This window comes from Macaca fascicularis, chromosome 8, assembly GCF_037993035.2.
Source record: "Macaca fascicularis isolate 582-1 chromosome 8, T2T-MFA8v1.1".
NCBI lineage: Eukaryota > Metazoa > Chordata > Mammalia > Primates > Cercopithecidae > Macaca > Macaca fascicularis.
Window position 1 is genome coordinate 143,927,987 of NC_088382.1, and position 551,208 is coordinate 144,479,194.

General features: G+C 43.3%; 1 protein-coding gene and 2 long non-coding RNA genes across 10 annotated transcripts; 1 reads left to right on the top strand and 2 right to left on the bottom strand.

Moving 5' to 3' along the window:
- Positions 1 to 181,268: 181,268 nt before the first annotated feature.
- On the bottom strand, positions 181,269 to 421,122 carry ZFAT (zinc finger and AT-hook domain containing). 6 transcript variants are annotated; one of them, XM_005564124.4, is made up of 16 exons: positions 420,926 to 421,122; positions 371,627 to 371,803; positions 351,123 to 351,374; positions 318,672 to 318,857; positions 316,928 to 317,078; positions 310,027 to 311,483; positions 308,980 to 309,212; positions 296,870 to 296,957; positions 294,537 to 294,686; positions 290,365 to 290,538; positions 271,985 to 272,073; positions 239,897 to 240,035; positions 227,801 to 227,919; positions 219,082 to 219,208; positions 216,170 to 216,300; positions 181,269 to 182,202 (listed from the first exon to the last, which is right to left on the bottom strand). In XM_005564124.4, exons 1-16 carry the CDS (start codon positions 420,942 to 420,944, stop codon positions 181,963 to 181,965), a joined length of 3,732 nt encoding a protein of 1,243 aa, XP_005564181.1. In that variant the 5' UTR covers positions 420,945 to 421,122; the 3' UTR covers positions 181,269 to 181,962. The 6 variants fall into 6 exon arrangements, 5 of the variants coding, with proteins under 5 accessions (XP_005564181.1, XP_065375731.1, XP_045254675.1 ...); XM_065519659.1 differs by lacking the exon at positions 420,926 to 421,122 and adding an exon at positions 391,586 to 391,726; XR_012416955.1 differs by lacking the exon at positions 271,985 to 272,073.
- A 2,726-nt stretch (positions 421,123 to 423,848) lies between these two features.
- LOC107130700 (uncharacterized) lies at positions 423,849 to 501,523 on the bottom strand. Of its 3 annotated transcripts, none has more exons than XR_012416956.1 (4): positions 501,393 to 501,523; positions 450,661 to 450,833; positions 447,561 to 447,773; positions 423,849 to 425,453 (listed from the first exon to the last, which is right to left on the bottom strand). It is a non-coding gene; the product is annotated as an uncharacterized lncRNA (long non-coding RNA). The 3 variants fall into 3 exon arrangements; XR_001493173.4 differs by lacking the exon at positions 423,849 to 425,453 and adding an exon at positions 446,649 to 446,796; XR_012416957.1 differs by lacking the exons at positions 447,561 to 447,773; positions 450,661 to 450,833; positions 501,393 to 501,523 and adding an exon at positions 438,072 to 438,264.
- A 34,335-nt stretch (positions 501,524 to 535,858) lies between these two features.
- Positions 535,859 to 537,184, top strand: LOC141407526 (uncharacterized). Its single transcript, XR_012416958.1, has 2 exons — positions 535,859 to 536,054; positions 536,869 to 537,184. It is a non-coding gene; the product is annotated as an uncharacterized lncRNA (long non-coding RNA).
- The last annotated feature ends 14,024 nt before the right edge of the window (positions 537,185 to 551,208 follow it).

Here is a 551,208-nt window from a genome sequence, read left to right on the forward strand (position 1 = left end):
GCAAAACAAAGACTCCGAAAGGAATGTGATTGCCCAGTCACATAGCAAGTAGCGTAATGCCTGGATTTTTAAACTCAGATCTGTCTACCTCAACAGTCCTTCTCCTTTGCCCTTAGACCATCCTGTCTTCAGAGTCCCTGCGAACCAAAGCACCAGTGCTGAGTAAAGCATTAGGTCTTCAGGTGCAATTCTGTTAACCCAATTGACCAGGATTAAAATGACTCAGAATAGGTGATCTCAAAAGATGTGACTCTGTTTGCATCATTGCCTCTATAATAAATCAACCCTCTGTAAACTGGTTAACAAAATATGGACATATAAAGCAAACAAAGATCAGTAAACTTCTTCTGTGAGGAGCCAGATAGTAAATAGTTTGGGCTTTGCAGGCCATACAGTCTCTGTCGGGACTTCTCAACTCTGCCACCATAGAAAGCAGCCACAGACAAAACATAGTGAATGGATATAGCTGTGTTACAATACAACTGTATTTACAATAGGAGGCAGGATGAATTTGGCCCACTGATTTGCAAACCTCTGAAACAACACGAAGGTAGATGGTGTTTTTTTACTACTCTATATTAAGAATGCAATTTAATCCTCATGTTAATGTTTGAAAGGAGGTTGAGTATTATCTCCATTTTAAAGACAGCCATCCCATTACTGGGTATATACCCAAAGGATTATAAATCATGCTGCTATAAAGACACATGCACATGTATGTTTATTGTGGCACTATTCACAATAGCAAAGACTTGGAATCAACCCAAATGTCCATCAGTGACAGACTGGATTAAGAAAATGTGGCACATACACACCATAGAATCCTATGCAGCCATAAAAAAGGATGAGTTTGTGTCCTTTGTAGGCACATGGATGCAGCTGGAAACCATCATTCTCAGCAAACCGTCACAAGAACAGAAAACCAAACACCGCATGTTCTCACTCGTAGATGGGAACTGAACAATGAGATCACTTGGACTCGGGAAGGGGAACATCACACACCGGGGCCTATCATGGGGAGGGGGGAGAGGGGAGGGATTGCATTGGGAGTTATACCTGATGTAAATGACGAGTTGACGGGTGCTGATGAGTTGATGGGTGCAGCACACCAACATGGCACAAGTATACATATGTAACAAACCTGCACGTTATGCACATGTACCCTAGAACTTAAAGTATAATAATAATTAAAAAATAAAACAAAGAAAGAAAATTGAAGCCCCAGAGGACAAAGAGGTTGAGGTCCAAGGTTACACAGCTATTACATGTACATCTACAGCCCCTGGGCACAAGTAGGTCTTCAGCTTCTCAGTCTGGGTTGTTGGTATTATTTGTTTGCTTGTTTTTTCCTTTAAACTAAGAATAGCTTTAAACTGATATTGTGTCAGAATCCGTAGCCCTTCAACTTCCCGATATTCAAAGTGTCTCTCTTTCCTTCTCCAAGCCCTTTTGCCTGTGGTGAGGGCAGGAGATGGTAACCTGTTATACGAAGGTATAACAACCACTTCCTCTAAGAAAGTGACAAAGGTAACACGTTATACAAAGGTAAAGCAACCACTTTCTCTAAGGAAGTGACAAATGACAGCTCCAGACAGAAAGGAACTGCCTGGCACATAGCAGGTAATCAATAGTTCCATATTGAATGATTTAAGTGGATGAGTGAAACTGACAGAAGAACACAAATTTTGTTGCCTTGGGTTATGGCAAATTATTAGACAATTAATGGGGCTTTGGGTCAGACCTACCTCCTCAAAGTCCTGATTTGGCACTTAGAAAACAAATAGCCTAGGAAAAGTTACTTAGCATTGATGAACCTCAGTTCCCTCATCTGTAAGAACACCAACAATGCCAGTATCACTTTAATAAGCTGTTATGAGGATTAAATAAAATAATTCATGTAAGATACTTAACTCATAATTCAACACGTGGCAGCAATGCAGTGACTATGTTTGGCACTGTTACTTACTGCATTTGCATTCTGAGCTCTCACTGGTTTCTATATCCATCATTTCCCATCCTAGAGACAAGAACCATGTACACTGGTTAAGGATACTAGGTATAATATATTGAATCACTAAATATGGTGTGAGAATAGCTGTATCTATCACCAAATGCATCCTCAAAGACCAAAATTCTAACTTTAAAAATCTCAGTAAAAAATCATGCCAATATTGGGATTAAAAGAATGCAAAAGGATGGACGCACACCAGTGTAGAGACAAAAGGGGAATATTAACTAATACAAACAGTTTTATTTACCAGGGATTATGAGATATGTTTTTCCATTTTTTGTTTTTATGTTAGCCACAAGGTTACTTATGACATAAGAAAAAGTAACAAAGAAAAAATTCAATGAAATTACATTAAAAAATCAATGATAGCAGGAAAAACTTTGCCATGTTCTAAAAACCGAAATTACTTTTGTTAACCTAAGCATTCATGAGATCACAGGTTCATTAACTTGACTACAGAGTCTGTTAGTTACTTTTTCTTAAAAATCCCATGAATTTCTGCTTTACTGCTTGAGATCCATACAACAGACTACTTGGCTGGTTTCCTTTTACTTGCCTCCCATGTTTATTACTGATTTCCATTCAACAGAGGAACAGTGAAACAATGGGGCTATTCATAGGAAACACTGATGATTATTTTTATGAATTGCATCTGTCCCATCAGATGAACTCCATCAGAACTTCCCAGAACAGTACAGATGGAAGGTTCTCAGGCTCAAGGTCATTCACTTGTTATTCCAAATAACCAGGCACCTCACTGACAAATTAAGCAACACGCCTTGAGTTTTCTAAGAGTTATCTTGTTTTACAAAATTTGTTATTCCCACAAAGACCTTTAGAGAATTATTGTACGTCAATACTTACTTGTTCCCAAAACAGCATCCTATATGTGGTCAGCAGAGCTGGGTTTGCATCTACTTCTGCTATTTAGTAACCATGTGACCTTGGATAAAATACTTAATTTCTCTCAGTTTTAATTATGTTAACAGTCCTACCAACCTCCCCAATATCATGTATATAACTTTTTTTTTTACCATAATTATATTTTTTCCTAAAACACAAACTGAGCACTTACTAGGTATCAGACCTTCTGATGGGTGTTTAGGAAAGACACAGGATCTGTATCATTAGAGAAGACAGACACACAGATGATCAAAATACAGGACACTGTGAGACCACAGTGGGCAAGTTGTGGGGTGGGGCACCCGACCATCCTCAGGGCATAAAAGGCTTCATTAGACATGATATTTCCCTTTACTCTTGGATAAGAGGGACCGAGACAGGAAGGACAGTCTAATTAGTGGAAAGAGCATGGGGAAAGATACCATCACGTCAACAAGCCCAGCACATCTGGGGAAATGTGCTGAGACTCATCAGGGCTGGAGTCCAAGGGAGCATGAGGGGAGGACGCAGGCAGGATAAATGTAAAACTGGAAGGGAAACAATCACATTGATTATTGAGACTTTATCGGCAACACTAATAAAAATAATCCTTAACATCATTGGGCTTTTGTTCCCAATTAGGTATTCCACAAATTTTTACATTCTTATTTATATCACTACCACAATCCTATGAGGTAGGTCCGTGACTATTTCTATCTTTCAGATGAACCAACAGAGGCCTAGAGGGTTTAAGCACAACAAATGACCAATTCAGGACTCTAACTCAGTTCTGTCTGATGCCACAGTCCCTGCTACTCCTAACCATTGAGTTCTGCCCCAGCTGAGGGTCTGGGATTTATTGCATGGTCAGTGAGGGCCTGTGCTGAATAGACTGTAGGGGGACCCCATGACCCACCTCTTGGTAGTTGCCTGTGTAATCTCCTCCTATGTAATCATCTCTCTTGAATGTAGAATGGCCTAATGAACTTTTTCTAACTGATGGAATATAGAAAAAGCAATGAAATATCACTTTCATAATAGAAAACTGTGATGTCCCTCTTGCTAGTAGACTCTTCCTTGTTGACTATGATGAAGTAAGAGACCATGTTGGAAAGCCCCATGAGGCAAAGAACTGGAGGCAGTTTCCACTTAACTACAATGAACAGAATCTCTCAAAGAGCTCTCCGAAAGCTGAATGCTGCCAACAATTTGAGTGAACTTGGAAGTGGACCCTTCCCCAGTCAACTTTTCAGTGGAGACCCAGCACTGGACAACTTGACTGAAGACTTGTGAGAGACCCTGACACAGAGGGGTCTCTATAAAAGCAGTGTCCAGGTTCCTGGCCCACATAATGGTGAGATGATGAACATGACTTCTTTTAAGTCACTAAGTTTGTAATGATTTGTGACACAGCAGTCTATAAATAGCACAGAGCCTTTGAAGGGTTTAAGCATAGGAATGATAAAAAATAGATCTATGTTTTATAAAGTCAGTTTTGTCAGCAGGGGACAGAGTAGATTAGAGGAAGACAAAGAGAAGAGACTGGCTAAGAGGCTATTTCAAGGCAAGACATGGTGGCATCCTAAATTAAGCCAGTGAAAAAGGGAAGGGAGGAAGAATAGGGGAAGTTACAGAAGAGACACTGGAGGTAGATTCAGCAGGACATTAGATCCAACTTGATATATAGAACAAGGGGAAAGGAGCATTGAGTTTAAACACAACGGGAGTCACTGCATTGGCTTCACCCAGAGTTGTAGACCTTACTGCTGTCAGAAGCTACTTGGAGCAGCAGTCTGACTGTCATCCATGCCAACAACAGAGGATCCACTGAACACCTATATGGGACAAGGGAATTTCTTAGGCCATTTGGGTACCAAATTCTAAAAGCCTCATGCTGAGAAAATTTGACACTCTTTAAGACCACAATAAGAGAATCATCCTCTTCAAAATTCAGCCCAGAGAGGAGTCCTGGCATCAGGGTACTACATCTAAATGCCCCCTGAATGAAGCAGTTCACTTTGGAGAGAGCCAGAAGCAAATAAAGGGCGTCTTTGAAGATGAAGATGCACCAAGTGCCTCCATTCCAGGAGGATATGTAGCTGAAAGGATGGCTTCATGATCTTAGCCATTCACTAAGTTGTGCCGCCTCCTTACTACTGCGACTTCTTTACTCAAAGTAACCATGCTTATGGCTATCCAGAATTAATAGACCAAAATGAGGTAAGAGCACTGAAAAGGGAAATGCACTTTTTATATGACACCTGATCCTAACATGATATCAGAACTGAACTTCGGAAAACTTGAAACATAATAGAATAGCTGGCCTTTTTTTCTGTGTTAAACTTTAGTACTAGCAAAGGGCCATTGCAAGCATCAGCTGACTTTATCCTCATGACACCACTTTGGAGTAAGTTTTATCTATATCTCGCACAGGAGAAAACTGAGTCTCAAAAAGATTTAAGTTTCCTTATGAATATTATTTTGGGGGGTGAATTATGTGCCCCTTACCACCAAAATAATATATGTTGAAGTCTTAACTTCCAGTATCTCAGATTGTGGCCATATTTGGAGATGGGGTCCTTAAAGACGTAATTAAGTTAAAATGAGGTCATTACAGTGGGCCTTAATCCAATCTAACTGTTGTCCTTATAAGAAGAGGATATTAAGATAGACACAAAAAGAAGGAAGGTGATGTGACAATGTGAAGACACGAGGAGAAGACAGCCATCTACAAACCAAGGAGAGAGGCCTTGGAAGAAATCAATCAATGTCAAAACCTTGATTTCAGACCTCTGCCCTCCAGAATTGTCAGAAAATAAATGTCTGTTGTTTAAACCACCCAACTGTGGTACTTTGTTATGGCAGCCCTAGCCAACTACTATAATTACAAAGCAATTAGGCTCTGAAACCAATTAAAGTACATCTCTGCCCATCAAAAATCCACCCAATTCTTCTGTTGGAATCAAACGTCAGCACTGGGGTGCAAAAAGGCACTGGTGGCTGGTCCCAAAACCCTAAATAGTACTGAGCAACGAATTTCACCCTCATAACCACTCAGCTTAAAATCTTTGATTGACAGCTGAGGTCAGGACAGGACTCTAGAGTAGCAATACTTGAAGCATGGTCCCAGCATCACGTAGGAGCTTATTAGAAATGGAAACTCACAGAGCTCACACCAGAATCAGAATCTTTCATCTTGGCGCTCAGAAATAGATGTCATAACAAGCTCTCTAGCTGAATCTTACATATCCTAAATTTTGAGAAGCCCTGGGCTGGCGGAAAGGTGTCTAAATTGTGTAATGTCCTCCTGCACCTCTAACACTATGTTGGAGGTGGCCAGGGAGGGGCATGAGAGATGTCTTCTGTGGGGTGTTCAAGGCTACAGTGATGAGGAAAGCATAAACATCTTATTGAGCAACAAATATTTATTGAGCATTTACTATGTTCCAGGAACTATGCGATATGCTGAGGATACACTGGAAGTAGAAACAGACTGGACCCTCAATTCCTCAAGTTTACAGTCTTACAGGTCATATTAAGTAAGGAGTGGAGAAGACAGGAGAGAGAGTGGCAAGGCCAACGACTTCCAGGGTCAGGAGAGGTGACCACCCTGCCTGCAGAGTGCCCCCATGTGGTCCAGATGGGAGGTGCTGGGGGAGAGGCTGAGGCTCTTTCAGGCAATACCAAGGGCCCCTGCCTGGAGCAACCCAGCCTACAGGTGCCAGGTTCACTACCCCAAGTCCACCAGTGGCTATAGCACCATGGCTCTGTTCTAATGAACAACACCCTATCTCCATCACCTTCAAAGCCACCTTCCAGTGGTAGTCTTCCCAGATCTCCTCTATCATAGGTACTTCTCTACTTCCTCAGTATTTTGATGTATTGTCTTTAGTTTGCACTCCCTCTGAAGCACGCCCTAAGATAGAAATTTGGTGCAGGTGCCTTATTTAGGAGAAATTTGGTACAGGCGTCATATTTGGGAGATGATTCCAGCAAGCATGGCGCATGAATGGGGAGGAGAGACAATGATGAGAGGAAAGCTAATAAGGCTAGGGTAATGAGCAGGTCACCACTGGGGGCCACTGGGACTCAGTCCCACAGGGGACCCTCTGAGAGACTGCAAAGCACAGTTCAGAAGTGGACTCTCCAAAGGCAAGGAAGCTGGAGTCCTTACCTAACTCCTCTCCTCCCTCATGGGCTGAGGACTTCTTCAGAGATTTAACCTTCCACTCTTCCAACCTGTCCTGCACATGGACAAAGCATCCTCCTATGGGCCAAGGGACTCATGATGCCACAGATTGGGAAAGAAGGGTCCGCAGGTGGCCTCAGGGAAGCAGAGGGTTACAGATGTGCACCAACATTTATCCTACAAGACGCTTCACCAGAGCAGCTCTTATAAAACCACATACATGCATCTTGTATCTGAGCCCTGCAATATTGTCACCACCAAGAAAATCTACCATTCTCTTCTGTTCATGAGCCTCAAGTTGGGCAAAATATAGTGCTCTCTGTTGGTTTCTTCAACCATCCTGTCTTATGGAATAAAGTATGTGTCTTCCAACGAGGTATGCAGTGGTAAAACACACAGAGGTACTATGATTCCAGGCAACAGCAAATAAATGATGTTTCCATTCTCCTGCACAATGCTATTATGGTTAAATATAAGAAGACATTGGTTAGGATTTTAAAATACTGAAAATTACTGGTGGATTCCAACCATTGCCTACAAAGACTCGCTAATTGTCTGTGGAACCACTGCAATCTCCTGGGGCACAGGGACTCTGTCTCATTCCTCACTGCCTCCCCGGCACCCACAGCAGTGCCCACACAAAGGGGAACCACTCTGTCTGGGTGTAGTTTGCTGACTGAGATCGACTTCCAAAGCTTTAAAGGGCTTTGGGTGTGCTTCATTCCACATAAGTCTAATTTCACTTAAAAATTCTTAGAGTTTCAAACAGACATGTTGAAAATTCACCCTTTCATTCACTTTTAACGAGAACTTTCTTTTTTCAAGAATCATCTGCAGGCTGCCTTACAAGTAATTCCACAGCCATCTGGAAGACTTGTGTCGCTACTTAGAAGTGCTAAAAGGGATATATATGGAGACTGGCTCCCGACAAAATTGGAAATGAGGGGAAGCTCGCTTCAGCAACACATGCCTCCCCTCCCTGCCTCCCATGAGTGCCCAGAATCCTGGGCACAGCCTACATGCACGCCTCCAAGTCACACACATGTTTCAGAGATTTAAGACACTGCTCTTCCCACAAATATATTTTGTTTTACTGAGAACACTAGAGGATGAAATACTTATTTTGCAAGAACAGTTCAATAATGGGAGCATTTCGGGCATCATGATTCCAGACAGGAAAGATAGCCAAGGACAAAATAATCTGTCCAGGGCTCTAGAAATCAGAAGACATCAGCCAACTGCATCCATTCATAAGAGCAACCCTGGCTCCCAATAACCCCGTTCAGCACACATCCTCAGAGCATTTTACTAGGTGTCAGGAACTGAAGAAATGGAAATGAGAAATCCATGACCCTGCACACAAGCAGCACATACTCTAGGGGCATAGAAAGCTCATCACTCAGACATCCAAGTGTGCTGGGGAAAGAAATAATTACCTAGCTACAGATACATACTAAACTGTCTTTTATAAGCATGGTGCTGTGGGAGGCCAGAAGAGAACACCTCAAGCTCTGCTGGGATGTCTGAGGAGTCTGGTGAAGCACATAACAGTCAGGCTAAGCCTGAAGACCACAGGAGCACAGCAACAGGAGAGAAGGTAGAGAAAGCATCATTGACTCTGCAGCTGCAAACCAGACAAGCAAAAGACTCAAAGGGAGGAATTGCAGGGCAGGTTGGAAGGACAGAGAATTGTCCCCTGTAGTTGATTTATCAGGATGAAAATTTAAAGGACCTCTGGTGGTTACTCCAGACAGGAAATTTAGTTTAGTAGTTAAGAGCTGATATTCCAGAAACAGACTACCATGGTTCAAAGTCCAGCTCAGCAATCCATCAGCTATGTGGCGCTAAGGAATCAACTTAACTCTTCTTTGCTCCAGTTTTCTCATCTTTAAAATGGGATTTATAAAAGACATTCTTTCTAAGATTGCTATGATGTTTAAATGAGCTAATGCATTTAAAGCACTTACATTATGCCATGACATTGTTAGTTATCATTGCTATTATAAAGAATGTGGACAACAAAGGCAGTGCTTTGTTTCTGGTGTCTGGAAAACTGGTATGTATGTATTTAGTTATTCATTCAACCAACAATCATTAAGGATGGATGAGAGCCGAACACCGGTAGATGTGTCTCTTGCCCTCCAGAGGCTCATGGTCCCATCACAGGAAGACAAGCCTTGTTGGGTTATTATCAATGTCAGCAGAGGACAGTGGGAGGGAAAGCACAAAACAAGGAATAAATTGGCTTGAAGTAGTGTGGAAAGGCTTTGATGTGAGACTTGGTTTGTGGGCTGAGTTGTAGGACATCCACATTCAAGTGTTTGTCCCACCCAGTGGGACCCTGGAATAACAGAACAGGAAAGAGTCCCCTGTGAGCCCAGAATGAGCATGGAGATCGGTTAGGAAGAGATCCTGAGTGCTTGTCATCTCATATTTACCTGAAACACACCACGGCAGCAGAAGCAGCTGGTGAAAGCCCACGGCCTTTCTGAGTGGACAGCGCTGGTGCCAACACAGTGCTGGTGGAATATTTGGACTGGGCTTCTGAAACTCTTGGATGAAGAGACATGGGCACAGAACTCACAAAGTTCTGGGGAAAAGGGGAAATGGAAGAGAATTCATGCTATTCTGTAAAGCCAGGAAACTCTATCTGAAGGCACAAATAAGGCCCTGTGAGCAGAAAACATAAAATAAAAAAGCTACAAGGAGAGATTGCTGAGGGTTGTAGGAGGGCCTAGGCTGTCATGCAAAGCAGAGTGTGAGTTTGTTAAGTCCCATTGATGTGATCAATGCTTATGCAAGCCTGTCATGCTCAGTTCAACACACATGTCCGCAGTGCTAGACAAGTCACCTCCTATGAGGGATCCCCAAATTACGGTCGGGAAAAAGACTCTACACTTTTGTTTGAGAATATTACAATCCAATCATGTTAGATAAATGTATCTAGCTTCTAAGCTTTATTTCTTAATCACTGTGGGAGGTGGGGGTGGCAAGTGGTTGGAGGTACATCAATGAAGGAGAGAGATGGAAAAAGAATGGAGGAAAAGTGCAGCACATTTGTGTATGTCTTGACTACCTCAATTAAGTAGAAAGTTCCTGTGGTTGAGAATTATGTTTTGCATTTCTAACTGCCCCTCCCTGGCTCCTACCATGAGGCTGAGTGCATAGTAGGTCCTTAAATCTGCTTCCTGAGTTTAAGGTGCAAAACTCCCCTCTATGCAGAAGCCTGGATTTTGCACACAAACAGCTCTAAAGATAAAGCTGATATTAGTTTGCTGCAAATAATATGCATGTTCTTCTTCTAGCTGATGAATATTTCTCCCCTTGAGATTCTTGAGTGATTCTAGCCCACTGGCTATTTTAAGACCCAGATTTATTATTTTCGTTCGTGTCCCTAAAAGATTTTAAGAGTCCTATCCTTCTCTTTTATTACCTTCACACATCCTCCCACCTAATTCACGAAAGGAGAATAATTTGGGGTCACATTCCTGTGCCAGCCTTATCTAAAGATAATCAACTGCACATTACAAAAACAACACAGTCAGTCTAAGGCCGGCAGCCTATGTGTCTTAGGTCAGCAGATGCATTGTGGGGCCACAGGAGCGCAGGGGAGAAATGAGGCTGGTGAGCTCTGTTTATGGTAGTCGGACTTTGAAAGTGCCATTTTAGAAGAGCATATTTCAATCGAGAAAATGACATAAATTTCATATGACAAAGTAAGTATGTTGTGATTAGAGAACAATGAATGCACTTCTAGCATTTTCTGTGTTTTCTGATGCAGCGCTACAATTAGCATTTAGCAAAGGGAATGACAAAAATGTCATCTTATTATAAGAAACTGACATTGTAGCCCCTAGACTATTTGTTAAAGATTAATAAGAAATAGATTCTCATTTTTTTTCTTGTTTTGGTCCCAGCTCAGAGGTCTTTTTTCCTGGAGAAATAATATAATAAGCAGACACAAATCCTAAAAAGGATTTGAGGAAACCAGGAGAAAGGCAGACATATCAAAAAAGAATAACCAATAGTATTCACATAATAAAATAAGGCTGATGGAATTTAAAAATTGCATTTTAGCAACCACCAATATAATAATTGATTCAGGGAAGAATCATCAATGAATGCTTTTCAGTTACTACTAGAGCATAGCAATTACCCCACATCTCTAGGGCTAAAGCAACCACCTTATTTGATACATGATTTTGTGGATCAAGAATTTAAGACACTGTCTGGGCAATTCTTGCTTGCAGTCATTCATGTGGTTACAGGTGTCAGACGGAGCATCAGCCATCTTTAAGGTTCAGTTCGGCTGTAGCATTTAAGTTTGGTCACTTGTATGGTGGCAGTTGGTGCTGGCCATTGGCTAGCAGCATGGCTGGGCTGTTGACCACAGCATCCACTCTTGGCCTCTCTAGCATGGCAATCTCAGGGTGGTGGGACTTCTCATATGCTGCCTAGTTCTTCCCAAGGCCAGCAGCCCAAGAGGACAAAACACAAGCTGCATGACCTTTAATAAGGTAGCCTTAAAGGTCACACAGCATCACTTCCCCTTTACTCCAGTAGACAAAGCCGTCGCAAACTCACCCAGATTTGATCGGAGAGAATGTAGACCTCTTCATAGGATGAATCTCAAAGACTTGCAGGGCCATATTTTATAAACTGTCATGTACTGTTGCCTAAGAGTTTACTAGGGAAGAGGATATTTTCTCAGTCTCAAAGTATTTCTCATAGATTATCTGTTTATGAGTAAGGGAAAATAGTTGTATTTATGGTGAAGAAATCTGGCAGACACCACCTTAGCCAAGAGATCAAAGTTACTGGGATAAGACATCAGTTTGAAAAGAGCTCCCACCAGAATGGTGAAATCACTGATGATTTATGAAAAGTTTATGAAGACAATGCTCCAAATAAAGCAGCAGTTTGCAAATGGATAACTCATTTTAAGAAGGGACAAGATGGGCCGGGCGCGGTGGCTCAAGCCTGTAATCCCAGCACTTTGGGAGGCCGAGGCGGGCGGATCACAAGGTCAGGAGATCGAGACCACAGTGAAACCCCGTCTCTACTAAAAATACAAAAAATTAGCCAGGCGCGGTGGCGGGCGCCTGTAGTCCCAGCTACTCAGGAGGCTGAGGCAGGAGAATGGCGGGAACCCGGGAGGCGGAGCTTGCAGTGAGCCGAGATCGCGCCACTGCACTCCAGCCTGGGCAACAGCGTGAGACTCCGTCTCAAAAAAAAAAAAAAAAAAAAAAAAAAAAAAGAAGGGACAAGATGGATTAGAGACTTAAATGTTAGACCTAAAACCATAAAAACCCTAGAAGAAAACCTAGGTAATACCATTCAGGACACAGGCATGGGCAAGGACTTCACGTCTAAAACACCAAAAGCAACGGCAACAAAAGCCAAAATTAACAAATGGGATCTAATTCAACTAAAGAGCTTCTGCACAGCAAAAGAAACTACCATCAGAGTGAGCAGGCAACCTACAGAATGGGAGAAAATTTTTGCAATCTACTCATCTGACAAAGGGCTAATATCCAGAACCTATAAAGAACTCAATCAAATTTACAAGAAAAAAACAAACAACCCCATCAAAAAGTGGGCAAAGGATATGAACAGACACTTTTCAAAAGAAGACATTCATACAGCCAATAGACACATGAAAAAATGCTCATCATCACTCGTCATCAGAGAAATGCAAACCAAAACTACAATGAGATACCATCTCACATCAGTTAGAATGGCAATCATTAAAAAATCAGGAAACAACAGGTGCTGGAGAGGATGTGGAGAAATAGGAACACTTTTACACTGCTGGTGGGACTGTAAACTAGTTCAACCATTGTGGAAAACAGTGTGGCAACTCCTCAAGGATCTAGAACTAGAAATACCATTTGACCTAGCCATCCCATTACTGGGGATATACCCAAAGGATTATAAGTCATACTGCTATAAAGACACATGCACGCGTATGTTTATTGCGGCACTATTCATAATAGCAAAGACTTGGAATCAACCCAAATGTCCATCAGTGACAGACTGGATTAAGAAAATGTAGTGCATATACACCAGGGAATACTATGCAGCCATAAAAAAAAGATGAGTTCATGTCCTTTGTAGGGACATGGATGCAGCTGGAAACCATCATTCTCAGCAAACTATCGCAAGAACAAAAAACCAAATACCACATGTTCTCACTCATAGGTGGGAAATGAACAATGAGATCACTTGGACACAGGAAGGGGATCATCACACACCGGGTCCTATTGTGGAGAATGGTAGGGGAGTGAGAGAATTAGGAGATATACCTAATGTAAATTACGAGTTAATGGGTACAGCACACCAACATGGCACATATATACATATGTAACAAAGCTGCACGTTGTGCACATGTACTGTAGAACTTAAAGTATAATAAAAAAAAAGAAAGAAAGAAAAGTATCTTGTACCTGATGGAGCCTATTTTGATAAATAAAGTTTGTATTTTTTATTTTTATCTTTTAATTGCATTTTCCATGAACTTTTTAAAGTCCCCTTATATTAGCAATTAGTGACTATGAGTGTATTATATGGGTGTTAATTGTTTTCTTCTTGCAATTTTCTTAATTTTTTAAAACTATCTTAAAAAGTTACAAAATAATACTAAAAATTCAAAAAATATATTATAAATGTAACAGAAATCAGGAGTGTACGAAAAAGAAAAGTATCTATAGCTGAAATGGTTTATTTTTAAATGTAGCTATGACCTTTCCAGCAGATCACAAATGTCTAATACTGGAAGAGGTGGAAAATGCTAAAGATATGTCAAGTATTTCTCAAATGTTATAAATGTGAAAATGTAAGTCTTATAGTGGGTTATTAAGGCAAATCATAAAGGAAATGAACATTTTTTATGTTGCCAGATGACGTACATACATTCTCTCCCTTAATGGTAATGTCCATGTGACTAGGGTTTATAGTTTTTGCATTGATGTGAGCTTCTATGAATTTCACAGAATTCCCACTTTGCTTCAACATGCGAAGGTATTATTTCTTCAGGCTCAGAAAGACCAGACAACTTGCCCAAGATCTCACAGCTAAAACATGGCAGAGCCACAATTCAAAACTTGATTTGTCTGTATCAAATAGTTCACTCTTTTTCCTACTCAAATGCCATACCCCAATTCTCAATGAAGATATAGGGATGTTGCTAGCCCATGTCTAATCTTTGGTCAACCTAAGCTGTGATATCAATGCAGGTAATTATTACATAGTCACCATAGACCTGCATGAGCCACTGGGTGGACTTCATGAGGCAGCCCTATGTTAGATGAAGGGATAAGTAGATGATAGGAAATGCTCCAGTGTGCATGGCTATTGTGAATTTCTATACTCTCCTCCTTCTTAAGGAAAGGAAGCATTCATGTGGTGGCTGCAGAGCTCTCCTCATGAATTGCCCAAGTGTCTCGGTGGACTGCAAGCTCACCATGAGTCAAAACTATGGCCAAGAAAAATTAATCTGATTTTGAATTTGAATCCCTGGAGATTCAATGAATATTATTATCTAATAGGACTCAGAGAAACCTTAGCAATCTAACCTGCTAATTTTTACAGATGAGGAAACTGAGGCCCAGGGGAGAAGGATGCCTTGGTTGGGGCAGCAAGCTAATTAGCAGAAGAGGCAAGCAAAGAGCCATTGGACAACTCAGCTCTTACTCTCCTGGGAAGATTTGCTGGTATTCCCAGGCTGAATTTTTCTTTATTTTTTAAAAATCATGTTCTTCCCCTTTTATTGAACTAGAAATTTTCTGACAAGCTTGGAAATGTTAATAGACCATCTGAGAGAGCTGGTACCTAATGCAGCTAAAAATATCAAAAAGGATGGGCAGTGCTCTTGACTTCTCTTTCCCTTCAGTGTAGCTGATAGGTTTCCAAAAGGAAGTATTGGGAATGGGTTTGGACAGGGCCCGGTACAGCTATTAATAACCTTTTAACACAGTCTCATGGCTAGGCAGGCTCTGCTAAAGAATCTGTTCAACTGATCATAGGAATGAGGAGGTCAAAGGGACCTGGGACAGAAGTAAATTCCCCTGAACCAAACTACGAAAGTAGGCACCACAAATATCAAGAAATAGAGGGCATCTTCATGCACAGCCTTACAACATTGGAGGAAACCAGGTGTCTGAGGGTTTGGAGGGATAAGAATATATTGTCTTGCAGGGAGCAGGGTATAAAATCTCAAGGACAAAGAAAAACCATGGCCAGATGTTCATGTGTGGAGGGGGAGTGATGAGGCAGTGTGTTTTTTCTGCAACTGATCTAGCAGAATTTGATCTGTTCAGTTTTTTAAATGATGCCCAGATAAAATCTCACTTAACTATATAAACATGTATATGTGTGTGCATGTGCATATATGCATATGTGTATATATGTGTATTGTGTGTGCATATGTGGATATGTGTGTACTGTAGTATGTGTATTGTGTGTGTGGATACTTCGTGTAAGCGTGTATATAGGTATTGTATGTATGTACATGTGTGCATGTGTGCTTTGTGTGAAGTTTGTATTATATGTACATATACATGTGTATGTGCAAATTGTGTATTATGTGCAAATTGTGTATTGTGTATGTGTATTGTCTCTAGATCCTAGTCGCTACTCCCAACATACTCTTCTTCTCTCTTAGCTAAGGTCTGGAAAATAGACCTAAAAGTCTAGCAGTTGGAATCCTGTTATTTTTCCTCTTCCCACTTGGGCTATGTGAGATGAAATGCATATTTATATTTGAAAGAAGTCCAATTAGCAGAATAATTTGGAAATTGCCCACTATTTGGCCAAGATTCATACACCTGGGCATTAAAGCAACTCTGAGACTCATTTCCAAGGCACCACTGCCAGGTGCTTTCTGGTAAAAGTGACTGATGCCCACAGCATCCAGAGTGTGGACATTTGCACAATAACTGGGCAAACTTTGGGTTTAAAACCCATCCACAACCCTGTGCATTGGATCTAGTGGTGGCAGTGTTTAAAATGTGTGACCGTGTTTTGAGGGATGATAAATTTTATGAAGCAACCATCAAACTGACGTGCTATTAGGCTCCATCAGATATGCCAACATGATCGATGTTTGCTCATCAGTACAGCCAAGATACGATGTGTGGGCCCAGCATGTGTAAGCAAAACATTACCCACTCAGAGTCTTAAGACCTGATGAGAAACTTTGTAGGGGGCTGTTTTTATTATTATTGCTGTTATTATTCCCTCAAGGGGCCTCTATGACTACTGAATTATAACTGATTTATCTTGCCGTTTATTGCAATTTGCCACTTTGCTCCTCATGTCAAAAACCCAATATAAGTTTCATCCAAAAAAATCAGGCATGACATTATGATAATGGCATTAGCATTTCATCCATCAGCAGAAACTGAATGCATTACTTAACGCATTTCAGAGATATTCATGACAAATTTGAAAAGCTGATCTTTTGGAAGTGTGTACTTAAATCTTCGGATTATCGTCTAGGTTTGGGAAAATCCTGGCAGCCTGGCCTCCTGGAGATGAGGTAGCCTTTTAGAGAGTTGCCAGGACTGCCTCATCTCCAGGAGGCCAGGCTGGCCTTTTAGAGAGTTGCTCACTGATAGGCCAGGACAGGGATAATAAGAAACAGCTGGAAGGAAGTTTACAATCTGGGCAATGACTGCTCCAAATCCCAGAGTCACTGGCTTTGAAAAGCCATCTGCCTAAAATTGATTGGCTCAGAATGCTGGCACACAGAGATAATGAATCCAAAGTTATAGGGTCAGGTTCATGTGCATCTGAGCCAACTAACTTGGGGAGGGTGGTAGGGAGCTATGAGACCACAGCCTCTGGATCTCCTCCAGCCCTGTTGGCTTTACATACATACGGCATTGGTTGCCAAGAAGAAAACTGGCAGAAGTGGGGGTGGGGGCGTTGCTGGTTCACTCAATTCAAAAAGCTTTGGTTGAACCACTATTTGAAAACATTATTCGCTCCCAACTAAGTAGACTTAGCAAAGATAACAAGGCCTAACCCCTGTCCTCAAGAAGCTTACAGTCTAGTGGTTGAATCACACAGTTAAACAAGCAATTCTCATGAAAGTTAGAGTAAAGGAAGAAGGTTGAGGTATAAGTATACCCCAGGTATCTCGTGAATGGTGACCTCCTTCCCCTTCACTACAGGTCTCTGCTGCTCAAAAGGACCCTTCTCTGTAAACCCTTTCCAAGTTTCAGTAACCAAACCACTCAACTTTGTTTACTCATCATGGTCCAGAGATGACAGTGCTTCTATTCAGGTCTCTTCACAAGCATGCTCTAAGCCAATAGTCAGCAAACATTTTCTGTAAAGAGCCAGATAGCAAATCGTTTCACCTTCCCCAGGCCAAGCAGTCTCTGTTAAAGATACTCAGCCAACTCTACCCCTGGAGTGCAATAGCAGCCACAGACAATACATAAAGGACTTGACATGGCTGTATTCCAATAAAACTTTATTTACAAAAACACAGGCAACAGACTGGATTTGCCCCATGAACTGTAGTTCCAAATCCTCAGACAGACTGGGAAGTTTAACCTCTGGCCTCAACATGCTTGGCCTCAAAGTCTACTTTGGAAAACTAAAAAAAGGAATTCCCCTGCAGACTTCTGCTGCAGAGGTTCAGTGACTATGAGTGAGTTACTTGAGGAAAAGGACAAGTTCTTATTTACCTGTGTTCCAAGCACCAACTCCAGTGGGTAGAGCTTTGAACGTATAAAACAAACAAACAAACAAAAGGTGCTTCTTGAATAAATGACAAATACAATAGATGTTGGTCACTAGAAGTCAGGCTGGCCCACATGGAAATGGTGCAACGATCCCAGGAACTTTTGGAGAGCACCGCCAGTGTCTAGGACAGTCCACCCCTGCACCACTCAGATCCAGCAGTGCCTCACATGAAGTTGACTCCTTCTTAAAACTAATTACTCTCAAGAGTAACTAAAATGTCTCACCAAAACAGCATTAGTGGGATGTTGGACAAGTTACAGCCTCCACTACTACAGCTAAACCCAAGACCACAATTCATATTCACCATCTCCCTCCTCTCCATCCATTCTCGATTTCTCTCATCCTCAACCAACACTTTTGCCAAACTAGGCTATTTGCCAAATGGGGTAACCCTAACCTTAATTTTTTCTTAAGAATGCACATGTATTACTCTGAGGACAAAATCTTTTATAAAATAAAATACTGACATTAATGATCTTTTAGCACATTACAGGTGCTCAAAACTGTTAATTCCCTACCCTCAAATTATACTCACGCGTTGAATGAAATGTATTTATTTCACAACAAAATAGAACTCATTAAAAAAAAATTTTTGAAACGCTCTTTCTGTCTGATTGCACATGTTGACATGTTCTTGCCAAATCCAACTGTTGGCTCATCAAAAAGAGTTCATTCGTGCTGATTCTTCTGGCACTTCCCTAGTAGATACCACAGTGTGCCTCTGGAATAAAGCAGTAGCATTGCTGGCTGATGGTGCCCAAAGCCAGGGAGATGATCCTCAGTCCAGAAGCAATTTCCTCCCTGTCACATTATCTGTTTTTCTCATCAGTTGCCCTACAAAGCCCTACTCTATAAGGGAGAACAGTTCTTGCCCAGGCATTACTGACTTTCCAGAACCCTGGGGGGCTTCCAAACAGCACATTTTCAGGCTCATTTCATGTCCTGCCTTTGATTCAATAGTCTGGAAAGGAAGGCAGGAGAATGATGCCCAGGCCTTGGATCAGAGGGCTTGCAGAGGCCATGACAGCCAAGTTAATATCAATCTCTTTGGCAGGTTCATGATGGAGGTAGTATCCCAGGGTCTATTGATGCTGAATGGGCCCATGCACAGCGGCTGGTAGAATCGGCCTTTTCTGGCTCCCTGCTGTGGACAAGGAGAAGCAGGCCCTCAGGAATGAGTCAGCATGGCCACAATGAGAGTCTGCAGAGGAGAAGGTGCTTGCTCTCTCCCACCCCTCTTCCTAGCACAATGATTTGGGACTAACTCAGGAGGGAGGTCCAAAGTTCAGGAAGACACCGTTGTGCAAGGCACCCAGTAATTGAGGTGGCACAGGAGATCCCAGTACAGAACCCTAGGTGGTCTCCGGGTTCCATTTTCTACCAGCTATGTCACTTGGGCAACTCGCATCTGCTGGTGGCCTCAGTATCCTCACTTAGGAAGGAATTGGTAGTACATGCCCTAACCATCTCACCAAGATTCTTGGCAAAGACTTAAAAGTAAGATCATAGATATTTAACTGTCTTGTAAAATTTCAAACACCTTGTAATTGCACCCCATTAGGATGAGTCTAAAGATGGCTTCAAAGAAAAAAACCCACATTCAGAAGTCAGGTTTGAAGCCACGTTCCATTTCCAATTAGTTAGAAGGCTTCAATATTCTTGGCCTCAAAGTCCATTATGGAAAACTAAGAAATGAATTCCTCCTGCAGACTTCTGCCAGGGCGTTTCAGTACCATGAGGGCAGTTAACTGAAGAGAAGGACAAGTTCCTCTCAAGCACTAACCCAGTGGGTAGAGCTTAGAAAGTATAAAACAAAAAAGGTGCTTCTTGAATGAATGAGCAACATTTTAAACCAGGGTAACATAGTCTAACATTAACCATGGCAATAATAATGACAATGATACTACAAATTTTGTTCAGCTGGGCAACATTCTAAACACTTCACCTGCATTATCACATGTAATCCTCATGACAACTGTATGAAGTCATTCTGTTATCAGCCTGAGTTTTTAAATGGGGAAGGCAAGTCTTAAAGTGGTGAAGTAACTTGTCCAAAGCCACCCGAATTGTCCACAGAAAAGCCAGAATTCAGAAGCACCTCTCTCTGACTCTAAAGATAGCGTGCTTTAGGACAGACAGACCCCAAATACATGCACTGTGGACTTGTAAGGGCAGGGCACAGAGCTTCAGACACGCGGCAGTAATGGTTAACCCTTTCTGAGTACATGCAGGCACGCTGTCGCTACTGACCTTTATAAGGTGCTATTATAATTCTTATTTTACAGATGAGAAAACGGAGGACTGGTAAGATTCAAGGGCTTATTGCAATCTCAAGACTAAGTGGCAGAGCTAAAATTTGAACTCAGGGAGTCTGACACCACAGCCTGTGCTTCAACCAATCTAGATATGGCTTCAGAGATGTGCAAACTTGGAGGTGCATGGACACACACACAGACTTCTAATCATGGACTCTTCTCCACCATGGTGTCTTCTCATGTGCTACCTACCAGGCCCTCAGTGGCATCAAAGGGAGACAGAGCCGCTGTCACAGTCAGGAGTTGCCTCTCTGGTTCTGTGGGACGGAGCCCCACTGGAGGTGGGAAGCTGCAGAGGAAGAGGAAGTGGGTTGTCTGGAAAAGCAGGGCTGGGCCACAAGCCTACAGTTCTGCAGGCTCTGCTGCTGGTGTGAGTTTCTTCCAGATTCACAGGAGAAGGAAGCTTAGGAGCAGCCGGCCTCCCCCGGCATCTCTGCAGGGGCCAGACTGCGTTGCCTTTTATGTTGCTTGTGCCCCATCAGCAGTTTCTCTTTGCAGTGGAAAAACATCCCACCTTCAGGGAGGCCTCTCAGCTCAGGGGTTTTTAGTGACCTCAATGAGGTAGAAAAAGTGCTTACATCTCTGCAGAGGAAAGGGAGCATCTCAGAGGTGAGAAGAAAGAAGCCCAGCAGAGGCCAGAACTGCAGAGGCGCAGACCCAAACGGATGCACCAGTGCCACATGACATTAGAGGCTCTTGTCTCCCATGCACCCCACCCCATAACCTTCACCTCCATCCCCCCTAAATCACGCCTCCTCACAGCCCCTCAGGTCACGCCTCTGCACAAATCCCTCAAGGCCTCTCCATTGCCCTCAGAAAAAGTCAAAACACTTCAGCATGGTTGAAGAGGGGTGGTCAGCCCACCTCTCCCTCACCTACCACACCCCAAGCATGCTAAGCTGCTTGGGCTTTCTCAGCAGGGCGTGTGCAGCCTCCACACCAGTATCCCAGCTGTGGCCTCTGCCTGTGACACCTCTTCCTCTGCTGGACATTTCCCAAATCTCTGCACTTCAAGATTCCACTCAGTCATCTCTCCCCTGACTACATACACACACACCCCTCCCGGATTTTAGAGTCCCTCCTCTGGATGCCTGTTCTGACAATGCTATAAAGAACTACCTGAGACTGGGTTATCTATAAAGCAAAGAGGATTAATTACAGTCACACAGGCTGTAAAGGAAGCATGGCTGAGGAGACCTCAGAAAACTTACAATTATGGTTGAAGGCGACAGGGAGGCAGGCACATCTTACTTGGCTGAAGAAGTAGAAGGAGAGTGAAGAGGGAGGGGCTACACACTTTTAAACAACCAGATCTTGTGAGAACTCACTCACTATCAGGAGAACAGCAAGGGGGAAGTTCACCTCCACGATCCAATCACCTCCCACCAAGCCCCTCTTCCAACATTGGGAATTACAATTGACATGAGATTTGGGTGGGGACACAAATTCAAATCATGTTAGTCCCCCAGCAGCCTGCAGGGTCCTCTCTTGGAACAGGCACCACACTGTATGATAACCATTGATGCAACTAGAATCTGAGCTCCTTAAGGGCAGGACTGGAACCGATTCACGCCTGAATTCCCCACACCACACACAGGATCTGGTATGTACGACACGCTGAATAAATGCCTACAAATTATCCTAATTCACTGCATTGTTTGGATCAAATGAGATGACAGATGCAGAACATTTGGTAACCTGAAAATAATTATATAAGTTAAATGTACTACTTCATAATGACTGAGATAAAAGAAATTTTACCCAAAGCCATTTCTAACATAAAAAATGTCAGACACTGTTAAAGTACTATTTCTAATCAGCAATTATTAGCAGGGTTTTTCTTCCTTATTAGCAGGATTGTTTTCCTTATAATAAAGAGGTTTTAGGGTTTATTTCATTTGTATATATTGATGGAGCTTTTATTTTTATTTATATTCCTAAATCCAAAAAGATTTTAAGGCAACTTTTAAAGGGGTTAACATTTTCTGCATTTCTCACCACCCTCAATTACACTGCATAACTTTTGGAATATTCAGAAATAATACTGAGAAACAATTTTGTTAGGGAGTTTTTCTGACTGGGGTCCACAGTGCCAAGAGACCTCAGAGAAGGGAATGGAAGGTAACCCCAGGGTTGACACTTGGTCGAGGCTTTGGATTTATTTGAAAATGATAAACCTAGGCCATTGAATCCTTCTTAGAAAGTGAGTGGTCAGAACTGCTAGACACTGCAAAATTACTTTCATCAAAACATACTAGAGCCCTGTGTTAGATGTTTCCCATACCTTTTCTTGTTTAAATCTCACTAGGAGGAAGTCCAGTTAGTTCCTCATTTTGTATTTGAGGAAGCCAGTGTTCAGGGGGACCTATAAGCTTCAGGGTGGGAGCTGCACCCAGGACTTGGCCGCACAACTGACAACCTCAACCATTGTGCTGAACTCTGGCTGCCATTGATATGTTAAGGTGGAGGAAGCCTTCAGCTCACCTGTGCCACCTGACCTGAGATATAAACTGCAAGAGGACGAGACAGCCGTGAATGGCCACAGCTGAGGTTAAGGGCTCCTCAGGTGCAGAAGAAAGTCTAAAGGGAAACTTCCATCACACAGTGGGTATAGTAGAAGAAGAATAGACTTGGAGTTCAAAGAAACTAGGGTTCAAATCCCTGCCCCTCCACTTAGAAGCAAGTACCATAACTGTGGGCAATGACAATGCCTTAACCTTTACTTCCTCATCTGTTTAAATAAAATGAAACCATTTTTAAAAACGAATTATCCTTACGCTCCTACAAGGATTAATTAATCCCATGTACTTAGAGCACATTTCATATTGGCTTTCTTGGTTAAAGTGGATTTCTCAGCCTACACACTATTGACATTGAAAGCTGGGTATTTCTTGGTCATGAGGGTTATCCTGTGCATTGGAGAATGGTAAGAAGCATCCCTGGCCTCTACCCACTAGATGATATCAAACCCCAGTAGTGACAACCAAAAATATTCCAAATGTTGCCAACGTCCCCTGAGAGGGGGCAAATCTAGCCCTGGAAGAGGACCACCGGTTTAGATAAAAATTTGCTATAGCCATCAGCCAGGGGTGGCCCTTGCAGCCAAAGTTAGCAATCTCCACAAGACCAAGGCCTCCTGCCAGTCAGTCACACTTATCAATGCTGCCCCTGGTAATGTCATAGCTGGATGCTTGTGATGGTTTTTTTCATATGTCATCTTGGTTAGGACTGTTTAATTGAATAACAGTACTAGTCATTCAATCAAAGGTGAGTCTAGGTGTTCTGGGCAGGTATTGCATAGATGTAATTAAAGCCCCTAATCGGTTGTCTTTAAGTAAGTGAGATTGTCTTGGGGGCTGGACACTGAATGAATTGGAAGGCCTCAAAAGTAGGTCTGAGATTTTCCTAGGCAAGAGAAGAAATTCTGCTTGTGCATGAGAGGTTCAGCCCATGCTTGTGGGTTCAACCCTACCCAGGGTCTTCTCTTTCTGACCTTCTGCACTACAGATTTGGGACTTGCTTAGCCAGCCCCCACAATCACATAGTGAACTATTATATGTGTAATAAATCTCTATCTCTCTCTCTCTCTCTCTCCCCCATCACTCTCATACAATGAATATTTGTATATACACATTTGTGTGTGTAACTGTGTTTGCATGTGTGCCTGGTTTGTGTGTGTACTTGTGTATATATCCTGCTAGTTCTGCTTCTCCTGTTGAATCCTAAACAATACAATGCTATCACACTACATAAAACATTGAAGTTGAACCTCATTCCCACTGAATAAGGGGCAGCTCTGCAGGACTTCAGTGTTCAAATTCAAGTTGTCATTCTCAAAGGAATCCTGGAATTCTTTTCTTTCCTGAGAACCATACAAGCATGGATTAGATTCCAACTTCAAGCAGCTATGTAATCATATACTAGTAACTTAACCTCTCTGGCCGTATATTGACTCATCTATAAACCTCTTGATTTGTAAGAATTCAATGAAAGAATAGTGCCTAAAAATAGTTTTCTACATCTGTTAGATACATTCAGACCTTAAAAATATTTTAGCAATCTTTCAAAAATGTAAATTATAATAAAATGTAAGGTAAATATATTTCCATAGAGAGAAATATTAGCACATTGTAGCTTATTTTGAATAAGTTACTAATATTCTTTTAAACTTAGCTGTATAATGAAATATACAGCAATTAAAGTTACCTATAGAAACGTCCACATTGAAAACAATGACATGTATTTAAAAGGTCACAGTAGTGTCACTTAAAACATCTAGGATTCATTAAGGAATCCAAATATTTGTCTGGGGGAGAATACCATTAATAATCTCTTTGTCCATTGAGATTTTCAATCTTTAGAGTATTCCATATGAATTTCTATTGATTATTGATTTGGACTCATTTGCATTTACAACATCTTTCTGTGTAAGCAGGGGTGGATGTTGCTGCTGTAACTCAGGAAGGCATACAGAGGTGGTGGAGGTGGGTGCACAGGGTGAGTAAGCTGCATTGTACAGGATGCAGTAATTGATGGGAAATGGGGCAGGGATTCATTCAGGTTTAGGAGATTGTGGGTCTGCCAAGAAGCATGGCAAAAGAATGAGGAGAGATAACATGTTTTAAGAAGAAAATAATACATTTGATTTGTGCTGGTGGAGGTGTTTTTGGGGACAGTCCACAGGGGGATTCGGACCCAAAAAAATGCAGCTTGCAGAGCATCTTGGTGGCTTTGATGGTAGCATTTAACAGCTGCATTTTAGCCATCTGTGGGCGAGCTCCTTCTTCTCTGGGCTGTGAACACCTTGAGGGAAGAAGCCACATCTTCCTGCCATGGTGTCCAGCAGACATGTACAGACACTCCATGACAGTGGACTATAAGAAAGGCACCATCAGTCAGTGAAGCCTGCAGAAGGCTGCTGTGTCTCAGGCCAGAACTCCAAGACCTAAGGAAGACTGGTTCAAATAAGGCCAACATCCTCAGTGGACTGACACTTCCAAGGCAGCTGATCTCCAGAGGGGTGTAGGCTCATGTAATAAGAGAATTAGCAGGTTTCCAAGACCAGAGACAGTTGGCTCTTGGTAACCAATCAAAATCCAGGCATAGAACCAATGGCAAAGGTTGGCCTCGGGGCCAGGAGGACAGGAGTGGGTGTGGCATCCTTTAGAGCCGGAGCTGAGATAGGAGTGCACCAGAGAAAGCTACATTTCTGAATTGTGCATTCAATTACAGTTGATCCTCATCATTCATGGACAACCCATTTGGAATTCATCTACTTGTTAAAATGTATTTGTATCCTCCAAACTAATGCTTAATGAAGCTTTTGTGATCATTTACAAGCATGTACAGAGCTGTGAAAAGCGTGAATCACTCAATGTGCATGTCACCTTGAGATGGATCAAGGCAACACCCTGCCTCCTTGTTTCAGCTCTCATACTGTAAAAAAGTGCCCCTTTGACAGCCTAGTTAGTGGCACATCTTTCACATTTGATGGTTTCTTGTCGGTTATTTTGCTATTTAAATATATTTCTATATAAATATATATGTGCTGTCCCGTGTTCCCAAGTACTAGGCTGTGATGTGCCTTATGCGGTAGATAAGCTTCGTTCAGGCATGAGTTGTTGGCTGTGTGTTTAATGTTAACAAATCCACAATCTATATTAAATAAAATGCTTTCAAACAGAAACACATGTAAACAAGTCTATGTATTGATCACTTGACAAAAATGCATGACCAGGGGCTCATAGGAAACTAACCCCATATGTACCCGAGGAGTAATGGCTCAGTATTTGCTAATTCTGTGTTCGCAATGACTTTATGAAATAGGACTACCGTGAATAATGAGAATCGACTGTATTTTGTTGCCTGGGATGAGGCTGTGTAGGTAGGCTCTGAATAATAATGCCTTCTCCATGTTTCTAAAGAGGCCTTGCAGGAACAGCTGCAGCATATCTTCTCAGTGAGGCATTTTCTCTTTCTGCCTCAGACATCCCATCACCCAAGGGGCAAAAATAAGAATTCATCACCCCCAAACCTTCATCCCCTTGCCCCATCTCTGGCAGCCAGGGCAGGAGGAGGCCGGTCAGACAGGAAAGTACATCCAGCAGGTAACAATTAAGGAAAGCAATCTTGTGCTTCCCTATCGCTCAGGCAAAGAGAGACAGCACCCACCATACCACAATTACTGTCCTTGCCTCTTTGGGGTTATTATACAGCTCGATCATAACAATAAAAAATAATCTATACCTAGCTCATACTGCAGAGAGACAGCCTCAAAGGAGCAAAGCAACTTCTGTACCCTCAGAGGAAGACACATTTAGTGAAAGTGTCCAGGGCGGCAAGAGTCCACGACTGAAACAGGAGTAGATGGCAGCCTCCCAGGCCCCATGATTTGGGGTGACTTTTAGGTAATTTTATTTGTATCCCTGCCACAGCAAAGACCCATCTCCTCATAGCTCTTTTCCTGAAGACAATTTAGTAACATCAGGAGCTGGATCTGTCTTTTATATGATCTTATAAATAACAACCGTCTAGAGATGGCCTTGGCTGCTGTTCTCTCCAAATATTAAATTAGCTGCTGTGGTAGAAAGTAAATTTAAAAGACATGCCTTATTGTTTCTATAAAAGTGAGGAGAATAGAGAGTAGGGTCTGGAGGAGGAGGGCAGCCCAGGCTAGAGAGAGGAGCACTTCATGTTGTCACATCCTCTGCCCAAAGTTCTTAGACTACTTTTATACAAATTCTCAGATCATGGGTTCCTTATTCTTTCTCATTGGAAATGAATAATAATGCCTTTTCAATGTTTCTAAGGAGGCCTTGTAAACTGGAGACCCAACATCTCTCCAGTAAACTGGAGAGATGTAAACTGGAGACCCCATCTCTTGCTTTTGTAAAGGCCTTGTAAACTGGAGACCCCATCTCTCAGCTTTTGCTTTCTATCCGGCTCCATGCAAGTTATTTGGAATAAGAGTACAATAATATGCTGGGACCAGCTCTTCTGGAAGGAATGAAAGACCAGCTTTACCAAGAGCTCCTGCCCATATATCAGAAGGGTCCAAAAGTAATCCTTGTGACCCTTTGCCTGAAGGTGGAAGCCCTGAGTGCTTTCACGCATGCATGCATGCATTCATTCATAAGTATATATTGTGCACCAACTGTATTCTTGGCACAGTGCTGGGCACTGGAAATACAGCCAGAAGCAAAGCATCATCCCTGCCCCCAGAGATCTCACAGCTGGGTCAAAGAGAAGGGCATTTGGAAAGACCATTACCATTGAATATGTGTGCTGTCAGATAGGAGAGTTAAATGTGTAGCGGAAACAGAAGAAGGGCGCCCAACCCAGTCTCAACTGATCAGAAACAGCTTCCCAGAGGAAGTGAAACTGAGGCCCAAAGAATAAATGTGAGCTGCTTGGGCAGGAGGGAGAAACAACATGTGGCAGCAAGGCAAGGGCAACAGAGAGCCTCCATGTTCCCGGAACATCATCAGATTGGCCCATGGAGCTTGTAGGGGACGGGGAGCGGTGAAAAAATGACAATGGAGAGGTCAGTGGAGGTCCCATCATGCAGAGTCTAAAAACCTGGCACCCATGCTCAGTGGCAGATTGCTGAATTTCCCTAGAGGGCAACCAGGTTAACTGTCCTGTAAGCTCTGCCAGGGTCTACCAGGTGCACCGTGATCCTGGCTCACACCAGCAGTCCCTGGAAGACAGGACAGTGTGGTGTAGCCCTGGCAGTTGTTCAGAGGTGCTTTCCTCTTGCTCTCGGAAAACACTCATTTTCCTAGAATTGAATCCTGCCCTATTTGGTGATGGGATTTCTGGAGCGACGTGGCTTGCACATGCTCAAATTTTTGTTCTCTGTACTGCCCCACCTGCCCATCTCAATTCCTCACCCTCAGTGGGTCCTCTTGGTCTCTCTGAGAAGAGCACATGCAGATGCAACTGCTCCCCATGTCCCTAAATTCCTGATTCTCTCTTAGTAACTCCTTCTTCCCCAGATCTCTCCTTCTCATGCCCTCAACGGGGGTCCTGGATCCTGGGGAGGGGATCCTCAGCCAGAATCTTCAAACTGAAGATTCTGGCATGAAGCTTGTAGAGGCTAAGCCTTACAACTCCACGGTTGCATGCATTTTACACTTTGAAGCTGTCTGTCATGTTAACCCACAGCAGCCCAGGGAGAGGGTGTGAGGGGCCAATGAGGAATCCAGTGCCTGGAGAGGTGTCATGACTTCCTAGGATCACACGGCCAGGCTCGAGGAGACAGGGCTCAAACTTCCATCCCCCAAACCATCATTCAGTGTTCATTCCACTCTTTCCAGCTTTAGTCACACTCAGTAAAATGTTCCTTTCAAAAAAAAGATAGTCAACACCTTCCAAAGACCTGACCTTGTCAAATGGCTGTTTCATTTTAAGACCAGGAATTTGTGATGTCAACTACATCTTAGAAGCCAAAGAGAAAATACAAAGACCAAAATAAGTACTATTTATTTACTTATTTGTGTATCTATTTATCTATTTATAACTCGAGGTCTATCAGTGTGCTGGTCTCAGGCTATATAAGAGCATTTGTAACCCAGGGAAGAGCCTTTACTTCCCAAAATGAGGCTCCATTCATTGCCAGATCATGGACAAGGCAATCAACCAGATCATGGGGAACAATCTACTGACCCAGATGATGAAGACTGTTTATTACAAATGCCAAAGACTATCAAGGTTTCTGAGGTTCTGAGGCAAAATAGAAACACGGAGAAACAACTGTCACTCAAACAAGGAGGCAGCTCCACTTCCTGCTGAAACACTCCCTCCCACACGGAAGATGCAGCAATGCACTGATAGCAAGAACTACTGTGTGTGACACACAACAGCAGCAAAGTTGTGTGCTCTCACACCTCCTGGAGTTGCCCATGACATTAATCCTGCCTGAAGTGTGCCCCTTCCCTACTTTGTCACTCAGCAAACTTGTCCTCCTTCTTTGAGGCTCAGTATAAATTGCATCCTCTATATCCCCACCCCCTCCTACCCTCTATGGCAGAATTAGTTGTTCCTGTACCTGAGCTCTCAGAGCATTTTGGTCTTAACACTAATGTAGCTTAGGTTCATGGAGGCTCCAGGAATGATCATGTCTGTTGTCTGTGACATCTCAGTACCTAAAGGAGTTCCTAGACCATGGTGAGTCTCAAAGCAACGTGTCTTGAATGAAAAAGAGAGAGAGAGAGAAATGAAGACTTTCAGTTGGAAGTTATGAGTTCTGGTGACATGATTTGAGGAGGAAGATTTGCTGTCTGTTACATACCAGGTGCTTTGCTCTCGCTAACTTATTAAATGCACCTCTCAACAAACTATGCGGTAAGTTAAACATTTTTACAATGAAAATGAAAAAGTAGAGGCTTAGTGGGTTTAAGTAACTTGTACATAGTGGAACCAGATTCAACTCCAGGTCTAGCTTGACCCACAAACCTATGCTGGTTTCACTATACTGACTTACTCCCCAAGCATGATCCCAAGGATAAAGAAAGTAAGATTAGTCTTGTTGCAATTGCTTTTGGTGTCTTTGTCATGAAATCTTTGTCCGTTCCTATGGCCAAAATTGTATTGCCTATGTTGTCTTCCAGGGTTTTACATTTTACAAGTTTTGGGTTTTACATTTAATCCATCATGAGCTGAATTTTTGTATATGGTATAAGTGAGGGGTCCAGTTTCAATCTTCTGCATATGGCCAGCCAGTTATTCCAGTACCATTTATTAAATAGGGAGCTTTTTCCCATTACTTGTTTTTGTTAAAAAAAAAAAAAAAAAAGATTTCTTTCAGATTAGAATCTCTGTCACTGGCTGCTGCAAGTGTTGTATCTGGAAAAGTCATATAAAGGCCAACTCAGTTGAAATTTTAAAAAAGAAAAACAATTCATGCTCCACTGCTTGTTGCATGCAAGCAACTTAGGTATTTGCATGCAAATACCTAAGTTAAGTCATTAAATTTTACCACTTCTCAATGGACATATGAGCTACATCTACTCCCTCACCCCATCAGGCTTCCTGGAAGATGCTGCACGATACCTATGAGTTTAACCAAAGGAGCAGAAAACACCCAGGGAAACCTATGGTGTCAGAAATTTTCTCTAAGGGGGTCTTTGTTCATATTTGAGAGCTTTGGAGTTATATTGTCAGGAAGAAATTTCCTCCAGGGTCCAGCTCAGGGAAGCACCAAGCTGTTCCTTTTAAAACTGACATTCCAGAATCAATCATATTTGCTATTCTGATTACCACAGTTTCTCTCTTAGGTATATCATGAAAAGTTCGTAAAGCAAAATTATTGCTTTTATACTTCACACTCTTTGGCCAAGTTATTACTTGTGAAAGGCTGGATCAAATCTCACTTCTATAGATCAGCCCTTGGAATGAGTTAACCCATAAAGTTTAACATATGTATATCGGAAGATCTAAAATGCATAAAGTTACTAACACACCACACAAGCACGTGCACACACACACACACACACACACAATGTGGGTTACAAATCCAAGTGTTTACAAGGGGAAGGCCAGCCACAAAAAATAAGTGAAGCTGGCCCAGTGAGGACTGTGATAAACTAAAGAACAAATGACCATCTAGAGGTACCAGCTACATACATGTGCCCACGTGGAAATATGAATCCCACACGTTAATACCTCAACCCACCATCAGTAACTTTGCTCCACCACTTGGCCTCATTGTCCAAAGCATCTCCCTACTCCCTTATGTTCCCAAGCTGACCGGGCAGCTCTTGTGTGGTTTTACCAACTAGATTCCATCCCAGATGTTGTTGAGCTTCACACAACCCAACACAGACCCATGTAACAACCCAAAGAGTAGAAAACCTCTTTCCCAGATGGGGATCCCACACACTTTTTTTTTTGAGACAGGGTCTCCTTCTGTTGCCCAGGTGGGAATGCAGTGGTACCATCAGAGCTCACTGTAACCTTGAAGTCCTGGGCTCAAGTGATTCTTCCATCTTGGCCTCCTGAGTAGCTGACTATAGGCATGTACCACCATGCCTGGCTCATTTTTATTTTTTAATTTTTTGTTGAAGTGGGGCCTCACTATGTTGCCCAGGCTGGTCTCAAACTCCTGGCCTCAGGCAATCCTCTCACCTCAGGCCTCCCAAAGTGCTGGGATTACAGGTGTGAGTCACAGCACCGGGCTGCTCTCACACTTTTGTAGCCTGAGTAACCAAGGTGGAAGTTACAGAGAACATGCCAAGTGCCAAGACACTAACTGGATTTGTAAATATTAACCTCCTTATTAAAAAATAAAAAGGCTGCCTTTCTATTTTATAGACTGCAGATGACTGGTAAACTCGCCATTGTAGGATTCACATAGTTCAGGTTAATAAAGTGTTTGCCATAATATTTTGAAAACACAGGTGCATCTCAACCATCTTTCAGCGCACTTACTCTGCTCTTTGAAACTCATAGTGGATCCATGGCCCTTCTCACAGACTAAGCTTTTCCAGGTGACTGTCATTGTTTTCATTTTTGATGCCAAGTTGTCTCCTCTATACATTTTATAGTACATTTATAATCATTTGCAAAGAGTTCTCTCTCTTTGATATTTTCCTAGCTTCTCTTTTGTCTTCTTCACCTTCCCTGCCTCCTGAGCCTCCTCAATAAGACAGTAGTAGCCAGAGATCCAGCATCAGGACTCAGGCATCTGCAGGGAATGCCAACCATTCCACTTACAAGCACCTTCCTCATAAGGAAGCCCATCACTTTTCTAGGCAAGAGAGGCTATTTTGGTTTCCTTCCTCCTAGAAGCCTTTGCAGACTTAGTACAGGTCTGACTTTAACTAGATTAATTGTTACCCCTTCACTTCCACTGCAATCATGGACTGGACTGATATTTACAAGCATCCTTCCTCCACCATACTTTTCTAATGCTTCCACTAATACCATGCCCAACCCCTGCGACAAGAGCTGTCTTGTCCTAGGCTCCTGCTCACAACACAAGAGCAGACACGGTCACCCCTCCCTTATTGCTCCATTACTCACCAATCCAAGCACCTGTGACTCTGCTTTCTGTGGCTACAAGGATGTCTTCCGCCTGCATGTAGGGAAGTCCAGAAGTGCTAGGGAGTCAAAGCTTTCAGGAGCTTAGGTTATAATGGATGAAAGTAGGGGTATAAATACAGTTTTTCGGTTTTTTTTTTTTTTTTTTAAGATGCATTCTCACTCTGTTGCCAAGGCTGGAGTGCAGTGGTGCAATCTTGACTTACTGCGACCTCTGCCTCCCAGGTTTAAGTGATTCTCCTGCCACAGCCTCCTGAGTAGCCAGGAATACAGGCGCCCACCACCACGCCCGGCTAATTTTTAGTAGACATAGGATTTCACCATGCTGACTAGGCTGGTCTTGAACTCCTGACTTCAAGTGATCTGCCTGCATCTGCCTCCCAAAGTGCTGGAATTACAGGCATAAGCCACAGTGTGCAGCCTAAATACACTTCTTGAATAAGAACAGCATGTTCTACACTGTCTCTCAGAGGTCCCAGTGGGATTGAGCCCCGGTTACATGTAGAAGTAACCTGCTCATTCATGCGTGCTGAATTGGCTTCCTTCCCTGCTAGTCTCACTTTTCATCTTACCTACAGGAATTTCTTGGGATCACTTCCCAAGTAAACTACTTGCAATTGAAATCCTGCCTCAGGCTCTGCATCTAAGGAAACCCAACAGAAATCATCACTGTTCTCTTCCCCTGTGCATTTCACTTCCTACTCCACCAACTCATACCCAGCTTCCTCCAGGGATGTGGAAGGGTCATACCCATTTGCCAGCCTGACCTTGTAATAAATTGAACACTGGCCCAGAAACAGCATCCCTTTGAGAAACTCAGTCCTATGCTAACAGACTCACAGTTCATACTGGCTCAGTCCTGTTCAGCCACATGCCCCTCAATGTGGGTCACTTGAGCTCGATTACAGGGATCCCTATGGAACCATCTTATCTACCTGCTCACTGGACCAAATAGCTGACACTCTATTCTATTCATCTTTCCATTCTCTAGTTGATGGCTAGGGCATGGAGATTACTTTAAGGAGCAGACAACTACAAAGGTGCTAATATCGAACTAATTTTCACAGGGCACCAGGTGAGTGAGCTGAATTTACCAGAACATGTTGCTTCCTGAATGTGGTGTTGGTGAGTAAAATAGAAACCACAAGCTGGATGTGCACTTAAATTATTTATTATCTACAGCATCATAAATAAGTCAGTGAAACAAGCACACAAACAGTCCAAAATTCTCTCTCAAGTGGGGAGGCTCAAGTTCACGTACCTATTGACAAATCAAATTACTTTCTTTTTGACCTCATTCTTTAGCTGTGGCATAAACCCTGCTGAGAACCCCATCTAGATATTCTCCAAAGAGGCGCTGGCGAGACAGACTCTGTGTCTAGTTGCCGCTTCCTTCATTTGTATGCAGTTTCTTCATGACGCTGTCATACTTGGGTACCCATTGTCAGAACTGCTAAGAATGAGGTTTAGCAGTTTCATCTTTCAATGAAACTAAGACTTTGCACCTAGCCAATTTATCCTGTGGTCAAAACAAGCCAAATCATTTCTCTCTTTTTGTCATTTTTTTCTCCCTCTTTTGCTTCTCTCTTTCTTGAAGAACTTGCTAATTTAACTAAGTTAAGTTACTTTAATACGTTGCCCTCCTCCGACATAAAAAATTCCCACTAAGAGTTCCCTTTCCGACCAATAATGCCACTCATTATTCACATCTTTCTTTTCTTTAAAATAATTGTAAAATCTTAATCTTTACATAGAATTTTCAGATTTTTGAATGTTGACAGTAAAATAAAATAAATAAGTCACTCTTTTTTTTTTTTTTTTTTTGAGACGGAGTCTCGCTCTGTCGCCCAGGCTGGAGTGCAGTGGCCGGATCTCAGCTCACTGCAAGCTCCGCCTCCCGGGTTCACGCCATTCTCCTGCCTCAGCCTCCGGAGTAGCTGGGACTACAGGCGCCCGCCACCTCGCCCGGCTAGTTTTTTGTATTTTTTTAGTAGAGACGGGGTTTCACCGTGTTAGCCAGGATGGTCTCGATCTCCTGACCTCGTGATCCGCCCGTCTCAGCCTCCCAAAGTGCTGGGATTACAGGCTTGAGCCACCACGCCCGGCAATAAGTCACTCTTAAGTTCAAAAGGAGCACATCTTCAGCCTGACTGAGGCCTGCTTTAGTTGATCTGTAGCTTCTGGTAACCAGATGAAAATATTTTATTTGCCTGTGGTTCTGCTAATACATCGTGACGCTTCAGAATTCCCTGCTTTCTTTTTGACTGTTCCTTTAATCTAGAATTTTCCTTCTCTCCTCAAACTGGCTTATTACTTACAGGAATTTCCTCAGTGAGGTATTAGCTGTGAAAATGTCCCTTCTTCTCCCACCCCATCAATCTGAGTCTATAATTCTTTCTCTATAATGCTTAGCTCTTCCACACACACTATCAGCTCTTTTTAACATGCCATGTGGCTTCTTGGGGCATTTTGGTTTATTCTACCAGACAATTCCTGGATCTCAGAACCTTGTACTATACAATCAGTGTATTGATTTTCTCTTTCTTTTTTTTTCTTTTGAGATGGAGTCTCGTTCTGTAGCCCAGGCTGGAGTGCAGTGGTGCAATCTCAGCTCACTGCAACTTCTGCCTCCTAAGTTTAAGTGATTCTCATGCCTCAGCCTCCCAAGTAGCTGGGACTACAGGTGTGTGCCACCACACCTGGCTAATTGTTTTGTATTTTTGTTAGAGACAGGGTTTTGCCATGTTGGCCAGGCTGGTCTCAAACTCCTGACCTTAGGTGATCCGCCCGCCTCAACCTCCCGAAGTGCTGGGATTACAGGAGTGAGCCATCGCACCCAGCACAATCAGTGTATCCCTATTTCCAACACTTGGAGATATGGTACCTCCAGATACTTCCAGGTACCAAAATATAGTGCCTGGCACATTGATGGTACCCAATGAACATGAATTGGATAAAGGATGAGGAGAATGAATGGATAAAGTTTCTTAAATATACTACGAATTACAGTTCTTCATAGCAAAGAATATAGTATCTAGTGAATGGGGTTGGTTGCGTCTGCCTTCAAAAGTGTGATGTTCAATTTGAGGAATAGCAAAGGGGCATCCCTAACATCTTGCTGCTTACCCCATCTCAACAACCCCCACCTATTATTATCAGCACCTAGTAACTTGTTTGCTTCCTCTAATCCAGTGGTTCTCTACTGGGAGTGATTTTGCAACTCAGACAATATTTGGCAGTGCATGGAGACATTTCAGGTTGTCACAGTTGGGGTTTACTAGTAGCATCTAGTGGGTAGAGACCAGGGATGCTGTTAAACTGACTCAACACACAGACAGCCCCTTACAACAAATAATTCCCCAGTCCAAAATACCATCACTCCTAAAGCTGAAAAACTTTGGCCTAAGAGACACTCACTTTTGCTGCTGCATTAGTAGGCACCCAAAGAATGTTTAACAAATTGAGGTAATTAGCAGATCCATGATGATTCAGAACAGAGAGTGAGATGTAGAGGTGACAACTTGGAGATGTACTGGCTTAACCTAGAATTTTGTCAAGAAGAAGCTGCCAACACCCTGACCTGAGCTTGCTCCTTTCAGAGCTCACAGAATCTCTCCAAGACTTCAGAATTGCTTTGTGCTATACGTGATTGGTAGACGACCTTTTCAGATGAATTCAGCTTGAACTGTGCAATTGACATTAAAGAAACAAATGGACTAGGTTTTCCCCTGTGATTTTAATATGGAATTACAGCAGTTTCCTCTATAAAAGTTGACACCTTCTATCTGGCTCATGTGGGAAAATACCATTATTATACCAGTAAAAAACGCCTTTTACTGAGCACTTACTGCTGTCGGTTAATAGTGTCCTCCAAAAAGGGATATTGACATTCTAACCCCCAGTTCCTGTGAATATTTCCTTCTTTGGATATAGGGTCTTTGCATATGCAATTAAGTTAACATGAGGTCACATTAGATTAGGGTGGTGTCTTTATGAGAGAGAGAGATCTTGAGACACAAACACAGAGGGAAGAAGCCCGTGTGGTGACAGAGGCAGGAATCCAAGTGACGCAACTGCAATAAGGACTGCCAAGCAGCCCTTGGGAGCTAGGAAGAGGCAAGAAAGGATTCTTCCTTAGAGCCCTGATTTCGCACTTCCAGCCTCCAGAACTGTGAGAGAATACATTTCTGCTATTTTTGAGCCATTCAGTTTGTAGTAATTTGTTATGGCAGCCACAGGCAATGTATATACTTACTATTAATATATGCCTGGGGCAGTGTATGTATTACCTCACTAAATCCTCACAGCCACCCTTAAGAAACATTATCTCGTTTTACGTGGGATGTAATTGTGCCACGAAGAAGTTCCATCACTGCCCCATGGCTCCATAGCCAACAGCAATAGAGCCAAGATTCAAATTCAAGTCCATTGGATTTCAAGAGCCAAGCCCCAACCACACAGCTCAGTAGGTTCCATGAAAACCAGTTTCTCCCCTCCATGCCCCTGACCCTTGAAAAGTCAGAATTTTGGTCTGAGCCTTGCTGCTTCTGTTTTTCCATCAACATGTGGGGTGCAGTCTCCATGGAACCTCTCACTGGGTTCCATTTTTTAAAAACTAAAACATACTTATCTAAGGTTAACTCTTCAGTTACATCCTTCACAGTGAGTCATCCATTTGAATTTCCCACAGCTCCACCATCTTGGACAGTCTTTGCCTGGGGCCATGGAGCTGGGGCAGTTGCTTCCCTGTTTGGCTGCCCTCCCCAAGCAGGCTTGAGGTGAGACCCCAAGGTGACACAGAAAGTCTCTGGGATTTGATTCCACAGACCTGCTGGGATCAGAGTCTCCACTCAGCCTCTCCTTGGCTTGGCTCTCTGGTTTGTGTTCACAGATGGGGACCAGAGAGCCAAACCAAGGACAGACACGAAAAGGGATCCTTTCACCTTGACCAACTCTTACCTAGCATCTCATCACCTACAAGGGTGCTCAGGACCATAGCCAAGCAGCTTAGGCAAGGCATGGTGAAACACACCCTCTCTATTTCAGCCCTGGACTTACACCATGTCTGCATCTGTTTCCTCACCTGTAAGCTGGAATGCTGAACGCAGAAACCCCAAAAAGGTTTCTTGTACCTCCTAAAGCCACAGCCACAGCCAGAACCAATGCCAGTCTCAGCCTCTCAAGCCTGATGTCCACTTTCCTCACCTCACCAGGAAGCACTTAGCACCCAAACCAAGCAGAGGAACCTGTGTTCCTGGTGAGCCAGCCATTTTCCTGCAGTATTGACCACTTGATGGAGGTTGTGGGACAAGTGCTAGTGTCTTTGACTCTTTCCAGGATTCATGAAGGAACCCCATGTGTATGAGTCTTTTTTCATGCTGCTTATAAAGACATACCCAAGACTGGGAAGAAAAAGAGGTTTAATGGACTTACAGTTCCACATGGCTGGGGAGGCCTCACAATCACGGCAGAAGGCAAGGAGGAGCAAGTCACATCTTACATGGGTGGTGGCAGGCAAAGAGAGAGACCTTGTGCAGGGAAACTCCCGTTTTTAAAACCATCAGATCTCGTGAGACTTATCTGTTATCATGAGAACAGCACGGGAAAGATCCGCCCCCATGATTCAATTACCTCCCACTGGGTTCCTCCCATGAAATGTGGGAATTGTGGAAGTTACAATTCAAGATGAAATTTGGGTGGGGACACAGCCAAACCATATCACCATGCCTTGGGCCACTGCTCGCACCCCAGGCCCTCCTTTCTTCCTCTAACCCTCAGCCTTCCTACCTCTCCTCCAGCAGCTGCCATGGCCCCTCCTACCTTCTGAGTTTCCCTGCAAGTACTAATTATAAGACCTAACATTTGGGGGGACTTACTCTATAACCACCAAACTTCTAAGCTCAAAACCATCTCACATAATCCTCACCACAGCCCACCTGGCAGGCATCATTCTCATAGTCTTTGGGCGGGCTATACCCTCTCTCTAGAAGGTAATGGGCTGAATAATGACCCCCAAAGATATCCAGGTCATAAGCCCTAGAACCTGTGGCTGTTGCTTTCCATGGCAAAAGGAACTTTGCAAATATGTTTAACATCTTGCAATGGGAAGATTATCCTGGATTATCCAGTGAGTCCTAAATACAATCACAAGTACCCCTATAAGGGGGAGGTAGAGGGAGATTTGACACAGAGAAAAGGAGGCAACATGAAAAAAGCAGAGAGAAAGTTGACAGTGCTCTGCTACTGGCTTGGAAGGTGGAGGAATGAGACATAAACCAAGGAATGCGACTTGAAAGCTGAAGTGGCAAGGGAGCCAATCCCCTCTAGAGCATCTGGAGGCAGCACTGCCCTGCTGACACCTGAACTTCAGCCTAGTGACACTAATTTTGGATTTCTGGCCTCCAGAACTGTAAGAAAATAAGTCTGTGTTCCTTCAAGTCACTAAATGTGTGGTAACTTGTTACAGCAGCTGCAGGAACCTCCTGCTGAATTCCTCAACTGGGTTTCCCACGGCTGGCTCCTCCTTCTTACTCAGGTCTCCATTCAAATGGTGCCATCTAGATAGGCCCCACTGACTGACAACTGAAGGACCTGCCTCCTCCCCCAAGCCACCTTTTGTCATCCAGCCTATTTAGTTTCTCACCTGGAATGGTCCTGTTTGTGCATTATTTTTTTCTTCTAAAAAAAAAAACAAAACAGGATACACATGCAGAATGTGCAGGTTTGTTACATTGGTATATGTGTGCCATAGTGGTCTGCTGCACCTATTGACTTGTCCTCTAAGTTCCCTCCCCCCAACCCCACCCCTCAACAGGCCCTGGTATGTATTGTTCCCCTCTCTGTATTCTCTTGCTTTTTGGCCCTCTCCACTCACTAGGTTGCATTTTGTAAGGACAGGGATATTGTCTTGTCCACCACCCAATCTCGAGAGCCTAGAAGAGTGCCCAGCACATCACAGGGCTCCACGGAGGATTGTTAACTGAATATATACTTTGAATATACAGAAACTATAGCTCAAAGCTGCCCCAAGCCACCCAGTGAGGAAATGACAGATCTGGAGCTCAGACTTAGCCACCAAGTTCTTCCCTCTGCCCACCACTGCAAGGGGTCTCACCAACAGCTCCAGTTCCCCCTGGGATGAGGTAAACAGTGCAGGGGTTGAGAGCATGGATGCTGCAGGGAGGGCAAATGGGTTCTCATCTTGACTATGCCGTGAACTAACTGTTTGATTTGGGGCAACCAAATGCACCGGTCTGTACTATCATGGGGAGAATGATAGGACCAAATTTACAGTGTTGTTGTGAGAATGGAGCAGTTAGCCATGTGGAAAGCCCTGGCACATCATCCTATAAGGGAAGATTAGCTCTTCCTATCATTCTATGCCATTCCCAAAGGTGAAACCACGAACCTCTGGTTTATGCCAAGCACAGGAGAGATTTGAATAAACTAACTTCTAAAGTCTAAGTGTAAGCACTAAGAAGGGGGAAAGAAGGGAGAAAGCTCAGTAATTTGAACTTTAACAACTGGATAATAATGGACGGAGCACTTTGGTGTGGAGAAGAACCTCTTCAAATGGACACAGATGGGCTGTCACAGCTTCATTCTTGGGTCATGGTTAACAGTAGGGATCTCAGCATAGAAATATTACTGCCCTGGGAGGCCCACTGTAGCAATCTTCAGTGATTTTCTACCATGCTGCTGTGAAACCCCCAGTATGTTTTCCATCAAGATCCACTCTGAATGAAATGATGCCAATGTGGGTAACGTACTCCTCAGCCCCACAGAACTGCACATGGAGAAGGGGTCTCTGGGGCTGCAGAGAGAAGTTCCACAGCTTCAACTGATGACCATGAGGTTCCACTTGGCTGGGAATTGTGAGACTGGGAGGGACCCATTGTCTCAGCTGAGGGCTCAGTGCCTGCCCATGGCTAAGAACATGGATTTGGGTTCCTAGATTCAATGTTAGGACTTTAGAAACCTTTAATAGACATATACTTTTCCAAAGAGAGAGAGAGAGAGAGAGAAAGTCAGAGACATTGAGATTTTTTTCATGTTTTTATTGTTCCTAAAATCATTTGAACACCAGGGCTTACATGTAGCAATGGACTTGCTAATTTGCACACCCCATCCCAAAACACAGGCCTCCCACTTGGAGAGGAAGCCTGTCCCACTGGGTTGTGTGGCAAAGAGGGGAAATTAGATTGCTCTGCTGTACAGAGATAGATACCAAATGGAGGGAAAAAGAAGGAATTGAGGCAAGAAGCACAGTTAATTCTCCCAAATCCAACCTTCAGGCAAGCCACTCCCTCTTATATGGGGAGGAGTCAGAGGTGAGTGATGGAGCAAAATCCTCCACGGAGGCTGCTCCACTGTAAAGATTAGGAAGGAAGATAGGTGTCACCTACCTAATCTCTTGGAGTATCATTTTTATTATCTTTAAAATCATACCCACATCACAGCATTGGAGTGAAGACAACATATAAGAAATGCAAAGTAATTTAGCACAGCATCTTGCAGATAGTATGTACACAGTGAGTCATTATTACATTTATTTGTATCTTTACATATGACGGAAGGACTTGAAGGCACCATTAGGTGAGAAGAGAACTAGTATGTTTTGAGAACTTTATATATTTCAGTTATGTGCACCCTAATTTATTCCCTACTCAGAACAAAGCAGTAAGGTGATAATCTTCCTTTTTACAGGTAACAAAACTGAGGCTGAAGGAAACATGGACAAGTAATCACATGGGGGTCAGAACAGATCCACCTGCTTTCCACTGTCGAAGTAAAAAAGAAGACTCGGGAGGTACAATGTGATTCAGGAGAAGAAGTGATGGGATGGAAAGTACAGTCCATTACAGAGCACTTCAGTTTTGGGAGACAATGATGGCTAAGAATAGGGCTGAGAGAGGGGCACTGCAAAGGGTAGTAAAGGCCACTGGGTAAGAAGGCTCCTAAGGTTGAGGTGCTGATGGGTTCTCACCATGGGCATGAACATCTTCTGGAATGAGATTGAAAGTGGCATGCAGGAAAACACCTACTGGCAAGTAGACAGATCTTGAAGGATTTTCAGCAGTAGTCTGGGTAAATAACAGATGACTACGCTGAGATGCATGCAGAAAAGCAGGATGAGAATTAGGTTATATATCTTCCAATGAAGCAACACTCACACTCTGCATAGACTCACTATGCTCTCAGTCTCTATTTCTCCAAATACTCATTACACACCATCCATCCATCTACCCACCCATCTACCCATCTATGCACCCATCTACCCATCCACCCACCCACCCATCCACTCATCCATCCATCTAGTAAACATTGCAAGATTGCCCCATATTCATTAGGTGCTGTGCTGGATGTTGAGGTTTTGGCAGAGAATACATAAACAAAGGTCCTGCTCTCAGAGGCCCCCCACCGTCTAGTGAGAAAAACAGAGGATAAACTAGAAATGACGCTAAATGGAGTCCTGGGTCATGCTAGGAAGAGCACGGGGGACTCTGTAAGCACAGAACAGGGTATGTAAGGTGAAATGTCAGAGAGGCTGTTTCTGAAAGGGTCATTTATGTTAATTCCTGAAGGACAAAGAGCAGTTATGCAGATGAAGAGACAGAGAAGAGCCTGTACCAAGGACAAGAGGCAAATGGAAAGGTGGTGTGGCCAAGAAAATGAAAGCTCAGTGTGGCGACACCATAAACTCAAGGGGCCCAGGCATAAGAGAGAACCCTGGAGAAGTAGGTCAGTTTAGGCAGGGTCTTCTGAGGCATTTTAAAGAGGTTAAACTCCACAGCAATGGGAAGCCTTTGAAGTATCTCAAGCAGACAAGTGGTATCATCTGATACGGTTTTGCTGTGTCCCTACCTAAATCTCAACTTGAATTGTATCTCCCAGAATTCCCACGTTTATAGGAGGGATCCAGGCAGAGGCAATTGAATCATGGGAGCCGGTCTTTTCCATGCTATTCTCCTGATAGTGGATAAGTCTCATGAGATCAAATGGAGTTATCAGGGGTTTCTGCTTTTGCCTTTTCCTCATTTTTCTCTTGTTGCTGCCATGTAAGAAGTGCCTTTCACCTCCTGCCATGATTCTGAGGCCTCCCCAGCCATGTGGAACTGTAAGTCCAATTAAACCTCTTTTACTTGCCAGTATTGGGTATGTCTTTATCAGCAGCATGAAAACGGACTAATACAAACCGTATCTGCACATTAGCATGGTCATTTCGATAGATATGTGGAGAAGAAGAACATGACTTGAAACAGAATCAGTCAGGATGTTAGAGATGATGTTGGCCTGCACAATTACAATGATGTGGAATTGACAGAAGCTTCCAGAATTGAGAGCTATCCAGGAAGTCAACTGATAGGACTCATTAGCAAGCTATGGTAGGAGCAAGAGGCCTCCCACCCTTCTCAACTCACACCTCACATTTATATACTGATTTTTTAGCTATCTTTCTCTTCATCATCCCCTTGTCGGGTCAAAGGATGAGAATTATCAACTTCAATTTGATCATGGGAAAACCAGGATGCCGACAGTTTAAATAGAGTCATTTCTCCTTACTGCTCTTCTTTGCTGAGCAGGATTACAGCTTCTGAGCGATTTTCTAAGGGAATATCTTTTCCTCATGTGTATGAGACAGATTAGTTGTTCATCACACTCTTTTCCATGCAGATGGACTACATGTCCCAGCCTGCCATGCAGTTAGGGGTGGCCATGTGACTGAGCTCTGACCAATGAAATGTGGGCATGTGATATATGTCATTTCCAGGCTACTCCCCTATCTTGTAATGGGAGGTGAATGCCCAGCATGACCTCAGAAGTCAGAGAGCCAAACAAAGGTTTAGGGTCTCTGAATAACTGCAGGCAATTCAGTTTATCCTCCTTCCCCTTGCTGCCAAATCGACAAATGGTGAACAAACTTTTATTGTGTTAATCCACTGAGATTTGAGGGTTTATCTATTAAAGGAGTTAGCATTACCTCAACTGATGCAATTTCCAAATTTTCTAGTCCTCCACATATTATTTTATCTGAAGAAATGCCTCAGATAAAGAAAATGCCCTTTTGACAGCAATATTTTCTTAGGATGAATGTTAACGTTGCTTAGCATTATTCTCTTACATTGGCAGCTCATGATTTCTGTGGGTATTTTTGAGGAGCACTGTGTATGCTATATATGATGCTGCAGGGTCTCCAGGAGCTCCAAACATGCTCCTGGAGCATCGTTTATGAAAACAAGTCAAGGAAGATGTTCTTCGTGCTTCTGAGTGTTATGAAATGCCTGCAGTGTGCTTCCTGCAATGCTTTCCAGAGCTCTTGGCTCTGGAAATCCTGTTCTGAAAGATCTCGGTCTCCAGAGGAACAAGTACTGCAAACAGTTACAACTCAGAATGGTTAATGCTTTGGACAGAGTACGTTATCAGTCAACTTTTTCCTGTGGCATCACCAGACAACGAACAATCCTCAGATCCCAGTGTCCTAACGACAAACATTCATCTATTTTCACAGGTCTGCAGAGAGACTGTATTTGGCTGATCTTGGGTGGATTTGCCTGAGCCTGGTTAATTCTAGGCTTCAGGTTGGGGTCAGATCTGCTCCACATCTCTACATTCCAGGACCCAGGTAGAAGAGGCAACATCTGCATAGGGAAACTTTCTGTGCCTCTTTCAAGCCCTTGCTCAGAGGGGCACACTGTCACTTCTGCCCACATTCTTTTGGCCAAAGCAAATCAGATTACTAAATCCAACCTCAAAGGGTCAACAAAGCATATTCTTTGGAGGCTGGTGAGAGAGACTGAGTATGTGCTGAACCATAATCTAATCTACCAAACAGAGAGCATATACTGCATAATTAGCAGTAACAGCATAGGGAAGGCAGCATCTGTTGGCTCTGTGAAGTCAAGAATGGCCAGGCAAGGGAGGGGACATTAGATTCGAAACTTGTGAGACGAATGGAATTAGGCCAACTGGAAGGACAGAAAGAATTCATTTCAGGCAAAGGAAACAGTATGTACAGTGTTGGCAATACTATCTGTAAGAGAAAGCACTTGGAAGTTCTCTAAACATCCATCAATAAGAGATTTGTTTAAAACATACATGGAATGACTAAACTGGAATACCATGCATGAGTTAAAAAGGAATTAAATTAACTTATATAAAACGACAAAGAAAGGTTTTCAGGACACATTGTTAAGTGAAAAAAACAAACTTCAGAACAGCACATGGAAGATAGTATCACGCAAATAAATCCTATACATGAACACAATAAAAATGCTTTATATACAGATAGACATGTATCTATGTATGTATGTATATGTGTATATATACACACTCAGAGACAGAGAAAGATTGAGAGACAGAAAAAAAGAGAGATAGAGGGGTTTTTATATATGTAAAATCATACCCTTTCCAAGAAACCATCAAGAGGAACACACATCTAACGGCCAGTGCAGCTAGAGATGAGGTTTCTAGAGACTGCTGAGTGCTGTCCAGGGAGAACTCTAGCTTTCTCTGCAAAGTTATCACTTTTTACCAAAAGATGTGCTTGTTTGTAACCATTTCACTAAACGGGCTGGGGATGACAGGATACAAGCAAACAATGCCTTAACCCGTATCCTCCACTAAACTTGCTGTCTTGAATCCTCCTTCCCCTACCTCCAGATGGACCTCAGGCAGGTGCCAATCACTGTGGTCGCTGTTAAACAATAAAACATCCTCCCGTCACTTTGTCATAGGAACGGTCCTGGTTTTTAACAATTTAAATGCACCCAGTGTCGTAATCAAAACCATGTCTTGTCCTATGTCATGCCTCCCCCGACACTGCAAACCCCAGGCCTGTCATAGGAGAGGGGAGTGTGAGTGGGACATTTTTCTCTGTCCCTCACTCACCCACTCTCCAATTTCTTTGCAGCTCTTTCTGACACCAGCAGGAAGGGGAGAAGACAAGGTGATGAGGGGCAAGGGCACGGGACAGTGTGGAGGAGACAAAACCCAGAATCCGCTCCCCCTGAGGGTGGCAGATGCACATTGGAGGCTCTTTCTGTCATAGGTGTTTCTACGCGGACTCTAGAGAGCCCCCTCCCCAGGGGGGACCTCCAACTACAGCTCTTGTTGCAGAAATAGCTGTTCATCTCTCAGCCTACTTGCAACCCGGGCTCTAGTGTCCCAGCTCTCCACTGAGTTCCCACTGCTGTCCTCTGGAGTTGGACTCCACATAACTCTTCTTGGTTTGCACAAACACTAGTGTATTTAGGTCCCATTTTAGGGTAAAGGGCAATTCCCAAAATTGCAGCACTTCTCCTTCCCTACTTCCAAACAGGCCACCTGCTACACCCTTGCTCCTTTTGTCTTCCCAGATGGGATTCACACCCCAGGCCTTATGATTCCTGAATTCCAGGAGACAGTAGGCTGGCTCTCTGATTTTCCTCCATGAAGCCCTGCCCTCCCCCGCCCCCGACTCAGCCTGGGGTAAGGACCAAGTGCAGAGGAAAAGAGAAATCAGTAGGGGCGCACACACCAACACTTCCTCCAGATAAATCCCTTCCAGTTGTTCATGCCACCTCTTCAGAAGGTGGATGGATGGCTTCCAGTGGTGGTGAGTGGAATTTCCATCTCTTAGCATCTCTGCATAACTGACCCAACATCCCACATTAGGGTGTGGATGATCTGGACACTGATTGCATTAGCCTTTGCTTTCTCAGCCAAAACTGAGACAACTAGTCCTTTTTCAATACCCTATTACACCAGTATAATGTAATAATCAAAGACTAAAAGATTTAAGTGAGAAAGAGAAGCACAGGAGAAAGATCAGAGGTTTAAATATGCTTCTCCCCTCACCTCACACTACATAGACACACACGTGCATACGTACACACAGGCACACACATGCTTGCACGTGCACACGTACACACAGGCACACACATGCTTGCACATGCACACACAAACGCAAAAGACCAGGAGAGAGAAAAGTTCTGATAAGCTCTGAAAACAAGGAAAAGTTCAAATTTGTGAAAAATAAAGAATCCAGAAGAGTTCAGATGGATGTGCAAGATTTATACCAAGTCCAAACATGGCTTCCAAATGTCTTTTGAAAGATATATAATACCTAAAAGAAATGGCCAGGCATGACGGCTCATGCCTGTGATCTCAACACTTTAGGAGGCTGAGGCAGAAGGATCTCTTGAGGCCAGGAGTTCAAGGTTACAGTGAACTATGATTGCGCCACTGCACTCCAACCTGGGTGACAGAGCAAGACTCTGTCTCTTAAAAAAAAAAAAAGAAAGAAAGAAAAAGAAAAAGAAAAGAAAAAGAAAGGAAAAAAATATTTGGTATTTTGACAGAACCCAAAAGTCTGGAGAATTGGAAGTTACAGTTTGATCAGGTTTTGCTTACTATATAAAATTCATTTCTTTTGAGCATGCATTCCCTTGGTAAGCCTTTACACCTTGGTTGCTGGCAAAGCTGCTTTGGGCTATGTAAAATGTGAGTTGATGCAGCATGCCACTCGTGGTTGGGCTGAAAGAGAACCAAAATGCTGCCATGACATCAGACCTTTGGGGGCCATGCACACAGCACCTCACCCTTAATTCTGGGTTTCATCCTATCACCACCTCACCAGTAGTGCTGAAATGAAAGTCTTGTTTCCAAAGTGTGATTATTTCTGTACTTCATCATACAATGTTCTCCAAATATAGTCTGCTTGCCCTGGCTCCCCACCCAGGCTTCTGATTTGGTCCCTTTTGTATACCCAGCTTCTCAACTGGGACTGTAACTCAACCTGTTTGACCCACTCTGTGTATTTTTCCTCAACACCAAATACTTATTATTTTTCCACACTAATAATTGATTATCCAGTTCCTCCACACCAATTGGGTGCTCGACAATTCAATTCAGTTCCAATACTAACTACCCAGTGTTAGCAGAAGCCACAGGTAAAGGCTCAGTCCTACAAGACTGTCCATCCTCCGACTCCAGCCACAAATGGAGTTCCCAGACTACCCACATTTCTTCCTGGCCAGCTATAAATTTGGAGGTTCCCACGACCCCCTCCTCAGGTTTGATAATTTATAAGGACTCACAGAACTCAGGAAAATGCTTTACTAACATTTTCAGTTTATTATAAAGGGTGGAACCCAGGGACAATCCAATGGAAGAGATGCATAAGGTATGAGGGTGAGCTCCCCTAATTGATTAGGCAAATCACCCTCCCAGCACATGGATCTGTGCACCCCCTCAGAAGCTCCCACACCCTGTCTGTTAGGGGTTTCTACTGGGGTGTCATCATGTAGGCATGATTAATTAAGGCATTGGCTATTGGTGATTGAACTCAACCTCCAGCCTCTCTTCCCTCCCTGGGTACTGGGGGTTGGGGCTGAAAACTCTCACCATGAAATCACTGAGTTGGTTTTTCTGGCAACCAGCCCCCATCCTGAAGCTATCTAGGGCCCTCAAGGAGCCGCCTTATTACCATAAACTCAGGTATGGCCAAAAGGGGTTCATTATGAATTTAAGAAAAGACATTTCTCTCTTTCAGGAAATTCCAAGGGTTTTTGTTGCTCTGTGCCAGGAATCTGAAACGAAAACCAAATAGATCTTTTTATTACACCACACAGGCCAGCCAGCCAGCCAGCCTCCTTCCCTAATGGATCCTGCCCTGCTCTCCAAATCCTGGGTTTGACTGCAGATTTTCATTTCTGGGAACATGCTGTGCTCTCTCCCCTTCTGGTCTTCACCATTGCCCATTGACCTACACCAGTCCCTCTTGCTAGTTTGCTTTGCCCCTCACACCCAATCCTCTTAAATGCTGCTACCAGCTCAGGTCAAACCTGAGGGCGCCACATCTCTGTCTCCCAGCCTGCTCCCTCTGAAGGCTCCCTCCCCTCCAGAGTGGATACAGATAATATAATCCGAGTAGAACCTGCAAGAGAAATTGCCTCAGTTAGCACAGCTAAGCACCTGGCACTTAACATCCATATTATCAAGATTTGTCGGTAATCAATTAGGCAAAACAAGGGTCTCTTGGGAGGATGGTTTCTGTGTATTCAAAATAACAGTTTTCCAAAGCTGATCTCATTCTTTGTTTTTCTGGCTTTTTAAAAAATTTTTCCTGCAGGAAAAGTAATACGTTCATAATGTTTTTTAAAAGGATGATTAAAGTAAATATCACCTGCTATTATTCACCCCAGAGAGAAGAGCAGTTATCACTGTAACCATTTAGAGTATTTATTTCCATTGCATGGATGCACCATGATTCCTTCCACCACCCTCCTACTTTGGACTGTTGCTTTAACAGAGCTCTCGATAATTAGGGTCCTTTCTGTAATCACCCAAGAATCTTTCACTTAATGCCACTTACATATGGTCATTGCTGTAAGAAAATAGCATTTCATGGGCCATTAATGGGCTTAACAGTCTTATTTTAATAAGTAAAAATCCTCTCACTTAATATTTTTAAGTGGGGTTGAAGGAAAAGCAATATGCCATGACCCCTCATTTCACTCCAGCTAATATTTATTTAACACCTTCTTGGGCCTGATGCCCTGTGTGTGCTGCACCATTTAACTCACCCAGCAGCTAGGCATTGCTGCCCCTCAGAAAAGGAGAAGTGAGTACAACAAGGCTAAGTTACTTTGCAAATCTCATAGTAAGAAGAAATTGCAGAGCCATGGTTCAACCTAAGCTGGGTCTGACACCAGAATCTGAGCTCTTTCCACTGTAACAGGCAGCCCCAGATAAGCCAATGGAGGGGAGAGAAAAGTAACTCAATAACTCTGGTGAAGAACACTGAGTCTGGAGCCAGGCTCTTGGATTCAGTGGTTCCCCCCTGGCATAAGCAAGCTGTTAAGTTAGCCTGTCAGTGTCTCTGTCTCCTCAGCTGTAAAATGAGAATAATAACAATGGTGACCCCATCAGACTGTTTGAGAATTAGATCGTGCACCTAAAGCCCTTTGAAGGGGCCTGGCACGCACCGCGAGCATTCAGTACACACACCCATTGTTGTTATCACCAACTCCTTAGCACTGAAGCTTCCACGACAGAACTAACCAGCTGTGCATGTTTCACGTACAGTGTGGGGACATTAACACACCCTCCAGGACTCCCTTATGTGCACTCATGGCAATGGGTATGATCAGGGTTTAAAATCCTGATCCTATTTAAAACTTTAATCTTATGTTTCCATGCTTTGTGTATTTGTCTTCTAGCTCATCAAGAACTTTTACAGAAGAAAATATTCCATCCTTTCTTTTCGCACACAAATGAAGATGTCAGGTATCCTCTCCTCCCCTCCCCAACCTACCCCAGCTTTTACAATCTGGAACACTCTTCCAATCCCCTTCTCCTAACCAGCAGCCACCACTTGTTGGAAGCCTTCCCTGATCCCCATCCTTCACTCCTTCCCTCCCCTGGCTAGTCACCATGTCTCCTCTGTGCTTCCACTGGTTTGGATCCTTACTTTTAAAGCAAATTTTCCTTCTGTCTCAACTGTTTGTAACTTTCTCCCTCCTTCCATTAGACAATAGACTGATTGTATTCTAAATGCCAATGAGTTTTATAATCCTGTCTCCAAAAGATGCATCCTCCTCACTCCAGATTCATGCTTATATTAACATACTAGTTATCACCACAAGAATGTTGCAGAGGTACTTGAACCCTCCTGTGGTCAGCCATAGCCTTTTATCCTCTGCTGTGAGAACATAATATCCCGAATAAAATCTACACCTTCACACTGGGTCCCAGAATGAAGAGGAGACTTGGAACAGGGCTAATGCCACACAGTGTGAGCAAGAAATAAAGCTTTGCTATGGGTGCCACCAAGACATTGGGGAGATTGTTTCTGTATCTTATTCTAGAGAAAGCCAATTACTATGTCTCTAAATGGTCCCATCCCCATGCACTCGGCTCCCATCCTCTCTCTCACTGCTCCAACGGTGATGTTTTAAAAATACAAACCTGATTCTGTTACTCCCCTATTTAAAAGCTTTCAGTGGTTTTCATTGCTCTCAGAATAAACATCAGGGCTTGATCATGGCTTTCATGGCTCTCGTCCCAGTATCCCTCTCCAGCCCCATCTCATCCCACTCTGCCTGTCTTGCCTGTGTTGCCATCACAGTGCCCTTTTCATTCCTGGAAAGTGTCACATTCCCTCCCACCCAGAGCCTTTGCACATGCTGCTTCTTTTTCTTGGAATTCTTCCCTTCTTTCTCTCTGTATCTACTTAATTCCTGTTCATCCTTGGACCTCAGCTCCAAGGAATTTATATTCACTCAAGGGGTATTTCCTAAGAGTAATGCCATGTACTCTTCTAGCCTCTTAGGATACACTGACAACATTTAAACCAACCAGGGAAGGTTGTTCTTTTGTTTGTATGGCGCCCTGTACTGTTTTACCATGGTCCTTATTGCACACGTAATCTCATATATGTAGATATAATCTGTGCTCATTTGAGTAATGACTGTCCTCCTCACTAGACTAGATGGTTCATAAAAATGGAGCTTAAATCTGTATGATTCCCCACTGTGTTGCCCGTGTTTAGTACTGAACTGACACATGGTAGATTTCATTGAGTATTTTCCATGATACAGCACTTGCCATGTGGCAGGCATCCCTCATAAGAACCATACGAACTAGGCACCATTATCATCACCATTTTATAGTGAAACACACAGATGTTAAATGACTTGCCAAAATATTCTGCTAATATGAGATGGAGCTGAGATTCAAATCCAGGCAGTCTGACTCCTAAGACCACACCCTTCACCACTATGTGAATGAATAAATGGAAGAATGAATGAATGAATGAATGAATGAATGAATGAATGAAGCTCCCTGGAGCATAAACTGTATGCCGTATGTATTGCTGCAGCCACAGTTCTGTCTCTGACAGCCCTTAGTATTGAACAAGGACTTGCTGAACAAATCAATCAACCCATGGATGAACTAACGATTGAGTTGCCCCAAGTGGTTTGCTATTTCATGAGTGGCAAAGTGGCAAATGTCTTTCCCTGGAACTCAACACACAAACACTTTCTGAGGCAGCATAACACCTAAGTCCGCATGTGAATTACAGGGACCTTTTCTGTGGGAAACGAAAGGCCCATGCATATGAGGAGACACCCAGAGGGCCTCTCCTGTGCCTTGTATACCTCTTAGATGCCACCTCTGAAGACAGTGTCTTTTCAGGGGAGGTAGGGAGGAGAGTGTCATCTATAAGTTACTTTCACTCCTCTAATCATCAGGGAAAGGTGCCCTGCCCGAGTGCCCTGAGCCCCTGGGGACACCAATCAGCAGCCATTCACAGGCCTAACTTCTGAGAAGACGCTCAGCCTCACAGGTCCCAAAGGAGGGCCCAGGACAAGCTTTTGGCATTCCAGTTTCCACCAGGAAGCAGCTAAGGAAAAGCTACTTATAAAGCATTCACTTCCCCTGAGGAAGTCACATGTCTTTCACTAAAGTAATCTGACATGAGTATCACACAAATACCCTTGGTCTCATTGGTCACATCAATGCACCTTGTTTTGCTTGGTTCCTGAAAAGGAGTACAGCAGCATCGTCAAGTCAAAATGCATAGGAAATGCACTCAGAAGATTTCTTTCCAAAAATGTTTGGGCCATTGAGACACAGTGCTGGGGCTAAAGATATGCCTAAGACTCTGCATCAGGCCTCAGAGACTGGGCACAGGAGGAGACAGACAAGTTCACTGGCCATTTTGAGCAGAAAGTGTTGTGGGAGCCCAGAGGAGCGGAACACCCCTTAGCCTAAAGGAAGGCTTCCTGGAGACTGTGATTTTGGAGTTGACCCTGTACTTCCTACATTGAAGGCCTTAATCAAGAAAAAACAATGCTTTGTAAAACAAAGACTTATCTTTATATTTTAAAAAATATTGCTCTGTTATTCAGCAATAATCATCATCATACCCAAGGCACATTCTGACCCAGCACAGCCTTACTTCCCGCCACATCCCTCACTGCAGCCCCTGACTAACATCCAGCCTTACACGCCTACCTGCAGCTCTCCAACACCAGAAATGCCAAGCCTACTGCTGTGTTGTACTGTCGACCTCAAGCAACCCTCAGGGTCAAGCTTTGCTGTAATCTTCAGGAACTGACCAAGGCTTCCCCATTCTCAGAGCCTCCACAGGCTTCCCTGGGAGGGACCAGACATCTACAAACCCTCACATGATCTTGAATTCACCCTGGCTGAGAACTTGTCACAGTACGTGGTAAGGCCATCAGCAAGGGGAGAGCAGGAACCTCCCGTCCACCTGGCACACAGGAAGCACCAGTGTCTTTTTGCTGAGAAACAAGTGGTTTGATAAATTGATGGGAAAACAAATGACTGCATCTAGCCATCTCACTTACCTGAAATTCTAAAAATCAAAAGGGGGAAAAAATTTCACTTGGCACAGAAAATACAGAACTAACCAGATATTCCCATTTCTGTGGTCCATTTCACTCCAGAAAGGAACCCCAATCCATAGCCCATGTACTGTCCCTCTTGAAAAAATTCAAACATATCTTAGAGCCCATTGGTGTCAGTTTCAAATCCCAACTCTGCCTCTTCAGTTTACTGCCAAAGCCACACTTTCCTGTTCTGTGTGTTTATAACAATGGTACATGCATTCATTCATTCATCTGAAGCTTCAAATAAGTGCCAAGCACTGTTCTAGTCCTCAGAGATTTGGCAGTGAACAAAACAATGTTCAAATAGAGGAATAGAGGCAATGAACAAAATAGATCAGTAATATATTGTGTGTTAGATGGTAGATGCATTGAGAGAAACACTGCAAGGAAGGTGGATAGGGATTATGGATAGCCAAGGCAGGCTTTTGAGCAGAGACCTGAAAACGGCAGTGTCTTAGTCTATTCTGGATGCTATAATGAAATAGCTTAGACTATGTGCCTTATAAATAACAGATTTATTTCTGACAGTTTTGGAGGCTGGACATCTAAGATCAAGGCACTGTCAGATTTGGTGTCTGGTGAGAGCTGCTTCCTGGTTCACAGATGGTGCCTTCTCACTATGTCCTCACATGAGGAAGGGGCAGGGGATTTCTAATGGGCCTCTTTTACAAGGGCACTAACCCCATTCATGGGGGCTCCACACTCATGAGCTAATCACCTCCCTTCTACTACCATCATCTTGGGGGTTAAGATTTCAACATATGAATTTGTGTGGGACACAAACATTTAAAGCATAGCAGGGAGTGAGTGGGCCATTGGAATCCTAGGGGAACAGTGTTCCAAGCAGGGGCCACACTGCGTGCAACGGCCCTGAGGCCCAAATGAGATGGGTGAGTTTAAAGTACAAGAAAGAGGCAAATATGGATGATGGTGATTAAACCACAGGAGGGGAGGAGAAAGAGGAAATGAGAGCAGGACGTCTGGACTCAGGGGGCATGTTAAGTACTTTGCCCTGTGCTCTGGGTAAGAGGGGAAGGACATTCACAGGCACTGGAGCAGGGGAGTAAGATGAACTGATTTATGCCTCATCTGATCACTCTGGTTGCTATATTGATAACAGACTAAAGGGGGAAACCCAGAAGCAGGGAGGCCAGGTAGGCAGCCACGTGAGAACTGATGGTGGCTTGGACAATGTGGTGCTTATGAGCATGGTAGGAAGAAATTGGATTCCAGATATATTATGAGAGTAGAACCCATAGGAATGATTATGTGTGTGTAAGATAAAGAGTGGAGTTGAGGATGACTTCAAGATTTTGACCTGCCTCATAGGATTATTGTAGGGACACGGAGGAAAAAATACCCTTCAAAAGCACTTAGCAGGGGACCTAGCATATGGTAAGTACCACAGACATATCAATGTTGTTATTATGACCATGATTTAATTTTTTACAAAAAGTTAATTATCTCTTTAACTGACCCACAGCAAGGTAGAAAAGGCAATTCAGGGGAGAGAGATACTCCTAGAAGACATCTGATTGCAAGAAAAAAAGAAATCCCAGTTAACAGTAGAAGAGAAGGCTGAACAAATTCATTAAGCAGAGACACAAGAAGTCGGAAAAGCGACAGCTATTCAGACCCAGTCGGTAGAAAGACCAACATTCCTACATGCCAAAGTACATTCTTGGGAATCATCTTATAAATGTTAATTTTCTTAATGCCAGTGAATCATTCAGAAGATCAAATTATGTTTATTGTATTCCACCTAAAAGATCAGTAAACTGCAACCCATTATAGGAAGACTTTCATCTAAAATGCTTAAAGCAAAATACTTGGCACTTAAAAGAGTAATTCCTCAGAAACCTAGAAAAGAAATGGCTGCCTCAAAATTCTAGGAAGATGCATCTTATTGTGAGCACATAAATTCACTTATATTAAAACATGAAAGACACATTCACATCCATTACTTCCTTTGATGCTCATAAAAGCCCTAGGAGATAGATAATTATCCTTAACTTCATAGTCATGAAATGTTATAGGCCCAGAAATATGAAGTGATTTGTCTGAAGTCACACTGCAGAATAGATTGAGAGCCAAAGCTAGGAACGTGGAAGAAGGATCCTCCTCCCTCAGGTTCTCTTCACTGGCCCATGCCTTCCCAGTGTCCATGTGCCTACGAAAGCTGCCCACAGTGGGAAGAGCCAGATCCAGAATTGAAATCTCATTCTGCCACTAACATTTGTGTGACCTTTCATGATCTAAATAAGGCATGGCCAAACTTTCATTGCATGTCAAACTTAATTACTCTATAACGGCTTCCAGGAGTCCTGTGTTGAAGGAATCCATGATCAGACAATCTGCCCTGGAAAGAAATGTGAGTTTGATTAACAATGTCTGCCATGAGCACAGACTGGGGAATGGGGGCATGATGCCTCATGTCTGTCATCCCTGGGTTAGATGATCTATAAATTCCCTTCCAAATCTCATGTCAGATGATTATAACTAAACAGAAATGTCTGGATCCATGAATAAAGGAGGAATGGAAATGCATGAATACATATATATACATATATATGTTTTATATATATACAAATAAATAAATAAATATAAACTTTCTGCAATACCAGAGAGACTCTGCCAGAGGCTTTCTGTATCATAACAACATTTTCAAATATTTATACTTCACATTTTTAGAATATCTTCATGCTGAGAAGCTCAACGTAATATACCTTACTAACACTTTTGTGTATTTTCCAATTGCCATTTGTAGAAATTGTATCTTAATCTTAAACTATAGCCAACAGGAATTTGCTCATATTTCCAGGATGTGTGTTGTCGTTAACAGTGGAGGTAGCTTTATTGCCTAATCAGTTACTCTACAAATTCCATTTTGTTGAATATATGACATTTTGCAGAGAAATAAAACCATGGCCTAAAAGTAATAAATACAAACTATAATGGGAGAAAGATTGTACTTTTTATACCTAACTCTACCAAGAATAATCATCACACTAAACAACATACGTTATCTTTGGGATGGTGGTTTCTGCAGCTTAATTGTGACATCTCACTTTGGATTACTTTGTTACAATATACATTATTGGTATGTCTATGTAACAAAGGTCATCTTTGATCATCTCGAAAGGCAAAAGTCTATGCACAGCTTTTTGGGCACTGCTTTATTCTAGAAATAATCTATTATTGATTGTTCTGAACAAAATATGCTGTGAAAGTAACTTGCAGCAAGCAGAGAAAAAGTCACTTTTTTTTTTCTTTTTTTTTTTTTTTTTGAGACAGTCTTGTTCTGTTGCCACAATCTCTGCCTCCTGGGCTCAAGCAATTCTCCTGCCTCAACTTCCCGAGTAGCTAGGACTACAATCATGTGCCACCACACCCGATTACTTTTTGTATTTTCAGTAGAGATGGTTATGCCACGTTGACTGGACTGGTCTTGAACTCCTGGCCTCAAGTGATCTGCCTGCCTGGGCCTCCCAAAGTGCTGAGATTACAGGTGTGAGCCACTGTGTTCAGCCAAGAATTACATTTTTTGAGCCACAAATATATATCAAGGTGAGCTGTATCCCACTTAATTTAATACACACAACATTCATGGCAGGTTTTTCTTCCAAACCTTGCTATTGAAGGAAGATAAGGAAACAGAGGTAAGCTCATTTACTCAACAAATATTTCTTGAACAGATATTAGGTGTCAGATGCCTATTATAAAACAAGTTATATAACCAGTAACAAACAAATGACAGTAATGTAATTCCTAGATTAGAATTCAGCCATCTGATTTTCTTTTCTCCAGCCCAGCGTTTCTCACAGTGTGATCTGATGTGGCCCACCTACACCAGAGTCAACCAGAATATTTGTAATAAACATATCCTCAGCCTTACTGAATCAGAATCTCACGGAGGAGCTTCAGAATCTGCCTTTTACCAAGCAACTCTGCTGATTCTACACACAGTAACATTGAGAACAACTGTTTTTTATTACATCATATCCCCAAGATACTTTAAGCAAGAAGACAGTAGGTATGGTTCCTGGTGGATTGTAGGCACCTGATAAGTGTTTATTGAATAACTAAACTATTGCTGCATTTGGTGCATTAATTATATTAAGATAGCTTTAACTAGGAAACTAGCAACATTTTCTTTATTAAACAAAGAACAGAGTAAAAATTTTGTGATGCCTTCCAAATAAACAGCATATTCACACAAGTACCTGATTTAGTCTCCACGAAATATCTTATCAGTGGAAAAGTTAATTCAAATGGTTTCTATAAAGGAAATGACTAAAATGCTAAATAATTTACTAAATTTTTTTAAATTTAATTTTAAGTCCCAGGATACATGTGCAGGATGTGCAGGTTTGTTATATAGGTAATCATGTGTCACGGTGGTTTGCTGCACCTATTAACCCATCACCTAGGTATTAATCCCTGCATGCATTAGATATTTATCCTGATGTTCTCCCTTCCCCTGCACCCACCCCAACAGGCCCCAGTGTGTGTTGTTTCCCTCCCTGTGTCCATGTGTTATCATAGTACAGCTCCCACTTATAAGTGAGAACATGAGGTGTTTGGTTTTCTATTCCTGTGTTAGCTTGCTGGGGATAATGGCTTCCAGTTCCATCCATGTCCCTGCAAAGGACATGACCTCATTCCTTTTTATTACTGCATAATATTCCATTGTATATATATACCACATTTTCTCTATCCAGTCTACCATTGATGGACATTTGGGTTGATTCCCTGTATTTGCTATTGTGAATGGGGCTGCAATGAACCTACAAATGCATATATCTTTGTAGTTTAATGATTTATATTCCTTTGGGTATATATCCCATAATGGGATTGCTGGATAAATGGTATTTCTAGTTCTAGGTCTTTGAGGAATCACCATACTGTCTTCCACAATGAGTAAACTAATTTACATTCCTACCAACAGTGTAAAAACATTCCTATTTCTCCACAGCCTTACCAGCATCTGTTGTTTCTTGACTTTTTAATAATCACCATTCTGACTGGCATGACATGGTATCTCATTGTGGTTTTGATTTGCATTTCTCTAATGATCAGTGATATTGAGCTTTTTTTTCATAAGCTTGTGTGGCCACAAAAATGTCTTCTTTTGAGAAGTGTCTGTTTATTTCCTTTGCCCACTTTTTAATGGAGTTGTTTTTTCTTGTAAATTTGTTTAAGTTCCTTGTGCATTCTGGATATTAGACCTTTGTCAGATAGATAGATTGCAAAAATTTTCCTCCATTATGTAGGATGTCTGTTCACTCTGATGATAGTTTCTTTTGCTGGGGCGAAGCTCTTTAGTTTAACTAGGTCGCATTTGTCAACCTTTGCTTTTGTTGCAATTGCTTTTGACATTTTCATCATGAAATCTTTGCCCATGCCTATGTCCTAAATGGTATTGCCTAGGTTTTCTTCTAGGGTTTTCATAGGTTTGGGTTTTATATTTAAATCTTTAATCCATCTTGAGTTAATTTTTATGTAAGGTGTAAGGAACGGGTCCAGTTTCAATGTTCTGCATATGACTAGACAGTTTTCCCAGCACCACTTATTAAATAGGAAATCCTTTCCCCATTGCTTGTATTTGTCAGGTTTGTCAAAGATCAGATGGTTGTAGATGTGCAGTCTTATTTCTGACATCTCTATTCTGTTCCACTAGTCTATGTGTCTGTTTTTGTACTAGTACCACATTGTTTTTGGTTACTGTAGCCTTGTAGTATAGTTTGAAGTTGGGTAGGCTGATGCCTCCAGCTTTGTTCTTTTTGCTTAGGATTGTCTTGACTATATGGGCTCTTTTTTTATTCCATATGAATTGTGAAGTAGTTTTTTCTAATTCTGTGAGGAATCTCAATGGTAGTTTAATGCAAATAGCATTGAATCTATAAATTACTGTGGGAAGTATGGCCATTTTCATGATATTGATTTTTCCTATCCATGAGCATGGAATGTTTTTCCATTTGTGTCTTCTCTCATTTCCTTGAGTAGTGGTTTGTAGTTCTCCTTTAAGAGGTCCTTCACTTCCTTTGTTAGCTGTATTCCTAGGTATTTTATTCTCTTTGTGGTACTTGTGAATGTGAGTTCATTCATGATTTGGCTCTCTGCTTCTCCACTGTTGGTGTATAAGAATGCTTGTGATTTTTGCACATTTATTTTGTAACCTGAGACTTTGCTGAAGTTGCTTATCAGCTTAAGAAGCTTTTGGGCTGAGACAATGGGGTGTTCTAGATATAGGACATGTCATCTGCAAACAGACAGTTTGACTTCCTCTCTTCCTATTTGAATATCCTTCATTTATTTCTCTTGCCTGATTGCTCTGGCTAGAACTTCTAATAATATGTTGAATAGGAGTGGTGAGAGAGGGCATCCTTGTCTTGTGCCTGTTTTCAAGGGGAATGCTTCCAGCTTTTGCCCATTCAATATGATATTGGCTGTGGGTTTGTCATAAATGGCTATTATTCTGAAGTTATTTTGAAGTATGCTCCATTAATATCTGTTTGTTAAGAGCTTTTAACGTGAAGGGATAATTTTATCGAAGCCTTTTTTTTTTTTTTTGCATCTATTGAGATAATCATGTGGTTTTTGTCTTTAATTCTGTTTATGTTACGAGTTACATTTATTGATTTACATATGTTGAACCAACCTTTCATCCCAGGGATGAAGCCAACTTGATCATAATGAATAAGCTTTTTGATGTGCTGCTGGATTCAGTTTGCCAGTATTTTATTGAGAATTTTTGTATCAATGTTCATCAAGATATTGGCCTCAGTTTTCTCTTTTTATTGTATGTCTGTCAGGTTTTGATATCAGGATGACGCTGGCCTCATAAAATGAGTTAGGGAGAAGTCCATCCTTTTCAATTGTTTGGAATAGTTTCAGAAGAAATGGTACCAGCTTCTCTTTGTAGCTCTGATATAATTCAGCTGTAAATCTATCTGGTCCTCGACTTTTTTTGGTTGATAGGCTATTTATTACTGCCTCAATATCAGAGCGTGTTATTGGTCTATTCAGGAATTCAGCTTCTTCCTGGTTCAATCTTGGGAGGATGTATATGTCCAGGAATTTATTCATTTCTTCTAGATTTTCTAGTTTATTTGAATAGAAGTGTTTATAGTATTCTCTGATGGTTGTTTGTACTTCTGTGGGGTCAGTGGTGATATTCCCTTTAGCATCTTTTATTGTGTCTATTTGATTTTCTCTTATTTCTTCTTTATTAATCTAGCTAGTGTTATATATTTTATTAATTTTTTCAAAAAACAAGCTTCTGGAAACATTGATTTTTGAAGAGTTTTTCATGTCTCTAGCTCCTTCAGTTTCACTCTGTGGCTATTTCTTGCTTTCTGTTAGCTTTGGGGTTTTTTTGCTTTTGGTTCACTAGTTCTTTTAGTTGCAATGTTAGGGTATTGATTTGAGATCTTTCTAGCTTTTTGATGTGGTCAGTTAGTGCTATAAATTTCCCTCTTAACACTGCTTTAGCTGCATCCCAGAAATTCTGGTATGTTGTCTCTTTGTTCTCATTGGTTTCAAAGGACTTCTTGATTTCTGCCCTAATTTCATTATTTACCCAGGAGTCATTCAGGAGCAGGTTGTTCAATTTCCATGTGGTTGTGTGGTTTTCAGTGAGTTCTTTAATCTTGAATTCTAATTTGATTCTGGTCTGGCATTGTTTGCTATGATTTCAGTTCTTTTGCATTTGCTGAGGAGTGTTTTACTTCCAATTATGTGATTGATTTTAGAGTAAATGCCATATGGCGCTGAGAAGAATGTATATCCTGTTGTTTCTGGTTGGAGAATTCTGCCGATATCTATCAGGTCCCCTTGATGCAGAGCTGAGTTCAAGTCCTGAATATCTTGTTAATTTTCTGTCTCAATCTGTCTAATATTAACAATTGGGTATTGAAGTCTCCCACTATTATTATGTAGGAGTCTAAGTTTCTTTGTAGGTCTCTAAGAACTTGTTTATAAATCTGGGTGCTGCTCTATTGGGTGCATATATATTTAGGATCATTAGCTCTTCTTGTTGCATTGATCCCTTTACCATTATGTAATGTGCTTCGTCTTTTTTTATTTTTATTAGTTCAATGTCTAGTTTGTCAGAGACTAAGATTGCAACCCCTGCTTTATTCTGCTTTCCATTTGCTTGGTAAATTTTCCTCCATCCCTTTATTTTGAGTCTGTGTATGTCTTTGCATGTAAGATGGGACCTTTGAATACAGCACATCAATGGGTCTTGACTCTTTATCCAGCTTGCCATTCTGTGTCTTTTAATTGGGGCATTTAGCTCATTTACATTTAAGATTAATACTGTTATATGTGAATTTGATCCTGTCATCATGAAGCTAGCTGGTTATTTTGCACACTAGTTGATGCAATCTCTTCACAGTGTCATTAGTCTTTGTACTTCAGTGTGTTTTTGTAGTGGCTGGTATCAGTTTTTCTTTTCCCTATTTAGTGATTCCTTCAGAAGCTCTTGCAAGGCAGGCCTGGTGATGATTAATTCCCTCAGTATTTTCTTGTGTAAAAAGGATGTTATTTCTCCTTCATTTATGAACCTTAGTTTGTCCAGATATGAAATTCTAGATTGCAAATTCTTTTCTTTAAGAATGTTGAATATTAGCTCCCAACCTTTTCTGGTTTGTAGAGTTTCTGCTGAGTGCTCTGCTATTAGTCTGATGGGCTTCCCTTTGTAGGTGACCTGGCTTTTGTCTCTAGTTGCCCTTAATAAAAGGATTTTTCCTTCATTTAGACCTTGGAGGATCTGATGATTATGTGTCTTGGGGTTAATCTTCTCATGGAGTACCTTACTGGGGTTCTCTAGATTTCCTGAATTTGAATGTTGGCCTATCTTGTTAGGTTGGGGAATTTCTCCCTGATGATATACTGAAGTATGTTTTCCAACTTGGTTCCATTCTCCCAATCTCTTTCAGGTACCCCAGTCATAGATTCAGTCTTTTTACATAATCCCATAGTTCTCAGAGGCTTTGTTCATTCCTTTTCATTCCTTTTTCTCTATTCTTGTCTGCCTGTCTTATTTCAGCAATATTGTCTTCAAGTTCTGAAATTCTTTCCTCCACTTGGTCAATTCAGCCATTGATACTTGCATTGTGAAGTTCTTGTGTTGTGTTTTTCAGTTCCATTAGGTTATTTATGTTAGTCTCTAAACTGATTATTCTGGTTAACAGCTCCTGTAATGTTTTATCATGGTTGTTAGCTTCTTTGCATTGGGTTAGAGCATGCTCCTTTAGCTCTCAGCAAAGTTCATTATTACCCACCTTCTGAAACCTACTTCTGTCAATTCATCCATCTCAGCCTCCGCCCAGTTCTGTGCTCTTGCTGGAGAGGTGTTGCGATCACTTGGAGGAGAAGAGGCACTCTAGCTTTTTGAGTTTTCAGCATTTTTTCATTTATTCTTTTTCATCTTTATGAGCTTGTCTAGCTTTCATCTTTGAGGCTGCTGGCCTTTGTATAGGGTTTTTGTGGGGACCTTTTTGTTGATGTTGTTATTGTTGCTTTCTGTTTTTCTTTTGACAGACAGGCCTCTTTTCCATAGGGATGCTGAGGTTTGCACAGGGTCCACTCCAGACACTATTCATCTAGGTCCCTCCTGCACCTGGAGGTGTCACCAGTGGAAGCTGCAGAACAGCAAAGATGACTGTCTGCTCCTTCCCAGAGAGACACCAAACTGATGCCAGCAGGAATACTCCTGTATCAGGTGTCTGGCAACCCCAGTTGGGGGTTCTCACCAAGTCAGTAAGTTTGAGATCCATGACCTGCTTAACAAAGCAGTGTGTCTGCCCCCTGGGCAGTGGGGATGTACTGTGCTGGGTAGAATCCCACTCATCCGGGCTGCCTGGATTCCTCAGAGCCAGCAGAGGAAAAGACTAAGTCTGCTGATCCCTGGAGACCACAGCCACCCCTCCCACCAGGCCTTTAGCCAGAACTTGAAGACTATCTTGCTGAAATAAGACAGGCAGACAAATTATAGAAAAAGAATGAAAAGGAATGAACAAAGTCTCAGAAATCTATGGGATTATTTAAAAAGATCGAACTTCCAACTGATTGGGGTACCTGAAAGAGATGGGGAGAATGGAACCAAGTTGGAAAACATACTTCAGGATATCATCCAGGAGAAATTCCCCAACCTAACAAGACAGGCCAACATTCAAATTCAGGAAATCTAGAGAACCCCAGTAAGATACTCCATGAGAAGATCAACCCCAAGACACATAATCATCAGATTCTCCAAGGTTAAACTGAAGGAAAAACTTTTAGTGAATAGGATGTCATTTCCCCAGTGTATATTTCTGCTGACTTTGTTGAAGACCAGTTGGTTGCAGGTATGTGGCTTTATTTCTGGGTTTTCCATTCTGTTTCATTTATCTATGTGTCTATTTTTATACAAGTACCATACCATTTTGGTTATTATAGCCTTGTAGTATAATTTAAATTCAGGTAATGTGATGCCTCCAGCTTTGCTCTTTTTGCTTAGGGTTGCTTTCACTATTTACCAAAGCCCCTTTTAAAGCCAAAGATAGCAGTCAACTATTCACAGAGGATTTATGGAATCTGTATTAATTCCATGTGAAACTTAATTGATATTATAATTGGCACCTACTTACATATTGCCATATAAAGTAGAGCAGTAGAGCCACTATCAGGCAGTCAAGGGACCAAAAAAAAGGAGGGGAGAAGACCATGCTTCATGCCTGCTATCTAAAGCCCTTTGATGATAAAGTGAATAAGACTAAGGTGAAATGGAGGTAAACACTATGTTCAGAAAGATCTCCCTTACCAAAAAAAAAAAAAAAAAAACCCAAAACCAAAAAACTACCAAACATTCCAAAACCAATATGAAAAGAACACTCAAGAAGAATATCATGAAAGTATTAATCCAATGAGTTGGAGGAAAAGCATGTCTCTGAAAGTTATTTACTATAAGAAATAAATATTCCATACATGAAGTTTGTAAACATGAACCCATATTATTTTGCACTCTCTATTTTGCACCCTTTGGTAGTTCTTTTCCATACTAAATTCTGGGTTAGCTTTGGACTTAGTCTTGACTAATGAGACATTAGCAAATGTGATGCAAGCCAAGTCTTAAAAAGTATTTGTGTATGTGTGCTTGTCTTCTCTTGCTGCTCTATGGAACCTTGGGATTGCCATATGCAGAAGTCTGGGCTAGCTTACCTTAGTATAAGACATGTCTCAGCTGAGGCCCCCAAGAATAGCATTCCTGTCAACTGGCAGACAATTGTGTGAGGCAAACCTAGACCACCTGCACCCAGCCAAGCCAACCTGGAGCAGAAGAATCATCCAATAAACTTAGCAAAGAGTAAGAAGTAATAATTATGCTGTTACATGACACTTAGTTTTGTGGCATTTATTTCTCAATGCAACAAAATATGAACTGATAAACATTTGCTTAGTTTCTCAGTAATATGCAAAACACTTTTTAAAAGACAAACAAGAAGCCATTAAAAAGAGTACTAGAAAAGACAATTGACTCCTGTAAGGAAAAACTGCAATGAGACTAAAAATATAATAATTATTAAAATCAGTAATGCAAGAGAGTAAAACAGATATAACACTGCAAGAAATTAAGCAATGTAGAGAACAACCTATAGCTTTCATCTCAGAAAAGACAGAAAAAGAAATAAGAAATTAAAATGAAAGAAAGTTAATGTGTAAGACAAAGTTTTAAATTATGAGTAGTGCTAATTGCAGAAGAAAAAAGAAGAAACAACCAATAGAATATTATCCAGCCATAAAAAGGAATGGAAGATACATGATACAACATGGATGAACCTTGAAACATTATGTTAAGTGAAATAATCCTGACACAAAAATTAATGTATGATTCCATTTACATAAAATGGCCCAAACAGGCAAATTCTCAGAGGTGGAAAGCAGATTAGTGCCTCTATCAAGAGCTAGTGGGTGGGGAAAATAGGCAATAACTGTAAATAGGTTAGGGTTTCTTTTTGGGGTGATAAAAATGCTCTAAAATTAGATAGTGGTGATGGTTGCGCAGCAAAATTACTACATTGGAAATTTTAAAAGGATAAATTTTATGGCATATGACTTATATCTCAATAAAGCCATTTTTAAGTCAATTAGGAACTAATGACTCTGGGATAGACAGCAATATCAATGAAACAGCACATAGATCAGAAACAGACACATACACACACGCACACACACACACAAGAATTAATATAAAGGATGAATAACAATTACATGGGTCTTGTATTAGTCCGTTTTCATGCTGCTGATAAAGACATACATGAGATTGGGCAATTTACAAAAGAAAGAGATTTAACTGGACTTACAGTTCCATATGGCTAGGGAAGCCTCACAATCATGACGGAAGGTAAGGAGGAACAAGTCACTTCTTATGTGGACGGCGACAGGCGAAGAGAGCTTGTGGAGGGAAACTGCACCTTATGAAACCATCAGATCTTATGAGACTTACTTACTATCACGAGAACAGCACGAGAAAGAACTGTCCCCTGATTAAATTATCTCCCACCGGGTCCCTCCCACAACACATGGGAATTATGGGAGTACAATTTAAGATGAAATTTGGGTGGGTGCACAGAGCCAAACCATATCAAGGATCAATGGATTATTCAAGACATAGTGTAAAAAATGGCTTTTTCTTTAAAAGTACATCGAATTTAGATTCTCATCACCAGACAGCAAAATAAATCCTGTTTAGATTAATGATTTGGACGTATAAAGAAAGTAGGTACAAACATAAGAATATTTATTGCCCTATAGAAGAAGATAGACTTTCTTAGCATAAAGGCAATGGAAGCAACCACAAATTAGAACACTGAAGGATATGCTATCTTAAGACATAAATAAACATCTATAGAACAGAAATGTCCACAAAATTTAAAGGACAGTAATAAAACTGAACAAAACGTACCTCATAAATTCCTCACACAAGAGTTTAATGTTATTTTTAAAAATACATTAAAATGGATGAATCCTTAATTAGAAAATGAATAAAAAATATTAACAGAGAGAAGAAAATCAAATTGCTAATGAATGTTAAATTTCACAAATAATAACAAAATATGGGGGCATTTTTCTGCCTATCCAGCTGGAAAATATTTATAAATCAGTGCTGTTGAGTTAGAAACTCTGGTAGAAGTACAAATCAGTACAAAGCAATCATGCAATATGTAACAAGTTCTTAAAAATTTTAATACCCAGGTAAACATGTACCAATTAACATCAATTTATTAAAATAAAATTTATACTTTAAAATAATATATTATCAGATACACTTCTAGGAATCCATCCTAAGAAACATTTCAGATATGTACAGAAAATGATGCATGCATATTGTATTCATTTTTGTTCACAAATATTAATTAAGCATCTACTGTGTGTCTGGGTCTGTTCTAGTTAAAAAGAATAACAGTAACAACAAAATGGACAAAAGCCCTGACCTTACATAGCCTATATTCTGGAGAGACAGTAAACAAAATACACAGTCTATTTGATGTTAAAGGCACTGACGCAGCTGAGAAGAGATACTGGAATACACAGAAAAGTCTCTGGTCCACTTGCTGTTGAGGTCATTGCTGTGGATGCCCTCAAGCAAGCATTAAAAGGAAACACAAAGATTCTCACGTTTGATACATGCTTCCAAGAGACTTCTCAAGCCTCTTCCCCAGGTTCCCTGATGCCTGTTCTCCTAATCTTCCTCCATCTGGGTCCCTGACCATCTAGTTATGTGTCTGAGTCTATTTTTTATCTCAGCTCCCTCTCCCGCCACCCAGTGTCAATGACCAAGTGTGCCACTGCAGCTCTGCCTGCTTGGAGGGTGGCTCTTCCATCATCATTTAGGGCCACCCATGAGTGGGGCTGCAGTATGGCAGTCATATTTTTAGTTCACATCCTCATCTTTCACACTCTTTCTTGCTGGCCCACCTATTAAATAGGTGAGCCATGTCTTGCCCCCTCTGTCAGCCAGTGGTAGGGAATTTGAAAGGTCTGGTTTCTGCAGCATATGTTTCCCCTGGTAAATGGCCTCAATTTGTTTGGAAAAACATTGTGAGCAATTGCTACTACATTTGCTTGCTGCAGTTTTGCAGGTTTCTTCCTTGAGGAAATGCTATCTTCCCTTCAAACAATGGGCTCAGGGTATGAGAACTATTTCAGAGCTGGAAACTGGGTGACAGACTACCATCTTTACATTGCAATGACTGGCTTCAGCCCCCTCTTCATCAGCTTTTGATTTTTTCCAGTTATGTAAGCCAAGTTATGCCTTCACAGGTTACCTGCACATCTCTATTGCTCCCTGGAACATCATGGTCTATCAGCCACTGATTTAGATCCTGTAAAAGTCCAGGGCTACCTGGTTGTCCCTCTGGCCTTGCTGTGCCCATATAGTAATCATGTCTTCCTAACTCTGCTGGCTAAGGGCTGACACCAGGCATCAGTTAGTGTAGAAACTATTTTGCCCAGTTCAAAAGCATCGTCATCCAATGTGAAACCATAAATAACACTGAGCTTTTCAAAGACTCTCTTCCACCCTAAGCAGTGTATGGTGGATTCCTCATTGGCCTATGCACCTTCCCAGGGAACATAATTATACAGTGTGCTCTCTGGACTCAAATAAAAAATCCAGTCTATTATTCCCATCCTTTCAAGCGTCTGACTCCCTCCTTATTTCTCCGCTAAGATTGTTCTGGCATTTCCATCTCATTAAGCCATCATTGTTTCCAAGTCTCAGGAAGTCATCCCAATAGAAGATTAGGATTGACTCCAAGGTGTCTTTGCCAGGACGTTAAATCTTGAATAATAGGAGAATGCTCCTTTATTAATAAATTTCCTCCTATCCAGCCATGTGCACTCCAGAACCATCCTTGCTTGCATTGCTGTGGTTCCAGCACATGCGTATGATCCAGATTCTGCAAAACCACAGTAACTAAGTGGTTTCCTCCAAGAGCAGGCACTGCATTCCCTGTTTAGACTCTACTGAGGCCTGCCTCTATTTATTGATATGAAGATAACAAGGAGAAATGGCACAGACCTTGAGGGGAACAGAAAACATGTTCCAACTCATCTGCCTCCTAGTCTCTTCATAGGTGTCTAGGCAAGAGCAAGCTTCTTTCCTCTACCAGAGAGAAAGGAACTGCTTCTGACAACCTGGAAGACTCAAAGGAATCTAGGTACCCATAACACTAAGACACTCCATTCAAATGCCCTATCTCATCTCTCAGGATATCACCCGTTCCTTATCAGGACACTGACATTGACATTGGATGCATGCCGAAGTCTCATTTGCAGCTCTGCCACCCTTACAAGTAAATCCTGGGCTTGACTTTCTACATAGTCTTTCCTGCTGCTGCTGGAGTTGAGTGTATCTTTAAATTATGCTATAGAAGCGTTCTGACTCTACATTGTGCCATGAGTTGATATCTGATCTGAGCCTACCATTTTAATTTTTAAAAGCTTCCAAAGCAGTCAACAGAATCTAGCCAACTTTTAAATCCTTATGATCACCATTGCCCCATAGCATTCATGCACTAGGATTACTACCTAATCAGAATAGAGTGGTTTACTTTCAACCTGTATTCATTCATTCCAGCTGAAATTTTTAGTAATTCTGATATTACAGCATGCTAGATATTACCCACACTCCACTTAACATCACCAATGGGTGACCCAGAGCATCCACTTCTAGGCGAATTCCCAGTGTCCTCAAAAGCAGAGCCAGATCCTAGGACTTGTGTGTAGGTGGATGATTCTGGAAGTGTTACCGTGGAGCAAGCAAGCGAGACTGGGGGAGAGTGAAACAGGATAAAAAGAAAGATCAACAGAAGGGTCAATTATCGAAGCCAACACTGCTATGGAAAACTGGGGCTGGGTCTCTCTACGATTGCTCAACACAAAGAATGGCTCTCAGAATTTTCTGTCCAAGGATGGACCCAGGGAAGCATGTATCCCTCAACTTCCACCTCCCTTAGTTAAAGGTGCCCGAGAGTTTCTTAGCTCTCTCTGCTCTTGTGAGCTGCACCTGAATTCTGTGCTGTGGTGTTAGAGAACTTCAGAACAGAAAGAAAAGGCACATGGCACAGACGCTTAAGGTGAGACCCTGTCCACAAGAAGAAGTAAATTAAAGCCCACAGGAAGTATAACAGAAGCCATGGCTGGAATCAGAATGTGATGGGCTGAACAAGGGTCTTCTAAGGACATCCACACCCTAATCCCTAGAACCTGTAAATGTGAGTTTATATGGAAAAAGTGACTTTGTAGATGTGACTAAATTAATAATCTTGAGGTAGGGGATTATCCTGAATTACCTGTGTAGGCTCTAAACATAATCCCAAATTTCCTTATAAGAAAGAGAAAGAGGGAGACTTGACTACAGAAAAGAAGGTAAGGAGATAACAGAAGCAAGCTTTGAGGCTGGAGGAGGGGGCCACGAGCTGAAACATGCGGGAAGCCACCAGAAGCTCAAAAAGGCATGGAAACTGATTCTCCCCCAAAACCTCCAGAAGGAACCAGCCCTGCTGATGCTTAATTGCAGCCCAGTGAAACTGATTTCAGAGTTCTGACCTCCAGACAGACAAGGGAATACATTTTGTGTTGCATTAAGCTACTAAATCAATGGTAATTTGTTACAGTAGCAATACAAAGTGAACACACAGATTTGCAGCAAAGACACTATCAGATGATGTGCCCATGACTAATTGCAGTCTCTGCACAATGGCCCACTGTTTGACTATTCCATGCCCTTTACTGCTTCATGACCTGTGTTCATGATGTCTCCTTTCTCTAAAGCAGACGTCCCCAACCTTTTTGGCACCAGGGACCAGTTTCATGGAAGACAATTTTTCCATGGACAGGGGTGGGGGGTGTAGAGGGGGGTGGTTTCAGGATTATTCAAGCTCATTACATTTATTGTGCACTTTATTTCTATTAATATTACATTGTAATATATAATGAAATAATTATATGACTCACCATAATGTAAACTCAGTGGGAGCCCTGAGCTTGTTTTCCTGCAACAAGATAGTCCCATCTGGGGGTGATGGGAAACAGTGACAGATCATCAGGCATTAGATTCTCATAAGGAACACACAACCTAGATCCCTTGCCCACACAGTTCACAATAGGGTTCGTGCTCCTAAGAGAATCTAATGCCACTGCTGATCTGACAGGAGGCAGAGCTCAGGCTCTAATGCAAGTGATGGGGAGCAGCTGAAAATGCAGATGAATCTCCTCTCCCTTGCCCGCTGCTCAGCTCCCACTGTGAGCTGTCCATGGCTGGGGAGTTGGGAACTCCTGGTGTAACGCACTCTGTGCTACTATCCGCATGCTTGTCTCCTTCCATCTTCTGACTGAAATTTAAATCATATTCTTGGATGACTTCAAAGTCTTTCCAATCTAAAGTGAATCTGTGTGATTTTTTTTTTTCAAAGCCTTGTTTCCTTCATGGTAGTTATCATTTGCTTTTATTTTGCATATGTGTCTGCCTACTGGTTTACTGTGTTTCTCTGCCTGTCTATAGCAAAGCCCTGTACTTTTGGAATTACAGCAACTTAACTACTTTGATATTTTGATCCCCATTGGTTATCAAGGCACTGTGTTTATTCATCATGGGTTTGAATATGGAATAAAAAAATGGTGATATGAGTGGCACCCACCAACTATCCACATGGTATGTCAGAGGGAAGCAGTTTCTCCTTCCTCCTCCACCATCCAGCCTTACCCACATGACTGATTGCTTTCACACTCTCCCTGGTCAACACTCTAAATAGCCCTTAATGCACCTCTCTACCCCAAACCCCAGCCTCTTGGGCTAGTGTCCTGGCAAAGCCTGTGGTCCTGTCTCCCCTAAATGATTTACTCAAATCCACAGCTATTAGCTGAGATCATTTACAATTTATGCAACAAATTGTGGCAAATCACTTACTCTCTCCCAGGCTCTGAGCTAAATTATGGAGATGAACAAGGCCCAGCATCTCTTTTAGGGAGATCATGACCTAACCCAGAAGATTGTCAGATATGAAAATTAATGCAAAAACTTTTTCTAGGGGCCATGATACAAGATGCCCAAAGGAAAAATGGGGTCATTTATAAAGAAGATTTCAAGAAAGACTTCACAGAAGAGAAAACGCTTGGTCTCTTGTCCTTTGTCACTGCTGAACATCAAGAGCTAAGGAGATTTTTCAAAAGGCAGGGAGAGAAGCATGAGTCACCGTGAGTAACTGCACGGGGGCATTAAGTGGCCGGGACCACTGTGGAAAGGCAAGCAGAGCAATGTAGCCAGAGTGGAGAGTGAAAGGAAGTACAACAGGATGAGGCTGGAGGGGTGGAAGAGCGTCAGTCGGGGATAAGCTGTGTGCCCACTGAAGGTGCTCCTCGCCACACACACGCATTGATGCTCACTCCTCATCCTCATCCTGGAAGGTTAACTGACAATAATTTTATGGGACTCAAAAATCTCCTTTAAAAGGCTGTGGTTTGAAAGGACAGATATTCATTCCAATACCAACATTGAAGATAGTCTTCAGAACTAAGCGTACAGAGTAGGCGATGCAGGGATGCTGAAGTTACCTTTTCATTTGTGTGGATATCCAAGTCTAGTGGGGAAACAGTGATTCTCCACCCCATCCACTGGTGAGGGGGCAATGCCTGGTTTACAGCCACCTGCCAGTCACATTGGCAGCTGTTGTTTTTTGCTTCTATATTCTACACAATTTACTTATACTTCTTATATTTATTTCATCTAGGCAAAGAATCTTATGTGTTTCTCCATTTTAGAGATGTGGAAATTGAGTTTAGAGAAGTTCAATGTTGTACCCAAACCAATCAGTAAGTGGCAGAATTGGAACTCAGATACAGGCTTGCCTGATGAGTCTTTCACCTCCAGATCACAGTATTTCATCCGGCCCAGTATGGGGATTGAACAGTGTGACCTTAATGTTGTCACTCCTCAAGATTTGCATCTGGGCAGCTGCCTGATCAACAACTGCCAGCTTCTCTGGGTTCTTAAAACACAGTAATAGTAATAATAGTAGCATCAACAATTATAACAACACATATGAATATACATTGTCAATGAGTCAATAATCATACACAACAGAATGTAAGGGGTTTGCTGATGTTTTTACTAGTAATACTCATTATTTTGTTGTCTATGTATTGCGGTCATCATCATTTTAATTTAAAATGGTAACAAGCCGAAGAATTATTAGCAAGGCAAGTAATAAAACCCATCATGGTGCTTTTATTTCCTACTTGGGACTATAAATTAAATGTGAGAAAAACTAACCTTTACTCCTGAGGAGAGATGATTTAATGTTGAATGACACCAACCCAGGTAAAAAAAAAAAAAAAAATCCCCGATGAAATAGGAACTCCAAGTGTGATTTAGCGCGTGGGGATGTCCAAGCAGGAGAGAATCTCCCCACGAGGCAATTAACTCTGGGTAACACGACCAGTGAGTTTCTGAACCTTGATGAGTGAAGGTGAGAAAGGTCCATAACGTCTGCAGGGAGCCATTCAAGAGAAACACAGATTGTAATCAAAACAGAGAGGGAGGAAGAGGACGCATGGCATCTGGCAGAGAAAAATTATTTATCCAGATAGTTATTCTACCTTGACACCAAGCATCTGGAGGGACCAAGGCACCTGTCTAAGTGTCTGCTCTGTGCGTGTATGTGTGTGTGTGTGTGCGCGCGCGTGTGCACATGCGCACATAAGAGAGCATACAGAATGGAATAAATCAAACGTCTGCAGAAGAGGTGGGACAACTGAGGCAGGAGAGAACAGTTACAAGTGCTCAGTTCCCTCAAATCCGAAACAATTATACTCAAATTCCAGCTCTGACACTTACTATGTGTTCCTCAGAAATTTTCCTAAGCTTCCTAAATTCGGGTTCCTTAGGTGCAAAGTGGGAATAGTAACCAATAGTGTTGCCACAAGGCTAGTATAAGCGAACACAAGCTTGCTGCATAATAAGTGATTAATAAATCTTGTCCATTATTATAACCGTTGTTATTGTTGCTAGTCTATTATGTGAGCACTGCAGAAGGATAATAAAATAAACAAAAAAAAAATGAACTGAATTTTCTCCTTTTTAGCCAGATACATGCATCTCTAGCAAAAGCAGCTGAGATTAAAAACTATCAGGAAAGAAAAGAGGGGGTCACATTGAAAGAGCAACTTTTGAATTATTTCAAAGCCAATTCTTCACAAAACACAAGGTCCTTGCTACACAAACCGTGATCTGCAACACCTGGGAGATTGTTAGGCATGCACAATCGCAGCTCCTGCTCCAGAGTCGACTACATCGGAGTCTGCATCTTAACGAGATCCCCACGTGATCTGCAAGCACAATCAACTTGGAGGAGCACAGAGCTGGGACACAGGCTGCATTTGTCCACAATCATATCAAACCCTCTAATGAATGGAAAGGAAGGGTCCATTTAGCCAAGCAGCTGATCCATTCAGTCACACCTGATCAATTTACGCCCCACAAGTAAACAGCTGAGCTGACCAGCTCAAATGGAGCAATGCCCAAGGCAATCAGCCCTAAATGGGAAGCAGATGGTGTATGTGAAGGGCCATCCAAAGTATTTTAACTGGGACATTCCCCACCCCTTACCCCTAGGAAGTTTACAATCTGTCAGGGACAACAGAAGAATAGACATTTAAGTCAAATCGCTAGATGAATAAGAAGGGCTGGGATAATTTATTCTAACTTGTAAAATCAGAGTAGCCTCTTAGAGAAGGTACATGTGGACAGTGACAAAGGAGCAGGAAGGGAGTGTAATTAGTCCATTTTCACAATGTTTATAAAGACCTACCCAAGACTGGGCACTTTGCAAAAGAAAGAGGTTTATTGCACTTACAGTTCCACATGGCTGGGGAGGCCTCACAATCATGGCAGGAGAAAAGGAGGAGCAAGTCACATCTTATGTGGATGGCAGTAGCCAAAGAGAAAGACCTTGAGCAGAAAAACTCCCATTTTTAAAACCATCAGATCTCACGAGACTTACTATCACAAGAAGAGCACAATAAAGACCTGCCCCCATGATTCAATTACTGCCCACCAGGTCCCTCCCACAACACGTGGGAATTCAAGATGAGATTTGGGTGGGGACACAGGCAAATCATGTCAAGGAGAAAGATGAAATTTGACAGAAGGGATCCATGAGGAGTAATAGCAGAAAAGTGTAGGGTATGTTCGTACAGAGTCTTGAAAGCTCAGGCAGGTGTTCCAGCAGCAACATCAAGGCAGAGAGAAGAGAAACATCAAGGAAGTTTGCCCTGAAGAGAGAAATGACTTGGACATGTGGACAGCCACAGGTACTATTTTCTTTAGCCTTTGCGTAAGCAACAGGACAGAATCTCCCTGTGGCTAAGAAGAGGCAATTCTTTATAATCTGGACTTGATTTGTCCTGTTAGGTGTCAGAGTCCTGCTGGTCCTCAGTTTGAGGAAGAAGGAAACCATCCCTCTGATTTGGGAATTTCCAGACTTGTTTAGTTATTTTTCTAATATGCAAAATGGGCACTTTAGGCCCTTAAGCCTGTGGCAGAGATGGCTAACTCTACACTGAAATATATTCATCCTTGTGGAAGACAGCATTGTCTCTGGAAAGCAGATTATCATTCCAGCCCTTTACTTCCCAACATCCTATCCATGTGCCCTTGCACTTACATGTAGCCATGAGGCTAATTCTCACTAAAGGACAGAAGCAGAAGCAATGTGTTTGTGCTCAGGCCAAGGCTTAGAAGAGGAGGCTTTCTCTCTTTCCCCTATCCAACCTTGATGCAAATGATGGCAACACTCTAGAAGACAAAAGAGCCTGGGCCCCAAGTCTCCAAAAGAAGTAAAGCCAACCACCAACCAGGAACAAGAGATAAGCTTCTATTGTATTTGAGCCACTATATGTTTTGGGGTCTATATGTTATAGCAGCTAGCATTATCCTAATACAGACTTTATAGGAGTAACTGTTAGGATTAAAGGAAAGAAGGAGAGAAAAGTACATTATAAATTATGATGTCCTAAATAACACCATTGCTTCCTTGAACATTCGACAGAAAACTATGGAGCAGCTATTATATACCAAACTTGTACTTGATACAGAGAAATGAGTGACAAACAGCACAGACATATGCTGTCTCTCCCAGATTAGTATCGAGCCACTACCCAATAGTGCTGGATGGATCATAGGAATCACACCATCTAGCTTTCAGAAGAGAAAATATTGCATCCTAGCCTCATTTATCTGTCCAATGGGACAAAAGGCAGGCAAAATTAGAGCCACTCCCATCGAATGGCTTTCACTAGGTTTCTATATATTTATTTTTAAATGCATAGCTTGCTTTATTCCAAATAAGATTTAAGACAGCTTACAAGATAGCTTAAATTTAAAATGAAAGAAGAAAGTTATAACAGGGTGGGAATATGACATGTTACCATAAATATAGCTAAATATGCAGTCACTAATGACTTACAGACTTGCCACAAATTTAGATCTGAGTTTGTCTGGTTTGGGGCTTTTTTCTTTTCTTTTTTTTTTTTTTTCTGAGGCAGGGTCTCACTTTGTCACCCAGGCTAGAGTACAGTGGTATATGATCATGGCTCACTGCAGCCTTGCAGCCTCAAGCAATTCCCCACTTCAGCCTCCTGAGTAGCTGGGACCACAGTCACACACTGCCATGACTGGCTACTTTTTAAACATTTTTTGTAGAGACAGGGTCTTGTTATGTTGCCCAGGCTGGTCTCAAACTCTTGGCCTCAAGTGATCCTCCCCCTCAGACTCCCAATGTGCTGGGATTCCAGGTGTGAGCCACTGTGCCCAACTTGAGCTTCCTGGAAGCCAAATCAAAATGTTCTTTAGTTGTTATCATATTTGTAATTAGCGATTTACATATTTGTATTCCCCATAGACACGAAGCACCACGAAGGACAAAGACTATGTCTTTTGTTTACTTACTCTGGTACCCACATGACCTCCTGGTTCACAGTAGGTCCCTAATAAGTACCTCCCTAAGGAAAAGGCAGAGCAGCCTGACATTCAACCATACCTGGCACTGGGACAAAGAGGTGTGTCCCTCCAGATCCTCAGAAGTATAAGCCAATATGCTGTGAAGACCAGCATCATTATCCTAGGCCTACAGTGGACTCACTGGCAAGCAACCTGTGGCTGGTCCTCATTTCCTAAACCCCATGTGTTGATGGCATCAGACCAAACACAATACAGACAAAGCAAATTCTGCAGGAATCTAATATCCTGTGGTTCCAAAACCCCAAATCTCTGCCAGTCTGATGTGACCCAGGGGAGGACTGTCGAACACCTGGAAAGAGCAGAAGCACCACATAACTTTTTAGTCATCTTCTCCTTCACTGTCTCCCTGGTAGTGTTTTAGATTCCATCAATGAGGCAGCTTTGGCTTCTAGAGGCCAGAGAAGCCATTTATTATATTATTATGAGAAGCCATTTTCTGACCCTAGAATCTGCATTTTCCATGGAGAAAACTGAAAGCTACCATCTACTCTGTCACTCAGGGCTCCCATAGAAAGATGTAATTAGCTGGATCAAAGTGCAATTTAAATGTCACTTTTGCTATGAAATTAGAGATACCGTTCCTTTACGTTCACTTGATTTTTGTGACTGACCTCTTCCCTTTCTTGCTTTGGTCCTTGATTCTAAGAAAGTCAGCAGTGTAGTCCCAGCTAGTTAGAGAGATCAGAAGTGAAGGTGGAAGAGCTTAAAGGGGCAGCAGGGACATCAGGGGGCAGGGCTATGGCTGGGATAAGGCACTAAAGATGGAGAGAGGTTTATAAGCCCCAGCCCTACACGGGGAGAGCATAGGATTCCCAAGTGGGTTTCCAAGAACACCCCAGCGAATAAGCAGGGCTGGTGGCGAGCAGGAACCTGTAAGCTCATTGCACAACTCCAAAGCGTGACTAGAACAGACCACATTGAGGTCAATGTGATGGCACCCCCTGGAGTTGTGTCGTGCATCTGTCCTGCAGGACGTAATTTGAGAGGGCTCACTAATAATAGCAATAATAAGAACCCACATTTACCAAGTGTTCAGGATGTGCCAGCCATGATGCTAAGGACTTTATAAGTATTAGCTCATTTACTTCTCACAACATTGTAAGTAGGAACTATAGTCATTCCCATTTTACAAGAGGGGAAACTGAGACTTAGAGATGTTAAGTAATTTACCTGAAACCATTCCATTAGTACATGTTGAAGCCAGATTTTTAGCGCAGTCTGGCTTCACAGCTCATGCTCTTAGCCACTTTAATATATGACCTTCCAGCAAGGTTGATAAAAAGTAGACACAAAATTTACCTTTCCAAACATTGTGCACAACGACTTTCAATTCTGCCCTAGCAACGGAGGACCCATCCCTTAATTTCCCATGTTGATTCTAGTTCCTTGCCTACCAGTATGTCTCCATATTATGGTGCCAAGGCAAGTAAGAACACTCCTCCAAGACACCACCAGAGAGACATTTACGAAGGCAGAGCGGGCCCTGCAAAGTGCTCCCAGCACAGCAGGATGGCTGCAGGTTCTAACAGAGAGATCAGCAGCAGTGGCTGGGGCATTTATTAAGTTCCACTGGTTAAATTCTACTTTCTGATGCAGGCAGACAGCTCCCATTCCCCCATAGTGAGAGCTAGGTGAGCATGTCACAGGCAGGGCACAGCAGGGGCTGCATTCTGAAGGCAGAAAGTCAGGGAGAGGGGGCTTGTGACAGATTATTTTGAGATGGAGCTGTCAGTACAGAATAGTCCCTGCCCCACCGTGATGGCTCCAGTGTGCAGGAGACACCTGTCTACAATGTGAAGAGGAAATGGACTTTGGAGAGAGAAGTTGCCCAGGCATTTCCAGGCCCTTTCTACTCTCTCAGAAATAAATTAGCCAGGAAGGATGCAGCTTAATCTGGTTCATCTTTTTTTTTTTTTTTTTTTTTTTTGGTTGGAGATGGAGTTTCACTGTTGTCACCAAGGCTGGAGTGCAATGGCGCCATCTCGGCTTACGGCAACCTCTGCTTCTTGGGTTCAGGTGATTCTCCTGCCTCAGCTTCATGAGTAGCTGAGATTACAGGCTCATGCCACCATGCCCAGCTGATTTTTGTATTTTTAATAGAGATGGGATTTCACCATGTTGACCAGGCTGGCCTCGAACTCCTGACCTCAGGTGATCCACCCACCTCAGCCTCCCAAAGAGCTGAGATCACAGGTGTGAGCCGCTGCGCCCGGCCACCTTGTTCTTAAACTGTCATTTCAATCTTCTAAACGTTAGATTTAGCTTTTCAATCTGATTGGGGCCTGATTTCATTTAGTGTCCTTCCTTTCTTCCCTTCCTACCTCTTTCTCTTCCTCCTCTGTTTTCTCTTAATTCTTCTCTCTCTCCCCTCCCCATCTCCTCCTCTTCTTCCTCTTCTTCCTCTTCTTCCTCCTCCTCCTCCTCTCCCTCCCCTCCCTCCCCTCCCTCCCCTCCCTCTCCTCCCTCTCCTCCCTCTCCTCCTCCTCCTCCTCTTCTTCTTCTTCTTCTTTCTTCTTCTTCCTCCTTCTTCTTCTTCTTCTTCTTCTTCTTCTTCTCCTCCTCCTCCTCCTCCTCCTCCTCCTCCTCCTCCTCCTCCTCCTCCTCTCATGCCCCTCATTCTGATCCCCCTTTATCTCCAGATAGCTAGCTCTCTGCAGACTGAACTGGGTCTAGGATGATCTGCTTATTGCACCAGAGCTCTGTACATGCAAAGAAGAGTAGATAAGCAAACAACTGAACACAGTCCAACCAATCTGCGTCATTGCCTTTCTTCAGCCTCAGCTCCTCCAGCAAACATCCCTCTGGGGACCTGCCACACCAATGTTCTTCCAAGTCCTGAAAGATGCCCTGGTTCACCCCAAGGACTCCACTCATCCTGACCCTTTGCCTAGAGCAGGGCCTGTTGAGAGGCAGCAGAGACGGGTACTGTGGCTACACTGAGACTTCATCACCATTCTGGAGTCAACTGTTTTTTTGTTTTTTTTTTCTTTCCCTAAGTCTGTAATTTCATGTCTGAGGCCAAAAAATTTTACAGAAAGTCAAGACAAGGCTCCCTTTACCTAAGCTGTTGGGTCAGCATGGCATGTGCTTTTTAAATGCCATAGATCTCTGTTTTTCTTTTGCTTACAATTCTTAATCTTTGTCTCAACAACTTTTATGGGAAATGAAAAACATATCCTACATTTTTTGCCTCTTAAAGGCCTTTTTCTGTAATCATGCACAGCCAGACTATTCAAATCCTCTTGGGCACTCTAGTCCTATGGCTTTGAAGCATTTTCCCCATCTAAAGGGCAAACAAAGTAAGTGAAATAGTTGACACAAAACTCAAAGTCTGGGACAATAAACACCTAACAACATTGCATTTTATAGCAGATTTCTGTCTGTTTTCCTGAAATTTTGGAAGATATCTAATGCCAGTCCTCTCTGAACCCCGATAGAGTAATTTTAAGGGTGCACTGTATAATGTGCTTTTTCTTCACCTGAGTTTGGGAAAACTAAGAAGAGGGTAGTTTGTTAAAGAAGTTAGATGAAAGAGAAAAAGATAAAAGGTGTATAAGCGGGTGGTAATAATAAAGTTGATGGGAGAAAGAGAGAGGGAGAGAGAAGGTTTCAGAAAGTTCCAGGGCAAGTAGTTACATTTTTGGTTTTTGTCCTTAAGAGAGATTATTTGAAAGTAATTATTTCATTCTGAAGTCTCAGAATATTAGTCAAAGAAAGCTAGCCATTGATTGGTTGGTATTTCTTTCCTCTTCTAGAATTATCATTAAACCTATGGTTTATTGGCATGCCAAAAGTCCCATGATTGCCGTTGAATGCTAAATTATCCTTAGGAAAATGTGACCTTTTATCAGTAGGTGTAAGAATGAGGATGGTAGTGAGTGAACACTTGGGAAGTAGGGGTTCTGCAGTCGGAGGCTCTGATTTTGATATAGATGAGCCAATGACAAACAGAAAAATAAGCCAATGCAACTGGTCAAAACTGTGTGCCTATGAATAGTGTTTTTCAACAAAGCAGAGCTTAAGAAGGAACCACACTACTTTTATGTTACAATTTGACCACACAAGAAGCAGCTTTATGAAGGTTTTAGTGAGGTACTCAAGGCAAATGTTGACCAATTGCTTCTGCTTTCATTCTTCTCCAGTCTAATTAACCTATAACCACTGGTCATTGCACTAATGGACCTATAAACATTAGTCAGTGGGGCCAGCTTAGACCAGAAGCTTAGGAAATTTATGCCTCCACCTAGAACTTAGGAAGCACTTCCTTGTAACGTTCAATATATACAAGACAATCAACGGCAATACAAAAACACAAAGGCTAAAATGACCTATTAATAGAAAAATGAAAAGTGAAAGTAAAAGCAATGGAAGAATCAATGGATTCACAGAAAATATTAGCCCAATGATTTACCTCTAAACCAGAAAATGTACAGTATTAAATGTCTAGAATAGGCAAATCTGTAGAGACAAAAAGTAGATTAGTAGTTGCCTGGGGTTGGGGATAAGAATAAAGATTAACTATGAATAAACATGAGTGATTTTACTGGGAGAACGAAAATGTTCCGAAACTGACTTATGGTGATGGTTGTGCCACTTGGTACGATTGCTAAAAATAAATGAATTACAATTCATTTATTTAAAATGGGTGAATTTTAGGTTAGGTAAAATATAATTCAATAAGGTGGCTAAAGAATAATAGAACATTCAGTGTTACGGACTGAATGTCCATGTTCCCCCAAAATTCATGTGTTGAAATCCAAACCTCCAACATGATGGTATGATGAAGTAGGGCATTTGGGAGACAATTGGGTCATGAAGGTAGAGCCCTCATGAGTGAGATTAGTGCTCTTGTAAAAGACTCAAAAGAAGAGCACTCTTTTCTCCTTTCCACCATGGGAAGATACAATATGAAGATGGAAGTCTGTAACCTAGAAGAAGACCCTCGGCACAACCTGAGCATGCTGACACGCTGATCTTGAACTTCCAGTCTCCAGAACTGTGAGAAATGAATGTCTGACCCATGGAGTCCATGCTAATTTGTTATAGCAGCTGAAGTTGACTAAAACACAGACTATAGCAAAATATCAACCTGTGTTAAGTATAGGAAATGGATAGATAAGTGTCTGTAATAGCAAGTGTCTAATTTTTCTGTTTGGAATGTTCACAATTTTTTAATTTGAAAAATAAATAAAAATGTTTCCTATCTCAGATATGGCATTATCCTGGGACCACATATTTTCATGATTACAAGGCATACACAGTACATTTTTTTTAAAAAATTAAGAGTTATTGGCACAGTTATCTGCACTTAATAACTACCCAGTGTTCCTTCTGCGTTGTCAACAACACCTGGCCCAGAACCAGGCTCAGTTAATTTGATTCAATGCCTCCTGTTTGCTGAGATCCAAGGAGAGTTTCTGCAAATATCTTGGCCATTCAAGAGGTTTTGCCTGAGACCTTTGCAAATCTCTTAATTAGGAAATATTACTGTAATAATAAAGAATTATGGTGGTTTGAGATAGAAGTGCTACGCCAAGGGCTGAATAGACTCATTTGTTCAGTGATTTCCTTCTGTACCCCAACCTAGCTGCTCCTGTGATTCTTACTTCAGCGAAGGTACAAATCATTGTATCTAGTGAAACCTGGGGGTCAAATGTCAAAGTAGCAAACCCAACATTTTAATAAATTAGTAAAATATTCTTTTACACACATTTTATTGATTCTCTAAAAGACTAATGGAATCACATAGGACATTTATGCCACATTGCCATCTTTCTGATGAGGAAATGGAGACACAGAAGATATATGACACAGTATATGTTGTGCAATATGCATGTAGCAGAGCTGGGAAATAAATTCCATTCTCTTGTGTGTTAAAGTCAGGTTACAAAAGAATACGTGAGTGAGACCCTATTTATGTTGCTACTGGATATGCATTGACAGCTCAGGCTTAGGATGTCCAAAACCACATTTCTGATCTTCATCACCAGGGCCCAGCCTGCTCTTCCTACAGTCTTCCCCATCTCAGTGAATGGTAATTATCCCTTTAGTTATTCAAGACAAAAAAAAAAAAAGTTTCATCTTTCTGTGACATTTCTTGTTCTCTCATCCACATCCACTAGTCAGAAAATGTCTATCTTATCAATACATACCCAAAAATCTACCACTTCTCAGTAGCTACCTCAACTTCAATAGCTACCACCACTTCCAATAGCTACCACCTTGGACAATCGCAACAAGTCTCTTAGTAGATCTCCCTATTTCAACCTATGCTATCCCCAAATCTACTATTAACTCAGTGGCCAGAGTAAATTATCAGGAAGTCAAAACATCTTACACCTCTGTTCAAAACCTTCCAGTGGCTTCTCATCATAATCCAAGTCTTCATTGCATCCTACAAGTCCTCTATTAGGAGGCCTCAATCTTCTCTCACCTCTATCTTCTCCTCCCTCTCCCAGATCTTCTTGTTATTTCAAGAATCTACACATGCTACTGCCTCACCTTTGCAGGTATAAAGGAGTAACTCCTCTATCACTTCCTTCATACATTCAAATGTAATCTTCCCAGCGAGGCCTTACCTGAGCACACCTTACCATCCTTCCTGATGGACTGCAAGAAAAAAGGTTTTGGTTCCTGTACTCGTCTCTCTTGCAATGTGACTTCGAAGCTCCTCTCATCAAGAGAGCAGGACTCTACCACTTCCCTAGTCAATAAGATGCTGGCTTTTGCAAAGGCCACACTTTTGGTCTCTACCTTATACTGACATGGTCTTCTGGGAAAGGAGTTAAGGAGAAATTAATTATACAAACATGGAAATTAAAGAACAACCTTATTCAAGCTTTCAGTGGCAGAGCCCAGATTTGAACCCAGGTCTCCTGCCTTTTAATTCACTTCTGTTTCCAGAACACCACCATGGCTTTCAGACAGTTATTTACTAATCCCAACCTTGAGCATTCACAGAGAACTTAAGTTGCATTCTGCCAAAGAAATATTTCTAAGTTTGTCCTCATGATATCCCAGGAATGAAGCAAGTCAACCAGGCCATAAGCTGTGCAAAGGAAGTCATAGAGGCAAGGGTATAAATAGCTTTTCACAGCTGGTGCATGTGGGATTACAAGTAACGGCATTTCATCACTGAAGACATTGTGCTTCATTGCAGAACCACTTCAGTTGTTTCTCCAATGTGTTTATAAATAATCCAGGGCTCCCAGAGGGTCAGCTTTACTAAGTTCCTACTCTCCTACCAACACGTCTTGAACCTCAGTAGTGCCAGTCACGACTGAGTCCCTAGTTAAATCCTGACCTACTTTAGCAATTCTGACCCCAAAATCTGGGTGGTACCATCAAGTCATTTGCTGATTATTTGTAGCTAATATGTGACAAACATTATAATTGGAAGATTATGGGATGCCATGGGAACATGGCGCAGGGGACTGAACTTGCTGTGGTCTAAACGTACATTTGGGGAAGCTGTCAGCATACAGCCAGTCAATTCCTGGGAGTAAGTGATTTTAGCAAGAGGAAATGTGAAGGATAAAAAGAAGAGGGCCAAGAGCAGAACTTCAGGTAATGGAAGCCAGCAAGGGAGAATGCGACGGAGCCAATGATGCAGAAGAAAATCATTTGAGGGATGTCACAGGCTGTCGTCTGAATGTTTGTGTGCCTCCGAAATTCATGTTGAAATCTTAACCCCCGAGTTGATGGTATTAAGAGGTGGGACCTTTGGGAAGTGATGATATCATAATAGAGGCTCCATGAATGGGATTACTGCCCTTATAAAAGAGACACCAGATAGCTGGCTTGTCACTTTCACCAGGTGAGGAGACAGTAAGAAGGTATTTGTATGAGGAACAGGTCCTCACCAGACACCAAATCTGCCAGCACCATTGATCTCAGACTTCTCAGCATCCAGAACTGTGAGCAATAAATGTCTGTTGTTTATAAGCCCCCCAGTCCATGGTGTACTGTCGTAGCAGCCCAAACAGGCTAAAGCATCATGGTAGACAACTTGGGATATAAATTTTTAAAGTAGGCAATAGATAGCAAATCCAGGCAGTGCCAGGCTGGTTTATGGCAGATCAATACTCCTGCCAAGAATAAAGCAAATCAAAAGCAAAATCAGAAAAAGAAGTGTTTTTTAAAATATAACTTAAGTCTTTTGAAAACTACTCAGTCAGCGAGAGCACAGGAATCAAGATTCTAAGGGAAAGGAAAGCACAGAAACGTGAGCCCAACATGATATGCCACTTTTTGTTTCATTTGCTGATTTGAACATAGGTCTCAGAGGATAAGATGCTTAGCAGAAACTCCAGTGGGCTTTGTGAGGCTGGGGAATGAAAACTGGAATTCAGAGCAGAGAATAAGCTTTCTTGGTTATGTACCCCAGGTTTTCAGTTGTGACCCCCTAAGGACAGAACCCTAAGAGCTGGGGAACGCCTGAAATAGACCTTCTGTCAGTAATGCTGATGCCCATCTTCGACTGGCTGTGCTTATCCAATAGAATGTTCTGTAGCAGTAGAAATGTCTGATATCTATGCTGTTCAATATGATACAAGCTTTATGTGGCTACTGGGCACTTGAACTGTGGCTACTACAACTGAATTTCTAATCTTAATTTTAATTATTCTAAACGTAACTTAAAATATCCTCATCAGGGTTGTTGCAGCTGAAGACAGCAACCTCACCCAAGATCTGGCCTGTTTTTCCCAGGGTGACCCACATCAATGAACGGTTCACACAAGGGTCCCAACCCAGAGCAGCTGAAAAGGCATTTCAGACTCAGAGTTCCCCCATGGGGTTGTCAGGGCTCCAGTGGGGCTGCTACACAGCTCACATGCTCCCTCTGACCTCCCCTTCCTTTCTTTTCTTCCTTCCCCCCTCTTCCTTCCTTCCTCTCCCCTTCCTCTCCTCCACTTCCCCTTCCCATCCCTTCCCTTCTTTAGCCATTCATCCCAAAAGCATCCCCTAATAAAAATCCCACACACAAATCTCCAAGTCAAAGTCTGGGTCCCAGGAAATCCAGCTTCTGACATTTGGCGCTTGGAGTAGTCCAAGAAATCAGATATTACCTTAGGAATCTGGAGCTAGATCCACCCAGCTGTCAGTGGGGCCTCCTTACTTATGGAGGTGACACATGGTCTCTGGAAGAATGAAAATTGTTAAAAACTTTCACTAATTGTGAACTAGGATGGGATAATGAAGGGAAAAATGTATACTTAGCTAGGTGATGTATCACATATTTGAGAAATACGGGGGATGTAATTGCTATAAGGACAGTGGAATTGAGTGCCTTTGCTAAGTTTTTATGGATATTCTGGAACAAATTAATGAACAGCTGAGAGTCATTAAACAGGGATTAAAAGGAAAGTGTGAGAGCCAGAGGGCTTCCTTGGTAGCATGTAGGGAGATTTTCCTCTCCTGTGGTAAAGGGGCTGAGAACCAGGCCCCAGGCTGAATTATCAGAATGGCTAAGCTCCAAAGGTGGTTAAACTGCCAGTGAAGCCAAGTCTGCCATGCCAAGGATGGTGTCCTGATTGCAAAATAATGGGCCTCTGATGCATAGAATGGGTGATACCTGGATACAAGGGTAACACCCCAAACCTTGAGAAATGACCTACCCCTCCTTGTTAAGAGCTAGCACCTCCCCCCAACATTAAAAGGTAATCAAGAGTCCTCCTGCCTACAAGAAAACAGACATACCCTTCAGGGTCATATGAATGGTCATGTCGTGGGCCAACCCTGAAAAAGTCATGTTTTTCAAGAGGCTATAATATACTGACTGACCATTTCGTGGTCAAGTACCAAATTTTTGGAACTGGAGAGTAGACCCTTCCAGTAGTACTGCCTTTAGACCAAGGCAAAAGAGCTCCTCTTTCTTGATCACACCATTCTTTAGGTGGCGCCACATACCATGTATGTCAGCAGCAATAGATTTATTGAAGAACACAGGGGAGCATCAGTCACAGGGGACCCAGCAGTCCCAGCGCCCTCCTAAACTCCCCTATCCAGGCCCCAGAGAAAGGCTCTTCCACATCTCCCTCCAATGTCCTTGAAGCAAAAGGTGACTGTATCCAACTGCTGTGTAGGTTTCTGTGTCCTGGGCAGAGGGCAAAGGGCAGAGGACACAGACACTGCTCAGAGTGCAGGTCAGGGATTGCAGGTGGGATAGAAACCAGGAGACCATTGAGGAGTTTGAAACTGTCATCTTGAGAAACCTGAGGAAATGCCAGAATCAATTCAGAACACCCCTGCCTTTGCTCTATGTGGGCTTCATTAGTTATGTTCAGAGCAGGTCATCTCTAACATTCCTAACTCTGGCTGGGTGTCAGCTCACAGGACACAGTCCAGTCCCCTTGATAGGGCCATTTCTGCCTCATTTTCTTATCAAGCACTGGCTTCAGGTTCCCCCAAAGCACTCTGGCTGAATTCCCAAGGGTTCTGCCAAATGGACTTGAGAAAGAAGAAACCAAGCAAGCCCATTGATGACTAATAAATGCACGCTAACTTCCCACTGAAAACGAACGTGACCTCTCCCCCACCTGGAGACAGAGATCCAGGGTGCGCTATCAATTCTTGAGGTAACCTCTAGCCTTGGATTCCTGACTCAGTGTCATCTCTCCCTACTTCCTGGCAGGAATATTTCTAGAGTGCAAAGCCAACTGTGTTATTCCCCCACTGAAAATCCTCTGATGGTTTCATAATGTTGAGGGATAATAGATGAATGAGTCAACAGGACACTTGGGTCCCTCACCCCATGCCCAGATTGTTCGTTCCAGCCTCATATTCTCCCACCCTCTACCACCTGCATCCCTGTCCCTAGTACAGGTCCCCTGCCAGCAAACACCACTTCAGACTTGAGTCTAACTCAATGCTTTCTAATCTCACCTCCCCTCTAGCCTGTGAGCTCCTTGCAGACAGGACCCGGTGTATTCACCTTTGTCTCCTCAGCACACTGCAGGTCCTCAACTCATGTTTGAGGGAAGAAGTGAACGAAACTTATGGGTATATAAACTGAATTTGATGAGGCTGGGATACACCAGAATGCCCCCAAAATGGACTGCTATGGTGAAAAATGGTGCAAGATGAGGACTGTGTCTTATCCCTCTCCATACGCCCCCACCTGACATCATGATGCTTGGGGTGAAGGTCCCTTCAACATGTGGTACCATGATTGAACTACATGACCTGCACCTCACCCTGCTCAGGATTGTCCTGGAGACAAGAGAGAGGCCTCACTGCGATTCAGGAAGTCTTGGTCTAAACTCAGGCTCTGCTACTGTGACTCTAGGTAGCGAGTCAGACATGAGCAGGGCAGGAGAGGGTCCCACCAGGAATGTCTGGCGACCATCAGGTGATGATCAGGTGGTTATAATCTGTCTCTCTGAAGTAATAGTTGGTCTCAGCCAGCACCAGGGAAACGCAGTCTCCTAATAAACAGAAACACTGAAACTGGTGATCAGCAGCTTCCTGATAAGAACTCAGGAGTCGGGCGAGTGGACTCAGGCACGCACATTAAGAGGCAAAAGGGTGGCATTTAACTGGTATATGACCTTCCTCCAGGAACACTCGACTGATAAGGGAAAAATGCCTCAAATGAGCATGTGTACAATTCCAATAAACTGTGCATGCAGCCCTCCTGAGTGCCAGTAGGCCACTATGCATGCAGACAGCCCATTCCAAGGGAAGAATGGGGGAGAAGGGAAACAGGCCCCAGAAGTATGCCAATGTATAAAACCCCAGGTCAAAGGTCAAACAGTACACTCCATCTCTCAAGCAGCCCGCTTGGCCCTCTGCCACGTGCAGTGCACTTCACCTACTTTCATTCCCACTCTACCAGCAATAAATTTTCACTCTTGCTCTAAAACTTGCCTGAGTCTCTCCTTCTGCCTTATGCCCCTCAGTCAAACTCTTTCTTCTGAGGAAGCAAGAATTCAGGTTACTTTAGACTCTCAGGGACTCACGTTGGTAACACTACCTCTTCACTGTGATTTTAATCTGTGTATTATTTAATCTGTTATGTAATGTCTATGAATTTCTCTTTCCTTATTTATGCAATGGAGATAAAAACACCAACCCTTCATGGCCATTGTGAAGATTAAATGACATCAGGTAGGTAAAGCATTGAGCTCAATGTCTGTAACATGGCAGTGCTCAATTAATGGAATCTATCAAGCTTGAATGATCAAATGAATCAAAATGAAGAATTCTGTATTAGCTGTGATTCTTCATGAGAAATCAAGAAGCTTTCACCTATGATGTAGTCTCCAAAGCTCACATCAGAAAGAACATAAGCCCTAACGCAGTCAGAGATGCTGGGTGAGGACCCTTCAGGGTCCTCTATAGCATCTATAGCAACCCTATAGTTATGTGCTTTATGAAGTACCTCACCCATTTTTTTCCTTCTATCAAATCGAAAAGATTGCAGTATTTGGGCACAATCCCCATCTCTGAATGTATGTAACTCTCAAGATGTGCACTTTATGGCTGTTACGTGATTGAGGTTTGATACTATTTGAATGGTGCCAGGGTTAAATTTCTACACCTGTGTGCAGCAAGGAAATTCCCTCCTAAGTAACTAGTTCACCATCCAGACCTTTGAGGAATCAGGAGCCAGGACAAGATGTCCTGGAAGCCACGTCAGTGAGTCAGGGGAAGAGCTTGGACATTCTAAGAGCACAGGGTAGGGAGTGAAGAATCTCAGAGCAGATGATCTATGACCTGATGCGAGTGAACCTTGTCGTTGGGAAACCACACCTGGCTTTTCATCTATTTATTGCGTCATGTGCTCCCCTAGTTTTCATTAATCTCTACCTCAAAAACCTACTCTGATTCAACAGTGCTCAGGCCCAGGAAGAGAGGAGGTGGAGATTAAGGATGGGCCTGAGACTTAAAGGGGAAGCACAGCCACACTTACCCAAGGAAGCAATCTCTCTTAAGCACCAAGCCTTGGCTAGCAGTGGGATTTCTTCTGGGTTTTTTGTTGTTGTTTTTGTTTTTAACTGTGTTAATATAAAAGGGAGCACGATTCTGTAAAGAGGAATTTTGGGTTGGGCACAGTGGCTCACGCCTGTAATCCTAACACTTTAGGAGGCTGAGGTGGGTGGATTGCCTGAGCTCAGGAGTTCGAGACCACCCTGGGCAACATGGTGAAATAAAATACAAAAAATTAGCCAGGCGTGGTCACAGGAGCTGGAAGTCCCAGTTACTCGGGAGGCTGAGGCATGAGACTTGCTTGAATCCGGGAGGCAGAAGTTGCGGATTGCACCACTGCACTCCAGCCTGGGCGAAAGAGCAAGACTCTGTTTCAAAAAAAAAAAAAAAAGAGGAATTTTGAACTTGATGAGCTAACCAAAAGGGAAAACCTTTCTCCCAAGTAAAAAGATAATATTTGGGTCATAACAGTAAACAAAATGCTACCTCTGTGTCAGGCTCTCTTCTAAGATATTTACATACATTAAACATTTTAATTTTTATAACAACCTAATGAAAATGAGTATTCTTATCCCTTTTTACATATGAAGAAACTGAGACACAGAAAGGGTAAACAGCGAGCATGTGACAGTCAGGATTTGAACCCAGGCAGCCATCTCTGGGACCCAGAATCCTAACAGCTGAATGATATCATCTCTTAGAAACACACAGAAACAGATCTCAGTAGCAGGAAGAAATTCAATAGGAATCCCACGTGTTGTAGCTTTCCACTCTTCCCGCACCTCATGCTACCCCTCTCAACAGCACAAGCTGGGAAGTGGGTCAGAGCTCTGTGGGGGCTCAGTGGTTGTGTTTCAGGCTGGAATGGAGCAGAACAGGATAAAAGCCATCTCTAGAGCTGTCAGGGCTGAGCTCAGCAGGTCAGGGCCAGGTGGGGCCACGCATGGAGGGCGAGAAGTCCAAATTGAAGTGCTTTACCCCACTCCCCACGGCTGCAAGGCTTCCTCAGCACTTCTACTCACCGTGCACCAGCCGGGGACCCCGGGAGCCAACATGACCAGCCGTAGAAATGGTTGGCCTTCATTTATGAGAGGATTTTGCTTTTTTAATTAAGAGAGTGAGGATGTATATTTGTTTTCAGCAGCCATCCTCTAGACAGTAAGATGTTTATTTCTCCAGTACCCAGAGGAGGAACAAAACAGGAACCCAGTTACAGAAGGCAGAGGCAGAAGATGCAAGTCCAGGCTGTGCACAAAACCCTGTGAGCTTTGGGCTTCTCCTGCCAGAAACATGTTTCAGCAGGAGGGGCCACCCTGACCTGCTCCCGTTCCCTGTAGAATCCCACCATTCTGCCTTGGCCCAGTCTCTGTCCTCAGGCCAGGACACCTATCCCCACCTATCTCATTCAAACCATCTCTGACATAAAATGCCCAGCTCACATGCTATGTCCCCACCATCTCCAGCTGGAAGTGGCGTCTCCCACTTGGCTCCCACAGCATTAGGTCTCTTGGATCATGGCATGCCCACATCATACTTTTACTCTAAACTCACTTGGGTTCATGTATTTCCCAGAGCTCACTCATGGGAGGCATCCTTCCTTCCTTCCTCTGCAGCAGGCACGGTGAGTGTTAGTCTCTGCATTGACAGAGTCAGGAAATTGAAGACCAGAGCAGCAGACTTGCTCAAAGAAATGTGAGTCTTAATAAATATTGTCCTGCCTCCAGGATGAGTCTTCTAAGTCTATAGGCCAACATCTGCCACTGACGTTAGTTCTTCCTAGAGAGAGTCTCTGAACACTTTACCCCCAATCCACTCTCCAACCTAGTGTCCAGGGGTTTTTTGTGCTCTCCTTGTGAACTTCATCCCTAAAACTCGTAATGTGGCTCACAGGTCTTGTGAGATATGCTTCCTGTCTAAAACTACCAGCTCGCCTCTCAGCCCTCTTCTCTCCTTGCCACTTGCCAGCCTGCTAGCTTGGTCATGTTTCTCTAACATGGAAAACTCCACTCCCTTCCAACTCACAACCTCAATGCCTGTGGGGCCTTTGCCCAAATTTTATCTGGCTCCCCACCCACTTCCAGCACCACTCTTCTCCCAGCAGCCTCCATCCTATCAGTCCTTCTCATCTCAGCATAAAAAACAGTTCCTCCTAGAGGAGCTCCTGGCCCTAACTAAACAGGTGAAGGCGACCCACTTCATAATCCCCGAGATCCTTTATGTTCTTGATAGCATGAAGCATGCTTTCTGGTTATATATTTAATTTGCTATAATTTATTTTATGTTTGTTTCCCTCACTATATTGGATACATCATGTAAATTTGCTTCTTATGTCTGATATTGTGCCTGCCAGGTATCTATGTATCTACATACACACACACACACACACACATACACGCACACATTTTGAATAAATCAGTGAAAAACAAGACAAATTTTTAAAATGGCCATTGAAAGGATATTGGATTATCCCTTTGAAAATCCCTCTTACTTTTAGAATTCAGTAAGAATATCTTTTTAGACAAGAGGGGAGACTCAGGTTCTGTTCATTTAGAAAAGTCCACTGAGAAAAATTAGCTTTCTTATCTTGGCTGTCTAGCAGGGTGTCCAGGGCTCCTCCGGGTTTAATTGTGCCATCTGTGGAGTATGCATCTTGGTTCATATCTCAGGAAGCAAGAGATAAAGATATTGAAAGGTGCTTGTTCCATTTAAAGGAGAAACACACTGGTCACAGCCAGCCAAAAGGGCAGGCTCTGGAGTGAGTCCAGAGCAAATGAGCTCCTAAATGGCCCCAGCTGCAGAGGGGGAGTCCAGATAGGTCCTCTCAAAGGTCAAAGCCCCAACACACGAAACTGTTCTTTCAGCCACTTTCTCCACTCATCCACAGCAGCAAAAAAAAAAAAAAAAAGGCTTCCCAGTGTTGTTTTGATGCGCTCAATTGAAAACAAATATTGAGTCCACCTGTCTTCACTCTCAGATTTCAGAGAAGAAATCATGACCAAAGAATGGGCTTATTTATCACCTTTGGCCATCTCCCCTCCTACCCTGGTGGTCATACAAAGAAGCTGTCATTGAATGTATATTCTGGCCCTTAAAAACTGAACTACAATGACATATATGAAAAACATGGACCGAACTGGCTGTGCTAACTAATTAGTAAGTAAGCCTCATTAATTGGCCTTGGAAGGATTCTGTAGCTGTCCTGAAAGTTGGCTTCTTTATTTACAAAATGAGGATTTAAAGATTTTATGTGAATTGTCTTTCCCATAGGATTATATCAGGGAAGGACCAAGCACACCCAGAAGTGGTACAGGGTCATGGTCTAGAGGCAAACAGACTTGGATTGAATCTTGGTTCTGCCACTGTTTAGCTGTGTGACTTTGGACGAGTCATTTAACCTCTCTGGACTTCAGTATCCTCATCTGTATATAGGAATACAAAAAGCGCCTACCGATTACTGCAAGGGCTATTGTGAGATTAAATTTTAAAATGTACATAAAGTGTTTAGTGCACGATAGGCACATGGTAGGAGCCCAAGAAATTGCAATAGCAGCACCTGTATAAACATACCTAAGATAATGTGAACTATAACTCACTATAATATGTAAATATAGTCGACCATCATGATTATCTGCCAAGTCAAACCTCTATCACCTGCTGACCTTTGCTTTTCCTACACTCCCACAGAACATCCTCTCCATACTGCATATTTGGAACTTAACTATATTCTCCCATATGTTTACTCTAATGGTTTGGTTATAGTTAGAAACAAATGTGGCTCACTCAGGTCAAACTTCCTGTGCTGGGGTAGAAGGTAGGTGAGATGCACAAGGTGGACTCACCTAATCCAGGGCCTGGTTCCCCTCTGCAGGTACAGGAACTTTATTTAGAGGAGTTCACTCCCAGGACTGAGCAGTCTCTCAGGAACTGACTCACACCAACATGCTCCTTCCCTTCCCCACCACACATAAAAGCAAATGCACAATTACAAATAATCCTGAATTCTAGCACATGCCTTGTGGTTGTAGAGCTTTCCCCCCAGTGAGTGGGAAACTTGGATAGTGATGGTGCCTGGCATGAAATAAGCTATCAAGAAATATTTATCAGCCAGGCACAGTGGCTCACACCTGTCATCCTACCACTTTGGGAGACTGAGGCAGGCAGATCACCTGAGGTCAGGAGTTCGAGACCAGCCTGGTCAACATGGCAAAACCTCGTCTCTACTAAAAATAAAAAATAAAAGCTGGGCATGGTGGCACATGCCTGTAATCCTAGCTACTCAGGAAGTTGAGGCAGGACAATCACTTGAACCCAGGAGGTGGAGGTTGCAGTGAGCGAAGATCACACCAGTGCATGCCAGCCTGGGTGACAGAGTGAGACTCCATCTCAAAAAAATGAAATATTTATCAAATAAATAATATGATCATTATTAATGAGAGAATTGTTGGGTGGAGTGTCAGTTATCTATTGCCACAATAATGCTGCAGAACAATCTACCAAAATGCCTCGGTGACAACCTCTAGCATTTATTGCATACCTAGGCCAAGTCAGCTTCAAGTAGGTTAGGTGACTATGCTGTTCTGACTGAGAATTGATGTGCTTTGCCAATGGGCATCTTCAGTAGAAGAGCTGAAAAACAGGAGCCAGGTTCTCTGGTACCCAGCCCTGTGTCCTCCTAATAACCCAGGTTCCCCAGGTCCCTCTTAGGACTGAGTGGTCCCTCTCAGGGCTAAGATTCTGTGTTAGAACACATGGGGCTTGTGGAGGCCCATAATATGCACACATAAACATAAGCTTCCCCATTGTATGCAGGGCCAGTCACAAATTCCAACCAGCTGGGCCAGGACTGAAACAAGCTCCAGCACAACTGCTGAGTTCTAGGAGGCAGAATTCGGGCCAATGTTATTAATGGGCTAGATTTAATGATGGGCCAGAGAGTGGGAAGGACTCCACTGGGGAGAGAAATGTTTGCCTCCAGGAGGCAAATCATTCATCTCAGCCACTGCAAGGGAAGCCGTTTGCTTGGCACATGCACACATTACCCGCCAAGGGAGAGTTTCCTCTTCCAACTCACAGATAAGAAATGTTCAGGTGGTGAGTGACTTATTAAGTACCTCTGAAAGCCTGGATCCAGGGCTCAGAATGGTCTCCCTGGGCTCAAGACTGCAGTTACATACACAAACCACTGTGACTGAATTAATTTTAAAAGATCTGTAGAATTCAGTCAAAGAGCCATTTATCTCCTCTTTCTAGCTCCAGATAATTGGTTGAGTAGAATTTTTCAATCTTTACTAGTTAGTTCACATAACAAGAATCTAAGAAGGAGTGAAGCAAAAGTCAGCCTGTCTTCAAGGTCATTCCAAGCTCCAGGGGCATCTTTCTATATGATATGATTTACAGATGTAAAATCATCATTATTTCTCATTATTCATTCATTCATTCAGTAGACTTGTACTGGAGCCATAGATGCCAGTCATTGAACTAGACACCAGGGTTGAAGAATGAAGAAGCCATAGTGTCTAACCCAAAGAGCTTTATTTTTCCCTAATGGTGAAAACAGAACCATAATAAATTATAAAAACTATTTGGAAAAACATTATAATGGGTGTATGTGCTATATGACATGAGACTAACAAATAAGCACTAAGGAAGAGGTGGCATTGGAGGTAAGTCCTGAAGGATGAGGAAGGAATTCTAAGCAGAGAACATGCATGTTGGTGCTTTGTGTATCAGCTCATTCAAACTCCTTCCTATCATCCTTCTAAGGGAAACAGGAAAGCTAGAGTCCACATTGTGCAGACTCCCTTGCAGCTAAGATCTGCACACAAATTAGATTTTGCCAATTAGATATATATATAAGTTGAAAGGCATAAATAAGCTAAACTACTCTATCTTCTCTCTTTTTGAGTTGGGTTTCTGCTAGTAAGGAAGGTCTTAGAAATATGAAATTTTTCTACAGTAACATTTCAAGGTCTAAGTTCCAGCATTTGGTCTATGCCCCAACAGGCATATGAAATGAGAGCTGAGATCCTTGATGCCAGAAACCACCCTGGGCAGCCTCAGAAATAGAAGATCCCTGTGAATCAATTCTATGCTGATCTGAGAGTGATCCCTTTCAGTGATTTTGTTAGCAGTGAATTCCTATACTAAATGCCTGTCTGCTTAAAATACATATTTGCTGTATTCAACTTTTACTTGTTTGAAACTTGGAAGTAAACAAAGACTTAAAGATGGGGACTTGAGATTTGTTATCTGAGCTTAGTGGGTTTGAAGGCAGGAACAAGGACATTACCATTTGAACATAGGTTACATGGTATGCAATGACAAAAATGACTTAAAGGATCACCTCTGAACCTCCAGATATAATGGTCCAACTGGTATCAGACTTGTCTTCCTGCCATATATAATTATAAAACTAAAAAAAGGAAATGACAACTGTTTTCAGGCATGTGACAATAGGCTACCGAAGACTGAAATTTCAAGAGAAGAGAAATTCACAGGTGAGCCTCATGATTGCCCAGCTCTCTGCAAGGGACAACTTCCCAGCTGTGCCCTGGAGTCCAGGCATAGCATACTAACCTCACTGATACAGTTTTGCTGTGTCTCCACCAAAAATCTCATCTTGAATTGTGGTTCCCACAATTCCCACATGTTGTGGGAGGTACCCAGTGAGAGGTAATTGAATCATAGTGTGGGGTCTTTCCCAGGTCATTCTAGTGATAGTGAATAAGTCTCATGAGATCTGATAGTTGTATAAAGAAGAGTTCCCCTGCATAAGCTCTCTCTTGCCTGCTGCCATGTAAGATGTGACTTTCTTTCTCCTTTGCCTTCTGCCATGATTGGAAGGCCTCCCCATCCATGTGAAACTGTAAGTCCATTAAACCTGTTATTCTTTATAAATTACCCAGTCTCAGGTATGGCTTTATCAGCAGTGTGAGAACAGACTAATGCACTCACTGGGATGAATATGCACAGGGGCTAGAATCTGGGAATCAGGTATTGGAGGACACAAAGCTATACAGATTGTGAAAGGAGAAGTCACTTGTGAGTCACTGACTCAGGGGTGGGCTGCACAAGCAAAAGGTGAGACTACCAGAGGCTTACCCTACTCAGTAGAACAGAGACACTGCAGGCTAGACAGTGCCTGTATGGTCCAGCAAGAGAGAAGTCAAGACCTCATTAACACCTTGTTAACAACCTAGTCACCAAACAGAGGAAACAGATTTAGGTTTAAAGACCACAGGCTACAGTATGGCCTACACTAGACACACACTAACAGATGCTAAAATTATGATAAGATCTACAACAGAGACACAGTTTAGAGATTGGATCCCCCAAATTATAGGGCTTGAGAAACACCATAGGTTTTTCCAGATCAATCTTTACAAAGCACAAAACCAAACCAACACAAATCTAAGGCGATCAAATATTAATTGAACCAATTCCAAAAAAACCCCTCAATTTACATTATCTGTTTTGTTCAGTAAAAGTTCAAAAGTATTAGACACGCATGGAAACAGAAAATATAAAAATATAACATTTAGTGAACAAAAAAACTAACTGAAAACCAAACCTAAACTAGCACAGATGTAGTATTTCACAGATGAAAATTCTGAAGCAGTGAATATAAACTTGTTCACTTAAAGGAAAATGTGATCTAAATGAATGAACAGATAGGGCATCTCAGCAAAGAAACGGAAGCTATATTACAGAATCAAATGGAAACTTTGGAATTAGAAACTGAGATAAAGTAATCGAATGGGCTTAACAACAGATTGAAAATACAAAAGAATGAGTCAACAAATTTGAAAGTAAATCAACAGAAATTCTCCAAGCTGAGGAGCAGAGAAAAAAATATTGGGGTGGGGGTTGAACAGAGGCATGTGGGATAGTATCAGGGACTTGTGGAACAATAGCACATGTGTACTAAGAGTCCCAGAAAGAGAAGAAAACGAGAAATTATTCAACAGGTAAAAAGCAGAAATTCTCAGAATACTTAATAAGCTATGCATTAAGAATCTACAAAATATTAAAAAGAGCAACATAAGCACAGTCTGCCAAATGTATTCGACCTAGAACCTTTGTACCATGAAACATATTACAGAACTATGTTCTGCAGAATGCACTTTAGGAAATACCACGCTATAGACTGAAAATGCAGATCAGGCACTTTTTGGAGATGTCAGTGACGTCTGGGCTCTCAGAGGGTGATATTATTCAAGGAGTGAGTGATGGACACTATAAGAATACTATAGGAGGTCGAAGAGGACACAGAAAGAGAGGTAGATGAGGTTAAAGACAAATGTCCTCCACACATCCTAGTCCCGGGCCATGAACCAGGCCCAACTCAAGTTCTGCTTAACATCTCCAGGTCCTCAAGCACCACTCAGTGCACGCAGCCCCAGGAGCCCCAAAGGAAATCTGGCTCCAGGACTCAGAAAACTCATTTTTACCAAAGGAGATAGGAACCTTGAAGAAGTGCCAAAACCCAGATGGAGATGATTGCTTCGTGTTTTCATTTCATTTTCTGAAAGTTACAAAATTGAAGGAAAAGCCATTTAATATGAGAGAAATAGCATGAAACCACAAATCACAGGACCCTGGATCACAGCTGAGTCTGACCAACACTTTCCATGTAACAAATGAAAGAATCTAGGGGATATTAAACAAAACACACCACAAAATATAAGACGAAACCTCAAGTAGTATCTAACAGACAATGTCATGTGGTCTGCGTAATAAAACCTGCAAATACATAACCTTCTTAATTACAGAGCACTTGGGAATTTGCTGTTACATTTGAACTTTATGACAACCCACAGAAATGTGGCATCGTTTTCACATTACAGATGAAGAAATCAAGACTCAGGGAAGAACTCTGAATTTCTGGAGACCGCATAATTAGTTCACAACAGAACTGAGACTCAAATGTAGCTCATTTTTCTTAATAACCCACAGCCAAAAACAAAAGAAACAGCCAAAGCTAATATATTGCAAAATTATAAAAATTAGGCTTTTTCACACTTCTGCCATGTTCTTCTCCCCACTCCAGTTCCCTTACACCACTGTTTGCTTCATACTCCCTTCCCAGAAATGCCCTCAATCTGGAAACTCTTTCTTTCTGTGGCACCAATGCTTATTGTATATAGTGCCTGCCTATAGGAGACAGAGTGACATTGGCAAGATGACTGACCAGACACACATGGCACTCATTTCTCCCACAAGAAAGGACCAAGGCAATGAATAAACAGCTAAGGTGTAAGAAGAATGTCAAAGGGAAAGCACCGGTGTGCAGCAGGGGAGTGGAGAGGCACCTGTGGTAATTGGAAGTCCAGGAGGGCAGGGTGGATGTGCCAAGCCTCTGCAGTACCATCTCTCCCACCCAGGTTGGATCTGCCTGAAGTCAGGAGGGACTCTCCCTCGTGGGAAAAAAATTGAGCAGAAGAACAACCCCAACAAATCCAATTGCCACCACATACCTACAGTCCTCACTACAGGAGAATTCTACAGTCCTCACAGGCCACATACCCAGTTTGGAGAGCTACCAGGAATTCATGCACTGGCATTGCCCAGTTTATGAGCACATTAGCTGAACTTCCCACCTGCCATTCACTTCTGCATGAGTCAAGCTGCTGCAGCACAGTGCCATCTTAAGACTGAAGCCACCTCGGGAGTGTGGCCTCCTCTGGGGCCAGTAGCCATTGCACCATTTCAGCACTGGGGCTCCATCTTCACACCACCAAGCCCACACAGGTGGCTGAACACCACAACCCCAGCTGCATGGAGCCTGTGCCTAGGATCAGCTGTAACTCTGGTCCTGCGCAGCAGGAAAACCAACCACTGCCACCTGCACGTCTATTAATAGCTAGAGGAACAGTCTGCCAGTCTTGCCAAGGGAGAATCTGCCCTTGAGCCAGCCAAACCATGGCATGCTCTTCCCTGAGCATGAGACGTCCCCAGGCCACGGAGGAGTTGACCTGCCCCCAGCCAGTGGAGCAATTATGAGCCCATGCCCAGGGCCTCAGTAAAAGCCCCCAGCATGCCCCCACAACACATTCCCAGTCCAGCCCAAGAGTCCTGTACTCGTAGTCAGGGAAGGACCCGGAGAAGAAGGCAATAGGGAGAGATGTGTTAAAGGATACAAAATTACAGCTAGATAGCAGGAATAAGTTCTAGTATTCTATACCAGTGTAGGATGGAACAGTAATACATAGTTAACAATAATATACAGTTTCAAATATTGATAGCTAAAAGGAGAATACTGAATATTTCCTACACAAAGAAATGTTTGATATGATGAATATTCTAATTACCCTGATGTGATCACTATACATTATAAGTATTGAAACATCAGTATGTAACCCATATATAAGTACAATTATATGTCAATTTAAGAAGTAAAAACAAATTTTAAAAATGGGCAAATAACTTCTGCCATGCCTATCTGGGATAATAACGCAGGCAGACCTCATTTTATTGCACTTTGCTTTATTGTGCTTCTCAGATATACAATAATTAAATTATTTTTCCAAATTAAAAGTTTTCCAATTAAAGGTTTGTAGTAAACCTGCATTGAGCAAATCTATTTGCACCATTTTTCCAACTGCATGCGCTCACTTTATGTCTCTGTGTCACATTTTGGTAATTCTTGCTATATTTCAAGCATTTTATTATTATATTATGGGGAATCTGTAATCAGAGATCTTTAATGTTACTATTGTAATTTGGAAGGGAGGGGCACCACAAACCACACCCATATAAGATAGCAAACTTAATCAATAAATGTTGTGTATTCTGACTGCTCCAATAATCAGCCCTTCCTCCATCTACTTCCCTATCTTCAGGCCTCCCTATTCCCTGAGACGCAACGATATTGAAATTGGGCCAATTGATAATGCTACAATGGTCTGTAAGTATTCCAATGAAAGGAAGAGTCACTTGTCTCTCACTTTGAATCAAAGGCTATATATAATTGAGCTTAGTAAGGAAGGCATGTCAAAAGGTGAGACAGGTCAAAAGCTAGGCCTCTTGTACAAAACAGTTAGCCAAGTTGTAAGTGCAAAAAAAGGTTCCTGAAGGAAACTAAAAGTGCTATTCTAGTAAACATATGAATAAGGAAGTCAAACAACCATATTGCTGATATTGAGAAAGCTGTAGTGGTCTGGACAGAAAATTGAACCAGCCACAACCTTCCCTTAGGCCAAAGCCTAATCCAGAGAAAGGTCCTAACTCTGTTTAATTCTATAAAATGTGAGAGATTAAAAAAAAAAAAAAAAAGCTGTGAAAGAAAATTTGAAGCTAGCAGAGATTGGCTCATGAGGTTTTAAGGAAAGAAGCTATCCCTGTAACATAAAAGTGCAAGGTGAAGCAACGAGTGATGGAGAAGCTGCGGCAGGTTATCCAAAAGACCTAGTTAAGATCACTGATGAAGGTGGCTACACTAAACAGTATTTTATTGGAAGTAGATATCATCAAGAACTGTCACAGATAGAGAAGTCAATGCCTGGCTCCAAAGCTTCAAAGAGCAGCCTGACTCTCTTAATTTTTTTTAATTTTTATTTTATTTTTATAGAGATGAGGGCTTGCTAAATTGCCAGGCTGGTCTCAAACTCTCTGCCTCAGATCCTCCTACCTTGGCCTCCCAAATTGCTGGGATTACAGGCATGAGCCACCACACCTGGCTTCTGGCTGTCTTGTTAGGGGCTAAAGCAGCTACTGACTTTAAGTTGAAGCCAATGCTTATTTACCATTCCAAAAAATCCTAGGGCCCTTAAGAATTATGCTAAATCTGCTCTGCCTGGCTCTGTAAATGGAACAACAAAGCCTGGATAACACTACATCTGTTTATAGCATGGTTTACTGAATATTTTAAACCCACTGTTGAGACCTAGTGCTCAGAAAATAACATTCCTTTCAGAATATTGCCGATTATTGACAATGCTCCTGGTCATCCAAGAGCCCTGATGGAGATATACAAGAAGATTAATGTTGCTTTCATGCCTGCTAACATCATACCTATTCTACAGCTTATGGATCAAGAAGTAATTTTGACTTTCAAGCCTCATTATTTAAAAAATGCATTTTGTAAGGCTATGTGGCTGCCATAGATAATGATTTCTCTGATGGATCTGGGCAAAGTAAATTGAAAACCTTCTGCAAATGATTCACCATTCTAGATGCTATTAAGAATATGTGTTATTTGTGAGAGAAGGTTAAAATAGCAACATTAACAGGTATTTGAAAGAAGTTGATTGCAACCCTCATGGATAAGTTTGAGGAGTTCAATACTTCTTTGGAACAAGTAACTGCAAACGTGGTGGAAATACCAAGAGAACTAGAACTAGAAGATATGACTGAATTGCTGCCATCTCTTAGAACTTGAGGGATGAGGAGTTGCTTCTGATGGATGAGCAAAGAAAGTGGTGTTTTAAACTAAATCTACTACTGGTGACAATGCTATGAATGTTGTTAAAATGATAACAAAGGATTTAGAAAATTACATCAACTAGGTTAAGAAAGCAGTGCAGGGCTTGAGAAAATTCACTCCAAGTTTTAAAGTTCTTCTGTGGGTAAAATACTATCAAACAGCATTATCACACGCTACAGAAAAAGGAAGAGTCAATGGATGTGACAAACTTCATAGCTGTCATATTTTAAGAAATTTCCATGGCCACCACAATCCTCAGTAACCACCAACCTGATCAGTCAATAGCCATCAACATTGAAGCAACACCAGTGAAAAATACTATGACTCACTGAAGGCTCAGATGATTCTTACCATCTTTTAGTAATAAGTACAGCCTTTTTAAATTAAGGTATGTACATTGTTTGTTAGACACAATGATATTGCACACTTTATGGACTACAATATATTATAAACCTAACTTCCACATGCACTGGAAGGCAAAAACATTTTTCTGACTCATTTTATAGTGATACCCATTTTATTGAGGTGGTTTGGAATTGAACATGCAATATCTCTGGGATATGTCTGTATATTCTGTGCCATGGTCATAAGTATCCAAAAAATGAATAAATAAATGGAACAAAGACATAAAGTAGGTACTTGAAAATTATAAAATACTATGTAAATTCAGATACAGTTTCTCCTTGTCCCATTCTACCAATAGAATCAGTTGATTCTTCTCCAAAATGAAATTAGCTCAATTTTCCTACTTGTAAAATAATTCAAGAAGATTATCGGTTTAGACATATCAAAAAGCATATAGAAGAAAGTGCAACATCAGTTTTACACACACACACACACACACACATAAACATACTTATATGTACATATGTAGCTGATACTATATCTTCACCTTTTCACAATCTGTGATCTTTGACGTACTGCATAATATAGGACAGACAAAGAACAATATGGATCACAAAATCTTAGGCAACTTTACTGATGCAAGATGCTTCCCAACATTATACAAACAAAGCTGTTGGCATTTTCCAGCAGCTCAAAGGTTTAGGTTGATGCATAGCACAAAATCTCTCTAGTTCCACATCACCATCACCAAAGTAACCAAGAACCCAGGAACACCATTTAATAGTGAAGTAAATGCAGAATGATCAATGTCTACAACAGTGTCTAAATTTAGAGGACAAAGAAAAATACATATTAATGCAGAAGACTTGACTCCTAGCTTAGGCAGAGGCACTGCAATTTTAAGACATCTCCAAAAGATTTTTTACCAAAAACTGGATAATAATATATGTACTATTTAAAAATCCATGACTTCCTGTTAACAAATATCATGGGGAATGTATATGTAAAGAATTTATGTATGGATTTGTCTCTTCAGTTCACTTCATATAAATGAAATCATACAATATGTGGTCTTTTGTGACCGGCTTCTTTCACTTAGCATAGTGTTTTTAAGGTTCATTCCTGTTGCAGCATGTATCAGAACTTCATTTCTTTCTAATTCTACATAACATTCCACTGTATGAATATACCACATGTTATTCATCCATTTGTCAGTTTTAATCAGCCATGAATAGCAGTCTTGTCTGGCTGCACCCTCACTGCTTCAGCTGATCCCCAATGATGGACACTGGATCTTTCCAAATGTTTAATTTCTTTTTCTTTTAAGATGGAGTCTCTCTCTGTCACCCAGGCTGGAGTGCAGTGGTATGACCTGGGCTCACTGCAACCTCCACCTTCCAGGTTCAAGTGATTCTTCTGCCTCAGCCTTCCGAGCAGCTGGGGCTGCAGGTGCGCACCACCACGCCTGGCTAATTTTTGTATTTTTAGTAGAGATGGGGTTTCACCATATTGGCCAGGCTTGGTATCGAACTTCTGACCTTGTGAACCACCCGCCTTGGCCTCCCAAAGTTCTGGGATTACAGGCGTGAGCCACCACACCAGGCCCAAATGTTTAATTTGTATGGACATCAATACACATTATATAGTTATAAAATTTTCTTTACACACATATGGTAATATCCTTAAACTTCTAGAATTGAAACCTCTGATTTAAAGGGAATACACACACTTAAGCCTTCTTTGTATATATTGGAAAATCCCTTTCTACCTAACTGCTTCATAAAATGGATTTGTCATCAGTGCTTTGTCTTACAATTCTATATAATAGAAATAAAGTGGAAACCTGTCCCTCCACTGATACCTTACCACCCTAATGATCACATGCTAAGAGAGATTTCCTATTCTGTTCCCTCAAACTTCTCTCTTAAAGCCAGCTCATAGAGCTCACTGTGCCAATGAAGGAAGGACCCATAAGGGAGACATTTCTATTTTCAGGATGTCGGGCATAAGGAGCTGATAGAAGAGGAAAGGTCCCTGTTGTAAATATATGACGAGGCATAGTGGAGTTCCCTGAACATTGACTCCATAGTTAGCCATGGGTTTGGTTTCAGCTCTGCCATTCGCTGTCAGACTTTGGGTGAGCTGGTAAACTTGCCTACACCCTAGGTTTTTCAGTCTGAAAATGGAAACAATAATACCGCCCAAGCAAGACCATTTCTGATGATACAGATGCCTGATACAAGGTAATGTTCAAAAATACTCCTCAGAGTTCCCAGAACCCCCCGTGTCACATTCACTTACCTATAGATCACATTCACATCAAAGGTTTCATTGTTTTTAGTAGGTTAACTTCTGAATTCTGAAAGATGACACTCAGGTGTTCTCCAGGAAGAACTACAGGCAGCAAAGCCAGGCATGATGTGGCATGAATGAGAAGATTGTGGGGTCCCATGGTCTTTCACAGATTTATTCCCGGAAGCCTGGAATGTGAGATACCTGGCCTGACCCAGCCCCATAATTGAGTGATGTAGAAAGAACGCACAAAACCACCCTCCAGGGAAGCACACGGGGAGCCAGCACCCCCAGCACAGCTGGAGAGTTGTGCGTCCTCACCTGGAGAGGACAGACACTCCTTCCCTTGAAACTCTCTGCTCGTAGCTTTGCTGACTCCACTCTTTCCAGATATCTTTCTACCTCTCTGACCATTTTCTAATCTTCTTCAAACACACCTCTACTGCCTCAGTATTCCCCAGTGTCCTCTTTTCCAGTTTCCCCACATACTCTTATGGGAGTTCTAATCCCACTTCTGTCCCAATGGCCCCGTTCAACACTGCATGTTGATAATTCACAGATCACAATTATCAATCTCTATCCTAGGAATCATCTAGCTGACTGCTGACTGCACTTCCCAACTCAAACAAGCCTCACACTCCTTGAACTTATTCAGTTACAGAGCTGGCAGGTGAGAATCAAAACTCAAACACAGGTCAGCCTAGTTCTAAGAGCACAGCCCTCCTACAACACACCTTACCTTCACTGTCTATCTTAGATTCAGTCACACTTTCTGATTTTACTTGCAGAACTACCTCTTCCTGCAAAGTTTTCTGTCTTTACTTCAGTTCAATTCAATAAGTGTTTATCGACCATCTCCCTATAAAATATAGATGCAAAGGGGAGATAACAAGCTGTTCTCATGACCAGGACAAACAACGGCTTACATACAAGTGGCCCTCCGCCTCCACGCCCAACAACTACGTCTTAAAAATCCAATCTCTGATTATCGAACAGTAAAACTGCAGGCACTGGGGACGGCACTTCCTTCCTTAGAATGCTATTATAACATTGTTCATCCAAGTCTTTCTCTTCCCTCAGACCAAGAAGGATAGGTAAATAAGTGAGATCACTAGGATAATTTAACTTCCAGCTGTGATGAATTAGTTTGTTGCAGGCCAAAAAAACTAGAAACACTGGATAATTTTAAAAAAAAAAAAAAACTTATTTGAAGGCATCAGAAAGCTGCCATGGCAGGCAGGATACCAAGTGGCCAAGGTGCTACAGAGAAGAAAAGTGCCTGAGATGGACTCAGCATTGGCACATCACTTTTTTCACGTGGGAATGTTTGCAGATTCTTGGCATAGATGGGAAGGGGAAACTGAGAAAGTGAACTCTAAGAAACAGCAGCTCTCCTGTAATCCCAGCACTTTGGGAGGCCGAGGTGGGCGGATCGCGAGGTCAGGAGATTGAGACCATCCTGGCTAACACGGTGAAACCCCGACTCTACTACAAATACAAAAAAATTAGCCAGGCGCGGTGGCAGGCGCCTATAGTCCCAGCTACTCAGGAGGCTGAGGCAGGAGAATGGCGTGAACTTGGGAAGCGGAGCTTGTAGTGAGCTGAGATCACGCCACTGCACTCCAGCCTGGGCAACAGAGGGAGGGAGAGAGGGAGAGAGGGAGAGAGGGAGAGAGGGAGGGAGAGAGGGAGGGAGGGAGGGAGAGAGGGAGAGAGGGAGGGAGAGAGGGAGAGAGGGAGAGAGGGAGGGAGAGAGGGAGAGAGGGAGAGAGGGAGGGAGAGAGGGAGAGAGGGAGGGAGAGAGGGAGAGAGGGAGGGAGAGAGGGAGAGAGGGAGGGAGGGAGGGAGGGAGGGAGGGAGGGAGGAAGGAACAGCAGCTCTCAAAAGAGCTTTTGTCATCTCACAGGCTGGAGAGATTAAAATTTGATGTTGGGACTGCCAAGGAAGTCAACACTGAAGCTTGAAAATCCATAAAGAAAATGATTTCCTTTTAAGGGCTTTTGCAAAAAAAATTTTTTAATTTCTTTGTTTTTGTTTCTTACTTCAAAAGGTAAGCCCTAAAGGAAGCTGGAAATACAATGCACCAGTTACCAGTGGTTCTCAACTTCATCAGACCCAGCAGGCTCCCTTTCTTTTATATTTTATTTTTAAATGATAAATAAAAATTGGGTATATTCATGGAGACAGAAGGCCAGCAGCTAGAAAGCCAAGTGGAACATAGTTGAAAGTACTGACCAGAAGATTCAGGATTTTACTGACATACGTAAGTTATCTCCAAATTGATCTAAAGATTTAAAGCTGTTCCAAATCCCAGTAGGTTTTTCAGTGGAAATTGACAGCTGATTGTGCCATTTATATGGAAATGCATGGAGCCAAGATAAACAAGAAGATCCTGAATAAAAACAAAGTGGAAGATTTTAGACTACAGATTAGCAAGCTTATAGTAATTAAGATGGTATGATATTGGTACAAGGATAGAAAACTGACCAATGGAACAGAATAGGGAATCCAGAAATAGACCACACACAGATAAAATCACTCAGTGTAAGATGAAAGTGACACGGCAGAGCCATAGGAACAAGGTGTTTTGTTTTGTAAATGATATTAAGATTATAGAATATCCCTGTGGAAAAAAAATAGGAAATCTTGACCCCTATCTCACACTGTAGACAAAAACCAATTCCAGATAAACTCTAGATCTAAATGTAAAAAAAAATTAATAAAGCTTTTAGGTGACAGTATAAACATGGCCTCTTAAACAGGACACAAAAGCACTAATCACTAAGTAAAAGATTGATAAATTGGACTTTTTCAAGATGTAAAACTGTTTTAAAATCAGAAGTCACCACTGGATAAGGTATTTGCAGTACATATATCCAACAAACAGCTCATATTCGAGATACTGAAAAAACTCCAAATCAGTATGAAAGACACAGATAACCCATTGATTGTGATTTAAAGACTCAAACAAGCACTTCATAAAAAGCATATCAACTGGTCAACAAACACGTGAAAAGATTCTCCACACCATTGGCCACACCGAAATACAAATTAAAACCAAAATAAAGTACCACTATACACCTACCAGAATAGTTTTAAAAGGCTGATAAGGATGTAGAGCAACTGAGACTCTCTTACACTGCTGTTGATGTGAGTTTAACAATCAATTTGGAAAATTGTTTGGGTGTACTTACAAAAGCAAACATGTACTCTAAGACCCAGAAATGTCATGCTTAGGTACAGATCTCCACAAGACATGTAATAGAATGTTCAAAACAACATTATTCGCCATAGCCTGGTTTTGGACAAAAATGTTCAACAGCAGCCCAATAAATAAATTGTAACATATTCATATAGCAGCAAATAATGCAGCAGTCAAATGGTGCCATTGCTACATGAAAAAACAAGGATAAAGCCCATAAATACAATATTAAGCCAAAGAAGCTAAACCCAAAAGAGTAGATACTATGTGATTTCATTTATATAGAATAAAAAGCGGGTGAAGATACTTGATGATGAATAAAAATAGTGGTTAATTTTTTGGTGATAGTGATTTTGGTCACCCAGATGTGTACACTTTGTAAAAACTCATCAGGCTCTACACATATGATTAGTGCACTTTTCTGCACGTTTGTTATGCTTCAACAAAAAGATTTTTAAACACGAGTGATATTCAAGATGACTGGATGAATGATTGCAGGGCCCCACCCTTGCCAATACACAGTGGTAGATTTCCTCTGTCATTGCAAAACAAATCGTTATGATGGATTGGTGAGTCTCCACACCCATGGATAGCACCGCACACCCTTTCTGCACAGAAGGAGGACATAGTTAAGTAAATGTCGTCTGATGGGCAAGGAGGTTGGAGAGGAGCTTGCCAGAAGAACAGACTCCAGGACCTCTATGGTGTAGAGATTCACTGGTGCCCCTTGTCACCTGGATTGAAGAGAAATGGATTTAGAGAAATGGGGACTATTATTGTTTCTCTGTCTAATGTGGAGGAAGGGTACACACCACCAACTGCCACGGAATCAACAGAGACCCGATTCTTCATCACGTGGCCACTGGCAAGCAGCATCTTGCAGCCCTCACCCCCTAAAATCTCAAAATCATCATTAGGAGGCAGTGACTAAAAGGCCTAATTCAGTGCATGGAATAGTATTTGGGGACATCAGAATGAAATTGTAAATTACTGAAAAAGAGAAAGCCTGGAATTTGAGGATTGTCTGCAACTCAGAAACAAGACAGGTCATGACTAAGCACCACGGTAATTTTTATTGAGTAGCTCACATGAGCACAGCTGCACTTGTCCTGCAGAGCTCTAAATGTCATGGAGGTTGTGGATGGCCTCTTTTATTTACCTGTGCAGTCTCCTTCTAGGCAAGGAATCTCAGGAGGGTCCTCTCTACTCTTTCCCCAAAGAGAAGGTATATGCAGCTGTGTTCTCCTCTTGCCCCATAATGAGAAGAAGGAACTCCATTCCTTGCCAATAAGGGAGCTGGGGAAGGAGAGAAGGACCCCATTTCTCATTATTAAGTTCTGCTTATTCCAACTGCATGAAAGCAAACATATCCATATTCAACTCTGACAAAGTACTAAGGGGTTACAAACCCAAATACTGTTGATGGGATCAATTCAAGAGTCAGAGGATAGAAAATCAGGTAACATGAGTCTAGTCAACTGGACAATGGTAGAGAGGTGAGCAGACCTGCCAAAATCACAAAAGTTCCCTGTTACGGTCCATTTGTATTACCCCACCAAAAACATTATATTTTGAAAACTCATCACCAATGTGATGGTATTAGAGATGGGGCCATTGGGAGGTGATTAGATGATGAGAGCTAGTCACACATTACATAGAATTAGTGTCCTTATATAAGAGGCCCCAGAGATCTGCTTTGCCCCCTTCACCATGCGAGGACACAGTGAGAACGTGCCATCTATGAACCAGGAAGCAGGACCTCACCAGACACTGAATCTGCCAGCAACTTTATCTTGGACTTACCAGTCCCCAGAACTGTGAGAAATAATGTTGTGTTATTTATAAGCTACCCAGTTTATGATATTTTATTATAGGGGTCCAAACAGACTAAGACACTCCCACAGAACAAGTCGTCTCCATATCCCCATTCAGATGAAGACACTAACACGGACACACACCACAAATGACCCAGGTGGGGCTCCATGTCAGTGGGTCTACCCCAGCGGCAATACTCTTAACCCTGCAATCCCCAGTGTTATTTCCAGGACTGAGTTGTTCTTCAGGAAGTGTTTGTAGAAGTGCCAGGACTTGAGTCAGCTGCATAAGCCTTTCACAGCCTGTGTTCCACACTGGACTTTTCTGACTGCTGCACAAAAAAGGAAGTGGATGATTCTCTTCGCAGTGGGACTGCTGGCTCTTTCCTTCCAACCCATTAAGCATGGCGAGGAGCCGTGTAACTTTGCACATGCTGTGCTGTTCTGTATAAATAGGGACCATCCATCAGAAATGTCACAGACAGGGGGTGAGTGAAGTTTCTACAACCAATTTACAATCAGAATCTGCTGTGAAATACACACAGAAAATGCCTTAACAGAGAGGATGCGAAATACACACATTATGTATGGCTAATGAAGCCACGTTAAATCTGAGGGACCTAGCACAAGGCAGAAAAAGTGGAAAATGTACAAAAGTGAAGGAGCAAACAGTGAAGAGTAGGTGGGGTCTCTATTCAGATTTAGAAATGAAAAACAACAGCAAAAACAAAAACAAAAAAAACAGCAAATAGAAATAATTTTTTTTGGGGGGAGGGGTTTTGCCATTCTGCAAACTCAGTAAACCAGGGGTACTCTTGCAAATAAACGTTCTTGATGCTGAATTTATTACAGCTAAGCTAAAAAAGTATAAAACATTGAAGATTTCTATTTAGGCAGGAAATAAATTTAACCAAGGAGATGGCAAAGCAGGTTTTTAGAGGCTGAGCTGCCAAGTTGCCTCAACCTTGTCCTGGAAGATTCACTTCCAAACGTAAAATTTTGACTGGAGTTCAGACACACAGTTTCACTTTTAGAAGCTTCAAAACTATCCTTCCAGGCTAAGGAAGAGATTTTTCCATCATCCCCCTCATAGGCATCCTGATCACACAGGTCCAAGGCATGGTCTTCCATAAGGTAGAGATTCAATACAGTTCAATTACTTTAATGAATGACTAGCAGTGTCTTTCTTTCCACATATATTGATGCAAAGAAAAGAGATGTTCGAATGCTAACAAAATCCTCATCAACATCATCATCATCATCATCCCAGGTGATATTTAACAACAGCTGGTTTTAATGCTAGAATCTCAAGATTATCACAAGACTTGATTTCATACAAGATGAGGACTATTGCATGCCCACTTCACAGATGATAAAATCTAGGCATAGAGCAGGGGTCCCCCACCCCAGGGCTGCAAACCAGTACCATTCCATGGTCTGCTAGGAATTGGGCTACACAGCAGAAGGTAAGCTACGATTGAGCATTGCTGCCTGAGCTCCGCCTCCTGTCAGATCACTGGCGGCATTAGATTCTCATAGGAGCGTGAACCCTATTGTGAACTGCCCACGCAAAGGATCTAGGTTGCACACTCCTTATGAGATTCTAATGCCTGATGACCTGATGTGGAACAGTTTCATCCTGAAACCATACCTCAACCCCACCACGGTCCATGGAAAAATCGTCTTCCACGAAACCAGTCCCTGGTGCTAAAAAGGTTGGAGACCACTGGCTTAGAGAGATTATCAGTAAAGTGATAGACTCAGGATTCCAGCACCTACTTTCTAATGCTAGACGACCAAGAACTATGGTCAATGGACCTTCTGCAATTAATCAAGGGCATTTATGAACCCCTTAGATGGGTTATTTGTCCGTTTTCTTCTCAAGTGTCTCTGGAACAGGAAATCTCTCCTTCTTAGCCTATTCCTGCAATCAATGTCCCTCCCAGTGAAGAATGAATCAATCAAATAAATTTTTCCACATGTAGAACACCAATAATAATAGCTAACTTTATTGGGTGTGTGCCAGGCATAGTGCTAATCATTTTATGTGGATTATCTCACTCATTTAGCACACTGACCCTATGAAGAACCTACCATTATTAACTAACATTTTACAAGTGAGGAAACAAACTTTTGCATACGCCCAAAGTACCTACATTCTGTATGTGGCAGAACTGGAATTGCTCACTCCCTTGTCAATCTCATCCAGCGTTTTAAACACCATCTACAGGTTGGCAATTCCCAAATTTGTTTCTCTATTCCAGACTCATCCCTCTAAATCCTTAATACTATAGCTGATGTCTAACAGGTATCTCAAACTTAACAGTTCCAAAGCAGAACTCTTACAGCCCTCTTACTTTGTCCAACCCTCACACAAAAAAATCTGCCCCCTACCATAGTCTCTTCTTCTCAGTGTATAGCAACTCCATCCTTGGAATTGCTGGAGACAAAAACTTTGAGATCATCCTGAATTCCCCTCTTTCTTTCACATCTCACACATTATTCATCAATAAACACTTTAGCCTCTATCTTCAAAATATAATCATGATTGGATCATTTCTTACCACTGTACTGCTGTCACTCTGCACCAAGAAACCACTAAGGATTACAATAGCCTCTGAATTGACCTTATTGGTCTGCCATTCCTTGTTCCCCAAGTCTGCCCTCAAGAGAGCAGCTAGAGAGTGGTAGCTGATTACACTAATTGTCCCCAGTGAACCATGCCTTCTGGTATCCACACACACCTGTTGTCTCACACTGACTCTGGGCTGACTCTGTGACTTAGCACATATGAGGCAAACAGAAGCTTAAGAAGTGCTTGCTCTCTAGGAATGCTGCCAGCATCACAAAAGCAATCCCAACCTGGTGTGGCCTCCTTGAGGATGAAAGTCCACATGGAGAGTGGGGGCCAGACATCTGGGCAATTGCAACAGAGTTCAACCTCTAGCCAGTCCTTTGGCTGATGCAGCCACATGAGTGTGGTCAGGTGAAACCAGCAGACAACTGCCTGGTCAACCCACAGGACAGAGAGAAAAATAAACCACCACTCTTCTGAGCCACTAGCAGCAACTAATTGACACAGACAGAATCCTTTCACAATATGCTTGTTTAGTTAATTCCTCTGCTCAAAATCCTCCAGTGGCTTCCCATTTAACTCAGAGTAAAAGACAGTTCTAACAACAGCCTCCAACATCCTACATACCCTGTCCTCCTGTCACTTACTGATGTAATCTCCTGCCACTGCCTTCTCCACCCCAGCACACCGTCCTCTTCGCTTTTCCTAAAGTTCACCAGGCACAGCATATTCTTTTCCCAAATAATCCCCTGGCCTCTTTTGTTTCCTCCTGATTAGAGGAGTACCCTCTAACAACCTACATAGACAGCTCCATGCCTTCTTCCAGCCTCCCTTCCCCCTGCCCTGGGTGCTGTTTCCTGGAGTTCTCGTCACCGTTGCACCCACTACATGTTCATCTGGGTGCCTGTCTATTGTTTGTTTCTCCAAGTGGAATGTGAACTCCATGAAGGCTTTGTCTTTGTTCTCTTCCATATCCTCAGCCCAGAATGATGTTTTAATCCTGGTAATGATCACTGAATATTTGCTGAAGAAAAATAAATGAATGAATAAATGCATTTATGAGTTCAAATGAATGAACTCAAAATGAATGAATGAACTCAGAATCTAACACACATCCTTACTCCACACCCAAAGGACCACTCAAAACTATTCTACCATCCATGTTATCATTACCTAAGTTTAAATTAAACATGCTCACCAGATCTATAGTGGAGTGAAGGAGTCATGCCCTTGAGAAACCCACAATCTAGCATGAAAGTAGGACACATGAATACTCCTAGGATGGTCTGTGGGATGCTATGGCGAGAAACATAATGGAATATTTAGAAATATTCAAATATTTGGAATATTTGAAAAATATTTTCCCCAGTATTAGGAAACAAAAACCTAGTCTTTAAATTGCAGTGCCCTAAAATTATAAAGTATTAAGCAAAAGTAAAAATGTTTAGAATGATTCTTTTAAAGCTATCTCAAAATCAGTCCTCATTCTCCAATTCCCTGCAAGTAAGCAGTTTGGTTTTCAAAGCCCATGCATATCCCCTTAATAGATTTGTGCACCTCCAAACACAGGAAGTGTGAGCGGGAGTGTTTTGTCACCAAAGATGAAAAGTCAATTTCACATCACAGCAAGAAAATCATTTTCCAAGAAGTTACACAAGTCAACAAACAACAATATTCAAACCTCTGGCACTGGCCTTGTCCAAGGAAATAACTCTTAAATTTAAGGAGAGAAACAACCCAAAGAGATTGGGGTGAAGTCACCTGTCTAGAAATTGACAAGATCGGTGACAAAACGTCAAAGCCAAGTTCTCAAGCTTTGCAAGGTTAACAGAAACGCCTGTATAGATTGCAAACTGTAGGGCACGGGATGCTGTAACTTCTCCAAAATGCATAAAAATCCTGTCAATTATAAGCTAGTGAGCTTGACTTCCATCATAAAAACTGTCAGATGAAAATGAGAAACTTCTTTACAAGCCCGGTATTAAATATGACTTGTCAAATCAGTTGTGTCCTGAGCTTGCCAACGGCAATGACCTCATGGCCCTGCAGTTTGCCATGTGTAAGCTCAATAAGGCTCCACGCCAGCAATGTGAAAACCTAATTGTGGAGAGCTGCAGTAGAACATGTTTGATGGTTTTGCCTTCCTTGTATATCTCTCCTGGAGAAAGAGGGTTTCCTTCACTCTGCCCTGTCAGCAACTGTGCTTCACTTGGGGGTCCCCAGTGGGCATGTAGCCTAGCCCATCCAATCTGAAAATTCCACCTGCCAGCAACAGGAATTGCTTTGATTTGATCACAGGACTCCAATCCACCCAGTGACGTTAATCTTGATACTTGGTGGAACTACTGAGAAAGAGGCTCTCTTTCGCCTGCAGATCACTAAACTGATGAAAGTAGGACATGCGAATACTCCCAGGATGGTCTGTAGGATGCTATGGTGAGAAACATAATGGAATATTTAGAAATATTCAAATATTCAAATAAAAGAAGCTGCTTAAGAATAAAGACAGCACAGAGGGAGGCACAGCTGAGAGATGGAGCAAGAGGGACTGAGGACAGATCCATTATTTTCTGATTCTGCCCTAAGTGAAGTTAGCTCTAACCCCAGTTCTTTTCCATCAGCCAGTAAACTACCCCCTTTTTTGTTAACCTGGTTTGATCAGCCTCCTACTTAATGTTAGTGCTGGGTTCTTTGCCCTTCAACCAGCACCTCCCCACATTGACTCAAATCTTCAGGCTCATCCTTGATGTAGCCCAGGAACGAGCCTGTTCTTCCCCAGGCTCGCAGGGGAATCAGGGAATGAGAATTCAAAATCTCCAATAACTTCACTTCACATATTGCTGATCCCAGCCTGGACCTGTTTCAATAACTGAAATTCAGCCTTGCTCTTATAAACACCTGGACTCCAACTGCAGGTCCTGGGATCCTGTCTCACTAATCCTGTGCTTGAAAGTTCATCTTCAAGAAATTTTTTCCCAGACACAACTCATCCATCTTTGATTTCAAATTGCCCAGAAAGTGCCTGGGATGTAACAGAGGTCTATCAGATGCTTGAAACATGTAATAACTAACTAATTGAGTATTTTTAGCAGATGGTGTTGGTTCCCACCCAAAGCCCCCTTATCTACCTATTAGTGTTGCGGCTAGTGGCTCAGGCTGCACCCTTCTCTGAAGGCTATCCCTTGGCCTACCCATCAGAGTAATTCCCCTGGAAATGCCTGGAGGGTATACTTTCTGCCACAGCATAGAACATCTCATAGGCAATGGCTGATTGGCAGTTACCTTTTAAAAAAATAAATCTTATTGTGTATATTTAAGGTATACAACATGATGTTGTGAGATACATACATATAATAAAATGGTTACTATAGTGAGACAAATTAACATAGCCATAATCTCACATAGTTACCCATTTTCTTTTCCCTGTGGCAAGAGCAGCTATAATCTACTCACTTAGCAAGAATCCTGACTACACGACACTATTATTACCTACAGTGCTCCTGTTGTACATCAGGCCTTTAGATTTGTTCATCCTACATGTCTGCCATTGTATATACTTTGAAAAATATCTCCCCATGTTCTCCTTCCCACCCTGACCCTGGTCATCACCATTCTACTCCCTATCTTTGTATATTTGATCTTTCATATATATATATATTCCACATATAAGTGAGATCATGCAATATTTTTCTTTCTGTGTCTGGCTTATTTCACCTAGCAAAGTGTCCTCCTCCAGGTCCATCTATGTGGCAAACGGTAGGATCACCACCTTTTTAAAAACTGAATATTATATATAAATAAATATATATATTCACAGGGGGTATTTTTGTTTTTGTTATTGTTGTTTTTGAGATGGAGTCTCCCTCTGTCACCCAGGCTGGAGCGCAGTGGTTCAGTCTTGACTCAGTGCAACCTCCGCCTCCTGGATTCAAGTAATTATCCTGCCTCAGCCTCCCGAGTAGCTGGGATTACATGCATGCACCACCATACCTGGCTAATTTTTGTCTGTTTTTCTTATTAACAGAGATGGGGTTTCACTATGTTGACCAGGCCGGTCTGAAACTCCTGACCTCAAATGATCCACCCCCTTCAGCCTGCCAAGGTGCTGGGATTACAGATTACAGGCATGAGCCACTGCGCCCGGCCTATTCACAGCTTCTTTATCCATTTCTTGGTTATTGTGACTAACGCTGCAATGAACGTGGGCACATGAAAGTGCAGATATCTTTATGAGATAATGATTTCATTTCCTTTGAGCATATATATCTAGAAGAGAGATTGCTGGGTTATATGGTAACTTTTTCTTTGGGTAAGACGACTGTTGTGTGCAACTCACACTCCTGAGCCTCCAGTGGGATCTGCCCAAGGCCGACTTCCCAAGAAGCCTCGCTTTCTTTCCTACCTTCTTTGCTTGACTCATCCTGCTTCCCTTCCTCCCTCCTAGGTCTATTTTGAGCTGTCCTTTAATAAATCACCTGTGTGAGAACTTCTCAGCTTCAGCTTCTGGGGAACCTGGCTGAGACACTAATGAAGCAATACTTGTGAATGTTGTGGTTGCACAGAACAAGGAGAGGTCACATCACACTTCAAGGGAGAGTTGTCATTTGATGTAGATGTTGAAGCATGGATAGGATTTCACAGGTGGAGGTGAGGAGAAGGTGAGACATTGCAAAAGGAACTGGTTGAGGAAAGGCCCAGAGGCAGATCAGTGTAGCAGGAACATTAAGTGGACATGAAAGGATGAGAAGCCAAGGGGACATTTTTCATTTCCTGTTTTTACCTTCCATAAGTGCCCCTCCATAGTGTCGTGGCTGGTCATACATTGAAAGCTCAGCAGAGTCACGATTTTCATCCTATGCTGTTTGTTAGTGTCCAGAGCCCAGAAGAGCCAGCTGGAGGAACATGTGAATCAGTGCCAGACTGAACGTATGTGCTGAGGAGGGATGCCAGAGCTTTACACTCAATAGAGAAAGGGAAATAATCCTCCCAATGTGTTTATATTCACTGGAATACTCCTAGGGAGAAAGAATTTCAGTGGCTAATTCCAAAAAGGAGAACTGAAGAGTAAAGGCTTTGTAATGGGAAGAGAGGAGTTGGAGAAGCAGTAAACATCAGATCAACTAACAGGGAAGGGACCTGGATATGTTTGGGATCCTGTCTATGAGAAATCATATTGATTACTCATTACGATCTTAGAAGAATGCTATCCAGAAGCTGAGGATGAGAGATAAGCAGCAAACCTGAAGCCAGTGCACTATCAGGGTGGGCAAAGGCTTTACTAATCAACTCCCAAAGCTTGCTTCTTCTTTGTCAAATAGTTCAAAATTAACATTCCTGAGCAGGTACTTTTCTTCATCATGTGAGAAAGGAAGGGTAGATCCTAGGAACTGTTTAGGTTAAATAAGTGTTGGAAAAGCGGAACTGTATAGAGAATAGGGCTGGTCTCTTCAGTGCCTGCAGTGGAAACAGAGTTTAACAGCCAAGTGACTAAGAAAAGAACCAACTTCACAGACTGCAAACTTCCCTTCCTGAGAGGTGAAACCTCCATTTGGCCTGCATATGTGTAATGCAATGCTCTAATGAGGCAAAATTCCAGTGATAATAAACACGGGTTGGGCACAGTGGCTCATGCCTGTAATCCCAGCACTTTGGGAAGCCAAGGCAGGAGGATCACTTGAGCCCAGGAGTTTGAGGCCAGCCTGAGCAACTTGGTGAGACCCCTATCTCTACAAAAAATAAAAAATTAGCCAGGCCTGGTGGTGTGAGCCTAGTCCCAGCTACATGGGAGTCTGGGATGGGAGGATCACTTGAGCCCAGGAGACAGAGGCTGCAGTGAGCCATGAGCCATGATCATTCCACTGTACTCCAGTGTGGCCAACAGAGTGAGACTCTATTTCAAAATAAAAATTAAAACTAACATTAGTGAAGAGAGGGAAACACCTGGTTGCGAGAAGCTAGACAATCGAGAATTTCAAAGTGATATTTTATTGTATGGCATATTCTCACTGCCCACTGAAAAAAAGTGGATTGTAATAAATACTTATTTTATTAAGCTAACTTTATCTTGCTCTAAGCATTTGACCTTGTTAGGCTCTAGGTCTCTTATCTGCAAAATAGTACCTACAATTGCTACCATGCCTTGCTTCACAGGATTGTGTTAAGTGAGATAATTCACCAGAGTTTTCTTTGTAAACTCTTAGGCACCATGCAAAGATATTCACCTTCTCTAAAAGCAACAACCCAGCAAGATTAGTATGTTAATTATTTTGCATTGGTTGAAAGTAAGAGGAAGGTCAAAATAGTGACTTAATAAGAGTGCCAAGAACACAAGAGATAGAAAAGGAAAACTGCTTTTTATGAGAAATAGCATTAACCTATGGCAATCTCATTTTATTGTGTGCTTTCCATGCTCTATTCCAAGCTTGGGATAGTCAGTTTTCTGAGGAAGCAGATGGGTGTTGGTGGATATGTGACCTGCCCACAACAATTACACAGCTTTATGGTGCTTTAAATCATCCCAAAGATCAAAACCAAAAACAAAGTTTCAGAGCTTGTCAAAACTAGTCTAATTAAAGCAGAAAATGTGCTAACTAGCAAATGCGCCTCTGCAGTGAGATAACTCAGGCACTGTCAGCTGCAAAGCATGCTGGAGTCTTGCTGACTTGGGTTGGTGGGAAGAAGAATAAAGCTAAAAATGAAGGATGAAGGATGGGGGATGAAGGGCTTGAGATTCTAAGGGAAGTGGGTTCCAGTGGCCCAAAATAAACTGTTCAGGGGAATAGTGTACTAAGTGTTAGTTGGGCCTGGCTGTAGTGCTCCACAAACTCCAAGCTTGTGGAGAATATAAGAGCCAAGGGGAGTTTATTTGAAAAGAGGGCCCTAGCCAGTGGTTAGTAGCATCAGTGTCAGTACAGGAGCTTCGTCAAGAGCTGTCCAAGGTTCTGAGAATACATACAGGTATCAAACTCAGTAGCCAAGAAACTAACAGGATAGTGAGGAAGACAAACATAAGCAGAGCATTTTGACATAATAATAACAACAGATACCATTTATTGATTCTTGATGCTGTGCCAGACAGTGTGCTAGGCATTGTTTCAAACATAAATAGACCTTTACACAATCCTTCACATACTGGCCCTGCCAACACCTCTAACCTCTTTTAAGTAACATTTATGAAACAATCCCACATTCTCAGGCACACTCCTGAGAATATTATAAAATCTAGCTCAGGAACAATATGAGCGCAAGGGTGGGTCCCAGAACTTGTTTTAAAGCTTGCTCAACCCTCCTGGAAAAAGATTATTGGAGTGAGTACTTACTCAAATTGATCTAATAATAGTGCTTTTTTCCAGAAATTGGATTGGTATCCATTATTCTCGCCTCATCCTGTCTCTTAAAGAGAGACAATGTAAGCTAGGGAGTCATTTGTAGTCTTGAGGACTGAGAAGCAGGTAAATCAGCCTGCAGTAAGAATTATTCAACAGACACACAGAAAGAAACAAGAGATAGTAAATGGAAAACCTTTCCGATTTCTTACTGTTCTACAAACACTAATTTGGGCTCATACCAGAGGTCCAGCTATGTTTCTCCTTTGGAACCCATGACATGGCCATGAAACTTGATGACAAATGTCCCTATGTGGTTAAGTTGCTTAAGTAAGTCTCTTCTGTTGCAATGAAGAGTCGTGACTCTGCATCACCCAAGGACACCTAGACCATAATCCAGGATTCAAAGCACAGTGACTACCATACATATTTTAACTTCTTCCACTTCTTCTTCTGATAATTTCCCTGTACACCCTTATTCTATGCTCCAGCCATACTGAACAACTGGCAATTATGTAAACCTTCCCTACAGTCTATTATCTACCTTCCATTGCAAATGCTGCTCTCTCTGCCTACATAAAGTTTCCTTCCTTTCTTGCACTGGTGCACTCATATTTAATATTCAGGACTCAGTCAAAAGCATTTCTAAGGCTCAAATATGATCTTTTGTCTCCAAGTCACATCCCCATGCCAGTACTCCTGGCTTTTCCAGTATTCCAGGCTTCTGCCAGGTTCAGTGTCTTCTCTGCACATAGCATTAACCGGTCTGTCTTCCCCAACACACTCAGCAGCAAGGACCATGCCTTTCCTCTCTTTGTCAAGACTATCTGGCATAGCACAGATACACAAGCATTTAAAAACACAAGCAATACTCATTGTGTATGAAAAATTAAAATTAACATTTTTCATTTTACACACTACTTCCAGTACCCTGGAAAGATGGTTGAAACTTGGCTCAGGTAAGAAAAAAGTACTGAGCTTCTTTAGATAAATCTCATGCCATCATGGGATAATAGGATTCAGAAGAACTACAGAGGTAAGCTGCATGGTTTTTATCACTGAGTAAATTACCCCCTAACTGGTCTGCCTGAATCTTTTGTCCCATCACCATTCACTCTCCACACAGCAGCCAGAGTGATCTTGCTGGGAAATGCAAATCGGACTGTAACCCTACCTAGTTTAAAACCCTTCAGTAACTTTCTGTTGACTCCAGAATCAAGTGCAAAAGTTTTGCCATAGTCTATAAGACCCTACACGATCTACCCCAAGTGTACCCCTTCCACCTAATCTTGTACCATTTCTTCTCCCTCAGTTTATTTCTAGAACTACTACTAATCTTTCATTCCAACTTGCCAAGCTTGCTTCTGCTTTAGGGACATTGCATTGTTTTCTTCTCTCAACTGGAACAATCAGCTTCTACATTTTCAGATGGCTAAATTTTAATTCAAATAATACCTCTCTTAGAGTCCTCCTTCCTCAGTCTAAAGTAGCTTCCTCCCTCCCCACCACTTCCTACATCACCACTCTATTATTTCCACACCTATCACATCTTTATCATTGTATTTGTTGGCTTGCACCTGTACTTACTCTCTTTTCTAGAATGTAAACTCTTTGATGGCAGAGACCATGACTATCTTGTTCACTGCTCTATCCCAGTACTTAGAATAGTTTCTGACAAATATTGTAGGTTCTCAATAAATAAATATAAGTGGAATCACTGGATATGAGTTCAAGTGTTGGCTTTCTTTTATTATTTGGATGACCTTTGGAAAAATCACGTTTCCTCTTTTTGTTTCCTCATTTATTATAAAAAAATTAAGAACACTAATAAAAAACCTTACTTCAGAGTGGCATGGTTCCATGACGGTGAGCCATTAGTGGATATTACAATAAAGGGAACTTGCCCTTGAATAACTTTTTAAATGACATACCCTAATGCAAACACTAAAGTTGTACATATCTGATGTCAAGGCTGATCGGCATAAACTCAGCTGAGTACATTTAGCTGGAGTAAAAATGAAACCTAATCATTCACTTAATAATCATCTCAGGATTTCTAGAATATTCATCATGTCCATTTTATAGCCTGCAAACAGCATCATAAAATTCACAAACACGTATGATCTCCTCTTGCATTAATCTCTGCCTGCCAGCCTATGTGGAGAGGAGACAGAATCTAAGTTTATCTAACATTAGTGATGGCATCAGCTGTTGGTCCCATGGCCCCGGCTCAGCAGCTTTCATAAGCAGAAAGGAAAAAAGTTTGAGCCTGACTAGAACTAGACCATCATTTATCCTCCACCCTATTTCCCAAGCAGTCAACTGGACTTTCAGAGAAAATTACTGTCAAAGTCACAATTCTCCCCAGCATTTAACAGCAGCAGTATGGAAAGAGATTAATGGACCACAGCCAAGGATGCCTCATCCCTTATCATATGTATTTCTTCATGCAATTTACTTAACTTCTTTAAATCTAGTTTAGCTAATTCAATATTACACATCTTTTTTTTTTTTTTTTTTTTTTTTGAGATGGAGTCTTGCTCTGTTGCCCAGGTTGGGGTGCAGTGGCATGATCTCAGCTCACTGCAACCTCTGCCTCCTAGGTTCAAGTGATTCTCTTGCCTCAGCCTCCTAAGTAGCTGGGATTACAGGCATGTGCCAACATACCCAGCTAATTTTTATATTTTTAGTAGAGACAGGGTTTCACCATGTTGGCCAGGCTGGTTTCAAACTCCTGGCCTCAAGTGATCTGCCCACCTCAGCCTCCTAAAATGCTGGAATTACAGGCATGAGACACCACGCTGGGCCTCTTATCACATTTTAAAATTATTTTTCCACTGTCTTCTTGACTCAACCATTACTGTTATGAAGTCTAATGCCAAGATGATGTCTGTTCTTTAGTGGGTGATTTTTTTTCTCTCTCTCTCTTTCTCTCTTGCTTTTCAAGAAGCAAGAGTCCCTGGTGGTTACAATCCCAGGCACTGGAGCAAGAGATTGCTGGCTTCGGGTCCCAGCTGCCACATGTCCTGGTTATAAGATCCGGGGCAAGTTATTTAGACTCCCTGTCCTTCAATGTCCTCATGTATAAAATGGGGATAATATGAGTGGCCACATCTTAAGACTCCTTTAAAGGCTAAATAAGTTCATCCATGTGTAGTGCTTAAGACAGTGCCTGCCAGCAGCACTGGATAAATGTTATCTGTTACCATCTTTGGATTTCCTTTTTCTTTGATAGACTTAAATCTTTCTCAATATGTAAAAAGTGTCTTTTTCTTTGTCCACTCTGTCTTGCACTCAATACAGCTTTTCAATCAAGAGAGGTTTTTTTGTTTGTTTGTTTTTAGATGGAAGTTTTGCTCTTGTTGCCCAGGCTGGAGTGCAATGGTGCGATCTCAGCCCACTGCAACCTCTGCCTCCCGGGTTCAAGCGATTCTCCTGCCTTAGCCTCACGAGTAGCCGGGATTACAGGCACATTCCACCATGCCTGGCTAATGTTTGTATTTTTAGTAGCAACGGGGTTTTCACCATGTTGGTCAGGCTGGTCTCAAACTCCTGACCTCAAGTGATCTACCTGCCTTGGTCTCCCAAAGTGCTGGGATTACACGCATGGGCCACAGCCTCCCAAAGTGCTAGAATTATAGGTGCTCAGCTGGTATTTTTAATTTTAAAATTTTTCTTTAGAGACAGGGTTTCACTATGTTGCCCTGGCTGGCCTTGAATTCCTAGACTCATTTGATCCTCCTGCCTCAGCCTCCTGAGTAGCTGGAACAACAGGCACATGCCATATCGCACATGACTATAATCAAGAGTTGTGATCATTCTTTAATTCTGAAAAATTCTAAGTTGTTTTTTCCTCCACTACTCTCTCCCTTCCATTTGTTTTTGCCTTTCCTTCCAGGACTTCCAGTATAAGATGATGAACAATTCCCCAACTCATTATTCCTTCTTGATGCCTTTGGGAGAGTTCCTCAGACTGGCTTTCTAGGTAATTTGTTCTTTGACTACAGGCATTCTGCCATGTAGCCTATCTATTGTGTTCTTTATTTTGACATATTTCTCCCACCATACATTTCAATTTGATTCTGTTTTATTAACTCCTTGCTCCTGCTTCCTGTTACCAATATCCTCTCTTATCTCTGTGGGAAAATTTATTATTCTTCCTTTGAATTTATGACCTATCTAGACCATTAATTTTTATTTGTATACTATAGCTGAATCTCATATTCTTGTCTTTCTTTCATACTGACTGTATCCCTCAGGTGTGTGGTTGTTTTTTTCTGTGACATTATTTTCTCCTGGAGAGTATCAGGCACCAATTGATGCCATTCATAGTAAAGGCGTATTAGGGGTATTAGATAACACTACCCACACAATTGCAGTGTTCTGCATTACTGAATTTTGTTTCTCAACACCATTTGTTGTGTCCAATCGTTGTGTCCCGTGGTGACGTCATCCTTCTCTTTGGAGACTATGATTTCTAGACCATCAGATGCCTAAATTCTTAAGATGGAAAGCAAAATCTCTGCAAGTGGATTATTAACATCGAGGTTTGTCTCAAGATCACCCCTTTCATTTCTAGACCATGTATTCTGGGTATGGAAAAGATATGTAATTGTCTCTGATTCAAAACATACACAGCCAAACATACACTGCATCCTGTAATACAAAATCCAAAATTTTCAAGGGGTTGTCTCCTCACTGTAAGTACATCTTTAGTAAACCATTAGCATTTTGATGAGATCAGAGACTTCTGGCTGAGTGATGTAGTAATACCTGATCATTCCATGGTTACGAGCCCACTGTTGCACATTTTTGGCTAGGAAATGTGTTCCTGGGTCAGAAACAATGCTAAGCAGAATGGCATGATGCTGGACAAGGCATTCTACGAGTGTGAGGGTGGTGATATTAGCACAAACACTGTCAGCAAGAAAGGTAAATCTATACCCAGAATATGTTTATTTCAGCACGGATAGATCTTTATCCTCTTCACAATGGAAGAGGTTCAGCATAATAAACAAACTACCTGGTGGCTGGCTGATCCTCCAGGGAATGGTGCAATATCAGTGCTTATTGCTGCTCTCCACACTTGGAAGATTAGGCACTTAGCAGTAGTGTTAGCCAGGTCAGTCTTGGCAATAGCAGGTCCATGGTGCTGAGCTCACAGGTTGAGGGAAAGGAGGCAGTGCAACAGTGTAAAAGGAGTCAAAGCCATCTGCTCATGCAGCTCATTTGTACCTTCCAAACCTGGCCAAGCTGTCTCATACATATCATTTTCACCAGATGATATATCACCGCTGTGTACTCCCACAGTGTGTCAGAAACACTCAATACATGATGTGAAGCTCAGCCCACATGGTCTCTGGGTGTTTCATGGTTAGGCAATCACAAGGACCAGAAGCAAGCCAGAATATATCTCTCAAAAGAAAAATAGTTACTTTCAGAAGAGGGAATGGAGTTGCTCCAAAGTCCTAGAGGTCTGCACTGTGATTCTTTTGTTGTTGTGGTCCTGAGGCTTCATACAGTCTCCGTATTTTCACTGGCACTCTAAGTATCATTGTATCTGCTAGATCAGGAGACCCCAGTGGCAGAGAAAGCTGCACTGTAGCCTACCTTGCTGCAAGAGCCTTCTCTTGCCCTGGTCTCCAGTTGAAAGTGGAAGCCTTGCAATAACTCTAAATGTGTCAAAGTAGCACACTTGACTGTATTATATGTTGCCTCCAAAATCCAAAAAGACCTAACATGCTTTTTAAAAACTTTTTTTCCAAGGTAGGCATTGTGTGGTGCAGCAAAATGCCTCTCATCTTGGAGGTGATATCTCAGCATTCTCAAGACCATGGAAGAACATTCTCAAGAAACTCATCTGAGGTAGAAGGACTTCAATTTCTGTAGAAAGCTTATCCTCTACCCTCTAATTCACTCACATCTCTCTAAGGCATCAAAAATGCTTGCTACTCAAAGGGGAAATTATTCCCTATTTAATAAACGGTGCTGGGAGAACTACCCAGCCATATGCAGAAGATTGAAACTGGACTCCTTCCTTACATCATACACAAAAATTAAGACGGATTAAAAACTTAAATGTAAAACCAAAAACTATTAAAAAGAAAAAAAGAAGAATCTTGAAGACAACCTAGGCAATACCATTCAGGGCATAGGCATGGGCAAATATTTAATGATTAAGAGTACAAAAGCAATTGCAATAAAAGCAAAAATTGACAATTGGGATCTAATTAAAGAGCTTCTGCACAATGAAAAGAAATGACCAAGAAGGTAAACAGATGATGAAGAATGGGAAAAAATTTGCAAACTATGCATCTGGCAAAGATCTAATATCCAGCATCTAATGAGGAACTTAAGTGAATTTACAATTTTAAAAAAAAACATAAAAAGTGGGCAAAGGACATAAACAGACACTTTTAAAAAGAAGACACACATGTGGCCAAAAATAACATGAGAAAAAGCTCAACATCACTGATCATTAGAGAAATCTACATCAAAACCACAATGAGATACCATCTAACACCAGTCAGAATAGCTATTGTTAAAATTTTTTTTTTTAAAGAAATAGGCCAGGTGCAGTGGCTAATACCTGTAACCCCAGCACTTTGGGAGGCCGAGGCAGGCGGATCACCTGAGGTTAGGAGTTTGAGACCAGCCTGGCCAACACAGTGTAACCTCATCTCTACTGAAAATACAAAAATTAGCCAGATGTGGTGGCAGGTGCTTATAGTCCCAGCTACTCAAGAGGCTCAGGCAGGAGAATCACTTGAACCTGGGAGGCTGAGATTGCAGTAGGCTTGAGATCAGGCCACTGCACTCCAGCCTGGGTGACACAGGAGACTCTGTCTCAAATAAATAAATAAAAGTTAATAAATAACAGATGCTGGCAAGATTGTGGAGAAAAAGGAATGCTTATACACTGCTGATGGGAGTGTAAATTAGTTCAGCTATTGTAGAAGACAGTGTGGTGATTCCTCAAAGACCTAAAGACAGAACTACCATTCAACCCAGCAATCTTACCTGGGTATATACCCGAGGAATATAAATCATTCTATTATAAAGACACATGCATAGGTTTATTGCAGTATTACTCACAATAACAAGACATGGAATCAACCTAAATGCCCATCAATGAGGTTGGATAAAGAAAAGATGGTATGTATACACCATGGAATACTATGCATCCATGAAAAAGAATAAGATCATGTCCTTTGCAGGGACATGGATGGAGCTGGAAGCCATTATCCTTAGCAAACTAATGTAGGAACAGAAAACCAAACACTGCATGTTCTCACTCATAAGTGAGAGCTAAATGATGAAAACACGTGGATATATAGTGGGGAGCAACACACAATGGGGCCTTTTGGAGGGTGGACAGTGGGAGGAGGGCAGACCTGTAACAGAGTACTATTGGTCCTGCCAAGTATAAGCAGGCTGCTTCTGGTGGTCTTGACAACTGGTATGGAAAAAAAACAAGCTAGGTCAATAGTTACACTGAAATGAGTGTAACGGGTCATGTTAATTTGCTCCAGTGAAGATACTACATCTGGAACAGCAACTGCAACTGGAGTCCAATCTAATTAAGTTTATGATAGTCTACAGGCATTCTCTAATATTTATCTGACTTTTGGATCGATAAACTGGTCAGTTATGTGGAACAGCAATAGCTATCAGTACTTCTGTGTCTTTCAAGACTTTAATGGTGACATTAAACTCTAAAATTTTCCCCATGAATAAAGTATTGCTCTGGTTTATAATCTTGGTAGAACAGAGCTTGGAAGTTTCTAGGATCTTTACTTAACTCTTCCTACCAGAAAACCCCTCACACCTTGGGTCAGAGGTCCAATACAGGGATTCTTCCAATTGCTACAAATGTTTACTCCAATTACTTGAAGAATTAGGGACATCACCACAGGGTAGATCCATGAAACAGCTGGACACACTGTGAACTGGATTGAGTTAATACTTCATCACCTGACTGCTATAAATCCCCACTTTGACTGGTGGGCCACAGAAACATTTGGGGTTTTCAGAAGTCACCGTAAATTCAGAGCCAAAGCCTCAAATCCTCAAATGATCTGGGCAGTCTTTTTTCTCTGTGTGTAGTCACCCTGGTAAATAAAGAGTCATACATTCCTTTGAAGAAGGCTTGGAGGAAGATTCCCATTACGTACTTGTGGCAATGTTGCAGGATCCCTCCTCAAAATGATCTGGTGTCCCCTTTATTCAAGGTGCTTTAGATTTGTGAACTATCTTAATCTGGACCTGGGTGAAAAGCCGTAATAACTCTCTACCATGACAACCCAAAATTAGGTTATTGGCTACCAGACCTAAAATTTTGAGTTTCAGGGTGTGTGTGTTTCTTTTATATAGATCCTGCAGTACTCTAGTATCCTGGGCATTTATTTCATTCCTAGATTTTTAGGAACACGATGATCAATTAAGAATGTCCAGTGGTACCTACAGGCCAAGACATTGTGAATATCAATGTTGCCTTTACGGTAAATGCACCCATCTTATTTTTTTTCCAGGAAGTGCTCTTGACTTCTACTACTCCAGATTCTTATAACCTGAAATGAAATCAGAGTCCATCTCAATAGGATTCCCCTATTATCACACTTGGCCTACTAAGAAGAAAAATCAGAGATTTTAAGGAGATAGGTGCTCCCCTCAATACCTTAGTTAAGGGAATACCTTCATACCACAACTGTGCCACATAGTTGGAGGTGAGTATGCAGGCCACACATGATACTTCTACTCCAATATTTATTTTTTCCTAATCCTTTGTTTTCTCTTCCATATCATGTCAGGGAAACTCTGGCATCTCAATGTCATTAAACATATCCTGCAATGAAGTCTAAGTTCCAGTCAACCAATCAGTAAGCTGTCAGAGCCATTTCCCGCTTCATGAATACTATTTTAAATTCAGAATCTTTAGAAAGCATACCCATATCTATTAGAGTTCAGTCTAATATAGTGTTATATTCTGTTTTCCTGAACATCCTTAGAATTCACTCTCACTTCTTCCTCATATTTCCAATATATATTAGTAATGTTTTCTAATTCATTTTATACATAAGAGATTTTGTCCTGAGTCATAGAGTGCATCTGCCCTCCAAAGCATAACTTAATATTATTTTTGGTCTACTGGAAATAAGGAATTGGGTTTTGAGGAGAATTAGCATCTGTCCTAGTTGAGGTTATTGCTGATTTTCAAGCAACAAAAAACTAATCTTCTCAGATGATGGAGGGCAAGCTACTTCTACTGGCAAGAGAAGATCAAGTTGACTTGGATTTCAATATGGTCAGTTTCATGTGGATTCAACCAGATGTCCCCATTCAAAATTTCAGGATCCCATTCTTTTTGCAATTAACTTTCACATGGGAAGCTTGGTGAGACTGGTATGATCAACAGATTAAAAGTCCTAACGTAGTTGAGGAATTGTTGTGGTTGCCATAAAAATGTAAAAGTAAAATGATATGAGGTGGAAGTTAGGGAAAACAAATAATTTCTTAAATCCAATTCCAAACTGAGGAAAAAACTCTGAAAGGTCAGCTTGAGTTTGATGGCTGCCCTAGAGAATCAACAATGAAGAAAGAGTAAGCAGAGAATGTCACCATGTGCTGAAATGTGGTTCATGTTTGGTTCAGGTTCAAATCCTGGCTCCACTTCTCTTGCTTTATTATCTCAAGCAAGTTACTTAACCTCTATGTCTCTTTTACTCATAAATAAAATAGAGACAGTAATAGTACCCGCTTCATAGGGTTGTGGAGATTAAATCAGTTTACGTATGTAACACACTAATAATTGTGAGTTAAATTAGACAAGCATGGCTCATCTACCAGTAGCTATATTGTCAACCAAGGGAGAAAACTATTTCTATCAAATGAGCGAGAGCATTTTTAAGGGAAATTGTGAAAAAGGAAGTATCCATGAAGCCCAATTTGTACATGAAGAAACTGAGATGCCAAGAGATTTAGCAGCATGGCATGTAAAGAATGTAGCTGGAATTCAGGTCCAGGATCCTCTCTCTAACACCAAGTATCCACTCAGATTTACTCTCTTTCTTCCTGTATCATTTATAAGGTAGTTAATAGAGTCAGGGAGTCTAAAAGCTCACGAGCAGCAGAGGCAACATGGGTAGTCTGTGTCAATTATTTAAGAAAAATCTCACTGGTCATAATCCTCAGACAATATTTACCTTCCCAAAACTTAAATTTGAATTACAGTACCTTGCACATGGAAGCAAGTCACTGTGTGTGCAAATGAAGCAGGCCAACTGCCCCCATCCATGCCTTCCTGTTGCCTTTTCATGTTCCCCTAGACCTGGTAATGCTCAGAAAACACTAACAGCTTTGTTGTAGAAAGGACTCTGCAAAAGAAGTCAGTAGCCAATGAAATAGAGATATATACAGATTTGGATAAGATCTTATGAGAATCTTACGCTGGGACATTGATACCTGGTAGGATTTATGTCATCACAAAGAATGCCCCCAGGACCAGAGGGCACCAGAGCTGTCCAGACCCTGGGGCAAAACTGATCTATGGAGTTGGTTGATAATATATTGATACAGCTAGCACTCACATGCACAGACAGACTCTCTTTAACTGTTCTAGATGTGGGCGTTGCAATGAGACTGACTTAGGTTCAGAGCCCTATTCTGCTACCTTATTAATTTTGTAGCCAGGTAATTTATCTGCTTTGCTTCTTTACTTTAACTAAGACATGCTGTGAGCATTATAAATCAAACACCTACCATAAGCCAGTCACGGTTGAAGATAATCCAGGGATGGCCCCATCTTCTGGGAGTTCACAGTGGCACAACAGACCATAGACACACAATTACGATAAGGTGACAAGGGCTGTAGAAGAGGTAGATGTGGCTGCTTCATGAGCGTGGGGGTCATGGATGGCTTCTTCATAATCCTGCATTGCAATCTCTTTTCACATTGATCTCTCAGCCTGAAATCAATTGCTAACTCAAGCTTTCAGTAATCACAGCACAGTGTTATTATAGCAGCTATTTTAGGGATACAACATTCAACCCAGAATCTTGTTCACAAGCCCTTTCTTTTGTGCTTTCCACAAAGGGCTCTGGGAAGCCCTCAAAGGATTGGGTTCTCTTTCCCTCTGTATCCCAAAGACCTTCCTCTGACCTTAGTTTCTGTCACAAATTTCATAACCAAAGTGGGATGGATCCTGAGGCAGGCTGGCCCCTTGGATCCTATGGCCACAGAGTTAGGAGAGAACAGGGAGTTGGCAGGAACAGATCAGGAGATACTGGGCCAGAGGTGGGGATGGACACAGAGGGAAATGGTCATTAGCAAGGGCCATATAGAGTGTTGAAGGGATACCAGTGAATGAAAAATTAATAAGGCCTAGGGCCATGCTATGATCAGGGACACTCCAGACCTTGGAAATAGTCAGAGATGAGCAAAGTGGCAGTACCAGGCAACCAGTTATGCACTGGAGAATCGGAGATAAAGAGGGGCCTGTTCCTGTCCTCAAGTAGTTGCCAATATGGAAGTGGAGAGAGCAAATGCATGCTTTGCAATATTCTGGTGCCATAATGTCAATCTTCACAGGCCTAGTTGGGACACAGAGCATAGTGACCTCTGCAGGGGATTGAGGTGAGGGAATATGGTTTTGGGAATATGACCCTTCTATCTGGCAAAGGCTCCCTCTTACCTCAGTTCAAACCTATTGGATCCCAATGATTCAGAACATAAGTTTCACTGTCAGATAATCCTGTTGGCAATGTCAGGAATACCAACATTCCTCCAAATATATTTAACTAGGAATCTTTAATATATGACACTCATTAACATCCTGTAGAACTAGTGCACCAAGAAAGAGCCTTGAGGAACATGGCTTTCTGGCGTTTCTACAAAATGTAGCACTTAATAAACACGAACTTATATCAATCACTAATGAATTCAATTAATCAACAATGAATTAATTTATGTGGATCCAATTGAAAGAAAAGGTCTATAAATTTAACATGAGTTATGCCCCTAGTTTATTTATAACCCTTATGATGTGCATGTGGTCATCTCCCTGTCTACAAAGTTTTCTCCACAATCCCCTTCCCAGTCCGTGATTCATCATCCCACACCCTACTCGTTCTTTAAAGCTCACCACAAACATCCCGTGAGAGCATGCTGATCTCAAGTAGTTTCATACCTGCCGCCTGCCTCCCTCATGCATTATAAGCCTCCAAGAGACATTCTGTATCTGGTACCGAAATAATGAGACTATATTTCTCACTACAGAGAGGGGGGTTCCTGTAGGAAAGTTTGAGGTAAGGGGTGCCTCTAGGGTCTTAAGGTGATGCTCTCCAAGTCCAATTTGTTAGAGGATAATAGGACGACAGTAAGGAATTCAGAGTCCTGCCACACAAAGCTGCTACATATATCTGGGAGCCAGTTAACTCACTTCCCCCACTCTTGCCCTCCTCCATTCACCCCCAATTCATTATCCTTACTGCCACCCAGTGCAGCTTTTCTAAAACATATATCTGATCCTGATTACAGTTCTTTAAAATTTCTTTTCCTGCAGATTCAAGCTTAAATTCTCTGCCATGACATATAAGGCCATTCACAAGTCCAGCCTTTCTCACCATTTCCCAACAAGGGGGCTTTGTTGGAGTCCAATTGAGAACATCATCCTTCCCTTCTGAATCTAGCACATTTCTATACCCTTGCATATGTTGGTCTCTCACCTCAACTCCTCCCAATCAGCCTGACCTGCCTTCTCTCCCTTGAGAGCTCAACTGGTATGGTCCACCCTTCATTCAGCCTGCCCAGGGTTGCTCCAGCTAGGGTAGGTCCCCCTCCTCTAAGCTTTTATGACGCCATGCATGCCTCCTGCTCAGCTCCTATAACTGTGCTCTGTCCCACCTCTGTCCGCAGGATGGTGTGGGCTCCTCAAGGGCACAGCCTTCTCTGGTGCAGGCATTTGCCTGGCCCTCATGAGTGCTCAATCAGCAAATGTCGCATGGACAATAACGGAGATGAATTACAGATAATACTTATTGCCTTTCTCCAAACTGAAGGGTCACCAGTTCTGTTGTTTTAATCTAAAAACAAGAAAGTGTCTGACATAGTAAGAAGACACACTCAAACTTGAGGCAGGGGGATCTTGGAATTGTGATAGAGAAGAACTGGATTCCAGTTCTAGTTGTGTTGCTTGCTCTCTGTGTGACCATGATCCCATTACTGAGACTCTTAGAGGCAGACAGAGCTGGACCAAGGCCCCTCACAGATAATTTTTAAAATAAAATGATCCAGAAAGACATCCAGGGAAAGGACAATTGCAATACTTCATTTATCTTTGTCTCCCTTATCACAACAAGTGCAGGTACCCAGTTGCTATCATTTTGAACGATGTAATGAATAAATTAATTAATAGGCAAGTAAAAATGGATTCCTCTAAGCCTGGAGGTAAACTTTCAAAGGCCAGATTTAAACGTTCCCTTGGTTGTGTTGAGAAAGACAAGTGCCGAAAAACTCAGAGACTGAATCAATTTAATCTTTCCCCAGAGAAGCAGAAACGGGGAAGCCAAAAGGCACTATTTACAGAAATAGCCCAGTTTCTGCTTTGATGCATTCATTGCAAACTCAGAACCAGCTGAAGCTTTTGCTGCCCTAGCCTCAGATCACGGGCTCTGACTGTTGGGAACCAGTCCTGGCTTTAATAAAGTGGCATCAGGCAGTATCACATCCTCAACACAGAAGAGCCTCTCACTGCCTTACAACTGAGGGCGAGCTAACAAAGCCAGCCATCCGTCCGCAGCCTGAACGTGCATCTGCGACACGGGGAAATAACAGAGACCGGATTCCCAGGACTGCTGTGAGAAGCCCACACTTTAGGGCCAGGCAGTCACTCTAGAATGTTTCATGCAAACATGAGCACTTTGCATGGAGACAACCATGAAAAACAACTTGGAAAAGGCTGAATTTATTTGGCTAAACTAGTAGGTGTAATAGAAGTTAAACCCAGAAGACTAGGAGTTGGAGACAGCCGGGCGGAATCCCAGCTTGACTACTAAGTGAGGCATGTTGGCAAGTTGCTGAACCTCTCTGAGTCTTTGTTTTCCTATTAGTAAAAGAGGAATAATAAAAATATCCACCTTGCAGGGCTGTTGTGAATTGTGAGAATTAGAGAGGATGACACATGTAAAGCAGCCCCATGTCATTAGCCCCAGCTGCCGTCCCTCCAGCTGACTATGGATGCATGAAAGAGCCAGTCCTGCCAGAATTCCTGCCCAGGCACTCTGTGGTTCCGGAAGAGGGGTGATGCCATTTTGGCATCCGGAAGACAACAGAACATCCTGCCCACAGCAGGAGCATTGGCATCGTATTTTCATAGCAGGCTCTGGTGATGGAAACCAATGGGCTGAGACCACAGCTAGAGCAGAGTAATGTATGGAACTGCCCTTGAGAACTTGTGAGATCCCCCAGACCCCTCAGAAACAACTGCAGTGTTTGCTTACGTAGGGGTGATGGGGGTGGTGAGCTGTTGAATGTGAGGGGCTGATCCATGACGTGAGCCCAGCCAAGTGATGCTGGGAGCATGTGGCCACACTAAGGTACTCCCGCCCTTCTAGGGTTCAAGTAACCTGTGATGATTCCCAATGGCAGCTTGTTAGAGAACAGTGGGGACAATATGAAGTCCTTAATGAAGTAGAAACGTGATTTGCTTCACGTCTAATTCCTACTAAATGCTTCAAAGGCCATTTATTGACTGTTTTAAAGAATATGAAGCAAACCAATGTGGCTGGGACATATCATGTAATCCATAAAGGTTCCTTGAGTGAATTACAACAGAATGTATCATTTCATTACCTCAGGGATGCCATTCAAAAGGACTCTGGAAAACACTTTTATGTAACTAACCAAAATGATCCAGTATCTGTAGAAGCAACAGCATCATACTGTTGAAAATCAGCAGTCACTTCTTAAATGTGCATTTCAAAGCAATTTCACAATTATTCCTGGATGTGATCACCTCATATTAACTCACTGAATTAGGTAAAAACAGGAATTATTAAGCATATTAAGCAGATGAGGAAGCTGAGACAGATACATGATAAATGCCCAGGTCACTAGCTGGTGAGTCATAAAATCTGCTGTGGCATATTATATGCATTTTCTTTGATGATGATATAGGGAAAACGTGTAAAACTCATTATTCAGGACAAATATTGAGGCAGCTACTCTATACCTTTGTTATTCATTTCAGTATCACAACCAAGAAGTAGTCTTGCCTTTTTTTTTTTTTTTTAGACGGAGTCTCGCTCTGTCGCCCAGGCTGGAGTGCAGCGGCGCGATCTCAGCTCACTGCAAGCTCCGCCTCTCAGGTTCAAGCAATCCTCCTGCCTCAGCCTCCCAAGTCACTGGGATTGCAGGCACCTGCCAACATGCCCAGCTAATTTTTGTATTTTTCGTAAAGACAGGGTTTCACCATTTTGGCCAGACTGGTCTCGAACTCCTGACCTCAGGTGATCAGCCTGCCTGCCTTGGCCCAAAGTGCTGAGATTACAGGCATAAGTCACCATGCCTGGCAGAAGTAGTCATTATTAATCCCACTTTACAGGTGAGGAAACTGAGGTTCAAAGCGCTGAGTAACCTGCTGAAGGTCACAGTGCTGGCAGATGGTAGATCCAGAGCTGGAGCATTCCAAAGTCTTTGTAGAGTGCCACCCGTCTCTAAGGCAGAGGTGGGGAGCAGGTGGCAGGTCCAGAGATGGAGCAATCCAAAGTCTCTTTAGAGCACTTTCCCTCTCCAAGGCAGAGGGGTGGCGCAGGGGGGGTTGCAGACCAATCCAAATTGCTTTGTGCTTTGCATACAACTGAATGAAGCAGCAAAACACTGGTTGGCTATGCTTTGGCAGAGAATGAGAACATCAAATCCTGTCGCCATGTTCAATCATAACTCAAGTAATACAGAAATGCAAGCTCCCAAGGCTAGTGGAGTTAGGAATGAATAGAAACATCATTGTCCCTGGTGTGGACGTTGAGGCCACCTTCCCAGGTACAATATTCAGTTTAGCCCTTCCTTCACTTACTTGATGCTCAGAAAATTGCACCCTTTACTTGAAAATTCCCTGGGAGAATACAATTAATTTCTTGATTAAAATGATTAAATCAAGTGTCACCTGCAGTAGAAACATGCTGAGAAAGAAAATGCACCCTATAAATAGGATCAGTGACAGTCTCACCTGCCGTCTGAGGAAGCACGGTGGAGGGAGCCAGTATCGAAGAAAGGACAGATGGGGCCTAAGCCAGAGGGCTGAAGAACTGGGATTTAGGAAGCAGCTGTTATTGAGGGGAAAGAACAAGAGTTCTGGAGGCTGAAGATTCAGGGACAAGTTCCAGCTCCACCCATTACTAACTGTGACACTGGTAAACCATTTAACCTATCTGTCTGTCTGTCTGTTTATCTATCTATCTTTCTTTTCTTTTCTTTTTCATTCTTTCTTTTTCTTTCTTTCCTTCCTTCTCTTTTTTCTTCTTTTCTTCCTTTTTCTTTCTTTTTCTTTCTTCCTTCATTTCTTTTCTATTTTTTTCCTTCTTTCAACAAATATGTTTTGGGCACTTACCAGGTACAAGGTACCCATAACTTGGAATAGATCAGCGTGCAACACAGGCTATATCAAAATGGGGAAGCATGCATATAAATAATCACAGATGAATGCAAAATGAGATCATTAATAAGTTCAATGAAGAAAAAAGACAACATAAAAGTGTATAATGGGAGCATCTGGCCAAGACAGCAAAGTCAGAGAATGTCCCCACAAAGAAGCAGAGCTAAGCTGAGACATGAGCAGCAAAAGGAGTTACCGTGAGCAAGAATAAGAAAGACCGATCCAGGCAGTATATGCACATGTCCTGTGTCGGGAGGGAGCGTGATGCTCCTCAGAGCGTTAGAGGGATATAAAGAAGTCCAGTGTGTCTGGCACACAGCATGTGAGTGGGAGGGTGGCGCATGATGGGGCTAGAGATGTAAGCAGGGGTGAAGCAGCAGGACACCGTAGAACATGTCAAGACTGTGAGTACTGCATTATAAAAGTAGGATATGGCTAAAACTCCAGGCTCCAAAATGAGTGGAAGGCTCCAAAAACAGGCAGATATGCAGGAGAATGCCAAAAAAAAGATACCTGCTCTTCAGGTCTTCAAAAAAGCCAGCAAAAATACACTTTCTGAGATTGAGGGGCACTTACTGGAGTGTAAAACCTGTAAAAGCTCCTGTCTAAAATGCAGTCACTGAGAGGGGTAGGGGGGATACGCTGGCAGAAGGAAATTCCCTGCATCAAGTTCAATTTAAAGCACAGACAGAGCTAAACAAGAGGCACACAGAAGACATATTTGCAGGAAGCACTCTGTAGTACAGCAGCAGCACGAGAGAAGAGAGCTTTGCATTGCAATAAAACTATAGAACAAAATAACTGCCTGTCTTCATTGACACTGGAAGGTTAAGTGACTATACCCACAAAACCCTAGATCACAAGAAAATATTCTAAATAGCCAAGGGCACCACTTTGGTCCTTCCTCTGCATGAATATCCTACAAACGTCAATTTAAGGCAGAACAAACTAAAGATCCAAGCCTCCCATCCTCCACTGATGATACGTAAGTAGAGCAGCCCATAATCCATATATATATATATATCAGAAGAAGTAAGAAAAAGAAACAGATAAATCAAATAGACAAAGTATACCTGCCAGGAAAATATAGCCACGAGGCATGGAGGTTTATGTTCCTATAATACAGGGTTTCTCACACTTTGTTCAGTATCAGAATCATCTGGGAAACTTGGTTAAAATTCAAAGGTCCAAGCCTTATTCTTCATCATTGAGCCCAAGCCTATGTTCTTCATGAGCTCCTCACGAGCTTCTAACTCACACCAAGTTCGAGAACCACTGCCATAACAGAAAACCAGCCTTAACTCACACAGTGCATGGTGGCCCCTAAAATAATTACTGTGCTTAAGCTATCATGGTCCAGTAAGACTGAAGGGTTAGATTTTTGTTCCACACTGAGGTTCCAAGGTCTCCTTGGTTGCAAATAAGGAAGCAAGTAGCTCCTGTTGCTACCTGCATCTATGCAGCTGCTCCAAAAAGAGCTATCTTTAGAAGGAAGCTGACTTTGCACATGGTAGACTAACGAAGGAAAGCATTCAAGTACCCTATGATGTTGTTGAGCTCCTCCATTTACAAGCCTGACACTCCCCTGTCTCAGGGCTTCCACCGCTAAAGCCAATAAATGTTGTCGAGTAAGCCAGATCAAGTCACAGTTTCCAATATGTGCTACCCAAAGCACCTTTACTGATACAATAAGTAAGACTTTTGATACAGCGAATGACCTTGAAAATATAGTTCTTTCTCTGTTGGCGATTTTGACTTGAGAATCCGCCACCCTCAAAAAAAAAAAAGTAGTAAAAGCTACTTCAACATCTAATTCAACAATTTAGATGAGTGGTCACCAGGTACTTACAGTTCACATGGTATCAGCTTTCGATGAAGGTAACGAGCTGCAAAGATTCATGTGGTATCCCCCATCGCCACCAGAACATGGTTATGCTGCAAGACATAGTGAAGGAAATATGAGACGTAAATAAGAATGGATACAGTCATCAGAAAGATTTTGAGGCCAGATGTAGTGGCTTACACCTGTCATCCCAGCACTTTGGAGGTCAAGGTGGGAGGATCACTTGAGCCAGTGGTTTGAGACCAGCCCGCACAACAAGGCAAGGCTCCATTTCTACCAAAAAATTTTAAAAGCCAGGCATGGTGGCCCACACCTGTGGTCCCAGCTACTCAAAAGGCTGAGGCAAGAGGATCACTGAGCCCAGGAATTTGAGGTTGCAGTAAGCTGTGATCACACCAGCCTGAGCAACAGAGCGAGACCCTGTCACAAGCAAACCAAAAGGTTTTGAACCAAGTGATGAGATGAGAGAACCTAGAGTTAACAGCAGTTTGTGAGTGGAGACTCATTCAGATCCGCTCAGCCATTTACTTGCTGTGTAGCCTTCAACAAAGAACTCATCCTTCCTGACTTTGGTTTTCCTCATCTGTAAAATGAGAATAATGGTATCTTTGATTTAGGGTTGACATGAGGATTAAGTGAGATACTCTACGTACAGCAATTAGCACAGCACCCAGCACCTAGCAAGCAGCCAATCGACGTGAGCTATTAATAACCGTAGTTCTATTGTTTTTATTATTGCTATTACCAGTCTGCAAAGGGGAAAGACATGAACGGATAATAGCAATGAAAGCAGAAGAGCACACAAGCATTAAAGAGCTCCAGGGGAGAGAGTGACTAACACAGGGGCACTTGAAGGACAAGCATTCAGCACAGGTTGGAGCAGGCAATGAGAGGAAGGAGGAGGAAAGAAAAGAGAAAGAAAAATGTAAGGAGCATAGGAGATCAAGCTGGGAGAGAGCTGAGAAGGGCAGACACTCCAAGCCAAGGAACAAGTCTTCAGGAAGCTTTGGGAGAATGTGTCATTTTCTGGGAATGACATAAAGCTCCACACTGGACCTGAGACTGCATGTTCCTGTGTGGATCTGGGAGAGGTGAAGGGAGACGGACAGATGGAGGCCACACCAGGAGAGCCCAGGCTAGCGAGTCAGGACTCAGTGCTTTGAGCAACTGCAGCCACTGAAGGTTTAGGGTTTTGTTTTGTTTGAAAGGCCAAGGCTGTCCTGATCAAGCTTTCACTCGTTTGCAGAAGTCCTCTCTGACGATAGTGCAGAGGATTCACTGCAGCAGACAGACAGAAGTTGGTAGGCAGCTGGATTCCAGGGGAAAAGGTCGATGAAATCCTGAACAGAGGTCAGGACAAAGGGAGCATGAAAACAGCAACAAGTACTCTAAGGAGGTGATGTGCTGAGTGTTCCAGGAGGATGCCTCCCAGGAAGACTGGGCTGATGGGGTGCCCTTCCTTGGGACAGGGAGAACAGGAGGAGGAGCAGGTTTCCGGGAAGGTTTGCCATGCCTGGGGAGCCTCTAAGTGGAGATGTACATAACACAGCTGCCTGGATGCATCTGATGCTCAGGAAGAATGTCCACCCTGGAGATGGGCATCGTGAAACTTGGCTGCCCAAGAGATGGCGTTTCCCTCATCATTCCATAAGTGAGTTGACCCCTTATATTATGAGTCTCCATTTTCAGGGCAGCACCAATGCAATCTAGGCTTCCTCTCTCCACAAGGATTGTTTCTAAGTTCCTTGCCCCAACCAGCTGTGGTCTTTGCCCACACAGGTGGCTTTGTGCCTTCCTCTATGCGTCTTTAGGCCTTTGCTCTAGGAGAATGAGAAGTCTGTTGCACCTCTCTAAGCCTTGTTGGGAGAATGAGGACCCTGTGGGACTGTGTCTGGCCCGTCTGTCTGGACACCAGTGTCAGCTATTTCTACTCTGCTCCAGCCCCTGCCGAGTAGAAACTCTATGCCTTGCCACATTCCCACGCTGTCCCTGGGAATGGACAACACAACTCCTCTGGACCTTAGGTTCCCTGCAGTCGGTCTGGAGCCTTCCTTCCCCTCCCATTCCCAGGGCTTGCAGACATGGAGCAGGTGTTCGGCATCTTGCTCTCCTTGCTGAGTCTACAGAATCTTTATCTGAGGATGGCAAGGTCTGACCCCCTCCCTTTTCTTGCCTGGACTTCACACCATACATTTGTATACCCGGAGTTCTTCAGCTTAGGTCTGTAAAATCCCACCCCCGACCTTAACTCAAAAGCCTCAGCTTTGGAAACCCACAGTCCCTTCTGTTTCTCTGGATGTCATCCACCCCCTGAGGCATTGAGTGCTGCTGGTGGAGGAGAGGCTGGGGCAGGAGAAGGAGAAACCATGGAGGAAGAGCCTGAGTTCCCATCCCCAACCATCCTGCCACCCAGAAACGCAAGCATCCTGTGCACACAGATAATGAAGATGTAGGACTGGATGAACTTACTACCCCGACAGAGCGCAGAAGGAAAAGAAAAGGGGTGCAGGGTCAAGCTCTAGGAGACAGAGATGCTTTAAAGCAGGGGCATGCAGCATTTTCCTATAAAGGGACAGATAGGAAACATTTTTGACTTTGCAGGAACCACTCAAATGTGCTGTTCTAGGCCAGGAGGAGCCATAGATAGTACATAAATAAATGCGTATCGCGGTTCCAAAAAAAAAAAACTTGAATACAAAAACAAGTCCTGGGCCAGATTTGATCTACAGGCTGGAGTTTATTGAACCGTCTTTACAGACGGGCATGAGACAAGGCCTCCGAGGAGGAGCAGAGATGGGAGCCAAGTGAGATACTGTCAGGGTTAGAATTTGTCCCTGGGATTGGTTCATGCCAAAGCCTGTACTCTTACTGCAGTGCTAGCCCTGGCCACAAATTGCAATCACCTGCAGGACTTTAAAAAATTCCAGTGACTTTTTCAAGGTCTAACATTTAGTTTGTCAAATCTACACAATTTTGTTCATCTGTGTGACTCAGTTAATAGAGGAAATGATGATTTTGCACAATAATATCCTAAATGACCTGTAGGCACATTTTATCCAAAAGATGTTTGAGTTAACTGGCCATAAACTGTTCCTTACTTAATGAAGAAATTATTGAATTTTTGGCCTGGCGCAGTGGCTCACGCCTGTAATCCTGACACTTTGGGAGGCCGAGGCGGGCAGATCACCTGAGGTCAGGAGTTCGAGACCAGCCTGGCCAACATGGTGAAATCCTGTCTCTACTTAAAAAAATACAAAAACTGACTGGGTGTGGTGGCACAAGCCTGTAATCCCAGCTACCCAGGAGGCTGAGGCAGGAGAATCACTGGAACCCAGGAGGCAAAGGCTGCAGTGAGACAAGATCACGCCACTGCACACCAGCCTGGGAGACAGAGCGAGCCTCCATCTCAGAAAGAAAGAAAGAAGGAAAGAAGAAAGAAAGAAAGAAGGAAAGAAGAAAGAAAGAAAAAGAAAGAAAGAAAGAAACTATTGAATTTTTATATATTCTTCAATATTTACACACTAAACCTCACCTGAATATTCTAACAAAAATATCAGATACTCTAAGTTAATGTAACATCTTCATCTATAGTTGGTTAGCAATATTATTTATATCATTAGTCTTTCATGATGTAAAATCCCATGGTTAATATAATTAAACAACTTTATCTTCATGTACATTTAAAAAAAAAAAATTCCAGTGACTCTGGTTTAGTCCCTCAAGATTCTGCCATAAATGGTCAAGGCTAAGGCCTGCAGCATTTTCAGAGCTCCCGGAGTGATTCTAACAGGTGACTGGGATGGAGAGCCTGTCCGTGGCTCCTCCTTGCAGATGCGGACCATCATCTCAGTGCACCTCCCAAGTCCCAGCACCTCCTCCCCATCAGTGCAGCAAACACGGCAGTTCCCTGCAGTCTGGGATTTCTCACACTTGATTTCTCTGTCTCAGGGGGTCAGAGATGATTTCCCAGGACAGAGCCAGGTCAGAAGGAGGAAGGGTCAGAGGAAACCTGTTGTGTTCTCTCTAAAGTTATGATTACAGTTGTCATGGCAAACACCAGCATCTCTTGGGCTGGCTGGGGCACAGATTCCTTTTATCTTTTTAAATTTGGTTTTGATTGTTTTTGCTTTAAAATTAGGCCAGTGGGAAAGGTACAGCTTGGAGCAGAGCTGGTGAGAGGTCCCAGGCAATGACCTGAGGACTCTAGGCTAGCTTTCAACGGCCAGGGTATGTTTGGACTGGCCACAGGGCTGAGCTGCCCAGGGGAGCTACCTAAGGACAAAGATGGAGAGAACAGGCTGCTGTGCCCGACCAGGCTCCAGGGTGCACCTGCAGCCCGCTGCTGGGTGAGCCCCTGCAGGGAGCAGACTCCTCCATCCTGCTGTCCTCCACTGAACAAGCAATCACTTTTGACCTCTGGCCCAGCTGCCCACCCACCTGGTTTCTCTGTCCCCACGCCCAGCAGGAGAGCGGGCAGAGGATCAGATGCACCACACGGAGAATGACTCTAGCCCCTGCAGAACGCCTCGGTGTGTAAAGTGGCTGCATGAGTCATTTCATAGTCACAGTAATCTTCACGATAAGAGAACGGAGGCTCAGGCAAGCTAAGTGGTCCCAAGTCACATCACTAGGGAGTGGCAGAACCAAATTTGGACCCAAGTTATCCAGACTTCAAAGCCCATGCTCTTTCCAGAACATTCTGCCACCTGATGTCTTCCTTCTGAGCATTTGCTAGAGGATCAATCGGCAGCACGGTGAGGCCAGGCCCTAGAATACCTGACTGAATCCTCAGACACAGTGGGCAGAGGTAGTCCCTGCCTGAAGCAGAGGATGGAAGGCCTGACTCGGGGCTCAAGGCACTTCATGGTTCAGATGCAAGAGAGAGTCCGACATGTGGTTCAGAAACGGTGCTGCAGAGCTGCACTGCCTGGGGCCAAATCCTGGCTCTGCTCCTTACTAAGTGTGGCATTTTGGGCAAATCACTCAAACTCCTTAAGTCTCAGTTTCCACATCTGTACAACAGGGATCGTCATATTAGTGTCCATGTCACAGAGCTAAGCTGAGACTTAAATGCAATTTGAAAGTGCTTCCTAAGTGTGCATTAAGCCAGGCATTCCCAGTGGGGCCCAACCTCCAAAGTGCGAAAACTGATTCTTGGGAGGTAAAATACATTAGATATTACAATAGTCTGTGGCCCACCAAAGTTCAACTCTACTCAACAAAATTGTATTTCTTACTATTTCATTTCTTTCATTAGGGAGAAATTAAATTCTAATTTAATTTACTCTTAAGGGGACAATAATGAAATAAAGGGTGAAAAAATACTATAATACATACTGGCTCCCATTAGCTTTCCCATCTCATCCCTCATTCCCCTCCTGGTAGAATCGGCCTTTCTCACACGGCCCTAAGATAGGTTTCTGCTGCTTTTGTCCCTCGTGCACTCTCATTCAGGAAGGTTCCTTCCCACTTTTGACCTGTTGCCACCTTATTTATCTTTCACAATTAGCTCAATCCAACTCCACTGTAGAGCCCTGCCCTGTCTTCCCAAGGGGAGGTAATCTCTTTTTCAAAGCCTGCATCATAGACCTCTGTGAGAGCACGCAAGTCAGTGTGTGCCCTGATGGAGTTAGTTATTTACGTGGCTGGCCATGAAAAGAGGAAAGCTATTAAATTGCGAGCCCTCTCACTCTCACCACACTTCATTGGCTAGGAAGAGAGGAAGCCTGTCTGCTGTGTTAGTCCCTGAGCCTGCAGGTCATGCAGACTCTGAGTGAAGAGAAGGGCAAGAAAATGCAGTGGCTAAACTGGCTGATAACATGAAAAAGAGTCAAGACCCAACAGGGAAATCTAGAGAGACAGAAAGTAGATTTGTGGTTGCCTAGGGCGGTGGGGTACTCTGGGGAGACAGGGGCGTGACACCTAAAGGGTGTGGAGTTTCTTTTTGACATGATAAAAATGTTCTAAAATGGACTGTGGTAACAGTTGTACATATCTCTATACTAGCAACCATTAAATTGTACGTACTTTAAAGGGGTGAATTGTATGGCATGTGATCTGTGTCTCAATAAAGCTTTTTTTGTTGTTTTTGTAAAGAGCTGATCCCAGAGAGAAGGGGGAAAGGAGAAGCAAAAAGAGGGAGCTGTATGAGTGAGAGCTTTGGGGAGGACAAAGGGTTTGGATAGTGTGCAGAAGATAGCGGCCTGCACCTGGGGTTTAGTGTGAGAAAGATGGAAACACTTTTAAAATTCTGTTGTGTCTTATGAGTGCATTATCTCTTTGGTATTTTCTGGAAACATCACCATAGAGATTTCAGCTTCTTTTCCATTCTTAAGGACACTGGATTGAGATTTTCTTTCTTTTGTAAATTCAACACTGCGCCAAGATTGAAACATGAAGGAGCTGGGGTCCTTGTGGCTTATTCATGTCTTTCCAAAAGACAGAGAATGCTTGGGAAGTCCAGGAAGCATATCATGCACTGTTGCTCCCCAATGCCTGGCCCCACACTGCACCTCACATGGCACTCTGTATGTGGGATGCCCTGGGCTGAACCCCACCTCAACCTGCCTGAGCATCAGACTGTGGACAAATCACTTCCCTTCTCTCAGATTCCTCATCTGCAAACAGCAAACAGACCCTTTCAAATCCTTTCTTGTTCTTAAATGCTGTGAGGTCAATGGGTAGCTCTTGAGAAATGTCTTAGTCTGTTTGCTGTTGCTATAACAGTACACCTGAGATTGGATTTAAAAAAAAAAAAAAAACAACGTAAGTTTATTTCTTACAGTTCTGGAAGCTGGGAAGTCCAAGATCAGGCAACTGCATCTGGTCATTATCTGGTGAGGGCCTCATGCTGTATAGCACAGCAGAAGGTCTTCACTGAGAGCCAAACTGGCTTTCATAACAGACCCACTCCCATCATAAATGGGAAACCCATGAAATCATGAATGGATTAATCCATTGATGAGGGCTGCTTCTGTCTGTTATGCTTCCTCATTCAGGAAGTCTCCTTCCCACTTTTGAACTGTTGTCACCTTACTTATCTTTCACAATCAGCTCCAATCCCACTGTGCTGTGGAGCCCTGCCTTGTCTTCCCAAGAGGAAGTAATCTCTTTTTCAAAGCCTTCTGATTATATCTCTGAGAAGTATAATCAATGTGTGTCCTGATGGATTTAGTTGGAGCCCTCATGGCCCAGTCATCTCTTAAAGGCCCCACTTCTTAATACTGTTACATCAGGGATTAAGTTTCAATGTCAGTTTTGAAGGGGAAAAACAGTCCAACCATATTAAAAGAAAATGAAGAGAACTTACCTAGGAAGAAAAATAGAGTAGATTGTAACTTTATCAGAAAGGTGTTGCTATGTAGAAAACCTGAAACGAATATGACAAAATGCTAACATTTGTTAAGTCCAGGTGAAGGATAAAAATGTCACACACACACGCCCACATCCACACACATACAACCTAAATCAAAGAGAGTAAAATGAAGGACCCTTGAAACAAGTTCATAAATACAAATAAAGAATCATGAAGAAAAGAGTTGGACAGCAATCTCCCCACTTCCCACCCAGAAGACTAGCCCTTGCAAGGGGGCAGCAAAGGCTGGGAGACAGTTGATGGCTTCTGCCACTTGCAGGGCACTGGGAACTCACATCAAATATGCCAGCACCTGTGTCTAGAGTCAAAGAAGGGCCACATGGAAAAAGTCCACAGTTGCCATAGCCTGATTTTGAATGACGCACAGAGAAACACAGTATTCTAGATTCATGAACTCCTAACCTCATGGAATGAGTCTGGGCTTTGGAGTCAACTGGGTCTCATTTTTAGCTCTGCTCCTAACTAGCCATATCACAATGTCTTCCTGGGTCTCAGGGATCTCATCTTTAAAATATTATAGAGAAATCATGGAAAGCTTCTAACAGAGTGCCTGGCATGTAACAGATGCCCAAAATAATACAGTGGATAATAACAGCAAATACTAATGTAGGATCTATAGGTACCAGGTGCTAAAACATATCTACCCTTACAAGTCTCATAATTACACTCCTGTAAGGGAAATAATACCATTATGACTATTTTACAAAAGAGAAGTTGAAGCACAAGAAGATTAATAACTTGTTGAATGTCACACAGCTAGTTATTGGCAGAGTTGGGATCTAAATTTGGGCAACATTAAACTTTCTCTCACACTGTTCACAGTGTAGTCGTGGTGGTAGTAGAAGAATCATCTGTTAGAATCACGGGCTCTTGGAGAACAAAAAAAGCCCAGGATTTTATTTATTCAACACACCTTAACTGAGGGCATTCTCTGTGCCAAGCATCAGGCCCAGTACTTGGTATACAGTGATGAGAAAACAGACACATTTCTCTCTTAAATTTATTATCTCTGGAAATTCCTAACTGGGGGAAGCAAGAGGCCACAGTGTTGCACTTAAGCCAACTCATATGGGCTCACAAAAGCCTATTATTAAATTTTCAGAAATTTTTCATGTGGTTGTCAAATCCAGCCATTATTGAAAATTAGATTACATAAATTTATAATAAATTAAAGACAAACATAATAAATCCTAAAAACTTCCCACACCCTAATTATTTTACTATAGTTTACCGAATCTATGTTGGGAAGGCTGTCTGCACCTATTGAATCTACATAGTGGAGACACTGTGTGGTGGCGGCTACTGAGCGTATCTTCCCAGCTCCATGTCAGGGGCATCACAGGCAGTGTGTTAGGAGTGTTTACACCACAGTGATGTGCAAACTCTGAAACTCAGTGCTTGGCTGACTGTTGACTGTCTAAGCTTAAGAGATGAAGAAAATGTCAATAATGCAGATTAAATGTAAAAGTGTATTATGTCTTGCCACTACATTGTATCACTATATAAGAAAACAGTCTAGAATTCAAAAATCACTAGCTGACTCCGCAAAGAAATTGTTCACACCATTGAAAAAGGAGCAAAGTTTGGGCACACAATTTCATTGTTTCACATTCATGTTACTCATTAGTGTAAACAAAACTATCAACTAGCGTTCATGTTGAAACTGCTCATTTATCTATTGTAATCACAGGTTTCTTATAGATAAAATCAACAAAATTGGCAAAAATCAACAAAAGCATTCTGTGAGCATCTATTGGCTACATGGAATGTATAATAAAAATACTATACATCTTATTATTATAAATTGTGTGCCCATATCCTTTATAAGTAAAATTTATAATGAGCTTATTTATGTATATGCATGCATCATTCTTCCCACAGAGCCAATTATTAAAAACTTACCAGCACACTTTTAGAAAAGGGTGAATTAGATCTAATTAATATGGAATATGGGAAAGACATATATATTTAGAAAATATTCTTCCAAAAAGATTTTGTCCTCTTCCAAAAGAGGCCTCTCTGTGACCTCTATTGAATATGCTTTCTTAGAATTATAAACCCAGATGTACTCAGGGCTTTTCTCACTTAAAGATGTAAGTAAACTTGGTTTAAACCTCCCTTTGCATGGAGTATGTGTACCCAGGGTCTCTCTGAAGCTTTGATAAATCCTGCCCTGTCTTCATCTTGGTGGACTCTACCCACCTCCTTCTCCTTCCTGTTGTCTTGGCTCAGCTTTGGCCTGCCTGGAGCCACTCTTTTCCAAGAAAGAGTCCACCAAGCCAAATGTCTAGAGTTAAAAAAAAAAAAAAAAAAAAAAGATGTGGTGAGGAATTCATGGCCCATGAAGCAATCCTCATAATTAATGTGATTAAATGGAAAAACACTCTAGCTTCCTCATCCCTTGAATGAGGGATGGTTGGTAGTGCCTCCCAGAAGAATCACATGCCACTTGTCCCCATCAGTAATCTGCTCAACACAAGTTGAAGAAGGAAAAGCTTGTTTTGTTTCTTTTTGCTAGCTCACTTTCCTTATTCTCCTACTAGTATTTCCTGGGATCACTTTCCCCCAAACCAAGGCAGAATCAGTTTCATGGCTATAATGGATGAATTGCAAGAATGGTCCCAAGTCTTCATCTCTTTCTGAATACAAGTCCTTTGAAATATAACTTTGCAGCCCCTCCCATCGGGCCTGCAGCTTCCTCTGGTCAATGGAATACAGTGAAAGATCAGAAATGGATTATAGTAGAAGGTCAGAAATGGAATGCAGTGAAAGGTCAGAAATGAAATATAGTGGAAGGTCAGAAATGGAATGCAGTGGAAGGTCAGAAGTGAAATACAGTGGAAGGTCAGAATTGGAATACAGTGGAAGGTCAGAAGTGAAATACAGTGGAAGGTCAGAAATAGAATGTAGCAAAAGATCAAAAATGGAATGCAGTGGAAGGTCAGAAATGGAATGCAGTGGAAGGTCAGAAATGGAATACAGTGGAAGGTCAGAAATGGAATGCAGTGGAAGGTCAGAAGTGAAATACAGTGGAAGGTCAGAAATGGAATACAGTGGAAGGTCAGAAATAGAATGCAGTGGAAGGTCAGAAGTGAAATACAGTGGAAGGTCAGAAGTGAAATACAGTGGAAGGTCAGAAGTGAAATACAGCAGAAGGTCAGAAATGGAATGCAGTGGAAGGTCAGAAATGGCATATAGTGGAAGGTCAGAAATGGAATACAGTGGAAGGTCAGAAATAGAATACAGCAAAGATCAGAAATGAAATACAGTGGAAGGTCAGAAATGGAATACAGTGGAAGGTCAGAAGTGAAATACAGTGGAAGATCAATGTGCCCGTTCTGAATCTGGACTTCAAGAAACCTTGAGCACTTTTACTCTGTCTCTCTCAATCCTTTACCATCAGAACACACTTGGTTATCTTGATGGGGGATAAGATATCTGAAGTAAAGCCAACCCAGAACTGTTGCCCAAGCTGAAGCCTCAGACATGTGAGAGAGCTCAGCCAAGATTAGCCAAATTTCAGCTGGCCACAAAAGTATGAGTGAGCCCAATTAAGATCAGCAGAACCAGTCAGCTGACCTATAGATATATAAACAAAAATAAATATTTATTCTTGTATGCTACAAAGATTTTGTGATTAGTTATTCTACACAAGACTCTAGCAAAAGATAACTTGACTATGGGCCCCATTTTCCTGTTTCTTTATATATCCAGTAATTTGGAATTATGTCCTGGACATTGCAGAAGATACACACTGTAGGAATTCTGGATTCTGTTATGCTCCTCTCAAGATTATTGATTTTTATTTAGGCAGGCAGCTATCTTGGCTGAACTCAAACTTCAAAGCCTATCTCCCCTTCAGCAGGCAGCAGTGAAATTTCTATCCAATTATTTTCATTTTAGCTGGACTACTTGTAATGTGGCCTAAGCTTGCATAGTTCAAGCCATAAATTCAGGGAGAATTTATACACAGAATCTGGGCTTCCCCTTGGTGTTTCTCTTCATTGCAGGATTTTGCCTATCATTTCAGATACGTAGTAGTGGTCCCAAACTCATTCTTCTTGATCCCCCAATAAGCAAGGCTTCAGGTATCTATCTAAACTTCTGTGACCCTGAGGAGCAACAACTGGAATCTGCTGGTTCAAAGCTGTAGAAATGAAAAGCACAGTCAGAGCTGATTTCTTCTTCCGGGTTTCTGAAATCCCCTGTCATTTCTGCCTGTTTTTGTCACTCTTTAAAGGCCTTCACATTGTTTTTTAAAAAATACTTTGTCCTGAGTGTTACAGCTGACCCTTGAACAAACATAGGTTTAAACTGCACAGATCCAATTACATGCAGATTTTTCAATAAACATAGTGAAGAATTTTTGGAGATTTTTGACAATTTGTAAAAACTTAGATAAAGTAAGAAATATCAAAAACTTAAGAAAAAGTATGCACACAACTGTTAATTCCAGCACTATTCACAATAGCAAAGACATGGAATCAACCTAAATGCCCATCAATGGTACACTGGATTTTAAAAATGTGGTACATATACACTATGAAATACTATGCAGCCATAAAAAAGAATGAGATCATGTCATTTACAGGAACATAGATGGAGCTGGAGGCCATTATCCTCAGCAAGCTGATGCAGGAACAGAAACCAAATACCACATGTTCTCACTTATAAGTGGGAGCTAAATGATAAGAACCTGTGAACACAAACACGTGAACAACAGACACAGGGGCCTACTTGAGGGTGGAGCATGGGAGGAGGGAAAGGAGCAGAAAAATAACTATTGGGTACTAGGCTTAGTATCTGGGTGATGAAATAATCTGTACAACAAAGCCCCATGACACAAGTTTACCTATATAATAAACCTGCATATGTAGCCCTGAACCTAAAAGTTAGAAAAAGTTAGGTATGTCATGAGTGCACAAAATATATGTAACTATTTCATAATTTACTACCATAAAATATACATACATCTATCATAAAAAGTTGAAATTTATCAAATCTCACTTACAGACCATACATGGTGCTATTTGAGAGAAATGTAAACAAAGATGCAGTATTAAATCGTAACTACATAAAATCAATTGTAGTATGTACTTTACCACTGTAATAATTTTGTAGCCACCTCCTATTGCTATTTCAGTGAGTTTAGGTGTTGCAAGTATCTACTGAAAATGCCATGTGCCACTAATTATCTCCCTATGAGCAGTTAATCTCTTCAGTAAATTGTGTATTATAGTAAAAAGTGATCTCTCAGTTCTTATGTATTTTTTCATCATATTTAGTGCAATACCATAAATTTTGAATGACACCATGGACCCATGTCATTAGTGATGCTGGCAGTGCTGCCAAGAAGCAGAGAAAAGTCATGACATTACAAGAAAAAGTTAAGTGGCTTGATATATACCTTAGATTGAAGTCTGCAGCTGTGGTTGCCTACCTTTTCAAGATAAATGAATCCAGCCCATGGACCATTAAAATTTAAAAAAGAAAAAGAAAAAGAAAAAAAATGCAAAGCTGTCACTACAGCTACACCAGCAGGCACAAAAGTCTTGCAGTTTTTGTGCAATACTTTTTTATCTTATTGAAAATACAGCTTTTATGTGGGTGCAGGATCGCTATAAGAAAAGCATGCCTATAGATTCCAGTAAGATTTGAAAAAAACGTGAAGTCATTACATGACAATTTAAAGCAAATGGAAGGTGAAGGATTCAAAACTGGAGAATTTAATGCCAGCAAAGGATGGTTTGATAATTTTGGAAAGAAGTTTGGCTTTAAATATGTCAAAATAACAGGAGAAGCAGATGCTACTGACCAAGATGCAGCAAATGAGTTACCAGAGTCATTAACAAAATCATTGAGGAGAAAGAATATCTGCCTCAACAGGTTTTTAATGCAGATAAAAGTGGCTTAATCTGAGGGGGGTGGGGGAATGCCACGGAATACATTTATTAGTAAGGAAGAGCTAGCAAGTATCAGCATTTAAGGCAGGAAAAGATACACTAACTACTGTTTTGTGCAAATGGAGTCAGGTTTATGATCAGGTTTATGCCCTTATCTATAAAGTTGCTAGCCCCTGAGACTTGAAGGGAAAATATAAACCCCAGCTGCCAGTCTTTTTGTTGTACAACAAGGTCTGAACGAGAACCAATTTTCTGAACTGGTTCCATCAATGCTCTGTCTCTGAAGTCAGGAAATACCTTGCCAGTAAGAGACTGTCTTTTAAAATTCTTTTGATAATGGAAAATGCCCCTGGCCACCCAGAATCCCATAAGCTCAACACCAAAGGCATTGAAATGGTCTACTTACCCCCAAACACAACATCTCTAATTCAGTGGGTCACAAGGACCTTTGAAGCTCATTACTTATGTATGCTATGAAAAAAGACTGTCAATGCTATGGAAGAGAACCCCAATAGAAAGAACGTCACAAAAGTCTAAAAGGATTATACCACTGACAATGCCATCATTTTTCAAGAAAAGGCCATGAAAGCCATCATGCCCTAAACAATAAATGCTTGAGAAAACTGTGTCCAGATGTGCATGATGTCACAGGATTTATGAAAGAGCCAATCAAGGAAATCAAGAAAGAGATTGTGAATTTGGCCAAAAAAGTCAGGGGTGAAGGGTTTCAGGATATGGATCCTGGAGAAATTCAAGTGCTTATGCACACCAAACCAGAAGAATGAACAGAAGACAACTTGATGGAGACAAGTGCTTCCAAACCAGTGCCAGATCATGAAGACGACGACACAGAAGCAGCAGAGCTAGAAAACAAAGTGGCATTAGACAGTCTGGCAGTAGGATTCCGATTACTCACGACTGCTTTTGGCTTCTTTTATGACATGGACCCTTCTATGTTCTAGACACTGACACTAAAGCAAATGGTGGAAGAATAATTAGTACCAAATGGAAACATTTCTTTAAAAAAATGAAAAAGGACAGAAATTATGATATATTTCTATAAAGTTATACCAAGTGTGCCTGCCTCTCCTGTCTCCTTTTCCACCACCTCTTCCACCTCTCCCACCCTTGAGATAGCAAGACCAACCTCTCCTCTATGGGGATGAAGACCTTTATGATGACCCACTTCCACTTAATAAATAGTAAATACATTTTCTCTTCCTTATGATTTCCTTAATTAACATACTCTTTTCTGTAGCTTACTTTAAGAATACAGCATATAATATACAAAATATGTGCTGATGCACTGTTTGTTACAGAAAGGCTTCTGGCCAACAGTAGGCTATTAGTTAAAATTTTGTAGAAGTCAAAAGTTATTAAATACATAGTTTTGACTGCGTAGGGGGCTAGCACCCCTAACTCACCTCCTTGTTCAAGGGTAAACTATAATTGTTATTGGCAAAAGGGTTGGTTTAGAATTGACTTCGTAATTACCAGAATAATTACATACATAATTACAAACTTTCAGCAATAGGTAACTAATGCAATGGGTTAACAGCACTACAGCACTTTCTCCTATGGTAGCTTAAGTTCAAATAAACAAAACACCTTAAAGTTGGAAAAGGACCATTAGAGTCACCTAGTATTTGCTTAAGCCAGGTATTCAATCAATGTTTACTAAATTAAGTTAAATGACAAATGTTAGGATCTCAGGGACTGATTTGTACAGCTATAACATGGCTGTAATCAATGGCTTATTGACTGTTGTCCAGCCTGATGCTGCAAGAAACGCTTATTGAGGCTGCTCGTGAAAGTCAGAGATCAAAGGATGTGGGAGAATTGTGCACCTTTCCTCCAAACCAGGGAAATCATCTCCCTACTCTCAAGACATTGCTAATGCCTTTATTTACTCTGGAAAATTTCACAGACCTTGAGGCAGCATTGGGAGAGGCCATAAATGAACGTTATAGTTTGGAGCCTCTTAGAACTAGAAAATGTATTCTCGTAAGAAAAATGTTCTAGCATATTGGGATGAAATTGATGACAATATCATTTATCATCTGAAACAAGCACTTATGAAAGTGAAGGGGAATTCTAGTATTAATTATGCTAGGGAAACAGGCCTGAAGTGATACTGCCCCAGAAAAACTGATATGTATAAGACCTTGAATGATGTTGAGTATGTGCTGCTCTCTCACTGGCATATTGGGAGATAACATACCCTTGGTGCCCTAGAAGCAATTAAATCATGGGCAATGCAGTTGCTCCCAGGCCCTCTTGTGCATCAAAGACACAGCTCCATTGGTGTAGGGCAGGTTTGAACTTCAGCAATGAGCCCTTGGGAAAGGCAGGAGACTGGAACTGAATATACTGGCCCCATTTTAAAGCTGGTCCCTAGAGATAGCCAGATATCTGATTTTCAGTATCCAAGGAGCCTGAACAACTTGAGCTTATGTCATATAAAGGCTGATATACTGAAGGGTTGAACGTGGTAAGTAGGAGCCCATGCTGTGGCAGTCCTAGAAGCCATAGACTTCTATCTGGTTTCATTTATTCATTCAACAAACACATATTGAGCCAGGAGATGAGAATATAATGACAGCTTAGGGGCACCAGTTTATAGGAGTTGGGGGGTCTAATCTCTGGAACTTGGGCTTCAAGGGCTAGTCAGGTAGTCAGGGCTCTGCAGCATTTGCTGAGGTTCAGCACTGGGCTGCAGATAAAGTAGAAAACTGGCAAAAACAAAAAGACAAGAACTAAGGCAAAACCCAGATTTACAAAAAAGCACGCACCTTGGGACAAAGCAAAAACCTTGGTAGTGGTGGTGTGCTTGTGAGCACCAGGCTTACTCCCGGCACACCTGATGCTGGGCTTGGGTGCGCTGAGGACTCTCAGATCCCACGTGCCACTGCCTGTGGATGCTGATCATCTCCAGCTGGTTCCACGTTGGCTGAGGATGGACGTGTTGAGCCTGAGCCTGACCCGCAGCAGGGTTGGTGAAGCCAGGCAGGCAGCTACTGCTGGAGGGCTGGGCTCTCAGGGAAACCAGGACCCGTCTGTGGCTAATGATGAGGGAAGGGGAGCAGGAGAAGACCACCAAGAGGACAGGAACAGCAATGCCAGACACACCTTCTCCTTCACCCAACTGTGGGCCAGCCCTATTCAAGGTAGACCCAGGGCTTACTGGCTCCATCTAGCATTGCTAACCCTTAAAGACATTGGTATAGGCTGGTCTTATCTGGCCATCTGGGGCTGGTGACACTTCCGGGAAGGACAAGACCACAGGGAGATTTTACAACAAAATGCTTCCACTGAACTGTTCAATTCAGTAGTTTTACACACACAGAACGAAACAGTTCCCTGCTGGGCTTACCTGGCTCTCGGGATTCCAGGGATGTATAAAGACTCGATCCCTGCCCTCAGGGCTCACAGGCCAGTGGAGGAGACAGTAATTGTATTTAAATGGAGCTAGTAGAGGTTTGTTAAATAGAGGTTAAAAGAAGGCACCTGACCAGGGTTAGATTGAAAGGGTCCAATATCACTTCTAATATTTGCTTAAAGAAGAGATGCCCTATTTGGGGAAAGTGCTTCTTCTCTAAAGTAACATTTTTTTAAAAAAAAGAAACAGTGTCTTGTTCTGTTGTCCAGGCTGGAATGCAGTGGTGCAATCACTTATTTGTGACAACTGAGAACTTTGCACCATATGTATTCTATACCATCTTATATCAGTCAACATCTGTTGAATGCCTACTTTGTGTCAAGATGGGGTGCTTTTATATATGTATTGGTCAGCTATTGCTGTGTAACAACCACAAAATCTGCGATGTACAATAATAAGCATTTATTCGTCACACACTGTAGGGATACCCTGGGGCTAGGTGAGCCTGGCAGGGCTTGATCTGGAGGCTCTTCCTCAAGCTGCAGGTCTGCACATGTGCTACGTGATCTGCTCCATGTCTCTCACCCTCCTGGGCAAATGGGCGAGCCAGGGTATGTTCTCCAGGTGACAACAGGGGTGGAAGACCACAAGCCCTGCTGTGTGGGCACACTGTGTCACATCTACCAATATTCCACTGGGCCAAATAAGCCACATGGCCAAACCCAAGGTCAAATGGTGGGGAAGTTCCTCTTTTTTTTCTGTGTGAGGAATTGCAAAGTTGCCTAACAATATTCCTGGATACAGCACTGGGTGAAGAACAGGGGTCAAGGATTCAGCTTATCATATTATATATGATACAGCTAATGCCCTCAACACCATGTGAGCTGGATAACACTATCCTTATTACAGAGAGAAAGCTAAGACTCAGGGATGTTAAACCACTTACCAAGGTTGAAGAAAGAGCCAGAATCAAAACAAACACATACCCTGCGTGCTCTCTTTCCTTCCAATCTTCCAGGCTTCATGTTGATAGTGAAGGACTAGCCCAGAGGAGGAGGGCTATATACTTATGTACTTATTTCCTAAGGATAAGAAAAAGAGGACGCCTCCTTGTGCCCTAGAGAGGCCCATGGAAGATGGCTGTGGATCACAGACTGCTGTGTAGAAAGGTGGGAGGGGCGCTATGCAAAACCCAGGCTGCCTTTAGGGGCTGGGCCTTATGTATCCTCTCACTGACAGCACCTGAGTCTGGCAGTAAATTAGGGCCAGGCCTTCAAGTGGAGACCTGATGATGTGTGGAGCCGTGTCTCATCCAACAAGAGCCCTTCGACATCAATGACAACTGCTGTGGGCCAAAAGATATTGTTACAGAGCTAACTGCCCAGGAGGATGAATGTGTCCAGGCTCTGTCACTGAGAAGGAGGGGATGGTGGGAGGGTGGCCAGGGAAGACTCAAGAGGCTAAGCTCCGTCTTTTTCCAGCCTCCTGAAGAGGCACCTGGCTCTGGCATTAAGCCTGAGGTTGAATTCTGGCTGCAGCCCTCAGGCTCCTCGTCTGTGAAGGGAGAGGGATAATTTCCACCTTCCAGAGCCTCTGGGGTGCAGGACGGAAGAGATGAGTCAGGACCCAGACGAATCTCTGTACCTTCGGTGCACACAAGTCACAGCTGCTGAAGGGCTGTGGAGAATTCCACCTGACAAGGATACTGGGATTACCCTCCAGAGACCCTCTGAGCATCAGGCCCCAGCTAGCCTTTCAACTTTCCCCTCCTTCCCCACTCTACCTGTACATGGTTATCTAGGGTTTTAAAAAAACTGGCTTACATGTTTTGGAGGCTGGCAAGTCTAAATCTGCAGGTGCTCCTGAAGGAGACACTGCCGCCATCAGCAGTGCTGTCTCTTTCTCCTCAAGCAAACTTTAGTTTTGCTTTTAAGGTCTTTCATTGATTGGATGATGTCCCATCCAGATTATCTGGAATAATACTTAAAGTCAACTGGTTGTCAATGTCAACCACATTCTACAAAATACTTCCACAGCAACACCTGGATTCATGTTTAATGGAATTAGTGGGTACTAGAGCCTGGCCAAGATGCACAGAATTCACCAGAGCCCACCCTTTTTACCTCACAGGCTTTTCCTGAAGAGCTGCCCTCATTAAATCACATGCACCTGGATCCTCCCCTCAGGCTCTGCTTCTAAGGAACCCAGCCTGAGCCAAGGGCAAAGGGGGTGCCAAGGGACCACTGGTCCTGCCTTAAGGTATTAAATGATTGGAACAAACCAGTTATCCCATGTCCCAGAAATAATTGTGTTCTAATGAGGACTGTTGGAAAGAAAAAGACTTCAGGACCTAAAGGAAGTTCTATTACTATAAAGCGGTCCCAATCCAGACTCCAAGTGAGGGTTCTTGGATCTCATGCAAGAAAGAGTTTGAGGTGAATCCATAAAGTGAAAACAAGTTCATTAAGAAAGTAAAGGAATAAAAGAATGGATACTCCATAGGCAGAGCAGCCTCAAGGACTTCTGGTTGCCCATTTTTGTGGTTATTTCTTGATGATATGCTCAACAAGGGGTGGATTATTCATCCCTCCCGTTTTAGACAATATAGGGTAACTTTCTGATGTTACCATGGCATTCGTAAACTGTCATGGCACTGGTGGGAGTACAGGAGCAAAGACGACCAGAGGTCACTCTCATCGCTATCTTGGTGTTGGTGGGTTTTGGCAGGCTTCTTTACTGCAACCTGTTTTATCAGCAAGGTCTTTTGACCTGTATCTAGTGCTGATCTCCTCATTCTGTGACTTAGAATGCCTAACCGTCTGGGAATGCAAGCCCAGTAGGTCTCAGCCTTATTTTACCCAGCCCTTATTCAGGATGGAGTTGCTCTGCCTCAAACAACTCTGACAGTTCCTCTATGTTAAGGCTTGGCTCAGGGAATCCTCCTCTGCTGGGAGAGAAGTTGAAACCCAGGATTCTTAGCCAGGAAGTGTGGCCATTGATTTGCTCCATGAACAACGACAAGACATTTGTCCCTGACAATGCCCAGCTGAAAGCTCATGATTGGAGAGGCCATGTTGCACCTGGCCTACATGGAAGCTATGAGGAAGCAGGAAATAAAAAGCAAGCAAAAGCCTTGAATTCTAGACAGGTGCTGAGTAGAGATCAGGTCAGTCAGGCACTTACAGTCAGAAGAGGAAGGAAGCAGACACACTGCCAGAGCAAGGCCACATGGCCCGTGACAGAAAGAGACAGAGAGAGTCACTGAGCTTCTCACCTTACTCCAGGCCTCACACGTATCTCCCTCACCCCACCTTTCCTTAAGGTGGCCCAAATTGAGAGGGACAGGAGGCAGGGAAATTCTGGGCCAAAGAGGGTGGGTCCCTGGCAAGGAAAAGCCTAATACCATGGCCCAAAGTGAGAACTGACATCCCTGTTTCTCACTCAAATGCTGCCTTTTCCAAAACAACCCATGGTCCACCCCATCCCCCATCCTTTGCCTATAAAAACCCCAGAACTCAGCCAGCAGAGAGGAGAAGCAGCTGGACGCAGGAGACTACAGTTGGATGTTGGAGAGAAGCAGTTTGACTTCAGAGGGACAGCTTGATGAAGTAGCTTCAGAGAGGAGTCCAGCCAGGGACGGGTGGACTCCAGGGGAAGATTACCTTCCCGCTCCATCCCCTTTTTAGCTCCCCTTCCCGCTGAGAGCCACTTTCATTGGCAATAAAATCCCCCACATTTACCATCTCCAATTCATTCATGCAACTGGATTCCTCCTGGACGCTGGACAAGAACTCAGGTGCCACAAGTGTGGTTGCAAAAGGTTGTCACACTGACCCTCCCCTGAGCTGTTAACACTTAAGCTGTCCACAGATGGCAAAGGTAAAGGGGCACTTGTAACACTCCTTCTGGGGAATCAGGGGTTGCAGGCACCACCCTAAATGCTGCCGTGGGGCCTGCACAGACTTTTGCTCCTGCCAATCCCCAAAAGCACTCACCCTGCTTCCTGCACCCACTCACTGGCAGTCCCCCTCCTACAAGGGATGGAACACAGCAGGGCAGCAGGACCCAGTGAGCTGAGTCCACCCCCACCAGCACCGAAGCAGCCAGCTAGTTCTAGTGCCCATGGACTTCAGTTCCTGCCCATGAAGGGGTCAGGGAAATATCCTGCTTCAAAATGACTCTCGGTACCTTCCAAACAAAAGAACCCACCAGCATCGCCTGGGCCATCCTTTTCCCTACTTGTTTACTTGACCAACTCCTAGTCACCTTTGGATCTCAGTACAATCACAGCCTCCTGGGGGATGCTGGCCTGACCTCTTAGCCTGATCCAAATGTGCTGACTCTATATTCCCATACCCCTCTTTCACCCTATCCTGGAGCCCTTGTGATATCTAATTTTTTCCTGGTCTTCCTGATTAATCTGAATAGACTGTGAGTACCCTCCAGGACAGGGTCTGTGTCTTATCCATCCCTGGACCTAAAGTACGGTGAGTGGCGCAGTCAGCACTCAGTGAATGAATAGTGGCTTGGAAGGCCCTGCTCACAGCACTCCTGTCTCATGGAAGTGGCAGGTGCATGCCACCTTACCATTTGAAGCTGCTGGTCGTAGTGGCATTTCACAGACACATCTCCAGGGAAACACAAAGGAGAGGTTAACTCCAAGCAGGTCACTGCAAGAGAGCAGTCAGGAGCAGGTAGCATCTCAGCCGGGCTTTGAAGGATAAGTTGAACACTGACAACCAACCAAATTGGAGATTAGCCACGTGGTCCCTGGAGCTAATGTGGGAACATGAGAGTTGGGAAGAATTGAGGTATCCCCAGACAGGGTCTGGCCCAGAAGGCGGCTTCCACAAGCCTGCCACCAGCATCTGCCCCATCGTTCCACCAGCCAGGCCTGGCACAAAAGCAAAGTCCATCAATCAGCTTGTGTGAGTGGAGGCTGAGGCCCAGCCTGGATTTACAGTGACACACATTGATTTTGGCTCTCGGAAGGTGTCAGCTCCCCCATAAATTAGAAGATTTATCTGCAAGTGCTACAAAGATAAGTAGCTTTGCACATAAATACCTTTCCTTTGTTTTTTTTTTTTTTTTTTTTTTTTTAAAAAAAACTAAGAGAAAATTCCGTGGAAGAGGCTTTAGGGACTCCTGCAAAATCTCTGGGATCAGCCCTGAACAGCATGTGGAGATGGTCAAGGATGCCTGCAAAGTGCCCAGCCTTGGGGCTACCAGAACTTGGCACCACAATGTCATCCTCATCCTTCATCTATCGTCATGTAAGGAAGGGATGTGCTGTCAGTCTTGTGTGCCTTGCTGGGTTCTAAAGGATTCACTCACTTATTCATTTATCAAATATTGCCTGAAGGTCTATTCTGGTCTCAGGGGCAGGGACTGCAAACAGATGCAGAGGTGAACTAGACCAAGTCCCTGCCCTCAAAGAGCTCACACGCCAGTAGAGGACACAGATGATCAATAAATGGGATGGTAGCAGGTGCGATCCATGCTCTGAAGAAAGTAAATTGATCTATGTGAAAGATATAACTCAGGCTGCGGTGGAGGCTACTGACATGGGTGGTCACTGTGACTGGCCCAGCCAGGGCCAGTGAGATGGCAGGGGAAGTCAGACACGGGTCTTGTAGAAAGACTTTCTCCATTGATGAAAAGAAATGCCAAGCAGAAAACACTCCCATTTTTGTCTTTGCTGAAAGCATGTGATGCCTCAATTGGGATCACATGGCTGTTTATTACTAGGTAACTGACCAAAAGAACAAGCTGAAATGTCAAGGACAAAGAGTGAAGGAACCAAATGAGCTGATGCTGGGAACACTCTAAATCCAGGCTTCCCTTCTTATGTGAAAAAACAAATGCCCTTTAGCGTGTAATGGGTTTTGAGGTGGGTCTTTTGTAGCCCAAGCCCCTGGGCAATCCTCTTCAGATGTGTTCCATGGCAGGCAGCCCACACCTTGAGCCATTTCTAACCTGGGTAGTCTCCATTAGGTGATGCCAAACAAGGCTGCCTCTGCCAGGCAGAACTAGGCAAAGGAGAATCAAAGGTACTCTGGTTCAAAGGAGACACTTTGATTTATCCAAAAGAGGTGACCTCTGAAAGCAAAAAGGGAAAGGAAGCAGAGGTAGGTGAGATTGCTATGGATAGAAGGGGAAGAGAGCACTGGGGACCCTGGGAAAACACAACTGCATAAGACGTCCTTGAGCATTGGATGAGGACCCCTGGCAGGGCTACCCCTCCACAGAAGGTGGGGCAGTGGGCATGGCCATTGGTATCTGTCAGGATCACAGCAGGATTCTGATGACTGGGTGACCTGACGAGGGTTTAACATACAGGAATTATCAGCAAAGGGGATACAGAGTGTGGAGAAACCACAGGAAGGGTGGGCTACATGGGAGCATAGTTACTACCCTGAAGCCCCACACAGCAAGAGGCAGGGCCATGCCCAGCACTGAAGCAGAGAGGGCGTGTGCAGGGAGGGCTGCCGGAAAGGAGCTAGGACCTTTAGTCGAGGGACAGCTCCAGCCCTCAGTGATGCTACAGGGAGGTAGCAGGGGAGTCAACACCTCAATCTCTCTCCCTCTCCCTGCTCCTGCCAATCTCCTGCTGTTTCTCCCCAATGGCCAAAACTCCTGGGAGCAGAGCACAAGGGCGCCAACGGAGGTGGTTTGTATCTGCGTTAGTTTCCTCTTGCTGCTGCAACAAACAACCACAAACTTGGTGGCTTAAAACAACACGAATTTATTATCTTACAGTTCTGGCAGCCAGACGTAAATGTGCAAAACGAGTCTCAGTGGCCTAAAGTCAACGTGCTGAAGGGCTGCATCCCTTCTGGCGGCTCCAGGGCCAAATCTATTCCCTTACTTTGCCCAGCTTCCAGGCCACCCACATTCACACCGCATCACCCTGAGTCTGATACCTGCTGCCTCCCCTTCACCATAAAGGGCCCTTGTGTCCGCATCGAACTCATCCAGGTAATCCAGAGTAATCTCCCCGTCTCAAGATCAACTGATTTCAGCCTCAATGTCATCTGCAACCTTAATTCCCGTTTGCCATGTATGTAACACATTCACGGGAATGAGGACATGACATCTTTGTGGGCCCATTATTCTGCCTGCCGTAGTGTAGTTCAGCCTCCTGGGCACACAGAGCAAGATGGAGAAGGAGAGTAGTTCTGGTGGGAAAACCTCCTCTTTCAGCTGGCACCCTGAGCAAAGGGTGGGGACAGGGCAGTCACTCAACCTCTCTGAGCCTCAGTTTTCCCAACTGTAAGATGGGGATAATCATGCCAACTCTAGGTTGTGCTGATGATGAATGAAACATATGCACAGGATCTGGGCACAGTGCTTGGCAGCTAGGATGTTCTCAATAAATGTCATAGCACCGCAGAGGGTGAACAAGAAGCATAGTATCAAGGATGGGAGGTGTTTGCTGCACAGGAAATGAATCAGTTTGCCATGCACCTATCTCTCCTCGGTGCCATTCTGAGCCACGTGCTCCCAATGCTACCGTGGACCAACCTGAGAGTAAAGAAACATAAAACTTCCCCAAGAAAAGACGGCCTTTTAGCCGTGGAAACTGAACACCCCTCTTCTGTCCACCAAAAAGTCAAAGGGCGAACCCTGCCCCCGGGTCTCTGGGACCCAACCTGCTCCAGTGGCCTTGCTGGGTTGGCCTGACTTTGACCCAGTCTGTCCTGTACAGGATCTGGACTTTGATAGAAGACAGGGTGGCAGGAGGCTAAATCAGACGCACTTGGAGCCGGTCCTGGGAAGGTCTGGCTTCTGGGCCTGCTCTGCCTCCATCTGTACGGTAACCTTAGTTGAGTTGATCCCTCTTTCTGGGCTTGTTTCCTCATTGCTAAATAGGGAGATTGGATACAAGGTCCCCAAGAGCCATCCAGCCAGTGATGCCACCTGGTGCCATGCATTACAGGAAGCCTCTGGGTGTTGCAGGTTCCTGGGTGCAGCCTGAGCTCTTTGTCACTCAGGGAGAGCTGAGCCAGTGCCGTTCTGCCTGTGGAGAGAGCCTCCCGGGCCTGAACTAGGACAATCGACCCATGCTCTCTATCTTATATTCTTCTCAATAATTTGTAAATATATCATCCCAATTACATGTTATGATAATCTTTCAGGGAAGATCTTTTTTCCACATCCAGATGAGGAAATGAGATCCAAAACTACTAATGGTGAGTAATGTGAAGATCTTATGCGCTAGGCTCTTGGCATACCATCTTAGCATTTTATCTTCACAGAAGCTCAGGTGTTTGGTGCCTTCCCTGCATATTATAGATAAGGCCATGAGCAGCAAAGCAGGTGGTCAGTGCTGCAATTCCCAAAAGGGAGTGAAGCCTGGTGCAGAGCCTGGCAGGGAGAAGGTTCCAGAAACCAGCTGACAGTTGGATGAATGGAGGGGCTAAGACTTGAGGCCAGGCCTAGCTAGCTGCAGAACTCATGCTCCTGATCACAACCCTGCAGTGTCAGGGCTAGGCTGGAGCCTGGAGCTAGAGTGGCATGGAATCACATCTACATCCATAGATACCAGCCTGCAGCTAGAGTGGCATGGAATCACACCCACATCCACAGATACTAGGAGAAGCTGGTTTCTTACCCTGCAACTTGGAAAGACAGTCTGACCTGGAGACACTTCTTTCTGGAGAGGAGGAGGCAGAGGGAAGCATTCTGGCCTGTGGGGAGTCTCAGATTAAAGAGTAAGTCAGGGAGGATGTCAGAGAATCAGGCTTAGAGAGTCTGAGGTCAGAAAGTGGAGTCCTAATTTCTTCAACCCACAGCTCCTGAAGTGGGGCATGCAGACATCCAGAAAGGTCCGGGTGACCACAGGAGCACTGCGACTAGTGGCTGCCTCTCTGGCAGCCTATTGTTACAAGGCCATGAAGACCCTAAACACTGGGGAAGGAGAAAAATCCGAAGAGCAGAAAATGTACATGGAGGAGGCAGAATAAATATACAGGACTCCTTTAAACTGAAGAAAATAAAGCAAAGATACATTTTACTCCAAGCAGGGTGTGGGCTTGGGAGAAAATCTAGAAAATACAGATGTTACATTTCCCTGCACACCTAACTCTAGTATGCTCCCATGTATCTGTGATGGCTTTTCAGTAGCTCAGTGCCCTTGGGTGTGTCACTAAGTGCCCTTGGGTATTTTCTCCAAGTAGAAGCTTGGAGAGGCTCAGCCATAAAACAGGGAAATGATACTGAGCTCTGGGAAAGTTTGAGATATGGTTCCCATGAAATGTAAATTAAATGGTGGCCAGGAAGGCACACCCCAGTTAGGAGGGTAAGGAAAGACCCCACGGAGAAGAGAGGACACCACTTTCCTTGTCAGGGGCACCTGACAAGGAAAGTGGGATTTTGAAAGAAAGCAGTGAGGGAAATAGGTTTGCAAGTGAAGAGGCCAGCAGGTGCATGGGGGCCCGACAGGCTGGGCAGCCATGGCCATCAGAACGCCTGTGTCTCAGGAGAGTCTCGGCATATTGAAGGCAAGAGGAAAGGCAGGCGCTTAGGAGACTGAGCCCTCTAATGGGAAACTTTCAGCTTCAGATCTGCCATTCACAGGAGTAGCCCCATATGCTTGAGAACTTTCTGGAATGTTTGCCTACAGAACAGCCTGCCCTCTAACCTTGCTGGGTTTGTGTGTGCGTGTTGTTGTTGTTGTTGATGTTTTGGCAGTGCTGGGGAAAAAAAACAAAAACAAAAACAACTCAGCTGCCTCTCTCAATTTTCTCTTTCCTGACAGCACATCAGGAGAGATTAAAGCTGCAAATTCAATCCCTGGTGCAGAAGCTATGGGTCCAGATGCTGCATCCCGGGCTGTAGAAAGCCTCCACCCAGAGGCAGCCAGGGACCTGGGAGCTGCAGGTGGCAGGGGCACCAGACAGTGACAGGGCAGACAGAACCCTTCCTTCAGGCACAGAGAATGGCTAGGGAAAAAAAAGAGGAAAATCAGGAAAAAGAATGAAGGGCTGGCGAAGAGGGCCAAGTATTTACATAAGAACACGGAGGACTGCTAAGAGCCAAACACAGGCGGCGCCCCTGTCATCTCTGGAGACTATGAAGGTGAAGTGGCAGGATCTCAGTGCCATTCCTGTCCATGATCAAACGGAATCTTTATCTTCATAGTACAGAAAAGAGTACAGAGCTGAATGATGGCAAAATGATGCTCAGCTGTGTGCGTGTGTTTTATAGCCACCCATTAATAATTCATGCAGCAGCTAAATGACGAGAGTTGGAGCCCCCGGCTCCGGCACCTGCGCCCTGTCACAACCCCTCTGGGGGACTGCCAGTCCCTCTCTCAGCCTGGAACCAGAGGCGCCTGCCTGCCACGTCATGCAGTGCCTGACATGCTCGTGACAAAGGCTGACATCCCCTTGACAAAGGCTGACATCCTGTCTCAGGTTTTTCAACCCACCCAAAATCAAAGGAGCTACAACGTGTCGATTGACCCTCCCTCCCACTGTGCTCTCAGGACCCTGCTCTCAGATGACTGGGTCAGCTGGGCGGGCCTCTGGAACACAGGCCTGAGTTCTGATTGGCCCTGCCCCGCCCACGGCAACCTATCAGCTGCGAGGCTTTACGTCTTCCCCTGGGACCAGCTTTTAGTGACATCCCAGGTGCTGCGTCAAGCCTCTGGGCAGGCTGCAAAGGGGGAATGATGAATGTACATTATTTCCTCCTGCTTGCCCCCCCAGCCCGACCCTTGACATTGTTCCAGCAAATCTCCGGGCAGAGTTTTCCATTCCTTGGGTGAAGAGAGGTAGGGGACATCTGTCCCTGCTCCATCCACTTCTTTCTCAAATTGGCACTGGCTTTCATAGGGGTGGCCATGCAGTCCCCATGGGGGACAGGACAGAGATCTGGACTCTGGGGAGGGGAAATGCCTCTCTTCCAGCCCACACCCACCCCAAAGTGGAACTCGGAATGTCAGTGCAGCCACCAGTAACATCAAGGCCACAGGCAGGGGTGGGAAACAGATTCATTCCTGCAGATGTGGTAAGAGACCAGGAAAGATGGCTGACATCATACAGCAGACCACAGAGCTTCGTACATTCATTTTGTAGTACCACTGCTCCTTCTCCATTTGCCTCCCTGTTCATTTGGTGTTCTTTTGTTTCATTCAACATGTATTTGTGGAATACCTACCTTATGATAAGCACTGTGCCCAATACTAGGGATACAGCAGTGAGCAAATAAACTCCTTGCCCACTTAGAAATTACATTCCAGTGGGTGGGGGCAATTATGCAATAGTGAGAGACAGAGAGAGAGAGCGCACAACAGAGCGAGACTCCATCTCAACAACAATAACAACAACAAAAAAAAGAAAAGAAAAAGAAAAGAAAGGCAACACCACTAGCCCACAAACCTCTGGGCTCAACTTCTTTCCTGACTTCAAGACAGGCTCCTCTGTGGTTCCTTCCTCATTTCCTCTTTCCTCCTTCCTGGGTTTTAAGTCTCAGAAAATGAACGATTTCATGAAAAAGAGCTGCATAGAAAAATCATATAGATAATGTAAACCCATTCTATAATATATGTTTGTAATTATATCAATAAATTGAAAATAAATCCACCAAAAATGTCAACAGTAGAATTTTCTAGAAGTATTGTTCTTTCCTGTATGTTGCAAATTACCTACAATTCATAGGAGCCATTATTGCCTGAGGTTTATAAACATGCACTCTGGATTGGACAGCCTGGAATCACTGCTGGCCCCATGATCCGCGCTGATCTGTGGCCACTCCTTGGCCTCTCTGGGCCTCTCTCTCCTGTTCTATGAGGTAAGGATTCTATGCATATGAAGTCAAACCTCCCTCCTAGGGCTGCGATCAGGACATGAGGAGGAAGCCCAGGTGAGCACGTCACGCTCCGGCACATACTAGAGCTGAATGAATGACAGCTCTCACAGTGAGCCAGTGTTGCTCTTAAAAATCACGGGGTATGGAGCATTTTTAGGGAATAATTTAAAAATAATTCAAAAGCCAGGGTTGAGAGGAGGAGAACTGAAACTTGTTCTAATCTTCAAAGCGTGTGATTTGGAGGCTTCTGCATTTGGAACATTTCAAAGCTTCCTGGAATCTATCTTCACTGGGTACCCAAGCACTGGGGAAAGATGATAAACAGGCCTGCGGGAAGAGAGGCAATTAGTAAGCCATGGCTGGGGGCTGCCCAGGAGCCTGCGGTGCTCTTGCTCCCATGTGTGTGCAGGCTTGTGTCTGTGGGAGTGTGTGGGCATGTGTGTGCTGTGTGACACGTGTTTTTTGAGTGTTTATTTGTATGTGTGATATACTGTGTAGTATATATGTGAGGTATATTATTGCAGTATGTGTGTATGTATGGGATGTGTTTTGTGTGTGGTGTTTGTGGGGACTGGAGTGTTTTGTGGTATGTGTGTAATGTGTGGGGGCTTTTGTATGTGTGGTATTTTGTGTGTTGTGTGTGCTGCTTCTGGTACAGGTCTATGTGTAGAGCTTGTTTTCTGTGTGGCGTTTGTGGTGTGTGTGATATGCAGGAAGGTGGGGGTGTTTTATGGTGAATCTGTGTGTGGTGTTTCTGGTGTGTTTGCATGTGCGGTGTGGGAGGGTGGGGTGTTCTGCGGGGTGTATGTGTATGGCGTGTGTAGCGTGTAGTGTTGTGAATGTGGGAGTTGTATGTGTGATGTACTGTGTGTGGTGTGTATGTGGTGTCTGTGGTTTGTATGTATGGAATGTGTTTCATGTGTGGTATATGGTATTTCTGACATGTGGTATGTGTAGTGTGTGCAGTGTGGTGTGGTGTGAGTGTGTTGTATATGTAATGTATTGTGTGTGGTGTGAGTGTGGAGTTATATATGTATTGTGTGTGGTGTGCGTGTGGAGGTGCATATGTAATGTACTGTGTGTGGTGTGAGTGTGGAGTTGTATATGTAATTTACTGTGTGTGGTGTGCGTGTGGTGTCTGTGGTATGTGTGAATGTATAGAATGTGTTTCATGTGTGGTGTGTGGTATTTCACGATGTGTGGTATTTGTGGTATGCGCAGTGTGTGTGGTGTGGTGTGTGTGGACTTGTATGTGTGGTGTGTGTGGTGTTTGTAGTATGTATTTATGGAATGTGTTTTTTGTGTGTGGTTTATGGTGTTTCTGATGTGTGGCATGTGTGGTGTGTGGAATGAGTTTTGTGTGTGTGCAGAATATGGTGTGTGATGTTTATGATGTGTGGTATGTGTGGTATGTGCAGTACGGTACATGTAGGGAGTTATATGTGTGACATATTGTGTGTGGTGTTTATAATATGTGTGTAGCATGGGATGTGTTTCATGTGTGTGGTATATGGTGTTTCTGACGTGTATGTGTGGTGTGTGCAGTGTGGTGTGTGTGTGTGTGGAGTTGTATGTGTGATACATTGTGTGTGGTGTCCATAGTACATGTGTATGTATGGAATGTGTTTTTGTGTGTGGGGTTTCTGACGTGTATGTGTGGTGTGTGCAGTGTGGTGTGTGTGTGTGTGGAGTTGTATGTGTGATACATTGTGTGCGGTGTCCATAGTACATGTGTATGTATGGAATGTTTTTTGTGTGTGGTATTTCTGACGTGTATGTGTGGTGTGTGGGATAAGGACATGGGTTTCCAGCACTGGCCCAGGCGGCAGTGGTGGCACACACATCTGGTTCCCCTCCTTCATTTGCCTGTGTGCTGTGCCATGTGTGGGCTGGGCGCTGGTGAGCCAGATGGATGGCAGGCACAGGGGTCAGACCAAAGCCACCTGATGACCCAGCCGCATCTGCAGTGGCTGCCCCAGGGACCCCTCGGGCTGCCTCTGAGGGACGATGGCCAACTAGACAGCCTGCACTGACTGTCCAAAGGCCGGGCTGAGCTGGGTGGGCCACGACTGCCTTGTCCACAGAGTGGATCCCCACAGCATCCACTTATCAGCCACTGATCATTGCTCAGCAGGTCTTTCCACCAAAGGCTCGTCTGCCCACCTCCACCCCCGGTGCTCATCTGAATCACCGGCTTCTGCAGACTGGCTGATTCTTCCCTCCTACACCAGAGAGGTCCAGGGGCCTGGCTTGGGCTCATTCTGGTCCCCGGTGCTCACACATGGGAAGTAGTGGGGAAGAGCATGGAACCTGGACCCAGCTGCCCGGCAACGTGTCAACACAGCTGTATGACGTGGCATGTGCATAGGTGACTTTCCTTCCCTGGGGACAGGTTTTATGAGGTCTAGACGAGGCCATGCATATCAAGTGCCTAGAAATGTGCCTGGCACATGGAGAACAGTCAACAGATGTTAGCCTAGGAGTCAACAACCAAAACACAAAGGCGTTGAGTAAAGGGATGCCAAGCACCCCTTCTTTCTGGCTCCCCAGATGGTCATTTGGGGCTCCCCAATCCGGCATGGCTTCTAAACCTCATACCTGAGCATGGATCACTCTTGTGGCAGCTCGTACCCAGCTGCAGGGGGACCCAGACAATCATGGAATGAGCGCTTCCCACCTTCCTCCAGGTGGACCACAGGACCAGGGTGGGACTGAAGCCAAGGCGGGAGGCAAGCACTTTGGGGTTCTGTGACAAGAGCTGGAGCCAAGGGCAGATGCAGAGTTCAAGACCAGACAAGGGATCCTGACAGTCTCCCAGCCCCAACCCAGCAGCCTGTGTCACTCACAGGGAATGGGAGGTCTGTGGGAAGGCAGCGTGCTGACAGTGGAAAGCTGTGTGGCCCCATGGATGGGAATGGAAGAGCAGCTAGCTCCTGTCCTGTTGGGCATGGCAGAGGGCATCACCACAGGAAGTCAGGGCAGGCAGGCAGAACCCAACAGACTCCCTGAGTTGAAGAGGCAGAGGTGAGAGTACAGGAGAGTTCACAGGACAGAGTACCACAGAAAAGGAGGCTGCAGGAGGCAGAAGCCCAGAGATCTGCAGAGTCCCTATGGGATGCCAAAGAATGGCTTCCAAAGATGGTTACATCCTCATCCTCAAAACCTGGGAACAGGTTACTTTCCATAGCAAAAGGGAATTAAAGTTGCAGAGGGAACTAAGGCTGCTCGTCATATGACCTTAAAATAGGGGGACGATCCTGGATTCTCTAACCCCAGTTGGGTCAGAGAGGTGAGAGGGAGGAGAGATTCGAAGTGTGAGAGGTGCTCAGCCACTATGGCTGGCTTGGGGATGGAGGAAGGGGCATAAGGAGGAATGCAGGCAGCCTTGGGAGGCCCCCCCAGCCAGGATGTGGGGATCTCACAGGTCACTGAATTCTGCCAAGAACCCCAGTAAGCAGGACATGAATTTCCACCTGAGCCTCTAGAAGGCACCATAACCTGCAGACATCTTGATCTCAGGCCAGTGGGACCTCATCAGACTTCTTGCATAGAGAACTGCAGGATAATAATTCTGTGTTGTATACATTACTAAGTGTGTGGTAGTTTGTGATGGCAGCAATAGAAAATTAATAAAACCCCCGGAGTACTCTCCTGCAGAGTACTAAAAAGCACATGGACACAACACCCTTGAGTACTCGCCCTGCACAGTATCGATGAGCACATGCACACAACGCCCTGGAGTACTCGGCCTGCAGCATATCGATGAGTATATGCACACAACGCCCTGAAGTACTCGCCCTGTAGAGTATCGATAAGCACATGCACACAATGCCCTGGAATGCTTCTCAGCCTGCAGAGTATCCATAAGCACATACACACAACACCCTGGAGTATTCACCCTGTGGAGTATCAATGAACACCTGCACACAACACCCTGGAGTACTTGACCTGCAGAATATCAATGAGGACATGCAGGTAACACCCTGGAGTACCTGCCCTGCAGAGTATCAATAAGGACATGTACACAACATTTTGGGGTACTTACCCTGTGGAGTACTGATCAGCACATGCACACAAGGCCCTGGAGTACTCACCCTGCAGAGTATGACACCCTGGAGTACTCGCCCTGTGGAGTACTGATCAGCACATGCACATGGGAGTACTCGGCCTGCAGTGTACCGACGGGCACGTGCGCATGGGAAAGAGAGGGAAAGAACCACCTGAAAGGATGAAAGGACACAGTGCCTGCTGACAGCATAGGACCCCACCTCATGCACTGACTCTGGGTGCAGAAGAAAGCAGAGACCAGTTTCCTGACCTGGCTTTGCTACTACCTCATCAGTGGCCCTGGGCAAGACACCACCCCTCAGTCTCCATTTCCTCATGTGGGAAGCATGGGCTTGGTCTGGGAGACTTCCAAAGCCCATTTCCCTCTGCAGGCCATCAACGTAGAGTAGCAGTCTATTCCCAGATTGGGTTTGATGCCACTGTTTCTTCAGTGGAGAACTGAACTCTGCATCCACAGAGCTGCCTGGATTCACTGCATCAGTGCTCAAAAATGGTCATTGGTCCTAAGGCTCTGCTGCTGAATGGACATGCCACAACACGGTGACTCAGTGCCTGGTGACCACTTCCCTTCACAGGCAAAACCCTGCCTTGAAGAGATACCTCAAGGAGTCTGTGGAAGAGCATGCAACAGTTTAAAAAGAATGTCCCCTGTAGCAAGCTCTCCATTCTCCAATATATATGGATGTTGAAAAGCAGGTTGCCAAGCAACACTGAGTGACAATGTTGATGTTTGAGAAAGATGCAAAGATTGTGTATTTATATTTAATATATGTATATATAAAACATGTAGGCATAAAAATGCATTGAAAAGAGGTCCATTTCCCAGAGAGTTGCCAAGCATTCCTTTCAAAACATAAGTCATCTCATGCCACTCCTCACTTCCAACCCTGCACAGGCTCCCAGCTCACTGGGAACCAAACACACAGCCTCTGATCCTCTCGACAGCTACTCTCCACCTGACTGTGCTGCCCACTGTCCCTCCCTCCCTCTGTGTGTGCAGCCACCCGCCTCCCAGTGCCCCATGAGCAGGCTGTGCCTGTCCCTGCCTTGGCGCCTGTACCTGGTGGCCCCTGGCCAGGTGTCTGCCCACGCCCTCACTCCAGGCAGGCATGGCTGACCATTCTGTCTGAAGTAACACTTCTTCCCCAGCAGCTTCTCTCTCTTACCTCACTTTATTTTTCAATAGAGCACAAATCATCATTTAACTAATTTTAATCTCATCTGCATGCTTGCTTTTAGTTTTAGTCTATAAACCCTTTGAGTTTTATAAAATGTCATATCCCTAGGACACAGAGTAATGGCAGCACAGAGTAGGTCCTACATAAACATTTATTAAATGAATAAACAAATATAATATAGTAAACCACACCCGATGGATGCTTCATGGGGCTATTCTGGAAGGTGGTTAAGGGAAATCCTATCTTTATCTCTACAGTCTAAACTGTCTACGGTGAGAAGGTTATCATGGATTGCTTGTGAAATTAATACACATTTTAGAAAAAGACCACTATAATTCACTGTAACGAGTCCTGTTACAGTGGTGCTGCTTTGGGAACCCACGGGAGTCTGCACTGGGGTAACTGGGAACTGCAGGTGGGGCAGGGAGAGGAGCACAGAAAGACTGTTCCAGCCGGGCGCGGTGGCTCACACCTGTAATCCCAGCACTTTGGGAGGCCGAGGTGGGCAGATCACGAGGTCAGGAGATTGAGACCATCCTGGCTAACATGGCGAAACCCCATCACTACTAAAAGTACAAAAAATTAGCCAGGCGTGGTGGTGGGCGCCTGTAGTCCCAGCTACTCTGGAGGCTGAGGCAGGAGAATGGCGTAAACCCGGGAGACGGAGCTTGCAGTGAGCTGAGATCGCGCCGTTGTACTCCAGCCTGGGCAACAGAGTGAGACTCGTCTCAAAAAAAAAAAAAAAAAAAAAAAAAAAAAAAAAAAGGGTGTTCCAGGCAGGGCGACTAGCGTGAACGAAGGGCCAGGGGTGGAGTGAGCTTGCCCACCAACCCTCCCTAAGGGGATGGAGGCACTGCCCGGCCAACAGTCAGGCTGTGTAGAAACATCTGACTTGCCCCCTATGGCAATGCCACCCAAACCAGGCTGTGGGGGCACAGGGCGCAGGTGACAACATAGAAGCACAGAAACCCATGCACTGCTTCCCTGCTTCCTTCACTGAGAATGTCTCAATACAAAACAAACCCACAGAAATTCTCTCATGGGAATGCAGTGCTCTGAGTGATAAGCATGATTTTCATTCTGGCCTGGAGCAGCTCTTCCTCCCACCACAGACGGGAGCAAATGGTCTGTGACCTGGGACTAGTCCTCAGGCTCCCCTGAGCAGCCTCGGAGAGTCCACCTTCAGTCATGGGCTAAGGAGAGCGGTGTTTGGGTGTGGTGTGTGGGTGGTGTTTGTTTGGGGGCTGGTGGGAAGGAAGGGGCAGAGACTCACGCTGTGCTGTGTTCAGAGCTACGCAGCTGGGATATACGGAGCCCCACAGTCACTCTGGATTTCTGAAGGTGCTTCCCCACGCCCTCCCTTCTCCCCTTTCTCTGCCTGCCTTCCTAGTCTGACTTATTTCTTGCCTCTTCAGGCCTGTGTTGATTCCTTCCTTCTCACTGTTTCCTCTGGGTCATGCTCTCACTGGCCTCCAGGTCTCTGTGCCTGCCATACCCTTCATCTGCTCGATCCTGGACAACTTGGAGGACTCGGTTTGGGAAGGCCCAGTACCTCAAGGAAGCCTCGCCTGACTCTCCTCAGGGCTGCCACAGCCCTTGGAGAAACCTTTAGGCATTCCTCAGTTTCGTCATTTCCCAGTGGTCTGGGAGCCTTGGATGGAGGCCTTGGATGGAGTTATGTTCAGCTCTAGGTGCCCAGGTCTCTAGACAGAATTTCTCAGTAAATACTGCGTACATTTAAAAAATTAGATGGAATGTGCTAGAGTCAGTGAGGAAAACAGTAAGTAGAATGAATATTCCATCTACCGCCTGGGGAGGCGGACAGTGCGTCTCACCTGCAGGAGGCAACCCCTGCACAGCCAGGGCAGGGCAAAGGCAAGGCGCTCTGTGTTGAGGTTGGGATGCCACAGGTAGGGACAGGTCGAAATTCACATCCCACCCTGACGGGAGCTGGGGGTTGAGTGGACTTATTGGGGTGTGAGGTGTGGGATCTGTGGAGCTCAGAAATACCACCATAGAGTCTGAATTTTAGGATATTCCCTAGCCTCCCCGGGAAGGCAGCTGAACCAAACAGAGTCCCCACCCATGGCTGGGGCGGGAAGCATTAATTGCTTTTGCAAGCTTGAGAAAAATCATACAACTTAATTAAGCTTGGCCCATCCTGGGAACATCCATCAGCTGTGGGCGCAGCAGGAACAGGAGGGTGGCTTGAAGTGGGGGAGAGAAAGGAGACCCAGTGGGGAGTGGTTGCCGCAAGGAGACAAGACTCTCCCAACCCCCCCATCAAAGGGTTTGCTGAATGTCCCTGGGGGTCAGACCCCCGGTATCCACCATCAGGGAGAGCAGGGAACAGCGCAGCCTCTTAATTAATCCACAGAGAGAGCTGCGGCCTCGGCCTCACCCTGCGTTTCAATCATTCAATCCTTCTAATTTCCCAGCAATTTAATTAAAGGATCTTCCCCTTTACAATAATGTCTCATTTCCTCAGAGCAGCTTTAAAAGAATTAGAAGCCGCTAAAGCTGATTGGATTGTAGCTGTTTCCCTGAGACTTTGGTCTGGAATCTCAGGGCGCAAAGGTGCTAAAAGGATGTGGCCACACCCCAAAGCCCCTTCCACAAAGTAGAAGTTGAGGCCCAGAGGCCCAGAGTGAAGAGGGGCGCCTCCAGGGTCACATGCAGAACCAGGGGCAGCATAAGATCTTGGCTAAGTCCATCCCCTCCCATCTCCCATTCATCATAGCAGAAAGGTCTCTACTCTTCAACCAGGGACCTCGGTTTATTCTTCTTTAAAATGGCATGCCCTTTGTAAAAATTAAATTTGATTATGAGTGTAAAAGCGCTTGGTGGGTGGAAATCAAAATAAAACACAAATACCCTGGAAACTTCTGTGAGTCTGGCCCTGTAGACCAGAGCACCTATGATAGGGGTCAGTAAACTATGGTCTGTGGGCCAAATCTGGCTCATCACCTATTTTTATAAATAAAGCTTTATGAAAACACAACCATACTTATTCATTTGCATACTATCTATGGCTACTCTCATGTTACAATGGCGCTGTTGAATAGTTACAGTGGAGACCATGTGGCCAACAAAACAAAGTATCTACCTGGCTCTACCAAAAACATTTGCCAAACCCTACATGGTTGCAGAAGGCCATGACTCTATCAAGAATCCTCCAAGGACCGAAAAACCAAAACACTGTCTTTGAGCAAACAGTAGTATCAGCTACCAAATACTGAGTATGTGCTGTGTGCTAAGAATCCTAGATGACAAGGTGTAGAATACTGCATCAACCCTACCGATGGTGCAAACATCCCCATTTATAAACGAGCTAACTGAAGCTCAATGAGACTGAGCACACTGCCTGAGGCTGTGGAGCCAGCGAGCTGTGGAATGGAGCTTCATTCCATATCCATCACCCCAATCCCAGATTCCTCCATACTGAGCTGACATTCCTTCTCCAGGGCTAACACCACCCCAGAATGCATGAGAGCTGGGTGGGACCTCACAGATCCTCCAACTCCAAACCCCTAACTGTATGCCAGGGAAACTGAGGCCCAAACAATGCAAGGCCACTCAGAGAGTCCACGGCAGAGATGGGGAAAGAGACCACAGCTCCTGGCTCCCTAGAAAATGCCGTCACACTCAGGTGAGCACCTGCTCTGGGTCAGGTGAGGTGCTAGGCAGGTAATAGACCTTATACAACATCTGTAAGCATGTTACTACCCCCCTTTTTCAGATGAAGACACTGAGGCTCTGAAATCAAGGGATATGTGTCCCAGGGCACACAGCTAGTAGAGCTAAGGAATGGATGTAGGTTCCTCTGAGTTCAAAACTTGTTCTCTTCTCACCGCCCAGGCTGTAAAGTGGGGCCATCACAGAAGCAGAGAAGGGCCACACTCCTCTGCTCTTCAGGGCAGTCCATGAGTCCCCCACATCCACCTTCTGCTGGCAGCCAGCTGGGGTCGGTCAGCGTGGGTAGGGGAGCCCCGCGGCTGAGGCTGGCGTAATCAGCACTCAGGGAACACTCACTGTCATGGTCACCCTTCACTGAAAGGAAACTGCAGTGCCAGCAGCTCAAGTGACTTGCCCAAAGCTGCACAACTAATTTAAATTAGATCAAAAATCCTTCACTTGGGGCCCAAGAACGCCCTACAACTGTGCTCAAGTTTTGTGTGTGTACACATTTTTCTGGGGAGTAGGTTAATGGCTTTCATCAGAGCCCGCAAAGAGGTAAGTGGCCCTACAAAGTGAAGAGCTGCTGTTCAGATCCAGGGTTCTTGGCAGACGTACCCAGCACATTAGCTTCCAACGTCTGTGGGACGCTCTTTCTCCCTGCTCCCCTTAGCCCAGAACATTCTCCCAACCACAACCTCCTCCAGTCCTCCCTCTCTGTCATCTAGGACTTGGAGGAATGTCTGTGACTGGTACAAGCTTTATCTTTTGAGTCTCTGGAATCCAGGCATCATGAGGGCAGAATAAACACTGTTAATGGACCTGACCTGAACACGAAAGGCGGAGTGTGTACCTTGGTCCTCTTTGTCTTTCTGTCTGGCCTGCAGCGAGTGGGATCACCCTCCGCACACTTAAGGTGCCTGACAGTTCCTAGGGCTTCGGTCAAAAAAAATCTCCCAGTTACACTGCACTCAACCTGTAGATTTTGGCTATGTGAAAATACCTCCAGGAGACATGTTACATTCTAGAGATGCAGCAAACATTGTGTTACCTAGGGAGCCGAGCAGTGTGGACTGGGGATGCCGCATGAGGGGAGCAGGTGCTCCAGCCCTCCATGTGATCAGCCCCTGTTTGAGAAATGGCTCTGTTACCAGGAGTGGGATGCTGGTGGCTGCTCCAGGTCAGGCGTGCATCCTCTACCAGTGTGATTATGTGTGTGTCTCATACAGTCTTCCCCTCTACTGGTAGCTCAGTATCAACCTCCCACTTTAGAGACTTATAGAGGAAGGCCAGGGACAGATAAGGGGAAGAACAGAGGGAACAAATAGCTTTAGGTTTCTAGATACTCCAAGAAAATCTTTGCTTACCACAAATAAACAAGGCACTTTGGGACAGGTTTTAAAGTTCTGGTGGGCCAAGTGGACTTCTGGCCCGACAGGGTCCAAGGCTTAGGGTCCCTTCCCTCTGCAGGCTGCCAGAGCTCCCAGCACTGCAGACACGTGGTGCCTGAATCACACTGAAGGGAGGACTGAGTGGGCTCAGGATGTGAAAGTGACTGCTACTGCTTCTCACGGATGGCTGCACCTGCTCCAAGTGACCCCGCCCCCAGTGGGAGGGGCTTGTCCTTGCAGTGGGGGTGGATTTGCAATGACCCCTTCCCAGGTGTCTCTCCGAAAGGTCTGGGCAGTGAGTCAGTAACAGCCAGGAAGGAGGGTGCTCTCAGAGGGTGGAGCACCAGGAACAAGCCTTCCCGGGACTGCGGCAGGAATCTCAGACCCTTGAAGACACATGCCTCACTAATGGGGCCAAGCAGGAGTGTCTCAGAGAGTCACTTGCCCTGTGCCATCAGGGGAACCCCTTGCCCTCTTGGAGCCTCAGTTTGCTCACCTGTGAAACGAAGCAGCATGACTGTCTCCCTCAGTCCCGCCGGCCCTGGCCTTCTGGCCTTGCTTCGCAGTCTCTGCTCTGCATTCACGTTGCTCTCTGACCGTCGTTCCTCATCACTGCAATGCAGAAGCCCCTTCCACGCCCCCCCAGCCTCTGGGGCTCCTGCCAGAGAACTCGGCCTCCAGGTTGTTCTGCCACTCATGCATCCAACATGATTGCTATAGAATACAAATGATGGCAATACTCACAAGGACTGTAAGAATTAACCCTCCTTGGATGCCTGCACAGGCCAGAAAACTGGCATGCAACATCTTATCAAAGCCTCACAGCAATTTGATGAGGAAAGTGCTACTGTGACCCCCATTTTAGAAATGGAAAAACTGAGGCTCAGAGAGAACATGCGATGTTCCCAGCTCTTAAGGGGTGAACTGATGACTCCAACCTGGGATTCGGACCTCAGACACGGCCACGATTCAGTCGCTCACAACATATCCACACTTTTTTTTTTCTTTTTTTTTTTTTTTTGAGACAGAGTCTCGCTCTGTCACCCAGGCTGTAGTGGTGTGATCTCAGCTCACTGCAAGCTCCGCCTCCCGGGATTCTCCTGCTTCAGCCTCCTGAGTAGCTGGGATTACAGGTGTGCCACCAGCACCCCTGGCTAATTTTTGCATTTTTAGTAGCGACAAGGCTTCACCATGTTGGTCAGGCTGGTCTCGAACTCCTGCCCTTGTGATCTGCCCGCCTTGGCCTCCCAAAGTGCTGGGATTATCCACACTTCTTCTTTACAGAGTGCCAGCTGATAGGCTTCTAGATACGCCTGGCCTGGGTGGACTCTATTAATTATTACAGTCAATAATGCTATGATGTACACAGGACAGAAGCTGGGTGGGCACCCTTCCCCCAGGCCCTGCAGAATCTGTCTCTTGAGGCCAACTGCCCTCGAGGCACCTGCATGTGACCTAAGTGTTCACTGCAGGCAGTTCTGTCACTTGCACCTCCTTTATCAGTTTCACCTGGCCCATGACAATCCCCTGGGGTCAGGGCTGCTGTCTGGGGCATCTCTCTATGACCCATAGGTGTGATTCTGGATGCTCAGGAAAGAGGTGCAGAATGGAGGAGGTGAGGCAGCTGGGGCCCCTCTCCAGTCTGGTTCCCCCGTGGCCTCTGGCCTGACACAGCCTCCTTCTGTCTACACAGACCTTTCTTCTCCCTTTTGTCTGCTTTGTGATAGTTAATAAACCAAACCATCACTGCCTTCTTAGCCTGCAGGAAGTGTAACAACTGTTATCTACCACAAACCACCGAAGCCTTAAATTGCAGCAGGAATGGTGACAGTGATAGATTAGAATTTTTAAAATCAAACCCAAACATGTCCCCGTCATGGCTAAGAGAAGGGCTGAGCTGCCTTGAAAATAATGTACTTGGAATATTTTGTGATGCATGGTAAATTAAGTCTCCCCCCCAGCACTTTTCCCCTTTCCTCCAACAGAGTATTAGTCTAGTTAATTGATTGCCAAAGATTTCCCACTATGACCTAAAACTATTCCCACTGTGGGGAGACTGATGGAATCCTGGATTTCATCCAAGGGCAGGATGGACAGTTCATTTTGAACTTTAAAAGGGGTGGAGTGGGGAGATGGATTTGGAATCAAATGGTCTTTTTTTCTCCAGCCTTGAAAGATGGAACTGAAGAACAAGGGGAAAATCATCAGTGACAAGAGTTAATGAATTTTAAATACTTATTACAAGAAAAATTAATTTGTCAAATTAGCCCCATAGATACAGGTTATACAATGAGTCACTGTCTCCTTAAAGATGCGAAACTCAGAGCAACTAACGCATCTCAAACTTGCTGTTGCACAGCCAGGCTGCAAGGTCATGTTCATGTTTGAGCGCTATTAAGTGGAGCCTCTCCTCCATCCCAGAGACTGTGCTGCGCACATCACAAACATCTTCCCAGTAATTCTAACACTACGGTTATTTGATAAACTTCTACATCTATGCACTGGGTGAGAACACCCACCCTTCCCAATGCTGTCCTGAGAAGCAAATACCCAATGAACAGAAAGTCCTTTGCAAGTCCCTGATGTACAAGGAGCATCCGTGCCTTGCAGCAATTGTTATCTTATCACCCCCACTGCTAATGGGGGAGAGGTGGTGCAGCCTGCCCAAACTGACACACCTGCTGAGAGTGAGGTTGGGCCAGGTCTGTCTTGCCTGGGCTTCAGCTCTTTCATTCAAAAACTGCCCTTCTCCCCTTCCCTCAGTAGATGTGAGCCTGTAGCCCTGTCCACATGACAGAGGCAAAGCCCATCCACGTGCGAGGTGGGTGTCATCTGTGAAGGTGCGTCTGTGGGAAGTGCCAGGGCTCTTCCAGGGCGAGGCCAGCTGAATGCTGCCTTGGCCTCCTCCCCAGCCGAAGCATTACAGAGCACTCTGGGCTGGTCCCCATCTCGTGCCTCCACCCTGTCTCTGACCTTGGGCCAGCCCTCAGTCTCGTCCTTGCAATGACTTCTGCTCACACTTGGCCACATGGCCCTGGGCTTCAGCTCCCTGTAGTCAATCTGGCACTTCGCCTCTGTCCTCCATGTCCTGGTCCTGCACTGCCTTCCTGGTGTCAGGGCTGACAGACAAACAGGACAGCGCAGGGAGGGTAAAAAGTACCTGGGGGAACAAGAACTTCATACCTGCGTTCAAGTCCCACACGCATCCCTTTCTAGCCTCCAGTGCCCCCCAAAACAGGTTACTTACTGAGCCACTGTCTTCTCAGCTGTAAAAGCAAGAGAAGAGTTGGCAGAAGGCACGTTGGTTATGAGTGCAGATACTGCTTGAGCTCAATTCCTGGTTCTGCCACTTCCTGTGTGACCTCGAGCAAGTTACTAAACCTCCCTGTGCTAACAGTTCCCATCAATAAAATTCTAACAATAGCACCAAACTCCCTGGGTCGCTGTGATGTGAACACCCATAATCCCAACACAGAAGTGCCAGTGCTGTCTTAGGAAGACACAGGTGGACAGAAGTCCAAATAGGAAGATGCCCGTGAAAGGGCCTCGTATGGTATCTGGCACACAGTAGGTACTTAACACATATTCTAAAACAGAGAGGTAGACAATTCAGCCTTTTAGCACAAGCTTTCACCTTGCCTGACACAAAAAAATACCTGGGGTCAAAAAGCACCCGAGAACAACAGCCAAGGGGGTCGGGAGCAGTGAGAAGCTCCATCTCACAGTCACATGCATGGACCACTGGCTTTGAAAGCTTCCCCTCTGAGCCCAGCATCAGCTCCCCAGGAAAGAACCGCGGAGAACCAGGCCTGCTGCCTGCCCCACCCACACACCCACCAGGCCTGGTCAGCCAGGACCACTGGCAATGTCTCACCTCAGCTTTCTGCATTTCCTCGTAATCCAAGGAGACGGGAAGGGAAGGTAAGTACACAGGGTCTGCGTGTCCAGGCAGGGCAGGCTCCGCACTCAGGCTGCTCCGAGCACGGAGCACACCCTGGGAGTCCTCCCAGGTCACCTTCATGGCCCCCCTCTCCCGCTACCTTATGCCCTTGAGGGAGGAGTCTGAGGGATACTCAGGTGTAAGACCCCCATGCCAGGGATACAAGCAATCTGTGATATTTCCAGAGTGTGGGCCAGGACACTTCTAACAGCTTCAGAGGCTTCACTCATTTAATCCTCTTAATCATCAGGAGTCAGCAATTATCCTCAGACCCATTTCAGAGATGGGTAAACTAAGGCTGAGAGGTCTGGTGGCATGGCAAGGTCACGTGGATAAGTGACAGAGCAGGGTTGGAGCCCAGGTCCTCTGCCTGCGAGCTGGGCACTCACCCATCTCACCACAGACCACGCCGATGCATGGGCAAGATGTCCCATTCTGGAGAACCACCCTGACCTCCTCGCCCTTCCCCTCCTCTATCCAATGCCACTGCCTGCCCCACAGCGTACAGGGTAAAATCCACATCCACCATTTCGCATCCCTGCTCTTCTAGGATCTGGCTTCTGCTGATCTTTCTGCCCTTCCCTTTAGAGTTGCCCCCAGACAAACACAAATGCTCATGGCTTAAGTTCATCTCGGACACTGCCCGCCCCAGGGGGCGCTGTGACTCTTCTTTGGAATTCCTTTCTCGCTCCCTCCCACCCCAATCTCTGGAGGTACAAAGCCCATCTAGGTTCCCAGGCCCTATCACAGGTCACCTCCGCCGTGAAGCTTTCCCTAACTCATCCCAAGCCAGCAGCGTTCTCCCTCTTCCTTGCTTAAGGCAAGGAGTCACTGTCCTACTTGAATCAGAGCAGCAGCTTTTAAGCTTCCCCCAGGAGGTGCCCTCAGGCCCTGCTGGGGTGAGGTGAGAGGGCTGGTAACAGGGAGAGCCAAATAAACTCTGCCCTCTTCAACAGGGCGGCTACTCTTTTATTTGCTTCTGAACTTGCATCGGATTTCATTGCAAGAAAGGGTTCTCGGAGGAAGCAAACCTTGACGTCAGGGTGTGAGAAATGTCAAGACACCCCAGGGCTGGGCTGGGTATAGCAGGACTCAAGTCAATGCCCCCACAATGCTGGGCACAGAGCAGGAGTTCCAAACGTATGGCATCTATGTTGAGCACCCAGACTAGAAACCTTGGTCACACAGTCCTGTGTTATGACGCCTTTGATGGTCAGTGCATTGCTCCTCCCAAATACACAGTGGAGAAGAGGGCACTGCCACTTCTTGGCTGGCAGCAAATCAAATGCTGCTTGCCAGGAAATGGAAGGTGAGATCATTAACCTCAAAAAGTTTCCAAAGCAAACCTCGACGCAGAGGAAAGAGCCTCATCGTCTGCATTTTAAGGGCCTGGGTTTGGATGGGGTCCTTCTGGGTCGGCCCCAAATTCAAAATTTCAACTTGGGAAGGGGAAATGTAAGCCATTCCGCCTGAGGAACCAAAGCATTAGACAGGAACTGTTTTTATTCCATCCACCTCACCTCCTTAGAATGAGAGGTGAACAGTGAAATAGTGCATTTATCTTAAAAGCGAAATAATTCCAGGATGGTAGGGCGAGACCCTGTGATGGGGTGAATTTACCTCACTTGATAACAAGGGCACTCGATACTCAGGGAAGTGGGACTTTGTCGACAAAGCCAGGACAATCCCACTACGTCCACCCCACTCAGCAGTGATTAAAAACCCGTAAGGTCACTTTCTACGCGATGGCTGTCTCCCTCTCACCAGGCTGCAGAGCGGCTGCAGATAAACATTTGGCACCTAGATGGGGGTCAAGGAGCTGGGGCTGTGATTCAGGGAAGATGCTGAGGGGCACTGGGAGCCTCTGTTTGAATCCTGAGCAAGGGGTGAAGGCGTGGGGGCATGTGTAGGGGAGCTGATGCCGAAGTCTTTCAGGAAGCAGATGGTAAGGGTCAGGGGGTGTGTGTCTATGCTGGGGACAGGGTTCTGTGGTGTTGCTGGTGATGCTGACTGCCTTGCCCACCCCAAGTTGGACTAGGAGAGTCCCATCAGGCTGCCGGGCAGGGAGGGCAAAGGAGAGCACCATTCTGTGGGTCGGGCAGGAAGGGCGGCCTCCCCACCCTGGGTGCCTGCAGAGCCTGGCAGCCCCACCCTGTGGCCATCCGATGCCACATGTCCTCTAGAGTTCCTGGGCCGGCTGCTCCACAGCCTGCTCCTCCACAGGCTGCATGGCCTCCTGCACGTAGACGATGAACTCCGAGGCCTCCCCGCCCTGCGTGTAGACAGTCACCGTCTCAATGCCCTCCACGTCGTCGGAGGACACCACCAGGTGGTGCTGCTCGGCAAGCTCCACGGATGCTTGCTGGACCGTCTCCTGGATCATGACCGTGTGGTTGGAGCTGGGCTCCTCCTCGGTGACCTGTGGGAGAAGGGCAAGAGAAAGGTCACACAGCGCCTACTTCCCGGTCCAGCGTAACAACAAAGTCACAACTACAGCTTAGGAGCAACCAGTGCACTGTGGGAGCACGTCCATTCTCCACCGATCCTCTCTACAAGGCTGTGCGTGCTCTCATGCCCATTTTACAGACGATCAGAATGAGGTTCAGCAGTGTAGGGCAACATGGTCAGGTCCCCAGCTGTGGCAAATGGTGGAACCCAAGTTCAAATCCAGAGTCCAAGGTTGTTTCCTGATGCCAAGCTGCTTCCCGGGGCTTCCAGGAGGTGTGGGGCTACCTAGAGAATGAGGGCTGGAAGGCCTTGTGGGGGTTATTTACTGCAAGTGTCAGGGGTAGCGGTTGGGGGGTGCTCCTAGAAATTTATAACCGGTCCATCTGGCAGTGATAAAGGCATGAGGTCCATCCTGGGCCATGTTTCCACACTCAGGGAGCTTGCCTCTGTGTGAAGATCTGTTTCACACTAGGAAGCAGCAAAGGCCCGGCAGGCCTGATTTTCCCCAGGTGTCCTTCATCCAGCAACACTAATGCCTTAACTATTTGGGGGAAGGTCTGCTGGCAGAAACTCACTGCCACAGGGCTGGACAGGAGTCTTCTGGGTATCAGTCAGGGGACGGGACCTCATGGATTCTACGGCCAGGCCTTTCTCTGAAGCTCCAAGCTGCCAGATTCCAGGCAAGATCCAAATGCCAGCTGGTGCTAATACCCCACATCCCTCATGCTGCCAGCTCTGGGCTGTTTTTAAATAACAACTGTCTTTGACCTTGAGATGAGAAACAAAAGACACAGAATTGAGATCTTAGAGCTGCAAAAATGAGTGAAGGATTAGAAAACAGACACAAGAGGAAAGCAAAGGGGCCTGGAGTTACTTAGCTGGAGGATAAGAGAGCCTTCGGACTTACAGAGGGGTGTCAGGGACACCCGTTCATTTCCAGGTGAGTCTGAATGCCAAGGCGGAGAGAGCACGTGCTCTGTGCTGCGCTGACGGGGCTTCGCACATCAGTTCCACCATTTTTAAGCTATGAGGCCTGGGCAAGACACTTTTGCCCACAACCTTCAGTCTACTCATCTGTAAAACAGGGACTAAAATGTGTTCTCCAGAGGATTCCTGGGAGAATGGAAGGAGATTCTGTATGCAAAGTGGGTGCTCAATAACAGCACCGACCTTTCAATTCCTTCATTCATTCACTCATTCAACCACTTTTTTTTTTTTTTTTTTTTTTTTAGAGACAAGGTCTGACTCTGTTGCCCAGGCTGGAGTACAGTGGTGCGATCTCAGCTCACTGCATCCTCCGCCTCCTGGGCTCAAGCCATCCTCCTGCCTCAGCCTCCCAAGTAGCTAGTACTATAGGCATATGCCATCACACCTAATAAATTTTTGTATTTTTGATAGAAAAAGGGTTTCTCCATATTGCGCAGGCTGGTCTTGAACTCCTGAGCTCAAGTGATCCACCCGCCTTGGCCTCCTAAAGTGCTGGGATTACAGGCATGAGCCACTGCGCCCGGCCTCGACCACACTTTCTTAAATACCTGCTGCTGCCTGGAAGAGCAGTATTCTAGCATGTCAATCACTCATTCTTTCACCTACAGAACCTCTGTCATCTTACCAGCTACCAGTAGACTGCAAGCTCCACAAGGGCAGGACCATGTCTGCCTGGTCACAACTGTTTCCGCAGAGCCAAGCTGATTGCCTGGCGCACAGCATATGCTCAGTATTCACTGACTGATGATCCACTAGGTGTCAGATGCCACGCTGGGCACTAGAAAACCACAGTCCTCTGAGGAAGCCGAGTCTCACGGTGCAGGCACAGGGCACAGTGAATGACTGTGCTGTAGAGTAGCTGGGCTCCTGCAGGGCAGCCTGTGCCAGTGTTGGGGTCCCAGGGGAGGCATAGGGATGGGCTCCAGGCAGATCGGGGAGCAATGACTCCCAGGAGGTGTAGGGAGCAGCAAGTGTGCTCGGGCAGCCTCCATGAGGTCCCACTCACGACGCGTCCGGGCCCTTTCCTGGCCTGCAATTGGCATTGGGTGGCCTCCCGCTCCCCGCCTCTTCTGACTCTGTGCTCTCTCTGGGGAGGGCCCAACTGGCTTGGAGGGTCTCATCCTAACCCTGTGATTATTCCTGTCTCCGCGAGTGAGAAGGGCTGTGTCAACAGGTGGGTCATGTTTAATTCAGAGAGAAAAATGGAAAAGGTTCCTCCAGGCTGGGCTCCGGAGGTTCCAATATGATGGATTGGAAGGAACTTTTGATTTGGACGGATAGAATTCACCCGGAGCTGGAGAGCTATTCTGAGTGGAAACTATCAATACATTTAGACCGATTTGTGTTTTTAGAGTGAACTGAGATCTGTTTTTTCATCTTTTCCCATTTGTTTCCATTTCATTTAACTGGGAAAATATACCATGAACCAGGATTTTAGAAGTAAATATTAATTTATTTCACTTTGCAAGAGAGAACCTGACACAGAAGACTGGGAAAGGGGAGGCAACATGCAGCTAATCTTTTCTCCTCTTACCTGTCAGTAAATGCCACACAAAGGAAAGGGTGAGGGGATGGGAATGGTTTACACCCAGGGCCCCAGGGCCTCACACGTGCAAGCAAGCCCTCCACACTCCGGGAACAGACCACATACAACACAGGGAGACAAACCATCCATGAGCTTTAACACAGGCTCTGGGCCGTGGCACCATTCTGTGGACAGAGTGACTGCCACCGAAGCTAACCCTAAAGGGGACAGTGACTCCTTCACTGACGGAAATTTTCCACTGGCTAACAACTCTCACCCTTTAAAAACACTAACACCACAACGCCCAAGTATGGACAGTGGCTGAAGTCACTGCCAAGGACAAGGAGAACCATGCCAGGGCCAGGCCTTTTAGGAGGACAGGCTGCAGCCTCCTGTCCCCTGGCAGCACAGGGGACACACTCCAAGTTCTTAGGACCAACCGGAAGGAAACAGGAGGTCCCTCGCTGGCCTGGAAATGGCTACTGCCCATAGACACCGCAGGAGGCCAGCGTGCCTGACCTGAAGGTAAACGATGTGTTAATAACTCTGCAGCAGCAGCACCTGGGACCACTTCTTGGAAGGTGGCATCGGCCACAGAGGGTCTGTGGTGGGAAAGGACATCACAGGCAAGAGAAGAGAGTGAGCAAAGAAAAGGTGTGTTCCTGACAGCCCTGCCAAGGCCACCAACCACCTCCCAGTCACCAAACCCACTGGGCAGAGTCCCGTTTTCACCCTTCCAGAGCCCTCTCTACCATCCAGCATGAGATGCTCTCTTCGCTGCTTTCACCACTCTCCTCCCCAGCACTGGGCTCTGCTCCGCGCCCTCTCCCAGACTGCAGGGTCACTCACTGCCCTTCTCCTTCTGCCCATCACAAAGCCTGGAGGATTCCTGGGTCTCCCACCTTGACTTCTTCTCTGACCCCCCAGGCACTTTCACTCCCGGCTGAGCCAGACTCCAGCCATCACTCCTGAGCTCCAGATCATACCTCTGTCTGCAAGTGGGAGGCATTCAGGGATGTCTGTCAAACAATGCAAGAACAGGGCTGCGCAAAAGACACAGGAGAGAAGGCATTTGGGGGAGAAGCAGCAGGTGAGGCCTGAAACGAAGTTCACAGGTGGATCTTGAAAAGCCTTGGTCATGAGCTGAGAGATTGAGCCTTTATTTTACAAAGGAATGCACTAAAGGTTTTCAAAGGGCCCTGCGTCATCCAATCTGTGACATTTATGAATCAAAACTTGCCTAATGTGAGAAGACTTTCTGAGAAGTATGCCTCTCTCATTATCCCTCTAAATATTTACATTTATTTGCCCATAGTATCTTTTCTAAGTATTAAATCTATTTAAAGATAACCTTTCTCCATTTATTTTGTTTTGGTTTTTCAATTTTCAGCCTCCAGGGTTTGTCCAACAGAATCCCCTCGAAATTCACCCACTGCTAATTATCAGAGTACAAAAAAGTTTCCCAACATCATCCTTTGGGCTTAATTCACCAGAAAAAGCGACGGAGGCAATGGTAATGCGTATTTCACAAGTCCTGCAAAGAGCAGGCTTCCCGGTGTGCACATATGTGACAGGGAGGCACGCTGTTGCCCTATCGTGTTACTGAACGTCCAAGACACGGAGGGTTCCTGAAGGTTCCCTGCAGCCTGCTGGTGGGCCTCCTTTACACTCTCCCCAGTGTTCACGAGTGGCTCTGCTGGCCCTGCAGACGCTGCCCACACAGATGTCCATGTCACAAAAAGCTAACGTGTAGAGAGGATGAAGGAGGGAGAGGATGAAGGAGGGAGAGGATGAAGGAGGGAGAGGATGAAGGAGCTGCTTTACAGAAGGGGTTCATAAGGCTTTCTGCAGAGTGCACCCCTTTGTGCATTTCGTGGTACACGATCACATTCTGTTTGCTTTCAGGCAGTGTTTACAAATCACGCGCCTCCTTCCTGGCTCCCATGGCACCCAATATCCACCCAGCCACGTGCAGTTTACTGAACATTCTCCCACGCCTTGTCCCGATTCTTCACACACAATGTCTTGTGCCTTGGGCATTTGTGTTCCCACTTTATAAATGGGGGCGCTGAAGCTCCTCCTGGCCTGGTGACTTCTGTAAGGTCAAACAGCCAGAAAGAGTAGCAAAAGCTGGAACTCAGTCTGGGTGGTTCAGAGACCTCCTTCAGCTGGTGTAGTGTGACAGCGACTATTAGGATCCCATGTTATGAGTTGATATGATTATCACTCTTTACTCCTCCTGATTAGTCTCAGGCTGGCTGTAGAACTCTCAACAACTCTCTTTGTTCAAAATAATCACTCTAGTAGCTTAATCTATTAGCACAGGCTTAAAATTGTTCTTTGCCACAGAAATAATACGGCGTTCACAGGGTCATTATCCTGAGATGAGTACTCCATTTCCCCCAAATGCTGTATCTAACACATCTATCAGATAAATTAGCAGCAGCATAGATAGCTTGATAGAAACCCTTAACCCCTGGGATGTGCAGATGATTCACTGAATCGGGCACTGTGTTCTGCTGTTCTGCTGTCTCCAGCGTTCTGGAGTCTGGACAAGATCACTGTCAGGACCGGCACTTTGCTGGGCTCTCTTCATGCTGAAGGGCAGCTTCCCCTTGAGACCCCACGTCTTCCTTGGCTTTAACCTGTCACTATCCATTCATCCAGCAAACGTCGATGGATACTCCGCTGTGTGCCATGTAGCGGGCATGGCTCTGGCTGCCTCATTATCTTGCTTTTAAACTCCCCTGCCTGTTCTGCCTTCTCCTTCTCCTCCAGCTCCTCTCCTCACTTCCTTGGTAAAACCCATTCCTCTCAGGTTAAGCTTTCTTCCCCCAACATTTAAGAAAATCCCAGAAGTTCCTCTAGCTCAGGAAACCCTCCTTAAGGAAGGTGGGTCCTGCATTGCTCCCACAGTGCTCCAAGGGTGCCCTGAGGAGCCCGTGCACAATGGCTTTTACAATCTATCTCTGCACAGATCTCCCCAGAAGCAAGTACAGCGCTGGTTCCTCCGTAGCCAGCCCAGTGCCACGCTCTTGGTAGGCACATAGTGGGTGATGGTGATTTAGGTTGGTGCAAACTGCCTGCCCTTGGTTCAAACTCTGTCTGGCAGGAGCCCCCCGGATGATGTGAAAGTAGGAAAGACGGTGCACTGTCTATGGAGGAGAGTCCCTTTCGGCTCCAAAAGTCCCAAAGGTCTAATCACCTTATTCTACAGAAGGGAAGTCAAGGCTCAGAGAAAATAAACTGCCCAGGGCCTCATTGTTGGAAATAGAGCACAGATTTTTTGACTTCTGGTCTGCAAAATTCCCCAGCCTGCACGAGGCAACTTCACAACAAGCCACAAAGCACTTTGGTTACTGGAAGAACACAGCCAGAATGTCCAGCATGGCACCTGGGCAAAGAAGAACGCCAAGTAGATTTTCCCTGGAATAATAATATTATTTATAATAGTTGTAATGATTATTATTATTTTGAGACAAGGTCTCACCCTGTCACCCAGGCTGGAGTAAAGTGATGCAATCACAGCTCATTGCAGCCTCAAACTCCTGGACTTAAGAGTTCCTCCCGCCTCAGCTTCCAGAGCAGCTGGGAACATCCCTGGATGAACGAAGAAAGCAGTAAACACACAATGCTGATGCCGATGGAGACATTATCATCTGGACAGACCTAGGGCTCGGAGATTACAATCTGGAATAATAAGAAGTGCTTGTTGTGGATCAGGTGCTGTGTGAAGAGTTTACGTGTATTAGGTACTTAGTCTTCACAGCACCCTAAGAAGTCTTAGTGTCTCAGCTTTAGAGGAGGGGAGACACAGGGGAGGATGACAAGCTGCCCTGGGGGGCTCTGGGGAGGGTGCTGGGGAGTTACATAGTTGCTTCCCCCCTGCTCCCCCAGGCCTCTGAGCCTGATGGTTGCAGCAGCCAGGCCACTGTGCACAGCTCTGGGCGTGGCCAAGCAGGAGGCTGCAGTGTCAGAGTCCACGCAATCTTCTTGATTCTCCCACTGGCCTCCTGCATTTGACCCTAGCACAGTCTTTTTTCATACCTCTCTTTCCTCTCTAATGAGAAGGCACTGATGGACTCCTCTGTCAAAGTACCCTCTGCCTGGGAAAGATGTTCTCAAAAACGCCTGGAGGCTGGCTGAAGCAGGAAGGACAACCCCTCCTCACCTGCCACTGATGGGGAGGTGTCTTGCCGAACAGGAAGATTGTGGGGAAGGCAGCGGCCCATGGGGACACTTGACCTTAGTGTATAACCTGGCCGAGAGCCTCTGAAACCCAATCCCCTAACATAGGTCCTTCTGTGTCAGAGGCTGCACCAACACCCCTCCCCAGGACATTGAAACAGCCCCAGGACACATTCAAGGACATCAAAATACGACAAAGACTCATTAAGAGGAGAGAGAGCTGAATCTCATGGCTGAATCCCACAGAGGCGGCAACGAGAAAGGGAAAATGTTCTTATAGCTGGGTATTTAAAGTAACAATTTTTAAAACTGCTGGTAGAAAATGATAAACAACACAAATTGGCATCACAGCTTTTAAAACACAGTGCGGAGAACCTCCTGGGGCGTGAGTTCCCCACGTGCCTGTGCAGAGGGGCTCGGGCCGCCTGCCTGTTCAGTCATGACAGGGTATTGGAATTTCCAGGGTTCTATCAGACCACGCAAAACCTACCTAATTATTTGAACTTAGCTCCCAACACACAAATAAGTGAAGAATAAAGAAATTTAAAATAAAACCCCTGATGGCCCTAAAATGAAAAACCACAATGACAGTGGGATGGCATCAGTTACCCTCTTACTGGGTTTGTATACCTTTGAAACAAAGCTGCCGCCAGTGCAGCTGCCTTTAGATGCTGCCCACATTCCCAGTGCCCTCCCACAAGCCTGTGCCCTCCGTCAGGCACTGGGAGGAAGATGAACTGCCTTCACTTCGGGAATTCCAGCTGGGGGTCTCTTTAGGACAGGAATCATCCTTTAAGTTTTTCAGGGGAAAGAAACTCCACCGTCATCTCTGCCACCATCGCCACCACCACCAGGAGGTTGTTTCGCTTCAGGCATCCTTCATGTTTCAAATCCATTTTTAAATAAATTGAATCAGGTCCCTATTTATTAAACCATGTCTTGGAGAACAGCCCTCTCGCAGATGATATTAATGTCCTTGAAGGGGAAGGCACCTGGGGCTGTGGCTCAGGAAATGAACAGATAAGCCACAATTTCTTCTCCTCTTGTTGGCACTCCTATTGCTCTCAGGATCAGTTCTCAGAACCTGCTGGGAGGCAGCCCCAGATCCAGATCCGGCCTTCCGGGCTTCAGGGGAGGCAGACAGAACACAGAAAGCCACCAGGAGAACACAGCCACTGTCAAGATCATCACCACAGAGAATGCAGTGAGCACCATGATGAGCAGGACTTGATGAGATCAGGCATGGGAGAGGCAGTGATGCAAAGACAGGAGCCAGTCGAAGGCAAGATGCAGGCAGTGTGCACAGGGGTGGGGGGCGTGTGTGAGGGTTTGCTATGTACACATGCATGCCTGTGTGCAGGAACATGGGCGTGCCTGTGTATGTATGTGTGTTCATGTATGTATCGGTGTGTGCAGGTGTGTGTCCATGTGTGCATATGTACATGTGCATGTATATGGGTCTGTATGTGTCCATATATTTGCACTTGTCTACGTGGATATCCATGCGTATGTGGAGGTTTATGGTTGTGTGTGTACATGAATATTGCGCACATACGTGGATGTGATATGTGTGTGTACATGCACGTGGGTATGGGCATGGCTTTGTGTCTGTTGCTACAATGGGGTATCTCCATCTTTAAATCTCAACAAAGGCCTAATAGGTAGAAGAAATCTCTCCTCGCTCACACTTCCTTTCCTTCTTTCTCTTCTGTGGCCTGTGACACTACTTGCCCCCTAGTTTACAGTCACTTCTCATAATGACCTGAACAGGTCGGCCCCTCCCAGTTTACAGAGTGTTTGTGGATCCCATACCTCCTGTAATTCTCATGGAGCCCCGAGGAAGGCAGGGTAGAGGGGATTCCCATCACATCCCTTTGAGAAGAAGGGGTGGCTCAGAGAGTTGATGTGAGCCCTCAGCTAGTAACAGGTGATTCTGGAATTTGAAACCAAGTCAAAAACCTCCAAAGCCCACAGCCTTCTCTATAATATTCACGGCTTCCTGTAACCTTCAAAACAAAGTGCAAGTTCCCCTGTTGGACAGGCAAGGCCCTCCCTGCCTGACTCCCTCCCCCACACTCAATTTTGGTTACTGAACACACATGCTCTCTCGCCTCTGAACTTCCAACTGTGCTGGTCCATCTTTTCCCAAAGATCCCTTCTTGCCCTTGAGAACTCAGGTCCACGCCCTCTCCTCCAGGAGGCTCCGCCAGTGCCCCCTTACAACGCTGTGCTGACTCTTGTTATACACCAGCAGCACTGGATCCCAGCTAGCACTTTATGCCGCTCTGAGGAGGCGCGACCTGTGTCGTGCTCTCCCTCGCCTTCCCGGCACAATGGTGACAGTGAATGCTGCTTCTCCAATGAATCACTGGGATAAAGAGTGCAGAGTGGGGGTCTCGCTCAAATGACCACCAGATGAGGCACAGCTGGAGAGGAGGGAAGACGCCCCACCAGGACCTGACCTCCGTATTGAGCAACCACAGGAATAAGAGTTAGTTAGAGAGCGAATGCCGAAAACCCCAAGCAGGGCAGCTCAGGCACTGCGCTTCCAGTTCCAGGGGGACGTCTAAAGAAGAGTGGAGGTCTGACTTCGGGAGGCCCCTCACGGCCCAGACGCTGCTCAGCGGGGCCTTCGTACAGGTAAACAGCGCCCCCATGCTGAGCATTCGGTGGCCCTTTCTTTGCTAATGAAGTTGGCAGATGGGCAGGTTGGTTTTCTGGGGCCAGAAGTGACTGGGAAAGCAGAAGATGGATAGAAAACAAGGCTAACGTGGGGAACAGGTGTGAAAGGCCAGTGCTTGTGCTGAGCTGCTAGACTGGAAGGCTGTCACTTTTCTTGGGTGGAGTTACGAACGTGCAGTTACATAACATCAGCACCTGATTTGCAAGATGAATCGAGGTGGCCTCTGTGTTTAGACTCCATTAAGAGGTGGGCCATTTGTTGAATAAGCCATCTCTGAAAGCCACCCACTCTCTGCTTTGCAGTGTCACATCTCTCATGTGCTCAATTCCCGTATATACTTCAGACAACTTCTGGGCTCTCTCTTCTGTCTGTCCACTGAGAATTTAGCGTGTGTCAGATGCTCTGGTGGAGGCTGGAAACAGAACCATGAGGCCAGACACAGTCCCTGCCCCCAACAGGCTGCAGTCCAGGAGAGAAAAGGACAGGGGGCTTGTCCTGGGTTGCCAGGCTCGGGGGAAGGTGGGGTGGGAAGCAGCCGGTGGCCAGGAATGGTTTCCTGAAGATGATGGTCCTGGTCTAGAACACTGTGGGATTCCTGAAGAATGGGAGGAGGTATAAAGAGATGGGGAAAAGCACCAGGCAGAGGAAAGGGTGTAGCAACAGCCCAAGGGCTGGACAGATGCAATGAAATTCAGTATAGCCAGAGCACAGAACAAGATGCAGTGAAATTCAGTATAGCCAGAGCACAGAACAAGATGCAGTGAAATTCAGTATAGCCAGAGCACAGAACAAGTGGCAGGGGGAGGGTGTATGGAGGGGGAACAGATGAAACAAAGAGGAAAGAAAAAAGACTAGAGAGACCATCAGGACCCAGATGATGCAGGATCTTACAGGAATTTTAGCTTTACTCTGAAATTAATTGGAGCCTCTCTTTTAGACAGCAGAGACCTGATCAGACCCCCACGCTCACTCCCCTGAGGTGTAGGAGGGGGCTATGCGGAAGAGGAAACAGAAAGCCTGGAGGTAGGGAGAACAGGGACAGCCCGGTATCCTGTGAAGAGGACGGGCCAGAACATGGCAAGAGGGTGTAGTGATGGGGACCGGCAGAGGAGCCTCTATAGTCTATCTGAGCTGTGCCCATCCTCCTCAACCCATTCTAGGAGGCTCTTAGGCCCAGTGCTCCCCTGGCCTGCCCTCTTCCAAAGTGCAGTGACTGCCACCCTGGCCCAGCTCAACCCTCACAGCTCAGTCTGCTGCTTGCTCAGCCTCTGCAGCCTCTGCAGCCTCCAGCCCTCCCTTGCTCCTCTCCTGGGCCATTTTCTTCACTTGCCCCACAGTGCAGCTCCCTCCTCAGCATCCTCCCTGCTCCCTGGCTGCTCCCTCTCCATCTCTGCCGCATCTGTCTCCGCTTTCGGACCTCTAAGTGGCACAGGGCCCCAGAGTTCAGCCCCAGCAGGCTCTTCTCTCTCCACATCCCTTCCTTCCATCATCTCAGCCAGGCTCATGGCTTCAAATACCGACTTCAGGCTGACAACTCCCAAATGTATGTCTAGACCAAACCCTTCCCCTGAAATTCAAATGTGCATAGCATATTTCCTACTACACATATCCACGTGGGTGTCAAATAGTCATTTCTAAGTTAACGAAGCCAAAATGGAACTAGTCACTTTCTGCCAACCCAACCTGCTCCTCCCTCCTCTGTCCTCTTCTTGGTAGAAGGCACCACCATCCACCCTCTTCTCAAACCAAAAGGCTTAGGCATCAGCCCAGACTCTGCTCTCACACACACTCCACGTGCAGAGCATTGCGGGACCAGTCGGCTCCACCATGAAATGCAGGCCAGAGCGCTCCAGTCCTCGCCTCCCCACAGGGCTAGCCCGGCCAGGCCATGCTGTTTCTCACTCTAGGTCTGAAACCACAAAAGCCCTTAAGCAACTTCTTAGTTATGTGGATCAGCACAAAAGTCTGTGCCTCAGTTTACCACCTAATGTCACAAACACAGATGGGAGACACAGAATCTGAGAGTAGACATGTGAAAGAGATGCAGGGGTTTGAGGTGGCACCAAGATCAAGGTGAGTGAATGGTGAGCACGGCCACTGTAAAGGCAGCTTAGAGTACACCGAAAAGAGGGACAAAGTCCCATCCCAATCTCTTCCAACTGCCATCGGCTTCAGACCTCCCCTGGAGCCCATGCCTGGGCTCAACCATGAAGAGGACTAAAGACTCATCAGTCAATATTCCAAGAAGGCTGACCAGTTCTAGAAAAAAAAAAATGGCTGGGGTACTTGGAGATATCTGACCTAGAAAACAGAAGATGCAGGGCCCAAAAGATGCCCTGTGCCTTCAAATACACAAGGGGCCATCACATGAGGGGCCATCAGATGTACTGCTGGTTCTGGCAGGGGCCAGGGCTGACAGAGAGGCTACAGAAAACAGTGGGCTGCTGTCTGGAATGGACATAACCAACTCCCCATTGCTAAAGTTACACAAATAGCTGCTCCAAGACCATCATGCTGGATTCTTCCTCAGGATGGACACTGGAATTAACAGGAGAGTCTGCCCTTTACCCCTTCCTGGTAAAGTCCATAAAGCAGGAATTCCCACCCTTTCAGAAGTCTGAGAGGCACATCCTGCCTCCCTGCCGCCCTCTCACATACCTCGCTCAGAGGGCCTGGAGAAGAAACACAAGCCGGTGGCTTGGCCTCCTGTCTGCCCTGCTGTCCTCCCCCTGCCTAGAGCTCTCCTCCTCCACCATGCCTGAAGCCAGTGCACCTCAGTGGCAGAACCCTCCATCCCCTGTAGAGATCTTCTTGAAAGCTGCAGGTGTGGGTAACAATGTGTCAGGATGTCCCTCACAACCAATAATTGTTCTGTTCTCACCATGACTTCCAAATTTTTCCCCCAAACAGTCACAAGGGTAAAAATAAACAATAGCAACAACCTTATTTATGATGCTCTGAACCTAGAACCTAACTGTTTCCTGTATAAACACAGAGTAGAGTCTGTGTGCTGCATTCTTCTAGAAACACAACTGCTGTTTCCAGCGGGGGAAGACTGCACTTCATTTTCTTTAGGAAAGTCCTGCAGCATCAGCAATGCTGCTCACATGAGCGGCCTCACCCTCAAGTCACAACGTGCTCTCAGCCTGTGCCTGTGGCTGGTGCACCCAGAGTGGACACTATGCTTAGGAGAAGGCACCTGACCACATCGTAAGGCTTATTATTATTATTATTATTATTATTATTATTATATTATACTTTAAGTTCTAGGGTACATGTGCACAACATGCAGGTATGTTACATATGTATACATGTGCCATGTTGGTGTGCTGCACCCATTAACTCGTCATTTACATTAGGTATATCTCCTAATGTTATTCCTCCCCCCGTCCCCTCCCCACAATAGGACCCAGTGTGTGATGTTCCCCTTCCTGTGTCCAAGTGATCTCACTGTTCAGTTCCCACCTATGAGTGAGAACATGCGGTATGTGGTTTTCTGTTCTTGTGACAGTTTGCTGAGAATGATGGTTTCCAGCTGCATCCATGTCCCTACAAAGGACACGAACTCATCCTTTTTTATGGCTGCAGAGTATTCCATGGTGTACATGTGCCACATTTCCTTAATCCAGTCTGTCACTGATGGACATTTGGGTTGGTTCCAAGTCTTTGCTATTGTGAATAGTGCCGCAATAAACATACGTGTGCATGTGTCTTTATAGCAGCATAATTTATAATCCTGTGGGTATATCCCCAGTAATGGGATGGCTGGGTAAAATGGTATTTCTAGTTCTAGATCCTTGAGGAATCGCCACACTGTTTTCCACAATGGTTGAACTAGTTTACAGTCCTACCAACAGTGTAAAAGTGTTCCTATTTCTCCACACCCTCTCCAGCACCTGTTGTTTCCTGATTTTTTTTTTTTATTATTATTATACTTTGAGTTCTAGGGTACATGTGCATAACGTGCAGGTTTGTTACATATGTATACTTGTGCCATGTTGGTGTGCTGCACCCATCAACTCGTCAGCACCAATCAACTCGTCATTTACATCAGGTATAACTCCCAATACAATCCCTCCCCTCTCCCCCCTCCCCATGATAGGCCCCGGTGTATGATGTTCCCCGTCCCGAGTCCAAGTGATCTCATTGTTCAGTTCCCACCTATGAGTGAGAACATGCGGTGTTTGGTTTTCTGTTCTTGTGATAGTTTGCTAAGAATGATGGTTTCCAGCTGCATCCATGTCCCTACAAAGGACACAAACTCATCCTTTTTTATGGCTGCATAGTATTCCATGGTGTATATGTGCCACATTTTCTTAATCCAATCTGTCACTGATGGACATTTGGGTTGATTCCAAGTCTTTGCTATTGTGAATAGTGCCGCAATAAACATACGTGTGCATGTGTCTTTATAGCAGCATGATTTATAATCCTTTGGGTATATACCCAGTAATGGGATGGCTGGGTCATATGGTACATCTAGTTCTAGATCCTTGAGGAATCGCCATACTGTTTTCCATAATGGTTGAACTAGTTTACAATCCCACCAACAGTGTAAAAGTGTTCCTATTTCTCCACATCCTCTCCAGCACCTGTTGTTTCCTGACTTTTTAATGATTGCCATTCTAACTGGTGTGAGATGGTATCTCATTGTGGTTTTGATTTGAATTTCTCTGATGGCCAGTGATGATGAGCATTTTTTCATGTGTCTGTTGGCTGTATGAATGTTTTCTTTTGAGAAGTGTCTGTTCATATCCTTTGCCCACTTTTTGATGGGGTTGTTTGTTTTTTCTTGTAAATTTGATTGAGTTCTTTATAGGTTCTGGATATTAGCTCTTTGTCAGATGAGTAGATTGCAAAAATGTTCTCCCATTCTGTAGGTTGCCTGTTCACTCTGATGGTAGTTTCTTTTGCTGTGCAGAAGCTCTTTAGTTGAATTAGATCCCATTTGTCAATTTTGGCTTCTGTTGCCATTGCTTTTGGTGTTTTAGACATGAAGTCCTTGCCCATGCCTATGTCCTGAATGGTATTACTGAAGTTTTCTTCTAGGGTTTTTATGGTTTTAGGTCTAACATTTAAGTCTCTAATCCCAGCACCATTTATTAAATAGGGAATCCTTTCCCCATTTCTTGTTTCTCTCAGGTTTGTCAAAGATCAGATGGCTGTAGATGTGTGGTATTATTTCTGAGGACTCTATTCTGTTCCATTGGTCTATATCTCTGTTTTGGTACCAGTACCATGCTGTTTTGGTTACTGTAGCCTTGTAGTATAGTTTGAAGTCAGGTAGCGTGATGCCTCCAGCTTTGTTCTTTTGACTTAGGATTGTCTTGGAGATGCGGGCTCTTTTTTGGTTCCATATGAACTTTAAAGCAGTTTTTTCCAATTCTGTGAAGAAACTCATTGGTAGCTTGATGGGGATGGCATTGAATCTACAAATTACCTTGGGCAGTATGGCCCATTTTCACGATATTGATTCTTCCTATCCATGAGCATGGTATGTTCTTCCATTTGTTTGTGTCCTCTTTTATTTCACTGAGCAGTGGTTTGTAGTTCTCCTTGAAGAGGTCCTTTACATCCCTTGTAAGTTGGATTCCTAGGTATTTTATTCTCTTTGAAGCAATTGTGAATGGAAGTTCATTCCTGATTTGGCTCTCTGTTTGTCTGTTACTGGTGTATAAGAATGCTTGTGATTTTTGCACATTAATTTTGTATCCTGAGACTTTGCTGAAGTTGCTTATCAGCTTAAGGAGATTTTGGGCTGAGACAATGGGGTTTTCTAAATATACAATCATGTCATCTGCAAACAGGGACAATTTGGCTAGCCATAAGTAGAAAGCTGAAACTGGATCCTTTCCTTACTCCTTATACGAAAATTAATTCAAGATGGATTAGAGACTTAAATGTTAGACCTAATACCATAAAAATCCTAGAGGAAAACCTAGGTAGTACCATTCAGGACATAGGCATGGGCAAAGACTTCATGTCTAAAACACCAAAAGCAACGGCAGCAAAAGCCAAAATTGACAAATGAGATCTCATTAAACTAAAGAGCTTCTGCACAGCAAAAGAAACTACCATCAGAGTGAACAGGCAACCTACAGAATGGGAGAACATTTTTGCAATCTACTCATCTGACAAAGGGCTAATATCCAGAACCTACAAAGAACTCAAACAAATTTACAAGAAAAAAACAAACAACCCCATCAAAAAGTGGGCAAAGGATATGAACAGACACTTCTCAAAAGAAGACATTCATACAGCCAACAGACACATGAAAAAATGCTCATCATCACTGGCCATCAGAGAAATGCAAATCAAAACCACAATGAGATACCATCTCACACCAGTTAGAATGGCGATCATTAAAAAGTCAGGAAACAACAGGTGCTGGAGAGGATGTGGAGAAATAGGAACACTTTTACACTGTTGGTGGGATTGTAAACTAGTTCAACCATTATGGAAAACAGTATGGCGATTCCTCAAGGATCTAGAACTAGATGTACCATATGACCCAGCCATCCCATTACTGGGTATACACCCAAAGGATTATAAATTATGCTGCTATAAAGACACATGCACACGTATGTTTATTGCAGCACTGTTCACAACAGCAAAGACTTGGAATCAACCCAAATGTCCATCAGTGACAGATTGGATTAAGAAAATGTGGCACATATACACCATGGAATACTATGCAGCCATAAAAAAGGATGAGTTTGTGTCCTTTGTAGGGACATGGATGCAGCTGGAAACCATCATTCTTAGCAAACTATCACAAGAACAGAAAACCAAACACCGCATGTTCTCACTCATAGGTGGGAACTGAACAATGAGATCACTTGGACTCGGGACGGGGAACATCATACACCGGGGCCTATCATGCGGAGGGGGGAGGGGGGAGGGATTGCATTGGGAGTTATACCTAATGTAAATGACAAGTTGATGGGTGCAGCACACCAACATGGCACAAGTATACATATGTAACAAACCTGCACGTTATACACATGTACCCTACAACTTAAAGTATAATAATAATAAATAAATTTAAAAAAAAAAGTCTCTAATCCACCTTGAATTAATTTTCGTATAAAGAGTAAGGAAAGGGTTTAGTTTCCTGACCACATCGTTATGTTTTTATTTCATTTTCTCATTGTTGCTTTAACAAATTACTAGAAATTTAGCAGCTTAAAACAACACAAATGTATCATCTTTCAGTTCTAGAGTTCAGAAGTTTGAAATGGGTCTCACTGAGCTAAAATCAACACTTCAGCAGGGCTGTGTTCCCGGCTGGAGACCTTAGGAGAGAATCTACCTCCTTGGCTTTTCCAGCTTCTAAAGGCCCCTGCACCTCCTTGGCTTGTGGCCTGCTTCCATCTTCAAAGCCAACAACATTTGGTGGAGTCTTTCGTATGATGTCATCGCTCTGGTTCTGACCCTACTGCCTTCCTCTTCCCTGTTTAAGGACACATGTGATCACAGTAAGCCCATGTGCATAATCCAGGATAATCTCCCTATCTTGGATTCAGCTAATTAGCAACCTTAATTCCCGCCTGCCATGTAAAACCTAACATATTTGCAGGTTCTGGGGATAAGGACGTGGACATCTCTGGGGCACCATCGTCCTGCCTACCACTATATCTTGGTATTGTCATGTCTGAATATTAAAATGCTCAATTTCTTATTATTTTATTATTAATAACTTTCCATTTACTTCTCGTTATTTCAGTTAGGACACTAGAGTTTTTTGTTGCTGCTTTTTTGTTTTTAAGTCACGCATGTGTAGGAATGTACTCATTTCAAGAGAGTAAAAGGAGTGTTATAAGGTAGTCATTATTCAGTGGGAGTCCTGGGTCCATCAGGTTGAGACTCCATGTGCTACGGGCAAGCAACTGCCCTTCTAGGAAGAGCTGCCCTGCTGTTGCCCAGCCCTGCCTGTGACTAGATGGCTCAACTGGTCTCCAATTCCTCTTCCTCTCCTGTTGTTCTCATTACCATCTGATTCACTCATGTCTTGTTTCTCAGATGCCTTCATACCTCAAGAACAAAGGAAGGGGTGCAATTCATTATTTCCTCCCAAACGGCCAACATCTTCTACGGTCCCTTCCACTCAGAAATTCACAGACTCCATGTTATTGTTAGAATTAGAGGACTGCAGACAAAAATCCAAATACAACCCAACAACAAGAATGAAAAAAGAACACTGCAGTCGATTCTTGCAGGTAGAATATTCCCCTGTGTGTGTTGAAGCTCTGGGGAAGGAGCCTTATTTTTTCCAGTGATTAGGGTTTCACTCACTGCTTAAATTATAACCAAGTAATAGCTTCCTTTTCATTCTCAAAAGGGGGACTGGCAGCACCATTTTACAAGGTTAACAAGCAAGCACATTTGCTTTCACAACCCTAGGTGAGGAGTGGAGCTGTATAAGTCAGAAACAAAGGGAAACAGCAAACACAATCCTGAATTTATAGACGAAAGAAAAGGCATAAATGAATGTGGTTTGTAAAAAACATCATAAATTGCTAACTCCAGAAATACATACCTATACAGGACAAAAATAAGGGTATTCTGAGGGGGCATTATGTGCAAGAAACTTGTGGAAATATCAGAAGATATTCACAGGCAGGAAGAAACCACTCCATACATCAATGGAGATTTAAAGCCTTTTAAGGAGGAAAGAAAGCACAGGCAGTGAGGAAGGCCATGATTCGTTCCACTGTCAGGCTAGACACCTTCATGGAGGAAGACAGGGTAATGCTGCGTCTCCACCCTATTTTTCTCTTGGTTGTAAGTAGACAGCACACACATTTTCTTTCCCGAAAGTATAAATCCCATGCGCAGTCCAAAGCCTAGGTTGTAAAGGCAGCTTGCTAACAGCAGTCACCACCCATCTCCTGTGTCACCTGGGTCTCTGCAACACTGAGACTCCACTATCGCCAACACAGCTGCAACCCTGTTTCCTAAGCCCCAGGCACTGGAGAGCTCTGCTGCCACCTGCAATACGGACTTGTCCACCAGGTCCCTGGGCCTGAGGGGAACGGGAAGGGCCAGCTCTCTTCATTGAGAGAGAAGGACCTTGGAAACAGGAAGAGAGGAGCAATGCAGGCTTCTTGACCTCAGCGCTGTAAGAAGAGGATGAATAGGTTCCCATACTGGCCAAACCAACTCAGTGGGCAACAGAAAGAGGATGCCTATGACTAGAGCATCCTGTACCTTTTGCATGTCTTGGCAGTCTAGGCGTAGCTTAGTTTGGTCTGAATGATCATTTGACTAGAAAAGGAAACCTTCTCTCATAAATTGTGGGAAGCTAGAGAGATCCACATGGTAGAGAGAGTGTGTGGGAAAGAAAAGAGACAGCGGGGCGGGGGGCAGTGCCTGACACAGGGCAGGTGCGTGAGGTGCAACACTCATGACTGCTCCTGGATGCCGGCCCTCCCTGGAGGAAGTGTCTGCTGCCCCCTCCCCTCCCCAGCTAAGCCAAGCTCCCATGCACTTAAGCTGCTGCCTGTGTGCTTCACACATCCCCTCCACACCATCATGCCATAGCCACAGGGCACCCAGCTTATAGTAGGCGCTCAATAAACACTGAATTGAATTATTCAAATGTGGACCCCAGGAGATATTTCAAAGCTGTGCTGAAACAGTTCAGAGCAGATTCACCATGAAAGGGAAGGAGGCAGGCAGAGCTTCTCCCTCCTCACAAATATCTTTTGATATTCAGACACATTTATTATGCATAATACTTGACTTCCTTCACCTTTAAGCACACATACACTGAATCTCTATTTGATTTAGTGCCAGGCCTGGCGTGGCAGCTCTACAGCATTGCCTGGTCCTCACACAGGGAGCACTCTCTTCCCTACACATTCTCCTCTCTCCACACCCCTGTCTGGTGATCCCAGAACAGCTGTGCAGCTGTTGGGGTTGGGCAAATATTTCAGATTTTTTCTCACCCAAGTCCCCTCCACTGTACTTTAGGATTAGTTTCCTTTGTACATTTCCACCTTCCTGACTTTCACAAAATCACCCGTGTGACCATCCTTGCAGGCCCCAGCCTTTCTCATTGCTGGTGGCTCCGTCAACCTGAAGGGCAGGTGCTCGATAAAGCTGCGGGGATGGGATCGATCCTCTGCCCTTTCGTGGGCCACCTCGAGGACGCTGTCTTGGTGCCTGCTGGGGAAGGGCTTGGCTTCTTTCCCCAGCTGACGCACACTCTTCTCCCCGTAATTAAGCAATCTGCTTCCACTAGCAGTTTCTTTCCCAGTACTTTAACATGAGTGACCTGAAGCCTCCACAGAAACCCAATAGGGCCTTGCTGGTAACCGAGCAGAGAAGGAAAATGGAGCTGGCAGGACCCAGATCGTATTCCTCCCTGGACAACCACAGAGCGACATCCCTTGCCCAAGGTAGAAAAACCAAACTCCCCAGAATAAAGTGGTTTTTTGTTTGTTTGTTTAAAATATGTTTATCACAACAAAACACAAACCATTTAAATCACTCATCAAACTTATCGAGGTAAGTTCATTAGTAGCAAGCAGATCTAAGAACAGAAAAAGAAACTGGCTATCTCTTCTTATTTTGAGCACCAGTGAAGCTTGGACATTCACCCTACTGGTGTTGACATGACAGTCTCAGATCTTATGCTGAAACCCCAGAGAGACACCAGCTCCTGCTCTTCAAATCCACATGACCCACATACTTCTCTCTCAGAGTAGGAAGATCTACTTAATTCAACTTAATTCAACTCTCTTTTGGCCTAGTCATAAGTCCCTCTCACACAGAACCACCTCCTACCCAGCTCCTCTTACCTTGGGCAATGCTCTCAGCTCAGGCTGCTGTCACAAAGCAGCACAAGTTGAGTGACTCATAAGCAACAGCAATCTATCTCTTACAGTTCTGGCGGCTAGAAGTCTGAGATCAGGGAGCCAGCATGGTTAGGTTACAGTGCAGGCCCCCCTTCCAAGGGCAGATTATTGACCTGTAATTGTATTCTGACATGCTAGAAAGAGAGATCAAGCTCTCTCCCCTCTTATTAAGGCACTCGTCCTATTCATGGGGCTCCACCCGCATGACCTAATCACCTCCCAAAGAACCCACCTCCAAATACCATCATTTTGGGAATCAGATTGCGATCATATGAACTTAGGGGAGAACATGAACATTTGGTCCATCACAATGCCTCCCCCAGGGCCTCCTCTAAGGGAATTACAATGACTCAACTGAAAGGACACAAAGATAGATGTGTACCCGCCCCCCACCCGCTACACCCTTGTTCTGCTCTCTAATCTTTGCACATACCAGAGATTTCGTAAGTTCTGTGAGTACCTGGTTTTCTGCACGTACCAGAGATTTTGTTTTGCACATACCAGAGATTTTGTAAGTTCTGAGGCAAGGTCACAAGACGTGTTTAAGTAAGATAAACTCTTGCTGCCATAAACCTGCTCTCCCGCCTCAAAGTTTGAACCAAAATATCAGAAATGGCGGGAACCAATCATAGTTAGCCAAATCGCCTTGTTCAAACACTAGCCAATCATATATCTGATTTGTATAATAACTCTATGCCCACTTTTCTTAGACTATATAACACTGCTCGGAGCTCAGTGGGGGAGCTCTCCTGCCCGTCTCGTTTCACGAGCGAAGGAGAGTTCCAGGTTCGAACCTGTAATAAAGATCCTTGCTGCTTAGCTTTGACTCTGGACTCTGGTGGTCTTCTTCGAGGAATAAACGGTCTGGGCATAACACAACAACTGGAGTTTGTAAGGGGTCAAATGATTCTGAGCCACAATCATGTTAATTTGTATAACCTATGTGTTTACCTCCCTGGACCAAGCAACAAGCTCTGCCATGAGAGGTAGCATCTGGCACAGTGTGGTGGCTCACACCTGTAATCCCAACACTTCAGGAGGCCAAGGCGGGCAGATCACTTGAGCACGGTAGCTCGAGACCAGCCTGTGCAACATGGTGAAATCCTGTCTCTAGAAAAAATACAAAAATTAGCCAGGCACAGTGGTTCACACCTGTGGTCCCAGCTACTCTGGAGGCTGGAGTGGGAGGATCACTTGAGTTGGGGAGGTTGAGGGTGCAGTGACCCATAATCATGCCACTATACTCCAGCCTTGGTGACAGAGTGAGACCCTGTCTCAAAAAAAAAGGAAAAAAAAAGGTGGTGTCTTATCCACCCTGGACTCCTGATGCCAAGCACAGAGCCTAGACAATGCCACATCAGCACTCACCTGCTAAATGGAAGCGACCAGAAGCAGAAATGGCTGTGGCTGAATTCTACATGCACAGTGAGAGGTAAGGAGCTATGCTGTTTCCATGATCACAGGAGCTAAGATTTATTGACCCAGCCATGTGCCAGGCACAGGGCCAGTGGCTTCATCTTGCATAATTAGGTGTAATGCATACAACAGCCCCTTGGAGTAAGTTCCATGATCTTCCCATTATACAGATGGGGAAACACAAGTTCAAAGAAGAGAAGTATTTTGTCCAAGGTCACACACTATTATGTGACAGATCCAGGGTTCCAGCCCAAGCAGTCTGGCTGTCTTTCAGCCCCTTGCTACACCACTGGCTGTGCCAAGGGCTCCTCCATCCACTGTGACATGAGCTGGGGTGACTCCCATGAAACGGGCTTCTCCAGAGATACCCCCTTGTGCTGTCCATCTGGGGCAGGGGGACTCTGTCCCAGAGGCCTGCATCTCCTGTGGTAGGGTATGCACTGCCAGCCTGGAGAGTACGAGGCTGCTCAGCACAAGTCACACCCAGGGCAACTGTGCCCCACTAGCTCAGCTTTCCGACATCTGATCTGGCATTCATGGTTTTGAATGCCTATGAAGCCTCTAAAATGTACCAGGCCCTGAGCCAAGTGCTAGAGATCCCAGAGATGGGTGAGACCAAATTATCACCTGCTCTCATGGAGCTTCCAGTTTGCTGGGGGGAAAAGCCATGGGTGTCAACCACACTAGATATGGTCTGTGATACAGTTCCTAAGACCTGTGATGGGGTGAGGGAGGGTACTCCTCCTCTGCGGCCCCATCTTCACCACTGCCTGGAGAGGGAGGACAGCTTCTGCCCCTCTGAAAATATTCCCTTCCTAATTGCACCCTCAGGGCAGGAAGGACCTGACAATCCGAGAGCTGAAGCTGACCACAGGGTCTAACCTGATGTGTCCTAATGGGCAGGGTTATCCTGCCATGCAGGGACTCCCCCGTAGGTCGGGCTCCTTCTTGGAGTGTTTGCTTTTACGCAGAAGCAGCTGTTCCTGGATCCTGAGCCTCCCACAGTCAGCACGGGTGGGGTGGGTCTTCTTGAAACATCCCACCATGAAGCAAGAAGGAAAATGGAGGGAGAAAGGCGGGCACCTTGCTGTTGGGCCTTGTGGGCCATGGAGAGCTTCTATTCTAAGTTTACTGGAGACTTCCTGAGCTATTGGAGGATTTTAAAGTAAGGGTTACTGTGATGTAATGATACTTCTAAAAGATCGCTCTGGCTTCTATGTGAAAACTGGATCTCAGAGCAGCAGGATGGAAAGACAAGAGCATCCTCTGTAAGCCAGGGGAGGGGGACTGACAGCTGAGAACAGGCTTCTAAAATTCTAATGTGCAGGATGCCCCCGCTGCTGGTTACACACAGAGCCTGATTTGGGAGGGGTGCAGTGAAGCCAGGGACTCTGCATTTCTCACAAGCCCCCTGATGCTGACATCGCTGGCCCGGGGACCACATTTTGGGTAGCAAGGGCTTAAATGAAGGTGGTAGCTGGGAGCCAGAGGGACTATTTGAGGCCCCTTGTGAAGCAGGAGCCCACCACATGTGCTGACAGGGCAGACGTCCGGTGGGAGAGGCAAGGAGGCAAGAGGGCCTCCCAGGTTCTGGCATAGACACTGGAGTGGCCTGGAAGCCCTTCACCAGGTGGGGACACCAGATGGATAGGAGGAGTAGGAAGGAGGGGGACCCCAAGAGTTCTTGTTTCGGGGAATTCCTCTGGCCAGGATTGGAGACTACTGTTCTGGTGAGAATGAAAAACAAGGGCCACCCTGAGGTGCGACAAGTCCACAGAGGACCCACATCACTCTCCTCCATATGTGGGACAGCTCTCGCTTACTCTCGTCAGGGCTATTACAGCCTGGCCTTGGCCCCGAACTTGAACCAGACCAAGTGATCTCAGCCAGCAAGGACTACTTCCCAGGGTGAAGCTGCCTGGAGCAGAGATGTCAATTAAAACCGACCTGCCTTGGCTAAGGACATGGGTCAGGAAACAGGCACCAAGCAAACAGTAATAAACTCAGCAGTATTAAAACTCAAATAAAGTGGGATTCTGCAAATAGAACCAGTCAAGGCTGCAGCTTCTTGGGGCATAATAGCAGAAAGATGGGGACTTAGGAAAAGGAAGAAAAGCCAAGTTGAGTAGATGAGCATCCTCCGGTTAGCTAAGGATGGCTTGTATGGGAAAAAGGCATCATAATGAAAGAGAGAATAACCTTTGTTCTCTATGTTTTCAAACCATTTCTCATATGGCCACAGATATATCATGGGGTTTACTTTTACTTTAAAAATTTCACAAAGAAATGGAATTTTCTGTAACTACTATAGTGTAAGAGAGCTAAGCAAGTAATAAAAGAGCTTTGGGAGAGGATGCAACGTGGAGTAGCAGCCGTCCAAAGTCATACCAGAAGCAGAAGTCTCTGAAAGAAGTTTTAGTTAAGACAAAGAAAAAGAAAAGGTTCAAACAACGACAGGAGAACTAAGAAAGGCCTACAAAGGACAAGAGTCGGCATTAAGTGACAAGGGAGAGTAACCCATTGCCAAGACTGTGAACGAACTTTTTGTTTCTGAATCTCCACGCTAAAGGTCACCATTCCGCAACAACACAAAGAACATTCTATAAGGAATGTGAAGTATGAGAACACTTTTAAGAGGCTACCTGCATGTATAATTAGGACCTTCATACAATTAAAGTTGGCAGAGGCCCGGGATCAAACGAATTGCACTGCAGAGTTCATTAGGCAGGAGCCTAACCTCACCAGCCAACAAAAGCGTGCAGCTGAAAAGTGGTTGTCATAGTAAGGGCTACGATACAGGGAAAAAAACAAAAGTCATCAGTGAGACTTCAGGATTTTACCAAGATCAAAAGGACTTGGCATTAGAAGATAAAAGTAAAACCTGGATTATAGGTATCTATTAGAAATCCTGAGCATATGCCTAAGAATCTAGTATTAGATCATCTGAGGCCTAAGAAGCGCGCTGGGTGCATATGCTCTCAGTCCTGGAGATACGCAACCAATTTGACTGCCCACAGAGGACACATGCAGTTCTCTTGCCTGGGTCTTCCACAGGCATTTGAATCCATCGTGACTCATTACACTACAGAGTCTGCAAGCATGGAGTAGGGGTGACACCCAAATACAATGAAAAATAACAGAAAATACAAGCAGTTACGGCAGATGGAAACTGCTGTTACCATCAATTCTTTTACAATTATACATACTTTTAATCTTCTTGGAAGGATTTGATTCCTTAGATGAGCCACAATAACGACAGAAGAAAACTGTTAACAGGAAAGTGGAGTAAATGATACAACTGAAGATGCTAGGGTTCCATTATGGCGTGAGAGAATACAGGTCTGCTGTTGTAATGTACCACTCAGCACAGGCAAGATGAAATGAAGTCAAAGGAGGCTTTGAAGGGGAAAGGTGAGTGGAGAGAAAAGTAAGAGAAAAGCCAGCCAGGGACTCTCCTTTTATCTGCACTGTAAGAATTGTGTTGAACTTAGGGAGAGACTTGTTTACAGTAGAAGTCAAAAAAGTGCCTCTGTGGGAACAAGAAAAGGAAAATTCCATTAACTCACCAGTTATTTGAGCTTAGAGGGATAACAGAAAAATGGGATGGACTTCACTCAATCCTTTTTGTGGCTAGGATTAGAGAAGAGATCTCACCTCGGTCCCACTTTAAGACAATTCAGATGGCCAGGCTCTCTTACGCCACAATCTGTAAAGAGTTAGAAGAGTATCTTGCACCAATAGGGTTCTTCTGTCAGATCTTTTGCTGTGTAACTACAATCACAGTTGTAGAATAGAGCGCTTGTTTTTAAAAGTAAAAATAAAAATAGATTTTGAAGCCTCATATAAATCACTTTCTAGATACCCCTCCTCATTATTTCGTCACAAGTCTTATAAAATGTTCAACATCTGCCCCCCGACAGGAGGAGGCCGGTCTGAGCATCCCTTCAGGTGGCCCACAGGGCACCAGGCTTCTCTCAAGCCAGAGGCTGCACCTAAGAAGTCGCTTCCGCAGAGTGGCTTCTCCCCACCAGGAGCCCTTGTCCAGATGGGCAGGAGAAAGGGGTCAGGGGACCACATTACTCAGGGCCTTAAATTAAAACATGACAGACTGGACATGCACTTCCTTGCAAACAGGCAACTGATGTATGTGGTCTCCACTGAAGTAGAGTGCCCTTTCTTACAAAAAATAATGAACTGCAAATAACAAATAGCAATTCCAACGCTGGGTGGCAACCAACATATGTCTTCCAGCAAGAACTGCTACTTAAGCTCCCTCTCAGACTTCACACTGTATGCTGAGCCCAGGGTGGGAGCTCTGCCTGCTCTTCTCCCAACACTGCCAACCATCATGGGGACCCACCTGAAGGCTGAAGGTAGCAGAGGTTGTGTAGAAGCAGTTGGGAGAAGAAGGTGGGGTGATTTGGGCAAAGTTGGGGTTCCTGCTTGGTTTTCTGTTTGTTTCATTTTGATCAGTGGTTAAAGCATGTCGGAGGAGCACTTGGGTTTTTGAACAAGATTAAGGCAGAATAATTCTGTGCTGTGCCCAGCTAAGGGCCTGCATGGGGAAGAGGCCGGTGTCCATGGGTCTGAGGCAGTCCAAATTGCTCCTTCCCACTGAGGCCCCATGACACAGTGCGGAAGCATCCAGCACATTGCAGGGAAAACAACCAACAGAAGAGAGGGGCAACCCCAGGAGGCACTAAAACTGGCAGACAGTGTGTGTGACGCCCCATCCCCACCCCAGGCTCATAAGCCAGGGGCAGCCAACTCCCGGGCTGCTGGGAAAATGCCCCATGTGGACAGAGACACGGGCCTGCCACGTAGCGTGCTGCTAACACTAGTTCCTACTGGACATCTACTCCCATGCGGGCAGTGGCAACAATGGTCTGCTTGCTCATGGCCAGGAGGACTGAGTGGAGTGCTGGCGCTCCATGGGGGACTCCTGGGGGTCAGTGCACCGTGCTGGCACAGTCCTCAGCTGTGACTCTCTCAAAGACACGCAGGATGGAGCTGATTCCTGAACCCTGAACCAAAATCTCAACTGTGATAGAAATATGGATCTGCCAATGGATGTGTTTTCTGGAAGCTACTAAAACACCATGAAATCTGTCCACCAAAATTGTCTCTGTGAAACTGAGAATTTCACCCTTGAATCAAATAACACCCTTTCACTGACAAAGAGACACTCACACCCCGAAACACATTTGTACATGCGTAATAGTTTATTTTATGTGTCAACTTGACTGGGCCATGGGTGCCCAGATATTTGGTCATACATTATTCTAGGTATGGCTGTGATGGTGTTCTGGGATGAGATTAACATTTAAACTGGCAGACTCAATAAAGCAAATGGCCCTCGCTAGTGTGGGTGGGGCCCATCCAATCAGCTGATGGCCTAAATAGAATAAAAAAGTTGACCCTCCCCTTTTGAAAAGGAGGGAATTCTTCCTCCCAACAGCCTTCAAGCTGGCACACTGGTTTTTCCTGCCTTTGATCTCAAGCTGAAACACTGGCCCTTCCTGCGTCCCAAGCCTGCAGGCTTTCAAACTGGAGTCACACCATTGGCTCTCCTGGGACCCCAGCCTGCTGACAGCAGACATTGGGATTTGTCAGCTTCCACAGTCACATCAGCCAATTCCTTCTTTTACACACACACACACACACACACGCACACAAACACATACACACACCCCTGTGAGTTCTGTTTCTCTGAGCAACTCTTACAAACACAATGTATTTCTTATCAGGTCTCAGTAAAGCAAGAATGGTGACCAAGTCACAGAGAAGCAGGCTTGGCAAAGTGCATGCTTCTGGACAGCCTCACTTGGACGAGACTGCATCAGGTGAGCTTTTATACACAGGGGAATGTCCTGTCCATTCATACATGCACATGGACTGAAAAGCAACTTCTACAATGAACGAATGACTCACACCACTTCACTGGGAGCCCAACTCCCTCCCCCATCCTCAGAGGCTGATACCCCACAATGCCCCAGCACCCCCAGTCTGCTGTTTAGGGTAAACCCTCAGCAGTAAAAACAATACAAAATATAAAAAACACACAAAACTCAGAAAGACCGAAGATTATCACAAAGGCAAACTGTTCAATCATCCTGACCTTCTTAAAAAGAAGATGCAGTGTCATCATATGGTGTACTTATTACTTAAAACACCCCCAGGGAAAGAAGAAAGGGCATGGTGCAGTAGCTGGCTCAGTGGACCCAGGAACCACAGGCCAAGACAAATGTCAGTGACAGTCTTAGACAGGCACCGATTGTTCTGCTAAATATCAAAGGGCAGGAATGCTCAGTGCAGGTTCACTATTTGCAAAAACCAATATATAGTCACTTGTTAAAAATGCCAGTGTGACTTCAAGAGGGTAACATAGGTCAGGAAGCCGATGGCAAAAGGACATTATGCCCTAGGATATGCCATAAGGCCACAAAGTGTTTGGATTCCCAGTAGGCAGAAGGGAGAGACCAGGCTGAGATAATTCTGAGGCTTGGAATCCCTGTCCCATGTTACAACCAGGCAAGTCATTACTCTATGCAGGGCCTCTTTTACCACCCCTACCTCTGCCTCCAGTCACCCAGCTGGCACCAGCCACAAGCCCCTGCTCCCACCCTACACTCACAAAGCCTCCCTGCTCAGCACCTGCCCCTACCCCAGACCCAGGTCCATGGGCCCCTGGTGCTCCCCATAGCACTCCTGGGTCCCTGGGCCACCTCCCTGAAGCATTCATCACTCTCGATTGGAACTGCCTGTTTACGGCTGCATTTTCCATACCTCTCGGCCAGTTCTGCTTGTTCTTTTTTCCACTGCACTTTTTGCCGCTAACGTACTATTATAATTTACTTATTACATGTGTGTGAATTGGCTATCTACCCCAATTAAAACGTAAGCTTCTCAACCATATCATCCGTCTGATTCGTTCACTGAACTATCCCAAGTGTTGAGAACAGTGTCTGGCTGGTAAAAGCAGCTCAAGGAGTATTTGTTGTATGAAAAAATAAGTCATTTCCCTTGTTAGACCATTTGCCTCTTAAGAGTGGGAACTATCTTAATTCTGTAGCCGATTGGTGGGCACAGTGATGCCCATGGCTCTCAACCAAAGATGTCCACATCCTTATCTTTGAGGCCTGTGAATATGTGGCCTTACATAGTAAAGAAGAATGTGCAGATGTGATCACATTAAGGATCTGGTGATGGAGAAGCCATCCCAGATGGATAGTCCTGGATTATTTGGGTGGGTCCAATGTCATCAGAAGGGCCCTTAAAAAAGGGAGTAGGAAGGCTGGCAATTTGACCCCGGAAGCAGAGGTCAGAGTGAGTGGATGTGAGAACTTACCCTGCCGTTGGCGGTTCTGGGGATGCAGGAAGGGAGCCTTGGGTCAAGGAGTGCGGGTGGCCTCTAGATGCCAAAAAAGGCAAGAAAGGAATCTTTCCCAGAAACACTAGCTCTCTCGACACCTTGATTTTAGCACAGGAACCACTACAGACTTCTGACCTCCAGAATTGTAAGACAGTATAAGTTTGTGTTGTTTCAAACCATAAATTTGTGGTAATTTGTGGCAGTGGCGATAGGAAATCAACACAACCAGAGAGTGAACACATGGCAGTTGCTCAGTAAATGCCTACTAAATGACTGCCTGTCAACCATAAATACAGTGTTACTTTGTGTAGGGAAAAGAGAGAGAGATCAGACTGTTACTGTGGCTATGTAGAAAGGGAAGACATAAGAAATTCCACTTTGACCTGTACCTTGAACAATTGGTTTGCTGAGATGCTATTAATTTGTAACTTTGCCCCAGCCACTTTGCCCCAACTTTGAGCTCACAAAAACATGTGTTGTATGGAATCAAGGTTTAAGGGATCTAGGGCTGTGCAGGATGTGCCTTGTTAACAAAATGTTTACGAGCAGTATGCTTGGTAAAAGTCATCGCCATTCTCTAGTCTCAATAAACCAGGGGCACAATGCACTGCGGAGAGCCACAGGGACCTCTGCCTTGGAAAGCTGGGTATTGTCCACGGTTACTCCCCATGTGATAGTCCGAAATATGTCCTCGTGGGATGGGAAAGATCCGACTGTCCCCCAGCCCAACACCTGTAAAGCGTCTGTGCTGAGGTGGATTAGTAAAAGAGGAAGGCCTCTGTCTCCTGCCTGCCCCTGGGAACTGAAGGTCTCGTTATAAAACTCTATTGTACATCTGTTCAATTCTGAGATAGGAGAAAAACCGCCCTATGGCGGGAGGCGAGACATGTTGGCAGCCATGCTGCTTTGTTATTCTTTACTCCACTGAGATGTTTGGGCGGAGAAAAGCATAAATCTAGCCTACGTGCGCATCCAGGCATAGTACCTCCCCTTGAACTTAATTATGACATAGATTCTTTTGCTCACATGTTTTTGCTGACCTTATTATCACCCTGCTCTCCTACCGCATTCCTCTTGCTGAGATAGTGAAAATAATAATCAATAAAAACTGAGGGAACTCAGAGACCGGTGCCGGTGCAGCCCTTGGTATGCTGAGTGCTGGTCTCCTGGGCCCACTGTTGTTTCTCTATACTTTGTCTCTGTGTCTTATTTCTTTTCTCAGTCTCTTGTCCCACCTGACAAGATATACCCACAGGTGTGGAGGGGCACGCCACCCCTTCGAGTCTAAAATAAAATCCAATCCATAAGAACATCCACGAGTGATTTAAGCCATGAGCCACTGGTGATGACGGTTGCTGTTATTTTCTTTGGTTTTTCTTTTCCTTTAAATAACTAATTTTGACTCAGAGATGCTCATGATAGCATTTCCTGTGCGGCTAGCTGTCTTCCATCTACCTTCTTAGGCCGTTCTATTTATCGAATACAAATTTCCTCCTCGTAAAACCTTAACGCAAGATTTAACAACAATAACAAAAAGAATCACCTTATTTAATGAAAACTGTTAGGTTTAACAAACACACACTTAGTGGCACTCAGGTTCTCACGTGGGCCCTTCTACCAGGCTGGAAGCGGGGCACGCAAGCATGATTCTTTCTGAGCGTTTGGAGATGCTCAGGCCCCGTGAATCTATTTTTAATGATGACACTCAAGAAAAGAGAGAAAGTGACGAGAAGTCATTGAAAACACATTTCTGCGTCCAACAGAGAATTTAAATGGCCTCAATTATGGGCAAAATCTTTTCCTTGTCTCTTCAAAGAGCAAGAAGCAAATCGTTTTTTTCCCAGCTCTCTTCTCTCCAACCCTGCCAGCCCCACACCAGGCCTGCCATTACTTTCATCCCAGAAGCTAAAAACTCCAAAAGACTTGGGATTAATCACTCTCAGTGATTATTGATGAATTTTGATATATAAGATTTTTTCAGTTAACATTAATAAATCACGAAAATTATAAATAGAGTATATATCTATTTGTTTATATGAGAAATAAATTTTGAAATGTTTAACCCTCCAGAAGCAACTATGGACAATGTAGAATTTGTTTTGTTTTTGGTCTTGTGGAAGATGTATATAAAAGAGATATAAAAAGATCTCAAAACATGCTATCCCATAGTAATTTGAAACATTGTTCTGCAATATAAATCACATACTTCATGATGAGGAATTCTTGCTTTTTTCTCTCCGGCAATACTGATTTATAGGATACAGCTGAAGAATCAAAACCTCCAACATAGTCAATTCTATTTCATAACACGCATTAAGCAACTACTATGTGTGATGTCTTGGGTTGGAGCAAGAGAAAGCCCCCGATATCAAGGTGCCTCCCACAGTAGGAAAAGCTTTCCTCTTTCCAACTGGTGCACCAGGGTTCACATGTCAGTGCTTCAGCACAGCTATCAAGCAGGCATAATTTCTTGACTAAAAAACCCTAAGCCAGAGTTTAATTAAAAGAAAAAGGTTGAAACCAATTTTTCTAATAAATACAGCTATATTTCAACTTAAACTATAGGACAATGGAATTCAGAGGGCATCTTTTCACCTGGGAGAGCCTGAAACACTTCATTTCCTTTGCTATAGGAGTGGTGCTTAGCGTCTACCCACCCATCAGTCTGTCCATCCACTCTCCTCTCTGTCATTTACCAAGAGCTGCCTTGAGCGAGGTGCAGGGCCAGGCAGACAAGATAATGGCCAGGACATACACCTTCTTGGGGAACATTTCCAAATGCAGTTCCCCACGACTGTGTTCAACAGCACTCTTTGCTGTGTTTGCAATAAGAAAGAAGATCCTCGGAAGGGCGGCACTCTTTTCTCCTCCTGCAAACACATTTAGCTTGTTGACACTGGTGGTTCTGGATGCTTATCTGCCTCATCCCTTGTTGTGCTGTCAGTCTAATGCCTCGAAGCATATCTAAGCTGTAACCCAAACCCTGTGACCTCGTGTATCACTGCATTGCCTGCGAGGCTCAATAAATCATGTCTCCCAGCAGCAGCAAATCAATCTAGTTCTTAGAAAGAAGACACAAGTCACAATCAGAGGCGCCTTCCTGCACTCTCAAAAGGATTTCATGTGTATGAAACATTCAAATTCCTCCTGATACCATCTCAGAGAGACCCTCCTAAAGCACCAGGTCCAGGTGGGGACTCCACATGTCAAGATGCAAATGAGGAGTTTCGGAAGAGATTCATGAGACAATCTGAAGACGGCAACCTAGTAAACACCAAGAAAAGCTAAAAAGGTACTTAGCCTGGAAGGATATGAATCTTTTCTCAGCCAATGCAGACACCAGATTGCTACAGACTGAAGCATCCCGCTGCTGACTCTCCAGCTCGACTCCTGAGAGAAACCACACTGTGGAGGAGGGATTTTAGGACATGCAATCCAAACATTCATCTAGATATGCTAAGTCTTGTCCGTAGGTCAAGAAACTCAAGAGCTGAAACCGAATGTACTTACTAATTCCCCCAGAGAATTACTTGGCCTGAATTTCATGCTTTGCATTGTGCCCTGGGCACACTCAGGGGACAGTTGTGGAGATACCACTGGGATGTCCCCTCCTGGCTCATCAGGCCACCAGAGACACATCACTCAGGCGTCCCTATGTCAGTGCCTCATTAAGAAATATCTTGTTAGTGCCAGGAAAAGCTAACACCCTTCCTGAATTAACTGTTTAACGCCTCCTTTCTGTTTTCTGTTATACAATTCGGTAACAAATGTAATCAATTTCAGACAACTCTAGTAATACACACCTCTTCCAGGTCTCTCCTCACATGTCAGAGATCTTCCCCAACAACCCTTTACAAAATCATCCCAACCCACACTCCTGGATCCCACTCCTCTCCTGCTTCTCTTGCTTTACTTTTCTCCTGGCACTTGTTCACCATCTGACATCCTTTATGTCATACTGGTTTATTCGTGCTTTATCCTTTTCCCCACTGGAAAGTAACCACCATGATGGCAGACACTGGTTCTCTCCTAGACCCCAGCAACTAGAACTCTGCCTGACAACAGTAGGCACTCAATAAATACCAAATGAGTCAATACAGGAGTGGCTAAATGTGAGAAACTCCATGGTTTGCATTTCTACTTTCTCTGTGAACTTGAACTTTGATTTCAGATTATAAATTTCCCTGGTTTTGATGCATTTACTGTTTTGGTTTTCTGTTTTTAAAGTATTTGTGTAAGCCAGCTAAAATCTTTTGTAAAATGAAACAACAGGTAGTAGATAGAGAGATAGGTATAAACAGATAAAAAGGATGACCTAATTATCAAACACATTGCATTTTAACAGATGGTAACGTCTCCACTGAGGACAGAAAAGGAAATGAGCCAAGCAGATAAAGGATTAATTAAGTGGAGTAACCTTTATTCCAAAACTGACCATCTCTTCCTACCAGAGCAGTATCCTGTGTTGATCTGATCAGGTGTTTACTATTTAGGAAGGCCAGTCCACTGGGAAATCCTCCTGGCTTCTCTGGCTACCCCCATGCATCCTACTAGCTCAATTTACTGATGGGGACTTAGGCACTGAGAGCTGTTTTCACCAGAGATGTGTCTCAATGGTCCACATCATGCTCATTCTCACTCTGGGAATCTTTGAAAGAAAATGAACGGAGAGTTTCCAGAATTTTTTTTTTAAATATACTATACCTCTCCCCCAAACACCTCCCACATATAGAGATATTGAAGAAGCACTCCCATGACATCAGAGGTAGAAAAGAAAAGGTGTGAGACTGACCAATTTCATTCCAAGTTCTACCTCAGGTAAGTTAAAGACTTAGAAACACACGGAAGAGGACAGAACCTGACTGTGAGACACACAGGGATGAATACTCACAGGAGGGTCCCTACCTGTTTAACCACAGTCACCGTCCCTGGTGCCATGGCAACCACCGAGGCAAGGGCAGTGGCGTCGTGGGTCTCAGCGCCCAGCTCAATGATCTGCTGCAGGATGTTCACGGCTGTGGGGTCCAGTCGGTCGCCTTAAGAGGAAGAAGCAAAGAGGACACCATTCAGGCCACTGGTGCTGAAGGACATGGAATGCAAAACCAGCCCGTCTGTTCCCTCGGGTGATGCCTTCTCCACAGGATGCATGGGCTCTCTGTAATCGCTCATTTTGACAACAGAAATAATCTGTATGGTGCTTTATAGCTTACAAAGCATTTTCTATAAGAATATCTCAAAACCCTAAGCAACCCTGTGAGGATGGGACATTGAGATGTTATTTGCATTTTGTAGGATCCTCATTTGGGTCACTGAGTCAGTTACACCACAAAGCCAGAACTCGAACCCATGTGCTCTGAGTCCTAACATGCGGACACGTGGCTGCCCTCGAAGCTGAACTGCTGAGGAGTGCCAGCCAGCCCGTTCAGCTGCACACTCAATGAAAGTGTGTGCCAAGAAATTCCACAAGTTATGGGCAAAACATCCAAGGATGTCTCAATTATTCAACCAGTGGGCTTTAGAACTCCAAACCAACTGAAGCTGGGGGTTCTATTTTAACCATCTCTAAAGACGGGATTCTGCATCATCAGGGCAGCTATTTAGTATCCCTGCCTGCTCCCACCATCTGCCGGGCCATCTGCAACTGTCCTGAGCATACCCTGACCCTGATCATTAATTTACTAAAAGAGAAATGACTGCTTGATCTCCACCTTAGCATAATATTTTGCAGGCTCTGCCAACATTTTCATCCTCATGGGCAGCTTTTTGTGGGCCGTGTTCCAATATGAGTCAATCAATAAGAGATAAGAGAAGGGGAACTCAACGTGTCTCATGAAGAAGGTAGGACAAGCCGGTGGCTGAGGCAGTGGCCAGCTTATATTCACAATGCATCGCCTGGTACTCCCCAAACACATGTCCCTTAAGGGAAATGGTGCAAATGTACCTTGCAGCCAACCACTCTGAACATGCAAGGACAAAAACATTTACCTGTGCAACTTACTGAGGCGAGGTTCTAATTCCGCATCCACAGACTCCCTCAATGACCATTTATCAAACCCTAGGAACTATTGCTCCTGATAAGAATAAAGACAAAGTCCTACCCCTTCCCCCTCACCCCCCAACTCCTCCCAGGGCACACAGGCTCCTAAGCCAGACTGTAAGCAAATCCTTACAGACCCTGGCAGGTCCCATGTCAGGAGTGCAATTAGGAAACAGTGCAGAAAAGGGGGTGTTCTCAGGAGGTGACCTGCAGCCTGAGTACTGCAGATGAGGATGAGTTTGGCAGGAAAAGGCTGTGAGGGAGAAGAAACCAGGCCATACCCCAGGGAGCACTGGAGTGTGTGTCCCTTCTGAGAGCTGCAGATCTGGCTGAGGGCAGCACAGCCCAGGAGTGGGGTGGCAAGAGACAGTGACACGGCCAGGCAGGAGCCAGAGAAGCTGAACCTGGCCTTTTCAGCTGCAAAGTTAAGAGCTATGAAGAGACATTGGAGGGCCTTAGAAGATGTGAGAGAGTGAATGAGTCTGAGCATCAGCCTGTGTGTGTGTTGGGGGGTGTGTGTGTGCATATGTGCTGTGTGTGTGCTCATAGGGGATGAAGACAGACGGGCTGCATCTTGCAGGTCCTGAGCAATCACTGATGTCACTGGATCATGGAAGGAAACTCAAGTCCTGAAGGAAACTCAAGTCCTGAAGGAAACTAAAGTTCTGACAGGACCTCAGCGCGGAGAGCCATGTTTAACAGCCTGGGCCTCGACTCTCCCGTCTGCAAAAGTGGAGGCGCTGCCTCCCGAATTCCCTGCAGCTCAGCAGGCAGTGAACACAGCCCTGCCAATTAGTCTTCCCTAAACCAACTGGCCCACCGGAGTTTTCTGTGCAGCTTCCTTAACAATCTGGAGTTTGGGGGTTTAAGAACTGGAGGAAAATGGTGTCTTCCTAACTCCTATTTCCTATCACCATTGCATTTTACCTAATGCTTCCTCTTTAACCCAACCTGCTTGACCTCTGCCCTTGTACAGGGCTGTGGTATGAAACATCAGCTTGTGTTTTGTTCATCTTTTAAAAACAGCATCAAGAAAAACTGTTTTCTAAGCATAATGCCCCAACTGCCACTAGGCTGGTACAGTGGCTTGGTTTTTTTTTTTAGAACTGATCTAACATTTGAAAATCATGACATTTCATATAAAAATCCTGACTGCGCCTTTTGGGAAGGACTTGGAGAATGAGTGACCTGGCCTTGCAGGTCTGCAAAGTGAACTCCCACACGCCAGAGTCTCTGCCACTCTCTACCACCCACTGAGCCCACACCACCTCCTGCCACTGCCTGCCTGGCCCCTGTAGGCCCTGGAGGAGATGTCCCTGAGGAATCACGGAATGGGACGATGCCATGACAAGAAGTTAGGAGACCCAGATTCCAGGATGAGCTCCAACATCCTAAAGTGGGTGACCTTCAGCCAACCACTAACAACCATGAACTATTAGCCAACCATTAACAATGAAAAGCAACATTCCGCATCCGTGAAGTGAGAATAATCAGATCTCCTCCCCTCACAAGGCTGTTCCGAGAATTAAATGTGATAAGATGCAGGGGAATCTTGCAGTCCTGTTGTAAGGCCTCCCCTCTGCTTTGGCTTTCTTCTAGAGCATTTCTGGAGGCAGAGATCTCTGGTGCCTGACAATGGGGCTGCTTCTGCAGTCTGAATGCTGGGTCAGGGATTTGGAAGTAGATCACCTGATGGACATCATTCATCTGCAAATGCATTCATTCAGCATGTCTAGGAAAGACAGTTCTGAGATGGCAAAGGAAGAGCAGGTGTCCTCACCACTCTCAGAGGTGTATCTCAGGTCCTGGAGCGCGGCCACTGCTGCCTGTGTCCCTTGAGCATCTTCTTCCGCCTCTGTGATGTGGAGATACTGGGTGGAGGGCTCCTCAGGAGCTTCTGTTGCTGTCTAAATAAAAACATAATGTCTAAGTCATCTCCTAAAAGATTGACTGTTGCCCAGAATTTCCAAGAATATGTATTAAGATAGAACAAATACATATAAGAAAGCAATACATTGCAACATCTCGTTTATCTGGCACCCCTGAGGAACCAGTTGCTCCCATAAATATACTTCCCAAAGAGAAAATTTCTCTGTGAGGATCAAGACCTTTAAAAACCAGCTTTGGTAAAAAGCCCCTGCTGTACATTTTTGTGGTGGGAAACAGAGTTTATGTATGCTGTTCACAATTAGAGACTTGACCAGCTCAGATATTCTTGCATACGCTTTTCTAACGGCTCCTCTGTCTCCTCCTGCTGCTACCAACACTACCTCTGATCTGTGCCTTACCCTGGGGATTGGGTGCCATGTGGCCAACAGAGGAAGGGGCATAGCCACGGGGCAGCTGAGGGTGGAAGGGGTAGGGCGGGTGATTATACAGAGGAAGGGGCACAGCCACGGGGCAGCTGATGGTGGAAGGGGTAGGGCGGGTGATTATACAGAGGAAGGGGCACAGCCACAGGGCAGCTGATGGTGGAAGGGAGAGAACCAGTGATCACACAGCACATGGACAGCGCAGGTCCTGGCAGAGTAAGAGTTCAGCAAATCTTAGCTATTTGTGCCATTGTTTTTTTTTTTTTTTTTTTTTTGAGATGGAGTCTCGCTCTGTCACCCAGGCTGGAGTGCAGTGTCGTGATCTCAGCTCACTGCAAGCTCCACCTCCTGAGTTCAAGCGATTCTTCTGCCTCAGCCTCCCGAGTAGCTGGGATTACAGGCATGCACCACCACACTCAGCTAATTTTTGTGTTTTTGTAGAGACAGGGTTTCACCATGTTGGCCAGGATGGTCTCCATCTCCTGACCTTGTGATCCACCCGCCTCAGCCTCCCAAAGTGTGACCCACCACGCCCAGCCACACCATTCTTATTCGTACATGAAGGTGTAAGAAACAAAACTGACTACAAGAAATATATTTGCACAAAACCAGGACTTGTGAGGGTAGGAGGAGTTAAAGTGGCATTCACAGGTACCTCGTGCCTCAAAGAGAGAAGAGGTGGAACAGAATTTTTATAGAACTAGATGTTAATAATTATCTTTTTCTGGAAGGGATGGAAAGTGGAAGCAAAACTATAAGGATGGATGCATGAATGTCACCAATCAAGAAGAACAAAAAGAAGGACTTCAGACAAAATGTACAGGAGTCAAGTTATGCTCTATAAGCACATATCAGTAAATGACATAGAGGTTCAGAATAGCATATAATATTTCTTCACAGCCAACCGGCCAAGTCCGTTTAGGTGTTTCCATCCTGAAATACGGTAGACACCCCAAAAATATTCAATGAATGCATAAATGAACAAAAAGAATATTTTGTTCTCAGTACCATGAGGCAACAGATTAGCCGTCAGTAGATCCAGGCAATGCCTGAGCCTGTGAAAGGACAGGACACAGCCTGAAAGGTTTCTCCTCGTTCTGGGGAAAGCATGTCATAATTGCTGTCAGGAAGGGTGGTACTTGTTGCAAGGCATTCCTGGGAGCCAGGTGACATGCACATTGCTGGAAGAGGAGGCTTGTTACTCCACTGGTGACCCCTGCATGGCAGCTTCCTGGCTGCTCACCATCTCATGGAGATGAGTATGGAGTCAACTACCTGGCTTTATGTCAACTATTTCTGTTGTGTTCATGGCTCTGCATAAGATGCTAGCATCTGCTGGAAGCGAGGCCTTCAGTGGAGATAGGGCATCACTGCATGCATTTATAAAAGCACCGACTGACAAGATGGATTGAGTTTTACATCGGTAATTGACATTCAAGTGTCTATTTTGTTAATGAAGAGTAAATTCTTCCAGTATGTATTAATACTTGAAACACTAGGTGATTAATTGTTTTTGCATAGATGAAGATGTAACAGTGATCATCATCAACATCTGCAATAATCATAGCAGCTGCCATTTTCTGAGGGCCTCCAGGGGGCTCTTTCAGGCCTCAGCATTTTACACATGGTTTCTCTCAGTGCTTCTGAGCTCTCAGGGATTATTAGCCTACTATACAGACGAGAACACTAAGCCATGAGGGTTAAACAATGGCTCAAGGGCAAGTAGTTTATAGGTGACAGAGGATTCAAAGTTAAGTCTGTCAGACTCCAAAACTCTTTTTAAAAGAATTTTTATAAAAAAAAAAATTTAAACACACAAAAGCAGAGAGACAGATCTAATAAACCTCCATGCATCCACTAACCAATTTCAGCAATTATCAATCATGGCAAGTCTTTCCTTTTTTAATTATAAGTTCTGGGGTACACGTGCAGAACATGCAGGTTTGTTACATAGGTATACGTGTGCCATGGTGGTTTGCTGCACCCATCAACTCATCATCTACATTAGGTACTTCTCCTAATGCTGTCCCTCCCCTAGCCCCCTACCCCCAACAGGCCCTGGTGTTTGATGTTCCCCTCCCTGTGTCCATGTGTTCCCATTGTTCAGCTCCCATTTATGAGAACATGTGGTGTTTGGTTTTCTGTTCCTGTGTTAATTTGCTGAGAATGATGGTTTTCAGCTTCATCCATGTCCCTGCAAAGGATATGAACTCATCCTTTTTTATGGCTGCATAGCATTCCATGGTGCATGCATACCACATTTTCTCTATCCAGTCTATCATTGATGGGCATTTGGATTGGTTCTAAGTCTTTGCTATTGTGAATAGTGCTGCCATAAACATACGTGTGTGCATGTGTCTTTACGTACAATTATTTATAATCCTTTGGGTATATGCCCAGTAATGGGATTGCTGGGTCAAATGGTATTTCTGGTTCTGGATCCTTGAGGAATCACCTCACTGTCTTCCACAATCGGTAAACTAATTTACACTCCCATTGACAGTGTAAAAGCATTCCTATTTCTCCACATCCTCTCCACCATCTGTTGTTTCCTGACGTTTTAATGATCACCATGCTAACTGGCGTGAGATGGTATCTCATTGTGGTTTTGATTTGCTTTTCTCTAATGACCACTGATGATGAGCTTTTTCTCATATGTTTGTTAGCCACATAAATGTCTTCTTTTGAGAAGTATGTGTTCATATCCTTTGCCTACTTTTTGATGGGGTTGTTTTTTTCTTGTAAATTTGTTTAAGTTCCTTGTAGATTCTGGATATTAGCCTTTTGTCAGATGGATAGATGGCAAAAATTTTCTCCCATTCTGTAGGTTGAATCATGGCCAGACTTTCTTGGACTATGTTCCCACATACTCCATGCCCTGCTCTGGGATTATTCTGAAGCAAATCCTGAAATAATTATTTCCCCTATAAATATTTCATACTGTATCTCTAAAAAATAAAACTCATCCAAAAAAGAACTACAATGCTTCTGTCGCACTCAAAAACTTTACAATAAATCCTTAATATCATCAAAGGTCTAGACAATGTTTAAATTTCCCCAATTGCCTCATTTTTTAGGTTTGTTCAAATCAAATCTAAATGAGGTTCACACACTAGAACTGATTAATGTGTCTCATAAGACTTAAAACCCATATGCTCTTCCTCCATTTCTGGCTTTTCTCCCCTTGTAGTTATTTGTTGAAGACAGCAGGGGTTTTGCCTTACAGAGCTGTCAGCAATCTAAGTTTCGCTGATTGTATCACCATGGAATTGACCAATGTTCCTCCATCCATGGTGTCTTCTGTAAACTGGTCATTGGATATAAATACAAATATTTAAGTAGATTCAGGTTCCCTTTTTGTCAAGAATGCTGCATGGGTGATATTGGGCAGTTCTTTCAGGAGACATGCTTTGGATGGTGGTCTCTTTTATGTAAGGTCAGCAGTAACTGATGATCATTGTTAAACCCATGACACCACTAGAAGGCTGCAACATGGTAATATTCTTATTTTTCATGGGTTAGTTGAAATATTTCAAAAGAAAAAACTTCCCCTCATCAAATGTTTGGTTATGTTTACACAGGGTTTTGTTTTGTTCTGTTTTGTTTTGTTTTTAAAGGTAGAATAGGGCTGGGTATGGTCGCTCATGCTTGTGATTCCCAGCATTTTGGGAAGTCAGGGTGGGAAGATCACTTGAGGCCAGGAGTTTGAGACCAGCCTAGGCAACAAAGAGAAATCCTGTCCCTATTTAAAACTTTTTTCAAAAAATTAGCCAGGCATAGTGGTGCTTGCCTATAGTCCTATCTACTTGGAAGATAGTAGAAAGGACTATCTACTGTCTCCTGAGGTAAGAAAATTGCTTGAGCCCAGGAGTTCGAGGTTGCAGTGAGCTATGAAGGGAGGCTCCAAGGCATGCCAACCTGGGTAGCTAGACCCTATCTCTCAAAAAAATTAAAAAATAAAGATAGAACAATTACTTGATTCTTGGTCTTAATTTACCGATTTTCAAAAATAAAGAGTTGATTCTCTAACATTCTACAAAAATGACTAAGTTGTTTTTTCCAAATATCACTATAAACTTACAGAATTAAACATATTTTATGTGTTTCACTGTCATTATTAAACACTAGTAACAGCCTCAGAATCACAAGATCATCCCTACTACCAACAACAGAATACTTGAAAAGTGCAGTTTGTGCAGTCTGTTTTGCCCTTAGGTTACATCCCCATCGAACAACTGTTTTGAAATCTCTTGAAACTGTTCCTCTCCATGTAGTTAGGTCACCAATTTGATATACAGTTAGAATCATTTATTTCATTTTACTCACAATGTTTAAGACTTGCTTTTTAAGTTAAATTTTGTTTTTATTATTATATAAAATACTTTTACAATATTTTATATAATCAGAGTCAAAGCTACACAGCAGGGTATTTTGAGAAATTTAGCTTCTCCCCGTCCCTTCCATCTTGCTCTCTGCCTCCTTTCCCTACATATAATGACCCCATTTCTTATTTTTTGTAACTACTTTACTTTGAAATAATTTTAGACTTACACAAGAGTTCCAAAGATGTAAAGAGCTGCAACAAAGTTCCTGGAGACCCTTTACCCAGCCTCCCCTAAGCTTGACATCTTTCGTAATCATGGCGCAATGATCAAAACAAGAAATTAACATTGGGACACTATTACTAATTAAACAACAGGCTTTCTCCAGATTCCTCTGGTTTTCTCATTAATGTCCTTTCTCTGTTCCAGGATCTAATCGTGCATCCCACAGCACATTTAGCCATCATGCTTCCATTGTCTCCTCCTGGCTGTGAAAATTCTCACTTTCCTTATCTTTCATGACCCTGACACTTCTGAGGAGTACAGATGAGGAATTTGACCACGCATATCATTTGGATTTGTCCGATGGTTTCTGATAATTAGACTGAGGTCGAAGATTTTAGTTAAGAATACCATGAGATGAAGTGTCTTCTCATCTGATCACATAACAGCATGCTTCATTACTGATGTCAGCGTGCCTCACTACTGATGACGCCAACCTCTATTGCTTGTGAAGGTGGTGCCTCCACTGTAAAGCTTCTATTTTTGCCTTTTGTAATTAATAAATATTTTGAAGGAGATATCCAGAGTTTATGTGAGTATCTCATTTCTCCTTAAACTTTTGCCTACTAACCTAGCACTCATTAATGGATCTCACCTGCTAAGATTGTTACTGCAGTATTCTAATAGTAATTTTCTATTTCCCTCATTCCTTCTACATTTATTAATCATTATTTTTGGGGGGAAATACATAGTTCCTTCTCCCACATTTACTTATTCAATCATTTATTTATGTCAGTATGGACACATAGTGTCCCAGTGAAACTATGGGATGGTTTCCAAACAGTGGGATTATTGAGTTAATGGATAAATAAATGCATATGTAATTTTGTTACGTATTGCTATTCCCTTCATCGGGTTGGGCCATTTTACATTCCCACCAGCAACGTAGGAGAGCAGATTTCTCCACAGCCTTTCCAGCAGAGATAATGTCAAACTTTTGGATCTCTGTCAAGCTAGTAGGTGAGAAATTCCATCTCGGGCTAATTTTAATGAAAATTTATTTCCTTACATGTGAGGCTGATCATGTTCTCAGTTATTCAAGGTTATTTACATTTCCTTTTCCCTGAACCTTTCTTATCTCTTGTCCATTTTTCTAATGGGTTGATCTTTCTCATCACTATTTTTTATAGGCCTTTGATAAAGATATTAATTTTTTCTATGTGACAAAAAATATTTTTATCATTTATCTTTTTACTTATGAGCTCTTTTCTATAAGACTTTTAAAGTTTTTCTATGCAGTCAATTTTTTTAAAGTATTTTTCCTTATTGAGTCTGGATTTTGAATTATAGTTACAAAAGGTCTCCACACTCTCAGTTTATAGATGAATTCACTTATGTTTTCTTCTAGTATTTGTAAAATATTATTGTTTCTACATTTAAATATCTGATCCTTTTGAAATTTGTCTCATATAACTTTATATGTTATAATAAACAGATTCAATTTTATCTTTTTTCAGCTAGCTATTTAGTTATCCTATGTCACTTATCAAAAAGCCCACCTTTCTCTTACCAACTTGAGACACCATCTTTATCATATACTAAATTTCCATGTCATTGAGTCTATTCTAAATTTTCTGTTCTATTCCATTAGACCATCTATTCATGCACACTGTCTTATTTAGAGAGATTTCATAATATGTTTTAATATTTGGTAGGATTCTCCTCTTATGGTTGTTATTCCCAAGGGTTTCCCTAGCTAATTCTACTTATTCTTCCAAATGAACTTTAGAAATCAACTTGATTAGCTCCAGAAAAAAATCTAATGGTATTTAGATTACATGTAATATGTAATAGATCATATCACATTGATAAATTATTGTATAAATTACCTTCAGGGGAATTAACATCTTTATGATATTGAGTATTCCCATAAATTTGCTCAACTCTAGGTTTATGTCTCTTTCAAGAGTGTTTTATAGTTTCCCATATTTACACTTTGGGCATTTTTATAAGGTTTATGCCTAGATTTATCTTGGTTTTGTTTCCTGTATCAAATGGGGGTTTTATTTCCATTGTAACTGATTTTATGTATGTATGTATGTGTGCATATATTGGCATATACATATTCTTATATTTACACATATGGGTATACACATTCATATGTGCAGGTGTACATGTATCTACAACTAACTGTTGTATGTTGACTTTTAATCTCCTTTTTGTTTGTATTAGCTTTTCATTCATTCTTTTGGATTTTCTGAAAATATCATCATCTTATATGCATAGAGAGATACTTTTACTTCTTTCCTTCCAGTTCTAGGTCTCCATATGCTTTGCCTGGTCTAGCCACACTGACTGATGCCTCCACATGCTGTTAAAGAACAGCAGAGCCACTGGGCACTCTTGTCTGCTTCTGACTTCAGTGCAAACACTCTAGTGTTTCCCAACGAAGTAAGACAAACACTCTAGTGTTTCCCAACGAAGTAAGACAAACACTCTAGTGTTTCCCAACGAAGTAAGACAAACACTCTAGTGTTTCCCAACGAAGTAAGATGCTGGTGTTTGGGTGACACACATTTTTTTTTTCAACTTAAGGATGTATCCATCAAATTTTATTTACTCTTTTTCATCAGTGAACACTGAATTTTGTCAAATGCCTTTTCTGCATCTATGAAGGTGACTGTTTCATATTATAATGGATGTTAACATGTTACCTTTCCATGAGACCACTTGTCCCTTGCATTCCAGAATAATCCCCACAATATCATGATGTATTATTTTTTTCATATGTTGTGGATTCTGTTTAAAAAACCTTCTCCTAACCATTGGATGCTCTGTAAAGTCCTTAGATAAAGTGAGGGTGATTTTTACCCCCAGGAAATGCTGAGCATTGGCAATGTCTGGAGACATTTTTCAGTATCTCAACAGGGGATGGGGTTGGGGGGATGATGCTACTATTAACTAGTGGGAAGAGACCAGAAATGCAGCTAAACAGGCTGCAGGGCACAGGACAGCCTTCCACAACAAAGGATTGTCCAGATCAAAATGTCGACAGCACGCTGAGTCTGAGAAACCCTGCCTTAGGTATCTGCAATTAGTCCGTGGTGGTGATACCTAGTATCTGAAAAGAGAGATGGTTATTGGCTCTTATAATGAAGGTGTGTTTTCAGCAGATGAATGGTTCCAACGCCTAAGGAAAAAAAAAACAAAACAAAACCAAAAAAGCAGCTGGGAGCATGAGATCTCCACAGAAGGAGAGCAGCGCCTAGAATCCGGAAATGGAGCCTTGTCCAATTCTCTCAATAAGGATGGCAATACAATAGAATCCTTGCCTTCCACTCTTTCAGATGCAACATCTGAAACTCTGGATTTGTGAATAACATAAGTAAAAGTGTCAAGGTTAATACAAACTTTCACAAAAGAGTTTAAATTCAACCCAGAACAAGAATTCATAGGCTTGGCCCAGATCTTACCCAGTTATACCCCTCAGACACGAGACATAATTTGAAAACATTTCAGAAGTTTCCCAACCAGAAAATCTAATGTTCTGAGGAATGACTGTCTGTGCCCAGTATTTGGGCTGGCCTAGCTTGTCATTTGTGTTTAGAAATGTCAAGATTAATACCACACTTAAAAAAATTACCTCCCACTTGGGGTCTCCATCAATTTCCACCACCTTCAAGCCATGTTTGTTCTTCAAGTGCCTATTGAACTCCCATTTGGTGCCATACACAAAGCTGCAAACGGGACACTTCAAACCACCTGAAAGCACAGACAGACGTTAAAAAAAAATGTGTTCGTAATACATAAAAATGCAACAGTTCCTCCTTCTATTCAAATGCCTCAAATCTAGTAAGTATTATTTTGTCTCCAGCACTTATATTCAATTCAAGCTTACCGTAGTATTGAACACAATAGCAACAGTGTATGTTTTTCAAGGCAGAGATTTTAAAACTTAACGTACTTTTTTTATTTGTTGAATAAGCTTTTGCAGAAAGCCCAATATGTGCCCAACAGTTTAAATGCCAGAGAGAACTAAGATAACTAACATAATTCCCTTGGCCAGTGAGTAAGTGGCTTAAATCATTCTTTCATTTTTTTTTTTCACTTGTAAATAACAAATAATTTAGAAAACAAGAACAACGGAAAGGGAGTGTCTGCTTTTCTTAATCTCTTTTGTCCCAAAACACTAAGACCAGGAGCCAGATTCTCAGTCTCCTTCACGTCAGAAGCTAAGTCACTGGCATCAATTCCCATGCGAATTTCCCAGTAAAGAACAAATTTAAAAGCTGGTCACATCCTGAAATGTCATTATTTATTGAACTGATTAAATTTTACACATGGTCCAGGAAGTGTTTAGATGCTTTAATTAAGAGAATGTACAACTCTAGGTTTTAAAAAAACCCCCAAAACTGGAGAGTCACACAAAAGAGTATCTTTCTACAATTATATTAGAAGCAGCAACTAAATTGCAGCCTAGACAAAAGTCTCTTTGAACAGGTTGTGCCTTCAGAAGCAAATTCCAGCCTCGGGAGACTAAGGGTAGTGCTGATGCCAGGCCTCTAGTCTACTGGCCTGAGCTAGGCTGACTGCTGGCACCACCGGGCCACCACCCTGAGCTGGGCCAGGGGAATGAGCCCTCTCACCAACATCCCCAACACCACAGCTGCCTGGAACTGTGGGCTACCCGATTCCAGCAGTCATTCCCTAGTCGCAAACTCTGGCCTCCTGTCCTTCTCTGCCATGTCTTCTCTATGGTCCGCATGGTCTCTCCTCTATGCCAGTGCTTCTGCAGCATCCCGGAATCTCAGACCTCCTGGCCAACAAAATCCCCAACATGCACCTTGTCAGACAGTGCGCTGCTTCCCTCTCTTTCTTTGACCACACTCTCCTCTAAGGCCTCTCAGGTGGAGGCTGCTTATGCTCTTGAGCCCCAGGTAAGGAGGATGCCAAGCCCGGGCAGGGCAGCAACGCCACCTCCATGGTAGAACAGGGGCATTTCCCCATCCTGTCCCTGCTACCCACAGTGCCAGACCCATCAGACAATTTGGCACCTGGCCCTCTCCACTTAGATACTGCAATATCCATTCACTTCAAGGCCAAGAACCTTCCCTACCATTTCACAATCTGTGGAGTTTCATTCAGTCATGCATATGATTATTCAGCACCACCCACGGGGCTAAATCCAAGCATCCCACTCTGACGACTATCGGCCCTCTGGCCCTCTCTTACTTTCACTATCATTATTCTTCGATTTTGGGAGGAGCTTCAGTTTGGATCCCCTCCCATTTTCTCTCAACCTACCCCTAACTCTGCTCCCCTCTCCAGAGCACACTCCGGAGCCCAAAACTTACAACTTTTATTGGCAAAGCCCTCCACATCCTCAGCCACTTCTCTTTCTCTCAAACCTGCCTGGCAAATCCACAGTCCGGCATTGATCCAAGCCCCAGCCCTCCCTGCTCTGATCCTGGGATGCTGAGGCAAATCACAAAGCCATATGTATTCTCATGGCCACACTTCCAACCTCAAGTATTTCCCTAGTCAACTCTGTTCAGTTATCCAGAAGAAGAACTGCAATTCTCCATCCATCACATTAAGTCCCCTACATTATTGTTGACTTCCTCTTTCAATCTCATCCTCAGTTCTGGTTTCCTGCTTCATAATGAGAATATCAGGTAAGAACTTTCCAGACCTTCTTGTACTATACATTTCTGTCCCTCTGCACCTGCCTATGCCTGGCCTGATGCCAGTTGTGGGTGAGAGTTCCCCTCTGCCTTCCAAGACCCCTTTCTCCTCCTTCTAGAGCACTGATCCTCAGCCCTGTTAGACTCAATGCCCCTTTCTACAACAAGCAGTTTAAGATTCCTCCATCATCCTGAAGTTTTTTCAAAGCCCCTCAAGTTTTGAAATCCTGCATGGGTGCAAGTACCACTCCACTGAACACTCTGTTCCTCCAGCCTCCACACCTTTCTGCTTTCCCTGTCCCATGGCTGGGTGGCTGCACCCTCCTACTCTGTCCCATGTCCCCTAGGCTGGGTATTCAGACATCCTTCAGGCTCTTCCTCCTGCCCAGGGCATATATTATCCACAAACTAATGACTTTCCTATTTGTAGCTCCAGCCCAGACTCCTGTCCCAAACTCCAGCCTGGGATGCCTCCCCACAGGTAGAGAGGACTGTGCATCCCAGTGCCTCCCACACCTCCTGGCCTGGCCACTGCAGGCTTCTGCACAGATAGGAGCAACCATCTCCTAAGTGCTCTCTCAGCAGCTATTGTCTGTCCTCCACTGCTGGTCCACTTCCCACCCAGCACACAACATGGTCTTTTGAAAACACAGACTAGATCACAGCCTTAGAGGTACAAACCCTTCCAATGGTCTTCTGTCTCACCTACAATAAAATCCTGACTCCTCCCTGTGGCCTGCGAGTCCCACCTCCCTCCCTCTCTTCCTCATTCTCTCCCTTCTCTGTCTTTTGCACTGACCAAGTTCATTCCCTTCCTGGGACACCTGCTGTGCCTCCTGGTTCACAAACTCTTCCCCAAGATCTCCATTTGACCTTCTCCTCCTCTTTAAGCACCACCTCTTCAGAAAGGCCCTCCTGGGACTCCTAGCGAAAGCAGCCCCACCAAACACACAGAGCCATCAGTAGGATTTCCCTACTGCCATCAAATTGTCAGTCTGACATTGTATTATTATCTTTCCTACACGTCTTCATTGTCCTTCCTCCCTTCTAAAGTGGCACCTTCCTAGAGTGGGAACTTTAGGGGCATCATCCACTTATTCGCTGTTCAAGCCGTAGCACCCGGCATCTAGCTTCTCCTCAATCACTCTGTCTTGCATCACTGACTCTGGGTCTTGGCAAATCCTCTTCTTTCTTTAGCTCCATCTACAACCATCCCCCTGCTCTCCTTGGACTTCTGCACCTCCCCTCTGTACGCATCTGTCCCCTCACCAAGTAAGTGTGTTTGGTGTTATCCAGGGGCCTGCCTCGGTGCTATCGTATCTTCCCCTTTCCTTCACAGCCACGATTCTGTGGAGTCTCCACTTCCAAGAACTCACCAGAAAGAGGTGCCGTTAGTGATGCCTGGGGTAGACAACAGGCTGGGATGCAAGTGGTGGAGGACAGCATTCACGTCTCCTCCATCTTTCAAATTTTATTCCATGGGAGAGTAACTGCCCTATTCAAAATAATTACTGAAATTAAGATTATAAATCTAAACTAGAAAAATAATATGAAGTAATTGCTTCCCTGTCTCTCTTCATTACTTAGTCCAGTGGTTCTAAACTATGGGCAATCTTCCTCCCAGACAGGCAATGTATGGAGGAACTTTTGGTTGTCACAACTGGGGGGTGCCTAAGGCATCCAGTGGGTAGAGGCCAGGGATGCTGCTAAATACCCTACAACACACAGCACAGCCCCCAAAACAAACACTGGCCTGGCCCCAGTTGTGAGCAGTACTGACGTTGAGAAGCCCTGCCTCACACCATAGCATGCTGCTTCCTGCACTCAGTTCTCTCCTGGCATTGCACATGTCAAGATCAGTTAACGTCCTCATTGGTTAATCCAATGAATACTCTTCACTCTTTATCTTACCACTAGTACCATCACCAATACTACTAATAACAATAACAACAAACGTCTTCCACTAACTGGGCAGTTACCACACATCAGGCACCTCATAAATCAAGTCATGGTTTCTTCCCAATAGCCCAATGACACAGGCATGCTTAGCTTGATTTATACAGAGGCTTGGGATGGTAAAGTAAACCTTCTGAGGTCACACTGCAAAGCTAAGAACTGAATCTAAGTCCAACACACATCCTTAACCCCAGGCTTTGCTACTGTCCAGTGTGACTTCTGTGCATTATATGGCGATGCTGATCACATTCTCCAGTCAAGATCTAGTCTTCTGGGGTTTCTATGACACCACTCACTCCTGGTTCTTCTACTAAGCACCTCTCCAACTCAAATCCCTGTACAGCCTCCTCATCCTCTGTGTGGAGTCCTAAAGCCTCACAAACAGTCCCCTCTATATGTCTGATATGCAGGTCCCGTGATGTCCCAAAGTATCCCACCTCCCCAATATACATGTGAACTGAACAAACCACTAAGATGCTCTTACTTAGGCAACAAAAGAGCTGAGCTGACCACTGAGTGTATCTCCGGCTACCATGTTTATGTATTGCTCATTAGGGTACTCGGGAAGAAATGGAGGAATTCTGTCCTGATATCAAGGTTGTGTGGACAAATTATACCAGATAAACCTCACAGGAATGTGGTCCACATTTAATCATCTCCCAGATGCAGTCTGGATGTGCTCAATCTCCAAATCAATTCCATGTCAGTGGAATCAAGAGAGAGCACTGTTCTATTATTAGGGTTTCTGTTCTACCAGCTGAGGTGGTGGGTGATTTTCCAAACAGTCACTAGTACAGAGGCCAACCTGTCAGCCACTATGCAGCCCCAGCACCTCCGCCCACTATTTCCCGACCCCAACCCTGGTAGAGGCGGAGGGCACCGAGGCAGAAGGCACCCACTGTCAGCAGAAAGACTGGCAACTAACACCAAATTCTTAAATTCTAGAACATTCTGCAGAAAAGACAGCTCAGATGGATGTTTATTTTCTGAAACTCAAACATAATGTGCTCTTTTTTCACACAAAAACAAACGAGCTTCTTTCTTGCCCAGAGGATAATTAAACTTCATTTTTAACTTCCTTGGTTATCGCTTTTTAAAATCACATAAAATCGTGTCTTTTCCTTCAATCATCTTTTAAAAACCTCTAAGGTATGAGGACCTCTACTTTTTTTTTTTTTTTTTTTTTTTGCTAAACTGATGCTGCTTCTCCTATAAAGACTTAATATGTGATGATGAACAAAGGCAAACTTTTAAAGGTTAAACTTAGGCTTTAAAATGAAATTAAAGATTCCCTCTGGGGTATTCTTTAGTGGAAACTAATTCAGAGAGGAAAACATTCTTATATTATGTTTAAATTAAACTTAATATGATAATGCCCCCACATTAATTAAAACTTCAGCCTTTGCCACAGTGACTTTAATTAAAGAACAACAAATGAAAATATGTAATCTAGACTGAATGTATAACTATGCCAGTTAATTGATATCAAAGCTGAGATAAATTAATTTCTATTTGAATTCAGTAAATTATTAGGCAATGCACAGTAAAGGTCAACGGAAGACTTGGTGAATCTACTCATGGCACTGATATTAAGTGCACACCATAAAAACCAGGAATCCTCAAATCACAGTTTCCTCACATGGACTGATTAACCAGGAAAAGTATAAAATTTCAAGAGCAATTTAAAAAAACGGATCACGGTATCCTTTGCTCTTTTTGGAATGCAATATATTCTGGAGGAGTTTCAGGCATTAAAATATCTCTGCTCCTTTGTGGTGCTTGGCGTTATTGAAAATTCAATTTCATTTTCAATAATATAACTCCCAGAATGGCATACAACACTGGGCTGGGCAGTCACAAGACCTGAATCTGGCACTTGCTCAGGTGAGCCAAAGCTTCCTGAAACTCTCGGGTCTTGGTTTTCTCTTCCAGTAAGGTGAAGATGCTAAAGTTCATATTCTTTTTTTTTTTTTTCTTTGAGAGGACCACTGCACTAAAGTTCATATTCTTAAAAAAGACACTGAGTGCAGTAGGCAGAATAATGAGCCCCTGAAGACAGCCACATCCTAATCCCCAGAACATGTGAGTATGTTACCTTACATAGCAAAAACGATGTGATTTCAGTTCAGGATCTTGAGAGGGGGAGGTCATTCTGGTTTCTCCGAGCGGGCCTAATGCTATTACAGAGGTCATCAGAAGAAGAAGGCAGGAGAGAGCACAGACATGCAGTTTGAGAGAAGCTCCACTGGCCATTTCTGGCTTTGAAGATAGAGGAGGGGGCCACAAGGCAAGGAATGTAGGTAGCCTCTAGAGGCTAGAAAAGGCCAGGAGAGGGATTCTCCCCTAGAGTCTCCAGAAGGAGTATTTGTTAGTACTTTGATGTTAACTTGGTGAGACTCATTTTGGACTTCTGACCTTCAGAACTAAGATAATAAATCTGTGGGGCCTGTTGTGGGGTCAGCGGGGCCTGTTGTGGGGTCAGGGTGGGGAGGGAGGGATAGCATTAGGAGATATACCTAATGTAAATGACGAGTTAATGGGTGCATCACACCAACACGGCACATGTATACATATGTAACAAACCTGCACTTTGTGCACATGTACCCTAGAACATAAAGCATAATAAAAAAAATAGATCTGTGTTGTTTTAATCCACCACGAAGTATGCGGTGACTTGTTACAGTAGCTACAGGCAACTAACACAGGCACTGATGGATGCGAATATGGGTAAGGACAAGGAACAAAAGCAGGTGAATTATCCGAGGAAAGTGGATATGGAATAATTGTACTACACAGATTAACAAGTGAAATATGGAATAGAACTTTGTTGACATTTCACTTCCTATTGTCTCTTAACTTAGTGTCTGTTCTAGGGCCCAGCCAGAGCCCCAGTTCAGAGCTAGGAAATGCTTAAGGGTAGAAATTAACTGGAAGTCACATGTAAGCACTGAAGAGGAGGGTTCCTGGTGACACAGCATGCAATATTAGATCCTACCTGGGACTATCTTAATCCTGTTTCAAATCCCAGCCCCTCTTCCCACAGGATCCTCAAGAAAAAGAGCAAAAGGGAAAATGCAGCGGAGGAACAAAGTACATTTTATTATTAGCCAAGCTGAGGTCCCAAACCCCACGAGAAACACTTGGTAGAGGAGCGTAAGTGAGGTCTTCCCATCTGCCCACTCCCCTCACACACGCCCCAAATTTTGGGATCTGAGACACTCTGGATAACCACAGGGAAGGGCTTGGAAAGAGACAGGTCCCAGAGTCAGTCTTCGATCAAATTAGTAACTAGCCTTGGGGATGAAGAAATAAGAGAAAATAAACAGTACCCATGTGTGTGACTTTTCCACAAACTACTATATGACCACCAGCAAATGTGGCCCAATTGCTTAAGAGATGACTACGCCTCTTCCTTCTCCTCCCCTTTCTTCTCCTCCTCTCTACCAAGTGCAAACATCTACAAACTTCAGGGGACATCAAACATGTGAGCGGCAAGGCACAGACATTGAATCAGGAGACAAGGTTTGGCTTGGCCACTTGCAGGCTTGGTGTGACCTGAGGTCAGTTATTAGCACTCCTTTCATTTCATTATTTTACAATAGGAATGATTATGCCAAGCTCACAGGGCCATTGTGAGAGATAAATTAACACGTAATATAATAATCAATAACACAGCATTATATCACATCACTAGAAGCATGTGCCAACAACTTATTGAATCCGGGCCCTAATAAAAACAATTTTAAAATTAAGATGTCTAAAAATCAAATACATCACCTGTGGGTTACCTCACAGTTTCTGGATTTCCTGCTAAGCTATTTTCCCTGAATCTGGTGTAAAAAACTCATATATGAACATACATCCAAGGTACACATGCATACATATTTACATTTTTCTAATATAGCACTTCGAAGTAACATAAAGATTTTAGCAGATGCCAAATACTAAGACTTCTCAACACTTCTCCTCTTACTGCTTTCTCTTGCTCCAGTTACCCACCCTTACACTTCAATGACTCTCTAAAACTGGGGGACACAGTACCCTGGGAGAAGCAGCTAACTCTGCTCCAGGCCACAGCTGAAGGGGATGTATTCCTTCTGCTATAATTAGAATACAGAGTTTTGGCGGGAGCTGCCTAGCCCTGGTCCCCAACCTGGGCAGGAATAACAATAATATCAACAATGACTGCCTTGTTTGACACCAAGTCCCAGTGTCTAGCATGGTGCCAGGCCCACTGTAGGCGCTTGGGAGATACATGCTCAAAGTAGAAATATGTGGATAAACGTAATAGTGGATTTGAGCCATTCATCAAGAACTTACTGTTGGCACTCTCTGGGAATCTTAGAGAATGACATCTAATCTTTGCAACTGCTATGGAGGTATATAAACCAAGATTCAGAGAGGTTAAGTACCTGGCCCAAGGTCCACAGTGATCAGAAATCCCAGCCCAGGTCCATCTGACTCCCAAGCCTGTGTTCACTCCAAGTCTCTAGAAAGACTTGAGGGACGGCTTGGAAGCCATTGGAAAGCCCGCTAAACCCCATTTTCACCCTGCTACATGCTCTAGGAGTGAGCAAAAGATTTCGTAAAGCTTAGCACCAAAGTATCTGATGTCTCTCATAGCCTGTGATTTACTGAACCAGTTCTTGAGCTAGTTTAATCAGGTGTATTTTAAGGGGAGGAAAGGGGCAGGCCCACTGAAGCAATACAAGTATTTCTACCTTAAACAGCATGAAATGTGCATTTGTGTGAGAGAATGCCTCAAATCCATATTAATGAATAAGTGATGGCTAAGAGGAATCTGTCTTCAAAGCATCAGATGCACATAAAATATAAGCCAGGAGTACAATATTTACATAGTGCTCAGTACTACCTTAATTACTACAAAGTATCCGAGTTCTGAGGGATCAGTGCATCCAGACAGGCCCTGGTGGCAGAGACCTGGCAATGTCACCCAGTGCTCTCAGGGTGAAAGGTACGTGGGAGCCAAGATACGCAAGCTCGTAAGCCAAATGTGCACACGTCCCCCAGCTCCATGTTGAGTGACATCATGTTAGCAGCTTAAACTTGGCCATGGTAGAAATATTTACACGACAGAAATTGGCAAATTCTACAAGTCAGGTTTCTCCTCCCTCCTACTTGGGAAGAGCCTATGCAGCCATCCTTCCCAGCAAGCTTTGGGAACACACAGTAAACCACCCAAACTCCATGGAGAATGCCATAGTGCCTTCCTTTAGAAACCTGCAAAGAACAGAAGTGTCTGATGTGGGAACTCTCGGCTCCTTTTAGGCCATTCTCCTGACCTCCTCTGCAGCACTGTGCACTGAACCCCTCCCTGGAATCCCGGGATCCTTGTGGCATGGCAGGCAGGAGGGTCTTTCCTAGGAATCAATAGCTGCACATATCACAGTGTCACACCGTTTAATACAGCTGATACACAAGGGATCCCTGCACGTGGTTTAAAGGAGACTGTAAAATCCTTCTGAGAAAAATACATGTTATTTGTGTTTTTTATGATGTTATTTTAAGACATCTTCCTCTATATCAAAACATGAAATCATAAAGTATAAAGATATTTTTGGGAGAGTAGAAGAGGAAAATAAAACCAAATGGGGATGGAGAGAGTTACTTGAAATTAATCAAAAGAAAATGAAAAATTGCAGTGGTTCCAAACAATTCAACATTTCCAAACAGTAATTGAATCTGGTTTCATGTTCTCCTTTCATTCTGCTCCGCTCTCCCAGACATAAAAACAACGTGAACTTTGTGCTTCTGAGATTTCTAAACTGTGTTCATACTCCACCAGCCATCTGATTTCAGAGACTGTTCTCCTGCCAGAGCACAGCGGCGCAACGTCTCTTTAAGAGTCGAGAGACACGACTTGAAGGGAATGGGGGGATAAACATATATACATACATATGCACACAAGTGTATTTGCATATGCAAATAATACATCTATATATATGCACAGATGGCCCTCCATATCCATGGGTTCAACCAACTGCAGATTGAAAATATTCAGGAAAAATAAATAAAAAATAACAATACAAAAATCAAAAATAATATAAATTAAAAACCAAACTATGATAACTACTCACATAGCATTTACATTGTATAAGTTATTATAAGTAATCTGGAGATGATTTAAAGTACATAGGAGGATGTGTGTAGGCTATATCCAAACACCATGCCATTTTATATAATGGACTTGAGCCATCTGTGGATTGTGGTATCTGCAGAGGGTCCTGGAACCAATCCCCCATGGATGCCTAGGAACAACTGTGAATATATATCTGTGTGTGTGTGCGTGTGTATGTGTATCTCTGAAAGAGGAACCAAAAGCACCCCTGCAAAGATAAAACATAAAAACCCTGCTCCTGTCAGGGAATAACGACTGATTACAGAGAGTCTTAGGAAGTTAACTGGAAACTTAGGGCATGAAACAGTTCAACCTCAGCAAATTTTTCGCAAGGCAATGATGAAAGTTTGGAAGCACAGGGCAATGATGGTATCATCACTCAGATCCTCACGCCTGTCCCAACAGCCACAGTAAACATCTATTTCCTGGCAATCCAAACCAAGAGTGTGAAGGATGTGAAAAAGAATCCCTAACCTGCAACTCCAGTTATTTACTGGGGCTGTAAGCCAATCTATTCTCCCCTCTGTAATTCCTGGACATGGGGCACTGGCATGGGTCATAAAAAATAATGTGATGGCTCCACAAGTCCTAGATATGTTCAGAAAAAAATATACAAAAGCAAGGACTGAACATGTACTGCATGCACGTGTTTTTTCATTTAATCCTCTCCACCATCGTGGAAGATGACTGCTGTGAACTCCATTCTACAGGTGAAGGGCCTGAGAGCTTGCCCAAGATGGCGCAGCTAAAAAAGAAGAATGCAGATTGGAGCCAGGGCCCTTCCCACAGCATATCCTGCTCCCCAGTTCCATAAAACTGCCATTAGGAAAACGAAGACGCAAGCTCACCATTACCCCCAGATGGATGGCTTTAAAATTATCCTGAGTCTTCTGTGCTGCTCATCTATTTCCGTGCATCAGCCCTGTCACTGAAAGTGCTGAAGGATATAGTCAATTCATTTGTTTTACATTAAGATGCATTTCATGGCTATTACGGCGAGCGGAGCTTCACGCTGAAACAAAACTCCAAGCCTCCCCAGCTGCAGCAGTCTACAATTCCACATCTCTGTTTACTGGGGGCAGATTTCTAAATCTGTCTTCAGCTTCAAATAGTCACAGGACTTAGGAAAGAGGAGCAGTAAACAGTGTGCTGCAATCAGTTTTTAGCTGAATTATTGAAGTGCAGATATAAATACAACAGAATTCTCTGTATGGTAACAACACATAAGCTAAGTCCTCTCAAGTGGGAATGTGATTATTTATTGAAATAAAACAACAAAAAACCCCACAAAGTTGTAATAATTTAAAATGAAAAGAGGCTTTCATCAATTCTCATCAGTTTAAATGTTCTAGAATGCCTTTTTTTCTTTTCAGGATGAATAAGTAACAAGCTTACTCAATAAATATTTTTAGATAATCCGAAAAAGTTCACCTATAAATATGCCTACAATAGCATTAGTTATAACTGCAAAGAAAGAAAAAATCTAAAAACCCCACAATGTTCAATAACAGAATTGTCAGTGTTTCCATTCAATATTGAATTACAAAAAGCCCTTAGAAGTCATAATTAGGAAGACAATGTACCAAAGAAAAACAAAACGTTCCTGTTAATATGAAGTAAAGAAAGACAACTGAACTTTCATCTCTGCGAACTTTATGCACCGACGAAGAATGGAAGGCAATGCTGACAAATAAGCATTGCTGAGGGTAGTAGAATCTGTGGGTGAATTTTCACTTGTCATTTTAGACTTCCACTAAGGTTGTTATAATACTAACCAGGCAGGAGGTAATGCTGACAATGATAAGGATGATGATGACAACAATGATGACAAGGAAGAACGAACATCACTGGCACATTTAGGTGTGAGAACTGAACTGCAGGATGTCAGCAGCTCTTCCCACTGGGGGACTTGGTATACAAGGAAGCAGGCAGGGCCCCAGCTTGCTGGCCCCTTGCCTACCTTGCTGGATGAGCACCTCCGCCGCCAGCTCCCCAGTGCCCACGTTGGCGTACTCCTCGTTGGGGTGCTTCCTGTTGTAGTGCCGCTTCAGAGAGCCAGATATGTTGCAGGAGTAATGGCAGTGGGCACAGCGGAAAGGCTGTGGGGACAATGAGGAGGCGTTAGAGAAGGTGGGCCCCAGATGTCTGCCTTCGCTGCTGCTCCCACCTGATGAGCATCTGACACCCAGAAGGTCTAAAATGAGCAGACCCCATCACCTGTGATATGTTCTAGGGAAAACCACTAAGGCAAGAATGCTGAGACCTGACTCTGCAGTGACCAACCAAGGGACCAGGACAAGCTGCCTCAGAGGAGGAGCTGTCTCTACTGAATGAATTTGCTTTTGTTACTTCTTTTCTGTTTTCATCCACCTCAGAATTTAGTTTTTGTTCAAGAAGAAGACCAAAAAAGCAATATAGTAATCTATCATTTTTTTAAGCGAATGACATTAAAAGTAGCTCTCATTACAGTTAGTTCCCTGATCTACAGTCAGGAGTCACATAATGACGTTTCACTCAACCTCAGACTGCATATACAACAGCGGTCACAGCAGTAGGTTCTACCATACAGCCTGCAAGCGCAGGTAGGCTATACCTTCTACATCTGTGTAAGTCCATTCTATGATGTTCTACAACTAAGAGTTTGCTTAAGGACGCATTTCTCAGAACGTATCCCTGCTATTCAGTGATGCGTCACTGTATTTGCTTCTTTAGCTAAATCAATTCCTCCGCAGTATTTGCCTGCAAGCACCGGCATACACAAGTGTCAACCATTAGAGAAGTCTAGCAGGTAAAATCTATTTCTCACGCCCACCTGGTCAAGACAAGGCACTTTTGGGATGAGGCCACGAATGAGTCATGCAGCCTTGTCTTTCCCCTGGCACAATGCCTTGGAGGCTGCATAAACAGTGAGGCTGGGGAAAGAGGCACCTGCTGGGCCCCTGGGGAAGCTCAATGAGACCTGGCCTTTGGCTGCTCAATGGAGGCGCATCTCCATCACTGTTAAATTCCATGCCACGGCCCCTGGTCAGGAGCTGCCAGCATGCCCCTGTAATCCACATGCTGTATGATTCTGACAGTGCTCCAGGGTCATTCGGGCCTGTTTGATGACCCAGCAGCCTTCTAGCCCAGGAGGAGCAGAAGAGCATGCAGCAGCCAAAATGGGAGCAGCACTCTGCCTGGTGCAGGGGACTCAGATGGAGCAAGTCCAGCCACACCTCTGGCCTTGACCAATGATAGAACCTCAGGCAAGTCGTGAAACTTCTCTTAGCATGGATCTTTACATGAGGCAAATGAGGATCATGCCCATGTCATAAGGTTGTTGTGAGAATTAAATGGTATCATATCAAGTGATACCTAAAATGCCGTGCAAAGCATTTCTTACTGATTTTATCAGCAATTCTATCACAATTCTTACCGGGCATCTGGAAGCTGATGTACCACTGCATCTATTAAGACCTCAAACAATACCTTTACTCCTTGACTGTCCAATTCATCACTTTTTTCATCACTGTTACCTATAAGAGCTAAACCAGCAACAGAAATGTCTGAATGTGAAGTACACCAACAGTAGAGAAAATGTCCTCTCATCTTTGAAGCTTAGATCAGTCCCTCTTTCAACGTTTCTTCCCTTCAAGTATAAAACTGTGATGCAGTCTTCCCATAGAGGCAGATGGGAGAGAGGGAGAAGGGGAGGAGGAGAGAGGGGGAGAGAGAGAAGGGACAGAGGGAGAGAGGGGAGAAAAGGAAAGGCAGGGGGAGAGGGAGAGAAGGGAGAGAAAGAGAGAGGGAAAGGGAGAGGGGGAGAAGGATAGAGGGAGACAGAGAAAGAGAGAGAGAGAGAGAGGGAAAGGGAGAGGGGGAGAGGGAGAGAGGGAGACAGAGAAAGAGAGAGAGAGAGGAGGGAGGAAAAGAAGAAAATGAAGAGGAAAATCTTCCACCTCACCCCCTGCTTAAGTCATACTCCTTCCTCGTAGGCCCCTTGCCCACCACCTGCTCCAAGAGCTGTTCCCCCTTCAGCCTTCATGCTGTCACCTCCCTTTCTCAGGCCTCTGCCATCTCCTAGCAAGCAACTCCTGGGGGTGCCTTCTGCTCAGACCTCATGCTCCTCCATCCCATCTCCTTAGGCTGGTTGCCCTATCCCACTGTGGCAGGTGTGACATCGTCATGCCACTGTCACCAGGTTCTGCCATGGCTCAGCTTTCTAGACTTATTTATGGGATCTGCAACACAGACTTAATGTCAAATGCTGGATCTTTCTAAGGTGCTGGCCTTGGGCTGGATTTGTTCTTCTGCTCTGATTCCAATTATCATTTTTGCATTGCTGATTGGTGGATCTATATGTTTTGTTGGGTCCTCTCTCCCGAACCATAGATGGGAATTTTCAACTGCCTTCCAGGTATCTCCGCAGGGACGTTCTATAGACCCCTTAAACTTTGGACTCGTATCTTTCTGCAAAATCAGTTAGTCATCAAAGACAGAAACCCACAGCCATCTTTTCGTTTTTCCTTCTTTCTTACTGTTCAACTGATCACGGAGTCTTGTCCAACCTTCCTGGGAAGCTTTTCCAGAGCGCCCCTGTCCTCCTCTCTCTCTCTCCAGCACAGAGAAGGAGACCCTCCCAGCCTATAAAGGGAATACTGCCATCCCCAGAAGGGCCATTCTTGGAAAGATACAGGGCAGTTAATCTGGTTGGTCAACCAGCTCTAAAACATTCCTCAGGGACTTCGCCCTACACCAAGGCTCACACTCTGGTTACCAGATGCTCTGTGCCGCACCGTACGTGCTGTGTTTCTACATTAAGTCCCTCGGGTAAAGAATCCTTGGAGTTTGGCCCAGAGCATTTACTAAACAAAAGGACCTGGAACAAAGGCAAAATTTGTCTGGCTTTCTCATCTATCTAGTGCATAGAGAACAAAAGGTCTAAAATTCTAATATATGATTACTGCAAAGCTAAAATAAAAGTTAAACCATTTTCAAGTGCTTTCATCTCTAAATAAGCAAACAGCATGCAGATATTATTTTTGGAATGTTAGCATTTACACAGAAATCAAAAAGTGAAAATGCTATATCGCCAGCATCGGGCAGTCAGTGGGCATAAAACGCAGGAAGAAAAAGGGTGATGAAAATAAGAAATGGTCCTGCAAACCTAGCTTCAGACTCGAGAGCCAATTTCACCCTTCTTGCAGCAAAGCAGATAAACAGCTTCCTGTGAGTTCAGCTCCTTTTCTTCCCCATGCCCATCCATTGGCAGAATTGCTAATGAGAAGAAAAATTGCCAGAATGTGAGCATATTGGCAAAAAATGTACGTGAGAGCCCAAATGAGGATTCAGTCTCTGAGCTAGCAATTTCTATCAAAATTTTCAATTCTGAGAGTTGAAAGAAACACTTGACTTGGAGAAATCTTCTCCCCATGGAAGCCTTCCTTCTGCAGCCTCTCCAGCAGTCTGCTGTCTACTTAGTCTCTGCTTTGATGCACGGGGTTCAAAACATGCCCCGGCAGTCTTTTCACTGCTGAACAGTGCAGGGGGAGTTAGGAAGATAAACCTCCCAGTCCCTTTCCTTCACTGGTCTTGCTTCTATCCTTCATATCCATTAGAACCTCTACATGAAGTCCATTACCACCCATTTTCTGCTGGGGATCTTCTCTCCCGAAGTGTGGGAACTGAGCCCCATCTAGGCTCTTCAAGCAAAACAAGATCTGATATGTGAGGCACTGCCACAGGCCAGCAGAGAATTCTCCTGGGGCTGACGCAGGGGAGGAGACAGGCAGAGGGAGGGAACAGCATCGGTAAGCCACTGCCAGACATAAAGCCTGCTGCCTTATCAATACTGCAAGTCTCAAGGTTTCATTTATGGAGCATATATTTACTGACCTCTGACTGTCCTCTGACCCCCAGGGATACATGGTGAATGAGGCAGATTTGTGATTCCCTAAATATATACACGTTTGGGGACTTAAATATCAACTCCAAAGATTAAACGCTATCTGGGAAAACTAAATCATAGAACTTGGTTTCTAAGTCAGAAACTCGCAAACAACAAATGACACTAGATCTCAAAAGGGAAATTATTTATTCAGAGCTTTCAGGACAGAATCCAGCCTAGAGTTGGGAGGAAGATATAAGTTGGCTCCATAGCTCATTTGGAACGCAACATCGAAGTTCTTATCGTGGTCCAAAAAGCAAGACAGGGAGCCCATCAGCATAGCTATTATTCAATGTTGCACATAAGTTCTTAACCAAAGTAATGAGATCTAACATGATAAATATTACTGATTTCTCTCATTTTCACTGATAGCTACTATATGCCAGATAGCTCTAAATGTTTTGCATGGATTAATTCCTATAAGTCTTACATCAAACTCATACGGTACGTGCAATGATTATCCTCATTTTTACAGGTAAGGAAACTGAGACACAGAATGGTTTAGAGACTTGCCAAAGTTTCACGGTCTCCTAGCCTGGCTACTTGATTTGCATCAGATATGGGGCCCCAGGCCCAGCCAACAATAAAGAGATTATCTGGTTTTCCACTAGCCATTTTTTCCCCTAGCATATATCCCCCTAAAACTCCAACTGAGAGGGGCACAGGTTGGTATTCTTGGGTCTCCTGGACATAAGGTGGCCCAGATCTAAGTATCAACCTCTAGACCAAGGAACCCCATGGTTGACCGGGAGAGATGTGGGCAGTTACTGGGCTATCACTATGAGGCAAGGACTGGGCAGAGGAGATGAAGAGGGTCAATGCCAGCCAGGTCAACACAGTGTGCTGTGTGCTGGGTCAGGAAAGTCATGTTAGGCAATGGGAGCCCCTGGGAGGTGTCAGGTGGGACAATGGCCAACTTCCCATTTTGAAATATCACTCTGGATACTTGGAAGTTAAATGGAAAATGGACCTTGAAAGGAACAAGACTGGAGGCCGGGAATCAATTATCCAGTTAACTGCAGTGGCATGGACGAGAGATACTAAAGGCCTAAAATGAGGCAGGGGAATAAAAATATGGGAAAAGAAGACAACATTTAAGAGAGATGAAGAAGGTAAAATCAGCCAGACCTCACGGCTGGGATGATGTGTGAGAGGGAAGAGATGGAGCCTCTAGGATGACTCCCAAGCTTCCAGCATGGATGGCAGAAGGCAAGGAAGGCCACCAGCAAAAAGGAAGTTATATGGATAATGGGAGGGAGAGGATGTATTCCTAGAACTCTGAACATCCCACAGGGTGGGTCTAGAACTCAGAGGACAGCTCTGGGCTGCAAACACAGATCAGAGGACAGGCAACTAGCAGAGGTCCTAAGACTGAGTGTGGCCATGGAAAGAGTATATCAAGTGAGAAGAGAAGCAGGATTGGAACAGCATCCTGGAACACAGGAGCAGGCAGGCAAAAGAAGGTGGACTTGGAAGAGGGATGACAGAGGATAGCAGGTGTGGGGATCAGGGGAGTCTGGAATCATGGGATCTGAGGAATAAGGTCCTCCAGGTAGAGGAGGATAATGGAGCTGAGTGCTCTAAGAAATCCAACAGGAAGGGGCCTCCCCTGTGTCCACTGGACCTGGCAATCAGGGGGTGGCACCGGTAACCTACCAAGAAGAGGTTCAGCAGCATGAGACAGGCAAAAGTCAGGCTTCAGCAAGTCAAGGAGAAAAGATGAGGAGCACAGGCTGGGTCATGTTCCTTTTTCCAAAAGGTGACATCAAAAAAAAATCTTTCTCAAAAGGTACATTGGGCCAGGCACAGTGACTCACGCCTGCAATCCCAGCACTTTGGGAGGCTGAGGTGGGCGGATCACTTGGGGTCAGGAGTTCAAGACTGGCCTGGGTAACATGGCGAAACCTGTTCTCTACTAAAAATACAAAAATTAGCCAGGCGTGGTGATACATGCCTGTAGTCCCAGCTATTTGTGGGGCTGAGGCACGAGAATTGCTCGAATCTGGGAGGCAGAGGTCACAGTGAGCCAAGATTGCGCCCCTGTGTTCCAGCCTGGATGACAAAATGAGACCCTGTCGCCAAAAAAAAAAAAAAAAAGAAGAAGATTAAAAAAAGGTACAGTGAAGATTTGTTAAAGCTGAAATTCTTTAAGTCCTTATTTTTATGTCAAGCAAGCAAGATGTCACCACCATAGTAAAAGTCTGGGTGATAGAGCGAGACCCTATTGCCTCTTAAAAATAAAAAGCTGGTAAAATACACATTTTCATAATTTGAGAATTTGCTGTTTTGGTTCTTTAAACAAAAAGAAAGAGAATAGAAGAGGACAGGGAATCATATCTCACACATGAAACTGGGTTCTGAAAAGCCTGATTAGAAGACATCTAAAAACCTCTAACTACATTAAAGTGATCGCATTTCCCATCGGCATCAAGGAACAGACCTAGAGGAACGTTGTAAAGCAGATGAGAAGCTGGTGATGAGGTAATGTGCAAGGTCATGACATTGGCAACTGACTGCAATGTAGAGGATGGCTTTTTGGTAAAACGAGGAGTTGCTCGGTTGGCTCCTATTCACAGCAAGCAAGAAGGCTGTCATCAGGTAAGGTTTTTGCAGTCTAATTTGTGCAACCAAGTATGGTATTAAGGTGGCACATATATCAAAAGGCTCAAAGATCAGATGTGAATCCGCCCCTTTGTTGACAGGCCTACCTTGGAGAGGGTGAAGAAGAATAAAGGCAAAACAGAAAGTGCTCGATGCCACTAGTGTGTGAAACCTGGGGCCATACATCACTATTTCAACCTTAGTTTAACAACCTGGCTGGTGTAGTAATCAAGATACAGACAGAGACAGACATACAGAAGGAGACTAACCACCCATCTGGTATCAGAAAATTTGGATTCAAATGCAGAAAAAGGCCATGTAATGGTTATGACCTACATGAAGTGGACTGGTTGGTACAAGACTATTTATACACTGCTGATAGACAGAAGTGGTGGACACCTTTACAACACAGAAGGACCTTCTCAAGGACATGATTGCATTCTATGTCAAGCAAGGGTAGAAGAACGGAGTGCGGCAGCATGAATGAACCGGGAGCAGGAGAAGAGGGTCAGGCGTTAGGCCCACCACTAACAGTGGAGTCACCCTCGCCAAGTCATTACACCTCCACTGCTTTTGATTCCGTATCTGTGAAATGGGACAGCAAACCTTTCCTGCCTACCTGATGGAGTTTAGATGGGGCACCAAAAACAGAGCACGACTGTGCTTTGAGAATCAAAAAACACCATAGGCCTCACTACTGTGGTCTTTAATCAGTTCATTAGCGTATTAGCACAGGAAACTAGCAGATGCCCTAAGACTGAACGCAGCCATAGAAAGAGAGTGTATAAAGTGAGAAGAGAAGCAGGATTGGAAGAGCGCCCTGGGGTGCAGGGGCAGGCAGCCAAAAGGAGATGGGCTTGGAAGAAGGACAAGAGAGGACAGACAGTAGGTGAGAGGATCAGGGGAGTCTGGAGTCTGGAGCTCCATCTCCTCCCTCTCACACATCATCTCAGCCCTCAGGATTGGCTGGTTTTACTGGCTCTATCTCTTTTAAATGTTCTCTTTTAAAATGTTCCCACATTTTTATTCCCCTATCTAATGTGGTCATCTGAGGCTCCAAGAAACCTCCTGGTGGGTGTCCTCTCAATTTTCCCTATGACAAGGACATTCCCTTCCCTTCTAGAGAAGCTCTTCTCTTCATACGGCCTGGGACCCTGTGTAGGAGGCTGCCTGCCCACGCATGGAGGCACAGAGTCCCTCCACCACCTTCAAAGGCTACAAAAAGTCCCACCTACATCACCATGACCCAATTAAACTGCACCCACTCATACATCAACTGCCCTGGACTCACTCCTGTAAATATAAGTAAAAAGACTTTCATAATATTGCATGTTAAGTCACTTAGAAACACTAACCGTCACTCTCATATGCCGTTATTCCTCAATGGCCATCTAGCGGACTGGGAAATTCTGAAAAAGTGAAAAAACTCTAACCTAAAAAATAGATTTCAGGTGTCATAAAGTTTTTATGAACTATATTTAACCATCAGTTAAGTTAAACTTTGGCCTGTAGGCATTTGTTCATCTTGATTTTGTAGTTTTCCTGTAGTTTGGGGTCATTTTTTAGGCTCATGAAAATGTGCTCAGGGTTCCATGGATCAAGTGGCCCTGCCCACTGGCACCAGAGGGGAGAGGGGCCAGTTCTCGTAGGTCCAGCAGGACTCCGGGCACTGGGTTCCATGAGCTGGCCAGGACAGCAGGCTCTGTCAGGGCTTCCTCATGTGACCTTAAGGGAAATCTTGGACTTCAGATTTGGAGACAGTCATGCATAGAGTTTGAATATTTTTCCCTCCAGAACTCATGCTGAAATTTAATATTATGGAGTATTGAGGGGTATTGAGAGTTTGGGCATTTAAGATGTGACTGAATAATGAGGGCTCTGTCCTTATGCATGGATTTACCCATTCAAGGATTGACGGATTAATGAGTTGTCATGGGAAAGGAATTGGTGGCTTTATTAAGAAGAGGAAGGGGACATGCACTAGCACACGAACACTCAGCCCCCTCACCATGAGATATCCTGCACTGCCTTGGGACTCTGCAGAGTCCCCACCAGCAAGAAGGCTCTCAACCAGATGCAGCCCCTTGACCCTGAACTTCACAGCCTCCAGAACTGTGAGAAATAAATTCCTTTTCTTTATAAATTACCCGGTTTCAAGTATTATGTTATAAGCAACAGAAAATGGACTAATACAAGCCAATCATCAGTTTATCTTCATTTACCACAAGTAAAAAGACACACACAAAAAAAGAGATGAGGAAAGGAAGAAAGAAAAAAGGAAAGAAAAGAGAGAGAGAGGGAGAGGAAGAGAATGGAGAAATTAATGCCAGTGTCTGAGTTTGAGGAATGACAATCACAGGATCCATCAACGATGATCCACTGAGAGATAAGAAAAATAGGCAAAATATGTCATCACCTCACATAAAACTTAAATGTCAAATCATGCTGCCATTTCTTTCCAAAAAGATCTCTTATCTTTACTCATAAATAAAGTATCTGCTGAGCATCTACTACATGCCAAGCAATATGTTACGAACTGGAGGTGGCTGGCACCACACTCACAGGCATTCCACTAAATCCTCTTACCTCGTTCACCACCATCTACTAGAGGTCCTGAATGTTTACATCTTACCTCCTCCCTCCCAGATGCCAGGACCTTGAAGGCCAGGCCAGCTGGTAACTTTCTTCTCTACAAGGCTTGCCTGATCCAGACCTGCCCACTTCTCTGACCACATCCCTCTCCATGGTCATCTTCGGCCAATGGACTCGAACCATACGGCTCCTTTCTCATTTGCATTCTCACTCTCTCTCTATCCAGAACACCCCATCACCCCATCAGCAGATTTCCCTCGGGCAGCTGTGTCCTGGACCAAAGTCTCCAAACCGCCCTTCTTATCCTAGTCTTGATCCTGCCATTCTCTCTACAACAAGTGTCTTTCTTTTCTTTCTAACTTTTATTTTAGGCTTAAGGGGTACATGTGCAGATTTGTCACATGGGTAAATGCATGTCACAGAGGTTTGGTGTACAGATAATTTTGTTACCGTAATTAGCATAATACCCAACAGGTAGTTTTTCAATCCTCATCCTCCTCCCACCAGCCTCAAGCAGGCCCCAGTGTGTACTGTCCCCTTCTTTGTGTCCACGTGTACTAAGTACCCACGTATAAGTGACAATATGTGGTATTTGGTTTTGTGTTCTTGCACTAATTCACTTAGGATAATGGCCTCCAGCTTGATCCATGTTGCTGCACAGGACATGATCTCACACAACAAGTGTCTTTATCAGCCCCCTGCTCAGAGCCTTCAAGGTCTGCCAGAGCCTGTGGAGAGCCCCAGATGACCTGTCCACATCTCTCTGTAATAGTGAGCCAAGTACATGCAGGTATTGTACAGAAGTGAGGGCGGGGGGGCAGTGGAAGGAGAGCATGTACCAAGCCCCAAATAACCTGCCCACACCTCTCTGTGACCCTCAGCCAGGCACATGCAATTCCTGCACAGAAGAAGAGATGGGGTCATGTACAAATCCCCAGACGACCTGCCACACCTCTCTGTGATAGTCAGCCAGGTACATGCAGTTACTGCAGAGAAGAAGAGATGTGGTCACGTACAAATCCCCAGAGACCTGCCCACTACCTCTCTGTGACAGTCAGCCAATTACATGTACTTACTTCACAGAAGAGATGGGGTCATGTACAAATCCCCAGATGACCTGCCACACCTCTCTGTGATAGTCAGCCAGGCACACTGGGAGATGTGCAGGAGCTTGCTCCAAACCATCTCACTCCTGCAACTGCCACTCCTGTTTGCAAGCCATTCCTTTTTCGTTAAGAACACTCCCCACCTGCTTTCTCTACTTCACTAACTTTCAGAACAACTTCAGCACACAGGAAGTTCCTGCCCCTTAGTGGATCTCTCAACTGTTGTGTGCAGGCATCCACTTCTGTCCTTCTGATATTGCTCTATTCTACTGAGTTCCTTGGGTCAGGCTCTGTGTATCTTCCCCTCAATACCCTCGAGAAAGAATCTATTGATTCTAATACTAGATGACACCAAAGTGAGAAGGGGCTATGGTTATCTAGTGAAACATGCCACTGACAGTGAAAATCAGCCAAACTTGTCTGAATGAACAAGTTGATCACATTGGATTCAACGCTGACCCACTCATTCCAAGCAACGCATCAAGCCTTAGATCTCCAAAGCATAAATCATGGGATGACACTGTATAAATACCCACCTCCTCACTTAAAACAATGCCCCCTCTTACGCTTTGAAAGAAGACAATGTTATTATGCTTCACAGATTTGAGCCAAACTTGATGAGTTCAACATTTTCTTTATCCCCAAGTTACTAAAAATGTCGACCCATTGTCTTGTGGTACTGAGAGTGGGAAAGTTCATCAGCTAGGCCCCCATCCATTCTTCACGAGCCTCAGCTTGCTCTTTACTCGCCCCACCTTCACCCTGAAATTTTGTCTAACTCTCCCAGGAAGATGTAAGTTCTTCTTCTCATCTGTCCCCCAACACCTGGTAAAGCTGTGGTACGAATCCTGCTATGGTGTAACTGCCACCTGCCTCTCCACGTCCACCCTCCACAGGCTGCAAATCCTTTGAGAGTACAGACTACATCAGAACCCGCTCACCTATGCTCCCCTGGCAGCCAGTGCAGTGCCCAGCACAGGCAGACGCTCAAATACAGTTATGTGGCTAAAAGAGAAAGGAAGATTGCCTGCCCCTTTCTGTTAACGATTCATGTGCAGTTAGTCCAGCAAACCCTCCTAACAACAACAACAACAACAAAAGAAAAAAGCCAAAAATCTGGTTACAATTTTTTTTAAAAAAAAACAACATTAAATTTAAGAACTTTAAGAGACATCACAAAGAAAGTGAAGTAAAGCCAAATAAGGATAAACTGTATCCCTAACATATAACCAAAAATGACCCACACTTAAGAGAGATAAAGAATTCCTGAAGACAAGTAAGAAAACAACAAAATCTCCCAATAGAACAATGAAAAACTAGCTGAACAGACACTTTACTAGAAAAAAAGGTGGAGGAGGGAGGGAAGGAGAGTAAAAGAAAGTAAAGAAATCCAAGCAGCTAAAAAACATATGAAAAGGGGCCCAACCTCATTAACAATCATGAAGATAAAAGTAAAACCACATAGAAGGTCACTGCACAGCTACCAGACTGGCAACACGGAAAGTTCACACCAAGATATGGACCAAGAGAGGCTAATGCATGCTGCTGCAAACTGGTGCAACCACTTTGGAAAACAATTGAGCATCACCTAGCAAAGCTGAAGCTGTGTATATCCCATGGCCTGCAAGTCCTCTGTGGGTGTATGTATCTTGAAGAAACTGGTGGACAAGCATACCAGAACACATGTGTCATGAGTCCAGAGCAGCTGAGCTCATAAAAGCAACAAAACAGAAAGAACCCAATTATTCACTGCAATTAAATGAATAATAACATCATGCTAGGTTCACATGGGGGAGTCATATTTCACACAATGGCATATGTGCTGCAAAGAAATGAGTGAACTAGGGTTATACGTGAGAACTGGTCAGTCTGACCAATATAACTCTGAGTAAAGAAGCAAACTTCAAAACAAATATACAAGGCCAGGTGCAGTGGCTCACACCTGTAATCCCAACACTTCGGGAGGCTGAGGTGGGAGAAATGGTTAAGCCCAGGAGTTCAAGACCAGCCTGGGCAACATACTGAGACTCTGTCTCTAACAAAAAAAAATTTTTTTAATTAGCTAGAAGTGGGGCACATGTCCTCCTTGTAGTCCCAGCTAGTCAGGGGGCCAAGGTGAGAGGATCCCTGGAGCCCAGGAGTTCAAGACCAGCCTGGGCAACACAGCGAGACTCTGTCCCTAGAAAAAGTAATTTAAAAAAATTACTTAGATGTGGTTTAGATATGCATACATGGTTGGCAAAACTATAATGAAATAAAAAAGTATTAGGTTGATGCAAAAGTAATTACGGTTTTTGCCATTAAAAATAATGCCATCCATGTATACATCTCTAAACAAGGTGCTTTAGCATGTGTTTTACTGGCAAAAACCACAATTACTTTTGTACCAACCTAATAATTGTCATTGAAGTCGGGAAGTGGTGACTTTTGGGACAGAGAAAGGGTGGTCTCAGGAACATCCTGCAGGAGGGTGTCCGGTAATGGTCTATTTCTGGGCAGCAGCTATGCAAGTGTTCACCTTATAATTATTCATCACACCACATCTTCATGTCATATGTACTATTCTGGACATACATTCTATTTCACAATAAGAAAAGTAAAGAAAGAAAGACAGTAAAAAGAAATGTATGGCCAAATGGGTAAATAGGCAACAGAGGTCCCCTTCACAAGGTTTTTATGAGGATTATACAGAACTTACATTAAATGCCTAGAATGATACATAGCATCCAACTGGTAGTTATTACTAACATTAATAACACTGATGACAACACCACTTATCGCGGCACATGCAGAGTCATTTTTAGGTTTATTTTCTTTCATCTGTGTGATGAAAACTGCACTGAAACTATAACATATTCCAAAAGGGAGGCTTAGTAGGAATTTCTCTCTAAAGACCCAGTGACAGGCCTAGAGGAAATATTAACTATAACTCTGGCACTGCCAAGCTTTTATCAAGTTACCCAGGTGGAGAGACGGTCTTGATCATGCAAGTGCTTCCCGAGGGGTTTTGGTGGTAGGACACCTGTAAGATTTACGACAGCACTTCTGTAGCTGAGGAAATGCGACAGGAAGATGAAGTTCTTTTTCATTAATGTCTGGGGTGGCCAAGAATCCCCTAAAATGCAAGCTAGCACCAAGTCACCCTGAGAAGTGTGTAGCTGGGCTGGGGGAGGGCGGGATACCAAGTTCTTGAGAACTTTGAATTCAGACTTAATTCAGTTACTTCTGAGACTTATAAAGCAATTTTATCTAATCTGAGCCCATAAAGGATGAAGTGATAGCTTCTTCAGTCTTACCTCCTTTTATTTCTGGGGAAAAAAAACAGCCAGAACAGATGCTTCCGACAAATATTCCCCACCATGTACAGTGGAGAGGTCTGTGGCCTGGGACACTTCTCACAACCCCTAATTGGCAGGGGTTTCTGGAGTCAGACCTCAATCTAGCTCTACTGCCTAACAGCTCTGCAACTTTGAGAATGTTTGCTCCTTTAATTGCAAGGAATGGAGATAATGTATACAGAGCAGTCTGCATGGAGATGTTCATCAAATTATTACCACTGACAGTTTACACAAAGAACAGTGGAAACTGCCTCAGGTAAAGGAAAAGAACCAACGGTATTCCTTTAACTGGTATTCCTTTAACTTGCATTTGGAGTTTCAACACTTCCTGTTTACATTTGCAGCAATAGAGGAAGACGAGCTTAAGGAGGGGACCCCAAATTCGCAACAGATAATGACAGCTATCACTGAGTGTTTATTAGATGCCTCAGTCGCCTAGGGTAAAGATGGAGATATTAACATCCTCTTCTTGCTGACAAGGCCCTGGGAAGTTAAGTGGCTTGCTGCAGGTCATGCAGTTAGTCACCAGCCAAACCAGTGTTCTAGCTAAGGTCTGTCGGATCCTAATGTTCACACCCCAGTCTCCTTGGCCGCTGGGGCACTGATCACCAAGGCTCACCACAAACAAGCTCCACCTCAGCAATAATCTCTCCTGCTAATGGATCAGATGGATGATTTCTGCAACTTTTGCTTTTATACTGCAGATGAATTTGCATTTCAAATCACAGCATCAACAAGATGGTGCTGTTTTCACAGTAGCAATTCCAGCTCCCAAAGTTCTAGTAGCATAACCTTCTCACCATTTCTTCCCCTTCCCTCTCTATTCCCGCCTCAGGACCTGGCTCTGTACAGACCCCCATCTAAACTGCCCACAGAACTACCAAACACTGCAGGTCAGAGTTAACACCACTGCAGCAGTGAAGATTGACTGTGACTGCATTTGCACAGATTTCCAAAGAACACACCAGAAACAGATCACACGCACTCCCTCTTACAGGAATCTCCATCGAGGCTTCTTGAACATAACACAATAATGAAGCTAGGTTTGCTGTGCTCAACATAAGACAACAATACACTTACAGATAGTAAACCGGCTCTTTGCTAAGAGGAGGGCTCCTGGTGGGCTGCAGTGAACCTCTGCTGTGATCCTTCAGCATCCTCCAGGGCCTGGCTCACTGCATCTGGCGAGTGTGAAGAATCCCATGAGCCTTGGGACCATGCTTGGTTATCCTGGGCTGAGCACCTCCTTTCTAAAGCACTTACACATGTTTTATCTTGTATTAACCTCAAGAGGCCTCTGGCAACTGTGAGAAGAGGGAAGAACTGAGAGTTCAAAGCCACAGAACGGAGTAAAGGACCAGGCATGGCCCAGTAACAGAGGATCTGTTGAACGCTGTGCCCTTGTGGCTCCAAGCCCTTGAAGGAGCTCAGTCCCACCTCCACCTGGAAGTTGGCCATGATAAATCTATCACACTAAATTTCTACAGAACCTATTCATTTACTGATTTGTTCATTCAGCAAGTATTTATTAAGCACGGCATAGATGCTGGGAGTAGGATAAAAACTAAACAAAGGGCTTCAAAGAATTTACATTCTAACATCATGAACAAGTAAATATATAACCCACTGATGCTGTTAAACACATCAAAATAAAGCGTTTGAGCCAAGACCTGAAGGAGGTGAAAGAAGCACCGTGTGGCTACCTGGGAGAAAAGCAGAATGAGAAGTGGGAAGAGCAGGTGCAACCAAGCGTGGAGATGGAGTGGGACGCGCCACATCTGCAACGGAGGGTGGGGGGCAAGGCAGCGCAGGAACCAGGGACCAGGCAGGGCAGGTGCTTGTGGCCACCTGTAGGATTTCTGCTTTAACTCTGAGTGTGACCAGAAACCACTAAAGTGACAGACATACATGGGGTTCATTATACTATCTTCTCTACTTCTGGGTTCTCGTGTTTCCCAAAGTCTGTTTAAGTGCTGGCAGGCACTTTGGGAAAAATAGGAGAGGGACTTCTCCAGCCAAAATGAGACTGAAAATCACTATGTACTGTGTCTCTACCACCTAACACCTGCCGACATCCCAGGGAACTAGTGTTCTAGAGAGCACAGCGTGGAAAACACTGACTGACGGCCTCTTCCAGGGAGGGTCTATCTTGTCTCCCAGGTAGGCTGAGCTTCCTTAGGCCAAAAGCCATGTCTTCTGCTACTGCTGGGTTCCACCATAGCCAGTGGAGCACTGGGCACTAGAGACTCAGAATGGAACACACGAAAACAAAAACGTGATTGGCTGACTGCCGGACTCACCTCGCTATTGCATGTTAACTGTGCCCACGATAAACTTCTTTTCCACTCGGAGGAATTCCATCACATTGAATTTCTGAACCCCAAGGCCCATTATCTACCCAGGGTCACCCAGTAAAGCTTGTGACTCTTCCAGAATGCTCTGGATGATGACACAGGCTGACAGATGGAAATGTTTCATAGAAATATGAGTTTATCCCCAGAGGCTGCTCAGTGCCTGAGAGTCATTGCAGCACGGCCACATGAAGGCTCCCCACCCTGAAGCAAGAAGAATATTGATCACCAGGCCAATGGCCAAAGATCTGCACCCCTAGACTGGGCAGCGGGCAACTTGAGAAAAAATGCATATTCATAATAAAGGACCAAGACTGTAAATTACAAGATACATGGTGATGCTCATAAGGAAAATTCCTAAAGAACATTTGCACCTAGAATGCTCATCATCTTCTCCAGCCTGAGCTCAGTGGGAATGTGAACCATGTGTACACAGGACAATGTGCGGGACCGGTGCACTCCACCTGACCCAAACAACCACACCCAGACCCCCGTGACCCACAGACAGTCACAGGAGACAGACAAGGGGAAAGAAACACAGAGGCAGAAGCCAAGAGACATGAAGAGACACACGCCCGAAAGGAAGAGGCCCTCGGACCAAGGAGCGAGGGGGAAGCAGATTTTCATGGGCTCATGTTAGCATGTAAAGAAGTTTGTACTAAAGATTTCAAAGTAATGGTGATGTTTACAGGGTATCTGGTGATGAGAACATCATTCCCTTCTCCTCGTCCCAGTGGCCAAATATAATTCAGGCAGATTTGGTAGGTCACACTCTGGTCTATAATCCAAGTCTTCCTGAAAGCAGACAGGCTCAAAGCCAAGTCCACTGGGCACCATCCATGCTGGGAGAGAAAAATCTTTTAATTTTTTTTTTTTTTTTTTTGCCTTATCTCTTCAGGATTTATAAACCTGAGAGCATGAGGCTGGGACTTACATTCCATCCAAGGTTAGTCACAACAGGGGGAAAAAAAAAAACAACAACAGCGTGCGGTAAAGATCAAGAGAGAAAACGCCAGGTCTTCATATAATTTAGTAAGCACAAAGCTATCTTGGTTTTAAAATAAGGCCAGAGACAAATTAAACAATTTAAGAAAATAAATGTTTTAAAACCGTGGCATACCACAAGTTCAAAAATGGCTTGTGTTGAGGCAATTATCTCATCACAATAAATAACAGTAAATCAATCCACACTAATTGCTTTTAGTGCAAGGGCTTAGAAGACTCTTTAGCGTTCTCTGATTATTGATTTTTTTGTAATCGCTTGTGTCAAAAATGCAATATTTCCAGAGAATATACTGCACACTCTTAGACAGGATTTTAATGTAACATAAAACAACCCCATTTCCTCTTTTTTTTCCAGAGGTGCTTTAAACATCTAAAATAGAATGAAGCTGAAGATGGCACTAAGATGGCTAAAAAGCAGAGACACTACATTTCAAACCAATTTAACAAACGGCCCCTGTTACCACCACCACATGGCCGTGCTGTGCATCCCACCCCCAACCCCACCCGCCACGTTCAAAATTAACAAGAAAACCATGTGGAATCTCAGATTCTCCATTTTCTTGCAAATTCAGAACCAAAAAGCAAGACAAACACCACCAACAGAAACTCTGTGCTTTACTTCTTTCTCTCTGCCCCTTGGTTCAGTAATTTCCACTGAACCTAGAAAATGCTCTGGCTGCTAACTTCACACTCCATCAGCATTTTGTTTGAAGATTTTGCTTTAGTCTTGAGAGCTAAACATATAGCTCCAGGCTTAAATAAGCAAAGCAGTGAGAGGAAAAAGGACAAAGGGGTAAGTAAGTTCCTCTGCTTCACTTGAAAATGAGAAAGCGTGGACTAACACAGACAGAGTAGCTTTCACTACAGAGACATGGATCAAAATCCCAACTCTAGCTCACAGAAATTGTGATACTCCTGAGCACATTACTAAACAAGACTCTGGGCCTCAGTGTCCTCATCCATAAAATGGGGATGTTAATACCTACCTGGTAGAGTTTTTCAGGGCAAAATAAGGTAATGCACAGGAAATACCTGTGTAACGCCAAGCACATGGCCATTACAAAGAAACCAGCCCACCTGTCTTACTTATTCTAATGCTAGATATTTAAACATTCAACCTTGTGGTGGAACTTTCTCGTGGAAAGATAAAAGCATCTTCTGGGTAACAGGAGGAGTTGTAGTATAAATAAAACCGCAATGCCATAAGCAATGCCAGATGACTCAGCATTTTGAGGTGGTACTGAGACTCTCAGGCTATTACTTTGAACTATTTATAAATGTGTGGCTTCCAAACAATCTGCTTATTTGAGATCATTTTATTGCTTTCACTCCCTTGCTGACAAAGTTTAGACTGGAAACTAGGAGCAAATTACCAGGCCACATCCTCAGCTGACCTCATCCAAACATCACCTTTGTTCAACTGAGCACCCAAGCTCCTTAAGCATTCTAGGTGCTCAGATGCCTCGTGTCTTTTGTACATACAACCATTTCCCTTTCACACCGACACATTATAAAGGCCTTTGGGACCTATTTCATCATCAGGAATGCAAAAAGAGGTTACACTAATTCCCTTTGACTTGTGGGTAACAGTCAATCGGCGAGCTTTCTGGTTGCTACAGGTTTTTTAAGCTACAGGTTTTACACAACAGGATAATATATTAATCCAATTAAAACATAATTTTTAAAAACCGATAAAGTTGGAATAATTAGTTTGCTGGTTTTCTGGGTTCCCACAGAACCTTGCACATAACTTTTTGGATCATTTAACATATTTGCTGTTGCTTTTGATGTCTACTTGGCTCTCCCCAGACTTGTAACCCTGGCAGACCAGAGGCCTGGCTTCATCCTGAAATCCTCTGACCCGTCATGGTGCCTGACACAGACGTGCCTGCTATCCAGAAAAAAAATGTGTTGAATACATAAGTAAACATTTCATATGGTTTGCATCAAAAAAACAAATGAACATTCAGTACTTTATTTGTACTTATGTTTTTTCTTAAAATTCTGAATGTCAAATCGTGGTATCATGTATTCTATATGGCATTCTCAGGAAAAGTTTCTCAATGATAATGACATCGGTGATTGAGATCTCCCTTGCCTCTCACTAGTTTTATGAAAATACTTTTAGTTATGCAAATTTTAGGCTGACAACAGCCAATAGATTTCTCTGGCTTCATAGTGCACATTTTTGAAGATTCAATTGCATTTAGAGATACATCAAACATAAATTTTAAATAGTGTCTTTTCAAGATGAAGGCGTGGATGGTTTCCCTTGTGAAACAGCATACACATCTATACCAAAAGGCTGATGGCTACAGAAGAGAAGGCCAGTCTCATCTTCTGGAGGTCAGGGGCAGAGGAGTGATCTGAGCTATTTGTCAAACAGTGGAGAGGGTTATTCTGTTTCAGAAGCAAAAAAAGTGTCTAAAGTAAGAAGCAAGGGTCAGCATCAAGTCACGCTGAAGAGTCTCCAAAATGCACAAATCTCAAAAACTGTGAATTTCAGAACTGAATTCTTTTGTGGACTTGCACATTCACACACCAAATTTTGACATGCTTTCCATAAATCAGGAAAAGCTCTTGGTGCACTTGGAGCTTCACAGAGGAATGAGTCAAAGGGCAAACTTCCTACAGTGCTGGGGCCTTGTGGCATGTCCTGTGCAATGCAAAAAATGGGTGAGAGGTAGTGACGAGGAAAGAATGGCAGGGCAAGGGCAGAACAAGGCCCTTCTGCAGGAGAATCACACTTTTTGGAAGCATAGGCAGCAGGTCCAGCAGTGAAGGGCAGGGCCGCTGAGGAGAGAGACATTCGCTGTTAGAAGGAGGCCATTTATTAAGAACTCTGTGTGGGAGACACAACTGGTAAAAGCTTCTTGGCCGGGTGCAGTGGCTCACGCCTGTAATCCCAACACTTTGGGAGGCTGAGGCAGGTGGATCAAGAGGTCAGGAGTTCAAGACCAGCCTGGCCAAGATGGTGAAATCCCATCTCTACTAAAAACACAAAAATTAGCCAGGTGCAGTGGCAGGCACCTGTAATCCCAGCTACTCAGGAGGCTGAGGCAGAAGAATTGCTTGAACCTGGGTGGCAGAGGTTTCAGTGAGCCGAGATCACGCCACCGCACTACAGTCTGGGCGACAGAGTGAGACTCTGTCTCAGTGACATATTTATGTGGTCAGGTACATCATGAAAGAATGTGCCACATTAGAGGAATTAGGTGAATATGACTCTGTGAACAAAAAGAACATGCCACAGGCACCAAGAATCTTAAACAAAGTCATGAAAGAAAAGAAGATTGTAGAGTCAGGGCAGTCCTGTGATGAAAAAAGCAAGAAACCAGGATGGAGTCTCTAGAGAACTAACATTTGAGAACAACGTGACAAGCCCTCTTTACTTACTTCCTGACTAATCACAATGTGTATAGTGGCAAGAAGAGGTACTTCTTTCATCTCTGTGCTACAGGTAAGCTGCAGAGGGGGGATTGCCTGCCCAAGGCCACGCAGGTAATAAGTGGGAAGCCAGGATTCTATGATAGTCTGACCGTAGAGCCACAATCTCTAACGTCAAAAAAGAAAGGTCTTGTGCTATAGGAATTCAGGCCTTTCATCAAACCTGTGCACTGTTGTTTCTCCCATGGGTACAATCCCAAGGGTCCATGAATCTCCCAGTCTTTCCTGAACTACCCACAGGTAATGCTGCATTGATAATACCCTTGCATGACAGCTGGCAGTGAATTCTCTCCTCGTGACTCTGCACCCACCCAGATTACTCACATCAGCCAGTCTGCTGTCTCAGTCACCCTCCTTGCTCCTTACTCCCAGCTTCAAGTTCTGTGTATGTTGGTGCAGGGGCAATAGGTACATCTGATAGGCACCCTATTGTGCAGGCACTGACAGGCACTGTGAGAATCACAGGGGTGGAGTATTCCTGCTTCCAGCTAGGATGCAGAAAACCACAAGAGACCACTGCTCTCACACTAACAACTTGACAGAGCTATCAGATTGCTGAGGATACAAAGAAATCTAAGTGAACTAATTCTAGAAAAAGACAAGAGGTGGATAGGTCGCTGTGCTAGAGACCAAGGTATCCACCAGTTCCTTTTCTCCTACTTTTATCTTCAGCATAGTGACCCATAAACCTCTTCCCTGTGAAATGGAGAACTTCACCACGTGCAAGAGGGTTGGGGGCTGAAGCTACAGCCAGTGATGAAAGGGGAGAGGAAATCCATCCCTTACAAAGTACACAAGGCCTTCATCAAGTGCACCGCCAACTCTCCAAAGAGTTCCCTGGGTAGGGCAAGGCGGGAGAGAGATGTCTAATAAACAGAAAGCCCGGGGTGGAGCTGGAGAGAAACAGAAACTCTGCAGCATCCCGAGATGCTGGCAGCCGACCTGATGAAAGCTGGTAGAGAGCCTGTATGACTGAGAAGGCCAGTGCTGGGCTGTAAAACACAACGTGATTTCTGGAATCTCACTGGTGCTCAGATGGTCAACCTTGCTGAAAGCAAAGTCCTGATCCTGTTCTCAGAATATCCGAAGATAGTGAAAACCAACTCTAGAGCTGTTCAGAGCCCAGACCCAGACCCAGCTCAACTACAAATTAGATTTATTCATTCTTGAGTTGCCAAGACCACCCTCAGGTTCAGTGACTCACTGAGAAGATTTGCAAGACTCAGCATATAGTCATACTCATGGCTACACTTTATTACAGTAAAAGAAGACAAAGCAAAATCAGCAAAGGGAAGAGACACATGGGGTGAAGGCTAGGGGAAACCAGATGCAAGCTGCCAAGGGTCTTCTCCAAGTGGAGCCACAGAGCACATGCTTAACCCCCCAGCAAGGATCTGTGACAATACTTATGAAATGCTGTCAACCAGAGATGCTTGTTAGAAGCTCAGTGACCAGAGATTTTAGTGATGGCTGATCATGTAAGTACCCTCTGCCTAGCATGTACCAAAATTCTATACTCCCAGAAAAAAGGCAGGTATTCAGCATAAATTGCACTGTTTGTATAAATACTTTAGAAAGTGTAAGCTCCTCTTAACAGTGAGGTGCTACAAATTCTCTTGGAAGTCCATGTTCTCAGATGCCAGCCCAAGCTTGTAAGCAGATCTTTCAAAGGAGAGCAGCCAAGCCTGCTATATTAACTCTTTTCTGCACAGTCCCCCACACTAGTAACATATACTTTCCCAAGGCCAACTACTGTTTACCTCAGTCTACTGTTTTTTCACATACAATGTCTGGCATATGTGGCATAATGTCTGGCATTAAAACATTGTGAGGCATGCAAAGAAGCAAGAAAAGATGACATCAAATCAAGAAGAAAAACATCTCTGCAGCCCTGCAGGGAAAAAAGAAAAAGGAAAAAAAACTCAATAGAAACTGATGTGCAGGTGCCCCAGATGTTAAAATTATTAAACAAAAACATCAAAGTAACTAGAACAAATATGTTAAAGGCTCTAGGAAAAACATTAAAAACAAGTGAGAACAGATGATAAAATGTAACAGAGAAACAAAAACTACAAAAAAAAAATGCTACGTGGGAAGCTGAGGCAGGAGGATCATTTGAGCCCAGGAGCTCAAGCAAGATACAAAAAGAAGAAAGGAGGGAGGGAGGGAGGGAGGAAGGAAGGAAGGAAGGAAGGAGGGAAGGAGGGAAGGAGGGAAGGAGGGAAGGAGGGAAGGAGGGAAGGAGGGAAGGAAGGAAGGAAGGAAGGAAGGAAGGAAGGAAGGAAGGAAGGAAGGAAGGAAGGAAGGAAGGAAAAAAGAAAAGGAAAGGGAAAGGAAAAGGAAAAGATAAGAGAACCAAATGATCCTAGAAATTAAAACATCGTATTTGGTGGTCTTAATAGCAGATTTAATATATCCTAAGAAAGGATAAGTAAGCTTGAAGAAAGGCAAGTAGAAATCATATGAACTACATAAACTGAAACATAAAAAGAAAGAAGAATTAAAGGGAGAGAGAGAGAGATCACCTGAATGTGAGGTGCTATTAGTGCCTCACATATATGTATTAATATATATTTGTTAATATATGTGGTATTATAGTCCTAGAGGGAAAGGAGAGAACAAATGAAGCAGAAGGAATAAAGAGATAACGGTTGAGAATAGTCCAAAACTGATGAAAAATATCAACCCACAGATCCAAAAGCTCAACAAACCCCAAGTAAGGTAAATATAAAGGAAAGCATACCTAGACTTGCTGACGTTAATAAGATGAAAACCGAAAAAAAAAAAAGAGGAAAATCTTAAAGCCAACTAGAAGAAAAAGACTCTTTACACATAGAGAAACAACGTGGTTAGAAACAAGAAAGGGTTAGAAACAAGAAAGGATGAAAAGGGATGGAACATTTTTAGAGTGATGTCCCCCTAGAAGTCTATGGCTATCAAAATATTTTTCAAAAGTGAAGACCATATACAGACATTCTCAAATAGACAAAAATCGAGAGAATTCAATTCTAGCCTACCAGCACACAACAAATGCTAAAACAAGTTATCTAAGCTAAAGAAAAATGTATCAAATAGAAGCCCATATCTGCGGGGAGAAAATGAAGAATACCAGAAAGGTGAATTATGCAGGTAAATTTGTATTTACCCTTTTAAAAATATTTTAATATTTTAATAAAATCCTTTTTCAATTTTAAATCTTTTTAAGATTTTAGTTTCATTACGTATTTTTAAAATATTTTATAAATATTTACTGATTACAGCAAAAAATAACAACACTATATTGAGGAGCTTATAACATGAACATGTGTGACAACAAGAGCACAAAGTGTAGGGGGAGAGTAAATGAATTACAGTGTTTTATGGTTCTTATATTGTTCATAAAATAATATAATATTTGAAACTAGAATATGTTGTAATAAAGATAAGGTAAGGTCTACAGTGACCACTAAAACAAGAGGAACACAAAAAGGTATAGTTAAAAGTTCAGCAAACCCCAACTGAGGGATATTCTATAAAACGATTGACCAAGGTCATCAAAAACAAAGGAAGTCTGAGAAACTGTTAAATCCAAACAGATCCTAAAAATGACATGAGAACTAATGTACTGTGGTATCCTAATGGGATCCTGAAATAGGCAAAGGGCATTAGGTACAAACTAAGAAAATCTGAATAAAATATGGACTTTAGCTAATAATAATATGTATTAATATTGATTCATTAGTTATAACAAATGTTTCGTATTGATATTAGACAGTAACAACAGGGGAAACTGGTGTGGGGTATATAGAAACTCTCTGTACTATAGTCACATTTTTTTTCTATAAATCTACAACAGTTCTAAAATAAAAAGTCAATACAAGAGATAAAATGGAATACTAAAAAATACTTGATTCACTCAAAAGAAGACAGAAAAGAAGGAAAGAGAAGCAAAGAACTTATACAACACATAGAAAATAGATACCAAGATGGTACTCTTAAATTAAAAGATGTTGATAATTACACTATATGTAAATGGACTAGGCACTCCAATTAAAGGGCAGTGATTGTCACCCTGTTACACACAGGTACATAATTCACATATACACATGTAGGCACACACAGAGACACAAACAAGAACTAGCTGTGTGCTGTTTACAGGAGAACATTTTAAGTAAAAATATTTGAATAGGGCCTTTCTTTGCAGAATTCAAAACCCAGCGCAATGTCTAGCAGATTACGGGCTGTGGGGCCGCTGCATCAGAACCACACAGGAAAGTGTTCAAGTCAAGGATCCTAGGTTGGGCTCCAGGCTTACTGAAAGTATCTTCTGGATTTAGAAACCCATTACGTGCACATTTATCAAGATCCCAAGGTAATTCTGATGTTGACTAAAGTTACAGAAAAGCCAGTCTTGTAGGAAGGGTGGCAAGAGGCCAGAGCTTCTCCCTGTAACAAGAAAGCCCCCTAACTCTCTCTATAGGAGAGACAGCAAACCTGAGGTCTTCCCCAGCACGTCCTTCCCCAGGAACGGCTTGGTGGGGTTGATGGGCCAAGCCTTCCCAAAGCTGTGCGGAGACATTCCTTCTGGTCTGTTCCCTCAAAGCAGCTTCTCTTTCAAAGCCTCTGAAGTAATTATATCATTGTTCATATTTTTCAAATAAGAAGACAGAGGCTCAAAAACGTAAAGGAACTCCCAAAGGTTAACTAATTAGTAAGCAGCAGCACCAAGATTTTGGCCCTAATCCGCCTAACCCAACAATTCCGAACGACAAGAAAAAAGTAAAACAACATCAATATCTAAAAATGTATAAAAAACATAACATAACACCTAGAAAAATATTTAGAGTGAACTATTTGTAAACATAATGTAATCTCACCAAAAAGAATATAAACCATGATCAGGCGGGGTTATACTCTTTGCTTTAGTTCTTTCAAGAACTGGAGTCATTTTCAAGAGATAGGGGAGGAAACAAGAGCCAACAATTTTTGATCACCTGCCTAGTACCATGTGCCATACCTACTACTCATAAAAAATGGTACTGCTTTTAATATCTCCAACACCAGAAAACAAACATCACTATCAGCATTTTACAGATCATAAAATTTGTTAAATAACAAAGCCTACAAGTGGCGCAGCCAGAAATTGAAACTTCATCTGCCTGGTTCTAAATCCTGTGCTTTGCTATGAGACCTCATCAGTCTCAGAGATTTTCAAATGCTAAACAGAATCTCAGTGAAATTCCAAAGGCAATTTGCACTATCTTCATAGGATGGTATCACGGATGAGAAACATGTTTACATTCTGCTTTGACTTTAGATAGTTTCTAGGATAATATTCTTATTTAATATGTTGCTGTTTTTTACTTAAATTACTGAATAGGTAAAGCAATTACTTAACATTTTAAAAATATATATATAGGGAAAAGTCTCACTCTCAGCCCTGTCCCTCAATCTACCAAGTTCCAACCCTCACCCACCCATGACAGGTTATGTTTCTTTGTTTATTTTGCATGTATTCTTGCAGAGGTTTGAAAACAAATGTAAATAAATACAATATGGTTTTGCCCTTTTTTAACCTTACTTTTTGCCTTCCTCATATATCTTAAGTATCTTTCTATAGAAGTAGAGAGATCCCATATTCTTTCCTGTAGCCACAAAGCATCATTCTGCTGTTTGTGTGCCCTGCTGCCTATTCAACCCTTACCCTAATTCATGGACATTTCCATTGTTTCTAATGGATAACCCTGTACAGTAATCATTTCATGCATCTGCAAGTACATCTGTAGGATAAAATCTTACAAGTGGTGAGTCGAAGAACACATGCATTTGCAATTTTGACAGATTCTGCCAAACTGACCTCCACAGGGTCATGGGCACTAACACTCCCACCAGCAATGTGTGAGAATGGCCGTTCCTCATAGCCTCAATCAATGGAGCATGCTTGCAAACTTCTGAATGTTTACCAATCTGAGAAGTGAAAAATGGTATCTTAGTGTGGTTTTACTCTTTTTTTTTAATTATCAGTGAGGTTGAACGTCTTGTCATACACCCAAAGTTATTCCCTTCTCGGTAATCTGTTCTTTTTATATATCCTTTGCCTATTTTTCAACTGGGCTACTGGTAGCAGTTTATTTTTAATATGAGACATTCATAAAAATAAGACAAATATTAAAGAGCTAATACCATATGAAAATAAAAACAATTCCAGCTGTCCAGTCATTATTTTTGTCTTGGATTTTGAAAGTATTATCTTAAAATCCATTCTCAGGCTTTAACATCTAACAAATATGCTAAGGGAAATCTAGCACAGTTTCCTAGAATGAATGGGCCACTCAATCCATCTACCACACTACCTGGGGAGGGAGGCAGAGAGATTCAAGATCAGCTAAAATGGCAGATCTTACCAACCATTTTGGCATGGGGTTGTGATGTAAGCCCTAGCAAGACTTTCCTCTCATGGTCATCTATTTTTCTTCTCTCACTCTCTCTCTCTCTTTCTCTCCCTCTCTATCACTGACACCACCCATCCCAAACTCAATGTCTCTCATGACAGAGTTTTCACTGGTTGTATGAATCCCATGAACTGAACATACAACAACTTTCAAACTTAATATAGAATGATATATATATATATGGTTAGCATGAAGAGGTATCCTCTTTAAGTGAGTGTCCCTTTTAAATGAAAAGATCAAATTTTACTTTAAAATAAACTCACTTTTGATTCATGTGCAAGGAGAATACCATTGAATCAGCTCTGTCATTGAGAACATTTCTATCAACAGAGTTAGGGGTCCAAATGAGCCGAATCAGAGAGAACTTCACAAGGTGATTCCTGACTCTAACTACACTGCCTTACAAAATGATCCATGGACTTACTTATTTGCAAGAAAGCAAAGAGTTGAATAGCTACGTGGAAGGATTTGGAAGAAAGCAAAGAGTTGAATAGCTAGATGGAAGGAATAAGCCTATTTTTGTTTAGAGAATCCTGGCTCAGCAACATTCATCTTGTCTAAGTATCTTCTCTGGCACCTCTTTAAGGTTGAAAATATCAGTTCCGCCCTAGGGAATGCATTTTAATTGCATCTGCAAGAAGAGAAAATAACATCTTTACTATTTGTGAATTCTCAGAGGTTTGATGGGCTTCACCCAGTGTTTTATAGCTGTTTAGATTTGAGGATGACATGGAAATGCTTTTGGCATAAAGATATCCATTGTAGGGTTACTTACAACAACAGAAACCGGGAATGACCAAACTATCCAATTATGAAAGGAATGGTTAAACTATGATAATCATCCTTAAGCAGCCATTAAAAGTAGTTTATAAACAGATTTTTGTAAAATGGAAAACACCTATGAAATGCTGATTAAAAAGACAATATTAAAAATCGCATATAAGCTCCCTGGCCCGGCCTTTCACTAGGAAGGTCCCTAACAGCAAACCATCAGGCCAGTCATCTAAGCCACATTCTCCAATAGAGCTTTATCAGTGGTAAACCTAGGCTCCAATTTCCATCAAAAAAAAAAAAAAAAAGAAAAAGAAATTCTGTATTTATAGTATGACCTCAACCATGTCTAAATAATATCAAAAAAAATCCATATGGAAGGGAATCAACAAGTACTTTCCAAATCTTATTTAGTGAACACATTAATTTTATTTTTAAAATAAATATACAAATAAGAAATATGCCATTTCAAAAGGCAATACAGGAAATTTGCCCTCATAGTATTCCCTGACACAAATCATATATTGTAAATTGTACATCTACATCAAGAAAAGCAAATTGATTTCATCTTGTAAGCCAATTACAATTGATTAGTAGCATCTGTGTGAGGATGCTGAGATCTAATCTAAGATTAGTAGAAAAGAGAGACTTGATTTCTTTGTAATGTTTGCCATTGGAATATGTATGAATATTGCATATTTTCTGATCTTGCTGAAATGCTCTACCACAGAGTTGACGTAAAAGGAAGAAAAGTGGGGGAATATGGTTGGCAGAATAATGGCCCCCAAAAAATAATGGCCCTCATCCTAATCCCCAGAACCCATAAATTTGTTACCTAGAATGGCAAAAAGAAATTAAGACTGCAGGCCGTATTAAGTTCACTAATTATCTGAGCTTAAGATAAGGACATTCATTATTGTGGGCTATCTCAGTGGGTTCAGTGTAACCACGAGGGTCCTTGAAAGTAGAAGAGGAGGCAGAAGAGGAGAGTCAGAGAAGGAGACATGGTGAGAGATGCCATGTTGCCAGCTGTGAATATGAAGGGAGTGGCCATAAGCCAAGGAATGCAGGTCACCTCTAGAAGCCAGAAAGGTAAGGAAGTGGATTTTTTTCCCAGAACCTCCAGAAAAAATGCACCCCTGCCAACACCTTGATTTTATCTTAGTGAGATGTGTGATAGACTTCCAAACTACAGAAATGTAAGAATCAATCTGAGCTATTTTAAGCCACTAAATTGGTGGTAATCTGTTACAGCAGCAATAGGAAATTAACACAGAGAGTGGGAAGGGAACACAACAGGGAGAGAGTGATTACCAGTATTTGGATGAGGGGCTGGTATGAAGCAATTTTATTTTGCTTTGTCAGTCCCAATTAATTGAGAAACACCACCTAAATTGACATGCATTTGATGAGTGCCCTAACTTGTGGGATGAGAGAAACTAAGGCTGGATTTCCTGTTTCTCACTCAGGTCTGAATCTCATTCCCATTTATAGTACCATTCAATAGGGAGGAAGCCAAAATCCACAGGGAGCCCAAGGGAAACCAGCCATGACACCAGGTCCAGCTCAGTGCAGCAGGGCCTGAGGCCCAACACTAGACACCAACTACGTAACGGCAGAAGTTAATAATACATATGTGGCCGGGCGTGGTGGCTCACGCCTGTAACCCCAGCACTTTGGGAGGCCAAGGCGGGTGGATCACGAGGTCAGGAGTTCAATACCAACCTGGCCAAGATGGTGAAACCTCATCTCTACTAAAAATACAAAACAATTGCCTGGCGTGGTGGCAGGTGCCTGCAATCCCAGCTATTCAGGAGGCTGAGGCAGAGAATTGCTTGAACCCAAGAGGCGGAGGTTGTAATGAGCCGAGATCACACCACTGCACTCCAGCCTGGGTGACAGTGAGACTCAGTCTCAAAAAAAAAATTAATAATAATAATAATAATACAAATATGAGTGATTCCTGAATTGAAACTACCCCCAAATCCATTTCCTCTGCACATAAACCAGATAGTCCACAATCTTAAAAACAAAACAAAACAGCAACAATAAAAACCAATAAGCATTTCAGGGCAAAAAGGGTATTTCAGCTAGGTCTGGTTAGGGAAGGAAAATGTTTCACATTTTCCAAGGAATGATTGCAAAGTCTAGTAGCAACGCTGCAAAAGCCAGGAAAATAATTAACCTCACTGGGTCTAATTTTCTCACCTACAAAGTGAAATTTGCCTTAGCTCTCTATTCTCTAGCGCAATAATTGCACTAGTCCCCTAAAGAAGTACACCTACACGCTGTGAAATGTGAAATACAGCTCTTAATTTTAAATATGTACACAAATATGCATAACACTAAAGACCGTTCTTGATTCAGACACTGCCATGATCCCACTAGATGACATATGGGTCCTACCTAAGGAACTCATGGTCAGTATAGGTGATTTTAAAAAGCAGCTATATAAGCAACACCTTTCAACATCCTTAGTTTCTCCAGTTTCTCCCTTTCTGCCCCCAACAAGTAACTGAGAACATGCAGTGAGAAAAGCACAGGACTAGGAGTGAGAGGATGAAGTGCACATTTTAGCTTCTTCACTTCCTGGACATTGAAGGCGTTCCAGCAGATCCCTCTGAGCCTCCCTCTGACACTCAGAGTCTTCAACTACAAGAGAGGGAACGATGAAAATTCACCTCCCACAAGGCTGTTCTGAGCATAAAATAAACTTGCCAGTGGGGAAGGTCCTCGTCACCTCAGAAGTGCTGAATGCAGGTGAGTCACTATCATCATGGTGACTGAAGTCAGTGGATATAGGCATGGCAGAAAAGACTGACAGGTGATCAGTTAGCTTCTCTGAGGTTTAGAATCTTCATATTTCAAGGATGGAAGATAGTATGTACCATGAAGGAGATTCTAGATGATGAACATGAAGTTCCTGGTACAGGGCCTGCACACAATGGACGTTCAATAAACACAAGCTAGCAGTGTGCTGGTGTATGATCGCCCAGCTCTCTAGTGCTTTCTTTCTGTGTCTGACCAAAAATCAGGGTGCCCTGACTGCTCTGTGAGCCCAGCCAGCTGCAGGATTTCCCAGTAGGCTTGAACCAGAACTCAAACATTCTCAGGCACCAATAAAAGCATCTAGGTTGTTCGTGGTGAAACCCCGTCTCTACTAAAACTACAAAAATTAGCTGGGCGTGGTAGCAGGCTAACTGAGATACCCTGTAATCCCAGCCACTTGGGAGGCCGAAGCAGGGGAATCACTTGAACCTGGGAGACAGAGGTTGCAGTGAGCCAAGATTGTGCCACTGCACTCCTGCCTGGGCGACAGAGGAGTGAGACACCTTCTCAAAAAAAAAAAAAAAAAAAAACCAAAGAGGAGTATCTAGATCGTTGCCCAAGACACCACTGAAAGAAACAAGCCTTGGCCCTGAGCCAAATTCAGTTAACACCCGTAACACTCCATACCCGACCACCTCGCTGTGGACGTACCCAGGCAGAACACCCGACCCCTGTGCCCTTGCTGTCTGTGGCAAGGACTCAGTGATTGCTTTAAACAAACCACCCCAGCGTTCAGCGCTTCTTTGTTTGGAATCACAACAGGCCCTATATCAGGATGGTTTGGGGCACTGCCTGGTAGGAATTCCACTGCCACCACTTTTGGGGTGATTCCAGCTGCAAGTCCAGCGGGACAAAACAGATGCCCCGCCGTCCCTCCCACGTTCTATGATTCTCTGGGATGAAATGGCAGACACAATTTCAAAAACCATTTTAGAGCAACAAGTTTACAAATGGAATGATTCCTTGCCATGTGTGCCATGTGTGCCATGCTGCTGTGCCAGCAACAGCAGTAATTTTAAGGGTCAAGTTTTCCCAAGTGCTGAGCAGAACATTTTACTGAACAAATTACTGGACCCTAGTTATTGTTGTCAGTCACTGCATCATAAGCAGTGGCTAGGCAGGCAAGCATTACCACCCACACTGAAGAAACACCAATTAGAGGCATTAAAAGAATATGGAGGGCCACCATCTCCTGAGCGCCTGCAACATGCTGGGCACTGTGGTGGACACTCCTGAACACAATCTCCCGTTTTACAACTGCTTGTCGGGTGGGCTTCATCACACCTGCTTTATCAGGTGACTCACCTGCGGCAATCCAGGATCTGAAAGCAAAAATAAGTGTCCCTAAAGCCTGCAAGCCTTCCTCTAAATCATTCCAGTGCTTTTATGCAAAGACTGTGCCTTTTCTTCCATCTGCATCCTCTTACGCATCTTTGACTTGGTTTCCAAATTACAGAGAAATGCTACGCTTCTGGAACGAGAGAGCACAAATAAACTGCACTATGCCTCAGACTCCATGTGTACCAGCTAAGGGGGCCCCAAAGCGAAGGGAACGCCAACAAATAATGAAAGAATGCTTTCTCCATCTTCACTTTGAAAAGTGATGCCTTTTCTGCCTGAACATCTGCCTCCTTCTCCAGAGCCCTCTTACCTTGAAGGAGACATGCTGCTCCATGTGCCGCAGCAGCTGTGGCTTCTGGGCCGCTGTGTAGTCACACACCGTGCACTTAAACTGCTTCCCTGGAAAGAAGCGAAGGACAAGGTGAGCGTCGCCAGGCCAGCAGCTCCCACTGTGAATGAAGTGCCAGGCATGGAGCCAGGTACACAAAGGTGTTCCTTGCCATGTGAGGATCAGAATCTCAGAAGGGAACAGCAACGAGGTGCACAGGCACAAGGCAGCACACTCAGTCTTCAACAGCTGGGAGTGGAGAGGCGCTGCCTAGGGACGGAGAGGCACAGCCAGCTCCACCCGGGGAGGCCCCATGAGCAGTGACATTCCATCAGGCTCCTAAAGAAAGAGTAAGGGTGTGTCCAGCTACCCAGAGAGAAGGGCATCGAGGGAGAGGAGGGCACACAGATGAGATTGCAGGGGAATGGACCACAGGGTGCTCAGGAAAGTGGAGCAGTTGCATCTTCCTTCCTGGAGTGTGAGGTCTGCGGAAAGTCAAGAGCTGAGCCGGAGAGGTTGCCGGCCCAGAATGTCAAGGGCCTGGACCATCTCACAAGGACCTTAGACATAACCCTGAAAGTCTGGTGAGTCTGCAGGATGATGGTCAGCAAAGTGCAGGATCTGTGTTGCAGAACTCCTAACTCTGGTTGGAGTGCCAAAGGCATTTTTGAGAGAATGCTAGAAAGAAAACTAGCGAAACGTAAACCACTGCTCTTAAAAAGATCAAGGTTTTAGCAATATTTAAACATTCAATAATGGGGTATGTTAAAACAAGTTAATAGATATATGAGGTACACTATATTTTGCCTCTGATTAGCATAAATAAAACCTCAACAAGCAATAACACAAACACGTGTAACCAAACGTAAATGTGGCCTACTTCGTATAGCAGTAAAGAATTCAACAAGCAGCTTCTAATGGTGTAAACCTCCTCAGGGCATGACACCCGCAGCCACTGTGGCTGGGTTCCCAGAAGCACTGGCTCCTCCTAGAGTGCTCTTGCACCTTTCCCTCTTAGACATTCCCCTCCCCTCTCTTCACTGCCAGCTCACTGGAAACCTGTTCTCACTAGGATGCCAAGCCAGTGGCGGATTTTGGCCTGTATGTTACTGGATGACTCTTAATATGACTCCATTAAGAGTTCACCCTTTGGAAATCTTCTGTTCCTTTGACTCCATAACAATACCCCCTCTCTGGGCCTCTCTATTCATTTTGAGTATCCCTGAGGCATTCCCTCTCATCAGGGCAGATATCATTAGGCTGCTGATGTTCCACAGTGTTCCAGCCCACCCTCCTAGTCTAACTCTGCAAACATCCTTGCATATAACTGACCCCTACAGGTTTTTGTAAACCTTTGATGCCAAAATCAGCATCTTCTACTCTCATCTCTTCTCTGAATCTGAGACTTGAGTATACAACTGCCTGCGGGACCAGCTACTTAGCTGTCCCAAATGTCCTAAGCTGGACACATCTTCTTCACCAAACAGCTTCCACCTCCAGCCTTCCCAGTTAATCACCCATCTGATCACCTACATCAGATACCCAGTAGCCTTCCTCAACATCTTTATGGCCCTAACTTACACTCACCTCATTTTTTTCAGCACCTGATTTCATCTCCTAAATATTTCTCTTGTCTGTCTATTTCTCTCTATTTCTAATACCTCCACACCGGTTTAGGTCCTCCTCATTTCTTTCTTGGACAACAGCAAAAGCCCCTAAGCTGGTTTCCTTGCCTTCATAAAACACTACCATCCATCCATCCGTCCGTCCGTCCGTCCGTCCGTCCGTCCATCCATCCGTCCGTCCGTCCATCCATCCATCATCCATCCATCATCCACAACCCACACATCTATCTACACATGCATCCAGATGCCTCATCTTCTATCCAGATGAGCTACAGCATAAACCATCCCACAGTCCAGCCATGAGAACCAACCAATGGCCCCAACTTCAGAGCAAAGTTGACGTTCCAGAGTTCAGCAGAGAAGGCCCTCCAGAATCAGAAACAACTCTCCCCAACCCACCCCGCCCCTCTCTCTGACTTCCTCTTGTGCCTGTCCCCTCTGTATTTAGGCTCATAACAGTGAACTCCTTGAGTTCTCCAAACTTTCTGCCTTGCCTTTGCAATCTCAGACCCCTGAGCCTTTGCTAACATTTTCCATGCCTGGAATGCACTGTCTCACAGCATCTGGCCATTCTTCCTATTAATTCAGAACTCAAATTGAACACTCCGGTAACTGGGCCAAGAGGCAGCCCTCCACAGGCCCCCTACACACTGTTCACTTGCTTCAGTCTATGCTCCACCTCTACAGCCTTTACAAGGCAGGGGCTGCCTTCAGCTGCCCATGGCAGGGACCACATCTTACTCATCTTGGTACCTCAGAGCATGAGTGCACACACAGACTGAATATATTCCATGCATTTCATTAAACTGAACTGAGCAAAAATTTTGTACGTCTTAAATGAACATAACTCTCAATAAGAGCAGCAAAAGGAAACAAACATTAATACCACAGTTGTATCTTTTATTCCAGGTGAATGAACCCAAAATTCTAAATTTTATTAATTCTGCAAGCCCAAAGTGTAAGGAAACTTTTTCACTTGTAAGTCACACAGTTACAATTAGAGAGCAATTAGAACTTAAAAAAAAATACAGTAACATCTTCTTTTAAACATAGGGCCACACATTTCTACACAGCTCCAGTGGAATCTCAGCTAAACACACTTCTCCACTGACACATGGCTCATGTGTGTACAGCATCCTTATGCTGGGCAGCCTGGGCAAAATTGTGCTGTGTTCTTCACCACTAGAGTGGGGGAAGCAGAGCTAATGGAACCATTCTCTAAGTTGATAAATATTCTGTCATTCATTATCAAACACTTGGGTCAAAGAGTAACAGATTAAGTGCTAAAAAAGAGCCCTAAAATGAATAAATAGAATTGCCTCGTTTGAAATCAAGAGTCAGCCTTTTATGGATGTACTTCCAAGACTCTGCAAGAGACAAGAAAAGAAGGCAGCAGCTAAAAGCCATCCCTTACTGAAGCATCAGAGCCCTGGCAATAAATATTACCAATGTTCTCAGCAACCATAGCCAGCACCTATCAAACAAGCCTGGGAGAACACCTGACATAATTGTTTGCTGCCTAATTAAAATAATGGGATACAGATTCATGACTAATCATAAAAGAGTAATACTTTGAGACTGTCAGATGGTTTTCTATCAAGAGATTTCTGAGACTTACAGGCAGAGTTAACTGCAAAACCTAGTATTTACTCGAGGTGAGACTGACCTCAGAATGCTGGGAGATGCACATCGAACGGCTGTATGTGGATGTGAATCACCCAGAATACCAGGGGAAGAAAAGAATGACTACAAAGAAAAGAGGTTGACTGTTAAAAAGTAATTCCTTTTCCCCAAAATATACCTGGCTAGGTCTACCCACTGGACTACTAGGCATCATGAGTTGTGCTGGGGCATGACGTGTACAATCTTACCACGCACCAAAAGCCCAGGAGGCAGGCAGTGTCACCCTTTCACGGATGAGGACCTGGGATCAAGACTCTGAGTCACTTGTCAGATCACGAAGTGGTAAGTGGCAGAGCCCAGATTTGGCCCCCGGTCTGTTCACCCCAACACCTCCATTCATAGCCACATAAGAATCTTTTCAGCTAATAAGGGTGTGATATAATTTCCCAAATGGAAGGAGGAATTTATACCAGCAATGGCATATCTGTGCCACTAACACATAAGGTGACTACCCATCAGAAGGTGACTACCCATCAGAAAGGATGGCCCAAGAAGAGCCAGTTGCAGGGGAACTATGTTCTCTTTCTGGCCCTGTCCTGCTCACCCTGAGTGACCCTGGGTTCTTTCTTCTATGCTACTCAGAGGCCCCATCAGAAAAACGGGGAGGTAATCCCTGTCTGCTGTGAGGGTGGACTCAGGGACTGGGCCTGCAAGCATCTGAAAAGCAGCCCCCTGAAGGATGAGGCTGGGGGTGCATACAGGTGACCCCGCAGTGGACCGTTCAGCTGAGTGCAGTGTCCTCCAGACCTGTACCTCCCTGACACTCCGAGACAATCCAAGTATTCAGTTCTAATTAAGCCAGCCTAAATCAATATACCTAAAACAAAAAGCATAAAAACAGAGCAAAGGAAAAGGTTTGTACAACTCTACCAAAGTATAAGTAAACAGTTGTAATAGCAGAGTTTACAGAAAACCTCCTCCTCCTCCTATTCCCAACACCCTATCTGGCCTCATCTCCACGCAGAGCAAAAGCCAGGAGCTTCGTAGTGGCTGCAGGGCACGGGGGTGTGTGGCTCCCTGTCACCTCTTGGAGCTCATGCACTGCCTTCACCTCTCTCCACTCCATAGACACAGTCTACCCACCCACCTCCAGACCTCTGCACCTGCTGTTCCCAGAGCCTGGGGTGCCCATCCCAGATATGCCATGCTCTGCTGCCTCATCTTCCTCAAGTCTCTGTTCAAATGTCACCTTCACACTGAGTCCTTTCAGCCCATTCTGTTTAAAATCACAGTCCCTATACCCCTTTACTGATTCATTTTTAGCATTTCTCAGCTTATATTTTCATACTGAAATGGAATCATTTCATATTCATATTTTTATTTTCATCTCTCAATTTTCTTAATATTCTAGATGTCTTCATATTTCCACTGTAATATACCACACACTTTATTGATTTATAGTGTTTGTTACTCATCTCACTCACGAGAATGTTCGCCTCATGACAGTGGAGATTTTGGGTTTTGGCTTTGGTTGCAATCACCGAAGCAGTGCACTGATTCACCTTGGTTGGTCCATCTGGCACCCTTGCAGGTTGTGGGGACTTTGAGACAAGACTGCAATTTTCATGCCACGTCCTCAGTGCTTGGAGGTGACAGCATCCTGGAGGTAAGGCTAGCAGTTAATTTATAGGAGCACCCCATTCAGAAGTCTGTTCAGCCACCCTTTCTCCCCTCCCCATAATCAACATGGTCACACGGGGCATCACAAGGGCCAGTGATATGTTGTCCTACCCACCATCTCCCCACTCCAAGTCACAGGAGATTGGACCACGGTGGACAAGAGACTGTAGCTGAGCCTGGAATCAGAACTGTCCAGATATGAAGCTTGCAACTCAGGAGTGGATGAGAGTTGTGTTTTCAGTCTGTGGGTGAAACTAGTAAGCAAGCCAATCTACATGGGGTGAGAGGAGAGCACAGCATAGAGAGACAGAGACAGGACATCAGTATGAAGTAAGGAAGCAGAGAGGACGAAAGGTGGAGGATGAAGACAATCGCCTGGCTGGTTGTGTCCATTCACTCAGCGAGCATTCACGGAAGTGCTGCTGGGTGCCAGGACCATGCCTGACCCCAGGAGATGAGAGTGGACAAGACACCAGAGGCTCTGCTTCTGGCGCTCATCACCTAAATGGACAACCAGCAAGTATTCCAACAAATAACTACCAATTGCAACAGGCCACGAAGGACAAAGGCAAGGAGCCACGGTGGAGCATGAGGGAGTGTGGAAGGGGTGGCCATGTGGCCAGGCTGTCAGGGAAGGCTTCTGTGAGGAAGTGACGTTACACAAGATGGAAGGGTAAGGAGACCAGCCGCACGAGGAAGAGGTGAACACAGCACTGGGAAGAAGGAACTCAAACACAAAGGCCCTGAGTCTCTGTAAGATTCCAAGTAAGTTTACCATAAATGCCCCTTGGCGACTTCTGTGACCTCAAATGAGTTTCTGTCAACTGCAACCAACAGTCCAAGAAGTATAGCTGTTGAATGAACCAGTGAATGTATGACTATAAAACACCAAGACCCCAGAAAGCAGGCCAAAATAGGGCTTGACCAAACTGTTCTCTAGAGAGGACAGAATCAGATTTAATTAACTGAGAAAGTCCAATGACAGCACACTCTTCTACACAGCACTATGAACCAATGCTACAAATGCTTTACGACCATTAACTCATTTAACTGTCATAATACCTGTTTGATTTTACGAGCTATCATATAAATAAAAATTATAACATGGTAAGATTTGATACCCATTAAACTAAGAAACTAGACATTTTTAGTAACAAAGTGTTAAAAATGGAAGAGTTAAGCTGGGACACTTTCTTATTTCTGGTACAATTTTTTGGAAAGGAAGTTGGCAGTGCAATGCACAATTAAAACCACCAAAACAAAATAGCCATCCTGCTCCTGGAAATGTGTCCTAAGGAGTTAATTCAAAAGAAGAAAAAGTTTATATATGCAAGAAAGAAGCCCCTGCCACATAAGTTATAATAATGGGAGGAAAAATGAAAATAACACATTGTCCAGAAATAAGGGAATGGTTATAGAACTCATGGATCACCTTAGTGCAACATATAACTCTTAAACTTGTTATTAATGAACTGTACAAGCAACAAAGATTATAATATTAATAAGAATTATATCTTTTCATTACAACTGTATAGCCATTCCATATGAACATGAATAAAGATTTTTAAAGATTTAAAATAAAGAATTTTTAAAGAATTGTGGGCACACTTGCAGGAAGAGGTTGGATTTTTATGAACATTGTTTTCATGTTGTCTGCACTCTAACAGAAAAGCATTTCAGATCATTAGCACCCATCTCTGAAAGGCTGAGATGTTTCATCCATTACTGCACACAAACCAGAAGACAGATCTTTCAACGCAGAGCCATAAAATGATACCCACGGCTTCTGAACTTGAAAGTTCACCGTCTTTTAAATAACAGCACCCCAGCCTTGACTGGCAGGGCACTGACTTACGGGTGCTCTTTCTGACCAAGCATCTTTCTCCCTCTTCTTCACAAAAAAGAGCCAGTGGCCTAATTTTGCAAAAAATTTCAGGAGTAGTCGCTTCTTTACCTCTGGGGCAGAATTTAATTTCTGTAAACAGTCAAATGTCATTCTGAGCCACACCTTGTAAATAAGGACAAAGCAAAGCTGAGTCATACCACTTTTGGAGAAACACTGTTGCAGAACACACACTCCAAGCTGACTGCAAAAGTACTGCCACAGTGGGAAAAAAAAAGTTCACTGTGGGAACAAAGATTTCCTGGTCAGAAACCACAGAATTTAGAATCTCATTTCCCTATGAAATTCTTTATTTGACCTACAGGCCCAGATGGTAAAAGTCAAAATCATAACAAACTAGATGAATCTCACAACCATACTGTGAAAAGGAAGAAGCCAGACATAAAAGAACACATATTGTATGAATCAACGCTACGAAGTTCAAAGACAAGGAAAAGCACGTTACAGTGCTAGAAGTCAGGGCAGTAAGCAGTTACCTCTGGGCAAGAGAGATGGGCAATAATGTCGCGGGAGTAAGAAATTGCCAAGAGGCTGGAAGTGTGCTGTTTCTTCTAGACTGTAGTTACACAGGTGTGCCTCCTTTGTAACAATCCATCGAGCTGTATACTTCTGAACTGTCTCTGTGTGTGTGTGTGTACTTTAATTTTAAAAATGTAAAAAGAAAAATAACACAACAACAAAACAGGCCACCTTCCTTAGAAGGTTCTTGAGAACTGGCAACAAATTTGTTTAAGAAAGGAAAGATGTGTCGTGTAGTTCAAAGATAAACTTTGAGGACTGTATGGCAGTTTGTGGATTTATGCAGTCTGATGTTGCCGGTGGAAGGAAAGGGACCCCATCAGTGTTCCTGGCCCTGTAGTTTTCAGTTAGACGTCTTTCTGAGTGCTAGGCTCGCTGGAGGTTTCCACTGCAGACACCGCAGCTCTTTCTGGAAACACAGTGTTTCACTAGCAGCTCCATTTCCCTTTAAAAATATGTGATTTGGTTGAACTCTCCTTCAAAGATGGGGATGCAGGCACGAAAATGTCATTTCCATTATTTCTGTTCATCTCTCCAAAGGTGAGGCACATCTTTGCCAAATCTCTCTCCGCTTTCAAGTGTTCTTTTGGAAGGAGCCTCTTTCTTTGCCTAACCATGAGTGCTGGGACTGCATGTCCATGACTGATGAAGCAAAGCTGACCTCTGTCCTTTTGAGCACTGCCTGGGCCTGGGAACTGGATGCTGGCTGAATTCAAGGATCACCAGACAGTGAAAGCCAGCACAGGGTCTGGAGTCAGAGAATCCTGAGCTCTGCTCTGTACTCCAGCCTTAGCCAGGTAAAACGTTACCCAGGCTATCCTGTTAGAAAGGGAAGAGGGGACTTGAAAATAGGAGAAGGAAAGAAGAAACAGGAATACTTGTTATCCTGCCTCAGGTTAGATAAAGAGATGTGACCAAACCTAAGAGAGCTCAGACTTAAGTTCCTGTTGACTCTCCACATGGAAGGAAAGGGGGATAGCAATGTGGTAGGTGGGGTAGCCAGCACAGTACCTGCCTTGCTGAAGCCCCTGAGCTCAAGCAGGAAGTTATTCCCAGCTGGACATGGAAGCAAAAAGGCGCCCATGTCGCCCTAGATCTCTGAAACTCAGCTGTAAGGGAGCCACAGGCTGAGCTCCCATTCTCTGCTTCTGAAAAGAAAGGCAATCGCTCCCTGCCTCCTGGCAGCTGTGGGCGGGCCACCGTGGGATCTGTGAAGCCCTAGCCTGGCGACTTGGCACTGGCACTATGTGTGGCACCTGTTGTTCCCTTTGTTTCTTACTACAGCCTCATCTGCTTGGTGACTTTCCCTGAGGATGACTCCAGCTGCTTGCTTACTTTAAATAGAGTTCTATATAAAACTAAGAAGGAATGGAATGGCAGAAAAAAAAACTTAAAACGTCACCTTCAGCTTTTGGCATCTGGATTCCATCAGAACACAGAGACAGACAGCAACGAAAAATTCCTTGGAATTTAAGGCAACTTGTTTTAAGTATCTGCTAAATTAAATCATCCTTGCCAAATCAAATTTTATGTGCACCTCAAACCTGAAGGAGCTCTAAAGTACTTACAGGAAAGAATTTCCATAAATCTCAACTGTTATTAGTAATACTATTCTAGAGGTATAAAAGTAAAAATGCCTCCTTATGACTGTTTATCCAGTCTTACTGAAAAAGGTGGTATTTTACATAAGTAAATTTTCAAGAGTTTTTAGGAAATTGACTTTAACTTTTTTTCAGGAAACTGACTTTCACCCTTTTCAACAGTGATACTCTTTAAATATTAACTATTGCATTGTGCCTTCCTAATAAGAGAATATTTGAAAAAAAATAGTGATTTAATCTTTCCCAGATGACGTAAATTAACTGCTACAAATATCCATTCTTATACTGTGTCATTAAGAGCTACTGGTTCATGCGCCAGAGGAAAGGGTACATGAGCTGACACCCACAGTATGAACCCAATTAATCTTCCCGCAGCCCCATGCTGTGGGTTGATAATGGCCCTCCCAAAGATATCCAGATTCGATTCCCCAGAACCTATACATGCTACCATATATGGGGGAAAAAAAAAAAAAAAGGAGTTTGCAGATGTGATTAAGCCAAAGATCTTGAGCTGGGGACTAGCCTGGCCTATCCAGATAGTCCTAGTGAAATCACAAGGGTCCTTATAAAAGGGAGGAAGGAGGCTTGAAGTCAGAGAAGGAGTGCAGCGATGGAAGCAGGGACAGAAGAGATTGGAAGATGCTGGACTGCTGGCTTTGAATATGAAGGAAGGGGTCCATAAGCCACAGGATGCAGAGACAGGTTCCCCTCCAGAGTTCCTAGAAGGAATGCAGCCCGGCTGATACCTTGATTTTAGATCACTGACCTCCAAACTACAACATAATACATCTGTGTTGATCTAGGTCGCTAACTTTGTGGTAATTTGTTACAGGAGCCACAGGAAACATGTAACATCCATGTTACAAATGGGGATCACTGTTCAAGACTGTTCAGGCAAGAAGTGATTCCAGTCTGGGCCTGCCTCTGGAGCCCAAGGTTCTCCCTACTCTACCTCCTCACTTCTCCATGTAGCCCAGCACACAGAGGTTTGCTGCCTCATGTAAGAAAAGCATCCTGCAGGAAGCATAACAGGCATTTTGCAGCAAGTGTTTTGCAAAGCACACATCTTCACAGTTCTAGCATCTGTGGTGATTTATGCAGTGGCAAATCGGAACAGAAATAGCTACAGCAATAAAAATGCAGTTAAAGAAATCTCTGTACTTTAAAGGCTGAACTTCAAGCAACCGCAGACTTAGGGCCTGATGATTCTCTGTAATTAGTACATCAGTTTTGATATAAGGAGGGATGGATCAGCATGAGACAGAGGTGGAAAGAAACCGAAGGCAGTGCAAAGCCACATAAAGGACAGAGTACAGCACCAGGGCTAGATGAAAGTTACAGACACTGTGCCAGACATTTGCAGCTGAGACCCCTCTACCTGGTGAGGTTTCACGTAGCCAAGTCTCATTAAAAAGTTAAATCTGTATATCAATCTAAGCTAATTGCTCAGTTAGCTGCGTAGTTCATTTTATAGTATGGGGTCACTTATTCCTAATGGATCTTGTGGTTTATAAAAACCTGAGAAAAAGAGCTACATATGAACACAAACAGGGTGAACCTATTAAAAATGGTATTTATGGGCCCTGAAATTAGCCCTACCTTCTCCCATCGATCACCCAGACTCCAGCCCAAGGATAAGCAACAGAAACCTACCATGTTCATCCAGTAGCCACACTTCCACACCTGCCCCTTCACCTTTTCTCCAAGGGCAAGTAGGAGGAAGAACACGAGGGACAAGGATGCAGCAGAAAGACCGTCTCACTAAAGCCTTGCAAGTTAACCTTGTAAGACCAACCCAGCTAGGTGCTCAGGGACCATTTTCTATTTACTTCCTGGTTCTGTTTTTAGAAGCAAAAGGCCATGGGGCTACTTTATCCTAGAGTGGTTTTGCTTTTTAGAGGACAGGGGAGGAAAACAAAGCAAAACTCCGCACTCAGATCTCCTAGAATATTTTCATCTGCAGCCATTAGCTCTCTTATCATAAACTGAAGAAGGGACAGAAAAAAAGGGTACTTACTCCACTCAAACCTGATTTCCATATTCAAATCTCCACTTGCCCATTACACGAGTGCTTGAAGCCTGGATAATTCTTTTCAAATTTTATCCCAAAACTTCTTAATTAAAATGTACAGAGGCAGTCTGGATCAGGGGAGGGGAGAGACCCAAAGGAATCAGTAATAAACTCCAAAGACCTTTTTATTTCATGATTTGAGGATTCCTGTTTGATTATATAACATAAAGGCACTGTACAGCTTAACCTTCCCCATCTGCTATGGGTGGGCAGAATCATGTATAAACCTCCAGATAGCACATCATGTCTAGGCCTTTTTAAAGTCAAAAGGGGGGGGACTACATTACAGCATGATCTTTGCATTAAATTCTTACATCCTGTTGGCATACACACAAAGGGTTTAATCGGGCCCTTTATAGATCAATGTCTCTCTTTGTACATATTGACTGGCAAATCTTTTTAACTGAAACCTTCACCCAGAATGAGCTATCTTTTCTAAGGTACAATAATGAGTTCCTTCGGGAAATAGGAATGCCACAGATAGGGATATATCACTTTAAGTAAGCCAGCAAATGTGAAAAATTGGATTCACAAGTAGTTAGAAGAAAGGGTAATTGTAATTACTCAATTCCTTTTTACTTCATTAAAAAATGCCCAAGAAGATTCACTTAATGGTGAGTTCCTTGACCATATTTTAAAATACCTAATTCACAAGCATTTGATTTAACAGAATTATCTAAGATGAAACAGAGAAAATAATTGACACTTTGTGAGTACTACTATATCCCAGCCATTTTATGCAAGGCACTTTACATTTTCCACTCATTCAATAAACACAAATTTATTGAGTGCCTCTGATAAGCCAAGCCCTGTTCTAAGTGCTGAGGATACAAAATAAATGTAGTAAGTCGAAAATCCCTGCTTGTGAAGCTTACAATCTAGTGGAAGACACGAAACTTCATAAATAAGGAAATTATACAGTACATTGGAGAAGGGTTGGTTTAAAGAGAAACAGTAAAAAACATGAAAGAGAGTATGAAGTAATTAGTGGGATCGTTTCAGTAATAGAGACAAAAAAGTGGTAAATAAGGAAACTATATAATACACTGGAGGAAGATAAGCCAAGGAGAGCAGCACAGGAAGCCACGGGCGTCTGGACTAGTTGGTGGGGTATGGAGACTCTCTACACGTAAGCACCGAGGGAAGACTCATTCCGAGTGACTCTTCAATAAAGACCTCCAGGACATGAAGGAGGTATCCATTCAAACAGGGAGAAAGAACACTCCAGGCAGAGGGAAGGGCCAAAGCAAAATCCTTGAGATGAGCACATACCTGGCAGGTGTGAGGAACAGGAATGAAGATAGGCCGGGCATGGTGACTCACGCCTGTAATCCCAGCACTCTGGGAGGCCGAGGCAGGCAGATCACCTGAGGTCAGGAGTTCAAGACCAGACTGCCCAACATGGTGAAACCCCATCTCTACTAAAGATACAAAAAATTAGCCGGGTGTGGTGGCACATGCCTGTAATCCCAACTACTCGGGAGGCTGAGCAGGAGAATTGCTTGAACCTGGGAGGCAGAGGTTGCAGTGAGCCGAGATCGCGCCACTGCACTCCAGCCTGGGCGACAAAGCAAAACTCTGTCTCCAGAAAATAAAAATAAAAATAAAAAATAAAGGGAATGAATGCAATATGTCTGGAAAGATGCCAGTTGCGGGAGACTAGAAGGAGAAGAGGTCAGAGAGACGGGGGGATTAAGCAGGTCATGGTGAAGAATTGAGCTTCCACTCAGAATGACAGCAGATAGACAGGAGGGCTCTGAACAGAGGAGTGGCATGACCTGGCCTTTGTTTCCACAGGATCACTGGCTGTTTTGCTGAGAATGGACTTGTGGGGACCAGGAGAGGTTCTAGGGAAAGGTTAGGAGGCTACTGCAAGAATGGAGGCAGGAGATGACAGGGGCCTGTACAAAAAGGATGGCATGAGGGTGCTGAGAAGCAGCAGAACTCTGGATCATGTTAAAGACAGAACACACAGGATTTGCTAATGGATCATGTGTGGGATATGAATGAGACAGTCAATGACCCAATGCTTTTGACCTGAGCAAAGGAAAAGGAGCAGCCATTTCCCAAGAAGGGGTACAGCAGGGGTTGGCAACCTATGCCCGAGCACCAAATTGAGCCTGCTTCCTGCTTTCGTACAGCTGGGAGTTAAGCTTGGCTTTTACACTTTTCAAAGTTTGTAAAAATAAAAACAACAAAAAAGAGAAAACTGGATGTAGCACTCAAAGCCAAAAATACTTACAATCTCTTTACAAACTTTGGCAACCCCTGGATGGGGTCTAGGGAGGAAGATTAGGAGCTTAGTGTTGAGCACGCTAAGCTCGGGGGGCCAGGTGGGCATCCAAGTGCAGATGTTGAGTGGGCAGTTACAGACAGGGCAGTGCCAAGGCTGGGAGGAACAAGAGGACTGGAAATCCAAGTGTGGAAGCCTTCTGTATTAGTCCGTTTTCCCACTGCTGATAAAGACCTACTTGAAACTGGGTAATTTATATAGAAAAAGAAGTTTAATGGATTCACAGTTCCATGTGGCTGGGGAGGCCTCACAATAGTGGCAAAAGGCACATCTCACATGGCAGCAGGCAAGAGAAAATGAGAGCCAAGAGAAAGGGGAAACCCCTTACAAATCCACCAGATCTCATGAGACTCATTCACTAGCATGAGAACAGTATGGGGGAAACTGCCCCCGTGATTCAGTTATCGCCCACTGGGTCCCTCCCACATCACATGAGAATTACGGGAGCTACAATTCAAGATGAGATTTGGGTGGAAACACAGCCAAACCATACATCCTCTATCTAAATCGTGTTTAAAGCCATAAGACTGGAGGGATCACCGAAGGCGTGAGGAGAAAAAGAACATGTGGTGGCTCATGCCTATAACCCCAGCACTTTGGGAGGCCGAGGCAGACAGATCACTTGAGGTCAGGAGTTCAAGACCAGCCTGGCCAACACGGCAAAACCCCATCTCTACCAAAAATACAAAAATTAGCCGGGTATGGTGGCACATGCCTGTAATCCCAGCTATGGCAGGAGGCTGAGGCACAAGAATCAGTTGAACCCGGGAGGCAGGGTTCAGTGAGCTGAGATCGCACCACCGCACTCCAGCCTAGCTGACAAAGTGAGACTCTGACACAGGGGGGAAAAAAAGAACACTCATAGACTGAACCCCATGGCCTCCGAGAGGTAGAGATCAGAAAGCTAAGGCAGAACCAGGACAGGATGCCGAGGCAGGGTAGCCAGGAGAACAGGAGGTTGCCAGGCAAGCATGGGGTACACTTCCTGTCTTTTGATCCTCAGACCCACTCAACAAAAGGGTATACCGATCCCAGTTTACTGATGAGGAAAGTGAGGCTCAGAGAAGTCATCTAACCAAAATCACCCTACTAGGAATGGGTAGACAGACCCACACCCAAGCCTCTCTAGCTCTACCTACTCTACACGGCTTCTCTACAGAGCAACCTACTGAGTTATTACTCATACCACAAATACAACTAAAACCAAATAATTCCAGGCAGGCTGTAAGGCAATCTTTGCTTCTAAGTAAAAAGCTAATTGTATGGTTAAAGGCTGAGAGTCTCATCAAGACAACCAAAGCACCTGTACAAGCACAGGTGACCAATGGATTTAAAGCATGTTACAGACATCGTCAAACAGCTTACAAGGTCATCCCCAGGGATAGTCCTAACTTGATGAACAATTCTGCAGTTTATCTAAAGGAGTAATAACTAAATGAGAAAAACTATGTAAGCTTCATAAAAAACTAAACTTTATTGGATAACAATAAAGTTAGTCACTAGAACAGCTTGAAAAATAAGGTACTAGTACAAAAATCACTGAGACAGACCAAAATCTCAGAATTAGACCCAATATCTTCGGAAATTCTGGCACTGAAAAATAAAATTGAAAGGACTGATTTCTCTATAAATATACTGAGTCGATGATAACCGTTTGGAAACAAAGATTCCTACCACATACCATATGCTAAAATAAATTGCAAGAATATTAAATTTCATAAATGTTATGTAATCATAAACTAAAACTCAAAGAAAAAGTAAAAGAATATAGCCCCAAACTGAGGAAGGTTTCTTTTGACAGAGAGAATCATGGAAGATGAAAACATAAAGGAAAATAACTTTAAATGAACCAAGTTATTTAACTTGTATATAAAAAGATACCATAAACAAAACATAAAGGCAAATGATGACAAAGTATTAAGTACAAAGAGCTCTAAGATGTCAACAGGATAAAATATGAGCACTACAGAAATGAATAAGAGATGTAAATAAACTTTTTTCAAAGTTTCTATAATAAACATGTTATGGGAGAAAATTAAAAAGGAAAAGACTCACCTACAGCTTAATTAAAGCTACATCCTAAATCAGCAATGGAGCTAGAACAAGGGGTCCCCGACTCAGCACTCTGTTTACCAAGCCAGCCCCAGGCAAAACATGAGACTGGTAAGCGTCGAAAGAGAAACACAAATAATGAAGTACAGCAGCCCTGTGGGAAAGCAATCATCTCGAATTCAAAAATAAAGCTGTACTGGCACCTCCTATTTCCATCCCCTTAGCTCTACTTTACCCCTTTCTTCCTAGAATCAGAGGATTGAGGCTAAAAGAAACCCAAGAAACATTAAGGTAACCTTTCCTTATTTTGCAATGTGACAAAACTGAGACCCAAGTAGTGGCAGAAGTTGGCACTGAGGCAAGCTACCTGTCCCAGTGGTCCTCGCACTGCACCTGATGACTGATGCCCTTCTTTTTTTGGGGGGAGAGGGGTTGGGGGACAAGCTACCTGTCCCAGTGGTCCTCTCACTGCACCTGATGACTGATGCCCTTCTTTTATGGGGGGAGGGTGGTTGGGGGGAAGCTACCTGTTCCAGTGGTCCTCTCACTGCACCTGATGACTGATGCCCTTCTTTTCTGGGGGGAGGGGGGTTGGGGGCAAGCTACCTGTCCCAGTGCTCCTCTCATTTCGCCTGATGACTGATGCCCTTCTTTTTTAGGGGGAGGGGGGTTGGGGGACAAGCTACCTGTTCCAGTGGTTCTTTCATTGCACCTGATGACTGATGCCCTTCTTTTTTGAGGGGAGGGGGTTGAGGGGAAGGGTCTCACTCTGTCACCCAGTCTGGAGTGCAGTGGTGCGATCTTGGCTCACTGCAATTTGCGCTTCCAGTCTCAAGCAATCCTCCCACCTCAGCCTACCAATTAGCTGGGACCACAGGCATGAGCCACCACGCCCCCTTAATTTTTTGTATTTTTGGTAGAGGCAGCGTTTCACCATGTTTCCCAGGCTGGTCTCAAACTCCTTCGTTTTAGGCAATCCACCCGCCTCCCTCGGCCTCCCAAAGTGCTGGGATTATAGGCGTGAGTCACTGCGCCCAGACTTGATGCTCTTCTTCCCAGACAACTGGAAAGTGTTGAAAACTAAGACATGACTTTTCAAATACCTCATCCTCCCAAAAATGTCAGCAGAAAGAAATAAAGAAAAACCATACAAATTTCCAATGTTTTGTTAGAAAATACTTCACAATGTTTGAATACCATTCCCTTTTAGGAGATGCATTCCTGCTTTGACAAGACATCTTTGTCCATCTGAACTCCCTTTCCTGCCAAAGAACTCAGAGAATCATGACAGGGACGATAGGCTGAGTGTGCTGCTCTGGACCCGTGATACCAACTACTCACACCGACCCCATCCCTCCACATCAGTTGGTCCAGGGTCTGCCAGATTAAACGGCTTCTATCTGCTCAAAGGCTTTTTAGTACAGAGCCTGGACTGCAGAACCAGGCATGAGACCGCGGAACCCTGTTCAGTGCCTGTGAACGCCTTCTTGACCCTGTCACCATGGCCCACTGGGTACTCCAGGCTTCCCTGCCTCTGGGAACAGCTGCTCTTCATTACGGAAGGACTGTAGTAGTTATGTGCTGTCATCTTAAGAAATGTAATTCTTGCCTAAATGTTCAGGCAGCTGAGCGGTCAGCAAGGCTTACTGTTTGTGGAGGCATAGAATCATAAAAAACCACACGACTTTAGAGCTTTCATTATTCAAGTATGACTGCTTTACTGCCATTGTATTTTTAATTTTGATTACGGATTTTTTTTTAGAGAGAGAGTACTGCTTAAGTTTTAATAGTTATGGTTCCGGCTCTTTTTCAGCCTTAGGCAAGCCCTTGATCCTTAATTCTGATGAATCCCAGCCAAGCATTCAGCCTTTGCACTGAGTCCCTGGAGCTCACCTGAATTCTTGCCGAGGGCCCAACCCACACACACACAGCAGGACTGATTTTCAGAACAATCTTAAAATAAAGATAGAACTTAAGAGCTATATCATCCACTAAATTTTGAAATTAGACATCACTGTTGAAATAATTTTGCTTTTTAGAGTAAACTCCAACTTTTATACATAATTTTGGTAAATAACAACACATTTATAAATGAAGTTTATTAATCTTGTTATATGAAGTATTTACAAGTCCCTCACATAACTTGTCTTTCTGAGTAAAATCTTAAATGTGAAAAGTCTCTTATGGTTTGGCTGCCTGTCTTCCTAGAACACATCTTCTTTCCCTCTATCCAGCCTATGCCAGGGAAACTGTGCCTACCACCCACTGAGCTCCCCACCTACCTCGACCCATGACCTGCTCCCAGGGCTCCCGAGCTCACCTCCATCACCACACTTAAATCTTTACCATGGCCTGCCTGCTCCTCTGTCCTGCCTTCCAGATTATGAACTCCTTGAACGCAGGAATTGGTCTCTACTTGACCTGGTATCCCTAGAACCTACCTCCATGGCTAGCACATATAAGAACTCAATCAATTGTTCTTAATGAATGAATGAAATTAGAAATCCACTTAAGTACACTTTATCTAGATCAAATCTGCCCAAATGTTGGCTTTATTTTAGACTTGGTTCCACCCCTGAGGTGGCCTGGATGATAAGAGCCTCACTTGAAAAAATCAGGCCAGGTGTGATCAAGGTTGCCCCTCAAGATCCTTGAGCTCCAGGTAAGGATGGAGGGCTGAAGAGGATGGAAACTTCAGAACCACAGATCAAGGCTTCCTGAAGACGCCTCCTTCCCTGAAGCAGCTTCCTTCCCTGCATAGCCCTGCCACGGGCACAGACACTCCCAGTAAGTGTTTATCCTGCACCTGCTGGAAGTGAGGCACTGAGCACAGGACTGGGAGACAGGCAGGCCAGGCCTTCACCGCTCTTTCAGAAGCTCCTTCTAATGGGCACGTGCTCTTTCCTGCCTCCAGTACAGCAAGTTTCTGATGAACTGGAACACCAGCTTCAAATTACATATTTAGGGGGGAAAGTTCACCCTGGGGTTTACTCACCATCTGCAGTGTGAAGGAGCTTGTGACTCTTCAGTGTCCCTTTTGATTTGAATTTCTTGCCACACATGTCACATAGGTGGGTTTTCTCAGTGCTATGACGATTCATATGAGCCTTGAGGTTACTCTTGCTACGAGTTGCATACTCACACAAAGAACACTTGAAGGGCTTCACACCTGCCAAGGGAAAAATGTATATATCTATCTCTATATATTTACATATGTGTATGAATATGTGTGTGTAAATCTGAAGGAATATATATATATCCATATCTAAATACACTTAGAGATATGTATATATAAAACATCCACGTTGAACACAGCGGTATACTTGCTTGGCCCTAATGCACCACACACTTCCCATGCCAGGCTCTTCCTCAGGCTGTGCCTTCCTCCTGGAATGCCCTTGCCTCCTGGGATACCAGGTGCCTCCACCCTGCAGCTTTCTCTGACCTTCCTTGGTAGATTTCCCTACTTCCCTATCAATGTTCCCAACTCCTGTAACTCTCTACTAGCTGAAACGTTCACTGCACACAACAGTGAGTCCTTCATATCTGCCCTCTCCCCATAGTCTGGGAACTCCTTGAGGACAGAGACCCTGAGCATCCTGCAGAGCAGTCACTAAATTCAGTTGAACTGAGCTGAACTAAACACAAAGGCACCAGGGCCCTTTACAAAAAATCAAAAAGATCAGGCACCAGGACCAAATGTGGAAGCACATTTACTTTGTAAAACAAATCAAGCTTTACCAACTGGTGGTTGATGAGCTGATGACTCTGACTGTAGGGGCATCCTGGCATTCACCACTCCTTCATTCACCAACTGTCTACTGAGGACCTATTTTCATAGTAGGCACTGAGGATTAATCTTGAAACTGAGAAGAGTGAACCCCAGCCTTCACTGTCCGGTGGGAGATGCAGACAGGTAAACAGGCCATTACAATATGGTGTGTGATGCGCTATAGGGACAGGGGCTGGGGCCTGGGATAAGGGCAAGGAGGGCGGGGAACACACCTGAACACAGTAATGAAGCAGACAATTTTTAGTGAGCCAAACATTTTCACCCATTATTTACACTACCGATGACTTTGCAGTTGAGGAAACCAACACTTTAAAGAGGCTGAGGGCAATGCCCAGGGGCACAGAGCTGAGATGCACATCGGGGTCTGATGTTCCTTAGGGCCCACGCAAAGCCCAGCTCTGGCCTGGGTTTCTAGATATGAAGTAATAATCTAACCATAAGCATCAACAGGCTGTGTGCTCTTGAACTTATGTTTCGATCACAGTTCTCATCTCTGTAAAATGACAAGACCAGGAGTCACTTCCCAAGAAGCCTTCAGGGCACCAGATCCGTTGTTCTGGGTTGGTCATTTACAACACACTCTCACAAGAGCAGGGCCACAGCCGTGGTGCTAGCCTGGGTCAAGCGGCATCTCAAGTATCTCACATGACCCTCAGCAGGCATTTCACCCCGAGTCAAAGCTACAGATGGCTCAGAACTACCACCATCACAGAGGAGAAGCCCACAATAACCATACAAAGAGGAAACATGGTGCATCCCTGCTGTCTTTAGATCCTTCATAAATGTGTGAACAGCTGAGTATATTCAGGCACTATTTGACCTGGTGCTCTTTCTAAAACATTAAGAGAACTCAAAAATGAAGACATGCACTGTCTTCCAATCCTGGAGAAGCCAAATTCCTAATTTCTGTTCCTCATTATGACTAGAAAGAGAAGAACCAAGCAAAGCAACACAGAGACTGAAGTACACGTATTTTCATTAACATCTTTGCACACCCACGGGCCGGCTGTGGAACACTGGGGAGTCACTTCAACAGCTCCGCACTTCCATGTGCTCTGGGACATACGGTCATGGAAAACGAGATGGTGCAAGTCAACCAGCTGTGCATCTCCAGATCATCTACAACATGGCATTCAGCGCAAGGCGACATACCAAGACACTGTCTACTCTAAATTCTCCCCTAAGAGCCAATGTTTAGAACTGCTGTCATGGATGGGCCCCAGGTACATTGCTTGACTATTAGGAAACCTTGAACAAAGTTGCAGGTCCTCTAAGCAACAAACGTTGCAGGTATGCACAAAATTCTACACAAAGGGTTAATTTCTGTGACTACAGTCAATACCTGTGTTTTCTGTTTTTCTTTCTTTTTTCAATTTAATTTTTTGGGTTTTTTAATTTGTTTTTCTTGTCCTATGTGTTAAGAGTAAACGGAGACAAGAGATATTTTATGGTACAGGGGATCAATTCCAAAGAACCCCATTGTAGTGTGTGTACTGATACCCTGTTTCCTTTGTGATTCCATCATTACAGAGAAAGTCACAAGTTAGAAAAAAGAAAGAAACAAAGATGCCAGGATACAGCAGCCTTTGGCTTTCTGAATCTTTATCAATTCTGAAGTCGCTGAAAATATTAGATTACTTTCAAATGGCAAATATGCAGCATTACTGCATCATCACAAGTATTTACTTAACACAATAGCATCAGCCATGTATTAAGTACCCAATATATGCTAAGCCTTCTACTGTGGGTTTTACATAAATTATCTCGTTGATCCTTGCAACGAACCCCAAGGCAGATCACATTATAGATAAATAAACTGAGTTTCAGAGAGAAGGAATTATTTGTTCATCATACATGGTAAGGGTGGAATTTGAACCCAGTTCTCTCACTTCTTCTCATGTGAGTACAATTACAGTTTGATGCCTTGATAAGCCCATGGTCTCCAGCCTCCGCTGGACCCTCTGTGCTTCCATCAGGGTCAGCTCCCTGCTGATTCCCATGAATGCCACTCCAAGTCTGCCTTCTTGGCATTCTTTGCTGAGCAAACTGTGACCATCAGCTATGAATGCCTTCAACTTCATAACAAAGAAACAACACGTGTATATACACGTACCTGCTACCACCCTCACCCCCTTCACTCCTGTCTCAGTGTAGGAGGGGCCTCCTCCTCTAGAAACAAGTCAGTACAGAAGAGAAGAGCAAGGGTTTTGGAATCGGATGGCATTGGTTCAAATCCCAGTTCACCACTTGTCAGCTGTGTGACCCTGGGCAAATTACTTCACCTCTCTAAGCCTCATTTTCCTCATTGGTAAAATGGGGATGGTAACAGCACCCACCTCTAAGGTTGTTGAGAATACTGACTCCAATAACGTGAGTCAAACACTGAGCACTGGCATCTAGTAGGTGCTCATTATATGCTGGTAAACAAAAAAGTAGCTTCCCACCTTGGAATTTATTTCAACTCCTTCTGCCTTATCCAGGTTCCCAACCTGTCAGTTATGATTCTCCTTACTGAACCATCAGTCTCTCTCTCTCCCTAATAGTTCCTTCCTTAGGACCTATAAATAGGTCATTTTATCCAATATTGTAGAAAATACCTCATGCTTCATCCCTCTCTAGTCTTTTTTCCTATCTGCAGCATTCCAGGTTCCTAAATAACAGGCAGGGATCTGATGTAGGTGTCTGGAAGGGTTTTCCCTGGCCCCTCGGCTCCTACCCTAGTCCCCAGGAGGGCCATGTCCTTATACAGTGGGAGAAAACAAAGGTGACGGTCTGTTGCACTAGCAGAATCTTCACTTCCAACTTCCCAAAGCCCTGAGAGTGGCCCTGCACTTCCCTTCATCAGCAAGCAACCCGAAAGCACAGCCCACCTTCTTCTCTCCATTCCCTCATCTCCATCCTGCACTTCCCCCTTCTGAATTCCTTCTCCATAGCCTGAATGGCAACACTTCACACTGCTGGAATGGGAGAACTACTTGCTGCCCTCCTTCCTTCATTCATAATCCCAACAGTTCTGGGAAACCTGCTATGCACAGGGCACAGGCTGGGCACTGGAGCTCCTGCCATGAATAAGACTCTGGTGTTCCTGTTCCCAAGGTACCTACATTCCAGCAGGGGAGTCGTGGTGATTTATTTCACTACAATTGCAATGAGACCTATGAAGGAGTGCACACCTCTACTCATTGCAATTGCAACTAATCGAGTAATAGTTTAAATTACTGTTTGTAGCTGGTTGATGGACACACTTCTCAGTGTGCTAAGGAAATTCTAACAGCAGGGATGTGAAGATATGGCTTCCTCTTAATGTACTCTCAAAATGAAGGAGGGAAGCACAAAGTTAACAAGGTGCTCAATTTGGAAAGATGAATACTCACCTTCATGAGCCCAAATATGACGCTGAAGGTCTGAGCCATTCTTCATGAAATAAAAGTCACAATATGGGCATTTCATGGCTCTCTTTCCAATTAGCCCTTTCAGCTGAACCCTCCTCCCGAGAACCTCAGAAATGGTGCTCATGGAGACCTCTAGAAGAAAAGCAGGATGTGAGAAGGAGTCAGAGCACCTCAGGGAAGTTAGACACAAATAAACCTCATCGCTAAGCAGCACCGCAGGAGGAATCAAGGTGTGCCTCATGGTGTCCAGAGACAGGATTTTCACCTAAAAAGTTAAACCAGAATCAAATCAAGTCTCAGATCTCAATATCTGTTAACATCATATTTGAGGAATGGAGAAGCAACATCACAAGGCAATAATCACACAAATACAGAAACTGAAATTGTCTACAGGAAAAGTGACTCAGTTTCCCCCATAAGTAAACGTCATGGAAAGAAGCACAAGGGGGGCACTAGAGAAAACAAGGAACAGAAACGTAAGGAACAAAGCCACTAGATGCAAATGCATGGATGCTGGTTCAAGTGAACCAACAGTTAAAAAGAAAAATCCTGGCCAGGCGTGGTGGCTCACGCCTGTAATCCCAGCACTCTGGGAGGCCAAGGCGGGTGGATCACGAAGTCAGGAGATTGAGATCATCCTGGCTAACATGGTGAAACCCCGTCTCCACAAAAAAATACAAAAAAATTAGCCGGCGTGGTGGCAGACGCCTATAGTCCCAGCTACTTAGGAGGCTGATGCAGGAGAATGGCATGAACTGAGGAGGCGGAACTTGCAGTGAGCCGGGATTGCACCACTGCACTACAGCCTGGGCGACACAGTGAGACTCTGTCTCAAAAATAAATAAATAAATAAATAAGAAAAATCCTGGGGAAATTGGGGAAATTTTAAACAGACTTATAATAGGTGGCAATAATCAAGCAAAAAGTTGATCCTGTTTGCTTTATTGGTGACACAGTAGTTATGTTGAAAGCAATCCTTATTAGTTAGAGATGCATTTTAAAGGTTTTTATGGAGGAATTACATGCTGTCTGGAATATACTTTAAAATATCCTAGAAGAAGAAAAGTGTGTGTGGTGGATACATGAAACAGTTTGACAAAACGTGGGTAACTGTGGAAGCTGAGTGACAGATACAGGAGGTTCCCGGCATTGTTCTGTGTGCTCCTGTATTTGGGGATTTTCTGGAATAAAAAGTTTAAAATAATAACAAAATAATGTCTTACATCTGTTCATCAGCAAAGGCTGGCTGTTTTAAGAATAACTTTGGCTCACATTGGATCCCATGTCACTTAGGACATGAGTTAACATGAGAAGGACAGAGCTGGGCCTTCAGAGAAGCACGCAGCCCACACGGTTCCCACACAGACGAAGGCCTCACAGCTCTGTCCATTCCCAGCTGAAACATGAGTGTTAGTGCCCTTCTGTTATTTCTTTATCTTCCTCCATTTATAGTCAGTGAGTCAGTTCCCTTATACCAAGAGCAGATACAAAATAAAGAACAGGAAAAAAGACACATGTACGAAGGGAGAGGCGCATTTAGAAGGAGTATCTGCTACTCCCTCATAAAACACACAACACCCTCATCTGCTTTCTCAAGCCTGCCTGTGGAGGCACTGGAGATCTGGGGATAAGCCTCACCTCGGGGAGCCCCTGGGAGTGGCTGGAGAGTCACAGTGACTGGAGCACAGTGGTCAGTGCGCTGTGTATGACGTTAGCAGGGGTTGGGGGTGGACCCTCGGCCAGACTGGAAGCTACAACAGCCTCCCCAAAGGCAGGGGTCTGAGGAAGAATGTAAAGAATGAACAGGAATTAACCAGGCAGGGCAGAAGGGAAAATGTTCCAAGTGGCACGAACAGAAATGACAAGGCACCAACACCCAGGTAGCTGGTGCCTCATGCACCTGAGTGGTGTGGAATGTGAGAAGACCTGTGGTGATGGTCTCTCCAACTCAAGGATGCTCCTCAGCCTGGGCAGGAGCCAACACCCCTTACAAATCACCACTCCAGGTAACACAAGCTTATGACTCATATACGACCCATCTAAAGGCATGCAAAGTTCCCGTTACAAGGGGCGGGGGGTATCACTGAAATTGCAGGGGTGAGGGTAGATGCATCTGAAGACCGATAAAAGAACAAAAGGAAATAAATAATTACATCAACTTTCCAGCATGGAATAAAGATGTTTGTTTCCCATGAATGTATTCACAGCTTCATCCCTTTTTATTTCTATGTAGTGCAGTTGATATAAAACATTGTTTTAAAATAAACATAAGCATTTTTAACATTAATCTTCCACTCTAAAATGCACAACCTTACCAGGATGGTTGGTCTTGATATGTGACTTTATCAATCGATCTTCTGAAAAAGACTTTTCACAAACAGGACAAGAATAACTCCTTTTGTCCTTAATAGAAAGAGAACAAAGTCAATTGACTTTTTCATTTAAATCTGTGGTCTGTAAAAAATAACCATCACTATTACCATCATCACCCACCACCACCACTTACCACTCGAGCTATCAACAGTCATCACCACCACCACCACCATCAATACCACCATCACCACCACTAGCACTATCAACAGTCATCACCACCATCACCACTGCCACCATCATCACCATCATCACCACCACCACCAGCACTATCATCAATAGTCATCACCACCACAACCAACACCATCACCACCACCATCAACACCACGACCACCATCACCATCACCATCATCACCACCACCACCAGCACTATCAACAGACATCTCCACCACCACAAGCAACACCATCACCACCACCATCAACAACACCACGACCACCATCACCATCATCGCCATTGCCACCACCACTACCACTAGTGCTATCAACAGTCATCACCATCACCATCATCATCACCATCACCACCAGTAGCATTATCAACAGTCATCACCACCATCACCACGACCACCATCACCAGCATCACCACCACCACCAGCACTATCATCAATAGTCATTACCACCACAACCAACACCATCACCACCACCACCACCACTACCACTACCACTAATGCTAGCAACAGTCACCACCATCACCATCATCACCACCACCATCACCACCACAAGCACTATCAACAGTCATCACCACCATCACCGTCATCACCACCACCATCAACAGTCATCACCACCACCACAACCAACACCACCAACACTGCCACCATCACCACCACCACTACCACCATCACCACGACCACCATCACCATCAGCAACACTAGCATTCTCATTAGCACCATCATTATCATCAGCTTCATCAAAACCAGACAAAGTACATCCTTCCAAGCACACACATACAGGATCTACCCGGCGCTGCACAGCCTGGGGAGCTCAAGTGTAGGGAAATGGGGAAATGGCAACAGCTCCATTTAAAAAGGAAGGGATGGGGCTTAGAGGGGAGAGTTCTGTGGAGGTGGGTGGTACTCAACCTCAAGGCTGTGGGTCTACCACACAGACAAGTGCTACTCTACAACACAAGAGCGTATTATTTCTGCCCGCACTCAACACAGGGATTGCACGGGCAAGTGATTGTACTGAGACTCACAACCACTCACAAAAGATAGGCACAGTTCATGCTCATGTTACAGATTAAGAAAACGAGACCCAGGAGATAAGCCCAAAGTCTGAGAGGAGGAGCCAGTGTTAGAAGTAGAGTGTGCGGATGCCCACCCAGGATGCCTCCTGCCCCCGCAAGATCCGTGGCCCACTGAGGCTGCAGGTAGTTGTTCATCCTGCAATGCTGCAGCTTCACAGCCGGGACCACCATGGTGTAACACTCAGTTAGGAAGATGCTTTTGTGAATTACCAAGCTATGGCTTTTGCTCACCTCCCTTTGCTCTCAGCGCTCACTTGAGGGTGATTTCATATCTCTCTTTTCCCCCAGCATGGGTGTTATTGGTTGAATTACATCCCCTAAAAAATCATATGTCAGAGTCCCAACCTCCAATACCTCAGAATGTGAACTTACTTGGAAACAGGCTCTTTACAGAGGTAATCCAGTTAAAATGAGGTCACTAGGGTGGGCCCTCATCCAATATGACTGGTGTCCTTATAAAAAGGGGAAATTTGAACACAGAGCTGCACACAGGGAGAACACCATGTGCAGATGGAGGCAGAGACCACGGCAATGCATCTGCCAGCCAAGAAACGCCAAAGACAGACAGCAAATCACCTGAAGCTCACAGAGAGGCACAGACCACATCCTCCCCCACGGCCCTCAGGAGGAAGCGGCCCTGCCAACACCTCTCCAGGATGGTGTGACAGTAAATATCTGCTGTTTATACACCAGTCTGAGGCACTTTTGATTGCCAAGCTTACCAAACCCCACAGCTTACAGAGAGCCAAATCCTGGTAGGGAGGACTCTGTGCAGAGAGCTGAACAAAAAGTAAAAACAAAATATGCAGAACTACCACTGCAAGGAAATGTTTTGGGCTGTGTGTGTTTTGGGGGAGGTTAATCCACTCCATGCTCTCTTGGATTTACAGAAGGACTGATTCCCTCTACTTGTGGAGCCCCTACTGTGAGCTCCACAAGGCACCAAGTGTGTTCCATGCCTTGTGTGACGAATGCACTCCTCGCCGTGCTCCCCGCTGGGCAGTCTACTCCTACTCTAAATAATGAAAAGCACAAGAGCTACCACTTCGTAAGAACTCACTGGATGCAAAGTGCTTTACATACCATATCCTACGAGGCCTTTAGAAACTTGCCCAAGGTTCACACTACACGAAGGGCAGAGCTGGACTCCAGAGCTCTTGCTCTTGTGAGACCCTGACTAGCAGAACAGGTTCAGGGCTCTGAGCCCCTGGGTTCAAATCTTGGTTTTGCCCCCTTATTAGCTGTGGAACTTTGCACAAGTGATTTAACCTCTCAGTGCCTCCGTTTCATTGTCTGTAAAATGGCAATAAAAAACAATGCCTCCTTCACAGGGTCACAAGAAGGATAAAGGAGATGAAAAACACATGGAGTGTTTAGAATGGAGCCTGTCCTATAGTGAGTGCCCCATAAATCTGAAAGACTTTGCTGCTGTGCTTTCCATGTTGCTATCATGCAACTCAGCCTGAGACAGCAGCCCTTCTCATGGGCTCATCCTCCCCGGGAGTCTCCGAGAGCGGGATCTGAATGAGCACCCTCCACCTGTTTTGGTGTTCACCGGCGCACACTTACACAAAGCGTACTTTACATTAAAAACCAAAACCAAACCAAACCAAAAGTCCCTCTGAACAACCAAACAGTTTGGATGCCTTTCCCACCAAACATCTGAATACCAAGCAACGCCAGCCAAGCGCACATGTCCAAAGGGTCCAGGCATGTCTTACGAAACTGTCCTGAGTTTTCCGGCCAGGCAATGCCACAGACCCCCAGCCAGGCTACACCACGGGCTCAGGGCTCCTCAGAGGACTCCTGTCACCGTTCTCCTCTGCCCTTGGCCTCGGGCAAGATGCCCCGGGTTAGGCGGGCATCCTGGAGACCTCCACCACCCCTGGCTGCCTCTCGGTGCCCATATCATCAGAGTTGGCGTTCAGAAGGGCTTTGAAGGAGTTTACAGTGATCTCCCCTGAGCCTCTGCTATTTGATTTTTTTTCTTTTAATCTCTGATAGTCAGAAAGCAATTTATCTCAGAGTTTATCAGGGCCCCTTATTTTTTGATGCCTTTGAAGACTGTCAGAAGGACACAGATGGTGGTAAAGGGTACTGGGTGGGGGTTGTTGGGGGAACTCTTAGGACTCATTTACTTCTTTTTCAAAACCTCAGTTCCATACCAGAGATGAAAACTCAGACTGACACAGCAAACTTAAAAAGAGTGGTGGTTAAAAGAGCTCCCAGCAGAGATGGAGAGTCTGAGAGACCCATGCCTTAATGACGGTAGGAGAGCGCAGCTTTTGGAGTCTGTTTGCTCTGACAGAAATGGCCTTGAAAGAAAGGAGACGCCGCAGGAAGCTGCAGTATGGCCTGGGGTGCAAGGTCAGCTCCAACCCTGAGGCTCACAGCCCGGCTCTCTGCTCCAGGCAAACTTCATCTGGTCTATGCCTTAGCGGCAGGTGCTTTAAAAAATAAAGGTGGGGGTTTCTACTCAACCATTTCTCAGGAATGAAGACCACAGTTATGGCATGTGCTGTCCTCCACGGACTCATTCATTCATTCCTCAGCTGCTATAGCGCCCCTGTTATGTGTCAGGCGCTGCACTGAGGAACAGGTGTGAGATTCTCAGGGGCTCGAATGCTCATCAAGAAAGAGATGTGCCAACACGTGGAACGCAACAATCCGTGAGGATGTCTGCAGAAAGTGCAGCAAAGTACAGGAAAAGTGATGTCGAAATTGCAACTGATTTCAACAAGTTAGAAGAGAGCCAGAAATGTGCTCGATTTAGGATTTCAACTCAAGGATTTTCCTTTCCACTGGAAATAGTTCTGTTTTGCCATGTGATGCCCTTTCAATTTAGAATCTCAGTTTCTGCTGAAATGAAGCTATTCCATGCACAACATGCTCTGGTAGCCTGAGGTCTCCTGGACAGTGGATAAAACACCTAAATGGAGCAACACAGAAGCAAACGTGTTTCGTGATCAAGTAAGAAAAGATCATTTTCTTAAAGCTTGTGGGAAGGGAAAACATTATGTACAATCATTTTAATTAAACAACATTTCCTCTACTTTAAAAGTACACATACTGACTGTGTGTACCCATTTATTTCCAGAAAGAGATTGAAAGTAGCTTCCTCTCGCTTCTCAGTGCTTTGTTGGCAACATATTATTTTAGCTTATCTCCAGAAAGTACATGTAAGATTTCTTTTAAATATGTGTGCCTTTATAGCCAAAGAAAGACTATGCGTTTCTCAGTGACAAAGGTTAAGTATTCTAAACATTTGCTGGGAGACCATCAGACTCAATAGATGCACCACCACCAATCACTATTACTATTCCTCTTCTTCCTCCTCCTCCTCCTCCTCCTCCTAAAAAGGAGGATTAGAAGGATGAATTACTCTGGACAGGCCCCTCCCTATACGCCTGGACTAGGCTGTGTCCCTTACAAACATGATCTCGCTAAATTCCCATGGAAGTGGGTCCTGTTGGCTTCATTTCCAGGGGATTTGTTAGGTTATGGAGCCACACCACTGCTAAGTCCCAGAGTCAGAATGTACCATCAAATGCACCAGCTCCCAAGCTCGGGCTGTAACTGCTACAAGACCTTTAGCATCAGGTTATCTTTGAGGTTTTCTGAGAAGCAAGCGGTCAGAAATAAAGGGAATAAACAGGCATATCATAAACATCCACCAGATGCTCCACTTCCTGCTGCCTCACACTTTTGTGTAGCGAAAAGAAAGAGAGATCAGACTGTTACTGTGGCTATGTAGAAAGGGAAGACATAAGAAACTCCATTTTGACCTGTACCCTGAACAATTGCTTTGCCCTGAGATGCTGTTAATCTATAACTTTGCCCCAACCTTGAGCTCCCAGGAACATGTGTTGTATGGAATCAAGGTTTAAGGGATCTAGGGCTGTGCAGGATGTGCCTTGTTAACAAAATGTTTACAGGCAGTATGCTTGGTGACAGTCATCGCTGTTCTCCAGTCTCGATAAACCAGGGGCACAATGCACTGCGGAGAGCCGCAGGGACCTCTGTCCTGGAAAGCCGGGTATTGTCCACGGTTTCTCCCCATGTGATAGTCTGAAATATGGCCTCATGGGATGAGAAAGACCCAACTGTCCCCTAGCCCAACGCCTGTGAAGGGTCTGTGCTGAGGAGGATTAATAAAAGAGGAAGGCTTCTTGCAGTTGAGATCGAGGAAGGCCACTTTCTCCTGCCTGCCCCTGGGAACTGAATGTCTCGGTATAAAACCCAATTGTACATCTGTTCAATTCTGAGATAGGAGAAAAGCTGCCCTGTAGAGGGAGGCAAGACATGTTGGCAGCAATGCTGCTCTGTTACTCTTTACTCCACTGAGATGTTTGGGCGGAGAAAAGCATAAATCTGGCCTACGTGCGCATCCAGGCATAGTACCTTCCCTTGGACTTATTTGTGACATAGACTCCTTTGCTCACATATTTTCTTGCTGACCTTCTCCCCACTATCACCCTGCTCTCCTGCCGCATTCCTCTTGCTGAGATAGTGAAAATAGTAATTAATAAATACTGAGGCAACTCAGACACCGGTGCCAGTGCAGGTCCTCTGCATGCTGAGCGCCAGTCCCCTGGGCCCACTTTTCTTTCTCTATACTTTGTCTCTGTGTCTTATTTCTTTCTCAGCTCTCATTCCACCTGACGAGAAATACCTACAGGTGTGGAGGGGCTGGCCCCCTTCACTTTTTGTGTCAGGAGTAACTTTAAATAACAGATTATCAGATTATGGTGGAGGTAAGAGCTCAGGAATCTCATTCATAACAATTATCACCATGTGACTCTGACTTAGGAGGTCATGAATTATGTGATTTAGGCCACTAAATATCTATTTAAGGAGACCCACAGGGGTCACCCATCTGACAGCACCACCCAGCACATTCATGCACACACTAACAGATAAACACTGAAACAAATGCCTCCGAAAATAATACTTACACTTGGTAGAGGTGAATAATGCTGACAAGTTCTATTTTATTTTATTCTGTTTCATTTATAATATATCCTAGCTATGAGTCACTAAACTGATTTCATAACCTTCTCATGGATTTTTGTTGTTGTTGTTTTGTTTTGTTTTTAAGAGAGAGAGAGAGAGAGAATGCTGACTTGGGTGTTCTGTACAGTACATATTTTCTAATGCAGTCCTCATAATCCAAAGAGGCAGAGAAAAGTACTTTTTATCTACATTTTTACAGCTTAGAAAACTGAGGGTCGCGGAGGCTAAGGATTTGCCCCAAATCACAGAGACAGATATGGGGTCTGAACTCGGGCATATCAGAACCTAAAGCCTCCTCTCAGCCTACTGAAACCGCGTTTGCTCGAGTGCCCCCTTTATAAAGTTTGCACAGTTCTGTAAACAGTGGGTTTGCTCCAGAAATGTCACTGACTCACTCTCTTGACTAGGTCCCTGTATTTCTTTAATGCCAAGACATCTTTGACTATAAGCTGACATCATCTAGTTAACTAACTGGAAGAAGGAGGTAGTGGGAAGAAACTTCGTTAAATGTACACATTCTTTCCAATCATCAGGTTTATCCTTGGCTAATAAATGGTTGTAAGAGTCACAGAAGCAGGTACTTAGCCAGATCATCCTACAGTCCTGGTGCAACTGGAAAGAACTTGGATATGGGCCCATTTGAGGGGCAGGTCGGGGAGATGGCTACTTTTAATCTCCCTCGTTTTTACTCTTCACGGGCATCTGTGCTGAAAGCAGTAAATGCTGAAACAAATGCAGAAGGCCAGGCAGCCAGAATTACAATACCTGCTTCCATCTCTAGGGTCACAGGTAAGGAAACCAAGCCCCACACTGGTGCAAGGTCTCGTCCCAGGTCCCGTGCATTTCCTGATCAGAACAGCACCATTCTCCTGACCCAGCTAGACCCTGCCATGATCACAGTCCTAAGATCAACCACATGGACATCCATAAGGCACTCTGACATCACAAAGCACAGTCACGCTATCCCACTGGAGCACTGCCACCATCCAGAGAAAGCAGGGAAGTATTTTCCACTCCACTTTCAGGTAAAGGGAAATAAAGACCAAGCAGTCTGGACAGTCCACAGACACAGAGCCAGAGTCCCGTCCTATAATTCCAAATTCCCAGTTTTATCCATTTCATGGCAGCAATGACGGTACAAGTGTCAGAACAGTGACAATGACACAGCTAAATACTGGTGGGTGGTGACGAAAACATGGATAATTCTTCTTAGACACTTCATAATTTTTGAAAACCCTTTTAAGGAAAGGTAAATACTTAACCTACTAGAATTAACCTCCATGCTTTCTTAGGTGATTTCACAAAGAATTGGACTGAATCCCGTGGATTTAAAACACCCTGTAGTTGGGAGGTACTGTCTTGGTGAAATTACCACTAAAAAATGCCATCAACTGATGAAATGCAGTGTATCCATGCAATGGAATATTATTCAGCTATAAAAAGGAAACCATGGATGAATTAAGTGACAGAAATGAGTCACAAAAGACTGTATTGAATATACATATTTTATGATTTCTTTCTTAAAAAAAGAAAGAAATTTCATATGAAAGAAAGAAGAGACAAATCCACAGATATAGAAAGCAGATTAGTGGCTGCCTAGGGCTCAGGGAGGGGAACAAGGGATGGCAGCTGATGGGTAACAGGTTCCTTTATGAGATGATGAAAAAGCTCTGAAATTAGCTGTGGTGATAGTTGCACAACTCCATGAATATACTAAAAAAAAAAAAATTTTGATTTCACACTTTAATGAGCAAATCGTACGCTATGTAAAACATATCTTGATAAAGTAAAGCTGTTACCAAAAAAAACCCACCTTAACTGTCCTTGAAAATACAGAATTCTATTTAAAACACTTGGCGATAGCAACTTTATTATCAGATCAAAAGAGTCTTCATTCAGGGAAAGTAGAATTTTTTTTTCTTTTTTTCTTTTTTTTACTGCATCAGCATTTTCTTGGTACCCTTGGCTTCATTACAAAAATAATTTGCAGGCTCAAAAGACAAATGTTGTCTAAACTAAAAATCCTGGAATCTGTTTTCATAAATCATGCTATCTTACTATGTTGGCAATATGGTCCACCTGCTTCATGGAAAATGTTCACTAATTCAACATCCTGGAGTAAATACAAAAAGCTTCCCCTTGGTTTGTGCTGTTGACTCTGCTGGGAATTTCCTCCTCACTCTCTTTCCTGGCCCAAATCTACTCATAACCTCAGAACCCCTTCCTTGAGACAGCCCTCAGAACCCTTCCTCCCAGGTCCTTTCCAGGCAAATTTTTTTTGGGGGGGAGTACACTCTTGTATTGATGTCACTGTCCCTCTCACGTTGCCATTTTGCCATTACTGTTTACTTGTTTAGCTCCCCCTTCACAAAACCAAGAGCACCCTGCAGGCAGGGATCAGGTCTTACTTGAAAATCTCAATGCCTGACACATAGAGGAGGGGGCCTCCAGCCAGCACTGGCTGGCTTTGGAAGCAGTGGCAACACATTCACCTTTAAAAGCGTCTCAGCTGGAAGAACTGCAAATATCAGTGAGGGAAAAGATTGAAGTTAAATGTACAACTTCTAAGAAAACATGAGAGCTAATGAGAAGCACACCAGCATATCTTTTTTATAAAGTCAACTAAGTCACAACCCCTTATTCAGCACGCTGCTCTTCTCTTGCAGTTAGCTGCATAGAAATTTTATTATAGTAATATAAAGCACAACTGCCACTTAACAGCACAGAAAGAACCAACACAGTCCCTGCCCTCATGGTACATCTGACTCAACCACATTCCTTCAGATGATGGACAAGTGTCCAAGAGACCTACCAAGAACCATGTGGTTGATGTTAATGACCAACTACAACAAAATGGGCAGCCCCGGGCAGTGGTGAGAATGTGGGCTTAAATGCTTTTTTTTTTTTTTTTTTAAAGTAAAAACATTTATTTATCTTCCCTTCCCTTTCTTTTTTTTTTTTTTTTTTTTTAAATTATACTTTAAGTTCTAGGGTACATGTGCACAATGTGCAGGTTTGTTACATATGTATACTTGTGCCATGGTGGTGTGCTGCACCCATTAACTCGCCATTTACATTAGGTATATCTCCTAATGCTATTCCTCCCCCCGTCCCCTCCCCACAATAGGACCCGGTGTGTGATGTTCCCCTTCCAGAGTCCAAGTGATCTCATTGTTCAGTTCCCACCTATGAGTGAGAACATGTGGTGTTTGGTTTTCTGTTCTTGCAATAGTTTGCTGAGAATGATGGTTTCCAGCTGCATCCATGTCCCTACAAAGGACACAAACTCATCCTTTTTTATGGCTGCATAGTATTCCATGGTGTATATGTGCCACATTTTCTTAACCCAGTCTGTCACTGATGGAAACCTGGGTTGATTCCAAGTATTTGCTATTGTGAATAGTGCCACAATAAACATACGTGTGCATGTGTCTTTATAGCAGCATGATTTATAATCCTTTGGGTATATACCCAGTAATAGTATGGCGATTCCTCAAGGATCTAGAATTAACTTCTAGTCTCTGTCCCTTACCAATGGCACAGCCATGAACAAATTACCAAACGACTCTGTAATGCCAGGTCCCTAATCTGCCCAGTGGAGGAAATACTCCAACTCCTAGAAGTAATATGAGAATTAAGACCACACAAGGAGCTGACCCACAGGATAAAGACAGCAGCTGTTCCTTCCCTTTCCCCCAACATGTATTTCCCCAGATGCCATCCTACATGTTCACACTGAAGAGATAAGCCTCTCAGTAGGAAGATTCATAACCACATAAAGTTGAAAAAAGAAACCTCTTTAAATGCTGGTTTACTAAGAAGAATGAAGGCAGATGAGACTGGGGCCAAAGATCTCTGCACACCTTCCTGACACTCCCCCACTGATCATGAGGTCCAGGGATGTGGCCAGGAGGCCGGGCATCAGCAGCTGGGGGAAGAAAATCTCTGGGCTGAACTGTGGGTCCCTCACAACAGGCAGGCAAGATTTGGGTGTGGAAGAATACATACAGTCCCAGGTGGTAAAGCTCACTTACAACTTCCTTTTACTTGTCATTCTTTCAGCCTATGTTTCAAAATCTCTAAATCCAGAGCAGCAAGTTCCAAAAGCAGAAGTAGAATCAATGATGGTAACAGTCCAGGACACACAGTGCTTGCTCCATGCCAGGCACTGTTCTGAGACATTTGCATCTATTCTCTCACTTCATCCTCACCCAAGGATGGGTAAACTGAGGCAAATAGGTCACATAACTTATCCCAAGGTTAAAAACGTGTAAACGGGGGAGCCAGGGTGAAAACTCAGCAGTCTGCTTCCTAGTCTTTATTGCCATATTCAAAGGCTTCTCCCAAGAACTTGTTTTCGTACTGGCTTCACTCCCTCCTGACTTCATATGAGCTTCCAGCAAAATCACTTTAATGAATTCTGCCACCTCACTTTTCCCGGCCATAATATGTACGGCCATAATAGTGTACTGGAAGCAGTATCTACATGACAGCAGTTCCATGAGGAATTACAAACAACGTGCCTTCACATGCTACTCAAAGAGAGAGAGAGAGAAAGAAAAGGAAGGAGAGAGGATGTGTACTGAGAAGTGCCGAGTGACATGCAATAGCGGGTACACAGTCAACTACATGACAAGCACTGTGCCAAGTTCTTTAAAGTACTGTACATATGTGTGTGTATGTGTGTGTGTGTGTGCATATAAGTGTATGTGTGTAGGTGTGTATAAGCACGTGTATAAATACATGTATATACACATCTGTGTATGTGTGTGTATATGCATACATGTGTGGATGTATATAAAATAGATATTTTAAAAATATGTATCTTATACAGAAGGCTATTTCATACAGGACTCAGGAAAGACAAGTGACTTGCCCAAGGCCACAGGGCCTGTGAGAGTGCTGGAGACAGTGTTTGAATCCAGGTGTCCAACCCCAAAGCCCATGCTCTGACCTACTCACCACACCCAAACACCCCGACTTGACCCTTAGTGACAAACTGCTATGATTTTTATGCCAGGAAACCATGGTAGCACATCAAATTTCTGAAGCTTCACTTTTTGCTGTCTGTAGCATAAAAAGGCATTCAATTAAAACAGAACCACACCTGGGGCCAGATGTGCTTCCTTTATAACTTTACGAAGTCTCAAATCACTCTCACGTGTCAGCCTCTTGAGTTAGATTAGAATTTGCAAAAATAAACATTCATTCATTGTGTTACGAGATCCTCCACCAAAGACCTAAAGAAATTTACCTTCGTGAATATTAACAGCATCTTGAATTAACATATCACTTTTTAAAAATAAACGTGCTTCAAAGACATTCTCTCCCAGAGATTAAAATGACACAAAACTGTGACAGTAGTGGTCATCAACATCTACTATGAACCAAATATTGTTCTCATCACTGTACAGCACTATCTAATTCAACCTCTCAACCACATTCAGTAGTAGCTATTACTGCTATCTCTGCTATTAATTATTCCTTAAAATGTCATTTAAGAAATTCTGACTTTACTTCTACTCTATAGATATTTCTTCTGTAGACTTTATCTGATGCTAAAAAAATCTGCACAGGAAACAGTTTGTTCCATCTAATCTCTTTTTTCAACATATTAGAGACTCTTGCTGTTAGAAAGAACCTGGGAAGCCTCTGTCACGCGCACAGCTGTGTAAGGAGAAGGACCTCTCTATGTTTTCAGGGCTGACCTACAGCGGGGACACCTACATATATGCATAAACTTGAGAAAGCAATGAGCACCCAGGGGAGACGGGGCTGCCGCTTGGGCTTGCTACTTACCAGCGCTGTGTGAACTTTAAGATGTGCCTGTAGCTTATATTTATCTGGAGTCGAGTAGTCACAGCCGTCAGTGGGACACTTCAGCAAGATGTTACTGTGTTTCTGAATTACGTGGCGTTTAAGGCAGTTTTTGGTGATGGAAGAATAATGACACTGGGAGCAATAATACAGATGTTCCCGGGTGTGGGTGCGGACATGCATATCAAAATGCACTTGGTACCAAAAAAGTTTGCCTAAAAAAATATTTTCACATGAGAACAAGGAAGTTTTTTTTTGACTGATTTTGAATCTTTTAAATGATTATTATTTTTTATCTACCATATTTATCTCCCTCTTGCACTTGTCCGGGTCGCCCTTCATACTTTTCACCACACTTCTGCCTGAAAATTACTTTTCAAAGGTGGGAGGTTGCAAATATTAAGGGTGCTACTATTTTTTGCATGACGTCAGGGCCAGCAGAGGAGGAAGTCATGTGAGAACCAGTTATGGCGCCAAATACCATGATGCACATGCATAAATCTGCTAATCTCTAAGTTCTACTGGCCCTCCTGGGACAGCAGGTCTGGAGCTGGATTTTCGATATCCTGCACCACCAGCTCCCCAGGAGTTCCAGGAGCCATGCTTTCATTGTGAGTTGCAGGGTGCTATTTGGGACCTCCCTACAGAGAGCTGCAGCCACTTTTGTAACTTTTGTAACCTCTCTTGGCTGATCTAGTAGTTGGGCCACAATTTAAAGCTCAACTTTAAACTTGTCACGTGCCAGAAGAAAGATTCTTCTTAGTTAGAGTTCTGGTAGAGGTCATGGGTAACCCTCAGCACACACACCTGACCAGGTCAGCACGGTCAACTGTGCGACCATCCCGGCCGCCTCCATAAGACTCCAAGCGCTAACTGCCACACAGCGGTCACCGTTCCTATCTACAATGGAGGAGGGTGGCTCACTTAGAAGGTGTTCTTTGCAAACAGATGTGAGCTCAAATCAAATGCGAGGTGACCACAGCGTGATGGGAGTGGACAGGGCCGCGCACCGGCGCTGCCTTTCCTTACCACAGTATTCACACTCCAGGTCTCCATAAACCTTCCGGATCCGCTCGCACAAGCTGGTGTTCATTTGCTTCTTCTGTAAACTGTTCAGGACCTTCATGAAGGCGGTGATGCCTGACCGGTGCTCAGGGGCAGCTTTGCAAGAGTCAGGCTGATGTGCAATGGTGTCCCTACCACCAGCTACTGGAGGGAGGAGGTCTGAGGCCTCGGCTGGGTTTGACCTGAGACAACTGCTGAGGTCTGAGTCACCAGCTGAAAGCACAGCCATGTTCTGCCCTTCCCCTGGGGAGCTCTGGGCGCCCTGGCTCTCCTGGTCTGACCCAGCGCTCTGGGCCTTGGACAACAGTAGTGTGATCACTTCACCTTGTGTCTGGACTGAGCTTGTGTGCTGCGTGTCTGGGGGCTTCTCAGGAGCAGCATGAGCCTCCGTGGAGGAGCTATCATTTTTCAACAAAAAATCATCTGAAACCACCTCTTGAGAATGCAGGTCTGAGGAGGAGACCACAGTGGTTTCCAGCTCACAGGGTGGCAGGGCTGTGCTTTCGGCCTGCGGGCAGGCCAGGTGAACGGCTGGGGCAGGCACTTCCCCAGGGGCCTCCGGCTCCTTCCGGTCCTCCTCCGGCTGAGTGTCCCCAGGACAGGCCTCTTCCTTGAGTGCATTCATGCCCTGGAGGGCAAACTCCTCTTCCACCAGCTGCAGCTGGTCCCCCAGAGCTTCTTGCTGGATGTCCCCACCAGGCTCCAGGAGGCAGAAGCTCTGGTTGATGGAACTGGTGAAGACCAAGGCCTCTTGGGCAGCCCCGTGCACCTCTTTGATGTGGGAGCGCAGCCTGATGGAGCTGACGAACTTCTTGCGGCAGACGGCACAGACGTACACAAAGGGGTGCTTCCTGACATGCAGTTCCAGCGCCTGGTACTTGGTGGCCCCATGGCCACAGAGCTCACAGGCAAAAGGCCACTTGTCTCCGTGGACCAGCATGTGGCGGTCGCGGTCCAGCTCATTCTTAAACTTGCGCTCACAGATGTGGCAGTCATAGAGCAGCTGCCGCTTGCCCTCTCTTGTCATCAGGCAGAGCTCGTCCAAGGCCTCCTTGACCTTCTTGTCCTGCGGGTCATGTGCATCTCGGATGTGCTTGATGAGGTTCTTGACGTCAGAGTACTTCTTCTTGCAGAAGCGGCAGTGTTGCTTGATCTTCTTGTGCACCCGCTCAATGTGCACCTTGAGGTGGCCCTTGCTCAGGCAGGTGAACGAGCAATAGTCGCAGGCGAACTTCTCGCCGGTGTGCTTGCGCAGGTGCACGTTGAGGTTGGCCTTGATGGCACTGGCGTAGCTGCACTGGGGGCACTTGTATGGCTTTTCATTGGTGTGGATCCTCAGGTGGGCCTGCAGCGAGTGCTTGAACTTGAAGACTTTGTTGCAGTATTCACAAGTGAAGATTTTGAGCTGAGTGGGACCTAGCCTAGAAACAGATGACAGCATGGTTACATCTGGAGACCTTGAATGTTCCTCATGAACTCTACATCCTTGTTATGAACCAAACACTAAAGGCTGAAAAGTGAACGAAACTGGACAGACACTGGATGGGTGCATTCATTCAATCAACAAACAGGATCAGAGGGCTCATGTGGGCCATGGTCCTTCAGGAGCTCACAGTCTTGTGGGAGGGAGGACAGGTTGGCAAATGTTTGCATGACAGCGTGGTATGTATTGATAGGAATACACACACGGCAAAAAAGGAAAAAGACCTCTAACCTGGATTAGGGTAGCTGAGAAAACTTGAGGAAGAGATGTCTGTCTGGACTGAGAAAACTTGAGGAAGAGATGTCTGTCTGGACTGGGGCTTCAAGAAAAGGAAAGAGGGAAGCAAAAGAAGGAAGATGGAAGCGGAAGGACAGGTGTGCCGTCTACTGCATGCACAATAATAATCAGCTGTGTTCCAAGCTGACCTAGGTGGTTCTGCGATATTTTAACAGGACTAGTCTTAATGGAATGAATTCAGTCTGTTGCATAAGGCTGGATGCAACCATCTTTTCAATAGCTTGGTAAAGCCAGACTTGCCTATTCATTCAACCAACTGTTGGGGGTGACTCTTTTCCTTTCTGCAAGTTTCCATGTGAGGGCCACCCATTAGTGAAAGACCCCTGGCCTTTCTCCACATCCTTACTTCTTCTCAAGAAAAGAGGACCAATGTGTTAGACTGGTGACTTCAGAGCAGGACCTAAGTCACGAGCTGAGCTCTGCCTATTTCTGGGGAGGATGTGCCTGACTGGGGTAAGCATGGGATACAGCGGGCACTTAGCCAGCTGGGCCTCTGTGAGCCTGGCCACAGCGATCCAGGACTGCGAGTGGGAGAGAAAGTCTGTCGCATTCTGCAGGCAGTAACAGGAGGCTCCTGCTGACTTGTACCACACTGTTCTCCTCCACATCTCTGTCAGTCACAGAGCTGGCGTGTGGCTCTCCATCTTCCTCCTCCTCTATCATGGTTGGTTTAGAACTCAGATGGGGAAAATAGGGTTGCTGTTTATTAACTTTGTATTCCATTTATTCATAAATGGCCACCATTTGTTAACACCTGCCAATGTGTTTCAGATACTGTGTCAGATTTCATGCATGTGGTGAAGAATAAAAGCATGGTCCACCTGCCTCATGAATTCTCTCTCTTTCAGTACAGCAATGTGTGTGCTGAATGAGATGGTAATAATAACAGCTAATAATTACTGAGTATGTGTAGTATGATAAGCTCTATGCTAAGTATTTAATCCCATCTGTATCGTTATACTCGTTTTACAGATGAGAAAACTGAGTCTCTGCCCCATGTTGTACAATTGGTAAGTGGTGAAGCCAGGACTTGAATCTAGGAAGACGCCGACTCTAGAGCCTACACGTGCATGCTCATCCTCTCTACTGCCTGAAATCACTGACACGCAGCGACCCTGCCCCAGAGTGACTGTGCTGCAAAGAAGGCTCCCTGTGTGGGGTTTCCATTGCTGCTGGAATGGCCAAGCCTTGTTTCTGAAACCAGCAAATGGCAATCACCAAAGTACCACAATAGGAACCAGGGACAGGCACTGACAGATGAGTCTAAGGAGGCAAGTGAGGCTTCTTCTCCAGCCGTAACTGCTTTCTCTGGACAATGTGTCCAGGTTATCCAAAAAGGACCTCAAACGTACTAATAATCATGTAGTGCTATTAACAAGATATCATTCAACTGAACCCACTCTCACTGTAAAGTCTATAGTTATAAAACTATCCAAACAACTGTGTCTGATCAACACAGGTGGCCTTGTCTTTAAATTTAAAATATTTAAATGGATTGCAGTCCATAAATACCAGAGGATACAATTCACATGATGTAATTATAATATTTAAATTTGGAAGTTACTAGTATGCCTGCATGCTAAGCCCAAGGCTAATTTAAGGAAAGTAATTTGGATCTTTCTCAAATGACAAAGATATCCAGAAGGTGATACATATTATTGGCACAAAGCATGCCAAAGAAAGAAACCCTGGATTCATAACATTAATTAAATAAATAAATCAAGACTTTGCATATTTTCTCTTCTACTGCAAGATCTAAATGGTCAGGAGAATCTTTTGCTCTGATTTTTTGTATCATTAGGCAAATACCTGGTAAGGCCCTTAATGCCTGGGTTCCCCTCGAGGATAGTGAATCTGATGAGGATGCTACACAGCCTCCATCTGACTCTTAAGTCCGAGTCATTGACTGTGACAGTGAACCGATGCCAGAGCTTCGATGTCCACGCGAGTTCTATGAAGTCACTTTACTCCAAATGCTGCCTCCTCAGAGAGGTACTCTCACCACTGCTTTTACAAAGAAATCCAGCAGAACTTTAAAAGGTCATACTCCTTAATTCAGTTATTCCACTTCTGGGAATTTATCCAAAAGAAAGAATACAAATTTCAGATGATGGTGCTCATGGCTCATTTTCCGCAATGGTTAAGAATGGGAAGCTGTTCGAAGGTACCAACATAGGGAACTAGTTTGTTTGCATGTTTATCTTTCTTCACTTATTCATTCCCTTAAAAAAGTGTTCCAGGTACTCAGGATACAAAAGGGAATGAAAACAAGCACAGGCCTGCTCTCTGGAGCTCACCTTCCAGAAAGTGCCATAGGCTAGCCTACATAATAAATATAAAAGTAAGCAGACAAGGACCATCAGGCTCCCTGGGAGAAGGATAAGGGCCGGACACTCTGAGAGTCCAGTCAGGGTAGACTGACTTGGTCTAGGGACAGGGAAGGCCTCCCTGAGGACAAGACATTTGAGCAGAAAGCTGAAGGACAGGTAAGCATTAACTAAGAAAGAGGGAGGAAAGGCATCCAGGAAGAGGAAGCGGTGCCTGCAAGAAAGACTAAGGAAGTGAAAAGAGGCCCAGATGGCCGGAGCAGACGGCAGGAGCAAGAGTACTGGGGAACCACAGCAGGTGGACAAGGCTCAGAGGTGGCAGGGCTAGTCTTGGAAGCCCCTTATACCCCTAAGAGCAAGGCAAAGCCCAAAAGGGTAACCATCAGATGAGCATTTTTAAAAGATCTCGTTGGCTCCACTGTCAACAGTTGAGCTGATTACACTATATCCTTATGAAATTATGCCTTGTTGCTATAAAGCAAAATGTTTGTCATTAATTTGAGTAACAAACGCATATAAATGTAATGTGATTAAGTTTTTAAAAGTGACAGCCGGGCACAGTGGATCACGCCTGTGATCCCAGCGTTTTGGGAGACCAAGGCGGGTGGCAAACTTGAGGTCAAGAGTTCAAGACCAGCCTGGCCAACACAGTGAAACCCCATCTCTACTGAAAATCAGAAAAAAAAAAAAAATAAAAAAGCTGGCCATGGTGGTGCACACCTGTATTCCCAGCTACTCAGGAGGCTGAGGCAAGAGAATAGCTTGAACCTGGGAGGCAGAGGCTGCAGTGAGCCAAGATTGTGCCACTGCACTCCAGCCTGGGTAACAGAGTGAGACTCTGTCTCCAAAAAAAAAAAAAAAAAAAAAAACTTTTAAAAAGTGAGATACAAAATCGCATATAAAATATAAACTCAATTTTATAAAATGTGCATGCTGAAAAAAAGGCTGCCCTCAGTTTTCTGAACTTCCAAAATTTGTTATACAATAACTCTGTATCATTTATTATGAGAGAAGAATTATATAACCTAAAAGTTTTTAATCTGTATTTTACCAAGTAAAATCCTTATGCAAAAACATCTCTTTCATAGTTATCTTATAATTTGCACAATAAAATATTAATAGAATGCATGACAACAAAAATATAGCCTAGCTCTGTTGATTAAATATTCAGTGTATTTACCCGTAACTAGATTAACATTTAGCTGAACCCCTCCCCAACAGACCTTGAAATATTGTGAAGGTAATTAATTAAGGCTACAAATCAACCTGACTTGAAACACAGAATGATTTTAGAAACTTCATTCTATTACAAATTCACCAAAGGAATGAGTGTTTTTACAACTTCATCAATAAATTCAGTTGTTCACATTTACAAGAATAGAGGACTGAGGCCACAAATTAATGAAGCATCCCACATGATATAATAATATAATTTAATGAGAGCACTACATGTGCCAGGCACTTTGCATATTTTATCTTTTATTCTCACTACTAAACTAAAATTCTATTAGTCTTAAAATTGTGCAACAAATGTGAGATGCAAAGTAACGTGTGTCAAGTTACAATGGAGTATAAGCTTCATGAGGGCAGGGGCTGCATCTGTCTGATTCTAGTGCCCAGCACATAAGAGGTGCTCAATTAACTGAGCTGAACTTATACAGAATAGTCTAGAGCCAACCTAGGTCTATTTCATTCTAAAGCTTACGTTCTACTCAAAAACACCCCATTTCTCTTCTTCCAGAAACAGAGGAAAACCACTGGCAACAAGCATTTTCTTTGTCTTTCCTTCTAGTTGGGAGAAATGTTTTCAGACCTCGGGGGATCAGAGTTTGTTAACTGACCTCAGAAGGTACAGGCTAAAGACAGACAATGTGGGGAGAGTGTAGAGAAACACACTGGTTTGCTATGGGTGGTCAACCGATCCAGTGTATCTGGAAGACAGTTTTTAATGTCAATTAAGCACTAAGCACTCATATCCTTTGCTGTAGCAGTTTCAACTCTAGCAATCGATTCCACAGGAAGTCTTGAAGTATGGAAAGATGTATGCACCAAAACGTTAATCATTGCATTGTCCGTAATAGTAAAAACTGGCCATATAAACTAAAATACATCCACATAACAGCAAACACAGCTTTTTAAACTGTGTACTAAAAATCAAAGACATTCAAGGTATAGTAAGCTTTTTTTTAAAATTTTAAACAGTACTTTTGGTATTTAGTATTTGCAAAAAGCAACAAAATTAAACCAATATATGTTAGCATATTTCAAAAAACTTATAGAAGCACATGAACTAAACTACCACTAGAAAGAGTAACTCTAGGTTACTTTAACGCCACATTATATGGGATATGTGAGCCTTCTGCAACACACTTGTGTTACTTTTGAAAGTGGGAAGGAAATAAAGATTTTTCTAAATTGTAACATGTGAAGCTATAAATATCTAAAACTTTACTAAAGCTATGTTTCAATTTCTTTTTATTAAGGTAAAAAATAGGTGTGCTTTAAATAAAATGCTCTGGCTTAAACCAACTGGTGCTCAGTTCTAAAAGCATGCTACTCTGTAACACACTGGAGGCTCGGTCAGCACACTGAGGGCTGCAATGGAGGGGTAATTCTGCCGCTGAATCAAAGAGTCAGTATCTTTTATAAACAAGTTTATAAGCAGATCCAAATGAACAAGCATGCTGATCCTTCCTGCACTCTCTGGAGTTCACTCACTTCCAACCTCTGGCTAAAGTTACAGAACAAAACACTTTACCTGCTGGACTTCATTGGTTGCTCATAAGGTGTCTGCTGAATGGCGTATTCCTGGTAGCCTCTCCGAGGCACCAGGTCTGCTGAAGTGGTCTCAGAATTTGTAGCTCCTGTTTCAGGGGGCCCGGCCTCCACTGGCACAATCTTGGTAGCACCTGAGATTGATGCAAAAGGCACTGCTTATTGAGAGGCATCGAAAGTGGGCCATGACCCCATCGCAACAGAGGGGATGGTGCTGGGAAGTACATTTCTATACTGTCTGATGCCCACGCAAGATGGTTTTCACTCAGCTCACACATTTAAGTTCTTTGGCGGGGGGTGGGGTGGGGGGGGTGAGAGTGTGTGTGCATGTTTTTGAGAAAGTAAGGACAAGTTTTTCAATAATCTGTCTAAATGTCCTCTTGAGATATATTTTCACTTGATCTACTTATGTTAAAAAGTATACATATATATATACACACACATATACATGTATGTTACTTGCAAGCTTTTATATAGGATCACCCATGTCAAACCACATTAAAGAAAAAGATCCAATTTACCCCTTGTTTCTGGAATTGCAAAGGAATTATTTACACTTTTCACCCTTGCTTAAAGAAATATCAAAATACTACCACTAATTTTTAGAAAAATTCTAGAAACTTTCTCTAGCAACAATTGAAAATCGGAAATTCTCTTCTGGGTTTCTTATTTTCCAGAATAACACTGTTCTGAAGTGAGCAGGGCTGACAAAGTGACTTTCCAGAAAGTTCTTCTAGTCACACAATTTTATATGGTCTGTTCTCTACTGATCACCTTGGTCTGCAGTGATGTATAGAAGGAGAATTTATTCAGAGTTTTCATTTTAAATAATGAGTTACTCTTAGCATTGAAAATAGGCACTTAAAAGGCTATAGCCGTCCTTAAAATCCCAAAATTAATTTTTAAATTTTATTTGACAGCAGTCACCTCAAACACATAGGGAAAAAATTATTATACTTTGAAACACAATTATAAACTGTTTTTTTTTTAATTAAGGGTACCATCCTAGAGGAGATCTTTTTAAAAAATATAGTGCAACATATCTACCAGTTATTTCATGTAAAAGAATACAGAGATGGAAATTTCTAGCATTATAAAACATTTGGTGAACCCCTTCTAAAAATACAAAAAAAGATCAGAGGCACCCCAGGATACCACCTTAGGACATTTCCCACTGTCTTGATCTTAAGAGAAAAGAAAAATGAGAATAGAACTCTAACCTTTGAGAGATGGAAATAGTGGGTGTCTATGTCAGTTTACGTCTTTTCTATGTGTAGAGAGGAAAAAAATACAAAACAGAAGGTGGGCAGGGTTAGCATGGTTCTGGAGCAGCAGCCTGCATGCGTCTGGCTGAACGGGCTGGCCTCACATGCAGGACAGCATGGCTGAGAGCAGGAGGGGAAGGCACACACCCAGCAGAAGAGCTGGGTGAGGGGAGGAAGAAAACAAACTGCTCCCGGAACCACTACTCCAGCAGGAGCAGCACGGCGGGGTTGTGGGACCACAGCAGGAGCAGCAGCCCTCACAGTAGCCCTCACAGCTTCTTCTCTATCCATTTACCACAACACCTGGGCAGTAAGCTCATGCTCTCGAATTAGTGGGTGACTAAATGGAGAGCCCCACCAAGGCACCAGCTCTGTGTTCTGACTCAGACTGTGACACCAGGCTACCCTTAGCACAGGCTTGCCAAGGGTCTTGCCTTGTCCTTTCCCGCTTGGTGCAGTCACCTGGAATTGCTTCGTGTGCAGTTAAAACCACACTTATGATGGGTTTCTTCGCCCCAGAAAGCTGTCCGGCCTCCTTTCCTGAGATCTTCTGGACTTTCTCTGTTTTCTGTGACCGTGGTCTTTTCGAGGCTTTTTCCCGATCATCTTCCTTACACTTCTTTTCTAGTTCAAGGTCAGACTCGTTACCTAAGGAGCAAATACCAAGATGCATAAGGTATCCTTTTATATCAGTGGCAGAGTTGGAGGGTAAACATTACTCTTTCACGGGACAGTAAAGGAAACACAGCTCTTTGGTCTGCAGTGCCATGCACGGAATCACTGTAGGGACCACGGTGGCTCTTCACGCCTTCACTCGATTGAGTACATGTTCACTGCTCCCTGCCACAGGCCATCACCCAGGCCCTGGGCACACACTGTTGGGTGAAGCAGACATAGTTTCTTGTCTTGTCTTGTCTTCATGAGGCTTAGCAGACTTCAGAATCATTAATAAACAACACTGCAGAGAAGATAAGGTCTCCACGATTTATATTCTAAGAAATAAATCATTCACGTATTCAACTTACACTTATCAGCTACTGTATGGGTGCCAGGCATGGTGGACAAAAAGAATGATAAGGTGCAGACCCTGCTCTCGAGGGCCCCACAGTGCAGGGGGAGAGGCAGACATGCAAACAGCACAGGCAATCCAGGGCAGTCTGCTGCGCACCGAGTGAAATGAACAAGGGTCTAAGATGGTTACAGGAAAGGATGGTAGATTCTCCCCTTTGTGGGGATGTAAGTCCTCGGTTCACATAAAAAGCAAGCATGTGCAAAGCAATGGTTAGGGAATACAGGCAAGGGGTATGGGGCAAAGGAGTGGGTGTGGTGGAAATGATGTGTTCCAAACTAGGGACAGATGGCAGAGCCAAAGTATAAACCAGTGCCCAAGTATCCTGTGTGGTGACAACTCCATAAGGAAGCAGGGAGACAGAAATAAAACCAGGGGAGGGCATCAGAGCTGGGCCCAAAAGGGCCCTGAATGGCCATGAGAAGCCTGGAACCTTCCTTTGGGGAACCGGGGGTGAAACATCAACGTGCATGGAGACCAGTCAGGCCTGGGGAGGGGGAGAAGCTGGAAGGAAAGGAGGCTCAAGTTTCCCACAGAGGAACAGCCTGCTGGGTGGGGAGACAGAGTCACGTCTTCTGACGGCTCACAGCGAGAATGGAAATCCAGATTTACATGAAATCTTCTGATTTTTCAAGGCTGACTCTAGTCTAAAATTTCTTAAAACAATGGAAGAGAGAAGGGAAACAATGCCTGGGGCCTACCTGCTGCCTCTGGAAGGCCATGGAGAGCCACAGGTGTCCGAGCCGGGAAGGGCTGGATTATATTTGTGCTGCTGCTACAGACAGCAAAGTCAATGGGTTCAAAAAATGTTGAAATACACTGAAGAGGGAACGTGTCAGACACAGAAAGACAACAGCTAATTCCACATGGCTACCCTTGGCATTAGCCTGAGGGGTCAGAAAACTTCCATACCCAAGTGAAGAACGAAGAAGCCATCTGTTGGATGCACACTATTTGAGATTCCTAAGCAAGGAGGAAATATAGGGAAGGGAGGAAAAGGAGTTTTCTCTTACTTAGAAATAGAGCCACAAAACCTGAAATAACCTGCCCAAAATTCACTTCCTCAGAACATATGACAAATGCACAGGGAACAATTCCACATACGCCTTTCTCAGCCATTAGCGTGGAAGCAGACGAAGGGAGGCAGGGTGCGCAAACGCAAGGTGGGGGTCCAGAAGGTGCTGCAAGGTTGGGTTATAGGGAGGTGAGATGGGAACCACACAGCAATACGGCAGAAACAGGAGAAACCAAAGGGAGACAGCCAGAGGCCATTCGGTCCGTCTGTTTCCAGTGATTCAACTCTGCCTAAAGCCAGTTCCCCAAGTAAACGTACCAAGGAATGCCTGAAGGGAAAAGATAAAATGGAGTAGTATTCTTTCTTAGGGAGGCAGGCTGGTTAAACGAAAGCTCACTCAGGAAGAAGGAAGAAAAAACTTGGCTAACGGCAGATTGGTCAAAACAAACATTCTAATTTTCTATGTTCTATGAAGTTTTTTTTGGTGTTTGTCCCATAATCCAGGTGCTTGGACCATTTTTAGACCTAGTGAAACAGTTTTATAGAAGTTCTTTCATTCACTGGAAAAGGTCCTTAATCATATAACTAGTATCAGCACTAAATATGGTAACATGGAGCTAAAAAGAATGAATAGATGAGATCATGAATCAAACAGAACTGCATCACTCTCCACGGCTAAAGGGAAAAAGTCAAGACCATCAGACAAGTCCCTCCGGTGAAGAGCAGGGTGACCCCTATAAAGCCGGAGAATGAGGAAAACAAGTAATCTCAAAGTCACTGGCAGTGCCTACATTTTGTAGGCTTGATTTGCATCACGCCTAACAGCAGTTTTGTTTTATTTTGCTTTTTAGTGCCTATAATAAAAACATTTCAAAAGGTCTGCAAATTGCCTGAGTCACAGAAGTTCTTTTTGTGGCCTAAATACTGGGTGATACACACGCATAAATAACTATAGCAGAATATATTGGACGCTATAAAAAGGTAGAAACAACATATTACAGAATTTTTTGCTTTTAAAATGATGCTTTGCTTTGTACCGGAATTTACCATGGGATACAATTCAATATGTGGGTGATATGCTAGGAATAGATTTGTTCACATTAAAAAAAAAAAGATCTGAGAATTAGAGCTTGCCAGAAGCTAAACCCAGGTTAACAGCATGAATCAACAAAAACCAAATGACATTCACCTACACCAATAAGAAGCAGCTGAAGAGATCACTACACCGCACCGGATAAACTGCGTCTGGACTAACTGCGTCTGGACTCTGCTTTAGGCATCGTATGTTAAGAACGCACTGCAGAACTGGGTGGCTGGACGTGGGTGAAGGTCTGGCACCATGCCGTTTTAAAAGCCCATGGAGACCTGAGCTGGCCTTGGTGAAAAAGAAAAGACTGCACAAGAATCTCATCTGTCCCCTCACCATTCCTACAGTTCCAATTTGAGTTTCCTTCCCCATGGCTGCTTTGGGATGCGCATCGTTGGTATCCACCCTATCCGTTCCCAACACCTGTCCCTCGTGGAGCACGACGCCACCTCCCACTCCAGGAACTCGGAATGCTGCTCCATCGGAACAGCTAGGGCCACAGGACCCAAGCCTGGCCAATGGGGTGTGAGGAGAAGGGTCCAGGGACTTTCAGGAGTGGGTTTTCCTTCCTCATGAGGAAAGTACCTCCCCTCTTCCTCAGCTGGGTATTGCTATGGCCACTGCCAGAACTGAGGCAACTACCCAGCAGCTAGGCGAGGCCAAGCGAAAGACCATGATAATGCCTCAGGCATACAGAGAGAGAGGTGAATCCTGGGGCTTTCACGGCACAGAGGTGTCCCTGAACCAGCCCTGGAACCGCTGTGCCTGGACTTCTTGTTACATGAGAGAACATTCTCATTATTAAACTCGTTTTTAACCAGTGCCTCTGCTAACAGTATCTTGACTGACACACTCTCGGAACCATCCTCCTCCACCTAGACCCTAGAGTGAATTGTTTGAAAAATCCAAATCTAATTCTGTCACGTGCCTGCTTAAAACCCTTCATCGGGCTTCCTTCCCATTTCCTTTAGGAGAAAGTGCTGGGTAAAGTCCTCCAAGAATTGCCACAAATCCTCTCCCACTATCCCTGCACCATCAAGGCCACGACTTGCAAGCACACACCCTCACGTACTTATCTCCTACCCCTCTGGGCTCCAACAATGCTGAACCATAAGTTGACCGACACCCGGTGCTGTTTATAGCCCCTGGACCGTGGCACACAGCCATGCATGGCACCATGTCCTGATCCACACACCCCTGCTTGTCTGAGTGACAAGCCAAAAGGCAGCTCAGATTTCCCCTCCTCTGTGATACTCTGTACCCTTCACCTTCTTATTTCCTCCATTCTCTTTACATACACACAGAGCACTGAACCAAGGGTTGGACTTTCCACACTGCTTGCAATTATCGGTTGACATGCCTTATCCATATTGTGACCTCTTGGAGGTTGGGTCCACTTCTTCTCGCGATTTTATGAAGCCTAACATAGGCCTCCAGAGGGCTGGAGCCAGACAGTGAAGAAGACCTGCTCTGCTGTGTTCAAAGGATGAAGCTAGGACCAATGAGTGGAGTCCCCAGTGACAGATCTCAGAGCAGAGACAGGAACTTCCAACAGTTAGAGCTATCCAAGGAAAGGGTGTTTTTCAGACACGTTTCTGAGGAGGGTTTTCCAGGAAGTCACAGATACCACTGGAAATGCTGTGGAAAAGACTCTGAACCAAACAACATCTAAATCTCTAAATTCTAAGGCCCTGACATACAAATAGGTAGAATTATTACATAAGGAAGAAGGTAGGAGAAAGGAAGTTGCAGGGAGAAAAGAAGGAGAAAGAGTGAAAAATATGAGAGGTAGTAAAAGAAAAACCTGGAAGAGATAAAACAGAAGGGAATAGAACACCACTCACTTTCAACCCACTGGGCCGCACCAACCTCGAGTCCGCACTGAGTGCAGGCTCTGGTCCTCCCCTAGGCAAGGGACAGTGGGGGTCTTCTTGTATCCCATGGCCCAAACGTGACAGTGCTCTGGACACTGTCTAGGCAGACAATTCTGGGAGTCACCATGGCAGCACCTTTTTTTTTTTTTTTTTGAAGCAGAGTCTCACTTGGTCGCCCAGGCTGAGTGCAGTGGCGTGATCTCGGCTCACTGCAACCTCCACCTCTCGAGTTCGAGTGATTCTCATGCCTCGGCCTCCCAAGTAGCTGGGATTACAGGTGTGCACCATCCCATCCAGCTGATTTTTGCATTTTTCTAGTAGAGACGGGTTTCGCCATATTAGCCAGACTGGTCTCAAACTCCTGACCACAAGTGATCCACCTACCTCGGCCTCCCAAAGTGCTAAGATTACATGTGTGAGCTATTGTGCCTGGCCCATGGCAACATCTTGAGAGTCAAATCCCCACTACCTCTAGCAGGGACCCCACTAACAAGCCCTTGGCATTGCTCCTTCCCTGTCTCACTCTTCTCACTCCCCCACTCCTGCTTCCTGGGACTACCCCTCAGCTAAACCACCTGTAGCCAAAGCTGCTTCCAGTGGGGAACCTAAGCTAAGACTCTACCCACTCAAGACTGCCCCAAATACACACCTCCAAGCCCCCACATCCTTCATCAATTCTCTGTGGCCTCATGCAACATGGATCCACAGTCCACGCACATTACATTCTATTCTTGAGAGCTTCAGAAGCTTCAACACTAAGCTTTCCAACCGATTCAGACACCATGGTGCCAGGCACTGCACTGAACGGCCTTGGAAATGGTTCTTGGAGATTATCTTAACTGATCCCTTGAGGCCTGGAGCACTGTGAAAAGAACAGGGTTCCCACAGAAAAAGAACACGCATGCTCGCTCACAGGCAAATGCCAGGTGCATTTAGGGAGTAGCAAATAACTCCAGGTAAAACATCCAATATGGTTGGGGGTGGGAGGTGAGGCAGGAGAAGAACCGGCATGGAGACCCAGATGCCACCCAGAGACTCTGGCCTACAAAAGCAGGTGCTTCATGGAGAGAAATATCAGGTTCTCCATTGCACTCCTGTACGCACCATGCTCCCCACAGCCCTGAACCCAGCTCTCTCACAGCCCATGACTGTGTGTTTCTCATGCCCAGCATTAGGTCTGGTGTGTAGTACGTGCTCAATACTTCTCTGTGGAAAGCAAGGAGGGTAGCTTTTACAGGGTGAAAGAGAAAGACATATTAACAACAGCCTTGTTAGTAATTTTCTGCCCCCCCACTTTAGGACACCAAAATCCTCGTTCCCATTTGACCCGGTTGTTCACCAATTTCCCTGTATCTTCACTTGACCCACCTTTGTACTTTTCTTTTTTTTTTTTTTTTTTTTTTTTTAATTTATTTATTATTATTATACTTTAAGTTGTAGGGTACATGTGCATAACGTGCAGTTTTGTTACATATGTATACTTGTGCCATGTTGCTGTGCTGCACCCATCAACTCGTCATTTACATCAGGTATAACTCCCAATGCAATCCCTCCCCCCTCCCCCCTCCCCATGATAGGCCCCGGTGTGTGATGTTCCCCTTCCTGAGTCCGAGTGATCTCATTGTTCAGTTCCCACCTATGAGTGAGAACATGCGGTGTTTGGTTTTCTGTTCTTGTGATAGTTTGCTAAGAATGATGGATTCCAGTTGCATCCAAGTCCCTACAAAGGAGTCAAACTCATCCTTTTTTATGGCTGCATAGTATTCCATGGTGTATATGTGCCACATTTTCTTAATCCAATCTGTCACTGATGGACATTTGGGTTGATTCCAAGTCTTTGCTATTGTGAATAGTGCTGCAATAAACATACGTGTGCATGTGTCTTTATAGCAGCATAATTTATAATCCTTTGGGTATATACCCAGTAATGGGATGGCTGGGTCATATGGTACATCTAGTTCTAGATCCTTGAGGAATCGCCATACTGTTTTCCATAATGGTTGAACTAGCTTACAATCCCACCAACAGTGTAAAAGTGTTCCTATTTCTCCACATCCTCTCCAGCACCTGTTGTTTCCTGACTTTTTAATGATTGCCATTCTAACTGGGGTGAGATGGTATCTCATTGTGGTTTTGATTTGCATTTCTCTGATGGCCAGTGATGATGAGCATTTTTTCATGTGTCTGTTGGCTGTATGAATGTCTTCTTTTGAGAAATATCTGTTCATGTCCTTTGCCCACTTTTTGATGGGGTTGTTTGTTTCTTTCTTGTAAATTTGTTTGAGTTCTTTGTAGGTTCTGGATATTAGCCCTTTGTCAGATGAGTAGATTGCAAAAATTTTCTCCCATTCTGTAGGTTGCCTGTTCACTCTGATGGTAGTGTCTTTTGCTGTGCAGAAGCTCTTTAGTTTAATGAGATCCCATTTGTCAATTTTGGCTTTTGCTGCCGTTGCTTTTGGTGTTTTAGACATGAAATCTTTGCCCATGCCTATGTCCTGAATGGTACTACCTAGGTTTTCCTCTAGGATTTTTATGGTATTAGGTCTAACATTTAAGTCTCTAATCCATCTTGAATTAATTTTCGTATAAGGAGTAAGGAAAGGATCCAGTTTCAGCTTTCTACTTATGGCTAGCCAATTTTCCCAGCACCATTTATTAAATAGGGAATCCTTTCCCCATTTCTTGCTTCTCTCAGGTTTGTCAAAGATCAGATGGCTGTAGATGTGTGGTATTATTTCTGAGGCCTCTGTTCTGTTCCATTGGTCTATATCTCTGTTTTGGTACCAGTACCATGCTGTTTTGGTTACTGTAGCCTTGTAGTATAGTTTGAAGTCAGGTAGCGTGATGCCTCCAGCTTTGTTCTTTTGACTTAGGATTGCCTTGGAGATGCGGGCTCTTTTTTGGTTCCATATGAACTTTAAAGCAGTTTTTTCCAATTCTGTGAAGAAACTCATTGGTAGCTTGATGGGGATGGCATTGAATCTATAAATTACCTTGGGCAGTATGGCCATTTTCACGATATTGATTCTTCCTATCCATGAGCATGGTATGTTCTTCCATTTGTTTGTGTCCTCTTTGATTTCACTGAGCAGTGGTTTGTAGTTCTCCTTGAAGAGGTCCTTTACATCCCTTGTAAGTTGGATTCCTAGGTATTTTATTCTCTTTGAAGCAATTGTGAATGGAAGCTCATTCATGATTTGGCTCTCAGTTTGTCTGTTACTGGTGTATAAGAATGCTTGTGATTTTTGCACATTAATTTTGTATCCTGAGACTTTGCTGAAGTTGCTTATCAGCTTAAGGAGATTTTGGGCTGAGACAATGGGGTTTTCTAAATATACAATCATGTCATCTGCAAACAGGGACAATTTGACTTCTTCTTTTCCTAACTGAATACCCTTGATTTCTTTCTCTTGCCTGATTGCCCTAGCCAGAACTTCCAACACTATGTTGAATAGGAGTGGTGAGAGAGGGCATCCCTGTCTTGTGCCAGTTTTCAAAGGGAATTTTTCCAGTTTTTGCCCATTCAGTATGATATTGGCTGTGGGTTTGTCATAAATAGCTCTTATTATTTTGAGGTACGTTCCATCAATACCGAATTTATTGAGCGTTTTTAGCATGAAGGGCTGTTGAATTTTGTCAAAAGCCTTTTCTGCATCTATTGAGATAATCATGTGGTTCTTGTCTTTGGTTCTGTTTATATGCTGGATTATGTTTATTGATTTGCGAATGTTGAACCAGCCTTGCATCCCAGGGATGAAGCCCACTTGATCATGGTGGATAAGCTTTTTGATGTGTTGCTGAATCCGGTTTCCAGTATTTTATTGAGGATTTTTGCATCGATGTTCATCAGAGATATTGGTCTAAAATTCTCTTTTTTTGTTGTGTCCTTGCCAGGCTTTGGTATCAGGATGATATTGGCCTCATAAAAAGAGTTAGGGAGGATTCCCTCTTTTTCTATTGATTGGAATAGTTTCAGAAGGAATGGTACCAACTCCTCCTTGTACCTCTGGTAGAATTCAGCTGTGAATCCATCTGGTCCTGGACTTTTTTTGGTTGGTAGGCTATTAATTGTTGCCTCAATTTCAGAGCCTGCTATTGGTCTATTCAGGGATTCAACTTCTTCCTGGTTTAGTCTTGGAAGAGTGTAAGTGTCCAGGAAATTATCCATTTCTTCTAGATTTTCCAGTTTATTTGCGTAGAGGTGTTTATAGTATTCTCTGATGGTAGTTTGTATTTCTGTGGGGTCGGTGGTGATATCCCCTTTATCATTTTTAATTGCGTCGATTTGATTCTTCTCTCTTTTCTTCTTTATTAGTCTGGCTAGTGGTCTGTCAATTTTGTTGATCTTTTCAAAAAACCAACTCCTGGATTCATTGATTTTTTGGAGGGTTTTTCGTGTCTCTATCTCCTTCAGTTCTGCTCTGATCTTAGTTATTTCTTGCCTTCTGCTAGCTTTCGAATGTGTTTGCTCTTGCTTCTCTAGTTCTTTTAATTGCGATGTTAGAGTGTCAATTTTGCATCTTTCCTGCTTTCTCTTGTGGGCATTTAGTGCTATAAATTTCCCTCTACACACTGCTTTAAATGTGTCCCAGAGATTCTGGTATGTTGTATCTTTGTTCTCATTGGTTTCAAAGAACATCTTTATTTCTGCCTTCATTTCGTTATGTACCCAGTAGTCATTCAGGAGCAGGTTGTTCAGTTTCCATGTAGTTGAGCGGTTTTGAGTGAGTTTCTTAGTCCTGAGTTCTAGTTTGATTGCACTGTGGTCTGAGAGACAGTTTGTTATAATTTCTGTTCTTGTACATTTGCTGAGGAGTGCTTTACTTCCAATTACGTGGTCAATTTTGGAGTAAGTATGATGTGGTGCTGAGAAGAATGTATATTCTGTTGATTTGGGGTGGAGAGTTCTATAGATGTCTATTAGGTCTGCTTGCTGCAGAGATGAGTTCAATTCCTGGATATCCTTGTTAACTTTCTGTCTCGTTGATCTGTCTAATGTTGACAGTGGAGTGTTGAAGTCTCCCATTATTATTGTATGGGAGTCTAAGTCTCTTTGTAAGTCTCTAAGGACTTGCTTTATGAATCTGGGTGCTCCCGTATTGGGTGCATATATATTTAGGATAGTTAGCTCTTCCTGTTGAATTGATCCCTTTACCATTATGTAATGGCCTTCTTTGTCTCTTTTGATCTTTGATGGTTTAAAGTCTGTTTTATCAGAGACTAGTATTGCAACCCCTGCTTTTTTTTGTTCTCCATTTGCTTGGTAAATCTTCCTCCATCCCTTTATTTTGAGCCTATGTATGTCTCTGCGTGTGAGATGGGTCTCCTGAATACAGCAGACTGATGGGTCTTGACTCTTTATCCAGTTTGCCAGTCTGTGTCTTTTAATTGGAGCATTTAGTCCATTTACATTTAAGGTTAATATTGTTATGTGTGAACTTGATCCTGCCATTATGATATTAACTGGTTATTTTGCTCATTAGTTGATGCAGTTTCTTCCTAGCCTCGATGGTCTTTACATTTTGGCATGTTTTTGCAATGGCTGGTACCGGTTGTTCCTTTCCATGTTTAGTGCTTCCTTCAGGGTCTCTTGTAAGGCAGGCCTAGTGGTGACAAAATCTCTAAGCATTTGCTTATCTGTAAAGGATTTTATTTCTCCTTCACTTATGAAACTTAGTTTGGCTGGATATGAAATTCTGGGTTTAAAATTCTTTTCTTTAAGAATGTTGAATATTGGCCCCCACTCTCTTCTGGCTTGTAGAGTTTCTGCTGAGAGATCTGCTGTTAGTCTGATGGGCTTCCCTTTGTGGGTAACCCGACCTTTCTCTCTGGCTGCCCTTAAGATTTTTTCCTTCATTTCAACTTTGGTGAATCTGGCAATTATGTGTCTTGGAGTTGCTCTTCTCGAGGAGTATCTTTGTGGCGTTCTCTGTATTTCCTGAATTTGAATGTTGGCCTGCCCTACTAGGTTGGGGAAGTTCTCCTGGATGATATCCTGAAGAGTGTTTTCCAACTTGGTTCCATTTTCCCCCTCACTTTCAGGCACCCCAATCAGACGTAGATTTGGTCTTTTTACATAATCCCATACTTCTTGCAGGCTTTGTTCATTTCGCCTTGAGGACCCAACCTAGAAGTCATGCTGATGACGCTTTTCTGAGGGTTTGGCATTCCCATCTTCAGCTCACATGTATCATGGCCTTTCAATAGGTGTTTTTCAATAGTCTCCTGCTTCCTCTGAATTACGGACTTTTTAAACTTTTCTACTCTTCCCTGCCTACGCTCCCCTCCAGTTTCCTCTCCTTTTAAAAATTCCATAGCTGTTGATGGGTTTTGCTTCTCTCTCTTGCGCATGGCTGCTGCATTCAGTCATGCTGTGAGCTCGCTACAAACCAGCTGGCCTGAGCAACATAGGGGCCGGTTAATGGAACCACTGCAGAGAGGCAGTGGGCATGCAGCACTCCGGAGTCAGAGAGGCTGGGGTAAGACACAACTTAACCACTTGCAATGGAACTCTGGACAATTGATGAATCTCCCTAAAATCACTCATAAAATATAAAATATAAATAAGGACCTCAGAAGATTGCTATAAGAAGGAAGAACACAATTACTGGGAAAACCCCAGGCATATATTAAACATCCCATCAATGTTCACCCTCTCTGCCTTCTGAAAACATATCTGGGACACCACCCCAAAGACTCTCTCAACCACACGCCACAGCTACTCTCACTCCCCTGTCTTGGTAGCCACTCTGATGGGCACCAAATTTAGAAATCCTAAGAACCAGATGAAATTAAGTTAGTAGTCAGAGGCAATCTTGGGGACAGCTTCCCACCTCTGCTCTCAGCATCTGTTGGTTCTAGACGGCCACAAGAGCATCCCATGCACCCACACATCTGAAGCAGGGGCCATGGTTCTGCACAGTGACACAAGAAAACCCCCACCTCCACATTCTCCCAATGAACAAAGCCCTCCTCCTATGTTGGAAGTGCTTCAGTTCGTTCAATCCAAAATATCTTGGTTTAGATTCAGCCTTGTTTTTAAGATTTTTACCATCTCTACCACGCAAATTAAAGAAATATACAACATAATGTCCCAGCTAGTATTAATAACAACAATTAAGATTAGAAATTTCTTGGACAATGATATGGCAACACACTAAGAACCACGACAGAAAGTCTGGGCTCTAATGTAGAATCGGTGACCCCAAGCCTTTAGGGGCAGATGGGATGGTGGCGGGTCATTCTGTACAACTTCCAATAATCAGGCAGTTATCACCCAACCATCTCAAAGGAATGCCATCTACACTACCTATGAACCACTCTGGGAACAGAGACTTCCCCACTACAAAACAGACAGTTTGTATGGTGACCTGCTTAGAAATAAGCTGCGCTGCCTAACCCGCCTTGCACATGCACAAGAGCCCTCTGAGCTGCCGTAAACCATGGGCTTGATTCACTAAATTGTAAATAGTCTCAACCATGGTTACTGACATGGTTTGACTGTATCCCCATCCAAATCTCAACTTGAATTGTATCTCCCAGAATTCCCATGAATTGTGGGAGGGGCCCAGGGGGAGGTACCTGAATCATGGGGCCTGGTCTTTCCTGTACTATTCTCATGATAGTGAATAAGTCTCATGAGATTTGATGGGTTTATCAAGGGTCTCCGCTTTTGCTTCTTCCTCATTTTTCTCTTGCCACCACCATGTAAGAAGTGCCTTTCACCTCCCGCCACGATTCTGAGGCCTCCTCAGTCATGTGGAATTGTAAGTCCAATTAAACCTCTTTCTTCCTAGTATGTCTTTATCAGTAGCGTGAAAACAGACTAATACAGTTACCATGAGCAAATTCATTGCTGAGTTTTCAGGAAACACGAACAGAGAAGGACACTTTGTGACACCCATATTCCTGCTCCAGAGCCACTCGTCATATTGTGCAATCATGGCAACAGAAGAGAGGTGCAGCACTGGGCGAGTCTGAGTATCTGCCGGCTTCCTACCCCAGGCTGTCCTGGTATGTGTGGTGTTTGCTGCAGAATAAGGCAGGTAGTCACACCCCTGGTTTCCAGTCTCTGTGCATTTTTATTTGCAAAAGAGTGACTGGTTGTGACTAGGGAGGGTCGAGTTAACTTTGGGTCTGATTTCAAATCTGCCTCTTCAGTTTCTACGCCTGCTTGTTGGTTACCCTCTCCTCAATTTGGTTAAATATTCATACTAATTGTGTCTCATCTGAAAACCGAATTTCTATCTCCAATGCAAAGTTCAACAATTATGCCCTACTACTAAATAAAATATTCTCTTTATGAGATGATTTTCCTTTCTCACTTTCCAATTTTCAAATTTTTGTTGTGTCCATATTCAAACAAATATCATTTCTGCACAAAATATATAAATACTTACTTGGAAATCATATACACACTATAGCATTTACTTGTTCTTTACTAGCCACAGTTCGTTCAGCAGATACTTAGGCAGTGGTCAGCACTGTTCTAGCATTTGTAATACCTTAGCGTACAAAACAGAGAGACAGCTCTCCCCTCTGCAGTTTACATGCTAGTGAGGAAAGAGACCATCAGTTTAAAACATAATAAATAACTAAACTACACAGTATGTTAGAAGGTAGTCATTTACCTGAGTCTAGTAGAGTGCAGGCCTTTGGGAAGTAGGAAAAGTTTGTGTTGTTAAATACAGATGCTCCTCAATTTACGATGAGTTACATTTCAATAAACCCATGCAAAGTCAAAAATATCATTAAGTCAAAAATGCACTTAAAACACCTAACCTGCCAAATATCATAGCTTAGCCTATCCTACCTTAAATGTGCTCAGAACACTTACATTAGCCTACAGTTGGGCAAAATCATTTCACACAAAGCCTATTTTACAATAATAAAAATATGAATTTTATAGTAATAATAGAAATAAAAATAAGAGATCAAAATTTCTAATTCAAAGTCCAGTTTCTACTAAATACATATCACTTTCACACCATAGTAAAGTTGAAAAACCGTAAGTCAAACCATTGCAGTTGCAGACCACCAGCAACTGTGGTCTAGTGCTCTAAGCTCTGATCTAACAAACACATCTCACACAAACAGTCCCTACTGATGAGGAGAGTTATTGTAAGTGGCTTGTCTATGTATTTGTTTACTTGTTTCTTGCTTGTCTCCCCTAGGTGGATGTGAGTTCAGTAAGGTCTGGCAGGATTTAGCCTATTTCACTGGAAGTCTTCCACCGTGCCCAAAACATCACAGACACTCAGTAAAGTGGGGAAAGAGAGGAAGGGCCTCCAACCTCACAAAGTGGGACAGTCATCCAGTCATTAAACAAACAGCAAGGGAAGGCCTCCTGCAGCCACTCAGGACGCTGCACATGCCGCAGTCTCCCTCAGTCTCCACCATCCTGGTGAGGCAGGACTGCTCCCAAGCCCCTTATAAAGATTAGGAGTCCGAAGCTCAGTGAGGAGAAGAGGGGACTGAGCCTGGACACTGTCCCCATGAGTGGCACACCCAGCATCACATCACAGCAGACTGCAAGGTGAGCGCTTCCCACAACCCCTCCTGCCTCTGATGCTCTGCAGGAGCAGAAGTTTAGACAGAGTGCAGAGAGGAACCAGCCGAACAGCTGGCTCCACAATGAGATGAGGTGACGGTCAAATGGCAGAGTGCAATACTGTTTACGGTGGTGGAGAGAACAGAGGGGCCTGGCTAGCGGACCTATAAGTGGTTTCCACGAACAGCATTTTTGCTTTCACCACAGGCAGCGGTGTGAAAGGCTTGCAGGCAGCTCAGGCACCGCAGCATCCAAACACCGCTCTTTTCCTCCTCGCCCACCTCTCTCTGACCGGGGGCTTGGGCCCAGCTGTGCTGAAGGCTGAGGTAGACAAAGTAAGGCTGGCATTTGCTCTGTGCACCCTCAGCGAAGTGCCCAAACACAGCAAGAGACCACTTGCTCCTAATCACTCCATGTACATGAACGGCCCCACTCCAGCCGGAGAAGGCACGCTGTACGGTCAAGTGCACAGCTGGTTCCTGGGTGCAACAGACTGCTTCTCTGGCCTGGTATCCAGGTCCAGGCATTTAAAGTCCCCTATTGGCTTGTCAGTGGTGTGCCCAGCGCTTCCAGATCTGCAGTGATTCTCTGTGCTATGAAGAGGCAATTCTTGGGGATTGAAGAAAGCCAGAGTTCTGTTCAACAAATAAATGTCTATCTCCCTTGCACTGAGATATACTGAACCTTCTGGCAATAAACACGGCTGCTAAAAGTCACTCTTCTGAGATGGCAGCATACAGCACAGGGTCAAAGACCCCCAGCTGAAATCCAAGCCCCCTGGCTGATGCTGACGGGGAATTTTGGGTAATTTACTAACCCTTGTTTCAGAGAAAACCCGGTTGAGTTCCTGGGCCTAGGCAGGATGCTTGACAAAGAAGAGCTGGCAAGCAGATGTCCTTTAATAAGCACATCCTAATGTGGAAAATAAGGACACTGAAGGGAGCCCCAGGGGTTGCAGGGCTGGCTGGGGTGACCCAGGTCAAACTCCAAGTCCTCTAGATGCCATTCTCAAAATGAAGCCTCTTCAAATATCCTGCTTCTTCATGTACATGTGCTAATTACACAGTTACTTCTAAGACAGTATTTTGTTTTCACTGTATTAAATGTTTAAAAATATCTTCACTGAGCTCTAGAAAAGACTCTTTAGCCAAGAGAAAACAGAATGTAATTTTAGTGAGATCCATAGCTGAAATCTGTCTGAGATGCTTAAGAGGAAGAGCAGACTAGATCGAACCCCAGTGAACTCTTTATGGCCCTACCCTGGGCAAGCCAGATCGCAGGAAGGGAGACCAGCATTAACTCCATCAGCAACAGCGGGTTTAAACAGAAATTTCTAACAGTAGTCTATGCCCGTCTGGTACTTTCCCTTTAGTCAGTATCACAGAAGGGTGATCAACTGTACTATTAATGCTATAACAATACTTTATCTTCTGAGTGGCACATGACAGTCTGCAAAGCACTTTCATGAGCATTAACTAGCACCTGTAACTCTGCTATTATGTACACGGTGTGTGTTTTTAACCAGTCTTTTTATGCTTCACCTTTTTTCCAAGGCTCTTATAAATGTGCTCTTCCAGAAAACAAGGGCCTTAGCTGAAGTCCCCTTGTTCATCTAGTTTTACATCATGCAGCATCACTGTCTGAATTCAGTTGTCATTGTCAGCACACCGGGATGGTAGTTTTCAAATTTTTTTAACTGGCAGGACCTTTTTCCTGCTCTTCAGGCAATTTCAATATAAATAATCTATAAAAGGTACAATCTCTCCGATTAAAGTGGATGGGCTCCCTGCTAGCCTCCCACACCTGTCCTCAGTATCCCTCCAGCCCCAGCCACTAAGCATCTCTGAGGAGCCCTGGAAACAGCATTAAAACCACCGAATTAAGAGGTACAGTGTACTACGTGAAATACGGCTTTAACAAAAAGTCACTGTTTTGAGAACGCATGGTGAAAAACACAAGATTTGGAGTTAAAGGCATCTCAGCTAAGATCCAGGCTCTGCCTTTCAGCTGGATGAATTTGGGACACTCTAAACTTATTCGCATCTGCAGAATGAGTCACTGTAAGGTTCACATGAGGGAACAGATGCAGAACCGTCTCACATGGTGAGCACACACAGTAGGCCTTCAGGAAACACTGGCTGCACACCAGTCTGTCGACTTCACACCCAAAAATATACATGAAAGTCCTACGCAAGCCTGAGGTTGGGATGATGACTTCTTTCTGGCTTCTTCCGGTTTGTATTAATCATGAGCTGTGGCCAAGCCCCTTTCTCCCCCTCCCACCTAGCTTTGTGCGTTTTCCCCAGGTGCTGATGTTCTAAGAACTGTAACCTTTACTGTGCAGCGCTGCTCTTCAACCCTAGCACATTAACATACTTCTTTATATTTCCTTTCCTTTGGAAAAGACAGCATTTGGAAAAGCGATGACACCGCACGACGTGGAATGCAAACCTTAAAGAGGGAAGCAGATGCTGGCAAACGGTGTGCATGCCTCTGCGGGGCTGAAGCCCTTTCTACCACGACAGGGTCTAGCGCCCCTGCACAGAGTGACGTGTTCTGATGTAAACTGGAGGGGGCCATTACTTAAGGAACAGAGACCCGAGTGTGTCCCTTTTAAGGGCAGATAATAAGCAAACATCTAGAGTCCCCTGAAGTTCTGGAGGGGTCCCGCTTGCCCTTCCAGGTGGCCCCTCCCCCTTTACCCAGCTCTCAAGGCTGACCAGTAAGGACCACACAATGGGCCCTACTGCTCTCTGGCTTCCAACTGGGTTTGACCAGTGGAGGCACCAGCAGGAGATGAAAGGGAAGGGAGAAAGTCGGGGGTGGGTGTTTATTCTCCAGGCTCCCTCCCTGCCAGGTTATCACAGGCTGACCTCATCCTCTACCAAAGGCCACAGCTCTCTCCCTCGGTGTTCTGATGACTTCTCTCCCCTCCTGCGTGTTTACCCTGCTGTTCCCAGCTGCCCTCAGTCCCGCAGGTACACCATGACTTGATGCTGTACCTAGACCTGAACACACCTTTACAAAGGGTCTCTTCCTTAGCTTCTCAAGTCACCCATTTGAGTGTGCCACCTGCCTCCTGTTGGCATCCTGGTGGCTCCCCCAGGCCATCCTGTTAGTCATCTCTGGATGGCTCGTCTCTCCATTCCCATTTTCATTCCCTCCCACTACAAGCATCTCCCACTGACCCCCTTCCACTGATACTGCTCCTGATCAAGTTAGCAACGAGGTACACCCCTAATCAACGCAGTCTTCACCCCAGCTCCCTCTCACTGAACTCCCTGCATCACTCTCCATTCTCAACCCATCCTCTTCCTCATTCAAGGCAGCCTTCCCTGCTCTCCGTCCCTGGACACTCCCGTGTGGGAGCCTCAGGAGGCTGCCCTTGGTGGTTTGTCCTTCTGCTTCCACCCAGTCTCTACTCATGCCCCTCCTCATGAGGCATGAGTAGAGGACCTCATGCTAGACTCCGTGTGGGGCGGCATGCCCTCTTGGATATCCTGCAGTCCCCAGATCAATGTGTGGCCACAACTTACTCACTCTCTTTCCTCCAAATTTGCATCTGCTCTGGGCTCTCGAGGTAGGCAGGGATGCCACCATTCACCCCGGCCCCTAGCCAGAATCAAGGCAGATCCCCTCTGCGAACTCTGCCAGGTCCTGTCAACTGCACTTCCTCGACATCTCCACAATATGTCCCCTTATTCCAACTCCCACTGCTGGATTCAGATGCCACAGAATGCCCCCCCGGATCACTGCATCAGCCTCCTCTGTGTGGCCAGTGGCTCCTCTGTGCCTCAGCAAATGCTATTTCCTCCTGCAGGGGTGGTACTCCCCTCCTCTCCTCCCCTCTTCTCCCTGCCCTCTTCCACCCCAGCCCCACTCTTCACAGCTTGACGTCTATGTGGCCTTCAACTCTCTGCCCCAGCAAGCCACCAGAGAGCACCCACTCCACCTGCTCTCCAGGCTGCTACAGAATCCCCTTCCACGAGCTCCCCCAAGACCCTGTGAAGCCCCTACTAGCTGTTCCCCATACTTACCCCATACTTACCCCACAGTGTCATAATCATTTCTGCCCAGCCCACTACAGTCTGGGAAACTACTGCACAGACCTCCGTTCACGCGACATCCTGTAGTCAGCAACCACCCCATGCCTGCTACACAAACAGTAGGCGCTCGATGCCTCTGGTGCATTTCTGAATCACCCACAGGAGGGCTCAAAAAGTTCCCATTCTTCTCAGCCCCTAACATGTAGGCACATGTGCATGTGCACACACACACACACACACACACACACACACACACACACACACCCTTAACTCTGATAAGCTTCCAACACCTTACTAAGAAAAACAAAGTCCATTTGATACAAAATCTCTCAAGTAAGTTCCTTTTACCTCAAAATCTTCCTGTTCTTTGTTTACCAACCCACCTCTTCTAGAAGTGTTTCTTTAGGAGGTGTCCTGTGGCCAGGCACGGTGGCTCACACCTGTAATCCCAGCACTTTGGGAGGCTAAGGTGAGCAGATCACCTGAGGTCAGGAGTCTGAGACCAGCCTGGCTAACATGTTGAAACCTGGTCTCTACCAAAAATACAAAAAATTAGCCAGGCATGGTGGCACACACCTGTATTCCCAGCTACTTGGGAAGCTGAGGCAGGAGAATCGCTTGAACCCAGGAGGTGGAGGTTGCAATGAGCCGAGGTCACACCATTGCATTCCAGTTTGGCCAATAAGAGCGAAACTCCATCTCAAAAGAAAAGGAGTGGTCCTGCTTTGTTTTACAGTCCTGCACTCTTAGTGCAGGATTTGTGTCTGTGTTTCTTACCCTTGAATTCTCCACAGAACAGAGTATCTCACATGTAACTCATAATTCAAAGTATGTTGAATTGGAAGCAGGCAACTAAAGAGTTGAATGCAAATGCAATCACACATTTGTAGAAATTAGTTCATATGCATTCATTTATAATTAACACTGCACTAATATTCTAAAGTACCTATTCTAAATTGCCCAAGAACTAATTAAATCTCAGAATGCCCCGGAGAGTAAAGTGTTATCAGTTACATTAATAAAAAGCCCAGAACAGCTGTCAGAACAGCAGACTGATAAGGGATTATATTCTGGGACTCTGCCACCAATTCACTCCACCCTGCTAATAAAGCAGTTTAAAGCACTTATTACACCCACACTGATTGGAACCTGCTGAATATGCACTGCTCTTCCTCGCCCTCTTCCCTTAGGCTTTCTTGCATCCTCCTATCTCTCTTACTACAGGGGAAGAACAGGCAGGCACCTGCTTTCAGCATGTGCTCTTCCCAATAGAGAGAAATTGCCAGGAAAATAAACCTGTGAAGGGCACAAAGCCGTTGTCTCACTGGTCACCCATGGTGGCCTTACATACTAACTGCAGTGATCATCCCAGACCTCCTCAAATGTGCCCAAATTCCCCTATCTGCAGGCTTTGTATGAACCATCATGAGAGAAATGCCTATTCCATCTCCTTCTCCACCTTCTCCCCTAGTCCCAAGTCATCCTCAGAGATGGAGTTCAGGGCTACCTCCTCCTTCAGGAAGCCTTCCACGACATGCTCCAGCAGACGCGTGGTCCTGCCCTGCTCCCTCTGCAGGTGGTTCACCTCACCATATTTGGTTGTCTATTTACATCACTGTCCTCCTCCCCAGACACTCAGCTGCTCAAGGGAATAGACTTGTCTTACTCAACTTCAATCCCCAAAGTCTGACTTGGTGCCCAATAATAGCACAAGCTCAGGAAGCAGGAGAAAAAAAAAGAGAAGAGATTCTGCCTGCTGCCGGAATCTCACTCAGCCCTTGCCTTTAGCCAGTCTCCCTGAGATGGGAAGCCCCAGCCCCAGCAGTATGTCCAGATTTACAGGCTGCTGGGCACGAGCCATGAGCCACATGTTCCAGTACTTCTCCGGTCTCAGGTATGGTCACCATGACACCGTTAATTAAAGCAAAGGCCCCCTGTGCCATGGGCTGCATCACACTGGATCAATCACGGACCCTCCACACTGAGAATCGCTGAACTTCAGAGAGCAACTCTAGGATGAGGCCACTCCCTTTACTTCCAGACACCAACCTACCACATAGTCCCTGAGAGCCAGCAGCCCCAGCGTGACCTCCAAGATGCTGAGGAAGCAAGTCTTCCTTTCACCATTCTGCTGGGGTGGGATTCTGTCCCTGCACAAGGCCCTGAGCACCCTTTGGTAATTAAGAGTCACAGTAAGCAGCAATGCGACAGTGGGGGCTGCAGTGTCAGTCCTGTTTCTATCTGACATGTCTCTCGGGAACACATAACTGTCACCAGAACTGGGGGTTTGAATTCACATGACTCTGAAGCAGGGGAGTGTGGAGAATCAGAGGACCAGCCAATCAGCAGCAGCATCCCTGAAGACTGATGGATCTGTGTGGCAAGAGCTTGAGCTGGGAAGTCCAAGGGTCCTGGACCAGAATCCCTGTTCCAACAGGTACTCTCTAGCTGGGCTTAGGCAACTTCTTTCACCTACCACAGCCTCAGCTTCTTCATCTAAAAAAGAGAATGGCACCCTGCCCCGGTGGTGGAATCAGAGCAGAGACACGGTGCCCCACACAGCAGCAGAGGCAGATGGTCACACAGAAGAGGAGGCAGCATCACTGGGGAGCCCAGCTGCGGTAGGTGAGCCCCACAATCCCTCTGAGGGAACACAGAGACCCTCTCATATTGTTTTATTTTGTTTTATACTCAGAAAAGGAAAAAGAAGCGAAACTAAAGGCAGGTAGCCCAGTGCCCAGGAACCAGACCCAAAACCAGGCCTGGGCCTGCCTGACTTAAGCCTGGTAGTTAAAATTCAACCCCTGACCTAGCAACTGATGTTATCTATAGATTCCAGACATTGTGTGGAAGGACACTGTGAAACCTTCCGTTCTGTTCTGTTTCACTCTGACCACCGGTGCTCGCACCCCCCGTCACGTACCCCCTGGCTTGTTCAATCGATCACGAGCCTCTCACACAGGCCCCCTTAGAGTTGTGAGCCCCTAAAAGGGGCAGAAGTTGAGCACCTGACGAGCTCAATTTTAAGACGCTAGCCTGCCGATGCTCCCAGCTGATTAAAGCCACTCCCTTCGCTATCTCAGTGTCTGAGGGGTTTTGTCCGTGGCTCATCCTGCTACACCTGCTGAGCCAAGAATGGGGATTCCACGAGTCTCTGGGACGTTCTGGAGGGATGGCTCAGGGAAGTCGGGAAGTGTGTGAACACAAGCCTGTAAAGCCCAGCACCTGATGAACGCTGCAGCTTGTTCATGCAGGCCACCTCTGGCCTGCTGGAGCTCCCCACGGGCTCACGGCTCTAGGGCCCACACTTTCTTCCTTCTCTAAACAACTCTGATAATGTAGCTTACTGTCATTTATCTGAGCTTTTTATCTGAACTACGTAAAGTATAAGAAGCTACTGGAGTAATAAAGGTCATATGCAGGTGCTTTCACCAGGCAGACATTTGCCGGGACTGCCTATGTTGAGGGATGGTGCACGCCATACAGAATGAGACAGAATTCATTAGCTGGCTGAGAGGATAGAAGGGGCTTTCCAGGAAGAAAGTTCTGCCCGCACAAGATTCCATAAGACCAGTGGGGGCCAATGGCATACAGAGGCAGTGGCCCAAGACAAAGAAATCTCAGGACAGGGTGAGATTCATCCACGCCCAGCAACAGCAGGGGAGGGGAGGCCACGGGAGGCCCACCGGCAGGAAGCAGCGTGACCCCATGTATTTTACACCATTCTGGGAGGGTGGGCTTATAGGGAGCACATTCAGAAGGAGAGCGGCCAGTCTGAAGACTGTTGCAAAACTGTCTGCATTAGAGGTGATGACAGTGGACCTGGGGCAATGGGAGGAAGGAAGAAATGTTGGCAGGACTAGGGACTGAGAGATTTGCAGATGAGACAAAAGGAGGAATTCAAGATGACTCCAAGGTTTCCAATTCAAATGGCTGCATTAGATGGCAAACAAGAGGTAACTTCCATACGTAACCCTTAAGTACAGGTGAAAAAACTGATGGCTGAAGCCAAAATGTGAAAAGCAGGAGAGCAGGAAGAAAAAGAACCAAAGCAGCTGCAGATTCAGAAATGCATGGGAGCAAGTATGGATGGCAGCCAGTCAGCCACAACATGTACTTACCCAGGGCCTCATGTGAGTCACTGGGCCACTCCACAGAGAAATACAAATGCAAGGTATAAAATAATTAACTTTGGGTTTACCACCCATTAGATACTGCACAGTTCTTGTGTCTGCTCTATGAGAATCGGTATTTTCACTCAAAAGATAATCACTGAGCACTTGTTGTGTGCCCGGCACTGTTCTCTGAATGCTGCAGACAGAGCCAGGAAGTGACACACCCACACAGAACAAGTTACTTGGTCTGTTTGTGCCAAATCTGCCAAGGACTAGAGTCTGGCCCTGGACTTTGGTAAAGAAAAGAGAGATGTGTCCCTATTCTGTCCACAGGGAACCAGGCCACAGTGCAAGTGTGGGCTCCTGCCTTCTCAGTTATCAGCTGACAGGGAGACACACACACAAACCAGCAATTCCAACACAGCGACACATGTGCACAGCACAATGAGAAGCCCGGATCTGCCGGGAAGCTGAGCACAAGGGAGGGGACTCTGGAGCTAGGCCTGGAAAGGGGAAATAAAGCTGTGACTTGAAGACCAGCAGGAATCACTGGCACAGGAGAGGGTTGTGGCATTCCACAGAGAAGGCACAGATGACGGGATGGAGCCCTGCTGGCTCAGGGCTTGTGCATGTGCCAGAATCATTGAAGGTTAAGCATATTCGGAGGGAAAAGGGCAAATGGACATTGCAAGCAAAAAGAATGACATGTACAAGAGATGGTGAGGGCACAGGGCACTGGGGGCTTTCAGAGGTTCACTGCAGATCCGGAGGTGGGCAAAGAGGGAGAGGGTAAGAAGTCAAGGTGCAGAGCAAGCAGCAGCTAGGTCCTAAGTGACAGAGCAGGTTCTTAAGGAGCTTAGGCTGTCCCTGAACAGCAGTGGGTGTCATGAAGGGGTGCATTCAGAGTAAGGATAAGATGGTTCATATGTCATAAAGATGCTTAACGCTAGGGAGACAAGGTGGAAGGTGAAACGCGTACAGCCAGAGATGCCTAGGAAAATCCACTGAAATTTGGGAATAAAAAAGAAGAATTCCTCTTTACCTTTCTTAACTCATCCTTTTGAAACTTACCATTTATGTGTGTATTATAACACCTACAGCGTATTAATACAGCAGTCTATATGTATCTGAGCCAAAAGGCCTGAGTCCACATCCCTGGTCCATCACGTACTATGGGGTGACACTGGATAGGATGCTTGCCCCAGTTTCCTCATCCATGAAATGGGAATAAAAACAGTAACTACCTCATAGGGCTTTTATGAAGAGGAAATGAATCAATATCTGTAAGACATTCAGAAGAGAGGCAGGCCCATAGTAAGAACTCTACAGATGCTTATTCAATTTTAAAAATGCAACTTATTACTAAATAAATACTTAATGGGGATAAATCCCCCAGAATATCTGCAAACCACTGGTGTACACAGAGCATGAACTGGGGTAGATACGCAGACTGGAGTGGTCACAGAGTCCACAGAAAAGACGATGGACCCACGAGGACAACAGCAGGGACAGGGGAAGGACTGAAGAGATATTGAGCAGGTAGTCAGTTGACCACGGTAAGTGTCGGGATGTGACAGGGATGTTTCTGGCTGAATGGTGGGGGCCAGTCACCAAGATGAAATAGAGGAGGAACATCAGTTGGGAGCTGGACGAGTTTAGGATTGAACACGCTGCATAACTTAAACTGCTTGGGGGACACCCAAACTGAAACATGGGCAAGGAAGATATTTGGAAGACATGAGAACACAGCTGTTGGTAGAACCAGGTAAATGGATAAGAACCATGCAGTCGTCACTAGTGATGGTCACCAAGCATTTCCAGGGCTCCCCTACCCCGCAAACGGGGTAGAACTGCACTTCTTGGGCCCTTGAAGTCAGGCGGGGCCACGTGATTCCCTGCTGGCCAATATGGTTTGGATTTGTGTCTCCGCCCAAATCTCACGTTGAATTGGAGGAGGGGCCTGGTGGAAGGTGATTGGATCATGGGGGTGGATTTCCTCCTTACTGTTCTCATGATAGTGAGTGAGTTCTCATGAGATCTGATGGTTTAAAAGTGTGAGGCACTTTCCCCTTCATTCTTTCTCTCTCTCCTGCCACCATATGAAGACGGTCCTTGCTTTCCCTTCACCTTCTGCCATGATTGTAAGTTTCCTGAGGCCTCCCAGTCATGCCTCCTGTTAAGCCTGCAGAACTGTGAATCAATTAAACCTTTCTTGATAACTTATCCAGTCTCAGGTAGTTCTTTACAGCAGTGTGAAAACAGACTAATACACTGGCAAGTGAACTGTGCAGAGAAGAAATGACAGATGCTCTTCTGAGCCAAGATGAAACCACCTAGGGCTCTCTTCCCTCCTGTACCATGACCTGCTACATTCAGGATGGTGGCTGCTCTCTCCAGCTGGGTCCCTGAGTGAGCAGAGCCCCTGAGGACCTGCAATACCAACAAGAAAGCAAGCACAGGAATATTGAGACACTGTCACTCAGGGTAGCTCTGCTATCAGGTGTAACCAGGTCTCCCCTTAATCAGGGACAGTGACATGATAGGCAGAAGAGGGGGCACTCACAGAGCAGGTAGGCAGGAGCAGTGGCATGAACTGCACCACGCAGAAGCCACACTCACAAGTACGCACAAGACCAGACATGGCTGCAGACCACTGGGCTTCCACTCACCTAGTTAGTACAGAGGAAAAACTGAGGGTTTACAGGCAGCAAAAAGAAACAAGACATTACCACTATCCGTCCTTCCGCAGAGAAAAGTGAGATGTTCAGAAACACACTTTCACCTGCAAATTTTCAAACATGACTCACTCCATACCATTTTCAGTCATGGCAGGTATTTATCAGGCCAGCTGTTTCGCTAACACAAATACAGCAGAAGGCAGAGACTTGAAACACTGTAATAAAAAATCACCATGAAGGTTACAGGTGCATCTTAAGTAAGACCATAAAATGAAAGCCTTGTCTTTGATAGGAAGAATTTAATGAGAATAAGAAGAAACTTTCACAACTCTCTTTGCATAAAATGACCCCAGAAAGAACAAGCTTAGAAAAGTTCAGAAGTCACTTTTATAAATTTGACATATTGATTTCTGTAGGCTGCAAAACATTTTCAAAACACCAGCTGTCCTACGTAACTACAGGAAAAAAAAAATCTCTTTTCCTGGTTTCTTCTGCCATTCAAATGCAGAATAAAATAAACAAATGTTGAAAACATATCAAAAGAGTTATTTTGACTTGCCATGGTTCAGGGTAAGAAAAAGCTTATTTTGTTTTCTTCTAATTGTTTTAACAAGCTATAGAACCAAGGTCAGTTGTTTGAAATGTCACTAGACTGCTCTTGACAGAGCACATATTAAAACAATTACTCGAGAATTTTCCAAATTGTAATATTGTGCTTGGCAAACTAGGGAACACGGTGCAATCACATGAATGCCAGCCGCAAGGCAGCTGGGCATAAGGTCATTTCTGCATATTTTAGAGCTTCAACAGTGGCCAGAAAGGGAAAAACACCCAGAGCGTCTACCTTTCCATTTGGTATTTGTTAAATTAAAGTCAATTTAGGTCATTAAAATCAATGGAATATGAGGCCATTTTCTCTACAGCCATTCCTGGAGGAAGCCGATAATCTGATTAGAAAGGACCCTGTCTGTCTGCCTTTGCTAAAGAGACTGCCTAATCATCACAGAGTAGAAAATAAGCATCAGGAATCCACACAGGGCGCCACTTCCATTGCTTATAAGGTTAAAGAAAAATATGACAGAGACACGCTGAACTGGAGAAAATCTCCATCCATGAGGTAGAAATGAGAGTGGTCTTAAGGCACAGACACGATCAAGCAAACTGGCAACAGGGCAGGAGTCGGGAGACGCGGGCCCCAGCCAGCCTCAAATGAGTCATGTGACCGGATCACCATCACTTCTGCACCTCAAATTCCTCAGTCATAAAATTAGAACTTAGGTCTAAAAGGGGAGTTCTTTAAGCCAACCACAAAAGGTCACATACTGTGTGAGTCCATTTACACAGTGTTCCCAAAATGACAAAGTCACACAATTGGAGAACAGGTTGGCAGCTGCCAGGCGAGGGTGGCGATCGAGGGACAGGGTGCATGGCCCTGTGACTACAGAGCGGTTCTGGCTTCTGGCGGCGAGCACAGGCCATACTTGTGAGTGGCAAATTGGCAGCCAGCCACACGCACTCTAAGGCCAACGTCCTGATTCTGATACCGTGCTAGGGTTGTGTAGGGTGGAGCCACTGGGGGAGACCAGGTGAGGGACACATGGGACTCTTCTGTATTATCTTTGCAGCTTCCTGTGAATTCATAATTATTTCAAAACACAAAGTTGTATTTTTTAAGGGGTTTTTGAGACTGAACCGCCAGATCTATATTTTCTCCGTGGACCCTATGACTTCAAATATTTTATCTACTGAATTATATTTATTAAAACAATTCCTTTCCCTAGATTTATTGGTCAAATATATACAGTTGACCCTTGGACAACATGGGTTTGAACTGCAAGGGTGAACTTATACTGAAATTTCTTTCATGTCTCTCACCCCTCCAGAAAGACCAAACCCTCCTCTTCCTCCTCAGCCTACTCAACATGAGGAGAAGGAGGATGAAGATCTCTATGATGGTCCACTTCTACTCAATGAGGAGTAAATACATTCTCTCTTCCTTACGATTTTTTTTTTTTTTTTTTTTTTTTTGAGGCGGAGTCTCGCTCTGTCGCCCAGGCTGGAGTGCAGTGGCCAGATCTCAGCTCACTGCAAGCTCCGCCTCCCAGGTTCATGCCATTCTCCTGCCTCAGCCTCCCGAGTAGCTGGGACTACAGGCATCCGCCACCTCGCCCGGCTAGTTTTTTATATTTTTTAGTAGAGACGGGGTTTCACCGTGTTAGCCAGGATGGTCTCGATCTCCTGACCTCGTGATCCGCCCATCTCGGCCTCCCAAAGCGCTGGGATTACAGGCTTGAGCCACCGCGCCCGGGCCCCTTACAACTTTCTTAATACCATTTCTGTTTCTCTAGTTTACTTTATTATAAGGAAATGGTATATAATACATAAAACATACCAAATATGTGTTCACTGACTATTGGTAAGGCTTCTGGTCAACAGTAGGCTATTACTAGTTAAGTTTGAGGAGAGTCAAAAGCTATACTTGAAAATAACTGTTGACAGTGGGATGGTGCCCTTAATCCCCACGTTGTTAAAAAGTCAACTATATAACTGCCTTACTTCCCAACTTACAGAACACAAAAATGCAATGTCCAAATGAATCAAAGATATACATAAAATAAAACCATACAGATAACAGACAAATAAATAGAAGCATTTTTTTTAAAATTGGAGGGGATATGAGGTAAATTTTGTAAACTACGATAAAAGGGCAAAAAATGTAAAAGATGCATCTGACAATACAATACAAACAATGGTGACAATACAGACATTTAAAACTCCAGCAAAATGCAAAAGGAAAAAAAGCAATGCTACAAAGAAAATTAAAAGACAAACGACAAATTGCAGAAAATATTTTCAGCATATATGGTCATTCAAAGGTGTAAGTAAAGTGCATGAACAAGGAATGCCCCCAATCACACAAAACCCACCAATAACTAATAACTGGAACAGAGATAGCCCAGTAGTGACCAAGGAGCAGCAAATTAAAACAATGAAAGCCAACTGTTCACAAAAGAGACTGGCAAGGATAGAGGCTGACACAACCCAAGATGAAAAGGATAAAGGCGATCTGAGGACATGACCCATGACGGAAAAATAATTGACACGCACATTCTACAGGGTGGTTTGACAATATGTACGCGTGTCAAAATGTAAAATAGGTCCTATTTGTATTTTCCTAATGCAAAAGAAAAACAAAGCAATGCTACAAAGGAAACTAACAGATACACTTACAGACTGTGTAATCTAGCCAAGCAAACTGCTGAAACTATCTACGCCTCTGTTTCCTCTTCTATAAAATGGGAATAACAACAGTGCCTACCTCTTAGCCGCTATGAGAGTTAAAAGAGCTATTAGCTGTGAAACACTGAGAAACAGCAACTGCAAAATAAAAAGCACTAAAAAACAGCTCGTTAAATAAAAACTTAACAAGCATTACATTATTAGTCATTTAAGATAATGGCACAAGTACAAAATATAATAATAATAAATCTAAAATGCATGCTCGGGACTGTTCACTTGAGTAGTGCTTTTTGATCAGAGAGAAAATTTTTTAAAAATTCTAAATGCCTATCAACTAAAGACCAATGAAGTAAAATGAGGTAAGCCCACGCATAAGAAGAAATGCTGTACAGCCTTTAAAAATGACAACAAGCAACACTGTTTTGGGTAAGGACACACAGCACAGCAGTCAAAAGCACAGACCCTGGAGCCAGCCCACCTCGCTCACAACCAGCTCCACTACTTACGGGCTGTGTGACCAAAGCAAACGGCTGAAACATCTGTGTCTTAGTTTGCTCTTCTATAAAATGGGAATAACAATAGTGCCTATCTTGGCCAGGCACAGTGGCTCATACCTGTAATCCCAAAACTTTGGGAAGCCAAGGGTGGTGGATCACCTGAGGTCAATAGTTCAAGACCAGCCTGGCCAACATGGTGAAACTCCATCTCTACTAAAAATACAAAAAATTAGCCGGGCGTGGGGGCAGATGCCTATAATTGCAGCTACTTGGGAGGCTGAGGCAGGAGAATCACTTGAACCTGGGAGGTAGAGGTTGCAGTGGGCTGAGATTGTGCCACTGCACTCCAGCCTGGGCAACAAAAGCAAAACTCCATCTCAAAAAAAAAAAAAAAAAAAAAAAAAAATAGTGCCTACCTCTTAAGCTACCATGAGAAGTAAAATGACTATGAGTTGTAAAACATTGAGAACAGCTACTGTCACATACAAAAAGCGCTAGAAAACAGCTTGTTAAATAAAAAATATTGTGATGAAAACTGTATCTGCCACATTAATGAGTGAAAAAAGATCACAGAATATTACATACAATTTCAGTTCTGAAAAATACATACGGGCGTACCCAGAATGGAGGAGGGCCTTCTCTTTTTCAGTGTAACAGTCATTGACCCCAGGCAGTGACATTTTGGAATATTTTTACTTTCTTAGTATTTTCTGTTTCATTACAGGTATTAAAAACTGAAACAAACAAAGGTAATAATATCCAATAGGCATTCTCAGACACTCCTGGAATCTAAGTTGATGTGAGCTTTCTGGGGAGAGATCTGGCAATATTAATATACTTTCCAACCCAGCAACCTGCTTTTAGGAATTGATCCTAGAAAAATCATAACACAAGTCTACAAATATGTATACATACTAACACACACACACCCATTTAGGAATAGTTATTAAAGCATTGCTTACAACAGTTAAAAACTGATAAAAACCTAAGTTTTCATCAATTGTACCCTGGTTGGTACAAACAGAATGCTTTATGGCACTGACGGAGCCACATGGAAAGATGGTTTTGGTGAAGGTCTTGATCACGCAGGGAGAGACTCTGCACTCTGCTGTGATGGGAGACACTGAGGCACTGTGTTTTACAGCAGCAGTCCCCAACCTTTTTGGCACCAGCGACTAGTTTCATGGAAGATAATTTTTCCACAGATGGTGGGGTGGGGTGGTTGGGGATGGAACTGTTCCACCTCAGATCTCAAGCACTAGATTCTCATAAGGAGCACGCACCCTAGATCCCTCGCATGCACAGTTTACAGGAGGGCTCATGTTCCCACGAGAAGTGAATGTCGCAGCTGATCTGACAGGAGGCAGAGCTCAGGTGGTAACGCCGGCTCACCAACCACTCCCCTGCCATGCAGCCTGGTTCCTAGCAGGCCACAGACTGCTACCAGCCTGTGGCCCACGGGTTGGGGACCTCTGTTTCAGAGAGCTGACGCTAAGGGCAGTGCAGACTGGCGAACGGCCATAGACCCAACCGAACTTCTGGGCCTCCAGGGTCTGTGCTGTTGACTTTGAGCCTCAAACCCAGAGCTTGACCTGAGGTCTGGAAGAATGGGAAGCAGAAAAATTTAGTGTTGCAAAAGAGCAAAGTCTCTGATTTCTAGCCATAACTGTGCAGAGTCCAGGAGTGCCTCAGAAGGAACCTGACAGGAAAAACCCTGTGAAGGTACAAACAAAAGGGATTCTCGAGAAGACAGCACCAAATGGTCGGAAAGAACTGGATTCTCTGAAGGGCTCAGGCAGTGCAGAAACTACAGACAGCAGAGCTGCCTCGATGGCTAGCACTGATGAAAACACGACACCGTTACCTAGCTGTGCTGGAGCAGGGGCATGCATGTGTATGCATGGGAGGCAGAGAGAGAGACAGAGAGAAAGGGAGAGAGAGAGAGGGAGACAGAGTGTGTGCATGCACGCATAAGAGGGTAGGGGAAAGACTCCATAACCCAAATCCAGTGATTAACAAATCACTGGAAATCAGAGCTTCGGGTTCAGGGGAGGTCCATCCTAATCCTTCGTCTTTCAACCGTTTCATTTCTAAAATTATCTTTATTTCCCAAAAGGACTTTAGGTTCTGAAACACGATACGGATTCTTCTGAAATGACAGCACTCCCGGGCTACAGCTCTCACAAGGCAATTACTCAGGCTCCATTTAGGGACAGCTCCACCTCCTTTGATCCTCATGGGTTATTTTCATGAGCCCGTGCAGCCCCACAGGGTTTTACATCATTGCCTTGAGAGTTATTTATGAGAGGGAACAGTGTCTGGTATTTTCTACAACTTGTACAGATGTTGGCAGTGAGCCTTGGCCACCAACCTAGATGTTCCATAAATATTAGTTGATGAGTGACTTAATAATTCACCCAAACTATGATAGGGTTTTGCAAACCAAGAGTCTTGCTCATTGCAGGGAGGCATTTATAATGAAGAATTTAAGAACAGGGGTCAGAGTAGGACGGCCTGGGTTCAAAGGCCAGGTCCCCTTAATAACTAAAGGACCCTAAACAAATTACTTAATCTCTCAGAGTCTAAACGCCCTTATCCATGAAGCAGGAAGGATGACAACAGTAGTGTATCCATGTGGTTATGAACGGCTCACTGTAATAGCTGGCATTCACTCGGTGCTTTTGATACGGCAGGTACTACTGGAAGCACTTTACAAATCCTATCTCACTTAATTGTCAAAGCAACCATAGGAGACAGTACTGCTTTTATTCCAATTTTACAGATGAGGAAACTGAGGCAAAATGAAGTTAATAAGTGCAGAAGCTGGGATGCAAACCCAGATAGTTATAACCCAGAGCCTATGTTCTTAATGAGAACTGCCTCCCACATAACATGGTTAGCACAATACAAAACAGAAAGAACTTAAACACGGGATACAGTTTGAAGGCTTCAAAAATGGTGCAAGGACCCAACAACAGAACCCACAGCAGAGGCCCTAACCGCTCCAGTGCAGCCTTGCTATTTCATTCCTCCGACGAAGGCCATCTGCAGACACGCTACCGCACAGCGACTTCATCCCCTGGTCACATTTATCCGCCTTTCAGCCTCTCTTAGAAGCTGCTTCAGAGCTGAAGCCTAGTCAAGAACGTATCTGAAGGAAGTACCTGATAGTCTTTATTTTCTTCAAGAATGCCCACCAAAATCTAGTCCTCAGCCAACACTGGCCCATCAAGGTCCCTCATAGGAGCCTTGAGGATCCTAACTGCTGCACTTCGGCCCACATGGCCCCATCCATCCAATAGACATCCCTCCTTCCTTTAATTCAATACCACCCAAACTGTGACACCAGGTTCGCTCCCGACTTTGCATCAGAATGCTCTCTCCTGTTGACAATTTGTTATCCATTAACATGATGCATTTAAAACCTTGTCTTCTTTCCCAGAACATAAGCTCAGCAAAGGTAGAGGCTGTGTTTTACCATCCCTGCAACTCTCAAAGCATCTAGCACAGCAGCCCCCTGACCTGCATGCCATGGGCATCAACTCCCAGATGACACATTCACTTCAAAGATTACTTACAGTAATAGTCAGTCATCATTAAGAAAATAAGCACTTTTCCAGATGGGTGAGAGCTGAATAAATATGGGCTATTTCCCAGTAGTAACTGACCCAGTGAAACCTGATATTAGCAGATACACCTCTTCATAAGAAATGGACATGTTCAGCCATTTGGCAGCATTTACCTGCCTCTCCTTCCTCCTCACCCAAATTCAGCACGATAATGCAGATGTGCTTCCGCAGCTGGCGCGTGTTGGAGAACTTCCGACAGCACTTGCTACACTCCAAGCTGCTTGGGGGCAGGCTGCTCCCATCCTCCGGAGCCAGCGGGCCGTCCTCAGTCGGACTCACGATGTTTTCTGCCAGCTCCTCTTCTGTGCTGGGTTTCTTCGTGGACCCCTTAGGCCTGCCTCTCTTCCTCTTCATGACCAAAAACTCTACAGAGGAAACAAGAGGGCACAACGGAGTCACATGAGACGGCACTGCAGGGCTCACGCTCACCCTCCAAGCGTGAGAATATGTTCAGATTTCACATTTTATTAAAAATGAAAAACCTGAAGTGATTCCACAGCTGCAAACAATTATCTTTGGTGCTAATATCATTGCATCTGTGTACTAATGGGTAATCAATGTTCTAATGTTCTGATTCAAGAAAATCAGTTGATTGGCATCTCTGTACATCTTTCTGCAGCAATGCTGGCAGGATTTTAAGTTGCGGCTGTCAACCCCCTGCTCACAAATCCTGCCCCTTGTTAAGCACCATTTCTGCTGAAATCCAGTTCTCAGAAACTGCTTAGGGACTTCTCTGCAAAGCGTTCTCAAAGGCTGCTGAGCTTGTCATGCCCTTAATGAGTTACACAACTATTCAGATTATTTCAAGGAGTCATAATTATTAGAGTCAAATAGTCCTGGCAAGAAAAAGAAAAAATAATTACAATCTAAAGCCACAAATTATAGCACTAAAGACAATAACAATATTTTTCCAGTTTCCTAGAGACCTAGTGATTTTCAATGGCATGATCACAGCTGCTTTAGAGCAAGTTTAAAATCATTTTACAACTTGTGTTTCTTCTCAATTAGTGTTAATTTTTAAGGCATTCATCTCCAGAATGAAGGTGGGAATTAAGAGGGGTGAGCGGGCCTGGGCGCGGTGGTTCATGCCTGTAATCCCAGCACTTTGGGAGGCTGAGGTGGGTGGATCACGAGGTCAGGAGATCAAGACCATCCTGGCTAACGCAGTAAAAATCCCATCTCTACAAAAAAATACAAAAAAAAAAAAAATTAGTCGGGCGCGGTGGCAGGCGCCTGTAGTCCCAGCTACTCGGGAGGCTGAGGCAGGAGAATGGCGTGAACCTGGGAGGCGGAGCTTGCAGTGAGCTGAGATCGCGCCACTGCACTCCAGCCTGGGCGACAGAGAACAGGGGTGAGTGAGCACTATCTTGGGTACACGTGTATCTGTAGATATCAGGATGTCTCTCAGGTCCCTTCCTGCTCTCTCTAAAGCTGTTGCTCTACGCAGTAGGACACCAGCCACTTTATCACACTGCTACTACCGTGAGGACCCATTAAGTAAGTCACTTGTGCTCACAAATCAAAGAGGGAGGCCACAGGGGCAGAAGGGAGCAGAGATGGGCAGGACAGTCTGGGGCAGAGTCTGCAGGGACACAACAGCCTGACCACAGGGAATCTGGACAAGGAAGCCTGCCTTGGTACGGGGTACCCAAGACCTCAGGGAAACCTGGCACCAGAATGAAGCAAGACATTTCCTGGGAAAGGAGGGCTCTTGCTGGAACAGAGCTTCGACCGAACTGCAACACCACTGGTGAGTAGGTCAGCTTTGGCTGAAAGATCCAAACCAGAGCACTGCACCAGGGCAGCCAGCGAGATTCCTGCCTTCACTCTGTCTCCCTGGCGCATGGTGGGCAGGGGAGCACAAAGGAGGAGAAGGTACTTAATGACAGGAAGGCAAACCGATAAAACAAGGGACAGAAGGCCCTGGGAGCCCTCCCTAGATTTAAACAAGGAGAACAAAGGCTGTGTTTACAGGAAAACCAGCCCGTGTGCACGGGAGAGGGGAGGAAAGAAATAAAAGGTACAGAGTAAGAAGAAACCATTTCCCTTGGAGTCTTTAAAACTTTTCTCCTTATTCTTTTTCACAACAAGGTGTACTTGCACAACCTACTGAAGCAGCAATTCATATCAGAGAAGCAGAATTAGCAGAGAGGCTACAAAACACCCACCTCGTGTCATGTCAGCTGAGTTCCAGAAACAGGGTGCCTAACAGTTTACTGAAGTCTGTGGCCCAGGTCTAAACCCAGTGACAGACTCTGCCATCCCGCAGACACAAGCCACTCCCCTGAAACACTCTACGAGGATGCGATTGTGTAGTGAAGAATTAACTTTACCCAAAGAGAAGTGTGGCCTTTGCCCTTGGCTACAGGGAGGTGATTTCTGGGCCCCCAGATGTCCCTCTGATAGGAGCATCTTTGTTTACCCAGGGACTTTGGCCACCAGACAAACAATGGGATTTATGATGGGGACTTTGGAAAACAAAAGGCATCAGTCAGAACCTACAGGAGGGACAGGGACTAAAAGGTGGCATGTGGGCAGTGTGTCATGGAGTCCTAATAAAAGCTCGGGATACCAAGGCTCGAGTGAGCTTCCCTGATTAGAAATACTCTTGAGTGCTATCCTACATTGTAGCCAGGAGAGAGGTAACTTTGCTCAGGACTCCATGGGTGGACCAAAAGCTCCACGTCTGGGACCTTCCCAGTCTGCGACTTTACCCACACACCTCTTTCCCTTTAATTGGCTAATTTGCATCCTTTGAGTATAATCAAATTATAATAATGAGGACAGGGCTTTCCTGAGTTCTGTGAGTTATTCTAGCAAATTCTCAAAGCTGAGAGAGGCCATAGGGACCTTCCAAATCTGTAGTAGTAAGAAAGAAGTAAGGGTGGTCCAGGAGACCCCCCCAAACTTGCGGCTGGGATCAGGAGTCTTGGGCGGACTTACTCATCTTGTGGAGAACTGTGCCCTTAAGCTTGAGTTTAGCAAACTTACTGTTGCGGGGTACCCAGTATTTTCTCCACACAGACTCAATGGAGCACACGGAGCCACAGTGCTTGGCATGTGCTGGAGCACAGCACAGTGTGCGGTACAGCAGCCATTGTGAGTCTCCCCTCCCCCAGACTGGAGACTCCTCAAAGGCTGAGTCCCTGTCCTGATTACTTTGTAACCCCCTCAGCACCTAACCTGGTGCCCTGCACAGCAGGCAGCCAGCAAGCAACTCTGGGTGAATTAAACTGATGAGCAATGCACAATTAATTCCACGGCAACGAAGAAATAAAATCGGCCTGAAAGCTTTGGAAAACCTCAAACACGATGGTGACAAAACTAATCTTCCAGCTTGCTGCATCCATAATTCAGATCCTCAAGACCAATTAGCTAGCTAAAAATGAAATATTCATAAATGAACTTGAATAATTTAAGCTCCGAAAATGAGTTGCTGCTGTCAACTACTCGCATTTTATGGCAGAGCTGAGAACCTTGGAACTGGGCAAGGAAAATCATGTAACCTCTAAATCAAAACATTTCAATGGAGTTAGCTTTAATTCTTCTTCCTCCCTCTAAATTCCTTTATTTAATCTGTCACTAAACTCTATGGACTTTGCCCTAAAGATGTCTGTCTAGTAAATCCCCTCTCTGTTCACACAGCGACCTCACCACCCAGATCCCTGCACAGTTTCCACATTCCAGCTTCCTGCTCTGGGCTTTCTCTGTCTCCATCCCTCATCTGTCATTCCCTCACTCTAGAACCTTCCATAGTTCTGGATGCTTTGCCCACAACTCTCAGGCCTGGCCTTCAAGGTCCTTTAGCACGTGATCCAACCCTACACATATGCACGTGCGCACACAAACACGCGCACGCGCACGCATACACACACACACACACACAGTGTCCCCACTTCCTTCTTCCTCCCCCTTGACTGTTCAGGGCAATTTTCTAGACTTCTCCAAATATATCTACAGAGAATGCCTGTCTCTTTTCACTTACTGTGACCACCTCCTTCACTACAAATCAGACACCAAGCCCCAGTTCAAATCCTAACATGTCCAGTCCAATTAAGACCTCAGTGCCTCCTCCATGAGGTGTCCCCAGCTAAGTGAGCAGGATGACTATCCTCACAGCTTGATTCGAATCACAGTGTGAGCCACACACACGTAGGGTGTGTATGTGCCCGGACCACTCCCTGATTGTTCCTATTTTTCCCCACCTTTTATGAAAAACCCTGAGGTCTGAGCTGGCCTTTTAATTCCTGGGTCCCACAGGGTCTTGAACAGAGCTGGATGTGGAGTAGATACAAGTAATAAGAACACACTGATCCACTGTTTGATGATAGGAAAAGAAACATCTGGAAAAGAAGCCATTTCCTGCATCCCCAGTTTCCAACAGGAAGAAAGGGCTGAGCCACAGAGCCTCTTAACCCTGCTCTAAATCCACAGTTTGGGGACAACTTCCTCTTAGAAAATCATCCTTGCAGATCCAAGGCCAAAAACTAGCAAGGGGCAGAGAATCAGCCAAAGGATTTCTTCTAACTCAATCAAAACACAACATGAACATTATGAAAAAAATAGCCCAACATTATCAAAAATTTAATAATGTAAGCCCTTTATTTGTGCATCACTCAAGTTTGCAAGGCACTTTCCCAGCTATTATCTCATTTTAGCCTTATAAAAATCTTAAGAGATGGATGTAGCAAACATAATGTCCTCAATAGGAAAAGAAACAAGGGATGCAATGGTTCAAGTGGCTTGGCACATTTTCCAGAACCAGCTGCTGAGCACACAGAACTGGAATCTGGGTTTCCTTATTCCCAGACAAAAATGTTTCTGCAGAATCACATACCCCTGAAGCATGGGTAAGAAAAGGTCAGCTTTAGATACTTTAATAGAGATAATCTGTGCTGTGCAGAGAATGCTGGCTTGGAGCTGGACTGACCTGGGTTCGAATCTCCCCTGAACCTCCGTTTCCAATGTGAAAAATAAACACAAAACTGCCTCTATTTTAGAGTCACTACCGATAAAAGCAATCCATTACGATGCTGAGCACAGAACTCAGGAGGTGATTGATAAATGGCAACTGTTTAATATTATGGCCATAGTCATTAAGATTCTGACTTAGAATATCTCTTTTAAGAAACTATTATCCTCCCACCTGGTCCACAGTTAGATAATATGATTGCCTGATGTACATGCATTCTCATTCATTCTGACTCAATATGCATTTTTTCCTTAAGTTCTTCATTTTAAAATAGCTCTTACACCAGGAAATCCAATACAGAATTAAAGACCCACAAATTTTATTATGCCTGAAACCCTGGATAAGGCCAGCTTCCCAGCACTCGCACAGGGCAGCTCAATCTCTAGTCACGCCAACTCCAGAATTTCAGAAAATCCTGAAAGACTAACATTTTAAGGCCCTGACAGTCAATCTCCCTGACGTTTATTTCCAAAGCTCAGGAAGCAGTAGGGGAGACAATGAATTATTTATCATAAATAAGGGAACACAAGCCTCTTAGGTTTATGAGGACTGCAATATCCCCTTCACAGGGACAGACTGCATCCTGTTCCACAATGCCAGGCACCAGGGAGGATGAAGGCATCCCAAGCCTGTTCCTTATACTTTTACCAGCCATATCGTGGAAATGCCATGTAAATAATGGTGATAACTAATCATTATCAAGCACATATATCTCAGGCACCATGCTAAGCACTTCACATGCATGACCTCATTTAATCCCCAAGGGAAGCATTAGTATGATCCCCATCATATAGTCGAGGTCACTGAGGCTTAAGAAGATTAACTAATTTGCTCCAAGGTCAGGGAATTAATAAATGGCAGAATCAACAATTGAATACAGACCTGTTTGCCTCAAAGTCAGTGAACTTCATACCCATGTCATAGCAAGTCCTTTGGACAGTTCAACTAATATCTGAGCACAGAAATAACACACTGTGACCTCTTCTCTAAGTTCTGCAGGAAAATGATGCTAGTCTCATGCAGTGACAAGCTTCAGTGTGACCCCACTCCCTGGGCTGGGAAGTACATGGATGTAAGGTACAGGAGGGTACAAAGTCTATCAGGCAGTCACTATGGACTAAGGCATCATGTATGAACATGCACTTGTCTCAGAACCTATGAAAAAGGCCAGTATCTTATCTCCCTTTGACAGATGACAAAAGTCACAGCCTGGAGGGGCCATGCCACTTGCCTAAGCCCCCAGCAGAGCCTTAAGGCTGTGGTGCAGACTGTGCCCTGTGTGAGGCGGTGACTGAAGACTCACCAGGGCCAAACTCCACTAGCCAAGCTGTAAGCTCTGGCACTGGCTGCATCAGCTCTGAGCATGTTTTATGTTTGTTCACCCAGAAACAGCTCCTGTTACTAGCTCATCCCCTCAGAATGGTGACACCTTTTGTAATCTGCACAAAGGTCCCTATGTGCCAGCCAAGGCCCCAGCAATCACGTGAAAGCTCCAGGAACGGAGCCTAAGTCTGATTCCAAGACGTGTGCCCTTTCCACTACACTGCGCGGCTGACCATGCATATCAGAGGGCTCAGTGTTCGTACATGCACTCAGAATGACTAGATTTGTGGTAAATGCCCAGAAGAGACAACATACAGATTTAAACATAGACATCAACCTCCCCTGGGAAGCCTCCTTTTACCCTCACATTAGAGGACGTCTTTAGCAGCCTGAACCGCGCAGAGGCCCTCACCCTGCTGCACTGAAACTGCCTTTTTGCCTATTTGCCATTCGCCAGCTAGGCGGCCAGAGTCAACAGCCTGTGGGCCCCTCCTGCAGCCCCAGCACCTAGCACAGCACCCAGACATACAGTAGGCACCCAACAAACAGTTAATGACTACAGAGGTGGAAAGGGGGAGGGGAGAGGAAAGGAAAGGAAAGATAAGAAAGGAAGAGTTCCTACAGAGGGTCTGAAATGAGAGAGAAGATGGGAGAGTCAAAACAAGGCTCTTGGGAGACCCATGTACATTCTTCCTCAATTGCCCCAGCCTCCATCAGGATAAATGAATGCATGTGTGTGCACACACACTCTCACACACACATGCTCATACACACCCATATACAAAATCATACACGTGCACACACATATCCATATACACAATCATACACACATACACAAGCACCCACACAACCACACATGCACACTCACACACGCCCATGTACACAACCACATACACATGTGCACACTCACAAATGTACTGTATACACAATCTCATACACAAATGTGCACTTATACATGTGCCCACCACACACACATGCACTTACACATGTGCCCACAACACACAGCACACTCACAAACGTGCCCATACTCACAATCACACACACACGTATACTCACAATGCGCCCAGATATGCAACCACACACATGCACACTCACATGCGCCTATACAGTATCACACACATGCACACTCACACACCATCTATACACACACATATGTGCACACTCAAACATGCCCACATACACAATCACACACATATGTGCACACTCAAACATGCCCACATACACAATCACACACATATGTGCACACTCAAACATGCCTATATGCACAATCACACACATGCACAGAAACACACCCATGTACACACATACATGTGCACTCACAAACACACCCACATACATACATGCAGAGGTATGCTCACACACTCACATGCACATGTGATCATACACACGAGAATAAGCTTGGTCCATTAGGAAATTTCTTCTTGGATCACCACCAGAGGTTTGATGAGGAAAAGAGGAGGAAAATGAAAGGTCTTTCTGCAGATCACTTCCTACATGAGCAAAAAAGATTAAAAGGCTATAAAATAAACCAGAGGATTTCAGTGCCTTCATGTTATAACGAGAGACCAAAATAATAAATCAATTACTACTCAGTTAAAGGTTTAATTAAACCATTTCAAGTATCTCTCAACTTAAAATGAATTGTGAAGGTTAAACCTGAATGAAAATCATTAGAGAGAAACTAAGCCTCTACAAGCCTCAAATTTTATGAACTTTCACAAAGAGAAAAAGAAAGACTTGAAGTTCATAATGAAAGACTTTTAAAAAAATTTGTCATATTAAAAGGCTGAGTTTAACTAACAAATTAATGCTTTTCAAAATTAAACTACACAGACAAAAGTAGTTTAGCATACACACAAAAAAGAAAATATATTCAAGAAGAATTTGTCAAAAGTAAATTATTTAATAAAGGAAAATAATTTATAAAAGTAGGCTCAGTGATAAGAATTTGATTGTTCCTGGACTACCACCATAACATGCAAATAACATCAAATCAGCTGGGCCTAAATCCCTCCCCCTCACTTACTAAATAGGTAATCTTGAGCATGCTATTTTAACTCCTCTGAGTCCCTAAGCCACGTATTCCTCTTTAGAAAATCTGGGCATCAGCCAGGAAATAGATGTGAATAACCCTATAACCCAACAAATTCTAATACACATACTGAACATGCCACCCAGCAACAGCAGAATACAAAGTATTCTCAAGTCCACATGAAAAATTCTCCAAAACAGACAACATATTAGGCCATAAGTCAAGTCTGTATACATTTAAAAGAACTGGGCTGGGCACGGTGGCTCACGCCTCTAATCCCAGTACTTTGGGAGGCTGAGGCGGGCAGATCACAAGGTCAGAAGTTTGAGAGTAGCCTGGTCAACATGGTGAAACACAGTCTCTACTAAAAAAAAAAAAAAAAATACAAAAATTAACGGGGTGTGGTGGCGGGTGCCTGTAGTCCTAGCTACTCAGGAGGTTGAGGCAGGAGAATCGCTTGAAACCGGAAGGCGGAGGTTGCAGTGAGCTAAGATCACGCCACTGCACTCCAGCCTGGGCGAAAGAGCGAAACTGCACCTCAAAAAAAAAAAGAAAAGAAAAGAAAGAAAGAATGGAAATCATTCAAGTATGTGGAATTAAATTAGAAATAAAAAGGAAGAAATTTGGGAAATTCAAAAATTGATGAAAATTAAATGGTACACTTAAATAGCCATTGGGCCAAAAAGGAAATCATAAGGGAAATTAGAAATACTTTGAGATGAACAAAACAAAAACACAACATACCAAAACGTATAGGATGTAGCAAAAGCAATTCTAAAAAGAAAGTTTATTGACTACATTAGAAAAAAAGAAAAATCTCAAATAAACAACATAATTTTACAACTCAAGGAATTAGACAAAGAATAAACTAAGCCCAAAGTGAGCAGATAGAAGGAAATAATAGAGTAGAACAGAAACAAACACAATAGTAAAAGACTAAAAAAGATCAACAAACTAAGAGTTTGTTTTTTGAAAAGATAAACACAGTTGAGAAACCCTTAGCTAGACTAACCAAGAAAAAAAGAGAGGCCACAAATGAATTAAATTAAATAAAAAAGGACACATTATAAGTGGCACCACAGTAAGACAAACGATCATAAGAGACTACTATCAACAATTATATGCCAACCAACTAGATAACCTAGAAAAAAAACTGATAAATTTTTAGAATCACACAATCTACCAAGACTGGATCATAAAGAAATAGAAAAACTGAATAGACCAATAACAAGTAAGGAAACTGAATCAGTAATCAAAATCTCCCAACAAAGAAAAGTCCAGGACCAGGTGGTTTCACTGGTGAATTCTACCAAACATTTAAAAAAGAATTAATTCCAGTTCTACTCAGGTTCTACAAAAAAAACTAAAGAGGAGGGAATACCTCCCAACTCATTTTGTAAGGCCAAAGCTAGACAGATAATACAAAAAAAAGAAAATTACAGGCCAATATTCCTGATAATACAAAAAATACTCAAAAAATGCTAACAAACCAGATTCAACAGCACATTAAAAAAATTACACACCATGATACAGAGGAGTTATCACTGAGATGCAAGGCTGGTTCAACACATTCAAATAAATAAATGTGATATATAACATTTATAGAATTAAGGACAAAAATCATACATGATCATCTCAATAAGTATGGGAAAAAGTTCGACAAAATTCAACAACCTTTCATGACAAAAACTCTCAAAAAATTAGATAACAAGGAATGTACCACAACATAATAAAGGAAAATGCTTCAACAAATGACAGAGCCACAGCTAACATAATAATCAATGTGAAAAGTTGAAAGCTCTCCTCTAAGATCAGGAATAAGTCAAGGGTGCCTACTCTCACCACTTATATTCTTCCTGGCATTGGAAATCCTAGCCAGAGTAGTTAGGTAAGCAAAAATACAAAATATGCAAAGTAAAAATGAAGGAGCAGAACTGTCTCTGTTTGTGGATGACATAATCTTAGATATAGAAAGCCCTAAAGATTATACTTCTAATAGCTTTTGGATAACGTATAAAGTTACAAATGTTACAAGATACAAAATCAACATACAAAGATCTGTTGTGTTTCTACACAAAAACAACTGAAAAAGAAAATGATCCCATTCACAATAGCGTCAAAAAAAATACTTAGGAGTAAAAGTAATCAAAGTGAAAGATCTGTACACTAAAAACTGTATCAATGAAAGAAATTGAAGATGACACAAATAAATGGAAAGATATCCCACATTCATGGATCAGAAGAATTAATATTATTAAAATGTTCATACTAACAAAAGCAACCTATAGATTCAATGCATCCTGGGAATCTAAGGTAAAGCATGGTGACTATAACTGACAATACTTGTACTGTATACTTAAAATTTGCTAAGACCTATCTTAAATGTTTTCACCACACATATACAAATATAATGGTAGCTATGTGAGATAACAGATGTGTTAACTAACTTGACTGTGGTATCATTTCACAATATATATGTATAACAAATCATCACTGTAAACTTACACAATTTTGTTAAGTATACCTTAATAAAGCTGGAGAAAGAAAGAAAGAGAGAGACGGATCTGAAAGATACAAGAGATATCTCAAATCAACTAGGCTATCTCAAATAGCCTACTCTTTCCAACTTAAGGAAAAAAAAACAGAAGCAAACTAAATCCAATACAAGCAGAAGGACAGAAATAATAATGCCTAGAATGGAAAGAGATTATATAAAATATAGAAAAAGAAAAGAAAAAATCAACAAAACCAATGTTTTTCAAAGAAAACAGAAAATGGAAAACCTTTGACTAAACTTACCAAGAAAAATAGCTAAGACTTAATTTGCTAAAATCAATAATGAAAGGGAGAACATTACCATTTAATCTTACAAAAATCAAAATAAGAGTATTAAGAACAATTATACATCAACAAATTAGACAACCTAGATAAAATGGAAAATTCCCTAGAAAGACAAACTACTGAACCTAAATCAAAAATAGCAAATATGCATACACTTATAACAAGAGATTAAATCAGTGAAAAAATAAAAAGCCCAGGACTAAACAGTTTTACTGGTGAATTCTATCAAATGTTTAAAGAATTAACACCAATACTTAAAAACTTTTCCAAAAAATATAAGAGGAGGGAACACTTCTCAAGTCATGCTATGAGGCCACTATAACCCTGAAACCAAAACCAAAGACATCAAAGACTCTAGACCAATATATCTTATGAATATAAATGCAAATATTTTTAACAAAATACTAGGAAACCAAATCCAGCAGCACAGCAAAAGGATTATGCAACATGACCAAATGAGATCTATCCCAAAAATACAAGGGTGATGCATCCTGGCATGTAAAAACATATCAGTGTAATATACCATATTAATACAACAAATAAGAAAAAAACCACATGGTCATCTCGACAAACTCAGAAAAAGCATCTGACAAAATCCAACACCATTTTATGATTTAAAAAATAAACAACACTCAACAAACTAAGAATAAAAGGAACTTCCTTAACCTAATGAAGAATATCTGTCTCACTCACACACACACACACGCGCACACACACACCATCATACTTAATGGCAAAAGACTAGATGCTTTCTTTCTAAGATAGTATCAGAACAAGAATGTCCACTCATCATTTCTGCTCAACCCTGTACTGGAGTTTCTTGCCAGGGCAATTAGGCAAGAAAATAAATACAAATAATCCAGATTAGAAAGGAAAAAGTAAAATTACGTCTAGTCACAGATGACAAGATTATATGTATAGACTCCTGAGGAATACACTAAAAAACTAATAAACAAGTTTTTAAAAGTTTTTTTAAAAACTAATAAACAAGTTTTTAAAAGTTTTTATAAAAACTAATAAACAAGTTCACAAGCTCTAATAAACAAGTCCAGCAAAATTGCAGGATAAAATATCTATAAACAAGTAACAGTTGTATTTATAAACTAGCAATAAGCAATCTGAAAATAAATTATGAAAACAGTTCCATTTACAGTAGCATAAAAGGAATAAAATACTTAGGAATTAAAGTAATCAAGGAGGTATAAGAGTTGTACGTTGAAAAATACAACCCATTGTTGAAAGAAATTAAACAAGACCTAAATAAATGGAATGATATTCCATGTTCATGGATTGGAAGGTTTAAAATTGTTAAGATGGCAGTAGTCTCTAAATGGATCTTGATATGGCTTGGCTCTGTGTCCCCACCCAAATCTCACCTCGAATTATAATCCCCATAATCTGGACATGTCAAGGGTGGGACCAGGTGGAGGTAATTGGATCACAGGGGCAGTTTCCCCATGCTGTTCTCATGATAGTGAGTTCTCATAAGATCTAATAGGTTTATAAGTGTCTGGCATTTCCCCTTGTTTGCACTCACCCTGTCCTGCTGCCCTGTAAAGAAGGTGCCTGCTTCTCCTTTGCCTTCCACCATGATCTTAAGTTTCCTGAGGCCTCCTCAGCAATGAGGAACTATGAGTCAATTAAACCGCTTTTCTTTTCTTTTCTTTTTCTTTTTCTTTTTGAGACAGAGTCTTGCTCTGTCACCCAGGCTGGAGTGCAGTGGTGCCATCTCAGCTCACTGCAACCTCCGCTTCCCAGGTTGAAGCAATTCTTCAGCTGCCTTGGCCTCCCGAGAAGCTGGAACTCCAGGCACGCACCACCACACCCGGCTAATTTTTGTATTTTTAGCAGAGACAGGGTGTCACCATACTGGCCAGGCTGGTCTCGAACTCCTGACCTCACGATCCACCCACCTCAGCTTCCCAAAGTGCTGGGATTACAAGCATAAGCCACTACGCCCAGCCTAAACCTCTTTTCTTTATAAAATACTCGGGTATTTCTTCATAGCAGTGTGAGAATAAACTAATACAGATCTAATGCAATCTCAAACAAGCTGATCCTAAAATTCATGTCGAATTGCAAAAGACCTTGAAAAGTCAAAACAATCTTGATAAAGAAGAACAAAGTTGGAAGATTCAAACTTCCCCATTTCAAAACTTACTACAAAGTTACAGCCATCTAAACAGTATAGTACTGACATTAGAAGAGACATATTGATCAATGAAATAGAATTCAGAGTCCAGAATTAAACTCATATATTTGCACTCTATTGATTTTTGACAAGGGTGCCAAAACCTCTCAATGGGAAAAGAATAGTCTTGTCAACAAATGATGTTGGGACAACTGGATAGCCACATGCAAAAGAACAAATTTGGAACCCTACCTCACATCATATGCAAAAATTAATTTAAAATGGATCAAAGATTTAAATGCTTAATATCATTTATATATATATTAATCATTATATATTAATCATTTGATGATTTATATATTAATCATTTGATGATTAATAAATTAATCATTATATATATTAATCATTTGATGATTAATAAATTAATCATCAAAAATGCAAACCAAAACCACAATGAAATACCAGTTCACATTCACTGGGATGGGTACAAATCAAAATGTGAAAATTAACAAGTGTTGGCAAGGATGTGGAGAAACTGGATCCTTTATATGTTGTTGACTGAAATGTAAAATGGTGCACCTGCCATTGAAAAAAGTTTGACAGTCCTAGAAAAACTTAAATATACAATTGCCATATGACCCAGTAATCCCACTCCTTGGCATATATCCAAGAGAAATGAAAACAAATATTCATGTGAAAACTTGTAAACAAATGCTGATAGAAGCATTATTCAATAGCCTAAAAGTGAAAACTCAAATGTCTATCAAAACAGGAATGGATAGATAATATGTAGCATATACATACAATGAAATATCACTCAGCCATAAAAAAAAGAATGAAGCACTGATACATGCTACAACATGGATGCATCTTGAATGACTGCTTAATTGGTACAGAGCTATTTTTGGAGTAATGAAAATGTTCTGGAATTAGGTACTTGTAGAAGTTGTACAATCTTGTAAACATAGTAAAACCATTGAATTTTGTATTTTAAAAATTGTTAAAATGGCAAATTTTATTTCATATGAATTTTATCTAAAAATAACAGGTTAAAAAATAGTGAACTGGAAAATGGATCAGAAGTAAATACCCAGAATGCAGCACAAGATAAAAGCAAAGAAAACACAAAAGTTAGGTTAAAGGTATATAAAAGGACTAACAAACATTTAAGTCACAGAAAGATAATGAAGCAGAGGCAATACCAGAAGGCAGAACAGTTTATATTTTTCTAAAATTTATAAAAATAATAAATCTATAAGTTTAAGAAGACCAACCAACATCAATGTAAACATTTATTTAACCCTACCTGGATGCAACACAGTAAAACTTTAGAAAACCAAAACAAAGAGACTAGGGAATAAAAGCACTTAAAGTCAGATTCACAGCTGGCATTCTATCAACAATAAAAGCCAGGATTCAATGAAATAATATTTGCAATGTGCTGAACTGAAAAAAAAAAAAGCCAACCTAAAATTCTATCCCCAAGAAAAATATATATTAAAAACAAAGACAATAGGCTCGGCACGGTGGCTCACGCCTGTAATCCCAGCACTTCGGGAGCCCGAGGCAGGCAGACCATTTGATGTCAGGAGTTCAAGACCAGCCTGGCCAACATGGCAAAACCCCGTCTCTACTAAAAATATAAAAATTAGCCGGAAATTGCTTGAACCCAGGAGGTGGAGGTAGCAGTGAGTCAAGATCGCACCACTGCACTCCAGCCTGGGCAAATGAGTGAGACTCTGTCTCAAAATAACAATAATAAAGATACTAATTAGGACCACATCAGATAAGCAATAACCAGGAGAGCTCATGATCAGCAGCTCCATTCAGATTTCTTTACAAAGAAATCTAAAGTGTATTCTATACCAGAAGAAAAACTCATCCATGGATGGAGATGGAATGGATGGAGATCCAAGGACTGAAGAGCCAAAGAGTCATAAGTATGTAGCTAACTCTAAATGAACACTTACTGTATAAAATAATCATTGTCATGCATTGTGAGGTTTAAAATGAGTACATACAGATTCTCTAAAGGCAAGCGGTAATATTTTCTATACAAAGAGCTCCTACAAATCAATAAAGAGCAAACAAAAACACAGACAACTGATATGAACAGTAATCCACAGATATGTAAATAGCCATTAAACATTAAACATGGTCAACCTTACTAGTGACCAGCAAAATGCAAATTAAAATAATACTCCATTTTTCATCTATCAAATTGGCAAAAACTCTTTACAATAAGATAATATCCTTGGGTTGACATGGATACGGAAAAACAGAAGATCTTAGATCCTAGTGAGAATATAAATGGATAAAACCTTTCCAGAGAGCATTCTGATAAAACCTAGCAAACTTTTAAATGAGTATACCCTCTACACAAGCAATTCTGCTGGGAATATAGCCAACCTGAATGCACAATGTACAATGATATTCGTGACAACATTTATTGTAACATTATTTATAATAGCACAAAATTAGAGAGAAAACATATGTCATCAAAAAAAGAAAAGAAAGGTTGAGTAAATTATGCATTTTCCATAGAAGTAAATACCATAGAGACAGTAAAAAAAATTAGGGCATACAAATAATACAGTATTGTGTACTTGACATTCGCTAAAAGAGGAGGTCGGGTTTTTGGTGGGTTTTATTTATTTATTTATTTATTTTTGAAACAGGATCTCACTCTATCACCCAGGCTGGAGTGCAGTGGTGCAAATCACAGTTCACTGCAGCCTCAACCTCCTGGCTCAGCCTCCCGAGTAGCTGGGACTACAGGCATATGTGCTATATCTGGCAATTTTCTTTCGTTTTGTTTTGTTTTGTTTTTGTAGAGACAGAGTCCCATTACGTTGCCCAGGCTGGTCTCAAACTCCTGGGCTCAAGTGATCCTCCTCCCTCAACCTCTCAAAATGCTAGGATTACAGGAGTAAGCCATCACACACAGCCAAAAAAGAACAGATCTTCTCACAATACGTACACACACATAAAAAAGTTAACTACATGGGGTAATAGATACATGAGTTAAGTTGGCTGTGACTTCACAATGTATACGTATATCAAAATACCACGTATACACCATAAATACATACACTTTTTGTTTGTCAATTATACCTCAATAAAACTAAAAAAAGAAATTAGGAGACATATCAGAATTAAAATGAAGAAATACCCAATATATACTGCTGACATTTTTTGAAGACTGTAGAACATATATTATGATCCCATTTTTGTTTCTTATAAATAAGAAAGCAATAACAGTGTATTTATGTTTACATATAAAGAGAAAAAGGTCTGGAAGCACACTTGTTAGCACCATTATTTCTAGAACTTGGAAGGCAGTTAGAAAAACATGCTTTCCCCATATTATATTGCTTTAATTTTCTTTTACAGCAAGATTTCAGGGTCAGGCATGGGGGCTCATGCCTGTAATCTCAGTACTTTGAGAGGCTGAGGCAAGTGGATCACCTGAAGTCAGGAGTTCGAGACCAGCCTGGCCAATGTGGCAAACCCCTCTCTACTAAAAATACCAAAATTAGCTGGGTGTGGTGATGGGCACCTGTAATCCCAGCTACTTGGGAGGTCGAGGCAGGAAAATCACTTGAACCCGGGAGGCGGAGGTTACAGTGAGCCAAGATCGCACCATTGCACTCCAGCCTGGGTGACAAGAGCAAAACTCCAACTCAGGAAAAAAAAAAAAAAAAATTACTCTTATAACTGGGAAGAAAAAAAAGTAAAAGGAAAAGTGTAATTGCTTTGATGGGTTTACCCCCATAGTATATTCGCCCAAGAGAAGCACCAAAGTCCACCTGGAGGAGTTAAGGGAAGTTTTACAAGTGTGAGTTCATCTGCAACACCACAGAGGGAAAAAGGAGCCGGAGGCCTAGAGGACCTCCAGCTGTTCGGCTGTAGAAGGAGCCTGCAGCGCCAAGAGAAGGGCCCCACCAGTGAACCCATGCTGCCAACAGCACTCCATAGAAGTCAGGGGTCTTATGCTAGTCGGAAGGGTCCCCAGGTCAAATGAGTTTGGGGAGCCCTGCTTTGGGTGGGGAAAGTCACTGAAGTTTCTTGAGCGAAGGGTGACAGCTGGGACAGGGAAGGGCAGCAAGGCCCAAGGCAAGAAAGCAAGGACAACAAAAGATAATCCATTCACTGGACACACAGGGAAGGGGCTATACCCTGTGTCAGTGCCCATGCCAGGACCAGAGGCTAAGAGCTGAACAGCCCAAATCCCTTCTTTGGGACATTTCCCAACAAGCAAGAGAAACACAGAGACAAAGGAAATCACACCCAGGTGAGAGAGAACTAAAACAAGTCTAGTTGTGGGGTACTGGGAACCCAGAGAAAAGTCCTGCAGCCCCACCTGGGGCCAGAGAAGTGTTCCTCAGGGTGACTCCAAGCTGAGTGAGTCCCAGCCACATGCACAAGTGAACCAGCAAGAACACCTATAAGGGGTTCTTCCCAGGCAGGGATGGCATTTGCATTCAGTTGCTCCTCTGCTAGCAGCCGGGGGCCCATGGCTGTAGATCAGTGATGAGAGGGAGGAGAGGGGCATGGGGGATGGTTGAGAGGGAGGAGAGGGGCATGGGGGATGGTTGAGAGGGAGGAGAGGGGCATGGGGGATGGTTGAGAGGGAGGAGAGGGGTATGGGGGATGGTTGAGAGGGAGGAGAGGGGCATGGGGGATGGTTGAGAGGGAGGAGAGGGGCATGGGGGATGGTTGAGAGGGAGGAGAGGGGCATGGGGGGTGGTTGAGAGGGAGGAGAGGGGCATGGGGGTTGGTTGAGAGGGAGGAGGGGGCATGGGGGATGGTTGAGAGGGAGGAGAGGGGCATGGGGGATGGTTGAGAGGGAGGAGAGGGGCATGGGGGATGGTTGAGAGGGAGGAGAGGGGCATGGGGGATGGTTGAGAGGGAGGAGAGGGGCATGAGGGATGGTTGAGAGGGAGGAGAGGGGCATGGGGGATGGTTGAGAGGGAGGAGAGCGGCATGGGGGATGGTTGGGAGGGAGGTGAACCTCCGGGAAGGGGCAGGAGCTCAGGGCCAGCTCCTACAAGAATGGCACTGTCTCTCACTAACACTGGTTAGGTGTGGAAGGGTGGAAGTCGGAAAATGCACCTTACAACACCGACACTCATAATTCTATGTGAATTCTGCTTTTTTCAGCATTTATTCATTTCCTATTTATAAAAGAAATGAAAGGTGGGGCATGGTGGCTCATGCCTGTAATCCCAGCATTCTGGGAGGCCTAGGTGGGTGGATTGCTTGAATCTAGGAGTTTGAGGCCAGCCTGAGCAACATGGTGAAACCCTGTCTCTATAAAAAATACAAAAATTAGCTGGGTATGGTGGCAGGCGCCTGTAGTCCCAGCTACTCAGGTGGCTGAGGTGAGAGGAACGCTTGAGCCCAAAAGGCAGAGGTGGCAGTGAGCCAAGATCACGCCACTGCATTCAAGCCTGGGCAACAGAGTGTCACACCACTGCATTCAAGCCTGGGCAACAGAGTGAGACTCAGTCTCAAAAAGAAAATGAAAAAATTAAAAATTAAAATTTCTCTCTTATTCACATCTCATTTAGAAAGAAGAGAATCTTAATAAGCAAAGAACTAAAAGCTTTGCAAGACCCAATCCAGAAGTTCTTTCCACGTTGATCCACATGGCTTCTATCTGCCATATGAATTGGACAAGAGACATTATCCATTTTTCTGAGTCCAACATTCAACCCCAGAGGCAGGTACACAGTTCTTGACTAAAGCCCTCTCTGTGAAGCTGTACTCTTTGGAAAGCAAGGCACTGACTGCTAGCAGGGAAGTGGGCCATGGAGAGTGCGGGTGTCACAAAGCTTCTGGCCAGGGGTCAGGTCTCACACAGGCTGGGTGGGCAGAGGGAGGGCGCTGAACTGCAAGGCCCCGGGCACCAAGCAGGTTCGGACACTCAGTGCCCCATGCAAACTTTCCTCCTCTACCCCAAAGCAAAGGGTCTCAAGCATGTGCTACTGGTTGAGACGCAATTCCATATAACTTTCCTCCTCACTCCTGCTTCCTCTAAATGGGGAGAGGACAGGTCCACTCACAAGGCCTGTGAGGGGCTGAGCACGCCATGGACACACACGCTATTAGCTGAAGGTGATGACAGAAGTAACAAATACTAACTGCTGCTCCTTATTCACCCACCACTAGCTGCATCTTTTTCGTTTTTCACTTTATGCCACTAACAGTAACTTTCAGAACTTCCTAACTTTCCAAAAACTTAATCTTCTGTCAGGCATGTTTCTCTGAGAACCCTGGGAATGACCAGAGGGACTTATTAACCAAAACATTTTTTGTCTGGAATCTCTCCTTGTTAATGGTGTCCGACAGATGATCAATAGCCAGCCTATTTAGAAATGCCAGTCTGAATATTCCCAGGAAAGAGCCACTGGATTATTAGTGTGGCTGATGAACCCTGCAATGGGACACTGACTGCTATGTATTGGGCTTCTGCACAGGTGCCCAGCTGCTGTCCTTTATCTCAGGGTTTCGTGAGGATCTTTGCAGCAGTTCCTCATGTGCTATATGTTTTTTTTTTTTTGTCTGTGGGGACCTAATTACAGTGCCTGGATGGTTTCTCTGATCCGTGCACCTGCTGCATCTGATAACCCACTCAGTGATAGATGTCTGGACACTACAGACAACATGCATCTCACTTTGCACATTGACTATGAACCCAAAGGATTCAGGATTCAGTGCAAATCAAAGCTTTGCAATTTGAATCCTTGTTCCAGGTTTACAGGAAGAATTGGAAAATGTTGTAAGATTATACAGACTTATTTATTAATCATGTATGTTAGAACAACAGCTTCCCTTTATCATGTTCTGTGTGCCACGTATCATCTTAGGTCCTGTACGTGTATTCTTTAACTTCATCCTCACAGACCCTCTTGTAACCAGCATATTTCTCTTCATTTGTCAAGAGAAGCAAAGTGAGGCTTTGAGAAGTAACATCATTGGCTTCAGGTAATGCGGCCAGTAGGTGCTAGGGCTGGGTTAAACCCACACTTGTCTGACAACGAGCTCATGTCTTTCACACTGTTGAACACTGCCAATTCCTTTCATTCATTCATTCATTCATTCATTCGCCAACCAGACACTGGAGGACACCTACAGGGGGCCAGGTATGGGATTTCAAAGACACAATCTTACTTGAGCGTATCTACAATTGGACACTTTTTGTGACTTCTGGTTTGGAAATGTGGATTGTCTAGGCTTCTGCTATGCCCAAGGAGCAAATCAACATCAACAGGTGTGTCAGAAGGTATCCTGCCCCGCCCTCCAGTCCCCTTACCATCTCCGGTTTTGCTTGAGCTGGGGGGTTCAGGTGTACTCAGAGGCCTCAGGGGAATAATAATCTCATCAACATTAACCCCTTCCTCCATGTGCTTCTCGGAAACGTGGGAGAGGAGTTCCGACTGATTTGGTGAGAAAAGGTTACAACATTTACACATAAAGATGGCCGTGTTTTCTGTAAGGAAAAAAAAAGGAAAATATGTTATTTCATCTCCACATAAACAATTATTACTTCCAATTGCCAAAGAAAATACCAAAAGCTGCCCTTCTGAGCCATCACCAGCCTCTACCAGATTGTGTCCCTCTGGCAGTCACCTCCACGGCAGGCCACTCACTTTCATCTTCAGGGAATTCCAGGGGCCAGAAAGTTCTTTATTCAGTATCTCAACCCTCAGTCCTTCTGGATAGTATCTAATACAAACCTCCTCGCTACCCAAATCTACTCATCAGCCCAGATTCTGGGATAAGTATAGCCAAGTAAAAAACAAATATGCAACTTGAAAAACTAAATCCTACCCCTCAAATGAATGAACTGCACACTGATGGCAATTAAGGAGTCTTGCTAGACTCTCTCAAATTAGATGCAAGGAAAAACTGACCACAATAGCATTTCTCAAGAGGCAAGCACCTTTCAATCAAACGATGGGAAGCTGTTGCCTCTTTAAAGCCACTGAATTCCTATTTAAAGCATTCTTATTATTCAAAAAATGTACCAATAGTTCATCTCATTATGATAAGACAGGGAGACATAATGAGGGAAATAAAACACTCACTTTTTAGACTGATAAAATAAAGATATATAACAAAACATTAAACTCAGGATACAATAACAATTAAAAGCCAGATCTTTGTAGTATTAGACTGAAAGGAAGTGGCTTTGTCCACTGAAAAGGACAACGGCTCTGGAGCCAAAAGGCCCAGGTTAAATTCCCAACTCATCCCTAAATGCTGGAAAGCTGCGGACCTCAGAGAAGCAGTCATCTGTCAGTTGCTGGAATCCATAGGAACTTTGGGGATAGAACATGCCTATTCAGCAGCAAGAACCCAGCGGGCACTCAGAAAGCACAACACTGACTCGGCGCAACTCTGCACCCATGGTGTGTCCTCGTCCAGCATCTGGACAGCTGGCAAGCCACACCCGGCTCCCCTCAGAATCCCCCTCACCAGCCTCCTGGGGATTCTCAACGCTGCCTGGAAGTCACATGCAACTTCTACGCCATTTACTGCCTAGCGATACTGGACAAATACATGGCAATCATACGAGCTCTGTGCTCCCTGGTGATGGTGAGCAAGTATCTCATCCTCCTCGCTCCTCACTCTCAACAGCGGGCCTTGCTTCATATCTCACTGGAAGCATCCAGAAAACAACTGCCCTTGCCACCCCTTTCAGCCCACCTGCATCTTCAGCTGTCTCCCCACCTTGCTCCTGCTGGCGTGAGGGTGGGCATAATGAGGGAGACACAAGGTGTGCGGGTGAGGGCAGTGGCCCATCCCAGAGCAGAGCTATCACATCTCTGATATTGTCTGGAATTGCTGGTTCATGGAGATACTAAAAGCAGACAAACACTTCAATTATGTGATCATTACTTTCAAATTCTCTAAAGATAGTGCATCCCTGATTGCCTGCACCCAGGAAGATGCTCCCACAGCCCTGCATGGGAAGGTTACTAGACAAAGGGTACATGATGGCTTGTGTGTGCAGAACCCACCCTCTCTGATAATCATTCTCCAGGTCATCAATTCTTCCCTCTGTACTAGATCTTTCCACTGGCCTATAAGCGTACTCTTATTCTCCCATCTCAAAACGAAAACATCGGCCGGGCACAGTGGCTCACAGTGGCCTGTAATCCCAGCACTTTGGGAGTTCGAGCCAGGTGGATCACAAGGTCACGAGTTTGAGACCACCCTGGCTAACACGGTGAAACCCTGTCTCTACTAAAAATACAAAAAATTAGCCGGGCATGGTGGCAGGCGCCTGTAGTCCCAGCTACTCGGGAGGCTGAGGCAGGAGAATGGCATGAACCCGGGAGGCGGAGCTTGCAGTGAGCCGAGATCACGCCACTGCACTCCAGCCTGGGTGACAGAGCGAGACTCCGTCTCAGAAAAAAAAAAAAAAAAAAAAAAAATCTCCTGACCCCCACTCTCCCACCCCATTTCTCTCCTCTTTACAGTAAAACTCTCCTACCAGAAATAAGGAGGAAAGGCAATAGGCCAACCCGGCCTTGCTGGTGTGAAGGTGGAGCCCTTGGAAGGCACTGGAGTCCCAGGAGCAAGACCCTCCCCGGATTCACAGAAAGACTTTCTCCGTGAACTAACAGGGAGGTAACGACCTAAGAGAATTCTTTTCTACCAACAACACATGAAATCAAAATTTAACAAAGCAGAACATCACTTCATCAATGAAAATCTCTCACAGATACTGCCAATCGATATTGTTTTTTCCGGGAAACACTCTATTCCAAAGGAACCCAAAATGCTTCCCAAACAAGAAGAGATTAGAGTAATACATTTTTCTTTATAGGAGGCCACGTTGTTTTCAATGTGCTTCCTGCTACTCCTACAATAACCCAGTGATTTAGGCAGAAAAGGGTTTGCAATCCCTGGTCCACGGCGGAGGAAACTGAGGCTGAAAGAGGAAAAGCAACTTGCTCAAGTCATCATGGGCAAGAGGCAGGGACCAGATTCTCTCCTACCTGCATTTGACACGAGTTACGTTTGGCTACAGCCCATGAGCTGAGTTTCTCCAAGTTATAGCTAAAATACTTAAGACTCTATACCCAGCAACATCTGCAATAAAACTCATTACAGCAAAGAGCATAATCCCCAAAGCACATATCAACTTCAGATGTGTTCATTTCAGCATTCATTGAGCAGTAACCACAGGTGGGCCCCACCCCAGACACTGCAGACAGAGATGAATCGGGCATGAGGTCCAGGCCCTGCCACAAGAGGGGGCCACCATCTCACTGGAGAGACAGACATGCCACAGAACAATCTCATGTAATGGTTTTTACTGAAATTATTTCCCAATACCTGTAAGTATTCTTGGTTCCTAGGATGCTCTCAGGAAAATGGGACTTCTGTGACATGTAACAGAGCTGAACTTCTGGGGACCACAGGGCTATTACAAGGGGTCTCCTAGTTCAAAGGCACACCAAGCACTGCCTAGAGATTACATAAATAAAACTATTTTGCATTTGTATATGAGAAAGTGTTGGAGACTACCAGAAATAAACTACTGCTTGGCTGTTCCACACCACCTAAGGCCTGAGGACCCTGGGTGGCACCTGGCCTTGGCCATCTGTTATGAATTTGCATAACAGATGTGTCTGTGTGCTCAGCTCTCTCAAGCAGGGAGACTGGACCTGGAGCTCCCGAGGTAGAGGCAGAGACAAACACGGGAACCTGGAACAACTCTCACATAACAGAAGGCTCCGCCATGTGACGTGGGCCATGAGAGTGGGGTGGATCCCGATCTGGACAGGCTGCCATGGACAGGAGAGGCTTCTCAGCTGAGGGACAACCAGAGCTCAGTGCTGCAGGACAGTGAAACTCCAGGAAGGGTGTGTGGGCAGGAGACATGCAGGCTCAGGGAGGAAATACACGGAGTGCCATGGAGGCAGGAGGAAGGGAAAGGAGTGGATCTGCTGACAACACAGGGACAGAGTTCCCCAGCACAGTCACTGAGCAGGCACTGGCAGCTCCTGAGAGAACCAGGAGTCCACCAGCAGAGCAAAGGCAAGGAGAAACCGTGTCTGAAGGGGCTGGCCCCGAAGGAGAGGCCCCACGTGCCTGAGCTGCGCCAGTTCCCCTGCGTGTCCATACCCTGGACGCAGCATGGCCCCATCACATGGCTCCCCCTAGAATGTGAGGTCACTGGAAACAGCATCTGGCTAGCCTTGGACACCTCAGTACACATGGAGGACAGCAAGTGGCTATGGCGGAATGAGGGAGGGAGAAGGAAGGAGTACACCCACCCAAGACGGGTGGGACTGACACCAAAGAGCCTGTCCGGAGATGAGAGCAGAGATGATGGCCTGAGACACAGGTCTGCAGAGGAGTCAGGCCAAGCAGGTATGAGACCATCACTGACTAGACACGGCCAACAACAGAGACAGGGGAGGCAGATGTGCCCCCAAGGGAGCAAGGACAGGTCTGATGGGCAGGATCAAGTGGTTTGGGCAGGATGTCAGCATGCAGATGCCTACTAGGAGAAGGCAGCGCAAGACAGGGTGGGGTTCAGCTACAGTGGGGCAGAGAAATGGGGTCAGCACCCAAGGAGGAGCATCAAGCCTAAAGATGGAAAGTGTCAAGAAGCCAAATCCTTCCAAAGGCCCTGGCTCAGTCCATCCGAGTAGCTATCACAAAATGCCACATTTTGTGGCTTATTAAGAGAATTGTATTTCTCACAGTTCTGGAGGCTGGGAAGTCTGAGATAGAGGCACGGGCAGAATCAATGCCTGGCGAGGGCCACTTCCTGGTTCAAAGCTGGTGCCTTCTTGCTGTGTCGTCACATGGTGGAAAGGGCAAGGTAGCTCTTTGGGGTTTCTTTCATAAAGGCACGAATTCCATTCACAAGGGCCCCACCCTCATGACCTGACCACCTCCCAAAGGCCCCACCTGCTAGGCCATCACATTGGAGGGTAGGTTTTGATCTATGAATTTTAGGGGGAAACAAACATTCAGCTCATAGCAAGCAACAAACAGAAGACCGAGTCCTTAGTGACAGAGAAAGCCCTTAGGGAGAAGGTGGAAGAGAAGAGGGGCTGCTCCTGAAAAACGCAGCAAGGATGGGGAGGGCAGGCACTGGATCCAGCCATGAGGAAGATACTGGTAACCTCAGAAAATGAGATTTCCCTAACATGGCCACAGAGACGCCCAAGGTGGCTGAGATCAAGGCAGGGATGTTCAGAAAGCAGGCACCCTCATCAGGCCTGGGGAAGGTTTGCTCTAACAAAAGGAAGCATCCTTTGGCCGTCTGGGTGACAATGGTCACCGCCAAGCACTGGCTACACTGGACAAATGACTTTTACCAGCTGACAATCTTCCAAGCCTTTGAGTAAAAGGCCAGCATCATATTTAAATTACAAAATAAAAAGAGGTCTGGTCAGCAGGGAGGAGAGCGGGCAGAGAGAGTGTGCAGAGAGCATGTAAAAAGGCCAGTGGGGAGGCAGCTCAGTGTGTCCTAAGCCTCCACATCTCTCTGGCCTGCAAGGCAGCCTCTTTTGGGTCATCTGCCCACAGAGTTTTCCCGGGGGTCTGGCTTTCGGGACCAGCCCAATGCCCAAGACCGCTTCTCCCTACAAAGCTGCAGACACACACGCACAGACATGCATAAGGGTGGTAGAGGCTGCTGCTCTCATGAACCAACACTGCCATGGCAAAGGGGTCCAGAGCCTCAAAGACACTCGCTCATAACTTCTGACCAGTGGTTTTCCTCCTTGAGATCCTGCCTTCGTGATCATCCAAAATGAGAACAGGGATTGTGCACTAAGATACTCAACACACAAGTATTTATAATAGCAAGTTCCCAGAAGCGACCTAAGTGCTCAGCAGTGGACAAATCCTGACACTCACAAAACAAATTATGATACAGCCACTGAAAATCGTATTTCAAAGAATACTGAATGGCACAGGGAAACACTCATAATGAACACTAAGTTTTAAAGAATGGAATACTCAGCTATTTGGTATGAATACAATTTTTTTATTAATGGATAGATATTATTTATGAATAGATAGAAGGAAGGAGAGCTGGCCAGGATGAAAGGAAATACACCAAAATTTTCACTGTGAAACTTTTTTAAAAAATAACTTCTGCCTGTAATCCCAGCACTTTGGGAAGGCAAGGTGGGCAGATCACGAGGTGAGGAGTTCGAAACCAGCCTGGCCAAGATGGCAAAACCCCGTCTCTACTAAAAATACAAAAAATTAGCTGGATGTGGTGGCATGCACCTATAATCCCAGCTACTCGAGAGGCTGAGGCAGGAGAATTGCTTGAACCTGGGAGGTGGAGGATGTAGTAAGCTGAGATCGTGTCACTGTACTCCAGCCTGGGTGACAGAGCAAGACTCTGTCTCAAAATAATAATAATAATAATTAATAATAACATCTGTACTTTCTACAATGAGTCTAAATAACATTTAAAAATCAGAAAGACTGCTAGGCCTTCTAAAAACAAGGTGAAGGATAACACAACAGATCCAACACGGTTCAGGAGGATCCACTCTAAGCTGCTCAGGCAAGGATGGTGTCTTATTCAAGTCCAGGCAAGGATGGCATCTTATTCAAGTCCATGTCCCCAGCCTGGCACATGATAGGTGTTCAACTAATGAGGAAGCTGAGTCGCACACTGCAAATCATAAAGACCATGAGCAGAGGAAAGGGGAAAGCCTTGGCTGAGGTGCCTGGGAAATTAAGGGAGAAGGCACTTGAATGGATCTTGAAAGGCAGCCAGACCTGCACAGGAGGTCACGGGAGGGGCTCCCAGACTCCAGAGTGCATCAGGCATGGGCTCTAACCCCGACCCCACCCCACCCCTACGAACACTTCCTCATTCAATGCCCCACCTCTCTGTTGGCCAGCCCATGATCCCCATTCTACAATACAGGATGGAGGGTCAGAGGAGCTGGCCTCCCCTCAGCCAGGGAAGTGCAGCGGCAAGCAGAACCGGGATCTCCCTGACCCAGGCCCAGGGCTCCACAGGGCTACATGGCCTGTGCAGGGTCAGCGCCAGTAAAGAACATATGGCCACACAGAGCCCACGAGACCACAAAAACTCCCCAAGGGAGCAGGGGTCTTGGTCACAGGGCTGGTCCTGACAGCCAGGCTCCCCAGGGGGCGCTCTGTGTTGCTCCTACCATTGCAATCTCAAATTTAAAAGCAGCCTGTTCCAAAAGCCCAGAGCAGAGAGCACGGTGCACCCTTTCCAACAGAACCTATGAGTGCCTCCCAGGCCTCCCACAGGGAGGGCAGCTGCACTCACTGGGGACGTTCATAAAGCCGCATATAAACGGCAAAATGCCAAAGCACACAGAGAGGGCGCGGGGTCAGGCTGCATCCCCCAAATATTAAGAATTGTTAATCCACCAAAATAACAACAAAGGAGGCACTTTTGTTTTCTATAGTGGACTAATATGAAAAAAATATTATCTTGCACCCTGAAATATACTCATAATTATGTTGTCAGCTAATCCTGATGAAGATGCTATAATTTGGATGCATTTTTAGGTCCAATTACTGTGCACTCAACCTTATGAAAAGAATTCAAAGGGAAAATGACATATTCAGCACAAAGAAAATCACGAAAGTTCAGGGTTTGAGCATTCAATTCCTACTAATTCAATTCCAGGTTTTAGCCAGCTACGCTGTACTATTAAAGTGGAAAATCCTAAAATAACTGTACTAATAAGTCCTCATTTCTGATCTCTGATTTGTAAACATTCCCAGCCAAGAACAGCCAGGTCCTGTCTGCAACCTCTGACCCCCCTGCCTGCTCTGGGACCCTGGGACAAGCAAGGTGTTTTGACCCAACTCCTTCCAGAAGGCAGCTGTGAACTGGAATATGAATTCATAGGCCCCGAGGTGGAGACTGAGTCCCTTGCACTGGGAAGGTTCCTGGATGCAGCAGAAGGTGGCCGGTGCTCTAGCCATGGGCCGCAGACATGATCAGCTGAAGCTGGCCTGCTCTGAGGGACCCCTCCCCAACTTTCAGGCCCTCAAGGAAAGGGGTGATGAGGGTCAGTTGGGCCTTGAGCTGGAGTCACAGATGCTCACAGCCAGCTCACATCCAGCCAGCTCACAGGATGCTCTGGCACCCTGCACACAAGGCAGAGTGTCCTCCTCCGGCTGCTGCTGTCCTCTGTACGTCCACCTGGCGGGAGTCTCAAGGGCAGGATGAGTGGAACAAGACAGGGTTCAGGCATTATGGGGTCCCCCACCAGCCCTTACACCAGCTTTTAATATTTCCATTATTGTTCATTATAAAAGGTACATAGGAGTACATGTTGATGGTAACAGTAAACAAAACAGCAGTCTATAGAATACAGACAACCCCCGAGCATCCCCTCTGAGAGTCAGAGCATCACTGAGCACAGTGTGGTGCCTACATCCTTCCAGACCTTCTGCTGTGCATCATAGACAGAGAGAGATGGACAGGAACAGGGACGAATATCACCTTCATAGCAACAAAACCTTGTACAAACCCTTCCCCACGGGGGTCCCCAGAGCCCTGTGCCCCTCCATACCCCTCTGCCTCCCTTGAGGTCCTGCAGGCTGGGCTTGACACAGAAGGACAGCAGAGGAGATCACTGGTATTGTTGAGGGTCTCAGGGGCCCCAAGTAAAAACTCAAAATACACTACCCAGCAGTGAACAGAGCACCCCTTCCCATTCCCAGCTGGGCTAGTGGCACAGAAGGCCCAGTACAGAGCCAAGACGTTCACCAGCATTCAGCAGTAATGAAGCTATCCCTGCACACTGAAGTGTCACTGGAGGCCCCATGGAGGGTAGTACTAAGGCACCCTTGCCCCTTCTAGCTAGGATTGGTATCAGCAGCAGAGGTCCAGCTGGGAGCCTGAACTCCCACCCCCATCCACCAGTAATGAGGTGCACTTTTCTACAGGCATCAAAGAGACTGAGTGGGGAACCTGAACTTCCACCCCACACTGGCAGTAATAAGGCAGTACCCCCTCGTCCCCACCAGAGCAGTGTCAGATGGAGCCTGCTAAAACCGAAGATTTAAATAAGATCCAGACCTTCGTAACATAATATCGAAAATGCCCAAGATTCGATTAAAAATCATTCCTCATGATTTTCCAAGACCAGGAAAATATCAATTGTAATGAGAAAAAACAATTAACAGACACCAATACTAGGTGGCACAGATGTCAGAATTAACTGATAAGGACTTAAAGTAGCCATCACAAAAATGCCTTCATGATAAAGGACAAGCCTCTCTACAACAAGCAAAAAAACACTGCATCTCAGAAAAGAAATCAGAGATATAAAGAAAACCCAAATGAAAATTTTAGAACAGAAAAATACAGCAACAACAAAACTTTCAATGGATGGGCTCAAAGCAGAATGAAAAGGAGAGAAAAATAACAAAGAAAAGAGATTGAAAAAGAAAAGAACAGAGCCCCCAAGGACCTGTGGGACTATCACAAAAGATTAACATTTGTGACATGAGTCCCAAAAAAAGAAAAAGAGAATAGAACTGGGCAAGTATTCAAAGAAATTACAGCTGAAAACTTCCCAAATTTGACAAAAGATATAAATCCACTAATTCAAGAAGCTGAGCAAACCCCAGACAGGATAAATCCAAAAAAATCCATGCCAAGTACAGCCATAAAAAAGAATGAGTTCGTGTCCTTTGAAGGGACATGGATGAAGCTGGAAACCATCATTATCAGCAAACTAACCACGAACAGAAAACTAAATACCACATGTTCTCACTCATAAGTGGGAGTTGAACAATGAGAACACATGGACACAGGGAGGGGAACATCACACACTGGGGCCTGTTGGGGGCTGGGGGGAAAGGGGAAGGAGAACATTAGGACAAACAGCTAATGCATGCTGGGCTTAAAACATAGATGACAGGTTGACAGGTGCAGCAATCCACCGGGGCACATATATACCTACATAACAAACCTTCACGTTCTGCACAAGTATCCAAGAACTTAAAGTAAAATAATTTAAAAAAAGAAATCCATGCCAAGACACATCATAATCAAATCTCTGAAAACTAAAGACAAAATGTAAAAGTAACAAGAAAAAAAGTCTACAGAGGAAAATTATGTGAATGACAGCAGATTTATCATCAGATACAATGGAACCCAGAAGGAAATGGCACAGCATTTTCAAATGTTGAAAGAAAAGAACTGTCCGCCTAAAATTCCATGTCCAGTGAAAATACCCTTCAGGAATGGAGGGGAAATCAACACATTCTCAAAGGAAGAAAAATTGGCGTAATTTGTCACCAGTAGATATCACCTAATAGAATGGCTACAGGAAGTTTCCTAAACAGGAAAAAAATATAAAAACAATAAATCTTAGAACATCAAAAAGAAAGAAAGAAGAAAGGAAAGTATAAAAATATGAGTAAATACACCAGACTTTCCTCTTAGGTTTTCTAAATTATGTTTGACAGTTGAAACAAAAAGTCTATCTCTGTGGGAAGTAGTTCTCAATGTATGCAGAAGAAATACTTACAACAATTATACCATGAATGAGGGAGGGGGTCCTCTCAAACTTCTGCTCTGAGATGTTGATAAAGAACCTTCATAACTTGACTATCAACCCTTGTACTGAATTCCCTTCCCTTCTACCACAGGTTCACCCCAACAATAGGATATAAGAGCAACGATCCTCAAGTAAATCAGAGATGACTTGCTTTACAAGAAGAGAAGAGTAAAAACATTGCTATCTATGCAGAAAGAAAGAATGGCAAAATTGAGACACCCATTACTCAGCATAGTTCCTAGGCTTGAAAGAGAACTAACAAACACTCGGCTTAAGGGACGTCAGAATGAACGAAGAAGTGAACCACTCCAATGTTGCTGCAGTTTCCGCATATTTAACAGATAGGATCCTTCTGGGAATGCTAGAATCAGGGATTATGACACCAAGTCACTTCAGCCTTAAACCTTATTCTTGTGCTTTTCTTTCTTGCTGGTAATTTTACATAAAAGGATATATAGCTAGAATAGACTATATACCAATAATTTTGATAATGAATTCTATGATGTGTTTTGTCTTCTTGTATCTTTTTTCCTTCCTACCATGATACCAGTAATTTATAAGTGATCCGTGTAGTTTAAATGTATTTGAATAACCTCAGTATATTTTAGCTCTACTCACTGATTTGACCTAAAAAAGCACCAAAAGGACATAAGTATTCCCATGTATTTTAGAAGCCTAAAGTCAGTGACAGGAAACCCAACATCAAGAATTTGAACCAGGCCAGGCACAGTGGCTCACACCTGTAATCCCAGCACTTTGGGAGGCCGAGGCAGGCAGATCACCTGAGGTCAAGAGTTCAAGACCAGCCTGGCCAAATGGTGAAACCCCGTCTCTACTAAAAATAGGAAAAACTAAGGTAGCTGGCAAGATGGCCGAATAGGAACAGCTTCAGTCTGCAGCTCCCAGTGAGATCAAAGCAGAAGGCAGGTAATTCCTGCATTTCCAACCGAGGTACCCAGTTCATCTCATTGGGTCTGGCTGGATAGTGGGTGCAGCCCACAGAGAGTGAGCCAAAGTAGGGTGGGGCATCGCCTCACTGGAAAGTGCAAAGGTCAGGAGATTTTCCCTTTTCTAGCCAAGGGAAGTCATGAGAGACTGTACCGGGAAGAACAGTGCATTCCAGCCCAGGTACTGCGCTTTTCCCATGGTCTTTGCAATTGGCAGACCCAGAGATTGTCTCCAGTGCCTGGCTCGGCAGGTCCCACCCCCAGAGCCCAGCAAGCTAAGATCCACTGGCTTGAAATTCTGGCTTGAAATTCTCACAGTCTGAGGTCGACCTGGGACACTAGAGCTTGGTGGGGAAAGGGGCATCGCCATTGCTGAGGCCTGAGTAGGCAGTTTTACCCTCACGGTGTAAACAAAGCTGCCAGGAAGTCTGAACTGGATGGACCCCACCACAGCTCCCTGGGACAGAGCACCTGGGGGAAGGGGCGGCTGCGGGTGGAGCCTCAGCAGACTTAAACCTCCCTGCCTGACAGCTCTGAAGAGAGAAGCGGTTCTCACAGCACAGTGTTTGAGCTCTGATAATGGACAGACTGCCTCCTCAAGGGGGTCCCTGACCCACCGTGTATCCAGACTGGGACACACCTCCCAGTAGGAGTCAACAGACACCTCATACAGCAGAGCTCTGGCTGGCATCTGGCAGCTTCCCCTCTGGGACAAAGCTTCCAGAAGTAAGAACAGGCAGCACTCTTTGTTGTTCTGCAGCCTCTGTTGGTGATACCAAGGCAAACAGGGTCTGGAGTGGACCTCCAGCAAACTCCAGTAGACCTGCAGCAGAGGGGCCTGTTAGAAGGAAAACTAACAAACAGAAAGGAATAGTATCAACATCACCAACATCAAAGACCAAAGGTAGATAAACCCACAAAAATGGGGAGAAACCAGCGCAAAAAGGCTGAAAATTCCAAAAACCAGAACACCTCTTCTCCAAAGGATCACAACTCCTGGCCAGCAAAGGAACAAAACTGGACGGAGAATGAGTTTGACAAATTGACAGAAGTAGGCTTCAGAAGGTGGGTACTAACAAACTCCTCCGAGCTAAAGGAGCATGTTCTAACCCAATACAAGGAAGCTAAGAACCTGAAAAAAAGGTTAGACAAATTCCTAACAAGAATAACCAGCTTACAGAAGAACATAAATGGCCTGATGGAGCCGAAAAACACAGCATGAAAATTTCATGAAGCATACACAAGTATCAATGGCCAAATCAATCAAGCAGAAGAAAGGGTATTAGAAATTGAAGATTAACTCAATGAAATAAAGCAAGAAGACAAGATTAGAGAAAAAAGAGTGAAAAGAAGTGAACAAAGCCTCCAAGAAATACGGCACTATGTGAAAAAACCAAATCTACGTTTGATTGTTGTACCTGAAAGTGATAGGGAGAATGGAACCAAGTTGGAAAACACTCTTCAGGATATTATCCAGGAGAACTTCCCAATCTAGCAAAGCAGGCCAACATTCAAATTCAGGAAATACAGAGACCACCACAAGAATATTCCTTGAGATGAGCAACCTCAAGACACATAATCGTCAGATTTACCAAGGTTGAAATAAAGGAAAAAATGTTAAAGGCAGCCAGAGAGAAAGGCTGGGTTACCCACAAAGGGAAGCCCATCAGACTAACAGTGGATCTCTCAGCAGAAACCCTACAAGCCGGAAGAAAGTGGGGGCCAATATTCAACATTCTTAAAGAAAAGAATTTTCAACCCAGAATTTCAAATCCAGCCAAACTAAGCTTCATAAGTGAAAGAGAAATAAAAGCCTTTACAGACAAGCAAATGCTTAGAGATTTTGTCACCACCAGGCCTGCCTTACAAGAGCTCCTGAAGGAAGCACTAAACATGGAAAGGAACAACCGGTACCAGCCACTGCAGAAACATGCCAATTTGTAAAGACCAAAGACTATGAAGAAACTGCATCAACTAATGGGCAAAATAACCAGTTAGCATCATATGACAGGATCAAATTCACACATAACAATATTAACCTCAAATGTAAATGGGCTAAATGCCCCAATTAAAAGGCACAGACGGGCAAATTAGATAGAGTCAAGACCCATCAGTGTGCTGTATTCAGGAGACCCATTTCATGTGCAAAGACACACATAGGCTCAAAATAAAGGGATGGAGGAAGATCTACCAAGCAAATGGGAAACAAAAAAAAGCAGGGGTTGCAATCCTATTCTCTGATAAAACAGACTTTAAACCAACAAAGATCAAAAGAGACAAAGAAGGCCATTACATAATGGTAAAAGGATCAACACAACAAGAATAGCTAACTATCCTAAATATATATGCATCCAACACAGGAGCAAGCAGATTCATAACACAACTTCTTAAAGACCTACAAAGAGACTTAGACTCCAACACAATAACAGTGGGAGACTTTAACACCCCATTGTCAATATTAGACAAATCAATGAGACAGAAAATGAACAAGGATATCCAGGACTTGAGCTCAGCTCTGGACTAAGCGGACCTAATAGACATCTACAGAACTCTTCACCCCAAATCAACAGAATAAACATTCTTCTCAGCACCACACTGCACTTATTCTAAAACTGACCACATAATTAGGAGTAAAACACTCCTCAGCAAATGCAAAAGAACGGAAATTATAACAGTCTCCAAGACCACAATGCAATGAAATTAGAACTCAAGATTAATAAACTCACTCAAAACCACACAACTACATGGAAACTTAACAACCTGCACCTGAATGACTACTGGGTAAATAATGAAATAAAGGCAGATACAAAGATGTTCTTTGAAACAAGTGAGAACAAAGACACAACGTACCAGAATCTCTGGGACACATTTAAAGCAGTGTGTAGAGGGAAATTTATAGCGCTAAATGCCCACAAGAAAAAGCAGGAGAGATCTAAAATTGACACCCTAACATCACAATTAAAAGAACTAGAGAAGCAAGAGCAAACAAATTCAAAAGCTAGCAGAAGACAAGAAATAACTAAGATCAGAGCAGAACTAAAGGAGACAGAGACACGAAAAACCCTTCAAAAAAAAATCAATGAATCCAGTAGCTGGTTTTTTTAAAAGATCGACAAAATAGATAGACTGCTAGCCAGATTAATAAAGAAGAAAAGAGAGAAGAAACAAATAGACACAATAAACAATGATAAAGGGGCTATCACTACTGATCCCACAGAAATACAAACTACCATCAGAAAATACTATAAACACCTCTAGGCAAATAAACTAGAAAGTCTAGAAGAAATGGACAAATTCCTGTACACATACATCCTCCCAAGACTAAACCAGGAAGAAGTCGAATCCCTGAATAGAACAATAACAAGTTCTGAAATTGAGGCAGTAATTAATAGCCTACCAACCAAAAAAATCCAGGACCAGATGGATTCACAGCCAAATTCTACTAGAGGTGCGAAGAGGAGCTAGTACCATTCCTTTTGAAACTATTCCAAACAATAGAAAAAGAGGGAATGCTCCCTAACTCATTTTATGAGGCCAGCATCATCCTGATACCAAAACCCAGCAGAGACACAACAACAACAACAAAATTTTAGGCCAATATCCCTGATGAACATTGAAAAATCCTCAATAAAATACTGGCAAACCAAATCCAGCAGCACATCAAAAAGCTTATTCACCACAATCAAGTTGGCTTCATCCCTGGGATGCAAGGCTAGTTCAACATACGTAAATAAATAAATGTAATCTATCACATTAACAGAACCAATGACAAAAACCACATGATTATCTCAACAGACACTGAAAAGGCCTTTGACAAAATTCAACAGCCCTTCATGCTAAAAACTCTCAATAAATTAGGTATCAATGGGACATATCTCGAAATAATAACAGCTATTTATGACAGACCCACAGCCAATATCATACTGAATGGGCAAAAACTGGAAGCATTCCCTTTGACAACTGGCACAAGACAAGGATGCCCTCTCTCACCTCTCCTATTCAACATAGTATTGGAAGCTCTGGCCAGGGCAATCAGGCAAGAGAAAGAAATAAAGGGTATTCAATTAGGAAAATAGGAAGTCAAATTGTCTCTGTTTGCAGATGACATGATTGTATATTTAGAAAACCACATTATCTCAGCCCCAAACCTCCTTAAGCTGATAAGCAACTTCAGCAAAGTCTCAGGATATAAAATGAATGTGCAAAAATCACAAGCATTCCTATACACCAATAACAGACAAAGAGCCAAATCATGAGTGAACTCCCATTCACAATTGCTACAAAGAGAATAAAGTACCTAGGAATACAACTTACAAGGGATGTGAAGGACCTCTTCAAGGAGAACTACAAGCCACTGCTCAAGGAAGTAAGAGAGGACACAAACAAATGGAAAAATGCTCATGGATAGGAAGAATCAATATCGTGAAAACGGCCATAATGCCCAAAGTAATTTATAGATTCAATGCTATCCCCATCAAACTACCACTGACTTTCTTCACAGAATTGGAAAAAAACTACTTTAAATTTCATATGGAACCAAAAAAAGAGCCCTAATAGCCAAGACAATCCTAAGCAAAAAGAACAAAGCTGGGGGCATCATGCTACCTGATTTCAAACTATACTGCAAGGCTACAGTAACCAAAACAGCATGGTACTGGTACCAAAACAGATATATAGACCAATGGAACAGAACAGAGGCCTCAGAAATAACACCACACATCTACAACCATCTGATCTTTGACAAACCTGACAAAAACAAGCAATGGGGAAAGGATTCCCTATTTAATAAATGGTGTTGGGAAAACCGGCTATCCATCTGTGGAAAGCTGAAACTGGATCCCTTTCTTACACTTTATATAAAAATTAACTCAAGATAAATTAAAGACTTAAATGTAAGACCTAAAACCATAAAAATCCTAGAAGAAAATCTAGGCAATACCATTCAGGACATAGGCATGAGCAAAGACTGCATGAGTAAAACACCAAAAGCAATGGCAACAAAAGCCAAAATTGACAAATAGGATCTAATTAAACTAAAGAGCTTCTGCACAGCAAAAGAAACTATCATCAGAGTCAACAGGCAACCTACAGAATGGGAGAAAAATTTTGCAATCCGTCTGAAAAAGGGCTAATATTCAGAATCTACAAAGAACTTAAACAAATTTACAAGAAAAAAACAAACAACCCCATCAAAAAGTGAGTGAAGGATATGAACAGACACTTCTCAAAAGAAGATATTTATGCAGCCAACAACTGTGAAAAAAATGCTCATCACTGGTCATTAGAGAAATGCAAATCAAAACCACAGTGAGATATCATCTCACAACAGTTAGAATGGTGATCATTAAAAAGTCAGAAAACAACAGATGATGGAAAGGATGTGGAGAAACAGGAACGCTTTTACGCTGTTGGTGGGAGTGTAAATTAGTTCAACCATTGTGGAAGACAGTGTGGAGATTCCTCAAAGATCTCGAACTAGAAATACCATTTGACCCAGCAATCCCATTACTGGGTATATACCCAAAGGATTACAAAACATTATACTGTAAAGACACATGCACACGTATGTTTATTACAGCACTGTTCAGAGTAACAAAGACTTGGAACCAACCCAAAGGCCCATCAATGATAGACTGGATAAAGAAAATGTGGCACCTATACACTATGGAATACTACACAGCCATAAAAAAGGATGAGTTCACGTCCTTTGCAGGGACATGGATGAAGCCAGAAACCATCATCCTCAGCAAACTAATACAAGAACAGAAAACCAAACACTGCATGTTCCCACCCATAAGTGGGAGTTGAACAATGAGAACACATGGACACAGGGAGGGGAACAGCACACGCCGGGGCCTGTCAGGGGTTGGGGGTGGGGGGAGGGACAGCATTAGGAGAAATACCTAATGTAGATAACAGGTTGACGGGTGCAGCAAACCACCATGGCACATGTATACCTATGAAACAAACCTGCACATTCTGTACATGTATCCCAGAACTTAAAGTCTAATTAAAAAAAAAAAACAAACAGAAAAAAAATTAGCCAGGGGAGGTAGCGTACACCTGTAGTCCCAGCTACTTGGTTGGCTGAGGCAGGAGAAGCGTTTGAAACCAGGAGGTGGAGGTTGCAGTGAGCCATGATCACGCCACTGCACTCCAACCTCGGCAACAGAGTCAGACTCTGTCTCCAAAAAAAAAAAAAAAAAAAAAGGAATTTGAAGCAAAGTCACTTGTGGGGAAAGAATGTAAAGAAAGCACTGGGTAGTTTGGCTAGAGCATAATAATTGGATTTTCTGGATTTCAAAAATTTGGATTGTAATAAAAAGAAACTTTGTGCTATTTTTACAATTTTCAGTACAAATAAATGTGTGTATTAAGAAACAATAAAATTAACATATTTGAGTACCTTTTTTAAAAAATGAGGGAGGGTAAAGGGATGTAAATGGCGGGAAGCTTTCTACACTTCACTCACACAGATCAAACGGCAACAAACAGTGCTGCATCTTGACTGCGGGAGTAATGACACAAATCTACACACAATAAAAATGGATTCAAACTATACACACACACTGCACCGGCACCAATTTCTTGGTTTAATATTGTATGACAGTTACATAAGATGTAACCAATAGGTTGGGATAATAAAAAAAAAAGTTCTAGAGATCAACGGTGGTGATGGTTACATAACAACACTAATGTACCTAATGCCACTAAACTACCTAAAAATGACTAAAATGGTAAATTTTGTGTTGTGTAGATTTTATATTTATTTTAAAAATGTAAACCACTTTTGGGTAAACTGGGTAAAAGGCACGTGAGACTTCTGTATTATCTTTACAACTTCCTGTGAATCTGTAATTATTTCAAAATAGACATTTAAAAAAACTAACTGTGGCAAACAAAAAGAGTCTGGATCTTCTGGAACAAACAATAATTTTGAGAAGATCATGTACACTGCTAGGTGGCTTATCCATGATCCCAGTCAATCCCAACTACCCTGGAAGATATGTAAGGCTCAGAAAGGTAGAGGGAGGCAGCTCCCAGAGGCAGACCCAGAATGCAGCCCAGTGAATGTGCCCATCTCTGAGCACTGGTGGGGAAGTTTGGGGTCTGAAGGGCTGGCTATGGACCCCACACCTTTGCCCAGTACCTTCTATGCCAGCTGGTGGGGAGGTTTGGGGTCTGAAGGGCTAGCTGTGTACCCCACACCTCTGCCCAGTACTCTCTATACCAGTTGGTGGGAAGAGGCAGGGTCTGAAGGGCTGGCTTTTGCCACACCTTTGCCCACTGCCTTTCATACCACCTGTACTCATTACCTGCAGTAACAGCCTCACCAGCCCAATGCCAGCTTCCCCTTAGCGATGATGCTGCCAACACAGTAGGCACTCAACAAGTGCTAGATGATCTGATTATTACAAAATGATTAACCATTTATCAATGCCCTCAAGAAGACAAAATGTTACATTATGAGACTATTACACTACTCTGTTTAAAAGCCCCAGATTAAAAATCTCTTACTTCTTCTCCTTGATTAGTATAAATCATCCTCCCTGCTTTGTAACTATCTTTTACTTGGATTTATTAACTTTAGAGGGAGTCCAACAGCCAAAGCTAAGACCCTATTAAATTATCTATCTTATGAGGAGAGGAGTAGGGTGGCAAATTCTTTCTGAGTTATACTTTTGTTTTCTTGTTTTTCATTTGTCCTTAAGTTATTAATTTCCTAAGGGCCAGCAGCTTCCCAATTGGAATGGAAATATTTTAACAACATAAAGCTGGATTGCTGTCACATCCAGCGTAAAGAATAGTCTCATACATGCAGATGAGTACAGTTTAAAATACCTTTTTTATATATTCAGGAAAAGAGACTCAGGTTAGAACAAACATTTTCCTTCCATTTAGCTCATCTTGCAGAACTTTTAATCAGCTGTGAATAAACTATCAACTTCATTACCATCATCATACTTAGGGAAAACTTGCTGTAACCAAAACAATGGCATTGAAAGAGGAAGAAGCCGATGAGAAGGAAGGTTAAATTAATTAAACCCTCACCATGAGCCGGCACCACCAGAGGCTCATACGAGGCTTATTTAATTCTCACAACAATCCTGTGAAATAGGTTTTATTATTGTATTTTCTCAAATCTAAGACAACATCTACTTTAGGGAGCACGGATATTTTACATACCACTAAAAAAGATAAAAACGCTGCCAAATAAACTCAGACACACTAGTTTCTCACCATACCAACTGTAAGCTGCCTCCTGATCTTAGAGATGCTAAAATCTAAGTCTGGCCGGGCACAGTGGCTCACGCCTGTAATCCCAGCACTTTGGGAGGCTTAGACGGGCAGATCACTTGAGCTCAGGAGTTCGAAACCACCTAAGGGACATGGCGAAACCCTGTCTCTACCAAAAATACAAGAACTTAGCCAGGCGTGGTGGCGCCTACCCGTGGTCACAGCTACTCAGGAGGCTAAGGTGAGAGGATCGCTTGAGCCTGGAAGGCGGAGGTTGCAGTGAGCAGAGATCGTGCCACTGCCCTCCACTGTGGGTGCAGAGTGAGACTTTGTCTCAAAAATAAAATAAAACAAAATAAAATAAAAGTGTTTGAATCAATGAAGTTCAGTAGCATTTCCATATAACTGGGCAGGCTGGATGTGAGCTGGGGAGATCCTGGTTCCCAACCCCGGCTCCCTTCCCTGTAAGGCCCCTTTTCCCCAGCATGCCATACACACTCAGGCTGTAAGCCCGGCTTCTGAGCTCACCTCTATGCCAGCACGACAGCCCTGCTTTCAAGGGAGAGGAGATAAACTTTTCCTGAGTACCAGAGGCTTTCACGCTCCCTCTCACATTTGATCCGGACAAGCTGGGTTGCTGCTAGCCGTTAAGGCACCTCGGTGAGAACTGGACAAACGCATCCTTCCTTAAGACACTAGCACCCCCTGTCAGAAAATGGTCATAACATATTGAGTTTGTTGGAACAATACACTTTGCAGTCATTTGTGGAAAACTCATAATAAACATACATATTCATTATGCGAAATGTGCCCTCTTAAAAAGTGGCTCCCTTGCGGGCACGGAGGATACAAGAAAAAAAAAAAGAGGTGGCTCCTTTGTGCAGTGTGTAACCTGCACAGCTGTACACAGTAGCTCTGCGAATGTGTCAGACAGAAAGATGAGATTATCACACGTTACAGAGGAGAAAGCTATAACTTGCCTAAGAATCAAATACAGGCCTGTATGGTTCCACAGCTACTTGATGAGTCACAAGGAGCTTAAAAATTAGGTAGGAAAGCAGGTGGTATGTGTGCACATCTACATATGAACATACTAACCACATGCCACAGGAGCATGTGCGGAGAAGGCAGAGATCTCTGTGGCTGGAGCACCTGGGAGAGGTTTGTCAGAAAAAGGGAAGTTGAACGGCTCCAGGAGGTGGCGAGACAGCTGGAGGAAGGAAAGGAGAAGGGAGTGGAAGCCGCACAGCCAGTGGGGTCAGAACCAAGAGCCTCACCTGCTGGAAGAGCCTTGAGTGTGGAGAGAGGACGGGTTAAAGGCAGGGCAGGCACACCGAGAGCTGCGGCGGCTCCTCCAAGAGCCCCCCACAGACCAGTACTTGGCCAGGAATGGATGCAAGAAGCTCCTGCCCCCCAGGCAGGAGGCCCATCCCAGAGGTCTGGAGACAGCGGGTGGGGGCACTTAGAAAGCTGCCCCGTCTGATGCGGCAGCTGCCTCCCAGGTCCAGCCACTGGAGGCCCAAATATTGAACTTATAGTTGGAATCCCCTGATTTTTAAGCACTGGCCATCAAATAAGATTTTTCTGGGAAAGAAAAAAAAGAAAAGAAAAAAACCTCTGCAGCCTCTGCAGACCAAACAAAGCAAATCTGCAGGTTAGGTCTGGCCTGCGGGTTGCCAATTTGCAATTTCTGATAAAAGGCTTTCCACCTGGGTGACTAGGGGAAAGTTGTTAACTTACAGGGGAAAAGGCAAGGAAACTGGTCTGAAAAAAAAACAGAGACACACAGACCATGAGACAGAGAAAGAGAGGGACATTGAGAGGGACCGAGGAGAGGACCCAGCACCTTCTGCCCATCCACCCAGCTCCCTAACACCCCATACCAGTGCCTGGCTTGGGTAGATGGAAGACAATTAGTGTGATTTTGCTAGTTTAGAGATTTTCTCTGAGTTTTTCAGATCTTCCACAACAGGAATTACACATGTAATCCAAAAAATAAAAAATAAATTTTAAAAAACACTTATATGGGTGTTAGAAATAAAGGGATAGCAACTGACAAAATAGTAAGATCTCCCTCTTAGGGGAGGAAGACTTACTGATCACCAGACCGCTTTGGCCTCAGACACGTCAACTTGTCTTGGTCAGGACCAAACACTCATTCAAGACCGAGATCAAGGCCAGGGCTGCCCATACCACAGGGACATGCCAGCTCTGGGCACAGCTGTTGGGTTCCTGGTATTTTTCTTTGACGTTGATTAGATGTTTGACTGTGCAGGGTAGGGATATGTCTTACATTTCTCCCTTCCTTTATGTAATAAAGATATGTTCATTGATAAAATGACCCAAAAAATAAAAGAAGACAGGAAACTAGTTTAACCGGCAGCAAGACAGATTTAGATTATGTGGGGAAAAGGCATTCTTGGCATAAAAGTTTCATTCATTGCAACGAGAAATTTGGTGAGTGTGGCAGGTGTGGGCAGCCTAGCCTGAAAGTGCCAGATTCCAGAGCTGCAAATGTGTGGGCTGGGTGTAAGGAGTGCCCAGGTGAGCAGATGGTCTGCCGGGGTTAGAGGAGGCCAGGCAGGAAAAGGCACAGGAGCTCCCAGAGCTGGTGTTCTAGGAGTTTCCACGTGTCAGTCATGGGAAGGAGAGGAAGACATCAAGATTTCATGGCACAATGTGGCACTCCCACCCTCCCCTGCCCCAGCCACCAGCTGCAGGGAGGTGCTTACGCTGCCTCCTGTTGGTCACACATACATTCCTATTAGTGACCACACTGGAACCTCCCTGCTGTCCTGGGAAACAGCCGAGTACATGGTGTCATCCCCATCACCACCACCACCGTCAGCATCTCCTTTTTACAGAGAAGAAACCTGGGGCTCAGGTGAGTGAGTTGCCAAAGGAGCCCCCAGCCAGATGAATTAAAAAGCCAGAACTTAACCAAGACCCTCCAAGTCGACCACCACATCTGCCTACCCCCCTGGTGCCTAGCCCTGCCACGGGAAATCGCTTGTTATTTCCTGTAATGCTCACAGAGAGCAATACTGCGAGGAATGCAAGTCTTGGTCTCCCCAGCCCACAGCCAGCGTCATGGTTAGAAGGACATTTCAAATGATTAATTACAACTAAGAAAAGGAGCTACATGGAGAAGGGGACTTTGCTGTGTTTGTTATAATTTACTACAGCAATTCATTTTGGGGAGCAACAGCGGGAAAATAACAGTATGCCAGATATAAGTGATACCAACCCACCCAGACCACATACTTAATGAGCATGCCCACTGCACAGGTTGGCAGCAGGTCCAGAACCAGGGAACAGTGGACCACCAGGTAAGAGGCAGACAGGCTTTTAGCAAAACAACACTGGGAGTTACCGTCAGGCAGAAAGTACAGACCGTCATCGATGGGAGGGCGACATACACGTGCTAACACCACCCTCCGGTGGCCCATCAGGGCACTACATCTGAATGGCCATAATTTTAAAAAACATGGCTAGTGTTTACTGATTGCCTAACTCTTGGTTGGTGCCTTCCCCGTCACCCCACTTAACCTTCACATTAACCCAGTAAGTGAGGGGCTGCTGTTCCCATCTTAAGATGAGTTAACTGGGCCAGGAGGGGATTACAAGGTGATACAGCAGGTGGACACACAGCAGGGCTACAACCCAAACACACATCCTTGGCCCAGGACCAGACTCCGCTGTCCTTCCTAGGTGGAGTTGCTGCTGTTGCTGGTCCCCAGAGGGGGTGCAGCTGCCCTAACAGCTCAGATACCCTGGCCAGCCACAGCAGGTAACTCAGACCAACTCTGACCACAGACTGGCCGCCACCTGGCCAATTCTCAACCTGAGTAAGGTATTTTCAACTCTTATGGGGCTTTCCCGTGTATGCCCACATTTCTATGTGACAGAAATGGCATGGAGAGGAATAAATCTAACCCAGGGTCCAGGTGGCATGCTTCCACTGACATGGCTACAAGGCAGGCACAACCACCCTGCCCTGAGTCCGGGTTATCCTGGGTTGGGGGCTGGGACCAGAGACTTCTGGGGTGCAGGGGAGTTCTGCTTCCAGATGTGACACTGGTTACTCACTGGTTATGCAGTGAGTTCAGTTTGTGAACATTCACTAAGCTGTTTATCCTATGCATACTTCTCTACATGCATGTGACACAGTAATCTAAGAAAATGTGAACAGCAAATTTTAGAGGAAAAGATATAGGAAAAAAAACAATATTCTGATTCACAAGTAAACCTCTCATTTAAAACAATACAGATCGGGACACTACTTTGGCCCTCGTAGCTGTGTGACCCTGCGCACACATACTTAGCCTCTCTGAGCTTCAGCTTCCGTCTGCACAGGGCTGTAGGGAGGACCGCAGGACATCACGAAGACGACGTGCCTCACTTAGTACCTGGCCCCTCGGAGGCACCATTGTACACGCAGCAGTATGAGGGGTACCGGCCTGGTCAGGAGCCCAGGCCTCCGAGCTCCTTAGTGGCTCTCATACTTCCAGTGGATGGCTTCTGCACACGTCTCTAAATTTCTTTATCCCTCAGTGTCTCTTCTGAAAGAGGAGTAGCCCAAATTAAAAGTGGCCTTGGAGTGTTTGAAAGTGGAGCCTAGTCTTCAGGCCTTATGCAGAGGCTAACGTGCAGAGAGACAGAGACCAAAGCAAGGGTGTGGGGCAGACTCACCAGCACCCTCCTCCCCTTCATCCTGCAGGCACGCAATAGGAACCAACCCTCCTGCCTCCTGCGGCTCCCCTGCCCATAAATCATCCCCAAGGTGCCTCCCTCCCGGCTCTGAGGCTCAGTGGATTGAAGTTCCAATAAATGCACACCCCTAATTTGTGAAATGATTATCATGCATCTCATAAAATGCTGATGAACATGCCAAATCCCATAGCTCACACAGTTAACGTGTTTATTAAACGCAAGAGAGAAATCCCGTGGGTGTTTCTTTGCTGAAGCTGGATTAACAAAATAAAATGAGAAATACTCAGCATCAGCTATAATTAAGGCTGGGCCAACAGTTGCATTATAATTTTATGCATACACATCTCTTCCATGCTGAAACTTGGCATAAATTCTTTTAAGTTATTTTTAAGCACTCTCAAAATGAGAGCCCCTGGGCAATGGAATATATTCACATTTAACACAATAATCATAGCTTTAAAATGTGGCCCTCAGGAAAGCAACACAAATCATTTTACATAAACAGGAACAGCCCCCCACCCTGAGAGCAGATGTGTGGGAAGGGCTGAGGGTATAGGAACACCCCCTGCCCCCACTGCAGACCCTGGACAGCACAGCTCCCCACTGACAAACTGACGAGGTGGCCCTGAGGAGCCTCCTACCCACAGCTCTCATGAGATGCCTCTAAGTAACCAAGTCTCTGTGGTCATTTCCACATCAAAAGTAAAAGGAGCAAAATCCTCTCCCATTTTCTAGTGTATTGGGGAGACATAGCAATGCCCATCACCACCGCACGTCCGGGTTGCCAGCTGTTGGTCTGTGTTGCTTTAGCATATTTAGGTTCCTCTGTGGGGTCGGTCTACCTCTCATCTCGCTTCTGAAGTAAAGGGCCGCCTGAAAGCCAGCTTCAGCACTGAGCTCGGGTCAGAAGCCCCGGGTTCAAACACCATGGCAAACCCCATGGCATCACCACTTCCGTGTGACTGGAGCCACCTTTCCCTTCCTCAATCTGTATGGACTCAGCTCAAAAATGGAGATAACCACAGCTGCCCGGGTAAGAATGATGGGCGGTGGGGGGATCTGGTGGTGGGGGTCTTCGGTAGGGGAATACTGGGAAAAGGCTTTGTAGGCTGCTAAAAACAGTGTCGATGCTGAAGAGAACAGAGAAATTTTTAAATCCAGAAACGTTCAGCTGGATAGCTAAAGCTACCTACTGGGTCCCTAGTTGCTTCTGCTGTCCTCTAACATACATCTATACAAATACACATACACACACGCACCCACAAAACACACATGCGTACATACACAAAAGCACATACAAGCACACGTGCACACACAAACAGACACACACTTTCTTTAGGGAAACCAAGGACACAGGCAATTCAGAAGCTTTTTGAGAGGCAATATAAACAACACAGCACCAATAATGACAGCAAGTAGAAATAAGGGATCCAAATCCCAAGAACTGAGAAGAGAACGAGACACGAGGAAGGGGAGAAGAAGGTGGGGGAGACAAAGGGAAGAAAAGGAGCCAGGACTTGGGTTTCCACAGTTTGAGCCACAGCAGGTACTTGCAGGAGTTGTCAGGAGCCCTGGGAGGGAGCAGAAAATTGCCACCCAGTTCCAGCTCTGGAAACACAACACTCGCTCAGGGTCCCACATGCCACCTTTGACCTCCACCCTCTCCCTCAGGGGCCTCAAATTCTACCCGCATTTTCTATCCCATTGCATCCTCAACCCATCAAGAGAAGGAAGAGACCAAATAAGAGCTTGCTGCAGCCTCAGGGAACCGAGAGCTGCAGTAGGTGGGATTCAGCCCGTTTGTTCATTAGACGTGTCCAGCCATGGTTTCCTCACTCTGCTTCCCGGGGTTTTCAAGAAGCACGGAGTTTATTCCAGTGAAGCACCAAACACAGTGCCTGGCACACAGCAGATGAAGGTGCTGCCTGCACTTTTCCGTTTCTGCAGTTTACTAACATCACACTGAGGTAGAAGGCAGGCAGGATTCAACTCCGGACCAGACTGAAGCCTGGTCAAAACTGGGAAGAGGGGCCCAAAGCACCTCTCACTGCCCATCACCATAATACACGCCCACCAGCACCGTAACAGTTTACCATTGCAATGGCAACACCCAAAAGTTACTGCCCCTTGCCATGGCAACACCGGAAGTTACCACCCACTTTCTGGCTATTTCTGAATAACCTGCCCCTTAATTAGCACATCATTGCAAGTGGGCATAAATATGGCTGCAAAGCACTGCTACTCTTGGCGCTCTGCCTGCGGGGTAGCCCTGCTCCACGGGAGCGGTAACACTGTCACTGCCTCAATAAAGCTGTTTTCTACTACCACCGGCAGCTCACTCTCGAATTCCCTCCTGAAGGAAGCCAAGAACCTGCCCCGCATCAACACCATGGTGGGTGAGAATTCCTGCCAGACAAAACCCAAGTCCTTAGAAATGCTGACTCTACTAAGCCTCCTTCCCCTAATTCAGGGATGTTTTAATTCAACAAAGATGTGATTCGCATGTTACGAGAGAGAGCAGAGGCAGCCATGAAAGAGAAAAACGAGTAGAATGTCCAGCGGTCAAGGTAGTCAATCTACCAGGCAAAACAGGCTTGAAAACAATATATAAGGCCGAATTCAGTCAACAGCTACTTTGTTCTTAAAAGGTGCGAGGCACTGCTCCTGGAGATGGCCTCCCTGCCAGGGACACTTCCTAGAGTGGAGGACACAGACAGATGTGTGACTCTGCGCAAGGACACGCACTCCAGCCCAGGTCTGTGAAAGCACGGGGCAAGAGGTTGGATGCTTTGTCCAGGCCAGTGCTGTCCAACAGATACACAGCATGGCCACTGATGTCATTTAAAATGTTCTGGTAGCCATATTAAAATAAAAAGAATCAAGAAAAAAATAATTTTAATGATGTTTTCTTTAATCTAGTATATCCAAAATAGAATCATTTAACTTATAATCCACTTTCAAAGATCAATGAGAAATTTTAAATTTTTGTACTAAGTCTTCAATAGCCAATGTGTTATTTTTCACCTACAGCACATCAAAGTTCGGACTCGGCACGAATCCAGTATTCACATTTCCAGAATACCAGGAAACTTTTTCCCTGCAGACGAGAGAGATGCAGTACACAGGTTCTACTCCCTGACCTCCAGCAGGGTAGTAGAAGGCTTCCAACACTCTCAAACTCTTTGGGATTCACTGAGTTAGGAAAATCGAGACTAAGAATTAGCAGATTTAGAACCTGTAGACCAGAGTCCCTGTCTGCACTGTTACAGGAGAGGCAGATGACGGACGAACATTTTCATTTATTATTGTCACAGGTTTAAAAGCTGACTGTGTGCTCAGGGATCCTGAGGTCCTTATCAAGGAGATAAAAAACAGGCTGGGCAGGAACTGGAGGCAGATGTGGAAAACATGCAAATTCAATTCCAAATGTTCGCTTTACAAAAGTCTGAGATTGGCCTCAGTTATATCAGTCTCAGTTACATAAAATGTTCTGATTTTCAAAATTAAATCCTGAAGAAAGAACTTCCCCTTAGTATTTACATGTGTCTAGGGTCTTTTCAAATTCTAGAATAGAGCTTTAAATTTGAGGAAGGAGAGCCACTGGAAAAAGAAGAATTTTCCAAACCATCCCCTCAACTCATCCCCAGCCTACCAAAATGATCTGGCCCATTTTTCCTGGTAACCAAAATATAAAATAAATATTTAATGTATTATCCAAATATCTAGGCTGTTCAGTTTTTATTAGGAGAAAAGAGCAGAATTCTTTTCATTTATGTGCATTGGCCTCATAATTCAACACTAAATGAATGCCTGACATCTGTCACTCACCATGCTAGGTGCAATCAGAAATGAGGAAGACACAGACCCTCCCCTTCAGGAACATAAATAAGCAATTCCATTTTGTTTATGAGAATAATTTTACATGACTGTGGTGTTATTTATAATCTAGTTTTGTAGACTCTTGCTGTTGGAAAGGACAGAGTGTCCAAGTCCAGCTTCCCAGCCGGTGTCTAAACAAGGTCAGAAAGCCCTACCTGACCCTCCCCTTGATGCAGGGGCATCACTGTGGGCAGCTGCCACCTGTGTTTACACCACTGGGAGCCTCAGAAAGGCTGCCCCCCTTCTCCTCACCACACTAGGCTAGTACAGCCTCAGGGTGTCCCTGGCAAGGCCAGTCTCTCCCATAGCCAAGTGCCGTAAGCATCTGAACAAGCTATCCAGTGGCCCTGGGTCTTCTCTCCTGCAGGCGTGGCATCCTGGCCCTTCAGCTCCATGCTCAGGCGGGGTCTGCACTGTGGTGGTGGCCAGGAGACCAGTCTCCGCTGCAGCAGGCGCCTCCACAGACAGGGTATTTCCCAAGCCACCTGTAGCAGGACCATTCACACACATGTCCCCTAGGGGGCGATACAAGACAAAAGAGAACTCCGGCCACAGGGCAGCTTGTTCTGGCCTGCAGGTTTGCAATTTTGCAAGGTGAGGAGGACGGGTAAGCAAGCACCTGCTCGCTGGTTTTCAGACTTTTTATTAATTCAGGAACCTCATTCTTCAAGTCTCAGCTCCATCCTAGCTTTCTCAGGGAGACTTTTCGTAAATCCCCTTCAATATTAATGAGGTCTCCGATCCTCCCTCCTGCTTATTTGCCTTGCAGTATGACCACAATGTGTAATCACGGATTTAATGCTGTGCTGGTTTAACCTGTTTCCCTCAATAGATTGTAAGCTCCAAAATCATCAATATCATTTAATTCAAAATATAGTAAAGTGCTTTAAAAGATCCATGTTAAAGCTATAAAAGATACTTATCTGCACTTCCTTTATCATGAAAACCAGAACGTTTCCAAAGTGTTCACTTAAGAATCCCTGAGAATAATCTGAACTAACTGAACTAACTGAACCCTCCCAGGTTCAAGCGATTCTCCTGCCTCAGTCTCCCGAGTAGCTGGGATTACAGGCACCTGCCACCACAGCTGGCTAATTTTGTATTTTAGTAGAGACAGGGTTTTTCCATGTTGGTCATGGCTGGTCTCGAACTCCCGACCTCAGGTGATCCGCCCACCTCGGTCTCCCATAGTGCTGAGATTACAGACATGAGCCACCACATCGGCCTGAACTAAATCATTCTTCACTCTCATTTTCTAGAAAAAGAAGATGGTGTGCCAAGAAAGAAAGATCAGGCTCAGGGTGGGAAAGCCCCCAGTCCAATCCCCAGCAGAGGAGAAAACCAACTTCTCTGACCCTCTGACTCCTCATCTATACAATGGGAATAAATGCAAATCAGAATGGTGGTTTGAAGGAAGAGAAACCAGAATCAAGACAAAGCACTAGAAGAAAGACGCTCACTGAAGGGTTTCAGAATCCAGGTGTCAGCAGTGGTGCCCCATCCCTACCTCAATGGGGTAAGTCCCTTCAGGGCCACAGCCACCCAGGACTTCCACTCCTTCCTGGAAATTTACCCCCTCAGCCCTCTGCCATTCCCTGTTCATGCTCCACAAACGAAAAGAAGTGAAACTCAGTCCTTTCACTGAAATACGCTCGCCTCCAAAATTCACCTAGTCAGAGGATGAAAGTAAGTAAAATAAACAAGTATGGGAGGAAATCCTAAAACAAAATACAAACAAACAAATGAACAAAACCATACTTTCAATGAATAACCATAATTGCACTGAAATAGGAGACGATCAACCCAAGTAACTTTGGAAGCTGCTGTTTACACCAGATGCCTCAGGCTAAAGAGAAGAAGAGCTCTAATTAAATACTGAACTCTAGGTAGCAGGCTTCTTTTTCACAAAGACATGGTTTCCTGATTCTGAAACTATTTTTGGTATAGTCCAGGACTGAGTAAATAAGTAACTATACTATGGATACTGAGATCCAGATTTTTCTTTGTCAGAGAAGGGAGTTATCATGGAAAGGGGAGAGGACAGAATACACTGTGTTGTTGAATTGCAACTGGAAAAATCCATGTGAACTCAATGATTTTTAAGAGGGAAATAGAGATTGTGTAGGTGTGTACTGAGTTTAGATATATGTATGTCTCATATATGTACAGACATCCCTCTGTTTCCTAGCTGTGTTTCTGAGAGGGCACAGAGGCAATGACACCCAGCTCACCTAGTTCCCAGACCTCCGATTCTAAATGCCACTCTCCACTAAAAGAAACCAGGCCTCCTTGGAGAAACAGCTGATTCCAGAGCTGGAACAGGGAAAGCACAAAATGAGCCCAGAATATCTTGTATCAGAAAGCAAGGAAGTCCTCACAAAAGCGGGGGCATGCTGAAGGAACACAAAGGCCCACTTTAACACAACTGGCCAAATATGGGGGAATCTGAGCATCAAATTAAACAATGAGAAAAGATTACAGACCACTGACTAAAATAAGCATGCCCGAGTCTACGCAAATATAAATCAAGGAAAAGAGAACATTCTTGCTTACACAGACAACTAGTAAAAAAAAAAAAAAAAAAACGGTAACAATGTGAGGTACGGCTATGTGAATTAGCTGATTGTGATAATCATTTCACAATGTATGCCTGCATCAAAGCGTCACATTGTATACCTTACATACATACAATTTTTGTTAATTATACCTCGATAAAACAGGGGGGAGGGGGGTGGGGAGAAGACAACTAGTAAGTGCAGAAGAAATGACAGAATTAGACACCCATCATGTAGCAGCCATCCTGATGCTAACCAACTCTGGCAAGAATCATCAATGGGTGCTGAAACTACTGAATGAAGAAAGTCTTTGGAGTGAGGAGTAGCAGGATAAACACACGGTCTCAAAGTGCTCACCACAAGGCATTTCATTACAAAGGGGAAATACAGTAACTTTACAGTGAAGCAACCTGACCTCCTCAAACGTGTGGCATCACCAGTAATGGGAAAAATCATGATCACATGCCTCCTGCTATGGTGTGCTGAGAACACAGCATTATTTCTGCGTAATTCCTGCCCAGAAATGCAGAATTTAAATCTGCTCACGAGGAAGCATTACACAAAGCCAAAGGGAGGTAGAGTCTACAAAATAACTGGCCCATACTCCACAAAAATATCAATGTCGTGGAATACAAGGCCAGAGGCAGCGCTCCAGATTCAGAGAGTGAAGAGATGTGACCCTGGAATGCGGGGCGCGGCTGGGGTGTCCTTCCGCCATAAAGGGTGTGGCTGGGACAATCAGTGGAATCTCAAGAGGGGCGCTGCACGGATGCTGTTTCTCATTTTGATAACTGAAACGTGGTTATGTGGGAGGACGTCCTTGTGTTTAGGAAGTAAACACCGAAGATACTTAGGGATAGGCAAAGGGGCATCAGCTCTGCAACTTGATCCCAAATGGCTGAAAGAGAGGACAAAGCAATGTAGTAAAATACTAGCATTCAGGAGACTGAGTGAAGGGCATATGAAAAGTTTTTGTACTACTCTCTCCATTTTTCTGTAAGTATAAATTTTGTCATAATAACAGGTTAAATGAGAACAAACCCTACATCCAACATGCCTTCAGTATTTGAGCGTCTCAAGGAGACGTCAACACAGAACAGGCTCCATTTAGACATCCTCCTGGTTCATTCGCCTCTCCTTCCCATCGCTGGGTCTTCCCTGCCTTTCTAAAGGCTCCAGAAACTCCAGATCCATGCGCTTTTACTTGCAGAAACTTCAGCTCTAGTGTGCTCCTGTGCCCCCTCCCCACCGGAATCCTCAAATCAAGTTGGCTCAAAGAATAAAAGGTGTCCGTGTAACCAAAGCCTTTCTCCCTAGAAGACATTCGGAGTATTAAATAGAAAAAGCAATCAAATCTATTACTGTAGTTATCACTATAACTACAGTTCCCTAAACCTTGCCTCATTATATATCTAAGGTCTTCATTTTTTAAAGTTGGAAAATTAGTTCTCAAAAGACTAACTGAAAAAAAAAACATGAAAATGAAGTCACCTGGGAAAGGGAGGATTCTCATGCCCACAGCAGGACGGTCGTGCTGCAAACTGACGGGTCTCAGGGCTTCAGGGGAGGCAGCCAGGCAGGGAGAACCTAGGAGAAGGCAGTGTCCAGAGGAGGACGAACCAACCATGGCCCAGGCAGCAGCAGAGGAGCTCACTCCAGGCCCAGCGCAAGGGGGTTGCGTCCACATCCTCCCGGGGAGGCACTCGGGCCAAGAAGGCCCTTGCAGACGCTCTGAGAAGTGAGAAGCCTCGGCTCTGCTTCCAGTAGGGCCCCTGGCCACCCTCTTGAGCAAATCCCATACCCCTTTCTCTCTCCATCTTTGTCTCTGAAAGGCAAGAGCCATTCCACAGCTGCCAGGCCCAGGTCCTCTGTTCGTAACTAACCATGCGCCGCCCCCCAGGCCCAGCCATCTCCAACCAAGGAGGCGCCACCCTCCAGGCCCGGTCATCTTAACCAAGGTGGCGCCAGCCCCCAGGCCTGGGCCATCTCTAACAAAGGCACCACCGCCCCCCAGGCCCAGGAGCATCTCTAACCAGGGAGGTACTGCCCCCAGGTCCTGCCCGCATCTCTAACCAAAGTGGCGCCACTCCCCCAGGTCTGGGCCATTGCTAACAAAGGTGGCACCGCCCCCCACTCAGGCCCAGGCAGCATCTCTAACCAAAGAGGTGCTGCCCCCAGGCCCTGCCCGCATCTCTAACCAAGATGGCGCCACCCCCTAGGCCTTGGCCATCTCTAACTAACGCGGCATCAACCCCCAGGCCCTGCCTGCGTCTTTAATCAAGGAGGCGCTGCCCCCAGGCCCTGCCCGCATCTCTAACCAAGGAGGAGCCCATCCGCAGGCCCAAGTCCCATCTCTAAGGAGGTGCCACCCCCCAGAAGCCCAAGTCTCTAACCAAGGAGGCACCACCCCCAGGCTCTGCCTGCGTCTCTCACTAAGGAGGCACTGCCCCCAGGCCCTGTCCGCGTCCGCATCTCTAACCAAAGAGGCACCACCCTTAGACCCTGGCCCCATCTCTAACCAAGGTGGTACCACCCCCAGGCCCTGGCCCCCTCTCTAACCAAGGAGGTGCCACCCCCAGGCCCTGGCCCCATCTCTAACCAAGGAGGTGGCACCCCCAGGCCCTGGCCCCATCTCTAACCAAGGAGGTACCACCCCCAGGCCCGGGCCATCTCTAACCAAGGAGGTGGCACCCCCAGGCCCTGGCCCCATCTCTAACCAAGGAGGTGCCACCCCCAGGCCCGGGCCATCTCTAACCAAGGAGGCCCCCCAGGCCCAGGCCGCATCTCTAGCCAACCAAGGCAGCCCGTGAGTCCTGGGCCACCCTACAGAGCAGCACAGCATTCCTGCCAGGAATTGCTACAGGCGACCAGGAGTGGAGAACAGCCCAAACACCTCTCAAGCCACCAAAGAATCAACAGGAAAGTTCAGAGCGGAAACTCGCATCGGGAGAATTACCTAGTAAACCTCCACCGAGGGCAGAGTAGAAGGGATGCTGGGCGCCTCCGCCGCTTCCCACGGAGCATGCAGAGGTGAAGACACTCCCTCTCCATCTACACCCTTCCTTCCCAGACTCCCGCACTCTCCTAGGAAGCCCCACCACCCTAGTTATCCCCGGCAGGCGCCACCCACCCGCGCTTCTCTCCAATACGCGGCTACAGCTCTGCCCAGGTGGGACAGGGCAGCCTGCCGCCACGGAAGGCTCCGATTGGCCCAGAATGAGCACATGACACCATCCACAGACCAACCAGCACTCTGAGGGGGTGTGGCCTGAGGCTGGTAGCCGTCCCCGCCCAGCAGGGGGCCCTCCTAGGTCTTGGGGACCCGCTCCAGTCTCAGGAGGCTGCAGGCGAGAAGCACCCGGCGTCTAGAAAAACTTGGACTGTACATATCTCTCTCAGGCATATTAAAGGTTTCTGAGCTGCCCTGTCAGGAAACTCATCCAACAATTTTTTTTTTTTTTTTTTTTGGAGACGAGTGTCGCTCTGTCGCCCAGGCTGGAGTGCAGTGACTCGATCTCGGCTCACTACAACCTCCGCCCGCCAGGTTCAAGCGGTTCTCCCACCTCAGCCTCCAGAGTAGCTGGGATTACAGGTGCCTGCCGCCACACCTGGCTAATTTTTTGGTTTGCTTTTGGTTTGGTTTGGTTTCGAGACGGAGTCTGGCTCCGTTGGTCTCGCTCCGTCACTCAGGCTGGAGTGCCGCGGCACGATCTCGGCTTACTGCAACCTCCGCCTCCCTGGCTCAAGCAATTCTTCGCCTCAGCCTCCAGAGTACCTGGGATTACAGGCACCCGCCACCATGCCCAGCTAATTTTTGTATGTTTAGTAGAGACGGGGGTTTCACTATCTTGGCCAGGCTGGTACTGAACTCCTGACCTTGTGATCCACCCGTCACTGTCGCCCAAAGTGCTGGGATTACAGGCGCGAGCCACAGCGCCTGGCCTTTTTTTGTATTTTTAGTAGAGAAGGGGTTTCACCGGCCGGGCGCGGTGGTTCACGCCTGTAATCTCAGCACTTTGGGAGGCCGAGGTGGGCGGATCACGAGGCCAGGAGATCCAGACCATCCTGGCTAACACGATGAAACCTCGTCTCTACTAAAAGTACAAAAAATTAGCCAGGCGTGGTGGCGGGCGCCTGTAGTCCCAGCTACTCCGGAGGCTGAGGCAGGAGAATGGCGTAAACCCGGGAGGCGGGGCTTGCAGTGAGCCGAGATCGCGCCACTGCACTCCAGCCTGGGCGACAGAGCGAGATTCCATCTCAAAAAACTAAAAACTTTAAAAAAAGGAAGGGGTTTCACCATGTTGGCCAGGCTGATCTCAAATTCCTGGCCCCAAGTGATCCGCCTGCCTCGGCCTCCAAAAGCGCTGGAATTACAGGCGTGAACCACCACACTCAGCCAGTACAACAATATTTAACATGCCCAGTGCTGAGCAACAGACTCCTATGTCACCTAGTCCCTCCTACCTGCTCAGACTGCACACAGAGAAAACTCCAAAAGCCCTGGGATAAGGGAGCCACCAGGGCCGGTCAGGAACACGCAGAAGGATGACCCGACCAAGGCCAGGCGCAGTGGCTCACACCTGTAATCCTAGCACTTTGGGAGGCCGAGGTGGGTGGATTACCTGAGGTCAGGAGTTTGAGACCAGCCTGGCCAACACGGCAAAATTCTGTCTCTATTAAACATACGAAAAAAAAAAAAAATTAGCCGGGCATGGTGGCAGATGCTTGGAGTCCCAGCTACTCCAGAGGCTGAGGCAGGAGACTCACTTGAACCCAGGAGGTGGAGCCCAGTGAGCTGAGATCACGCCACTTCACTCCAGCCTGGGTGAAGGAGCAAGACTCCATCTCGAAAAAAAATAAATAAATAAAAATAAAAAGAATGACCCAAATAATAGCAGGAGAAGGAGGCAAGGGAAGGTGGAAGAGATAGACAGCGTGCCCAGGAGAGGCAGCAGGAGAACCTGACAGTGCAGGACAGCCAACTATTTGGACACTCCAGCAGACTTGCTAAGGAATTCTGAACTAAAATAATAAGAGCAATAATAAAGAATGCCCTGATCAAATCTATGTTCCTTGCATCCAAGAATTCCAAACACCATGCCCCACCCAAATCGCTCATGCCCTGAGCCCCTCTTCCCTGGGACATTCTGGTAGAAGCATCAGAAGGTCAGGTGAACCGTCAAAGCCACTGTGTCCCAAAGAGGAACTCTCCTCCCACTCAACAGAACCAGCCTCCTGGATACCCCCAGGGATCCAGGGCACAGCACCCTCCTGGCCACCCAGCCACCCTCTCACCTTTGACTCCTCCCCCGGAAGGGCACCAAGAAACAGTCACCAAATCCCATCAATGTTCCTGTCTACCTACCGTCTAGCCATCAGTTCCCATCACCAAAACTCGTCTCCCAATTCAAGCCCTTCTGTGGGCATTTCTTATATAGTCTTCCTATTAGAGAGCAAAGACCAAAAAAAATTAAAAAGGAAAAGTACAGAATGTTTTTCTTGATTACTTTGTCTTCTAAAAATTGACAGCAGGAGAAAGAGAAGAAGAGGAGAGTGAGATCGACATTAAAAAGGCAGAATCAAAGCCTGGTGTTCCAGGGCACCTCATATTTCTGCAACTGTATCTCCATATTCCCCCATTTCCCTAAAGTCCAGTGATCTTAATCATTGCCCCTCACCCGCTCCCTGCATCGCATAGGGAACTGAGCATAGAGCCAGGGTCCACACCTGAGAGCAGGTCAAACCCACCACAAGGGCAAACAGCAAACTCTGGCAGGAAAGGGTTAATAACCCCCAAGTATGAAATGCTTCTGTCAATCTCTAAGGAACAGTAAGATCCAAAGAGGGAAAGGAACAGAGACATGAAAGCAATGACAACAGAGGAAATAAAAGGAGCTAACCCATGGCCTGCAGGTATAAAGACCTGTACTTTGGGACCACACTGACCTGGGTGAGTCTGGCTGCACTCCTAGTGAGGAGTGGACTCTGTGCCATGACTCCAACCTGCTGAGCCCGTTTCCTAATCTGTATAATGGCAATAACAGCATCTGCCTCCCTGGGTCATTAAATTAAATGAGGTAGGGTGGGAAGTGCTGACAGTCCAGGTGCTCAAGAAATATGATGGAGTCCACTCAGTAGCCTGAGAACAGCACAGTTTGGTTTGGGATGGAATAGCCCAAAGCTCAAATCCTAGCTGGACCACCTACCAGCATGAGACCAAACCTCTCTGCCTCTCTATTTCTTTGTCTGTAAATCAAAGATAATATCCCAACATCAGAGAACTGCAGTTACGCTGGCAGAGAACAATGGTTGGAGAGCACGTCACACAGCACTGGGACACGGTGGAAGCTGGGAATGCAGATAACCTCTCTGGTGGTTAAGAACGTGAGTGCTGAAGCGTCATGCTGTCGGGATGGACAGGGCACGAGGGCAGGAGCCTCGGCTCAGGGGGAAGGCTGGCATGCACCCGTGGGGAGCTAAGTGGCATGCGGGCAGTGGGGCCAAGGACAGCTGCAAGTCCTGTGCATCATCAGGCAGTGATACTCCCCGACAGACTTTGAAAAGCTGCAAGCTGCCTCTGATGGAGTCTTAGGCACTGAGTTCAACATGGCCTTGCTCAGCAAGAACTCTCAAGATCACCTCAAGAACACTTCCTGAGCAGCAGCCAGTTCAGTGCGTACCTCACCTGACTTGGTTCTTCAGAGAATAAAATCCTCAGATGAAGACATGTTTAGCCACAATTTTGTAGAAATGGAAACTGAGGCTCAAAGAAGTCACAAGAAAGATCACACTGTGGGTCTAAAATGCAAAGCTAGGTCTCCGGGACTCCAAAGCCAGTGCTGTTTCCCAGAGCCCATATTTCTGGGGTGGGGGACCCCACAGACACCCAACTCAGCAAGAAGAAAGGCCAAGGAGAGGAGAGAAAGGCAGGCTAGATGGACAGGGAGTTGACCCTGCTGATGGAGGTAGAGACTCAGGACATGGGCAGGGCCTCACAAGCCAGAGGCTACTGGACAGCTCAGCCAGAGTGCTGGCAGCTCCAGCAGGAGAGCCGGCCGGCTGAGCACACTCCCCTCCCTCCACCCCGGTGCTTGGCAGCTCAGACCTGACCCCTGTACAAAGAATGCACGAGGACCTGGAGGTTCACTGTCAGACTCTGGGCTGCAACTGCCATGCCTCCGCAGAGCTCTGGCCAGTCCAGGGGGAGGCAGAGGCTGCATACCTTGTCGGGCTCCCTCATGCTTTCCTGCCTTGCCCCCTGCTGTGCCTCCTTGGCCTGGTCAATCTGCTCAAACATCATCCTGTGGCTTTCCTGAGCCCCTCGCCCAGCCCAGGCAGAACTGACTGGCAGTGACCACGTCACTGATCCCCCTACTGTACCTTGTACAAGCTTCTAGCACTGTCCAAGGGACCCTTGTATAAGTGAGTAAGTTTAAATCGAGAGACAGGGTTATGTCGCCGTCGCCATGGCCACAGTCAAGACTCAGACCAGTCCCAGGCACCCACCAAGCTCCCGGTGCCTCTTCAGTCAGTGCCCTCACCCCCCACCCCCATGTAAATGTGTGTTTATGGTAAATACACATAAAATTTACCATCTTAACTATTTTTAGGTATACGGTTCAGTGGCATTAGATACATTCACACTGGTGTGCAACCATCTCGACCGTCCATCACCAGAACTTTTTCATCTTACAAAACCAAAACTCTACGTCCATTAAACACTAACTCCAGATGCCTCTTCCCCCAGCTCCTGGCAACCACCATCCTACATTCTGTCTCTTTGAATTTAACTACTCTAGGAACCTCATGTAAGGGTAATAATTTGGTAATTGTCTTTTTGGGACTATCTTATTTTTGCTGTGCACAGTGGCCTCAAGGTTCATCATGTGGTAGCCTATGTCAGGCTTCCATCCTTTTTAAGGCTGAATAATGCTCTATTCTATGTATACACTACATTTTGCTTAGCCTTTCATCCCTTGGTTTGTTTCCACATTTTAGTTATTATGAATAACGCTGTTATGAACATGGGTATACAAATATCTCTTTGAGACTCTGCTTTCAATTTTCAGAAATATATTCCAAGAAGTGAAATTGCTGAATCACATGGTAATTCTATCTTTCATTTCTTGAGAAATTTCCATACTGTTTTCCACAGCAGCTGCACTGTTCTACGTTCCAACAAACAGTGAACAAAGGTTCTAATTTCTCCCATCCTCAAAGTATGTTGTCTTTTGTGTCTGGCTTCTTTAACACGCCCTTGAGATTGGTTCAGGTTGCTGCCTGCATCACTTTTTCATCCTTTTTCATTGCCAAGTAGTATTCCTTTGTATGGATATATCACAATTTGTTTATCTTTGCACCAGCTGTTGAGCATTTGGGCTGGTTCCAGTTTGGGGCTTGCTATGCTTTCAATGTTCCCTCCAAAAATGCACGTTGAAACTTAATCCCCAATGTGGCAGTGTTGAGAGGTGGGGCCTTTAAGAGGTGATTGGACCATGATGGCTCTGCTCTCATGAATGAATTAAAGAGTTAATAGAATAATGGGTTATCATGAGAATAGAACTGGTGGCTTTACAAGAAGAGGAAGAGAGTCCTGATCATAGTACATTAACAAACTCAGCCCCTTGCCATTGATACCCTGTGCCACCTTGGGACTCTTCAGAGAGTACCCACCCAGCAAGAAGGCCCTCACCAGATGCAGCCCCTTGACCTTGGCCTTCTCAGCCTCCAGAACTATAAGAAATAAATTCCTTTCCTTATACATTACCCAACTTCAAGTATTCTGTTATAAGCAACAGAAATCAGACTAAGACAGGGTTATTAGAAATAAAGCTGCTATGAACATGTGTATACCTGTCTTCAGACAGACATAGGTTTCATTTTTTCTTGGAATAGGATTGCTACCTTTTATGTTAAGTTGATATGGTCTGGCTGTATTTCCACCCAAATTTCATCTTAAATTGTAGCTCCCATAATTCCCACATGTTGTGGGAGGAATCCAGTGGGAGATAATTGAATCATGGAGGCTGTTTCCCCCATACTGCTCTCGTGGTAGTGAATAAGTCTCATGAGATCTGATGGTTCAGGTCTTGGAACCATCTCTCTTTCACTTGGTTCTCATTCTCTCTTGCCTGCCCCCAAGTAAAACATGCCTTTCGCCTTCTGCCTTGATTATAAGGCCTCCACAGCCACGTGGAACTGTGAATCCACTAAACCTCTTTCTCTTGATAAATTACTCAGTCTCGGGTATGTCTTTATCAGCAGCATGAAAGCAGACTAATACATAAGTGTACCCTCAACATTGTAAGAAGGCAGCAAACTATCTTCCAAAGTAGCTGTACCATTTTGCATTCCTACCAATGATGTATCAAAGTTCCAGCTGCTTCACATCCTTATCAGCACTTGGGATTCTTTTCAATTTTCACCATTCCAGTGGGTAGGTAGTAGTGTCTCATTGTGATTTTAATTTGCATTTCCCTAGGAACTAATGATGTTGATCATCTTTTCATATGTTTATTGATCATTTTTATACATTATTCTGTTAAAGAATCTTTCAAACCTTTTGCTCATTTTAATTAGTTTTGTCTGCCTTGCAGACTGTGAGTTCCTTCAGAACAGGTCTCAAGGCCCCCTCGATGCCTAACTCCTGGGAGAACCATTCCCATAGAGGATATGTGAGTAGTGCCGTGGAGCCACCTACCAGCTGGTGCCTCAGCCACTGCACGCAGCCCAGATAGGGCCTCACACACAGCAGGCACTTCAGAGATATTTATGACCACATCAGCAAGCACAGATGGCCAGTAGCACAGGGAGAAATTGAGTGGAGCTGGACAGCCACAGGGACCAGCCTGAGCTTCTGTATCCTCACTTGCAAAGCAGAGATAATAGGCCCACCTTGCAGAGCTTTTGTGAAGAATAAACTAAAGAATGGGTGTGAAGCACCCAACTGAGCAGGTCTACAGAAATGATAGTTATTATGATCAGGCCCTATCTTATTCCCCTGCAACTGCATGGTGAGGGATTGGATCCAAATGTTCAGGGAAAGAAGGTGAAGACTGACAGAGGGAGAATGGAAGGGGAAGAGAGGAGAGGGAAAGAAGGAAAAGACGGATGGTGGAAAAGAGTAAAGTCCCCCGCCATATGCCAGGTATGTTCCCAATCCTCCCGTATGAAAACTCTACGAGCACGCTACCTAGTAGGTCTGTGGGGACCATTTTCATATAATATATAATATAGGAGGCAATGGTGGCTCAAGATACTTGCCAAGGCCCCAGGGCTGTTAGACAGCAGGACCAGGACTTCCACCCAGTTCTGCTTCCCCTCAGGGCCCCTTTTCCCTGCATTACCTAAGCCTGGTTCCCTGTGGGGCTCTCTCCCCGAGGAAGGGTCTTCCCAAGGTGCTTCCTGGAACTGGGCTAGCCCTGAACAAGTCCCTTGCGCCAACTCAGAAACAAAACCAGGCAGAATTCAAAAGATGCTTCTCTACCACCACAGGAGGAAACTGAAGATTATAGACCCAGGGCTGCACATAGGAAGCCTGCAGAGTTTTCATGTCCCTGAGCCTGTTACATTCACCATTCCCCTTTCCCTAGAAACAAACACAGATGGAATGCCTGCAGGTCCCTAAGGTAAAAGCCAATCCCTCACCAGTCCCAGGGGCTTTCTCTCTGAACTACTTCTCTAAATCTGTCCCTCCTCATCCCTACAGCTGGGATTGCACTAGGACAGCACCTAATGAAACTCTCCTGCCTGTATTTTTGTCCCTCCAAAAAGTGTTCTCTTGCTTATTATTTATACTTCAAAAATTACTATAAAGCTGTAGTAATCAAAGTAGTGTGGTACTGATAAAGAATAAACAAATAGAGCAGTGGAACAGACCAGAACGTTCAGGAGTGAACTGACACATAATTTTCAAGAAAAGGGTCAAACTAATTCAATGGAGGAAGAAAAGGTGCTTCTAACAAACGAGGCTAGAAAAACTGGGTAACCACATGCAGGAAGAAAAACATTCTCCATCCCTACTTCATACCATACACAAACTTATTAGAGATAGATAGTAGACCTAATAAAAGCAAGAAATATAAACCTTAAAAAAAAAAAATTAGACTTTCTTTGTGACCTTAAAGTAGGAAAACATTTCTTAAGAGAAGATACAAAAAGCACCTCCTATAAATGTAAAAATAATGGCAAATAAAACTCCAATAAAATTACAAACTTCCGTTCATCAAAAGATAAGAGACAAATAAGTGAGCAGAAATTGGGAGAAAATGTTCACAACATACACACGCACACACACACACATATATATACAACAAAAGACAAACATCCAGAATATATAAAGAACTCTTACATTCCAGCAACAAAAAGACAATAAATCCTATTTATGTATTTGCTTGCCTATTTGTTTATTTTTAGAGAAACTGTTTCACTGAGGCCCAGGCTAGAGTGCAGTGGCATGTTCACAGCTCACTGAAGCCTTGAACTCCTGGGCTCAAGCGATCCTCCCACCTCAGCCTCCTGATAAGCTGGGACCAAGGGCATCCACCACCATGCCCAGCTTTTTTTGTGTGTAGAGGTGGGGTCTCACTATGTTGCCAAGGATGATCTTGAACTCCTGGCCTCAAGCAATCCTCCCACCTCAGACTTCCAAAATGCTGAGATTGAAGGCATGAGCCACCACACTCAGTCCCCAATTTATTAAAATAGGCCAAAGACTTGAATAGACATTTCTCTAAAGATGACACAAATGGCCAATAAGCACAAGAAAACATGTTCAACATCATTAGTCATCAGGCAAATGCAAATTAAGGGAGATACCACCGCACGTCCTCTAGAGAAGACAAAATAAAAGACTGACAATACCAAATGCTGGTAAGGACAAAGAGCAAGCAGAATTCTCTGACAGAATTCTCTGATGGGAATGTAAAATGATACAAATGACTCTGGAAAGCTATTTGGAAGTTTCTTAAAAAGTTAAAACATCACTATAACCCAGAAATTCCACTCCTATGTACTTATTAACCCAAAAGAAATGAAAATAAATATCCACAAAAAGGCTTGTACAGGAACATTCACTGCAGCTTTATTCCCCATAACGAAAAACTGGAAAGAGACTGTGGCTATATTCACGCAACAGAAAGAAACAAACTACTGAATCTCAGAAGTTCTATGCTGAATAAAGGAAACCAGACACAAAAGAATTATATGATGTTCTACAGAAGAAGAAATTCATCTATGGTGACATCAAGACTAGTGATTGTGGCCAGGCACGGTGGCTCATGCCTGTAATCCCCAGCACTTTGGGAGACCCAGGTGGGCAAATCACTTGAGGTCAGGAGTTCGAGACCAGCCTAGCCAACATAGTGAAACCCCTTCTCTACTAAAAATACAGAAATTACCCAGGTGTAGTGGTATTCCCCTGTAATCCCAGCTACTCAGGAGGCTGAGACAGGAGAATTGCGGGAACCCAGGAGGCAGAGGTTGCAGTGAGCCGAGATCGCGCCATTGCCCTCCACCCTGGGCAACAAGAGCAAGACTCCATCTCAGAAACAAACAAACAAACAAAAAGACTAGTGGTTGCTTGGGGTGAGGAGCAGGGATGGGACAGTAAGGTGCAAGAGAAAACTTTCTGGGCTGATGAAAAAGTTCTGAATATTGTTAGGAGTGTGGGTTATGTGAGTGGTCAAACTCTACACTTTAAGTCTATGCACTTCAGTATATATAGTACACACATACAAAAAAAAAAAAACCTGTCTCTTGGCAGCTGCCAGAGATCTTTCTTTCTGAAAGGCCAGTCCGCAAGCCTTGTTATCTTTCTGTCCCTCAAAGTTTCCAAAATAAAGTCCTAACAGCTTCCCACTACTCAAAGGCCCTTCATCACAGACCTCCAGCACCCCATGCCCCTCCCCAAGCTCAGTACTCACCTGGTCACAAAGGGTGGGCCACACCTGTGTCACTGCACCAGCTATCCCTTCTTTCTACAGGGCACCTCTGCTCACCCCACAAGACCCAGCTCAACACATCTCCTCCTTCAGGAAGCCTTCCCACAATCCCTCGGGCTGGGGTAGATGCACCCACTCTGAAGCCCTCAATACTCAAGGCTTACTTCCATCACAGCACCTAGCCCCATTCCTAAAGGAATCTGTTTTCCACTGCCAGGACTGCATGAAATCCTCAAGAGGGAAGAACATGTCATATTGGACTTTGCATCCCTAGCAAACAGCACAAAGTTTGGCATAAACATCTAGGTAAACTGAAGACCAGCTTGATAGTAAAAAATAATAATAATAATAATAAGCAATAATAATAACCCTAAGGGGCAGAGAAATGGTAGCAACTCCTGAAGAAGAGGCCCACCAGCAGGGACACAAGGAGAATATCTAACACTAAGAAGGAAGCCAGTTAGGGCCCTATAAGGAGCCTTGGGGCTGAATTAAAATGCTCTCCAGAGATACCAGGACACCCTAAAGCTCTCCTGGTCCTTGGCTCCAGGTCCCATGGCTGAGCTGGTCCTCTTTTCCCCCACTGCCCACTATGGGATGCTGCCCCCTTCCTATTCGGACAACCTGCAGTTTCCACTGGCATCCTCTGAGGCCAGGTCCCTACCCCACCCATCCTGCCTTGATCTGCCTGTGTTGAACACAAAGGCACCCGATTCCAGAGTTCCACCTTTTGCAGCTCCATGTATTACATGATTTAAAAGAACTCAAAGGATTTTAAACCCGTATACTGAAAGGGATGACTGAACCATGTTCACTGTAGTGCCATTCACGATAGCCAAGTATGGAATCGGCCTCAGTGGCCAACAACACGTGAATGAGTTTTTTAATGTGGGACATATACACCATGGAATATTATTCAGCTGTAAAAAAGAAATGTTGTCGTTTGTGACAACATGGATGAAACTGGAGAACACTGTGCCACGTAAAATAAGCCAGCACAGAAGGACAAACACTGCATGTTTTCTCTTACATGTGAACTCTAAAACAGTGGAGCTCAAAGAAGCAGAGAGTAGAATGGTGGGTACCAGAGCCTGAGGGTGCAGGAAAAAATGATGATCAAAGGGTACAAAGCCTCAATTAGACAAGAGGAATCGTTTTTTTCTTTGAGACATATTGCACAGCATGGTGAATACAGTAATAATGTACATTTCAAATTTGCTAAAAGTACATTTTAAATGTTTAGTTACCACAAAATGGTAACTATTTGAGGTGACGGATATGTTAATTCACTTGATTTAATTATTCCACATTATACTCATAAATCATAACATCACATTATACCCCATAAACAAATATAATTTGTCAAGTTACAGGTTTTTTTAGTTTAAAAAAAGAAAATCATGTCACCCAATTTTAAGTCCCTGTTTTTCTATTGATATGCCAAACATTATCTTTATAAGCAAACTCAATTATCTATATATTTTGTGTTCCTTGAAAAAAAAGGAGGCAACGTTAAATCTGTAAGATGTTTAAAATGTCTATTTTGCTTTGCTCTGCTTTTTTCTCTCTCTCTTTTAAAAAAATTACTCAGCCAGGCACGGTGGCTCACATCTGTAATCCCGGCACTTTGGGAGGCTGAGACAGGCGGATCACCTGAGGTCAGGAGTTGGAAACCAGCCTGACCAACATGGTGAAACCCCATATCTACTAAAAATACAAAATTAGCCGGGCATGGTGGCGCATGCCTGTAATCCCAGCTACTTGAGAGGCTGAAGCAGGAGAATCGCTTGAGCCCAGAAGGCAGAGGTTGCAGTGAGCCAAGATCACACCATTGCGCACCAACCTGGGCAAAGAGCGAAACTCCGTGTCAATAAATTAATTTTATTTACGTTAAAAAATGACTTATTAAAAAAAAATTACTCAGTCTGGCACAGTGACTCAAGCCTATAATCCTAGCACTTTGGGAGGCCGAGGTGAGTGGATCTCTTGGGCTGAGTTCAATACCAGCCTGGTCAACCTGATGACACCCCATCTCTACAAAAAAATACAAAAATTAGCCAGGTGTGGTGGTGCACTCCTGTAGTCCCAGCTATTCGGGAGGCTGATGTGGGAGGATGACCTGAGTCTGGGAGGCTCTGCCTTTCCATTCACAAATGCTTTCAAGAAGCGAGTGGATGACAGTGTACTGAGCTGTACACTGGGAAGTCTGGTTCTGGGAAGGGAAGAGACAAATCCCATTTCCTGAATGCCATCAGCAGCCACCTGTGGCAGGATTGTGTCTCCTTTGCCAGTGAAGGGACTGGGGTCCCAAGGGCTCTGTGACTTCCCTTAGGTCAGGAATCTGGTGAGAAGCAGATGTCTGGGCCCAGAGCACAGGCTCTTTCCACCCCCTTAAATGTTCCAGCCCTTAAAGTTGATGCCTGTCCTTGAGAAATTGCAAAAACAGTGAAAGTTTAACCGGGTAAACAGCTAAGAAGAGAGGGAAAACTTAACTCTAGACTAAATCTCTTCTACATAATTAAATCAACCCATCTTGGTGCAGAACTTTTCAGAGGCTGTATGCTTGAAACTATCTATAAAAGGAAATGCAATTAAGGAGAATTTTTAATATATCTGATTCCTGACTGCCCTTGCTCCAGGCAAGAGCTTAATTCTACTTAACGATAGCTATCTTTGAAAAGTTATGTAAATTGCAAGGTATGGGGAGACAAGAAACAGGAACCCTTTCACCGGAGGCAAAGGAGAAGCCCACTGAGAAGGGAGCACTGTGGAAACAGGGCTCCAATTCACACAATGACCATCTCAGCTCATTTGCCACCTACAGCTGTGCTCTGTAGACCACATGCAACTCCACCTCGTTATCATTCATGGTACTCCCTTTCCTAAATTAACCAAAACAGGAAACTCTTTTCAGAAATTAGCTGACCATGAGTTGACAGTAACACATTTTAATATATGATCTTTTCTCATTTGGTACAGCTGGAAATTGAAGGCAACGTCAACATATGTCCAGGGTTCTTCTTTAAAACTCTTGGGTAAATTCCAGAAGTGGAGAAGTGGACAACTCATTCTCTCTACACAAGCAGCAACGTGGGAGGAGGAAGGTACCAATCGAGAAGATGTTTCACGTTTCTCAAAATGGAGTCATTCATGTGAAACTCTTAAACAAAATGGAGCCAGAGGATATGAAGGAAGGGCCCTCATGCAAGTATGCGTATGACAGGAACTATGCCAGGAATTCCTTCGAGCCTGTTGCTTGCACAGGACACTTGCCTGGTGCACCTGTCTCCAATGGACTAATGCCAACTCCTGCAATAAGCCTCCAAAACCAATGGTCTTTGTTTCAAAACCGCTTAGGTGGACTTCTCTTTAGTCTTTAAAAGTTTCCATTTGCCCCAACTTCTTTGGATGTGCCTATGATCCAGCATAGCGCACATATCTAAATTGCAATCCCCTGTTATTCCCAAATAAACTACTGTTTCAGGATCCCATATCCAAAATGCTTGGGACCCAAAGTTACAGAATTCCAGATGTTTTTGATTTTGGAATATTTGCATATACATAGTGAGATAACCTGAGGATGGGACCCAAGTCTAAATATGAAATTTATTTATGTTTGATGAACACCTTATACACACAGTCTGAAGGTAATTTTACAATATTTTTAATTTTGATCATGAAACAAAGTTAGTGTACAATGAACCATCAGAAAGCAAACGCGTCACTATCTCAGCCACGCATATGGGCAATCTGTGATTGTCTGGCATCGCCACCATTCCTGACTCTGAATTTCTATGCTACCAATAAGACGATCACTTTCTTATATTTATTTACACATAAGTCCTTACCAGTAAAAAATATGACACACCATTAATACAGTGAAAAACAAGGTGTTCAAGGTACCTAAGCAGCACAGCAGCATCACCAGAACACGTGTGTCAGCTGCTAAACAACAGAATGATAAACAATGGCTGGCTTTAAGTCTGCTGTTCAGCCTACATTTGTTTCTGAATGTTAACAGCATCGTCTTTACAGTTGTGTAACTGTTTTGTTTTGTTTTGTTGAGAAAAAGAGAGATGGAGTTTCACTACACTGCCCAGGCTGGTCTTGAACTCCTAGACTCAATCGACCCTCCCACCTCAGACTCCCAGAGTGCTGGGATTACAGGCGTGAGCTACTGCGCCCGGTTATGCAACTGCATTTCTACTGAGAACCCTCACGAGGTCAGATAGAAAATTTTCCACTGTGGCCTCATGTCAGTGCTCAAAAGTTTCAGACTTTGGAGCATTTCCGATTTCGGATTTTTGGATTAGGGATGCTCAACCTGTATTTGGAGAGTAGGTCTCTCCAGTGCTCATTTTAGGCTACCATAAGATAGCATACCTGAATTAGCTGGGCACCACAGCTCATCAGCGTACCTGTGGTCACGGGTACTTGGGAGGCTGAGGTGGGAGGTTCACTTGAGTTCGGAAAGCAGAGGTTGCGGTGACCGCAGATTGTGCCATCGCACCCCAGCCTGAGTGATAGTGCGAGACTCTGCCTCAAAAGATTAAAAAAATTAAATTTAAAAAAGTACGCCTGATATAGTTCGGCTCTCCTGACCCAATACTCGGCTCTGGGCCCACTCTGTCACTCCAGGACACATTCTCCCACGTCTAGCACCGCAGCAGGTGGAGGCAGGACTATGACTGGCACCGCTCTTTACCCCTGCCTGGCGTGCAGAGGGACTTCTTGCAAAGCTGTTATTTGAAACTAAAGTCAGGAAAGGGGGTTAACCCGCCCCTGGGGGTTAGAGGTAGTGACACGCTACTTCCTTCAGCATGGGGACACACACTACAGATGTTTCAGTAGATGAACTGGTAGGCTCAGAACACACAACTGAAGAGAGGCAGCTGTGCAGGGTAAGTCCCAGTGACACGATGTTTGCATCTCCAAAAGGTCACTTGGGCTCAGCAAAAAAAAAAAGCCAGACCGATGGGCAGACATGATCAGCCAGCGCGTTCGTTCTTTCATTCACTAAGTACATACTGAACGCTTACATGAACCAAACCCTATTCTAAGAAGACAGAGGTACAAGTCAGGCGAGCACGCAGGAGTTTGGATTTTAGCCCAAGTTGGAGGAAGTTAATTTTTAAAGCCCCAGTTCTATCGTTTTTTAAATGTGTGATGTTGACCTCTCTGAACTTCTGTTCCTCATAATAAATGACCTACAAATTAGAGTTCTCAAGAGAGCTGAGCAGCAAAACGTGTTAAGTCAGTGCCCAAATGTGGAAGCTTGTAGTAATTACAGGTGAAGGACCCCAAGCTCAAGGTTAAAAGACTTGCACCGGGTGTCAAGTGGAAGATCTGTCAATCTATCAGGTCCAGCCGCCGGTCGGGAAGCCTGCAGGAGGTACTCATTTCGCCGAGGAGGAATCTGAGGCCAGGCAAGAAGGAAGACCCGCCAAGGTCCACTCAGTCAAAGAGCTGGCACCGCCGGGATTCGAACCTCGCGCCCACTGCGTTCCGTCACTGGCGCGCGCCCAGACACCACCCATTGCCATGGAAACGGCTGGGCGCGTGCTCTTCCACTCGCTCCCTCCTTGCTTTTCATTTTTTTTGCGGCGGGATACCCCAGCGACTGAACGTGAGCCGCAGAACGCAACTACGTTCGCTCTCCTCCCCAGACCCGGATCCCTCCGCGGCCGGCGCGCTGCTTCCCGACTCGACGCTCGAAACGGCTTCCCGCGCGCCGCGCCCCACCCCCACCCAGTCTCACCCCAACCCCCAGCCCGACTCACCTGCCGCCCGCGTCTCCATGGCAACGCCCCCACGGCGGAGGAAAAAAAAGCCTCGGGCTCTTCCGGGCCCCCTCCCGTGCCGACCGAGGAGGCGGGGCGCCCTGCTGACGCTTCGCTTTTTATTTTTATTTTTTTAAGAAAAGAGCCGGCGAGGTTATGGCGAATCTGCGGCATCCAACATGGCGGATGGAGTCTTCGCCCTCCTCCCCACGGGGCGCAGACGCCTGCGTAGCGGACGTCCGCCTCGGGTGACCCTCCCCCCGGCGCCGAGCGCGGCCCGGCCGGGGCCGAGCTAACGCGCATGCTCGCAGCCGGAGGCCGTGCTTTTCATCCTGCTCCGCGGAGCCGCTGCGCCTCGTTTTGAGCCACGCCCAGGGAGGGGCCCTCGGGAGGGCCGGAGCAAGGATCTCCGGCTTGGGAGTCTGGCGGTCTTGCCCAGCCTTTGCCAGGGCGACCTTAGACCCGCGGCATGTGGAGCTGCTGGGCTGGGCGTGCAAGGAGAGTTCTGGGCACGCTTCGTGTCGCAGCGCTACCTCTCACTACCTAATTTGGGGCAGTGAATTAACTTTTCTTGCTCTCAGTTTACTGATGTGTCCATCGGGGTGCTCCCAACCTGCATCCCACTGGAAGCTGCGGCGTTTCCTGAAGCGTGGGATGCTTTCCTTTGGGCCACCCGGCTGGGTTTTAGGGGCTACAGACCACTGAGCAGCGTAAGATCACACGTGATATGGCGACTTCCTCACGTCTCTTTTTGTCCCGCAACAAGTCTGTGCTGGGTGTGCGCGCCTCCAACACTCGCTCATTCATTTCTCTGCTTGTGGCGCAGCCTTCGGCAGGCAGCTGAGTCTGGTGGAAATTTAATGGCCTTGTTTTTGGTTTTGATGTTAAGGTGTTTAGCTCCAACACTGTAGTCCTCGACTCAAATGACATCTTCCAATCCCTGACCCTCACCCCCAGAAACCCATCTAAAGTAACCCTCCTGAGACACTTCATATTTTCTACGTAACGTCCATTCCTATGTGACATTATCTCCCTCCCTTACCTCTGTCCGTCTTGGTCACCCCTTTAGCCTCAGAAACAAACTCAGCCTGACAGTTATTTCATGAGTAATGAGTTGATGTGGCCCATGTGCTGAGGTCATTTTCTGTTTTATGACAAATGATAACGTTTTTCACACAGTCATATAAAGTTTTCTTTTTAAATTTTTTGTTTACATTTTCAAAAATCAGCCAACTTAAAATGGTGTACATGCTGCAGAGACATGCCCCCCCCCAAAAAAAATGTAAAAGCAGACCTCAAGAGACTGAAGTTTGGGAAACTGATTTGTTTTCATGATTCCCCTGAAATGCTAGTCTTTGCCTGTTCTTCTTTTCCTGGAATAACCCTCTGTGGTTGCTGCTCAACATGAAATTCTCAGGCCATGAGCCCTGAAGCTCACAATTCACGTTCCCACAGCTGTGGTCGCACTGGCCTAGCTCCGTCCCCCATTTTTCTGTTTGCACAACCTCCCTCCTCACTAGACTGAGCTTCCTGAGCAGCCCTTACAGGTCCTTTTCATTTTGTTTTCCCAGCGCCTGTTGCATAGTCATGTTACTGAATGAACACTTCGTTCTGGGGTCACTTATTTTTTAGGAGGAAAACTCCCTTGGGCATTGAGCTTCAGGATGACTCATCTGATTTCTCAGGAGCCTTCCTGCCTGCGCCTTAACCCTGTTCTTGGGAAATACGGAACCATGAAAAGACCCTAAAGTTGTCTAGTCCGTTAAATATATGCTCACAGATATAGCCTCCCCGCCTCTTCATTTCATCCTCACTATCCGGAAGGTTAAGTTGGGCAATATGATTATTGTTCTTTTCCAGATGAGAAAAAAGGAATGTTCAGGGTGGTCAAATGGCTTTCTGAGATTACACAGCAAAACAGTGAAGAGCCAGGTGTGGACCTCCCCTCTCCATGCCCAGTGTTCCTCCCCCACCGCATGCATAATGTACCCAAACTGCCTCCAAGAGAGCCTCCAAGAGAGCCAGTTTCAAGACAGCCACAGAGTCGCTGCACAGCCATCACGTCCTGCACCACAAGATACGTGGCTAGGTGGGGCCCATCAGAATCTTTATTTGGAAATGAACTGCTGAAAAAGCTGCATTGATGAGCTTTTTCTTTTAGAACTATAAATATTTACAATAATCATTATTTTACTGTGAATCGATTTCTGTCAGGAAATTAGAGTTGTCCTGGGTTGCTGACAGTATTGGTTTTGTGCCGGTTTGCCTTTCTCGCAGCAGCATTTAAATGTTGTTTATTGATTAGCAGATGGATTGCTCCTAGATGTTGTGACCAAACGAACTTTGGAAATGAAACAATTTAAAATTTGTCTCAAAACCCAATTACCTCAGAATGCTGAAGACAAATTAAAAGAAGAAATTGTGGACTGTGGATGATGGTTCTGGGTTAATTATTTGGAAAGCTATGATTTTCTCCACTATTCCCATGGCATTTTCTTCCTCCTACCCATTCATCATTCAGAGAAGAGTTACTGAGCACCTATTATTACTGGAAACTGTCCTGGCCATAGGCAGATGGAAATGACTAAGAGATGGCCCCTTTCTGTGGGGGAATCCAGGTTCGTAAATGGAGAGAGGAGTCCACAGCTGGCTCTTCCATGGCCTTACTATGTGATTTGCACATTTTCAATCAGCAAACATCTCTATTCTTTCTATTTGCCAGTAGTATTTCAAAATGCCTTCAATTAATGAAGACACATTTGTGGAATTGGATGTAAATCACTCAAAAGTGTATAATTAATGGCAACCTGCCTCGGTGATGGTTCCTAGAGGAGAGCGGCTTCCCAGCTGCCCACTGGTGGCAGTCGGCCTCTTGAAGCTAGTATGTGAATGAATTTGTGTCAATAAATTTATCGACATGAAATGGCAGTTATATAAGAAATATAATTAATTTGCACAACTGAATATATTCGTGTCAATTTTATCATAATATCCATTATCTTTATGAGAAATGAACATTTACATGAAAACAATAATTTAGGAACATAATTTCACAAGATGCTTTCTTGAAAGAAGATTTTGATAAAGGATACAGGCGACCTCAAAATAATGGATCTTGGCTGGGCATGGTGGCTCATGCCCGTAATCCTAACACTTTGGGAGGCCAAGGCTGGAGGATTGCTTGAGCCTAGGAGCTCAAGGATGGAATAAGCTATGATCATGCCACTGTACTCCTCCAACCTGGGCAGCAACAAAGCAAGACCCTGTCTCTAAAATTCATATGTATGTGTGTGTGTGTGTGTGTGTGTATACACATATATACATATATACACACACACACACATATAATGATAAAATCAGAGGTAGGAATAATCAGTTTGGGTTAAGAGTCAAAAATCTAAATAGGCACATTGTAGAAAATAATCCACTTAAAAATCACATAAAAGAGAAAGCTGTAGTAATACTAGAACTATATGAGTAATCTCACTATGAACACAATTACAAGCTCAGGAAACAGCATCTTTTCCACCTGTCTTTCCAGTGGCATGGAGTGCCATCGCATCCCTGGTCTGCCTGTGCACACCTGCATGTATTCTTGGTACCCAAGTATTAATCTCCGGAGTGGTTTTCATTAGCAGTGGCCAGGACCCCTTCAAAGAAGCTAATTCCATGTGTGGGAGTAAGGGAACATCAGAATGACCTGAAACATCTTGCTATTCTCAGAAAACCAGGTTCCTTCCAAAAATACTGGGTTAGTGCTGAAAGGACAAAGGAACAGGCAGTGACAATTTGCGTATCACTACAACTGTAGATCTATGGTTGTTGATCTACAGGTTGACTCTATGAAAAGCCATGAGGCTTTACTGATAAAAAGTTAACATTGTATATGTAAAAATAGACAAATAACTGTGTAATTACAAAACTAGTTACAATTCAAAGAAAGGGTCAAAATAGGATATTTTAGTAAAGAGACAGGTTTGGTAGATACGGGGTCTTATTTCTTACTTGAAGTTCTGTGTGTCTGTTTATGAAATGGTATATTTATATAAGTTTCGAGGGGCAGATAAGTTGACTAAGAGTAAGTCAAAGGCTTCCAGAAAACAAGGAACCATGCCAAAACCAGGAAGGGCAGGTCAGAACCAGTGGTCTCATAAATAACCAGGTAAAACTGGGGGTTCAATAATTTATGTTGCAAGTTAATGGATTAGCCAGGTAACCTAAGGGAGTAGCTGATAGATTAAACTGCTATATGGCCCTGCTAATGTTAATGAAATGCTAATGATGCATAATGAAGGTCATTGTAAACTGCGGCAGAACATCATGTTCCCAAGACTTCATGCACATGGGAGTGAAGATTGCGAGAACCTGGTGTAAGTCCTCTTGATGTAACAGTTGAAAATGGTCTGAGGGAGGCCCCACCAGCAAATGTCTGCTGCCACCAAGAACCCACCGGTCCAGGCCCAAGGCTGCCACTCAGTGCACCTGGGAAGGAGATCATCTTTCTCTCTGCGGTCCAATAAGGGCAGTCCTGAAACAGTATAAAAATACATTTCGTAGAGATGACAAGTTTGTCAAGTCAATAACAACTCTTTTTTTTTTTTTTTTTTTTTTTTTTTCCCCACACAGAGTCTTGCTCTGTCACCCAGGTCGGAGTGCAGTGGCGAGATCTCAGCTCACTGCAACGTCCACCTCCAGGGTTCAGACCTTCTGCCTCAGACTCCCAAGTAATTGGGATTATGAGCGCTCACCACCATGCCCAGCCAATTTTTGTATTTTTAATAGAGAAGGGGTTTTACCAGGTAGGCCAGGTTGGTCTTGAACTCCTGACTTTGCGATCCTCCTGCTTCGGCCTCCCAAAGTGCTGGGATTATAGGCATGAGCCTCCATGTCCAGCATAATAACAACTGTTTTTACAAAGTTAAGGTATGGGTGCAGTAAAAACGTTTGTGTTAAATTTTAAGGTGTTTGAAGCATTTCGAAGTTACATTCGACAGTTACATTGAAACAAGATAATTTGACTGTGTAAATGTTTAGGAAAATTTTATTTTGAAAGTTTTAAGTTTTAATTTATCAGTTATATTTAAATAGTTTAGGAAAAGCCGGACGCAGTGGCTCACACCTGTAATCCCAGCACTTTAGGAGGCCAAGGCAGGAGGATCACAAGGTCAGGAGTTCAAGACAAGCAAGGCCAACATGATGAAACCCCATCTCTACCAAAAATACAAAAAATTAGCCAGGCATGGTGGCAGGCACCTGTAATCCCAGCTACTCGGGAGGCTGAGGCAGGAGAATTGCTTGAACCCGGGAGGTGGAGGTTGCAGTGAGCCGAGATCACATCACTGCACTCCGGCCTGGGTGACAGATTAAGACCCTGTCTTAAAAAAAAAAAAGAAAGAAAAGGAAAAAGGAAAAACGTGACTATATTTATAACAAATATAGTCAGCTATGAGTAGGAGTAACAGGGCCATGAAAAAAGGGGCAGGGAGTGGGGTTTGGATCCCAGCAACCAAAAGGAAAACCAGGAGAGCTACCAGAGCCTGGCACTGTTGGGTGCACAGCTGGGACCCAACAGACAGTTGTTGAAGAAAAGGAGAAGGGGTAGAGGGAGGGAAAGATGGGGTGAGGGATTGAGGAAAAGGAATAATACATAATTAAGCATGTATTTGTAGCTGTCGCGTAAACAGCACTGCTTTGGATGTTCAGAAGAGAGAAAAACTATTTCAAATAAAGGATGGCATCTGGTGTCCATGACTACAGGGCTGGTTAAACGGATGGTTCAGTCATATGGGGAAATACGACGCGGCGGTTTGAAAGAGTGAGAGTGGAGACCCGGGGTGTGCTCTGCAATGCATCCTTGAGTGAAAAGAGCCAGGTGCAAGACAGCATCAGGAGCACACTGTCGCTTGTGAACATGGTTGTACATGCACAGAAAAGCTGAAAGTGTGGAAAGAAACCGGCTAGAGCAGACAGCTTTGGAGACAATGTCTGGGCCCGGAGATCTGGCTCACAGGGAGACTGACTTCACCGAACATCCTTTTGAAATATTGGGATGTTTAACCACGTGCATAGACTGCCTCTTCAGAGAAGAAAGGGGAGGATTTCAAAGCCCAATCTCCAGATCTGGTCCTACTTTTATTACTCAGTAGCTTTGACTTTGGACAAGTTACTTATCTGCAACGTGCTTCCCTTCTCTGGGCAATGAAGGTGTTGAGCTGCACATCAGGGGTTGGTGGAAGAGAAATGAAACAAGAAAATGCAGTTGAGTGCCGTGGGTGGGGGCAAATCAAGTGGCTTCAGCCCCTTTGGCCACCAAAGCAGCTCAGCAGCAGCAGCAGCAGCAAGAGTGACAGCCAACACATGGGGTGTTGTTTGATTTAAGGGCTGCCGCCAGCCAGCCGCAGAACTCGAAAAAGTGACCTTAAGGTCTCTGGATTTCAGTTCTTTCATCTGTAAAAGGGCAGTGGTGGGGCGTGGCAATGACACTAGATGGTTCACTTCAGCTAAAAACAGACATAAAACCATGATTTTAATATTGGTTGGAAATGACTCAGTGCAGTAACAGAGGCAGAAGAAAAGCCCCCAAGGGAGTTCGCAGCACAGAACCATCGCTTCCAGCTGCGAATGTGCAGAGGGGAAGAGGACATTGCAGAAAGGAGAAACTGGTGGTCTCTTTACCTAAGTCACCCAGACCCTGGTGCCAGGCAAATGTTTACTCTTTCAGCTGTTTTTGTAAAGGCCAACAGAAAGAAGAGGTACCTGGACAGTCTGTACAATGGTGGCCCCTAATGAACTATGCCTCCTTGTAATCATGTCCTAGTGTAATCCCCTCTGACACTGACTTTGGGATTGACCATGTGACTTGCTTTCGCCATGGGACACAAACAGCACAAGCACAAACTGGATAAACACTTGGACACTGGGTCTTTGGAACACTGCCTCTGGAAGCCAGCCTCCATGCTGTAAGGAAGCTCAAGCTAAACTACCAGATGATGAGAGGACATGGAGAGAAAACCCAGAGGATAGGAGTCCTCATGGGCATTCAAGTCTTAGCTGTTCCCCAGCCAATGCAGCCATATGGGTAACCTCAGCAGCCCCTGCACTGTGCAAAAGAACTACCCAGCTGAACCGGTCAACCCATAGGATTGCAAAACATGATAACCTGTTGTTGATTTAAGCCACTAAGTGTGGAAGCAGTTTTTTGGGCAGCAATAGATAACTTAGTATTGTGGGAACCTAGAATTTCACTTTCAGGGAGGGTTTGAGAGCTGCTGAGTCCATGGGGAAGGATGCAGTCTTAAGCTTACTTCCCCAGAAGCAAAAGGGGAATGAGATAAACAGACCTTTGGCTGGACTCCAAGCGTCTTTCAACCAAAGAAAGTTTACTGAAGAAAAAAAGAGAAACTTGGCTGAGATCTGAAGTGTGATGAGAATTTGGAACAGGAAAGACAGGCCGGGAGGCCCTTCTGAAAGTAAAAAGCCACAGAAGCAAACGGTGCCAAGGAGGGTGATCCAGGGCGGGCCTGGCCGCAAGAGGGCACCTTGCAGAAAGCACCGCAGTTGGCAGTAAGCAGCCTTTTTCCAGAAGAATCCCAAAGGCAAATACTCTGTTCTGCTCTCAGTTAACCTGTGCAACTGTCAGACCACATACACCATGGAGTCCAGAGGTAGCTGCTGTGGGAGTGAATCTTCTTGTTGCTGCCAAAGTGAGTAGAAATCAAACGGAATAAAATAACAATGGTGGTATGGGCCCAACCTTCTAGAGTTTTCCATGCCCTTCATTTCACATAGCCTTCACACCATCCTGTAGGGTCGGGAGGGCATGAATAAGAAGCCTCCTACCAAAGATGAAAGAACAGAGAACAAAAGGGGCTGAGGGACTTTTGTGAGGCCATGCAGCAATCTGGGGCCTGGAAACATGAGCTCATCCAGCCGGGCCTTTCTGCTGTGCTTCTATCATCCACTTGTCCAGGAGGGTGCCAACTCTGCGTGTGTTTAGTGAGAAGTGTGGGGTGAGAGCAACCACAGGAAAGAAAGCCCCGTTATGACCAGGTTGTGCCCTGAGCTGCCTGGCCCACTCATTCCACTGGCCTGTGTTCTACCCAGGATGGGCCTCACGTCCCAGGGTTTATGCTGAGCAACGAGCCAGCATGCTGCTGAGCACCCGGGCCCCATGTGAAATGGTCAGCTGCTTTCCTTCTACCAGTGCCAACTGCTGCACCTGCCAGCCTCTGCCTAGCCTCCACCACTGATGCTGCCGTAAGAGGAAGAAGATTCCCGACTTAACAGAATTCTCATGCATGCCTTTCAAACCAAGGAGCCCACAGGTTGATGGAAGAGAATGACACAGAGTAGAGGTAGCTGCACTCAGGTGTTTATAGTGCACATACATGATTCATCTCAAGCCATGCTGCACCTGACAGCTTGCCATTTCTTGGAGATGCCAAGCCTTCTTACAACTCTGAGCCTCTGCATGTGTCTCGAACATTTTACCCACATTTCCCTACTTGCTGGACTCCTTTCCATCCCTCAAAACTCAGACCAAATGTCCCTGCTCTGTGAAGCCCTCCTTACTTCCCAGGCAAGTTAGTGACTCCCATAGCCCCTTTCCATGATTCTTACATATTGTACCATATCTCGTAACATACTTGGCTTCCCTGTTGACAGGGGGCCCTGCAGGCCAGTAGCAGGGACGGACTCACCTCCCTGTGCCTTCTCCCAGCAGATGACCTCAGCCCTCACGGTTGAAGAAGTTGGTAAGAAACTGACAATTTGGTGTATGGAAATTTAAAACACTGTCAGCAAGTTCACTGAATAACATCTGGGGGGAATTCATTATGAAAATGCAATCAGGCCATTCATGCCTTAAGCATTTATGGAGTGCCTACCAGGTGCCCAAAGTGTGCTCCAAAGAGGCACAGGTGAGGTCACAGGATCTGTCCTCAGATCCGGATTTCACAGCCCAGTGGAGGAAGTGATGCCTGACAAGGTGAGCATCATACAGCACACCACTCATGGGAGAAAAAAAGTTCTGGAGCAATGGCAAGGGGACAGAGCCCACTCTAGGAGTCGGGAAGATGTAGGAGGCACACCTCAGTGGGGCGGAGAGTCCCTGGAAACTGTGCTTCAGGCAGAAGGGACAGCCTAGGCAAGAAAGAGCATGCCAGGCACAGGGGAATTTGGTCATAAGGGGAGGCAAGAGTATAAGAAAACCGGGTTTGCCCTATCGCATTCAAGGGTGGCTGTCTTGGCCAGCATCATTCAGGTGGCTGTTTTGAGTTGTTCCCGGCAGCCTCCACCGAAGACAAAAGAGGACTGTGTACAAGCTCTCACCTGGCCAGGTCCTCGTGACTGGCAGCTTACATTGCCAAGACGGCTGCTTGGATCATGAGATGGAGCACAGTTGGCCCAAAAGGCAAATAAGAAATGATCCATGGTGTCACCTCGAGTGCCTCAAAATCACTGGAGCACATGCAGAGAGCCCACCTCTCACTTTGCAGATGACGAAGCAGAGGAGGGGAGGGAGTTGTCTAAGGTCACACCGCAGGACAAGCATTGAGTGACAGGGCAGGAATCAGGCACCTGGGGAGACGGAGCTGCAAAGGACACTGTCCTCAACCTTGAGGGGCTTACAATATGTTATTGATTGAACTGTCCCCCCTTAACTCGTAGGTTGAAATCTTCACCCCCACTATTTCCAAATGTGACTGCATTTGGAGAAAGGGCTTGTAAAGAGGTGATTAAGGTAAAGGGAAGTCATATGAGTAGACTCTAATCCAATATGGCCAAGGTCCTTATAAAAAGTGGAAATTAGGACAGAGACACACGGAAGACACAGAAAAAAGGTGGCCATCTACGAGCCACCTTCTATAGAAGAGGCCTCAGAATGAACCCAACCCTGCTGACACCTTGATCTTGGGCTTCTAGCCACCAGAATGGTGAGGACATAAATTCCTGTTGCTTAAGCCACCCAGTCTGCGGTATTTGTCACAGCAGCCACAGCACACTAGTACACAAGGAGGTCCTGGGAGTTTGGGGCCAGTGGGCTATACTGCAAAGAGAATGAGGACACAGGGCCAGGGCTCAGAGAGGTGCTATTTACTAAATCACTAAATAGAGAAAGATTTCATTAGTATAATAACCACCATGACCATAACTCATGTATATGGATTGAACAGAAGCCCTGCTGGTAGGTGGCCAACTGGTCTCGGGTGGTCTGGGCCTTTCCTGGTTTCATCACTGAAAGTCCCAGAACCTCTTCAGCCTGCCCTGGGTATCATTCTATCAGTTATGGTACCTGCTGGTCAGGTTCTTCAGTGCAGGCTAGAAGCCCTCAAAGGGGAGCTGTCTATAGCAAGGGGAAGAAACTCGCCTCCCTTCCCCTTGCAGAGTCAAGATTACCACGGGGTCTGGGGGAATTCACCCCACACTCCCCAGTTAAAGCGCTTCTCCCTTTGCTGACTGAAGTCCAAACGGTTCTCACCCATGGAAGTCCTTGGCAACCAAGCTCACCTCTCCACCTCTGCTCTCCACTGCAAGCTCAGTTCCAGTTGCACCTCTGCAGGTTATTTAAAGTAACTCCCTGGGGCCTTGCTTGGGAAAACAGTCCCCCATCTGCTCCTACCCCTGCTCCCGTTTGCAGATCTCCCTCCAGCTCTCTGGGCTGGAAGTCATCTACTCAGAGAAGGCTTCCTCAACCCTGCAGATTAAGGCTAGCATCCTTCCTGCCTGTTTCCTGGGCACACTGTACTGCCCCATCCCACATATTGTTATGGCTTGTTTAACTACTTTCTCCCTCAGAATGGCAAGCTGCCTTAGGGCACAAGTTCAAGTGCCTGGCAAAGAGTGGTGTATTAGTCTGATCTCGGATGGCTTTCAAGAAATATCTGAGACTCAGCAATTTATAAAGAGGATGAATTGGCTCACCGTTCCACAGGCTGTACAGGAAGCATAGCACTGGCATCTGCTCAGCTTCTGGGGAAGCCTCAGGAAATTTACAATCATGGCAGAAAGTGAAGGGGGAATGGGCACATCTTACATGGCCAGAGTAGGAGCAAGAGAGGGATGGGGAGAGGTACTATACACTTCTATACAACCAGCTCTCACAAGAACTCTATCACAAGAACAGCACCAAAGGCACGGTGCTAAACCATTCACAAAGGATCCACCACCATGATCTAATTACCTCCCATCAGGTCCCACCCTCAACATTGGGGATTACAATTCAACATGAGATTTGGGTGGGGACACAGAGCCAAACTATATCAAGTGGGCCTCCCATAAATACTGAATGAATAAAGCAACTAGATAGGAGTTAAAGGAAGTGGCATGGGCAAACCAGAGCCGTTTTGTTAAATTAAGTCATTGGTCCTATGCACCTATAAACAGGAAAAGCTCTGCCTTCAGCTCACCACTGTGAGGCCAGGCTGGGTGGGGAAAGAAGCAGAGACCCAGGACTCAGTAATTACCGTGTGGTGGTTAACTGTTCATTAATCCATTCGATTCATTCATTCATTCTATCAATGAATGAATTGATGGAATGAATTAATTAGTGGACTTAACTCATTCCATTAACTTACTCAATTAATTCATTCTTTTCCTTTAAGACCCATGGTGTGCCAGGCACTGCCTAGGTTCTGGGGGTACAACGATGAGTGAAACAGACAAGAGTCCTCCTTTCATGGGGTCTGGAATTGTTAACATCGGGGAATTCGTATGGGTCCAGAGCAACTTGATTCTTGCTTCTCAGAGGAAATAATTCATCTGAGGAAGCATCCTTCCTCAGGACAAGCAGGAAAGGAAAGGAAGTAAAGTAAACTTGGAAGAGGGCCAAGCGGGCAACTTGAGAGATTCAAGTGCCCGGTTTGACCTTTGAGTTGGGGTTTTATGTATTGGCACGCTTCCAGGGTTTTGCATCTCTCCTCCCTTGATTTTTCCTTGGGGCAAGCTGACTGCTTGAGCAGCGGCCTGCCAGCACCTGGGAGGGGCCGCATGCACAGTGTGTTTACTGAAATTGTGCACATGCTCACTTGAGGCATTTTCCCCTTACCAGGCGAGTGTTCCTAGAGGAAGGTCATATATACCAGTTAAACGCCACCATTTTGCCTCTTAGTGCACGTGCTTGAACCCACGCACCCAAGTCCTGAGTCCAACTCCTGAGGTCTTATTGGGAAGTTGCTGATCACCAGCTTCAGGGTTTGGGGGGTTTTCTTTGAGATGGGGTCTCACTCTGTCACCTAGGTTGGAGTGCAGTGCTGTGATCTCAGCTCACTGCAACCTCCACCTCCCAGGCTCCAGCAGCAAGCAGTCCTCCCACCTCAGCCTCCTGAGCAGCTGGGACCACAGACGAATGCCACCACACCTGGCTAAATTTTTTTTTTTTTTTTTGGATTTTGGTAGATACGGGATTTTGCCATTTTGCCCAGGCTGGTCTCAAGCTCCTGAGCTCAAGCAATCCACCACCTCCCAAAATGCTGGGGTTTAGTTTACAGGTAGGCGCCACCCCACCGGGCTGGGTATTTTCTATGTATTGAGAGACTGGCTTTCCCTGGCACTGGCTGTGAACAATTATTGTTTTAGAGAGACAGTTTAACAGCCACCTGACCATCACCTGATGCTTGCCTAACCTTCCTTGGGAAGACCCTTTCCTGCCCTGCTCATGTCTGCCTTGCTACCCACTCTAACAGGATGACTGACACTAAACAAACGTAAGATAATTTCATCCAAGGAGTGACATAAAGGGGAAAAAAAACAAGAAGTAATGTTTTCTAGAATGTGTCTGGCGGGAGGGAATGAATCTTTGGAGTGGGTGAGCAGGAGAGATCTCTGCAAGTAGGCAACATTTGAGCTGAAACCTGAGTGATGAGAAGGAGCCAGCCTGGTGGACACCTGAGAGAAAAGTGATCTAGATGGAGGAAGCGGCTGGTGCAAAGGTCCTGAGGTCAGACCACTGCTGTGTTTGAGGAGCAGAAGAACGGCTGTGGGGCAGGTTCATTCGTAGGCAGAGGAAAGGGCCCTGTCACTACGCTGTCTCCTCCATCTGCCTTTCTCTCTCTGTGACCATTGAACACCCTGTCTCTCCTCCTCTCATGGAGCTGCCCTTTTGGGATTTCTACAAACGCTGAAGTATACGACGAAATTTAAAAGCATACTGCAAATTACAATGCTTTTTCAAGTACCACCTATTTTACACGTCAAGCCAGTTTTGTGACTTCAAAATGAATAGGGCTTTTTTTTTTTGAGAAGTCACGGGATGAGAAACTAAGGCTATCCATCTATGTCAGGGGCGGGGAATCTTTTTCTGTAAAGGGCCAGATAGTAAATATTTTCAGTTTTGCAGGCCACAGGGTGTCTACTGAAGCTACTCCACTCTGCCACTGTGAAAGCAGCCAAAGGGAATGTAAATAAAAGCCTGTGGCTGTGTGCCAATAAAAGTTTATTCACAGAACCAGGTAGGAAGTGAGATTTGCCCCCTAGGTTATAATTTGCCAATCCCTAATCTACTTATCATAATGATAAATATCATTATGAAAAATGCATTTATTGTTCTTTTAGCACTAGCTATGGGCCAAGCAAACAGGGCACTTTTGAGTGCTCCTGTCTCCTGGTAGTGAGCAGACATGATGTACCAGGTACAATGTGAGTAATGAGCAGAGGAGTACCTGAAATGTATAACACCTCACCTGGATATACTACCAGTGGTGCAATTCTATTTTTAAAAATGTGAGATTTCAATATTACATTTTTTAAGTTTATGAAATATTTTTCCCAAGGTCAAGCTTAAGCCAGTTGACTCTTCACAACTGACTGGGCTCGGTGGCTATTGGCAGCCTTCCAAGATCACAGGGAGGAAGGTGAGGGCCTGAAAGACCCCACTGGGAATCTCTGCCAGGTAGCATGTACAGGGAAGGCAAGCCTCACATGGAATTGTGCAAAATGTTTCTAAGCAAGCAGGTATAGAAACAGGCATGCAAGCTTTTCTGAAAAGTCTGTGAGGCCCTACTTTGTGCCTTTTAGACTATCCAGTAAATCATGAAAGGTTCATGTGAAGCAGATACCCCAATAATTTAGCAGTAAGGTTTAGCTAATCTTCTAGAGGGACTGGCTGGAAAATCTCCAGCTGCAAGTCCAGGGCACCACTCTGGAGGGTGTGAGCAATGCTGGGCTCAGCAGGATCCTGCATCCCATCCACACCAGGACAGGTGTGCCTGCAAAGATGCACACCCAATCCCAGATCCTAAACCATGTTTACTACTGGTGAAACATTAGCCAAGGATCTAATAAAAAGTTTTGATAACTTATAACAGCACTCCTGAAATCTGCATTTCTGAGCAAGGCTTCTAAATGTTAAAATTGCAGAGTCTATATTAAAATCAGTTTGCACACACATATATAAGAATGTTTATGCTAAAACATTTTAAAGTAAATTATGCATTACATAACATCTCTCTCCTCTTGTAGTAAATTTTTGATGCTTTGGAGAATTCATTCCTCTTTTCCAGTTACTCATTCTGGATTTTTTTTTTAAATAGAAGGTGAAAGAAAATATATGACTTTTTATTTTCAATTTTGAAATTGTGGCAATATTCTATACACTAATTGTCACATGCAAAAGTTTAAAATAATCCTTAAATATTCTTAGGAGAATTGTACTATCAGGAAAGAATGTGTATCTTTTCCAACTAATAGTTTCATCTCTAACTAATACCTTTGTAAAGAACTCTGGCCTATAATTTATAGACATGACCCCTGAATGGGAGAGTCACCATGCCCGGCCAGGAGGATTTTTTACATCACCCTTAACACTATAATTTACTTTAGTAAACTCTGTGACCCCGGGACCTTTGTTCCTAGGCCCCTCTGTAAAACTGGAAGACAGATTTGGGCTGCCCCTGGGATTTCATCCACCTCGCCATTCCAACACCAGAGCTGGCCAAGCCGTCAGGCCGCGATTCCAACTGCCAGTGAGGGCTTTCTTCCCAAATGAAGCTCTGTTACTACACGTGAATAGCATCGTCCTTATGAGCAATGCACCTGAAGCTTGACTGCTTGAGTTTGTAATCCTGGCAAGCTGGTTATCCTTACAAGCTGGGGTCCTGGGCATATTCTAAAACTTTGTATGTAAAACAAAACTTAGAGTATCCACTCCATGAATTAATACCTCATAGCTAGATTTTTCTTTTACAAGACGCAAAGCCATGCTCCTGTTAGACTCAGTGGAATCTGGAGTCTTGCAAACCTAATCAATATTTTCATTTTCTCCTCCCAGGCTTTGCGTTTTGACAGTGTTTGGGTCAGTTAGATTAGGCTGGTGTCTGCCTGCCATCTGGATTTGGTGACCTGGCCTTTGGTTGTTACTCTCTACTCCCACTTGTGTCAGGGACAAAGCAAAAGAGAAGTCTGGCCTGGGAATTTCTTGCTACAAAGGAAGTCTGTGAATACTGAAAGTGAAGCCTGCACTCTCCGTATCTCCAGAGGGAGCAATGCCCCAGGCCAAATGCCCCCAGTGACCAGCCAAAGGCCCAAACTCCTCCTCCCTCACCTAGCTAGCCAGCTACCCTGCAGCTTGCAGTGATCTGCATCAGCCTCAACATTTCCCATGACTCTCGCCTTTTAAAGGTGCACGTGGCACAGTGCCAGCCTCCCTTGGATGCTACAGAGACGCCCAGGCACACAGTCCACTTCCCCACTCCCCCTTCCTGCCAGAGTCGTATTTGACACAAGAGAGACCTTTATCAGTCCCATCATCCTGGACTCCTAGGGCAGCACGTGGAACATCCTCCGTGTTCAGGAACAGTTTGTTAGAGGAGAAGATGAATAAATAAACGTCTCCATTCTCTACTGTCTCCATTCTCTACTGTTCAGTAGACGTGAACAGGAGCATTTTGGTGTGATCCCTTGTTTAAAGATGTGTGCGGAACTCTCTTCAAGGGTACCCATGACAACATTTAACACAAAATGTTGGAGTTCAAGTGACTGAAGATCTTTTCATTGAACACCCTCAGTTTACGGACGGGGGACCTGAGGCCCAGAGAAACTAAACATTCATCAGGCAGCCAGGATGACGAAGGCATGCAAATCCATGTCTTTTGAGCGACTTTAAAGAGCTAGAAATATTCTGGTTTCTTTTCCTGGAGAAGATAGCATTCCGTGGGAATATGAGCACTGATTTTTTTTTAACATCTGAAGGGCTACTATATGAGGAAAAGCTCCTAAGAGATCAGAAGTATCCAAAGATGAAACAGTTGTCCCTTGAGGCCGTGAGTGCTCTATTGCCGGAGGTGTTCAAGCACAAATAGAAATAGCTTAGAGAGAGGAGAAGCATCAAAGTGTGCGGGGGGCGGGGGAGGGGCAGGCAGAAAAAATGTCTGAAGTGATAAACACAGAAAACAGCAAGTGTCGGAAGGATATGGAGCAAGTGGAACTCTCAGGCACCGCGTGTGGGAGAGGTAATGGTGCAACCACTTTGGAAAGCTAGCAGTTTTTAATAAGGTTAAACTTACGTCTTCCCTGGGTTCCAATAATTCCACTCCTAGGAAGAGACTCAACAGAAACACATATGTATTTTTTGCAAAACACATATATGAGATCTTCGTAGCAGGTTACTCATAATAGCCCCAAATTGGAAACTCCCCAATCTACTGCTCATTGACAGTAAAATGAATAAATAAATGTTAGTATAGTCACACAATGGAATATTATACAGAAGGCAGGATACTTTTTCTGTAAAGGGCCAGATAGTATTTTCAGCTTTGCAGGCCATATGGCCTACATCTCAACCACTCAGTTCTGTCATTGTAGTGCAAAAGCAGCCATAGACATAGACATATACAGAAATAAATGGGCATGGCTGTGTTTCAAAAAGAACCTCAATTTACAAAAGCAGATGGAATACACAGTGTGTTCAGTTTTTGAAAATTCATTAAGGTGCACAGCTATGGTATGTGTACTTTCTGAATGTATATAAAAAGGTTTTCAATTTTTTAAAAAGGGTTTTCAATAACAAGTTTAAAAACAAATAGGGGCAGGGCAGTTATTGGCCTGTGTGTCTATGATTCAACGGCTAGTCCCAGATAAAACAATTAGATAATAGCAAAACTGGAACTGAAACTCAGGCCTCCAGCTCCCAGAAAGGAAAGGGAATTCATACCTATGCGTGTTTCCAGTGTGCAAGGCACTTGTCACAGCAATTCCTCATCATAACTCTCAGAGAAGGCATTATTATGCTCATTTTTGTAGATGAGAAAACAGGGGCCTAGAGTGGGTCCCAACTTAGCCAGGATCATACATCTCGTCATCAGCAGCAGCGCCATCTGAGCCCAGGTCTGTCTGATCCTGACCCCAGGCTCTTAAGCTTCCTCCACAGGCTTTAAATGCAAAGATGGCATTTCTTAAATGGGCATTGCATGTGTATAAAAATAAACCGTGAGCCCCACACTTGAAATATTATCCAGTTATCATTGGCTTCTGCTGCTGACAGCCAGGGCTGCTAAATCTTATTAGGCTGTGCCCGCTGCTTCTGGGCAAGCCCTGGCCATGGGCACAGCTGGGACATAGGCCCGCTCTGCAGGTTTTTTACTGTGGCTTTTCTCGCTGAAGCAAGCATAGGGGGATGAGGGGGAGAGGGAGAAGCAAGGGCGGGCAAGATACTGGATGATGCAGGTTCTGCAGCCAGGGGAGGCCAGAAGGCAGACAGACTGATGGGGAAGGGGCTTGTCACAAGGGGCCAGTCCAAAGGGGAAAATAAGACCATCCCCTACCAGGTGCCACTTGCCCCTTGTGTCCGACTCTACTTCTGAGATTCTCTCCCTCACCACCCCCCAACAACCCCTGCTGCCAATATCAGTTGTAGAAAGAAAGAGAAAGGTACCTACTCATCCAAATCAGAGAATGGGGTAGGGTGAAGTTCTGTTTTTGAGTGTTTTGTGACAATTTCCGTTAGTTCTCAATAGTTAAAAAATTAGGAGGGTTTCAGAAAGGAATGCATACACCCAGTGAAAGATGCCAGTCTGAAAATGCTACATACTTTACGGTTCCAATGACATCACATTCTGGATAAAGCACAACTATAGAGACAGTGAAAAAGATCAGGGGCTGCTAGGGGCTGGTGCGAGGAGTGGAGAGAAACGGGCACACAGAGCACAGGCTTGCTAGGGCAGTGAGACTATTCCATAGGATCCTATAATGGTGGGTATGTGTCAGTATACCCTGTCACAATCTACAGAAGATACTTCACGAAGAGTGAACCCAAGTATGAACTATGGGCTTTAGCCAGTAGTAATGTATCGATATTGGTTCATCAATTGTAACAAACTTGCCACCCTAATATAAGGTATTACAGGGGAAACTGAGGCCAAGAAGAGGGCATACATGGAAATTCTGTATACTCTACACTCAATTTTTCTGTAATCCTAAAACTTCTCCAAAAAATCATCTCTTAATGTTATAAAAATTAGGTGAATTCAATGAAAAAATCTGGATTTCTGTCTTCATGCAAAAATCTAGTCTGGGAACCTAGGGCTAATATTCCTAAAGCTGCCAGAGTCCAGCAACAACCTCTCCTGGGGAAGAAGCACAGCTTCTCAAGTCCCCAAGTCCTCCATGGCTAAAATGAGCCAACATCACGCTTTATGTGACCATCCAGCTTTTGGGGTCATTGGAGTTTGGGACTCCCTGGGGTGAAACAAGCAGTTTATGCAATGGTTTTCTGGGTTCCTGAGAAAGTTTTCTGCCCCTGGGGTGTTGAGGCCAGAGAGGGGATGGGGGTGCGTGGGCAAGGCCCTGGGCCCCACTTATGATCCTTCTTCTTTATCTGCTGAACCTATTGGACTTACATAAGATTAACCCCAACAGACTGGCCTGTGGGTAAAATACATGTGCAACTTCTAATGCCTTCCTTTAACAGACAGGGAAACTGAGGCTGAGAAGGACGATGACTAGCTAAAGGTGATTGCTTGCAGGTGGAGGCAGTGCTGTGTCTCTCTATTGTCCCTCTGAAGTTCCCTCTATGAGAAACCCCAGTTTTCCATCTGTGTCTCGTCCTTGGTAGGTCACCGTGCCATCACCTGTCCTGACATGACTTGATGGCTTGACGGATGTTTTCTGCATAGAACATTCCTTTCCCATCATCCGAGACTGCCCTGTTTACTGGACAAGCTTTGTCCTGCGGCCATCCCAGCTCCTCAAAGGCCCTCTCATTCAGGGCGAAGGCCAAAAGGTTTAATTCAAAGAAAATAAAAGCACAGAGGCCTAACAAACATGAGGTCTGTGGCATGCATTTTGAAAATAAGATCCCCTTAAACTTTCTGACTGCTCACCCTGATTAGAGAGTGTGGTTACCTTCCTGCTTCAGGACGCCATTATTCAGGGGTTTTGGCATGAAGCTGCTCTTAGTTTTCTGACTCCATGCTCAGTAGGGGCACCGTCTGTCCTCTGCTGTGGGCTGCTTCTGCCACTTCAGGCTGCTCTCCCCACTTCAGGGGACTCCCACCACCACTTCAGGACGCTCTGGCAACTTTAGGCTGTTTTCACAACCTCAGGATACTCCTGCCACTTCTGCCACTTCCGGTGGCTCCTGTTACTTCAGGCTACTCCCTCTACTTCAGGCTGTTCCTCACGACCAGTCTTTATTCTTAGGAAAGATGCTTTCACGAATGTTGGGGCTCCCCAGAATGTCTGCATCCTGCATGCATCATATGGGTCACATTCTTTCAGTGGGTTGACCGTATGTCACACAGTTGTGAGCATATAATTTCACGAACATTTAAAAAGTAGTCATTGTGTGCCTGACACTGTGCACAGAGCAAGTCTTTGTTATCTTGGTGAAGCTGCATGAACAAACCCTTGTGGCACAGTGTGGTGGGTGCAGTAAAAGAGCGGTGGGTGGGGTGCCAGGGGAGCACTGGAGAAGCAGCTAAACCCACCCCCAGAATTAGGCTGGTGGCTCCTGTGAGGCGAAAGGAGAGCTGTCTTGCAGAGCATGCAGGTACTGGACTAGAGGGGCAGCATTCCTGACACCAGGAGTTCCGGGAACGGCAGGTGCTCGGGAGCAGGGAGTGCTGGCCCACAGCTACTGCTCCAACAGAGACTTTTCTAACTGGGAAAGAGCGAGCTGGTGCAGCTGCTCAGTCTGAGGGCATTAGGAATGGTGGAAGGGCAGTGTAACCTAATCCTCTTATCAGATCTGCATAGCCCTGTCCTGCCTCCACACTTGCTGCTCTGTCCCTCTCAAGTTTGCCAACAGCTCAGCATCCAGGGCCGTGAACCACACCTGCCATTTGTTCTGTGCTCAGTGTGGGTGCAAGTGTCTGCTTGTCACCTGTTCCTACTCTATGATATATTAGGGTAGGTTGTCCAGTTTGTGCACCTTCACAGGCCAATGTCACTGTGAATTGGACCTTAATAATCTTTTTGTGTCAACATTGGAAAGATTTTACAGGAGGGTTTTAAAAATCTGGGTCCATGAATTTGGGGAATATATAAACACTCCAAAATTATATACAAAATTTTGTTGATCTGGGCATTTTTCCTAGCAGGAGCTCCCAAGCTTTCCTCTAAGCCTAAAAGGGTTGTGTGACCCTTTATACTGGAGCCATGGCCAAATCCTCCCAAGAGTCATGAAGTCTTTTCCCCAAAAGCTTACACATGGGAAGTAGCAGCATTGAGGCTAGCACTGGGATTGGAGGGCAGGCTATAGCTGATCCTATGTCCAATCAAATGAAGATTTCCTTTTACAAAACACTTTATTTACAAAAATTCAAAATGAAAGAAAAAAAATCGTCATCTTTGACAGTACTTGACTATTTGGTATTTCCATTGTAACAGCAGTTCCAACTGGCTTTTTCTTAAGTAGGTGTATATGTTTTCAATTTTCTTCCCTTTTTTGACTTCCCAGTGAGTTTCCTCTGATACCTCAATCTAGAAGTGAAATGCTGAGGAACTAGTGTAGCCTGAGTGAGTGGGATTGTTTTTTAATTTTTGTTTTTGTTATAAAATGAAATTAAATCACTCATGAGGCCTCTAATAGAGATTTAAATGCTTATAAGCTTATACTTCACTGTGACATTATTATAGCATTTGCACCCAAGTAAAGCTGACCCCATGAGCCCAATAGGTTAAAATATATTTTTCACTAATGCTAGTGAGATGCAAAATAAAGCACAAGTTGGGATTTTTTAGAAGTTAAAAAAAAAGTCTAACATTATTGAATATTACCTATAAATCCATCATGGATATATGCACTTTAGAATCATTTCAAGTGGCAGGACATCAGCTCCAAAGAGGCGAGCAGGCAAGGTTAAGGCCCAGCCACCCGTCCTGGAGGGAAACTGGGGTCTCGGCAGCCCTAAAAGATGGCTGAGGAGTAGGGATTAGGCTCAGTGGGTCCCAAATGTTAGAATTGAAGTCCATCAACAGGGAGATGTGGGGAGAGGGGGAGCCAGCCATGGGCCCCAGTTACTAAAATGGAAGCACATATGTAGGGAATGAAGAAAGGATGTGATAAAGAATGAAGAAAAACGACCACACCCAAGAAACCAACTGCAGGTGACCTTGTTTATTCTCCCGTCTGCTGACCGGCCCTTTCTTCATGAGTTATAAATGACCCTCATGACGACCTTTCTTGTGCAAAGTAGATATGTTCACATATCAGAGGTTTCAGGGATGCAACCAAACATATCAGGGTGTGACGTGGCCATGCCTGCCACCTGGCAGCTCCATTTCAACAAAGTTGTCATCTTTGTTATACAAACATTACGGAAGGTGAAATTAAGTATTATTTGATAGTGATGGCTTCCACACAGCCACGCAGAGCCAGGTTTGCAGAGACAGGGTTCTAGGTCCCTGAAGCCTTTCAATATGTGCCATGCTCTCTCTCTCCCTCTCCCTCTACTGGGTCTTGCTGTTTCACCCAGGTTGGAGTCTGGAGTGCAGTGGTGCAATCACAACTCACTGCAGCCTCAACCTCTCAGGCTCAAGTGATCCTCCCACCTCAGCCTCCTGAGTAGTGGGGTGCGTACCACCACACCCAGCTAATTTTTTAAATTTCTAGATACAAAGTCTCGCCATGTTGCCCAGGCTGGTCTCAAACTCCTGGGCTCAACCAATTCTCCCACCTCAGCCTCCCAAAGTGCTGGGATTACAGGCATGAGGCACCATGTCAGGCCTGAGCCATTCTTCTCTTATTGGCTTGTATATCGAGGTTCTGCATAGGCTTTCATTTGAAGAAAAGGTTCTGCTGTTAGACCAACTTTTGTTTAAAATGTAAAAACAGGTCTGGCCAGGCATGGTGGCTTACGCCTGTAATCCCAGCACTTTGGGAGGCCAATGCAGGCAGATCACCTGAGATCGGGTCTTCCAGACCAGCCTGACCAACATGGAGAAACCTTGTCTCTACTAAAAATACAAAATTAGCTGGACGTGGTGGCACATGACTGTAATCTCAGCTACCCAGGAGGCTGAGGCAGGAGAATGGCTTGAACCCAGGAGACAGAGGTTGTGGTGAGCCGAGATCACGCCACTGCACTCCAGCCTGGGCAACAAGAGCAAAACTCCGTCTCAAAATAAATAAATAAATAAAAATAAAAATGTAGTTCTGTTATATCCTCCACAATTATTACTTTATGAAAATAAATGGAGTCAGGGAGGGAATGAAAATATTGGCATGAATAGTAAGATGCTAGCTGGTCACAAGCAGCAGCTTCCTAAGCCCAAATGTTGGTGCTCTTCAAACTTAAGCCAGGGCTCTGTGTATTCAGTCATGGGGGATGGGAGGATGAAGTTCAAGGGATACAAAAAGTGGGGAAGGTCAAAGCGTGTGTCTACAAAGCAAAGAGTAATTAAGTTATACAGCACCCTTTCTAACATTTAATTTTCAGGACACATCTTTAGGACCTTATTGCAGGTAAAACTTAGGACTGCCTAGCTGGGTCAGAGGTTGCAGTGGGGAGTACCCTGAGTGGGATAATGAAGAGCTAAGGCTAATGAATTAATTTTAACCTCAAATCAGATGGACCTGGGAATCCATCAGTTGATGAACCTAGCATCAGGGATGGTGATATAAGGCAGGTCTGATACAACTACAACCAGAACCTCTATCTCTCGGCTCCTATCCAAGTCACTGTCTATGAGATTGGTGGGTTTTTCAATCCTGCTTAATTGATATCCCATCAATTATTTGAGCAATGAAGTTAAGTTTGCTCAAGAGAGAGACAAAAAAGACCAGGAGATCTTTTTTTGTGTGTCTGGAGATTGCTCTGCATTGTGCTACTATTAAGGTCTCTTCATTGTAAACATGGGGAATCTCCCTTCATCTTGTGACCCTTTGAGGACTGGCATACCAAGGCTGAAATCACCTTGTCATGATCTCAGTTCCTGTAGTCTAGTGTTACTTTTTGTGTCGATGCACATAAAATGATTTAGAAACCTAAATTATTTTGTGTGCATCAATAAAGAAACATCATAGGACTCAAGTTTCCTTGAATGGCCCCACCTAGCCTCCTCTCCCAATATCACCAAGCTTGGGGGTTGAAGTCAGGCAGCCCTGGGTGGAATTCTGCAGCTGTCCCAACTCATGAGCTCTTGGGCTTTTGGCAAGCCCAAATCTTCTGAGTTTCCATCTCATTATCTATAAAAAAAGATGAGTAAGGGTTATCTTGGGAGGAGCTTGTGAGGCTTAGCTTTTCATTTGATCATTGATCCATTCATGCATTCAAAATATTTGAGTACCAACTATGTACAAGAGTGAAGTACTAGACAAAACCAGACACAGCTCTTTCTTCCCAAAAACGTAGACTCTAAAAGGGGACGTTGTCCTGAAAAGATACGACTTCAGCAAATGCGTACACTTGCAAACTGGAATGAATGCCACAAAGGAGGTGGGATGGCTCCAGGTAAGAGGGTATGAGGTGTAGGGGGTGGAGGAAGGTAGGGGTGCAGAGAGGGGAGGCACACTCAAGGAAGGACATCAGAGCTAATGAACGAGGAGGGGAAGGTAACTAGGAGGAAGCAGAGGGGCTGAATTCCAGGCAGAGGGAACAGCATGTGCAAAGGCCCAGGGGGAGATCCAAGCATGGATAAGGAAATAATAAATAACAGAAGCCCAATTTGGCTGTGGAGCAGAGAACAATGGGGAGAGGGTAAGACAAGGCACAGGACTTGCACTCAGAAGCAAGCTTCCCTGGTCCTTTTAGGAAACCAGTCAAGGGGAAAAACAGCTGAGGCTGCTGAGAGTCACCCCAAATCAGCAACACCTTCAGGAGATACAGGATGGCGTAGGACTCCAGGTGACAGAGTTTATGGTCGGCTTGAGAGGACGGAGCTGAGGCCACTCTCCTTCCCTTCCATTTATCTTGTGAATCCATCTGGGGCCATTCTATATCACCTCAGAATGGATAACTCCATAGACCCCAGCTGGGTTTGCAACTTGTAAATATCTATTAGAAGACCACTCTCACTTTTTCATTCCACCTTGCCACCAGCCCAAAAGAAAACACAAAGCAGCAAGTATCTACAGAGAAGCACTCAGTGGTGTGTGTAGATATGTGTGTGTGTGTGTGTGTGTGTGTGTACACGTGCACGTCCTTGTGCATGCTCTTGAACTAGGATATGGGAGTAAGAAATGGAAGAGACAATTGCAGGCAGCTGTAATCAATGAGAAGAACCAGGATTTGGAATTGGGAGATCTGATTCTGCTACCAGTTAGCTTCATAACCAAGGGCAGGTCATAGCCTCTCTCTGTCTTACTTTGTTAACTTTTAAAATGAGGATAAAACCTAGCCCATGCTGAGGTGTTGGAAGTCCCAGATTCATGCATTCTTTCATCTTCTGGGATGAAAAATACCACATTCCACAATGAGATGCAGAGATACAGGATATAGCCTCTGCCCTTAAAGAGCTCCCAGTCTAGGTCCTAGACTCTAGGAAAAGGAGATAAACAATAAACAAGGAAATAGATAATTACAAAGCAATATGATGGGCATGGAACAGAAAGAAACCATAGGGTCTGATGGGACTACAGATGGAGGCAGAGTGTAGCAGAGGCTGAAGACTCCCCACAATTTCGACTGAAGATACAGGCAGTTTCTTGCCTGGGGGCTTTCTCTGGCCACTGGAGACCACTTTGCCCTGCAGGCTGGTAGTGAGGAGGAATTAATGTCCTCCTAAGCAGCTGCCTGCCTATGAATGACCATGGTGTATCAATACCCAGCTTCCTCATGCCTTGGGGGAGCTAACTCTGAGGTGAGTGTCTCCACCCTATTTCTCAGAATCCTGCCAGCAGAACCAAGTGTCAGCTGTCTACCAGATGGCTTGCTCAGTTGATCCCTTTACTGACTTTTCCCCTTCTCATTCATCTCCCCACTCCTTTTCCAATATTCTCTGGGGTTCTTTCCCAATAAACTCCTAACACTCAAACCCTTGTCTCGTGGAAATCCACTGTCAGACGGCAGACACCCAATCCCTCCTAGGAAGCGGGAGTGAAGTAGAATCCGTAGGAGGAGTGACATCTGAACTGAGCTTCTGAGAGCCTGAAGGCAAACACACTTGACCATTCTAAGTGCTAGACATGGGTAAAGAGCCAGAATGAGCATTGTCAATGGAAGGGGAGTGAATGTGGGCTACCCACAGCGTGGTCCTGGAACAAATGCTGGTCCCTAAACAATATAAATCACTGGTTTAATTACTCAAACTTTCTGTTTGAGTAAGCATTGGCCTGCAACAGATTAGAAATTAAATAAAACAAGCAAAGCTTTATTACAGATAGTTTGACCACAGTTTAGAACACCTAGTTCCCCTCTTACACATGTTTTTTTCTGTTGTCATGTCCACAAGCAAAATAAGTGGTGCTTTGTCCCAAGTCTTCTCCAGGATAGGTCAACCTAGAAAAAAAACAAAGCACAAGGGCCGCTCACATGGAATTTAGCCTCAGGCCTCCAGAACCATGGAATGTTCTGGCCTTTGGAAGGACCTCTGGCCTCCAGCTTGCCAAAGACTCAGAGTTCATGTGCTTCTCCCTCAGCAGGGCTAGGCACAGCCTGTTCATTACTCTGGTACAGCCAACCAACAAGCTCAAGAAGTTAATCAGTAAAACAATGTCTAGAAGACTGAGCCCCATAACATAGGATGAAAGGGGCTGTGGCATTTCATCTGCCAGATCCAGCTTGTCAACACCACTTTGAATATGTTTCTCAGAGCAGGTAGGAAGTCATTAAACTTGATGTGCACCCTTTCTCCCTCCCTTTTCCCTCTCCCATAACCAACAGAGCCCAAGCCCTGCAAAGGGTAAGTGCTCAAGAAAGTTCTGAAGTGAATAAATAAAAATCATACTATGATTTGTGTTTTAAATGCAGAGCCCCTCCACCTATATTGACTCCCTCCCATCAGAATTCAAACATGCCCAAGTTCTCACCTGTCCAAAAACACAACCCCACTTGTCCTGCTCCTCCTCCCCATCTCGCTCCCACCCCTTATAGACACAGTTCTTGAAAGAGTGATCTTTTATCTTCACATTGGCTCACATTGACCTCTCAAATCCTCTCCTCTGGCTTCTGCTCCAGTACTTCTCTGAAACTGCCCCAGCCAGGGTCTCCAACAACCTTCTTGTCTTTAAATAAACACTTCTCAGAGTCTGGATTGCACTTACCTTCTCTGCAGTGTTGGGTTCTTACTGATACTCTTCTATTCTTTACGCTTTTCCTTGGCTCTCGTGACATCACCGTTTTCGCTTTTCCTTTCCACGCCCTGGACTGTTCACCTTATTTGACTTTGCCAGCCTCTTCTTTTCTGGCTGTTTCTTAAATGTGGATGCTTCCCAGGACTTTTTCGCATGTCTCTGTTCTCACCATGCACAGTCTTCCTGGGTAACAGAGACGTGTACCGTGGATTCAATTACCATCTACACGCCGAGGTCTCCTAAAGCCACACCCAGTCCAGACCTTCCTTCTTAGCTCCAGACTCATACACTCTGCCTACTTGGTTGTGCCACTGACACCCAAAAACTAACACACCCAAATCTAACTCAGCATCTGCACCAATCTTACCTCTCATGCTCCAGCCCTGATGCCGCTGGAACGGCAATACTTTTCCACCAGCCACTCGGAAAAAAAAAAACCAAGGACACATCTTCGCTTCTTCTCTGCCTCCTCAATCCCCTCTCCCTGATTAGTGAGTCCTTCAAAGTTCCCCTCCTCCTAAACACCTCTCCATCTGCGGACTTCTCCCCAGTCCCACTTTCAAGAACTGTGCCCCATCACTTTCCTCTGGGACCACATGTGTTGCTATTTCCAATCCTGTCTCCTCTCTGCAACCAGATAAATTTTTCCTAAAAGGATCTTTGAAGCTTTATTTATTTATTTATTTATTTATTTATTTATTTATTGCTGTGTCAGATCATTTCTTTTATTTTTTAATTTTACTTTAAGTTCTGGGATACATGCGCAGAACATGCAGGTTTGTTACTTAAGTATATATGTGCCATGGTGGCTTGCTGCGCCTATCAACCAGTCATCTAGGTTATATCAAGCTTTACTTTTAAAGGAGACCTGTCTTACTAAATTAAGCCTTCCCAGAACCGCCGGGTCAACCAGGTGAGAGCAGCAATGCTTTGGAGATGCAGTGCAGGTGCCAGCATGAAGCCCTCTTCCTCTCCTCTCTCCCACTCCAGAGGAAACTTTGCGCTCTGGGGAACTGTTTGAAAATCACAGTCCTCGGGGTTCAATCTGGTCACACTGATCTCCTTTTTAAAATGCTCCAAGTCACCCATTATCCTCTGATCAGATTCCTGAGCACATGGCAAGATTTTCCAGGACCTGGCTCCCGCCTCTCTCCAGACTTGCATCTGCCCAGCTCCTCAGCTCTTTGCTGCCATGCACTCATTTCATTCCTCAGCTCATCATTCTCGCACCGCGAATCTGTGAGCTCGGGCTCCCTGTGCTCCTTTCCCTCTCTTCCTGGAGCTAACTCCTGCTCCAGTCCTTTGGGTCTCAGCTCCGATGCCATATCCCAGACCTTCTGAGGCTGGGCTAGGGTATCACACAGCACATCAGGCTCTCCGCTTCGGGCCCTGGGTGGTGGTCGCAGTTAAGGAACTGAGCTCCCCTCCAGCAAGCTCTAAGGGGAGGGCCCTCCGGCCACCGCCTCACCCAGAGGTCCGGGAGCCGGACACCCACTCAGTGCATGCCCCAAGTGCGCCTCTGTCTCAGGTACACGTTAGACTTGCCCATTCACAAAGTCCCATCAGACTGTCACAACTGCCTCACCCCAGTTGACAGGTGTGAAAGAGTGACACATAATCAAGACTACACAGAAAGTGGCCGATCCATGACTGAAACACATGATGAAACCATCTCTATGCCCTTGCAGGTCTCATCACGACTGACTGTGAAGCCTCACTGGTTTGGGTTAATCATGGCAAAGGCCAATCTAAATTAAAGAAAATGTGCCGGGCGTGGTGGCTCACGCCTGTAATCCCAACACTTAGGGAGGCAGAGGTGGGTGGATCACTTAAGGTCATGAGTTTAAGACCAGCCTGGCCAACATGGTGAAACCCCATCTCTACTAAAAATATAAAAATTAGCTGGGCCTGGTGGTGGGCACCTGTAATCCCAGCTACTTAGGAGGCTGAGGCAGGAGAATAGCTTGAACCCGAGAGGCAGATGTTGCAGTGAGCCGAGATCACGCCATCACACTCTAGCCTGGTCAACAGGCACGACTCCGTCTCAAAGAAAAAAATAAAAATAAATAAATGAAGTAAAATGTTATTATACTTTAAAAATATATACAACTTATTGTTTTAAGTGACATACCTAATTGCAGCAAAGTGTTTCTTGGAAGAATCACTTTAGGGAACAGCTAAGAAGTCTTTGTAAACAGCCTGTTGATTATTTGTAAAATGGTGCTTTTCACAGCCTCACAGAGTCTTACCTGGGGAGGGGAAGAGGGAGTTTGGAGGTTGCCTTGCCCCAGAAGCATCTGTTTCTCCCTGGCCTGGGCACCAGCCTGCCCAGTCACAGCGAGAAGAGAACCCACTTATCCACTTCTTCCTACTTGCCAGGCTCCTGGGGAGGCAAAACTCCACCCAGGGCTGCCAGAATTAAGAAAATGTGGCACATATACACCATGGAATACTATGCAGCCATAAAAAAGGATGAGTTCGTGTCCTTTGTAGGGACATGGATGCAGCTGGAAACCATCATTCTCAGCAAACTGTCGCAAGAACAGAAAACCAAATACCGCGTGTTCTCACTCATAGGTGGGAATTGAACAATGAGATCACTTGGACACAGGAAGGGGAACATCACACACTAGAGCCTATTGTGGGGAGTGGGGAGGGGGAGGGATAGCATTAGGAGATATACCTAATGTAAATGACAAGTTAATGGGTGCAGCACACCAACATGGCACATGTATACATATATAACAAACCTGCACGTTGTGCACATGTACCCTAGAACTTAAAGTATAATAATAATAATAACAATAATTTTTAAAAAAAGACTGCCTTTCCTTTCTGGCCAAAAGGGCACACTGATTTCTTATTGCAATGGCATAGAATATGTGGCTATCACAAGATGGTGACAGGGACAGGCCAAACAGGTTTCTTGCTCCTCCATTTGTTTTCTATTGCTACATAACACATCACCGCAAACTTAGTGACTGCAAGCAACACAAATTTATTATCCCACACTTTCCATGGGTCAGAAGTCCGGGCATGAGTTAACTGAATTTTCTAGTCAGGGTCTCACCATTTTAATGGGGTAGTTGCGCTGCATTCCCCTCTGAGGCTCAAGGTCTTCCTCCAAGCTCACTGCTGGTTGGCAGAATTCATTTCCTTATGACCGTATGACTGAGGCCCCCCTCTTCTTGCAGGCTGTTGTTCTTGCAGGCTGTTGTTCTTGCAGGCTGTTGTTCTTGCTGGCTGTTGGCCAGAAGCAACTGTCAACTCCTAGAGGCTAAGAGTTTTTTTGGTTTTTGTATTTTTTTTTTTTTTTTTTGAGATGGAGTCTTGCTCTGCTGCCCAGGCTGTAGTGCAGTTGCACAGTCTTGGCTCACTGCAACCTCTGCCTCACAGGTTCAAGAGATTCTCCGGCCTCAGCCTCCTGAGTAGCTGGAATTACAGGCACCCACACCGTGCCCAGCTAATTTTTGTATTTTTAGTAGAAATGGGGTTTCATCACATTGGCCAGGCTGGTCTCAAACTCCTAACCTCAAGTGATCCACCTGCCTCAGCCTCCCAAAGTGCTGGGATTACAGGTGTGAGCCACCGTGCCCGGCCTAAAGGCTAAGAGTTCTTTGTCACATTGCTCTCTACATAGGCCCCCTCACAACAAAGCAGTTTACTTCTTCAAAGTCAATAGGAAAATGTTTTGTACTTCAAATCTCTTCCTTCAGGAAGGGCCTACTGTCTTGTAAGAGTTCATCTAATTTGCTCAGGATAATCTCCTTTCGATTAACCCTATGTCGACTGATTTGGCACATCAATTATATCTGCAAAATCCCTTCACCCCTTTACCTAATTGTGGGAATGAAATCTACCACATTTATAGCCCTGCTCACACTTGAGGGAAGCGAATTATATGGCATGTTCACCAGGGGTGGAGGAGCCTGGAATTCCGTCTACCGCGTTTCCCTGGTCTAACTCCTTGAGATGTGCAATACCAAGCAGAATCCAGCTATCCTTGCACTGCTCTTGCCATTTGATGGGTGGGATTCTGCAATGGTTAAGACAGTCCTGGACCCTAAAGCTGGCCTAGCTTGCTTAGTTTTGAATGCAGAAAGGTTCTGCCCTGAATTTACAGCTGGGTGAATGTTCCAATAAGGAGGTGGGAGACATAATGGTCAAAGCTGGGTTAGGACTTTATTACTTTCTCTATGACAGAGAAAGGGAAAAGAGGAGTTAGTGCGGACGTGAAATCAAATGTTCTTTGACCTATTTTGGTTAGCAAAAAGTGCCACGGACTCCCCAGTTTCACAGTGATGTTCAACATGGGCAAATGTGATTTCTAGGCAGAGGAGCTTTTTTTATCAGATCATAAAAAGCCAAGGTTCAGGATTTTACTTGCTGCCTTGCAGGTTTGGAATCTAAGGTCCCACTGAAGGAATTTCCTCAAGGGTTACCAATAATAGCATTACTTTATTTACTCATCCAAAACATCCTGTGAGATGAGTATATTATTATTATTATTCCTATTTTATAAGTACGGAAACTGAAGCTCAAAGAGGTTAAGTAGCCTGCTCAGTTACACAACTGTTTAGTATAGAAAGATGGGGTTGGTTGCAGTCTGTCTGGCTCCAAAGCCTTGCTGGTTACCATTTATGAGGCAATTTCTTAGTTTTTCACATCAGCCCCTTTGCCTGTGCTCTTCCTGCTCTCTGGGACTCTGCCTAGTACTTTACAAGAAAGCCCCTTCCAGGTTGCATTGTCCCTGAGTGTAAAACTTCTTTAGTTTGGAATCTACTATTCTATTGATTTCCTCTCAATTCCGCTCTTTGCAGCACATTGAAAAAGCAACTAACCAACCAATCAATGAAAAGAACCTCCTCCTTCTGCAAGACATTCAAATGTTTAACAGTAGCTCTCATGTTCCCTTTAGGACTAAATCTTGCTAGGTTTTCTCACTATTCCTCACATGACTTGATTTCCTGATCATCTGTAATTCTATTTGCCCTCTGGTTAATCTTTGATTTATCATTTTCTGCTGAAAACAAGATACCCCAAATTGAAGACTGTTTGTGCTATGTCTAATGCGTAGAACACTGCAAGACCATCACCCACCTGATATGGATACTATGTCTGTGTTTATGTACCCTAAAATCACATTAGCTTTTTAAATAGCCAAATCACATTGTTGGCCCATATTTAAATTGCACTTGGCTAAAACTTTGGGTCTTTCTCCACTAAACTAATGTCAAGCCACAGCCTCTCAATACTGACCTTGTGTTGCTGAACTTTTTTTTTTTAACCTAGTTTTCATTTCCTTTCTGCCCTCTTTTGGAACATGTTCAAATCCCTGTAAGTCTGAATCTCCAATGCAATGTCTTAGTTCTTCCTCCAGTACTGAGTCATCTGTACAGTTCATAAGTAAGTTTTCTAGCTTTTCAGCCAGATATCAATCAAGTGTTACAATGGACAAGTTGAAGAATAGAGTTCTTTAAGGTTGATATGACAAGTTAAACAACTGAACAATTAAAAATTGTTAATCCCTTAATTGAACTAGTATCCACGCTTTGTGAAAATTGAGCTACGATATGTCTGCGACATTCCCTTTATTTGTGAACCTAGTAATTTCCTTAAAATGGAAATGAGATTAATAACAAATACTTTTTTCCTAGAAAAGCCATGCTGATTCTTAAGTCACTACTAATGATTATAAACTATCTGTTAAAAATCATAGCTTAATGTTTTATCAGGGATTGATACTATTATAATTTGTTCCTGGAATATACCTTTTCTCTAAAGATCTTTTTTTTTCTTTTTGATAGGGTCTTGCTCTGTTGCCCAGGTTGGAGTGCAGTGGCATGATCACGGCTCACTGCAGCCTCAACCTCCCAGGTTCAAGTGATCCTCCCACCTCAGCCTCCCAAGTAGCTAGAACCACAGGCACATGCCAGCACGCCCAGCTAATTTTTTAAAATTTTTATAGAGATGAAGTCTCACTATGTTGCCCAGGCTGGTCTCAAATTCCTGGATTCAAATGATCCTCCCACCTCAGCCTCCCAAAGTGCTGGGATTACAGGTGAGAGCCACTGCCCTCGACCTCTAAAGATGTTTACAGTGTTTGAAAACCTTGTTTAAGCATCCTTTCTGAAAACTTATATAGATTAATAATTGGCTTATATGAATATTTTTCCTAATAGATTTTTAAAAAACACTTAACATTATTCCTTTAATTCAAAATACCAAATCAGCAAGGTCCTAACAATGTCTCTAACTACTATTATTTATTACTCACATCCCTCCAAAATATAGCCAAAGACACATACCAAGCTTGTGAAATACATTTATAGAACTTGTAACTGTGAAGAACAAATTTAGGTAAATCATGACCTTCAGGTCAGCTGTGATGGAATCTAGGCCACTTGTTTTTCTTTGTTCTTATTTTGAGATAATCTTTTCCTCCCTATTTTAACAGCCCTGTAATTTTGTGTATCTAATTCCTTTTTTATTACAATGAAGCCATCATCATCATATTACAGTCTGAGTAGACCAAAGATGTAAATTAATCTGAAGAGTCTCTGGTCTCTGTCTTTTTTTTCTTTTATCCAACGAGCGTGGATACTAGTTCAATTAAGGGATTAACAATTTTTAATTGTTCAGTTATTTAACTTGTCATATCAACCTTAAAGAACTCTATTCTTCAACTTGCCCATTGTAACACTTGATTGATATCTGGCTGAAGAGCTAGAAAACTTACTTATGAAGCTTTGGTCTTGATGAAGTCCAGAATTATTGAAATGTGGATAGCAAGAATCAAAGCTTATCCTGAAAATAAATGTGCACAGTTTGTTCAGCTAGTTAGATCTGTCCATTATATCAGAAATACCTGGGGTTTCAGAAATATCTGGGGTTTTGGTAGTTTTTAAAGTATTTTTTAATTTAAGATATATTACTTAGACAAGTGCATACAATTTATATGTACAGTTTAACATATGGTTGTTAAGTGAAGACCCAAGCAATCATCCCCCAGGCCAAGAAACAGAACATTAAGAGCACTACAGAGGTCCTCTTTCTATTCCTTGCTATAATAACAACCCCCTCCTTCCACCCTCCAGAAGTAACCATTTGCCCTTTATAGTAACAATTTCCTCACTTTTCATTGTAGGTTTATTGCCTGAGGATGCATCCCTAAACTGTATGTATTTGTTTTACTTGGTTCTAAACTGTTTAAAAATGGAACTGTATTGTATTATTCTTTTGAAACTTAATTTTTTTCCTCAACATTTCAGATTCATCACATTGTTGCATTCAAACTGAATTGCTTATTTTCCTTCTGTCATCTACGGTATGAATATACCATATCATGGGCATTTTGTTTGTTTCTGGTTTTCGGTAATTACAAAACACAAATGTTGCTTTAGACATCCTTTTACACTTATCTTAGTGAATGTACATATGCATATCTCTAAAAAACATGGAACGTTCAACTTCACTACACAACGCGACACTGTTTTCCACAGCAAGTTTACTGATTCACATTCTTATCATCAGGATTATGAGTTACTAAATCTCCACATCCTAGCCACATGCAGTATTGTTAGTCTTTTTAATTTTTACCAATCACAGATGTGTAGTTGTATTTTGTTATAATTTTAATTTGCATTCTCGTGATTAACACTGATGTTGAGCACTTTTCATAGGTTCTTTGGCCATTTGAATATCTCTTCTTGTGAGGTACATGTTCAAGTCTTTGCCTATTTTTTCCTATCGGGTTTTCTGCCTTATGTATTTTTAATATTTATCATATATTCTGTATGCTAGCCTTTTTAATCTATTTCTTGTTCAGAAAAAAAAAAATAAAAAAGTGCAGCCTACTGTCAGTGCTCATTTCTCGGGGCAAATGAGAAATGGGTTAAAAAATTATATATGTTACAAATGTGTCCTCCCACTCTGTGGCTCGTATTTTAACTCTTTTTGTGGCATCTTTTGAATAATGGAAATTTTAAATTTTACTATAACCAATTTATAACTTTTCCTTTGTGTTTAGTGTTTTTTTAATCTACATAAGATGTCTACTCCAAAATTACTAAGATATTCTCTTACACTACCTTCAAAAGCTTAGTATTTAGCCTTTCACAGTAGATCTTTGTCTTGATCCATTCAGCTACTGCAACAATACATCTTAGACTGGGTAATTTATAAAAAAGTGAAATTTACTGCTCACAGTTCTGAAGGTTGGGAACTCCAAGATCAAGTTGCCACCAAGTTTGGTGTATGGCAAGGGCCTGTTCCTCATGGACAGTGCCTTCTATGTATTCACATGGCAGAAGGGGCAAGGGAGCTGAAACCTCATTTATAAGGGCATTAATACCACTCATGAGGGTAGAGCCCTCATCAATCACCTCCCAAAGGCCCCATTTCCAACACCATCAGATTGGGTATCAGGCTCCAACATATGAATTTTGGGGGGACACTAACATTCAAACCAAAGCAGTCTGTAATCCACTTGGAACTGATTTTACATACAGTATGAGGAAGGAATAAAATCTCAACGTTTCCAATATGAACAATTTCCGGTTGTTCCATTATTATTTATTACAAATGTTATCCTTTACCTACAGCCACTTCTGTCATAGATCAAGCCCATGTATGTGAGATCTAAGTTCTCTATTCTGCTTCACTGGTCAATTTTTATTTTATTATATTTTTTCCCTTCATTTTCTATACTCTAGAGGAACTACTTGCAGCCTGTTTTTAAAATCTTTGCATAAATACCACATCATCTTGATAGCTAAAATACTGTAATGTATCTTGATATCTGATAAAACAAATTCTCCTACATTTTTCTTTTTCTTCAAAAAGTAGCTTCTCAAATTCTACAAAATAAAATCAATTGGAATTTTGATTGGGGTTGTGTCAAATCTACTGATCAGTTTGAGAGGAACAAACATTTTTAAAATAGTCATTTTTCTATCCATGAACATGGTATAACTCCTTTATTTGGCTATTTAAAAATATCTCTCAGTAAGTTTTAATTTTTCACCTTTTGAGGACTTCTGCATCTTTTCATAGATTTATTCCTAAGTAATTAATGCTTTTTAAATTATATTATGATTGGTATCTCTTTTTAAATTCTACTTTTAACTGTGTTTTTACTGGAATAGAGAAATACAACATTTTTTGTACACTGGTATTTTTGTTATCAGTAATAGTTTAGCTGTAGTTTTTTGGATTTTTTAATGCATTTATAATAGCATCTAAGAAAAATGACAGTTTTTTCATTACAACTCTTGTGCCTTATATTTATGTGTCTTCCTTATTTCACTGGATAGGCCCTCCAGTACAACATTGACTAGAAGTACAGACTTGCTCCTAATCTCAAAGTGAAATCTTTTTTTAAAAAAGTAATTATTTATATATTTTAAATGGCAAATTAAAAAACTGTATATATTTATCATCTAAAATATGTTGTTTTGAAATATGTAAAGCTGGGCACGTTTGGTGCATGCCTGTAGTCCAAGCTACTCAGGAGGCTGAGGTGAGAGGATTGCTTGAGCCTGGGATGTTGAAGTTGCAGTGAGCTGTGATTGCACCACGGCACTCCAGCCTGGATGACAGAGCGAGACCCTGTCTCAAAAATAAACAAACAAAATGTATATATATACATTGTGGAATGGCTAAATCAAGCTAATTAACATATGCACCAAAGGAAAACCTTTTAATGTTTTATCATGTAGTACAAGATTTGCTGAGAATTTTATGTTGATATGTTTTATCAAATTAAAGGAGTTTCTTTCCATTTCTAGCTGCAAAGGAGATACATAATGAATGTCACCTAATGCTTTTTCTGCAATAACCAAGATGACCATTTAATTTTCTTCTTTAGCATGTAAATGTGGCAAATCACATTATTTTTAATAAATATATTTTTATTTAACACTTGCTAAATACTTTTTTTTTTCTTCAGGTTCCAGACTGAAACAATTAACTGCAGCAGGAAAGAGCAGAACATGGGTGGGTGGGACCTGAAATATACCTACTCAAAATGACCAAACAGGGTTTTGAAACTTCCCTCCCACTCTAAGTGCTGCAAGGAGGCTGTAGTTGAGTTGGGATTCAAGTGGTCTGAAAACAGGTTCCCATCCTGCTAGCACTTTTCAGTGGGTTCAGGGGGCTCCAAGACCAAGTGCTGGGGAATCCTAATGGACAGATAACATCAAGCACAAAGGTCCTCAGCAGGTTCAGAACCCTTAAAAGTGCAAGATCAGGACACCATTTAGGATACGTGGGTTGGGACAGGAGGACGGGAATTGACAAGAACAAGGCAGAGACCCAGTCCAAAACTGGGACAGCAGCATGAACTTGTGACCAACACCGGAACCACAGTAAAATGTGAGTTATTAGAATGGAACACTACATCAGAATCTGAAAAACAGTAAAAATGACCCAGAGAGGTGTAATTGGAGCTACTTAAATCTCTTATCTCACATGAGGATTGATTTTAGGAGCTGGAAGTAGGGCTGTACTTGCAAAGACAGATCAAGTAGCACCAGGTGGGGGAATGTGAAGGCAGTTGGGGACTGAGATAGACTGGGCTGCCTGAAAAATTTAAAATCCCTAGAAAAGGAGACCTGGACATGGTTTGAAGCTCAGACCTGGAAAAAATAAGAGAGAGAGAAGTAGCATGAGTTTGGTTGCATTAGCCTAACCCAACTCTTTCCAGAGGAAGCTGATTCATTCAAAGCCCAGTGCTACAGAAGACCATTTCCCTCAATAAACTATGAAATGAGAACATGTCCCTTGCACACCAGGGAATCCACATGGCTCATGGTAGACTCGATACATGTTTTTGAATTCTTGAACTAGCTGGAGTGCCCTGGGCGCGTTTCTTTTTTTCTCTTCACTCCTCAATTTCTTCCTCTACCAAATGAGGATCAACTCTAAGATCTTCCCTAACTTTGTCCTCCTTCATTCCTAGTACTTTGTATTCTTTCAGGCCTTCATCACTGCTCACTTTTGCAGATCTCCTAGCGGGGACCCTGGCTTTCTGCCTTGCCCATCCCACACTGCTGTCTGAGCTCTCTCTAACATCTTAATCTATGTTACTCCTTTCCTGAAACCTTTCAAACACCAGCCTCTGTGGGTCAAAAGTCCAACTCCTGAAACTGCCACAAAAGGCCGTACACGTGCCAGCCTCTGCAGTCCTCTCTTCTGTCCAGTGACTTACCTCACATGGCACCCTCGCCCTTGAACCATCTTGAACAACTTAGGGTTCTCCAGATGTCTCTATTGACCATTATTGTTCTATAAAATGAGGATATTTACAAGACTGTCATGAAAAGCAAGTAAGAAATGTGGAAACAAATTCTAAATGATCTATTTAGATAACTAATTATCTAATAACATCGCAAATATTAAGACTGATGGATCCTGAGTGTGTAAGTCAGCTTAGGCTGCTATAACAAAATCCCACAGATCAGATGGCCTGAACAAAAGACATTATTTCCCACAGTTCTGCATGGTGGAAAGTCCAAGATCAAGGTACTGGCAGGTTTGATGTCTGGTGAGAACTCACTTCCAGGCTTGTGTACAGCCATCGTTATGCAGTGCGCTCACATAGCAGAGAGGGAGGGCGTGCACGTGAGCCAGCATGCACGTCTTCTGGTGTTTCTTATAATCCCATCATAAGGGCCCTGCCCTCAGGACTTCCTCTAAACCTAATTACCTCCACAAGGCCCCATCTCCAAATACCATCACATGGGAGGTTAGGGCTTTAACAGATGAATGTGGGGGTGGGGGAAGATATAATTCAGTCCATAACACTGAGCAAAGGGATGATGGTTGATAGCTTTTGGTATCCAGTGTCTTGCTCCAGTAGAGCACCTATGGTAACAGGAAGTTCGTGTTCAAAACAAGGCATTCTGTGTGTAAAAAACTACCAATTTTTCAGGAGGCTGAGGCGGGAGGATCACCTGAGCCCAAGTGTTCAAGGTTACAGTAAGGTGTGATCACACCACTGCACTCCAGCCTGGGCTACAGACTGAGTCCCTGTCTCTAAAAAACAGCACAAAACCAACCAACCAAATAACAACAACAGCAACCAAAAAAACCTACATATTTTGAGGGGGTGGAGGGAAGGTGACAGAATAAAAGAGAAAGTTGAGGATTGTTGGGAAATTAGAAGGGAGAGACAGGCAAAAGCCAGTTCACGGAGGAGTCCTGTATTTACCAAAAAAGGTGAATTATAACTCATGACTGTAAAGGTAAACTGAGGCTGGAGCCAAACCGGGAACAAAGACACAAGGCAAATGGCAGTGAGGATGGCCTTTATTAGGACTCGCGGGCGAGGTTCCTCGGTCCAAAGGTGCGGGCTGAGGAAGTCACGCTGAGGGAGGAGGGTAGGGGCTTTTTTATAGCCCGAGAGGTAGGGAAGCTGTTTGTACAAACAGGGCCTGGGGGGTCTTGAAACTACTAGGGCAGGAGTTGAGTAAGGGTCATGAGGAAGGGGTATTTGGAAACTGTTAACTGAAACTGCTGTTTACAAACTTGTGGAATGCAGGTGAGCTGCAGGTCATGGGGGAGTGTGGTTGCCCAGCCGGAACCTCTGACGTATGCAAGTCTGCGGGTGTGTTCAAAGAGGAAGGGAAATCTCGAACAAAGGACCTGCTACGCCGGGTGGCGCCGCCATGTCGGGTCTAGATCCCTGCCTAACAATGACTAGGATCATGAGGAAACAGATTCACTGACACACTCGCACATGATTGGCTGTTAGCTTTAAGAGCTATTTAAATTCTCCCCCTAATGATCTTACTTTTGGGAATTTATCCTAGGAAAATAATCCAAAAGATCAGGAGAGGTATGTGTCCAAATACATTTATTACATTATTTATGATGATAAAAACTGGATGTAACTCATATTGGAATAGTTAAGTAGTTACTAGCTAAAGAGTTTCTGAATGAACCAATAAATGCTTGTTGAGTATAATGTGACAATGAGAACAGTGAAGTCCAGGTTCACAGAATGGAAAAATCTATGAAGTAAAATAAACAAAATATTAAATTATAGCTATATAACACTACAACTATATAAATACAGTGAAAAAACAGACAATACTAGAAGTAAATATAGATTAAAATGACAACAGACTATTTGTTAGTGTGGCGTAATCATGTGCCACTAAGATACTACGCTTAAAAAGACACTGCCGTTTTGAAAATGAAAAAACAACCAGTCCTGCACAAGGTAATCTGGCTGGTCTGTCTGCAGCACAGCCTCACAAAGTAGCCTTTGTTTGTCCCAGCCTGAATCAACACTTGGCTTTCAGTAACACAAGTGAATTGACGAAATATTTGGGGTCAATATAGTGGAAAGAAGTATTTGTTTTATAATGAAGCCCAGAACAATGGTCACTGGGGAAGCAGGGTGAAAAAGGAAGAGGATTTGAACTGCTAAATGAACTACATGCTCCAGGCCAAAGCATCCATTATCGCCTACAGGCACGATGAGAAACAGAGTCCTTGTGAATAAATAAACCGAAGGGAACATAAACCATCAGATGATGCCCGAGCGGAACTGTGTTTACCCTCACTTAGAACAAATACTGAAGAGAAAGAGAAGCAGGTTATTTGGCAACAGTTATGACATTACTGAATTTATAGCTCATCTAGTCATAAGTTTCCTCAAAGGAGAGTTGTCAAATTTCAGAGCTGGATAAGGGGACCAAGGTCAAAAGGGGTAGGTGATTAGGCCAAGGTCATCCAGTCAGTAGACAGCATGGAATACAAACATTGGCTGCCGATCACACAGACTGCATGTCCAACTCCAGGACTGCCCCTTCCCAGCTACGTCTTAATCAAGCATTCCCTCAAACAGATATTAAGACAACATGTGTCTCAAACAAGTCACTCAGTCTCGCCTGCTGCCAATTTTCTCACCTGTAAAATAGTACAAGGCCGCTGCTGTGGTCCTCTGTGACTGTCCACCCAACTCACCCTTCTTCAAAACACCCATAAGAGCCATCTGTCACCAACCCTCAGCCCATGGGCTCTGAATAGGCCCCGAGCCCATGAGCACATCATATTCTCAGGGACTTGGGTGCTGGGTCAGGAAGGGTGTGGGACCTGATGAGAGGTGCTGAGGGGTGAGATCTCGGCAATGACAGAGGATGCAGCAAGTCCTTTTCCCCACTGACTTGAGCTGCTGTGACCTCCATCTTGGCCAACACAGGCAGTCAAAGAACAGAGCCAAGAGATGGGAGATGGGGAGCGTGGGTCTCGGAGATAGCACAAAAATCCCAGAACCAAGTTATTCCTGAAGCCAGCCTTACCTTTTTGGTTGCTGAGCCAATAGATTCCTTTTTTCCTGTTGGTGTTTGTTTTACGTAAGCAAGTATGAGGGTTTTTTCCTTTCATTTTTTATTTCAAAAGCTTTTTGGGGCTGGGCACGGTGACTCGCACCTGTAATCCCAGCAGTTCGGGAGGTTGAGGCAGGCGGATTGCCTGAGCTCAGGAGTTCAAGACCAGCCTGGGCAACATGGTGAAGCCCCGTCTCTACTAAAATACAAAAAAAAAAAAAAAAAAAAAAAGCCAGGTGTGGAGGCATGTGCCTGTAATCCCAGCTACTCAGGAGGCTGAGGCAGGAGAATTGCTTGAATCTGGGAGGCAGAGGTTGCAGTGAGCCAAGATCGTGCCACTGCACTCCAGCCTGGCAACAGAGCAAGACTCCATCTCCAAAAAAAAAAAAAAAAAAAAAAAAGCTTTTGTGGCATAAGTGTATTTTGGTTACATGGATGAATTATATAGTGATGAATTCTGGAATTTTACTGAGTTCTTTTTTGCTTAGGATAGTTGGATTTCCTGCCTGGTGTGGTGGCTCATGCCTGTAATCCCAGCACTCTGGGAGGCTGAGGTGAGCGGATCACCTGAGGTCAGGAGTTCAAGACCAGCCTGGCCAACATGGTGAAGCCCTGTCTCTACAAAAAATACAAAAATTGTCTGGGTGTGGTGGTGTATGCCTGTAATCCTAGCTACTTGGGAGGCTGAGGCAGGAGAATCACTTGAACCTGGGAGGCGGAGGTTGCAGTGAACCGAGATCACACCATCGCACTCCAGCCTGGGTGACAGAGCGACAGCAAGACTCCATCTCAACAAAAAAAAAAAAAAAAAAAAGATAGTTGGATTGCCTTTCACCTGCAAGCAAAAGTTTCTGAGAATCATCTCCCTTACGGAGAGAGAATACAGGTACAAGGGCCCAGCCTAACACCTGGCACAGGGTAGTTATTTAACAAATGTTGACTTCACTTTCTTCTCCATCTTCCTTACTGGGATTCCATCTCTTTTTTCTTTGTTTCTTCTTTCTTCACCAAGTTTCCTCCTTCCTTTAGGGCTCTATCCCTACTAGTCCTCATTTCCTGGAAGCACAGAGATAAGCAGCTTTCTCCTCCTCCTTGTAAAACTCTGCCAGCTAAGACTCTGGCATAAGCCTCAGTGACCTCTACTCTAGACCTCAATATCCCTGGTGCACACTTCTTTGAAATCAGACCCCATTAATTAGAACTCCTCACACTCATACAATATTTTATCATGGACTCTCACCTCCAGATTCTCATTTGGTTTAACTTTAGCCACGTGCAGAGGCAGGACAAGGTGTTCTTACGATCATAACCATTACTCAAATGAGGAATCAAATGTTCAGGAACGTGAGTAAGTGAGTACAGAGTGAGTAAGTCTGGGAACTGGGACACAAACACAGGTCCCAGGGCCAAACTCATTGCCCTCCCCGTTCTCCAGCCTGGTGCTGTTTCCTTCATTTAGAGTGAACACTCACATGCAGCGGATGCTGTGGGGCTCCACCTCCAATCCCTCTTTAGGGCCGACGCCCCCCCTCCAGATGCTGGGCACACTGCCTGCTGATTCTCACAGCTGCACCCCTCTCTGGAACTGTGGTCAGTGGCGGGGGCTACCCCATCTGAAGTTATGCTCCCTCCTAAGGGGCAGCCCAGGGCCAGTGACTGACCCCCTTGCTTCAATTTAGGACAAGTGAAGGGCCAACACTGCGCCAGAGCTCCCTGCAGGATCCTGAAAGCTGCCAGGTTTGGGACGCCTGGAGTGAGAAGCAGCTCCACGAGCGCAGTTGCTGTGTAGGCTGCTCTTCCACTTTGGCCACAGAATCCAGCAGATGTGAAGGTATGTAAAGCCTCTATGGCAGGTAGGAATGCTGTGAGTGGAGGCTTTGGGGTGAGAAAGGCCTCAATAACAACCAAATCACAAGTCAGCTTCTCCCTCTGCCCATTCCCACCTTCCTTCCTTCCTTCTTTTTTTTTTTTTTTTTTTTTGAGACAAAGTCTCACTCTTGTCACCCAGGCTGGAGTGCAGTGGTGTGAAATGGGCTCACTGCAACCTCCGCCTCCCAGGTTCAAGCACTTCTTCTGCCTCAGCCTCCCAAATAGCTGGGACTACAGGCACCTGCCACCACACCCGGCTAATTTTTGTATTTTTAGTAGAGATGGGGTTTTACTATGTTGGCCAGGCTGGTCTCAAACTCCTGACCTCAGGAGATCCGCCCACCTCAGCCTCCCAGAGTGCTGGGATTACAGGCATGAGCTACCACACCCGACCCTTCCTTCCTCCTTTAGAGGCATATTTCCTGAAGCACTTGAGTAAACTTTCTGCATTCTACTCTCCAGCTTAGAGTCTGTTTGCAGGGATTCCTGTCTAAGGCAGTTGGTAAGAGAAGCGATCCTAGGAAGCACACTCTAAAATGGGATTTTTAGGGATGAACTACTTGTTGGCCAGCTGGCAGTGAAGATTCCAGCACTTGTGGTGGGTGGGGTATTGGCAATGTCCCGCTGTCACTGGCAGTGAATTGGGATGGGACACTGGTGACAGGGGACATGCTCCTGTCTCCTCGTATACCTCTGGCACTAGAGAAGAATGTTACCTAAAAAGACAGTGCAATTGAGGGCTGTTGCAGGGTACCAATGATTTGATGGAGAGAGAAAAAAACAGACTCAGGATAAGTGGCAGACATGCCATCCTGTTTTGCTGGGGTGAATTGTAGCAGATGTGTCCTGGGGCTGGAGCTGCCAGTGGCAGTGGCTGCCTCCTGGTGATGCTGATTTCTCTCCCTAATACAGTCATGGTCCCAAGGGGACCAGAGAGGGCAATAGCTCTCTTGGCAATTCAGGTCTGCATTATGGCTTTGGTTATTGTTCCTGGAAGCTCAACAGAGATGGATTTCTTCAACCCTTTCAATGATTCTGCAACCCACTGCTGATCATTCTGAAGTCAAATCTTCTGATTTCAAAACCTACATTCTGTCCTCAACACCATGTGACGAGTAGGAGACTTGGGATTCCACTAACCAAAATGAGCTAAATCAAGGAAAGGAAAAAGTATTGCAGTCGCAGGGATAAATGAGTTCAGTTTTAGACATAGGAGCTTGATATTACTAGTAAGACAGCCTGAGACCATCCAGCAGAAATGTGACGGGGATTGGCTCTTATTAGCCTGGGGCTGGGAATGTAGATTTGGAGTTCTTTGCTAGAAAGCATGATCCTGGGTATGATCCCCCAGGATGAGTGTACGAAGAGACCAGGACTACAGGTGAGAAGAAAGATGCAGTGGAAGAAACAAAACAAAACAGTCATTTGGGAATAAAACACTTGGGTTCAACTCTCCACTTTACCTCCTACTAGCTATGTGATGTTGGGCAAATTACTTAACCTCTCTGTGCTTGGTTTAAGAGTGAGCACTGAGCATCTTGCTCTCCTGGCTACAATCTTTGGTTCTGTTTTGGGGAGGGTAGAGGAGGCTTATTGCCTAAACTTGCTGTCCCTAGGCTTGTTGCCTCATGTTTGCAAAATGGCTTTTCACGGCCCTGGCCATTGTGTCTGCATATAACCATGTTCAAGACAGAAATAAAAGAAAGACATGGAATGGAAAAGCTGGTTCTCCTCTTACTGGGAGACAACTTGTCTCTGACAACATATCAGCAAATGTGTTCTTATATCTCATTGGCCAGGGTTGGGTTACAAGACCAGCCTTAGTTGCATGGGGGGCTGGGAGAGCAAATGTTCCATCAAGGATTCCTTTGACTGATATGGATCATGATCCATCCTGATCCATGGCACATCACTGCCCCAAATAAAAGCATGATGTGGTGGTCCACCTCAAGGTTGTGTTCCACTGGTGCTCCACCTTGGTGCTCCACCTCAGGGCACCAGTGATATAGTGCTCCACCTTTGGGGCAATGATGTGCCATGAATCATGATGGATCCAGGATCCAGGATCCACGGCACATCACTGCCCCAAATAAAAGCAGTCATGTTAGCAAGGGAGAAAGGACTGACTATTGGAGCGACAAACAACATTGTCCATCAAAACTCATGAAAATCATTCTTTAGGGAAAGGTATAAATTTTGAATGCTAGAATTCAGACACGAGGCAGGACTCATCAATAGAGGAGATGGCTTTACCAATGCTATATATTTATATAGCACTATAAAGTTTATGAAAACGTTCACAGGTTCTTATTTGACCCTCACAACAGATCTGGGAGGTAAGTCAAATTTCCATTTTGTAGATCCAGCAAGAGGGACTCAGAAATCATTAAGTGAGAGAAGGGTCAGGCCTCATCCTGGGCCAACATTCTTCCAACTGAGCCAGGTAGATCTGGGACCCCCACGAATAGGCAGCTACCTTGAGGTAAATCCCAGGCTACCTCTTCTTCCACCACTGAAAGACCTGGAACCCCAAGATTACTATTATCTGGGACATCACAATTCTGAACAGTAGTAAATTGCTAATTCAATATTGATAGTTTATAGCAAATCAAACCTTTGGTAGAGGGAGGATGGTGATATTGAAAGAGAGTTGTGGTTTAGTATATGACCATAGGCAAAGAACATGATTATTCATTTAGGAAAAAAAATCAAGAAACAGACTGAAGAGTTTGAGGAAACTCTACAACTGAATCCATACTTAGAATTGAATTTTCAAAACAAGTTCCCAGCTGGGCGCAGTGGCTCATGCCTGTAATCCCTGCACTTTGGGAGGCCGAGGCAGGTAGATCACCTGAGGTCAGGAGTTCAAGACTAGCCTGGCCAACATGGTGAAACCCCACTTCTACTAAAAATACAAAAATTAGCTTGACGTGATGGCAGGCGCCTGTAATCCCAGCTACTCAGGAGACTGAGGTAGGCTAATCGCTTGAACCTGGGAGATGGAAGTTGCAGTGAGCCAAGATTGCGCCACTGCACTCCAGACTGGGCAACAGAGCAGGACTCCATCAAAAAAAAAAAAAAAAAAAAAGAAAAGAAAAAAGAAAGAACGAACGAACGAACAAACAGCTTCCCATGGATTATAAGCAATGCAAAATGCTAAAGAAACATCCATAGGGAAGAAAGCCAGAACCAGACCATTGATTTGGTTAACACAGCTATTCTATTGGCAGGCCCAGATTACAAGGGATTAGAGTGAGCGAGGACTGCCCTTATCTCTTGTTGGAGAATCATTTAGGAATCACCCAAAAGACTAGATAAAATTGTCAGTCCTCTCCCAAATATTGGAGAAGTTGCAGGAGTGGCGGGTGAGTGGGGGTGTGAGTGTGCATATTTCTCAAATACCTACAATGTGCAAAGCAGTACTAAATGCTGGGAGGAATAAAAGTGTGAATAAAAGTATCCATTCATTGATTTATTCGTAACTATTCATTAACAAACATTTATTGAGATGTCTTACATGTGCAGCACTGGGCTAGGTTCCAGGGATACTACTCAAAAAGCAGTCTAATTGGTGAAGGGAGGAGGGGGATGGGATTACAGTGAGAACATACAAGAATTTTAGATAAACATCTGATCAAGGCTGTAAGACAGGTGCTAACTGTTGTAAATACTAAGGGGAAAAATTCCAGCTGGATCTGGGATCCAGGAGAGGCTTCCTTCCTAAGTAAGATGGGAATTGAGCTTGGTCTTAAAGGATGGTTAGGATTTTGACAGTACAGATGAGCAGACACCGGAAGGGATCACATATTACAGTCTTTCCTGGTCTTTTATCTTAGAGGAGACAAACTGCCTACAGCAAATGTCAACAATGCACACCACTCTCCGTAGTGAGATAAAGAGCCTGGTATGCACAGAAAGCCCTGATCAGTGTGTCTCAAGCTCAAATCATTGTACTTTATCCTTTCCACTCAACAAATACCTGTTGAGCCCCTACTATGTGCTGAGCACTGCATGAGGCACTGAGGAGACAACTGTGAATGATACAGGCACAACCAAGACCTTCAAATGACTGAGGGTATGATGGAGGGAGACAGAGCAAGCATTTGTGATACATGCATCTAAAGTTATGAGAGTGGAAGAATGAGGGTTATGGAAGCACATAGTAGGGGAGCTTAGTCCAATCTGGATATTCTGTGCAATAAATCACAACAGGCTGGGCATGGTGGCTCACGCCTGTAATTCCAGCACTTTGGGAGGCTGAGGCTGGTGGATCATGAGATCAAGAGATTGAGACCATCCTGGCCAATACGGTGAAACCCCGTCTCTACTAAAAATACAAAAATTAACTAGGTATGGTGGCAAACACCTGTAATCCCAGCTACTTGGGAGGCTGAGGCAGAAGAATCACTTGAACCCGGGAAGCGGAGGTTGCAGTGACCCAAGATTGCACCACTGCACTCCAGCCTGGTGACAGAGAGAGATTCCGTCTCAAAAAAAAAAAAAAAAAAAGTAAAATAAATTAATTAATCACAATAATAAACACTTATTTTTTAACAATAAGTCATAATAATAAGCACTTATTTTTCTCATTTATCAGCCCATGATCTTCTGGGGAGCTCCACTTCAGGTCGCAGGTTGGCTAAACTTGATTCAAGGTTCATATTAGGGCCGGATCCCCTCCACATGTCTTCACATTTTCTCTGGACCAGCAGCTATTCAGTTCTCTCTCTCTCTCTTTCTGTCTCTCTCTCTCTCTCTCTCTCTCTCTGTGTGTGTGTGCGCGCACGCACGCGCATATGTGTGCTTTCCACAGGACCACAAGAGGCCAAGCCAAACTTCTCAAATACGTTTAAGGCCTTTGCTTGTGGCCCATTTTACAACACTCCATTGGCCAAAGTAAGTCATGAGCTAAGTCCAATATCAAGTAGGTGGAGACATATGCTCCACCCTCTGTCCTGTACAGCAAGGACACAAATCAGAGGGGCAGGAAATAACCAGGAACAATATCCTATCTACCACTTCATTCCCGGTCTCTACAAACCCCTCTTAATTGTCACCCATTTCTTTGCACCTCTTTAAAACAAAATCTCTGTGACAGAATTGTTTGTATCCACCGTGTCATTCATTCAGCACACTCTAAGCAATCTTTCTTTCCCAACCTCCAGCTGACACTGCTCTTGTCAAGGTTGCCAATGGCTTCTGTCTTGTCAATGGTCAAATCTAACCTTAGCCAACTTTCAGGAGAATTTGACACAGTCGATCTCTCCATCCCTTTTTGTAGCCTTTCCTTGTTTGGCTTTCAGACACCATCACCTCATGATTTTCCTGATTTCACTGGCCTCTTCTATTGTTTGCTAGTTTCTCTTTCTTTTTCTGACTTCTAACTGTTGAAGTGCTTTGGGATTTGGTCTTTGGGTCTCTTGCCATCTGTATCTTCACTTACAACATGTAAACATGGATTATGTTCAAATTTCTGTCTTCAGATTCATCCTCTTCCACACAACTGAGAAATATATCCAATTGCTTACCTGACATCTTTATTCTTGGATGTCTAATAACCTTTTTGAACCTGACATATCTAAAACAGAATACTTGCTCCCCTACCCATACCTCTCTACCCCTGAAAAACCTGCTTTTTTCCCAGTCCTCCTCTGGTAAATGGCAGCATCATATAGTCAATTGGATAAATAGATAATGAATTACCCAATGTTCGGGTCAACATAGATCCTGAATGCAACTGCTCCTCAGCACTTCCACCACTACCTCCCCTGTCTAAACAACCACCATCTCTTTATATGGACTACCACAACAGTCTCTTAACCAGTCTCCCTGTTAGCACCTTTGGTCCCCTACAATCTCATCAGAGTAATCTTTAAAAAATGTAAATCAAACTGAAAAGTCTTCTGCATTAGCAAGAAGAAATGTGAAGGGGCCTCTGATAGAAATAAAAAATAGTGTCATCATAAGGTAAATAAAAAATGTATATCAGATATAATGATGTCAATTCTTTTTTAAAATTCCTAATGGTTTTCTGTTTCCCATCAATTGTAAGGTCTTAACATAATCTGCTTATCTCACTGAATTCACCTTGTGTTACACTTAGCCTCCTTCACTCGGTTCCCCTACAATGTTCTTCTTGGAACAAGACAAGTTTATTACTACCTTGGAGCTTTTTTCTTGTTTCCTCTCATAATGCTTCTTCCTCCAGACTTTAGAATGGCTTGCGCCCTCATTTCTTTTAGGTCTCAGCTCAAATACTACCTTCTTAAAGACATACACTTGATCTCCCTAACTAAAAATTCAGCCTTCTTCATCTCTACTTCCTTACCGTGCCTTATTTTTTATAGCACTCATTGGTTGATTTATTTACAGATTTATTTATTCAGCCATTTGAATATAAATTTGCTAGAATGTAGGCTCCTCAAGTACAGGAATTTTTATATACTCATTATCACATCCTTGTGCCTAGAACAGTGCCTGGCCCATACAAGTTGCCTCCCTAAAGATTGGTTCAATAAATGCATAAATGCATGAATGAATGATCTCTGCTGCAACCATCTGAGTCAGGTATTATTCCTATTGGGTGACAGGAAACAGTGGCTTGGGAATGTCCAGCAGCTTGCCTAAGCTCTATGGCTAGATGATGGTCCTATCTTTCTAGAATCTAAAAAGTCTATCTGATTCTATTAAACCACACTTGGCTGAAGAGTTAGAAAATTGGGTTTCCTGTCCTGGATATTTAGAAAATTTTCCGTGTAATCTTGGACAAATTAGAAAACTTGCATTTTATAAGCCTTGTTATACTGATCATGTAAGTAATAGCAAGTGGTTTTCTAAAATCTCCAAGGCCCTTGCCAGCTCCATTATTTAAATAAATATAAAACAATTCACACTTATAATCATTGTTATAATATTTGATTTCTGCCTTGGGGCAAAGAATGCATGAGAAAATAATGAAGATGTAGAGCCCAGTGGTCCCACATTTACCCAGCAAAGTCCATGTCAATCTTTCTTTTCCTTGCCAAGTAATTTGTGTATTTGCTAAGTAGCTGCTGCCCTTGTCCTTGCTAGTTCTCTCATCCTGGGTAAAACATTTAGCTCCTCTAGGCTTCAAATCTTTGTTTTAAGGTTAAGTGGGATAATATACCTAAGACAGAAATTAAATTTCAGCTCTGCAAGTGTTATAATAAATCCTACCAATAAACAGATAAATTAGCTTGAATGGTTTTAAGTTTAGTGATTGCTGTATGTAGCTCCTCTACTGGAAATATTGCTTAACTATGCAAATATAGTAAATATAGGTTCCATGTGGTTTTCCTGGAAAATAAATTAGATAAACGTGTAAACTTTCACAGATTTATTAGAGACAATAGGAAGACAAGCTTGAATGTGGCTCATTGACACAATAAATCCCTTCCCTCCATGAGCCACCATTCAAATACATCTGATGTGCATCTTTTAATTTGAATATTCTTGATAAGTCTATTGTTTTGTATGCATTTAAATATACAGTATTGTACTATACATCTAATTCTGCTTTTACCTTTTATCACCAGGCACTATGCTTATCAGTGGATTTTCCAAGTTGGAGGCCTCACTGTTGCTTCAAGTATTACATGGTATGGCAGCACCCATCTGCCGTGTCCTTGTACACTTTATTATATATCTATGCACCTCATCAGGGAAGCATGGGAACCCACAGGCACTGCTAGTAGGAAGGCAAGCTGGCCTGGCCATTCTGGAGAAGAACCTGGCAGTATACTCGGTCACATTCCGGTCACACAGTCTGTGATTTGGGTATGCATCATGGAGAAATCTTCACTGCAGTGTTATTTAGGAAATCCAGGAGCTGGAGACGGAAAGCAATGTGCTAGAACTAGGTAGGATGTACACAGCTCAAATGGGCCCACTGTTAAATTTTCTGGAATTTGGCCAGCTGGTTTTTATACCCCATTATTATTTAAAATCAAATTATATAAACTTACCACTAAATAACATATATTTTTAAAGTAATACTTAAAGCACACTGCTTCCTAGTGCTTTCACTAGACTGAACCATCATCTTGGCTTCTGAGGTCACTGAGGCCTACTGCACCTCCCTGGTGGATATCCCATGTCATGGTGTGCATGCTGCTGCCCATCTCTCCTGGTTCTGTGTTCAGGGATGTCCCACTGGTAGCTTGAAAGAGGCCATGGTGGGAATAATTACACTACGGAAATTAGCAAACCCTATTTTGGCTAACCCTGAGAGCTAATTGTTCAACATTTACCAGTTCCCTGGAGACTGGTACTACGCCCCTTTATAAATGAGAAAAATGTGGCTCAGATGGCTTATGAAACTTGCCAAGAACCACACAACTTGTGACTGGTGCAAACTGGATTCAGACCCAAGCCTGTCTCAGACCTTGTACTTTACTTTGATGAAAATTAGAAGCGAGTTATAACGTTTAGACTATAAAATTCCCAATACTTTACTACCAACATTGCACTTATGTTTTTGATATTTAAAAAAAAAAACAAAACTATGGCTGCGTGCACCTGAGTACAGTGTGAAATCAAGAAACGACAGTTTTTAGAAACATCTGCTTACTGATTGAGCTTCATTAACTCCTCATGTGAGAGCCCAGTCCTGAACCACAGGTGCTGTTGCTTACAGTGCGGAAGAAAAATAAATGAGTTCAGTTTCCAGGTTAGTGCTGTGAGGTTACATAAACTAATCATTAAACATGACAGCTAAGATATTTTAGCTACTGTTTAACTTTAAAAGATTTGTTAGTAAATAATGATATTTGCACACTGGAGGCCTTGACCCTGTCTCTATCTGAGTCGCAAACCTTTGTGTTTGTATAGAAGTTACACTATTTCCTACATTTGACTTGAAATTTAGTCACATTTTCTTCTCAATATCAATTATCTACTTTCTCCCTCATTCAGTCACCAATAAACATTTAAAATGAGGAACACAACTTGAGACCAAAAGAGTTGGGAAAAATCCTTTCTAACATGACTGAATGAAAATATTTCATGAATCAAATGCTCTCTAAAATGTGAATATGAAGCGAACAACCTTCAGGATGACTAAATGATCAGATGCAAAGGTGAACTGAAATGAGCTCCTAACTGGATTCTGTAGGCCAACATTTTTTAAAAAGTATTTTTAATAACGAAAATTTCAAATGTTTACAAAAGTAGAGAAAACCGTGCAACAAATCTCCATGTACCTATTGTTGAGCTTCAACCATCATTAACTCATGGTCAATCATCTGTCACGCCCATCTTGTTTCATGGGTGTCTCCATCCAAACCTATTTGCCTTTCCAATCCCGGCAATGCCAGGGCATTTCACTATTCAATTTATTATTTACATATATATCCTAAGTGGATACATTCATCTATGGTATTCTACACACTGGGTTCCACAAAAGCAAGCAGACATTTGTGGTGCTGTACAACTATTTTTATAGAACTTGCCACCATACATTTATAAATTAAACCATTTAATGTACCAACAATGCTTTGAGGTAGAATACTACCACTTTACAGATGAAGGAACTGAAACACAGAGGTTAGGCAACTTGCCCACCATCACACAGTGAGTTAAGCAGCAGAACTGAGATTTGAACCCAGACAATCTGGTTCCAGAGGCTATGCCTTTAGCCATGACACCACAGCCTTCACACAGGAATTTACAGGCACTACTGAACACTCAACTGCTTAGCCAAAGCTTCTGATTAGAATAGTTCCTGCCCTGTTACCCCAGATCAATGAATAGATACTTTGCTTAAAACATTATTCAGATGGCTCTCCTCATCCCCAAACAATATCACAAGTTACTCCAGGGTATATTATGTTTATAAGTTTGAAATGTCAGGTTTCATTTCATTCATGACATCAAAACTTTGGAATTTGCTGAGATGAAACGTATGGCACAGTATATGATCAGTTTTTATAAATATTCAATGTGTGCTTGAAAAGAATGTATATTCTGCAATTGTTGGGTTCTATAAACATCCACTAGATTTAGTCATATGTTTAACTTTATATACATATAAAATGTTAAAATTTCTCATCATGATTGTGGATTTATATATTTTGCCTTGTAGATGTGTCAATTTTTGCTTCATGTGTTTTGAAGTCTGTTTTTGCAGATGCAAATCTAGAATTAGTATACTTTGCTGGCGATCTGGGCTTTTTAATCATTACACAGTGAGCTTCTTTATTCTTAGTAATGCCTTTTGCCTTAAACTATTTTACATGATAATAATACCATAGTATAACTTAATTCCATCATTTTACTTTCAACCTAGTACACAGGCTTTTGGTGTACCTATTAAGTAGTACACAACTGGCCAGGCTCAGAGGCTCACACCTGTAATCTCAACACTTTGGGAGGCTGACGTGGAAGGACTGCTTGAGCCCAAGAGTTTGAAACCAACCTGGGCAATATAATGAGACACTGTCTATATAAAAATTACTTTTTGGCTTCGATTTTGCTGTTAAGAAGTCTATTTCTCACTTTTTTTTAAAGGTAAGTGCTCTCTATCTTGTGCCTTTTTTTTTTTTTTTTTTTTTTTTTTTTGAGATGGAGTCTGGCTCTGTCGCCCGGGCTGGAGTGCAGTGGCCGGATCTCAGCTCACTGCAAGCCCCGCCCCCCGGGTTTACGCCATTCTCCTGCCTCAGCCTCCCGAGTAGCTGGGACTACAGGCGCCCGCCGCCTCGCCCGGCTAGTTTTTTGTATTTTTTTTAGTAGAGATGGGGTTTCACCGTGTTTGCCAGGATGGTCTCAATCTCCTGACCTCGTGATCCGCCCGTCTCGGCCTCCCAAAGTGCTAGGATTACAGGCTTGAGCCACCGCGCCCGGCCTATCTTGTGCCTTTAAAATGTTCTCATTGTCTTTAGTTATCTACAATTTTTACTATGTTGTAAACTTCTGTTTATCTTGCTTGATATTTGTATGGTCTTTGAATCTGTGGACTAATGCCTTTCATCTGTTCTGGAAAACTCTCAGGCATAATCTTCTACAAAATTGACCCCACCTTATTCTTCTCTCCTTCCTCTGGGACTCCAGTTAAACATATAACAGATCTTCTCCACTGTATTCTTTAAGATATTACTCTCTCTTCTGTTTATTCTTCTATTTATTCTCTATCCCACATCTTTTTGTCTTTTCATTCTTCGTTCTGTATACAGGCATACCTTGTTCAACTGCACTTTGGAGATACTGTTTTTTGTTTTTTTAATAAATTGAAGGTTTGTGGCAACCCTCTGTTGAACAAGTCTGTGAGCTCCATTTTTTCCAACGGCATGGGCTCACTTCATGCCTCTGTGTCGCATTTTGAAAATGCTCACATCATTTTCATTTTTCAATTATTAAATCTGTGATGGTAATTTGTGATCAGTGATCTTTGATGTTACAATTGTTTTGAGGCATCACAAAACAGACTCTTATAAGACAATTTACTTAATTAATAAATATTGTGTGTGTTCTGACTGCTCCCCTGACCAGTTGTTCCCCAACCTCTTGCCCTCTTCTCAGGCCTCCCTGTATTAGTCCATTTTCACGCTACCGATAAAGACATACCTAAGACTGGCGAATTTACAAAAGAAAAAGGTTTAATGGACTTACAGTTCCACATAGCTGGGGAGGCCTCACAATCATGGTGGAAGGCAAAGAGGGGCAAGTCATATCTTACATGAATGGCAGCAGGGAAAGAGAGAGAGCTTGTGCAGGGAAACTCTCCTTTTTAAAACCATCAGACCTCATGAGACTTATTCACTATCATGAGAATAGCATGGGAAAAACCTGCCATGATTCAATTACCTCCCATCAGGTCCCTCCCACAACATGTGGGAATTCAAGATGAGATTTGGCCAAACCATATCACTCCCTATTATATGAGACACAACAATATTGAAGTTAAGCCAATTAATAACTCTACAATGGCCTCTAAGGGTTCAAATGAATGGAAGAGTCACATGTCTCTCACTTAAAACTAAAAGCTATAAATGATTAAGCTCAATGAGAAAGACATATTGAAAGCCAAGACAGGCCTAAGGCTAGGCTTCTCATTCTGGTTAGCCAACTTGTGAATGCAAAGGAAAAGTTCATGAAGGAAATTCAAAGTGCTACTCCAGTGAACACACAAATAAGAAAGGGAAACAACCTTTTGTTAGCATGGAGAAAATTTTAGTGGTCTGGATAGAAGATCAAACCAACCACAATATCCCCTTAAGCCAAAGTCTAATCCAGAGCAAGGCCCTAATTCTTTTCAATTCAATAAAAGCAGAGGGTAAGAAAGCTGCGGAAGTAAAGTTGGAAGCCAGCAGAGGTTTGTTAATGTGGGCTTAAAAAAAAAGCCATCCCCATACCATAAAATACAAGGTGAAATAGCAAGTGCTGATTAAGAAGCTGCAGCAAGTGATCCAGAAGATCTAGCTAAGATCACTGATGAAAAGGTGGCTACATTAAACAACAAAACAGCCTTCTCTTGGAACAGGATGCTATCTGGAACTTTAATAGAGACAAGTCAATGCCTGACTTCAAAGCTTCAAAGGAGGGGATGTGGTGGCACACACCTGTAATCTCAGTGCTTTGGGAGGCCGAGGTGGGAGGATCACTTGAGGTCAGGAGTTCAAGACCCACCTGTGTAATAGTGAGACCTCACCTCTACTAAAAATTAAAAACAAACAAACAAAAAGAACAAAACAAAACAAAACTAGCCTGGCATAGCAGCATACACCTGTAGTCCCAGCTACTGGGAGGGCTGAGGTGTGGGAGGATTGCTTGAGCCCAGGAGTTTGAGGCTGCAGTGAGCTATGATTGCACCACAGCTCTCCAGCCTGGATAACAGAGCAAAATCCCAATTCCAAAAAAAAAAAAAAAAAAGAAAGAAAGAAAAGAAAAGAAAAAGAAAAAGAAAACAGCTTCAGGGGACAGTCTGAGTCTCTAATTAGGGACTAATGCAGCTGGTGACTTTAAGTTGAAGCCAATGCTCATTTACCACTCTGAAAATCCTAGGGCTAAATCTACTCTGCCTATGCTCTATAAATGGAACAATGAAACCTTGATGACAACACATTTGTTTACAGCCTGGTTTATTAAATATTTTAAGCCCAGTGTTGAGACCTACTGCTCAGATGAAAAGATTCCTTTCAAACAACTACTGCTTGTTGATAATGCACCTAGTTGTTCAAGAGCTCTGATGGCGATGTAAAGATGAATGTTTTCATGCCTGCTAACATACATCCATTGTGCAGCCCATGGATCAAGGAATACATTAGATTTTCAAGTCTTACTATTTAGGAAATATATTTTGTAAAGTCTATAGCTGCCATAAATAGTGATCCTCTGATGGGTCTGGGGAAAGTAAGTTGAAAACTTTCTGGAAAGGAGTCACCATTCTAGGTGCCATTAAGCACATTCATAATTCATGGGAGGTGGTCAAAACATTAACAGGAATGTGGAAGATGTGAATTCCAACCCTCACGGATGACTTTGAAAGGTTCAAGCCTTCAGTGGAGGAATTAACTGCACATGTGGTGGGAAGAGCAAGAGAATTAGAAGTAGGGCCTGAAGATGTGACTGAATTGCTACAATGTCATGATAAAACTTGAACAGGAGTTTCTTTTTATGGATGAGCAAAGAAAGTGGTTTCTTGAGTTGGAAACTACTCCTGTGAAGATGCTATGAACATTGTTGGAATGACAGCAAAAGATTTATATTACATCAACTTGGTTGATAAAGTAGCAGCAGGGCTTGAGGATTAACTAGTTTTTTTTGTTTTGTTTTTGTTTTTTTTCTTTTTTAGATGGTATTTCACTCTCGTTGTGCAGGCTGGAGTGCAGTGGTACAATCTCAGCTCACTGCAACCTCCACCTCCCGGGCTGAAGCTATTCTCCTGCCTCAGCCTCCCGAGTAGCTGGGATTATAGTCACGTGCCATCACACCCAGCTAATTTTTTCTATTTTTAGTAGAGACGGGGTTTCACCATGTTGGTAAGGCTGGTCTCGAACTCCTGACTTCAGGTGATCCACCCACCTCGGCCTTCCAAAGTGCTGGGATTACAGGAGTGAGCCACCACACCCAGGCTTACCTCCAGTTTTGAAGGAAGTTCTATTGTAGGTAAAATGGTATCGAATGGCATCCTAGGCTACAGAGATCTTTTGTGAAAGAATCAATTGATGCAGCAAACTTCACTGTTGTCTTCTTTTGACATTGCCACAGCGACCATAACATTCAGCAACCATCACCATGATCGATCAACAGCCATCAACATCAAGGCAAGACACCACACCAGGAAAATGATTACGACTTCTGAAGGCTCAGATGGTTGTTAGCATTTTTAGCAATAATTTTTAAATTAAGACATGTACACTTTTTAGATATAATGTTATTGCACACCTAATAAACTACAGTATTTTGTAAACTTAACTTTTATATGCACTGGGAAACCAAAAAATTTGACGTGCTTTATTGCAATATTTACTTTATTACAGTGGTCTAGAATGGAACCCACAGTATTTCCAAAGAATGCCTATAATTTCTTCCTAACCTGTCTTCTCATTCGCCAACTCTGTATCTAATCTGCTGCTAAACCCTTCCAATGAACTTTCTTTATAACACAGTTGGCCAGGCGCGGTGGCTCATGCCTGTAATCCCAGCACTTTGGGAAGCCAAGGCGGGTGGATCGTTTGAGGTCAAGAGTTGAAGACCACCCGATGAAGGTGGTGAAACCCCATCTCTACTAAAAAATACAATAATTAGCCGTGCGTGTTGGCTTATGCCTGTAGTCCCACCTACTAGGGAAGCTGAGACAGGAGAATCGCTTGAACCCAGGAAGCGAGTTTGCAGTGAGCTTAGATCGTGCCACCACACTCCAGCCTGGGTGACAGAGAGAGACTCCATCTCAAAACAAACAAACAAACAAACACCCCACAGTCCACTTGTTTTCAGTGTTTGATAATACCAATATATGAAGTCCCTGTGGATCTATTTTTGTTATTTTCTCTTATACTGTCTTGTCTCCTTAGGGCCTGTTTATCTCTGATTGTGTGCTGTATATTATAATTGAAAATTTATTTGTAGAAATAATTTGAAGCATAAGGATTTTTGTTTGCTTCTGCTAGACACCTGGGAGTGCTAACAAATTTCAAGATTTTTCTGTCTTGGCCACTCATATGACATAAAGCCTGGTTAGACTGATTGATGGCTGGTTTATTTCTGGTTCCTTCATGTTTCTACCTTTTGGGTCCCAGGCAAAAATGGGGCAATTAACAAGGAGAGGACCCACTTTTGTAAGTCCTGAACTTTTGACTTTTGTACCTTGTCCCGAGAGCCATGAATACGCAGCTCTGATCTTTAGCGTTTCTCTTTAGCTTGGCAAATACTCCCAAGACAACAGTGGTTGCAAGTGCTGGGTTTATCATTCTTAGTTTGCACCTTTTCTCAGATCTCAGTTGGTAATTTCTCACTATTTTATTTTTTGCTTTAAAAATTTTTGTATTTGGTCCAGGTTTTTTGGTTGTCTTCTGTAGGAAGATTGGTCCAAATGATTGAGACTTCCACTACCAGAAAGAGAAAACCCCACTATTATTTCCTTCCAGACCCCATAATAGTTGAAAGTATTTGATAAAGAACTGTTCTCTATATGAATAAAGGCATAAAAATTGTACATCAAATTATGCATATTCAATATTCAGGGCAACAAAAGGAAGTGAAAGGATCAATAGCCTGGAAGAAAGGAAATACTGGATTTTACACTCATCTTGTTATTGCCATCTTCTTCTTTATAATAAAATAGCCAAAGCTGTAACACTTGAATAAAGCATTATGGTAAATGCTGTTTCCAGCTCTTTCAATTTCCAACCTGTAAGTCCTCTTAAATAGAAACAGAAGATCCTCTGTCCACATATTATCTGATTAACATGATGAACAACACTGTGTGGTATTATAATACTCATTTTATAGACAGGGAAAATGAAGCTTAAAGAAGTAGACTGCTCTAATTCCAGCTTCTGTGATCCAAGACCAATGTTCTTCCTATTCTATCATTTTACTTGCTCCATTTCAAAGTCACCCCTCCACCCTAAGCTTTTTCTTCTTTGAGACACGGTCTTGCTCTCTCACCCAGGCTGCAGTGCTGCAGCACAGTCATGGCTCACTGCTGCCTTGACCTGCCAGGCTCAAGCGATTCTCCCACCTCAGCTCCCCAGTGGCTGGGACCACAGGCACGCACCACCGCATCCAGCTAGATATTTTAGTTTTTTGTAGAGACAGGGTCTCACTCACCATGTTGCTGAGGCTTCTTTTTTGTTTTTTGTTTTGTTTTTTGTTTTTTTAAAGTAAGATGAGATGAGACAACAAAACCTCTATAGGTCAAGAGTTGAAGACCAGCCGATGAAGGTGGTGAAACCCCATCTCTACTAAAAAATACAATAATTAGCCATGTGTGTTGGCTTATGCCTGTAGTCCCACCTACTAGGGAAGCTGAGACAGGAGAAGCTTACCCTCTCCTGCTCTGACATCTGGAAAATAGCTAGGCCTGCCTAGCTGATGGGCCTTTGTAGCAGTTACGTAAGAAGCCACAGGAAGAAAAGTGGGCTAGAAGCTTCCTTTTAGTGGGAAGATTTCTAAGCCTTCTTTCTCTCCTGTGCTGAAGACCACCTTCATATCACTCGGAACGAATAACAGTGGTTAACTATTTGCATGTGTTTTCCCACACCCATTTGTGCAATCTTCCAAGATGCAGAGTAGTATCTGCATGTTCAGATAATTACAGTGGGATATGGAGAGGCTTTTGTGTATTTAATACATTTCATGCCTTAGAAGGATAAACTTTTCTCCAGATATAAGAAGAAACAAACAGAACTCTGGGGAGTGAAATTCTCTTCCATCCTTACAGAGAAACCCCACATATTCTCATTTGAGGATGCAGTAGAAAGAGTATGTGAAATGAGAAATTCTGGGAGGGGAAAAGCCCTTTTCCATTAACTAGTTCTGTAACCTTGGGTAAATCACAAACTTATCTTGATTTTAGTTTCTCCTTTGTAAAATGAGGATGAAATAAGATTTTGCAAATTTTTTGTGAAATCTTGCTATTGAAATGAAAATTATAATCTTTTATAAACTAACATCAATCTGGGCACTGAATAGAGATTAGTGGAGAGGGAACAGGGGATGCAGGTTTGCTCATCTTCTCCAAAGAGGAATGAGAGAATTAGAGGGGAGGAAATGAACAACTCAGGGCACTTCTTCTTGCTTCCTGTAACATACTTGACTCTGTTAATAAGGTTTCTTACTGCATGGCCATTGGAACACAACACAGTAATGAAGGGGAAAGAATAGATAACAAAATCACATGTTCCTTGGCCAAACTGTGTGCATGCGAACATTGCCTAACCTCTTTAAGACTGTTTCTCTGTCTTAAAATGGGGGTGGCCTCTTAGGGTAATGGTGAAGGTTTCCTGAGATACCTCATGAAAAAAAATGCCTAATGGTGTTCTGGACATGGTAGATGCTCGATAAATGCAAGTTCTGTTCTCTGTCTCATATAGGGGAATTCCTGCCCTTATAAATTTAATTTTGTCAACCATTTATTGAGAATTCATTTAGACCCTTCAAAAAAATTATATATAGAAAATTTAGGTAGAAAACTTCCATAGAACTTTCTGCTTCTATGATAATTGTCTGGGTGCAGTAATATGCCAATTAGGCTGTAAGGAAAAGGAAGCTTAAATATTACCTAAATGATTTTGAAACCTGTGTTATACAATCAATATATATTTAATGCAGCTTCCAGTTCATTCCATTCCACATTTCAGTGATTCTCACCATCTCGTATCACTCAAATGCAAAACACTCTTCTTTCCAAGGAGCTATTTCACTGTTTAAAAGAAAAAAATGCAGACAAACAAATATCACTGGCCTTCTTCCTGCCAGCTTTCAAATTACCCCCATTTAACCTCAGAAGAACAATCCAAAGAGATGCATCCTGTAGCTGAAATTTCAGCTAAAATGTTTCTATAACTTCCCAGCTGAATTGTCATTTGTAAGCCTTTTAAAAATTAATTATTAAAACCACTTCCATTAGTCTTTTGTTTGGCATTCATGCAATCATTTTTCTTTTGCTGTTTAACAAGAGAAAACCCACCAGCATTAGCTATAAATATATGGCACCAGATATGGAGAGAAGGCATATGACTCATGCTGGACTGTTCCCTAGGGCTAACTCAGTGACGACTGCATTCTGGGAAGTGTATCAGGTCTACTCTTAGCCCACAGACAAATCCCAATCCAGCCGGCCATATGAAGAGAATTCTCTCTTTTCAGTTCTATTTTCTTTCTCAGTTCAAGGCACTGGAACACTTCACTCACTTGGTCTGCTGGCAAACTCCTTCATCCATCCATCTCCCCATCAGTTGATCCATTCATCAGACATACCTGATTACCAACCATGGCCTGGCGCTGGAGGCAGAATATGAAATAACATGTCCCAAAAAGAACACTAGTGCAGTGTGGGAGAGTCCGACAAACGAATGACCTATTAGAGTGTAGTACAGTCTATCACAGCAGAATGAAATGAATGCAAAGGAAGCACAGACAAGGGTATCAGGGCAGACTTCTAGGAAAAGATTCTATCAAGGACAACTAAAGGGCAAAGTGGCAGGAGAATGACGAAGCATTCACATTGGAAGAACTGGATATATGAACTCACAGGATTACAAAACAGGATGTGGTGGGGAACTAAACGTGGTTTAAAATGGCTGTATTGGAGAGTCTGTTTAGGCTGCTGCCCAGAGATGAGGATAACAACGAAGGTGGGCTTAAGTCAGTGATCTTGGAATTGTGTGCCTCAGCTGCTAAAAGGGGTAACCAGGGAATCAGCTTAGCAGGTGGGTTCACATTCATGTGCTTTACACGTTGGGCTTTGGTGAATGATTTCTTTTTAAAGAGTAGGTTCCACTATAAAAAATCTTTGAAAACTACTGGCTTAGATAATTAAATGTCTGTGCTTAAGCCAGGGAATCTGAACCTAATTCTCAAATCGATGTTCAACAGATTGAGTGACAGAGAAAGTGTCTTGTGTTTTGCCTCATTCCCCATAGGACAGTGAGTCTCAACAGGAGGAGGAGAATGAGTTTGAAAAAATAATATAATTAACAATTTAGATCATGAAGAAACTGTGTACTGTTTTAACAATACAAACTACACAAAAGAAAACCCTATAAAACTGGTTGGTGGATTATGAGTTAAAATGTTGCAAAACTGCCAAACAGGTAACCACAGTGTGGGACAGACGTGCTGAAGATGCTGAAACGTACTTATTTGACAGCTCATGTACCCTCCTGACCCTGGTAAACAGCAAAGAATACACACTTAGTAGGAATTCACCGTCTATACTTTTTAAATGTGTTATTAAAAACACGACAACTGGGCAGTTGCAACACTCATGCTTATGAGTGTCTTATATCCAAAGTGAGGTTCCCTTGGCTTCTTTTCTTCTTTCATTTGCAAAGTCTGGCTACAAGAATGATTCAGTTCTCCTTAAAAGTCATTGCCAAAAGATGAAAAGTATAAAAGTATCTATCTTAAAAACCTTGCAACGTTAGAAAAAAGGCTTTAAAACCATATTACAGCATGTTATGAGAAACTTCCTATTATACTTTTACAGCAGCAACGTCAACGCAGCTTGAACATAAAACCTGTCATCTACATCAATCTTTATATCTTCCAAGTATTTTTATATTGATCGTTTTATATCCACAACCCTGAAGGTAGGATAAATGTGGTGACTGAGGCTCAATACATTCTTATAAATACATATAATCAGGAATTGCCTTAAGGGAAAAGGTATAGAATCCTGGTCCACTGAATTCTACCTCCACTGTTTCTCCAACCCCCATCTCCCACCCTCCAATACCTAGCACTCTGAAATGAGTTTTAAAAAATCAGCTGCCGTCCAAAACATCTTTAAGTAGTTATCTGATGTGGTGTGTTTACAAAATTACGTATGTAATGTTACAGGCTTTACCCAGACCTTGGGCCTGTTCTTGAGTTCCAAAAATGACTAGAATCTTCCATTATTTTCAGGTTTCTTCAATTCTCCATGCTGTCTTAATGACTCTCCCATTCACCCGCCCCTATTTCTTGTCCTGGGACCAAATGGTTGCCAGAGGCAACCAATGTGAATGTTCTCATCTTCCAAGACACACACACTGGTTCACCTAGGCAGGTAACTCAGTAAACGGTAACTCTAGTATCACTCTTCCTTGCTAGCAATGCCTATTTTCCTATACCTACCAAATTCCTATCCTCGGGGCCTCTTTCAAGTTCCACTTGTTGCAGGAAGCCTCCCCTACCTGCTCCTTGTCCACATGGATGTATTCTTTCCTTGTCTCCTACAATAATTGTTTCTCTTTAACACTTGGATCCTAGTTTTCTTATCATTGGTTCTGTGAAACACATGTTTAGAAGCCAGAAATATGGGTTCAAATGCTAGTTCAGGACCTATTAGGTTTTAAGCTACTTAACTTCTCTGAATCTCGATTTTCACATGAGAAACAAGGATAATCCTTTTTCAGGCAAATGAGGACAACAGTTAATATATTTAAGTACTTAGCTTTCCTCCACCTGACAGATAGTAGATGCTCAATAAATGCTGAATTGAAAAAAAAATGCAGGACCCATGTCTTATCCTCCTCTCATCCCTTAATTAACCTGGCATAAGCTACAAGGAAAGACTTACATGATTATTAGTTGTTTTTCCTTATTCATAGCTCACCTCTTGTTTCAGAAAAACAAAGTGAGTAATGTTTTTTTTCCCTTCGCAATTATAACTACCCGCATGAGTGTCATCACAGTCAGGGTACTAGTAATACTTTTTATAAGACAAATTTGCATCGTATTTTATAATTTTTAAAGGTGAAGTTTTGTGGGGGTTGTCTCATTTGATTTTTCTAGTAGCTTTTGGAAAGCAGGTAGGGAAAGTATCATTAAACTTTACATACTAGAAATCTTTTTATTATTTATTTTTGAGACAGGGTCTTGCTCTGTTGCCCAGGCTAGAGTGCAGTGGCGTGACTGTGGCTCACTGCAGTCTCAATCTCCTGTGCTCAAGCAATCTTCCCACCTCAGCCTCCAGAGTAACTGGGACTACTGGGATGTGCCACCATGCCTAATTTTTAAATTTTTTTGTAGAGATCAGGTCTCAGTATGTCACCCAAGCTGGTATATACTAGAAATCTAAGTTCAGTTTAGAGTGGTTAACATCAGGAATACCACTTTTACCTTAACTTATAGCTTACAAAGCATTTTAATGCCCATTTTCTTATTTGATGATTACTCAAGATCCTAATAGCATGTAAAATGTAATACCCTTAAAGTCTTCCAGGTATCAGTGGACACTAAACTTGGGGTGATCTGTTTTTTGTGGCTGCTACAAATAACCAAGATTTTTTTATTTTTAAGAAAGTATCAGTTGGCTACAGTGCATGCTTGAACGCCAGAGGTTTGAAGTGCACAGGGCTACTTATATGTGGATTTTGAAAGCTAAAAGTTACACCTACTGTGCCTTGCTTCTCCTGCCTCCTTTCCTACCTCTTCCACCTCTACTTCATCTGAAACAGCTAGATCAACCCCCCTCCTCCTCCTCCTCAGCCTGCTCAACGTGAACATGAGGATTAAGACCTTTATGATGATCCACTTCCACATAATGATGTGTAAATATATTCTCTCTTCCTTACAATTTTCTTAGTAATATTCTTTTCCCTAGCTTACAGAATACAATATATAATACATACGGCATACCAAATATGTGTTAATAGACTATTTGTTATCAGTAAGGCTTCCAGTTAATAGTAGTAGTTAAGTTTGAGAGCAGTCAAAAGTTAACACTCAGATTTTCAGGGGGTGGCAGGGTGGGGGTTAGGATCGGTACCCCTAACTCCAATGCTGTTCAAGGGTCAACTGTATATTGCCTCCATTGTAAACCAGGGGTGGATTTAATGTCTTGCCCCAAGCCTAAAGAAAACTAAGCCCTGCAAAGGCAATGCTTTATTATTTGAAAAGAGGTAGCTGTGAGTTCTCAAAAAGTTTCTCTTTCTTCTTACTCGTGTAATCTCTCAATGTTCTCAACGTAGAGTCACAAAATTAAGAGAACTTGATGTCTCTAAAATGTACGGTACAGTCCTTGTATCTTTATTCCTTCATGTTTCAAGGATCAAATTTCAAGTTTCCACCATTCAAAATAAATCTGCCAGCACTAAACTATTTCCTATAGAACGCCGTCTTTAAGATCCTAATAGCACTTAAAATGTAACACCCTTAAAGTCTTCCAGATATCAGTGGACACTAAATTCTTTAAGAATTCGCCATGACGTGGGCAATTCACCTACCAAGGCCTGTTACTGACTTTCTATAGTTCTAAGCTAAGTTGATTTAAGGAAATACATGAAAATATTAATTAAAATAACCACTTTTTCATTTGTTTTACAAGGTCTGTTTTTTCCCTGTGATATGAACCCAGTGGCAGATAACTGAATCATAGGGGTGATTTCCCCCATCCTGTTCTCATGTTAGTGAATAAATCTCACAAGATCTGACGGTTTTATAAGGGAAACCCCCTTTGCTTGATTTTCATTCCCTGGTCTGCTGCCATCCAAGATGTGCCTTTTGCCTTCCACTGTGATTATGAGGCCTCCCCAGCCACATGGAACTGAGTCCATTAAACCTCTTTTTCTTCATAAATAATTACCCAGTCTTGGGTGTCTTTATCAGCAGCATGAAAATGGACAAATACACCCTGCATCTCTTTTTAAGAAACAAAAATGAGGCAAGTACGTTTTTTCTTCCATTCCATTTCCATCCCCTACCCCAAGCTTTAAGTTTGTGGACATCCTCAAACTATTGTTATGAGCACATACATACATACATACATACATATATACATACACACAGTTTCAACATATATGTTGAAAATAAACTGATTTTCTTAATGCATATACATTTTTTGTCATTGTTTAAAGTTACATAAATAATACACTATATCAACCTTCTGTTACATTTTTCTCCAGTTAAAACAGTTTGAGATTTATTCATAGCAATATTCGTCCATTTTAGCTGTTTTCAATGTATGAAACAAAGTTATTTTTTCATTGTATTTCTGCAGGGGTTGGCAAAAGTATTCTGTAAGTCAAGGGTCCCCAACCCCTGGGCCGAGGACCAGTGCCAGTCCACACCCGTTAGGAACCAAGCAGCACAGCAGGTGACTGATGGCCAAGGGAGCATTACTGCCTGAGCTCCACCTCTTGTCAGATCAGCAGTGGTCTCTGTGAACTGCACATGCAAGGGATCTAGGTTGCACACTCTTTATGAGAACCTAATGCCTGATGATCTGAGGTGGAACAGTTTCATCCTGAAACCTCCCCCCTTACCCCTGTTCATGGAAAAAATTGTTTTCCCTGGTGCCAAAAAGGTTGGGGACTGTTGCTATAAGTGAACAAATAGCAAATATTTTAGGATTTGCAGAACATACAGTCTCTGTCAAATATTGTTTTTAAAAAATAGTTTTTTAAACAGTTATGGCAGGGTCCCCAAGACCACTGTCCAGTTCAATGACTCACAGAACTCAGAAAAGTGGTTATGTTGACAATTACAGTTTATTAGAGCAAAAGTACAGTTTAAAATCAGTAGTTTTAAAAGGCAGATAGGAAAGAGTTCAGAAGAGAGCAGGGGCAGGCTTCCAGTTGTCCCATCTGACAGGAGATGCATGCACAGCACTTAATCCTCTCTGAATGAATGTGGGTCATTTATGAAATATTATCAACCACAGAAGCTGAGACTTGATGTCCAAGGTTTTTACTGGGTGTTAGTCACATAGGCATGGAGAACAGAAATGGCAGATGTTATTCAGTTTCCACCTACCCCAGAGATTAAACTGATACTGCAAGGTGCAATGCCCTCACCATAAATCTGTAGCATCAACTATCTGGTGTGATCCAAGGCCCCAGGTAAACAAAGGCCTTGTGTCAGGCAGGATATTCCAAGGGCTTAGCACTATGATCTCCCAGGAGCAAGTAGAGGGCTAGACCTTTCTTTGAAAGGTGCAGGGTTTCAACACGCCAGATCTATTAAGTCACTCCTTTCATACACATGTCAAAAACATTCTTAGTTCATGGGCCAGGGAGCAGATCTGACTGGAGAATGGAGTGCTAAGTGTCTTTTAAGTTACCTTTTTCTTCCTGCTATTTCAATAACTGCTGTAAGGAACATCCTTGTACATTTTCACTGTATACATACACCATATGTTAACGATGACAAAGGTATGTTCTTTCAGAAGTATGCAAAATTGGAAATACATAAAATACTTGATTCTCTTTAAAAGCAAATCAGTCTCTAATGCTAATCACTAGAACCCCAAAATTATTAAGAAATTTCAGTCTTTCTTAGTAAGAAAACTGAATTTACAATCTAGTGAACTAAATATAAAAATTTTGTATTAGATGCTAATAGATTTAAACAAAGGTCTCAAGAAATATTCAATTTGAGTATCATATGTATTCTGTCATAAGCAATAAACTGCTGTTGCTTTTCTGCTACTTCATATAAAGAGAAAGGAACTTTTTGGTCAAACTGTTTTATTACATATATGTTCTCCTAATCTGAACTGTAACCTCTGTATGAATATTGACATTAGGAAAAAAACCCTTTAATTGTCACCAATATAGGAGACTGGTAGTTCACAAACTGCATTTGTTAATATCTTTAAAAGTAGATAAATTTAACAAAATACTGTAATTTTTTTATCCCTCTCTAAAGCTAAGGTTCTGCTTTACAATACATCAATGTGATTTCTAGTTTTTGAAAAAAGCAATTCAGTCTTCTGTCTCCCTGCAACAAATGCCTACAAGTGTTCTGACAATTTCTATACCTAAATATGATGCAAAACTTTAGTCTTGTAAAAAGACTGTTTTTTACTGCTAAGTAATGTGTAATTTCAACTTTACTAAAGTATAAATTGTTTTCTCAACATGTTTGCCAATCCCTGATATTACCTGACTGGATGTGAAATGGTATCTAACTGTGCTGACTGGCATTTCCTTGACTACCAGTGAGCTAAAACATTTTTCTGTTAATTGCCCTTTTGGTTCTCTCTCATATATTGCTCATTTTTTCCTCACTTAAGTAGTCCTTTATGTAACTTGAACACTTCCTTTGTCAGTTACTGGTAGATAATTGCAAGGTAAGTACCTTGCAAGTCTGTGGCTGGCCTTCTAATATTCAGTGTCTTTTGTCATACTTAAGTTTCTAGTTTTAATATAGTCAGATGTGTGACTCTTTTTCTTCATGGTTCCCACTTTGAGTCACATTCCTTACACTGGTTCACGTTTTCCTGTATTTCCTTCTAAAATATTTAAAATGGTATTCCCCCCTCCGCCACATTTAGGTCTTTAATCTACCAGTTTTTAAAAATATGGTACGAGAAGGGTATATAATTTTTTCACATATAGACATGCAATTGTCCTGTCATTTATTGAAAAGTTACTAATTTCTCCACTCTGTCATGTATCAAGTTCTCATGTATCTGTTTCTGTACCATAGATTTACATGTTTATCCTGGCATCACAAGGGCTGTGTTATCACTATAGTTTTATAAGTCCTACTGTCTTTTATGATAGGTACTCCCCTAACCTTATTTTTCCCTTAAAAAAAAAAAAAAAATTCTCAGCTTTGTCTTTCTACATTTAGGTTAGGTTGATTAAATTCCATAAAAAGTTTTGTTGAGAATTTGATTGGAACTTCAGTGAATTTATAGATTTGAAGAGAACTGACACTTTAATGTACTGATTTTTCCCATTCTCTAACATAGACAATTGCTCCATTCATTTTAGTCTACTTTTACAAAATCTTGCATATTTTTATTGGACGTATTATTAGATCCCCTTAGAGTTTTAATTGTGAATGAAATTCTTTCAAATAATACACTTTCAAACATACTGTTTGAAGTGGAAAAGAACACTACTAATTCCTGCAGATTGCTCTTATATCCAAAATCTCTCAACTCTCACATTAGTTATGCTACTTTGTAGTTTTCCTTGGACTTTCAAATAAACAATGATCTTGCCCATTAACAATAACTGATTCTCTCTTCGCAATCCTTATGCCTATTATTTCTTCTTCTAGTCTCACTGCACTGGCCAAGATCTCCAGTGCAACATGGAACAGATGTAATAATACAATAGCCCATTTCTGTACTATTGCTGACATTAAGGAACGTCTCTAAAATTGTACCATTAACTTGTAACAGTAACTATGGGTTTTGGTAAGCTATCATTTATCGTACTAATACATTTATTCATCTATTAAGAGGATGTTTTATTTTTAAAATCCTAAGTGAATATAACTTGCATTTTGTTGGCTCTCCCCTCCAATCCCCTGCATTCACTGAGATAGTAACATGCCTTTTCTCTTTAATCTATTAACATGGTATATACTATGTGAAAAGATTTTCCAATGTTAAATCATTCTCCCATATGGAAATAGTCCTTACTTGGTCACAATGAATGTATTTCAATAACCCATCCAGAGCTTGTGTGTTCAGAGTAGATTTTAAAAAACAGATTTAGACTTATTTAATAATACGTATTTGGCAACACTCATCAAAAAATATCTAAAATTTCAAATTCACATAAATTCACAATCACTTTCTAAATCAAATAATTTTAATTTTATCCGTTTTCATGCCTTCTTTCCTGATATCAAGTTGTCTTCTTTTTTCTTTTTTAGACAGGCAGGGTCTTGCTCTGTTGCAAAGGCTGGAGTGCAGTGACACAATTATAGCTCAGACGATCCTCCTGCCCCAGCCTGCCAAGTAATTGGGACTACAAGTGCATGCCACCGCACCCAGTTAATTTTTAAAATTTTTGTAGAGACAAGGTCTCGCTATGTTGCCCAGGCTAGTCTTGAACTCCTGGCCTTAAGCTATCCTCATACCTCAGCCTCCCAGGGCCATAGGATTACAGGCATGAGCCACTGTGTCTGGCTAAGTTGTCTTTTCTTATTGACCAATTTTGCCAGGAGAGTGATAACCTCTACCCTGATTCTATCATCACAAATTAGTTTAAAATGTTCCTTTATGCTTTATGTCCTTTAAATAGTTGCCTACCCCAAAGCATGAAGACACTCTCGTGTTTCATTATTTCTTTTCACATTTAAACCATATTCCATATGGAACTGATATGGTGTCAAGGAAGGGGTCTACTTTTTTCCCCAATACAGCTATCTAATTGACTGTACCATTACAATAGTTTCTCTTTCTCAAAAGTCACAGATGACCTAAATGTGTGGATCACCATGTAGACAGAATTCTATCTAGTCTTACTTTGGTCTATTTGCCTATCCTTATACCAGCCAACATCAGTGTTAATTACAACTATACTTTTATAATCACAGGTCTTATGTCTGTTGGTGAACATTTTTCAGTTTTGTTGCTCAAGTTTATCTTGGATATTCTTGGTCCTTTGTATTTCTTCAGTTTGTTAATTTCTTCAACATACTGTTGGGACTTTGATAATATCATATATTGAAGTTACAGTTTAATTTACAAAATTGACTTCCAAGTAATGAACATGGTATATCCATACATTTAGAATTTTAAAAATTTCTTAAATGATTAAAAAATTTTTGTATTTATTTTACGCTAGTGTAAGTGGTATCATTTTATCAATTTCTATCTTTCTGATACATAGAAATAAAATTTCTGTATAGTTTGTATTCAGTGACCTTGATAAGTTATTTTGTTTGGTGAGTCTTTTGAAATTTCTATGCACACAACCAGTTGTCTATAAATGGTATTATTTTCTTCTTTCTAAACATTGTATCTTTTTACTTCAGGCCTTATGTTATTGGCTAATATCTCAAATATGTTAAACAATAGAGGTTATTATTGTTTTTAGACTTCAAAGAACCAACATATTGGCTTTCTCTATTGTGTGTTATTTCACTGACTTTTTGTCTTTTATTATTTCCTTGCTCTTCTTTTTCTAGCTTCTTGAAAATAGTTTAGGTAACTGATTTTCAGCGTTGCTTCTTTTCTAATGTATGCATGTAAGTCTATAAATTTTCCTCCATGCACTGCTTCAGCTGCAACTCACATGTTTTGCTGTGTCATATTATTCACTTGAAAATATTTTGAAATTTGTTTTGTTCTTTGACCCAGGGCCTACCAAGAAATCTATTACATAATTTCAAAGTAGTTGAGGGTTTCTCCAATCATCTCTTTTGCTGTTTTCTAGTTTAATTCCACTATGTTACAGAATGTAAGATGAATGCTTAGTATACACAGTGTGGTACATGTAACTTACGTAAAGTCATTGCTTAAGTCTTGCTACCATTCTGATGGAACAGTCCACTAGGAGGATGAACTAGTGTTCTAATCAGAGAATGCATACTCTAGTGGAAGCTATTTTAGGTATTGTTGACTGCTTCTTGATCAACATACAATGTTTTATTTTTCATACTAAATGGTAGAAATTTTTATTAGTGAACTGCTAACTAAAATACTTTTTTAAATGGGCCTCCAACGGTGAGATTAAAGGTTTTCAGATTAATAGCAGAGTAACACATACCACCATTGCAAGAAGAGGCCATAAGAATCCAGCATGGCCTGTAGCCCTTATATTTTGGGATGATGTCCTAGTCTAACCCCCTAAAAGGCTCTTGTCCAGCCATCAACACACCTTCTGTTAAGGTAATAGAATCCTGCTTCTTAAAGGAACCTTTCAGGCAAGATGGTGGTTAGAGCACCTCAACGGGCTGAGAGCAACTTCCTTTAGCCTGCAGAACATGCTGTAAGATCAGTTTTCTTGCTCAGTTAATATAGGTATTTGTAACAGAAGTTGGCATGAAACTGTTTTCATTATAACGTAGCTGTTAGGGGGTAATTTGGTGGCAGGAGTACGCGTGAAGAGAAGGAAGCTACCTGTTCCCCTCGCCTCAAAAACTTGAGTGCGTAACATTTATCTACCAAGAATTGTATACTACACATTCTTAGGTCAGTTCACAACTGCCTCACACCTTGTTTTCTCCTTAAACTCCTAAAATACATACGTATATTGGATCTTCCATGAATTACTTTCATTTTTCTACCTCTTCTGTGCTGTATTTTAGCTTATTCCTTCTGTTTTGAAATTTCCTTCAGGCCAGGCATGGTGGCTCATGCCTGTAATCGTAACACTTCGGGAGGCCAAGGTGGGAGGATCACTTGAGCCCAGGAGTTCGAGACCAGCTTGGGCAACACAGTGAGATTCCATCTCTACAAAAATTTTAAAAACTAGCCGGGCATGGCGGTACATACCTGTGGGTCCCAGCTACTTGGGAGGCTTAGGTGGGAGGATCACTTGAGCCCAGGAAATTGAGGTTGCGGTGTGCTATGATCATGCTGTGCAATAGAGCAAGACTCCATCTCCAAAAATGCGTAATTTCTTCAAATGTGTTTGAATATATGCCAATTCTTTCCCCTAATGATTTTAAGAGAAGCCAAGAGAACACATACTTCCGTACATCTTATTCATTGCTTTATTAAGGTCAGTACCTTAATGTGCCTGACATTTTTAAGCTAAGCAAGGATATTCTGAGAGCAAAACTGAAATGTAAACTTCAGCTTTCCCACAGAAAACTTCCTCTTTCTCCACCCTAAAGTCTTGGGTTCGGACAACTTTGTAGCTTCCCCGGGTTATTGTGTAGAATTCTGCTCATTCTCCTTCCTGAGGCTGGAGCACCTGCTAGGGTCTTGGCTTTGTGCACAGGTCTCAGTCCCAGCTTTCCTATATAGTCAGGCCATATCTCCAGCTGTTAAAGTCTCAGGGTCCATTGGTGAGACCCACAGCCAACACTATTATCCCCCTAGATCAGTGTACCTTCAGCTGCTGAGTTTACTATTCTGGCTTTGTTTTTTCTTCATTTCTGGCAGCTGGGATTTCCTTTTTCTTTTGTGGTTAGCTGTGTGTATGTTTGTTGTTTTCTATGACATTTCTATGAGTTTAGAATTATGGGATGGTGGTGGTAGGATAATTTATGTTAGTCAGAATAAGTAACCTATATAGAAGTTCTTCACCCTTCCGGGAAATCCTATGACAAATGACTACTTAAATTGCCATAAAAGGTGAATTTAAGTAGAAGGATCCAAATAAAACTTTGATTTTGCTCAGAGTGACAATATGCCCAGCAAAAAAAAAAAAAAAACTATGCTTCTCAGCATCTCTTACAGCCAAAAGATAGCCATGTGACGCAGCTGTGGCAAATGAGACATAAGCTGGGAGTTTCTGAAAGAGCCTTGTCTTTGTGAAAAAGGCAGCAAGACTTAGGGGTTAAAAAAACCAAAAATCTGGTTTAAGCTACTGTCTTAGAGTTCTCTGTTACACCATAGCCCAATTCAATCATTAGCTAATACACTTTGAAGAGCAGATCAAATGAAAAAAACACAAAACTGAGAGTTGGAAGAAAATGTTTATTTAGCAAAAAGGTATGGAGTAAAATTGGTAGAACAGAAAGGAGAAAATAGAAGTGGGGAATTTTGAGAAGTTGTTTTAAAACATGGTAACTGGCAAGTAATTCTGACAAAATTCTCATAGGTAATGAAGCTTCATATGCCCTTACTGCCTAATTAAAAGGTACCTAATAATCAATTTTATTTGTATCAATTGTATTGAGAATAATTTTCTCTAACCTTCTACTTTCATAAGGAAAAATACAGTGAACACCTAGACAGTTGTCTTCACTGCCTGGCACAAAGTATCAATGATTTAACTGTGGAGAGTAGTATCAAGTAGAGACTTGTCTTCTTGTGTTCGGAAGTATTACCCTTTATGCATCTTAATTGTCAGGTATGCCTTTGCCATTTGAACTCTGTTACTCTTCCCTATCACATTAGCATAATGGAGATAAAACCATTGTTTTTCATTACCTAACCAAGAGTATCAACTAATTTAAATAAAATTTCTAGCAGTAAACAACTGTATATATGTGATTTTTTAAAGTTGGTTTTTCTCAAATTTAAACGATACAGTATTAACTGTAACTCCAAGAAAGATTTGAGGTCTTCTACTTACCAGGCACAGTGGTAGTCTGTATGAATATTTCACATCAATCATAACAAGCCAGAAATAGAGATGATCCCTATTTTGTCGAGCCAAAGAGCTTGATCACTGTCATATGACTAGACAGTAGCAGGGCTGTAATATAAACCCAAGGTTTTTGATTGCAAGAAAATACCTTTTTATAGTGCCATTATGTTGCTTTTACATAATTTCTGATCATAGCACTTATTAATTCATATTTAGTGGACAGTTTTCTCCATTGGGCAGTCACTTTATTACTTTATTTTCTTAGTAAAAGGAAAAAAGTGTGAAGAAGGGAAGTGAAAAATTGATCCAATCCTTAGGATTACAATGGCAATTAAATAGCTGTTTAAAAAAGCGGGGGTGGAGTGAGTTGAGAATGTGGCCAGATTGTTTAGAAGACTTTTACCAGTCACTTTTGCTCCCGGACTACCTTCCACTCAGAGATGGAGGGGACCGCACTTAAAAATAAGAGACAATTTTATTCCTTCAGCAAATATTTATCATGTCAATGAATTTATAAATATGAGTAAACCCATCTCTGTCCTCAAGGGGCTCACAATCTAAGAAGGGAAGTAGACACACAGATAAATTAGTACATTTAGCACTAGTGATAGCAATTTAGCACTACTGAGTACAAGGCACATTTATGGACAGGACCAACTACCTCGGAGTTCCAAGATCAACATACTATTAAGACTTGGCACTGGAACTGAGTTTTGAGAAATGGGATATTTTCTGAGTGTTTGGTATGTGCCAGATAGTGTGATACGCCAGAGGTCCCCAACCATTTTGGCACCAGGGATGGGTTTCGTGAGATGGTTTTGGGAAGGAACTGTTCCACCTCAGCTCATCAGGCAATAATTAGATTCTCATAAGGAGCACGAAACCTAGATCCCTCACACGCACAGTTCACAACAGAGTTCGTGCTCCTGTGAGTATCTAATGCTGCCACTGATCTGACAGGAGGCGGAGCTCGGGCCCTAGTGCTAGCTTGCTCCCTGCTTACCTCCTGCCGTGCAGCCTAGTCCCTAACAGGCCACAGACCAGTACCAGTCAAGAGTCTGGGGGTTGGAGACTCGTGCTAAGTGATTTACCTAGATTACCTAATCAAATCCTCATTACAATTTAAGAGACAGGTGGCCCCATTTTGCAAATGCCAGGTGGTTTAACCAAGAACTCATTCTACTAAATACCGTGCTCTACTGACATGCACACACACACAATAACTGAATGTAGTCACAGAGGAAAAGGAATTTACAAGACTATAACTCTCATTTACATACAAAAAATTTGAGGTAAGAATGTGTAAGGAATTAGCTAAAGGTTACATAGTAAAGATAGAGATATCTCATTTCTTCTATTTAAGGCCTGTCTGTTGTATGATCACTTTTTCCTAAAAATAGTTTTCTCTTCCTGGTTTTGCCTTTGACTCCTTCAAACAATCCATTAGCACTTAGAGCTATCTCAAATCACATGCCAACTTACCGAAGAATGAGGTAATTAAATGACTGCAGCACAAGGACACACCACTTAAAAGGGTTAGCTAATATTTAAAATAAGATATTTACTGTAAATATCAGTGTTTTATAAGCAATGATCTGAAAAGACTGAGAAACAAAACAAGTTTGCCACCTTTTATGAACACTGCTTCTTGCATGTTCAACCTGTTACACATGGACATACATACAAGGTAGAAGTTCAAATCACAGGCTAGCCAACACAATTTTAGAAGAGACTTCTCTAACATAATCTGTTCTGTTCTACCTATCTCTAACGTGTCATACCTTATAATGTTTTGTTTTATTGTTCCAACATCCCTGTATAACCTGGACCGCATAAAGCTTTTTAGGCACTTTGATTAGTGTTTTCTAATGTTATTCCTTGATAGTCTTTTACCTGCTTTGTCTGAGCTGCCTGAGGCAGGCTTAATCATTTTTTTAATACATAATGAAATAATTCAGACTATTTATCTGCTCAGTTTGAAGCTAAATGTTTGAATGCTTGCATAAGAAAGTTTAACTGCCACAGGATCAAAATAAAAACCCTAATGTTCTTATAATGCAGGTTTAAAAACACATGTTAAATGACTTAAAGATTCAAGGTGGACGAACTTTAAGATTTGACTAGGATACACATCACATGATTTGGTGGTAGACACTGAGGGAGCTCACATGAGCTTGGGAGCAAAATAAATTGAAATAGTACTTACTAAACAACTTTGTTGCTAGCGCTGTGCACGGTCCTTCATATAGTTCTCTTATCTAGTCCTCATAACAACCTGATAGCCTCCATTTTTTTTAATTTTAATTTTTTTTTCACAGAGAACTATCCAGAAAAGATGAACAACTTGTTCAAGGTCACAAAAATGGCAAGTGAGGGAGCTCAGATTAGATCAGAGGTCTAATTCCCAAGGGCATGTTTGTGATATTGTGAAATATATATTTGCTCTTCATCTCCACTTCCTAAAGCCCCTGGAATCTCTGAAATCGTAAGAATGTTATTTGTATGCTAATGGAATGAATGTTGCTGGGGACCTGTAGATAGTTTCAGGGTGGGGTCTGGTCACCGGAAAGATCAAAGCAGAATGATATGGTTGGAGCTTTCAGTGCCACCCTCCAACCTCCAGGGACAGGACAGGGCTTGAAGATTGAGTTAATCACCGGCGACCAATGATGTAATCAATCATGCCTACAGGCTGCAGGGGCAGAAATGAAGTAATCCCTTTCCTCCCCATCATATATAACCATGGTGGATACCCCTATAATGAAAAAAAAATTAACAAGTATAACAAAGTTATTACATGCATATGTGTGCACAGGAGTCATACAAAATGTGAAAACTCAAAGAAAGGGCTGATAGATGGCTGACACTTAAGTATCCTTTTCATTGGGGAAAGAGGTGGAGCTGTAAATAAATGGGCCTGAAGATCAGACAATGGTTTGTAAATGATTCCCTTTGGGAACTAAATGGGACTGGAGAACATATTGGGACAGGTCATCTGGGCTCCAGGTGTGGTGTTTAATTTTCAGTCTCTTCCTCTGTGATATAAGTTTTAATCTCTGGTTAATGCAATTTCAGGGACGGAATCTCAGGTAATTGTGTTCCTCTCTGAGGTCCAGTTTCTAAGTAAATAAGGGAACTTTGGGGAACAGCCTCATCTTGTGCTTTGGGAGAGACAGGATTTGAGTGAGGAGAGTTGGAGAAGGTCAAGAGGCCTTGAGGCTGCTGCTTTAATTCAGCATGTCAAAGCCCCATATTTTGGGATACTGATTTCTGAACCCTAACATGATGAAGCCTCCACAGAAACTCAGAAGGGCAGGGTTCGAATGAGCTTCAAGATAGCTGAACACATGAACTGACTATTCCCAGAGGGTGGTGCACCTGGAGAAGGCACAGAAGCTCCGTGATCCTTCTCAGTAGCTTGCTTATATGCTCCTTGTCTTTCCGGCAGTTCATCTGTATCCTTCACAGTATCCTTTATAATAAACGGGTAAATGTAAATAAAGTGTTTCCCTGAACTCTGTGAGCTGCTCTAGCAAATTAATCACACTTGAGGAGGGGGATCTCTAGCCAGTTGGTCAGAATCACAAACCGCTAACTGCTTGTGACTGACATCTGAAGGAAGGGGTAGTCTTGTAGGACTGAGCCCTCCACTTGTAGGATCTGACACTATCTCCTGGTAGATAACGCCAGAATTGAACCGAATTAGAGGACACCTGGCTGGTATCCACTGGAGAATCTGCAGTAAAGAACTGCTGGTTGTTGTTGGAGAGAAATCCCCACACACATTTGGTGAGAGAAGTGTTGAGTGGAATGTGAGAGGAGAAAGCACTTCTGCTTTTTATCCTTTATCTAATAATGTTCCTTCCCCTGCACTGAACTGCCTCCTAAGGAAGCACCAGGAATGAGAAAGGACATCTGCTTTTCACATGTGTCACCTGACAGGCTTGTCATGATGACGGGTTAATAAAGAGACTAAAGAAAACCATTACGAAAAAAATATGTGAAATTTACTTTGGCCATGAAGATGAATAGCAGTCAGACATTCCTGACAACTGCTTCTACTTTAGGTCTAGTGACTATGAAGCACAAAGATTCTCTACAAATCATTAATAAATAAATACATATATGGATGCAAGCATGTATTAACTTTGCTTAATGTTTTAGCTTAATCTGATATTAATTTCTGTATGTTAAAGGTTCGTTTATCACCCATGTAACATAGTCGTCTGCACATCTAATCATGACATTATATCAGTTTTGAAGACATAGTCTGGTCATTGCATTTAATATTGATTTGAAGAATTTATAACATTAAAAAAGTTTAAGATTACAGATTGAAGGACCAAACATTTATAAAGTTATCTGAAAATGAAGGACTGACGATACCCAATCCACAAACTGTTTCTCATTCATACTCATACCTTTACTTGAAAAATAACTCAGTATTTTGGTGAATACTGACTGTGCTGTTGACTACAAACAGGAGTTTTGTATGTGCTATTGACTACACATAGGAAAATAATTTTAAGTTATATTAAGTATAAACAAGCTATACGTGAAACTATAGTTGTACTATAATTTCAGATAACCTATAAAGTGGGGAAAGCTTATCATAATGTCAAAATGACTGGGTTATCTAAATAAAGGTAACTGTATACCTTTAAGTGCCTTTTAGACCTTTCAACCAAAAAAACCTTATAAAGGTCCTCTCTACCCCCAGGGAATTTGAGCTCTTACAACATTTGCACAGAAAACAAGTGGCAAAGGAAGTTTCTCAAACTAATTTTAAAAAACAGAACAACCCACAAATCCTGTTTTTAAATATTTTTTGACAAAAGAAAAAATATTGAACATATTTTAAGGAACGATTTTGAAACAAGCAAGGAAAAGGTCGCAACTTTGAAACCAGTTATAACTGCACCTGGACAGTCTCAAGACAGAAAGTTAAGTAGCTCAACAGGTTCTACTGCTAAGATTTTGAATCACGGGAATAACATGTATTAAATAGTAAAAATACCCTTGGGACTGGTTCTTTTCCATAACAGTTAAAGAAAGTTAAGGCTAATATTAAAAAATAATCCTAATTTATATACATATAAAAATTCTAAATGTGAAATTGTTGTCAGTTTTATAATGTACTAGTAGCTTTGTGAGTAATTAAAAAATAAAAATACTTTTACATTTTAATATGGAATTTAAAACAAGAATATTTCTAGATTTAAAAAACCTCTCAATATGAAGTCATTATCAATGAAGAGGTTAGTTGATTATAATATTGCATAATATTTTGCACTGAGTAACACTTTGACATTTACTAAAAAAGAAATCATTAAAAAAACTTGAAATGAACATAATTAAAAGATAAACTCTATTATATATTACAGATTCCCCCCATCTTAACTGAATTTTTTCAATTACTAAAGTCTACAGGAGACATTTAGAACCATAACATTTTCCTATTGGAAATCGATAAGAGAAAGAAATCATGAAACAGGGGTGAAGCTAAATAATTCATGCCAAATGCTCACCAAATACTAAGATACCAAATCTTCAAAATTCACAGAAAAAAGTTCAAGTATAATTTCAGAACACATCCCAAAATTATCAAAGACATCCAATTTTACATTATCTATTAATAACAAATGGTAATATGGTAAACAAGGGGGGAAAACTGAGGCATTTTATCATATATCCAGATTTCATAACATCTAAAACTGATAAGCACACATTAATCAGAAAATATATGATTAGAATATGTTACTAAAATTCTGTAACAATTCTAATAAATATACAGTGTTTTAAAAAATGAAGGCATGTACCTTCCTATAACGGTGGGAGACAGCTAACTGTTAAGTAGAATGTTTCACTGTATTAATTCAAACAAGAAAAACACTCAAATTTTCACTTAAGTACAACTATAGTTTCATGTATAGCTTATTCTAAGTGACAAAGTGAGGCAAATCTGATAGCTCACATGATCAAAGACCTTATTATATAATCAGGAACGTACATAATATAAAGATATAAACATATGGCCATTAAACAAGAAGAAAAAAGGCAATGAATTAAACACTAGAATTAGGAATTTAACCTACAGGCTATTTTTTAGCCTAAACCACATGCATATGCGGAGTATTTTTCACATCTGAGCATATGAAAGAAAAATTCTATATTTTATGCACTGAGGTTCAAAAACAAATTGATGGGCAATTCCCAAATATGCTTAATTTGGGAGAAAAACACTTCATAAAACTACCTTTAGGTTATATGCTTTGTAATGCATTGCAATATGTTTCTTGAAGTACTATAAATGATAAAATAATGTAAGCATTTGGCAAGTTTCAAATTAACATGTGGAGCTAAAACGTAGTATGCTTTGCACCTAAGTACAGAATACAACAGCTCTCTTGTAATGACAAAGAAAATAACAAATTATTCATTAAGCAAATAAAATATATAATTAGAAAAACAGCACTCACCTTCAACAAGTCTTCATGCTTCCATTTCACATTTTTATTTAATCATGTATTTCTCATAACATTTAAACATCTTTCATAGGAGCACCAAACATGAATTCTAATTCTGGATTTAGGCACAGGCAAGAGCATACAGACACTTGCCAAGCTGCTAGGATGTGTGTACTTCTTACGTAATTTTTGTTTTATACTTGTTTGTTTTGCTTTTTACCTATACAGAATGTGGATGCATCACCAAAAAAAGAAAAGGCAGGCTGATTTCATGCAACTGAAAAACAAAGCTATAAAAAATTAATTTTCAGTATTTTAAGTAAAGGCATGAAAATGGAAATAACATTTAGACCAAACAATACATATATAGAACTAATTATCAGGTATTTGCTTATTTTTAAATTGTTACCTCATTTAGTCTCAACAATCCTATCAGGTAGGTGCTATTATAATTCCAATTTAGTGGACTGAGGAAACAGAGGCACAGAGAGATTAGTAACTTCCCCCAAAGTAACATAGCTAAGTAACTGGCAGAATCAGGATATGAGCTCCAGAAGCTGGGCTTCGAAATTCCTTGCCACTATATTACAATAATATCAAAGATTCAAAGCATTTCCATTAAACCAAAAAGTTGGCATCATCTTTATTGCTAAAATAAAAACAAGTTATGTCTGCTTTAAGCATTATAGCCAACGATTTACTGAACACCTAAAAGACAGCACTAATAATAGCTAGCATTTATTGAGTACTTAATATGACAGGTACTGTACTAATGAACCACTTTATATTCATCATATAAGTCAATCCATGCAACCACCATACCTATTTTGCAGATGAGAAAACCACCGAGGTACGGAAACAGTGCCTTTCCCTCCTCCAAATCCTGTAGCAAATTCACTTGTGGAGTCCAGATGGCAACAAATGTCTGATGTCAAAGCCCATGCTTGCTGAAGCACATTGCAATACTACAAACCTGACCCCAACTACCAAAGGGTATTCTTTTGTCCCAATACTCAGAGCCTTATGTCATGTTAGTGCTATAGCAAAATTGAAAAGATACAATAAAAATTTAAATTGAGTAACAAATTTAAAGGAATTTTAATAACGTTTAATAAATTTAGGGTAATTTTTCCTCTATAAGCATACTGCTTTTCCGTTTTAACTACTCCTACTCCAACCATGGTTTCTTCTGCTTTTCTCTGCAAACATATTCAAGTAGATCCCTGCCAGCTAGACAATTAACACACTTTTTCTCTGGGAGAACAAAATGGTCTCACATTTCCAACAAACCTTTAGTCACATTACATTAAAAATTCAAGCCTCTGTATACTATTCTTGCCAAATCTTTATCAATGTTAATTGGTTGATATTCCAAGTCAGCTGAAGTAAACATCCACCTCCCAGCCAATCCATGTATTACAGCTGAGTGTAGGATGTTTACATGAACTGAAACTTGGTTTAAAGCAGGACTTAAACTCTTTACTAAGTTTGTATGGTCCTTTAAGTAAGACTCTGTTGAAAAAAAGAACAGGCACAGCATTCACATAAAATGAGGCAAGACTCACCCAGAAAGATATGCTGAGAGAAAGTGTAGAATCCAAGGAAAAGGCAGAAGTGAGCTGGGTGTTTGTTTCTTTGGAAGCTGGGGTGTCCAGGGTGGTGGTGGGGGGCACACTACAGGCACACTACTATGCCTGGCTAATTTTTCTTATTAAAAAAATTTTTTTAGAGACAAGGTCTCACTATATTGCCCAGGCTAGTCACAAAGAAGTGATCTTTTCACCATAGGAATTTACAACAATAAATGCAGACATCCTGTAGCGTTCCATATCTAAATGTAGCTGATTGTCCAGCCTTCCTATATCCTTCCCTTCAAAACAATCAAACTTGCATTTATAAGAGCTTACTTGATGACCAGTATGATGCATCAACCAATCTTCATTAAGAAGATTCCTCCTTTAGGTAAAAGACAGTTAATGAAACACTGTGAGGAGCTTAGTCATCTCTCCTCCCCCTCAAACCTCTCCCTCATCTTCTCCCCCACATTCAGAATTCAGATAATTTCATCTCAAGCACATCTTTCCCACACTCTGATCTCTTTCCACCTTCTACTGTTCCCAGTGTCATTAAGGTGTCTCAAAGAAATGTCTCCCCCTCTTTTTGCATTCTTTCTGATTAAAAATATATTCCCACAATTATCTCCACTAACTATTACCAGTGGTCCTACCAATACACTTGCATCAAAGAAGAGGAAATCTTCAAATTTGGGAGTAAAATTACATATAATAACCACTGCCAGCAGGCTTTAAAAATCTTTGGCATTTCATAGGCAACCCAGGACTTTCAGGAACCTTGCCAGTCTCTACCTGGTCTCTTGTCCCCTTCGGGCTGTTTTCCAGAAGTATCGGTTCTCAAGATTAAATACACATATACCTCCCCACCACCCCACTCTACAACCACACTGCTTTTCTGTTTCAACTACTTCTATTACAACCATATTTTTTTCTTCTGCTTTTCTCTGAAAACATATTCAAATAGGCCCCTCCCAGCTAGACAATTAATATACCTTTTCTCTGGGAGAAAAAATGGTCTCACATTTTCAACAAACCTTTTTATAATCAAACTTCTGGATTACTACATGTTTTTAAGTTAAGGATTTTTCTGTTCTACTTCATGTATTAATTGGGTATAATATCTAGCAGGAAAAGAATGTAAGATGAGCTCCATGATTCTGAAAGCATGGGCCTACAGGAGAAGCATCAGCAGTAGTTGGGAATTGTAAAAAAGCACATTCTCAAGTTCCACCCCAGACCTACTGAATCAGAAACTTTTTTTTGCAGGGCCCAGCAATCTGTGTTTTAATCAATAAGCCCTCGAGTAATTCTGATGCAAGCTGATATTGAAAAGCAATGGACTGTTTCACCAAATCTGTTGGAAAGCTAAAGCAAAGACAGCAGTGAATGTCAAATTACTAGGAAGTTTGTAATACGGTACAGATGAGAAAAAGGCAATGTCAAAACATGTAGCGTGGGTCCACCCACAATTAACCAGGCCAGGCAAAGTGTGGCAGAGACTATCTGAAACAGCATAATTTTAAAAAGTAACTAAGCCCAAATTGACATTCAAACTAAAAAACAAAAAAGAAACAAAAAATATTACCTGAGTGCACACACAGGAAATCATGCACATTGATCCAATGAATAAAGCTGTAACAAGAGTAGAAGGGAATCACAGAACATGCTCTATGCAATGCCACACGCATGCTGGGATTTATAGGTTCACAGTCCACTTCTGGGTAACCCCAAACCCATGACTCATGTAGAAGGAACTGAGGCGTGGAGATCAATGAGAACATGTCCAACAGTATATTTACATGACTATTTTCCAACCAAGAATATTTGTACAAAAGCATCTAATTTGAAATAAATTGGAAGACCCAATTTTGATGTCGCGGGAAGTCAGGGACCTCCGAACGGAGGGACTGGCTGAAGTCACGGCAGAAGAACATAAATTGTGAAGATTTCATGGACATTTATTAGTTCCCCAAATTAATACCTTCATAATTTCTTCCGCCTGTCTTTACTGCAATCTCTGAACATAAATTGTGAAGATTTCATGAACACTTACCACTTCCCCAGTCAATACCCTTGTGATTTCCTATGCCTGTCTTTACTTTAATCTCTTAATCTCATCATCTTCGTAAGCTGAGGACCCTGTGATGATTGCGTTAACTGTGCAAATTGTTTGTAGACCATGTGTGTTTGAACACTTTGAAATCTGGGCACCTTGAAAAAAGAACAGGATAACAGGAAGGTTCAAGAAACAAGAGAGATAACCTTAAACTCTGACTGCCAGTGAGCTGGGCGGAAGAGAGCCATATTTCTCTTCTTTCAAAAGCAAATAGGAGAAATATCGCTGATTTCTTTTTCTCAGCAAGGAACATCCCTGAGAAAGAGAATGCGCCCCTGAGGGTAGGCCTCTAAATGGCCCCCTTGGGGGCTGCTGTCTTTTATGGTTGAAGCTGAAGGGATGAAATAAGCCCCGGTCTCCAGTAGCGCTCCCAGGCTTATTAGGATGAGGAAATTCCTGCCTAATAAATTTTGGTCAGACAGCCTGTCTGCTCTCAAACCCTGTCTCCTGATAAGATGTTATCCATGACAATGCTTGCCCGAAACTTCATTAGCAATTTTAATTTCACCCTATCCTGTGGTCCTATGATCTTGCCCTGCCTGCATTTGCTTTGTGATATTTTATTACCTTGTGAAGCATGTGATCTCTGTGACCCACACCCTATTCGTGCACTCCCTCCCCTTTTGAAAATCGCTACTAAAAACTTGCTGGTTCTACGGCTTGGGGGCATCACGGAACCTGCTGACATATGATGTCTCCCCTGGACACACAGATTTAAAATGTCTATATCTTGTACTCTTTTCTTTTATTTATCACACCAGCTGACGCTTAGGGAAATAGAAAAGAACCCATGTTAACTATCGGGGGTGGGTTCCCCCAATAGTAGTTAGTTATTTGCTTTAAAAAGTTGTCCCTAAGTGATTCAGACTATATACTCAGGATAAAATACTGTCATTTGCCGAATGGTGTTCAATAACTAAAAATGTTTTACCTTAAATATCAATTAGTTGAACAAATCTTAAATAATAAATAATTTCTGTGCTTTCTAAGCCCTATCAATGAATACCACATTTTTTTTCTTCAATACTAAGTTAAGGGCCAGGGAAACACATTATTACAGGTTTATTCACAAATACTGATGATCTAACATTTCAAGCCACTTGCTATAAATAATCAATTGCTAACCTTATAGGCCAATAGGAAGTTAGTGGTTCTTCAATATAAAAACATAAGCCATCTGAAAACTACTAAAAAAAGGCTTACTTATGTATTATTCCACACTGAAGCAAGGGCATCCAGAATTAAAGCTGACATGGTCTTTGATTCACCTCATTAGGGCAGAATAATATAGAACAAATGTTACATAACACAGATTGCCCCATTAATCCTGCAGCATCTAGGGATAACTGGCCTAGCTGGGCAGAGTATAACAGCTTTATTATAAAGAATGCCTACCCCCTTGTTTAGCTTAGGTTTGGCCTTATCATTTTGAAAAACCTTTCAAATTTCACTGTATAAATTATGCATCCATCTTACTAAATTTTAAAGCTGTATATCAAAATTTTTCATAAGAAATAAACAGTGTCACCTAGTCAAACAAAGTAATCGTATTACCAGAGAACACATTACATTCTACCTTTGGCAGGGAAGACTTCTGAGCTCTCAGTAATAACTATCCATTCACTGCTTTTTGAGTCTAAGGTTTCCAATGTGCTAAAACAGAGGGCCACAGAATATGCAATCAATCTGCTTTATTTAGAGATCATAAGAAAGGATGTTTGATGCATGCTAATCATCAAGCCTGAAAATTGTATTTACAAGTTGGAAAGCCACCTGAGTCTGAAGCAACTAACTCCCATCCTCAAATAAGTCTTGTAAACTACTACTCTAACAAAGCAGCATTTAAAAAATAAATGTTGTAGCACAAATACATCTGGGGTAATTACATTATAACCAAAACTGTCATTTGCTCATCTGGATAAAAGATAAAAGGAAACAGTAGACATTGCTGCAATAAGATAATATAAAATCATTACCAAAGTACTAGACATGCAAGGTGATTTACTTGCTGTTTATAACAGGAAAAAATAGAATTATCAAGATTTAATGTCTCTGACCTCAGAAAGCTTATAATCTAATCAAAGAAGATAAGCATGTAAAAAAATTAGATTGGCAAGACCTTTATCTTTTGGTTTAATCATGTACTAAACCTAACTTAGTATGTTTAGCAGTTTAATACTAATAAATGATTTTTAAAAACCAATGCTTTGTTGAAAAGAAAAACATCAATAAATAGAAATGTTTTCCAGTGTCTAAAAGACTAACAGAAATAAAAAAACAATTTTTTTAAAACTCAGAAAATAGCTGTTATAAAATTATACATTATCAGTAAGTCCACACTGAGTGTCATCTGTGAGAAAAGCCCTGGATTATTCAGATCTGTGAGGAAACACAAAAAATAGATACAATACAGCTGCTTCCAGGGCAGCGACATTTTAAGGAGGAAGCAATAAATCTGAAAGCAACAATCTGAAAATACTTAGGAAAAATATTAATACTAAAAAGACATGCATATCCATTAGCAAATGTAAACAGGCTTAGTGGCTTGACATCTTACAGTTTTTCTTAGAGGAGAGTTGATTAGGAGCTGTTACATCACTCAGGGTGAGGGGAACAGGAAGTTGGGGGCTAAGAGGAGGAAGAAAAATGTTGCACACACATCTCAACTATAGGGAAAGCTGAAATTTCTGGATTGCATACTGCTGGGTGGTAGTGATGAAATTATTCTCCAGAACTTCTACGGAATTTATAATGGAGAAAATCAGTCTCCTGAACTGTTGGGAAGTTAAACTCCAGCCTACTTGGAAAGGTTATAAAGATTAAAATTTCATTGACAGGGCAGAAACAGGAATAGGCGGGGAAACTTTTTATTTAACTAAATTCTCTAAGGCCCAACAGCAGCACGCTAAGTCTGGGAAGCTCGAGACGGCACATCCTGTTATTAGGAGAACACCCTACATTCAACTATCATAATACGTGCACCGTCCGTGCAGTAAAAGAATGCAGCTAAAGATTTCTGAGGTTTTCCCACACATTTTATAGCCTCCTCAACTCCATTCCAGGACAGAATTATATCAAGAGGATGTCTGTGAATAGCCGGTAGCAGCAAACATCTGACTGAAAGCTTAGCTGTGTCTTACAGCTTCCAGTCGGGGATGTTTACAACAACAGACTTTCGGAACAAGAAATTTAAGAGAAGGAACAGACATAAATGTTGCCAGTCATCATCTTCGGCAAATAATTTATATAATGTCTAGTGTTGAACAATAGCTGTGACATCTTGAAACAAAAATGATACAGTTAATGCTAATAATTAAATTAAAGAGTAAGTGGTTCACCAGATGCAATTTCTCCTAAATAATCTAATTTAAAAAGAAAATATGCATTACAAATTTATCTTGGTAAGTATGAAACATTAAACATATTATCCTGATATCCTACATGAGGATACATTTTCTAAGATATGCAAAAATAAGTTTTCTTCTCCCTAGAGTTTCAAAATAATAAACACATTAGAATGATAACCCTAAAGATCAGAGTAACCATACATCTCATGGATGCCTGTTGCCCTGACATTATTGTTAAAAATGACTCCTTTTATTTAAGAAAGCGTTAATTTAGTTGACAATGAATACAGTGGGTTTTCCTGGCAGAGGATCTAAACTGAGTTAAGAATCTAACACTTTCTTCCCCTATCCCCAAGTGATTTAGGTTAGGGATGTACAGTTCATGGAAATGAGCAAAGCAAAGAGGATAATAAAAGAAACGCATGATCTTGAATTTGTTTATAAAGCAATATACTAAAACCTTTTTGTTTCCACAGTACTTTTCTGAAAGAAAGGAAGAAGACTAAGTGAAATATAAGTAAATCTGCACTCCACTAAAAACCAAGATTTGCTTTAATTTAAAATATGTAAAATTGCCAGGCATGGTGGCTCATGCCTATAATCACAGCACTTTGGAAGGCCAAGGCAGGTGGATGGGTGGATCGCTTGAGTCCAGGAGTTCAAGACCAGCCTTGGGCAATGTGGCGAAATCCTATCTATAAAAAAATACAAAATATTAGCTGGGTTTGGTGGTGCACACCTGTGGTCCCAGCTATTTGGAAGGCTGAGGTAAGAGGATCCCTGAGCCTAGGAGGTGGAGGCTGCAGTGAGCTGAGATCATGCCGCTGCACTGCAGCCTGGGCGACAGAGTGAGATCCTGTCTCAAAAAAATAAAAATAAAAATAAAATACGTAAAGTAACTTTCTTTTGGGGAAAAAAAAACTATTAAAACAATTAAAGTCCACAATTAAGTCACAGTGATTTATAAGAAATGAACATACATATATACATGAGCATGTATATGTACACACACTCTCTATATAATAACTACTGAAAAAACCAATATACAAATACTGAGAGGCTACTAATTTCCTAATACCAAGTTTTTTGAGAAACTATGAGAAAAGGATTTCCGTTGCTGATATTTACCCTGCGATAATATTTAATGGTTGCTCTCTGAAATACTTTTTGTTTACTGTTGTAAATAACTCTACCCATTATATAAATAATGCCGGAAATAATGAGGAAAGTACATGTGGTCTGTATGGATACAAGATGACCTTCATTGTTTTTGAAGACAAATGTTTTTTTTAAAAGTCCAGTGGCTATTTACAACAACAACTATTCAAACTGTACTACAATTGAAACTTTCCAGATTTAAATTAGGAAAAAAATAGCTATTTCATGCCTAGGTAGGCACATGATACTTGACTAATGAGGATGCTGCACATTAAATTGCAATAAACCAGTTACCACAAGTCTCCAATTCTCCCCTTTAATTTACCTTCCTGTTCTCAGTTTAATTTTTTTAAAGATTGATCAAAAGACATTTTGATCAGAACCACTGTATTTAACTCACACAAACAATACATAGAATATTTTCCGCAGACTTACGAAGGAATTTTGTCAAATGCTATGACTTTGTATAATATATTCTTGAGGAAACATGAAAATTAAATGTACAGAAGCTGAATATTAAGTATATGTGATAAGAAATCCTATTATAAAATACCTTCTATCATTATAAAATATCTTCTAGACACAATCTTTGTAATAATACACAGTAAGAAGGTAAAGTATAATGAGGGGATAGCTGAAGCTAAAGGTTTACCATTTTTGGCATGCTTTATGATTTCCATCTTTGTCAAAAACATCACATATTTAAGGGTCAATTCTCTATCAGCATTAGCATTCTACTTTTAACACATTTTTATAAAAATGGGCAAGACACACATGTATACATACAATCTGCTGTACAGATAAAAAAAATGGGTATTACTGAGCTACTGACTGTAACAGTGCTACTGGTTTAGTAACTGAAAATGTTTGTCAATCAATCTATCAGAGGCAGTTTATGAATATCCATGTATGACGTATGCCATGCCACATTTGCCACAGATTCCATCCTACCACAGATGTCTCAAGTACAATGCTGAAAACAAGTTAGATACCTAAACACATCTCTTCCTATGTGACAATCCAGAATGAATACAAGCCATTATCCCCCAAGAGTATTGTTATGGGAGAGTTTTACTGGGTTTATAAAATTTTACCAGAATACATAAGAAAACAATTAACAGGAAACAGCGTTTTGTAACTTAAGATAAATACTCTGGAAAAAAAAAAACCCTCAAATGAAGTAAAATTCTGAACTGGCCTAGATTTCGCATCCCTTAAATGTATTAATTAGTTGAAATTCAGTGGTGTCTAGGAAGGCTCTCAGAAATAGTTGGCTACAATTTGACTCTGAACTCTGAAACAAGGCAGGGCAGCTGGGAAGGTAAATACAAAGAGTAGTAGCAGGGTGGTGACAGGGAGAAAACACTTGGCAGAAGGCAAGAATTCACAAACCACTGGAAACCGACCATGAAGCAGAAAATGCCCCCAATTACAAGGAAAAAAAACCACAGATACTCCCAAAGAGACTCTATTCTTGTTTTCAATCCATTCAATAATAATTACCATTCTCTATATAGCCAAAGTTATATAAATAGAGCAGAGACAAAAAAGAAAAAGGTAACACTGAAAAATTTACAAAACAGAAAGGTGTTTAGGACAGAAAGATGAAAATGCTTCCGGTTCTATAAGGCTTATTTATCATTTACTCATTATTACGAACTGCCCTTTGTAACAAAAGCTTCAAAGTGTTTTTATACACTTTCTCATCCTTATGCAGTAACTAATTTTAAGGTTAGTAGCAGAGCAGATGATAATTCCATTTTACAGATGAAGAAGAAGGTACAGATTGAAGAAACGATTTGGCTAAGCTCACATGAGTAAGGAGCTGAGAACAAATTCTGGTTTCCCTGACATGCACACGCACACATGCAGAAACGTATGTCGTATGTGTGTGTATGTGAACACTAGGCCCTGGGAGAAACAAAGATGAGCAAGTCAAGGAGTTCAACGCGGGCCTGTTTTGTGACTAACAATGCTCACTGCCTAGAAGGTTGAGACTAGGAGACCAGAGACTCAGAGACTCAGAGCCTCATGGGCTGCTGACTGCCAGCTAGCTGTGGATTATGAGCACAGCACTTACTCTTTTGCCTTTATTTTCTTGACACACAAAATGAGGCTTAGGCAAAACAAGTTTAATTCAGTGGGAAAACATACCAAATCCTGATCAGGCAGGCCCACTATCTAGGAACAACCAAGTACCTGGTAACTACCTCTGAAGACATCTAAGCCCGGCATACTGAAGTCTGTACGATCTTGGCAAGAGTCGCAGGGAAGGGTAACGTCTGCAGTCCCACCTACTTTCCTGAATTCTGAAGACACCTGAAAACAACCAAACGGAACATGAAGACGAAAGCACTATGAAACATACTGCCCAATAACAATGTACACTTTAATCATCACCATGACATCTTATTTGTACAGCATGCTCACACTTTCTATGTAACTAGATTTTTACAGTGATAACTGAGACGTAGGCAAGATGGGTACCATTATCCCTGCTAAACCCAGCTATAATCAGTTCTGCTATAATAATGAATATCTGCTTTCTGAAGTATCCATTTCAGATGTTGTGACTATAAGACTCAAATTAATTGTCAAGTCAAAGTTTGCCTAAGATACTATAAGGAATTAAAATATATCCATAGCATGAAGGATTTGACAGCTAGACTGTTTTTAACCCTTTCCCTACTTCTGTCACCTCCAACAGGAGCATGTCTCTTCTTGTGCTGTATGAGCACAGTTCAGACACACGAATACTCTTTGGTGTTGTTGGTGCTCGGGCCTGTAAGGCAGAGAAACACAGCTCCCCTTCCGCATAATTCTGAACCAAGCATCATCATATACTCACACAGTACACGGCCTGATCTAGGCCAGTGGTTCTCAATGCACTCCCCAAACCAGCAGCGTCAGCATGGCTTAGGCAACCATTACTAAAGTAATTCTCAGACCCCCACCCCAGACCTATACAATCCAAATAGGGGGGTGGGAGCCAGTAGTCTATTTAACAAGTACTCCAGGTAATCCTGACCCATGCAGAATCTTCAGAACCACTGATCTGGGCTTAGTCTATAGCTCAATAACATGCCTAAAGCCTCATCAACAACACAGACTTGTTGTTAGGGTGACCAATTGTCCTAAATAGTATTTTAAGAAATTCTTCTGGTTTGCCCAGGACTGAGAGGGTTCCTTGGACAAGAGATTTTGAGTTTTAAAACCAGGACAGTCCTAGGCAAACAAGAATAATTTACCTTAATTGTGATTACAGATTAAAGCTGAAACAACTATTCACTTAAAATGGAGTGATGCTATTACGGACTAAATGCATATTGCATTTGGAGTGGAGGTCAATCGTAACATTAAAATCCTAGCATGCACAAATGGATAATTTCATTTATCATGTCAGTAAACAGTCCGCATAGGAACGCTTCAGAACTAGAGGGGAGGTGAAGTGGGAGAGTGCTTTGAACAAAAGGATCAACTACTTTTTATTAAACTATAGGGCATTCAGAATTTTTGTTTTCAAAATTCTCTGACCATAACTGAAACTGATAGTGAGTTGAATAGCAGCCAGCACCTTCTTAGATTCTTGAAACAGTGCCCACTGAAAGACCCAGGTCATAAATATAGTAAAATTTGTCACCACCAACACACGGAGCTGAGGGTTAAGACCACTTAGAACAAGAGAATCTGTATATGTAGCCCCACAGCACTCAGGTAACTGAAATGCAGAGATCCTAAACTCTGCTTTAGAGACTTAAGTAAACACCATGAACTAACCCCAAAACAAAACTGATAACCACTATAGATTCTAGAGTGCATTCCACGATTCATTTATACAATAATACCTTTAAATTTCCAAGAATCCTGGAGGGTAGCACTATATAAATGCAACCTACTTTTCAGTAAGTATATTTAATTTTCAAAGTCCACACCCGGAGGAAAATTGCTAACTTCAGTCTCAATATATAAGCAAAAAGAGATTTCAGAAAGTAAGGATTGAAGAGATCTTAACTGTAAACCTTACTGACACAGAGAATATGTGTACAACGTCCAACGGATGCCAGGCTCCAAAACAATTCTTATTATGCACCTAATTTCAAAGCAGTTTTAATTTTCTGAAATGCATTTTCAAGCTTTTCTAGTAAATAACCTACTTCACGCTCTACTTGAGAAAAAGAATCCTCTTTACAGACAAGAGAGATAAATGACTCTCCTACCAATTTACCCTTCATAAAGTCTGACTATTTATACTGTTTCCTGGAAGAGGCCACACCTGTTCCTTCAAATCCTTGTCCTTCCACTTATAACTAGCTACATTATGTAATCTTGAGTAAGTCATTTAACTGCTCCACACCAGTTTCCCAATCTGTAAAATAAGAAAACCCTATAACATAAAAGAATAAAGCTCTCACAGAATAGTTGTGAATATTAAATAATTATGTGAGTATAAAAACATTTGAAACAGTAATGCAATGTGCAGACGTTAAAAGCATTTATAGATTTGCAGCCACACTTTTTTGAAAACCTTCCCTCTGAAAGTCTGTATCTGAATAGTCTGCTGACCATGAGGGGCATAATCTGTGAGTATAACAGAGTTCTTCAGTTGTATTTGACATGGTATTAACATGGGGGGGAAATCACTAACACTAGCTAGCACCTGAGTCACTGGCTACATCTTCTGAAACAGTTTTAAACAGTAAAAGAAAAAAAAAGCATCAAAAACACAGAGGAGGAAAAACAACCATCAGTTAATTAATAGAAGGAAGTAGTACACAGGGACAAAAAAATTTAATTCTGAATAAAGCCAGTGAGATATGTGAATGGAAAAAGAATGAATACGCAATTATTAATTAATTCCCTAAAAGTTTCAAAAGAAAGATGATTTGACAAGTAGCTAGAGAATGAAGGAATGATCAGTAACAGAATTAAGATTATCCTTTTTATATTTCAAACAAATTTGACAATCATGAAACCATAAATGCTGAAGACTGGGAAGCACAACTGTAAACACCTCTCTGATGCAGGGAACTCAAAAGGTACTCAGTCAATTCCAGGCAACAAAATTTGGAATCTAAGGTGTGCATCTGAATATAATTGGGGATATCTGCATAATTTCTAGTAAGAAAGATTAACAAAAATGCCAATAACCACAATACCGTTATTCCCAGGTCAGAAAAAACAAGTACTTCCAAGATGACAGAATCATAGAGGAAACAATGTATTTGGCAAGGACAGGCAGGTCTGTTTCAGCTTTTGAAATGACCAGCAAACACAGCATCCAGTCTCTCACAGTAGCAAAGTGATCAAATGCATCCTCAACAGTAATATTCTATTAATGTTTTGAACTCCAACCCTAGAGCACCCATTCGTTTAAATATCTTTAGGAATGATCTTCTGATAGTCTACTGATAGGAAAGCAGTATTAGATAACAATTAAAAGCACAGGCTTTACAGTCTGACAGAACTAGGCCAAGCATTTGACTTTGTGAGTTTGAAAAAGTGGCTTTACTTTTCTGTGGCTACTTTGCCATCTGTTAAATGACAATTTAAAATACCTATCTTGCCTGTAATCCTAGCACTTTGGGAGGCTGAGGCAGGCGGATCACCTGAGGTCAGGAGTTCGAGACCAGCCTAGCCAATATGGTGAAACCCTGTCTCTACTAAAAATACAAAAATTAGCCAGGCATCATGGCAGGCGCCTGTAATCCCAGCTACTCGAGAAGCTGACACAGGAGGAGAATAGCTTGAACCTGGGCAGCAGAGGTTGCAGTGAGCCAAGATCGCACCACTGCACTCCAGCCTGGGCGACAAGAGCAAGACTCCATATCAATAAAACAAAATAAAATACCTATCTTGGAGGGTTATTATGAGGACTGAATAAGATAATGTAATGATCATCAAATGCTAAGCTGAGAGGCAGGCACATAGCTAGTATGCAATAAATGGAAAGAAAGATTCTCCTTAACAACTTAATTCACATAGCTTTTTACCATTTTCAATTCTTTGTTTCACTTTTACAAATCCTATTCATCCTTCAAGGACCAGTTTAAATGCCAAATTCTCTGTGAGAACTTAACTAATAAAACCAGCCACTTAAAATGTATTATAGAGCCAGGCGCAGTGGTTCATGCCTGTAATCTCAGCACTTTGGGAGGCCAAGGTGGGCAAATCACTCGAGTCCAGGAGTTTGAGACCAGCCTGGCCAATATGGTGAAACCCTGTCTCTACTAAAAATACAAAAGTTAATTGGGCGTGGTGGCGCATACCTGTAATCCCAGATACTCAGGTGACTGAGGCAGGAGAATCATTTGAACCCCTGGAAGCAGATGTTGCAGTGAGCCAAGATTGTGTCACTGTACTCCAGCGTGGGCAACAGAGCAAGACTGTCTTAATCACTCCATCAATCATAGTACAGATACTACGCAGCAACAAATAGTAAATACTTACATGGTGCTTACTATGTCTAAGGCAACGTTCTAAGTGCTTTATATATATTAACTAATTTAATCCCCATAACAACACTATTAGGTAGGTACTAGTGTTATCTATCCTCTTTTTTGTAAATGAGAAATGAGAGACAGAAAGCCATGTACCCAGAATCACAAGAGCACCTGGTAGACTGTCTCCAGAGCCTACTCTCTTACCTATGCTGTACTGTCTGTGCTGTTAACTGAGAAGGATGATTAATTATTGCAAGGAGACATTCAAAGAGCTGACAGCTTTATATTTAATACAGCTGGAGATGTTTTCTACACAGACTAAAATCACTCACTTTGGATAGCTTATTCACTCTTTCATAGAAAATACTTGCATAGCTCAGTTTCTTGACCTGCACAAAATAAAGATGAGAAAACAATAATTCATACACAACCTGTTTTGTATTTTTATATCAGTTTTATATTTTAGGCTGCTAACCTGTGTCGAATTTTCTCAGTTCAAATTTCTAAGATTCTGGCTCCCTTCTTCCAAAGGCCCAGGAGATGGATAATGGACATGGGCAGCCTTATCCTCATGTGACGAAAGAGGTAAATAATGCCAGATCACCTACCACATTAGATTGCTAAAACTATTGCCATCTAATTCTTTTTTTTTTTTTTTTTTTGAGACAGGGTTTCACTCTTGTTGCCCAGGCTGGAGTGCAATCTCAGCTCACTGCAACCTCCGCTTCCCGGTTCAAGTGATTCTCCTGCCTCAGCCTCCCAAGTAGCTAGGATTACAGGTGCGTACCACCACGCCCAGCTAATTTTTTTGTATTTTTAGTAGAGACGGGGTTTTACCACGTTGGCCAGGCTGGTCTCCAACTCCTGACCTCAGTTGATCCACCTGCCTCAGCCACCTCCCAAAGTGCTGGGATTAGAGGCGTGAGTCACCGTGCCCGGCCTGCCATCTAATTCTTTATAGAACTATAATATAGTGTTCAGGAATCACTGAATATTCTCAAAAATGTATGCCATTTTGATTTTATACACACATACACACGTCAAAGATACTCCTTTGTAGATTAAAAAAATACATATATATATTATTACTCTTTAAACAAAGGGAGGCTCAGGGGTATGGCAACAAGTCATACACAAAAATTACAAATATGAACATTCTTTGTGTGGAAGACAAAAAGTTAGTATCTTTCCTTTTTAATCAAACTTTATAACACAGAATCAAGAGAAAAACACACCTGCCCAAAGGATAATATTTGGTTTTTACAGAAAATTATAAGCTCTTCAAAGACAAAGAGCTTACAAGAAAACTACCATTTTCCCCTAATTATAGCAGTGCTACTTTATCTACTTGTTCTATGAATGTATTTTTGGTACCTTGTTTTAAGATTCAGAATATGTTATAAAATCAACAATGAACTCATGTGCTAATGTTCTTAGGAATGACTACACTTCAAAATAAAATACAGTAAAGGAGCCAAAATTAACAAAATGATAGCTGTTTCTCAATTTCCTTTCAGGATTTTTCAAAATACAAGAATTGATAAAACCTACATCGCTTAAGAGAAGGAATACATCTATTCAAGACCAACTATTCCTATATTAGTCTCTAACCAGGTTTCTATTTAAAATAAGACATGCTGTCATCATGGTGACTGTCAAGATAAGTAGGTCTTACTGGTCAGACACAGATTAACCCACTAGACCTGATGTATCATGGCCTTCAAACTGGCTTATGGCTGGGAGGCAAACAAGTGCAAGGAAAGCCAAACAGCCAAGGCAATATAATATATATTAAATTGAAATGAGGAGCCAAGGACATTCAACTCTATGGGTAACCAGACTCTAAACAGGAACACTTAACAGACACACCCATCATGTCCTCTGCAACACACTAAGCTTGCCTTTATCATATGATGCCTGCACCTTGTGTAGCAACTGTGTACTTGTCTGTTTCCACACTAAGGGAGCAACTGTTCGACACATACCAATATCCTAAGTCCAAGGGTAAGTGTGAAACAGCATAGATGTAAAATAAATGAGCAACAGAGAAGGCAGCAGATACAAAGCAAAGAGATGTCACTATCTTCGCTCATTTCACATTTTGCCTCAAGAACCTCTCATCCTACAACTAGAAGAATAGTAAAATCCAGGTTTATTTTTTAAATGTTTAAATAATGTGAATCACTTAACCCCTTTGAATCTAAGTTCCCTCTTCCATAAAGGAAAAAGGACCAACTCTTAAGGTCCATTCAGCTAAATAATTTCATAATCCTATAATGAAATATATTCTGGCAATAGATACTTGTCACTATTAACTTAATGCTTCTATGTGATCAATCATCATGCTCGTATCTGAAACCAGAGTTGTACTCGTTACTGCTATGCTAGTCAATTGCCACATGGACTTATAAAAGGAAAACAATCCACAAAGCACTATTTTTGAAAACATTTGTAACATCTATAAGTACATAACAAGTCTTAGTAAAATTAAAAAGATATAAAATGGTATTTGCTCTAGATAACCTAGACTTGCCTTTGCTAAAGACTTGCTGGGATTTTTGTATCAGGGAAAATAAGTTGTTTACCTTCATGTTTCTTGGGCAACTGGAAATCCAAGTTGCTAGTATTTAGTTTGCTAATGTTTCACAGCTAAGTTCTCATTTCCGAAAGTCCATAGCAACATTTCCATCTCATGATCACACCACCTCTGTTTTAAAACCCTCCAGCAGCTTCTCTCTGCACCTAGAATAAAATCCAGTCTTCTTATTGTGCTCTGTAAGACCCTACACTAGCTTCTCCACTACTTGCAGCACCTCTAGGCTTCATTCAGTTCTCTCAATTTGTCACATTTTCCCCACTTTAGAGGCTTTGCACTATCTCTTCTCTCTGCCAGGAAACTTTTCACTCAGGTCTTCACATGCCTAGTTTCTCCAAAATCTTAAGGGCGTTTCTACTCAAGTGTCACCTTTTTAAAGACGTCTTCCCTGACTAGTCAGTCTGAAGTGTGCTCTCACCACAGCAATTCTTTATTACCACATAGTCTTTGATTTTCTTTACACTTCTTATTACAATCTGAAATTGTTTAGTTTATTCCTTTCCTTATCATCATCTTCCTCTTCTGTCAGAACAGCCAAAATAGAGGCTCTGTAAGAACAGGAATGTTGCCTACCTTTTCACTCCTGTAATTCCAGAGTCTGGAACAGTGTCTGGCACACAGTGAATGTCAAATATTTACTGAATAAATTAAAAAAAAAAAAGTAATGGGAGCTGCATCTATTTAGCAGCACTATTCCAGGCTCTTTACATAAAGCATCTCATTTAACTTCATGACAATTCCACAGGAAGTGGATATGACTCCACTTTACAGATGAGGAACTAGAACTCAAAGAAATTAAATGACTTGATCAAAGAAAGAGACTAGTATAAAGGCGATACTTAAAATATGAACCTTATCTTCTCTCCCAAATTTCCTATATCTCTTTTTTTGGTAACATGTCTATTTTGCCATTTATGCTCTAAATCGACCTAGAATTTTAATCTCTAAAATATTTAAGGACTGTTACAATCATGTGATGGAAAAGAATAACCAGAACATGGTCCAAACAAAATAAGACAAGACTGTTAAAATGAACTTGCCATTTCTGTCAGATGATTCCAGTAAAAATAAAACAAAAAGTGAGAGATTAAGTAACAACATTAGGACTTTTCTTTAAAAAATTTATATTTTTAAAGGATATGCCTAAAAAATAGAGGGTAATCCTAATTTCAGATGAAAAGGCTGCTAGTCATGTGTTCAAGAATAATGAAAAAAAGGCTGAAGTATTTTTTAAAAAGTAATAGTGAACTAGCATCAATCAGAAACTGAGCTTAAAAATGCATACCACTGGCTGGACGCAGTGGCTCACACCTGTAATCCCAACACTGAGAGGCCACGGTGGGCGGATGAGGAGGTCAGGAGTTCGAGACCAGCCTGGGCATAAGGTGGAACCCAGTCTCTACCACAATAAACTGGGCATGGTGGCACATGCCTATATGGCTACTCATAAGACTAAGGCAGGAGAATGGCTTGAAACTGGGAGGCGGAGGTTGCAGTGAGCTGAGATTGCGCCACTGCACTCCAGCCTGGGCGACAGAGTAAGACTCCATCTCAAAAAAAAAAAAAAAGTATACCATTAACAATAGCATTTTAAAATATGAAATATTCAGGGACTGCAATGATATTAATAGCTAATTTAATGTGTCAACTTGGCTAGGCTATGCTGCCCAGTTGATCAAACACTAGTCTAGATATTGCTATTCTGTAGATGTGATTAATGATAACAATCAGTTGACATTAAGCAAAAGAGCTCTCCTCCATAACATGGGTGGGTCTCATCCAATCAAATGAGGCCTTCAGAGCAAAAACAGGTTACCCAGGGAAGAAGGAATTCTATCTCAAGATTGTAAGAGAAATCCTGCCTGCCAATTTAATGAATTTTGGACTTGCCAGCCACCATAATCACATGAGCCAATTTCTTAAAATCACTCTCTCTCTCTCTCTACACACACACACACAAAACGCACCCTTATTGATTCCGTTTCTCTGGAGAACCCAACTTACAGAGGCATATACGAGACCAAAATATAAAAGACTTGCATCCTATAAACTACCAAATATTACTGAGAGAAATAAATAAAGCCCTAAACCGAGTGCTATACCATGTTCATGGGTCAGAAGACTCAATAATTTTTAAATGTCAATTATTTCCAAACTGACTTACAGATTCACTGCAATTCCAATCAAAATGTCAAGCAAGCTTTTTTTAAAAAAAATGACACTTATTCTAAAATTCATAAGGAAATGTAAAATACCTAGACTAGCAAAAATAACTTTGAAGAAAACTGGAAAACTACATGATTTCAACACTGAATAATCAACGCAGTGTAGCACTGGTGTCAAGATCAACAAATACCTCAATGGAACAAAATTGAGTCCAAAATAGAACTACATATATAAAATCAACTGATTATTCACAAGGGGAAAAGGGAATTCAATAGAAAAAGGATAAATTTTCAATAAACGGTATTTTAAGAACATCCAGACAGAAAAGTTTTCTATACTCAAAACTTAACTCAAAACGGATCACTATATTTACACAGAAAACCTAAAACTACAGGGAGAAAGCACAGGAGAAAACCTTTGTTGACCCTGAATTACACAAAAAACCATTTTTAGATACAGTACCAAAAGTATAATCCATAAAAGAACAAACTGATAAATTAGATATCAAAATTAAAACCTTTGCCCGTCAAAAGACACTGCTAAGAGAATGAAGAGACAAACCACAGTCTGGAAAAATATTTGCAAATCATAAATCTGATAAAGGATTTATACATAAGAACCCTCAGAACACAGTAAGAAAACAACCAACCAGATATTTTTAATGGGTAAGAGCTTTGAACAGATGCTTCACAGAAGAGAATGGGATGGCAAATAAACATATGTAAGCATGCTAACCACTAGTAGTCATTAGAGAAATGCCAAATTAAAGCCACCACTACTCACTAATTAGAATGGCAATAATTAAAAAGACTGACCATACCAATTGTTAGCATAATGCTGGTGGGAATGTAAAATGGTACGGCCACTTTGGAAAACCATTGGCAGTTTAAGAAGAAACTAGGTAGGTATAGAACATATAGCTACCATATGATTCAGCCATTCTACCCCTAGGTATCTGCCCAGAGAAATGAAAAGTATATGTCCATACAAAGACATGTACATACATATTAGAAGCTTTACTTTAAAAGTCAAACACTGGAAACAACCCAAATAGACTATCAAAAGGTGAATGGATACACAAAATGTGGTATATCCATACAACAGAATACTACTTACCAACAGGAAAGACTAACAACTGGTACATGGTACAACATGGATGAATCTCCAAATAATGCTGGGTGAAAGTAGCCAGACAAAAAGAGCGCATACTGTATTTTAAGACATGCATGCCAATGTAAAGTAAAAGAAAAGACAATGGTTGCCTAGAGAATGCAGGGGAGGGTTATCAAGGGACATCAGAAAACTTTTGGGGGTGTATGTTTAGTATATTGACTGTGGTGACGGTCTCATGTATAAACACACGTCAAAACTTAACAAACTGCACATTACAATATTTGCCATTTATTGTATAACAACTATATGTCAATGAAGTTGTTTCAATAAAAATAGAGACCTGCCAAAAGTGTTAAGGACAATAAAAAGATTTAAATACATTCTCAACAACAACAAAAAACAAAAGCCAGGTTACTTAATTGGAACAAAATTGCTAACAGATAATCTAAAGAATTGTTTTACTCCTGCCTTGGTCTGGGAATGGGAAGGGTAAGATGAAGGGGGGTGAAGGGAAAAAAAAGAGGAAAAAAGAATGATCTTTTAATCTGGCAAAGATAGGGATTAAAAGAAAAAAAGAAAAAGTCCAAGATAGGAAGGAGACAGCAAAAGAAAAATAATTACTTTAAATTTATGTTTATAGGTCAAGAAAAATATTATCCCAAGACATTAAATGTATCTGCAGATTTGGTAATTTCCACGGAATCACAGTGAAATGCCATGAGAACTGCCCGATTTACGCCCCCTTCCCCCAACATGCCACAAAAGCTCTGATTAATAAGGAACTGGCTTCTCTGACATTACTTTTGCTCCCGGTCCTCAAATATTCTAATTAACTATACCTTCTCTGACTTCTTTCTGGGCTCCTATTCCACCTGTCCCTTAAACACTGGTGCTCTCCAGATCCTTGTTCTACTTCTGGTCTCACTCTACAACAGGGTTTACAACCTTCCAGGGGAGTTTTTGATTTCCTTTGATAATCTGATGAAAGCTAGGGATCAGAACAATGTATATTTATATAAAATTTTACATGTAATTATTTAAAAGGCTTCAAAACTCTTCTGAACCCTGGCCATGTATGTACTCCTTAGGGGATACGTACATGTATCCCCTCGGGGGAGGGCGGGGGGGAATTCCTTTTGGAATTCTAGTCAAGGCTTTGTTTCTTTAAAATCCCATGCGGAGTGAGGAGCACACATAGACATGGTAATGGGAAATTTAAATGCTCACAAGTAAAATTCACATAGAATCTAGGACATCATGATATCTTTCTGGATACTAAAGAAACAGTTCAACTGGGTAGATTCTTAGCTTGCTGTTAAATGCTGATTAATAGATTTATGAAGGAAGCTAATAATCACAATTCTGTAGAAGTTCATCCTCTTTAACGTTTGTTTTAAAAAAGGTGATCTGAATGAGGGCATAGAAAATATGCCTATCAAATTTGGGACAATAAGAGGTTGTGACAGTGAGTAGTGGATCACAAACCCAAGGTTTAAAACATATTGACTGATTCAGCCTAGGGATGAGATGAAGGTCAGGAAAGATCCTCAACCTCAAAGATCCTTATGTAATATTACTCTCCTTTTCCTCAACTCCCAATAACCTGTGGAAATGCAATACATTTACCAAGACTGCAAGCTCCTTTAAGACAATGCCCAAGTCTTATCATCATCATACAGCACCTTCAGTGATGCCAGTATCATCACTTGAACTATATTCTGCTATGGTAACAAATGTCCAAAATCATGGTGCCTTACAGCACAGTATTTATCTCCCACTTATACACCTATCACAGCTTCAGCTCTGCTCCATTATTCTGGGACCAGCCATAGCTAAGGCATGCTGGTTTCATGACAGAGGGCCAAGGGCCACTGGCAGAACCACAAGATGAAAAATACCTGCTCAAACGTGGGACATGTCACTTCCTCTTAACATTTTATTGGTCAAGGAAAGCCAAATGGTCAAACTTGATGTCAACAGAACAAGAAGTATAATCTGACTACAGAAAGAACCCTGATAGAGAGAAGCAATAAATATTTTTGAAATAATAGTCTACCACAGTGCCTTCCTTATGAAAAGTGCCTAGTAATTGGTAGTAATTATTTATACACCAGATCATAAACACAAGGATAGAGACTGCAATGTGTCTCGCCCCTGACACACCAGCACCACATGGTACCTACCACATAGGAATGGACACACTAAATGCATATTAAGTGAATGAATAACAATGAGATGAGCATGAGATCTGGAATCAAAAAGCTTGCAATGAAGTTCTACATGTGCCAATTCTAGACTTAGTGGAAAGTCATTTTTTCTGATTCTCAGATGGTTGTTGTGAAGATTAAATAGATGTGAAAACACTATGAAAACTGCTATTTTATACAAATGTTAGTTGATATCTTCAGATAGATAAATTCATTTAAAGTTTTATAGTAATGCAATAGATAATACCCTATGCATCAACTGGCTAGTAAAGAGAGACAAAGATTAGACTTAAAGCAATTCACATGAAAAAAAGACACGGTTTCAGTTGATCATATGCTCAATGTGATCAAAGGATAATGTGGCTGCCAAAAAAACGCAATGCAAATTTCAGACTACATTAATAGAAGCACAGTATCCTAGATAATCACTTCACTGTATTCGGCAATGGTCAGACCACGTCGGAAGTAGTCAGTTCAGTTCTGGCCACTGTATTTTCAGAGGTAAACTGACAAAGACTTTGTCATGAGTTGAGCGATATGGATGGGGAAAGGTCTGTAAACCATATCACATGCATGTGGTTTGGAAAAAAAAAAAAAAGAATTTTTTCCCTTAGTTTGGCAAAAAAGAAGACTCAAGTAGAATAGTCATTTTCAAATACTTAAGAGTTATTGTGTACAAGAATAAGAAGTTTCACATACATAGTCTTAGATTTCCAAGAACGAGTAAGAGAGGAAATACGTTTAGCTCAATGAAAAGCTATTTCTAAGAGAAACCTGAAACAGGGAAAAGTGGATGAAAACATGGTTAGAAATGCACTTGAGGAGATCAAATTGGGTGTGAGTCCTATAAATCTAACTCACTCTTCTGTATAACCAAACATTTTTGAGGCATATGAAAAGGCCCAAACAGTATTTCTCTTTTCTAATTAAGTAACAACAACAAAGAACGAGAACCAAGGTAAGAAGTAAAACAAGAAGTTGTTTGGTCTAACAAACATTTGGAAATGCATGCTGTTGAGGGAAATGAAATTTTAACACTAGATAACATTAAAGATAGATACAGTGTCTTGGATTTTTACAGAGAAAATAGGTTTAATCAAAATTGTATTTATTCTAAAACTTATTTTTCCTAATATGACCTAACTCACCATTTTCAGAGGAAAAGCACAAACTATTTTAAAAGTTCCTACAACAGCTGTTGAGAAAAAATTTCTTAATATTTAGTGTTCAAATTACAAGACAATATTAGTATATCGACCAATTGTATAAGCATTCAAATATCCCATGGTAGACTATTACACAGCATGGCACTGGCATTGAAAAATGATCCCTTGCTAAGTCTTCCTTTATTTCCTGGCACTATTCAAAATCCAGCACTTTTCCAATCTCCATTCCCAGCTTCCAAATTCCCTTATGTTCTCTGCATACTCTGGACACCCTAGTAGGTCATAAGTAGTAAAGATAAGTACCTGGTTTAGCTTTATATCCCAGCCCCTCATCTTCAACTCATTCACAGCTGGCATAATAAACACTAAAATTTATTAAAATTTGAAAAATTTCTGATTTTCAAATCACATTTCCTTCCTATAATGAAATTTTTTTTAAGTTACCCAAATAACTTTGAATATATTTTAATTGTTATGATAGCATCAGTGTGAGAAAGTAAAGGTGGGCTAGAGGGACAGATAGGGGATTGATTATTACAAGAAATATACTTTTATAAAGAGTACTTTATAACTTGGAAAAAACTCTTCTTCCCTTAAATTTTTCTTTGTGTACGAAATGTGCATATTTAATAGGATTTAATAGGACATGGTTCCTGACACAAATTACTAAAGCCCTACCTACTTCTCTCACTGCTGGTATGCATCTTACAAAGTAAGATTAAAAAGCAGCTTCATTGACTTAGGAAAATTAACTTACACATGCCTTTTTGGAATATAAATTCAGATTTTTAAAAAATCTATTCTCCCAAGCCAAAATAAAGGAAAATGTGGGGGAAAAAAAGGGGAACACCTGTTCTCTTCTAAGGAATATGAAAGTTTAGGACTCACTCAGTACAGGTTAAGGATTAAGAACTTGCCACTGGAATCCTGTACTATTTCTCTCCCTGCTCTGTTGTGGACACTACCAAGACCTGTGCAGATCATGGGAACTGAATGCTAAGCTCAGAAATCAGAACTAGTCTCAAATCTCCCATATCCATCCATCCAATGGGAACAGCCTACATTCCACTGGGAGATAGGACAATACCTCAGTAGAGATAGTACTTTTGGAAAGTACTCAAACAGTTGTCAGTCTAAAGCACAGTAACTAACTAAAAATCTTAAGTTTAAAAAAATTAGATGCTCAAGTATTAAAGCAATTATCTTTAAAAGATTAAACAATGCACAATAAATATTGATTTGTTTAAGAAGCCACTTCAAATTAATTACAGTTAACATGTATTGAATATTTTCTGTATGTCAGGCATTCTTTTAAGTGCTTTATACACATTAATTCCTGGGTACTCTTTACCACAGTCATATAAAGTAATATTATCATTGTCTTCATTTTACAGATGAGAAAAAGGAGGTATAGAATGGTTAAGTAACTTCCCTAAGACAACACAGCTACCGAGAGACAGGACAGTGACAGGAATTCAGGGCGGATAGCTCCAGGTTCCATTCTACCTTTAGAGTTGGTATCGCGGTATTATATATCTTGACACTTGAAGGCCCCTTTAAGTCTATTAGCTTTAATCACATATGAAATATTATCACAGGCAGCCAAGGCTGTATAGAATTATTATTAAAATGCTTTCACAATCAACTTTTTTTTTTTTTTTTTTGAGACACAGTCTCGCTGTGTTGCCCAGGCTGCAGTGCAGTGGTGTGATCTCGGCTCACTGCAAGCTCCACCTCCCGGGTTCAAGCAACTCTCCTGCCTCAGCCTCCGGAGTAGCTGGGACCACAGGCGCCCACCACCACGCCCGGCTAATTTTTTTTTTTTTTTTGTATTTTTAGTGGAGACGGGGTTTCAACGTGTTAGCCAGGATGGTCCCGATCTCCTGACCTCGTGATCCGCCCTCCTCAGCTTCCCAAAGTGCTGGGATTACAGGCGTGAGCCACCGCGCCTGGCCCACAATCAACTTTAAGACCAGATGACTGAATCTAAGACATTACTTAAGCCACCAGAATCTAACATAATTTTAAAAAACATTTTGGCTTTATTATACTTCATCATAAGTGCAACTGGGTGTCTTTTACATATTTAGCATAATGTCTGACACTGTCACTAAGACTCTTTTGCACAGAACTAGATCTGGGATATTTTATTCACATTAGTATTTATTAAAGTAATTTTACTACTTCTCAAATTCTAAATGCAATAATTTAACAGACATCTGAATACTGAATAAACACCAAGTAGTATGAATATAAGATAAATTAGATGGTCTCTGCTCTCAAAGGAGGCCACGGTTACAAAACAATGTAATAATTGCTTTTATGGAAAGATGACCAAGGTTCCAAGGGAATTGAGTGCTGCCTAGCTCAAGTGAGAATGGTGGCAGTTCCATGTGCAAAGGCATGTAGATGTCAAAATAACATTTTCCTCTCAGGGAACATCAAACAATTTAAGTAGAACTAGAATGCAGGGTTTACACGGAAAGCAAAAGAAAGTGATCAGAGATAAACAATGAAGCTGGAGGTAGGAAAAGAAAAGTCTTATCAGTCATAATAACAATAAAAAACATAGCAAGGATTTAAGCAGGCGAGTGATAAGATCAAATATGGTAACAATAGAGGCTATCGTATTTTTAAACAACAGAACCTTGCTCAACTAAAATACTATGCAAACTTCCACGCTTAAAATTAATCAAAATAAAACAGCACTGGTTGAAACCGGGATGAACTGCTTGACTTCCTCTAGCACACTCTCGGCAGAAAAGTTTCAAAACCACTGCTTTAGAAAGTAAAATTACTATCTCTACACAAATATGTTCTACTTACTTCATGCCTCTCCTGACATGATTCTAACTGCTCAAGTACAATAATTCATTCTAGTAGCTGTTCATCAATTACAGAAATAGTCATATACAGAACTAATCATATAGCATGAGATCTTCAAAATTAATGACAAAAAAGGAAGATAAAAATTATCAGCTTTTTCACTCAAGTTAAAACTATAACTTAAATGAACACATTTTCTAACCTAAAAGTCAGAATTCATATTTGGACAAATACTAGTGTATTTATGGCCACAGAATATTCAAAACTGGTACAGTGCAGTGCTGAAACATATAGAATGTAACTGGCATAACTGTAATTTTTTTCCAAGATTGGTAAATCTGAATTTTCCTAACAATGACCTTCTGTCCAAAAGCCCTTCTCCATCTATAGCTATGGCGTCTATTCTTCCACCTTATAAAATTTGGAAATCTAAATGTGCTTACTAAAAATGATCATCAATGTGAAATTGTTTATCTTCCTTATGGCCATCTAATATGCCCAGCAATACATGTAAAACTGGTTAAAGAGGTACATATGCCTCTCTTGCAATTCACTACTCCTCACTACAGTGAGAAGGGTGAATTAAAAATCAAGGTTATAATCCCAGGGAAAAGGCATACAATGATTACCTCAACATGTTTTAGAACGAAACAATTATACTTACTTTATACAATCTAAACTAATCCCTACTATCTTTCTCTTTACCTTTACCCCCTTCCCTCCCAGCACTAACATTTGTGGGGAACATAATCACTCAGTCTTAAGAATTTTTAAAGAATCATCTGCTTTATAATTAACAGATTGAAAAGAAATGTTCAAAACAATGTTTAACACACAATAAGAGTTACACAATGATCTCAGATAGTTATTTCTTTACTCCATCAGATAAAACATTAGAAAACAACAACCCTGGAGCACTCTATCGTGCATTTAAAGTTCGTGCATTAAAAGTTCACTCTCAATACTGCTGAAGACTACTGACAATTACTAAAAGGAGAAAGGAGTGAGAGAAGCATACGCTACAAATTAAAGCTGTCAATACATCATTTGACCAATATGTGTAGTATATTTACTTACAGGCATGCTTAAGAAATGGTCCTTAATCAGAAACAGTATGTCATTACAAGCAAAATACCATTTCCATATGGATATTTACTCAATCAAACACTTGGCAATCAACAGTTCATTTCTGGGCACATTCCAGATTCCCTAAATTTGCAAAAAATAGCAAATGATTCCGCTATAAATTTGTCTGGGATAAAGACATCTCTGTACATTATGGTAAAAATAAATTACATCACATGCTGCAACTAGTCATTTTAGATAAACAGCTTAATAAATCACTCATTTCTACTTCTTTCAACTACAAAAGTCTGAGGACTACCATATAATCACGAAGAACAAAACAACTTTTTTCTTTTAGAGAAGCTTCTGTTTGTAAATCAAAACTAAAACCTACTTAAAAGTAGTTCCACAGAAACATATAAAAAATCCTCACGCGTAAAATAAAAACAATCAAAACAATACCAGTATCACACATTTAACTATATATTCAATTTAATAGTAAAATTTCCACTCCATCTATTTAAGGGCAAGTTTTTTAGGTCCTTTTGAAAAATACTCCACAGACAAAAAGGTTAGTTTTTAAAAGACTGTACACCTACTACATTGATTTTAACAATACAGCAAATAAATTTAGAACAAATGCCAATAGAGATATTAAATTATACATACTGTGCTTAATTGTCCCCACAGGAATATAAAAATGTTCATAAACTTAAGATAAATTTATATTTCCCCTAATTTGTGAAAATTGCAATAACCTTTCTATTTAGAGTAACTGATTAAACTACATTCGACAATTGAAGTTCAAACAATTTCTCAGATGAAACAGCTGGGAGAAAATAAACGGAAAAGTTTTTACAAATGAACTTTGTATTGACGCCACAGGTAAGATGATCCAACACCTAATAGTAAGATGAGTGGAATCAGGAAAATACAAACATGTAACAGTAAAAGAAAACCCTTTAGGGAGAAAAAGAAAATGCAATTTAGAGTCACCCATGACTAAAACTCCGAACTCAGCCTTTCTTTTTTAGGGGTGTCCAGGGAGGGAGACAGGGTCTTGCTCTGTCACCCCAGACTGGAGTGTAGTGGCGTGATCCCAGCTCACTGCAGCCTCAACCTCCTGGGCTCAAGCGATACTCCCACCTTAGCCCCCCAAGTAGCTGGGACTACAGACATGTGCCACCACATCCAGCTAATCGTTGTGTATTTTTGTAGAGACAGGGTTTCACCATGCTGCCCAGCTGGTCTTGAATTCTTGAGCTCAGGCAATCTGCCCACCTCGGCCTCTGAAAGTGCTGGGATTACAGGCATGAGCCACCACGCCCGACCTGAACTCAGCCTTTCTTATTTTTAAAAACTGTTGTCTACATTTCTGCAGATCACAAAATCTAAACTTTTTAAAAATCCCATGCAGTGGACATACATATACATATTATTAGATAATATTTTATGCTTAAGAAGTCTAGTAAATTGGCTGGGCACAGTGGCTCACATCTGTAATCCCAGCACTTTGGGAAAAAGGCCCAGGCGGGTGGATCACCTGAGGTCAGGAGTTTGAGACCAGCCTGCCCAACATGCTGAAATCCTGTCTCTGCTAATAAAAAAATCAGACAGGCGTGGTGGTGGGTGCCTGTAATCTCAGCTACTTGGGAGGCTGAGGCAGGAGAATCGCTTGAACCTGGGAGGCGGAAGGTGCAGTGAGCCAAAATCGCGCCACTGCACTCCAGCCTGGGCAACAGAATGAGACTCTGTCTCAAAAAAAAAAAAAAAAAGTCTAGTTAATATTATTTTGAAACCCTAGTTTACATAAAGTACGGTGCATAATGATTGCATTTTATTGAAAAGAACATTGGGAACAGAAAAATTAAGTGACATTTTAAAAGTGACATTGTCTTAAATAATGAAATTGAGAACATAAATCAGTCTAACTTCCAATTATAATTTCTAATCATTACGGCTAGCCTCACATATCTTGGCACAAATATTTGTAAACTGCAGTAGTACACTTACCTTTTTTACATGTATTTTTTAAAAATTGTAATTGTGTCCTCATTAATCATAAATCCAATGTACTTTTTAATCTCACTATGTTCTGAAATTAGCAATCATTTGAGACAGTCCCTTGGGATTTTTTTAAAAAATGGAAAACGCTTCCTTTAACATCTCTTGTTTAATCTTCATTTTTACTCATTTGTTCAATTGAGGAACTAAGAGCCTGCACTAAAAAAATCAATGGCACCATTCAAGCTGTTCCTTCCATTTTTACAATATTCAATTATGCTAAGAGGAATGAAATTGTGCCCAGTATCCCAAAGTTGGGCTTTTGACCCATATTCAGTATTAAAATAATTTCTTGCATTCTGTCTAATGTATAAAAACAAAACAAAATACTATTAAGCATTCTGAAGGTATTTTTTACTTCTTATATGCCCTGATGCTTAGCTCTTATCCTTCAAACCCCTTCTCTAAGAATAAAATTTCTTGAAAACTAGGAAAAGGTGAAGGTGTCATTGTTACCCAAGCCAGGCATGAACAGTATAAATCAAATGAAACTTGATTAGTTATCCTTAATAAAGTTTGCAGCTACTTCCTCCCTTTCCTCCTCATTCCCACATGAAGTATGAACTAACTCACAAATAAGTTCTCCTATTAACTCACATTCCTTTTTTTTCTACATGACCAAAGCAAAATGATTTCTGAATTAAACTTCCCAAATACTTCATTCATCATCTCCTGCAATTTCAAATAAATGCAAATGCATTAACACAAAGGGAAAAAAAAACTCCTTTGAAAGAATACATAGTTGTTCTTTTACCAAAATAGCATTTTTCACAAGTGACTCAAACAGAATTACAGCTTGGGAAAAACAAGCCTTTAATTCTGCAGAATAATTTGCACCTACAGAAAATTTCAAGGTAACAGTTTTTACTGCTCGTGGACTTTAGACCAAATCCATTTATTTTGATTTTGCTGAAGTTTGGGTATAACTGCTTGTTGGCCTCTGCTGTGGGACCACTGTCCTAGTGAGAGTGTCTGACAAGGTGCTTTTGATACTCCACTAACTAAACTACCTTGGATGAGGTTCCTGACAAACCTGATCATAAAATTTTACTCAATGGTGAAAAGCATTTTAATTAGGCTTCAATATATTCCTTAAATCAGGCTTGTCCAAACCGTGGCCCAGGACAGCTTTGATAGAGGCCCAACACAAATGTGTAAACTTTCTGAAAACATTATGAGATTTTTGTTGCAATTTTTTAAGCTCGTTAGTTATTGTTAATGTATTTGATGTGTGGCCCAAGATCATTCTTCTTGTTCCAATGTGGCCCAGAGAGGCCAAAAGATTGGACACCCCTGCCTTAAAGGATATGGGATAAATCAGATGACAATATTCCCACTCAGTTAAACCATTATAGGTGGCATATAAGTGGAACAACACTGAATTTAACTTTGTCCCTAAACACTTTTGGTAAAGAGATAACTCAAAGAACACACCGATAACCCTAATGTATGCCAAAAATCTGTTCCTAAATTGTTGTATGCTGACTGATTATTCACAAATCAAATCACATTTGATGAATACCATATAAAGGTACTTGAAAGCAACTTTTAGTGAATTCCTTTTGTAAAATTCTCACGTAATATAACCAACTAGTAATTAATTTGTTTTGTAATCTTAAACTTCCAAATGTCAAATTTCTTAAAGTAGAGCACAGCTGTTTTCATAAGCTGAAACATTCATACCACAGTACTGCCCTTCTTTCTAGTGCCCCTCCAGCAAGCTCTAAAAATGTCACCCCAAAAACGAGCTGTTCACCTGTGGTAGAATATACAAGCAATACTAGAAAAATCGAAAAATAAGCAATTCTTAAAAATATAATACAGAAATGTGTGTACAGTAGTTCAAAAAAAAAGTCAAAGAATGATTTTATTTTTGGCCATGATCACAATAAACGCTCGATAAAAATGATTTTTAAAAACCAAGATACGCACAGCCCAAATCACTTTCGCATGTGTTTTTACCACCTGGAGTAAACCGTTCAAGAACTGTTTATCTCCATGAACATATAACCTCCAGGATGCCACCAAGGTCAACAAGACCTACAGAAGGGGGATATGCTAATTGTTGATTTGTCCAATTCTACAGTTGCCTTGAAAAAGAGAGGAGAGAGAAAAACATAAAAATTTATTTATATATTACAAGAAACAATACTTTCAGGCTGTAACAATTAAGTACCCCATTACAGGACCGTATACAGACATATGTCAGCTATGGCCAATAGGAGCATGATGTAAAAGAGACCTCACAGCACAAAAGTAGCTGCACAGAAATAACAAGATCCCAAATGGACTGATCTTTCTCTGCATCTGGCATTGAAAACTTTTGGTATCCCGGCTACATGCCCCAAGGACTCAATTTCAAAGTGAGGGTACTCTGTTGAGGGAACTTTTTGAAAATGACAAATAACCAAAGAGACATAATTAACAGAAAAAGCACCCACATATCAGAAATGCTTAGGTAAGGAGCAAGTGTGTATATGCTGAGACTGCTGGTTAACACCAAATTCACAGGTTGTTCTCTTATTCTCCACCAAAAATTCTCTCTGCCATTTCCTCACCTATCATCACAATCCTGCATCTTTACAAACCAGGAAGTTTTCTTAGATGAGATTTAAATTTTAAAACACATCCACTTGGGATAGTGTTTATGCTAGACTTAAGCTCAAAAACTCCCTATCGGCTTGAAACCATTGTATCGGTAATTTCCAGGTAACATTCAAATTTTGTTTTAAAAGACATGCCACAGCTAGTACCTGATTTAGTGATTTAGTGGAGAGTTTATGAATAATTCATTCTAACGTTTGGTAAACAGGTAGTATACACAAACATTATGATAGTGTAAAATTAAAAAGGAAAAAATCAGCAAAAGCACTGGTTATTCAAAATCAGCACAAGACTGTCTCGTAAATTACTTTCAGAGAAGCTCCAAACTGGTGGGTGGCACTGGGTCAATGCGATTACTTAACCCTGGCAGTTACAACTAAACTCCACTTTGATGGGATCCAAAGCTTATTACAAAAAGATGAATGCTTGGGCATATCAAGTACTTCGGTGTCCTCCTATTTTGTTCCCACGGAACACGGAGCCTGACACCTGAAACTCTTCAGACACACATCACCTTGCTTCGGGGCTTTGGAGTTTTGTGTACATTATTTGTAAAGTCCACTGGACATAAATTCAGTTGTGTGTGTACAAGAACTTATTTCCTGCATGCACAAGGGAAGAACTCATGTCAAATCAAGCAGTTCCCTCTCGCCAAAGTAACTTTTTTATCATTTAGTCCTAAAATAACCATAAGCAACAAACATTAAACACTGGCATGGCAACGTGCACACATCATGCCCTGGTGCTACACACAGGCGGATTCGTTCATCTCTGGTCCCCATCCAGACGGGTGCTCCCGGCCCCTCTCCCTCCCGGCCGGTCCAGCCTGGCTTCACCCGAGTTTTTGAAATCCGCCACTTTCGCTGGCCCCGGCAGAAAGCAAGGCGCCTCGTCCCGAGGGCAGAGTTTCTTGCAACTGCCGGACAAACATATCCCGAAAGCTTCTCGCGGCCCCCTCGCCCGGTCCCCGCACTTCACGAGCCCCGGGGAGGGGCCCACCTGCCTCCCGCCGCCCGCCCCATGCCCAGTCTCCGCGGCTGCACTCCGGGGCCGCACCGCAGCGCCCACTCCCCGGCCCCGAGCCCCCGACGACTAGGGCGCCCGACCCTGAGGGACGGGGGCTCCCAAAAAGCACCCCCCGACACTAGTGACCCCACGACACCCCCCAGAGGCCGTGTCCCAAGAGCCTGTCAGCGCCCCCGGAAGGGGGTCAGGAGGGGGGCTGAGTGCCCGGTGTCCTCTCCGCTCCAGACACCCTCTCCCGCCCCAAGGCACTCACCTAGCCCGGGGTCGGGGGTCGGGCGAGGAGGCCGCCCGCCCGCCGCGACCCCCACCCTCCCGCTCCCGGCGCCCCGCGCCCCGGGCCCGACGCGCGCCTGGAGCGGCCGGGGGAGGGGGCGCGGGGACGCGCCAGCGCCGGGGTGAGGGGCGCGCGAGGGGCGGGGGGCAGGGGGCGCGGCGAGAGCTGGGGTTCGGCGGCGTCCGCACTGAGAAAGCAGCCTCCGCCGCGTCCGTCATGGCGCGCGGCGGCGGCAGCGGCTCCCTCCGGTCTCTCTGCTCCCTCGCCTTTAGTTTGACCTTTCCCTCCAGTGTGTCTGAGGGAGAGCGGCTGTGCGCGCGCGTGTGCATGTCTCTGTGTGTGTGTGCGCGCGCGCGCGCGTGGGGAAGGGGCCGGGTTCGCTCCCCGACGCCTGACGTCACTGCCATGGCAACGGCAACCCCGCCCCTCGCTTCCCATTTCCTGTCCCCGCCCACTGTGCACGTTCTGGAGCCCTCACGTGCTCACTCACACGCACGCACGCACGCACGCACTCTCGGGGCGCGCGCGCCCATTGCGCTGGGGGTTGGGAGGTAATTTGGGCTTCCGCCTCCTTCCCTTCCCTTCCCTTGCTGCCTCCCGGAATTTGACCAATCCCGTGAGGAGGAGCCGTGGGCGGGGCGGGCTCGGCTCCCGGAGCGGCGTGAAAAATTTCCCGAGGCAGAGCGAAAAGTCTTCCTGAGCTACTGAGCATGTCCGGTGGCCAAAGGGGCGCTTTGGACGCGAGAGAAGCGAGGAGAGGAGGAGAAGGAACTGAGCGGGTAGTTGAGGGAAATCTCGGAGGAGGTCACCTGCGATCAAACTGGGGCTGCCTAGTGTTAGGGTCAGGCAGCCTTGAAGTGGAATCCAGATCCGCCACTCTGGCTGCGTGACCTTGGGCATGCCATCAAAGCGCTCTCAACCGAACGTCTCGGGTAAAATGGGATTAGTAAAGTCTACCAAGGTGGTAGTGAGGATCAAAAGAGAGAAACGCGGAAAACGCCTCACCTGGCATGTGATAGATCCTAAATGCCTAGCTATTATTATGGAGCCCACAACCTCCATATTTTACAGCTGGGAACACGGGACTGAAAGAGATTAAAAAACTAAATGACTCGCTCAAGGTCAGGTAGTGGTGGAGACCCAGGCTTCAAGTTCAGTACTGTTTGTCCTGCAACGCCTTCCCTTAAGCGGGCGTAATAAAACATTTCAGAAAAACCACCTTAAAGAGCATCGCTTGGAATCTGTGGATCACTTGGTAGTCCCCACCTCCCTCCCATCCCCACAAAGTTTAGAACTGGACAGAAGGGCTGAATAGCCTCAGTGCAACTTTTGGAGGGGGGTTGTTCAGCTTCTGAATTTGCATCTGAACGAGCAACAAGGTGGTGCTTTCCTCAATTCCCTTGGGGCCCCTACAGGCCTTCTAAAGTTTTGGTTAAAGTGTAAACAGCAAGGAGCTCCAGGTCCTCCACGTCTCTTAACTACTTGAAGAAAGATTAACTCAATTAACCAGCATTTACCCAGCGTCCACCAAGTAGTAAGGTTTTCCCAGCCGGCAAGGAACCTGTGACCTCTGGGCTGTGCAGGCAGGCACCTTGGGATTCAGACACACTTAGGCTTCCAGCCCATTCCTCTAACTTAGCTCTTAATCACTGCCAAGCAGTATTTCTTGAATGTTGTAGTACTATGTAATTTTAGCTATGCTGTTAACTTTTTTAAAAAGTATGTGTCTGTCTCCCTTTCTTGTAGCCACAAACCTATACCTGATCTTGGTAAAGGATATCACCCAGTACCTTAAATAAGCCCTGAAGTTTTCCGTGTCTCAGGAATTATTCACTTGACCCTCCCAAGTTAAATGCAATCTCTTCCAAAAAATATTGGTCGTCTACTTAGTTGGAATAAATTAGTATGTTTTCTACAGCATGTGGCAGCCACCTTGCTTTAGACACTGTTTCTAGTTTCGTGTTCTACTATTTATGCGCTTTATCACCTACAAAAAGTTTCTCGAACATTCATGTATGAGTTGGCTGTTCATATGGATCAATATATCACTTATTATCCATTCCTTTAAGGCTTGATTTATTTTCCTTTCCCTTCAGATTGTAAATCTCTTGAATGGCAGGAACCATGTCTAATTCCACATCGAATTTCCAGCCTCTTCCTCAGTAACAACACCACTCAACAACTAGCTGTTGAATGGCTGAGTGAGCTCCCTGCCTATCTTGTAAAATTATTAGGGGCATACTTTATTTTTATGTTTATATCTCAAAACCAGGGATTTTCTGGGAAGTTAAGAATTCCCAGTAAATTTTGGACTACTCTAAAATGCACCAGAAATTACATGGTCACACTCGTGCAGTGAAAGAAGGCTTTGGCAGTAGCACAAGACATCAAGCAGAAGTAGGAAATGCAGTGAGGAAGAAGTCGTAATGTTTTCAACAGCTGCCACTATGGATCTAGGATGAGAGCTCTCCATGTGTTAAGAATGAGAGAGAGATTACTCCAAGGTATATAAGTAATGTTGCTCCCAGGAAAGGGGAAAAAACATGCAAAGAGGAATTTTGAAATCAAACAGCATTTGCTTACTTTGAACTTGTACTATTTGTCCCTTTGTCTAATTTGGCACAAAAATTGAAAGCCTGGTAGTATTCTTACATCCAGTATTAGAACTCTTGATATGCTGTTTAACTCTCTACATGTGTAAGTCCTCACCATACCTAGTCCTTTTATCTCTCATCGTGCTATGGCACCAGCAAATGCCCAATAGCATGATCTTGAAGTTATTTGCAGTTTATCCTTATCTTTATTTGTCAGTCTTCAAGTCCCATAAAGTCTTCCTCTTTTTTTTTTTTTTTTTTTCTTTTTTTGAGACCGAGCCTCGCTGTGTTGCCTAGGCTGGAGTGCAGTGGTGCGATATCTGCTTGCTGCAAGCTCTGCGTTCCGGGTTCACACCATTCTCCTGCCTCAGCCTCCCGAGTAGCTGGAACTACAGGTGCCTGCCACCACGCCTGGCTAACTTTTTGTATTTTTAGTAGAGACAGGGTTTCACCATGTTAGCCAGGATGGTCTCAATCTCCTGACCTCATGATCCGCCCGCCTTGGCCTTCAAAAGGGCTGGGATTACAGACATGAGCCACTGTGCCCTGCCAAGTCTTCCTCTTGAATGGTAGTGAGAGCGATTAACTATCCTCCATGCCCTTGGTCACTACCTTAGGGTGAGTCCTTGTATCTCTCATCTGGACTCTTACCAAAACCTCCTTCCTAACTGGTCTTTTTGCCTCATTTTAGGCCCATCTATCCCAACTTCCAACACACCCCAGACTCTAGAGAGACCTAGAACTTACATTTAATGTTTTAGAATGTAAATTTTGAACATATAAGGATAAGATGTTTAAAATTTGTGTTTGGGAGCTGAAGGACCCATCTAAGGCTTTTTTGGCGACTAAACAATGAGAACATTTTTGAATTAGTGACATTGTTAATTAACAGAGCGCTAAGGTGTCTCTTGGTATTTAATAGGCAATCCTCAAAAAGTTGGGTTAAAAAAAATGCCACCATGAGCGTGTGTTTAAGTACCTCATTACTAACAGAGAAAGAATATTCAGTTCACATTTTAGGGGATCTCCTGCTCCAGGATTACTGAGAGTCCTCTGGAGTTTGCATGGGCTCAGGTGAAGTTATAACCACACCGTTGACAGGAGGGCATTTCTATCAGGGAAGGCCAGTATCTTTACAAGAACGTAAGCTTGTGGGAGGAGGTGGTAAACGAGGAAGCAGTGGGGACATGAAGTGAAAACGCACTACTCAGCCAGACCAGCTCAATCAGTCCTGGTGATGAACAAGGTGAATCAGCTGCTCTACTCTTACAGCCTATTAGGACTGATGTATTCAAATTAGGCAGCTGCATACACAGTATGCACTGCACAAACCCAGGGAAGCTATTTGCATGGGAGTCTGTGTGAATACCATTCTCTGGGACTGTGTAGTGCTAAACCTCTATGAATATATGTAGCAGTCCTGAGTGACATGTATGTGGCACATCTCTGTCTACTTTGGCAATCTAAATTATCCTGATGATATCTTCGATAATAGAAATAAACATTTATGGGATATCCACCAGTTATCTCAAAAACTTACTTTAATGTACAAATTTTATATCTAAAGATTTGCGCATATTTCAAAATGCTTATTAGACTTCTGTCACTGCCATTCATTTATTTGTTCTAAAAAATAACAATTGAGCTGCTAAGTTCCAGGCATGATTCAAAAGCCTGGTTCTATAAATGTATTGAGCACCAACTACAAATCTTAGAAATACCATTAACTGGCTGGGTGCGTTGGCTCACGCCTGTAATCCCAGCACCTTGGGAGGTTGAGGCGGGAGGATCACGAGGTCAGGAGATCGGTCCCATCCTGGCTAACGAGACGGTTAAACCCCATCTCTACTAAAAATACAAAAAATTAGCTGGGCACGGTGGTGGGCACCTGTAGTCCAAGCTACTCGGGAGGCTGAGGCAGGAGAATGGTGGGAACCCGGGAGGCGGAGCTGGCAGTGAGCCGAGATCACACCACTACACTCTAGCCTGAGTGACAGATCAAGACTCCGTCTAAAAAAAAAAAAAAAAAAAAAAAATACCATTAACTGATTTCTTTAAACTATCAGCTTATGTTTATATATTTTTCAGTTTATGCCATTTTATAATATGAAGATGTCCTCTATATCCTCTTTTTTTTTTGAGATGGAATCTGGCTCTGTCGCCCAGGCTGGAGTGTAGTGGCATGATCTCGGCTCACTGCCACCTCCATCTCCAGGGTCCAAGCAATCTCCTGTCTCAGCCTCCTGAGTAGCTGGGATTACAGGCGCCAGCCACCGTATCTGGTTAATTTTGGATTTTTAGTAGAGATGGGGTTTCACCATATTGGCCAGGCTGGTCTCAAACTCTTGACCTCAAGTGATGTACCTGCCTCAGCCTCCCAAAGTGCTGGTATTACAGGTATGGCCCACCGTGCCTGGCCTCTAAATCCTCTTTATTTCATAGACAATCATCTATTAAAATCTGAAGATGACATTTGGTTCTTTCATTTCAGACAATTCAATATAGTAGGATGCCTCAGTGAATATAAAGCTTTTATATAACTTTTTTCCTCCTGGCATTATCAGAAGAGGTAACAGAAAGTTAAGTTGGCTTCTTTAGGAGTCTCCTGGGAGCCCTAGGGAAATCTACCCTGAGTAGAGTGGGTGCAAGACCCCGCTGGCCAGAAAAGAGAGTATAATTATGCTTTGTGCCCTGGATCATTCTGTAGAGGAAAGCTGCCCTCCAACCAGAAACATCTAATTTAGATTGTTATATGAGCAAGAAATAACTGAAAATTTGTTTGTTGTTTGTTGTTGTTATAGCAGCAAGCTTTACTCAAGGAATTAATTGGAAAAGTAAATAATGTGACCATATTTGCACCCCAAATTTGTGGAGCTGCTCATACTAACAATATTAAATTCTTTTTTTCAATAGCTTTTAGGGTACAAGTGGTTTTTGGCTACATGGATGAATTATATAGTGGTGAATTCTGAGATTTTAGTGCACCCATCACCCAAGTAGTGTACATTGTACCTAATGTGTAGTTTTTTTTTTTTTTTTTTATCCCTGGCTCCCCCCTCCCACCCTCCTGCTTCTGAGTCCATTATAGATAAATGATATAAAGTGATATAAAGTCCATTATATCACTCTGTATGCCTTTGCATATTCTAATAATGTTAAACTCTTAATTTCTGAACATGCAATTAAGTGAGCCTCTGCATCTAGTAGTCTTTACAGTTGACCCTTGAACAACCCGGTTTGAACTTCGTTGGGCTGCTATGCTTGGATTTTCTTCTGTCTCTGCCATTGCTGACACAGTACGACCAACCTCTCCTCTTTTTTTTTTTTTTTTCAACCTCTCCTCTTTCTCCCCCTCCTCATCCTACTCAACATGAAGACGATGAGGTTGGAGAGCTTTATGATGATCCACTTCTACTTAATGAAAAGGAAATATATTTTCTCTTATGATTTTTTCAATAACGTTATTTTCTCTAGCTTACTTTATTATAAGAACACAGTATACAATACATATAACAAACAAAATAGGTGTTAATTGACTATGTTATCAGTAGGGCTTCTGATTAACAGTAGACTATTAATGGTTATGTTTTTGGGAAGTCAAAAGTTATGCTTGGAGTTTTGACTGCACACGCAAGGGTTGTTCCCCTAATTCAAAGGTCAGCTCTATTACATGGCTTCCAGGTCTTTGATGGCTGTCCTATGCCTGAATGTCACTGCTGGAAAACTGTTATGTGCAGTTCCAGAAGCTGATATACTTAGTAAAAAAAAAAAAAAAAAGTGGGGGCTACTCCGGAGGAATCAGTATACACATACATATGTAGAATCTCACACACACACACACACACACCCCTACACACCTACTCACACATGCTACAAAATAGTAGGATGCAGAGTTCCATCATTTGAAACTCTGGAAAAACTTCCACCATTTTTACATTATCATTACCAGCATCAACATCTTTCTCTCCATTATAAGTCAAGACATTGGAAAAAGTCTGAAACAGTAATCTTGACTATTCTCAGTAACTCAGGAACAATGAAGGAGGAAGAATGAACGAGTTGTCCCCTGAAGATGGTGGGCCTCTCCTTTATGCATGATCATCACTCTCTCTCTGCTGTGTCTGTCCTGTAACTTCATGAGGGGTGCAGCGTCATGCCAGACATCTGTGTTTGAATGGCCCTCTGGCTCCTCCACAATTACTGCAGAGTCAGAAGTGGAATTTCCGCCTGATGTTTTATGTCAGAATCCGTATGAAAGACTGCAGCATGCTGAGTGAGCTTTCCATTCTGGCTGAGGATGCCATGCAGGGTCCACCCCCTGCAGGCCACAGTTTTGCCTGGAGGCAAAGCATTCGGTCTTTCCATTGGCCTGACAATTTGAACCAAGCTCGAGGCCCACAGACAAAATGCAGTAGCAACTAGAGAGGTGAGTTTTGTTAAATTACAATAACATCCATGCATCCAGGGGAGCTGCAAAAGTCGTTCCTGTCAGATGCACTCAAAATCGAAAGCCAAATTATTCCTGCCAAATGCTCTGAGGCTATTGAATAAAGTCTTGGACTATTTTAAATAGTAACTTAAAACCTCTAGTTTCATGGCTCAGTAATAAAATCATGATAATTCTAATCAGTATCCTCATTAGTGAATGCTGGTGACTATTTATTGAGTGACCACCATGTGCAAGTGCTTTGCTAGATACTTTATGTATGCCAGATATTTAAGCTTCATAATCGCTTTGTAAGGTAGATGTTATTATCCTGTCCTATCGCTGGAGAAACAGAAATTCAGAGCACATAAGCAACTTGCCCAGTGTTACCACAGGGATGTTGTCAGTGTACTTAAAGAATACATGGACTAGGCATGGTAGCTCACGCCTGTAATCCCAGCACTTTGGGAGGCTGAGGCAGGAGGATTGCTTAAGCTCAGGAATTTGAGACCAGCCTGGGCAATGCAAAACCCTGTCTCTACAAAAAAAATACAAAAATGAGTGGGCATGGTGGTGGGAGCCTGTAGTTCCCACTACGTGGGAGGCTGAGGCAGGACGATCACTTGAGCCTGGGAGGTGGAGGCTGCGGTGAGCTGTGTTTGCACCACTGCCCTCCAGCTTGTGCTACAGAGAGATTCAGTCTCAAAAGAAAAAAAAAAAGTCTTTGAAAAAAAATGGCTTAAGACTTAAGTATGTAAGAGCTACTTCCTAGCTCAGGGATATTTTAAACAAGCCTTTTATTGGAAAATTGTAAACATACAAAACTAGAGAGCTATACTCATCAAGCAGCTCCTATCAGGAATAATTTGGAAGTAAAGGGTTTTGAATGATTTCTACCTTATTTTTCTTGGAGGAGAGCCAAGTCCTTAATAAGAATTTCTGCAAAAGAGGAGCCTGGGGCTGAATCTTATTTATAGAGGCAAAATACTATTTTTATTTCAATCTCACATTCTTACTCTCCACTTGAATTTTCCAATTAATGCTGAAATAGCAAATAATATTAAGACTTAATTTTGAGTTGTCTAGTCCTCCTCAGCCCTACTGCAAATCCTCAGCTTAGGTTTAAGGGAGGTTTATGCTGAGTCACATAATAGACTCCTCCCTTGTTATAATCCACAGCAAGACTGCAGGAGTTCTTCATATTGTGGAACAGGCATAAGTCAACTTATATTTAGCAAATAGTTGATTTAAACTGAGGTTGATTCAGTGGTGCGCTGTGGCATGCTCATAGTGGCTCACAAGAGCTAATTGTACATCTCTTCCTAATTTCACATTTGGTGACGTGACACTGGTGACTTGAAATTGGCCACGATGAGAGTATTTATACCATGGAAAATTGACAAATATACAAATCAGGGCTTCTGTTCCTCCAGAGAGGTAGTTGTTAAATATTTAGCAGCACATTACTGGGTAGATTCTATTATTTGCTCAAAAGTATCTGTTGTCCAAGTATCTGCTGTCCTTCACTGTGGGTCTACTCCCCACTGCTCTTCCCTGTGAGACTAGTATATTTTTCACCCATCAGAAGTCCATCTTCGAGGGATAAAAGACTACAAATGGGGTGCAGTGTATACTGCTTGTGTGATGGGTGCACCAAAATCTCACAAATCACCACTAAAGAACTTGCTCATGTAACCAAGCACCACCTGTACCCCAATAACCTATGAGAAAATTAAAAAATAAATAAACTGCATAGAAGGCAAAAAGAAATAAAAGAAGTTCATCCTGACCACGTGACTTGCTTTGGTCAATGGAATGTAGCCAGAACATATGCCATTTCCAAGTAGAGGGATATGTGCCTTTTTTTTTTTTTTTTAACTTTTTACTTTGCCCCAAGCCAACAAGTCCCAGATAATGTCTGCTCCTTCAGTCTAAGTCCTAGAAAAAGATGACATGTTACAAAATGACAGCCAACCAAGGACATGGACATATGCAAAGAGCAAATCTTTCTTATTGTAAGATTTTGGCTGTGTTTGTTGTTACTCCATCACGACTTAGGCTAAGCTAATTGATACAGCAATTAAGACTTATCACTGAGTTACTACCATAGCAGGAAACCTAAATTATGTTGCATTAATTCTGAGGCTTGGGAGTGGGAAGCAAAAAATAATATTGTTGAGGGATGGAAAAATGGCAACCTATGTTATCTAGTGGCAAGGTATTGGGTAAAACTGTCACCTTTAATCCCTAGGAAGACAGATAATGCACTAAATGAGCTTATGGCTTTAGGCAAAGTTGTGAAACGGAATGTTACTCTCATGCCTAAGTTGCTGTGGGCTGCACGTAGTGAAATGATATGAAAGTTGAACTTAGGTAGGAATTGTCCATTTCGGGGAGATCAAAGGGAGTAGAAAGGGTCCAGAAATTTGAGAACTCAGAGGACTAGAGAGTGTAATTGATTTTGATCTCCAAACAACAAAAGATAAAACCGGAAATGTCTTAAGTGACAAAGACTGACTAAAATTCAGCCTTGTGGCAAGGACCAATCAAAGGTATTGTTCCTCAATTAAAACCTCTCAACTGATTACAGTGGCACCAATTACATCCTTCCAGTTGGACAAAATGGCTTAGGGAAGAGAGATTCTAAGTGTAGTCTTTCACTGGAGCCAGATAAATTTAAGTTACCTGCAATTAAGTCTAGAAGGAAAGTCGCAACTAGAAAAGAATTATGGATGTGGCCATTGGCACATGAGGCTGTTTCGAATCAAATAGATAAGAATGTGAGAAAGTTATATTGCCAAAAGAGTCACCGGCTCATGCTAAAACAGATTATAACTGAGACTTGAAATGACCTTTGGATTTCCAACTTTTTGTGGGAAGAAGACAGAGAAGCCTGGCCAGCTTCCAAAGAGGACATATTGTCCTTTACAAAAAATGCTTTAGGAGAACAATTGGAAAGGAAAGACCTCCCGGAGGACAGTGCCAAGCACCATGCCGAACAATACATCAGGTGTTACTGTTCTAGGTCCAGAATCAAGTCCTAATCAAAGAACATTTCCAGTCTCCATGGAAGGTAGTCTGCAACTTCTGCCCAAGGGCCTTTCAGAATTGCCATGGACAAGTGACTTCTGCGTTCTTCCTCTCCTCTACTTTCTGAATGGGAGTGTTTGTTTCAGGTATCCTGTTTCACCATGATACACTGGGCATATGAGGGGCAGATAACTTGTCTTTTTGATCCATAGGTTTTGCTCTCAAGAGAATGAACATCTGGGCCTAATGTAGAGAACTCCATGAGATCATGGAATTCAAGTCTGATGCTGTAACCGAATGGAATCTTTAGGTTATTTTTCTTGAGTAGGGCTGCCAGATTTTGTAAATTAAAATATAGGATGCCTAGTTAAAATGGAATTTCAGATAAACAATGAATAATTTTTTAGTATATCTCACTGTGCAATATTTTGGGCATACTTATCCTAAAAAATTACCCATTGTTGATCTGGAATTTAAATTTAGCTGGGCATCCTGTATTTAATCTGGCATCCCTATCAGAAAGAATAGATGTATTTTGCTTACAAATAGAGGAAAGTGGAGACTCATGACCCAGAATTCTGGTAGATTGCACTATTTATCCAAAACTTTGTTTCTCTTTTTTTTTTAGGGCCTGCCTGGTGGCCCTCCCCATAAGAAGGTATTCTTCCTGCTCCATTGACATCAGGCTTATTAGCCATGTTTCTGGATTTGATCCATGTTATGTGAGTGAAAATGATAATTGCTGCTTCCAGATAAAAACTTTAAGTGCCATCCTCTGATTCTAACATTTCTCGTGGGCCTCTACCACAATGCTGGTGTGCCACAGCTCAAGGTTGTTCCTTTGGTCTTGATTCTAGAATAAAGAGAACATGGAGCAGGGCTGCAGCTGATCTTCAAAGAGCATGAACACAAGCCAGACAGAAGCCATTGTTGTAAACCCTGAAGATTTGGGGGATATTATTGCAACACAACTCAGTCCAAACTGACTAATACAACAAGTTTCTATGTATACATGGAAATGTATGTGGTCTTAGCCTCCAGGTGGTTTTCATCATAAAACTAAATTACATCCTAATTGAAAAAAAATACAAGCACAAAGACAATAAAAATCACATGAAAGATTTAAATGTTTGAAGTTCTGTTTTTAAAAAAGGATGAATTTAGGGTGGGAATACAATATGTTTTTATTAAAATAAACATTTTATATCTTAATAAAAGTTTTCTTACAGTAGTAACATTTGAAATGGATAATATTTATATTGGAAGCAAATAAACAAAAATGCACCTAAAACTTAATTAAGGTTAGTGCCGAAAGAAAGTGATGTGTTTTCTTTTCTCTGTGCCGTTGATTATAATACATACCATTGTTTATTTATAGATTCAAATTACTTTTATTCATTCACTATTCAACATGCTTGTAGATGTGTGAAGGATAGGAAAACGTAACCCCCAATAGGTGTCCGGCATTCTTTTTTTTTTTTTTTTTGAGGCGGAGTCTCGCTCTGTCGCCCAGGCTGGAGTGCAGTGGCCGGATCTCGGCTCACTGCAAGCTCCGCCTCCCGGGTTCCCGCCATTCTCCTGCCTCAGCCTCCCGAGTAGCTGGGACTACAGGCGCCGCCACCACGCCCGGCTAATTTTTTGTTTTTTGTATTTTTAGTGGAGACGGGGTTTCATTGTGTTAGCCAGGATGGTCTCGATCTCCTGACCTCGTGATCCGCCCGTCTCGGCCTCCCAAAGTGCTGGGATTACAGGCTTGAGCCACCGCGCCCGGCAAGTGCCTGGCATTCTGACTCAAAAGTAGAGTTGCAGGAACACTATAGTTTGGAGCCAAACAGACCTGGGCAACAATCCTGACCCAACTACATCATTACTTTACGATCTCTGACAAGTTTCTTAACCTTTTTGAACCTCAGTTTTCTTATCTGTAATGGATAACAAAATGATAATGCCTCTGTTTACAAAGCCTCTACCGTTTGCCAAGGTACTCAGGTGCTCCGCATATATTATTTTCTTGAAGTCTCACGACATGTAATGATGCAAGTATTTTCATCTTCATTTTACAGATGAGAAAAGTGAGGCTTCATGGTGTGGAGCAATTGGATATAAGTTACTTAACAGGGAGTAAGTGGCAGAACCAAGGTCCAACCCAGTTCTGCTTCACTGCAAGCTTATGTCCTTCTGTTGGGAAAGCGAAATAAAAGCATGCTTGGCATCATTTGTCATCAGGGAGATGCAAATCAAAACCGTCATGAAACACCACTTCACATCCACTAGGAGGGCTAGTGTAAGAAAGCCAGACAGTAACAAGTATTGGCAAGAATATAAAGAAATTGAGATCCTCATATTCTGCTGGTGGGGATGTAAAATGGTGCAACTGCTTTTAATAGTTCCACAAAAAATTAAACATAGAGTTACCATATAGCCCAGTGGTTCCACTCCTGGAATAAAGCTCTTCAACTCCGGGACTCAAAATCCCCTGGGGATCCCCTTGCTGTAGGTCTTGAGAATTGCAACTTGGGGGCAGGGAGCAGTCCTGAACTGGTCATCTTCCTCCTCACCACCTCGCTGTGCCATCTCCTCACCTCATTCTCCAATCCCCAAAAGATGACTACTGATGACCAGTCTCCAGGTCAGTGGAGAACGTATGTGGAGGAGTGCGGGAGGGATAACAAAGCACCCTGGGTATATACCCAATGATTATACACACACACACACACATACACACACACACACACACACACACACACACATAATGAAAGCATGTCCATAGAAACTTGTACATGAATGTTTATAACCCCATTATTCTTAATGTCCAAATGTGAAAAGTTCAAATAGATGTGAACTGAAGAATGGATAAACAAATGTGATATGTCAATACAACCGAATATTATTCTGTCATCAAGTAAGTGAAGTTCTGATATATGCTTCCATCAATACAGATGAACATTGAAAACATTATGCTGAGTGAAAGAAGTCACTCACAAAAGACTACATATTATATCACTTATGAAATGTCTAGAATAAGGAAATCTATTGAGACAAAAGGCTGACAGTGGTTTATTAGGGCTGGAGGGAATGGGGAGGTCAAGAGGAGAAATCCTCCAAAAGGTTTCTTTTTGAGCTGATGAAAATGTTCTACATTCGACTGCGGTGATTGTTACATATATCTGTGACTATAGCAAAAACCATTACATTGTAAACTTCAGATGGGTGAATTGTATGGTATGTGAATTGTATCTCAATAAAGATTTTTTTTTTTTTTAATAAAAAGAGAACATAGAGCAGGGCTGCAGCTGATCTTCAAAGGGCATGAACATAAGCCAAGAAGAAGCCGTTGTTGTAAGCCCTGAAGATTTGGGGGGATATTATTGCAACACAACTCAGCCCAAACTGACTAATACAACAAGTTTCTATGTATACATGGAAATGTATGTGGTCTTAGCCTCTAAAATATATATATATATATATATATATATATATATATATATATATATATATATATGAAAATCCCTGGAACTCGGGGCTCATGGTGCATAGTCAATGAAATGAATGGCTGTCTTTCTTCATCCTTCCCTCTCCAATCTTTCGTTTTCATTCTCCTTCTTCTCATTCTCCTTCTTCTCCCTGTGATTTACAAAGCTGGTCATGCAACAAAACAAAACAAAACAAAACAAAAACCATAGGCTAGGAGTCAGAAGTCTTTGATTCTAGGTTCACATGTATGAGATTTTTTGGAAAAAACTCACATACTCTCAAGGAGCCTCAGTTCCCTCATCTTCAAGGGGGGATAATAACACCCTCTTTACCTATTCTGCTGGGTTCTTTTGTAGATCAAATGAAAGAGAGGCTATGGAAATCCTTTATATATGTTTTGAAAATTCTATCCAGTTGCTATGGGCTGAATGTTTGTGTTCTTCAAAATTTGTATGTTGAAACCTCATCACTGACTTGATGGTGTTTGGAGGTTAGGCTGTTAGAAGGTGACTGGCACAAATCCCTCATAAGAGAAGCCCCAAAGAGAGCTAGCTTGTCTGTTTCACCATGTGAGGACATGGTGAGAAGAAGCCACGTAAGAATCAGGAAACAGGTCCTCACCAGACATGGAATCTGCCGGCACCTTGATCTCAGACTTCCCAGTCTCCAAACTAGTGACAAATTACTGTTCACTAGGTGCCCAGTTAATGGTATTTTATTATGGTAGTCTGAACTGACTAAGACACTGGTTATATGATGAAAATACCGTACTACTATCACTACTGCTACTACTTCCTATATTAACTCATAGTTTTTTGAGGTCTTATGTTCCAGGTACGGTTCTAAGTTCTTTTCATCAGTAACTCTTCTAAGAGCTGATTTTAAATTTAGCAAAGGCAATAAAACACTTTCCCTGGTTTAGTGAGGAGTATTAACTAATTGGGGGTATAAACATAAAATGGTTTTGTTTTTCCAATAATTGCTACTACTCTTGTTCTCCATAGCAACCTTGGTTTCAATTCCATAAATTTCCTGTAGTTTTTGGTCAAGGGAACAGTTGCCTTTAGTTCCTCAGTCAATTTTAATATTTTGACCCTCTCCATTCCTGTCAGGACAGGTGGAACTTGTGGCATGGGAAGTTCAAGTGGCAGAGGGGGCCCAGTCTGTACTTGTCTCTACTCCCCCAGAGGAGGAAAGAAAGCAAGACAGATGCTCCCTCACGTGGATGTCCATGGTATAGTTGCTGTCCTCCCCTTGGGTGCCCATGACTGCTGTTCCTGTCCACTGAGCTTCATGAGGGCTGGGGTGCCACCCTCACTAGGAGAAGACTCTGGGGTGCCTCCCTCACCAGGAGCAGACTCTGGCTGGGGCCCCCCAGCAGGAGGCACCATGTGTATTCCTCTGTGGGCCTTGTATGGACCTCCTTCCCCTTCTGCTGTATGGGTTCCTAGGGATGCCATTGCTCCAAATATACTTGCTTTCCCAAGCTCTTCAACTCCAGGGCTCAAAAATTCCCTGGGGATCCCCTTCCTGTAGGTCTTGAGAATTGCAACTTGGCGGCAGTCTTGACCTGGTCATCGTCCTCCTCACCATCTCGCTGCGCCATCTCCTTACCTCATTCTCCAATCCCCAAAAGATGACCACTGATGACCAGTCTCCAGGTCAGTGAAGAAAGTGTGTGGAGGAGTGCAGGAGGGATGACAAAGCATCCCCAAACCTTGCAAATTCTTTCCTTGATTTTGGAGAAGAAATCCACTGGGTAGTGCCCGCCACCCATTCACACAGCTCCGACTAGGAGTAATGATTTACTCCCTCCCTACACTCCTCTTATTTTGTCTTTGAGGGTGGGAGTGCTGGTTTTGCTGAAATGACTCTTTTCAGCCAGGCTTGTGAGAGTGGGAGGGCAGGGGGCAAAGGCAGGAAGGGAAGCAACCAGGCCTTTCTCTGCCTGTTCTCTGAACTCAGAGTATGGGGTACTAAGGACCTGGGTTCTCCGCTGTGGGCCCAAAGAGGAAACAACAAGATCCACTTGATACCTAATATCCTGTCACACAGAGGTACAACATCTCCAGCTTGAGGTGGTGTCCTGTGAGTGCTAGCAGCTCCAGGATGGTGCATTTACCACTGATGAAAACTAGAATGAGCCCTAGCGTTGGGGGAGCGATCTGGGAACTGCCCTCCTCTTTGCTCCCACAGTATCCTGCAGGTTCTATGATACAGGTAGTTAGAGCTACTCACTAGGCTGCCTGTCTTCCCCTCCACTGCAGGACATGACTGTATTTTGTCCTCATCTGTTGCTATAGGTTGGATGTGTTATTTATTTATTTTTTTTCCTTTGCTTGAGTTTCCATGCAAAACACATGTTGGAATTTAACTGCCAATGTAATGGGTGTTGGGAGGTGGGGCCTTTATCCAAACTTTAATTAGGTTATTAAGATGATTAGCATCCTTCTCTGGAGAGACTGGATTAGGTCTCTTGGGAATGAATTAGTTCTCGTGAAAGCCGGTTGTTATAAAGTGAGGCTGCCTCTCATGTTTGGTGTCTTTGTACGCTCCTGCTCA

Bases quoted from the DNA above. Each gene is read 5' to 3' on its own strand.
- ZFAT (XM_005564124.4), bottom strand. The intron at 318,858-351,122 runs GTAAATGCTGCC...TTTGCTCCTTAG, and splicing joins TGAGGAGGAAGGAGAGGCAG to GTAACGAGTCTGACCTTGAA. The intron at 317,079-318,671 runs GTGACTGCACCA...CATCAATCTCAG, and splicing joins TGCACACGAAGCAATTCCAG to GTGCTACCAAGATTGTGCCA.